Here is a 432,749-nt window from a genome sequence, read left to right as displayed (position 1 = left end):
GTAGAGAGCTCCTCTTTAACTTTCAGGGTTGGCCAAACACATTTTGCAGCCTGAGGCAAAGAACAAGATGGTTCTCTCCCATTCCATGTACAAAAGTCAACCAGACTGGTATCTTCCTGTACCAGGCTGGTGATGGGACACTGTGTTTTACTATAGCTCAGGGCGGTAGGCCAGCTTAGGAGGCACAGGGGAGGACAGCTGCCTCATTTTGCCCAATGGTAGTGCTGGCCCTACATATGTGCTATGGGCAAATTTAGCCCTGAAAACAAGTGCTCTGGATATGAATCATCTTTCCTCTGGAGATGCAACTAAGCCGACGCCCACTGGAGAAGCATTGCAAGGTCCTTCCTATTTGATCTGGTGTCAGGGTGGCTGGAACTGGACCTCTGAATCAGGCCTGAGGTTTTTATTCTCCTTGTGTATTCTCCTTTTGTATTCTCTCATCAGAACTTGAATCTGTGGTCTAGAAGTTGTCTGACAAAAGTAAAGGTGGCACTGTGAAATGGAACGCTGCCTCCTGATCTATAGCCATATGTTGCATTGCTCACGTGTTGCCAGTTCTTCTCCATCTGCATCTTGACAGCGAATTAGGCATGTCCAAGGATTTGTATATGCTGCAATTATGTGACCACATCAAATAAGTGTGGCAGTGCCCTTAAGGGAAACATGGAGTGTCCTCTTTAAAAAACAAACACCAATATTCTAGTCCTTAAAGTCTACATGAAAGTATGTAGACAATGCATAGTTTATTTTATTTTATTTTATCTTATCAATAAAATCAATGAAAGGGTAGTGAGCTTTGCCTGGGGGGAGGGTCACAGAGGCTTCAGACACAGTAGTAACTCCCAGAAAAGGGATCCTGGTAGGGTGTCTAATGAAGACCAGCCAGCCACAAGGCTTGCAGGACCATGGACAGATCACTAGAAAGGAACAACGAAGTCTTAACTCCAGCCTCTCTCTACGCAGGTTCTGAATACCTCACCCAGCTCCCAAACACTTTCTGCTCAGCATCTCCAAGTTGCTTTGGGAAAGGCACCCATATTGTGTCGAACAGTGGAGGCTGATCCATTTGGGCAAATAGGGCACTTCCAGCCCGCAGCCAAAAATCATCCTTCAACCACCTACCCTCTCACATATAGGCATCTCCCCACTTACACACCGCGCCGTGAAATAGTTAAATAAATCAATTTAAACTGCAAAAAAGGGCAAGAATGGCCCCCAAAGAGCAGGAGAGCTGCAAAAATGGTGCACAAGAGCAGGAAGACAGCTAGCAATCCCATGGGTCTTTGCGTTGACCTTAGAGACCTGTGGAGAGTTGGCGCTTGAGAAAGCACTTTGGGGTACCCGTCTGCAGAACAGCCAGGCACTTTGGGGTACTGGTCTACCCCCCTTGTTGTTGTTTGTACACTGTCCTCCAGTAATGAGGAAGATTGAGAACCACCATTCATGCCAGTCTGGTAAGTGCTGCTGGGTTTTTTTAAGGGTTTTTAAGGGTTGCCAGAGGTTTAAAGGGTGTTGGCTGAACAGCACTGCCAATCATAAAACATTACTAGGGAGAGCAGTTCCTATTTGAAGAAGACAACAGCGAAGAAGAAGCTACTCTCACTTATAGGTAGGAAAGGGTTAAGCAGGGCTAGAGGACTCCTCGCTTTTCCATTTATCCTTTTGTGCCCTTCAGTTCCTTGATCAGTAGCACTAGCCAATGAGAGGAGTACCTCAGGGCCCATTAAGTAACTTAAGGGATGTGCTGCAGTTCTGAAGAGCTGCCTGCCAATCAGGTGCATTGTGCCTTCCATTTCAATCATCTTGACCTATCAGGTACATTTTCATTCTGTGGGTGTTGGGGTGGGGTGTTTCTTCTGGGTCTGCAGAAGTTTTTCCACTCTCTTCCAGTACTGAGACCAAGCAGTAGCCAGCAAGGCTTTCAGTAAATGGAGAAACTTCTCAGTAAATGGATGTTGTTGTTGTTGTTGTTGTTGTTGTTGTTGTTGTTGTTGTTGTTGTTGTTATTCTGATATGAAGGCAGAAAGCAGGGAAATACTCTAAGTTAAGTCTAAGTTAAGTGCACACCGTTAAGAGAACAGTCAGACAGCCCAATGGACAAATACAGGTGCAGGTCCAATTCAATGAGAAAGGTTCAAAGTCAAACCATAGGGCCAAGTTCCCACCTCAGAAGATGATCCAGGGCTGGAATACTAAGTTCAGTTTAGAAATCGCAGCCCATTGGAGTTCCTGAAGCAGCCAAGCCATGGTCCACCTACAGTGAAAGTTGATCAGAAACAGTGTGTCTGCCTTCTCCTTTCTTCCTCCCAATATTATTGATGCACCTGAGCTTGCTCCAGCTGGGTAGCTGTGTCTCCTCTCCACTTAACAAAGCATGTGATCTTCACCTGCCCTGTGCTTAATCAAGCTTGGTGGCCACAAACCTCCTACAGGACGAGTCCCAGGATCTTCACCTAAGCAACTAGTAAGCTGGGCTGTGGTCTCTTGCCTGCCTCAGGCTCTTCCCATTTTTCCTGATGCCTCAGAGCCCATGCTGTTTGTGGAGACGGGGGCACCTCTGGTTCTGGTGATGTGTCCGCCTTCCCAGGCTTCTGTGAACTGTCAAGTGCCCCTTCAACATCCACTGGTGTCCCTTGAGTACCTTCTAAATCCTCAACCTCCCGTCCCCCATCTTCAGCTTGTCCTGGTGTGTCCCACTGGTGGCTACACCCCTTGCCAGGATCCTCTTCTCCTTCCTCGGTGTCCTGCCAGTTCATGACAGTGTGTGAGAGGGGGGAATACTCACTTCTCCTTTCACCTTTAATTCTTGTTTATTTACTTCAATGAATAAAGCTATCAGTGGCTACTACCCCTGATGCTATGTTCTGGCTCCATCGCTGGGGGCAGTAAAGTTCTGAATACCAGTTGCTGGACTCTGTCAGGTCCTGTCTGAATGCTTCCCATAGCCATCTGTTGGCTACAAGAGAATGCTTGTTTCAAGCCTAATTTCAGTGGGGTGGGACCCCTTGGGCACATGTGTGTCTGTGGGTGGCACAGTGGTACCTTCTAATCTAACTGCTGAACTACATTGACACTACAAGGCTTTCACTTTAAAAGCAGTGGGAAAGTTGGAGGTGGTACCTTTCCTCCAGGTTTCAAGGTTCTGGAAACTTTTAATTGGTAGTTTTTTCTTTGGTTCCTTCACTGGCAAAATAATAGATGAACCGAGCGACCCTGTTGGGAAAGGTCAGTAGTAAAGTGAAATAATTATCATCTCTGTTCCTCAACAGGGATGTCTCCAAGGCCTTCTCAAATCAGGGATGTGCCTCCTACTTACCCAATTAGTCAGATTCTCAGTGGTCTCACAATCATTCCCTTGCCTCCACATAGGATGTTTCCTCACCTAAATTATTAGAACCGGTCGTGTTCATCAGGCCTCGCAAAAATGACTCTGGTTTTTGGTTTCTTCTCACATACCAGAGGATGAACTTGGCACTTCTTGAAGAGGTTGCATAACCTTTTCAACCAAGGACAGAATGGGGAATAGGAGAGAAACCAGGGTTGTAGTGCCTTCATGCTGCTGTTAACTTGGGACGTCCAACACCACCAAACTTGACATGAATTTGCTATCACGCGCATCTCGTGGAGAGCTGGACTCAAAGCACATATTGTCAAAACGCCCTCCAAAACTTGTTGTAATAATTATACCAACAAAAGAGGTGGCAAGCATTTCACCTGAAGCATTTAAACTGGTCCTGATGTTAATCATTTTGAAACAATCCAACCATAACTGGGGAGGGATTGCTTCCTAGGGTTCTAAATCTTCATAGAATCAGAATACAAGGACTGCTAAGAAGTCCTCCTTACATATTAAAAGATGTCATGATTTTCTGCACAGCTACGCATCCCTAACTAATGTTATAATTCCCCAACAAATGGTACTCTAACAAATAAAATGACTCCCTAACTTCCCCACTCTCTCTTCAACTTGCTATCTAACACTCACTAACTCCCAGCCTTTTTGAGGATTTGGAAATGGGACTGATAATAAATTAACATCTTTCATGCAGCTGTACTTCAGTAGGCATGGGCAGGAGTGAGCAATGGGCTTGTTCTTACATTTGGAACTGCAACTTTGGATACTGGACAGTGGAAACAGACCTTAGTGGGGATGACTTTTTCTGAGATCTGTTCATAGGGTAGCATGCATTACATGCTGGTATGTGGGGCAGGGGGTGAGCAGCGACTCTGGGCGGCTTCCAACACTGCCCCAATATTTGCCAAACTTACAAATCCACTGTTTTCACAGCCCACCCCGCTCTCTAATTCTCGCTACCTCTTGCTCTCTCGCCTTACTCACTCACTCAAAGATCTGCTCTTACCAAAGTTCTCTGGTATGTCACACAGCAGGCAGGCATGTCACGATGGGGGGTGTCACCTTTACCTTGAGCAACCATGGTCAACAAAGGGCAGTGTTTCTCTTAATAGTAGGCGGTTTTTATTGCTTTCAGTGTACAGTGGTACCTCAGGTTAAGTACTTCATTTGTTCCGGAGGTCCGTTCTTAACCTGAAACTGTTCTTAACCTGAAGCACCACTTTAGCTAATGGGGCCTCCTGCTGCTGCCGGAGCACGATTTCTGTTCTCATCCTGAAGCAAAGTTCTTAACCTGAAGCACTATTTCTGGGTTAGCGGAGTCTAACCTGAAGCGTATGTAACCTGAGGTACCACTGTATTAAACTTGCTTGCTTATTTATTTATTTATTTATCATCTAAACCATGGGTAGGCAAACTAAGGCCCGGGGGCTAGATCCGGCCCAATCGCCTTCTAAATCCAGCCCGCGGACAGTCTGGGAATTAGCATGTTTTTACATGAATAGAATGTGTGCTTTTATTTAAAATGCATCTTTGGGTTATTAGTGGGGCATAGGAATTTGTTCATTATTTTTTTCAAAATAAAGTCTGGCCCCAAACAAGGTCTGAGGGACAGTGGACCGGCCCCCTGCTGAAAAATCATTTGCTGACCCCTGATCTAGACCTCCCCTCATCCAATGGATTCCAGTGCAGTGTCTAATCGTAACAATGCAAGCAAGAAACTAGATGGGTTGATAGCCTGCGGCTGTATAAGACCCTATTCAATGCTTTGAGGAGTAAAGATGCCTGGCATTATGGAGTTGGGCTGGGCTGGGGAGAGTCATCACAGATGTGAAGTGAGAGAAATGCACTTTGCTACTTTACGAAGCTGGTTCTTGCATTGGTCAAACTTGAAGAATGACATGTTTTTGAATTTTAAAACTTGCAAGCTTTTAAAGCTCCTGAATATATATTTGCTTCAAAATATCTTGAGTTTCTATAAAGGGTGTTGTATCTGTGAGCACTGGAGCATATGCACAGCAAGAACAAAAAGACTTGTGGCACATCAACACCATACATTTAAAGCATGTGTCTTCCCCCAAAGCATCCTGGGAAGTGTAATTTTACCCTCAGAGCTACAGTTGCAAGGACCCTTAACAAAGTGCGGTTCCCAAGATTATTAGGGGAAAGCCCTATGTTTTACATGTGCTTTAAATGTATGATGCGGATGTAACCTTACTATAGCTCTCCAGCGTGCAGGTCTGTTGCTATTGGTTGCAGGCGCACCATGCATTTGAAGCACATAACTTCCTCCCCCCAAGAATCCTGGGTACTGTAGTTTGCTAAGCATGCTGGGAACTGTAGCTGTGAGGGGTAAACCATGATTCCCAGCATTCTTTGGTGGAGTGAGCGGTGTTCTTTAAGTGTATGGTATGTGCACAGCCTTTACGTACAACTCTGAAGATGCTACTAAAAAGGGATAGACTAGGAGAAAGAGTAGGTTTGATAGAAGCAGATGTGTTCATTAAATTCTGAATCTGAGTATGAATAAAGCAGGGAGATGGAGGTTGATCTTAGAGCAAAAGGGGCATGCAGATGGGGGGGGGGAGTGAACTTTCCCCATGCCTGCTGCTTGTTCCCTTGTATAACCTCCCACCCTGAAGTGCTTTTCTCCCAGCTGAGCCTGTGTCCTATGTCAAAGATTAGCTAAGAAACCACTTGAAGGAGAAGGTAAAAACTGTGTGCCTAAAAATGAAACATCTCTCGATTTCCTTGCTTTCCATGTGACCTGCGACTGACCTGGGTTTAAATATAAAACTGTTAATGTTCAGCTTGGTCCTGAATCAGTGGAATGAATTGCTTTCATTCAGGCAAGCGCCAAAAACACCCCCTCACCATAGCTGTTTGCAGTAGCAAACAAGTGTGTGTGTGTGTGTGTGTGTGTGTGTGTGTGTGTGCACGCACACACACACCTCCAGCAAGACAAGGCATTGCTCTACTGGTGCTGTGTCAGCCCTTGGGGGACATGCTGCATTAAATATAAATTATGGCTGGTGCACTTTGGAGTGGGGGGGCGATGGGGACAAGGCTATTATTTTATTTTGTATTATACAAAAAGCCCATTAATGCTCTTTCTTTCTTTCTCTGCAGCAAGAGGAGAGAGGCTAGAGAGCAGCATTTCTTCAACCCCACGTGTGTTTGCTAGAAAAAGATCATGGCTGATTAACCAATCTAGCGGGTACCATCTGGGGCTACGGTTTTGCCGAGTGTCTCAATTCCTTCTGCCTGTGCTGCTGGGAGCGCTGTTGAATAATCAGCCAGCCACCTGCCCCTCTGTGGTTTTATTTCTTATAAATGCATATTTCATCTCTGTCACTGGCTTCATCAGTACAACAAACTTAATAATAAGTACAATTCTATTGTTGTTGTTGTTGTTGTTGTTGTTGTTGTTGTTGTTGTTGTTGTTACATTGTGAAGTTTGGGCTTTTGTTTTAGGAAGGCATTCATGTGCTTGGTTTCCCCCTCCTTTTTAAAACAAAAACAAAAACTTTACTCTTTTGCATTTGGGGGTATGTCTTATATGGAAATTGGCAAGAATGTGTGTGCTTGTACATAAAGTTGATAACTGCCTATTCTTCAGGTAGAGGGCAGTGGCCGTCTCAGCTGGCGGACTTTAGCCATTCAAAAACAGAAAATTGTCACAGGACTTTCCAAGTGCCACTACAAGACTGCTTCTGATCCATCCACTTTTCAACATTTAGATCTGTCTTAGGAAGCCAGGTGACATGTGGAATGGCTATCTGTTGGGATATCTCCATTAAACTGTTTTAATTGTAAGTTCATCTCCTTAACGAGCTCTAAAAGTGGGACTAGGCATTTCCGAGAGAAAATTATCAACACCCTCACCAAACTAACCAGAATTATTTGCAAAAGCCATGAAGGTTAAACCCTCTCTTGGATATGTTTTGTTTTCACTTGGGGTCTGATCACCATGCCAGAGGCAGGAATTCCCCTCTTCCAAATCAGATTTGCTAGGGACCTTGACAGCATGAATGTGTTTGCCTTCATATGTAATCCTACTGGTCATTGACCGTAATAAAACGACTTGACTAATATGCAGCTTGACTTACTTGCAAGAGTCAACCAAAGCTGTTAATTTTGAATGCAAGTTCTGCGGCACATGTGATCTCTACCCATGGGCTCCCTGTGTTACGGATCGTATTGGTCAGCCAAGTTGGGTGTTGGTCAGGCTGGGGATAACGGGAATTCTGGTCCAGAACAACTGGAGGGCACCAGGTTAGCGGAGGCTGGTGCTGGTCGACAGAGGAAAGGTCTCTTATTAGGACAATGTTCTTGCCTTTTGGACAGGGAGACGACTGAGATTCTATGTTCTTGTATCCCTAGCCATACAGAATCAGTGTTTCTGAAAAAGATGGGCAGGGGAGGCCTAGCTGTGCAATAATGGTTGGTTGTTTCTGACTCAAACAACTGCTCCGGAAAGAAAGCATCTTCTCTAGACTTTGCAGCAAGTGCCTTGTTAGCCATTTCATTTGGCAATGACCCATGTGCACCGCCTTGCACTTCTCAGAAGAAAGGTGGCTAAACAAGTAAATAAGCTTGAGGCCTAGCTCAGCCACTGTCTAGCCCCAGAATCTGCACCAGCATGTTCCTCTCTTGTGGACTGTCTGACATTGAGTCTCATACAAGAGCACCATGGTGTCCTTTCTTGTCCGACAACATCTATTTCAGTTTGAGGACCGAGGGAGCCTTGCACCTTTGCTTCCCACCCCCAAAAAAATATTCCGCACAAATGTCAGAAATTTAAGCAGCATGTAGAGCAAGGGGACCTTTCAGGCCAAACACTGCAGGCAGCGATTTCATGTTGCCTGACTTAACTAGAAACAGTTCACACACTCAGCAGTGGGTCACTGAGTGATGACATTTCAAACGCCATATACATGCACGTGCGAATCAACTCCAAATCTCATGTGGAAAGAGGTCAAGTCATCTTTCTATTAATGAATCAGCCAGAGACAGCAGGGAGGTCCCTCTCTGAGAAGTGTTTATTCTCTCCCTCCAAAGGCAGAAAAGTATGGTCTCTAAAGGGACAGAGGGATGGGTTCATTACCAGGAACCAGGTCGCCTTGGGCATTGAAGAGCGGGCAAAGGCCCGCCCCATCTCTCCCAGCCTCGTGTTTTCAGTAACGAAACAGGCGGAAAGGAAAGCCAAAGACCTAGCTGTCACTGAATACACCACAATGCAGTCAAAGCACATGGCTTATCCTCCCCCTTTCCAAAAATCCCAGGAGCTGTAGTTTGCCCCTCACCAAGTTGAAATTCTCAGCACCCTTAACAAACTACAGTTCCCAGCATAGGTTAAAACTAAAACCATTATACAATTTTTTAGGACGTCAGTAAGTACAATAAAGGAGCCATAAAGCACTAGAACAGCAAATAGAAAAAGATGAGAAATACTATAACCATTTAAAAATCATTTAACTGCAGCAATTAAAATTATTCCAGTTATTCCCCTTTTGATGGCCACAGGCTCCTCTTTCACATAGAGAGGGATGAGCTGCTGTGCAGGCTGGGATTGTTTAAGATCAAACGTTTTTTATTCCAGCTTAATCAATCTTAAATGAGCACCTCTACAAGGACTGTTTGCATTCCATTCATCTACCATCTCTCTCTCTCTCTCTCTCTCTCTCTCTCTCTCACACACACACACACACACACACACACAGCTTCCACTTGCTGATGCAGAATTCAGCCTTCTGAGAATTTCAGCTTTTTTATTTTAAAAAGGTGATTCTAGCCCTCATGACTGAAAAGATACATAGGCAGTATGTGCTGAATTTTCAGAAGCCAGACAAAGCAGGACTTGAAATAAGCAGAGGGTGGGGCTTGAGTGTTCTGCATGGCTTTTATCCCACCCAACTCTATAGCTATCAGAATCAGGACAAAATGTGCAATTAGCATTTATGCAATTATTCTTAATATGCTTGTTGATGCATAAATTCATTTTCCAAAGTTCCTACCTGTTTCAGATATTCAGGTAGGCTTTCTTCTTAGCAGATTATGCGCAGAGTTCAATCAAGATGCCAAACTTTGTTGTTATTGTCATTCAGTTCAGATTCTAACCTGTCTGACTACCTGGGAATATGGAGAGAAAAAAGTGGGATAAGAATATTTCATCTCCAACATATAATTATCAGCAGATTTTTGCTCATCAATAGTTTTTCTCCACAGGCACATACCTCCACATGTGGTGGGAATGCCCCCAAAACCAACTATTCTGGACAACAATCATACAAAAATATGCAAAATAACTAAGTATTAGAAGACACCCCAGAACTGGCAGTACTAAACACCTTCCAAGAGAATACTGCCCACTCACATCATAAAGAGCTCATAACCCACCAACTCTCAGCAGCCAGAAACATCATAGCCAGACACTGGAAAGACCTGTCAGGAGCAAGCATGGACCAATGGTATCTAATAGTATGGGAAACAGCCTTATTAGAAAAACTAACCAACAAACTGAAACTGACACAGGGACAAATTGAAGAAGACGTCTTCACCCCGGTATGGCTCCCCTTTATTCACATACACAGCCCAATACGACAACATCAAGAATCCGCCAACAGCATACGAATCAGTATCTGATTCAAAAACACACACACTCACTCACACACGAAAACAAAGTTCACCACAGCCAATCACAAACAATCAATCACACCCTAGGCCAGGCTTCCTCAAACTTGGCCCTCCAGATGTTTTTGGCCTACAACTCCCATTATCCCTAGCTAGCAGGACCAGTGATCAGGGATGATGGGAACTGTAGTCTCAAAACATCTGGAGGGCCGAGTTTGAGGAAGCCTGCTCTAGGCCAACCCCAACCTCTCTCACCACCAAAGGAATACAAGCAAATAGTAAAGGGAACCCGCACAAGCGACGCCGACACAAAACCCCACACATACATTAAGTAGAAAAGAAACATTGCTACCCAACCCCAACTCCACTCACCATGGCCCCCTCCACCTCTTTCCCCCTTTTCAACCTAATGTAACACTAATGTCTCAACAAATGAAAGTGATCTGTACAAATGAACAGATTGTAACTTGAAAAAAGAGACATTGCACATAGTTTTGTAAACCAAGAAATCTTTAATAAAAAATGTTTTTTAAAAAGTTTTTCTCCAGTGCACAAATACTGACTTGTCTTTGTTATAAACTACTGTTTCTTAGAAACAAATGAGATGATTGTAGGAGTGTTGAAAGCTTTCAACTTTCGAGCAAAGGATAAGGAAAAATTCAAACCTGAACATGGTATATTCAGAACCACCTTGATTAGTACTTCAATCTCTCACTCCATTTCAAATTTTTTACACTTTCAGTCATATATTGCCGCTTAGTGGCCAGCATTGGTACTGCCAACTTGTTGTATGGACATTTTGAAAAGGGGAAATTACAAAGAAAACTAATTTAAATCATGGCTGTGAAAGGCCTGCAGATATGTGTAGCTATTCCATTGGTGTTAGAGTGCGAAATTCTCTATCAGAACTGACTAAATGTACCAGTATATAAACATCCTCCTTTGTGTGCAATGAAAAACCAGCTGGGTTTCTGTTCTGTCCGATGAAGTCTCCTGCGTTCGCTGAAAGCTAGCTATGCTAATAGCAGAACTAGGATAGCTACTAAGGCACTGCCAAAAAAAGAGTGGAGATTTGCAAAATATTTGCATATGCTAATTTATATGTCCATGTGCAAACACAGAAATGAATGATGTAATTTAAATATAAATACATCTTACCATAATGGGGAAGACTGATTAGGTGAGCTGTGTTGTGCAGGGACCAACTTGCCAAAAAACCATAGAATTGTAGAGTTGGAAGGGATCGCAAGGGTCATCTAGTCCAACCCTGTGCAACTGGGGGGGGTGTCTGTAGAACAAGACACAGCTACCATATCAACAGAAGTCACTTCAAACAACAACAAAACATTTGTTTTTGATGTTGCGCAAGTGAAAGTATGCCCTTATTTGGACTTACTAGTGTTGAAAAGCTGCCAGCATAATTCCTCTCCAAAAATGGGGGGAATTACTTTGCATTGTGAGGCTGATGCTTATCACTCTGCCCATGAAATTAATTAACACCAATGTATTAGATTCAGGTGATAGGTTAAAAAAAGGTAAAAAGATAAAGGACCCCTGGAAGGTTACGCCCAGTCAAAGGCAACTATGGGGTTGCGGCACTCATCTTGTTATCAGGCCGAGGGAGCCGGCGCTTGACCACAGACAGCTTTCTGGGTCATATGGCCAGCATGACTAAACTGCTTCTGGCACAACAGAACACCTTAATGGAAACCAGAGCGCACGGAAACGCCGTTTACCTTCCCGGCACAGTGGTACCAATTTATCTATTTGCACTGGTGTGCTTTCGAACTGCTAGGTTGGCAGGAGCTGGGACAAAGAAAAGGGAGCTCACCCCATCGCGGGGATTCGAACCGCCGACCTTCTAATCAGCAAGCCCAAGAGGCTTAGTGGTTTAGTCCACAGCGCCCCCACGTCCCTTTTGCAGCCATAGTACCACATAAATAATCACAATATGGGCCAAGGCATTGCTTCTTTTCCCCAACATCTGGTATTTGGAGACACACTGCTGATACTGGAGGCAGTATAGAGATATCCTGACTGGCAGCCATGGATGACTTTATCCTCTGTGAATTCATCTAATCCCCCCTTTAAAAATAAAAATAAAAAAAATGTCTTAAGTTGGTGACGAGCCTGAGAGGCTCAGTGGTTTAGACCACAGCACCACCCATATCAGATGATAGGACTCCCCTATCAGCTCTCCTTTCCATGCCGGGGCAGCGATCCTCCCTGCCCCTACCCCACAGTATATCTGCCCCCACTAGATACCCATGCAGTAGCAAAATATTTAATTAGGGTATACATACAAACTGGCTTGCACCCACAGGTAAGTGGCTAATGCCTGAACTTTATTAAGGATGATGGTCGCACTGTTCAGGCCTATTGTCACAGTTACAGTTTGATGCAGGGTTGAGATGGGGGTGGTGCAGAGCCAAGTCCCAGAAAATTCCAGCACTCCCCCCCCCCCAACTGCCCCAGCACCTGTCTGTCCTGGATCTGGCTGCTCTTAGTGGTACTTTGTTCCCCTTGGCCCTTGCTGATTCTTAGTGCGTGATGGTCCCTCGGTGTGCCTCGCTTCCGTCACCTCTGCTGTACCTTAAGCCAGCACAGGTTGTTCCATCCTCCTCTGCACTTCGATGTCCTACGTCACCACCTTGGTTTTCACAATACGCCTCCTCACGCCTCTCCTGGAGAGTTGTGCCAAAGCTTGGGGCTTGCCTCTCTTCTCCTTAAATAGGTCACTGCTATTAAGGCAGGTTCCAATCTGAGTCAGCTTCAGGTGCAGGGATCACATGCTCTGTGCTTCCAGCCCTATCTTAGCCTGACTGGGCACAGCTGTGTTTCCTCAGGCATTCCCCACCTGGGTTTAGCAGTCATTCTCTCCAGGGTTGCTGATGTCATGGGCTGGTTGGATGCAGAGGAATGGTGGGAGGAACCACCAGGGAAAGAAGGTTCAGAGCCCCAGGGGTGATGGCGGGACAGTGATGAGTGGTCAAAGGGAGAAGACTGGGAGGAGGAGATGTCAGAAGCTGAAGAGGTAATAGGGCTCAGTGAGTAGGAGAGTCTGTGGCAGAGAGAAGTTCAGAATCAGAGGCAGAAGCTGAAGCTGGTGAGTGGGAAGGGAGATGCCAAGAGGCATGGGTCAGGCTGGTGAAGAGTTGCGCGCATCTCCTCCTCCTACTGCAATAAGCTCCCCTCCCTGCTCGTCTCCCAGAACCAGAAGAGGGCTGAAGCGGGCAGAGGATAGATTGGTGACTTGCAGATGCAGTCTCTGATTTGCTTTGAGAAAAACTCTGGAGAGCAGGGGACTTAAGACAGCTGTGGGGAGGTGAGGACTCAGCAACTGTTTCATAGAGGCAAGACCTACTGGAGATGAGTAGCCGTGCTCATTAGGCCTGACACTCCTGTGCAGATCGTGTTCTTGCTAGTAAAGAGTTAACTCCAACTTGCACAGTGTGATTCACTGCTGGCTCGCTCCTGAACCTATTTTCATGTAGACCAGACAGGGTCTTGATTCCTAGGACTCAAACTCCCTCTGAACAGATATATGCAAACTGCTTTCTACTCACCACTCTGGTAACAGCAAGCACCTCAGTTTCCACCACCAACTCTGGTGGGTCCTGAGGCCAATCTTCAACATTAGAAAACATGGTTTCCAGTCAGTCTTAAGCTATGGCATGACCTTTTTAAACAACAACAACAACAATGTACTGTGGTGGTTCAGCTATTTTGCTTGATATATGTCCCTCGAAAATCCCTGCTTGCAAAATTTGCCAGAAGAGATCAGTTGAGGCGGAGGGGAATCTTTCTCTGCATCCAAAACCATTTGAACCAGCAAAATCCTGCTAACGTTGAAGTGCAGTGCTTAATCTTACACCTTCCTTGGTCGTGAAATGCCCCAGACTAAATGAGTACATTAAGTTTCCATGTATAAAATCTTTATAAAGGCTTCAGTAAAGAGAGATGGGTGTTTTATCAGACAGTTAATCAATTGTTATAGGTCGTTGCAGAGTCCAATGGGTAAATTGGTTGTCTTAACTAATGTTTGTAAGCCTTTATCACGCTGGTGCAAGGAAAGAGAGGGAGAAAGAGAGATCAGGTGTGCAGCATTCTTAGGAGGTCTATAAAATCTTTTTCCTGCCAATGTACATTGTGTGGTTCATTTTGGGTCTAGAATAACAGCATTTAAGTTAGCCCTTTACGGTTCTCACCTCTTATTTATCTCAGTTCATTCAGAACTTTTAAAATTTCATCTTACCTTTCCCCCACCCCCCAAATAAATGTTGGTACCTGATTGCCAGACTGGGCTTGTTTGAGTTGGCCCCATACATCAATAGCACCCCCCCACTTTAAGTCCCTAATCTGGCCTTATTTGGGTGAAGATAGGGGGCAGTAGCAGCAGGGCTCCAAAGAACATGCAAACTAGGGGACGGCCCCTGGCTCATTAGCAAAACACATGCTTTGCATGTAGAATGTCCCAGGTTCATTCCCTTGACCTCCCTAATTAAAAGTGGTAACAGGTGATGAGAAAAGCCACCAGCTGAGATCCTGGAAAGCTGTTGCCAGCCTGTGCTACTCCAGAGATAAAAGAAGGGTTTCGAGACTTGGCAGCAGGAACTGCATTGCAGGGGGTTGGACTAGATGACCCTTGAGGTTCCTACCAGCTCTGAAGTTCTACCGATTCTTTGATCCTGGGGTGTGAGGTTGAGCCTTGCCAAGAATATCTCCCTTCTCATCACAGCCCACCAAGATAGGCATCTAGTGTTCTCTGCTCTAAAGGCAGCTTGCTCTCTGACCTATGGCCTGGGTTCCCCTCCTGTGGTGTAGTGGTACATGTTGGAAGTCTGGGAGTTCATCATGACAGCCCCCTGTCCTGCCCAAGTCACATCCCTAAAGAGTCCATAGCCAGACCCCAAAAGGAAAATCGAAGCACAGATGAGTTGGCAGAGGGTAGTACAGTGATATGGAATGTTAGACTTGGTTGGGGAAACATGAGTTCACATCCCTGATCAGACAGGAAACTATCTGGGTGACCCTGGGCCATTCATTTTGTGAGCCCAGCCTACCTAGCAAGGGAACATATGCCAGCTACCTGCCCTGCCTCTCAAGCTTATGGTACATCACAGGTAAAAAAACACTCCAGCAAATTACATTGCTGAGAGCACAATTCAAAGTGTTGGTGCTGACCTTTAAAGCCCTAAAAGGCCTTGGTTCTGTATACCTGAAGGAGCGTCTCCACCCCCATCATTTAGCCTGGACACTGAGATCCAGCGCTGAGGGCCTTCTGGCGGTTCCCTCACTGTGAGAAGTGAGGTTACAGGGAACCAAGCAGAGGGCCTTCTCGGTAGTGGCGCCCACCCTGTGGAACACCCTCCCAGCAGATGTCAAGGAAATAAGCAGCTATCCTATTTTTAAAAGACATCTGAAGACAGGCCCTGTTTAGGGAATTTTTAAATATTTAATGCTGTATTGTTTTTAACACTCAATTGGGAGCCGCCCAGAGTTGCTGGGGAAACTCAGCCAGATGGGCGGGGTATAAATAATTTTTTTAAATTATTATTACTACTACTACTACTGCTACTACTACACTCTTGCTCCTGCTAGAGCTGTGCTCCTCCACACTGCTGCTTTATTCTGCCCTCCTTTAGAGAGATGAACACATCAGCCTTCTCATACTTTCCATGTCTGCACCGGCCACACTGGTCTTGTATATACCAAGTCAGGTGTGTGGCCACACAGGGTTAATTCCAGATAGAAGTTCTCAGCATGTCGAAATTATGTGGCTGGAGACATTTCTGGATTCACAAGTTACACAACCAGCCTACCGTGATGTGGATGCAACACCATTAGTTTAGTTCTGGGGTTCCCAACAAAGCATTCCTTGGCATCATGAAACCTCAGACACCTCCTGGCACACTCCAAGGCCCCTGCCCACCCCTATTTTTTATTTTATATGAGCTTTTTTAGGAGCATAAGGAGTTGCTCTATACTGTACTATGTTAGCTTGTTGATCCCTCTAGCTTAGTATTAGTACCAGTGTTTCCCAAACTTGGATCTGCAGCTGTTTCTGGACTACAATTCCCATCATCCCTGACTACTGGTCCTGCTAGCTAGGGATGATGGGAGTTGTAGCCCCAAAACAGCTGGCGACCCAAGTTTGGGGAACACAGGTCTACACTGACCAGCAGATGCTCCCCAGGGTTTCAGGAAGGGAGTCTTTCCCAGTCCTTCTGAAGATGCTGGGGACTGAAGCTGAGACCTTCTGCATGCTAAGCCAATGCTGTACCACTGAGCTGCAGCCATTCTTGTGGCTTGTTTTTTCTTTGGTAGAGAGGGTGCCTGTTTTTTTAGAGGTGTTGTCTGCTGATTCCCTCTGTCCTTTATTTGCTTCAGGTCTTGGTGTTCTGACTGTTTCGGAGAAAGGTTCTGAGCATCGTCATATTTTCTTCTATGAAAATGGCATTTTGTGGTGCCAGTTCTTTAGATTTCCAAGTGTGTTCCCAGGTACCAAACAGGTTGAAGACCCCTGATGTAGTTACCGGTACTTAGTCTGATAGCCCATTCCATCTAAAAGCTCAGATGATGAGTTACCAGCACATAACATCCCATACACACAGGAAAAAAATTAAAATTTAAAATCCCATTGCATATGGCCTAAGTACCTCAGTGCTTAGTCAGGTGGGGAATACATTTTGGTTTAAGAAGGTATTCCCTGAATTGTTACGCAGTCAATTTATTGCCAATCTACTACTAATTGTACATTGTAGTAATCCTTTTAGGTCTGTTAACTTTTGTAGTTTATCATATTTTATTTTACTGCACAACCCTTTCATAGATTCTGGCTTTGATGCACTTTATAAATCTGTAAAATAACAAATAAATACTGAATTTTTAATACTCTTATGAGAGTTGTGCCATTTTGAAAGGCCTTTCCAATAAACAGTGTAATGCTATGCCTACCTAATCAGAAGTAAATACCACGGAGCTCAGTGAGACTTACTCTCAGACAAGTGTGGCTAGGAATGCAGCCATCATCTTATTTAGAACATAATGTGCAATAAATGCAGACATACCAGTATAGTACAGGCTGGTTTTATAGAGCACTTATACCTTTAAGTCCATAAGTGATTAAATTATAAAGAACATCTAATACTGCCAACTCTATAAAATTAGGATATAGACTTCTAATAAATAAAATATTTACAGACCCCCATGGCTTTCCATCTAACCCTCATAGTCTCTAAACCCAGAAAGAGGAGAAACTCAAAGGCTCTCTCCGCAAAAGCTCAGGATAAAATAATCACCTTCTTTATTTTCCTGGTTGCAATTGAGGCTGGTGATCACAAGATGGCACTAAACTGCCCAAATACAAAGTTGGGTTTTGTAGGGTTTTTAAGAGACAAACTTTTTTTTGTCTCTTCTGAAATCTTAATTTGAACCAGAATTTACTAGGGCTCAAGCTTTAAACCTGCCTTCATTGTCCCAGATTTTCTCTTAGATGCATGGGTTTTTCCTTGAATGTGAGTGTGCCTCTGAGCACTGGCACAGTACCTTCAGAGATACTGCCATGCGTCTGAAATTAGGGCGCAAGATCAGAGAGTATGGTTTCCAGGCAGGTTTGAGCCCCTCGTCTTTTTTAAAAATGTAAATGAATCCTCTGTCAGTTATATATATGAATTACTGCTGCCAAATGGTAAAGAATAAATATTTTCTGGCAGAATCCCACTCAGGGCTTATCCACAAATTTTCCTCCACTCTTTCCAGGCACAGATACTCTTTAAAGCTCTGTGTCTGAGCCCCCCCCCCCTAAATTATAAGCCCTTCGCTGCTGTAAGAGTCTGCTAGAGATGATTTTCCAACCTTAATGTTATGGACATAGAGCAATGGATGGCTCTCTCTGTCATGTCCTGCTAATGCATTTTCCAGGGGCATGGGTTGGCCTGTCACAGATAACACAGGATTTGAACTTTGTGCCAATTTCTTTTTTCAAAAAAAACAAAACAAAGGAGGGGATGAAGACCCCCTCTTGTAACATATCCATAGAGATAAATGAAATAATTCATTTAACTTTGAAAACTGATTTCTAAGGTTGCAATCCTAACCCCATTTATGTGGAAGTAGGTAGCCCCAACTAATTCAACAGGACTTACTTCTGAGCAGACGTGGTTGGATTTCTTTCCTTGGGCCCAGGTCGAGTCACACAAAAATCTAACAATTAAAATAAGTGTAAGGTAGAAATTAAAATAACAAAAAATTACAAGAAACAGCCAATACAGTACCAGCATAACAGTGCACAGCAGCATAAGCGAAGGGAAGATAATCCCTTGACCAAAGGCCTTCGTGAAGTATATTGAACAGTTGAGCAAAAGCACAGTCAGTGAAGGTGCAAGGAGGGTCTCCCCTGCTGATTTTAACACCCAAAGCATGATCATTGTGCACAGAGGCCTTCCTTCAGATTCTGTGTTTGTAAAAGCCTGCAGGCTGGGCCTGTCTTAATTTTGATTTCATGTAAACTACTCAGGGACCCTTTTCAGCTGGAAAAGTAGGATACAAATCCTCAAAATAAGTAATTAGCATATACATCAAGAGGTGAAATGCTGGACCCAGGAATCCTTTTGCTAGGGCTCCACAAAGATCTCTTCAGAAAATGGGAGTTTCCTTTACTCTCAATAAAAGGCCCTTTTACTCTCTTCCCAGTTTCAGTTGGGTACAGGCAGTAGGCCCCAACCAGTTAGGCTTAAGAACTAGGACTGTCTGTATGGTACCTGGTGAAACAAAGGAGAACTTTGAATACTTTAAAACCCAAATTTTATCCTGGTTTCCTCTCCTGCTGTCAACTTACCCACAGAGGGAGCAAAGCTTCTCAGGAAAGGGACAGAAGAGTCTCATCCTGAATTCAGTTAATAGCCTCTCCTTAAGCTCATAAGCTATGTGACTTGGGGAATTTGTCCCTCACTGAGGATCCCCTGATGGGCTTTGAGGTGAAAGGACCTTTTAATTATACTTGAATTTGTACTCTGTGGATGTTCAGAAGTTAACTTGAAACAGCTGCAGGCTGACTGCTGTGAAACCAATCAGCTACTAAGATCTACCTGTTGGTATGCAGATCCATCCTGCTTTCTGTTATGCATAAGAGCCTTCCTGGAAGATAGAGTGTGATTTAGGGAATGGGGGGGGGGCAGCATTTTCCCCTGAAAAGGATTTGTAAGAAAAGAAGGAGGTGTCTGCATATATTGTTAGGAAGATTTGGGAAGGTGGGGTCAGGGATATGTAGGTTTGGAGGAAGATCTTAGCTCAGTGGCAGATCTTTGGGCATCTACCAGTAAGGCTAGGAAAGTGGCCTGTCTGAACCCAAGACAGTTGCTGCCACTCAGTGTCATATACAGTGGTACCTCGGGTTAAGTACTTAATTTGTTCCGGAGGTCCGTTCTTAACCTGAAACTGTTCTTAACCTGAAGCACCCTTTAGCTAATGGGGCCTCCTGCTGCCACCGTGCCGCCAGAGCACAATTTCTGTTCTTATCCTGAAGCAAAGCTCTTAACCTGAAGCACTATTTCTGGGTTAGCGGAGTCTGTAACCTGAAGCGTATGTAACCTGAAGCATATGTAACCTGAGGTACCACTGTATAGAGAGAGGGGCCAATTATCTGACTTGGTCTATGCAAAATCCTGTGTCCCTAGGCCAATGGATAGCACTACCTGTGCTACCATGCTTGCTTATGAAGGGGAAACCAGAATATCTACACTTTTCTCCCAGAAGACTGCTTGCAACTTCAGGGGACAGCGGTCAAGGGAAGGGCTGAACAACCAGCCCCTCGATAGCTCTGCACCCCAGTTAAAAGTTTCCCCCAGTAAGAGCCAGCATGGCGTAGTGTTTGGGTTAGGACCTGGGTGGCCGAAGTTCAAATCCCTTCTCAGCCGGAAAGCCACTATCTCTCACCCTAACCTACCTCACAGGGGTGTTGTGAGGGTAAAATGGAGAACCTTATAGCTACCACAAGCTCCTTGGGAGAAATGGGAATAGAAATATAATTGTGAAATACGATAAAATAAAGATATTGGGAGATCAGATCGCTGATCTCTCCTGTGTCACATCTGTTGGTCAAGGATGGGGAGCCTGTCACCCTCTAGGTGTCATTGGATCCAGTCATCACCAGCTCCAGCCGGTATAGATTAATGGGAGCCACCCGTTCTGCATCCTAGATTCATAGTCAGAACAGATCTGTATGTGCCATTGAACCAGGGACACTGCCAGCTCCTGGCTTCCTGAGGCAGCCACCAGAGCACACCTCCCAGGAAGACCCCTCTGCTGATACTTGGCCTTAAAAATATAATAATAATATCAAAACCCTAAAACTAAAATAATTAAAAAAGAAAACCCACCTCAGTACTCCAAACAGTATTGGGTGGCTGTGTCTAACAAGCATAATTTCCCACCGTGCCCCAAGGTAGCCTCACTGCAGGGCATTGTGGGAAATCTAAATGATGGCTAGCTGCCAAGCTGCCCATTACTGCTCAGAGCGCTGCTGCCTGCCAATGCTGCCAGAGGAGGCTTTCTGCCCAACGCCCCTCAAACCCAGAGCCAACCCTGTGCTGGACACTTCAGCAGCACCCAGAATATTGTGTGTAGCTGAACTGTGGGGGGCTCCTTGCCCCCCCCCCCCGAAATGAGAAAGGTATAAGACATTTTGTTTTTTTTTTTATAAAATTTTTATTTGGTTTTCTGCTTTTATAAAGACAAAACATACACAAAGAAAAAACAAAAGACAAAAACATGTATAAAATCAGCAAATCCCCATTTCATAACCTTATTCCCTGACTTCCCCCCACCCCCCCTCATGCATCCCAGTTTCAAGATTATGTCAGCAAGTTGATATTTCTCCTCTTAACAATCTTATTCATCTTATTTCCTTTTTTATAATAAAAATTAATTTTCATAAGTTGGACTTAAGTTCTCTTCCATCGATTTTCATTTTATCTTAATTAAGAGTCATCTTAACCAAACCTAAAAGTCTTGAGAGTTTTTAAGAGTCTCTTCTTCCCTCCCTCCCATCCCCGGTTTTTGTCCCTTCCCAATAAAAATCCAAATTCGAAGTTCTCAGCCTGGGTTCCTCACGTCCGAGGCTTTCAAATCTATTTCCGTTCCTCTCCGCCTGTCCTGTTGGTAGTCCTTTATAGCAGTCGTCAGATCTGGGAAAAGTTCTTTCACCATCAAAGTATGTCCTCTTCCAACAAGAAGATTCAAAGGTAGCTGCTGAAGTATTTCCACAAAGTCTATCTCTTCCAGGTCTAAGTCCAAACGGAGGCCCCAATCATATTTCTTTATTTTAAATTCCTGTACTCCATTTTGTCTTGGGGCCTCCTCCTTCTTCTTCTGTATCTCTCGCAGACTTGTGATGGATATATTCCCAGCGTCTCCTTGCTTGTATTCCACAGATGTCAATTTTTGGTTGTTGCTTCCCAGGATTACTTCTTCTTTTTCTTGTTGTTTAGTCTCTTCCAGCTCTGTAGATATTATTTCCCAATCAGCTGTGGATTCTTTCTCATTAAGGTCCTCAATACAAAGAGCAGAGTTGCCTGTTCCCAAGGTCATAGTTTCAAGTTGTTTGTTCATGGCCAAGCTCTGCTCCTGTAAGATTCCCACCAATTGAAACATCCTTTCGATTTCCACTAGTAACTTTCCTTCCACAGCCATTGTATCCATTGTAGTTTCACAGAGTTCCCCCTAGGGGGAATCTGGTTACTTATTTGCCTTTTCACCAACAATCCTTTAACTGATTATTATTACTTTGTTTCCAACAGTTTCAGCTCAATTATAACTCGTCTTAGTCCATAGGAATCTTAAATGGCAATTTCTCACTTTAAACCGCCCGTTTGGCAGCTTTGACAGCTGTCAAACTCCGCAGCTCTAACGCAGGCACAAAGGCAGGACGTTCCCGAGCCCGGGAGGGGGGGTTGTTTAAAACAAAAGGAAGGTTTCCAAAACTCCACTCTCCTGCATAAAATTTCCTTTAGTAAAATCTTGAAAGTTAGTGTCCTTTTTAACTCACCCCGCCAAGGGTAGGCTCTCCAGCTTATCTCTTGTGTCGTTGCTTAGATGGTCTGCAAGGGGGGGGGTGCGGACTTCCTTTTAGCACACCCCCCGGTCGTCTCCAATTGAAGGTAAAATTTTTATAAAGTCCCAATCCGTCTTACTCACGGGTGATTCTTTCAGTCCAAATTTTCAAGGAAGGAAGTCAGCGCTCTCCGGTCATGGCTCGCGGCTTCGCTCCACCGAGGTAGCGATCGACTCTCAGTGCCACGCCACCCCCGTATCCCCTCCGCAGCCTTTAAAAAGGCTCTTTGCGAATCAGGGGGGGCGCTTAAGGCACCCGCCGAGTCTTCAGTCCGCAGGCTTCCGCGCCTGCGGTTTTTAAGGGTCCCCGCGTCGCCGGCGCGGCAAAGACCCATCCTCAGTGGAGCCGATTCCCTCCGGAGCTCGGAGGGAATCCGCCATTTCCAGATCGCGTCAACCCGGAAGTCTCGGGGTATAAGACATTTTGGGGGTGGTATCTGAATTAGCACCAGCCGGCATATTTATGTACCTACTCATCCTTCCCTGGCGGAAAACCTACAAGTAAACAGGCATAAACTAGTCAGAGTTAATCACTTTTTTCTTTTTTTACCTTTCCTTTAATTTCAGAGGGAGAAATCTAAGCATGTGCTTGACTGAAACATAATTTTAGTTTATTCAGTGCACTTGTTTTATTTCTGGATTGCGGCCTACCATGATTCATGGATTATCAAGAGGCACTTCACCAGAGTTCCCTATGAAGAGGGGTTGTTTGTTAAACCACTCTTGAGAATTGTAGCTCTGCGAGGGAAATAGGGGGCCCCTAAGAACTCTTAAGTGGTGCTGTGGGCTTGCCGATCAGAAGGTCGATGGTTTGAATCCCCGCGATGGGGTGAGCTCCCGTTCCTCGGTCCCTGCTCCTGCCAACCTAGCAGTTCGAAAGCACGTCAAAGTGCAAGTAGATAAATAGGTACCGCTCTGGCGGGAAGGTAAACGGCTTTTCCGTGCGCTGCTCTGGTTCGCCAGAAGCGGCTTAGTCATGCTAGCCACATGACCCGGAAGCTGTACGCCAGCTCCCTCGGCCAATAAAGCGGATGAGCGCCGCAACCCCAGAGTCGGTCACGACTGGACCCTTTACCTTTACCTTTAAGAACTCTTAGCACCCTTGACAAACTAGCACGTTTGCAAAGGAGGGTCTGATATGATTTCAAATTGGGCTGGGGGGCCACATGTTGAGATTGGTGTGCTCCAAATGTTGTTGGACTACAAGTCCCATTAGCCCCAGCCAGCAAGGGCTAATGGTCAGGAATGATGGGAATATTAGTCCAACAACATTCCACAAGCCACCAGTTCCCCATCCCTCTATTCAAGCACTTCACTACCGTATTTCACTAGCTATGGACAGAAGTCTTCATCTGACAAGAAAATACTATTTTTCTGTTAGATGTGCAGCTGCCATTCACTGCAAGCACAAATGTACTGCATGTGGAGAAGTTGTGTTGCTTCCTCTCTTAGAGCTGTGAATTAGCTATCATTTATTCACAAAGAACTCTGTGTTACTTGGACACTTGCATGCACCCAGAGCAGGACAGAAACCCATTATAGATACCTTTCTGAACCATCTATCTATCTAGACAAACTATCCATCTATGCAAAGTATCACTAGCTAGGGAAAACCACACTGCTTGGTAAATCAGCCCCTTCCATGCTTTCCAAAGAAAAACTACCACTCGGTGGAATCCGACTCTTTTATATGTTTCAATAATACAAATGAAATTTAAGACTCCTACAGGGCTGTAAAGCTGTAAAATATTTGCCTTTCAAAATCTCCCCAGCCTAATAAATGTCTCACGCATGCTTTTCTTTTTATTCTGTTGCATTCATAGCTTCTTTAAAATATACTGTAGTCTCGCCGATGGGCCTGAGCCACAGAACCTGCTTTCAGTACCAGAGTCCATCTCTGAAACATGTTGAATTTTTCAACTTTGCTAAAAAGTTATAATATGACTTGGGAATTCAAAATATAATTTGGTTAATTAATACTGTATACTTTAGTTTTGCTCGGTAAGTAAAATGTGTGTAAAATTGCATAGAAATTGTTAAAAATGATTGCCAAGTACTATTCTTTATTCTTATTATTTAGCATTACCTGGCATTTTCAGAACGTAAAATTAAAATTTTTTGGTTTTCTGAAAGCAGTTTTTGTTCTTCTTCATCAAACATATGCAAAGTTAAATGTTGTCTAGTCACAATATAATAACAGATTTGAATTCCTCACATCTCAAAAGTATATTTTTAAGACCCCTCATTGAATAAATTTGCAAAAATTCTGTTTCACCTCCTAAAATAGCATGCCCTAGGAGTGCTCTCCTTTGCCATTCAGGAGCTATGCTTCTCTCCTACACTTTTGGGAAGAGAAGAAAAGGCTTCCATGATAAGGAGGGCATATTCCTGATCATGGCTGAGCCCCAGTATCTCCTAACTTGCGAAGTTAGCTGCTGTCTGTCATTAAATAGGTATTTTAGACTGTGAGTTAGCCTCATTCAAGGGGTTGCTAGGGGAGGCAGGAGAGCCTGAGCCCCAGGATCTGCCTCCCCACCCTTTGATTAAACAGCCTAAATTGTATCTATATATAAAAATTAGCATGTGCACATTTTGTGCAATGTTGCAGCCTACGTTTGTGCCCCAAATCTTTCAAGTGTGGGAGATTTTGCAGTCAAACCTAACAATGCATGTCTGTTCTAGTTAGTAAATGAAGGGGTTAAGGAACACAGAGCTGTAAATTTTATAGAGAAAATAAAGGGTTGAACTGGTTGCAAGTAGCCGTGCAGGCAGTGTGCGTATTCCAAACATTAATATTTCTGAGGTGAAGATTCAGTCTTCATAGGGTGTTGCTAAGATGTGGGAAGCTTATTCAAATAAGGACCAGTTCCTTAAGGCTGCCTTAAAAACCATCTGCTTGGCGTGCCTGCATGCATCACATCTCTGTGCAGAAACAGGAGAAAATTCTCCAGCATTTAACACCCTGCAAGATGCATGCACATGACCTTGTGAAATTTGTGGGTCTAGGCTACCTTTTACAAGGATCTGCTGCAAAAGAACAGGAACTGGAAAATATATATATATATATATATATATATGTTTTCGTAGATTTTCACGGGTACAGGAATGCAGGTTTTGGTGTCCTCGGGTGTCTTCCCGTGTAAAAGTTGGGGTGTCTAGGCGACGTTTCGACGAGGTCTCACTCGTCATCTTCAGGCTGGTGCTTTCGGCTTCTTGTTACTGGAACAGAGCGGGATCTCAGTGTAACACTGAGATCCCGCTCTGTTCCAGTAACAAGAAGCCGAAAGCACCAGCCTGAAGATGACGAGTGAGACCTCGTCGAAACGTCGCCTAGACACCCCAACTTTTACACGGGAAGACACCCGAGGACACCAAAACCTGCATATATATATATATATATATATATATATGCAGGTTTTGGTGTCTTCGGGTGTCTTCCCGTGTAAGAGTTGGGGTGTCTAGCCTAGACACCCCAACTCTTACACGGGAAGACACCCGAAGACACCAAAACCTGCATTCCTGTACCCATGAAAATCTACGAAAGCATATATATATATATATATATATATATATATATATATATATATATATATAATGGTTTGAAAACCTGAGTAGAAGTTATTACTTCAAATTTACCTAAATTACTGGGTTTGAATGCAGCTGGCTATAGAAAGTCCATACTGCAGTCTAAGCTGCAGGATATTAAAAAGAGTTGGTGTGAAGGGAAAAGGGGATCTGAGAGTAGGTGGCGCATATAGCAGGACTCCATACACTCCTACATTTCTCCGATGAAAATAGGGACATCCTAAGGAAAAGCGGGACATTTTTGGATCAGATTAGAAACCAGGACAGCTTCTGTAAATCTGAAACTGTCTGGAAAATAGGGACATTTGGAGGGTTTGATTCCAAGGTCATTCCTGGACCTAATTCCTGAGATCCTTCTACTTGGAGATGCTACAACCCAAACCTGGGGCTTCCTGAAATCTGACTGGCATGAGCGTTGTCCCGATGAGTGATCCGAAGAGTACAGAAGAAGCTAACCTGACCACACAACTAGCTCTCTAACCCACCATAGTGATTCCTTTGTGCACAGAAATTCACCTTTGGGCACATTTACTATCATTTTAGGCCAGCCTTGTGTTTCAGCACTCACATGGTTGCCAGAGGCGAGCAGGAATTCCACGCAGGCAGGTGAGAGGGCTCCTGGAGAAGAGATGGATCACTTAAACCTTTCTGTTTAGCAGCCCATTGGGTTTCTGTGCTAGCCATGAAGGAACAAAAACACCTGCATGAAAATGCAGAGGGCTAGTGGAGGAGGAATGGAGTGGTCCATTTGAAAGGAGACTTTAGAAAAAAGAAAAAGAAAAACTAGTCTTCCAGGAGACTGAAAGTCTGCATTTCTGTTGGGCTTCTCCTCTTCCGTGGTCAGCCAGAAAATGCAGGCAACTTTTGCAGGCAAGGAATTTCTGTAGGCTTATTAGGCATCACACAAACATGACCCTGTCGCTCTCTTCCAGGACTTTTAGCCTGTAGGTGTTGGTATTTTAAGTCTTCTGGTCACTCCCTGGCCCATTGTTTGTAGTCTTTTCCCTTCTTTAGGCTGCAGTCCTCCACCTACTTCACTGGGAATAAGCCCCACTAAATTCAGGAGAATTTTGTTCTGAGTAAACATGCCAAGGATTGCGGTTGTTTTAAACTTCTTTTGAGTACAGTGGTACCTCGGGTTACATAAGCTTCAGGTTACATACACTTCAGGTTACAGACTCCATTAACCCAGAAATATTACCTTGGGTTAAGAACTTTGCTTCAGGATGAGAACAGAAATAGTGCTCTAGCGGCACGGCGCCAGCAGGAGGCCCCATTAGCTAAAGTGGTGCTTCAGGTTAAGAACAGTTTCAGGTTAAGAACAGACCTCCGGAACGAATTACCGTAAGTACTTAACCTGAGGTACCACTGTAATGTGACTGTTCTAATTATTGCAAACAGCCCCTAGATCTCTGGATGAAGGACAGCATGATGATGATGATGATTAAATTCAAAATAAAACTTTATTTTTAGAAAATTGCTTTTTTACTCTCCCACCCCCCTCCTTTTTTTTAAGGGAACGGGAGTTCAAAATATGGGAGTCACTGGAAAATAATCACACTTAGAAAAGAAAGGAAAGGAAATCTGATAAAGGAGAAAAGGAGGGAAGTAGTGACCACATCAAATTAAATATTTCTGCTTCCTGAATCTTCTGCTTCTTGAGTATCCCTGATTAGAATCTAATATTTTAAACTGCCTCCTGTAATCTATGTAATGGCTCTGATTGTTTTCACCATGTGTTCGTTCCTGTCTGGCCCCTAAACTGGTTCTTAACATCTGCTGCAGACCATTATCTGCACCTTCAGGCTGCTGCGATCCAGTACACCAGAGATAGCCAACATGGTGCCCTCCACATGTTGGGCCACACGTTCAGTCATCTCTGGCATGTCCCCTTCCACAGAACATTTTTCACCTTCCCACCATAGCCCTTGGGGGGTGGGGGGAGGAAACCTTGCCCTGTTTTAGGCTGTGGATATAACATTTGAAGCATGTCCCCGAAAAACCCTGGGAACTGTGGATTGCCCTTCAAAGAGCTACAATTCCCAGCGCCCTTAACAAACTAATATTTCAAAGATTGGGGGGGAGAGAGAGTTATTTGCTTTAAATGTATGGTGTGTACACAGCGTAGTTTTCGCCTTCCCTCAGGGCAAGATGATCTTTGAGGTGATTTTGTTGCCATATACCCCAAATTTCCAGACATGCATAGAATACTGCTGTTAGAAAACATGTCTGGGCAAAAACCGGCAAAAAAAAAAAAAGATGTCTAGGAAAATCTGGATCTATGACAAACCATATCAGCAGTGTTGTTTTGGACTATTTTACTTTTAAAAACCTTTTTAAAAAATCATTTTGTGTGTGAAAGGAAGCTCAACAACTTTGTGAAAATATGGCAACCCTAGGGAGAGGCCACCTAAACTGGAATATTAGGAGCTGGAGAGCTTGTAGCTCTCCCAGAGGTTCGTCTTCTGTCTCAACATAGTTCCTGAATTGCAAAGAATGTTTGTCCACAGCATGGAATATTACAATAATGGACAAGCTTTTTGCAGAGGTTTGCAGAGGCTAAACTGCAGGCCAACACTTCTGTTTCTTGATAAATAGATGTAGATATATAAATAACAATTGGCCCCTTCTTAGGAGGAAGGATGCCGTAGACCAGGGGTCAGCAACCTTTTTCAGCTGTGGGCCAGTCCACCGTCCCTCAGACCATGTGGTGGGCCAGACTATATTGGGAGAGGGGGGGGAGGAACGAATTCCTATGCCCCACAAATAACCCAGAGATGCATTTTAAATAAAAGGACACATTCTACTCATGTAAAAACACGCTGATTCCCGGACTGTCCGCAGGCCGGATTGAGATGGTGATTGGGCCTCATCCGGCCCCCGGACCTGCCATAGACGAAGGTATCTAATGGTGCAATCCTAGGTATGTCTGTGCAAAAGTAAGTCCAACTCTTCTGCAAACAAACTGATTTTTATGTTGCATGTTCCCAATTTCATAACCTTTAATATCCAAGTCCTCTTTCACCAGCGGTTGTGTGATGAGTACAAAAAGTAGCGGTGAAAGAGGACATCCTTGTTCAGCTCCTTTCAATAGTGCCATTTCCAAAGGCATGTAATCTTATGCTAACTATGCCTCCTGCATTTAGAAAAGACCGGTTAAAAAAAAATCAAAAGTTTTCAATGCATCTAGTTTAAAAATGGCTACAGGCTTACTATGGCGTTTGCTATCCCTTATAATATTTAAGACTGCGAAATAGGTCTGATGCAGTGGTACCCTGGTTCTCAAAAGCTTTGGTACTCAAACAGCTTGGAACCCAAACACTGCAAACCCAGAAGTAAATGTTCTGGTTTGCGAACTTTTTTCAGAAGCTGAACATGCTGTTTTGAGTGCCACACTTCCGTTTTCAGTGTTACACTGAGGTCTGTCTGTTTTTGCTATTTATTTTGCATTTTTGTTTTTTGCGGCTCTTTTTTGTTTTGTTTTTTGAATGTGTGGAACCCAGTTCAACTACTGATTGATTGATTGATTGATTGATTGTGTGACTGCAGTACATTGTTCATTGCTTTCATTTTATGGATCAGTGGTCTCGTTAGATAGTAAAATTCATGTTAAATTGCTGTTTTAGAGGTTGTTTTTAAAAGTCTGGAACAAATTAATCCATTTTGCATTACTTTCTATAGGAAAGCGCACCTTGGTTTTGGAACACTTTGGTTTTGGAACAGACTTCTGGAACGGATTAAGTTTGAGAACCAAGGTACCACTGTATTTGTCCACCTTCAATGCCTGATCTTCAGGGGCAAGTGATGGAAGGATATTTCTCAGAGACCGCTTTCCTGTCTGACAGTGAACCAAGAGTGGCATGATCAGAGGTGGTTGTACTTGGTTTTAGATGGATTTGAACAATCAGCCATAAATATTTTTTTTGATACTGATTTAATGAGTTAATTGATCTGTAGGAATTTGCATCAGTAATATATTTGCCTGGTTTCATAAATAAAATTATTCAATTAATCAATATGATTGCCAAGTGTCTGGTATTTTATTCACTGAGCCAAATTTTATCGAACAGAATGATAGAAGTAGGTCTTTACATTTCTTGTAGAAATTTAAAGGAAACCTGCTTGGGCCTGGCTTTCTTTTTTATTATTATGTTCTTCTTATGTTTTTTATTATTTATCTTCAATAAATTTCAAATGAAGGGTGCTGTTTTGTTCTTTATACAACACTGGCAAATGTTAACTTGTAAAAAAATGTATGAGTGATTTTTACTAACAGATTAGTGGTAGTGGTGGTGGTGGTTTGAATTTCCTTAGTATCAAAAGTACTGTATCCATATTTGCCCCCAAATGTTCCAGATTCAATTTTTAGTCGTTTTTCTTTTTAATATGTTGCCACTTTAGAGTGGCAATTTCCTTTAGCATTAATTGATTCAAATACATAGAGGCTTTCTAATATCTCTGGTATTTCCAAAACTTCTTGTTTAGTATATGTTTCTATTAGATACATCTTCAGTTTGTTTCCTAATTTTTATTGAACCAGTTTGCTTGTGTTGGATGTTTTAATTTCAGACTGGTTTCATGCATACTGGGATTTAAAACTTTACTGACCAATTGTCAGTTACTCCAGATCTAAACCCCTCTTTATACAGTTCGATCCTAAAAGGCATTAATTCATTAAATGTTCAGAATTTCAATTTGTGCCAAATTAATTCATTATGTTGGGGTTGACATATAAAAAACCCTAAATAAACCTTTTCATATTAATTATAAGCAGATTATATGGAGACTACACACATGCTTAAAATGTGGAAATCTAAATAGCTTCAATTTTATGAACAATAGCCACAATCCAAATGAAGTTTCATCATGCTTTTTGTTTTTATTTCAAGTTCCACCTATTTACCGTATTTTTCGCTCTATAACACGCACCCGACCATAACACGCACGTAGTTTTTAGAGGAGGAAAATCCGTAGGCATGCCACCCATAGGCATTTCCTCCATAACACGCACAGACATTTCCCCTTACTTTCTAGGAAGAAAAAAGTGAGTGTTATGGTGCAAAAAATACGGTATATTTCTGACAAATTACTGGAAAAAATTCAAATGGTGATAATGAATTTTGACTTCCAAAGGGAGGAAACTAGATTAAGTAAATATTTTTTGTTCCACAGGACAACATCAGGTGGATGGGGTATACCCAATTTATATTATTATTATTATTATTTGTTTGTTTTCCAGGTGAAACAAGTCTATAGAATAAGACGAGATTACAGTAAACATTGGGTAGATACTGAATCTAAGCTTTCTACAAACCTCCCACTGCAAGCTCTCTCTCTTAAAAGTATTGAAATAAATACAAATCCATTTACTAACTGTACAGTTCTAACCTAGAAACTTTGGCAACATAAATTAACACCTGTTACTTCCCCACTTATCCCAATATTACATCATCCAAATTTTTGCCAAGGTGAGTCTGATGTCTACTTTGAATTTGGGAATCTAAAGGTCTCTATACTCCCACAAGCCTCTGGTGCTAATAATTACCCTACATTTATTTCTCAAATGAAAATGACAGACACCAACACAAATTAGATTTATTTTAACCAAATTCACAGCTTTATTACAAAAGGACAAGTGAAAATACAAGCCCTTAGATCTCTGACAAAATTTGAAAGTTTACTGTTCTCAATGAAAAAGAGGAGGAAATTTTCCTAATTATATTCTAAATTACTTAATGTAGTCTTTGGATCTGTGGAACCCCACAAAAGAAATATGGGAACAGGATGCTGGCATATCAATACAAACTAATGATTTGAAAAAGATTAGGGAATCCAGACCTTTTAGAAACTTTAGTAGGGAAAGCTCATTAAAATTACTGTGTAGGTAGTACACACTCCATTACAAATATCTAAAGAGTTCTCCATATCACCTATTTGTTTGAAAGATTGCGATGAAACTGATACATACTGTATTATCATTTATGGTAGGACTGTACATAGTTTTAAGATTTCTGGAATTTCATTTTGGCAGAAATTATCCTCTTTGCTACTGAATCTATTATTTGTTGCCCCAAACTAATGTTGCTGAGTACTTTCGATAGTACAAATGCAGACAAACTACCCAAAGAATTAGTCTTATAAATGATTCTGGCAGTTCAGTTTGGCACTAAATGGGAAAACAGCTTATTGGATAGATAGTACTACTCCTTTTGGAATATAGCTGCTTTTGTGTGTGTGTGTGTGTTTTGATTAAATGAATATTTAGTTATTTAGTTATTTATTTAACAGCATTCTAACACTGCTTGTAATCAGAATCAAAAATAAAACTGTCTAAACGATTTATAAAAAATAAAAAACATCACTAAACAGTTAAAAACAGGCTTTTAAAAAATAATAATTAAAAAATAATTAAAAATCACCCATAAGCAAAGAGTTCAAAGAGTCCGCATTCTGCATTTCTAGAGAGGTTTTCCTAAATTTCATGATTTATTTTTTATTTATTATATTTATATTGAATCTCCCCCCCTGCCCCAGGAGCTCAAACTGATGTACATGTCTCTCCCCCTCCTCATTGAATCCCCACAACAACAACCCTGTGAGGTAGGTTAGGCTAAGACACAGTGACTGGCCCAAGGTCACCCAGAAAGGCTTTACTACTGGTGTAAAGCCTTTTCGTTTTAATTTGCCTGACGCAACCGCTGCAGTTGCTAGGAACTAGGGAGCAGAGCATGCACACCCACAGCATGTTCCTTGCAGTCATACCATAGTTTGGCTGTGATATCTGACCTGGACTTTAGTGCAATTCCAAAGAAAATTATATGTAACTTTAGATTCAGGCAAGCACTAGAACCTCCAGACACATTCTATATGATATTACATAGGACGTCCCTATTTTCATCAGAGATACGTTGGAGGGGGTGGAATAAGACATCCCTCTTTTCACAGGAGAAATATCGGAGGGGATGCATAGTCAGCAAACCAACATTTTCAAGGCAACCTTCTCCACAATCCTGGCAAATCCGGAACTATACTCATGATGTGAATCTGCCTTATTTCCGGTACATCAGAACAACCTTCATTTTCACTACTGTCCTCTGAAACTTGGGCACTTTTGCTCAACCCATATACAAATGTTTCTCCCCCCCCCCCTTTTATTTATCGTCATAATTCTTTCATGCTTTCTTTCTGTGCATAGAAACCCAAAATAAATTTTCTATTAAAAAAAACAACAGCTGAAACTGTTAGAGCTGTTGTTTTACAATGGAAATTTTATTGCAATTTTCTATGCATAGAAAGGTCCTTACGCCCCGGAGGGTGGCAACTTACGGTATGCACTACCCAAAAAATAGGGACACAGCTTTGCAGAAAGTTTGCATATACTAATTTACGCATATGGATAAAAATTTAGATATTGGTAGTATAATTTAAATAGAAACACAACATAGCTCACCATACTGGGGAACAGTGCTACCGGCCAGCTGCTGCTAGCTGTGGATGAGCAGCTTCCAGGCCCCTGGTGCTTTCCCCTCTTAGAGTTATTTATCTTTCAGCCGGACATGTTCTGAGCAACCCTTCAAATAGAGAGGTACCTTAAAATAGAGGACTGTCTTCTGATAGCCCTTCATGTCATCTACAAAGCAAAACACATGGTTACCCTAACTCCCAAGTAAGTGTGAGTAGCAGGGGCAGGAATCCTGCAGCCCCTCCTGAGATTGGTGGACTACAACTCCCATCATCCCTGACCATTGGCCATGCTGGCTGGGACTGCTGGGAGTTGGAGTGCAACAGCACCTGGAAAACCACAGGTATCTGCATCCTTTGCGCCGATAATACTTATAGTTTATATAAGGCAGCTTCCTGTGTTCCTTCCTAAGACAGAAGCTGCTGAAAGCAAAGCATCTTCTTTAGGGTGCTTCTGTATGACTGCAAAACAAACAAACAAACAACAACAACAATTTATTTATTTACAGTGGTACCTCAGGTTATATACGCTTCAGGTTACATACGCTTCAGGTTACAGACTCCGCTAACCCAGAAATAGTGCTTCAGGTTAAGAACTTTGCTTGAGGATGAGAACAGAAAACATGCTCCGGCGGCGCGGCAGCAGCGGGAGGCCCCATTAGCTAAAGTGGTGCTTCAGGTTAAGAACAGTTTCAGGTTAAGTACGGACCTCCGGAACGAATTAAGTACTTAATCCGAGGTACCACTGTATACCCCAGCCACTCTGGGCGGCTTCCAACAAAATATTAAAAATACAATAAAACATCAGACATTAAAAACTTCCCTAAACACCCACAAAGACATTTTGAGTGTGTGTTAGTCTTTACCGGCACCATCTTCTTGTTCTGTGGCAATTGCACAATATCTAGTCCCCTTGTGCTAACCAACACCCACCCATGCCACCTATTATTCCTGTACACACCAGGCCAGACAATTGTGCTAGTTACTTCATGCCTGAAAGGCTTGCATTGCAATTACAGTGGAAGATTTAAACATTTGCAGTAACCCAGCACTTAAAAAGAAAAGGCAGAGGATAACAGGAGGGGTGAGCACAAATGGGAATCACAGAGTGAGAAAGTCCCAAAAGTGTCATTTAGTCTAACCCCCTCCAGTGCAGAAATCTTTTTGCCCAACATTAGGGTTGCCATATTTCAAAAAGCGAAAATACGGACACAAAAGTTGTTGAGATTCTTTTGGCCAAAGTTGTTCAGCTTTTTCTTTTTGCAAAAAAATTGAAGTTTTTTGAGCTATTTTTAAGGAAATCCACCAAAATCTACAGTTCAGACATGAGTTGTCATACGTCGTCCAGATTTTCCCGGACATTCAACCGCTTTCCACCTGGGCACTGTTTCCGACAGCCGAATCCCAGCTATGTCCGGGAAATTCCAGACGTGTTGCAACCCTACCCAACATGGGGCCTGAAACCACGACCTTGAGATTAAGAATCTTATGCTCTTATTGACCGAGCTATTCCAGGAGTCAGAAGGACATCTTTCAGATTCTTCATAAGAACCGAGTGCGCAAATAGTGTCGATGGCATCAAGAAAGGGTGGTGTGGAAATAACCCTTAAGCACAGTGTCTTAGAATTAAGTTTATTGAAAGCAGCGGGACTAGCTCCTGAGTTAACATGGTTAGGATTGAGCTATAAATGTGATCGCAGGAGTTAGGACGAGGGGATAGGGCTGAATTGCAACAAGAGAGAAAAAGAAAGAAGGCAAGGAAAAGGCTTGGGGGGGGTTCACCAGCATTTCCTTTCAAAAGGAGTGTTTTCTATAAAAAGCAGACAGTATCTTTTTGTTCTTTAGAAGAGGGTAAAATATTTATGAGATTATGAAACCAGGGGGGTGATGATCAGGTTGCAGAGGCCAGAGTTAGTTTTAGTGCCTGGGGTATGTAAATAAATATTTTACGCTATGTTTATCGGTTGTGGCTGCAATCCTGTGAACCCTTACTTGTGAGAAAGCGCTGCTGATATCTATGGGACCTACTTTTGAGTAAACAGGCATACTGGGCTGTTAATTGTGTACTTAATGTGTATGGATCTGTGTTACTGGTTTCATATGGCTGCCTCATCAACAGTTGTATACAGTATTAGAGACTGTGATTTATTTCTTGTTTCTATCTGATAATACTGCAATAGGCTTTCCTAAACCCCAATTTGGGAATTGAAGAGTGTGGTTGCTGGTCAGATTTTTTTTAAAAAAAGGATTTTAGTTGCGGTGGTTGATTTGACTATTTCCTTGAAAATTTTACTTTCAATTAGGCCTTTGATGTGAGGACCTGTATACTCACTTCTGTAACTCAAACTGAAATTGGTTCTGAGTTAGGGCAATGATTAATGTTTGTATGCTGTAGTCGGTAAACTGATTTTTTAAAAACAATTAAAAAGAATTTTAAAAGAGAAAAAAGGGAACAATGGAAATGATACAAAGAAAATGAAAAGACAAATCAGGGTGGGAGTAAATGAAAGGAAAACACACACTCTCTCTCATTTTCAAAGTGACGCATTCTATTTTCTTGTTCCCTATAACTTTATAAAATGCATCCCAAATTTCTCTAGAGTCCTTCTTCAAAGGATTCCAACCTGCCTTTCTCCTTGCTGTTCGGCAGATTTGCTGGAGGGCCATTTTTTAAAAAAAGCGTTTAAGTTAACCAAGTTCCCCCCTTTATTTCCATATGGCCTCATTTAAGGTAAATTCCCCAAGATTGGCCTGAACTGCATCCACTGAGCCATTAACATGCAGATGTTAATAGCACAGTGAGATTCATAGTGTCACCTTGGCAGGCCGGAGTTAACATTCCAGGCCGATTGTTGTGGTTAAGGGGGGGGGGGCGTTTAAGGGTTTGGTGGGTGTCCTCCCCTCCATTATCTCCCAGAAAAGAAAAGAAATTTTCCAGGGAAAAGAACCTTCCTTTCAGGCTCTTCAGAGACTGATAAACCAGAGTTTAAAAAAACATACCCCAAGCCCTCCTCTCCCCCCCCCTGCCAGAAACCCTGGTCCATTCTTCTCGGCTGACTATATGTAAACATAATACATGAAGACTTTTAAGGAGGGCTAATCCTTCAACCCCCTTCTAGGCTTCAACTCCCCCCACCCACCCACCCCTCCAGATCCCAGATTAAGGAGCTGTAGCCTCGCCTTCCCCCTCCAACCAAAGCTTGCTGTTTTAACTTGCTTTTATCTAATTTATCATTGACACTTTGACACCACATTAAAATCAAGGAATCCGCAGCCACACACACACCCTCGCCTCATCTTTCCTTTTCCCAGACTTCTCTTCCGTACTTCATCCCGCCGCATATATATCCCCAACCCCAGTTATTCCCCTGACGTTTATTAAATGAAATAACACAAGCGCAAGCGCGCGCACAGACACACAGAGAAAAGAGGATTCAGGGATATGACGCTTCAGCTCTGGAAAGTTATTAAACAGGGGAGGTGCTGCCCATACAAAATTAAATTCCTTATTGATCCTCTTCCTATACATCTAGCCAATTTATTATTAGTAATCAGATCTATAAAATACAGAAGAGGAAAGGAACTGATCTGGCCAGAATTTTACTCCGCAGAGAGCAACAATTTCCAGCACCCTTAACAGTTCCTGGGATTATTTTAATGGGGGCGTGAGAATGGAACAATGTGCTTTAGATATATAGTGTATACTTATTTAAATACCACTACTCCCAAGATTTTCATTCGGGTTTGATTGAAGAGGAGAGGAAAACTTGCATTTCAAGAAAGAATCCCCTCGTCATTTTTTTTCCGGCGGGGGGCGGGGTGCATGAAATTGGAAACATCTCTTTTGTATAATATTTAACATAGTTTATGGTTAGGTTCGAAGGTTTGGTGCAGAGCGGGTTAACATTTGATCATATCTCGCTCTTCTGTTCTTATTTTTCAAGATGTTTCAAAGCAGAACGTAATTGAGGGCATAAGCCACACCGATTTGGAGTGGGGTTTTTTTTAAGCCCAAATTCAGTTGGTTTGATTTGAACAATACAAATTCCCTTCGAAGGCTCGGTTGCAAAGGAAAGTTTCAAAACCGGGCAAAATACTCCAATGTATATTTTTTCACTGAACTGTGGTTTCTTGCAAAGGACGGTTTAATATTCGCATGCTTGGACTATTATGATAAATAGTGCTGCTTCTTTGAAAAGAACAGATTTCTCTTTAAAATTAAACTAAACTTAATACTTCTATAGTATAGTTCAAGCATTCAAAGTGTTTCCTTTAAGTATCTCAGTTGCGCTTACAACAGCCCTGTAAAGCAGATCAGTCTTAATCCCTATATCCCTATACTGGAAGAGGGGATGAGGCTGGTTAGGTTTTGTTTTTTTAATGTCACCATTAAGAGGAAAAACCGTCCTGAGGCAACATATGATTAAAATATACCACACTACATGTATAAACCACAAATATTCAGCCTCACAAATACCAAAGTATAGTTTATTGCTACCACCCCCTGCCAATAAAATAAAATAAAATAGAACACAACTTTTTAAAAATTAGACAAAAGGGGAGGGCTGTCTTCAGGGCTTTCCTAACACCTGGAAAGATGAAGCTGCCTTATGCTGAGTCAGAACACTGGCCCATCTAGCTCAGTACTCTCTACACAGACTGGCAGCAGCTCTCCAGCACATCTGACAAAGGACATGCCCAGCCCTACCTGGAGTTGTCAGGAAATTGAACCCTGGACCTTCTGCAGATGCTCTACCACTGAGCTACTTGTCCCGTTGGAGCGAAGCTGGTAAATTGTCCCAGAGATGCGGGGCAACTGCAGATAAGGCCCTTTCCCCTCATGCTGGCCAACTGAATTATTCTCTGAGGCAAGCAGGTCAGTAGGGCTCCTCCTGCCGATATCACACTAGTTATACACAGACTGATATGGATGGAGGTGGTCTTTCAAATAATTGGGGGCCCAAATAATGGGTGTAGCCAGGATTTATGTTGGGGGGGGGAGGACACCCACCTGTCATCTGTCTGGCTCTGTCTAGCAGATTCAGAATGAAAAGTCTCAACAACTTTTAAATTGCTGTTTTAGATTACTTTCTTTTGACCCCAAGGGCTCAGAAAAATCTGTCGAACCATTTCAAATAGTCTGATTATTTCTACTTTTAGTGAAGTATTTTTATTTATTTACTTGATTTTTTGGGGGGGCAGCTGCCCCTCCACCCCCTGGCTATGCCCATGGCCCAAACCTTTTAAGACTTAAAGCAACTGTGGGGAACCCTTGGCCCTCCCGATGTTGCTGAACTACAACTCCCACCACCCCTAGCAAGCATGGCCAACAGACACGCTTGTTGGGAGTTGTAGTTCAGCAACACCGGGAGGGCCAAAGGTTCCCCACAGAAGGAAAAGTGAGGACAAGGCTTCTATATCTTTGGTAGCTACAGAGAAGAGGGAATTTCATAAGGAGGGTGATGGCAGATGCACCTCTTGAATTTCCTATGCAGCTTTCAACATCCCTTCAGAGCGGGGATTTTAAAAATTGGATTCGGAAATTGTAAAAACGCCCCTACTTTTAGCTGTTTTTATATATGCAATTATTTTATATCGGTTTGTGTTTTATTGTGAAATTGCTGCAAGATGCTTCGTGGGAGGAGATTCGTAAATGAAAGGAACAGGAGCTTTTTAAAGCACTTTCCCACCTTTGAGAGCCATTTGGAAAGGAGGAGTCCCCCTCCCCAAATTCTCTCTTCCTGTGCTTGCTGTTGTGAAAAGCAAGCACCAGCTTCGGCCAGACTTCAGTGCATGATGCTGCAGAACTTGTAGCTGCCCCTAAGGCCGACTAGGGAGCTCGTGACCCGATCCGTAGACTTTGCAACTGGCAGCCTATTAATCCTTATTTTATACTGCACCAGCCTTTAACAACACAATATATTGCAGGATGCATGTTGATTTATTATGACTAGCCAAAGTAACTGCGATCAAACCTCTGTCGTCGTCGGAGGGAGTATGCCTCTGAATCCCAGCTGCTAGGAATCACAAGTGAGGAGAGTGCTGTGGTGCTCAGCTCCTGCAGTTGGGCTTCCCATAGTTTGCAGGTTTGATCCCCGAATGGGACAGCTGCATATTCCTGCATTGCAGGGGGTTGGACTAGATCAGGCTTCCTCAAACTCAGCCCTCCAGATGTTTTGAGACTACAGTTCCCATCATCCCTGACCACTGGTCCTGCTAGCTAGGGATCATGGGAGTTGTAGGCCAAAAAACATCTGGAGGGCTGAGTTTGAGGAAGCCTGGACTAGATGATCCCCAGGGTCCCTTCCAACTCTTTTATGTATGATACCTAGTTGGCTGCTGTGAGAACAGGATGCTGGACTAAAAGGGCCTTTGGCATCATCCAGCAGGGCTTTTCTTATGAAGCCAGCAATGATAAGTAGCCTCCCAGAAGTACAGTGTGCCATTGTGCCCTTGGGACTTGTGCAGGAGAACTTACCTGCCAGCTAAAGGCGGTCATCTCACCCTTTGCTTTGAAGGAGGAGCCAATGTTTTCTACATCCTGCTTGTCCACTGATTCCAGCATTGCCCACTAAACCCTTTCCTACTCCAGCAGTTTCAAATGTTTCTTCCTGACGTTACTAAACACACTTTTGGGGGCAGAGGCAGCATTAATCTCAAAAGATCCTACTCTTGACTCAGGGTTGACACAGAACTTTAGTTCCCTTTCCCTAGCGATAATGATGAAGATCCCAATTTCTGTCCCCACATTAGCAGACACATGAAATATATGCTGTTTTTAAAAAATTAGATGTAGCAAAAAACCTGAAACAACCACCAACACAAAACTTTAATTTTCTTCAGATCTAAGATTTGGGTTTGATATTTGCCCCCACTGGATCACGATAATGCCGGATCTCGCCTGTCTTTGATCCTCTTCCTCTTCCTCCAGTGGATCTGAATGTGAAACATGTCTGGAAGGTGGTCGTATGAGGTTTTATGATACCTGTAATAATAATAATAATTTATTATTTATACCCCGCCCATCTGGCTGGGCTTCCCCAGTTTTGGCGGGAAAAACCTGGGTGCAGTGCAAAAGATCTCCTAGAGACTTGGGCTGAAAATTAGGCGGAAATGTCTATTGATTTCCGTTTAAATGTTTCATTTGTCCACTGCAACGCTGTGTCATAAAAAGGGCAGGCACAATCAATCAGGGAATGCGCGGCTAGATCACTCCCACAATAATTGACTTAGCCTAAGTCCCTCTCACCCACCTATAGCTGTATGCTCTCCATCTGTAGCTCTCAACCCCTGGGTAAAAACTGCCCCATCGTTTTGACAGTCAGGGTCAAAGGACCATGAATTGAAGGAATCCAACATCAATCTCCACCAAAGATGCTTAAATTGGTACTTTTCACAGCATTCTCCAGCTCTTCAAAGCAAATAAAAAACCTGCACATTTGATTCAAAAGTGGTTCTCCTTTTTTTATTTACTTACCATATTAAGTTTCCAATCCTGAGCACACTTGCCTGGGAGTAAAAGGAACTGAACTTAGCGCGATTAACTTCTGAGTAAATATGCAGTTTATGATTTGTTTTGTCCCATCCTTTCTCCAAGGAGCTTGGTGGAGTAGGGAGGGTGCATATTTTACCCTAACAACCCACCCTGGTAGGTGGATTAGAATGACCAGAGAGTGATTGGCCACTTAACATGTTTTTTGGCTGTGTGTGCGCAATACACACATGCAAAGAACACATTTTGATGCAAAGAATTCTGGGAACTGTAGTTTTCTCCTCACAGGGATATAATTCTCAACAACCCTTAACAGACCAGTGCCCAGAATTCTTTGAAAGATGTAAAGTACACAGCTTTAGTTGTTAGCGCCACATTTAGCTATTGGCACCAATAGCATTCCCCCATGCTAGTTTTTTGGCTGTATTATTTTGATTCTACACTGTTTTATGCTGGTTTTTAATGTGGTCTTAGCCAATGTTTTGCCATCTTGGCTACATTATTATGTTATGTGTCTGGGTGCCCTTTTACACTGTTTAGTGAACTTACCCAGCCGTTTTGTTGAATGGGTGGTAGGGGAATTTAATAAGTAAGTGGCCAGATTCCCTCAGAGGTAAATTCCAGTGGGGCTTGGTGTAAGATTGCAGTTTTACCTCACTTGTGACAAGACTCAAATGGCAGAGCTGTAGTGCTGGTGAAAGAGACAATGTTCTTCACAATGACATGGTGTTAAAGCAGAGTCCTTTTACCACCTGTACCAACCTCAGGTAGCCATTGGCTTTGATTGCTGGTGTTATATTTCCTCGCAGGAATAACCCTGAGCCCTCTTAGTTGTCACAGGTTGGAAGAATTCAGCTTTCTTTGGCTCAGAATTTGGGTTACTTCATTGCAGGAAAGTAAGATATGCACATTTTACTTTGTGGAATTTTGCTACTCACAGCTCTTGAGGTCTGCACAGAAGGAAAAGGGCGCCAAAAGTTGGTCTAAAAACATGAATCTTTGTAGCATTGGAACTGTTCAGCTACTACTAAGATTGTGAAGAAGAGGAGCTAGAATGGAGGGGGAATGATACCTTGTGGGGAAGGAGTGTGCAAGCTTTCAAAGAATTAATTTTTCGCCTGCCTAATGAAGAGCTAGAAGCCTACAGTCGTGGAATACACACAAAATCAGAAAGCATGCATTAGCTTAAACCCATCAAACTATTCCCAGCCAATAAAACATATATAGCTTTTGCTACTTCATTATCTTCTGCAGAAAGCAGAACAAGACAGCCAAACAGCCATAAACAGGATGACTCCTCGAGCTACGTAATTTGTGAAGGGGGAAAGCTTCTGTTAAAAACAACAGCAACATACACACACGCTTGTTTTATTTAAAATGTCTTTTTATTCCTCAGTCAAGGATCCATATTGCACACTGGGGATTACAGTTTTTTCCCTTATATACAGTACATACAACAACTTAAAATAAATAAAGGTACATATCGCTGCCTCCCCCTTTCTCTCCTGCCCTCTTCTCAAGTCAAGTATATTTTCGGAAGGGTGTGGGGAGGAGATGGAAAACTGAACTCTCTCCCCCCTTCCCTCCGTGTGTTTCATTTTCCAAGGTGTGTTCCAAAAATGGAAAGGATGCTTTAAAAAAAGAATAAAAATGGTGATAGGAAATGCAGAATTTTAAGGAAATTCATCTGAGGAGAGAGGATGTAATTGTAGCTACATGTAACCAAGGCTACAATCCTATACTGTACATGTTTACCTGACTTCCACTTTGCATTGCACTGCAAATCATAGATAATATTCACTGGGAAAAGCTGATTTTTCACTCTCTCTCCATCTCCCATTTCCAATTCCTTTGGAGGAAAAAAGTAATAAATATGTTTGGGGTCTTTTCCTAAGGAAATTCCTCTTCTCTGGTTCAGCGCTAAGAAACTTTAATTAATAAAGACATTCCCAGATTACTAGCACCTTATTTGTGTGTTTTTCCTTATTTTTCCTTCTTGAAAAATAGAGAAGCACTTCTTTAACCCTGAAAGTGATGGTCAATGTGGTGACTGCATATTTCCTCTTCCCTTTCTCCCAACCATCTCTCTCTCCCTCTCCCCGCCCCCTTCAGCCTTCCCTCAAGTCTGCCCAAATATATCTTTCTCTCTTGCACAGTTCAACTGATTTACCTGAAGGCTCATTCTGCTTTACATTTCAAAGCTAATTATGCAAGGCAAGGGAAAAAAGGGGAGGATAAAACCTTGGGACGGGAACCTGAGAAATTCACCTCTACTTTTGTATTCCCCCCTCCATACAACTCCACTAAAAATAGTATGTAATAACAAAACACAGTCTATATATATCTCTGAACTGAGAGCACCTGAGTCTGGCAGGTAGGGGAACACACTAGAGATAGTTCTGTTTGTGTGAGGTTTTTAATTGCCCCCCCCCCTTTTCAAAAAGCAGTTGCACTGGTTGCTGATTTTTTAAAAAAGTATTTTATTTTTTCCCCCGTCCATTTCTTCCCCCAAATAATCTAAGGCCTGCTCGCTCTCTCCCTTGTAAAAAGTGGATCTTCCGATCACCCTTTTTGAACTAATTTGAAAACTGCCACCACTCTGTTGTGAACACTTATTGTATTATGTTGCTAAAATATGAGTTTCCTTTGGGAGCTGTAGAAAGAACTAACACAATTCTCAGGCATGTTTACTCAATTTCTTTCTGAGTTCAAGTGGGTTTACTCCCCTGTGCATGGGGGAAAAACCCCCCACCCATAGCCAAAGTGTTGCATCCAACTAAAATGTTACTCAGGCTAGACCCATTCAAGGACCCAAGTTAGTCATACCCATTCATTTCAATGGGTCTCCTCTATGGCTAACATTGGATACAGTATTGCAACACTATAATTAAAGGAGCAAAGTTATTGGTACTCATTCATTTCAGTGGTTCTACTCTATGAATACCATTGGATGCAATATTGCAATACTACAGTAACCTGGACTAAGCCCCATTGAATACATTGGAACTTGCTAGTAGGAAAACATACACCCACTGTTTGCTTTTCTTCCTATACGGAGCTTTAGGGACACAATCTAGGGGGGAAAGTCTTATGGAACTCACACAGGAGGATTTAAAGCCCCAGAAAAAACACCAATGACTGCTTCTCTATATTTCCCCCACTGGAAATTTTTGGTGTGTTCAATTTGCCCATCTTCAGCTTCTATCAAATATTTTAATATCTTAAGTTATTTGTGTCTATTTATAGCATTGCAAAACACTTCCAAAAATCTTTCAGAAAGATACAGCAAGTTGCCAAGGAATTTTAGAAGGATGTAAAAAGGGAGTTTACAGATGGGGAGAAGGAGGATTGTTATATTTTGCACACTGAATAATTCCATGTTGTTGAGAACTTGTTTAAGGGATACGAGAGAGAATATTTAGGCATTTCATGGACTGCAATTCCAGAATGTATATCTATTTTACACTCTCATCCATATGCTTTCTCCCCATCTGTTAATAGGCTGCAGACACCACTTTCTTGGAAGTAAGCCCAGCTGCACTCAATGGGGCTTGCGTCTGAGCAGAGACATGCACAGGATTGCACTGTGTGATCTCATCCATTTCAGTGGAACCAACTTACAAGGGCGTGATTTAAAGTCAAAGTCAGAAGTAAATCTCAGTAGGATTTACTCCCAGTTACGTAAATGCGCTGAGGACAACAGCTTCAGGACTGCAGCCTCAATTGGCTAACTTTAATCTAGACTCAATTTAAGCAAAATAAGCAGGGGGAATTTCTTCCAACTACTGTTGTTTTCTACAAGTATCTGTCTTAGCAAAAACACACACACATAAGGCATAAATAGAACCCTGTGATGAAAGTGCAACAGTGCTGCAGAGATGATGTTGGCTTCTACAAATAAGGCTTAAATCGGTTTTTGTTTTAAATTTCTTGCACAAGAATAAAGTGTTTGTACACGGCATGAAGCATTTCTTGCATTTTTAGTTCTGCAATGCAATTGTGAAACCTATCATTGGTTAGAACAGTGGATCCCAAACCCTTTCCCCCTCCATGGGCCACTTGAAAATTGCTGAGGCTCTTGGCAGACCACTTAGTGGTTTTTCTGCCTGTTGTAGCAATTGGTAATTCACTGTGCCAGATGCTGTATGGTTTTTAATTGTATTTCTATTGCTTCTTTTATTCCGTACGATTAAAACTGTAATGCAATAAAATGCAATAGAAGAAACGAAAGAAAGACAAATACAATTTTAAATATCAGGCCAACTGAATGGAGCTCGTGGACCAAAGTCTGGGAACTCCTGGGCTAGAATGTGCAACTTTGAAAATGCCCCACTTTCACATCCTATCTTGCACTGATAACATTGACATATGCCAACAGGGGCAGGAGGAAGAAAGAGAGGCTCCAAGGACCATTGCGGACAGTGTTGACTGTCCAAAATGTCATCAGCTACCACTACACAAACTGTAAATATTTTTGCATTTCTAGGAAAAAGCCCAGAGGTCATCCCTGCCAGTAGCAGGCAGACTGAGCTGGTTGGTTCTGGTGAAAGATGGCACTGAAAGCAAAGGTAAGCAAATTGTCAAGTTATTTAAGCTCTTATTATGATGGTTATTACTACTACTGGAGTGGGTGCCGCTACTGTCTGGATTTCATAACTTCTGACACCTCAAAACCATGCCAAACATTTGGGGACGCGTGTGTCTCCCTGACAAAGGCGGCAATTAGCAGATCAATTAGGTTACATCTTTAAAAACCTCATATTTTCACAGGGATCGGACAATACACATTTGGCAAATAATCTGACTGTAACGGCCACCTTTGAAAGGGCCATCACTAAGAAGTTCCCATGTTTACATGCACTCAAAATAGCCAGGGCTGTTGCTTAGCAGAAGATAACTTTGAAATAATAATTAAAAATAAAAATAAAAGAACAATACATGCAACTTTAAAAGCACACATGGATCTTTCTTACACTCTTTGGACATATGTGTGAATGTTCTCCATGCTGCATTTTTTTAAAAAAGTCACTTTTAAAATTTACGTACAGGCTAGCAAATATGGAATGTATATTTGCATCACAGCTGCAGGAATGACGTGCACATTTAGTGTCATGTATGAAAACATTATCTGTGGATGCACCTGAAACTGGTATATTGCAGCTTACAAAAATCCAGCAACTTCCCATCTGTGAAACACACTCAAAGAGACAAAGGTGTGTTCTCATCAATTTCAGTGGAGGAAACAGACCAGAGCACAATTTACTTTGTACAAATGCTTCCTCCACAGAAATGAATGGGTCTATATACATGTATACACATGTTCCATCTGATCATCAGAGGAAATGTGAGGTTCTGTATTTAGAGAAAGGAGATTGCAACCCTGCTCTACAGAATACTACTCCTGGTAACCCTCAGATCACTGGATGAAATAACCCTTTCAGCTGAAGCTGTTTAAAAAAAAAAAAAAATTAATGGCAACTGTTTTTAGATGTTTTAAACTGTTTTGGTTTTTTTAGAACCTTTTTCGGGGTGGGGAAAAGGATGTTGTTTGCTACTCTAAGGAGGAATGGTGGGATAATGAAGTTAATATATAATTCATCACCATCATCCTACAATCCATGGGATTTTTGCCACTAAAGAAGCAGGACTGCACCCCTGTAACGTGCTTCCGGAGAAGTAAATTCAATGGGACTTGTTTCACAAGTAAAGATGCTTAGCACTGCAGCCCTAGTCTCTGAGGTGCTTCCAAACCTGGCAGCTGCTAATACTTTCTTGAATAATACAATTCGGGATAGGTATATGTACACATTGTGTACTCGTAATTTCTTCCTGCACGTTAGCATACACATACATAAACCACATGTGCTTTGTATGCACAAACTGACAACATAGCATTCACATGATAAGTACGTGCTCTTTCCAACATGTAAAAAAAAAGGTGGGGCTGGCGAGTTGAATACCACCACACCAAGCCTTGAAAAAGGAACACATATCTATGCATAGCTGCATGTACATTTTAAAGAATAATGAAACTGAAATTATATGCAAATTATACACACACACACACAAACACACAAATGAGATGGGGCACAATCCGCCTGGAAGTTCTCCTGCGTGATCCCTCTAGAGATGAATGGGTGATGCACAAGATGGGCTCTCATGCACCTCCCATTCAAAGGGGTTTGTGAAAGAGGAACTCCTGGTGGATGGTGCCTGCGATTCCTGTGTAGCAAGTGGGGCAGATGAACCAGAGAAGAGGTTATTCTTTCCTTATATAATGAGATACGTAGAATGTCCCTACTGCAATCTCCTGTTTGTGCTTTCTCGTTCTTGTTAACAGTTCAGAGTATTTCTTATATTTATATAAAGGAAAGGGAGAGGGAGCATTGTGTTTAATCCCTGATCCTGAGGAGAAGGCTGTGTATGCATGCACAGATAAATTACACAATTTATGTGTGTGTACACAGGGATCTCCTGTGGTGTAAGACATGCATTTTCCCTCTCTGAATGTAACACCCCCAAATTCTGCAGCCTTCTGCATACTGGTTAATATGCTCTGGAAACCTCATTCCACAAACTGCTTTCACTGATTGTGTCTTTCAAAGCTGCTCCCCCCACCCCCATTTTAACAAATCCCTTCTATGTCATGTTTCATACTGAATTTCTTTCTTTCCTTTCTTCCTTCCTTCCTTCCTATCACTCTTTCTTCCTGTTTCTCTCTTGTCCAGCTCACTATTACAAAACTCCCAATGAAGTTAAAGGTAGAAATTGAAAGCCGGGGGGGGGGGGGAGGGAGGGAGTAGGGAGAGGACATGTCAATATTTGGCCTCCACTGAATTCCACATTCCTCCGAAAATAAGGTGTGCAGTTAAATGAACAGGGCTGTCTGTCTGGCAAACACCAGGACCCCTCCTTTTTTTATGCAAAGTTGGGCTCAAATTTTGAACACAATAAGACAGGGCTGAGTAGGGTTGTGAGGCGGTTTTTGAAGAAAATTAAGACAGCAACAAGAAGAAAAATCTCCCCACCCACCCCCGTCATATTCCTCCAGTTTTCCCAAGTCACCAGAACAGCCAAAAAGACCAGGCTATACAAGTTGACAGCAAAATAAAATAAAAATAAAAAGCCCACAACCCTCTTTTTTTCCTTCTGATATCAGCAAAAACAACTTACGATCTAGGCAACAAATATTCAAGGCTGGTTACTGAAAAGGGGGAGTTTTCAATGTTAATTTAGTCCTCCACATACAAAGCTCCCAAGTTATGCTGTATTCCCAGGAATAATCTGGTTTCATTCTTTTTGTTGTTGGGGAAAAAAACTGGGGACAATTAAGGTGGAAATCCTCCTTCATCAAGGTGGCCCAAATGAATGTATTCTACCCAAGAGAATTCATACAAACTAATTTAAACCCATTTCCCCCTCTTTAGGGGCATGGGAAAGCTACTCCTCATTTCCTTTCAAAATTGATTTGAACAATACAAATTCCCCTTTCTCTCCAACAAAAATGCAGCTTGTTAAAGGGAAAAAATAAACCAACAGAACTACACTAAGCGTATTTACTGAGTTCCACTGGAATTCCACCCTTATTCCTCTCAAAAAGAGTGTCAAGACTGCTGCCTGCAGAAGGCAGAATATTTTGGCCAGGGGAAGAAAAGAAAAAAGGGTTTCGCTATTTTAAACATGTTTAATCAGAAGTGAGTACCAGAAATTGCAACATGGGGTTATTCCCTTGCAACTGTGTCCAGGATTGCAACCTTTTTTAAAAGCATCTTATTTTCTCTGTTCCAAGTTCACTTTGATTCACTGCCACTTCCAAAAATCCGTGAAACTCAAGAAGCCAGAATTTCCCCTTAGTTGAAATCTGCAATTTTAATCCATTATTTATTTTGTTTTATTTTCCCCAGGTAAGATTCTTGGGGTGGTGAGGAGAAAATGTTATTTTAATAGAAGGAAGGTGGGAACAAAGACTGTCCAAAATATGACAATTACCCGGAGCACAGTCACTAGGCAGTAAAAACAAGTCTATAATGGGGGCTTACTTCCAGATAGACATGTTTCGACCTTTGGGTTTAATTCCCAATAATTCCAGAAATATTCACCTTATAGAGAAGGACCCTTTCTTTGCACTGATTAAAAAACTGTTCTGTGACCTCCACTGATTGTACAGCAACTCCAGAGTAACAGTTCTGGCTTGTGCACTGAGATCCAATTTTGAAACGGGGGAAATATATAGGTTGAGGTTTGGTTTTGATTTCAGGCAGGCAGGCAGGCAAACCTCTGAAGACAAAGAGGAATAATAAAAGGAAAGAACATTTGTTTGTATCAGGGAGGGAGGGGGTGTAGTTTCCTCTGACAGTGTGGTGGTGGGGAGGGGGAGAATCTCTTTTTTCTGCATTCCACTTTGGAGATCAAATTGTCCATCTGCATTTCATTGCAAATTTGCCCCTGGATCCAATTTCTTTTTCCAGTAAATTTTTAAATAAACAGAATGTTACCGAAGGCTACTTAAAAGTCAGGGTTCTATTAGGCAACAAACAACAACCTCCTTTTTAAAAAACACAACTGTTTCAAGTAACCCTTTTCTCTCCCCCCCTTTCTTTCTTCTGGCTCAAGCAAGATCAGGGATTTATTTATTTTTCTTTTTCCCAAATGAAGTTGCGTCTCCCACTTCTGCACCTTTTCAGTAGACAGTAGAATATACTTAATTTTGCTTAAAATCACTTTTTGCACCATTCAACACACACTATCCCAAATTCAGGCAAAAAGAAAAAGAAATTCCATTCTACCAAAAAAGAAAAATCCCCTTGCAAAATTCTGCTGTTGGGGATAAAACAGTCACTTTTGTCTTGCTTTAGTTTTAATCAGGAAACGGATGGAGGCTGGGGGGGGGGGGGGAGTGATGCTTTGATGAGTTTAATGTGCGGTGGTTGAAAGGCCATGCCATTTCTCTTCCAAATTAAGGAAGAAAGGTGGGGGAGGGGAGGGGAGTATACTTTTAACTTGGCAAATGAGGGAGGGGGAGAAGAGAAGGGTCTTTCACTGGGGAGGGGGAGGGGAGGCTGCCTTGAAACTTTCTCATTCCTCACAACACACCCACAACTCTTTTAAATTTCTCTGCATGGAGCAAACCACTCCAGATTAAAAGGAAGGGGGAGGTCAGCTATGCCCCAAACTTCCTTTGTGTCTTCCCCCCCCCCAACAGACCTTTTCTGCCCTCCCCATATTAAAATGTTGGGCATATTAAGCCAAAGTATTGCAACCATAAATATCTTTTTTTTATTATTACACAACACCAAATTTTGTTCTCCAACCTCTTTTACACTCTTTCAGTACTGCTGTGTTTTTTGTGTGCGTGGTTTTTTTTTCATTTTAAATCATCAGTTGCTCCACACTTGAGGCCTACTTCCAACCAAGGTTCAAATTTCAACATTTCAGAAGTTGTGGGATCTTTTGAAGAAAGTGAGAAATGAGAAAGCTCTTTAAAACAAAGCTTTTGTTCTTTTTAAAGTAAAGGAATGCCAGAAATTCCATTTGTCAAGGCATCCTTGAGGGTTAAAAAAAAAAAAGTAATCATGATTGGAAAGTCGGATCTCTTCCTACCCTTATTTAACACATTTACTTGAAAATAAGTTCCACTGATTTCAGTAGAACCTACTTCTAAGCAACTGTGTTTTAAGATCACAAGCTGCTGTCACCAACACACTTACTTGGAATTAAAGGCCACTGAAACAAAAAATGTTACAGCCGAGTAAATATTTTTTTTTCAGATTGCAATATCAGATTCTCCATCTCTCTCTTTTTTGGCTACATATTCAATTCGTTTCGTCCCCCATCAAAAAAAAAAAAAAAGTCAACCTGTTGCACGTAAACCAGCTTATATCCTCCATCTAGAAGTCCTCTAAATGGTATCCCCGGAATTTCAGGCTGGGGGGCACGGGGATGGCATTGCCCCCCAGCTGCCAGGTCCAAAGCGGGTGCGTTTTGGAGAGGGCGCACGAGTCTTTTACGCACAGAGAGGACGCAGGACACAGATCCCCATCAGAGCCGACGACCAAAGCGGGCGTACAGGGAAAGGTACCCATCAAAGAAAACGGATTCCTGGCGGGAGCCGGGCTGGTGTGGAGCAAGCGTTTGCAAGGCGGCGTGGCCCCCTTTTTGGTCGTCTTCCTCGAAATCTTTGGGGGCCTCCCTTTGGCCTGCCTTTCCTGCTCGGCACGCCTGCGTTTAGCGTTCCTTTCTAAGTCGCTGCCGCTTTTGGCCAGGCTGAGGAGGCCGGCTCTGGAGGCGGAGGAACTCCCTTTGGCCTGCTCGGCCCTGCGCAAACCTTTCCCGTCTACATTGAAGCCTTTGGCGTAGCACCACAGCTTGGACTGCCTGATAAGCCTGTCGAATTGAGCTTCCCTCCCCGACTCTTCCTTGGAGTCCTGGTGCAGAGCTGATTCCTCAGCCTTGTCCGGCTCGCCAACGCGGAGGTCCTCACTGGAGCAAAGGAAGTCCTTGGAGAAGTCTTCGCGCTCCGGGGCGCACGACTCCGAAGCTTCCCGAAAGCCTCTCTTTGGCTGCGGGCCTTCGCTGGGGCTGCTGGGACGGGCAGGGAAGACGGGAGAGCTCCTCGCCTCCTGCTTTACTCGGGGTTCCGGGTCCTCACGCGGGGGCACCTTTGGCGCGGTGGTAGGAGCCGGCTTGAAACTTTCCAAAGTGGAGGCGCGCAGCGTCCTGGCCCAGAAGAGTAAGTTCGGGTCAGGGCGCAAGGCTTTGGCTACGCCCGAGAGGGCTTGAGGCGAGGCAGCTTGGGGTGGGAGCCGAGGAAGCGCCGCCTGCCTGTAGCGGGTACTCTGCACCGAGTCCCCGCTGCACAGGGAGCTGCTTTCCGACCCGGAGGAGCTGCCTTCTTCGCTGCTGCAAGATGACTCTTCGTCGTCGTCGTCTTCTTCGTCGTCCTCTTCCGAGGAGTCGCTGGAGCTGGCCGGGCTGGACGCGCCGCTGGAATCCGAGTCGCTGGAGTAGCCGGCCGATGTGCCTTGCCTCTTGGGGCCCGCGAAGGATGCCGAGCGACCCTTCTCCTTGCCCAGGCACCCGCAAGCCGAGCGCTTGGTGCGCCCGGCCTCCGCCTCGCCGGGCGCTTGGCTGGTGCCGTGCGCCCTGACGGCCGAGTGGAGGAGCTGCAAGTCGCCGGGGTAAGCGCTCAGCACGCCGGCCAGGAGCTGCTCTCGGCCGCTGCGGCTGTAGCTCTTCGGCAGCGGCGCGGCTTTCTCGTAGCCTCTGGCGAACGGGGCCCCTAAGAGCGCGTCCCGTTTGGCGCAGCCGGCACCCACGTTGGCGCGAAAGGCGCCGTCGGCTGCGCTGTACGCGGGAAGTAACCGGGGCCGGTTGAACAGGTCCCCGGCTTCCCTCCTCTTGCTTTTCCTCTTCCTCTTCCTCTTCCTGGGGGCCAGGGCCTTGCACGAGGTGCAGAGGGCCTCCAGGTCCGCCTTGGAGATGAGCGAGCACTTGACGGCGCGCGTTGGCACGGACTGGATGGCTTTGAGGGTGCGCAGCTCCTTCAGGTCGCAGCGGCGGCTCTGGATCTTGAGGCTTTCCATCTTCTTGCTCACGGTGGCCCTCGGGATGTCCTTAAACAGGTCGCTGAAGACCTGTGTCAGGGCGAACATCCGCGTGCCGTTGATCTGCAAGTAGCCCAAAGTGATGCCGTCGATTTCCTGGTAGCCAGCTTGGAAATCTCCATTGTAATCCACGGTGGCGGCGGCAGGAGCCATCCCGCAGGTCAGGAACATGTTTGTTTATCTGCTTATTCGTAAAAAAAGGGGGGGCTTCGCAGCCACCAGCGAGGGGAGAGCTAGAAAGAGGGGTTCCTCTCCCAACCCCTCCTCATGCTCCCTCCTACCCCCCAAAATCAACCCGCCGCCGTTGAGTGATGAATTTTCCTTTCGAAGGCATCCCTTGAGGCTCCAGAGCCGCCTTTTCTCGCTGCCTTTCTTTCTTGCTCCACTCTAGAAATCCAGAGAGGGTTGCAAAGGAGAAGATTGTGGTCTTGCCATGGTCCTTTCCCTCCTCCTGGTACCTTTCCTATCTTAGTCCGGCGGTGTGTGCTTGGTGGGGAGGGGAGGGAGGGGAGAAACAAGGAATCTCCCCCCTCTCAGCGTGCCTCTTTTTTTTTTGTAAAAAAAAGCTCTCCTTTGAATTTGCAGATAGATCTTTAAAACCAATGAAGTCCACAGCCGAAGAAAAAGAGAGACAGTAGCACACACATTTTAAAAAAACCACGCTCCGGAAAAGAGGTTTTTAAAAGCACCCAGGTTGCACACCAAAATCCTTGTCATGTCCACCTTTCCCCCACCCCCCTTTGGCTTCTTTCTTCAAGACAGACTTGGAAGTACAGTATATTATAGGAAACACCCCACGAAATAATTTTCTCCAGAGCGCGAGCTGATTGGGTACTTTAACCTGGTGATGTCATAAAACCCCCAACATCGAACACACACCCCCACCCCCACGTAAAACCCTCATATAAAAAACCCCCTTTCATTTAAGAGTCGATCTGACACTGTCCAAAGAAGTAAGAGGAGCTTCGTATATACATGTGAATTGAGAGGCGGAGGTTGTGAAAAGATTTTTATGTATGTGCCTACGTATGTAGCCATACAGACATTTCCCTGCCGTTGCTCTCTACACAATCTCTGCAGTCTTTTCAAAGTACTGCTTTTACATTAAAAAATAAAATAAAATCTGCAGTATCGGATATTCCCATCAAACGTTTTTAATGTTTTAATACTTGCCAACTGTATTACATTTGAAGGCCCCCCTCCCCCACTTGCCAAATCTCTAGCTAGGATTATATATTGTCATAGGCTTTTTTAAAAAGCAGCTTTATTGGGAGGCAAATATAATTTTCTTTGATGAATCCTTTTTGGAGTGGGGAGAGGGTGATAGCCTTTAGAATTTTATTTTAAAAAACCCTGGCTAAGCTTAAGAATGACAGGCACCCATCAGTTCACACAAGAATGGCTTGCTCTTTTAAAAACCAGATCAATTTTTTTTTTTGCTCTGCAATAATTACACCCTCTATAACATAATTATTATTATTTAAGCATCTTTTATTATTGTTTTCCCCCCATGAATCTTTTGTCTCTTTGTACCTTTCCCAGGTATGTTTTCTTCCTTTCACCAGCTTTCTGAATGAATTGTGTTTTTTAATGAGCTCTTCTTGAGTCCTCACCTTTTTTTTTTTTTAAGAAAAAGGAGAGTATTGGGGAGGCAACCGTTTTGTTACTTACTTATAACAATATATGTGTCGCAATACAGCAGGAAGTTGTCCATTTCCAATGTCATTTGAAGTGAATGGGAGCTGCGCAAGAACTAAGGGCACTGATTCTGTGGGTTTTATGTAAAAATCTGTGGGTTGCATTTTCTAGCTCAAAACAGTATGTAAAGAGATTTGACAAATAAAATAAACAGAGTGAAAAACCAGCTTATTTTCTTTGGAGTAAGAAAGGTTTTTGTTCTTACATGGAATTGTATCTTTTCACAACTGCCATTTCCGCCACCCCCACCCCCCCAAAAAAAAATTAAAATTAAAATTGGTAGTGAGGTACAAAAGATACCTCCACACTTTTCATTCCTACACTGCTACATAACGACTGACCAAATGTTTTCAAATTCAGCTCTCTGTGGTATGTTCTAGACTTCTCAGTTGATTCAATGGCCCATTGCATTTGCAACCATTCAGCTGAATTAAGCATCTTAGGTGATTTCCTGTATTTTGCCAGTAAACAAGTTGCTGTACAAAAGATTCACAAACAAAGCCTTGGTCTTAGCTATTGAAATATCCAAGCCACAATTGCGTTGGAATTGAAAGGGCAGGTTTGATTCTATTTCTCTTCTAAATATTCCATAAAATCTCTTTCCGGCCCATTAAAAAAGAAAAAGGGAAAAAACATAGGGAGTTTCCCACCAGACATGTAAAAAGTTCAGCATTGTCTATGAATGCTCTCCACTTTGATGTGTATATGTCTTATAAATCCTGTTCAGTCTGTAAGGTGTCAAGTGCCATTGATATACAGTTTTTGCATATGATTCGCATTTGCCTCTGTTAAGCCTACAGGTTGTCGGAATTAACCGAGATCAAAGAATCGTAGTTCGTTCCATTCTGTGGGGTCAGAAATGATTATTGATCCTGTTTTTATATAAAATAACCAGCTATATTCGCTTCTGTATAAAATTGTGCCTGATGAAAGCTAGTTTGCAATCTGGTCTTTTGAAGTTGAATCTCTTCCTTTGTCAATTCTTGGAGGTGGACTTTTACTGATTTCCATGGAATTTGCTTTCAAGTAAATATATATATATTATGCTCAGGGTATCATAACCGTCAGGATGCTTAAGCAACAGTTTTGTCCAATGCCGGGCAGGATGCGTAGATGTATAGGTACCATTAATTCATTAATTTTATTAAATTTGTATGCCCCCCTTCATCTGTAGATCTTGGGGCGGCCAACGTAATTGGTGTGCCAGAACAGGTTTCCAAATGTGCGTTTTCCGTACCAAGTGTGAAGAAGGCTGTTGAGCAAAGAACAAGGAGCTGCAGATCCCAACCCTTTTGTAGCACATGGGTAATTCCGCGCTTTTGCCTCTACGAGGAAATGGGTGTTGCAGCTGCTCTTGTGTTCTGCGGTGGGCATGATGTAACCCTCTGCTTCTCCTTGACTTCTCTGGAAAGGAGCCAGGGGCCACAATCCAGTACACAGCTAAACACCTTTCCGCCCATTGTTTACCTGTACTGTTTCTCTTCAAGTTAGCCTGACGATTTCCGGTGGGAAGGCGGCATCCTTTTGTTGTTGCTGCTGCTAAATTTATATGCATGCTTTCCCTTTCCACTAATCTACGTTCTTTCATTTAATTCTACCTTTCTTTAAAACATCCTCTGAGGGAAATGATTTCTTTGCATGTATTGCCAAAAAAAAAAAAAAGTTTTTGTTTCGGAAGTTGATCTTAAGTCATTGATTTATACCTCTGTGAAGGCACAATCCAATGGGAAGTTCTCCTGCACAATGTCCATTTATTAAAATTGGGGGTGGTGGTGTTTGCGCAGGAGAACTTCTGCTGCACTGTACCCTTCCCTTTTTTTACTCCTGATTTGGTAAAATGGACTCGGAGGAAAAGTGTGACCTTTGGGGGGGGGTTCCCTGTGTAAAATTGTCTTTAGGTGCAGAACTCCCCAGTTTTTGTCCCTCCACCATACCTCATCAGTTTTGTCTTTGCTTTCTCTCCTTGTCTCTCATATCTATTCCACGCTGCCTATCTCTGTACATCATGATTATCCAACCACTCCTTCCTCTATATCTTTTATTCAGTTCAGTATCTGACCCCTTTTCTCTGCTATTGTTACCCATGTTGTTGTGTCCCTTTGTAATGGGATCTGCCCCCCACCCACCCAGCCCAGCAATGCAGATTTGATATGGGGACTTAACATCCCCAGATTGGATCTGAATTCAGCAGCGCTTTGTTGTTGTAAAAAAACAACAACAACAATAAACCAAACGGAATTCACCAACCTTCAGGATAAAGTGAGCTATGTGATAAAAAAAACATGTTGCTATTTGGAATGCGGCTATTAATGTTGACCTTGCTATATGTTTTGCAAAAATAAAAATCTGAATCTCTTTTTCTCAAGAATTCACAAACTGAAAAACGCAGCAGTTCCAATCACCGCAAACTGAAACACTTATTAAAATTTGTCATCCTGTAGCTTGTCCTTCCCTTGGAAATATTTTCTCCTTAAGGATACAATACGTACTATGTATGTTTACTTGCAGGAATTTCATTTCAGTCAACAAGGCCTGGGCTGTCCCCACTTACCTGAGAGGAGGGCTCTCAGGAGTCAATGAGATTTGCTTCTTAGTACATATTTATTGATTTGCACTATTAGCTTCCAAGCAAATTGTGTGTTTAGGGCAGGGATGGCAGTGGCTAGGAACACAATCTTTAAAATTTGAAACACTGGATTAGGATTATACCAAACCATTGGAGGAGTCCCTGATAGCTGACAACTTTATGAGTTGCGCAAAAGAAGAAGGGAGAGATTTGAAGTAAGGGGCATGTGACCTTATTTGCATGTATTTCTCATCAATTATGTCAGTGACCCAAAACCTCTGACTTTTGTTTCTACTGCTTTTTTTAAAAACCCCAACGGAAATAAATGGGAGATGCCTTTATGCCATTAACAAAGATAAAGATTTCAGAAATATTTAATTGGTTAAGAAAATGACCACGTTCCCCTAAATAAAAATCCACCTCTAGTTCTCCCAGAAGAGAAAATTCTCTGTTTGTGTGTTTGCGTATGTGTATGTGTTCATGTTTGACTCTTTCATCCATTTGGGTTCTACTTGTTGCACGACACAGAGGTTTGGATGGGCATCTTAAAATAAGATTCCCCACTCCTTTTTGCAGATGTGAAGAGGAGGATCCCTGATCGGGCTTTTGTTTGTTTGTTTATTCCCACTGAATGCTCAAATTGCAGGCAGCCTAATCAAAGTTAAACAAGGGTGGAGGGATGCTGGTTTGCTCACGGTGGGCAGAATCCTCTGGGAAGGTCTCCTGCACAAGCCTTCCTGAAATGTGCATACTTTTGCAGTGCCATCTTATTTCAGCGCATTTTGTGCAGGAGAGCTTCCTCTGTGGCTGTGCCATACACTCGAAGGGATTGTTTTCCTTTTCAAAAAAGAGAGAACCCTTGTAATTTGTACTTTTGGAGACAGGCAGTTAGAGAAATGCACCCTTCCCCCTGGCTCTCTTAATTGTGCACACTTTCAAATGCACGTCTGAGCACAAGGTTTTGCCCCACCACAACTGAAGCACTTGTAGCCGTCCTTGATTTCAACCTGCATGCTTGGTATGTGTTTAATAGAGCCGCTCTCACCCTGGGGAGCTTCTGCCAACACACAATTCAGGACAGCCTACTTTTCTGTGCACGGAGAGCAATGACTGCTACCTACGAAGGGATCGAACTGGACGTGATGGGAGCAGGTCTGTGTGTCAAAACCCAACTATGCCCCATGCACAGAGAAAGCAAGTGGATATTAAACAGAATGAAACAGCGGGGGATGCACAGGCAAGGGACCGATGTTCAGATTCCCCTTTTCTGCATGCAGCTGGGCTCCAATACAAGAGGTGATCCTGGCTGGCGGTGGGGAGCAGCTTGGAGCAATGCACACAAGAAGGTAACGTTCAGCTCCTCTCCTCTGGTCAGACATTTATAAAACTGGACCGCCACCCCGTTCTTTGTGTTCAGAACAGATGTGGGCTGGAACACACAGATCTGTCACATCAATTTTGACTGTAGCAATAAGCCAGTCCTGACCAATTCAGGGTCCAAGAATTGCTGCTGCTACTTTTGTTTGGTGGGAGTTGACGGATTCCCTGTAAGTTTGCTTCAAGTGTGTACTTCAAAACATGCAAGTGTGAGAATACGGTGAAGGCTGCATGATACAGGTCTCCTCTGCTGGGAGCTGTGATTGTCTGCCTCTGAGTGCAGTCCCCTTGCGTGAAGCCTGTCTTTGCCCCCTGTGCAGAGTTTATGAAATGGCCCTCGGGTGCCGCAGGAGATGTTTTGTGTGAGTTTATTACTTCGCTGTCATACTCTTCAGTGCTAATCCAGATCTACCCCAGGAGAGTGTCATTCCCTTATAGACCTGTCACGTTTGGCCGTTGCTAAAGGAAACCAAATTTTTTTTTAAACCATTCCCAAGGCTGTTAACTGAGGATTCCACAGGATTCTTTGCCCGCCTGTCCAAAGTTTTCTGCAGTCGATCTTGGGGTCAAATTTTAGCCCCCTCCTTCTGCAAGCACTTGGGAACAGCTGAAGCATCAATGCCGGAGGCTCACGTTCACCTTAACAGAGAGCTCACCTGGAAGGTGGGTTTTTACAGTGTCCTTTAAACCTTGATCCAGTCCTAAAGCTGCTGCCATTGGAGTGAGGTTCATCGATTTTGACTGGACATAGGATTGTGTGGCTGCTCACCTGGTTTTGAGATGGGAGCTGCAAATGAAGCCATACTCACTGCGATTAATTCGTTAAGTTTCTTAATAAAGAGAGTCAAACAATGCACCCGTATTTCAGTTTTGCTGTGTTTCATATGGAAATGGCTGACTTGCATATGTTTGCAACAGTGTTAAAAGAGTTCCTTATGCCGTCGTGTTTGTTCTTCATGCATTCCAAAAAATATACGGAGAGTGACAACTTTGTTCTTTTAAAATGCACTCATTTCTTGCAAAAGTCTTGGTGGGTGGGCAAGGGTGGGGGCAAATTTGCATGCAGAATTTGGGATTAAGAATCCCACCCAAAACAGCACAAGTGCTGTGTCCCTTTAAATTGTCCATTAACCACAGCAGCTCAAGAGATTAGTCCAAATTCTGAATGGTGGTGGTTTTCAGGCCTTGGTGTGGCTTGAATGAGTTATACAACTGAGAAACCTGCAAAGTTTAGATGGGTTATTCACCCTGTTGATTCCAATGACACTTATACAACCACAGTAGTATTTAGCATTTATATAGTGCTTTATGTGTTCACTATAACATTATCTTGCTCATCCTTGAAAGCACCCCATAACAGTAAGTCAGTGTTATTATACCCTTATTACAGATGGAACATGCTGAGGTTAATCACTGTCTTGTCAAAACCATCTAGTGTCTTTGCAGAGGTATGATTTGAACCCAGGGGCAGCATAGTTCATAGGTCCTGTCTCTCAGTTCCCAGTTATACTAGATCTTGAAGGAGTGGTGGAAATCAAACAGGAAAAGCAAAATATGTGCATAAATCGAGGTGGGGAAACACTCCTGTGATCAGTCGCAGAATCATTCCTGCCCCACCCTGCTCCTCGCTCAGTGGAGGATGCAGCTACCAAATCTCTTGTCAGATGCCCAACTGACCTGCACTTTCCAATGAATGAAAAGTCCACCACCTCCTGAGGCAGGCAGTTCCACTGTTGAACATCTCTTGCCATTAGAAATCTCTTGCTGCTTAGTCTAAACCATGGGTAGGCAAACTAAGGCCCAGGGGCCCAATCGCCTTCTAAATCTGGCCCGTGGACAGTCTGGGAATCAGCGTGTTTTTACATGAGTAGAATGTGTCCTTTTATTTAAAATGCATCTCTGGGTTATTTGTGGGCCATAGGAATTCGTTCATTTTTTTTCTTCAAAATATAGTCCTGTCCCCCACAAGGTCTGAAGGACAGTGGACTGGCCCCCTGCTGAAAAAGTTTGCTGACCCCTGGTCTAAAGCTTCCCTGTCATTTCTACCCATTGCCCCCTGGAGCAGCAGAAAGCAAGTCTGCTCAGTTGGTGCGAATGTGGTGCTGATAACACCAAGGTCGCAGGTTTGATCCCCATCATGGACAGCTGCATGTTCGTGTATTACAAGGGGTCAGACTAGATCAGAGGTGCGGGGAATCGAACTCGGTTCACCAGATTATGAGTCCACCACTCTTAACCACTATACCACGGTGGCTTTCAAGATGTGTGAAGGGCCATGACCATGTCTCCCTTTAACTTTCTCTTCATCAGGCTAAACATTCCCAGCTCTTTCAGCCATGTCCCAGAGGAGTTGTTTTCCAGGCCCCCATCCACCCTCAATATTCCCGTTTGTCTGTGTGCTTCTTAAAATGTGGCACTGAGATCTAGACTCGGCACTCCAGATTCCTGCCTGACCAGCACAGAACAAAATGGAGCTAGATTACTTCTTGTAATCTAGATACTGCACTTCACTTTATGCAACCTAAGATTGTTTTAGCTTTTTAAAGCAATTGTGCCTCACCTCTGGCTCACCAGCTGGTTTTCTTGTGCTCAGCTAAGGCACCTCTCCACATAGACTGCTCCAATAACTTTGGATTTGAGAAATGTGGTCTAAAACACTGCTTGAGTTGTGGATTTGTTGGGTTTGTATTTTAATTAAGAATGTTTATATTTTAACTTCTGTGTGACTGGTTTTTATACTTCGTAAACGGCTCAGAAGCCTAAGCTGGTCTTAAAAGCAGTATATAAACGGAACAATAATAAATAAGTAAATGATGGTGTTTGAGTCTCCTGGCGTCAGTCTTCTGGTCTGTTAAATGGGTGTAAGAGAGGCGCTTCTTTTTGCAGAGTTTGTGTCAGGATGAACAAAATCTCGAACATGAAGAATGCTGCATGCTGAAAAGCAGTGGGATTTTAAGATTTGTGGTAAACATGGGTCGTCAAGTAGATTTCTACCTTTACGGGAGCGGGGGGGGGGGGGGGACTATTGTAAGCCTCATTGCCTCCATCTGTAAAATAAGAACAATAGCTGCCAACTTCACAGGATTGTTGTGGTAGGGGAGGCAATCAATACACTCCTGCTCTGCAAGTTAACTGATGGGCGTGAAAGGGTCGTAGTGCAACTTGTATGGTGGGACTGAGGCATATGCACACGACAGCTGCCTCCCCGGCCTTCCCCCACCCCACCCCACCCCAGCAGCAGTTTGTCCCCAGTTTCCAGGCCAATTGGGACTGTGCTCCCATTTGCACGCAGCTCCCCAAATCCCTGCCTCTGTCCATGAGCTTCTGGGTTCCCGACATATGGAGTTGATTTGAGATAGGCAGGGCTGACTCAAGACATTGCAGCACCTGAGGCGAACCACGAAACAGTGCCTCACCCACCCGCCAGGGAAGAAGGGGCGAGTGAAGTCCTACATCAAGAACGGGGGGGGGGGGGGATGAAGATCTACATCAGGAACACAATTGATGGACTACATGGAGTTGGCCGAGATGACTGCCAGGATCCGAGATCTGGGAGAAGAAGCAATGGAGGAGGACTGGAAAAAATTTAAGGACTATTTGCAAAAATTTTATAAGTTATATGAATTATAGGATTTCGCAGGATTTGGATTGTTAGCTCCAGCAAAAGAGAATGGAATATATATGAAATTAGACAATATTAATGAAAGAATCAATGTTTAAATGCCCAAAAATGATAATATGTTTGCTTATAGAGTAAATGGATAATAAGTGATTTAAACTTAAAACGCAATTGAAAGTACAAAAGAAACACATGAAACAAGGCTATAATTTGCTGATAAATTTATTGTTAAGATTGCACTGTGCGGGAGATGTGGGGAAGTTCGATAGAACAAACAAATTGTTTTTCTTTCTTTTTTTTCTTTTCTTATCTTCCTTCTTTATCTTGTATTGTATATTCTCTATCTGGAAAAAATGTAATAAAAATACTTATAAAAAAAAAAGAAGATCTACATCAGGAACAAAGGGGGAGTGACTGACTGCTTTGGGAACAAGGTGGAAGTGCGGTGACGGGGGCACAAGAGGGCAGCACGTTCCTGGGATTTGCTGCCAGCAGACTGGTACATATTGATATAGGAATGTATTAGATAAAATGTAAAGAAATATAGAATAATAAGAGTACACTCATTTGTAACAAAGGAATATACAACGGGATAGACAGGAAGTCCAATGTGTTGGTACATATATGATTTCGGAATAGTTTTTTGTCCTTGTTTCTTTAGGTATATTAACTTTGTATACATGCTGAAAATTATTTTAGAATAAACCTTGTGATGTAATATGATAACATTTACCGATGTAACATAAGAATGTTAATAAATAAATAATACTCCAAAAAACACACACAAAAGATTACCGTATTTTTTGCTCTATAAGACGCACCAGACCACAAGACGCACCTAGTTTTGGGAGGAGGAAAACAAGAAAAAAAAATTTCTGAATTTCAGAAGCCAGAACAGCAAGAGGGATCGCTGTGTAGCGAAAGCAGCCATCCCTCTTGCTGTTCTGGCTTCTGGGATAGCTGCGCAGCCTGCATTCGCTCCATAAGACGCACACACATTTCCCCTTACTTTTTAGGAGGGAAAAAGTGAGTCTTATAGAGCAAAAAATACAATTTGTGAAGCGGTGCTTACCTGCCCCCAAGCCCAATATCTTATTCAAGTTGGCATCCCTGCACTCAGCTATATATCTCACTGGGTGACCTTGAACCTGTCACTGCCTCTCAGCCTAACCTACCTCACAGGGTTGTTGTGGGGATCAAATGAGAAGGGAGAGTACCATGTATGCCAACTTGAGCTCCTTCGAGAAAAAGGTGGGATGGCTGTGCCATCCATCCAGCCATTAATAATATCTCCAATCTGCTTCAAATCTCCCGGAGATCTATCAATAGATCAGGATCTCCCTTCTCATTCTTCATCACATGAATGGGTATGCAAAAAGTTTCATATCCTGGAACTTTATATAAACGATTCCCAACTGCAGGATATTATAAAAGCATGCCTCCTGTCAAAGGGATAAGGGATGAGGTAGAGAGAAAGTCCCAGAAGTTTTGAACTTAAAAATAAATAAGAAGTTGCTGGACAGTTTTTATCCATCATGATGTGGCTGGGTGTCAGACTCAGCTTCAAAATGCTGTCGGGGCTGGATTTGGGAAGTTTCAACATGAGGGAAGTTTCAGATGCGTGTGAAATGTATCTCCCTTTTTGAAAGAGATCACCTTGAGGCAAGCAGCTGCATCTTGCCAAAGACGACTGTGCTATTTTTAATACCCTCCAGTTCAGAGTTCTGCACAAAGTACACATGTGGTCAATTTCAGTATCAAAAAAAATAACATTGCATCTTCCATGTTCTCTCCCCCCCCACCCCCAATTTCATCCCTTCAAACTGTGTCTACATTTTCTTGCGTTAATTAAAATGGCCAAATGCAGGGCGTTTTTCTAAACTATTCTCTGCTAAGATATTCCAAAGGGACAGCTGCTCCGTGTCTGGAACTTGCCCAGAGCAGGTAGGTTATACCAGTGTGGTTTGCGGTGACATTGCTTTCCAGAGAAGCAGAAAAGTGTTCTCCCTCATCCCCAGGTTCATCAAAAACACCCAGATAAAATTTTTAGACCTTTCTGGGAATTCCCAATGACTCGGACTTGGTTTGTGCAGGACGCAAGGGCACTCTGGAAATAAAATTAATAATTATGGGAATCATAGGAAGTTGGGAAAACCTATGACTATTTTCAGAGGGTGAGGGTGGGTGGCTCATAATACCCAAATGCTCTTCCATACCAGACCTCCCCAAAAACAAATGAAACCCCTTTCCCATGGAAAACTTCACATCGGGGGGAAATACAGGATAGCCTTATCTCTGACATGATCGTTGTCTGAAGAGGTACGGCTCAGTCACAGGTTGACAACCTCAGATCAGAAGTAAGCCAAGAAACAATCCCTTGGTTGGTTAACTCTGCTTTTAGAACAGGGTCGGGATTTATCTATTTATTTCCTCCATTGGAAACCTGTTAAGTTTTGTATCTTTAAAACAGAAGGCAGGCGAAAAGGAGAATTAACTTTTTTGGGGAAACGCATTCTCTTTTCCTATGTGTCAGAATGCAACATCCCCATATAAGGCAGATCTGTATGTCCTTGTTTACTTTCTTATGATTTTGTTGTTTGTTTTTTATTTATTTTTTAAAGGCAGCCATGATTGGCAACCTTTTAGGAGCTACATGCCCCTGGTGGGCAGGGCTATAAGGAAAAGTGGGTGGAGCAAGGGGTGTGAAGCGTACCCCCATGTGGTAGGCTACATTGCACCCTTGCAAAAATGAGAAAGTTTCTACACTTCCGACAAGGCAAGCAAGAGGCATTCTAGCTAGGCAAATGCAGACAGAGAGGCCTGGAGGGCTGCATTCAGTCTCTCCCCACCTGAGGTTTCCCTCTCCTAGGAGGGCACTTTCTTGTTATGAAACCTTGAAGATTTAGGCTGTAGCTCTGTAAACACTTAACACGGAATTTGGTGCCATTAGATCCAATGGAAGCTTTGCATGGATATCAAAGCCTGGTGTTAGGAAGTCGTGCATTTTGCTTGAAGAGAAGGAAAAGGGAATTGCTAGGAGGAAAATACGCAGCCCGTACATGGAAGCTCCATTGAGCTATGTCATTTCAGTTCAGAGGAGACTGTGCCAAAGCGGTGAGACTTAAAGTGCATGGGGTGGGGGGAAAGGTAAAGGTAAAGGACCCCTGGATGGTTAAGTCCAGTCAAAGGCAACTATAGGGTTGCAGCTCTCATCTCGCTTTCAGGCCAAGGGAGCCAGTGTTTGTCCACAGACAGCTTTCTGGGTCATGTGGCCAGCATGACTAAACCGCTACTGGCACACAGAGGACCATGACGAGTGCCAGAGCACACATAAACGCCCTTTACCTTCCTGCCGCAGCGGTGCCTATTTATCTGTTTGCACTGGCGTGCTTTCGAACTGCTAGCAACAAGAGCTCACCTCATCACAGGGATTCGAACCACCGAGCTTCTGATCGGCAAGCCCAAGAGGCTCAGTGGTTTAGACCACAGCACCACCTGCGTCCCGCATACAGGGGGGAAAGGTAACTTCAGCTGAAATGGAAAAACTTGCCCAAGCTTTAAAAATTAACATAAAAACCCTGTTTAGAGAAAGCTTTGAAATGCACCCCCTCTTTCTCTCTATGGTAGTTTGAAAGCTTTGCCAAGTGTCCTTTTTAGTATCAAATTCAGTTCTGCAGGCACTTTCAGAATGAATTGCAGTCCTTTTCAGGATCTGCAATGCGATCCTGTACTATTGAGTTCAAGGATATTCATTCCCAGGTGAGTAAAGGATTGTGGCCTTGAGACTTTTGCATTTGTTACATATGTGTGTTTTTATGTTGTAAACCACTCTGCTATCTTCCTATGAAGGGTGGCAAGAAAAACTTAACAACAACAGCAACAACATTAATCATAAATGAGTTTGGCAATCAAGACACTCTGGCACTCTGTTCTCTGAATGCTTAATATAGGAGCGAGAGTTTCAGATATAATTGCTTCATGTGTGTGAATGAGATTTGCTCCTCAGAGAATATGTGTGTAAGGTTGCTCTGTAAAACCTTTTTATTTTTATCTTAGCTCAACCAAATGAGAGCTCTCTTCTCTGGGCTGTTGCACCCCACAACACAATTCATTACTAGAATTGTAATGTGTTTGCTACAGTGAGTATCCAAACATGTAATGAGTCTGGATGATATTAATATGCCAAGACAAGATGGGTGAATTGTCCAAAGACTCAAGACGACCGACAGCTGATGAATTGCTGTTATAGAGCCATCAAATTACATGGCACCTTGCAAAGTAATATAAAGCACACACCCCTCAAAAAAGCTGGAGATTTAGGTGAGAGCCCTGCCCCAAGGAGCTTACAGCCTGCAGTTTGATAGTGGGGAAGGGAGGAAAAGAGAGGCAGGAGTTATGAGATGAATAGCAGTTCACACATATTCAGGCTTCGTCTGAGGTGGGGGTGATGATTAAGTGGTGAAGCCAAAGGTTTCACACACCACTGTGGACACGGACAGTCTCCTAAATGTGTTGCGGGTGTCCCCCCGCCCCCACCCACTGAGAGAGGAAGCTACATTGCAAAATCCACAATCACAAAATTCGGTCAGTCTTAAAACGTGAATATCAGCATTCAGCCCTCCTTAACGGTTAAATGGATGTCTTGCGGTGTCTATCCAAAATGGGTTGAATGCTGACATCAACTTGGAATATATAAAATCAGGTTTAATGGCCTCATTATTTGTCCAGATGTTGCTGAATGCAGTCTTGCACCTGGAAAAGGGATTTCAGAAGGTGGATCCGTTAGATTTGTTGTGCAAAAACGTTTGGCAGGAAGAGGAAAAGCTTCCAGTAGTAACTGTGTGATGCATGGAGATGGCTGCCCCATACGAAACCTCAGGCAGTCCAAGTGCACATGCTAGGGACAAAATAGCATATGGGTGAACTACCACCACCACCTTTCTTCCATTTCATAAACAATTGGCTGTATACCCGAGAAACTTTACTGTATAGATCCCCTGAAGGGAATAAAAGGGGGGACTTAATTGTGTCCATGTAGCTCAGCTTCTTACCATAACCAATTCGAATTCCATAACTAACATAAATACTTCTACCATATATATAAAATCCAGCCATGTTCATTAAATTCTGTGGGGTCCCCTCCCCCATTTTTTCCAATAGGATTTTATTTTTATCTTCATTCATTTCTGTATTTTTCTCTAGTTCCCAACAGAAATAGCTTTATTCTGCCTTCCCTTCCCCGAATGATAGCAACCCGCCTTTAAAAAGAATGAGTTTGTACATTCCCAAGGAAAAACATTCATGCATCAGTCTTCAAGACAGGGGGAAAAATTGTACCATTTTTCTGCCTCCCTTTGACATTTTCCATATTACACAGTGATTTGTTTCTCTGCTTAAAAAAAAAAAAGCTTTGCCTCAGCTTCTTATAGAAAGAAACATTTATTTTTGCAAGAGAAGGCTTGCAGATTATGAAGAATGATAAAAACAGACCTTTTTCTTTGCAACTTTTTTTTTCCAGGTGAAAATTGTATTTTGAGGTTTCTGTGTATAAACTCAGACAGATGAGAATGCAAAGGTTCGGGTGAAACGTCTAAGGCATTTTATTCCATTGAAATCATCAATTTGATTTTAACAAGTTATCTTTGTTCCATAACTTGAATTACAACAGAATCCTAAAAGTGTCCTGATCGCTCTCTACTACCTGGGTTGCATTCACAAGAGACACGTTAGATCGCCTTGGGGCTCTTTGTTTTCATATTTTGAGGTTTCTGTGTATAAACTCAGACAGATGAGAATACAAAGCTTCGGGTGAGGCATTTTATTCCATTGAAATCATCAATTTGATTTTAACAAGTTATCTTTGTTCCATAACTTGAATTACAGCAGAATCCTAAAAGTGTCCTGATCTCTCTCCACTACCTGGGTTGCATTCACAAGAGACACGTTAGATCGCCTTGGGGCTCTTTGTTTTCATATTTCCCATGTCTGTACGTAAAATGAAAAACTTATATAGACTGGAAAATACATTCACTTCAGAGGTAGTGTTCCTCAGCTTTGTATACTGAGACAGTCCAGATGAAAATGTATTCCTCCCCCCCCGACACCCTGTTAATTTTCTTATTGAACCTTGGGCCCAGTCTGCTAGAGAGTTCTCCTGAACAGGCACACTCCTGCACACAACTCCCATTCATTTCAGTTCAGCTTTTGCAGGAGAACTTCCAGATGTATGGTGCCTTTTTATTATTTCCATCATGAAAATTTAGATCCGTACACAGATGTGTCTCTGCAAGTGCTTTCACACAGACCTTGCTTCTTAATTTGATGAACAAATGGAACTTGCTGCCCCAGATGTTTGCATCACTTGTGAAAACGCCCTTCCATCTTCGTCCAGGATTCTTGACTGCCTGCATCTGGTTGGGTGGGAAGACAGTTTAGAAGTTTTCTAAACCATATGTTCAATTGTCATAAGGGAATATTCCTTTCATCACACGGTATTCTCTCCCATCCACCACTCCCAATTTCTTATATTCAGAATGCACTTTATCACTGTATCCCCTCCAGTTAACTGAGGCTTTGTGCCTTGGTTTCTTTTTAGGTGCTTCTGTGCATCTGAAAAGGTAACAAATGTTTTATTAAAATATGTTCTAAATGGAGAAATAAACATGCCTTAATAGAAGTTAAGTTCCACTGGATTTAACAGGACTTTTCTTAATAAGTGCTCTGAGAATGGCAGTCTAAATGCATCAAGCAATTTAGAATTCAAACAAATTGTGCAACATTTAGTAAATTGGTTTTCCAGAATTCAGGACATTGCTATCATTGTTGAACTGATGAGTTTTGTATGTTTTAACAGAAGTCAGCCAAAGGGAGAATATTGGGGGGGGGGGGGCGGAGTATGATTCTTGTTTCCTATGCATCATAATGCAGCATTCCCATATAAGGCAGATCTGTACGTCCTTGTTTACTTTCTTTTGATTTTATAGTTGTGGTTTAAAAAAAAAACAGAAACAAAAAGAAAGTGTACTGTTTGGCATCTGCAGAATTGAAACTATCCTCAAAGTGCCAACACATTTTTAAAGACTAATGTTGTAAAATGCAAAGCCTCCCTTATCTCTTTGGGTATGGCTTCTTCCTCTTTCTTTCTTTCTTTCTTTCTTTCTTTCTTTCTTTCTTTCTTTCCTTCCTTCCTTCCTCAGTATTTCTCCTGCCTGTTTTGATTGACAAGGTTGTTATTAGCTTGAATGGATCCCCCCATTTCTCTGTCTTCTTTAAGTCCCGATTTGGAATCGGAGTGTGATCTGTTGCCTATTGACCCGGGGATGGCTATACACTGACCCCCACTGCCTCCACAGCGACCCTTTGACCCCTAGAGCACTCGAGGCCAGCTTAGCTGAGCTCAGATGTGCAGTGGGAGACTTTATGGAGTTTGGGGAAGTGAAGGGAGGGAGGAGAAACTATACAGAGCTGGAGGTGGGGTTTGGGAAAGGCAGGATAAGGAAGCGAGATTTTCACCAATATATACACGTGCCCATTGGAAATGTTTCTGATCGACTCTGCAAAGCACAGTACCTGGTTATCAGCTGCTGGGCTTTGGGAAAGAGACATCTCTTGGGAGTTATGTGATTGACGCTGCACAGCACAGTTCCAAGTATACTGTGGGACAAGCTGGGAAGGATTCAGCAGAGAGCTACTAGGTGACTCAAGGATCCAGAAGTCAAAACTGCGAAGAGGATGGGCTTTCCAATGTAGATCTTTATTCTCTCTGGTACAGCTGACTGTACAGCTGATTTAATTACCTGAAAAGACTGTCCTCCATGCCATGCGAGCGCTTGCCAGCCTGGTGCTATGCGGAATTGGAGAACAACCGATGGTGTCAATCTAACATCCAACGTAACTTGAACTCTTATTTCCACGAGTTAGAGGAGATTATATAGACAGACAAATTATCATTAAGGGATTGGTGTCACTGGACAGAATCACTATGTGATCTGAAAGCAACCAAATCATCTAAATGCTCTCCCCTGTTCCCCCTACTAAAAACGGTTAATTTTAGAACCAGTTACCTGCCGAATCTCCAGCCAGCATCACTAAGATTCACTTTTACAGAGTCATTTTCAAGCTATGCTCTTCCCCATCCTAGACAGACAATACCGCAGGATACCATACAAACACAGATTCTGTATATCTGGGCAACACAGGTGGAAAACATCTTGCACTATTTACTATATTGCCCGCTATGTATCAGACCCAGGCAATTTCTCGCCCTACCATCCATCCATACAGAAAAGATGTCTCTCCCTGGCAGAGAAGGTCCTATGGCTTCTTAGCAATGTAAACGTTTCAGTGACTCACAAAGTCACTTTTTTGCTTTGGCAGCCAAAAAGATCAGAAAGAAGACCTTGGACAATATAGCACTGAACTGTAAGGGAAACGCAGAGGTCTCACTAGAGACTATTATTTCTGGAACAACATCCCTTTTGCTTGTATTTATTTTTGATTCAGATTTCTCATGGCCAGTGGCTAGTACAATAAAGTTATTTGGATTGGATTGTTCCTGATATAGATCTTCTTCCCTGGCATGTGTGTGTGCTATTTTGTGGTTCACCTCAGGTGCTAAAATGTCTTGTTCTGGCCCTGAAACCATGAATTGTGGTCCATCTCTGAAGATGAGCGGGTTTGGACCTAGATGGGAAGTGGACTGAGAACATATAAATGACTCTCAACTCCACAGAGGAAAAACAGGATATAAATGTGATGGTGATGATATTAAAAAGAGAGAATAAAGAGGAAGGGTGGGGAGAGGAAACATGGTGGTCATTTTCCAACATTTAAAGGGATCTCAGAAAGGATGGGTGGAGGGAGATGCAGATACATCTTCAGGCAGAGCTGTGGGGAAAGCCTTTGTCTGAGTTAGATGAACTTAGGCTGCATCTAGACACATCAAAGAAGCATTTGAGTTTAAAGTGTACATTTAAACAGGGAAAACTGGTAGAGAAAAATGGGACTCCACACTGCCATCTGGTGGCACAACGTTATATCACATATACAACGCCTGCACCCTCCCACCTCCTTCCTACACCCCTGCGGCACTTACCTTGGGGCCTGCAGTGCACCTGATCCACATGTCTCTCCTGGGAGTGACGCAGTGGCTCAGGTGCCTACAGGCTCCACGCCTCCTAAAACAGCAGTGTGGGACTTGTGCTGGATGAACCAATGGCCTGATTGATGTAACACAGCTTTCTTTTCTTAGCTGTTAACAAACAAGCTGGTCCAGGCTCGACTGATGTCATGCGCTCCCTGGCTGCATTGTTTCAATCCGTAACAAGTTGCTGCTAAGAGTCGTGGCCATCCTTTTCAACAACATTGTGGAAGAGATATTCCCAGCTACCCCATTGCCTATCTTTGGAAGCCCCATAAAAAGTTGCTGCGGGAGAGGAACTGTAAGCAACATCACAGGAGAGGTTTTTCTAGGACCATGGTGAAACTGTCAAGCTCCCTTGTTATTTTTTTTATGATTGGATGTTGTCAATGCAACCTTGTTATATCTATAGCACTGAATTTCTGTTGCTTTCGTATGCTGTTATATTTCCTACTGTGTCATTGTTTTATTATATGGAACACCCTCCCATCAGACGTCAAGGAGATAAATACCGTAACTATACAGCTTTTAGAAGACATCGCAGTTCCCTCACTGCAAGAAGTGAAGTTACAGAGAACCAGGCCTTCTCGGTAGTGGTGCCCATCCTGTGGAACGCCCTCCCATCAGATACCAAGGAGATAAGTAACTATACAACTTTTAGAAGACACCTGAAGGCTGCCCTATATAGGCAAGTTTTTAATGTTTGATGTTTTGTTATGTTTTTAATCTATCTTGGAAGCCAACCAGAGTGACTGGGGCAATCCAGTCAAATGGGTGGGGTACAAATAATAACAAAATTATTACTATTATGTTTTTGTGCTGCTTGATTTTGAATTACATTCATATTTCCTTTGTTGTGAAGTGCATTGAGCAATTTTGTGTGTGTGTGTGTGTGTGTGTGTGTGTGTGTGTGGAAAAGCATCATACAAATACAGTTTTGAATGAAGGAACAAACAAATGATAATGTTAAATTTTGAAAGCATATTCTGCCTCGTGATTGTGGTGGGGGTGCTCTCAGGACAGTAATGAATTAATTAAATGATGATAAAAACCATGTATGAAAGGACTCTTTAAAAACACACCAATGTTAGACTGGGATTCCAGCATAGGTAAAGGTAAAGGGACCCCTGACCATTAGGTCCAGTCGTGACCGACTCTGGGGTTGTGGCGCTCATCTCACTTTATTGGCCAAGGGAGCCGGCGTACAGCTTCTGGGTCATGTGGCCAGCATGACTAAGCCGCTTCTGGCGAACCAGAGCAGCGCACGGAAACGCCGTTTACCTTCCCGCCGGATCGGTACCTATTTATCTACTTGCACTTTGACGTGCTTTCAAACTGCTAGGTTGGCAGGAGCAGGTACTGAGCAACGGGAGCTCACCCTGTCGCGGGGATTTGAACCGCCGACCTTCTGATCGGCAAGTCCTAGGCTCTGTGGTTTAACCCACAGCATAATCTTACACAAATTCTTATAACACTATTCAAGTGGCATTGTAGCGTTACACAAATTCTCCTCGGATGTAAGCCCTTTGGAGTCCAGCAGTGTTTATTTACCAGGAAAGTGCATATAAGAGTGCAGTGTGAGAAACACGGAATATGCCATGGGTCCAACTCAGTAAGTTTTTGCTTCACATCATTGTGTGTGTGTGTGTGTGTGTGTGTGTGTGTGTGTGTGTGTGTAGGCATATATGCAAGTATGTATGGAAACTAGCCCACTGTGGAAAGGTAAAGGAATATTGGTTGTTCCACCCACTTTTGCCCACCAGTGGCCCTTCAGGAGCTTGCCTGAGAAAGGAATGTGGCCCTCAGAATTAAAACAAGGTACCCCACCCCACCATACACACACTAAGAAACAAGAGACCTCACTTTCAGAGTTACAAGTAAAAGACACAGAGAGAGAAAAAAGACGCCTGCTTGTTAAAGAGAGAAAAAAACGAGAGTGTAGAGTTTTTAATTAGGCGTTTAAATACACCAGCAGAAGGTGCCAAGCGGATGACAGAGGAGGTGAAGAAGAGCTCCACTTGCAGGAAGGGAGAAAGGCCAGGATTGGAGGATTCTGGGTTGCTGGAAGGGAAGGCGGCCAAAAGAAAGGAAGAGAGCAAGAAGGAGGAGAGAAGAGCCGAGTGCCTGGGAGCGAGAGAATGAAGACATTGGAAAGGGGAATGAGGGAGGCAGGCAAAGACATCGGAGGGGAGTAAGAGGCGACGCGACAGAAGTTTATAAAGCCATGCATGGCATTGGAGAAGGAGAACAGTGGAGAAGTGTTTCTTTCTCGCTCCTAACCCTAAAACTCGTGGATGCCCAGTGAAGCTGGAAGATTCAGGACGGATCCAGGTACAGTGGTACCTCAGGTTAAGTACTTAATTCGTTCCGGAGGTCTGTTCTTAACCTGAAACTGTTCTTAACCTGAAGCACCACTTTAGCTAATGGGGCCTCCCGCTGCCAGTGCATCGCCGCTGCACGATTTCTGTTCTCATCCTGAAGCAAAGCTCTTAACCTGAGGTAATATTTCTGGGTTAGCGGAGTCTGTAACCTGAAGCGTATGTAACCCGAAGTACCACTGTACATCCAGGGCACAGGCCATATCCACAAAATTATATTTTAAGTGCTGCAATACCACTTTTGACATTAATGGCTTCACCTAAAGAATCCTGGGAGGGCTGCACTGTGCTAAGGTTGCTGAGAGTCGTTAGGCCATTGCCCTCACAGAGCTACCGTTTTTCCAGATTTCCCTCAGAAGAGGGATAAGTGATAATAATAATTTTATTATTTAAATGCTGTTCACCTGACCCACTCTGGGCGGTAAAATATAAGAACGCAATAAAACGTTAAATACTTCCCTATATAGGGCTGCCTTCAGGTGTCTTCTAAAAAGCAGATAGTGGTTTATTTCCTTGAAATCGAACGGGAGGACGTTCCACAGGGCGGGCGCCACTACCGAGAAGGCCCTCTGCCTGTTTGCCTGTAACCTCACTTCTTGCAGTGAGGGAACCGCCAGAAGGATCTCAGAGCTGGAGCTTCGTGTCTGGGCTGAACGATGGGGGTGGAGATGCTCCTCCAGGATTGACTGTTAAGCCCCTCAGAGAACTGTAGCTCTGTGAGAGGAATAGTCTAACAACATGTTTGCTTGGTACATTTATGAACATTTATTATATATCTAAGACCTTAAAATTCTTATAACACTATTCAAGTGGCATTGTAGCGTTTTATATGTATGGGTTGGAAGTGGCCAAAGCATTTGGGTCTTACCAGTGATTTGTTCCCCGCCCCTTTGTTTGCTCACATTTTTGCCATATAACATTTACAAAATTTGTATTCCTTTTTTAAAAAAAATATACTAAAATTTTAATACAGACCGTCATTTTCTCTTGTGTACTGCAGTGTTTTGTCTAGTTTTCAATTTCTCACTTTAAACCTATTATCTCTGTTTTCAACCCTTCTACTCATTTAGGCCTTTCTTTCTTTCTTTCTTTCTTTCTTTCTTTCTTTCTTTCTTTCTTTCTTTCTTTCTTTCTTTCGGAGTGTTTCACTTCTATCTGTTTCCCATTACCAGCTTCCTCTATTGTTCCATATCACATTCAAACGTCTTCTTTTAACCTTTCAGTCTTGTCATGATCTCACTCCTTATCTCCCTTCATTGCTTCTTGTTTTCTCCCTGTTCCTGTCCTCGGTTCCTCTGTTCATCAAATACTAATCTTCTCATTAAGCCTGCATTCCCTTGTGCTGTTTTTCCTCTCCATGCTTTCTCTCTCATGGCCCCTTACACGGCAAACTCTCTCCCTCTCAATATTCGGCTGACCTCTTCCCAATCTCACTTTCATAAATTAAAAAACCAATTTCTCTCTCTCGTATTTCCCTCTTGATTTGACTTTTCTTCTTCTCCCTGCACATAGGCCTGCCCTTCTTCTCCCCGCACACCTATTCTCAGGTTTTTTGTTTTGTTTTGTTTTAATTCCTTTACCACTCTTTCCTTCTTTCAATCTCTTCCAGATTGTGCAAAGTTTCCTCTTTCCTTCCAGCTTCTTTTGTCTCACGCTTTTACAGTTGTGAGCCCAAAAGGAGGAGGAGGATTTCTATAGGGTAAGTGCTTCAAAGTGGGGACTTCGTCTGTGGTAATTCACAAATGGGACCCGCAACAAAATGTTGCAGTGCATTCTGCTGCTTCTGTTTAGGGTTCCAGCCAGCTATTCCCTCCAAGTGCATTACGCACACACACACACACACACACCAAGTGCCAATCTATATTCCATGGTTTATTTAGCATTCTCAGTTGAATCATTCTAGCTCTTGTCCCAGTTTCTCCCCGCCCCAAACATTTCTCTATGGAGGGCCTCAGTAGAGAGGAGAAAGGAAATATGGAGGGGAGGCAGGGACAAATGGCTTCACTGAAATAATCTTGGGAACTGTAGTTTGTTAAGAGTGCTGGAAATTGCAGCTCTGTAGACTACCATTTCCCAAAATTATTTGGGGGGAACCCATGTGTTTTAAATTTTCTGTATATGTTCTGTGTGGATATTGCAGCCAGGCCTCATCGGCTGCATCCTTCTGATCAGGAACAAGAAACACAATTTCCTCCAAGCACAGTAATATTTCTCAGTGCCCTCCTTTTGGCTACAATTGAGGTGCACCCACTATCTTGAGTTCACGATTAGGAGGAGCAAGAACATGGATGGGGTAGATGAGATCACCCAGACGTCCCAAACTCCTCTGTTTTGTTATGTAATGTGGATAGCAAGCTCTTCTTCCCCTTCTCCTCCAAATCAGTGCGTTCCCACACTTTACCTTCTTTCTCCCAATCCAGATTTTCTCATACCCTTTCCTTTTAGAAATATACCTAGCATGCCCCCCAACATTTCTCTGAGGAAAATAGTGACGCCCCATTCCATAATGATAATTTTATTCTTTATACCTCACACATCTGACTGGGTTGCCCCAGCCACTCTGGGCGGCATCCAACATATATAAAAACATAATAAAACATTAAACGTTGAAAAAGACCCTTCACTATACAGGGTTGCCTTCAGACGGCTCGGGAGTCGGATAACTCCATACCCCCCAACATTTCTCCGTTGAAAATAGGGACACCCTAAGGAAAAGAGATTAAGAGTAATCCTTCTAGTTGGTTGATCTAGAGTAATCCTTCTAGTTGGTTTGGCCTAGAGTTGGTTAATTGCTTAATTGGTGAGCTATGTGATGAAGGGGAGGGTCAGATGCCTTGTCAATCCCAGAATGCCTTGTCAACCAATCAAAGGCAGCTTTGTCAATCCCAGAATGCCTTGTCAACCAATCAGAGGCAGCTTTGTCAATCCCACCAACAGGTATAAAAAAGGATGACCCGGCCTGCCAGGCCATAGGCAGTGCATTCATAGGCTTGCCCATATTCAGCAATATCAAGTTACAGTATAGGAAAACTGATGCTATTAACAGTAATCCTTCTAGTTGGTTAATTGGTTCGGCAACTTCTATGCACATGACGTGTGATGCTAATTATTTCCCATGAGAGTTAAATGATAACCAATCAGAGGCAGCTACAGGACAGCTGTGAGATTAAGGTGAGGGTCAGATGCCTTGTCAATCCCAGCAGGTATATAAGAGAACAACCCGGCCTGGCCAGGCCCCCATTCTGGGATTGTTAACGGAGAAATCCGAGGGCAAAAAAACAAGGACACCAGCCAGGAATACCAGAGCAAAACAGCAGCCAGTAGGCTTGGTATTTATTGAAGATTGTCGCGACAGGACTCCCACCTGCCACCAGGTGAAACAAAGTGGAAGCCCAGAACAAAAGAAGACCCCAACTTTTATTAGTTACTAATCCCCCAAACTACACCCCTAGAACATCACAACTACATCATGACTACATCATTGACACATCACAAAAAGGAGGGGTTGAGGGAGGAGTTGTGGAGGTAACCTGAGTATCTTGTCACCTGGCTGGTTCCTCCTTTCCTCCTCCCCATGAGTCATTTCCAGAAGACAAAGGGGAGCTGGCAGTTTCCTGCCCCCAGAGCAGGGGTCTGCAACCTTTAAGACAAAAAGAGCCACTTGGACCCGTTTCCGAAGAAAAAACAACTGGGAGCCGCAAAACCATTGCGACATTTAAAACAAATATATCTCCAGAGCCACGATCTGACAGCGGGCGGGAAGGTGATGTTGGGACGGTGCGTGACTAACACATGCACCGCCCCCATGCAACGTCACAGCCAGTACAGCGCCCGCCACAGTGAGGAGTGTCGGGGCGCACAATGCGCCTCCTCCCCTCGCTAGTATCCGCCCCGGAGCCGCAGCAAAGATGTAAAAGAGCCACATGCGGCTCCGGAGCCGCAGGTTGCAGACCCCTGCCCCAGAGGGAAGATCTGATCATTGTCCTTTGTTCCAGTCCGTGCTGAATCCATTCCTATATGCCAATTCTTTGTGACCTTGATGGTCTTCTGTCTAGGACCATCAGGGTTGGCATAGCAACTGGGCAGGGCTCCTGTGTATGTGCTGGTATGCTCAAGGGATTATGGCTGCCCTGTATCAAACCTTCCCCATTTTGTAGTCCTTCCTTCATGGAGTAAAATAAAAGTGGAACGGTACAGATCCAATATATGGTTGATTTTCTATGAATTTATAACAAAAGTGTAGCGTATGGAGTGTGTGTGTGTCAAGTTTGTACAAACCGAATGATTGGAGGGGGGGGGGTTTCCTGCGACAGGATCAAATCAGAAACTGGGACAGCTTTTCTAAATCAGGGATGTCCCTGGAAAATAGGGACATTTGGAGGGTGTTTAGTATGAGAAAATCCGGACTGAGGGAGGGGAAAGTGTAGGAAGGCAATAATTTGGAGGAGAACATCATATGTGTAATGCCAGGGGTCAGCAAACTTTTTCAGCAGGGGTCCACTGTCCCTCAGACCTTATGGGGGGCCGGGCTATACAGTGATACCTCTGGTTAAGAACGTAATTCGTTCTTGAGATCCATTCTTAACCTGAAGCTGTTCTTAACCTGAGGTACCACTTTAGCTAATGGGGCCTCCCGCTGCTGCCGCCGCCACGCCGCCGCTGTGTGATTTCTGTTCTCATCCTGAAGCAAAGTTCTTAACCCGCGGTACTATTTCTGGGTTAGTGGAGTCTGTAACCTGAAGCGTATGTAACCTGAAGTGTACGTAACCTGCGGTACCACTGTATTTTGAAAAAAAATATGAACGAATTCCTATGCCCCAAGAACAACCCAGAGGTGCATCTTAAATAAAAGGACACATTCTCCTGATGTAAAAACACGCTGATTCCCGGACCGTCTGCGGGATGGATTTAGAAGGCGATTGGGCCGGATCTGGCTCCCGGGCCTTAGTTTGCCTACCCATGGAGTAAGCTGTTGTGGTCCACCATGCAACCAATATGCCTTGAGCTGCCCATGAGCATCAGAGGCAAATATTTTGTGGAATAGCACCTGTTGGGCAAAAGATTCCTGGATTTCAGGGGGTTGGACTAGATGATCCTCAGAGTCCCTTCCTACTCTACAAATTATATGATTGTGAGGGTTCTTCATAGTGCTATGTCACTTCCACGTACTGTACCTGACAACACAGAGACTGCTATCAAAGCTGACCCCAGCCCTTTCAGCTGCCTGTTTGCAAGCCCTCCTCTCCCTTCACTTGGCACAGGCCTTGTGCTAGTTGCCTTTTATGGGAGCCAAGGAAGAATGTTTTGGGTAATTGTACCTCGATATTGAGAACACAGCTTATTCTCCTGCTCCATCCTGCTGGTACTCTGTGACTGAGGCGGGGGCGGCACATTTAACTTGGCTGAATCAAGTTCCTTTGTTGCAACTTGCACGCGGCACAGGCAGAGAGAAGAGATGGTTTGCCTTTGCTGCCTGGGTGATCACTCGAGGGCATCTGGAGGGTGAAGAAATGCTCTCCTGACCTCCCTCTCATTAAAGGCTGTTTCAAGGGGAAACAAGACAGAAAAATAACCTTCGGACCCAAGGGGTGTGTGTGGGTGTGTGGGTGTTTAGTGTGCAGTGGGACACAAAGTGTGTAGTGGGGGTGGGAGTTGTGCAGCTGGATAATGCACAGCTTGAAAAATGGGGGGAATTAGACATGATAAGCATATGTGTTTGGGATGCACTTAATGGGAACAGCATGTACACCAATCGCAGGAGGGCAGACAGTGTTCAGTTTTCACGCTTAAAGCAAACTGCCCGAACCATTTTAAAACAACTTCTTCTCTTGGGCCACAACTTCCTCTTCTTTGCCTTCATCTCTGCATCGCATCTTTGTAAATACCTTTGAGAATCAAGATGTTTCTCTTCCTTAATTTATAACTGGTATCTTGTAAACTTTGGCTAGACCTTGCGTTTGGCACTGCCTAGCAAAGTGCTCAGCCCAGCCCAGCTTCATGCAGCCTTGCAGTTTAGGGGAGTTAGAACAATAAAACAATGAGATAAAACAATAAATTAAAACAACAAAACGAAGCACTAAAAGGAGTTAAGAAGTAAAACAGAAAAGAGGATAAAAACAAGTGCTAAGGGTTAGTTCTAGAGCAAAAACTTGCCTTAGAGTTGGCATTAGAGCTCAAAACCCTGCTATACCTTTAAATTACTCCTGGTTTAGTGCCTCTTAGTTACTGAGCTTAGGCAGACTCAGAAGTGAGTCATCACTGTATAGTGCTTTAGAACTATTGATTCCCATGGAGAAGCCAGTGCAGATTCAGGGTGTAGCCAAGGAGCAAAGCACACTTTTTGTTTGTTTGCCTCCCCGCCCCCCTTTTAGTGTGGGGAGTTTGCACAGCTGGAAAATCTGCTTTAAATAAAAACCCTGCTTGGCTCCTGATACATTTATCCCCCTAGACGCCAGCGGGAGAGCTGCTCCATTCAAGAGTCCTCAACTTTTTAAAACAACTGGGCTGATCAGTTGATGATTGATTTGTTGGTTGATTGCATTTATACCCCACATTTTTCTCCAAGGAGCTCCAAGGTGGTGGCTCCTCACTGAATCCCCACAACAGCCCTGTGAGGTAGGTTAGGCCGAGAGATTGTACCTAGCCCTTGCTTACCCATTGAGCTATATGGATGAGTGCAAGGATGCCAACTTGAATAAAATATTGGGGAGGGGGGCAGGTAAGCACCGCCTCACATAGTCGATCACAAGACGCAGTGCACATTCACCGTTTGAATGGCAATGCCCATCAACTTTTGGGGGGGCAGGCCCCTCAAATATTTTAATTGGGGGAGTCGAAGGGACCTTGGCCCCTAGGAGTTGGCTCCTATGGCTGAGTGGGAATTTGAACCACGGTCTCCCAGGTCCTAGGTCAACACCCTGGCCATTACCCCACGCTGGCTGGTCAGGGGCAAGAACTCCTCCTGGCCCTTTCACCGTAGGGTTCATGGAATCATAGAACTGGGATCCTGAGGGTCATCTAGTCCAACCCCCTGCGATGCAGGTATCTCAACTTGCGTCCGCCATCCAATTTTGAAACCGTGCTGTATCCTGCTTAGCTTTTCAAGTGTTCTCATTTTTTAATTTCTTTTTATATTGAATTTATATACCACCCTATACCCAGAGGTCTCAGGGCAGTTCACAGAAAAGATCAACATAAAAACCCACAATATATATAATCAAAATAAAAACAACCACCCAGTAACACACCCCACCCCTCAAAAAAGAGCCACCTTTTAAAAGATGTCAATCAGATCAACCAAAGGCCTGGTTAAAAAGGAATGTTTTTGCCTGGTACCCAAAGGTGTATAATGAAGGCGCCAGGCGAACTTCCCTGGGGACAGCATTCCGCAGACGGGGAGCCACTGCAGAGAAGACCCCTTCTTGTGTTGCCACCCTCCAGACCTCTCAAGGAGGAGGCACACAAATATGATTTTTTATCGTTGCACTACTAGAAGGACATGTTTTAGTTAGTAGTACCTTGTTGCAGATCCCGTATATCCCACGGAGTATATACGGAGTATATGCCCCACGGAGGACCTTAAGGTCCATAAATAGCAACACCCTAGAGGTCCCGGACCCTAAGGAAGTCAGATTAGCCTCAACCAGAGGCAGGGCCTTTTCAACAATGGCTCCAGCCTGGTGGAACGCTCTGCCTCATGAGACCAGAGCCCTGCAGGATCTGATTTCTTTCCGCAGAGCCTGTAAGACAGAGTTGTTCCGCCTAGCCTTTGGCTTGGAATCAATTTGATTCCCTCCCCCTCTTTCTTTTTTCCTTTCTCCTCCTGTGAAGAGGCTGCATTTTAATGTTTTAATGTTGTATTTCAATCTTGTTTTTTAAGTTGTATTTTAATCAACTTGTTTTTATTATTGGTTGTTAGCCGCCCTGAGCCTGGTCTTGGCTGGGGAGGGCGGGGTAGAAATAAAATTTATTATTATTATTATTACATTGTTGTGATCTTATGCCCAACAACCTATTGCGCCTTCATTCGAGGGTGCATGGACAATGATATCACAGAGGAAGAGGCTAGCCCATTAAATCAGGGCTGGGGCGTACATGTCAATCCATTCTGGTCCTTGTAGGCCTACATTTCCTACTTGTAGGCCTCTACTTACAGACAGCGCCCCCCACAGCTACTTAGCAGCAACAACAAGCAGGTCACTCTTAGGCAGAAGAGTAAATGGACACAAGAAGGACATGGGAAATGGCGCCGCAGAAAAGCTGGTAGGAGATAATTTCAGCCTACCAAGATGCTCCTGAAACTGGCTTGAAGGTGAATATCCTTAAACAAAGGGAAACTCCAGTGTGAAAACTGCTGAGTTACAAGTTATCAGGCAATTCAATTCGGTCACCTGTGGCATTAATTGAAATGTTACTCCCGCTTGGACTACTGCAATGCGCTCTACGTGGGGCTACCTTTGAAGGTGACTTGGAAACTACAGCTAATCCAGAATGCGGCAGCTAGACTGGTGACTGGGGGCGGCCGCCGAGACCACATAACACCGGTCTTGAGAGACCTACATTGGCTCCCAGTACGTTTCCGAGCACAATTCAAAGTTCTGGTGTTGACCTTTAAAGCCCTAAACGGCTTCGGCCCAGTATACCTGAAGGAGCGTCTCCACCCCCATCGTTCTGCCCGGACTCTGAGGTCCAGCGCCGAGGGCCTTCTGGTGGTTCCCTCATTGCGAGAAGCAAAGCTACAGGGAACCAGGCAGAGGGCCTTTTCGGTAGTGGCGCCCGCCCTGTGGAACGCCCTGCCATCGGATGTCAAAATGATAAACAACTACCTGACATTCAGAAGACATCTTAAGGCAGCCCTGTTCAGGGAAGTTTTTAATGTATGATATTTTAGTGTTTTTTGGTTTCTATGGAAGTCGCCCAGAGTGGCTGGGGAAACCCAGCCAGATGGGCGGGGTACAAATAATAAATTATTATTGTTATTATTATTACTCCTCTACATGTGTTATTTGGCTTATCAATTGTTCCACCAATCCTGCCCTATTAATTGTTCACTGTAACCAGTGCTTTCTGGGGGACGCAGGGGTACACATTTTGTGAATCTAAGTTTGGCCTCATTGAGGGGCGGTATTTCGATATGAGTAGAAAAATGAGTAAACATTTTTTAAAAAAGAAAAAAGCACTGATTGTAACTATTCTCGTTTCAGATTATCATCACTGTCTGCTTCCCACCCCCATTTCATTTTTGCTTTTTGCATGACACTTCCAATATGTTAACCTCCTAAAGTTTTGGACTATAACTCTTATCATCCTTGCCTGTAGGCCATCGTGGCTGAGACTGATGGAGTTCATTGTCCATAAAATATGGAGGGGACCCTCACAGCTTATCCCTGAAATAGGCTTGCAGCCTGAATGACAATTGGGGGCAACGTTGAAGGAATCAAAGACAGCAGTCTGTGAAGACCTGTAGCTCTCAGATCTGACCGGTAGAGGTCACTTTCCCACCACAAAATCTTCTGCCTTTCTCAGCATACACTACTTAGTTCTTTTTAAGAGAAAGCCTGTCCCTCTTGTCGGAAGTAGGGGTCGCTAACTGCTGGCCTTATGGACGGTGTTGGACTCCAACTCCCATCAACCCTATCAGCATGGCCAGTGGTCACAGATGATGGGAGTTGTAGTCCAGCAACTCCTGGGAGGGCCACAGGTTAGCTACCCACTGCTCTGAAAGCCACTTAATGCTTGTTCTCTCATTACTTATGCTCCAGTTGATGGCCCCTACCCTGGCAAATAGAAGGGGACGAAATGGAGGCAGTGAGAGATTTTACTTTCTTGGGCTCCATGATCACTGCAGATGGTGACAGCAGCCATGAAATTAAAAGACGCTTGCTTCTTGGGAGAAAAGCAATGACAAACCTAGACAGCATCTTAAAAAGCAGAGACATCACCTTGCAAACAAAGGTCCGTATAGTAAAAGCTATGGTTTTCCCAGTAGTGATGTATGGAAGTGAGAGCTGGACCATAAAGAAGGCTGATCGCCGAAGAATTGATGCTTTTGAATTATGGTGCTGGAGGAGACTCTTGAGAGTCCCATGGACTGGAAGAAGATCAAACCTCTCCATTCTTAAGGAAATCAGCCCTGAGTGCTCACTGGAAAGACAGATCCTGAAGCTGAGGCTCCAATACTTTGGCTACCTCATGAGAAGAGAAGACTCCCTGGAAAAGACCCTGATGTTGGGAAAGATGGAGGGCACAAGGAAAAGGGGACGACAGAGGACGAGATGGTTGGACAGTGTTCTTGAAGCTACCAGCATGAGTTTGACCAAACTGCGGGAGGCAGTGGAAGACAGGAGTGCCTGGCGTGCTCTGGTCCATGGGGTCATGGGGACACGACTAAACAACAAACCCAGCTGGTACCTAATATCAAGGGTTTAATTTCAGATGGGTCTCGTCAGCTTGGGAAGGTAGCTCATTTATAGGAGAAGGAAAACTCTCATCCTAAACCTCCACTGCCTTGTGAGACATCTTTGAGAGAAGAAAAAGCTAAGAAGCAGGAGTGCCAGCTTGGCTTGTGGGTGCCCGGGGCTGTGGGTGCCATAACAACAACAACAACAACAACAACAATAATAAAACATTTTATTTATACCCCACCCTCCCCAGCCAGAAATGGGCTCAGGATGGCTAACACCAATAAAATCTACAGTAAAAACTTAATGGGGGGGAAGGGGGGAAAGAAAAGGAAAAAACCCAATTTAAAATACAAGTTAAAATGCAATTTAAAATGCAGCCTCATTTTAAAGTAGCTAATAAATCAAGACCATAAGAGGAGGGAAACATAAGGGTCAGACTGAGTCCAAACCAAAGGCCTGGTGGAACAGCTCTGTCTTGCAGGCCCTGCGGAAAGATGTCAAGTCCCGCAGGGCCCTAGTCTCTTGTGACAGAGTGTCACAAGACTTCAACATCCATGCTGATGCCACTCCCTCCTCACAGGCTCTGGACCTGGTGTCTTCCATGGCGACACTAGGGCTCTCCCAGTTTGTTTCGGGCCCCACGCATCAAGCAGGCCACACGCTGGATTTGATCTTTGGCGTAGGTATAGATGTGATCATGTCTCCTTCGATGAAGGTGCCATGGTCTGATCACTACGCTCTGAAAGCCAGGATTGACTTTCCGCCCCCACCCTGCTTAGGTGGCAAGCCAATTTGGGCTCGCCCGCGGAGGCTGATGGACCCTGATAGATTCCGTCAGGCCTTGCGGGACCTTGCTCCCCCTGGCGACTCATTGACTGAGCTTGTGGAGGGCTGGAATATCCAGCTCCTGGCAGCCATCGATGAGATCGCACCTAAGCGCCCTCTGCGACCCCGCAGAAATCGGGCTCCCTGGTTTACCGAGGAGCTCCGGAAAATGAAGCGGGACCTCAGACGGCTAGAGCGAGTATGGCGGGGTGCCCGTGACGGAGCCTCAAGAACATCTTATAGGGCTTTTATGAAAACCTACGAGATGGCGGTGAAGGCTGCTAAGAAGTCATACTTCTCGGCCTCCATTGCATCCGCTAACTCTCGCCCAGCGCAATTATTTAGTATAATCAGGTCTTTAACGTCCCTTGTGGGACAGTCAAATTTAAATAACAATTTGACACTTAGCTGTGAGGCATTTGCGAGCTTCTTTGCGGAGAAGGTCTTGTTGCTCCGCCATGACCTCCCTGCCAATTTGGATACAATAAAGGAACTGGAGGCCCCTCGACTGTCCTCGGGTCCAGTATTGGACCACTTCGACCGGATATCCCCAGCCGATGTGGACAGACTCCTCCGAGCTGGAAAGCCCACCACCTGTCCTCTCGACCCGTGCCCGTCTTGGCTGATTAGAGCATGTCCAGACGAGGTGCGGGCCCTCCTGGGGGATATCATCAATTTGTCCCTTGGCACGGGGACATTCCCAGGGGAACTGAAGGAGGCAGTGGTGCGCCCGCTCTTAAAGAAAACATCATTAGATCCTTTAGATCTATCCAATTACCGCCCGGTTTCGAATCTTCCGTTCCTGGGTAAGGTGATTGAGAGAGCGGTTGCCGAACAGCTTGGTGGGTTTCTGGATGAAACATCGGCTTTGGATCCATTCCAGTCCGGCTTCCGCACTGGTCATGGGACCGAGACGGCTCTGGTCGCCCTAACAGATGATCTTCGTAGACAGCTGGATCGAGGCGGGTCGGGGCTGCTGATTCTTCTAGATCTATCAGCAGCTTTCGACATGGTCGATCACGAACTTCTGGACCACCGCCTTGCCGACGTGGGGATCCAGGGCACAGTCCTTCAATGGCTGCGCTCGTTTCTCTCTGGTCGGGGACAGAGGGTGGCGCTTGGGGGGGAATTGTCATCGCGCCACTCCTTGGTGTGTGGAGTACCTCAGGGTGCGATACTCTCCCCGATGCTTTTCAACATCTTTATGCGCCCCCTCGCCCAGCTTGTCCGGAGTTTTGGGCTGGGTTGCCATCAGTATGCCGATGACACCCAACTCTATCTGTTGATGGATGGCCATCCTGACTCGGCCCCAGACACACTGACCAGATGTTTGGAAGCTGTGGCTGGATGGTTACGTGGGAGCCGGTTGAAGCTAAATCCTTCGAAGACAGAGGTCCTGTGGCTAGGGCAGGGCGATATGGGATTGGGGGGGCAACTCCCATCTCTTGCGGGGGCGCAATTAGTGCCAGCACCGTCTGTTAAGAGTTTGGGTGTAATCTTCGACGCCTCCCTTTCCATGGAGGCGCAGATTGCAGCTATAACAAAGGCGGCATTTTTCCATCTCCGCCAAGCTAAGCAGTTGGCTCCTTACCTCTCTCGCCCTGACCTGGCCACTGTGATCCACGCGACGGTCACCTCCAGATTGGATTATTGTAACTCGCTCTACGTGGGGCTGCCCTTGAGACTGACCCAGAAACTCCAGCGGGTGCAGAATGCCGCGGCGAGACTCCTTATGGGGTCTTCGCTGCGAGATCACATTCATCCGGTGCTACACCAGCTGCACTGGCTCCCGGTGGAGTACAGGATCAGATTTAAGGTGCTGGTTTTAACCTTTAAAGCCCTATACGGCCTAGGACCCTCGTACCTACGGGACCGCCTCTCCTGGTATGCCCCACAGAGAAACTTACGGTCTTCAAATAAAAACATCTTGAAGGTCCCAGGCCACAGAGAAGTTAGGCTGGCCTCAACTAGAGCCAGGGCTTTTTCGGCTGTGGCTCCGATCTGGTGGAACACTCTGTCACAAGAGACCAGGGCCCTGCGGGACTTGACATCTTTCCGCAGGGCCTGCAAGACAGAGTTGTTCCGCCAGGCCTTTGGCCAGGGCACAGCCTGACTCCCTCCCTCGGCAATCTTCGCGGAGCTCTGGCCCAATGGTTGCCAGTGGCCTGAATTAATCAATTTTACAATGAATGATTTTAGAGTGTTGTTTATGTTATACTTTTATACTGTTTTATTGTTGTTAGCCGCCCTGAGCCCGGCTTCGGCTGGGGAGGGCGGGATATAAATAAAATTTATTATTATTATTATTATTATTTCACCAAGTCAGGGCCAGTACTGAAAAGGCCCTGGCCCTAGTTGAGACCAATCTAACCACCTTGCAGCTTGGAACCTCCAAAGTGTTGTTATTTGTGGACTTTAAGGTCCTCCGCGGGGCATACCAGGAGAAATTTGTGGGTGCCCAGCGCCTTCATGGGTAATTTTGTGGATGCTCGGGCACCCAGGACCCCAGGGAGTTGGCACCTATGCTAAGAAGTAAACCCTACAAAAATCCAGAGTGGAGTCCCTAAGATGGTTGGACGGTGCCTTGTATGCCTGCATCTGGCAACTCCTGCAGCCAAGCTGGTGCCAAACGTATTGCTGCGCTTTCCTTTGGACCACATCAGCGAGGCCGAGAGCGAGGTGACACCCTGGGGAGGTCACTTTGGTGCTTCTAAAAAAGCAGTTTGACTTCACCCCCCTTGTCTCTTGAGGCAGACGGATGCCAACAATTTCAGTTTTGGCTCTCTGAGCTCCTCAGAGGCGCTTCTGTATTTGTGGTCAGCTTTAGGAGAACACAGTGAAGCAATAGGAAAATCATCCGATGTGTGCCGAGTGACTTCCCTTGACACTGACTAACCACAGCCTACTCCCACAACCTTGTAATGTGGTGGAATGAGGGGGACTCATTTAGAAAGCCATTTGGTATCAAGCCAGATGACTGATCTGTCTAGGTCTAGGCTGTTTACTCTTCAATGTAGCAGCTGTTCCAGACTGTAAGGACCTTTCCCAGCCAATGCACATTAGACAGAAGAGTTGTAGCTCAGTAGGAGAGCATCTGCTTTGAGTGCAAAAGACTCAGGTTCGATTTCTGACACATCTAGGTCGAGGCTGGGAGAGACCCCTGTCTTAAACCCCACAGAGCCACTACCAGCTAGCTTAGACAATAATGTAAGTAGCTGGACCACTGGTCTGATGCCAGTGGCTAATATTCATACGTTCTTTCCCTTTGCGCTCATATTTTGGAAACAAACGTGATGTACAAAGTGAGAACCTGTGAATGAAATAGAATGGCCCTGTTTCCATAATTACCCATCTTTCCATGTACACAAAAATTTGAATGCACATAAAAATATCTCCCCACCCAATAAAAATACTGATCAGCTGATTATTTCTAATTTATAACCTGCCCTTTCTCCCCAAAGGGAGCCCAAGGTAGCTCATAATAAATATATATAATAATAAAACACATAAGAACAATTTAAATTCAGGGCTTGCCAGAAGCAAAGTGGATGTGCTCCAAAGTAGCCTGAACACAATCAAGCTCTTCCTAGAGTTTTGGGAACAAATTAGAGGGACACAAAGACAGGGGCATAAATTAATAAATTTCTCTGCACGCTCTCCATGTAAGGAAAACTTTCACAGGGTTCTCATTTTTATTTTTATTTTACTTTATTATACATTTATATGTATAATAAATAAGAGGGATCTGGAAGGATCCTTATCAGTTGTCATCAATTAAACGAGAAGCAAAAACGGGAGCCTAAAAAAAACTTCCATCAGAATAATTCCTCAGCCCCTACACCCATCCTTCTGAAATTTTTCTGGTTTCTTACCCAGAGGTACCTCTAGCTCATATGCCATTTTATTACAAATCCCTCCCCAAATAACGGGGGGACAATCAATGGCACTTCAGGTAAGGCATGATGAACTTGTTCCATTGATTTCTGTGAACTCTGTGAAGATGCAGCTGCCACATCCAATGCCCCATTGGAGGGAACGGAGTCCTCAGTTCAAGTTTTGATGCAGCTCCAAACCTATTTATAAGGAATTTGGGGGAGCAGGGGATTTAGTACCCCATCAATCCACTGTGGCCCTGACACCACTTAGCACACCTCATCTCTGGCCTTACCACTGATGGAGCACTCCAAGGAGAACAGCAATGGTTTTCATTTTTTTTAAAAAAATATATGTTGCGTATTGGATTTTTGTTTCCGTTGGTGATGAATTGCCCTTCTTTGTCATAGCTGTCTTGTTTAACAAATGCATTTTTCATCGACTGATTTGCCCGCAATTGCTTAGCTTTAAAATTCAGAAATCTCTGTGCTGCTTTCATTCCTCTCATCCTATGAACGCTAAGGATAAAGGATTTGAGGAGTGTTCAGGGCTTCCTCGACCTGGTGCCCATCCGGAGATTTGGGACTACAACTTCCCATGAGAGCTTAAACCATCATGGCTGAAACAGAAATAATGGCTCATGGGGAGGGGGAATGGCAGGAGGGAGCCTACGAATCAGAGAAACAGTCCCTCTCTCACCCCTCACCACAGCCATTTTCAGGGACTCTCCCCTTCTGTCACAGCTGCTCAGTCAGTGCGAAATGGGTAACCTGAAAGCTCTGGAAACTTAGCGTCTCCTGGGAGACAGAAAAACCTATTAGTCAGAAATTAGTCACACATGACTGTACAAGTGGAAGTAACATGCTCTAACTAACTGCTAAATTTCTGGTGAGTCATGGGGTGAGGAGGAACAGCAGCAAGTGAAATGGCTACTCCCCCCCCTCCCCGGTCCCCCTTTTCCTGTCTGTTCTTTTTTAACAGAGATGGTGTAATTATAATAGCTGGGAACCTTGCGAACCTAAGAGAATGCCCTGTTTGGGCAAGGGGGGGCGGGGGGCAGGGGCAACCCTACAATTAAGGCAGAGCTGGGTTGGGAACCTCAAGCAACAGATGGGAATTTGTGTGGCGCAACGTCGAGATGTTGGGAGGCCAGAGGCAAACGTGTCACTTCACCCAAACCAGACGGATCGCGACCTGGATTGGAGCAATTGTCCACTTCAGAATCTGCAGTATGGCGGATTCCAAAACATGGCGGTCCAAAGGTTGCTTTGTTTATGTTTCCCTCTGTTAACTGGGAGGGCCACATTCGCACCATACATTGAAAGCTCTATGATCCCCCCCTTAAACTGACAGGGCTTCCCCCAAAGAATTCTGGGAACCAGAGGCACCAACTTCTCAAGATGTTGGAGGGGGCCTGACACAATGTCCTGACGTTACGTGATGTCCTGACGTCGTGTGACATCACAAGGAGTCGGGGTGGGGCCAAACGCCCTCTGAACATTGATGGGGCCTGCCCCCTAAAAAAACATCGGGGGGACAAAAGTGCCTCGGCCCCCTGGAGCTGGCGCCTATGCAGGGGACTGTGGTATTTTAAAGGGAGCTGAGAGCTGTTAGGAGACTCCTCTCCCCCTTCACAAAACTACAATTCCCAGAGTGCTTTAGCAGTCAATCCCTCTTCCCTGTGAGCTGTAAACCGGGAATAGGGTTTGCAATGCAGATAGCTTTAATTTCCTTCCCTTTTTAAATAACAACCAGTGGAATGGAATTTGCCTTTACTGTACTGCAGGCTGAGTTGATGTTTTTGTTTAGTTATCCATCAGCCCACCTGACCCCAAGATCCTTTTCTTGGGTTCCCACTGCCAGTTCAGACCCTATCAGCACATTTGCTGGATCCAGGGAAAGTCAGATGAATTTAGTCCCATTGTAATTAGTGGGGTCATGATGAGCAACTTTTCAATGTGAGCTGAATCCAACCCAGAATTATTTGCCCCAGTGTGCATCACTTTACACTTATTTATCTGGTTCTACATTTGATATTTTGTTGCCCATTCATACAGTTTAGAGAGATCCTTTTAGATTTCTTTGTGGTCTTCTTGGGCTTTCCCCGTATTGCATAATTTAATGACATATTCCAACTTGCCCGCTTCATTGCTTACCAGAATTCGTGCCTTTTTTGTTTTGTTTTTTGTTCTTTCATTTGGGGCAACCTTATATTTTTAAAGGAAGACTTCTAGCCTTTCATCTTGACTCTGCTCATTAGCCATACTGACATCCTCTTGAACTTATTTGTGCCTGTCTTAATATGTGAATGTCATGCTATTTTAGCTTCTGTGACCATCATTTTAACTAATTCCAAGCACCCTGGAGAGTCTTGCCAACTCATATTTTCAGCTTCCATTTAATTTTAAAGCAAGTTTCCTCTTTTGAAATCAGATGTGACTGTTCAGGACTTTCTGGGCAAATTCCCACTTGCACATAGATTGAGTTTGGTAGTAGATGGGACAATCTTTAAAGAAGAATGCTGTGTGTCACCAGCAGAATTTAGAATGTTAACTTGCTTTATGCTTTTATATATAGTTTTGTTTAAGTCCGTGTAAAGTTCATTTTCATTTTCTTCAACTTTATGTAGTTCTCTTAAAAAAAAAAAAAAATCTTATTTTGTGATGGATACAACATAAACCAGTCCTGATGTGATTTGATAACATGGTGGTCACGATTCCCAATCATCCTATCGTTATTTATTCCTAGTTCTGAACACCATTCAAGATGGACAGAGCAATCTAAACACGCTTTATGTGCTATGGGATGTTTGGATTGAACAGAGACTCTTCTCTTACTCTATTGACTGCTGCCCACTTACCCCTTCTGTTCTCTGAACATGTGGCCAGCAGTTCCACTAGTGGTATCCCTGCCAATAGAGACCAGTGGAAAGTCCTGAAATTAGGCATTTCGAGGGTGGGAAGGGAGCAGGACTAAACCAGCACTGGATCTGCTGGACCCTAAACTGGTCTGACTGATGTTATATGATGACATTCAGCTGTCTGTATCACCATGGAACTGGTGAATGGATCAGGCCTGACGGTGCCAGAGGTGGAGCAAGGTGGGTGCGGTCCGCCCCGGGTGTCATCCCTGAGGGGGGGGGTGACATCGCCACCCCGCCCCCGGGAGACGCTCACCACGGGTGGCGCACCCCTGGAAAGGACTCTTAAGTTTTCTTCTTTGGATTCTCTTTGACATCTAGAGCAACATTCTCCCCACATGCCCTTCCCAGTCCTCACTATAGACCTTTTCTCTCCATGGATAACTGCATCCTGTTGATTCTCTCAATCAACATCTCTACCTACGTCCTCCTCTAGCACCAAGCGCTCAGCTGGCCTACCAAGATTATTCACAAATACATTGCATCTGTTTCCCTTTTGCTCCTTTCCAAGCTCAACCTTAACCCCATTTAGGTCACCTAGAACATTTATAACCACATTCCTTAAAGGTGAGCTGTCTTGAACTGGGTGTTCCCCACCTCTGGCTGGCCTCCCCCCAGAAATCAGTTTCACAAAAGGGTGATTTACAACCTTTTTGATATTAAGTACTGTACCTCCAGCTCCAAAGCAGTTCAAGAGGAACAAGACTCACCATGTTCCAAGGTGTTCCCCAGTGCCTAACAATTCTAAAACCTTCTTCCCAACCACCACCACCTCATCCACGTGCTGAGACCCCACAGCTCTACCTATCTAGCTGGTCCAATGCATGAAATGAGTGGCATTTCTGCTACCATGGAGTTCCTGGGCTTTAACAACTCAACTAGCAACCTATTTTTGGCTTCCAGGACCTCTGGATCTCAATTCCCAGACAGGAACTGGCACCAGGTAGCCTCAGGAGAGCTACTGTCTACTCCTCTCTCCAACCCAGTTCTCCATCTGCAGGATGGTGGTTAGCAGTATTGGTCTACCGTACCGTACCGTTGTGATGATTGCTGAGATGATTGTATGTGAAATGCTCTGAACACTTTGTAATTGTTGTAATTTGCAGTACAATTGTATAACGACAACGACAACAACATTTTTATCATTTATGTGCCACCCATTTGACCGGGTTGCCTTAGCTGCTCTGGGCGGCTCCCAAGAAGGTATTAAAAGCATAATAAAACATCAACCCTTAAAAACTTCCCCGAACTGCCTTCAAATGTCTTCTAAAAGTCAAACAGTTGTTTACCAGTCTGTATACATGGCTACCCAAAAGAACTCCCAAGGGCAAGGGGATATAGGATTGCAACCTTAATAGCCTGCTCTTCTTCAAAAGAAATGAAGGTCTGTGATATTTATTTGCTTCATAAAATTTGTAAGAAACCCCAAATAAGCTTACAAATTAATAAAAAAAACCCAGTTTAAAGCAACTATTTAAAAAAGTTAAAATCAGCAATGAACTCAAAACAGATTAAAACACACATCATTTATTGTATATTTCTTGATGGGATATTCTTTGTTTTGATGTGGTGTTTGTTTGACCATTTTTGTTTGTAATAAAAATGTTCAAAGCATTAAAGAAAAATAGTCCGGAAGGTTGTCGTCTACCAAAATGCATTGTTTTTGCACAGATTATCATTATAGGACTAATAATACTTGCCTTTCAGTACCATTCTGAGGAATCTGGAGTGGAGCTATGCAGATGAAGGGGTGGGGCTCTGTTCTTGGGGGCTGGTTCTGTCTTCCAGGGTTCCCGCTGAGTTCTCTGAGAAACAACTAAACTGGCTGCAATGCACAGGTGAGAAGGGACACATCCTTTTCCTCCTAACCCCACGGGCTGCCAGGCAGGTGGCAGACTTAGGTACTATTCCAGTGGAAAGCCCAGCTTTTGATGGTTGCAATGTATTCCTATGGAGAAAAGTGAAATTCTGTGCTTGGGGACAATGTTGTAGGTGGGGCATGGCACTGATCTACTCTTTGGGAATCTCATTTGGTGAAAGAGGGATGCATGCACAGTATGTCAGGGGTCCCCCCTGCAATATGCAGACCTTAGGAGCTTATATTGAGGGAGCCAGTCCAACATCTCTTCTTTGGCGATCACTTGTAGCCGAGTAAGATTGTCTTCCATAAACACGGTTTTAACAGTGAGTCCATAAATGACTGTGGAGGCCAATTCTGGATCCACACTTCCTTCCACAGTGGGGACATAGGTTTCTGGGTGGGAGTTGATCACGGTGAGGGTTTGCCAAGCGTGCCTTCCTCTTAGCACATTTCTCCCTTTCGTCCTGAGTTTGAGTGTCTTCAAAGCCCATTACACCTTTGGCAAAGGCTGTTGTCCAATTGGAGAGCTTGCAGGTCAGTGTTTCCCAGTTCTCGGTGTTTAATAATAATAATAATAATAATAATAATAATAATAATAATAATAATTTTTCTTTATACCCCGCCCTCCCCAGCCAAGGCCGGGCTCAGGGCGGCTAACAAGCAATAATAAAAATAAGTTGAATGAATACAACTTAAAAACAAAATTAAAATACAACATTAAAATATTACAACATTAAAATAAAATGTAGCCTCAACGCAGGAGGAGAAGGAAAGAAAAAAAGAAAGAGAGGGAGGGAATCAAATTGGCTCCAAGCTAAAGGCCAGGCGGAACAGCTCTGTCTTACAGGCCCTGCGGAAGGAAATCAGATCCTGCAGGGCCCTGGTCTCATGAGGCAGAGCGTTCCACCAGGCCAGAGCCAGAGTTGAAAAGGCCCTGGCTCTGGTTGAAGCCAATCTAACTTCCTTAGGGCCTGGGACCACTAGGGTGTTGCTATTTATGGACCTTGAGGCTCTCCGTGGGGCATACCGGTAGAGTTTAGACTACATTTTTTTTAGATTTGCCTTGAGAGAGGCATTAAACCTCTTGTCTATATTGATTCCACAACAGCAAACCAGGATTTTAGACAGGAGTTGTTCTCAACTCTACCTAGAGATTAAATCTGGATTAATGCTCTGCCACTGAGTCTTTCCCATGCCTTCCTCTTGCATTGATGCCGACGGGCATCTAGCTAGCATTTTATTTATTTTTTTAAAAAATTAAACCTTGGGAATCTGGCAAATCAGAAGCTCTTTGATGAAGTTTCAGTTCATCAACGCTTCCTCTTCAAGAGGTAGCTCTCAACCACCCCACGGCTTGACCACATCCCCTCTTCGTCGTCCTGCCCACCTCCGCAACCACACTCTGAGACAGGATGCTCTTTCTGAGACTTCAGACTCTTTGAACACACACACATATATACACATATGCACACAAAACCTCTAAGCCACCGATCTTTTCCTGTTTCTTTTTTATTCGCTGAGAACTTGCAAGAGCTGGGTGGATTCGAGGAAATGGAAAGGAGCTGAGAAGTGAGGCTGGTTTTTTTTTACTTTGCCCTCATCCTGCACCACCAAAACTCCTATGCCTTCCTGCTCATGCTCATCACCCACCAACCTGCACAATTGCCACATCGGTGGAGGGAGAGGGAGAAGGAATATCTCGCCAGTGAGGCTGGTCTGTTAGGGCAATTGGAGCCTCCTTTCGTACAGGCTTGGGCTGCTTTGCTGTTGTAGAACACATCAGGGAGCAAAGCTAGAATTAGGCCACCATACACACATCAGGGAACAAAGCTATAATAATAATAATAATAATAATAATAATAATAATAATAATAATTTATTATTTATACCCCGCCCATCTGGCTGGGCCTCCCCAGCCACTCTGGGCGGCTTCCATAGAAACCAAAAATACACTAAAATATCACACGGTAAAAACTTCCCTGAACAGGGCTGCCTTAAGATGTCTTCTGAATGTCAGGTAGTTGTTTATCGCTTTGACATCTCGTGGGAGGGCGTTCCACAGGGCGGGCGCCACTACCGAGAAGGCCCTCTGCCTGGTTCCCTGAAGCTTTGCTTCTCGCAATGAGGGAACCGCCAGAAGGCCCTCGGCGCTGGACCTCAGCGTCCGGGCAGAACGATGGGGGTGGAGACACTCCTTCAGGTATACTGGACCGAGGCCGTTTAGGGCTTTAAAGGTCAGTACCAACACTTTGAATTGTGCTCGGAAACGTACTGGGAGCCAATGTAGGTCTTTCAAGACTGGTGTTATATGGTCTCGGCGGCCGCCCCCAGTCACCAGTCTAGCTGCCGCATTCTGGATTAGTTGTAGTTTCCGAGTCACCTTCAAAGGTAGCCCCACGTAGAGCGCATTGCAGTAGTCCAAGCGGGAGATAACCAGAGCATGCACCACTCTGGCGAGACAGTCTGCAGGCAGATAGGGTCTCAGCCTACATACCAGATGGAGCTGGTAAACAGCTGCCCTGGACACAGATTTGACCTGTGCCTCCATGGACAGCTGTGAGTCCAAAATGACTCCCAGGCTGCGCACCTGCTCCTTCAGGGGCACAGTTATCCCATTCAGGACCAGGGAATCCTCCACACCTGTCCGCCTCCTGTCCCCCAAAAACAGTACTTCTGTCTTGTCAGGATTCAACCTCAATCTGTTAGCCGCCATCCATCCTCCAACCGCCTCCAGACACTCACACAGGACCTTCACCGCCTTCACTGGTTCTGATTTAAAAGAGAGGTAGAGCTGGGTATCATCTGCATACTGATGAACACCCAGCCCAAACCTCCTGATGATCTCTCCCAGCGGCTGCATGTAAATGTTGAAAAGCATGGGGGAGAGGACAGAACCCTGAGACACCCCACAAGTGAGAGCCCAGGGGTCTGAACACTCATCCCCCACCACCACTTTCTGAACACGACCCAGGAGGAAGAAGCGGAACCACTGTATGACAGTGCCCCCAGCTCCCAGCCCCTCAAGACGGTCCAGAAGGATGTTATGGTCGGTGGTATTAAATGCCGCTGAGCGATCCAGCAGAACTAGGGAACAGCTCTCACCTTTGTCCCTAGCCCGCCGGAGATCATCAACCAGTGCGACCAAGGCAGTTTCAGCCCCATGATGAGGCCTGAATCCCGACTGGAAGGGATCCAAATGGTCCGCTTCTTCCAGGCGTGCCTGGAGTCGTTCAGCAACCACTCGCTCATTCACTTTGCCCAAGAATGGAAGATTTGAGACTGGGCGATAGTTGGCCATCGTGGCTGCATCTAAAGATGGTTTTTTAAGAAGCGGTTTAATAACCGCCTCTTTCAGCGGGTCTGGGAAGGCTCCCTCACGGAGGGAAGCATTTACCACCCCACGAAGCCAATCGCCCAGTCCTTCCCGGCTAGTTTTTATAAGCCAGGATGGGCAAGGATCCAGGAGACAGGTGGTTGGCTTCACTCGTCCAAGCAGCCTGTCCACATCCTCGGAGGTAACAGATTGGAATTGATCCCACGCAACTTGACTAGACAGGTCTCTAGCACTCTCCCACCCCGGCCCTGCTCCCACGGTGGAGTCTACTTCTTCCCGAATCTGAGCGATTTTATCTGCAAAAAACTTTGCAAAATCATTGCAGGAGAACATGTGGCCCGTACTGGGCCCCGATGTTGCAGGTGGTTCCGCTAAATTGTGAACCACCTGAAAAAGTCTCCTGCTGCTGGAGGACACATCAGGGAACAAAGCTAGAATTAGGCCACCTTCAAAGCACATTCAAAGCACATTTCACCCCTCAGAGAATTCTGGGAACAGTAGTTTGTGAAGGGTTGCTGGGAAGTATCACTCTGTGAGGGGTAAACTACAGTGCCCAAAATTCTTTGAGGGAAAGAACATGCTTTGGATGTGCTTTAAAGGTGTAACCAATGCTGGTCCTGCCTCTCATCTCCCCTGGCTCCACCTGCTGTTTGGGCTCCCTGCATTCTGCTCCACCAACCACCACAGTAATCTTACCTCTCATAGACTGAATAGAATTTATTGGGTAAATATATCCAAGTGCCAGGAATGTAGTGCTCAAGGAGAAAACTTGGTGGTTGTTTCTCACCGGGGCCTGCTCCCTAGACAAAGTGCCCAGTCATTAAGGTGCCCAGTGTTCCCTATTTTACAGTCCTCTATTTGAAAGGCTGCTTGGAGCAAGTCTGATTTAAAGGTAGGTATCTAGAAGAGTGGAGAGCAGAGACACAGAAGTTACATATTCATGGCACCTGGAGACTAGGCCCAGGGAAGGTCACCTGGTCACAGTCCTTCCTACTGTGATGAGATGCTTCCTTTATAGGAGATGTTTCCTTTATAGCAATCGTTTTTAAATTTGCATCTAAAAGGTAAAGGTAAAGGACCCCTGACAGTTAAGTTCAGTCGCAGACTCTGGGGTTGCAGCGCTCATCTCGCTTTACAGGCCGAGGGAGCCAGCGTTTGTCCGCAGACAGTTTTTCTGGGTCATGTGGCCAGCATGACTAAGCCGCTTCTGGCGAAACCAGAGTAGTGCACAGAAACATTGTTTGCCTTCCCGCCGGAGTGGTACCTATTTATCTACTTGTACTTTTTGGTGTGCTTTCGTACTGCTAGGTTGGCAGGAGCTGGGACCGAGCAACGGGAGCTCACCCCGTTGCGGGGATTTGAACCGCTGACCTTCTCATTGGCAAGCCCAAGAGGTTCAATGGTTTAGACCACAGCGACACTCATGTGGTTCCAAATTTGAAGGTGCTAAGTTGTTCCGAATCCCTCGCTGAGTTGTTCCAAATTTTAATTTTAGAGGTTCACCTAAATAATGCAGAAGTGGCAAAAATAAAACAAAACAAGTTATTGGAATGTTGATTCTGATTTAGAAAGATTGGAATTATCTGTGATGTTATGAACCATACGTCTCTGTAATTATCCTAGTCCCACCAACCCATCCATTTTCTCTCTGTCTGCAATGCAGTTTAGGAGTTCTGCTACTGTCAGAAAAAAACCAGTCCTTTATTTGAAGGCCTGTTGTAGCTGAAGGGCTGTCCCAACTCATGTCTGGTTTAAATAGCCTAAGAAGGGAGACCTGCAAGTTCCTTAAAGTTCCCTATCCGCAGCCAGCAGCATCTGATCAGCAGAGGACATCTGGTTACAACCATCCCCTGTGAGATGTATTATATTTCTATTTAAATTATAGTCATAATTTGTAAATTTACATCTACGGATATAAAACAGCACACACAATTTATGCAGATCTCCACCATCTTTTCTGGTGGTAACATTTCTGTGTTCTTAGTGATACATAGTGTGGTTTAGCTGGGTTTTTGATATGCTGTTTGTTTTTGAGTTGTGGAGACAATCGATTTATAAATTTTAATTGCATTTTTTTTATTAAAAAAGATCTGCTTTAGACCCAGCTTGTACAACTCTTATGTACATGATGATGATCGGATAAATCTTTTAAGCGCTGCAAGCTTTAACAGGTTAATGGTATGATTCATCAACCAAAAGCAGAATCAGTGATTCATCGTTTGGCCTTGTTGAATTGGTGGGGCTGGCATGAAGCAGTCTGTGGAATGGGAGGCTTTGAAGGGGATCCACTGATGTGCACAGAAGCACCTAGATTGACTTCCCTCTGCCAGATCTGATGGAACCAAATAATTGAGGTCGTAATTCACATCACATGCAAATGTGTGTAGCTCAGTCCCTATGGCAACTTTTCCAAACTAACACAGCCTCAGAAAGGGTCTGTTTTGGGCAGAGAAACAGAGGGTGGGGATGGGGTGCTAAAAAATTTCCTCAACCAGTTATTTTCTCCTCCATTTTCACCCCACCAAGCTGCTCCCCCCCCCCACAGTATCTAGGCACAGCTTGTCTGCCTGCCTTGGGGACTCCAGTGGGAGCAGAAGCAACTTGGGCAGAGTAGCGTCTCAGGGGAAGGGTTAAGCAACACCTCTTTATGCTGCTTCTCTGCTCAAAATGACTCCCTCACGAAGCTGCTTTTCTTTCAGAAAAGTGGCTGTTGGGCCTGTTTCACATGCATTTGTATACATGTCCCATCAGTGCTGCAGTTGAACAAAAGTGAAACGGCATGATCCTATGCATGTTTACTCAGAAGTCATTCCCCACAAATTCAATAGAACTTACTCTGCCTAAGTGTATGCTTAAGTCTCACAGAATTTAGTATCTTTCTGGGTTGCCAGTTTAAGAGGCCTCTGCTCAGTGACTGGCATCTCCTGTTAGAGATGGAAGAGTTGTTGCCTCAGTCAGTGTAGAAAATGCTGAATTAGACGGAGCAATGTTGTGACTCAATATAAGGCAGCTTACTGTTTTCATTTGTTTTGAAAATGGAGAGGTCTCTATTTAAGCCACTGCTGATCTGGTTCGTTACTGAACCAAACAATAGTCTATATTCCCAATGTGATGAAAAAGTGACATCAAAGGCTGAGAATCAAAACCACCACCTTTCTGCATGTCCCATGTCCTGTGTTCTGCTACTTGGTCACACTGCAGTGTGACAGAGAGTTGGAGGAGGGGGATGGGATGCTTGACATTGTCTTTTACAGAAGTACATTGCAAGTGGGACTTTTCCAGGGAGATCTTCAAAATGGGGTTTTGCAATCTGTAAAGGCGTTAACATTGAAATGATGATTTATTAATGTGTCAGTAAACACAGAGTGAACATCTAGTGCGAAAGCCAAGCATCACATTTTAAGTGTAGTGGTAGTGGCTTCAGCACATGTTTGTCAGAAGAATGTGTGTTCGCCGCACTTAAAATGTGACATTTGCCTTCTTTCTGTATGCAAACCTGTTCCAACTCTTCATCACTATGAGGGGGCGAGAATTTGACTTCCTTCCTTTTCTTTCGCAGTTGCTTGGATTTCGCTTTGGGAGAAATAAAACTATAGCATCGTTTCCTACTGTTGTGCAAGCAAACATATAAAGTGTTATCTGAAAACTAAGTCTTACTGGAGCCTTGAGTGATAGAAACATGCCTTTTCTTTTCAATAAAAAAAGGAAGGAAGGTATATGGGAGAAAGAAGTTACCTGAGATCCTCATAATGTTGATTTTGCAGTGGGTAGTGAATCAGCCCTGTATATGAGCTTTTTGCATTGTTTGTTCCATTATTGGATACCCCCCATCAAACTTTTGCATACTTGCTATTGCAGATCCACACCTGTCACTGTGTGTAAAGAGTTCTGGTGCAAAAGTTGACTTCTTATCCATCATGACTGTGTTCCACATGCCTGCCCCACCCAATGTTGGGTGGCACCTAATTTTTGATGCCTGATAGAACAAGAGAAAGTCACCTTTCTTCTTCTTGCTGGGAAGCTTTTGAAAACACAGAATCACACAGTGCACTGAATAGGATATACCTAAAGTTGTGTCTTGGGATGTGGGTGGCGCTGTGGGTTAAACCACAGAGCCTAGGACTTGTCGATCAGAAGGTTGGCAGTTCAAATCACGATGGGGTGAGCTCCCGTTGCTCGGACCCTGCTCCTGCCAACCTAGCAGTTCGAAAGCACGTCAAAGTGCAAGTAGATAAATAGGTACCGCTCCAGCGGGAAGGTAAATGGTGTTTCCGTGCGTCGCTCTGGTTCGCCAGAAGCGGCTTAGACATGCTGGCCACATGACCCGGAGGTTGTACACCGCCTCCCTCGGCCAATAAAGTGAGATGAGTGCCGCAACCCCAGAGTCGTCCGTGACTGGACCTAATGGTCAGGGGTCCCTTCACCTTTAAAGCTGTGTCTTATGTCACACTATGGAAGTACACAATTCCTTTTCCTGAGGTTCACAGCTTCCTTTCTTTTCTTTCTTATCAAGATTCTAGTCCCTATGGCTGTGGTGTCATGCCTGGAGATTTGTGGGCAATTGCTGCTAAAACGTTAGAAGTTGCTGAATAAGATTTCTAGCGGTCCAAGGTCTGTCTAGTACTGAGCCCAGCCCTACAACCAGTGTTCTGCCAAGGGCAGAGGTTCTTTTTGAACTTGGGCAAGCCGAAGAGTGTGCTGGGCCTGTTCCTGGATAAACAGACTTTATTTACAAGGAACAAAAAGCAAAGCAAAAGAAAAGGGACAGGCAGGTTACATCCCTTCAGTCACTGGGAACACCTCTGAACAGCAACTGCTGAGCAGCTGCAATGGCCAGTACGAAGCACTTTCCGCCGTCTCCAACAAGACGGGATTTGTGTGGCAGAATCTCCAAGCCCTTTTTATATCTTGCAGACGTACACATTCTCAGGAACTATATAACTGACCTTTCACACCTGGCAAGAGCTGCTCTTGACTAAGCAATAGATAAGTTAGCTCTTATCAGCAGGTGCCTGAGCACAAGGTAAGAGATGCCATCAGCTAATTAATGGGTCCCAGACCCCAAAACAGAAGGTCTGGGTAGGAGAGGAATCATTGCTGTATGCCGCTGACTCCTCCCGATACAAAAGTATTGCATTCCATTGAGTGACTGTTATTAAAATAAAATACAGTGGTACCTCGCAAGACGAATGCCTCGCAAGACAAAAAACTCGCTAGACGAAAGGTTTTTCCGTTTTCGATTTGCCTCGCAAGACGAATTTCCCTATGGGCTTGCTTCGCAAGATGAAAACGTCTCGCGACTTTGTTTCCTTTGTCTAAAAACAAAGACATGTTTTGTTTATAAAGTTAATTTATTTTCCCTTCAATTTTTGAACTGCTCTTTACAGTATGTGTGACTTTAAAGAGCAGTTAATAAACTGTTGTTGTACCAAATTTGGCTTTGTTTGGACTTTTTTTGACCATAGGAACGCATTAATTCAATTTCAATGCATTCCTATGGGATTTCGTGATTCGCAAGACGAAAAATTCGCTAGACGACAAAACTCGCGGAACGAATTAATTTCGTCTTGCGGTGCACCACTGTACACAACTTTTTACATTCTAAGTGTATCCTCAGGAATGCCCACAAAAGGGGCAGACTTTGTTTTGTTGTTTTTTTCAAATTTCAGCGGCGCCCTGTACGAGGCCAGAATTTGGGGTCCCCGCCTTGCTGTTCGACTTCTGTTCTGCTCAGTTCACTATCTCATAGTTGTGATGCCCTGCGGCACCCCCTAGGCTTGGCCTCCAGTACGCCGGAACTGATCACACTACATTAAATCTGCCTCTGTTTCCACTTTTCCATTACAGCCTGCAGAAAAACTGATCAGCTAACGTACGGAGCAGACCCGTGATGTCAACTCAAAAATGTATCCTTGAGTTAAACAGAGCTCATTCCCAGGTAAGGGGGGCGGGGTTATAAGACTGCAGAGGTAGATAAAAGAAATAAATAAATTGCAGAGAAAGATTATAGGCAGGAGGGGAAGCAACACACACATGTGCATGATATATACAGATTGCAGAATCCATCTTTCCTTAGCGCAGAACTGAGAGTCCCTTGATGCAGATGTTTAATGCAGCGCTGAGTATATCCACGGGCCTCAAGCTTTTCCCAAAGCACTTTTTCTCCTGTTGTCATCGCCTTTACTCCCCCTGCCCGCTTCCCTGCCTGCCACATACTTTCCCCTCTTTTCTGTCCTTCCCTCACCACAGGGGCGAGTTATGTAAATGGGAACTTAATCCTTTAAAAGCAAGCTCAGCCTTGCAGTTCAAGTCCAAGTGTCTTTTCATGCAGCCAAGTAGAAAAAACACTTCTCCTGAATCCTGGCTTTCCCCCCACCCACCCACTTTTTGTGCAGCAGCTGCATACAACTTTTAAAAGTCAATATATAGAGATATATAATTTTCTATATATAAAGACAAAGACACACACGCGTGCACAGAGGGTACTGGATACACGCCCGCCTTTTAAAACTTGGCAACAGAATTCAGAGGATAAAATTGAAAGTTTCCTCTCTCCCCGCCCGCCCCCTCCGTCTCCCCCCTCCCCAGAATGCAGCAAGGCTGAGTGAGCTTCCACCAATGTGGCGAGCATATTGTCTGCCCTTGCAACTTTCAAAGGAATGTAATAAAAAGGAGACAGGGTCCCAGCAGGCAGCTTCTGGCTTCTCTTCCCTTGATGTGACGCTTGAACAGGTGCAGCATAAAAGGTCCTAAACTAGTGATTATTGGGCCGTTGGAGAAGGGTTCTCTGTGATGTGAGCACAGAAGGAGCCTTAGGAAGACAGGGTTGTGGGGTAAAGGGTTGGGGAGGCTGGTTGTCTGTGCCGCAGACAGCCTTTGTGGCTCACCTAAGGAGGATGCTACTGTCGCATGGCAGAAGCTTACCGAAAGAGTAGGAATGGGTCTCATTGATATTGCCGCACAATAGGAACGAAACAGTAGGGCTTTGGAGTCCACATTCCGCAGTTTCCACCGCACTGTTGGCCTGGCTCACATTGATCCCTTGATGACTGTGATACCAAATGATGATGTGTGTGTGTGTGTGTGTGAATTGGTCTATTGTGAACGTAATGCTGCCAACAGAACTTTCACATCAGTGTTCAGTGGTACCTCAGGTTAAGTACTTAATTCGTTCTGGAGGTCCGTACTTAAACTGAAACTGTTCTTAACCTGAAGCACCACTTTAGCTAATGGGGCCTGCTGCTGCTGCCGCGCCGCCGGACCCCGATTTCTGTTCTCATCCTGAAGCAAAGTTCTTAACCTGAAGCACTATTTCTGGGTTAGCGGAGTCTGTAACCTGAAGCGTATGTAACCTGAAGCGTATGTAACCTGAAGCGTATGTAACCTGAGGTACCACTGTAAATGCTTTTTGAGGGAATCTGTCCACACACAGAGAGATCTGCTAGACTCCTGCTCCTTATTCCCATATTTACAGCATAACCCTAGCCATGACTATTAAGAAGTAAGTCCTGTTGAATTCAATGAGGTTAACTCTCAAGTAAGCAGGGGCAGCCTAAGCAGTGCTACAGATTAGGAACCCTTCCATAAACAAGGAACAGTGTGGGTTCCCCACCCCTGTCATCTTTCGATTTTAATTTTTTTGGGGGGGGGGTGAGAATATGAACTTGAACTATCAGAAGCTTGGAAAAGACTGATGAAGAGTGTTGGTGATGTGGGGAACTGAGACATGAGGATCAAATGTCACATCAAATGTCAGCCCTAAAACTCAGCAATAGCCAGTGATGTACCTTCGGCTTTAAAATTTCGGCAGTGACGTCAAAATTCGGCACACCCCCCCCCCTCGCTGCATGCTTTCTGCTGTTTGTCATTGTTGCAGAGCTCTCTGCGGCGCCCTTTTGGCTTGGCCAAGTCACCTCTGCCAACAGTACCAGCCTCTACAGCAGGGATCTTCCAGTTTTGTAGCAGGGAAGAGGAACCTGTGGCCCTCCAGATGTTGAACTACGTCTCCCCTACAACATTCTTGACCATTGGCCATGCTAAAGAACATCTGGAAGCCTGTAGGTTCCCCTAACAAACGACTTTTTGGTTGATCGAAAAGGTGTTCCAAATTAACGGGGAAGTAAATAATTTTTGCACATTGATTTTCATCGAAGTACACCTGAAAATGGGACTCTCAGTTTTGAGAAGGCATTTCCTTTTCTTGGTCACAGCGGAGGGAAATCCTCGTTAAGGCAGTGTCTACTGTGACACATGCACACATCAACACCCCCCCCCCCAAATCAAGTAACACTTTTTATTCAGAACTAGTCACATGCAAATGTATTTTAATTGAACCAGTCAATTCAAATGTAAACAGACTCTGAACTAGGGTCCAAGCCCAGGGCTTCCCCCCACACCCAGATGGAACTCGTTGGAACTCATCTGGGTGCGACTGCCATTATAAGAGAACATGGTGAGTTCCAGCACCACCTTTTCTAGAAAAATAGCACTGGCCGAGCAACTAGAATTAGTTGCTGACATCCTTCCCGTTGGGTGGTTGGTTTCTTCCATCTGCTTGACAGGTTGTTAACTCAGCCTGTTCCTCCAGAGGGAGGGAGGGAGGGGAAAAGAGAAATGTGGTACTTGCACAAGTTCTCCCACATGAACTTCCCTGTCAACCGAATCTTTTAAAAGGCTGTTTGACAGGTGCACTCACTTTTCAGGAGTTAGGTAGGTGACAACCAAACAGGGCCTTTTCACTGACAAGGCCTGAATTATGGATCACACTTCTTAGACATGTTCTCCTGTATCTTTTAGGTGCCTTGCAAAGCCCGCCTGTTCTTTTGGGCTACTTGATAGCTTTTTAATTAATTTTTTAAAGTGATATCTAGTCCTCCCTTTTAATTACACTGGCTCGCATTTTTAATTTCTTCAGTTTCAGTTGCTTAACTGCTGTTTTGTTGAAGTAGTATGATTTTACTAGCCACCTTGAGACGTACACGAAAGATAACAATTCCCCCTCCCCCAGATCGATAAGAAAAGAAATATTACAACCCCCAGCAAGTCTGTTATTATTTTAGTTCAGGTATGTAGTGGAGGGACTTGCAGTGTCTCCCTCAGAAGGGTTGAACGGTCAGTCCCCCTTCACAGGGAACAGTGGGAGCTGCAACTCAGTGAAGGGAATAAGGATCTCCTCACAACTGATAGCACCCTTAACAAACTACAGTTCCCATAATTATTTGGGGGGATAGCTATGGCTGTTTAAAGCGGTATCATAGCACTATCAGTGTATAGTGTGGATGTATAGAATCATAGACTTGTAGAGTTGGAAGGGACCCCAAGGGACATCTAGTCCAACCCCCTGCAATACCAATGCAGGAATGTGTCCTGAATTGTAAATACAAATGGACTGGGCTGCTGGTTATGATGCATAAGTCTCAGGAACAGCTGACCATATATCAGCTCTCATTTTCCTTCTTTGTACTGGTGCTGCAGCTTTGAGATAATGGGGTCCCTTGAGCCAAAAAGGCTTCTGGCCTGCTCCAATTGACAACAGCTGTCCAAATGTAAGAGACATTCCCATCCCCACAATCTAATATCTTCTGCATGTAAGTCAAAAGCTCTACCTTTACATTAAGTCAGCAGAGTGGTAAACACCACCAGCCCTGACACTGAGGCACCCACTGACTGGTGGAGTTAATTTATGGAATTTTCTGCCCCACAAGGTGGTTATGGCCATGCATTTAGATGTATTTCCAAGGCCATTAGACAAATAGAGGTTGAATCTATCATTTGGCAACAGCCATGCAAGTAGTTGAATGGAGTTTCAGAGGCAGTACACCTACCCCACCCCAGGTATCTGATTGGCCAGTGTCGGAAACAAGGTGATGGACTGGAAGGGCCATTGGTCTCTCTTGCAGGTCTCAAAGCGTTAAGGGTCGTTCCCTTGCATTGGTCCTCTTTGCTTTAGTGATGGCGTTTGCTCAAGGGAGCTTTGTGGTAGATTCTGCCCCCAGGTTCATTCTTCAGAGCTAGAGGTGCGCCATTTGCATTTTGAACCACAAGCACGAGAATTGCTTGGGCCTGTCCCCAAAGAGAGAATCACTGGGTGGTATCCAAGGTTAGTCATACTCCTAATAAACCCATTGAAATTAATAGACATGACTAAGTAAGGCCCATTAATTTCATTGTGGGCCTACACTCGGTATAATTAAGGCTGTGCGCACATTACTGTTTACTTTGGCTCCAGTGTGCTCCCACTGCTGGCTTTTGAATCTGTGTACGCATAGCATTACCCACGATGCAGAGCTATTCTGTAGCTTCTTGAGAAAGGCTGCTGTTTGCTGTGTTTTCCCTCAAATGAGCTTCAATAGCTTATGACCTATAAAGCCGTAACTGGTTTGGGCCCAGGCTACCTGATGTATTGCCCGGGTGCTAAGATCCTCTTGGCCCCATCGACACCAGAAGCACAATGGGTGGTGACAGGAGAGAATCTTTTCTGTGGCTGCTCCCATGTTGTGGAATCGGCCCCCAAGAGAGGTTAGGTAGGCTCCCTCTTTGTTAACCCTCTACAGTGGTACCTCGCAAGACGAATGCCTCGCAAGACGAAAAACGCGCAAGACGAAAGAGTTTTTCGTTTTTTGAGTCGTTCCGCAAGACGAATTTCCCTATGGGCTTGCTTCGCAAGACGAAACGTCTTGCGAGTTCTTGCGAGTTTGTTTCCTTTTTCTTAAAGCCCCTAAGCCGCTAAGCCGTTAATAGCCGCTAAGCCACTAAGCCGCTAAGCCATTAATAGCCACTAATAGCCGCTAAGCCGCTAATAGCTGTGCTTCGCAAGACGAAAAAACCGCAAGACGAAGAGACTCGCGGAACGGATTAATTTCGTCTTGCGAGGCACCACTGTACTGGAAATCCAAGACCTTCCTTTTCAGACAGGCTTTTGAAAATTAAAGCGCAGACCATACTGATCGCTGGGCTGCGGTCAGAGCAAACTGCATTTCAACTGTTGGTTTCGAATGTGTTCTGCTGCATTTTAATTATTGTTTTTGTTTTTATTATTTTGTACTTTACAAGGTTTTAAGTGTTGTATCCCTTGAATCCCAACTTGGGGGGCAAAGGCGGGATTAGAAATACACAAAAAATTACTAATAATCTAAAAGAAATACTTAAGCCACATTCATTTCGCAGTTAAGCTAAGGCGTGTACATTTCAGACAGTGGGGGGCAGCTCATTTGCAGGTTAATGAATAGGTGCTGGGAGAGTTTTAGGCATGGAGAAACGAAACAGGTGATGCGCTTCAAGTGAAGACATTATTTGCCCCTCTCTGCCGCATACAGCAATGTGCAAATGTAACTTGAAATGCAGTAGGGTTAGGGAGCGACCCTGCTGTATTTTAAGCTGCTAATGTGTTCATAGCCTAGGTAAGTGGTTCCAGTGTGTCAACCTGTACTTACCGTTCAGACACTATTTGCCATTTATTTTATTTACTGCATTTTTACTTTGCTTTTTGGACAAGTATTGTCTCCAACATGGATCAAGAATAGGGAGGGGGAAAGAGAGAGACAGAGAGAAAGGCCCTGCCATCAGTCTTATGAACTTAAAAGAAAAAAACACAAAGGCAATTGAGTGGAGGGAAAAGATAGAGGGAGATCAGTTCTTCAAGGCCAGAACAAAGCTATGAGGGCATTCATATCCAGCTCAGGCCACGCTGATCTCTGCTTGCTGGCATTTTTGCGTGAATAGCAAGTTTCTCCTGTTGTTCTTCTGAAATCTACCCTCCTGTCCCTTAAGCCTTGAAGATCTAACTCTTGCTCTCTGAGAACAAGGCCTTGCCCTCTTCAGTCAGCACTTCTGGTATCTGAGGAGCGCGATCAGGTCCCTTTCTAACATAAACCAAAAGTTACAGTGCTGTAAGAAAATTATTAGGTTTTCCATTGTGACCGTTTGGTTGGTTGGACCTAAAGGCATTACCAAACTTGCTTTGGGGTTTTTCCTTTTTCCTAATGAGTCAGCAAGGCTACCTCCAACTTTGCTTTGAAGAGCGTAAAATAGATTCACGGAATCTCCAGGTGTCCTTTTTATTGTGCTTTCAGGATGAGTTGTGCTCGTGATCCTGTATTCAGTGCTGCTTTAGTGGCTGCAGAAGTTTCAGGTGGAAAATACAGTTGTGTTTCAAATCAGCTCACGACCCGCCACCTCCTCCTGAAATCCTGTAACTTTTTATACCTCTTAGGGTCTCTCTTGACTGTGTTTTTTTGTGGGGGTTTTTGTGGGTGGGTGTATTCTGCGACATGTCACTGACATGGTAATAGTGCATTAGTTTATACTGGGCCGCCCACACAACGTTCCATTTCATTAGCTGTACTGCAACGTGTCTCCAAAATTATTGCATTATTGCTGCCTGGCATTTGCGCTATAGCATAACAAAACCTATAAACCAGAAGAACATTTGCAGTATTAAAAAGTTGCAGAATTTCAGTAAGGATAGGCGCAGCTGGGAAACAAAGCATTTGTATGTCTACCTCTCAACTTTTGCGGGCACAAACAATCCTGAAAGCTGGCTTATGTATAACCGCCCCAATATCAGAATGAGCTTGAATCATCAGTGAACGCACACTAATAAAAGGATGTCTAGAGGACAAGTTTCAGTATATATAGCGATAGGTTTCAAAATCCACACGCTCCTCTTGTTGTTGGGGGGTCCACTTCTCCTCACTGGCCGAAGGGTGGCGCTGGCGGAACCCTTATCTGTCAAAAGAAGGCAACGTTACAGATAATAGGATTTAAGGGGGTGGTGGGAGATATTCCTCCTTTTTTCCCTTTTGGTCCTTTGCTTGCTTGATCGCTCCATATTGAACAACGACCAAAAAAAAAAAAGGAAAAGGGGGGAAAAGAAGGGAGGGTGGAAATGTTGCTCGTGCACTTCAGATGCCAGATCCGTTCCCCTGGATGAAGAGAAAGGAAAGCAAGAAAAGGCGGCGGTGGCGGGGGTGGGTGGGGGACCCTGAACACTTCAATAATTGCAAAAGGGAGCTGCTGGCGGGGGTGGGGAGGAAGGAAGCAGAAAAATACCTCCCTCCCAAGTGAGGCAGCTGTTCCTGAACCTAAGACTTTGCAAGCGCGTGGAGCCATGATTGCTGGGTTGTGGGCTGTGTGCCGCCAAGGCGACGTTTTGTGCGTGTGTGCGTGAGTCTAGCTTGTGTGCATGCGTGTGTGTGAGTGTGTGTGTGTGTTTGTGTGTATGACTAGCAACCGCGTCTGCTTCAGCTCAAGCAATGCCGCCGATCTCCCGTTTGCAAATAACAATGTGGCATTTTTGTCCTGCGGGGAGGCTCCGGAGTCCCCTTCTTTTTTTCCCTCCGCCGTCCTAGCAAGATTGTTGTCTCTGAAAGGCGAATCGGAGAGAGAGAGAGAGAGAGAGAGAGAGAGAGAGAGAGAGAGCGAGCTGGGGAGGGAAGGTGGGGTGGGGGGGGGGAGAGAGGAGGGAGAGAAACAAACCCGGAGATTATAAAAGAAGGAAGAAAAGGACGAGGAGTGACTGCGTGTTTGGAAACAACAACATCACCATCACCCCCAACGACAACAAACAGGAGGGTAGTAGGAGGAAACCAGCTCAGAAGAAACTTATGGAAGAATGAAGGAGATGGTGGGTGGCTGCTGCGTTTGTTCCGATGAGCGGGGCTGGGCTGAAAACCCCCTGGTGTACTGTGATGGGCATGGCTGTAACGTGGCGGTGCATCAAGGTAAGACCCCCCCCCCCAACCAATCCCTCCGTATTGACACCTTTTCCATCCCTCCGTCCCTCCCTACGCCTCTCTTTCCTTTCCTCCCTCCCTCCCCAGCCAAGCCCCACTTTGCATCTTAACTCTTTGCCAGACTAGATGCATATATCTATATAAATCTATGTGCGCGTATATATCTATAGCTCTGGCGATGGAGTCAACAGAGAGAGAGAGAGATGTGGTGTAATTTCCCCTCCATTCATCTCAAGCCTTTGCAAAGCTTTGAGCAAATAATAACAACGATGATAATAATAATAATAATAATAATAAAAGAGGTTTAGGCATGGAGTTGCAAAAAAGAAAAGAAAAACGGGTGGGAGGATTTTAAGTGTGCGTCGTTGTTATTCATAGTAAGTAGTGTGATTTCTATTGTTCTGTATAACGGTATTCTTGACAGGGCCTTCTTGGGGAGGGGGATGCAGAAGCGCAACCTTAGGAAGAAAGGGGGGTGTCGGAGCTGTGTCTGTATCGCTGGGAGGGCAGGTTTCTTTTAATTCTGCTAGTGCGGGGGGGGGCAGATCTTAGGCTTCCCCTCCTCTCACTGATGTGTGTGTGTGTTTATCGCTTTGTTTTGTTTTTTTTTATTTATGCGTTTTTAATTGCACCGGCCTATAAAGGGATGTGTGAGAGAGAGAGAGAGAAAGAGGGAGATCTAAAACAGCAGCAGAGACAGAAAGGTTATACGGGGGTGGGCGGCTTGTTGTGTTCATGTTTGTATTTGTATTATTATATTATTTGACGTAGCTTCAGAAGAATCGTATGGCCGTGACCTCTGACGGTCTCCCTCAGCTTCCTTCCGGATTAGCAGGGGTGCTATTATTAGCCACCCTGCTGTCACTTTTTTTTTCTGTGTGGGTTGTGTGTGTGTGTGTGTGTGTGTGTGTGTGTGTGTAGAAGGGGTACTCTAGCCTGCAGTTTCAAGGTAAGCTAGGGAAGGGGGGATAATGTATACCAGAGAGAGATGGAGCAGAATTTGGGGGACATCCCTTCTCTGCAAAAGAACACATTTGAGCAAGGAAAACAGTGCGTGTGGTTTGTGTGCCTCCGGGCTACTATTCTGTCTCTTAGTAGATCATTAACACTGGAAACAGAAGGGCAAGGAGGAATCACCTCAGCTGCACCCAGCCCCACAGATCTAGGGCTGGTGCTGAGCCTGGCGTTATCTTTTCCAACAGGGCTTTGCTTACTAAAATAAATGAAAGTAAAAGAACGACCAACCGTTGTGGGAACATCACAGGCTCCCTTATACCGAGTCAAGCCATTGGTCCATCTAGAAAGTGTTGTCAACATTGTACTGTCAACACTGTATGTATGGGCAGCTAGTCTTTGCTGCCTGTACTGGGAAGATGCCAGGAACTGAACCTGGAACCTTTGGGTGCTCTACCGCTAAGATACAGCACTTAGGCTTACCCCACAGGTCCCCTGTCTCTGATCCCTAATCCGAGATGCATGAAAGCTGCCTGTGGTTATTCTGTAGTGCGGAGGAAAGGCACTCTGTCCATGCTCACAAGCGCTGTCTTCGCACATCAAAAGCCATGTGTTTATAGACAGGATTTTGAGCTTTGATGGAAGTTGAGCTTCTTTACCATGATATACTGAGCTTGGTGTGTTTCATGTTTTATCCTGTTCCAATGAGTGGTGCTAATTCGGAGCAGACCCATTGAAATCAACGAACTTAAGTAACTTAGGCACCATATTAATAACACCAGATGTCACCCAGTCTGTTTTGCTTTTATATAAATTTTACATAGCTGGTTTTATTTCTAGTGGATTTGAATGACAGAAAAGCAGGAAATAATTATGTTTTGTTTATCTATCTATCTATATAGGTAATTAATTAATATATAATTAATATTTTATTTTTTAATCCCGCCTAAGCATTTAAATTCTATGCAGCAATTTAACATGTTTCCAAGCTGAGTCTTGGTTTTGAAGATAGTTTTTGGGACTCCATTTGACATTTAGCCTTAAAATGAAATCCCATTCGTCCACTAGTTTTGATGCTGCCTCTCAAATCACCTGCCCATTAAAAACAATTCATGCACCTAAGCAAGTGAGGAAAGGCACTTGCAAAAGGGAAACTGGTGAAGGGTTGCAAAAAAAGTTAGCCAAATCAGGAAAGGATTGTAGCTCAGGGATAGAGCCTGCCATGTAAATAAGCCCACAAAGTTAGTAGCCTGCAACAAAATTCAGTTGGCCGCTAGTAACCTGCATTTCCATGCTGGTTACAGAGGAAGGAAGCCCCCTCCACCAAAGTCTACAAGGGGGGGGGCTACTAGAGCAAACAATCTAACCCCTGCCTTCTGCCATGGTGGCTGACAGAGGAGGGAAGGATTGACCCTTTCCTTCTCTGCCTTCATGGAATTTCATTCATTCGCCTGGTTGGATTTCCTGATCACCCATGGCTACCAAGCAAATGGTTAAATACAAAGCTGAGTGGACCAAATGCTTTGAGTGGACCAATTCAGTCCCAGGCATCTCTAAGACTGGGATGGATTCCTACCTGAGATGCTGGAGAACAGCTACCAATCAAGGTAGATAGCATTGAGCTTGATGGACCGATGGTCTGATTTGCTATTAGGCAGCTTCCTGTGTTCCTACCTCGAAAGTTGTTGGGAAGGGCACAGCACCTGAGCCCAGTTTCCCCAAAGGCTAGGTACCTTGCGCTTTGTCTTTCTTTTCCTGAGAAATCTGTGACAGCAGCTCTGTCAGCAAGGACCCTTTCAGGAAGACTTAACAGTTGATACAACTGTTTGCTAAATCCTAGACCAAAAAAGCAACTAGGCTGCAATCTGTAAATACGTTCTGTGTATATTCTGGTCTGGTCAAGGGACGGACGCCGATGTAAGCGTTATGCTGTTGTGCACAGGGAGTCAGAGATGCATTGTCTTGAATGCATGAAAAGGAAATAAACAACAACCTGACTTTTAGAAGACATCGGAAGGGATGTTTTTATAGGGAAGTTTTTTAATGCTTGATGTTTTATTGTGGTTTATAATTTGTCGGAAGCTGCCCAGAATGGCTGAGGCAACCCAATCAGTTGGGCAGCATATTAATAAATAATAATAATAATAATAATAATAATAATAATAATAATCCCTGTCCACGCCCTCTCCATAGGAAGGGAGTAAGGTGGGGCAGAATCCTACTCACTGACAGGAATGCTTTGCTAGGCAATAGGAAATACATTGCCTGGTTTAGGAATAGCCAGTTAATGGTCTGTGGCCTGCTTTTGGTCTCCAGAACTATTTCATCTAGCCAAATTGTATGGCTAAAAAATGCCCTTAGTTACTCTCATAAGGTAAATAAAAATAGAAATAGATTTTAGGAGGAGGAGAAAGAAAAAGACAATGTGTAGTACAATGATTAAACTTTGGGGACTAGAACTCAGAGCTTCACCTGACCATAAAGTTCACAGTTTGGTCATTGAATATGAAGCAAGTTTTATAAAATATTAATAGTTGTTACATTTTTGTTTCATACAAGGCAGGCTTGCTTACTTTGTATGACCAGAACAAGAAGCTGTTTATTATTGAGGCTAATATAGGCTTCCTCAAACTCTGCCCTCCAGATGTTTTTGGCCTACAACTCCCATCATCCCTAGCTAGTAGGACCAGTGGTCAGGGATGATGGGGATTGTAGTCTCAGAGCATCTGGAGGGCCGAGTTTGAGGAAGCCTGGGCTAATACACAACTACTGTACAAAGGAAAATTAATGTAAACACAAGAACAAGCTAAAGGGTGGAGTCTTTGCTCCTCCAACCCATAATAACTGGAGACAATATTTAACTCTATAATTACCAATTGCTACTACTACGATGATATCACAGCTTTCAAAAAATCATCAAGAAATTACACCAACCGTCTTGCACTAGACATGGACGAGGATATAGCTCACGGGAAAAGCAAGGTGTACCTTTCAGATATCATAATAACTTCTGGACAGCTGTGGAATGGTTTGTCTGCTTTTGCTATGATAAACTCCCCATGATGCTGTTACAGTGAACAATTAAGACAGCACACAATATTCCTTTCTTGGAGCGTTTAGGGGATTTCCTAGGAAGGCTGGAAGATAGATGCTCTGCCTTATGCGAACAGTTTTGGGGGATTTTGCATGTAGGGGAAGGAACAGGGTTAAGGCACTTCAAAAATTTGCTTCCTCACATCAAAAGGTTCAACAAGCATTTCCTTTTTTATTTTTTCTTTGCTTGTCAAGCCTCCGCTCTAATTGTTCATTAGGTCATCTCAGTTCACAGAGTTGGTGAACATCAGGGAAAGGAAAAGCCTGTTTGCAGCGGTGAGAGTGACTTCAGATGTCAAGTGTGTGTTTACCTCTGTGTCCTTGGGCAGCTGCTGGGGCTCCAGCAGGACTCTGGCAGGACCCACTGACAATGCCTGTCCCGGGACACAACTATTTTTTTCTAGCCTAGCCCTCCAAGTCTAGCCACCACATACCGGTACATTTTCTCTGCTCTGGGGTATCATTGGAAATTAAAATTAAGGCTTGACCCAGCTATCCAGAGCACCAGGTTAAACCCACCAGGGCCCACTGACAGGGGAGCCCACTACAGCCCACTTTCCCTGGGCTTCCCTTAAACCTGGAGCCAGCCCTCGTATGTGTGACCTCTTTGTGTTTCCTTCTGTGTACCAGACGATTATTCCTCAGGACCAGAGTAGATCTGATGGGGATAGTCACACTTGTTTATTCATAGGTCTGTCCCATTAAAATTTGAAATGGGGATGGCTTTTATATATATATAGGCTTAGATGTGAGACATTTAAACAGCAAATGTCGTTTGTTTGTTTGTTTGTTTATATTATCAATGCTATTAATTGCATTTATATCTTACCTTTCCCCCAAGGAGCTCGGGGTTTCCCCACTTCATCTCCACAACAACCTTGTGAGGTTGGTTAGGCTGTGAGATGGTGGTGATTGGCCAAAGATCACTCAATGAACTTTGTGGTTGTGTGTGGACTCGAACCCAGATCTCCCAAGTCCTAGTCTAACACTCTAACCACTACACCAAACTAGTCGCTTGTATTATGTCTAGGTTGGGCCTCAGGAGCACCCATAGCTCAGGCCATCTCTTTGGTGTGCTGCACTGAGCTACTGTTGGTGAAACAATTTAATCCATATATGTAGCACAAATCCCCTCATTTTTTAATAAAGGGTAGCATTATAGATCTTATGAGTTATATAAGACAGCAACCACCACAAATGCTCATACGCAACACTGTTTTTAGTGCAATATAAGTTTGAATCTAGGGGATAATGGGCCTTTGACCTTTGCTTAGCCTTCCATAATCTCTCTGGACTGACCCACCTCCCAAAATTTTCATGTTTCTATGTATTTGGTAGCATATGAAATGTTTTCCTAGTACAGTGGTACCTCGGGTTAAGTACTTAATTCGTTCCGGAGGTCCTTTCTTAACCTGAAACTGTACTTAACCTGAAGCACCACTTTAGCTAATGGGGCCTCCTGCTGCTGCCGCGCTGCCGGAGCACAATTTCTGTTCTCATCCTGAAGCAAAGTTCTTAACCCGAGGTACTATTTCTGGGTTAGCGGCGTCTGTAACCTGAAGCGTCTGTAACCCGAAGCGTCTGTAACCCGAGGTACCACTGTATTGTGTAAAGTGGTCCGTAGTGTCATGGAAAGCATAGAGGACACAGCAGTCAAGAAGCCGAACAACAACTTTGTTGTGTTTATGGAAGAAAAACAGAGCAGCTGTCTGAAACACTCGACTCCACCTAGTGACTAAACTGTATAATGATACTATCCACACTGAGACAGGACAAAGATGGGAAAGAAGTCAGGGGTTTGTTAAACCAGAACTGGGGTAGAACTTGAAGGCTATAAGAGACAGTTGCAGCAGCCCAGTGAGGAAGGCCTGGCTTGTGAGGGACTTAATGTCTGGCTAATTTAGCAGCATCTTCCAGGCCAGGAGGTTGAGCGTGGCAGCCAGAGCACCTGAGAACTAAAGGAGAACAGAAATATGTATGCCTTTGCTCTATAACTCTAGTCTATTTTATGGTGTTTCTAATGTAGTGTTAGGTGCCTCAAAGCCTTCAGTTAACAGGCAGGTTATAAATACTCTCAACTACATAAATAATAATGTGCCTCTTTTCCAGCAGCGACAGTATAAGGCTCCATGGCCTACTTTGCCAACTCTGTTTGCGCCCTCTTCCATGGGCTGGAGGCTGGAATAGGGTAAATTTGCCAGCCACAAGTGGATTTTGGGAATGGGATTTACTGACTGAGGCTGTCCACAAAGTATGTGACCAGACCCTCCAAGTGTCCCTATTTTCTAGGGACAGTCCTGGATTTACAGAAGCCGTCCCAGTTTCTGATTTGATCCCAGAATGTCCTGCTTTTCCTTAGGATGTCCCTATTTATATCAGAAATGTTGGAGGGTATGGAGTTATGTAACCCCCCCCCCCCGAGCCAAATAGATTAGTAACTATACAACCTTTAGAAGACACCTGAAGGCAGCCCTGTATAGGGAAGCTTTTAATGTTTAATTACTTATTATGTTTTAATATATGCTGGAAGCCGCCCAGAGTGGCTGGGGCAACCCAGTTGGATGTGTGGGGTATAATATTATTATTATTAAGGACATTGCTATTTTCATCGGAGAAATGTTTGAGGGTATGTGTGACAACTAAATGTTAAAGAAAAGAGAACACCACTCTTGTACTTTCCTCTCCCCATAGCATGTCACACACGATATTGTGCATGCCTTTGGCATAATTTTTTATATATTTAGTTTTATCCGGAGCTAAGACTTATTCAGAGCAGACCCATTGAAATTAAAAGGCCCAAGTTAGTCACATTCATTATTTTCCATGGGTCTACTCATAGCAGGACTAACATTCTTCACAACCTAATAATTTCAGAGTCTTTCAGTGTAATCCTATGCACATCTACTTGGAAGAAAATCTTATTTGAGTTTACTGTAACTTGCTCCCAGGTAAATGTGTATAAAATTCCAGGCTGAAAAACATGATTCTTGGAGAGGGCAGCATGCGAATATTCATTTGTCACATCACCCAAATGTGCATTTCAATAATGAATACGTTTAGCCCGTTTTGATTGACACATTTCACTTCTGATGTAAAAAGTCACAAGAAAGGACTGAAAGTGCATAATAAGAAACACAGCTGCACTTCACAAGCAAGTCAGGCTCTCTCTCTCTCCCCCCCTTTTATTGTTACATTACCCTCATTCCCTGATAAACTGGTGTTCCGTTTCATGCATAAATTTAAAATTTATTAATCAGGCAGCCCAATACAGGTTGTTGCCAAACAGAAACGTACGAGCATATATACATAAGAATTATACATAAGAAACAAACACTTGACCTTTACAAAAATTAAACATAGATCAAAAAGCAGAACCTTAAATACACAGGGGAATCTTCCTGCATAAAAGATAGCAAACAGGTACAGACAGTAAATAGGACATGGGAACAGGAGGCTAAGGGATGTGAAGCTGAGAACAGGCAAAGATTAAGCCAAGTGGAAAGTCATGCGAACACAGGGGGTCATGGGAAAAGCAAGCACATCTGCCTGCTGGCACTAAGAAACTATGTGCCGTGATTATGCTCGATAAGCAAATGCATGGGCTGATGTCAGGTTTCAAACCGTATTCCTTTCCTCATTTGTCACAAGCAAGCAGGAAGGGCGGTAGCTCAGCGGCCGTAGAGCACCAGCTCTGCATGCCTTGGCTCCCAGGTTAAACCCTTGGCCTCTCCAGATGAGGCTGGGAAAAATTCCCATCTTAACTCCAGAGAGTTGCAGCCTGCCAGTGTGGACAATATTGAGCCGGAATGGAGAGAGTATAAGGCCTCACTGAAAGTATGTTCCTCACTGTTGCCATTTTGCTGCCCCTGCCTACCTCTTTTATTTGTGGCATCTTTTATGAAAGCCCCTGATTAAATTGTCAAATTAGACATGTACACGTGTCACTATTTTCTGGGCAAGATTCGTGGTTTCCTGTTATGAGACCGGAAATTCCATGTATCTGGAAATCTTCCTTCCTTCCTTACCCGTATAAACAGCATTTAAGCCATTATGGGCAAATTAGACAATTGGCTTTTTGACAGAAGCCGGCACCAAACCTATTAGTGCTCCCTACAATCTCATATTAGTCCTTTAAAATGGGCAGTCGGCCACATTTGTTGTGTATGACTCAGTTGGAACTGTGCTTGTTTCGTAAGTGCAGGATTTGGATGCTGTGTGAAGAATCCGGTACTTTTTTCACCTGAGAAGCCACTAGTCCTTAGCACTGAGAAAACAGCCTTGATAATCTGGGCATTGCCTGCTAAGATTGCAAAAGCTGGAGCGTGAGGCTGAGCGGGACTTCCAGCAGGGAAAACCTTGATGAGATATTTCCTTTGGATTGTAAAGGAAGGTTGTTTAAGGTCAGAAACCAGCTCCTCCCTCCCCCTCCCCTCAAAATATTTGCCGAAGAAATAAGTGCTTTGTCTACAATGAATGGGTGGGCATGACTTGTTAGCTGATAAAAGAATTTTTGGCTTATTAATCATCTGCCTTTTAGCCAGTGAATGGAGGAAAGAAATTTCAATACATTTGTATTTTGCCAAGCACTCAGTATAGGTGTCTTGTTAAGTTTCTGACATACTGATTGAAGTGTAAGGTAACTTACAATTAAGTCTACAAAAGCTAATATTCATTGTTAGAAAAGCTTTCTTTAGTACGTCCTTTTTCCTCTTCCTATTATAGAAAACATGCCATAACCAATAAGAGTCTGTAGGTGAAAAAAAATGGTCCCTATAGATTAATCAGGTAAAGCTTTAGTTGATAAATCTGCTAATGAAACCAATGGATCAGGCTTTCAGGGCTAACATATTTCTCATATGCTCCAAATATGTGATGTCATGGTTAGAGTGTTGGACAAGGACCAGGGAGACCCAGGTACCAATTATTTGGATAATAATTAGATGAGCAGTGCTGGCTTCAGCCAAAGCCCATCTAGTCCAACATTCTGTTCTCACAGTGGACAACCAGATGTTTATCCTTGTAGGGAAGCTATAAGCCATTGATGGCCTTCTCCTCTGTGAATTTGTCTAATCTTCTTTTGAAGCCTTCCATGTTAGTGGCCATCATGACTTCTGGTGGGAGCGAACTCCATAGTTTAACTGTGTGTTGTGTGATGAAGTTCTTTATTTTGTCTGTCCTAAATTTTCATTGGATGTCCCCCGAAGAGGGAGAAATTTCTCCCTATCCACTTTTCCAAACCACACATGTTGAAGTTCAGTCTATAATAATAATAATAATAATTTATTATTTGTACCCCGCCCATCTGGCTGGGTTTCCCCAGCCACTCTGGGCGGCTTCCAACAAAGATGAAAGATACAGTGGTGCCCCGCAAGACGAATGCCTCGCAAGACGGAAAACCCGCTAGACGAAAGGGTTTTCCATTTTTGAGCTGCTTCACAAGATGAATTTCCCTATGGGCTTGCTTCGCAAGACGAAAACGTCTCGCGAGTGTTCCGATTTTTTTTCGCTCCCCCCCTTTTTCTAAGCTGCTAAGCCGCTAAGCCTTTAATAGCCGCTAAACCGCTAATAGCGCTAATCCGCTAAGCCGCTAATAGGGTTGCTGCGCAAGACGAAAAAAACGCTAGACGAAGAGACTCGCGGAACGGATTATTTTCGTCTTGCGAGGCACCACTGTACACTAAAATGTCACATATTAAAAACTTCCCTGAACAGGGCTGCCTTCAGATGTCTTCTAAATGTCAGGTAGATGTTTATCGCTTTGACATCTGATGGGAGGGCGTTCCACAGGGCGGGCGCCACTACCGAGAAGGCCCTCTGCCTTGTTCCCTGTAACTTGGCCTCCCGCAGTGAGGGAACCGCCAGAAGGCCCTCGGAGCTGGACCTCGGTGTCCGGGCAGAACGATGGGGGAGGAGACGCTCCTTCAGATATACTGGACCAAGGCCGTTTAGGGCTTTAAAGGTGAGCACCAACACTTTGAATTGTGCTCGGAAATGTACTGGGAGCCAATATAGGTCTTTCAAGACCGGTGTTATATGGTCTCAGCAGCCGCTCCCAGTCACCAGTCTAGCTGCCGCATTCTGGTGACCCCAGGCACATCGCTTAGGAGGAGAAACTGGGAAGCCTCTTTGAAGGATGGATGGGATATGTTTGCACCTAGGCAAGTCTCGTTGTTTTCAATGAACTTACTCCAGGTATTTGTGTCCAAGGTTGTAGCCTAAATATCCCCATTTATCAGGGCCAGACACAGCTTTCTGGTTTTTATTCCAGGTAAATTGCAGCCCCGTGCTTTGCCTTTTGGGATGCCTTGTTGCAATGTTGTTCACGTGAGATGCCAAACTCTGAGACATCGTCCATCAATGCTCAGCTATCGGTCTGGGGTTTTGACAGCTTAAATATCTGGGAGTAGTATATCAACAGTGCTGTATACACCTTGCCCTTAGTACACAGTCATGTTAATGAATATGCATGAACATTTAAAGGCGGGAGCTGCCAGGCTTCAAACTTGAAGGGTATATTTTATTTCTCAGTCCTGAGGCTTACCAACCAGAATCAGGCGGAAAATAGAGATTCGGGGTAGACAGAATGACATACCATTAGAAGTAAGAGGCAGTGTACCCAAAGCACCTGTTCAGTCCAGGAGGGTTTTTTTTAAAAGTACCAGGACTGAGCTTTTACACATAAATCCGCTCCTAGCTTTCTGCTAACCTTTCTTCATTTCAGTAGCCTAATTTAGATTTTTTTAAAAAGCATTATTGTTGCTGCTACTGTATTGTTAAATAATTAGACCCAGAAATCCTTGCTGATCCTATTGCAAATCATGTAGGGATCTCCCAGCAGACCTGAATTTGCCCTCTGCCCATTCCTGCATCCATCCATCCATCCATCCATCCATCCATCCATCCATCCAGGTAGATAGATTTCATCCTCACCTTTCCTCCAATGAGCTCAAGGCGATGCACACAGTTCTTTCCACCCTGTTTTATCCTCGCAACAACCCTGCGAGGCAGGTCAGGCTGAGAGATGATGACTGGCCCAAGGTCACCCAATGAGCTTCATGACTGAGTAAGGGATTTGAGCACAAGTCTCTGAAGTCCTGGTCCAACATTCTAACCCGGGGCAGGCAACCTATGGCCCTGCAAATGTTGTTGGACTACATTTCCCATCATCCCTTACCATTCGCCATGCTGCCTGTGGCTGACGAGATCAACGAGCAAAGGGAGCACATGTTCCCTTTTTCCTGTTCTAGTATTTCTTTAAAAGAACATATATCCCTCCTCTTAAAACCAGCACAGGACAGGCTGTGGCAGAATAAACGGAAACAGCGCGCAGAGCAGACTGGCCTTCAGCGATTTGTAATGATGGTGGTGGTGGCAGAACCTTGAGCAGTGATCCTTGTTATGAGCAAGGGGAATTACAAGTATGTCCCTGTTTCCATTTGTGAAACATGGGAGGGTATGATGATTTGCAGACAGGATTGTTGTCACTTAACCGAAGTCAGAGATGGAGTGTCCAGGAATACTGAACTACCCACGGGCACTGTTTTGAGTTTGTGAAAAGCGAAGCTTTTTGTCAGGTCTGTCACAGAGCAGGGGCAAGCGGTTGGTCCTCAGTTGCATTATTCAGGGCAAGGCAGTCCTCTGCATTGCTACTCCATCACACTACCTCCTCTCCAATACATTTACAGTGGTACCTTGGGGCTCAAACTTAATCTGTTCCAGAAGTCCATTCCAAAACCAAAGCGTTCCAAAACCAAGGCGCACTTTCCCATAGAAAGTAATGCAAAATGGATTAATCCGTTCCAGACTTTTAAAAACAACCCCTAAAACAGCAATTTAACATGAATTTCACTATCTAATGAGACCATCGATCCATAAAATGAAAGCAATAAACAATGTACTGCAGTCACACAATCAATCAATCAATCAGTAGCTGAACTGGGTTCTTCCACACAGTCACAAAAACAAAACAAAAAAGAGCCGCAAAAACATAAACGCAAAATAAATAGCAAAAACAGACAGACCTCAGTGTGGCACTCAAATCGGAAGCGTAACAATCACACTTGGCTTCTAAAAAATGTTTGCAAACCGGAACACCTACGGTTTGCAGTGTTTGGGTTCCAAGTTGTTTGAGTACCAAGGTGTTTGAGAACCAAGGCACTACTGTATTGTTTTCATTTATTGCGTTCTTCAAACTCGTATGCTTGGGCTACAATCCTAGGCATACGTACCAGGGAGTAAGTCCCACTGAACACAGTGGATCTTACTTTATTTTTTATTTTATTTAAGATATTTACCATATTGGCCTGAATATAAGATGCACCAGAATATAAACCACACCTTTAAAATGTAGGGGGGAAAGGAAAAAAAGCTCCCAGGCTGCTTTCTCCGGGCGGGAGGGGGGGAGCTACGCCACTTTGCCAGCGGCCTTCCCCCCTTCCCCCTTCTCTCAGACAGCATAGGGGAGGCTTGGGAGCTGCAGTTGGGATGGGCACTGTTGTACCGCACCCCCAACAGCCCTCATGGTGCATAGCTGTCAAGCGTCCCTTATTTGGCGGGACAGTCCCTTATCCCAGTGCCATGTCCCGCTGCTTTCCCTTATTGATGAGGCTTCATTTGGCTGCTGGCTGGGCTTTCTGCCTTTGGCTCGGAGGGGCTCAGAAGTTGAACATACTGGCCGGAAAATCCCTTATTTTGGCTACTGATCCCTTATTTTCGAGGCTGCTGGTCCCTTATTTTCAAATCTGTAAGTTGACAGCTATGTCATGGTGGCATCCTGGGCTGGAGGGGGGAGCTCTCCATTCTGGCCTTGGAAGACAAGGCAGGGCTACAGACCTAGGACAGCTGTTTCAGCAGTGATATTGTAGGGTTGTGAAAATAAGCCGCACTTTAACTTTTCATGGTCGGAATTTGGGGGGAAAGTGTGGCTTATATTCGGGCCAATATGGTACATACTACTTTATTCTTTGCATTTCAGCAGTGTACATAAAAAAACCAATCCACAGAACATGGGGCAATAACAGAATTAAAATGTATCATAAAACCCAAGCACTACCTTAAAAGTCTTGATGAAAGTCTTAGTGATGCACCTAAATTTCAGCAAGGAGGGTGTCTGTCTAAGCTCAAGGTGGAAAGGAGTTTCACAAGCTTGGGCCCACTACACTCAATGCATACAGACATAGGACTGTGCTGTAAAGTTCATCCATAAAGGTAAAGGTAAAGGGACCCCTGACCATTAGGTCCAGTCGTGGCCGACTCTGGGGTTGCGGCGCTCATCTCACTTTATTGGCCGAGGGAGCCGGCGTGCAGCTTCCGGGTCATGTGGCCAGCATGACTAAGCTGCTTCTGGCGAACCAGAGCAGCACACGGAAATGCCATTTACCTTCCCGCCAGAGCGGTACCTATTTATCTACTTGCACTTTGACGTGCTTTCGAACTGCTAGGTTGGCAGGAGCTGGGACCGAACAACGGGAGCTCATCCCGTCGCGGGGATTCGATCCGCCGACCTTCTGATCGGCAAGTCCTAGGCTCCGTGGTTTAACCCACAGCGCCACTCGCGTCCCACTAAAAAAAAAAGAAGTTCATCCATAGATAGTCTTTAATTTCTGCAGTGGTATAGCACCATGATTTGCAACACTGCACTGATGCATTTGATCCTATGAGCTTCCTAAAAGAAATAAAACAACAGAGCACATTGTGAGAACATTTATAAGTGGATCCTTCTGTATTCATTTTAATGTACTGCCAATTTGAAGCTGTCTCTTGATGCTGAGTGCTTATGGTGCCTATCTCTTAAATGGGACAAAAATGGATCCACTTCACTGCTCCCAGATTAACAGGCAAGCAGGATATCACACCACCAGGTTGAAAAAAAGTTCTCTGTAATTCAGAAGACAAAACTATTACTTTGTTTGGAAAACTGGAGAGAAAAGCAAAGGTGTTAAATTAATTTGCTCTTGATTTGGACTTTAGGAACATGGTTAAGTATGCTTCATAGGACTCAGTGGCGTAGCGTGGGGGGTGCAGGGGGGGCCGGCCGCACCGGGCGCAACATCTGGGGGTTAGGGTTAGGGGGCGCAAATCCACGGGTTAGGGAGCGCAAATTACTTGCCTTGCCCCGGGTGCTGACAACCCACGCTACGCCACTGATAGGACTGAAGCATTTGTGGCAAAGGAAGGAGAAAGAGTGCCATGGATCTTAAAGGAAATTCTGCCTGAGTGAGAAGCCAGCTTCTTAAGTTCTCTGGCATAAGTTCTGTGTATGTAGATGAATAATGAGATGCTCAGTTCTCTGCCCTAGTAACCAAAAAGGTACAGTCGCTGGAGGATTGCTTCCATGTAGCATTCTTAGTTTCAGCAAACAGAGAGGGAGGTGGCAAAAGATAGGAAATCTGTCAGTTCCAGAATCTAATTATGCCAGTCTTTAGTTCTCCACATTGCCACATCAATTTATGAATATTTTTTAAAAGTCCTCATGAACATTCATCAGCATTTTGGTGCAAATTTCTCCCCATATACACATTTTTGTATGCCATTTTGCTGAAGCTACACATTTTTGCAAAGCAATTTCCCCAGATATAATGCATTCTTGTATGCTTGCTTTCACTATTATGTGCATTTTTATGCACATTTTACCCCAGTTTACATGGCTGGAGACCTGTACTGCAAAAATGGGAGAAGTGTGACTTTCAAAGGTTTGCTGCATTTCAGTTTGTATACTCTTTTAGAAAGAGCAAATTGGGTAGGTTTGCCTTTAAATGTGGATCGAATCAAGTTTCCTCACCCACCCACCCACCCATCCATAGTGGTGGCACTTGCAAAACGTTAATTGACTTATTTGGCATTATTTCAACATGATGAAATGAATGTGCTAAGGCACATTCTGTGCAATCATTCTGCATTGTCAGAAATTGCATTCTAATCTCTTCAACCATGGTGTGAGTCAAGCAAATGTGCTTATATTGAGTGAATTTGGGTCCAGTATTTTGCTTTGCTTCAGGGAAGGGCCAAAGTACTCAGCAGGACATTGAGCCCTTCATCATGACTGCTGGGAATACTCGCTTAATTTAAGCCAGAGCGCAATTTAGGGAGGGCAGCCAGGGACAGACCCACAAACACACTCTCTCACATGTTTCAGATCACGTGGACCAATATCTCTTGGCCAGCTTTGCTGGTTCTGCACTCTGAATGACTATTCATATAAACAGCGAAGTGTTCTTGTGCTCTAAGTATGCATGCCAATTACCAAAGTCACAAACCCTTCTTCTGAAAAAGAAATGGAAGGGTAAATCTCTGGCAGCAGTGCTATAATTATTATGGGGAATAAAAAGAGTCACCGCATCACATGTTCTTAAAATAAGCAGCCTTTCTTGTGGTAACTTACAGTGCAATTCTGTAAGCGTCTGTTCATAAGTAAGCCCATCTGAATCCATTTGGACTTACTCCCATGCAAAGTATGTATAGGATTGCACCCTTAGTCTTAAATATATCCAAAAGAGGAGCTTTCAAGCTTGTGGACAAACTCTGTATCTCTGCCTCCCTCTCCTACTAATACGTACATGAAATAGTTCTCCTGAATGTCAGTGCTAATCTCTGGGTGACTTGAAGCTGTACTCAAAGAGAAAAGACCAACTGGGCATGCACAGAGTGTTTTCTTCTCCCTGTTGCGTAACTGCAGCTGGTGCCATTCAGTATTTATCCAGTCACCTGAAGATTAGCTTTCAGAACAGAAACCAAGAAGCCCAGTCTGCCCTGAACACCTCTCATATTACATAAAGCTGTAAAATCTACAAAGACCTTTTGTTTTTGATAAGCAAAGTTTTAAAATAGCAATGCAAATATATATATATATTCATTTGCAATGTTGATGCACTTTTATCGATTGCATTTTCCCTCATTTATAAGTTCGTATGCTTTCTTTCCTGCCCCTATCCTTGGTTCTCTTCCTTGCCTTCGTAACATATTCCTTTCATCTCTTCCTTGAAACAGGAAGGAATATAAACAGGAAGGGATTTTAATACAATTTCTCAGTGGCGCTGGATTATTCTTGCCTCTCCTGCTAAAGTGGGACCCAAGACCTTTTCGTCTGCCAGAGCTTTTATATATAGCTCTCTGTTTTCCATACTTGTCTGGACTCCTGGACTCTTTTTGGGGAGTTGGCCTTTCCCTCCTGATTTCAATGCGCCATCTTTTCTTTTTTTAAAAAATAACAACCCACAACAACCTTCTTTTGGCTCAAGTTAAGTTCTGAGCCATAGATAAAGGCATGGAAGAAACCTGTACATTTACATCTGGCCTGGGTTGTTGTAGGCTGCTGTCCAACAACACCAGGTCTGCCAAAGTGTTGCAAATCACAAGGAGAGAGTGATTTATGCTCTAGCCCCCAGCCCCCTTTCCTCGCTGCTTTTTTTTTGCTGAATTACACCCAAAAATCCATCTAGATTCTGTGACCAACTTTTGGGAAGCTCACAGGTACGGAGCATAGCTCCAAGTTTCTCCCCTTCGTGTTTTGTTTCCAGCGTCTAGTATTCAAAGTTTATATATTTCATTTTAAACCCTACCTGCTGCTCAAACTCAAGATACTGTTCCCACCGTAGGATTCCGTGTAGCAGTTCCAAAGAACACAATAAAACAGTCCTCATAACCTCTAGCTCTAGGGTGGGGGAACTTTCTCAGCCTGGGGGCCACATTCCACCATAGGCAGCCTTACGAGGGCCAATGGTGGGCGGAGCAATGGCTATAACACATACCTTTGCACAGCAGGCTGTATTCCAGCTTCTCACAAGTCAGAGATTTTTACACACACACACACCTCCCCACACTCCATCCTGGAGAGCAAGAAGCAGTGAGAAGAGGTGGAGGGTGGTGGTGGTGGGAGCCTTCTTCGTGTTGGTGCCCTGCCTGTGGAATTCCCTCCCCAGGAAGGCTTGCCTGGCGCCAACAGCGTTGTACTTTCAGAATGAGACCAGGGTGTTCCTTTATTCTCCTGGCATTTTGACTTTTTGGGGGCGGGTGGGTGCAGCAGCTTTGTGTGTTTTCATTTGGATTGTATTTTCTGTATTATGCTTTTAGTTTTGTAAGATCTCATGGCAAACTGCCTTGAAAGCGTGCCTGAATGCTCGTGTTTATAGAGAGTTTGCAACCCACGTTTATTGGTAGGAATGATGTCCTTTGGCTTGTCTGCTTCGGGATCCACAACGCCTTACAGTGTAATCCTAGGCATGTCTATGCAGTGGGAATTACACACAAACTTCCAGGTACATGTGTGTAGCAGCCTTCCCCAATCTGGTTCCCTCCAGATGTTTTGGGCTACCTCTCTATTGAGCACACATCCTGATTTTTCTGCAGGGAGATTAGATGACATTGACTATTATTGAGCATTCATTGCGATGTGTTTGCGGGAAGGTTGGAGCAAGCATTAGCCCACACTTTCCAACCCATTTCCCCTGTCAGTCGAAAACTCTGCTCTCTTGGGGAAGCAGGTTTGTTATGTGAGATTTCGCAAGCAACTCTGATTTATAGAATTGTAGGGTTGAGAGGGACCGCAAAGGATCCTCTGGTCCAGCCCCCCTGCAATGCTGGAATCTGCGCAATCAGAATTTGCTGGCCTGTTATTGAATCCTGCATGAAAGCAGTAATAATCTGGAAGCACCCTACAAATGTGGCCCGTGGCGAGGGATGATAGGTGTTGTAGGACCCAGCCCTGCTTGGTCCCAAGTCTCGAGGCAGTGTTACACATTCATTGTGCCACCCTATGCCTGCCTCCTCAGAAGTAAGCCTCGCCAAAATCAGGAAAAGGTGCACAGAATTGGAGACTGAAGTATTCTTCCACATTTCTAAGCAAATCCTTGGCACCTCCGATTTAGCCCTACCTGGAGATGCCATTGCTTGAACAAATGATCTACCCCTAAGCTACAGCCCTCCCCACCTGGTCAAGGGTCGTCGTGTTTCCAGGTAGGGCTTCAAGGAGATAACTAGCAAATTCCTTCCAAAAAATACTTCTAAAACAGAGTTTCCCAAACTTGGGTCTCCAGCTGTTTTGGGACTACAGTTCCCATCATCCCTGACCACTGACCTTGCTAGCTAGGGATGATGGGAGTTGTAGTCCAGAAAACTTGGAGAGACCCAAGTTTGGGAAACTGTGTTCTAAAACCTGCTGTCAAAATTGTTTCTCAATGGTTAAGTTCAGTAAATTAAAGCTGAGTGGGAGCAGCTGCTTTTAAGTTCGGATACTTTTATCCATGAGCACCTTCTTCAAATGAATACTTTTCTTTAAGTTACCTCTTACCTTTTTAAGCACTGTGCCAGGTTCAAAGAGTTTCCCCCTACAGGATCACTTAACTGACAGAAACGTCCCTAAAAGAAGCAGATTTTATTCTTCAGATGGAAGGTCTTAAAACCTAGGCAGGCAAATCGGTGCTCCCAATGGGGCAGTGTACTGCTAACCCTACCTTGCTACAGATATAGAGCTCAAAACTGAAGTCTGGTTGTAGGACCTTAGAGCTGAGCTGCCTTTTTAAGATGAAGGTTGTCAACAAACCGTGGACTCGCTGAGGGGTAGAATTTATATGGTTCTTTTTTGAGGGGAAGGGAACACTGCTTTGATCTAGCAAGCTCAGGTCTGCTCTCAATTTGCCTTAATTGACAATAACTTTTTGGAAACACTACTCACAACAAAGGGAAAGGCAGGCAACTACGTACTCTATGGAACTTAGCTTTGCAGAGTGCTCCTTCCAAAGCAGGGAGAGTTGGCAGATTTGCAGCCTGGTAGGCCTGCACAACTTAGGAACCCACCAAGCTGAATGGAGCCACTAGCTCAAGTTGTGGCCTGCCAATTGCTTGAAAACCTCCTGTTTTGTGGTGTGGGCAGGCCACAAAAAACCAGAAGGTTTATTGAGCTGTCTCCTATGACTGGCTGGATGTGTTTGGCTCAGTGCATCACAAGTGGTGCAGGCATACAGCATGAGGTTTGAGAAGTCCAGCCGAGCCTCTAAGAGACTGAATAAGGGGGGGGGGGGAAGGGTTGTGTTAGAGGGGACCAGCCCAGATTTGCAGCTGGAATAGGAGCTTCTAAACATACACACAGTACATACCCGCACATTTCACTCTTTGAATTTTCCTCTTCCCTCACAGCGTGCTATGGAATTGTTCAGGTTCCCACTGGACCGTGGTTTTGTCGGAAATGTGAATCCCAAGAAAGAGCCGCCAGGGTGGTGAGTATGTCAGAAGAATTGCCCTGTGCTGGGTCAGGCCCAAGTTCCATTTAACCCAGCATCCTGTTACCGACAGTGATCAGCCAGGTGCGTCTGTGAAGCTCACAGAAACAGAACATGAAGGCAGCAGCCTGCTTAGGTTGTCATCTGGAATGTTGAGGTAGATTGCCTCTGAGGTGGAGGCTAAGGCCAGTGAGCACTAGGCAACTAAATGGTTGGCACTGGTGCCTACATAATTTGCCAGTTTCTCCACACCTATGCAGACCTGGTTCTAGGGTCACTATCTGAGGTGGGCACAGAAGTAGCACTCCCTGTCTGTATTTATTTATTTATTACCTCTTGTGACCCCCTGTATTGCAGGAGCACCTATATTTCACATTTTCTCTCTAGCTCTATACATTGAGTGGCTATTATTCTAAAAAACAACAACAGCAATGACTTTATATGTGCTAGGAGGTGTTTACAATTTCTGCGGTGCCCAAAATTCAGGGCCCCTCCCACCTCTCGCCTTCCATTCTGCTTATTTCACTACATCATAGCTGTGTTTTTAAAAGGGGACAAATAGTCTTTCCTTTTTTTCCCTTGGTCATTTAATTTTGCACATCCCCAATAATGTCCCTCCCACCCTTAGAGTTGCCAACTTTTTCCATTGGTTTTTGCTCTTGTGGTTTTGATCTGCATACATGAGTAGGCAGCATGTAAATGCATCTCTCCATGCTGTGAAAAGCTTCCGTTTCCCCAAATGAAATGGATATTAAAGACACAGGAGTACCACAGGATTTTTTAAAAAATCAGGTGGCAGCTGTATCCACTGTCATAGGAGGCTGAGCAGACCTAGCAGATCCATATGCTGTTTAGGGTCCCTACACACTACCCCAGGCATAGGCAAACTCCAGCCGTCCAGATGTTTGGGACTACAACTCCCATCATCCCTGACCACTGGTCCTGTTAGCTAGGGGTGATGGGGATTGTAGTCCCAAAACATCTGGAGGGCCGGGGGTTGCCTATGCCTGCTCTATCCCATCAATTTTGGTGGGCAGCCACTGCTGCCTAAACCATTGACCACGCTGGCAGGGGATGATGGGAGTTTTAGTCTATTCACACCTGGGGACCTAAGGATGAAGAACACTGGGGTCAGAAGACACCAAAGTCAGGAAGCTAGATAAGAACTTTATTGTCTCCCTTAAAGAAAAACAGAACAGCCCACAAGGGCAACCAACCCAGTTACAAATCAAGGTTATGTGGGTTCCAGTTCTCTAAATCCTTATAACACCAAGAAGGGATAGTTTAGTCGGTAGAGCAGGAGACTCCTAATCTCAGGGTTGTGGGTTCGTGCCCCACACTGGGCAAAAGATCCCTGTGTTGCAAGGGGATTGGAGTAGATGACCCCCATGGTCCCTTCCAACTCTATGATTCTTTGATAAGAAACACCTGACTCCACCTGGCTACAACTAAGTCCAGTGCCACCTAGTGACTAAACTATATAACAATGCTGTCTATGCACCCTGAAATGGCAACTTCAGCGGCCACCTTGAAGTTTGATGCCTTCTGCTAGGAATTTGAGACGCTGTTTCCCCCCAAGCCTGTCAGAAAAGCTCCCAGTGGGAAAACCCTCTGAATGGGAGCAAATGTCAGTTGGGTTTTCTCCAGGTTGATGTTTGCTCTCATTTAGCGCCAGAGAGTGGGTTTTCCAGGGGAAAGCAGGGGGGCAAAACTGCTCAGTCGCCTTTCTCAAAAACACAGCGTAAGCGAAATAATTCCCTGCAGACTCGTGCGTTCTAGACATGAGACAAGCAGCAGTGTGGATGAGATGAGCCCTGAGCTATTGTGGCAGAGTGGGCATAACTGCTGCTTCTGTTTGGAAGGGTGAAAATAAGACTGCTCTGTTTGTTATACTCGCTGGGGCGACTTCCCATTTCCCCCAGTTCAGCGGAGCCTTGCGAGGTGCAGCAACTGAGCTTGGAAGGAACAGATGCACACAGACAAGGCATCCTGTGGCTCAGATTTCTTCTGAGTAAATAAAAATTGGTTCCATCTGCTGCTTGTCACATGACTAAGTAACGTGATCCACACACCATTGTTGATGAGATTTTGTTTTTTAGGATGAAGCATTAGTTAAATGATAAGGTGCCCTGGAGGGATTTTGATTAAACATACATCGGGTGGAGGAACAGAGTGTGTGGCTCAGGTAATCCTAATGCAAGAGCAATCTGATGTCCACTTGAGAGCCTGTTCCTGCAGTTGTGGGAGGTCTCTCTTTTTTTTGCTTCATTAACTATGTAGCTGTTATTTGGTGCCTCAGACTTACTGCATTCCATTCATGGGTAGGCAAACTAAGGCCCAGGGGCAGGATTCGGCCCAATTGCCTTCTAAATCCGGCCCGCGGACAGTCCAGGAATCAGCATGTTTTTGCATGAGTAGAACGTGCGCTTTTATTTAAAATGCATTTCTGGGTTATTTGTGGGGCCTGCCTGGTGTTTTTACATGAGTATAATGTATATTTTTATTTAAAATGCATCTCTGGGTTATTTGTGGGGCATAGGAATTTGTTCATTCCCCCCCACCCCATATAGCCCCCCCCCCAAGGTCTGAGGGACAGTGGACCAGCCCCCTGCTGAAAAAGTTTGCTGACCCCTGGCCTAGCTTATGGAGAGAGGTTTTAACAGTGTTTGCACATGCTAGATCTGATGTATATAGATTTGTGTAAAAAAGCTGACATTATGTCTAATCACTTCCGATGTTCTTGCAAAGCTTGATTCATTATCAAAGTGCTCTCTCACTCTCTCTGTGTGTGTATACTTAAAAACAAAAAAACCCTGAGAAGCTTTCATGTCTTTGAGTGAGTACAGAAGTACATAATTTAAGCACTAAGCCTTTTTGTACAAGTTCACTAACCACATGTTCTTTTTAGATGTATCATATTCTTTCCTAGACAGAGTTTGCGGGAAATCAGTTCTGTGTATTTGCGGTGCTGTCTTGATTGGCTGGAAATGGGTGGTGTCAATTTTCCTTGCCCCTCAAAGCAATTTTTCAACATTTAAAAAAGGGATTCTGCATGCCCACTGCTTTTAAAGAAGGGGGTTGAATATAATGTCACTTAGGGACGTGGGTGGTGCTGTGGTCTAAACCACTGAGCCTCTTGGGCTTGCTGATTGGAAGGTTGGTGGTTTGAATCCATGCAATGGGGTGAGCTCCCGTTGCTCTGCCCCAGCTCCTGCCAACCTAGCAGTTTGAAAGCATGCCAGTGCAAGTAGATAAATAGGTACTGCTGTGACAGGAAGGTAAATGTCATTTCCATGCACTCTGGTTTCTGTCATGGTCTTCCATTGTGCCAGAAGTGGTTTAGTCATGCTGGCCACATGACCTAAAAGCTGTCTGTGGACAAACACCGGTTCCCTTGGCCTGAAAGCGAGATGAGCACTGCAACCCCATAGTTGCCTTTGACTGGACTTAACTGTCCAGGGGTCCTTTACCCATTTACCTTTGCCTGTTTAATAAATGGCACAGTTGGGACTCTTGCCTAAAACTATGGCTATAAAACAAAGTTCAAGACCCATTATTATTATTATTATTATTATTATTATTATTATTATTATTATTATTTTCATTTCTATACCACTTTATATTTTTAAGGGGAAAATCTCAAAGTGGTTTATAACACATTTAAACATCAAATAAATAAAAAACCCTGAATAAACATTATTGAAGAAAATGTCAAATATAAAGTATACCTTCAAAGCAACATAACTAACAAGAAACTAAAATATTACCTTAAAGATTTCAAAAGAAAACATTATAAAGGTCAACTACAAAATGCACATTTAACACAGCAAAGTTAACAACCATAAAAATTACCCAAAACAGTTCAAAAGAAAACATTACTAAAGGAAGTAAATATAAAATGCACATTTAAAGCAGCATAATTAGCAAGGGAATAAGATGTTATCAAAGGCACAGAACATATCTGCTGCTGTTGCTGCCTATTGTGGTTCATGGCAGATGGCAGCTTTGGAAGCTAAGGTTTGATGACCTGAGTCTGCACTAAGAGACAGCCAAAATGGTCCCACCCTCCCAGGCCAGGTGGGAAAAGGCAAGCAAGGCAGGGAGCAAGTGTTCAAGGATTCACAGCCAAGCTGGTCAGCACTATGGGTGAATCAGAATTAAAAGACTTTCAGCATAGTCCTATGCATATTTATTCATACATCGCTCCTGAATCATTTGGACTATCTCCTCAGTAAGTATGATGGGATATGCAGTTAGGCCCATTAAATTTAGCTTCTGAGTAGACATACAGAAGATAGAAAGTTTTTGCATTTAGATCAGGAACCTGTAGTTTTTGGACTACAACTCCCACCTGTCCTATCCATCATCCATGCTGGTTGTGACTTATGGATGCTGGAACCCAACAACATATAGATGGCCACAGGTTCCGCATCGCTGATGAAGAAAATCCTGGGTTCAGTCCCTAGAATATTGAGATTGGGCCAGAGAAAATTCCTGTCTGAATAGTCAATATAGACTATAGTAGTCTGACTCAGTAAAAGGGAATTTCTTGTCTGGCACTTAAAATTTTTTAATAGGGTAGCCAGCCTTCCTGAAGCATGGCAGAAACGGCAAAATGGTACTGAATTGCCATTCAGTTTGCTGGCCAGTCCATTTGTCAAATGCTTTGTGAAAGCAGGAGAAAGCCAGGCTTGGACTTTAGGAGAGAAAAATAGTGAACCATGATTTGCATGTGTTCCTGTACACACCCTTGTGTGTCCTTTTATAACCTGACACTTAGCATACTTCCATACAGCAATACTAGGGTTGCCATTTCAGAAAGTGATTGTTATTATTTTTTTCCAAAAATTCCAAAGTTGTAAAAACGTACGTTTTTGAGCTTTTTAAAAGTAAAATCACCAGAAATGGCACTGCCCACATGGTTTGTCATACGTCTGGATTTTCCCGGACATTTTGCCGATTTCCAGCTAGACACATCTTCTGACAGCAGTATTCCAGGTATGTCTGGGAAATTCCAGACGTATGGCAACCCTAGATACATATATCTCTTTATGTTGATTTCCCATTTTCCCATTTTTAAGGTGCTGGATTACTTTGATTTGGGTCAATTCTGTGTGGATTCTTTGTATGGAAAGTAATGTTTTTAAAAACAAGCACACCATTCTCAAGTGATACAAGGTTCTGGGATTCTGTACTTTGGTACCCATCCCCAGCTTTTAAAAGTAGGAAGTTACACCTGGCCTCGTTTGAAGGTGAGAGCATTGGAGATGTAGGCTGAACTTGTGAAGATCTGTTTCCACAAAGATTTCTGCAGGTTTTGCCAGGGAAGGGGTGGGTTGCAGACAGTACAGGTAGTTCTAGCCCCACAGCTGCTTGGATATAACCCCCCCCCCCCGAAAATCCTAGAGGCACAGCAATTGCATGTTCCATAAGTCCCCAGCCATAAGCTGGTTATGGCCACACAAATGAACACGCATTCATTTCTTCCAGAGCTATGTGTTGGCAATAGTTTCTGGGGCCAAGCACTAATTCAAACTGAACCCGAAGCTCAATTTGTGCTAGGGCTCAGTCCACCAGCACCTGTATTCCTGGTAATATATAGAGCTGTAATACATGCACAAATGCCTCTGTGCATGTGCAGAGTGCTTGCCCCTGTATAACCGCAGCTGGATCCCAAATGTCTGAGACTAAACAGCTTCCAAATGTCCAGATGGGCTGAGTCCCAGCTGCTCCTCATTTTAGGAATGACACACTCATTCTCATTCTTCCTTGCATTCCCAAAGCCCCCTCGGGGATGCTGTGCTCCATTAGATGAAGGAAGTGCTAAAGCTCTGTTTGCTTTGTAAAGGAATTGTCTGGCTGGCCCTTTGAGACGGACTGGCTGGAGGGCAACTTGTGGGAAAGGGAGGGAGGGAAGTGGGGGGGGGGGATCATGTGAAGGCTTTAACAGTCATGTTACAGCAGGGATATTAAAGCCTTCCAAGGGGTGGGTGGGCTGGCTGGCTGGCAGAGCTGTTTAACCCTTCCTGCTAATGATCAGAGCTTTGCTAATAGTGTGGTGGGAGAGGCGCTTTGATCCGAAAGGGGTGGAGGGACCTTTTCAAGTGCAAATTTCCCAATGTTAAGGCCCCCTGCCTGCTCTTCTTCTGTCTCTCTGAGTTCCAAGTGCATCCTTTGCAGTAGCAGGCCTGAATCCCTAGACCTCTATCCCTCAAAAGGCAGCCCACCAAAGATCTTTCCGAGACACTTGCCTCTTCCTCCCCACCCCCATCACTGCTGCTTTCAGTGGCTGGTGGCAACCCCCCTCCTCCATCCAAACCAGCTTGTGTGGGGTAGTTTTTTGGGGTGTGCATTTGCATATGTTCACATGTGCAATTTCAGAAGGACACCTTGCAACCAGGATCAGGTCCAAAGGATAGGGGAGAGCCCCCCAGGAGTAATAGCTCAATGAGCCCCACCCCACATTTTAACTTGAGCAAAGCCCGTCCCCTTTCATTAAGGCTCAGCCACTTGAATAAACCAGAGGTCAATATACCACCTTGACACTATGGAGCACCAAGGAGTTATCTGAATTTAGGGGTGTAGTGCAACTTCTGGATAGGAAGGTCTGTGATGCAGGAAATGGAGTCTAGTGAAAAGCTGCTACAAAGACATCTCCAGAGAAGCCACCTTTGGAACTGAACCAATCACCACTTTTAATGCAGGCTATTTCCCATCCATGTTGCTTCTGCACATGTTCAACCATAAACCTGCTTTGCTACGGTTTTAAAAAAAATATGTATGAAGATTCTCATATAAATGCATATTTAAAGACATATTTTAAATGTGTTTTCTCATGTTTGATACTTTTTTTGGACCAAGAGTTGTACCAAAACATTCAGGAAGTGAGAAAGCTTTGAACATCTCTAAGGATTGTATGAAATGTATGTTTGTATGCTTGTATATTCGTAATATGTGTGTATTAATGCTGAATTATTTTAATAATAAAAACTTTTCAAATTAAAAAAAAGAGAGAGAAAGAGAGAGAGAGAGAGAGAGAGAGAGAGAGCGCTACAGGATCCGCACAATAGTCCAGGAGATGTGGATCATGTTAAGCTCGCATTGGAAAAGATAAAATTCCTTCCCTAGTTGTGTTAGAAAGCGTTCCGTGTTGTTATATTATAGAATGGAGGGTCAGCAACTAGTGGCCTTATGTTCCAAATCTGCCCTGCTAAGGTTTGATTTTTTTCTAATACCCCAGTTGCCAGGCAAGAGAGGTTTGTGTTGAGAACAGCAGCTGTGGCAGCAGGATTTGCCAGTAGTCCACTTCAGTGGGATAGTGTGGAGCAGGAGCTATCTCTCTGGCAAAACTGGATGTTCTAGAACCATAGAAATGAAAGGGAAACAAAGTCCAACCTCACCCACCTTGTCCCAAAGTTCACATACCACATGCAGAGATTTAGCCTTTGCAGTATAGACCACAGCATACGCCGCATCAGCATATTGCACGTGGGCCCATTGCCATCATCTCAAATGATTTCTGACTTTTTAAAAATTAAAAATCATACCAAGGATAAGAGCAGCCTGACCTAATCCATCGCCCACTCTTCCTTTTTTCCTTTTGCATCATGTCTGTTATGTTATGTGCCTGTGGAAAAAAATATGTGTACAGTGCTTACAAAATTGGAGGTGGTTTATACGACTTCATTACTGTTGTTGTCAGTTAATGATAAATTATTCCATTAGAGATAACCCATTTGTTCAATGATATGACAATAGGAACTTTCAGGAAAAGTTGAGCTGGAGGTGTAAAAAAAAAGGCATGGATAATAGTTATTTCATCCAAATTTTAAAAATTCGTTCCACTTGTTCTATAGCTGTGTGTGTGTGTGTGTGTTTTCTCAGCACTGCCTGTGTTGTTCATCATATTGCCATGGTTGATGCAAGTGAAAATACCTATGCAATGGCCAAAATCAATCAATCAATCAATCAATCAATCAATCAATCAATCAATCTACGAACAAGAATGCCTTCAGTTCAAATCTAGGCTCTTCCATGATCTCACCAGGTAGCCTTAGACAAGCCATTCTTCCCCCACCCCCAACAACAACTGCAGTATGGGAGACAGTCATATTGTCTTACCCGACAGGGTTATTATAAGGGTAACAATGATGCAAACACCATACATTTAAAGCACGCACCTCTGCAGAGAATCCTGGGAACTGTCATTTGTTAGGGGTGCTTGAAATCATAGCTCTGTGACAGGTAAACTTCACATGTTTTAGTATTATCATTATTATATAGAAGTCCTAACCTTTCTCTTTAATTTTCAGAGGTGCGAGCTGTGTCCCCACAAGGATGGAGCGTTGAAGCGGACTGATAATGGAGGTGAGCATCCCATTGTAAGGTGGCAGGGACAGCCCAAAATTTACACAGGAACTCAGTTGAGGAGGGCATGCTCATCTACTTTTGGGTAACTTAGGGTTAATGGCTAGTGCATATGTAAGTTCCCTGGTGAAGCTCCAAAACATGGATCTCTAGCAGGTTTCTCCTAGAACAGCCTTTCTCAACCTTGGGTCCTCAGATGTTGTTGAACTACAACTCCCATTATCCCTAGCTAGCAGGACCAGATGATGGGAGTTGAAATCCAACAACATCTGGAGATCCAAGGTTGAGAAACACTGTCCTAGACTGAGTGCGGGGGCAGAAAGACTGAGGGATAAGGAACCTGGAACTCCCATCATTCCTGACAATTGACCACGCTAGTAGTTGGAGGACCAGCCCTGGTGTGTCGTGGAGTTTCAGTGAATGGGACTGCACAGTTAATTTACTGTGACTGAATATGTGATAGGCCTTGTGCCATATATGCATCACCCTGCTTGCATGTGTGTTTAAAAACCCTCCAGATCACAGGAACAAATGCATCCAAGTTTTCAGTGTTGCCTTCTGGTTTAATATGAAGCCACTGTGCATATAATCCAGGCTTTTAAAAACAGACTCCTCTTCCTCTGTCCCTCATGGAATATCTGCTTTCTCACATAGCAGGACCAGGCAGCCAGTTCATGGTAGCCCTGCAGGCCGCAGCCTTTAAGGTTTTCGACCCAAATGCTGACACAAACCAGTCAGGGCTGACTCCAGGTTACCACGGACCCTTGTGGGGAGGGAGGCCCTTTTCAAGGAACTGTGGCTGCACGTATCCTGCCTTGGTGCGGTGCCCAGTGAAGTGAGAGCCAAGATGGGGATGATAGGCCTCTTCTCAGGCCCAGGCCTCAGTAGGGCCCCAACCCCTTCCAGCCACAAGATGGGGTAGTAATGGCTACCAACTTGGATCGCTTTAAAACAAGATTAGACAAATTTATACGGGAGAAAGCTAGTAATGGTTTCTAGCCATAATGTTTTTCTTCTGTCTCCAATTGTCGGAGAGTGCTGTTGCGCTCAGCTCCTTCTTGTGAGCTTCGCATAGGCATTTGGCTTGCCACAGTGAGAACATGATGCTGGAATAGCTGGGCCACTTGCCTGATTCAGCAGGGCTATTCTTACGTTTGTAAACATAAGAACATAGTTTCTCGCCACAAAATTGCAGCCTTACACACACACACACACACACACACACACACACACACACCATAATGGTTATATTAGAGCTACTAGCGAGGGAAAGATGATTAGGGGTGTGTGGGAAACGAAATGTGGTCATTTAGTGGTCTTGGGAATGCTATGGATGCTGGCCTAATTTTCACTGGGGTGATAAGCCTGTGTCTGGGCTATGCAACTTGTGACCACACGTGGGGACTTGCAGGACTGAATGCTCCTTTGTATACCACCAACCACCCTTTTTTATTTTCTACACATAGAAAACTTGCATGTCAGGGAGAGGTTAAGGCCAGAACCCTTCTCTCAGCTTTCAACATGGAAGGATTTCTTTGTATTTGTATTGAAGGGCATTGCAAGGTTAGCCTTCACCAGGGATCTGAGGTATACAAGTTTATTTCCACAGTGAAAACTGAGTCTCCTAAAGGTCTCTCCCAGTCCCACCCCACTGCTGCCTCCCACTGGAGACAGAAGCCAATTACTCTATGTTTGCCTGATTCAAGCCTCTCTGGGCCTTTCCACCTATACTATTGTTGTCTTGTCCTTCACTTAGGCTGGGCCCATGTCGTCTGCGCTCTGTACATCCCTGAGGTGCAATTTGCTAATGTTCTCACCATGGAGCCAATCGTCCTCCAGTATGTACCCCACGACCGGTTCAGCAAGGTAAAAGAGACATGCACGTACAATGCTTTCCCTCAGCATCCCGTTTCTGCCTCTTCCACAGACTGTCCTATTTTGATTTCCCCATCTCCTATGCTTTTTAAATTTATCTGCTGACAAGTTGTTGTCATCCCAAAACCAATCAGGTACATTTTTATTATTATTTTGGCTCTCACAGTATGCTCACCACAGTGTGTAATGCACACCGTCTATGTTGTGCCTCCTATTGTTGCAGACTTGCTACATCTGCGAAGAGCAGGGCAGGGAGAGCAAAGCAGCCTCTGGAGCTTGCATGACTTGCAACCGTCACGGCTGTCGGCAAGCCTTCCATGTCACCTGGTGAGTCCATGATTGTGTCTGTTTAATGGTCACTTCCTTCCTCCCTGGTCCCTGTTTCCAAACCCAACAATTTTGTCATGTCAGTTTTGGATTCATAGTCATGAGATAAGCCTGCGTGAGTGAGTTATGATGAGGGACTTCACAGATTCTTTGGTTGCTTCCTGCTGAAACTTTGAACCTTCTCGGTTGCCTTCCTTCCTGCCTTATCTTCCCTCTTCAATCCATTTTAAACGTTTTTCATGTACTATTTTATGAGAGCCACATGGACATATTGTTGACGTCTTTATGGTTTTCCCCCCTAAAGAAATAGATAATGCACAAAAATAAATACCAGTATCTGTTCCCTCACCCCAGCAATCATAACACTTCAAAGAACTGAGCTTTGGATGTGCCATTTATCCAAAGGTTTGTCAAGATCACCATCCACACATGAACTCAAACCATACAGACCAGGAGTAGGGAACCTCAGGCCTGGGGGCCAAATGCGGCCCCCATCCCTCTCTGTCTGGCCCTTGGGACTCACTTCTCCCCAGGCCACACTTCTCACCACCCCTACTTCATACCCTCCTTGAAGTAGGGGATGTGGCTGCAGAGGCCTGAGGAGAGTTCCAAGGATAGAGGGGTTTGGCCCTTGAGCCTGAGGTTCCTCACCCACAGAGTAGATCATTTATCATAATGGTTTTATTTGCCCATTCTGAGAAGCTAACAATAGAGCAGGAGAGCAATAAGCTTCTGCGCTTGGTGCAGAAAGAGGGGGGAACCTGGCTGCTCTGGTTCCTCTGCCACAATCTGTGCTGCCCTGGGCTCGGCTCACACAACCACCTTGTTTCTTCGTTTCAGTGCTCAGATGGCTGGGCTCCTGTGTGAAGAAGAAGTCTTGGAAGTCGACAATGTGAAATACTGTGGCTACTGCAAGTACCACTTCAATAAAATGGTGAGTCCCTCGTCATCATCAAAACCCAAAAGCACAGAGCAGGTGCTAGGATTGAGCACCAACAAAAAATAGATAGTTTTATTCCAAATCCAAAACATGGTAAAGAACACACTTTGTTTATAAAATATCCCTGGTACAATCCCTGGCACTTAGAGGATGGAAGATTTGTCAGTCAGTGGTGCTGGGGAAGAATGCTGTATACCGTTCTAAACATACACTGACTTCAGCGTGGAAAGTCTGAAGTAAGCAGCACTGGACTAGCTGGGCCCAGTGGTCTGACTCTGTCTTTGGTTTTCAGGTGCACCCAGGTGTTCACTCACAAAATAGCAAATGAAACAATGAAGAGAGACACCCCCTATTCCAAACAAAGGAGAGCAATGGGGTTGCAGCTACAGCAGAAGCCATGGCCAATGGCACCTGGTTTTAAAGGAAAGGTTGCAGGTGCTGGACTATTAGTTGACAGTAAATGGTTTTGACTGACCTATAAAGCCCTAAATCGCTTCAACCCTATGTAGCGAGGGTAAACAATAGGTTTTTTTTAAATAATATAAAGGCTTTGCTTCCAGTGATAGTACACACACATGTATTTTGTCCAACAGGTTTTGGGCAGCGTAAGTTGCATGGAGACTGCAAAACCTGATTCACCTCTGGTAGATCGGGATGCATTTACATTCCCGTTCCAGCCATATTCATCTTCCTGAATCACCACCACTCTGCATCCTTCGTGTTTGCCTCTTGCCTTAAGTGTGCATCAACCATACATTTAAAGCACATGGTTCCTCCCATTGTGGGGTATTCCAGCTCTGCCTTTCCAATGGAATGGGGCAGATCTGTAAGTAAAAAATCATGGCTGCCCTAATCATGTGGGTAAGCCACCTGGAGCCCCTGGAATCTTGCATCGCTCGGAGATTGAGATGGCATGCAACTCTACAAATACTGAAAGCTAGGAAGTAATGGCAGCAAATGCCTAAGAAAAAAATGAGTCTTTCAGAAGCTCCTAAAACCAGTCAGGGTCAGTGCTTGTCTGATGTCTAGGAGGAGTTGATTCCAAAGGCTGGGTCCCACCACAGAAAAGACCCTCCGCCTGATAGTGTCCAAATGGATTTGCATGGGCTGAAGCAACCAGAATAATTTCAGTGAATCGGCAGATCTATGTGTTGAATGCTTGAATCTTTGAATTGCTTCTCATCCCAAAGAGATATGACAAATGTTGACATTTTACAAGAGGTGCTGTCTGTGTGCATGTTTTAAAGAAAGAGGCTACAGCCTATTTATGCAAATATGTATTTGATAGTGAGGCGACACCCACAGCAGCAGCCAGGAATGTCAAATGCTGAGATGACTCTGGTTCATTGGGTGCCCCAAACAGAAGGTGGGAAGGGAAGGGCCCAAGGCAAGCTGACAGGAACTAGAGCTATCAGAAAGTCATGAGCATTTATCAGCACTGCCACCTTCAGTGATTAATAACACCAGCCTCTTCTCCAAAGCCAAACTAGAGAACTCCACACCCTGCTTTTTGTTAATCATGGTGATGTGCACTGCTTGGCTGATTACCTGAAGCTAAGGTTTGGCTGTTTGCCAACCTTGAGAGCTTTTCTTGTGGCTGGCAGGAGACAACAACACAATTTCATTTTCATTTTTTCACCTTTAGTATTAATAACTGTTTATATAGCAGTGAGCAAATTTGCTTTTGCAATCGCTTATCTTCCTTGTCTTTTTGACAGCCCAGTGAGGTAGGTACGCAGAAGCCACTCCCAGGGCACACCTGGAGCCTGGGCTCAGCCCCAGCAATAGATTAAGTTTCCAAGCCAGGGAGATGGAATCTGAGAAGTGATAGCAAAAGGAAGTGCAATCCCAAGTTTGTGCAGAGAGACGCCATTTCACTGGGGCTAAGGAAAAGGCTTTCCTTGTCAGCAGGTGAACTTGCACAAATTGTTGAGCCCTGGCAGAAGGCACCTTGGACTACTTTCTATGGATGCTGGCTTTAACACTGTTTGGAAGCTTAGGCAGAAAATCCAAATGGCACCCACACCTCCCACTAAATCTGCCGGGAAGTTCTCTAGCACTCATCTGGTTGAAATATACAGTATACAGAAGCTGGGTGGGGGAGGTGTAGCTCCCATCAGTTTCAATTAAGCTTATTCAGGAGAATTGTCAGTGGACCACATATCAGGGGTCATATCTGTCTCACTCTGCTACTCAAAATCTGCCACCTTATTTTCCCTCTTAGTAGATCTGCCTCTGATCCATAAGTTTAGACCAGGGAACTGAGGGCCAAACTAGACGTGATGTAATTAGAACGTCTCATTTTAATTTGGTAGTAATTAGCAGCCCCAGGCAATTGCTTTGAAGATCAGGATAGGGGAACGGCACTCTTGGAGAGAGTGTTCTTAACTCTTCCATCCCATTCCTCCCCACCCCCAATATAAATTGTGCTCCCATTCACCTCATCAGATGGAAAAAAAGAAGAACAGCATTAGGAGCTAACAGCCGTTTCAGGGCCCCTCCAGGTGTCCTTTTTATTACACATTCCTGATGATTTGTGCTCTTGATGCTGTCATGGCGGTTATATGAGAATCCCGCTTTCAATACTGCTTGTGCCTGCAGAAGTTTTGGGGCAGACATACTGCTTCATTTCCAAACAACACATTTCCTGTAACTTCCTGCTGGAATCCTATAACCATGACCACAAATGTTTTGGGGTTTTTTGTCCATCTTTGGTTGTGGAACAACTCCTCCAGATTGCGGCAAATGTGGTAGCTTTGGGGAAGCACAGCAAAACAACTAATAAAGCATAATTAATCCACTCCTAATGCACTATCATTATGTCACAAATGTGTTGTCACAAACAATAAAACAGCACTCTGGAGGGGCCCTCAGTGTGTGCTGTTTCCCTTGGGGAAAGAAAGAGCATGGAGGGGGAAGGGTTAAGCACCCTCACCCAGAGTCCCACTTCCCTGATCTTCAGAGTAGCTGACTGGTACCTCTAATTAGCTGATTTGGAGCTCTTTTGCAATAAACCTGCTTCCTCACAGGACCAGACTTTTTGCAGTAAGGAAAGTGACAGGGAAAATGCAGTGGAAAGTGTGGGGTAACACTTGCTTTGAGGCAGCATCGTCCAGCCTCCCTACAAACAAATCAGAAGGAAGGTTCATTAAATAGCCAATGCTGTCTGATCTCCCTACAAACATATCAGGACCAATGTTCACTAAACAGTCTGTCTGGAAGTGCCCTGAAATTAGTTCATAGCCCCACTGGCTGAAAATGAGCTCTGATGCCTTTGAGGAACCTGGGTCTTGCAACCTGCTGTGCAAAAATAATGTCAGTGGAGACATCTGAGATGAAAGAGGTTATTCTAAACCATCAAGCCAAGATCCAGCAAGGGGGACTGTTCTTCCTATTTGCTCTTATTTTCTTTTCTTTTCTGCTCCTTTCCCATCCCTCCATCCTCATCCATCGCCTGCCCCAACTTCCTATTTGCCTCCAGAAGACATCGCGCCATTCCGGAGGTGGCTCTTTCATTGCGGGAAGAAGGAGCCGGTCGGCGTCACCTACTCAAGAGAAGCATGTTTCCCACCACGAGAAACCAAAGAAGGTAAGAAAAGAAGAAAATAAAATGTTAATCGCTGTGCAACCTGGGGTGGGAGTGAACAGCAAAAAGATATTAATATGTCTATAATATGTCTTTTAACCTTCAGCCTTTCTAATTACAAGCAGATCAGATCAAACACAAAGGCATATCCAGTGCCTGCATATTCTACAATTCTTTGTTCTTGCATTCCAAAATTATTACTGGTCCCAGAATTCAGCATCTGGACAATTTAAAGTTCTTGCTGAAGTTACTTCCAGATGACAACAACAACACACTTACCAAAAAACCACTGAAACACCCCCCACTAATGCTATCCTAACACAAGCAATGCTCAATGGCAATTGCACACTATCCAGTTCCTTTGCAAAGAGGAAAGCAGTCCTTTGGAAGGACAGTTAGCTCTCTCCATCTCCACCGGCACTAGGCCTCTCTCTCTTTTGCTCCCCCCCCCTTTCAAAAAACACAGCTGTATTTGCCTATATTAACACTTGCACTCAAACAGTGAAGCAGCCTCCCTGGAACTCCAGGATCTGATTGCATAATGGTGACAGTTAAGAAGTAAGGGCCACACAGCTATCCAGCCCCCATGTGTGGATCTGCAACACCTTGAGGCCTGAGCTGGGAATGGAGCAAAAAGAGGAGGGTTGGGATTCTGCAGTGCTTTAAGAAGGTCTGAGATGAGGAAAGAAGGAACCCTATAGATCAGATAAATGACAAACATGCAAAAGCAGAGGCCTTCCCTGGTGCCCACAGGGTCCTCTCTCACACCAGTCTCCATTCTGAAATTAGGCTGGTAAGAAGCCTCTCACAAATGTGCCCTTGGGCCCCAAAAGGTCAGAGACCCCTTTATTAAAGATGAGGCTGAGGGGCTGGCTGAATTCTGCAGGCAAAAACAGCCCAACACCTACAAGGAATAAAGTAGCACTATATTCTCCACAGTCTAAGGCTTTTCGGACGAAGGGCCCACCACTAACCCACAGATGTGATTGGAGCCCCATTTCTTAATTATTGTTTTTAGCATATTTTTGTGTGGTGGTTGTAGTTGTGCTTCTGTTGTGACCCACCTTAGGTTAAGCCGCAGCCCAGTGAGTGGGCCCCAACCCAACCAGCTGAAGATTGTAAGGTTGTAGGGCACGTATAGGCGAACTCTGGCCCTCCAGATGTTTGGGACTACAATTCTCATCATCCCTAGCTAACAGAACCAGTGGTCAGGGATGATGGGAATTATAGTCCCAAACATCTGGAGGGCCAGAGTTCGCCTATGCCTGTTGTAGGGGTTTGGTGTAACACTATTAAAAGCATCCCAGAGAGTGTGAGAGAGAAATATCTTGAGCGCAGGACAACATAAAAAGATGACGCAGCAAGCTGTTTTCAACATGGAGCTTCTCCCTTGGTGCTCCAGCATCACAAACTCGGATCCAGACATAGATTTACAGCAGGATAATAACTGTGTTGCTCTTTTGCAGCCAAAACAACCCAGAATCTTTTCAGGTGCCACAAGACTTTTCCTTGTTTTTCTGGACATAGATGAAATTAACAAGATACCCTCCCTTCTCTAGCCTTCAGAACCCCCAGGGAAACTGTCAAGTTTTATTGGTTTTACCCAGGCTTCTCTAATCACTGTGCAGAGATAGGGAGAAGCACTGTCGATTTCACCAGCACTTGTTAATCACTGCATGCCAGTGCTGATGTACACATGGTGAAAATGATAAGGCTTTCCCCCCCATTCCCGCCACTGCTGCCTTAGTGCAAGACTGGAGAATCCTGATGAAATGGATGCCAGTGTCATGGGTCAGTTTGTCTACTGTGGTGAATAGTGGGGAGTGTTGTCAGTTTCACTCTTTCAGAACAAAATAGTGGTGGAGGGGAGAGGAGGGATTACGCACAGTCATCAACAGCACCAGCAAACATTCCTTTATTATCCCAGGTGAGGCAGTCGTGCAACTGTAAGATCGCCCCTAAAATTATTTTGCAGCAGTTGTAGTGGAAGTCTTTCCAGCACATGGGGCACCATGGGAATGCCACAGTTTGGGATGAACAAACGAGCTCCCAATACCAGAGAAAATTGCTAGTATGAAAAACCCTATGTCACAATTCTCTTCTTCTTCCTATTTGAAAACTGTAAAGGATTTAACTATTAGAAGACGGACAGTGAAATCCTGAGCACACTTAACTGGGTGGGGAGTAAACTCCATAGAAGTCCAGTGGGACCTAGTTCTCAGTAAACATTATTTGAACTTATTTCTGAATAAATATTCTTTGGCTTGCACTGTAAATGGCTGGTGAAAAGAAAAAAAGAGGGCATCCTGCAAAAATTGCCCTAACTTTATCTGAGAGGTCTGTAACCAGGGTTTAATTTTCATCTCTAGATAAAGTTTTTCAGGCTTGTAAAGGGAATACATAAGGCTTCTGCTCTTGTATCCACTGCTGCAGATAAACCATTTTCCAGCTGTTCTCCATACTTCGGTCAGTTATTGCCACTCCTCTATACAGCAACACTGTGTAGAAAGAAACATACTGTACAATTCACCTATACTATTGTATAGTGCCCTTCACATATCTTATCCTCTCTAGCAAATACGATGTGGTCAGATCATACAGCTAGAACAAACTTGAAACCTGTTTTCAGTGCCAGAAGAAAAACACAAGAACTTGTAATATTAGAGAAGAGCATATTCAGAGTGCCTTAATAAAAGCATCTCTTCTCCCCACCCCCATCGCACCCCAACTCTCTAATCTGGGATTGAAGCAAAGGATTTCCAAGTAAGAGGATATGGTTTATTAGCCCAACTTGAACCCTAGCATCTCACTTTGGAGAAATTAACACTTGCCTGGAACGGGAGCAGAATCTGTTTCAGTGCCATTTGCAACTGGATTTGCAGGGGCGGGGAGGGCGGGGAGAGAGATAGCTCACCCTTGTCAAGTCATGTTTTATGTGACCAAAAGCTCAGAGTTCCACACAGTTATTAGTTATGCAAAACTGAGAGGCATTGGTTTGTTTTTAGCCCTGCTGCCTTGATCAGTTGCAACTGTACTGGCTGTCAGTCAGTCAGACGGTCATTCCATCCAATTTCCCAGTATAGTGGTACCTCGGGTTACAAACACCTCGGGTTACAAACACTTCGGGTTACAGACTCCGCTAACCCAGAAGTAGTACCTCAGGTTAAGAACTTTACCTCAGGATGAGAAGAGAAATCGTGCGGTGGCGGTGCGGCAGCAGCAGGAGGCCCCATTGGCTAAAGTGGTACCTCACTTTAAGAATGGTTTCAGGTTAAGAACGGACCTCCAGAGCGAATTAAGTTCGTAACCAGAGGTATCACTGTATATGTACTAGGCCTTTAATGGAGCTTAAAGGTAGGTTGGCTTCGATGCCGAAGGCAGCTGCTGCCAAGGAAAATGGTGGAAACAGGAAAAGAGAAAGAGAGGCAGGAGAGAGATCAGCACAAGGTAAATGGTGGTAATGGAACAGAGTATGAGCCAAAAAGGCAGGGGGGAGAGGAAACCAGGATGATTGGCAGGTGATTTGGAGAGCAGCTGACACCAGGCAGGCTATGGAAGAGAAAGGTTCTATATTTGCACAGACTCAGAAAAGAAGAAGGGGGAGGGAGAAGCAAGATCATTTCTTTCTGTTAATCTATATAGTACTGGCAATCATGCTCCAATAAACAGGTGATCAAGGAAACTGTTGGCAAGGTGCAGTAAAGGTGTCTATCCTGGGATCTATAATGAAGCTAGGCAAACTGCAGGCCTACAGAATAAAATAAAAGAAATTGGGGAAGTAGCCAACCACATATCCTTCCTTACGTCCCCCACAAAAGCCTGGAAAATCCTTTTTCCTAGAGGATAAATTATAGCCACAAATTATGTGTACTCTCCCAGGAGCCAAAGCTAGTGTGCATGAAACCTAGAAACAGACTTGCTTAGAGAGGAACAGCTTCCCCAGTCCAGCTGAAACAGCTGCAGATTGTTAGAGGAGGGAAGAGGAGAGATCTAGATAGAGCAGGGGTCTGCAACCCGCGGCTCCGGAGCCGCATGTGGCTCTTTTACACCTTTGCTGTGGCTCCGGGGCGGATACTAGCAAGGGGAGGAGGCGCATTGTGTGCCCCGACACTCCCCACTGTGGCGGGCGCTGTACTGGCTGTGACGTCGCATGGGGGCAGTGCGTGTGTTAGTCACGCACCGTCCCGACGTCACCTTCTCGCCCACCCGCCCTCTCGCTACATTGTAAGGGGCGTGTACGCTGGTCACTGCATTGAAAGGGGGCATGTACGCTGGTCACTGTTTTGAAGGGGAGTGAAGAACACACACACAAAAAAAGGTAACTTGTTAATTTAACGTTTATTTCTATGAGGAGGAGTAATTCTGAGGGGTCAAACGAAGAAATAATTTTTAAAAAGTGACAAAAAAGTTATTTTTATAATGACGAGTTTTGCGGCTCCCGGTTTTTTTTTTCTTCGGAAACAGGTCCAAGTGGCTCTTTTTGTCTTAAAGGTTGCAGACCCCTGAGATAGAGTCTGACGCTTAACCCTGAACAGGTCATCAGCACCTTGCCTTTAAGCAGGTCTAATCGCCGCTAATTGAACAAATATTGATAATAACTTTGCCTGCCTTCCATTATCTTAGGCTTCATCCACACAGGAGTTTGATATAGATTCTGAGCTGGATTTTCCCCCAAGGCATTGTTCACATGGCATTCTCTGTATCCAGTGGGCAGCCTGCAGTTTTTCAACAGTAAACTCTGTTTTTTCCCCAATCCAGGGAAAATCTGGAAAAGGGAAGTAAATCCAACTGTGGACACATTGGAGCACATTGTGTGGGCAGGCTCTGGTGCCATCTACCACGATACCTATCTAAAAGCAACAGGATTGGAGAGGATTTTCAGTGGGAGAATAGGAAGAGAAAGAGTTTGTGCTGTTTTTTTCTGCCTCAAACTCAGTCCTGCTGGTTGCTTTGCATAGCAAAAGGTGCCCCCCACCCCAGTAAACAACAATCTGCATGTAGGGCATAGCTTCTGCTTGTCACTTCAGCTGTCACACAACTTGAAAATTCCACCATCTCCACCCCTGCTTTTGTTTAGAATTATAGAATTGCAGAGTTTGAGAACCTTACGCAAATTAGCCTGCTGGTTGCTTATGCAGACTCATGCTTAAAGACAAGCCTTTGCCATCCCAGGGCGCTCCAGATGTTTTGGACTATAATTTCCATCAACTCCAGCCAGTGGGCTACAACTTCTAAGTGTTGGGAGTTGTAGTCCAAAACATCTGGAGGGTGCCAGGTTGGGGAAAGGTTGTTGTGGAGAAAGTTTTGGCCCTCCAGGTGTTGTTGGACTCTACACCCATCAGCCCTAGCCAGCATGGTCAGTGCCAGGGGATGATGGGAGTGCAGTCCAGGAACATCAGGGCATGTATACCTGAAGGAGCGTCTCCACCCCCATCGCTCAGCCCGGACACTGAGATCCAGCACCGAGGGCCTTCTAGCGGTTCCCTCATTGCGAGAAGTAAGGTTACAGGGAACCAGACAGAGGGCCTTCTCGGTAGTGGCGCCTACCCTGTGGAATGCCCTCCCACCAGATGTGAAGGAAATAAGTAGCCATCCTATCTTTAAAAGACATCTGAAGGCAGCCCTGTTCAGGGAAGTTTTTAATATTTAACGCTGTATTGTTTTTAATACTTGATTCGGAGCTGCCCAGAGTGGCTGGGGAAACTCAGCCAGATGGGCGGGGTATAACTAATAAATAATAATAGTAATAATAATAATAATAATAATAATAATAATAATAATAATAATTGTTATTGTTATTGTTATTGTTATTGTTATTGTTATTGTTATTGTTATTGTTATTGTTATTGTTATTGTTATTGTTATTGTTATTGTTATTGTTATTATGGCGGGCTCAAAGGTTTCCCTTCCTTGCTGTAGAGAGGGGTGTTTATATAGCTGGAATGGGTTAACTGGTGGCCCTGTAAATGATGCTGGTCTACATCCCTTATCATGCCTGACTCATTAGCCATGCTGAGAGGGGCTGATGGAACTTGGGAGTCCAGCAACACTCTGGAGGGCTGTAGGTTCCTCATGCTCACAAGAACATAGAAAACACCTTCCTGGGATCAGATCATGGTCCGTCTAGTCCTGTACTCTCTTTCCAGCAGCCAAACGTTTCTAGGAAGCATGGAGGTGGCACTTGTTGCTTTGCGTCCAATATAATTAACTGACATACATGGCTGGGAAAAGGGAAGGATAGCGTGTAGATTTATTTCTGTCTGCCAGAGAAAGGGAGATTAGGACCGGTCATTGGGGGGAGAATTCCCCCCAACTTCCATCCTGGATGACGCAACCTTGCGGGACTTCAGATATGGCGGTGGGCGCTCTGTTATGTTCCTCCAAAGTTTGGATAAAGGTAAAGGGACCCCTGACCATTAGGTCCAGTCGCGGGTGACTCTGGGCTTGCAGTGCTCATCTCGCTTTATTGGCCGAGGGAGCCGGCTTACAGCTTCCGGGTCATGTGGCCAGCATGACTAAGCTGCTTCTGGCGAACCAGAGCAGCGCACGGAAACGCCATTTACCTTCCCGCCAGAGCGGTACCTATTTATCTACTTGCATTTTGACCTGCTTTCGAACTGCTAGGTTGGCAGGAGCAGGGACCGAGCAACGGGAGCTCACCCTGTCACGGGGATTTGAACCGCCGACCTTCTGATCGGTAAGCCTTAGGCTCTGTGGTTTAGGATAGTTCAGCTCATTAGCAGGGCTCCACGGCCTTGTTTTAAAGTCGTGTAGTTTCAAATTTGTTGGTATCTTCGTCACATAGGCTTTTCCTGCAAGTATTTGTTTTTGCTGTTTCCAATTAATGTGTTTTACATGTGGAAAGAACAAGCCCATTTTGAAACACAGAATTCTGCCCTGAATTTATATGCCCAATTTTATTCTGTATCTCAACATTCATGGGAGCTGTTACAGTACAAACACACAAATGAACGGAAAGTGCCAAAATTGGGGGAAACTAAATCAATATCTCACTTGGCTGAGCAAATCATGTACGTATTTAAAATTTGCCTCTCCAATGCCTTTGTGCCATTTGGCAGTACCTGGCAATACTGTATTATAATTAGCCGGACCAGCTTCTATCAGTGTGAAAATACGGGAGCTTTCAAGTGAGTGCTTTAATCTGGAAAAGCTGTAAGAACAAAGAGTTTTGTCTGTAACCTGAAAGAACCAACAGAAATAGGCCCATTTTTTTTGAAAAAGGTTGGTAAAAGAACTTCTGTTTCTCTCTTCGCTTCAGTTTTTCTCCTATATCAGTCCTGCAGCATCAGACTAAACTAAAATAGTTAAAAAGTTTAAAGTTTCAGTAATGTGGTTTTCCTCCTTGTATGCTGAGCACACACCCCAGGAAGATATTTTTATACCCCACCCTAGTTTGACAGAGCTGGTAAACCTCAGTTAAACCAGAGTGTGAGCAGTACAACAGTAGCTGAGGACTCAAGCAATTGCACACACACACATATATATACGCGGATGGCGCTGTGGGTTAAACCACAGAGCCTAGGACTTGCTGATCAGAAGGTCGGCAGTTCGAATCACCGCGATGGGGTGAGCTCCTGTTGCTTGGTCCCAGCTCCTGCCCACCGAGCAGTTCGAAAGCACGTCAAAGTGCAAGTAGATAAATAGGGACCGCTCCGGCGGGAAGGTAAACGGCGTTTCCGTGCGCTGCTCTGGTTCACCAGAAGCGGCTTAGTCTTGCTGGCCACATGACCCAGAAGCTGTCTGCGGACAAACGCTGGCTCCCTCGGCCTACAGAGCGAGATGAGCGTGCAACCCCAGAGTTGGTCACGACTGGACCTGATGGTCAGGGGTCCCTTTACCTTTACCTTTACCTTTACCTTTATATATATATATGTTGGCTTTTTGCAGTATGGTAGCGCTGCAGAGAGCTTGCTGGGGAGACCATGCATTAAAAAGAAAGGACTCAAAAATAACTTAAAGAAGGTTTTAATAAGAAAAACAAAAACTCCATTTACACTAAATACATCAACAAACAAACATGACCCAACCACCAACCCATCCCCCAGGGTAATAGGAGAGCTAGGTGCTGCTCCTTATATACTACACCCAGATGCTGACACACCTTAATCAAATACAACTCAGCAGCACCTGCTATGTTTCACAGCTGTAAAGCTGGGTCTCGTTATCTTGCTCTGGCCCTTGCTCTGGCCCCTTAAAGACATACACATGGAGAGGAACAATGATGAACCTTTACATTTAAAGAAACCATTCAACATTTCCCCTGCGGTTCATCATTGTGGAACAAAAACATAAAACATACTTTGTACATGTTTTTCATGTGTAACCTTTGGAAGTGCTTCTTGTAAACTGCAACCTATAATGTTTGGTATGTTTAAGGTACATTACCACTCTCTTAAGAGCAGAGAAACATTGCATAGTGGGCTTTTCCACATTGTGATGCATCTTTTAACAAAAGCTTAACTGTTTCATATTTTACACTTGGTGAATAGCACAAATCATAATCTCCTGGAATTTGTTGAAAGCCCCTAGCAACTAGTCTTGCCTTGTACTTTACAACTTCATTTTTGTCATTCATTTTAACTCTATAAACCCATTTTGAATCAATAAGTCTCATATCTGGGGTTTATGGTACAAGAGACCAAGTGTTATGCTCTTTTAAAGAAGCTATCTCAGAGTTCATAGCTTTATACCAATTTACAGCTTGGTGCATAGGTAAATTCTGAACATCACTGTAGCTTTTTGGCTCAAAAACCACCTTATTGGCATACACAGTATTAAAATGTTCATCTGCAAAACGTTGTGGCTTCTGCCTTTCTATCTGAACGTCTCAGTCCGGAAGGAGAGTCAGACTCCTCAGACTTAATGGGACTCAGTGAACTACTAGTTTCAGGTTGTAAATTATCATTGTCAGACTGAAGGCTGTAGGCTAAGCTCACGGTCAGAAAACTCAAGAGAATCTAACCTCCCCTCGGGTGCCTGTGACTTTAAATCAAACAAATTATCAGATTCAACAGGCTTTTTGTCTTTTTCTATTAATTCAGAATCACCATTTCCTCCTCCTGCTGCTGCTGCTTCCTCTTCTTCCTCAGTATCATTTATACCATCAGTATCTTGGAAAACAGCAACCCCATTCCAATTTACAGTTTGTATCATGCTTCTGGTAATATGAAATTTGCCAGTTGCTGGTATGTAAATTCTGTACGCCCCCTGCTGGTAGCCCATTAATTTTCCCTGGACACTACGCTCACCCAATTTCTGCTTAGCAGGATAATGCATAATTACATCTGAACCCCAAATACGTAGGTATTTCAGATTAGGGCGTTTTTTAAACAACTTCTCATAGGGGGTGACATCTAAACCAGAATAACTGCGATTTCTAACATAACAAAAGGCATGGAGCGCTTCAGCCCAAAAGTCTTTGGGCAGATTAGCATCGTGCAGATAAGTTTTAACCCCTGCCTGCAGGTCACGCTGCACAACTTCAACAAGCCCATTTTGCCAGGGACTTCGGGGGCAAGATAACTCATGAGTAGTCCCCTGCGCTTCCAGGAATTTCTCAAAATCCTCAGAAACAAATTCCCCGCCCCGGTCAGAAAACAGGTTCTTAATTGGTTTGTTAAAGTGCGTTTTTACCCAGTTGCAAAAAACCTTGTACTTCTCAAATGCTTGGGACTTCTCAGCTATTGCATAAGTCCAACAATATCTACTATACTGGTCTATCAGGGTAAGCCAGTATTTTGAACCTCCTAATGAGGGTGGGAGTGGCCCAACTAAATCACAATGTACACGCTCAAATGGCTCAGTTATTTTCCTATCTGAGCACCTACCCTTGCGTGCAACCTTAATCTTATTCTTGCAACAGGATAGACACTGCATAAAGAATTTACATGGTTTTAAGTTGAGGCCATTGACAATATTCTTTGTCTTAATTACATCAGCAAAATTCAGGTGTCCCAGAATTCTGTGCGCCACGTGGATACACCCAGAATGTGGCCTTACATTCCTCAACTCCTGGCTTGACTGTGCTGCTCTGCAATTTATAGGCGATTGGGAGTAGGTGCGAAAATACAGTCTATATAAACCATCAGATTCCCGGGCATACAATAGACGTTTGTTCCCCTCGAAAAACTCACACATAGACTTTAAGAAACGCACAGTTATGCCTTGACGGGCAAAGCACCTTACTGACAATAAATTGTCCACTGACGGGCAGTAAATGCAGTTCGCTATTGTAATGTTTAAAGAGTCAAGTTTAACGGTACCCCTGCCAAGCGACTGCAAGACTTGTGAATTGGCTAAATGTACATTACCAATTTCCTCTTCGAAAGAAATAAACAAGCTTCGATCATTGCAGATATGCTGAGATGCTCCTGAGTCGACAACAAAAGACTTCCACTTGGCACCTTTAATTCTTTTACGATCTTTAGTCCGAGCGTGAAAAGCTCGCGGCTCGTTTCTGTCTCTACTATACGATGCCAGCTGCTGGGCTGACAACCGTGATTGACGAACAGAAACAGGCTTGGGAGTACCTTGTTTTCTTTTGGATCTGCAGTCCCTTGCAAAATGTCCTTGCTTATTGCAGAACCAACAACGCTTTGCAGCTTTAAATGCAGTTGTATCACCACAGGTTTGCATATGGCGTTCCTCATTCTTTCTGGAAACAGGAGTGCTTATGGCACAAGCCTCCCTTCTATCCAACTCGCCCATTAATCTTGCCGTTACCCCTTCCACAGTTAATTGTGCTGGTGGAACGGCAGATATCTGGCTAGCTATACCATCAAAGTCCTCATTAAGGGAACAAAGGATGATAAAAACATACTGAATATCAGGTATCTCCATGTCCCTTCGAATTAACTCGCCGCGTATTGCCTCCAGACGTCTCAAGTGTGCTGCCAAATCTCCACCAGGCTGCAACTTCGTCTGGTACAACTGCTTGAAAAACGTCAATGCAGACGCTGACTCTTTTCTAACATGCACTGCTGCAAGACTGTCCCACATTTCTTTGGCAGTTTTCTTATTTCTTATATAGACTACTTGCTGGTCGCTGACTGCCAAATTAATTATCGCCCTGGCTTTTGCATCTCCTTTCGACCAAGCATTAGTTACAGGGTTAGGAGGGTCATCAGTTACATAGGTCCATACTTCTCTAGAGGTCAAAAGCGCCTCCACCCGAAAAGACCATAAACTATAGTTCTCATCTGTTAGCTGTGGGAAGACCAGAGCCTTCTCAGCTTCAGGAACCCAGTCAACCATTCTGGAACTCTTCCAGACCCACGAAAACTACGCTAACAGGAGAAGGAGTTTTCAAACCTTTCTTAGAGTCCAAAAATATGCAGTCATCCACTCAGCAGCTGGGCCCATAACCAAAGATGTTGGCTTTTTGCAGTATGGTAGCGCTGCAGAGAGCTTGCTGGGGAGACCATGCATTAAAAAGAAAGGACTCAAAAATAACTTAAAGAAGGTTTTAATAAGAAAAACAAAAACTCCATTTACACTAAATACATCAACAAACAAACATGACCCAACCACCAACCCATCCCCCAGGGTAATAGGAGAGCTAGGTGCTGCTCCTTATATACTACACCCAGATGCTGACACACCTTAATCAAATACAACTCAGCAGCACCTGCTATGTTTCACAGCTGTAAAGCTGGGTCTCGTTATCTTGCTCTGGCCCTTGCTCTGGCCCCTTAAAGACATACACATGGAGAGGAACAATGATGAACCTTTACATTTAAAGAAACCATTCAACAATATATACTTCACACACACACACTCTTCACATAGAACATTATATCAAGGGAAAGAGATTGAACCTGACCTTTTCTCTACTTTGGTCTGTCCAAATGAGAGTATGTGCAGGAAGCTTTTGTGGGTTCTTTGCATGGAGGAGCATTTAATGACCATATGAGCAATCTGAAATATTACTGCCAAACACACATTCCCTACCTAAGCAAAAACTAAGCAAAGATCACACCCTTGCATTCTTTAACTCTCCCCCCCAACCTTTTCACCTGAAGCATTATAATGCCAGAAGTGTTATTAAGATGTGCTTGCGGATAAACCCTGTGAAAGAGATTAGCCTGAGGCAAAATGCATTTATTCCATATACAGTATTTCTAAAGTGCCCTTCATTGAAAACAATCCCAAGGCTGAGTGCAACTAGAATAAAATACTGAACTTTATAGCCTTAAATACAGCAAAACCCAAGCTACCAAAATATGTAAGGATAAAAACACAGTAAATATCAGCAACATTCGGTACTTTCAACTGAAGTGCATCCTTGCTGCCAGTTGCTTAATTTGCAAAGGAAGTGCCCTCCAAATTGGAAGCCAAGTTGTGTTCCTTCAATGCTACCTTGTTCTTTACATGGTTAGAGACACGCTTCTTCAGAATTACTCCACGTTTCAGGGCTCAGCTCGCCTCTTTGTCTGGCCCGGAAACCTTCCACTCTGTTTCCAGAAGCATGGGAGGTGGGTGCACGTTTTAATTGTGTTAAGGTAAAGACACTTTCCACCTGCTCAGGAGTAGTATCTGGTCTAGCCTATTTTGTATGTCTAAAGGGGGGAAAGTTTCCTTAAACGTGCGGTGCAAGTTTTCTGTCCTTGGTCTGCAAACCGATTCTAAACACAGGCAGCATGTGTGAGTAAAGCAGGGGAGGGAAAAATATTGCACATGCCCAGAGACACTATCATTCATCTCATTCCCGCGGGCATTCCAGGGCAACGTTCTAACGCCGAATCCTGGCTGAAACCATGCACATGCTCAGAGGTGCTCTCGTCTCTTATGATTCGTTCACATTCCGAGGCTGAGGCTCGGTAAGAAGCGAAGGCAGAGCTTTACCCTTGACCCGTGTGCTTCATTGCTCAGAATAAGGAAGGTATCCTTCCAGGCGGGGCAGACAAGACTTTATCGCTCCCCCCCCCGTCTTGCTCTCACTGCAGTGCCCAGGCCGGGGGTGGGCGGTGAGGGGTGAAATCTAGGGAGGATCTTGTGGGCAAGGCCCTTTCTGGCATCTGAAGGGATCCTATTTCACTCGCCCTGACGTTGGAGATCTACAAGTTAGTATGTGCAACGTGGGCACCGCCTTCCCTTGCTTGCAAGGCGAGAGTTTCCCCCCTCCCCATTCCTTTCCTCCTCCTTCTCCTCCCTTTCTTTTCTTTTTTTTCAACACCCCCCCCCCCTCCTTTCCACTCTTCCCCGCTCCTCCTCATTAACTATCGGGCTTTTCCTGTGCCTGCCGAAATGCCACCCCCGCCCCCCACCTCCAGCTGCTCGAAACTCCCAGCGCAGGCTTGGAAAGAGAGACTTTCTTCCTGTTGGTGAACTTTGGGCAATGAAATGAACTTGGCAACCCCAAGGCGATTGACAAACCCAGGCATTCCCAGAGGAAAGGAGTCGGGAGAGTCGGGAAGGTAGGGGTGGCCTTTTATTTCGAAGGGATCTATCATAAGGTCAGCGCCCCCACCCTTCTCCTCCAGTCCGACTTTAATCCCCTCGCCAGTGACAGTGGGGTTTCTAACACTCTGGACGGCAAGGCAGACATTAGCAAAAGTGGGCAGGCATTTAAAAGTTGTGTGTCAGTGTGCGTGTGGCGGGGCTGGGGGCTGGGGAAGAGGGAGATCTGAGGGAAAGGGGGGTGGGTATTAAGAGTCAGAGGGGAGAAGGTGTGGGGGAATCAGTTGGCATAAGAGAATGACTGAGGGCATTTTGAGTTAAGAGTCAAGACACGGCCATTGACATCCCAGGGTCAGTGTGTGCAGTGTGGCTTCTATTATTATTATTATTATTATTATTATTATTATTATTATTATTATTATTAAATGCTCGTTTTGCATGCTCTTTGGGTATTTTGTACAGAATTGTAAAAGTGCCCCAGAGGTAGTATGTGGGACGGGAAGAGAGGTGTGGGGCAAGCGCCGAGCAATGCAGATTTATGCACAGTTTTGCAAAAGAAGCTTTAAAAAACAACAACAACCCATATCCCCACTATGATGTCACATCAGCCTGAAAGATCTATATTTACGCACAACAGTTATTGTGTTCTTCAGAAATATCCACCACCATTTTTTTTTTACTCTGTGAAAGGTCAACCCTCCAGGTGTTACATTTCTTCTTATGGCAACCAATATGCGGTAAAGTGAATCTTCTGAACTGGATTTGCTCAGATGACTCGAAACCCAGATTGCTGTGTCGTCTTTTTGGGGGTGGGGGATATCTTAAGTTTGTTTTTTTTAAAGGCAAACAAAGTAAAAGCTAAAGTGAAAACTGAGACTTTTTTTTAAAAAAAAGCACAATTTATAAAACTGGAAATCAACACACGAATTGCAAATAAGCCAAGTAAGCCTTAAATTATTGATTTATATTACTATTGCAAAATTGATTTAAGGCTGCAAAACTGTGCACACTTTAATGGAAGCTCTATTGAACTCGGTGAGACTTTTTTTCTGAGCTAACATGCATAATAGCATTGGGCTGCATATATGTCAGCTGGAAATACTGGAAACCAGATTTGTTAATCTCTCGTATACACTTCTAATCTAAAGTTTGCTCGTTTTAATTTTTTCACAGATTGATTTTTTAAAAAGTAATATTTTTCTCTGTTCTTTTATGCAAAATTTCTTGGTTTGAGGAGTTGATCTGGCGTTTCTTTGTTCACGTGAAACTGCTGTTCCTGTACCTGCTTATAGAAAAGGAACTGACAATGGAATCCTGTGTATGTCTTTTAAGAAGCAAATCCTGCTGAATTCAGTTAGACTTATTCCTAGGTAAATGTATATAAGATGTACCCCAAAGCTTCTATTTTAAGGAAATCACTAAATTTTAAGGAAATTTCTGGGCCCCAAAAAGTACAGTACTGTGACTTATATAAATAATAAGTGAATGTGTATGTAAAGGTAAAGGACGCCTGGCAGTTAAGTCCAGTGGTGAACAACTCTGGGGTTGCGGCGCTCATCTCGCTTTACTGGCCGAGGGAGCCAATGTTTGTCCGCAGACAGTTTTTCTGGGTCATGTGGCCAGCATGACTAAGCCGCTTCTGGTGAAACCAGAGCAGCGCATGGAAACTCCGTTTACCTTCCCGTTTACCTATTTATCTACCTGCACTTTGACGTGCTTTTGAACTGCTAGGTTGGCAAGAGCTGGGACTGAGCAGCAGGAGCTCACCCCGAACCGCCGACCTTCCCATCGGCAAACCCTAGGCTCAGTGGTTTAGACCACAGCGCCACCCACATCCCATGTGTATGTAGTTACCTATTATTTAACACTTTTATATACCACTCTATGACTGGACTTTAAATAATAAGTAAAACAATGCATTCAATCTAAGGCATACTAGTGACATGGCGGCTGCATATAAACAAGAGGGGCACTCCAGGGACAAATGAATTTGGAATCAGGTGAAGAGACCAGGGCAGACTAGCCCCCCGCTTTTTTACCTAACAGATTTCAAGCTCAAAGTAAATTAATTCAATAAATATAGAGCAGGCAGGTAGAAAGCCAGCTGAGGTGTGCGGGGTATGCAGAGTATTGTACTGAATCTTACATGTATGACTATCTTGCAACTGGGTAGAACTCATGAATGTTTTCTCCATGCAATATGCTCTTGGTCCTTGGGGAAAACGTTTGCTCCTCAATGGTGATGAAATGTAGAAGTTGAGAGAGGCAGGGGTTGGTGTATGAAGCCTTTGGGAACATGGCAGTGGTAGCCAGGGAATGGATGTCGGATAATTCCCTCAGATATGGAAATGGGAGCAAAAATTTGCCAGTGTGCATGTTCGTCGGAGGTCAGGAATGGAAATAACACAAGTGAATATGAGTGGTATTCACTTTGATTGTATTTTAGGTCTGTAAATGTTATATAAGTAATCAACATTATTTTCTGCATAGTTTTTTACTTTTCCATTCCATTTAAATTGATTACAGCCATATTGAATAATGAGACAAATAACATAGGTTTCCGTGGAAACTGAATTGTAGCAGAATGGAAACACTGCTGTTTGCGATGAACACAAAATAGGAGTGAGGCTCTCTGGGAAGGAAGGAATCACTCTGAGGAAGAGACATTCGATCTCCTAGAAGGGACCAATTTCCTAGGGGATAATGGTGAAAAAGGTGAAATCTGTGTTGGAGATCATTATGAAGGGGACTGAAAATAAAACTGCTAATATCATAATGCCAGTATACAAATCTATGGTGTGACTGCACTTCAAATACTGTATTCAGTTCTGATTGCTTCACCTCCAGAAGGATATTGTAGACCTGGAAAAGGTTCAGAAAGCGGCAACCTAAATCATCATAGGACTGGAACAACTCCCTTATGAGAAATGGCCACAACATCTGGGACTTTTTAGTTAAGAAAAAAGGCAAGTAAGTGAGGATATAACAGAGGTGTATAAAAGTATGCAAGGTGTGGAGATAGTAGAGAGGGAGAAGTTTTTCTCCCTCTCTCGTAATACTAGAACCTGGAGTCTAGCAAAGCTAAATGGGGGAAGATTCAGAATGGACAAAAGGAAGTACAGTCGTACCTTGGTTTTCGAACAGCTTAGTTCTTGAACATTTTGGCTCCCAAACGTTGCAAACCTGGAAGTGAGTTTGCGAACTATTTTTGGAAGCCGAACGTCTGACATGGTTTGCGTGACTTCCAGTTGCTGCAAGAGCTTCCTGCAGCCAATCAGAAGCCGCACTTTGGTTTCCAAACGTTTTAGAAGTCGAACAGACTTCGGGAACGGGTTCCGTTCGACTTCCAAGGTACGACTGTACTGCTTTACATAGTGCATAGTTAAACTATGGCATTTGCTACCACAAGATGTAAATATGGCCACCAACTTGAATGGTATAGACCAGTGGTTCCCAATTTTGAGTCCCGGGACCCCTGGAGATCCACGGAACACACCCAGTTAGTCCCCCCCTTGCCTCCCCCCTCCCAACTATTTTTTGTTTGTTTGTTATTTTTTGCATAGCAATATCACAGATTTTAGCGCTGTGTGATTTTTCAATATATTGGCCCAAATCAGTTTTGAAATCACACTGTGACAATGATTTTGACCTGGCAATATTCAGCAATATATTGCTCCTTGTGCGAGGGAGAGCAGGGCTGCTGATTTCAAGGCACTGCCGATATCCCGCGATGATCTCGGCTGATAACGTGGCTGCTCTGAGCTGCCTTACCATGATACTACCTTCCCCTGGTGCTGAGGTGGAGCAGCTTTTCTCAGTAGGAAAGCAGCAGCAGCAGCCACAGCAGACAGTGCGTCTTCACTGGCTGCCTCTGCTGGCTGCCCCCTTGACTGCGGCTTGATGTACCCCAATCCCCTCCCACTCAAACCATGCAGTGGAGATGACTCTGCTTCCTCTCCTCCCCCCACCCATCTGATCTCCACAGCTGCCCCTTCCCTCATCCCCACACCTGATCTGCAGGCACCCGACCCACACGATCTCCTTGACTGCTACTTCCCTCATCCCCACGCCTGATCTGCAATTTCAGACATTGTGATATATCAGAATAATGTGATGCTTAGCTGCTGATATATCACGATGTTGAAAACCAGATAACGCTCAGACCTAGTCTGTTTTTTTAGTACAGTATACCTAAAATACTTTGATTGTTAGGAGCTACCCCACATTTTGTTCCAAAAACAAATAAATAAATAAATGCAGAGGTAACTACCATAGAGTTTTCAAAACTTTCAAAAGTAGGGGGTCTGTGGCTTGGGTTTTGAAAAATAAGGGGTCCTGGGTATTTAGCTAATTGGGAACCACTGGCGTAGACAAGTTCATAAAGGATAATGGCTACCTGCGCTATTAGAGGCAGTATGTCTCTGAATACTGGTTTCCCAAATGCATCTAGTTGGCCGCTGCAAGAACAAGATGCTGGACTACATGGGCATTTGGTATTATCCCACAGGGCTCCTCTTATGAGACCAGTGCTTTGAATTATACCTGGAAACAAATTGGAATTCAGTGAGGATGTTTTCAGCCCTGGAGAAATGTGATCCAACTGGTGATTCATTGATTTGCATAATTTATTCTGCTTACCATGAGCGCAAAGAGGGGAAAGAGCTGCCTGACCATTGGAATTCTTCTCAGGCCTCTGCCTGGCTTTTGGTCACAGAGATTTTGCCAGGCGTTAGCCACACACTTTGTGAAGGCTGTCCTTGGAGCCACAAGCAGGGCTGAGTGTACTCCACTCTGAAGGGGGGGGGGAACCTGCTGTCAGGAAATTCAGATTCTGTGCCAAGAAAAGTTGACTTCTGCAACATGTATAAATCATGCAAATGGAGGACATTTTCATGGTTTGCTTTTGCTAGAAACAGGAGGGGTGAGGTCATTGATGCACCAGTCTCCACTCTTGCAAATCTTTTTCAGCTATCTCTGGTTGCAAATATTTTCTCAGCGATTACCCACATATTTCCGTGTATATCTTAAAATCCATAAAGACCTAGACAGCTGCATTTTAAAAATGAAACTTGAGATTCTCAGGAAACTGAATTTCTATACCCACTACGCAACCTGCATTTCTCTTCTGTGATCTTCCAGGTGGGCAAACTATGGCCCCAACCTCATTTTATGCAGCCCCCAATGCCTCTTGTAGCTGTCCCACTCCTCTTTAACTGCGCAGGCCTACATTTCCCAGTATGGGTTTGAATCATCCCCGCAAAACAGTGACACTCTGAAGGCAACCTAAATTTAGCAACGATTGCTTTATGTCCTTCTAGCATAGATTGCAATTAGAAGACACATCTAATTCCTGTGCGAAGCTTGATTGCTTGTTTATTTAGCGATTATCGAATTTTATACCTCATTTTTTAAATAAAATACTATAGTCAAGGTGGGTTATAATCGGTTTAATACAGTGTTGGAGTTCAGACACAGCATGCTAGTTTATCAAGGCAAAGAACAGCAGAAGCGCCACAGGTTTATGACACAGGTGCTAACACCTGCAGAGACAATGTGGGTTGGGTAACAGATGCCTTGTAAGACTACTTAGCAGGGTACGAAGAAAAGCAGGATGTACACAGCAAGCAGACTAATACCCAGTCTTCTGATGTGGGATTAGATGCCATCCTACCTCTTTTCCGGCAGACGTGCCTAACTATCCCACTTCCTTCCATTCTTTTCCAACTCCTTTTTCTCTCCCAGTTCAGCCACTGAAGCAATTTACTCATCTAGCTCAGTAATATCTGAGTGGCAGCATCTGTCCAGGGCTTCAGGTACAGGACTTTCCCATCATCTCCTTCTACCTGATCTTTTTTTAACTGGAGAGGCCAGGGTGCAAACTTACCTGCAAATGATGTGCTCTATCACTCAGATACATTTTCTTTCCCTCAATCTACATAAAAGTTGTGAACGAATCAGGTCTGTTATAGGAACCTGGACCTCTGACATGTGATAGTTGTCCTTTAGCCATGGCTATCCCCGTTAAGCCACAAGAGATTAATAATAATAATAATAATAATAATTTATTTATACACTGCCCATCTGGCTGGGTTTCAACTCTGGGCAGCTTCCAACAAAATATTAAAATACAGTAGTCTGTCAAACATTAAAAGCTTCCCTAAACAGGGTTGCCTTCAGATGTCTTCTAAAAGATGTGGCTGGAACTAAATGTCACACACATTAAGGGGGGGGGAACCCACAACCTCTTCCTGAACCCCGAGACAGCAGGAGCTTGCAAATTTATGCAATGCGCCCCATGAATGCAAACTAAGTCTTTGAAACATTAGGGAGAAGCTGCCCTTGTACAGAATCATATGGACAAGTGGTTCTTCCAGGGGACCTGGCATGTTCTATAACTAATGAAAATGACACTGCAGAAAGAGGGGTTTTGATATTGGGCACAGATTTTGTAATGCTGTTTTTTTTCATTTCAAGAAATGAAATCAAGTTTCTAGTCCCTGAAGCAGGAAAAAGAAGCATGAATAACAGTTACTAAGCAGGGTTCCCAGTGATTCACTGGATGGTGTTTGAGGACCTCCCTACGCCTCCCAAGAAATGTATAAACCATAACAAAAATTAAACAAATATTTTCAAAACCATTTAATTAGCTGTTTTCAGGATGTAGTGGCCAGATTTTCTGGGCAGTGAAAAATCTTGAATAACCTTTTCTTGGGATTTAGTGATTTCTTTATTTTTTAAGGAGAGGCAAAATTCAGGTGTCCTCTGATGAAGCTGATCCAGGAGAAGGAATTCCCGGTGAATAGCTGGAGGGCCTTGTATGGTGTATATGCATGTGTGTATATGTATAATCTTAATCTGAACCTGATATGGATTTTTGTCATGGATCTGCATGCCAGATGTTGTCTGCACCTGGAGGAGCGGTTACTCCAGGCAGATGTTTTTGGTGACGAGCCAGAGTTGCTGTGGATGGTGGGGAAAGAAATGGCTTCTGAGATATACACTCTAGACTGTCATCCTCGCTTGATGCCTTCCCCTTACAGCTTCCTTTCTCACTTGCTGCTGGAAGGGTGGAAAACATTGTCTTTTGATCTTCCTTTTGCAGAGTCGGAAGGACAAGGAAAGGCCTAAACAGAAGCACAAGAAGCATTCGGAATCACCCACAAGTCTCACACTGTCCTCCACTCCCATTGTCACTGAAAAGGTAATGAAAACCCCATGTGAGGTGTTTGCAGTGGAGCACCAATATTTGTTTGTTGGTTGTTTGTTTTGGCAAGTGCTGTGATATTTGGTATCGGTGTCTAATATTCAGCCTCTTGAAAAAGCGTAGAAGTTTTCGTTTTTCAGATTGCAGAATTCAGTTTTTCTGGGTGTACAAACAAGATTAAACTGTCCTATGATCTTTGGGTGAAGGGTGGTATATAAATTTAAATAATAATAATAATAATAATAATAATAATAATAATAATAATAATAGTTTACCCGAATATAGGACCTGTGTTTTATACACAGCCCTCCCTTGAGAGTGGAAAAAATAGATCAAGCAAGAGAAGAAAGAAAGATAGATGTACAAGTCCTTCCTTGCTGCACCTACTCCAATTTGTTTCAGGTCCTAATTGCACACATTCCCCCAATGCTCTTCCCTTCACTTCCCTACCACAAGCAAGCTCTGAGCCCTGAGAAGCTCATATTGCAGCTGTCTGCTGCTGATGACATAATCGCTAAGCTAAACCCTTGAGTGATTTCAGAAGCATGTCACAGCTCGTTCCTGAAGAACATGTTTCACTTCAGGCCTTCCGTAGCATTAATAATCTAATCGCAGAGCTTTGCTTTGCTCTCTCTCTGTCTCTCAAGCCTGATTGTAAACCAGGTGAAATGACTGGGCTACATTTTCTAGGGCCAAATCTCACATTACTTAATCTGCATCAGGGTTAGCCCATTAGGCTAAGTAGGGAAGTGAAAGCCTGCTGGAGGAATTCCATTTCCAGCTCTGTTTTCCAAGCCTCTGGCAGCAGATTTTCTATGGAAAAATCAATCTCTTGGCTTGAATTTCAGGCAGTTCTGTTTGTACTATGATTGCTTCAATGCTGCCAATTGCTTGGTTCAATAAAAAGCCCCATATGTGTTCACACATAGGTTTTTGTTCACATGCGTAATGCATAATAATTGGGCTTTGAGGCTGGAGATGGGCATTGTCTTTTTTTAAAGAGCTGAAAGTGGTCCAAGAGAGAGGAATCTGTTTCTGTAGTCATTGCACACATACTTCTTTTGTCCCACTGTTACCTCTGGCCAAACAGGTTTTGCAGGGTTTTGAAACAATACAAACTCCTGCAAGACCTGTTTACCGGAGCTAAAAACGGGATGCGTGTATTTGCTGCTGAAGCAGTTATCCCTCTTTCAAACCACTTGATCTAGTTCCATCCTTAAGATAAACATTTTTACTTACTTTGTACCAGATTGCACTGGGCACGGTAGGCTGTTTGAAAGCGTGCGTATTTTAAGTCATGTATTGAGATGATGTTGCTGGATTTTGTGAGATTGTAGGATGTGGTTTGATGTTCAGATACCACAAAAATGCAGCTGGTATGAAACAAAGTGATTAGCTGTGCAATCTGAACTCCCTCAGGAAGAAGGGTAGGATATAAATTTAATAATAATAATCTTATGTATGTCTACTCATGCATCATTGGAGGAGATTATTGGGTTGTCTTTAAAAATTTTTATTATTGTGTATTTTGTGTTTTCTATATTGTGATTTTATGTTGTGAATCACCCTTAGATCTACATGTATAAAGTGGTATGGAAATTTAATAAAATAGTGGCAGGAAGTGCCAGCTGGTTACCCACTCTGAATCTTGCCAGCTCTTGGACCTATGCTCCTTATAATGTAGCTTAGGGGCTCAATGTTTGGGGGCACCAGCGGGCTAGGAAATCGGCTTCCTCCCTTGAAGACCATAGGAACAAAATAATGCATAAATCTGCAGCAGGACCCTGAAGTATGGTTCTCATTAGTTTGCAACGGGCCTCATCCATACAGGTGCAGGGTGTGGAGCACATAAGCGGGACCCTTAGTAGAGCTTGCTTTCACTTCTTGAAAACATCATTTGTTTAACCATCAGAAACCCCTCTGCTAATGAGTAATTCCTGGGGAAACTGTCGTCTGCCCTGCAATCCTATCCTGCTTAATTAAACTAGATTGTTTTAATTGGATCTAGCCTAGCCTGAATGTGGATTTATATTCTTGTGGGATTAGTTTAGTTCAACTGTTGTTCTCCAAAGGTTTGTCCAGAAGGGGCCTGGTCACCCCCCTTTCGCCTCTTCACTTGGAAACGCTGTCTATTTCATGTGAATGAATTTAAACGTGTGGAGATGCTTAACAGAGATTGTGAGCAGCCACATGGATTGGATGAGGAGCTCAATGTGTGTAAGCCCCCACCACCATATTGTTAATGTTGATCAGATAGACTAAGTGCTTGGTGACATCTTCATATTGCAGGTAAATATCAGTCATGGATAATCTGTGGAAAAAAATATTTAGTGGAGGCATGTAAATAGAGTTCCTAATGTCATTTTGTGATTAGAACCAGAACCAATGGGGCCAACTGCAGAGTTTTGTAATGTGTGAACATTGGGGGCAAGAGATTAGAAACCACATGGTATACCATGCGTAGCCAATGTGGTGCCCTCTAGATGTTGCGGACGACCAGGGACGTGGGTGACGCTGTGGTCTAAAACACTGAGCCTCTTGGGCTTGCCAATTGGAAGGTTGGTGGTTCAAAACCCTGTGACGGAGTGAGCTCCCGTTGCTCAGTCCCAGCTCCTGCCAACCTAGCAGTTCGAAAGCATGCAAGTGCAAGTAGATAAATGGGTACCGCTCTGGCGGGAAGGTAAACAGCATTTCTGTGCGCTCTGGTTTCCATCAGGTGTCCTGTTGCGCCAGAAGCAGTTTATTCATGCTGGCCACATGACCCGGAAAGCTGTCTGTGGACAAACACCGGCTCCTTTGGCCTGAAAGTGAGATGAGCGCCGTAACCCCATAGTCTCCTTTGACTGGACTTAACTGTCATGGGGTCCTTTACCTTTACCTTTGTGGATGACCTCATCCTAACATCTGTGATAATTGGCCATTCTGGCTGTGGGACGTATCAGTGGTCAGAGCCAATATTTCTGCACTCTCAACCCTTTCCTAAATTCAAAGCATATTCCTTGTTCAGGAATACTAACCAGCTAATCACAAACTGAATTTTAACAGCAGAACAAGAACTCATTTATGTGTCTCATAGCATCCAGTGTCAATGACTTCCATTAGTGAAATGCACAGTTTCAGTCTTAACCTGCCTTCCTGGGAATATTCTCGATGAAGAGAGAGAGTTAATAATCCCCCCCCCCCATGTGTCCCTCTGCTGCTTGTAAGCCTCCAAAGTGTCCGACCCTTAGACATTGTGGAGCACAGAATGGGCTGAGAATCTTCACATGGCACTTTTCCCACTCTGCCACCTGCGTGGCTCCAAGAATCCTGGAAGGAGTTAAAATTGGCCATTAAGAAAATTATGTAGCTGTGTAAGACAACCTGTTAGGAGGCCCAGAGCTGGAACTGCAAACAGCAGGATATCTCTCCAGGTCAGGACAAGGGTGAGGCCACAGAGATATGTGGGAGACCCAGGGGGAGGGTGGCAGGGCGGGGCTGGGGGGCTGTTTGAGACAGGTCAGGATTACACAGCATTAGTGAAATTTCTCTTTGGGGCCTGTCAAGGGTTCAAAATGAGCACATCTAGGGTAAAGCAGCATAGTGCATGTAAGACAATACCTCTCAGATCTGAGGATAGTTTAAAATAAGTGTGTGGTGATTGTGTGAGTGCTTGCTCAAACACACAAACTAGGCTTTTAATTTAGCGTATGTTCCTGTCTATAAGATGCCCCCTATTTTGGGGAACTCCAATTTAAGAAAATGGGGGGGATACTATCTGTGTATAAGACGAGCCCCAATTTTGAACCTTATTTTAGAGTAAAAAAACACAGTCTTATACACGGAAAAGTACGGTAGTTTAGGAGTTGTGGTGTTTCTCCTGTGCCATCCATGTACATGGCACACAATAACATGGGGAAATATGACAAGATACCTGCCCCAAGAAGCTTACAATCTACATATTAACAACGGGGGTAAAGCACTAGAGGCGGGGGAGGGTGGAGATAAAGCTGTTCGGGGGCGACTGTGAATAAGCAGGAATATGCTTACAGCATGCTTAGACTCCCTTTCAATTCAGGATGAGGACTAAATGATTTATTTTTGCTACTAATAAGCAGTAATGAGTGCAATATAATAATGAATCAGCGTTGTTGTTGTTGTTCTTTTACATTTCTGCCCCCCCCCCGCCATATCCAGGTTAGACATAACATTGTTAGCAAATTAAAGTCCAGAAACATGAAAAATACAGGTGGAAACAATTGTTCGAATGTTTACTCATATGTTACAATGTCCTGTTTGGAAATATTAGCTGGATTGCTTAGAGGGAGGGGAAGATAACAGACTGTGTTTAGGGAACAGGCACACTTTCATCATTGGGCAGAGCTGCCCCCCCACCTGCAGTTTTTTTAAACCTCAGAATTGCTTATTGCACTATCACTGCTTTATGGAGACATTCATGCCTTTCTGGCATCGAACGCAAACCACATCTTGGATCTCTTTGCATGCTTGGAAATTTAAGGAGCAAGGACTCCAGTGTTTAATAGGCCTGGAAACAAAGGCTCAATAATGAATGTGCACATACAGAGGTAAGCAGCTCACCCACTTGCTCAGCCACAGCTCTTATTTTACAGCTGTTGCTATATCCACATGATGCGCACTGAGTATCCCTTGGGATACATTCATGTGCAGGTAACATGTGGCCAAAGCCACCCGTGAATTCAGCTGCAGCTTCCCACCAAGAAATTGTCAGACTGCAGGTGGCACATTTCCTCCCCTAACCCGGCGATATAGGAATTGAAACATTTGCTTCCAAGTAGCTGCATCCACACACAACCTGATGAGCCCTTGGTGAGGGGAGTTGTCGTCCTATGAAGGATACTTTGAACTTCTGAATTAGCAGACCGCACTTTCAAATACAGTGGTACCTTGGTTTAAGAACATCTTAGTTTATGAACAGCTTGGATTAAGAACTCTGCAAACCCGGAAGTAGGTATTTTGGTTTGTGAACTTTGCCTTGGAAGCAGAACATGTTTCGCTTCCTGTTGAGTGTGTTCCATTTGTAAATTGAGTCCCCCGCTGCTATGGGAAAGCACGCCTTGGTTTAAGAACGCTTTGGTTTAGGAATGGACTTCCGGAACCGATTAAGTTCGTAAACCAAGGTACCACTGTACAGTTTGAGGATTCTCAGTTTACCATCAGGTTCATGAACATCTCTGGAGAGTGGGGCTGCAATAGCTGTGGGTGTTTATACAGTTTGGGGAAGAGGAAGAATGGCTTTGGGAGTGAGAAGGTGGTTGGGGGGGGTTTCTTGGGTACGGCAGCTTCCGTGCCCTCTGCCCCCATCGTGGATGAGGTGAGACTTGCAAACTGAGAACACACTTAGGTTGCGTTCAGTCTTCCTGAGAACTCTGTCCAAAGTGGGCATGATACCGTTTTAGGGTAGTGGGTCCTGTGCTGGTCTTGAGTCCCCAGCAAATGCCCGATTTTACCATCCAGGCGGCAGCAGCAGGGCTAGGAAAGAGTGGCAGCCCTTTGGGCAAATTTGCAGCCTTCACTCAGCCAGCAGTGGTACCTCTGGCGTGGCAATAGGGCCAGAGTGCTACTGAGATCTCTGCCTTAAGATCATAACAGTGGCAAGGGTTGCCATATTTTGAAATGGGCAGAAGAAAAATGCAGGGCAAAGGCAAAACCACTTGGACCTGTGTCTAGAAAAGCACAGGACGAGTGGAAAACTGCTCAGACCCATGCTTTCTAGGCACAGGACAAGTGGAAATTGCCCACAGATAGGGCAATAAAAGAAAAGGAAGGAGCCAGAGCTCCAGTGCTGTAACTGAGGGCTCAAAGACAGCAAAACGACCCAGTTACCTGAATAAATTAAATAATACTTAAGCTGCTGAGAGTGCTTTGGTGTCTGGGTGGTGTCCTTACCAGGAGAAAAATAATCTGGATTAATCCTAATTACCGTACATTGGTGGAACATGGACATCATAGTGGGAGCAGACACAAATGCCCTCTCCCCCTGCATCCCCACCCTCCGCTTGTCCCTCAGCAGCTGGTATTCAGTGGAGTGGCTGAGGTTTAGCCATTATGACTAATAGCCATTGACAGACCTGTCCACCGTGAATTTTGTCCAGTCCCCTTTGATCTAAGCCCACGGCTATCAGCACGTTTGTGGCAAGTTTCATACATCAGATAGGCACTCATGCAGAAATTTACCAAACACAACAGAGAGACCCAGTGTTCCCCAGGCAGCAACAATTTATATATTGGTTTAACACTGTAGTCTCTAGACAGTGTACAAGCAGGTTACAAAAGACACAGCAGATATGAAATTATTAGGACTCTTGTAGGTCAAATATTTGATACATACTACTGAGCTGATAGCTGAGCTCCTCCTGCTTTCTCCCGAGCATTGAGGTTCTGTGTAATACCCCGGAGACTCTTGGCTCTGTTGCTGTCTTCCTGGAGATATTCATATCTGCTGAAGTCACAGCCTAACCTTTTGTAGAATCTAGAAGAGTATTACCAGGAACTTGGGAGTGAAAGCCCACCTCTCCTGAGGCACGGGAGTCCCATTGCCCATTGCTAAATGCCACTCAGGCTATTAAGACGTGGCAGAGATTGAGGAGCTTCACTTATTTCCTGGACCAATGAGGCAGTAGCAGCAACAACAAGAGAATATCCTCCATCCCAATGAAGAAAGGCCCAGCTGGGTAGTGGACTTCACTACTCAGCCCAAAGCAGGTGTTCCCACTGGCGCTCCATCAGCTTCCTATGGTTATGTACCGGTTGGGCATATACGATGCAACTATGCCTACATACATGGACTGTTCCCATTATCTCTTGTAAATAAGATGATAGTTCAAGGACAAACAGCAGAGGTGTTAACTGGATTAAATTTTCATATGTACCATTCAGGGATGTGTCCAAGACGAAATCCTGCTGACTCACTGTATCCATAAGGACAAAGAGCCCTTTTGTACATGGGCTGCTAAGTAAGAAATAGGCATATAAGTCCACCTTATGAATTGTATTTCCGTGGCACATGCTGTAGTGATAAGCCTGGGTTGGCCCAATTTCCTTCTGTTTTGTGCCCTGGCCCAAGACGTAGAGTGGGGTGGATGGAATACCGTATTTTTCGCACCATAGGACGCACCGGACAATAGGACGCACCTTGTTTTAGAGGGGGGAGAATAAGGGAAAAAAATTCTTCCGCTCTCTGCCCAGCGCCCCTTCAGTGAAGCGGCAGGAGGCGCTGCGCAGAGAGTGGGAGAATTTTCCCCCTCTTGTTTTCCCCCTCTAAAACAAGGTGCCGTTTAAGGTGCGTTCAGACAGCTACCTTGGAAGCCTGGAGAGCGAGAGGGGTCGGTGCGCATCGACCCCTCTCGCTCTCCAGGCTTCAGGTTCCTTTCAACCTGCTCTTTGGGGCTGGCGGGGGGAAGCCCACCACCAGCCCCAAAGAGCAGGTCAGGGAGCAGCGGAAAGGCGCAGCAGAGAGGCTGCTGCCATAGTCACGCGTCACTTCTCCAGCTGGGAGAGAGTCGCGGGGCTGTGGCTTCTTTAGCCCCGCGCGCGCTCTCCCGGCTGGAGAGGTGACGCGCGCCTATGGAGGCTCCTGCCATTGGCGCGCGTCACCTCTCCAGCCGGGAGAGGGTCGCAGGGGGCTGCTTTAGCCCCGCGCGTGCTCTCCCGGCTGGAGAGGTGACGCGCGCCTATGGAGGCTCCTGCCATAGGCGCGCGTCACCTGGGAGAGGGTCGCGGGGGGGCTTCTTTCGCCTCGCGCGTGCTCTCCCGGCTGGAGAGGTGACGCGCGCCTATGGAGGCTCCTGCCATAGGCGCGCGTCACCTCTCCAGCCGGGAGAGGGTCGCAGGGGGCTGCTTTAGCCCCGCGCGCGCTCTCCCGGCTGGAGAGGTGACGCGCGCCTATGGAGGCTCCTGCCATAGGCGTGCGTCACCTCTCCAGCCGGGAGAGGGTCGCAGGGGGCTGCTTTAGTCCCGCGCGCGCTCTTCCGGCTGGAGAGGTGACGCGCACCTATGGAGGCTCCTGCCATAGGCGCGCGTCACCTCTCCAGCCGGGAGAGGGTCGCAGGGGGCTGCTTTAGCCCCGCGCGCGCTCTCCCGGCTGGAGAGGTGACGCGCACCTATAGAGGCTCCTGCCATAGCCCCGCGTTACCTCTCCAGCCGGGAGAGGGTCACCGGGCTATGGCGTCTTCGCTCCATAGGATGCACACACATTTCCCCTTCATTTTTGAAGGGGAAAAAGTGCGTCCTATAGAGCGAAAAATACGGTAAGTTCTACTACGAGCACAAAACAAACTGGGAATCCACCTGTCCAAGATTTAAACTATCCAGTGAGTTGATACAACTTCCCAGAATGCCAAGACTGTCCAGATCACAATGATGCCCTTCAGATTCCATGGGAAAGCTGCAAGTTTTCAGATATGTACAGACAAGGTCTTGTTCTGATTTGAGAATGGAATCATAGAATCATAGAGTTGGAACGAACTCAAAGATGTCCACATTGACGATGATGTCAGTGTTCAGCAAGTATTTGGGGGTGGGGAATCCTGTGAATCCTCTGTGCTGGGCGCATTGTTAATACCATTAAAATGCAAATTCAGTATTTTGTTTCAGAGTTTATCCTGTGTGACAGGATACCTGGCCTACCGCTGGAATGAAATGTCAGCAGATTGGGAGAGTTGTGGGCTACTGCCAGCAATTCACTGCGAATTTAGTTGCCTTGTTGGCTAACCTTTTGACTGATTTGGTTGCGGGGGAAACAAACCATGTGGACGGGTACTTTATGGACTTCCGTTTGCAACACATCCCTGCTGTGCTGTGTGCAACAAGCTTCAATAAACTGTCCATTGTTCACACTGATGCCTCTAAGTTGTTGTGCCTGAACAACAGATCCCTCCCATACTATCCCTGAGATGCAAACTCTCACATCACGAGTGAATGAAAATAATTTAAACTCCACAGGGTGAGAGCATGCTCTGGTTTAGAACTGGGCTCCTCTCAGGTGAGAGAGGAGAATTAGATAGTCCATTGCGTGTGAGGCATGACTCCATTAATGCTTCAGAGATGGGTAGAATCTCTTGCCTGTGTATGCTTGGCAGCGATCCTTTTTGGGTCGTAACATTGAGTGTAAGTGGTCTTGTGTCTGAGTGGTTGGTATGATTGCAATGGTTGTGAGTGAGGTTGACTGAGTGCTTGGGTGAATAAACGTGTTGCATTATGCTGCTTTGCAATGCTCTCTGGTTTTGTTTATAGCGATAACTGTTTCTATATGTGGATGTTGTTTGTGCATTTGTTCTGTTACTATATAAATAATTTGAGATCGTTTTTATTGTACTTATTGTGTTTATATATTTTCAAATGCCTTTTTTTCATTCAGTATTGTGAACTGCTTCGAGGTCTTTTACTAGTAAGCAGTCTGTAAAGGCAAACCATCATGGTCACTGAGAGAGAGGCTGTGGCAACAACCAACATTACTTAGGGGAAGGTGTCTTCATTACACATAAACAACCCCTGCCCCTCCCTCACACAGTGGTACCTTTCCCTCTAGGGCTTCCCTCCCACTTCCTTTAAGGTGGTTCATCAGGCCAGGCACCGCCATGATACATGGGATTCCCCCCCCCCCCATGAATCACTGCCCTGATATCTCTGATCTCTAAGGAGTTACCTCCCAGCCATTAATACCTGGACAACAATTTCTTATTGAGTTCATTGTCTTACTTTTTTTTCTCAGTTCCTGCAAGGAATTATGGGGTCCTCATTTCTGGAATGGAGTGTTTTGATGAGGGTGTTCGGGAAAGATTGTCGCTGCTTCTTCTTCTTCGTGGTTTTCTCCCCTTTTCTCTCCCTCCCTCTCTCCCCCTCCCATGTGTTCTCTTGGCTTATACTAGTGCAATTAGACTCTCTCTTTCATCACCCATGGAGTCGCCTGGTTCACGGAGCTGTCTGGAGCTGACATGCTAAGAAGATTATTCTCAAGGTCTCAGTGAAACTTAAAACCTGGCTGCTTAGCTTGGGTTGTAGACAATTAACCCTCTGTTTCCTTTAAATAATAAAAAAAAGAGGGAGAGGGAAGCCCCATCAGACTTTTATTGCATGTAGACAATGAGGGAGAAGGAAAAGAGTCTCATCAGAGATGAGGCAGCCTGATCCATTTTTGGGAAATTACCCCTCTCCACAAACACATCCATGTAAATAAACATGGGGAATGGTCCATCAGGCAGTTCTGCACAAGTCCCATTGAAATTGTCATAGAATCATAGAATTGGATGGGACCCCAAAGGTCATCTAGTTCAACCCCCTGCAATGCAGAAAGAGCTGTGCAAGAGTGCAATAGTTCATTTCACTGCAGCTTAACAATAACAACAACAATTTGTTATTTCTACCCCGTCCATCTGGCTGGGTTTCCCCAGCCACTCTGGGCGGTTCCCAACAGAATATTAAAAACATGATAAAACACCAAACATTAAAAACTTCCCTGAATGGGGCTGCCTTAAGATGTCTTCTAAAAGTCAGAGAGTTGATTATTTCCTTGACATCTGATGGGAGGGCGTTCCACAGGGCGGGCACCACTACCAAGAAGGCCCTCTGCCTGGTTCCCTGCTTGGCAGGGGGTTGGACTCGATGACCCTTGTCCAATTCTATGATTATATGAACCTCACTTCTCGTAGTGAGGGAACCGCCAGAAGGCCCTCAGAGCTGGACCTCAGCATCCAGCCTGAACGATGGGGGTGGAGACACTCTTTCTGCTTATGCAGAAGAATTTCCTGGTGGATTATGCCTTGTGTTAAATGGTAAGAGAGGTAGGTGCCTTTTAGATTTACCACCTCATGTACCAAATTGGCTTGTGGCCAATGCTGCTTATCTGATCTAAGGAGGTAAGTAGCCTTTTGTGAAAGCAGAACCTCACCACACACACACACACAGCCCTATGCTTTAGTGACTGCCAGCTAAGTATGCAACATCCTATTGTTTTGTTGTCCTGTCTGGCAAAAAAACAACACCACACAAAACAAAAAAAAACCTGTGTTTGAATGAGGGCTGATCTGACCAGTCTTGGCATGAATGGTTTTAATGATCTTGTGAATAAGGAATGATACTGTGCTCTGATGAATGCAGATTGACGCGTCTGTGGCAAAAGCAATACCTTGAAAACTTGCCAGTAAACACAGCAAGGTTTGTGATCTCAAGGCATGTAGTTGGAAGTACAACCTGCCTTCTTGTCTGAAAAAACCCCCAACCCTGATCTCATCCATCAGCGTCTCAAAAGTGAAGGAGAGAAATGGATTCAGCTTTGGCACCTGCACCTATGGATCCTTCCAAGATGTACAGGAATAAGCCTTCTCCCTGCTAAACTCAATGCTGGAGAAAGGGCAAGCATGCAGCCCTTGGCTTCCACAGCCCAGTGCCAGCAATGCTGGTTGTCTCCTTTTGATTGGCTGGGAAAGAGAGAGTTGGTGGTACCGTTGCTAAGGCAGCCAAATTTGTATTCTGTGCCAATATGCAAATAAGTAGGTGATTTCAAAGCCTAGTAAGCAAAAAATTAGTTCAAGCTTTTACTTTTTAAGCAAACCAATCTGGTGGGAGAGGGAGATTTCCCATCTCATTACTATTTTTATTATTACTATATTATGTTATTATTTTTTGCAGATTTGCTTCTGTTCCTCACTCATTTTCTTGTTGCATGTTAGAAAGGGTATCCTAGTGCTGGAAAAGATTAAAAAGAAACAGGATGACAAAAACTATTGCTGGGGTTGCAGCATCTCCTACATACAAGGAAAAGCAAAAGTGTTTGGGGTTGTTTAGAAAGGAAGGAGGCAAGATTAAGGTTTATTACATTAAGTGTTTCATAGCCATGAAGCCCTTTTTCATCTTCACGGTTGCTACATGGCACTGAACTTCTTTCGCAGTTTTGAATAACTTTTGAGAGGAATCCTGTATCTTTGAAATAGCAAGGCTCTACAGTGAGGAGGGTCAAGTTCTGCAGTAAATATAGCTTTTGCCCCTGGACCACTATTCAGAGAAGAGAGAGACCCTTGGAGGAGAAAACAGCCATCCCTGCATTAATCCATTAATCAATAAACCGCTCGGAATCTATAAATGCTAAAGGGAAATACTGAATTTTCCTTCCTTCAGCAGGACCAATAGGTTTTGCACCCACAGGCACTGCCTCCTTTTCTCTTATTGCTGGCAAGGCAAGATAGCCTCTTTTACACTTGGGGGAATCCATACCCTGCATTCTCTCTCCCTGCAATGTAGTTGAATTGAGGTCTCGGTCTACGCATGCGGCAGAATGAGATTACAGATGAGAAATAGCGTTTATGAATGACACAAAGCCCATATGAAAAAAAAAAATAAGGTAAACCTGATTCTGTGATTCTCCCTGCAAATAGAAAATCGGCACATGATTGAGGAGCAAAGTTTTTTGCCTACCATGTTGATTTTCTATTTGCAGGGAGTTTTTAAGCACACAGGAGCTTTTGAAAATGAAAATGGAATCCCCCCCCCCTTCCTGAAGTGGTGCAGTCCACTTTGATGCCTTGTTCTGCTACCTAAATCTGCATCCTTTCACTCCTCTACCCCACTCTGGATGCCCACCCCACCCCGGCAGCTGCAGACATTCTGATTACTTGTTGACAGGCATTCAATACATTGCCACAGATGGAGACCCTCAACATCTGGCTCTCCAAATTGAAAACTTTCTCTCTCTCTCTGCCGTTTGCCCCTCTTGGTTTATGATCCCTCCCCAGCCTCCATAATCCAGGTCAGGAGGCTGTGACGGAGGAAGAAGTATTTTAATTGGATGCTCTCATGCCATAGGCGGAGTTCCCACTGGGTTTCCTAGTGTCACCAGAGATTGCAGCTGACCTAAATCCTTTTGGATATAAAGCAAGTCTGAGAAAGAAATTTTAAGGAGGGCTTTAATTTCCCGACTTGAGAGGTGCTCGCTGTTTGAGCCTGCCTGGAAGTCATATTCCCCTAACTCGAAAGCTCTGTTCCCCATTCTCGGATATTTGTGGGTTAGGCATGTGAGGGAAAATACTCTACACATGCACAGTGGTGCTCTTATCTTCATTATTGTTTCACACATCTCCGGGCATCTTCCTTACACTAGAAAAGAACTTCTAGAACTGTTTCCCTAGCTCAGTGTTTTTAGTTCAGCATGTTGTTTACTGCAGCGACCAACTGGGTGCCTTCGGAAATCATACAAACAGCACAGTTGAGACACATCCTGTTGTGTGTTCCCAACACCTGATAATCTGATATCATTCCTCATGCCATGGAGGTTCAGTTTCATTATTATAGTTCCTGGCTATGGATAGACCTAGCTATCTTCCAGGAAAGAATTGGTCTAATGCATTTCTGTACCATCTATATATTGCTTTGTATATTTTAGTTGTCTGTATGCACTCAACAGCGATGGCATGTTTTCTACCAGTTGCTTGTATGGGGTTTTCTGTGTATTTGCAAATGCTGCTGAATAATGCATCTCATTTCACACTCGGTAAGTGACAACCTTGTTGGGACGCGGGTGGCGCTGTGGTCTAAACCACTGAGCCTCTTGGGCTTGCCGATCAGAAGGTCGGCGGTTCGAATCCCTGTGACGGGGTGAGCTCCCGTTGCTCAGTCCCAGCTCCTGCCAACCTAGCAGTTCGAATGCATGTCACAGTGCAAGTAGATAAATAGGTACCGCTCCGGCGGGAAGGTAAATGGCCCTTCCGTGCACTGCTCTGGTTTTGGTATTCCATTGCGCCAGAAGCAGCTTAGTCATGCTGGCCACATGACCCGGAAAAACTGTCTGCAGACAAACGCCAGCGCCATCAGCCTGTAAAGCGAGATGAGCGCTGCAACCCCAGAGTCGTCTGCGATTGGACTTAACTGTCAGGGGTCCTTTACCTTTACCTTTTTAAGTGACAACCTTATTTTTATGAATAGTATTGTATTGGTCAGAATATAGGCCACACTCCCCCCCCCCCAAATCTGGCTTTTATAAAACTTGAGTGTTGCCTATAATCATTCTCTTGTAGATAGAGAGGTCATGATTTAAGAGCTCTCCTGGGTATGTGTGTCTATATATTGGGGGGGGGAGCTTATATTTGGACCAGTATAGTAATAATAATTTAGGAAAGGCTTTTAATTTGCAAGGTGTTTTACCAACCATACCTTCTTCCTCTTCACAACACCTGTACTGACACACTGTTCAGCCATAGAATACCTCTGCAACAGGATACATGTCTGCTCTGTGTTCCTTGTTTCGTAGGCAGATCTTGCTCTGCTATCATTTATTTATTTAAAGTTAAATAATATTTACCCTGCCCTTTAGCTTAAAAAAAAGGCACCCCGAGCATCTTGGAAAGATCAGTAATAAGATATCCTCTGTCCTCGGGTTTATGGTTTAAAAAATAAGCTACAAAAGGAAAAACGGTTTGGGATGGAGGAGGAATATAGCAAACCCAGGCACTAATTCTTAATTACATAGTTTGTATAATGGCCTGCTGGGAAGGAAACAGCTTGAGGAGAGGGGAGCCAAAAGTTGTTGGTCTCTCCACAGACCAGATGGAGTGGCCCTGCTTCCCTCCTCTCCTCTCCTCTCCTCTCCTCTCCTCTCCTCTCCTCTCCTCTCCTGCAACCTAATGAAGGAACGTGATGAAGCAGGTTTCTCAGCAAAGCTGGTGGTGGAACCAACCTGCTTCCCTTTTCCTCCTCTGTCGTATCCTGATGGGCCTGTTGGCTGAGCAAGGCAGTTGCTGCAGTGGCTGCAGCTGCACATTTTGGCGGCCAGTTGTCCCATTATTAAGTTTGTTATTTGTACATTTTGGGGTGGGGTGCCCTTTGGATTTTCTGCTTGGGCCACCCCAAAATTGGGACCCATCTCTGTCCGCAAGACTCCTGCTGGATCAAATTAATGGCCAGGAGCTTTTGTGGTCCCTGGGCAGGAAGAGACTGTCAGGAGCCTCTTAATGCTTTCCCTCCCCTTTGCTTCCCTTTTAGTTTGGAAGCCTGCAGGCAGCAGCCGTTCCTACTTCATCATCTGAAGCTGCCCTTACAACTGGGCCAGGCAATTTGGTCTGTCTAGCACGGCCTAGATCAGCTTTCACCAACCTGCAGATCAGCTTTGGAGCTGATGAGGGTTATAGCACAAAACATCCTCAGGGCACTAGGTTGGTGAAAGCTGATCTGGCACAACATTGTCTATCTCTCCTTGACATGCTGCTTTTGTGTGTGTTAGATTACTAGTAGCAGCAGCCGCCACAGTATTTAATGGAGAAGCATCTGATGGTGTGAGCTCTCACCTGCATCCAATGTAACACTTCTCCCTGACATCCTAGTTCTCTATGTGAGGAGGACCTATGGAAAGATTCAGACATCTGACCAACACAAAGTCTGAAGTTGTACAGCATAGGCAGTGAACCACTCAAATCTGTGCACCATTCTGGACACAGGAAAACACCCCCCCTCCCCATTTTATTCCTTTATTTTGGGCTTGGGTCTGTTTGCTCTGACAAGACAGACAGAAGTCCCCTCTGACAGGCTATTGCTCTCTTCCCAGCAGCTTCTTGCATTTCGCTCGCAGTTTCACTGTATCCCTTTTGTCTTGTTTGCAGGAGAAGAACCCTCAACTGGGGTTGATTGTTTATTGTTCTTTCCCCCTCCTCCTGCTGTCAGAGTAGTGCTAGTCTAATCCGAGGCACACAATTCAGCTGCCGCTGGTTGTTGTTTCTTTAATTCTCTCCTCCCCACTCCACCAGCATCCAGCTTCCTTGCTTCTTCCTCCAGTCTCTGTCATTCCTTGTAGCAGCTCATCTCACAAGTCAGAATCTGGGAGATGTTCCTCTGCTTTATGGGACAGATCCTGCCTCCAAGTACAAGGGACGGGAGTGCTGGCTGAAGGTGGCTGTAAATCAGGTATACTCTCTCTCCAGGTGGTAGCTTGTGGCTGTGGGTGCTCTGCTTGTCTTTGTGTCTAAGCTATCGTTGATTGTTTGATTGCTCTCTGAATATTGCTGAGAATGTGTCTTGGGAGATTGGAAGCGCTTTGCAAGGAGAGAAGAAGGGTGAACTCGCTCGATCTGGGGGTAATGCTTCTAAACCATTGAAACAAAGTCAAGGAACTGAGGGTGATCAGGGTTTTTGTGACCCCACTGAAGAACAGATCCACACTCTACATTTAAAGCACATTCACAGACATTTGGAGCACATGACTTTCCCCAGAGAATCCTGGGACCTGTAGTTTCCCCTCATAGAGCTACAGTTCCCAGCACCCTTAAACTACAATTCCTAGGATTCTTTGATGGGGAGAACCCTGTGCTTTTAATGTGCATTGGATATACTTAAAGCGTGTGGTGTGAATAAGTTATTCCAGTTGCTGTCAGATGCCTAGCTGGCTGGACATCACCCAACAGGCCAAGGGAGCAAAAGAAAGAACTAGAGAGGGCAGAGCAAAAATTTGATCAGGTGTGAGTCAGGAAGTCCTGGCTTGCAGACAGACTAGGGGGTGACCTGCATTCGGAAGGGTTTATATAGAACTCCCACTGGCATCCAGTCAGAATGTAAGGCTGGGAGCCAATCAGGACACGGAAGGTCCTTGTTCCAACAGGGGAAGTTGGAGAACTTCCCATGAAGGATGAATGGCCGAAGTCTCTGTCTCTAGAGATGAGCAGAACTCGACTCCCACCTAAGGAGACAGGCACTATTTGTATAGGATAGTGACAAGTTGGTCTCATACATTGGGTGCCTTTGTTTGAACTTAAATTGAAAAATCTGAACTTCTCATCAGCAGTCCCCTAAAACATCTGGGTCCCTCTACTTAACTGCTTGCTGTTTGAAATTTTAATGAATTTTCCACTCAGGATTCATTTTCTGAGTCAGGTTTTTGCCCAGCATTAATACATTATTATTCACTCCATCACCTTTTGGCCTGACGGATTAAAAAGAAGGCCTTTGATGTGGATTCTGGGTTATTTCCCACCCACGTACGGCTTTGTATGTGTTGTGCATGGGTTCCAAAATGCTTTTGCAGGGAGAGGAGTTGATGAGAGGAAGGAAATTCTTTGGGCTTCTCTTTCAGAGGTGTGGTTAGTGAGGTCAGTGTGTCGGCTGAACCTGCTTGGGATATGGGTCATTTTTGCGGTTCCTTAGAGGGTTTAGCATAGTTGACTGCTGCTCTTGCATTGCCCCATCTCTTTTCTGCTTCCCCTCCATTTGGCAGATGTGGTTGTCAAAGATCCCCCCCCCCCAGTTTGTAAATCAGAAGGGTTTAACATTTTAACATCCCAGGAGTTGCTGGCCTGGATAAGGCACAGGCCTCCCGCTTTAGATTTTCACCCCTCTCTCTTCCACGTACTTCTGGCACATCTGGAATGCATTTTAACCTCCCAGCTGTTGTACGGTGATAGCTTGATTACACACCGCCGGGGAAATGGAGATTTTGGTTTTTTTAAACCGTGTATCAAAAGTTTTGCACTGCACACTACTTTTTTCAGGGAAGTCATCTGGAAGAATTCTTGATTGCCCACAGGGGGCCACCTCACAGTCTGGCTAATAATTGCTGCAACTTTTTTTTTAAAAAAAGCACACACATCAAGTTTCTAGTCCTTACTTTGAAAGCTCTTCAGCTTTTGCTTTCCCCCTTAGGCCCTTACAATGACTCTTTGCTCTCAAATGAAGGCTGTGTGCACATGGAAGTTCCAAGTGGATTAAATGCAGCCCATGTATGTGTGTGCTTTTTGCTTTGCCTGCACAATGTCATTCTCATTGGAGTGGCAGCCTTTACTCCCTGCCCACATTTAATTCGTATTTTCCCAATCTGTAGATAATGCAGTAAAGGGGGGGGGCAGGAAATCTAACAGAAAATTGCATGTTACCCAAGTGTGGACATACTGAAGCACATTGTGTAGACAGGAAGTGGGTTTTTCATGTGCGTGGTGACCTTTTGCTGGGTATCATCTATGCCCACATCCTCTGCTTCTGTAGGTGAGGCACTGCTTGCTGGACTGCTAGAGAGGCTGGGTGTGGCATACTTTTTTTAAAAAAAACAACTTGCTGTTTTGTGCAAGTCTGGTATATCAGAAAACTTGTGTTTCAGAAATAAAAATAAATAATTGGGTACCTCATATTTCTGAAAGTCAGCAGTGTACTCCTTGTACCAACTATGATGGTTGAATGCTTATCATTAAATTATCTTCCTAATGATACCGTATTTTATTGAATTACTCTGAAAAAGCCTGGTGTTACGAGTCATTAGACCTAAGAAATAGCAACTTTTCCTAAATTTATCCACAATTTTGGCCACTAGCATAATTGAACTATGTCAGTAAAGGCAACCAACTTGGATGGCTTAAAAAAAAATAATCATTGAGGATAAGTCTGCCATTGGCTACTAACCCTGATGGTTATGTTGGAGGCAGCAATGTTTCAGTTTCTGGAAACCTCTGGAGGGGAGAGCGCTGTTGCACTCAGGTTATGCTTGAGGGTTTCCCATAGACATCTGTTTGGCCTCTGTGGAAGTGGGACCCTGGAATAGATGGGCCACTGAACAAGATGGACCACTGACTGGCCTGATGTTCTTAACAAGAATTTTAGGGTTTGAGCTCCAAAGATTCCTGACAGCAGTAGCACGTTCCAAAAATGTCCCAAATTCACATGTATTAGGTGTGATGTATTCAAGACAATATCAGCTCAATGTCTCAAATCTCTCTCTCCTTATGTCATGTGTCCATTTCAGCAGACTTCCACCAACCACCACGAGAGCAGTAAAGAAACCGCAGAGGTCATTCGGTCGGAAGTGAAAGGCAAGAAATCTTCAAGCCATGGCACAAGCCACAAGGCCAAGAAGTCAGGAAGTGGGAAAAGCTCGACGGGTTTTGGCACATCCTCTTCCAGTGGGACATTTCCACCTGCAGGTGAAGCATGGGAAGGAACTGGGAGCCAGTAGGGTCAGCCATGACAGTGGGCTTCAGTCCATTAATAGCAATGAGTCTGTTATGAATAGAACTTAGTTGGATGCAACCTAGCCGTATGAATGTGAGTGCATGCAATTAGACATGCTAAGTCTTTTTTTCAGTTGATGCACTCAGTGTGTGTGTGAGGGGGGTGTCCCCAGATGTTTTTTGGACTGCAAGTGCCATCAGCCCCCAGCCCACACCACCAGTGGTCAGGGATGATAGGAATTGTAGCCCAACACAATCCAGAAGGAACCACATTGTCCACCTGGTGGGTTTTGCCTTTTCGATTGCAGTCTTTGTCAACAATCCAGCAAATGAGAAGAGCATCTAGTTTTTTCCAGCTGTGAGCAGTGAGGCTTTCTCCAGCGCTGCCTTCTGCACCTTTAGGCATTTTGCAAGCAAACAAATGAACACATACTTAGATCTGTGACAGCTATAGCTCTGATGCCTCATCTCTGCCTGCTTAAGGTTTAAGATTTCCCTTGATCCCCTTCCAGGTACCTCATGCAGCTCCTTGCCCTTCTCCCAGGACTTCGTAACCTTCCCAAAGCTGGAGCAGCAACAGCAACAGCAGCCCGAGGAAGAGAAATACCGCAAGCCTGTCTCTTCCTCCTCGTCTTCCGCTCATTGCTCCCCGTTGTACGAAGGGCAGAAAAGCGACGTCTTTGAGCAAAAGGTGATCTTCTCGGGTTTCGGCTCCATCATGCGCTTCTCCACTTCGGCCGTCAGCCAGCAGAGGGGGCACGACGCTTCCCCCGTAGACTACAAGGTCTCCAACTCAGTTGGGGGCACCTCTGGGGGAAGTGGCGGCAGCAGTGGCGGCAGCCACAAACGGATGCCGTCCCTCAACGTTGAGGAAGGAGAAGTCCTGAAGGAAAAAAAGCACAAGGCCAGCAAGAAAAGCAAGCATGGGCCAGGGAGGCCCAAAGGGAGCAAGAACAAGGAAGTCCCAGGTGCCCAGCTGGTTGGATCCACAGCTACGTCGTCTTCGCCCTTCTCCGGGGGGTCCCTGGTCAGCTCCAGCATCGGAGGGTCCTCTCGGTCTTTCAGCCATGCAGCTGCCCTCCCGAGCCTCAGTATGGAATCTCCGCTTCTGGGATCAGGTAGGTACCACAGCCTCTAGGCAGGATGCTGCATATCCTATCGGTTTTGGCTTCTGGTGCAGAGTTCTGAGGCTCTCAGCTTGAAAAAACAAAACAAAAGAAACCAAGAGTGAAGGCAGGTATTTATGTCTATCTATCTAGAGAAATAAGGGACGTGGGTGGCGCTGTGGGTTAAACCACAGAGCCCAGGACTTGCCGATCAGAATGTCGGCGGTTCGAATCCCCGTGACGGGGTGAGCTCCCGTTGCTCGGTCCCATCTCCTGCCAACCTAGCAGTTCGAAAGCACCTCAAAGTGCAAGTAGATAAATAGGCACCGCTCCGGCGGGAAGGTAAACGGCGTTTCCGTGCGCTTCTCTGGTTCGCCAGAAGTGGCTTAGTCATGCTGGCCACATGACCCGGAAGCTGTACGCCGGCTCCCTCGCCCAATAAAGCGAGATGAGTGCCGTGACCCCAGAGTCGACCACGACTGGACCTAATGGTCAGGGGACCCCTTTACCTTTACCTATCTAGAGAAATATTGAGTGGTTGCAGTGGGTTCTTTACTCACAGGGCGAACCTGACCTTGCAACTCTGTAAAATGGAAGCAAACACACAAGCAAGTTGAACACCCTCAGTCTCGCCTCTGTCATCATGTGTCAGATGAGCTGTCTGCTTTTATAGGCAAATCTGTATGCGTGTGTGTGTGTGTGTTGGAGATGACATGCATGCTAGCCAGTAGGCTGTCGACGAAGTCCAAATATAACCCGTGCTAGAGAAGCTGTGATAAAAAGTTGCAGAACTTCTCATTACCTCAGTGCCATCAATGTTCACCGCAGTGCTGGGAAAATTTGTGTGTGTTTTGAGGGTTACAAAGGTGCTATCAACCCTAAGTTTCCAGTCGCCATCCAAGTCCTTAGTAGCTGTGAGGATAAGGTTTGCAACATGGATAGTAATACTGAGAGAACAGGATACTAGACTAGATTGACCTTTGGTCTAATCCAGAAGGGCTCTCCTTACCTTGCGATATCTCAGGCTTTAAAACAGTATTTCCCAAACTTGGGTCTCCAGCTGTTTGGGGACTACAACTCCCATCATCCCTAGCTGGCAGGACCAGTGGTCAGGGATGATGGGAATTATAGTCCGAAAACAGCTGGAGACCCAAGTTTGGGAAACACTGCTTTAAAAGACACATTAATGAAGGACAGGGCCATCAGTGGCTGCCAACTGTGATGGATGAGTTCTGCATCTACTGTTGAAGGCAGTATGCCTCTGTAGACCTGTTGCTGGGAATCAGAACTGAGGAATAGTGCTTGTCGTACTTAGGTCTGGTTGGCTTTTATAAGAACAAGATGCTGGGCTAGCTGGCCCTTCTGTTTGATCCAGTAAGGCTCTTCTTATGTTCTTACCTGGTGAAATCTCAGAGCCGCTTCCTGCACTGTTTGTGGCAAGGCACTCGTGATGTGTGTCAGTGTGATTTCTTCTGCGAGTGCAACAAGCCAGCAAACCACAGCGCATCTCAACTTCCTGAGCCAGGTGCTTGCAGCAGAAAAGATGTTTGCACTGCTAGTCTCAAAAGCCAGAAGGCTGCTGAACCGCAAGCAGGACTTCCAGGAGCTGGGAGGGTGGTCCTTCTGAGCTCTGCGCTGTTCCTTGAACCGGTTAACAGAAACGGAATCTGTTTTGCAGCACTTGTGCAATGGTGGAAATGTGTATAGAAACATGGCCTAGAGTTGGGTATGTCCTTGTAAAATGAGGGGTTTGTTTTTCTTTGCCCCAGAGAATATGCTTGTTCTTCCCCAAGTCCTTCAGTGTTACTCCAGTTGTGCTTTCAGGCAGTAGCTGTGCCGGTTGTTGCTCACTTGTATTGCGGACTCTTTGTATCTGGGCATATTCATCATGTCAACCTTTGCCTCTTCCTTTATTCCAGGTGTGGAGAAGACTTGGCCTTCTGGATATTGCTGAACTACAAATCAGCATGTGTGTCCAATGGCCAGGAATGATAGAACTGTAGTTCAGCAACATCTGGGAGAGACAAAGTTTCCCCATACTTGTGAGGGTGGTTGTTTTTTTAACACTTTCCCCTGTGCTGTGAAACCCACAAAAAGTCCTTCCCCCCAAAGCTGCTGCTTGACATGGAAGGGAGGCTGTCATTGGCACCAGTGGCAGCATCTTTCCCATGCCAAATAGCAGCTGGGGAGGGTGATTTTTGTAGCAACCGTGTAGGTTGGTGAAAAATAAAACAGGGTTCTTACACCTTTAATAGTTATCAGTGGAGACTGAACCACCAGGGCAAATGGGGCACAACCCCACCTGCCTCAGCCAGCTCCCATCTGTCTGCGTTTTTACTTACATCCATGGGGGGGGGGGTTCCTGCTCACAGCAGCTTTTTCTTGTCTCCATAGTCTTGCAGCAAGGAGGAAGATTGGAGCAAAACTTAATTCATTGGCTTTGCCTGCCATTGACTCTGGCGCCACCTACTGCTGGCCTCCTTCCCTCCCACTCATAACTGGTTGGGCACCGATACTTACGCAGGAGAGGGGATTTCAGCAGATGTTGTTCGGCATGCATTCTGCAGCTGCTGAAATTCTCTTCTAAGCAAGTATTAAAGGTGCGGGAGCCTTGGCCTCACCTGCCCATGGTCACTCTATGGTCACTTTTGTCAGCTTTGGTGCCCCAGATGTCATTGGACTACAACTCCCATCATCCCTGACCGCTGGTCCTGCTAGCTAGGGATGATTGAGAAAGGCTGCTCTAGGGCCACGGACTTATTTTTCTCCATGTCCCAATCCCGATTCTACAGCCTCCCCACCTTGTGATGAACGCTGCACACAAACTAGGGCTAATGCACATGGCTGTGGTGCCCACATCCCAAGCCACATCCTTGTGGCAGAGCAGCCCGGCTTCCAAGCATCCCGGCATTGCGGCGGAGTGGAATCGCAACACCTGCACTTCATTTCCCTGCCAAATAGCGATCCCATTACATGCTGAAGGACGTTCCCAAAAGTGCTTCGTCAACACACCCATTGTGTGCGTGTTTGAGACTGCCGGGAAGAGAGGCACTGTAAAAAAAAACCTTTAAAAACCCCACCAGCAACACCTTCCTGGCAGTGACACTAATGGCAAAGAAGGGGCAGCTTCAGCAAAAAAGGGTTAAAAGGGAAGGAAGTGGGAGGCCTGACCTGGGCACAGCTGATTTGGCATGCTCTCATCTCTGTGCAGGCTTGCTATTCAGGTCACATGGACAGATGAGAGGGTGGAAGGGGAGGCATAGGAGGCGTAGCTGAGCTCTGTGTCATTCCCTGGTGACGGCCTTTTGCTCTCATTGCTTTGGGGCAGGGGAGGGGCCTGTGGAGTGGAAGAGAAAGAGAAACCAGGATGCAATTATTTCTCAGGGAGGAGCTGCTGCAAGCCACACACGCCTACCCATAATCGTAACCTCAGGCCATACGGATTTTCCTCCCCTGTTTCCCTCACTCCCTTGAGTTCAAAGGAATCAGCCTTTTTTGCGTGAGGTGGGTCTGCCTGTCAACCCGTAATCCAGGCCTACTAAGGGCGAATTTTTCCTCACACAGCTGCAGCCAGCACCAGCTCCCTGATGAACTTCAGGCGTGCTTGCAAACGTGCTTTTGTTGTCGTCGCGTTCACACATTACATTTTCGGTGGCCGACAGAGATGTTGCAAGTGCGCACTTAGCAGACGCAAGTGTCTAAACCAGAGCTTTCAGAACTTTTCATGTTGGTGGCACACTTTTTAGACACACATCATCTTGCAACATAGTAATTCAGTTTTACTAGCAAACCAGAGGTTAAACTAATCCCTTACCAGCCCCAGGAGGAGCGTTCACGTGACACACCTACACACTCTAGCCGGCACACTAACATATTGCAACACACTGTTTGGAAAGCTCTGGTCTAAAGAGTGTCCCTTAGAGTGCCGGCGGCATCATCCTAAATGGAAGTGAAGATTCCAGCAGATACCTACCCATTTGCTAAATTTCTTTCTCTCCCATTCTCTCTCTCATCCCCTCCCAGTCCCCATTTTCTGCTTCTTGTGCTGGTTGCTTACCTAGGCAAGAGTCATCCAGGTGGGTGGAATATAAATGTAGTTTTCTCATCTGCCAATATGGAATCGAGAAGTAGGTGTGTTCTCTTCTCAGTTCAGCAAGGTGGCTGGGCTGTGGTGGGCTGGATCAAATACCTAGAACAATATTAAATCTGCAAATATTGAAGGCAAGAGGGTTTGGTAGGCAGTAAGTGGAAAGAGAAGGTTCCTAAGGGTTTCCTAGATTTTGCCCTCCCACCTACAGGCTGCTTCAGCCTCATGTGGCTCAAAGTTGTGAGGGACATGCTGCAAGGATATTCCTAGGTGGAATGTGCTAACACTTGGGAGATCACTGAAGCATGCACCAATGTCAAACATGTTTTTAGACACTTATGTTTCTAGCATGGACAATTCAGGTACATGGTGCATAAAAGTGGCCATCACAGGAGACCCTGGGATCCACCTCGTTCTTTGAGTGAAATTGAATCAGTTGGATGAGTGGAATTGTGCATATGTAATTTATTACTAAGGAACTAAGAGAGGGGCAGGTCAAATTTAGAACTCTCTTCAAGCAAGTGACTACCGTATTTTTCGCCCTATAGGACGTACTTTTCCCCCTCCAAAAATGAGGGGGAAATCTGTGTGCGTCCTATGGGGCGAATACAGGCTTTCACTGAAGCTTGGAGAGCGAGAGGGCTCTCCAGGCTTCAGGAAGCTATCAGCAAGCCTAGGGAGCCCGCGGGAGTTACCGCAGGGCTCCCTAGGTTGCGGATAGCAGCCTGCTGCCCGGCCCGCGGGGTGCCCTCAAGCAGAGCGCCCCTCGCGCCGGGCAGACATCCGCAATTTTCCTTTATTTCCCACCCAAAAAACTAGGTGCATCCTATGGGACGAAAAATACGGTATCTCTCAAGCCTCAAGGATTGCAGACCTGATACTAACTATAGTTTAGGGATTGTAAACGGGCACATATATTCCTCCTTTCCTTGATCTGTGTTCTCAAGCGCATGCAACGGTTGACAACTTTAGTTAAAATTAAGCTGGCAAAACTTAATTTTGAAAAGCACTAAAAGCTGTCAGCATCTGAATAACATTTTTGGTAATGTTTCCAAATATAACAGTTTTTGCCCAGGTCCCATTAATTATCAGAGCTCACCTTTTGTCCAGACTTCTGTATTACAATAATAGTACAACTTAAATAGTTTTTTAATAGAGTTTTTGAATATTCAGGTTTTCCAACACATCACATACACTATCTTGTGGTCCTTACAGCAGCCCTGTAAAGTAGGCCAGGATGCAGCCCAATAGTTCAAAGTGTGCTTTGGCTGTATATTGTTGGGTTGAATGATGTGCATGCCAACCTCCTGGTTTGCAAAAAGAATACAGTGGTGCCTCGCAAGACGAAATTAATTCGTTCTGCAAGTTTTTTCTTCTTGTGAGTTTTTCGTCTTGCGAAGCACGGTTTCCCATAGGAATGCATTGAAAATCAATCAATGCGTTCCTATGGAGACCGTCCAGGGACAGAGGGGACCTGTTTTAAAGCAAGGGAAGGGGCAGCGGGGAGAAGATCGCTTCTCCCCGTTGCCGCCCCTTGGTTCAAAAGGGGTCCGGGGACAGAGGGGAAGGCGCACGCGCACCTTCCCCTCTGTCCCCGGAGATTGCGGGGCTGGCAACGGGGAGAAGCGATCTTCTCCCCGCCGCCCCTTGCTTCAAAAGAGGTCCGTTTTGCGAAGCAAGCCCATAGGGAAATTCGTCTTGCGAAGCAACTCAAAAACGAAAAAACCTTTCATCTTGCGAGTTTTTCATCTCGCGAGGCGTTCGTCTTGCGGGGCACCACTGTAATAGAAGTGTAGAGTTAGAAGGGACCACGGGGATCATCTAGTCCAACCCTCTGCAATGTAAGATTTTTTTGCCCAACATGGGGCTCGAACCCACAACCCGGGGATTAAGAATCTCATACTCTACCACCTGAGCTATCTGGGGGCACCAGGGCTGAAACTATCATGCAATGTAATCCTGTGTGCATTTACTCAGAAACAAGTCCTACTGTGTTCTGTGGGGCTTACACCTGGTAAGTATGTTTCGGATTGTAGCCTGCATCTCAAGGCACAAGACCTGAGAAGCCAATCCCTGACTCCACCCCAGGAACTCACACAAAAAAAGAGAGCAAAATTTAAAAACTGGCTGCTGGGTTGGGAGGGTGTGAAATTGACTAAGAATTACCCCTCATTTTGACTTGAGGCTACTCAGTTTCAGCTTCCCACCCAACCTGCAAGGAAGTCCCCTTTTGGCAGACTGAGCTAGTATTACAGTGAAGATTTATGTATGGGGTCTGGTGGGGAGGAAAACAGAGCTTGCAGTGAATTCTTCAGCCGCAGAATGAGCCTGGCTTTCTCTCAGCACCACAACTGAATTGGCAGACATGCATAGCAGTGAATCAGCTCTAGGCTAGGTTGTCATTTATGGCTCTCTGGCCATGGTTCATGCAGAATGTAGTTCTTTTTCTAAAAAAAAACCACACAAAAAACCCCCAGCACTACAGAAATGTTATCCACTGTTTTGTTTTTGTTTTTAAAGGGTAATGGTGATGGAATTGTAGAATCCTAGAATTTCCATTTACAAGAAAGGAGGTTCTGACTGAACATCAGGAAGAGCATTCTGACAGCAAGAGCTGTTTGGCAGTGGAGTGGTCCTCCTCAGGAGGTTGTGAACTCTCCTTCCTTGGAGGTTTTTAAGCAGAGGTTGGATGGCCATCTGTCACGGGCGCTTTAGTTGAGATTCCTGCATTGCAAGGGGGTTGGGCTAGATGACCCTTGGGGTCCCTTCCAACTCTACAATTCTATGAGTCTGTTCCACTGTCAAACAGCTCTTAGAATATTATTTTTAGTCAACTGTTAGAAAACTCTTCCTGGTGTTTATGCAAAACTATTCTGGGGGTGGAGGAAAGGCTGTTGGTGATGTCAGAGGAGGCCAGCCATGCTGTATACAGCGTGCTTCTGGGAACTGTTTTGTTCTGAGATTGATTCTGGAGAGAAATGGTTCCATTTGGGTTAGATGCAATGAGGGCGTTTCCAGATCAGTCTCATTGCTCTACAAACCTTACATCTGTCTTTGCCCTTAGAGTCACTGAACGAACTGGGCATTGAAGGCAGGAATTGTATAATTAAGTCATCAGTAATCTCATGAATACTGTCCAGAGGGTTTCTGTCCCTTCCAGAAAGCACTCCAGACGACATTGCTCTGAATAGCTGGGGAAAACAATGTCATTTCCAGAATCGAAACATTGCAGTTAACAGGCCCATCTTACCCATTGAGGCTAGTGGTGCGGGACGCCAAGTTCTGGAGGGTGCCACGCGAGAGTCCAGGGAACACCGAACAAGCGCGCTGAGTGAGTGAGGCTGTCAGGTTTTTTCCCTTTTAGCCTTCTGGCACCGAATTCTGTGGGGCACCAGAAGCCTAAAAGGGAAAAAAAACCGAGCCGGCGCTCTGCAGGAGTGGGCTCAGCACAAGCCCGCTCACTTGGTGTGCTGCCTGCCGTGGCCACCGCAGCACGAGGTGGCCGGCTGAGCCAGGAGGTGCTGCATCCAGCCTCTGCCTCTTCCCCGCTGAAGTAGCCGCCCTTCAGCCGCTGCCCACCTCCTCCAGCCCTAAAAAAAGCTCAAGTCTGGGGAAGGGGGGGGGGCGCCGGAGGGATCTTTGCACCACGGCCCTGGCAGCTTATTGGCTGAGAGAATGCCTTATCTGGATCCCACATATCAGGCAAGTAACAGAGGTGCATTTGTTGTGCTGTGTGCTATGCTGTGCACTGGAAAAACCCTCAGCCACAGTTGGTCCAGTTCTCTAAAATGGGAACAATACTGGCGTGCCCTAAAGGGATTGTTTGGGGAGGATGCAGAAGGAAAGGTTGTCAAACCATCCTGAGAGAGAGGAGCAGAAGCAACATGGGAATTCGATACAAGCACCTATAGACATCCTTTTCCTTGGTGCCTGGCCATCTCTTTTCAAGTCTTGCTTTCATTTCTTCCTGCAGGGATCTACACAAGCAACAAAGATCCGATTTCGCACGGAGGCGGGGTGCTCCGGACAGTGTGTAGCACTCCTCTCTCCTCCAGCCTCCTGGCTCATCAAGGCACTTCGTCGCTTCCCCAGCTCACCCGCTCTCCCTTTGCTAGCGCCATCCCAACCGCCTCTTCTTCCTCCGTCTCCACAACCCAGGTAAGCACTTCAAGCATCAGTGCTCTTAAGTCATTTCTGTGCACTGAGGGGGTGCATGGGGCACGTTCTAAAGGACAACTGTGCTTGCTGGGGCTGATGGGACTTGTGGTCAAAACAACACTGGAGAGCACCAGGCTGGGGAAGATTGATGTGTGTAAAAGGGTAAAGAAGTTAAAAGGCATCAAACAAACAGAAACAGCCTAGGGCTTGACTGACCTCTGTGGAGCGTGATTTGTAAAATGTGAAGCAAACAAGCGTGGCTGCTTCTCAGGGTCTGGGTAACTCCCAAGTCCTCATTGTTCAGGCATGCTGCTCCTCCTGCTTGCTGATTTTGCTGCTTTATAGTGGGCCAACTTGGAATATGCAATACAGAAAACCTGCTGGTGAATAGCAGTATTCAGTGGCTGGGTGCACTTTACCATGCTAGGCTGCGTGAGAAATGTCAAGGGTGCTGTTCTTCTTGGTCTGCAGCCCTCACGGTAAATGTAGGCACTCATTTTGATTTGCAACTTGTACATTCATTAACTGGACTCTGAAACCACTGCCGTTTCCCAAGTAAAAGCAAAACAAATGCTATTATTCTTTGATGGTGGTGAACTGAAGCAGCAATCCAGAAAGCCCTCTCATAATTCCATCCTGATGATTCAGCATCCAAAGCCAAAGCTCTCCCCATTGTTCTAAAGGTAAAGGTACCCCTGACCGTTAGGTCCAGTCGCAGATGACTCTGGGGTTGCGGCGCTCATCTCGCTTTATTGGCCGAGGGAGCAGGTGTACAGCTTCCAGGCATGTGGTGAACCAGAGCAGCACACGGAAACGCCGGTTACCTTCCCACCGGAGCAGTACCTATTTATCTACTTTCACTTTGATGTGCTTTGGAACTGCTAGGTAGGCAGGAGCTGGGACCGAACAACGGGAGCTCACCCCGTCGCTGGGATTCAAACCGCCGACCTCCTGATTGGCAAGCCCTAGGCTCAGTGGTTAGACCACAGCGCCACCCACATCCTATTATTCTAGTCTCTGGCTAATTTACATGCCTCCAGGTACCCCACCACCTGCGTTTCCTGCAGAAATAAAATGGTTTCATTTCAATGAAGTGTCCCTTCAGCCACATGAGACTGAAATGCTTTGAAGCTTCTTTTTAAGACAGAGGCCCAAACATCATCTGTCTGCTGCCTGTCTGTTCCGCTCATCCATTCAGTACCAGCCTAAGCTCTGATCAGAAGTTTGGAAAAGACGACTCTTAAAATGAAATGGCTGTTTTTCTTTTCCCTTCTTCCTTTGTTGTCCTCACCTCTGCAGGTGTTCTCACTGGCGGGATCTACGTTCAGTCTCCCTTCCTCGCATATTTTTGGAAGCCCCCTCACTTCTGGGCTGTCGGTCAATCCTCTCTTGAACCAATCTGAAAGCAACCGGACAGGTACACAAACCAGAAAGTTTGAAATGATCTCATTATAGAATGTCCTTCTGAAAGTCAAGGCCACTCTTGTCTACAAGGTCATCTCTTTCCCTTCTTCCCCATGCTGCTTAGTTCCAAAGTCTTTAGAGCTGATAAGGTTTCCACACATGAGGGGAAGTGTGATGGGTAAGCTAGGGAAAAAAGTTTCACATTTACTCCTTAAAAAAAGAAAAATGAAAACATGCCATTTACAAAGATCAAGCTGTTTGGTGTATAAATACAGCAGGCAAGCTTCAGAAATATGACCTGGAACCCTTGGGAAAATACGTGCGCATGCGCAGTGAAAGAGAGAGACCATGTTATGTTGACACAGTGACTGCACTAGCCTGCCATCTGGTGGCATGTGGGAGTAACACCATTCCTTAAGACAGGAAGTGGTTATGTTGTTATGGCTGCACTGAGTGTTTTCAGTTTTAACAGGAAGGTTTAAGAGGCTTTGTTTTGAATCCACAGAAGGTGTAATACTGTGTAGTGTAAAATGTTAACTGCGTAACTATTGAGTGTAGGACAGTTGTGGGTATGCAGAAATAAATGGAAGCTGTGTTTTGAGAAACTCTAAATTGATCTGTGATTATAATAAATAATATCACGGTTGAATTCACTTGAGCAAAATTGTGTTAATGTAGCAAATCACCCAGGGATTTTGCAGGTCGATTTAGACACAACGATAGACCTGCTTCTATAAACCGTGGTCTTCTCTTTTAAAACTGGGGGCCCTTTATTAAAGAGCAAATAGGGGCATAGGGAGAGCTAAACTTCAATCCCTACTTGAAGCTTACTTCCCTAGAATATGCCCTCCCAGGTGCCCTCTTTGATATTGGATGGGGAGTGTCCTTGGAGAAAAGGGCAAAAGTTTTTAGGCTTTTAAGCAGCAGGTTTTAATACAGAATCTGGGTTTGAACAAACAGTAGTGCTGCATCATGTCTGGTCAGGTCTTCTGCCGTATCAAGCGTTTAGGGTAGTGTTGGCGTGGTTGTCAGTAAATAATTTTTTTTAACCCACTCTCTATATTTCCACTTCCAGAAGCAGATTTGGAAGACTGTAATTTTGTCTGCCGAGGGTCATCACCACAAGAAAGTCTTTCTTCCATGTAAGTTTATTTGCCTGAAATACTGCATTGGGGGCGGGGGAGAGAAGGAAACAATGCACTGCTTAACTAGCAAGTATAACATATAATAATAATAATAATAATAATAATAATAATAATAATAATAATAATATCGTCATCCAGAGATAAGGTTGCACCACACGACAGATTAATAGGGAAGACAAAACCAATGGGGGCATGACAGGGTAACTAACATGTTTCCTTTCACAAATCCTCATTGCATGTGAAGAGAGTAGCTTTTCTGAGAAGATACCCTTGAATATGCAGTGCCTGGTGAAATTTCAGGTGCAGAGAAATGGCAGGGCAGGGGGTGTTGACAAGGTGTCTCCCTGTGGCTGGTGATGCCAAATAAGCAAAAACATATGGAATCTTCATAATACATGCAGAATTGAACTTCTTTACATCTCGCAGTCTTCCAGCTGATGTGGAGTTCTTAACATGAGACAAATGGACTTAATAGCTTGTTTTAGGAGGTGTGTTGACTGTCCTTCCCCTTCTGACAACACTTTCCCCACCACTCTGTTCCCTCTGCAGGTCCCCCATCAGCAGCCTCCCCACTCTCTTTGACCAGACAGTATCAACGAGCAGCGGGCAGCTGGAAAACGTTCCCCAGGCTACACCAAACATTGAGCAGCTCCTGGAGAAACAGGGCAATGGAGAAGCCGGTGTTAACAGTGAGTCGCAGGAGACCTTGTGGAACTGTTTGCCTTTGCTCAGGGGCTAAGGATGGGGGCAAACCTCACTCATGTATACTTCTCCCATCAGGCTATCTCCATTCTGCAGAAAACTTCCCCTGCTAAGGCTTGCTTAGGGGTGGGGAGGTGGCATTCTGATGCCATATGTCAACAAGCAAAGCAGATGTGCAGAGAAGAGGTTCATTTCTTAAAAAAATAAAATGAAAGAACCACTTCTGTTGGTTCATGCGGATGTTGGAAGATCGAACCTCACACCTCTCAGACCTTTGGACCTCATTCCTGACCATCAGGGAGTACAGGGCCCCAAGTTGCAGGTGTGCTCTGATGGTTAGAGCTTTGGGTTCAAACCATGGAGACCTGTGTTCCAACGCATCCCCCAGGCCAAGAATGTTTTATGACCTTGGGCCACTTACTTATTTCCCAGCCTACTTCACAGGGCTGTTACAAAGGGGGACAGGGGCGGTCCTATGTGTGCTACCCAGCACTTCTCCAAAGAAGGGTGGGGTGAAAATATAATAGGCGAATGAATGAGGGCTCCTTTCTGTGCAAATCAGTGGGCAGAGAATTATGGGCAGCCTGTTGACTTCATTGATTGTGCTCCTTATTTTACTGCCTCCTCCCTTTCGTGTATGCTCTAACTGTGTCACTGTTGTTCCCTTCCCACCCTTCTCCACTCCCGACCCTTCTTCGTTGTCTCTCCTCCTGCCCCCGGCCCCCTTCCCACCCACGTTTTCTGCAGTTGTAGAAATGCTCAAGGCCCTTCATTCGCTGCAGAAAGAGAACCAGCGCCTCCAGGAGCAGATCATGACTTTGGCAGCTAAGAAGGAGCGCCTGCAGCTTCTCAACGTCCAGCTCTCTGTCCCCTTCCCGGTGGTCACCACCAGCAACGGCCCTGCAGGCCAGGCTCAGTACATCCTGGCCTCCAATGGTATGGAGATGAACTCTCCTCTAAGCCCTGCCTGGCTGTTTCTTAATTCCTGACAAGGACATTTTCCAGTCATGGCATCCCATTTATGGGATACCGTGCTTTTATGTCCCTCAACTTCCTTTTCCTTAATCTTAACTAAGAGGGTTTTCAGCTCCTCCTCAACAAAACAAAACTTTATGGTTTGGCCTTTTTTGGTTCCTCAGCCACTTTGCAGACAAGGAGAGTCAGAAATCAGCATATATGGTGGTTTCTGCACATGCTGTAGTGGGAAGTGAGGGGCAGATGAGGCTCATCAGCCTGGGAAGGTAGCCCATCTAGGAGAAGGAAAACTCTGATCCTAAACCACCTCGTGCCTTGCAAGTTATCTTTGAGAGAAGAAAGGGCTAAGGAGTAAACCCTACACAAATCTGCGGTGAAGTCCCTAAGATGGCTGGATGGTGCCTTGTGTGCCTCCTTCTGGCAACTCCTGCAGCCAAGCTGGTGCCAAATGTATTGCTCTGCTGTCCTTTGGACCACATCAGTGAGGCCAAGACGAGAGTCTTGTCTGGGCAGCCCAGGACCTCCATACACACTGCCCAGGCTTGTACCTGGAGAGGTCACTTTGGTGCAGCTAATGCAGCCCTTGACTTCATCCCCAGAGGCGCACTCCATTGTATCGTGAGACAGTCAGATGCCAACAACATATATATCTCAAAAGAAAGAGGCACAGACCCAAGGCATTCAGTGTGATCCAGAAGCTCTTAGCCGTCACCTTGGATAGGGTGGGCTAAGCTGGGCTAAGTCGGAGACACAAGGTGCTCTGCAGCTGTGGAGATGTTCTCTGGAGAGGCTTCCTGATTTTCTCTTTTTCCCTCTAGCGTGCAACAGCGACTCGTTGAGTATCAGCAAGAGCCCTCCTTGCAAGAACAGCTTTGGCATCGAAAACTCGCTCTCCACTTCCTCCGAGGTATGGAGCATCTCTTTCCGTTCTCCCCACTGTTGCTTATTGGAACTTTCACCCCCGCCAGCCGGAAGCGGCTCCTCCATGGCAGATTTGAAGTGCCATGGAGCGTGGCCTAGTGGCAGGCAGACCAGCCAATGGGGAATATCTCCTGCAGCACCAGCTGCCATGAAATCAGTGGGAGCTGTGTATGAGTGTGCCAGCACCCTTGCGTGGCTTCCATTCATTTCAACAGGGGCTGGCACAGGAGACCTCCCACAAGGGTTACTTACACACACACACACTCATTAGCTTGGGCATCAAAATGCCATCCCTGTTGCCAGCAGTTTGGACCTGGCAGATGCCTTTCCCTTTGGTGGGATGTGCTGGATTCAGTCACAGGCAGCCCCTAGGTAGGATCCCTTGCACACCAGAATGATTTCCCCTCCTTTCTCCTTCCTCCTTGCAGGATCCTCACTCCGGCTGCCCCAGCAGAAGCAGCTCCTCCCTCTCCTTCCACAGCACGCCTCCCCCGCTGCCCTTGCTGCAGCAGAGCCCTGCCTCCCTCCCGATGACGACTGGGGTGCAACAGCCACCGCCAGTGAATGGCTTGGCCAGGGCAATGGGGACTGTCCACGGGGGAGGCGCCCCTGCCAATCACAGCCTGGTGGATGGTCTACTTGGGAGCCTGGCGGGAGGGCAGCAGGTACCCATCAATGGCATCCTGGGAGGTCTGAATGGAGCAGTGGCCACCCAGGCCCAGAATCCCCTCTTGGTGCAAAGCAGTGGGCCCCCAAACCTGCAGCTCTCCAGCAGCCAAAGCAGGTAAGGCTCAGGAAGGAGGGGAGGGAGGGAGGAACAGATGGAGGTGGGTTTGCAGTGCATAAAGGGGCTCTACTTGGCCAGAGTTCTGCCACACGTTCCAGAAAAGCATTTTATTGGTGAAAGCTTCAGGGGAGGTAGCTGTCCCCACCTACTCTGCCAGGCTCCCGGGCATTTGGCTTTCACCCACACCTGCTGTTCATGGTTGGCCTCCCACATTTAATCACATGTGGTGTGTTTTGCAAGGTTTGTGCATACCCCTGAGCTATATCATCCAGGCAAGGCACAAAATGATGAAAAGGCATCAGTGATGGAAGCAGGAGATGCAGAGATGTGTGTTCACCATAAAGCAGGAGTAGGGGGCCAGATGCAGCCCTCCAGGCCTCTCTGTCTGGCCCTCGGAACTCTCCTCAAGCCACGCCCCTCAGTGATCCTGCTTCACACCTAGAGTACTTTTGCCTGGTTGGGATGTCTCCTTGAACTCTGGTCTGGATGGAGGATAGAGTGGGGGAGGTGTATGAACTTGCCTACTGTACAAACATAAATCATAAGCCCATTGCCCTGCCCACTTTTGACCCTGACCCTGCCTACTATTGCCATGTGGCCCTTGGAAGGTTGCCCAACAGGGAATGTGTGAAAAACATTCTCCACCCCTGCCTTGAAGTGTAGTCCAACCTGCAGTTTGGAAAGATCCAAACTAGGGCTACGTGCACCTTGCAGTTCCGTGACTGCAGGAATTATACCTGGGTGCAAGTAAAAGGGAAAAGAGTTTCTAACCTTTAAGGCATATAAGTGACCAAAGGTGGGGGAAGGAGACACAATAAGGGAAGCATGACAGCAGGTGAGCAAGACTCATGCCTTCTCTGGACCGCCAGTTTGCATCAACAGTTTGCATGGTCTCTTGCCATAAGGCGGTGGGGAAATGAGTGCTCTCCTGGATCAGACCAAAGGCCTAGCTGGTCCTGCATCCTGTTCTTACAATGACCAACCAAGTGCCTCTGTGGGAAGCGCCTGAGAGCAGTGCAGTGAGGTTGTATAAGAGCCACGCCGCACGTTGCCCTCCCATACATGAGGCCAGGTGAGGGAGCATACCTGGCATGCCTCCTAACGCAGCCAATTTTCAGTTCCATTGGAAGGTGGCAGAGTGGGAGGCAGGCAAATCTGACCCAGGGGACACAGTGAACCATTAAGTTCTTTTCAAGCCCTCTTTGACCCAAACAGCACTCCTGTTGCCTCAGCTCTTGTTTGTTTTGGGGAGGTTTCTTGGGGTGAAATTAGAACCAGAGGTGTCAGTTGGCTTTTCTGTCTTGAGCACCAATGTTTTGGGGCGTGGCCCCACTGTTTCTGGAGATAACTCTCTAACCCCACCCCCCTCAGCGCTTTGTCCCTCTTCCCTTTCTCCAGCATGGCCAGCACAAGCCACCTGACTGAGCAGCAGCAGCAGCTCCTCAGCCAGCACGAGCTCCAGCTCCAGCAGTTGCAGCAGCTCCTGACTTCACAGCCACTCAACCCAGTAAGTACCTCTGCTCTGGTTGGCTCCTCCTACTCCTGTCCACAGTTGTAGCAGGCAAGGGGGCTAAGCAGATGAGGTGCCTTGGCTTTTTACACTTGGGAGGTAGGGGAAAGGCTGGGGTGGAAGTTCCAGGAAAGGATGAAAAAAGCCTTTATCATCTGGGGGGACAAAGACTGGGGTGCGGAGGAATTATGAGAGAGGTTCATAACATTATGAGTGGTGTAGAGACAGTAGGCAGAGCGGTGGCTCTTGAACTGCGGGGTGGAGATCCCTGTGGGGGGGGCACCTCAAGAAACAGATGAAATCCCATAGCATAGGGTGCTGATTCAGACAGAGCTTTCCTTCCTGTTCCAGCCCATGACTGGGGTGGCAGACCTAAGTTATGGGAGCACTCCTTCCCCTAGTTCCTCTCTCCTGTTGGCATGGAGGGAGAGCTGCCAAGATCCTTCTGCAGCTGACCTTTGCAATTTTGTTTTCCCAGGAGCAGCAGGCTTTGGTATTCCAGATGATTCAACAGATTCAGCAGAAGAGGGAGCTGCAGCGGCTCCAGATGGCCAGCTCCTCCCAGTTGTCCATGACTGGCCTTGGGCCAGCTACCTCCACATCCCTCCTTCACTCCAGTGCCCCTGCAGCTTCAGTTGCCAACAGTAACCTCCTGGCCTCCATTTCCCCTCAGCAGCTTAATCCAGCCAGTTCCTTGATGGCTTCCCCATCACTCAGCACCAGTGGGAACAGCCTGATGTCAGCTGCAGCAGGGGTAACTATCCCACCTGTCCTCACCGCACAAACCAACCCTTTCCTCAACCTGCAAGGTGACAACAGCAGCCAGAAGGGAATGGTGGGTATCAGGCCATCGCCTGCCAACAGCTTAGCTGCTGTGATGTCACGGAATGTTCACAGGTTTTCTCCCAGCTAGGGGGGAAAGGGTTAGCTGTGGAACGATGACAAAGCACACGGCTGCTTTGCGGAGAGCAGGAGATAATTTTGACTAAGTGGGGAGGAAATCTACATAATCTAGGGACAGGCTGGATTCTTTCAGAAGGAAATGAGAGGTGATAAGGGGTCTGGGTGAAGGGGAGATGAAGGCTGGAAGTGTTAGTGGGAGAGTCTGTCTGAGACAAGGATGCCAGCAGCAGGGAGCTGAGCAGGGAAGTTGGCTGAAGGAAGGAGGGTTAGAGTAGGCAATGAACTAAGACACAGAGACCTCAGGGAGCACTAGATGGAGAAGAAAGGAGTAAAGAAATGTGAAGATTTCATAGGAAATTGAAGTGGGCAGGTGAATGGCCTTCAGGCTTGCAGGGCTATTATTGTGGTGGATGCTGCAATTTCCTATATTTTTCTTTATCTTTTATTGCTCTTTGACACGCAACCGGTTTAGACCGTCCTGTGCTTCTTCCTTTATCTTCGTGTTTAGGGCATGAACGAAAAGGGAGGTGCCCCAGTTCAGGACAAAGGTTAACTTGGGCGATACCAGGCTGCTCTCTGCTATAGGAAAGCAATCTGTGCCTGAGCCACGGATCCCGAGACGTAGAGCAACCACATGCAAGACTTCAGAGGGAGTCTTCCTACCATGGGCAGAGCAGTGCCAAGCAAAGGTGCACCAGGAGTCTACGTTCCTCGGTTCTGAGCCCGTCGTACTGAACCCTTCCAAAGGAGGCAGGTTGAGCGAACAACACCCAGCTCCCTTGTCAGCTGTGTCTGCGATGCCGCACTTATTTCACAAGAAGTTGTACTCCCAAGGAGAAACGGTGAAGCAGTCTGCTGATCAAATACCTGAAGACACCCCCCTCGAGGGTAGAATCAGCTAATCGGACTGTGGCCACCTGGTCCTGGAAGGAATGCTATCTTTGCAGAGCAGGGCATTTTCCAAACCAGGGATAAGGAATCCAGCAAGGTGCAAGGCAGCGGAAAGGTCCAGCTGCGGCAACAGGGTGGAGCTTTTGAGGTCTCTGATGCACAAGAGGGTGAGATTCGGAAGGCGTTACTTGGAAACCCCACGCAGGAATCCTGTAGTGAGAGAGCCTGGAGGTCTTCAGAAGTGCACTCGGATGAGCCTTTCTTAGCGTTTCTGCTGGGAGAAAAAGCCACTCGGTTCTCCCAAATCTCCCACAGCCAGGGGTCTTAAACACTGACCTGAAGGAAACAACCCCTCGCTTCCATACTTGAGTATGACCCTTCTCTTCCATACCTTCAGGAGGCTTTGTTAGGTGCCCTGCAGTTAACAAGGCCATTGCAAGCAATCACCGCTCACCATCAAGGTGCTTTCCAGTCCCTCCAGAAAAGGACCTTTTCCTACTCGGTCAGACCAGCCACCCAAAGCCAACAGCAAAGAGGCAGGGTGGAGACTTCATCTAAGGGCAGGAGCTGTTCCTTCCACCTCCAAAGCAGCTCCGTTCTGGTGAAGAACATCTTCCAGCCCAGTCAAAAGCTCTAAGCTAAATCAGGTCCTAGCTGACAAGAGCATTGGTCTTCCCACCAGTGTGAGCCCTCTCCCATCTCCAGAGAGTCAGCTCCATTCTCCTTTAAGCATCCTTTTTAAAGGATGTTGTGATGAGGGGAAATGGGGATCCAAGTCAGATATCCTGAGGAATCCCACCCAGACTTGCCTCCATGTCATTGTGGGCACATCCCAGCCACCTCTTCCAATTTGCACTATTTTCAAATGGTGCTGGGCATGTGATGATGACCACAGGAATGGCCACTGCTGTTCAGATTCATCTCCCCCTCCCCTGTGTGTTTTTTGCTTTTGTTTCTTCTTTTTCTTTTGCCCCTTTTTGAAAAATACCTGCCCCACAGATGAGTTGGATGCTTGAAGTAAAGGGGGGGGGCGGGGAGAAAAATCACAGCATCTTTTCAAGATTTCATCCTTTGGTTTGTTTTGTTTCACGTAAACAGATGTACCTGGCTCCACATTTTGTGTGTGTGTGAATGTGCTGTAGGGGTTTGGTGTGTGTGGGGGGTTTAATTCGTTCAACAGAAAACTACTGGAAACTGACAAGAGCAGCAGCTTTTCCACATGGAAACCAGGCAGCTTCTCATCATGGCAGCTTTGGCACTAATTAAGGAGCAGCTAGAAAATGGAATGACGCTTGACATTTCCCCCACCCTTTCAGCAGAGCGTTCACAGACAGAAATACCCATCAACATTATGCACTTACTGCTTGGACAGCAGACTCCTCTTTGAAAGGCATCCAGGCCAGCACTTCTGCCACATTCCAGATCAGTTTTGTCCTTCACTGTCATTCTGGTGTGGATCTTCTTGGCTCTTGTCCAACTGCCCAACTGTGGCCTTGGATCGCTGGTGTTTTTTGTTTTGTTTTAAATTGTCTGTTTTTTAAGAAAGCAATTGCACAGATCAACTGTTTGATTCAGAGTTGGAAGTCGGGGAAGGACCACATCCAGCCCCTTGCCGCCCCCATTCCTGTAAACAACTGGTTGGTGTTGTCCTCAGTCTCCTGTTGGGAATCTGTGGTGCCACCAGGCAGCTGGATTGGGAAGCAGATGCTCAGCCAGCACCTGCAGAGTTCCTCATCCAGCCACGCCAGTGGACTTTTGCCCTTCTCACTGGTTTGCAGTGGTATATTCTTCCCAGCCATACTAACTTTCCTCTCCCTGGAATTGCAGGTTTGACTTTTTAAGGTTTCCTGCCAATAAATGCTGGATTTGCACAATTGTTACTCACATACCCATGGACTCCCAACTAAATTTGATTCGATAAGCAGGGGGGAGACAGGAGGGAAGTACCCTGAGGTGGGTTCCTGAAGTGGCCACGTGGAACTTCCCCTAAAAGAAGGCAAGTTGAAGAAGCACACAGGTGAAAATAGGCAGATGTGAAGGGGCAAGTTCACAATTGGGAATGGTTTGGAGAAGAAAGGGGACTCTGTAAGCAGAGGAGGGAAGGGCCAGGGCATTGGCTGGGCAGGAAGGCAGCACAAGGCTTTGTGCATAACGGTTGGGAGAGAGAGACCTGTACCTCTCTAGTGATGGCACAAATACACAACAGTACAAGAAAAAAACATGGTTCCCAACCCCTGGTTCTACTCCTAACACTGAGTGAGGGGGCATATGCAAAAACAACCAAGCAGAAACATGAGCTTTTTTTCTCTTTCTTTTTAGTGCTTTTCTCCCAGTTGGGCTCTGAAGCCAGAAGAAGCCCGACTACAGAGAAAATTGGTGGGGTGTGGGTATGTAGCATAACATATGAATGGATGATGGCAGGCATGAGAAGGCTTAAACAGCCCTCTCCTGCTTGTCCACCCTACCCTGAATATGCCTCCCCCACCTACCCCTGCATTTGTGTTAACTGGCAGGCACATGCTTGGAAAATGCATGCCAGCAGACTGGCTGGAGACTGACCCATTTCATGGGTAGGTAGATTTGGGGTTCACACATCATCACAAGCATGAGAATCCCACATTCACCCCATTACACTTTCAGGGGTTGCGTTCTGAAATCTCGCCCCCCACTATCTCCTTGCTGCCCCCTACTGGTTTTGTGGGGATATATTTGTCCTCAAAATCCAGTCCCAGCCCTGTCTGGTCTCTTTGACTTAAGGAATGCTATGTGCCCAGTCCAACCCACCAGGCATGCTTTGTGGCTTCAAAGACTCACCTGGAAGGGGGGATTTTATCAAGTCTTAGGTGGGCTGCCATTCATCTGGTCATCTGGAATAATGCCCTAAAAAAACATTAATCTATGCTCTGGATTACATCTGAAAGGAACCAGTGAGTGGAAAGATGGTTTGGGCAGCTGGCATTCAGTTTGGGATGCTGCGGTTCAAGTAGTGGTGAGCTTGTCCTGGCGGGCAAAAGATTTATCTAAAGAGGTGTCAATGCAGGAAATTTTGTGGGGAAGGAGGACATGCACTCAAGTATGCCAGTTCTGTCCATTAGGCCACCACAAATCATGCAGCCTCCCTCCTGAGTCCCAAAGAAAAGAACTGGCAATAGCATGTTCAGGTCAAACGGCAATGCCTGAATGATGCACACAACTCTGTGCAAATGTAGCAGCTTGCTTACTGATGCTACTTGACGTAGGATGCTCCTATGAGCTCATAGGAGCATATACCCAACCTAAGAGATGGTGAAGGGTGTACTTAGGGTGTATATTCCACACATCTATGATCTGACAAATAGTTGTGGCAGTCTTTAAAAAATTAGGGCATTTTTCTTTAAGTCACTAAGCAGATGGTAGATCAGATGAACTTAAATATAGAGGAGAGGCAGAGAGCTCACCTGAAACATAGAGGGAAACGCAAGGTGAGTTATTCAATCAGAGTTTAATTTGTTGTTCAATGGGTCTGCCAAAAGAATTAGAACAGGGGTGTGGAGGAGTTGGGCAGCCCACTTCGTGGGGGGAAACACCATGTTGACTCCTCATTTTAAAGTCCATCTGCTCTCAGCCCTGGTTGTGAAAAAATACTTTCCAGTTTTCTCATCTTGCATAACCTATTGAAGTTGCAGGGTCATGCTGACCAGACTCTTTTTATCTAGGGAAATCACCCATCTTGGAAGTGTGGTTAGACCTGGAAATCTGACTGAGAAAAAGCTTACTGGCTTCACCAAACGTTTGGATCGGAATAGATCTCAAGCTAAAATTTAGACAGCCAGTAGAGAGAGAATGTGTAGGTGCAAGAGGCTTGTGGGGTATGGGAGGAAGCACTTATTTCTGGAATCATCCAAATGCACCTGCTCTCTCTTAAAAATGGCAGCTATCACCTCCATCCTGTCTGTTTCAGCCACAATGTTTTCTCCTACAAAGCCTACCGGTTTGGGCCATGGCTTTCTATCCAGACTTATGAGGGCATTCTGACAGTGGTTGGAGAACACAGCCATCATGGTAGTCATTGATAGCCTCATCTTCCCTAAGTTTCCCTAGTCCTCCTTTAAAGTCATCCAAGTTGGTGGCTCTCAGTCCATCTCATCACAGATCTCCAGCATTTCATGTAGTTTGGCAGTTTGTTACGTTTGGCTGTGAAATTCATCCATTTTTTAAAGATTCAAAAATGCTTCAGCCTTTCCTCATAGGGAAGGTGCTCCTGCAGCCGATCAGTCATTTGGGTTGTCCTTACTGCACCTTTTCCAACCAAAGCACCTGTCCAACAAACTTTGGAGTTCAGGAACAGTGGCCCAGGAATGAAACTGACTTGAAATCCTGATTATTGGGGTTTTTAAAGCAGAGGCTGGGTGGCTATCTGTCATGTATGATTCAATTGAAATTCCTGCTTTGCAAGGAGTTGGACTAGATGACTCTCAGGGTCCCTTCCAACTCTACAATTCCGCGACTCCATGATTCTAACACAGGCATTAAGGTCAGCGCAAAAAATCTGTACGTAAGGCAGACTAGTTGTGGTGCTTTGAAAAAGCACCGGGGCAAGAGCACTGGAGTCTCTTCCTTGGCAGGAAGAGGACAAAAATAAAAATTGGAGGAAAAGGAGTAATCTCCACATTTGGTTGCACTGGGGTATATTTCTTTATACCCATCTTTTGATGCTAATGTCTCGTTTTAGTACCTTGCCTGTGCCTAACACCCCTCCCCTCCTTGGTAGTTGTTATTTTTAATTAAAGAGGAAAAGATGTATATATATATTTTGGCAATTAAGGTAATGTAGCTAAGATATATTTTTTCTATGCTGCTTCACTGTTCTTTATTATAATAAATAATAATAATTAATATCAGAGACTTTAAGAAACTAAAACAATTGGGGCTGTCCCCCTTCAAATTTAACTAAGCATAGAGTGATATCATGGGTGGGAAATTTTCTCCTTCCCCTCTCCCCACACTGGGTGTCCTTCAAATGTTCTTGGAACACAACTCCCATCATTTCCTGACTGTTGGCCACGTTGCTGGGGAAAATGGGAGTTGGAGACAAACAACATCTGGAGGGGACACAGGGCAGCCACCCCCCATTTTAATGCAAGCACTGATCAAGGCGTTGGGTTTCGCCAGCTAGGCCAGCATGGCCCGTGTGAGAAAATGTCAGCAGAATGTGCGCTTAGAGAAGAAAGGGAATACTGTAATGGGAACGAGCATTTCCGGAGTCCTTCAGTAGAGGGCAGTGTGCTAAAGCAGGAGTGGGATATCTGTGGGCCTCCAGGTGTTGCGACTGGGGCTCTCGGAGCTTGGCAACATCTGGGGAACCACAGGTTGCCCTTTCTTGCGTTGAGCCGTGGAAAGCAGAAGTGATGTTTCTAAATAAATAAATGAATAAATAATGACCAAAAGTTATTCCAGTGCATTTTGAGCTGGCAAGGCTTTTCACGAGGGAACTATAAATTTAGTTTATATTTTTTAAAAGGTCCACCATATAAGCAGTCCTTTTTTAAATAACCCACTTGTATTTCTTGTCTGCAAGCAGATACAATCTTCCAGGTGGAAAGGCGCATTTACAACTTTAAAACTATGTACACCTCTGTGAAGTTTAAAATTAAAGGCTGTACCCATTGCTAACCAAAGAAGGAAGGAAAAAAATCATTAAGAAATAAAGAGATGTTATAGTTTTGGGGTATCGGTCATCCTTGTTTCTGTTCTGTATAGTTGTGATGTGCTTCTTGCTATGTAGACATTGAGTCCACTTCCAGGAGACAGCCTTTTCTCCCCAGCTATGGAATACTCTCCCAGGAGACATAGGAAGCAAAAATAGCTGTGTGTTGGTCCATAAACTGCCAAAATCCACAGTTGGTAAATGCTTTTATAAGGCCCATACTAAAATGTCACAAAATAGTAACCCGTTCTCCAGAATACTTCATCAGGCAAGATGTTACCCGAAGCAGGAGGTTCTTCTGAGCTTTCTACTAAGTTATCTTTCAGGGCCAGGCAAAACCTTTTTAACAATTGGGAGTTCCTATTTAAATTGCTTCTATGCTGCTTCTATAATGCTGTTGTCTGTTTATTCATTCTGATGGTGCTGTACTTTTATTGATTGTATTCTGTTGTATTTATGTGGTGTCACACTGCCCTGATAGAAGGAGGTGGAGGAGGTCTTCTGGGAGGGCAGGATATAAATTCTTCTACAAATAAATAATTTCCAGCCTTGCCAACTGGAAATGGTAGATGACTTTTGGATCACTTTTTAAAATAAAAGATTCTTTTTCAAAACACCTTTAAGGGTTGTCCCTTCTGCCTTCTGTGGTCTGGTAAAATACAATATATAGGTGCTTGCTTGCTGCAGAAAGAGAGAGAGAGAGAGAGAGAGAGAGAGAAAGAAAGAAAGAAAGAAAGAAAGAAAGAAAGAAAGAAAGAAAGAAAGAAAGAAAGAAAGAAAGAAATTGTTGTCATCCATCTGTCTTGGGAGACAATGGAGGAGTTTGTGGGTGAGGTTGTGGCACCTGCTGTGGCTGTAGAGACCACTGCAGCAGAGACATGTTTTGTTGCAGCTTGGGCAGATGAAGGCAGGGGGTTGGACTAGATGGCCCTCATGGTCCCTTCCAACTCTACAATTCTATGATTCTAAGACTGGTCTGTCCACCCTCTGGCAGTCTCTGGGCAGGGAGGGAGATGGAAAGGCTCTGCCTTGCCCACTGCTGGCTTCAACCCCACCCACCAACAGCACACAGCCCGCAGATTATGCACCCAATGCCCTGGCATGTGGTGGTTCTCTTCAGGAGAGGCTGCCCCCCCCCACTATGGTGAAGGTGATTACTGGCATGTAACACAGAAGCAACATACAAAAATGCATGGAAGATGCCTGTCTGATGAAATGGGGAATCCCATGCACACTGGAATTGCAGCAGGTTGCCCAGTCTCCCCAGATGTGCTTACTGCATTTCTTCAGACAGGCATCTTCCATGCATCGTTGCGTTTGCAACAGAGACTCCAGAGTGGGGGAATCGGGAGATCCCACTCCTGTAACAATTTGAGCATTCCCTCCAGAAAATCTAATTAGGATGTGAGAAAACAACTAAAAACCTGCCCCTGCTTCTTAACACACACACACATCCTGTCATATGATAGCCTCTTCCCTGTAATTTTGCTCATGCTTCATCACGTACATTGTTGTCATATTCATACACTGCACAAACATGTAAAAATGCTCCAAGGGGCTTCCATGTAGCACCAGGGTCCCTCAGAGGAGCATGATTTGAATCAGATGGCGATTGGGAGAAATTTGCTACACATATGAAGATTGTGTGGAAAGTAAGAGTGCAGATGGCTCCTTTTTCTGTCAATTTCCTTCCCTGCTTACCCTCAGTCAACCAAATAAAATGTAAGAGAAAACACGCCCTCTGGATTTGTAAGGGAGGCTGAGAGCACTGCTTCATCTCATTCAAGCATCAGTAATGTCTTTGGACCTTGAACCCAGGCTAAGCGTAGAGTCCAAAAGGGCAGCAGAAATCTTACGTAATATAGGTAAAATAAAGGTAAATGACATATGCAATATGACATCATATAACAGCCCAGTAAGAAGAGAACACAAGACAACACGGGCCTCCTGTCTGAACATCCACTTTCTGTGGGGTTGTGTGGCTTTTCCTCCTCATGCTGGCTCCATCTCAGTTCCCTTGCTTGGGTTCTGTTGCTCAGCTCTGAAGAGTGTGAGATCAGATATTTCTAGGCTGTGTACACTCACCCGTTTACTCTGCATCCAATGCGCTCCCACTGTAAGTTTGGGAAGCAGTATATATACATAGCACGTTCACCACAATCCATATCTGTATCCTGTCTTTTCTTGTGAAACCAGCTTCAATCTGAATTGAAGTAAAAAAACAACAACCTAGCTGTGTTTCAAGCCAATAATGTGTATACAGCCCTAATCTCCATTAGAAGTTGTTAGTGAAAGAACGTAACTATTCAATGTGGAATGCTATGGAGACATAGGATTTTGCTGGAAATATCACAAAAACAGTACATGACCAAGCTGTTTGTTGGGCCGACAGCTAGAGATTTTGCTGTCTGAGGCAGAACAGCAAATCCCCTGCAAGTCAAGACTGGTCAAGTTATTTGGGTACCTGCAGCAAAAAATCCCAGAAGTGCCTTTCCCTGGGAATAATGTTTGATGTGTCTGCACAGGATTTGAGCTGGTTTACCTAAACAGGTGCAATGGTATTCCAAGGCAATGGGGTTTGAATAAGCCAATCTAAATCAGAGCACATGCATGTTCTAGGCATGGTTTGGCTGGATATGATGACAAAGGAGAGATTTCTAAATTGTAAATAACTATGAGCCTTAAAAAAAAATCTGAATTTTAATTAGCACATTTTCCCATAAATTTTTTATTTCTGCCTTTGGGTTTTGGTAACGTCAGACTATGCCAGAAATGATGTTGACAGCCACACTTCAAAAATATGCTCTACTGCAGCTGAGATTGCAGTGTGTCTGATGCAGTTACAGAAGTTACAAAATCATGAATATGCAGATGCCAAAGAGGCACAAAGAACAGGTGGCAGATTTGCAAATTAGTTGAGGGCAAATCCCCTCTCTGCAAAACATCAGGGATGGATGTTAAACTGAATTTGAAATGTTGGCCAACATTTGAATTTGGAACATTCCTATTAATATTTAGCTGTGGGGGAAAGCAGCATAGTAAAACAAGCAGGTGTGTGTACTTTTTCTATTACGGTATATATAAAAGAAATCTGTACTGAGTTTGGGGGGCAGGCCAGATGCGTTAGGTTTTTTTATGGTGTTTTAACAAAGAGACACTTCTCACTTGGGGAAAGCATGAGTTTAAACGTAAAACATTTACTTTTTCCTATGAGAAAATTCACAGGGGTTGGAATGGGATTAACAGCAACAGGGAAATCTCAAATGCCCAAGTGCTGCTTACTTACCCTTTGCTTCCACTTTTGCTAACTCCCCTCCTTTCATTCCTGTCCTGTAAAAGGCAGAATAAAATATATTTGTATCACAATTGTATTTGAGCAAATCCAGGTCACACAATTAAAGTTTATTGGAGCTCCGCACAACAAACTTGCAATTGTCAAAAACCAGACTTTTTTGCAATAAGATGGGGAAATGCACTGCAAAGTGTGGAAGCTGCAGCAAGGAGCTCTGAAGGAAGACTGATTACCAACACTGCCTCCCCACCCCATTCTCATTTTGATAAACTGTAAAAAATGTAAAACCATCCAGAAGCCTTTTTCAGCTGGGTTGAGGAACTTCAGGCCCAGAGAACAAATGCGGACCTCCAGGTGTCTCTTTCTGGCCCTCAGCTCTCTCTCCCCACTAGCCTTGTCCCAAACCTCCCTGGAGTGCTTTTGCCTGGCTGGGATGTACTCTCAAACTGTGACAATGCCTCTTGTTTGACAGGACAGGTTGACCCTTTTTGCCACCTGAGGCAAAATGGGAAGGTGCCGTTCGGTGTGCCTTTTGCTCCCCACTTGTTGCGCCCAACAAAGCCCTGCTTATCAGGGTCACATGGCCGAGGCTTCTGGTGAGATCCCACAAAAGCCCCTCAAGATTATGCAGAGGCCCCTGGAGGCCTCCATGAGATCTTGTGAGGGTCTCACAAGATCTCACGGGAAGCCACTGCAGCTTCTTATTCTCACTGGGAGAGAGACACCCATGGAGGCATTCCTTGGATTCTGCTGCCTGTGGCACAGTAGCGTAGTTAGGGCTTTTGTGTTGTAAAGGGGTTTTGCTTTCCCCCTAATTTCTGGTATCCAATTCTTGCAAAATCCAGCAAGTCCTAAGAAACTTGCTTCTGGTAAACCTGAACCTTCTCCCTCGAGGCTCCTCAGTTTTGCTCCTGCTTCCACCCACTAAACAGCATGCGGCCCCACAAGGCAGAGATGTGTTCTCTGCCTGTTTTAAAACCATGAGGCCCCGTGTCAAGCCAGCAGCCCCATTTGTTCTGCGAAGGGCTTTGCCGCTTGTAGATGCTAAATATGTGGAAATTAAACTCTAGTTCCCATTTGCGGAAGACAGCCCTGGGTTGTTTGACTCTTTAATTAGTTTTCTTATCCCTCCTATAAAAACTATGCAAGACAACTCTTTTTTTAAGTTTAAATGACATATAACATTTACTTTGTGTGCTTGCACTTGCAGATTATACAGTATACAATTATAAAATATAAAATGCAGGTGGGCGGGACTTAAGCAGCTATCTTCTTTTTTGAAGGCAGCCCTGTTTAGGGAAGTTTTTAATATTTAATGCTGTATTGTTTTTAACACTTGATTGGAAGCTGCCCAGAGTGGCTGGGGAAACTCAGCCAGATGGGCGGGGTATAAATAATAAATTATTATTATATTATTATATATTATATTATATATTATTAAGTTGTTAATAGGACTCCAGACTGAGGCAGACGGCAACACACACGTGTGCTGCCTTGCCTCCGTGATACAGGGGACTCAGGGCTGCATGATGTCAGTGCGCTGACATCAGCGTGCACACGGCAGAGCATGCTGACATGTGTGTGGACACCCTGTGGGTGCAGAAATTTGGGGGGGCAGCCCTCTCATTTGGAATTGGGTGTATGTGCTTGGCTCCCTCCCCCCATTCTTGGCGGCCGTGCCTGCACAACACAACGTAACTGCTAACTGCCATAACTGAACAAACTGCCATAACTGCCACAGAGCGTATGACGTCATAGTTCCACAGCTCTTTGAAATTCACCCTTTTACGTATGCATTTGGATGCTAACATCCCACGAAATATGGCCATTCGCCGGCCATTCGTTGCTTCTTATTTTTATTTTTTAGCAACCGGTGCTCCTCCCTGCAAGGAAGTAGACTGAGCAAATGCAATGGTCGACGAGTTCTGCGGCGCTTTGAGTCTTTCTGTCTGTCTCTCCAAAGCGCAGCCCCAGGGCAAAAGGTCACCCGCCTCTCCCCTCCCTCCCCGGCCTTCGAGCTCCCGCAAGAGCCAGCTAGGAACCTTTCGTCGCCGGTTCAGGGGCTGCCGGCGGGGCGGAAACAGAAACACCTGCGGCTTCCGGTGGGGCTGGTGCCTTGGCGCGGGGGACCGCGAGAGAAGGTGACCCCTTCCACAGGGGCGGAGTTCCGCTGGCGCCTCTCAGCTGCGAGCGATGCCTGCGCTGCGCGGAGCCGGCGCTGCCCTCTCGAGCGCGGCTGGCTCCTTCTTCCGCCGGCTCGCCTCCCCCCAGGTGAGCGCCGCCGCCGCGGGAGCCTCGGGAGTCGGCAGGCGGCTTCACAAGCGCGCCGAGCCGGTGGAGTCTGGGCGTCGTTTGCACGCGCGTTGCTTTTGCACCCAAGGGCGATTCCTTGTTCGGGGTCAAAGCCCCGCAGAAGCCAGCGGCACCTTGACCTCTGGGCGTGGGGTCGATTGAGCCCGTAGCCCGAGCGACTTCTGCTCCCGAATTCGCACGTGCATCAGTTGAGACACGGGTTGAGTCTCTCTGCTCGTATTGGGAAGGCAGAGCACGCTCCGTTAGTATTCCTGATGATGGACGCAACTAAGTTTAGAGCGGGGGACGGGACGAATCACGCTTATGTGTGTATTTGCGGTAGAGATTTTAAGCAAATTTTCATGCCCCTCACCAATCCTGGGAATTGCCTGTCCCTTAGCAGTCTACAGTTTCTATTATTCTTTGGGCAAAAACCTTGCCCCACATGTGCTGGCTCGACCCATTCCGCATTTGTAAGAATAAAGTCGTTTACTGTGGCGGCACCTACACTTTGGAGCTCCCTGCCTCACGTTGAGATCAGGCAGGTGCTTTCACTGTATTCTTTGCTTAGAAAGTTGAACTAATTTTAATCTATTTTAGTATTTTAACTTTTGTATGTTTTGAAGTAGAGTTGTAATTAAAAAAAAATTATTGTCTTTTTATCATCAGCTTTGGGGGAATTTATTTTTTCTACAATCAAGCAGTGTACAGTATACATTTTATGAAATAAAACAAAAGCCATGACTAATATTAAACTACTTATATGAGTATAGATAACATTATTTGTATACAGTGGTACCTCTGGATGTGAACGGGATCCGTTCCGGAACCCCATTCGCATCCTGAAGCAAACGTAACACACGACTGTGCATGCATGGGTCACATTTCGCCGCTTCCGCGCATGCGCGCGACGTCATTTTGAGCATCTGCGCATGCGCGAGCAACAAAACGAAGTAACACATTCTGTTACTTCCGGGTCGCCGCGGCGCGCAACCCAAAAGTGCTTACCCTGAAGCATATTCATCCTGAGTTATGACTGTAATAGAGTTGGGGGCAGCGGAAACCCGCAAACCAATGAGTTCTGGTCTTCTCCTTGCTACAAGCCAGGCCAGCGGCTACTAACCATGATGGGTATCTACTGCCTCCAATGGCAAAGGTAACATGCCTGTGAGTACATGCTGTACTATTGTGCTGCTTCTGGGCTTCCCATAGGCATCTGGTTGGCCCTTGTGAGAGCAGAATCCTGGACTAGAGGGGCCTTTGGCTTGTTCCAGCAGGGCTCTCCTCGTGTTCACCCATAAAGCACAGAAACACCCACAGTGATCAGCCTTCACAGTGGCACATTAAGAGCAGAAAGGCCAAACTGCTGATGAAATAATTCTTAAGACTCAAGGAAGTGAGCCATGGGACAAGCCAAAACTCATCAGCACTCCCACCCTGATCACATTTTCATTAGTCGTTTTGACCCGGGAAACACAAATACGTTGATCAGTCGAAACCTGTGTGTGCCAGAAGGTGGACTTGTATATAGCAAAAACCAGATGACCGAAATGCACTTGGGATTAACCCATCTGTTCTGCTAAATGACCAGTAGCCTTTGACCTTCTCTGAACTGCCACCTGGTGGCAACTCTTCCATTAGGCTTACTGAACCATTACCTTCCTAGCTGATCATTATAAGAGCTGTAGCAAAACGACAAGTGTGTGTCCTGCTTTCTGCAGCATGTTGTGTGCAGAAATGAAACTTGTGCATCTCCACCTCGTGGAGTCGATTTGGGTCCAGATACAGGAAGAGCTTGAGCTTCTTCCTGCTTCTGTCATCTTCTGCATGCCAAGATAGGGTTCCCCACAATGCCTTTAATTCCACCTGTGCCCTGGGAAATGAGGCTGCAGGGATGTTTGCTGGTGGCCAGCTGCTGACTGCAGTAAGCCTGTTCACTAAGCCTGCTGCCCTTTCCCTTTAATAATCTTCATTCTTTCCACCACTCCCACCCCACCCTGATCACATTGCAGATAAGGATCTGTTCAACTGCTTCAGCATCTTCAGTCCGGCCAGTGATTGCAGCCAAACAACCCTTTCCGGTGGTCTTAGCAGCAGGGAAGCGTTATGCATGGTGTGCCTGCGGTCACAGCCAAAAGCAGGTAAACCACCTGTAGTCCTTCCAGATTTCCCTCTGTATAAAAATCTTGTGAAATAAATAAAATGCTGCAGTTCTTGTATCTATGGGAACATGGTTTCCAAGAACAGAGAGGTTTCAGAAATCATTGCCTCAGCCCAACCAAAGTACCACTGGTTTTATTTACACAGTCCCAACTGATCTGCTAGGACTCTGATGGATCAACACCAAAACTGTAATGGAAACTCCATTGGCAGTGTGATGGCTGTGAGCGAGGGGGTTGTTTTGTGTTTTTTAAAAACTCTTACTTTTGTTTTGCTACGGCAGCCATTCTGTGACGGGTCCCATAATAGATGTGCCCCGGAAATCTCTCCCCTGAGATTCAAACTGGAGGAGGCAAAAGAGGCCTGGCTTTGTGGCTGCAAATACACCAAGAACCCTCCATACTGTGATGGCACCCACAAAGAAGATTTTGTGCAGAAAGCTGATCTCCATTCCCACCCACAGTTATGCTGAAGAAAGGAGAGATCTTCATATACAGGGTTTCATATACAGAAACCTACTGAACGAATCAAGCATGTGGTACATGTATGTGCAGGTATGTTTCAATGGCTGGGAATTTGCCACTGTCTGTCCCTCCACCCCCATTTCTTTATCCTTAATTAAACTTTTTTTTAAAATAGAAATTAATTTTTTTTTTATAATTCTGAATACCTTTGAGATTCCACCCCCACCCAAGCAGGCAGTGACCTCCCTCTTCTTGGGTGGTGACATTTTAGTTATATCATGCTTGGCACTCACCACTGGATTTGAGAAATAGAAGGAATAGCTAGGTTTGTTTCATAGCTAAATTTGCTTGTGTGAGCATAATGAGGTTTGCTGGCATCAAAGTCCACAGGGCTTGCTGTCCAAAGGCACAGCCTTCGATGTCCTTAGAACAGTTCTGCCACTCGGCGGAATGCCAACTTCTTGGGCGTCATCTCTGTTGATTAAGAAGCCAACCCTGTCAGCAATTCAGTGTTCCAGCCACATCAGGTACAAAGACCTGTGACAGGGCAGAGTGCAGAAGAGGAAAGTCAGATTTCATCATGCCAGGCTGCTTTCTGGCAGTCAATCCTAGCTCCTTGTTTTAACTGCTTAGTGACATCTCGTTGGCACCTGCCTGTCTCAGGAGAATGAGTGCGCCTTTAGGAGTGAAGTCAAACTGTTGGAAGGTTACAGTGCCTGCTATAGCTGTAGAGACTGATATGGGAAGACTTGTTTTGTTGCAGCTGGGGCAGATGAAGGCGTCCAGTTGTGCTGCTGCAAATGCACCATGACGTTTCGTCTGTGTTCCTACCAGCGGTCATTCCTCTATGCTCACTGCTATGGATGCATGACCTGACCGCCTCTCTGCAGGCACTGTGGTTGTCTGCAAGGGATTCCCACAGCAAGGTTAATGTTGGCAGCTGTCAAGTCTTGTTTGCAGACATCTCTATATTCTCACAGTCCTAGGAGTAAGGCAGATGTAGGGAACCTTCACCCCTCCAGCTGTTGCTGAACTATAACTCCCATCCTCCCTGCCCATTGCCACCCTTGACTGGGCCTGATGGGAGTTATAGGTCTTATTATTGCTTATTAAATTTGTTAAGCAACATCTAGGGACAAAGGTTCCCCACCCCTGGAGCAAGGGATTCCAATGGAACTTGAGTTTCTTCAACTTATTAGAAATTATAAGTGCTTCTCTTATTCTCAGTATTCTTTTCCAGTTCTTAATGCAGTAACAAACTTGCATGTGTTTACAGGATAGTCAAAGGGCATCAAGGCTGAGGAAGAAAACAGGAAAAGGGCAAGAGCTCTTCTGTCATCAAGATTTTTGTACGGTTACTCAGCTTCCTGGTCAGCTCACACATTCCAGCCTGTTCCCACTGTGTGCTAATGCAGGAAGCAAAACGCACGTCCCTGCTGCTCCTTGACCCACTTCCTAGAAGCTAGCTTTTCCCAGGAGCTTTTGACCTATCCTAGAACTGTTCCTCACAGAACCCTGGAGAACCTGTGTTGTAGCAGGAAGGCTTAGGATGAAAAAACGTTCCAGTGGTTTGTGCTAAAAGGTTTTCAGAAAGTAAAAGAAGAATTGGGGCTTGGGAAGTGTTGTAAGTATTCAAGTTTTATTGGCATTTAAAATAAAATAAATAAAGCACCACGGTTTTAAAAAAAAACCCCAGTGGGATTTTTTTTATAGAATTGCCATTAAATAAATATATATCTCTCTCTTAACAAAATTCCGTACATTTGCATTTGTCAATCATTGACAGAAGTGTCCTTTGAGGTAAGGACTGAAGACCACCAGAATTAAATATAAAATAAATTATGATAAAACTCTCAATAAAATAATATCATTAATGAAATAATGTATTCCAAGGGTTTTGCGAGTTAAATAGGCATAAATAAAGCAATGTCCTTCCATATTATCTTGTCACTGAATATGCATTGCTAAACTATATATATTTATGTTGGCAGCTTTGTTGTATACAACTGCTATGAGATATGAGAATCATGGTATAGTGTTATTATATATATATATATATATATATATATATATATATATATATATATATATTAAAAACACAAAGCAACGTCCTTAAAAAGTAAGAGATATCCAGGCATGATGGTAAAGAGGAATGTTCTGTAGACCAGGAAAGATGCCCCATACTTCAGTACATATGAGGCTATTCATCACGTGCAGCAAACTGCCTTGTGTGGTTGGACTGCAGCCTGTGGACTGTACAGTTTCTTCAACCGTTGCTCAAAGGCTGACACCATCCGCTTGGCTACCTCGTCAAAGAAGAGGTTAGCCAGTTGGGAATGCAGAACTGACTTGAATTCAAAGGAGACCTGGGAGGGAGATAAAAACAATTAATACACTGATACATTGGGAGGAGAGGGGAGAAGAGGAGTATTACATACCCTCCAACACCTTGATAGCAAAATCCGGCACACAATCTTTAGGGATGCCATGCTCCCATTTTTTCCTGTGAGAGAATGGTGGCCATTTTGGATGCCGTGATCTCGCACAATTCCACGCCATTATTTTCCCCTGAAAAAAAGTGCTTTGGGGGGACAGTGCCCAAAAACATACCCCCCACAAAAAGCGCTTGAGGGTGGAATTGTGGAGTGAAATCGTGCGAGATTGTGGCATCCAAAATGGCTGCCGTTCTCTTGCAAGAAACAATGGGGTGCCCCGTTTTTTCTGGGACACTTGCAGGGTATTGCGGTATTACTATGCCAAGGTGAGCAGCCACATCTGGCAACCTTGGGCAGCTGTCAGGGCCCAATACCTGCCTTGGGGTCTACTTGGGAGGAGGGAAATTGGCCTAGTGCTCCAACAGGCAGCTAGGTCTATTTTAATTTTCCTCAATGCAGCATCACTCTTGGGCATTGGAGACAATTTATGTGGCAAATGAGTAAAATTTGATTCTTCAAATTTAGGGCTGTATTTTGCATTTCTGCATGCAGAATTTAAATTAGCGAGAACATCAAGAGGAGGAGTTGTTGTTTTTAAGCAGGTTTCTACTTCTTGTGGTTGTGAAGATATGTGGGTGAATGTGTAGGCCCAAATACTGAAAATTGCACAAGTAGCTGAATAAGACTCCTAGTTGACACATCTCTGCTTATGAAAGGCAATCAATACTTTTTTATAAAAAGGCAACTGTAGAAGTACCTAATCAATTAATGACCCATATTGACAAAGCTGCAATAAATCCTCCAGCGTAATCTTTGAACCTATGATGAAACGGGACTTTGCCAACTCTTAGCACACATCCTATTGGCCTTGCAAGTCACACCCTCGCCAGGAGCTGGCATACAAAGGGCACTTACGTAAAACTTGAGCGTGCAGCTGCTGTCCTGCTGCCCTGGACGTCCTGGTTCAAACTGCCACAGTGTTTCCAGATGCTGAAACAACCGTCCGTCATTACTCACAACCTGAAGGGTAGAGAAAACAGCACAGGGTTAGTGCTCACAGTTTTGAAATCAGTTCAAATACCCCAAAGCGCACTGCCGTGAGTTCAACACACCCACTGTTGCAAGTTTTCATTTATCCTAGACAGGTAGGAATTGGGACAAACTCTGCGGCTGAGTTTCGCGCATTTGGGGAAATCACAGGGGTCAGCACACCCAAAGTGCAGTGCATGAGCCTTATCCATGGCTTTAGTATGCAGTCTTTACACCAAATTGAAATATTATAACAAACAACCAGAGTTATATGCAGTTTACTACGATTCAACCTGAGCACAGAATTTGATACTGTGTCCAGAATTCAGTAGCACAAGAATGTGGTCAAATGAGAAACTGTGTTTCTACAGATGGAACTGTTCCAGGTAGTGATAGAGAAAGATAAATTATATTCTGGAGTGAGGTAGCATGGGCAGCCTCATTTCTCACCTTAACATAAAAAATGTGGAAACTATAGTCATCCTGATGCCGTTGGACCACAACTCCCATCAGCCCGATTCACTGAACATACTGGCTATGGCTGATGGGAGTTGGGAGTCCATCTATCTCTGGAGGGGCACATTTTCCCACCCTGCCAGTGCCCATGCCTGGTGGGAGTGGGTGTGTGGGTGGGTGTGTATACATTTTTAAAAACAACACAGTGTTGCAGTTTGTAATGAACCTCTGGCCACATATACACCATACAATTAAATCACATTCTGCACCAACATGAGTCCTGGGAATTTGCATACTGTGCTACCATTCCCAGCATCCTTAACAAAACTGCAGTTGCCATGATTCTTTCCTGGAAGCCACGCACTTTGGGCTTTAAGTGTATGGTGTGTACATAGCCAGAGTCAGAAGCTGAGAAAGCAGTCTTGTGAGATGAAAGCACAGCACAATGGGTGCCCATCTCTCCCCCTTTCTGGAAATGTGGACAGTGGATCTGCTGCTCTCTGAGTGTATATGTTCCTTGCTTTCTTTATAACCAACCAATATATCTGTAAATAAAATTACAAGAACACTATACATCTCTAGGGCTCTCTCCTCTGATGAGAACACAAACCCAGCTAGGTCTGCCTGCCTCTCCTTGAAACACTCTTTTGCAATCCCAGGTCACATAGGTGGAGATAACAGAAATCTCCACATCTATAGTTTCAACACTGCAGGCCCTCACACCAGCGAGTTCCAAAAGGCCCTGTGTTGGGAGCAACAGGACTCTTTGCTCTGATGAATTAACTTTTTGAAGTTTCCAGTGTCCACTGACATCATTTCTCCCTGGGTGTTATTTATCGCAATGTGAAGGAAGCATGTGCCAGAGAGGGGAAGTGAGTCAAGGAGCTGCTACATCATAAAACTGAAACCGGATTAAAACTGGTTTGATGGCAATAGCTTTCACCCGGCAAATTCCGGAAATCATAATCCTGGACCACAAGTTACTAAGAAAGAATAACTCAGTGTGTTTGCTTGGATTAACAGTTTTCAGAGTTCAGTGCAGGTAGCCTTGACAACTAAAACAACCCCACTTGACACAGATGAACCTTTAGCCCAAATAAATTAAGATTGTAAGCATTTCTCAGATTTCTGCTAATGGTCAGGGAGAATGGTAGTTGTGGTTCAGCGGAACTGGATGGCTGAAGGCTCCCCCCATCCCTGGCTAGCCCTGCCAGCTCACAAATGGCTGGGATCCTGCGATAAAACATTCCAGGTGAGTGAGTGTGGCTTCTGCAAGGGGATATAATTCAATCCCTTGGTTTATAAAGTGACCAGTGACAAAACACGAGCGCACAAAACCTCGCCAGCAAGGTCATCCAAGGGAACACCCGAAGCATAAGCCCCATCCTCCAATGCTTCCTTACCCGGATCTGATGGTGAGGCACCAAGGATATGTCGGAGGAGTAGCGCTCTACCACAGGAGGGAATCCCACTTCCAGTTCAGCCTGCAGGAACCCGTTGCGATGGGAAATGATGCGGGAGCCAGTGCACCAGGGCACAAACAACTTGTAGCTGCCCACATCTGCCACCGTATTGTAGATCTGCTCAATGGAATACCTGCAGGAGAAGGAGGTGAAAAGACAATGAGAGAGAATGATCAGCCTGGAGTGGTGGGAAGTGGCAAAGCACAAAGGCTGTATAAGGAACATGGCTTTCTTTCTTTCTTTCTTTCTTTCTTTCTTTCTTTCTTTCTTTCTTTCACACACACACACACACACACACAACTGCTCTTCTTGAGCTAAGCATCACCACAGAGCCTGTTTCTGATCTCTGGCATGTGTGAACTAAAAAATAAGAGGGTGTTTCTGAGTCATGTGCAGAGTGCAGCAAGCAGAGGCCTGAGGCAGTAGTGTCAGCTAAGTTGTTCTCAGAGAAGAGCTATTTCAATGGGTCCCGCTCTGCAAAGGAGTAACATAGGATGCAATCCTCTCTGCTGAACTACAAGTCCGACTGTAGTGCCCCAGTCATGTAAAAAACACAGCACAATGCACAACTCCCATCAAACAGAAAAGTGTTGCTGCAGAGTGCTAGGAACAATGGGTGAAAATGACAGGAAGGCAGATTTCAGCTAAATGTTAGGCGAAACTTTGTAACAGTAAGAGCTGTTCGACAGTGGAACAAGCTGCTGCAGGAGAAGCTGGGCTCAACTTTGCTAGAAATATTTAAGCAGAATCTGGATGGTTATCTGTCAGGGAAGCTACCTTATGCCAAGTCAGACAATTTGCTCATCTAGCTCAGCATTGCAGACACTGACTGACAGTGACTGTCCAAGATTTCAGGCAGGACACATTCCCAGCTCTACCAGAAGATGCTGGGGATTGAACCCAGGACCTTCTGCATGCAAAGCAGATGTTCTCCTACTGAGCTATGGTAAAGAACTGTAGTAGCATCCAGCACTGAAGAACCTGCACTCGGCGGGTGTGTGTGAGTGGGCGGGTTAGACTAGATGTCCTTTAGGTTCTTTTCTGTATGATTTTATGATGCCAGGGGGATGAGTTCTCTGACATGCCTGTTGTCTATATGCAAGCTGTTTGTTCTTATAATTGGAGAGATCACTGGTGGTTGTTTTCTGGCATCTATAGCAGGGCTGTCCAACAGGTGCCGCTGGTAGATCCTGACTGATAACGTGATCCTGAGCGACTGACCCCTCCCCCCCAAAAAGCTCAACAACTTTGGCCAATCCAATGGGTGGATCACTTCCAATTTTTTTATAGTGGGAGTAGATTGCAGTCTCTTGGAAGTTAGACATCCCTGTTCTATAGCATGAAATTTAAATGTATTTATTTTTTAAAGGAGGATCACTTCCATCATGCAAACCCATGTTGGCAATTTAGCTTGGATAAAGTTTTACAACTCTCGGTTAGAACTAAGCTAGGTGGGCGTTTCTCTCATTCTTTTGGCATACTCACGGGAGCTGACGGACTTCTGCATACTCCATCCGCTTGGCACCAAGCAGGGGGGCTGCCAGACTCAGGAAGGGCCGGCTCTGCTGTTTGGTGGCTGACTTTGAAGCCAGGGAGGAGCAGGTTTTCAGGATGCAAGGGGCAAGAACCCCTTTGGAGCTGAAGCGCCTGCAAGGTGGCAGATGCAATCTGCACCAAAAGAGGAAAGAAAGCACCAAATAAGGGAATCTATAAGGAGAAGGGAGTGTCCATTTCTCAGCCAGAGGGGGAAATGAGAAGCTACCACTATTGAGAAATCAGCACTTTCTTAGAAGTACCTAGAAGGGGAAGGTGGGAAATGGTCAAACTAGCTACATCCAGCTTTTTCTCGTGCTGATCTTTTGTTATTAATTAGTAAGGCACGTTCTAATATGGGCACAGGCCATCCCAAGTGAAACATTAAGGCTGCAATCCCAGGCATGCTTAGCTACAGAGCCGGCTCTGCCATTAGGTAGCCAGAGACGGCTGCCTCAGGCAGCACAAGCTCCTATGGGGAACCTTGCCTGCCCCACTCACTCCTCCACTGGCAAAGAAGCACTGATTTTGGCCAAAAATGACCAAAATTGGCACCGCTGTGTTGGCACCACTTCTCCGCCAGCAGCAGAAGCAGCAGGGCAGCAGGGAAAGCAGCACTGGTAGCAACAGGTATGGTGGCAGGAGCAGGGCAGGGCAGTTTGCCTCCAGCAGCGGGACAGGACACGGTACCCCTACATATCTAGGTGTTAAGTCCCATGAAACTCAACTGGACTTGCTACTTCCAAATTAAACTGGCTGCACAACCTATTGTTCTTAATGGGACAGTTGTGACTGACTATAATGTTACTCCCTCACTGAAATCCATGGGAATTCAGGATGTTATATTTTGGAAGGATTAAACCCTATTTTAATTAATCAATCACTAATAATAAACACAATCAAAGAGAATGCATTATTTTTATTGATACTACATAATTCACTTTAAGTATTATTCATTTAATAATAGTTGGAATGATTTAAAACATCTCTGCTAAAATGTTATGGTAAGGTCCATTCACTTAAATGGGACCTTAACAGCTGAAACCTATGCATAGAACCTATATACAGAGAAGTAAACCCCAATGAGTTCAGTTCAGCTTATTCCCAATTAGGTCTGTTACAGCCTAATTTTGGCAGGATTCCATGCCGTGTATATACTTCAGCTGCTGCTTTTAGTGTTTAACTTCTATTTTATTTTGTGTGTGCTGTAATTGATATTTTAAATGGTTAAATTCCATGGTTAGCCACCTGCAGCTTCTTGATAGGAAAAGGCAGAGTATCCGCCTTTTTAAAGAAACCACAGACATATACTCGAATATTGCTATTAACATTAAAACTACTACTGTATTCAAATAGCTCAGTCAGTAGAGCATGAGACTCTTAATCTTGCACTTTGGGCAAAAGATTCCTGTATTGCAGGGAGTTGGGTCCCTTCCTATGATTCTGTAATTCAGAAGTTGTCTCTATGACGGGCGCTCAGCAGCCCAAAAGCTCTCCGGGCAGAAAGTTTGCGCCTTTGGGCAAGGCTGGTCCCCCCGACGGCGGGCGCAAGCATTTGGGGAGAAGGCAGAAACGGCGGAGAAGAAGCCGGATCCCCTGATCTCCAAAACCTCCCTTCTCCAATCAGCCCCCTCTCTTACCCGGCTCCTTTTGAGCATCGTGGGCGGGAGCCCATCTCCACCAAACCACGGACGGCGAGGCGACCGCTTCTTCCTGCCATTGTTTCACGCTGACCAAGAGAGAACCGAGTGCTCAGGACGGACCGGCGGCTCGCCTAAAAAGTTACTCAGATCCAAGTGCGTCATCGCCGGGGAGGGTGGGCGCGCGTCTGCCTGTGCGCGTCTGCGGAAGGGCCAGCCCCTTCCCCGCCTTCCTCGTGCGCGCCCGAGGTTGGGGGCGGCGGGGGAGGGGGCAGTTAGGTAATGCCGGACTCTGGACTTGGTGGCCTTGCGGGTTCTCCCGCTTCCCGCTTTTTAGATGGCCATGTGTAACCGCGTCAAAATGTGGTGTAAGCCAGCCTTGTTGCGTTTGGACAGGAGCCCCTCTACGCAGAAGCGCTCCTGGGTTGCCTCGCGCCCTTGGCAAGGAGACCTGTTGGCACCCCCGTCTCTTGCGCCAGCTCAGCACACTTGACAGGCGGCGGCTTTCCAGGATTTCAGCCAGTGGCTTCACCCAGCTCTGCTTGGAGAGATCAAGGATAGAACCTGGGACGTTTTCATGCAAGGCAGATGCTCTACCACTGAGCTATGGGAATGTGCCTTTGCTGGAACTGCTATAGCTACTGCTTTGGATTAAAATAGCCATTAAACAATTGGTGCTTGGCACTCTAAGACTGACCATGGAAAGAGGGTAGAAAGAGCCTGGTCTGTTTGCATTAAGCCCCTGCTTTGTCTTTATTAACAAAATGTTATGTGTATATTTAACAAAGAAGAAATTAGTCCTAATATATACACACAAAGCAGATGGTGTCTATTATTTTTGGTTCAGCTTTGGAACCCTTAAAGGCTGAGCTAAATTGGAGCTGGCAGTGGCAGCCCTACAATATTGGGGGGAAAGTGCTTCTGAGCACATGTGGAGTACCTGTTATAATGCTGCTGCCAGACTCAGATCCAACTTCCGCATCACCAGAGATTTATAGCTTTCAGATTCCAAGGTTGATCTTCAGCTTTAATGAAGCCCTGTCAATTCCCCTACTTTCTGAGGGAATATTTTGCATAACTGGAGTGTCTTTGGCTTTCATGCAACAGTGTCTTGCGGTTCCTTTGAAACAAACGGATTTTATTGTAGCACAAGCTTTTGTGGATCCAGAGGCATTGGATAAAGTGGACTCTACCCCATGAAAGCGTTTGGCACAATAAATATGATGCCAAATGACTGTTTGCTGCATTTGCACTGCAGGTGCACATGGTTACTCCTCTAGAAATTTATTTTATAATTGTTCCTTGGCCTCAAGCGTGGCTCCTATATAACACGCTATATAACAGCCTTGGCTGATGTAAAGGCTCCCGTACCCTAAAATGTGCACAACAGGCAAAACTTCAGCAGGACAACGTTTCTCCCTGAGAGAACTCGTGCAGCTGTTAAAGCCAAAAGATAGGCAAGCAGCCCAGAGCTTCCAAAGGGACTTGGGCAAAATAGCTGCCAAAAACAGTAGGACTGCGTTTGGAAACCCACGCCACATAGGATCTGAAGGCAGTTGTTATAAAACAAAAGACAGGGGTGTATTCTGCAAATCTTGTAATGGGAAACAAAAAGGGGCAGAAGTGCCGAGGCTCCGAGGCTTGTTTCTTAAGGTAAACACACTGGATGGTCTTTAAGTTCTCTTGGTATCCTGTTCATGAGCAGCAGGGTGGGGAGACTGGTTTAGCGTGTCTGGCAGCTCCATTGTACTTCGCCTTCAGGTGCTAGGATACTAATCTCCCAATGGAGGGCACTTCTGGGCGGGTGCCTAGTCCTAACAGCTGCTGGACACCATTTCTTTTGAGCCATTGCAATCATGACAGCCACAGGCAAGCAAAATGCAAAGCACATTGGCAGGCTTTCCAAACTGGTCTGGTGATGCCAGAAAGGGCCACAAATGACCCCACCCCTTGCTCACTGCAGCTGCTATGCAGTGGCCAGAGAGAGAATTATGGGAGGCAATGCTCCACCATTAGCAAAGTCAGAAGGATCATGGGGCAGAGATGGCTTGCTTGAAGATCCAGTTCCGAGGGCCTTCTGGTGGTTCCCTCATTGCGAGAGGTGAAGTTACAGGGAACCAGGCAGAGGCTATTTTCAGTAGTTGTGCCGACCCTGTGGAACATCCTCCCAGCAGATGTCAAACAGATAAACAGCTATGTGATTTTTAAGAGACATATGAAGGCAGCCCTGCTCAGGGAAGTTTTTAGTTTTTTGGTGGTGTATTATGCTTTTTTTGGGATGCAGGTGGTGCTGTAGTGTAAACTGCTGAGCCTCTGGGCTTGCCAATCGGAAGGTCAGTGGTTCGAATCCCTGCAACAGGGTGAGCTCCCGTTGCTTGGTCCCAGTTCCTGCCAACTTAGCAGTTCTAAAGCATGACAACGTGCAAGTAGATAAATAGGTACCATTCCGACGGGAAGGTAAACGGTGTTTCTGTGTGCTACTCTGGTTTTGCCAGAAGCAGCTTAGTCATGCTGGCCACATGACCCAGAAAAATTGTCTGCGGACAAACGTCGGCTCCCTTAGCCAGTAAAGCGAGATGAGCGCCGCAACCCCAGAGTCGTCTGCAACTGGACTTAATTGTCAGGGGGTCCTTTACCTTTATTGTGCTTTTACTGTTTTTTGTTGAGAGCCGCCCAGAGTGGCTGGGGCAACCCAGTCAGATGGGTGGCATATAAATATATTATTATTATTATTAAAGAGAAAAATATATAATATTGGAAAAAGCAATTTAATTCAACACCTTCTACAAGGGCCTGACCACACTCCATTTGTCCCCTATCATAATGATTCCCAAATGCCTGTGCCAAGACATTGGGTGATCTAAGAAGAGCTGACAAATGCCTTGGAAAATTAAGTCACCATGTTTGACACATCCAATATTTTACACCCACTGGAAAGCAGATGTTCCATGTCTTTTATGCCAATGCCAGTAGTTGACATAGTCAGATACCACAACAGACCAGAGCCCCCAAAACCAATAGCAACTTCACCACATAGGAAGTTACATCAAACCCAGTCAGACCATTGGCTCATCTGGTTCAGTATTGTCCACACTGATTGGCAGCAGCTGTCCAGGATGCCGGGGATTGAACATGGGATCTTTTGCCGGCAAAGCAGATGTTCTACTGCCAAGCCATTGCCCTTCCTACAGTGTGGCACAAGCAGAGAGTAGTTATGCAGACAAAACGTGCCTGCCCAGTAAATAGCCTTAAACAAGTGGACATGCTGCACAGAAAGGCCAAAAGCTGGCCGGGCCGCTGGCCTGATGGAGGCGGTGATGGTATATCCTCCATCACTTTTGAATTCTAGTAAGAAAGAGGAAGACAAAGGACCCACATGGTGAAGAAGGGCCATCACAAAGGTGTGCACACATGGAGAGAGAAGCAGGAATTGGCTGTCGGGAAATGTAGAAATTATCTTCAATTGGCTTCAAAGAACTAGTCTTCAGGGGCAAAGGCAAGAGCTCATGAGAGAACACTCATTTTTAGAGGGTTTTTAAAAACATTAAATACTGCGTTATTGAGGAAAAGGTTAAAGCGACCTGACAAACACAGGATGGCAAGTCTTTCTGTTTTCAAAAGCTTTACATACTTGGGAGGGTTGTCAAAGGAATTGACTGGGGCCATAGAAACTGGCACAAAGCTCAGATCAAGAAAACGCATCTTTAGCTTTCCCCGCTCTGCCAGAAATGTTTTGATGACTGCAAAAAGAGAAGAACTTGTTCGCCAGCCGCTGTGGAACAGACAAAGAGATATCCCCACCAGGTGTTAAGGTGTCAGGCACAACCACGCAGAGACGGAGCTGTCGAGAGATGTCGTCTTTATGTGTAGCTTATGCACAGGGCACACAGAACAGAGCAGTGGTGGGCTAAAGCAGAGCAGCCCCTCCCCACCCCTGTGACCTCTGAGTGTCGTCATTGGTCAGTCGTGCTGCTGAAAGGTTGGTCTCCATCAGAATCATGAAACCCATCAATGGCTTTGGATGCTAAAAGCTGCTCCTTCTTACTCCATCAGGCAGCCCCTCACCCCTCACTTGTTCATGCCTCTCCCTCAGCCTTTTTGCAACCGGGGGGGGAGCAGAGGGAGGTCAGCTCTGTCCTCTCACCGTCAAGCATTTTGAACTCCCCTTTCCCCCCACCTCCACCCTCATCTGTGGCCCCTTGTCGGGGTGGGGCCCATCTGCCGTAGACTTTTCCAGACCGGCAGCACCGAAGGAGCAGAGTGAAGAAGTGATTCCATCTCGGTTCAAAGCTCTACTCCTCTTTGAGGCGTTTTTGGAGCAGGGCCCAAGCCTTTTCTACCTGTGAAGAAAGGACAGGTGATTGATTATTCAATAAGGCTTACAGGGAAGGGGCTCAGAAAAGGGATGCTTATAAGGGAAGCTGTGAGGTTGTCTCTCGAGTAGCGGCAGCAGCAGACTCTTACCAGCTCACAGGTAACTGCTGGCTCCCACAACGTGGAGAGAACCACGTGTGACTGTTTCACACGCTGGCTGTTGGACATTTGGCTTTGCAGACGCAACCTGGCAGATTCCTCACTGAGCCTGTCTCTGGCTACGATGCGTCTTAGAGCCTGAAACAGAGAGAAGACAGAAACTGATTAGAAGCGTATCTTTCTACTGGGAACCAGGCAGAGGGCCTTCTCGATAGTGGCACCCACCCTGTGGAACACACTCCCATCAGATGTCAAGGAGATGATTAACTATACTGTATAATCTTTAGAAGACAACTGAAGGCAGCCTTGGATAGGGAAGCTTTTAATGTTTTATTATGTTTTTATATATGTTAGAAGCTACCCAGAGTGGCTGGGGCAACCCAATCAGATAGGCAGGGTACTGTTGTTGTTGTTGTTGTTGTTGTTGTTGTTGTTGTTGTTGTTGTTATGTTGTTGTTATGGAAAGCACTTTTGCATACACTCATCTATTTCACTGCCATGTACACACAGCAAAGTGCACATTGTAAAATAAATAAATAAAAGGTTCTCCAACCTATAATCTAAAGGCAGTTTCCATGTTTTCCCTGCACAGAAGTGCTTTCTGCATAAGAAAGCCACAATATTTGATGCAGCCCTCATGGATTGTATAAGCTTTGAGGTTCAGGTTTATTACATTTGTAAGTCTCAAAGTGATTTACAAACAATTTAACAAACAATGAGCTTTTGAGTTTTAGACAGCCTCTGCCTAGCTGGGTTCCTGCAAGTTCTAGCAAGTTTGTCCAACCAAAATAATAATAACAATAAATCACTCAGAAATCAGTGCGTGTCTGCTATGCTTTTGGTCCAGCATTAAAAATGCCATGTACTAAATTGTTGAGAGAGAGAGAAGTGGAATCGTTTTGCTTCAGCTGCAGAAATGACACAGAGAAAAACAGTACGTACCTCATCCTCCGGGATGATAACCGTCCAGACCTCGTGCACCAAGTCTGCCCAGCCTGCCTCTAGCAACATGGCTGCGTCCAGCACACACACAGCATTTCCTGCAGAAAAGACAGGGGCAGCTTTGAGGCCTTCTTAATGCTTGCCGGTTGACTTTGAGGACTCTACACAGTGCCTAGCCAACAAGAAGGCTTTGTTTCTTCAAAGTGAGGAATAAGTGACATGCCACAGCGATGACATCTAGTACAAGGACAGGCATCATAGAATTGTAGTAGCATTGGAAGGAACCAACGGGTTCTGGGCTAGGAATCTCCCCCGCCTGAAACCCTGGAGAGTGGCTGCCAGTCAGAGTAGACAACACTAGACTGGATGGACTTAATACAGTGGTATCTCGGGTTACATACACTTCAGATTACATATGCTTCAGGTTATAGACTCCGCTAACCCAGAAATAGTGCTTCAGGTTAAGAACTTTGCTTCAGGATAAGAACAGAAATCGCGCTCCGGCGGCGTGGCGGCAGCAGGAGGCCCCATTAGCTAAAGTGGTGCTTCAGGTTAAGAACAGTTTCAGGTTAAAAACGGACCTCTGTAACAAATTAAGTACTTAACCCGAGGTACCACTGTACTGAATTAGATGAGCCAATGCCCTGACTGGGTGTGAGGTACCATCCTATATTTGTGCTATCATTGTCAAGCTTCAGGGAATTGGCTTCCTTTCCCCATGGCAATAGATAAGCAGAACAAAGGAAAAGGAGTCTTCTTACCAGTTAGAAACTTCAATAACCACAGCGAGAGAACAAAGTACGCATCTCCCAGAATGGCAGTGCTCCCAATTAAGGATCCCACCCCCTTCTGTCCCTATTAATCTATGTCACTTCTAAATCTTGTAATCTGATCTTGTACCCTCTGTGTTTTGTTCTGCCACTTTCTGAGCTCTCTGTTAACTTTGGGGAAGGGGGGGTGAATGCTTTCCAAAGACTGTGAATCTGTTAACCCTCTCTCTCCCAGTGTTTATTCTCCTAGCTGTTCCCCATCCAGTATTTCCCAGCTTCTGCCTTCTGAACTATGTCCCTCGGCAAACCACTGTTCCAAATCTATACTGTCCTCCTGTTCCTGGTAAGATTCAGGATCAGGATCAGGAGGGGGGGCCTCCCACCATTCCTCCTCAGTGCAGCCCTCCCCAGCACGGTCCCTGACAATTATTATTTTAAGCCAGGGGTCAGCAAACTTTTTCAGCAGGGGGCCGGTCCACTGTCCCTCAGACCTTGTGGGGGGCCGGACTATATTGGGGGGGGGGATGAACGAATTCCTATGCCCCACAAATAACCCAGAGATGCATTTTAAATAAAAGCACACATTCTACTCATGTAAAAACACACTGATTCCCGGACTGCCTACCCATGTTTTAAGCCATTTCCAAAGTGACTGGAGGACAGTATTTTAAAAGATATGCCAGGAAAAGCTGCTTTGGTGGCTAGGCTCCATGTTAAATGATTGGAAATAGCTCTTGTAGATTACCAACACCTGTTTGAAAAAGCCAAGCTAGCAGCCCCTTCATGCACCCATTTATCCCCGAATCTCCACCCACAACTCCTGCCAAGAACCCAAATCCCTCCTCACCCTGTGCAGCTGCCTCGTCTATCTTTTCTTTCGCTATTCGAGCCATCACTGGCCACATGATATTGTTGAGCCGCGTCAACTGCTCCTGGGCAGAGGGAACAAAAGAGGCTGCAAGTAAGGATCCTGAGGCAAAGGAGGCTGTTGGTCAAGAAACTAATCTGGGTTGGGTGTGTGGTAACAGCCTGATATTGGACATGGGTGGGTAGGGGACTAGAGAAAAACATACATCAGTGCAAAAATCCCAGAGCAGAGCACCTTTGGCTAACAGATCAGTGGGCTGTGATACATGGTACAAGAGAAGAGGTATCCCAGCATGCACTTGCACTATTTCTAGCACTGAAGTGCCCAGTCTAAGGGTCAAACTGTGCATACTGTACAGTGAGAAATTGTTCCAGCATGCACTACTCCCCAGAGAGTACCTTTCACCCACAAAATAGGAAAACATTCTGAGAACAGAGGTGAAAGGGTTCTGTTAGTTTTGTGGACTGAAGAGGCAAGCTAGCGTCAGAGGCACAAAGGGGAACAAAACAAATGATGGCCAATTGGGAGAGGGAGGGGTGTGGTGGCTGAAGTTAAACATTGATCCCAAACCCAGAGGGCTTTTTACCTGGTCTCTAAACACTTTGGCCCCCAGGATTTGTCTGTTGATGGTTCCATCTTCTTTCAAAATATCTGCAAAGAAGGAACGGTGTTACTGTTCTTGGTTCCATACAGCAGGGGATCTCAAACTTTCTACTCAAGACCCCACTTTACAGGACTGAAAAATTACTGAGGCCCGCAAGTAACAAAAAAGTGGTGCAAGAGTGAATTCAGTCACAACGGAAGCAGAGTTTGGCCTAATCAGCTGGCAATTACGGACATTATTTTTATTGGTATCTAAACTCTCTTTGGAAATGTCTCAGCATTTTTCTGATGGCAAGGGGTTCCATAGTTCAGCTTTCCTAGAGCTAAATGCAGACATTTGATCAGGAGGTACTGTGACTCAGCCTTCATATTTCAGGCGGAATTTGCTAACCCAGAGGTAATAAATAGAAAATATTTCTATTTTATATTTTCCCCTTCCTGCCCACCATCCCCTGGCATCGGAATGTATTTTTACTCATCTTCTGTAATTTATTCTCCTGTTCTCTTTTCATTGGCCCTTATTCCCCACCACAACCTTTCATCCCTCTTCCTAGGTCCTTTCACACTCAAATGCTTCCTCTTATAGCAGCTTCCTCCCACCATTCCTTTCTTTTCCCTAGCCCACCATTTTAGAAACACTGCTATACAATTATTAGCATTTTACCTGCAATGGTTCAGTATGCATGTAACATGAAACCATAGTTTAAAACAAACCATGGTTTAATGTGAGCTAGAAAATTCCTGTGATCCTCTCCCACTCCTGCTGCTCCACAAACAAAACAAGTCAGAGCCCAACTTGTATTATCCGAACTCCAAGGTTTGCTGCTGGCTTTCTGCTCATAGATTTTTTGTGGGAACAAACCATGAGCCCTGGTTCAGACAACGTAACAAGCCAGACTCTGTCTTGTTTTGTCTGCAGCACAGCAGCAGTAGGAAAGGAGTGCTACAGAAAATCATTCACATCAAACCATAGTTTGCACGTTCACAAACTTTCTAACTGTTTGGGGGAAACTGTCAGCAATAACATGTTGATGAAGAATGCAGCTTTTGTTAAAAACAAAAAGAAGAGAAATAGAAAAGGGAAAACTAGGTCTGGAATTGGGATGGGGGCATACAGAGTTTCTAGAGACAAAAAGCAGCCAGGCTGTGGGCTAGGGGACCAAGAGGGAAAGATAACCAAACATTGTTTAGGAGTACAGTGGTGCCCGGCAAGACGAATGCCTCGCAAGACGGAAAACCCGCTAGACGAAAGGGTTTTCCAATTTTGAGCTGCTTCGCAAGACGATTTTCCCTATGGGCTTGCTTTGCAAGATGAAAATGTCTTGCAAGTGTTCTGATTTTCCCCCGCTTCCCCCCTTTTTCTAAGCCGCTAAACCGCTAATAGCCTTTTAGCCGCTAATCCGCTAATCCTTTAATATCCGCTAAGCCTTTAATAGCCGCTAAACCGCTAATAGCGCTAATCCGCTAATCGGGTTGCTTCGCAAGACGAAAAAACCGCTAGACGAAGAGACTCGCGGAACGGATTAATTTCGTCTTGCGAGGCACCACTGTAATTCCTGAAGCACTACCTATGCAACTTAATTTACCAGTCTCCCTGACTTTAAAAAATGTTTCCCAGGAAGTCTGAAATACCTGTTCCAAATGCTTCTACCACCTGTGCATACACAGGTCCTCCTGGATGGTAGATGTTGTGTCCAAGACTGTCCATATCCAAATGGAAAGCACCGAGGCGAACCAGATGTTGTGCAATGGAACTCTTGCCACTACCGGACCCGCCTGTCAGCCCAATAACGTAGGGGTGGCAAGGGACACCTGGATCTTTCTGGGGGTGGTGAAGGAGAGTGAGTTGTTTGGGGACACAGACACAATTATGCACATCCTAGTTTTGTTGTTATAACTGTTGCTGCTCACTCTGAGCCGCTCTAAGACGTTACAGCAGAAACGTGGCAGCCATTGTTCCGTGGGCTTGTCCTACAGCACTGCTCTAACACTGAAAGCCTGTCACCAGATAAACTTCTGCTCATGTTGACTCAGATGGACATTCCAAGTTTTGCACTCTCTTCTGCGGGCAGCATCCTCTTTCTGGGGGGAGTTTGTCTGTCACTGTCTGTGTTTCCTCAAGTACCACACTCAGTGGCGGAGCATATGCCTGGAGCGGCATGTGCATCCTGCAGCCAGGGGCAGAGCGAGCTGCCCATGGCAGAATTTGGCGAGCCACGACTCCCAAGCCTCCCCCAAGCTGTCAAAACAAAGGGGGAAGGGGGGAATGCCACCAGCAAAGCAGCACAGCTCCCCCCTTACCCTGACGGCTCAGGATAGGCTTGGGAGTCGTAGGCGGCCAGCGCGCCAAATGTCACACCCCTCTGTCACACCCAGGACGGCACCCTCCCACCGCTCCCCCCTTGCTATGCCCCTGACCACACTTGATGACACTTGAGGACCCTGATCTTGCATGTATGCTCCCCATCCTTGAGTCCTCTAATCCCTTTCAAGCAGCACACAGAGGAAGAAACAGTGGCTAGAGTTCATAAGATGGGGAAGGGAGGATGTTAAACTAACTCACCTCCAGTCTCTGCCCACTTAGCAGGCCAGACAAAAAGCAGCCTTCCTAGCTGAAAATCAGAATTTGCTCCTTACCCTATATGTGTCATCTTTTCTCCCTCCACCTCGTTATTCTTGCAAGTAAGCCTCCTCCTGGAGATTCAACAACAACCCCATCTAGCCAACCCATAACCTATCCAGTTCATTGCCACAGGGTATTACTCACATGTGGGGGGTGTAACAGAGTCCCAAGCAGCCTGTACCGCAGGCTAGAAGAGCTGATCTTCTCTTCCTCATTCCTGCCATGCAGGGGGTCAAGAGCCAGTTTGATGATGTGGACAGCCAGCTCAGGGAGACCCTGCAACAGAGCATGGGCCAGTGAGGAAGGAGGAGCAACAGTGAGAAAGGAAACCAGAGGGCCTTCTCTCTGCCACAGTTTGGCAACCAGCTACAGGGTGGGTTCTGCTGCTCCTTGAAACACAGCCTGCACCTAAACGTACCCAAACAAAATCAGGCTTGTGCTGCACATTAGCGGATTGCTAGTTAACTTCCTGGCTCCACCATTCCCAGCAACTAACAATGATGTGAATCTGAAGTTCACCTATAAGCAGGTTTTGAAAAGGTCGTTTGACTCATTGCTTAGTTATTGTATTTACATCCCACATTTATTACAACAGTAGGTTAAGCTGAGGGATCATGACTGACCCAAGGTCACCCAAGTGTATTTTGTGATGGAGTAAGGATTAGAGTCCGGGTCCCATCAGTCCCAGTCTTGACACTCCCACCACACTATACTGCCTCTCCTGGGTGACTGGTTTCTCTGCCCCAGAGAAGAGAAAGAGATGAGATACTGTAAATATATGGAGGCTCAGCCTGTCCATGGCAGAAAAGCCTCTGTTTATTTCATGCACCCCCAAACTTCTTGATGATCTGATTTGTTTACAAGGCTGGGGCTCCCGGCACACTTACATTTTCCACCCTCCTCCTGTTGACGGCAAGACCACCCTTGAGGGTCTCTTCGCTGACTATGATGCACTTCAGTTTGCTGTCAGTGATGGATGGGCCAAAGTAGTCAAACAGGGGGGAGATTTCATACCGCAAGGAGGGCTTGATGTCCACCAGGAATTCACTGAGCTGAGCCACACGCTGCTCAAAGGGCAAGATCAGCTCTTTCAGCATCTTGGCTGCAGGTGGCGAAAGAAGGAAGGGGGAAAGATGACATTTTTAGGAATGTGCAAAATGCCTAGTAAGTTCTCCCACATGTGCTGTAGAGATGCCACTCACACACCAGTTAATCTAGCTGCCAACATCCAACATAGTATCTGTCAGGCACAAGGATGCTATCACACTAAGCGGCTTACAGAAAAGGGCAAACTGTCCATCACAGACGTATTTTGAGCCTGATAAGACCTGCCACCTCACTGTGTCTCCTGCTGTGTGTAAGAGGCACCCAAAGCAATATTGGAAAAACAAAATCCCACGCTGGTTAAAAATATACAGGTTTGAGGGGTTGCTTGTTTTGCTGAGCTAGCAATTAAAAGGTTCGTCTTGCCCAATAATTTTTCACATCACAGTAACATAGGTGCATCTGTGATGAATCCAAAGAAGTATAAGCGAGCTCTGTTATAGCTCCCACTTACAGTTCTCCAGTGCTTGCTTTAGTTTTTCCTGTCTTGTTGCCTAATTGTGCACAGGGCTTGGGACAAACAAATGAGAACTAAAGTGCAAGATCTTGACAGGGGCTTTGGCAGAATCCTCTTTGCACGTTCTGTCTTTTCCGGTTTGTGTGTGGCCAGAGAAAGGGGACATGCAGGATTGCAAGTGGTTCTTCCTATAGCTCAGTGATACAGCACATGTATTGCAATGCAGAAGATCCCAAGTTCAATCCATAGCATCTTCCGTTAAAGAAAGATCAGGCAGCAGGTGACGGGAAAGGCCTCAGCTTGAGACCCTGGGGAGTTGGTGTCATTCCTAATAGACAATGTTGGTCTGGAGTAGACAAACAAATAGCCCCACTTGCTATAAGGCAGCTTCCTACCTACAGTTCCTGTCCTGTGCAGCAGAGACAGGGAGGCTGAGCTGTTTGCGCTGTGGTTTCCGCAAGAGGCTTCTACCTTGTTCCACCAAAATCCTATTCAGGTCTGCTTGCTATTCCAACCAAACCAAAGCAGACCTGGAGCTTTTGGGCACAGGGACTCTCAACAGTTGCAAACGTCATCAAAACAAATTATACAAATCTCTTAGCTTTAGAAAAATCACCCTGATAAATTATGTTTGGCAGAGTGCCAAACATATTTTTAAGCATCACTGGACTTTATCCCTTCACCTTTATAAACCATAGCCAAGTGTGGGTAAAAAATAGCAACAAACCCGAGGATCCAACACCACTTTTTAAGGCATTAGTTTTAACAAGTCTGAAAAAATATTTCAAATTCCTAGATATGAGCTGTAAGCTTTGCATGCCTGGGCAATCATGTATGTAGGGTGTTCAAGTCCTATTTTTAAAAAACAAGCCTATCCGTGTTCTTGGTTTACTGCTTGTGGTTGAGCTTGAGTTTAGATGTACCACTAAGTCAAACTAGCTCTGGGGAGCACAGCAGGACTAGAGGAAGAGCTTAGCAGCTGTGATTTTTCCTTTGAGTACCACTACCTGCATGTTCACATTTATCCATGTCTTGGTTTAATGCTGTGTGTGAACTGGGCCTTTATCTTGTGGCTCAACAGCCTCATTTCCAAATTCACATCCTAGCCTCCGAAAAAACAGAAGGATTAAATTTCTGATCCTCAAGAAGAGAGAAAACCAAAATTATCCAGCTCATATCAAAACAGAAAAGATGTTGTAGGGTCAAAAATATCCCAGGCATATGAAAGTCTCTGGGTAGTATTTAAGGATTTGGAATACTGGGTAGTATTTAAGGATTTGGAATATTTCTTCATCCTGTTAGAACATTTGTCGCTAATGTTTAGATAATCTGAATTCTTTTTTCAAGGCCTGGAAATGTAACTAACTGGTAAGCAATAGTTCCAGTCAGGGCTAGAAAATGTTTTAAGTTCCTAAGCACCAAAATAAATGTCTAGGCAACAAGGAAATTATCCCGCTCACTCTCTCACCCAATTCTGGGGTTTTCCAAACCCAGATTCTAGTCACAGCATTTGCTCATTCAGTGCTCTTGGTTTGTTTAAGTAGCATTACATAAGAATCTACAAAGAGCCTGCTGGGTCAGCCCACTAGCCCATCTAGTCCAGCATCCTTTTCTCACAATGGCCAACCAGATACATGTGGGAAACTTGCAATCATGACAAGAGTGCTCTGCCCTTCTACAGTTTCAGTAGCATTACCACCTCCAGCCATGGAGAAAGAGCATAGCCATCATGGCTAGTAGCCATCAATAGCTTTATGGGACCTTGGAGAAAGGGCATACATGGTTCAAAGGGACCCACTTTCCAGGAGATCTCTGTCCGAGACGCCCACCACAAGCCGATTTTCTGCCAACATGCAGCTCACGCTCAGAAGGATCTTGTGACCGTTGTGAAGTCTATCGAAAGTGCCCCCTACGACGACATCACTATAGCTCTGCAGTGGCTCCTCAGTTGCGTTGGTCTCATGCTGTGCGGACAGCTCCTCATCGCTGACTTCTAGCTCATACTCAGGGTACAACAAAACAGAGATGAGATTGGGGCGACAGCTGTAGCAGCTGGTAGCGTAACGCTCCAGCCGCTGCTTGACTGGGTTGGATTGCCCTCCATCTCTGGTTTCAAAGTCAGTAAGCACCACTTCAGGAGGTTGGGAGAGGTTCTGCACTGATCCAAGTGCTGGAGGAGCAGCTCCCTGGTTGAGGATGTTGGTGAGCAGCACCCGGACATTGAGGTGGCGATGGATGTCGGCGTTGGCATATAACTTGCTGATAAGGGTGTACACCTCAGATGTAGCAGGGACATACGTGGAATGGGGCTGTGTGGAGCTGGTCAAGCTGAGCCCTGGCTGCAGGTGAATATAGAGCGTGTCTTGTACCAGCCGGGCAGCTGAGGCGAGAATGGGTACCAGACGCAAGGAAAGTGCTGACAGTGGCGATGTCAGAACCAGCAGGCCTGAGCGGAAAACCGACATGCTGTCCAGCAAACACAGGCAGAGAAGGAGGGTGCAAAAGAGAAGAGAGGCAAAGGTAAGTGGGAGGCAGCATGTTATATATAGGGAGAATTTATGCAACAATCCTACCAGAGTCACCATCCCAAAATAAAAAATCAGATCCTGTACCCCAGAAGTACTTTCCCATTAGCAGGGTGGAATTGGGGCCCCCAAACTGAAATCACTAGCATTGGGCAAGTCACACCGTCTCTCACAGCCTAACTTACCTCACAGGGTTGTTGTGAGGCTGTAGTCCTGCTCTGAGTTTATGAAGAGGAAAGGTTGGATAAGCATGCATATACAATAACCTTCACTACTGCCAAAGAAATGTCAATCCCTGTTTTAATTTCCTTCTCCCCTGTCCTACTTTTTTTGCTTGGTTTTTAACTTCAACGTTTACATTTAGTTAATAGGCAATACAGCATGTGCAAATGAGTAACAGCCAGCATTTCTTTCTCAATTCCTCTGTGCGTATTAACTCTCAGCTGGCTGGGAAGAAAGTGGTGAAAGACAGAGAAGTGGGAGGGGAAGGTGTCTTAACAAGTAATCACTTCTGCCTCCTCTTCACAGCAGCAGTGTTGCAGTACTAATGTGTTGACTATATCACATATTTTTTCAACAGCCCGAGCAAGGAAGCCTCCATACAGTTCCCCAAGACAAAAATGAAAATTAGTTTTGCATTTATTACCTAAAACTTTTGATGTGCAGCCCAATCCCATGTTTGTTTATTTGGAAGTAAGGTCCAGTGGTTTTATTTACTCACATAAAACATTTATACCCTGCTGTTCTTCCTGAATACCCTTGCTGCAACACAACTAAATTAAAAGGGCTTACTCCTATTTAATTCCACTTGGACTGAGATCTAAACATAATAGTAATAGTAATAAAGGTTTCAATAGACATGCCAACTAAAAATAAACTATTCACATACAGTAAGAACTGAAATCCTTAGTATTTTAGTACAGTATATATAATGTCACTGGGATGTACTGTTATGTCGTTTACTAATTTCCAAGTTTCGGTACTTTGCAACAGGGCATTAACATTTCAGACAGTTCTTTGAGGAGATCATGCATAGCATCTTTACTACCTGGGCGTCTCTCTTCTCAAACTGCTTCCTGCTCCCAAATAAACAAGATACAGTATAGGTAGATACATAGATATCACCTACCCTGTCCATTTTAATTTATATAACTCAGGCAGCAATCCTATGAACACTTACCCAGGAGCAAGATGAAGTGAATATAGTAGGACTTATTTCCTAGTAGACATGTAGAAGAATTTGATGTTACTGATTTTCTATTCTAGCAAATCTGCAGACTTAGATTCATTAATCTCAATGGGTTAGCTCTGGTCAACATTAAGTGACCAGAACAGCTGCCCCACCCCCCAAAAAAACACTCAGGTAGCCTCTCAAATCTGAGAGTCGGACTAGCATTGGATAAAACCCCATATGTTTATTGGCCCACCTTTCTTCCAGGGGCCTCAAGATGGCATAGGCAGTTCTCCTCCTTGCCTATTTCATTCTGAAAACAACTCTACCAGGTAAGTTGGGCTGAAATGCAGCGATTGGCCTCAAATCCCTAAGAAACCTTTATGGCAGCCTGGAGATTTGGACCAGTTATCACCCTGGACCACTGCCCAACCAGTGGCTCAGCTGGTAGACACTTCATCTCAAGGGTTCATGGGATTATTCCAGCCCCACATTTGGGCAAAAAGATTCCTGCATTGCAGGGGGTTGGAGTGGATGATCCTTGTGGTCCCTTCCGACTCTTATGCCACAGCCCCCAATCTCTAGCTGCTTCGTGGACTCTGCCTCTCCGTTACCCCCGGTTACCTCCCAGATCCCCCCCCCACCACCTCTCGCCTTTCACTCCCTCTGACCTCCATATTCTCACTTGGCTGAAACACCCCAATTTCAAAGATCCTGTTCTTTTCCTCAGCCCACCAGCATCTATGCTTCGGAAACGTAAGAAACCTATTTTCAAAAATACCAAACACAATAAGCCTCTGTTCTGTGAGGTGGGGGGGACATAATCAGCGGGCGACCTGTCAGCTAGAGAGAGGCTGCTGCCACCTCTGCAAAAGGAGAGTGTGCGGCGGTTATTTCCTTCCCCCGGGTTGGCTCGCTCCCTCCATTACCCAAGCGCTGCCCCTGGCACTCCCACCCCGCCCCACGGCTCCCCGAACCGCAGGCCGGCCCCGCCCCATATCCCCCCCCTCGTCTCCCCTCACTGGCAAGCAGGGAAGAAAGAACGGCGAGGGTCCAGGGTCTCTCTCACCCACCTGCTGGGAAGCCCCAGCTGAGGCGCCGTGTGATCCGGAAGCGTTTCCTCCCCCAACCGGAAGTGCCGCCTCACTGACAGGGGGATAAATAAATAAATAATAATAAATAATAATAATTAAAACCGCAAAAAATAACACCACTATATTTTAAAAGGAATAGGCAGGTTTAGGCGAGACTGGGTTTCATTTCTGTAACCCGAAAACGTTTAAAAGTGGCTAAAGGCAGCGAGCCCGGGATTCTTGAAGAAGGCAGTGCTGGGGGCGGAGCTAACCGGAGAGGGAGGGGCTTAGGGAGAATGGGAGGAGCTGGTTTACATGTGGGAGGAGCCACAGAGGAAGAGGGTCGTCGTCGTCGTCCCCCCACTGTTCGATTCCGTGCTTCCTCGTTTCTGAGGGGGGAAGAATGCGAGGCGCGTTTGTGAAGGCCAGTTCCAGTTTTTAAACAATGCACTGCGTGCAGAATTGTTTTCCTTTTGTCCTCCCTCTTCCCACGTTCAGCTTCATATGGTCTGATATTGCGATAAAGGAGTGAGAAACTTATCCCTGTCCACTTTCCCCAAACCATGCATACCGTAATTGTGTATGTCTCTCTTGTTACCACTTATTAGCCGCGTTTGCTCTCCCAAACTAAAAGGCCCCCAATGTTGTAACCTTTCCTCATAAGGGAGTTGTTGGAGCCCCAGGATTATTTTGGTTGCCTTTCCTCCCCCCACATTCTATATCCTTTGATGTGTATTACCCAAAGTACAGTATTCCAAACGAGGCCTCATGTTACATAATTTGCATAACTACAGCATATTGGCAGTTGTATTTTCAGACACTTTCCTAAAGATCCCTCATACGGAATTCAGGGTTTGTTTTTTTCCAACTGCTGCACAATAAGTCTATATGTTCATTCCACCACAACATTCTTTCCCGCTTGGTCACCAACAGTTCAGATTCTATAAGCTGTTTTGTGTGAACTTACCATGTTTTGCCTCATCTTACATCATTGCACACTTACACTGAATTGCATTTGCCATTTTAATGCGCACTCACCCAGTTTGGCAATGGGGTGCCACAATTTTTATTGGAGAAATGTTGGAGGGTATGTTGGCATGATATTTTTGGTGCTTCACACAATCCCTTTTTCTTCTTACTACCTTGAACAAGTTGCTTGTTCAGAAGACCTGCCCATCTCACCGCTCACTTACAATTCAGACTCATTTATGAACAACTCAAATAGGACAGGTCCTCCTAATACTGGCCCTGAAATGCTTGGTGTCCATATACTAATGGGAATGCTTCCAAACATACCATATGTAGAAAGTTTTATTCTCACCCCTGAGCATCCGTCCCTAATAATGCCCACCTATTCCCTCACTCTTTGGATCCAGATGTAAAGCATGTCAGCAGATTTAACCCTCTGCCCCCACTCTGCAACATTTGGGGGAAATAATTTCCTCTTTCTCCCAAAGAAAAAAGTGTGTTGATTGTGATGCCTGTGTTTGTCCTGTGGGGGCTCATTCACAAAATGCCAGAAAAATCAAACCCATATGATATGTGAAATAAAGAAAACATTACCTCTGAGACTAGATAGAATGCATTTTATAGCCACTATTAATGTGCAAACTACCACTGCATAACTTTTCACAAGGTATAGTTTCCAAACTTTCTTGAACCCAGCAAAACTACTTATGTGATCATACTGTGCCAGTCCCTCCCCTCAGGGGAAGGGCCATAGTTCAGTGGAACAGTATTGCATACGGAAGATTCCAGGTTCAATCCCCTGCCATGTCCTGGTAGGAGTGAGAATGTCCACTGTCTGAAATGATGGAGAGCCTTCTATAAGTCAGTGTTGAAAATACTGAGCTAGATGGATCAAACAAAGTGGGAAGGGCAAGCCCCTCTCAGCCAAAGGTACCTGGTGTTTAGTACTGGTGACAAAGAAGGCAGTTTGTTTAACATTTATATCTTGCCTTTCCTGCAAAAAGCTCAAGCATATGGTATTCCCACCTTGTCTCTTGTTTACTGGCACAGTAAACCTGTGAGATAGGTTAAGGCTACAAAGAAGAGTCATTGGCCCAAGGTCACCAAGTGAGCTTCATGGCTGAGCTTGAGCTGGAATTTGAACCTGTGTCTCTCCATTTTTAATGTGCCACTCTGATCACTACACCACACACCTTCAAATTTAGCGTAGGCAAAATCTACTGAGGATGTGCCAATACATATGAAGAAATTTATCTAACCATCAAAAAGCAATTCTCTGGCAAATGTAAGAAGAATGCAACATCAAAAGCAGCAAATCAGAGGTGTTCAGGGGATGACCAGCTGTTTAAAGACAGTATTTCACCTGAATGGATAAAAAGAAATGACAAAGTATTAGCATTTAATTAGAATTAAAATGTATAACTTACAGTTAGCAGAGAAGAGAAAGGATGGGAACCAGAATCATTTGTACTTGATTTTAGTGGGCTGCATTATTATAAGTACAGTGGTACCTCGGGTTAAGTACTTAATTCATTCTGGAGGTCTGTTCTTAACCTGAAACTGTTCTTAACCTGAAGCACCACGTTAGCTAATGGGGCCTCCTGCTGCCGCCGTGCCGCCGGAGCACGATTTCTGTTCTCATCCTGAAGCAAAGTTCTTAACCCGAGGTCCTATTTCTGGGTTAGCAGAGTCTGTAACCTGAAGCGTATGTAACCTGAAGCGTCTGTAACCCGAGGTACCACTGTAGTAGTAAATCTCTATACTGCCCTTCATCCGAGGATCACAGGATGGTCTACAATGAACTCCCAAACCTTTCTGCTTCGCCCACTTCAACCCTATGTTGCACACTAAGAACTGCTATTTTTTTGCCAGTTTTTAAAATTGGTTTTCCATAATTTTTAACAAATTATCACCAAATTAATACAAATTCAATACAAAATAAAAAGCTAACTTCCCACCCACCCCAGGTGCCCCCTCTATTTTCCTCCCTCCTTTGCTTCTCCCAATAAAATAACTCTTCCAACTATCATTTCAAAATATCTTCATCCCTTCTCCCTACACATCACCTGTTCAATTACCAATTTCTGCTAAGGCTTTTATAAATTGTTATAACCTGTCCTTGGAATAGCTGAGCAGAGTAAATCCTCTTTTATCTATCTGTAACAGTCATACATCAATTTTGAAACATTTCCTTCTGATTCCTCTTGAGTAACACTTTGCTTCCTCCCAGACAACATGCACACATTCCTCCCTACTGGTGCTGCGTTCAGAGGGTGAAAATGAAACCTCTAGGTTTTTTTTGTTTTTGTATAAATATATAATATACATCCCCCCATTTATCACTGCCAATTTCCCAGCATCACCCCCAAAAGGACGACTTTATGATATTTTAATGTATTAAATCTTACAACTCTAACCCAATTAAACAAATCTTAGTTGATTAATTGTATGGTTTTCAGATGATTCAGGAAGTGGTCTGGTGGATAAAAGAAGTGTTTGCAAGCTGGGCAGAATAGGTCTTTTTAAACAGACACCTAAAAGCAGGGCGTGCGGCGATCCCCAGTGGAGAGAATTCCAAAGGATTGACACCACCACTGAGAAGGCCCTGTCTGATCTCATGTAGCAACAGGCTGGAGAGCAAGGCCTCTAAAATTATTCTTAAAAGCTAAAGCAGGTCAATATGGATTGGATGAATTAACAGTCTTTTATACCATTGCCTCCAAAGTTAAGCAAATTTCTTAAAAAGCTAAAATGTTATGTGCTGTTGGATCTGCAAATTTGCATGTAACACTCAGGATCTGAATTTTGAATTTGTGCCATGCTTCAGCCAATAGACGGTGCACAGTGTTGAACTTAGCAAATGGTAAGACAGAAGTGCGGAAACGTTGCTAGCTATTAAAAACAGAAAGAGATGGGGGCAACCTGATTACTACCCTAGCAAGCCTGTGGGGCAACAGGACTGTTGGTTGTAGTTCTGTGTTGAGATGCTCACCTGCTGTTCATGCCTATTTATTCATCCACCCATCCACCTCGGGCTCCATGATCACCAGCTCTTGCCCTTCCAGCTCCCCATGTGTCCCAGCGTTGTGATCCTTTAAGAGAAGGACAAATGGCGGAGCAGTTCTCTCCACTTGGATACCCTTGGTGCTGAGGTACGACTGCAGGGCGCTGAGAAACTGTGGGGGGGAGGGGAACAATAACAGATGAATAATGTAAATTTATTGGTCACCCCTGACTGGAACCTAGATTTGTTCCCTTCACAATCTCGCTCCAGTTTGTATTTCCTCTTACAACTGTGGGAGTACCAGATGAATGATATGGGAATATAGCAAGCTGCCTTATATGAAGTCCATCCAGTCTAGTGTTGTCTACCCTGACTGGCAGCCACTCTCCAGGGTTTCAGGCGGGGGAGATTCCTAGCCCAGAACCCGTTGGTTCCTTCCAATGCTACTACAATTCTATTATTCCTGCCTGTCCTTGAACTAGATGTCATCGCTGGGGCATGTCACTTACTCCTCGCTTTGAAGAAACAAAGCCTTCTTGTTGGCTAGGCACTGTGTAGAGTCCTCAAAGTCAACCAGCAAGCATTAAGAAGGGCTCTGGGGAAGTGGAGTCTTGACAGACAGGATGCCAAGCTCAGAAAGCTCTTGACTTTTAACTTGAGTATCTCTTGAGAGATCAGAGGAAGGGCAAAAGGGAAAAACAGGATAGCGAAATTAGAGTGGCACTCTTATGTTTGAGAGTCAATTACCTAATGGAACTTTGTGGTAAAAATGGGCCCTGTGAGTGCACAAGCACCGCAAACCGCAAATCCTCCATCACTACAGATGCAGCAGCCAGCATTTCACTGCGGGTATGACCTGCTCACCCCCACCCTTCTGGGCACTATTTGGAGTAAGACGTGCAGATCTTAATCTAGGGCTGTTCAAACTGTGATGGAGACATTGATTGGTGGCTTGTACAGCAACCCAACAAGGAATGAACTAACCTGCTTTAGTCAAATCCGGTGGATTTTGTCAGCTTGTGACTCCTCAGTGAGCTGCATTTGGCAGAGAATCGGGCTGTCCTGCTTTAACCATTTTTGTTTTTTTAATGGTAGATTAATCAGTTGACATATTAAGGGACCATTTTTATTTTGCCATTTTTTAACTAATGGGGCTGTAAGTTAAGGGCGCCTGCCTTTATCCCTTGAGGCCAGGGGTTTTTTCCCCATCTGGAAGGTACTGGTGCGTTCCGGCACCTCTCCCCACACCATGCCTCTGGCTCACGAGAAGACTCTCCCTGGAGCACAAATAGGACACCCTCTATGGGCACTGGAGAGGGTCTTCTCATGAGCCAGAGGTGCAGCGGGGCTTTAATTAGGCTCTTCAGCCTCCCAGGCTAACAGTTGAGACATGGAAAGAAGTCTTCCCTTCCTCAGCTCTGCAAGGCGCCCTGTTTCTCCAGCTTTTGCAAGCAAGCAGAAGTGACAGGGCAGCTTGCAGAGCTGGCAGGCAGGGAATAAGCTTCTCTGCGCTTCAGCTCTGCCCGTCCACAGAGCTGCCCTGCACTTCCTGCTTGTGCGCAGAAGCAGGAGGGACAGGGCAGTGTTCTTGCACCTTTCTCTCCTAGAAAGAAAAGGACTGCTTGAGACTGTGTTTCCAGAAGGACAGCCACGTGAATCTTTTGCAGCAAAGTGAATGAGAAGTATTGTGGCGCCTTAAAACAGGGGTGGCAAATCTGTGGCCTGGCCCACAAAACCACATGCAGTGGCTCACCACCTCTCTGCTTAAAGGCTACTGATTGTATATTGGTTGGACTCAGAGCAGACCCACTGAAATTAATTGGGCATGACTGATTTAGGTCCATTGATTTCAATGGGGGAGGAGGGTGGCGCTGTGGGTTAAACCACAGAACCTAGGACTTGCCGATCAGAAGGTCGGTGGTTTGAATCCCCGTGATGGGGTGAGCTCCCGTTGCTTGGTCCCTGCTCCTGCCAACCTAGCAATTCGAAAGCACGTCAAAGTGCAAGTAGATAAATAGGTACCGCTCTGGCGGGAAGGTGAACGGCATTTCCGTGTGTTGCTCTGGTTCGTCAGAAGCAGCTTAGTCATGCTGGCCACATGACCCAGAAGCTGTACGCTGGCTTCCTCAGCCAATAAAGCGAGATGAGTGCCGGAACCCCAGAGTCGGCCATGACTGGACCTAATGGTCAGGGGTCCCTTTACCTTTACCTTTAATTTCAATGGGTTAACTCTGAGGAAAACTCAGTTGGGTCACGTAATCCTATCAAATTTAAGCTTTTGTGGACCTCAGGCCACTTTTTGTCAAGTGGTGCATCACCACATATTGGGTTTGGTTTGTTGCTTCAACAGGGAATGTTGAAGAAAATACAAACGTTGGCCTTTCTGCTTACAAGTGGTAGCTTTTGGTGTTTTCTTCTTCTTATTTATTAAATTTGTTAAGCACTTTCATCATATCCAAGGCAACCCTCAGCAACTTACAAGCTTTTTATGCATTAAATGTATTAAATTGTCTCCCAAGACAGACAGATGCCAACAATGTATTAAATTGTAAATAATTAGAGGATTTTGGGGGAAAAAGCTTGTTTTCCGGAGTGGGCTGGGGTTATGTTGTGCTCTGCCCATTTTTTTCAAAGGCAATCTTTTTTGTTAACACTCCGGGTGTTGCAGAGCGAATTCTAAATAAAACCTTGCTTCCCATTCCCCACCAAGAGCCCTCTTACCAGCTCTCTGTTCTGCAAACGGTCCAGCATCTTCCACTGCTCATTCTGGGTGGGTTTCTTAAGGACCCAGCCCTGCACCGGCAGACACAAGAGACTAAGGAAGGTGAATAGCAGAAGCAAGGGCATCCCTCTTCTCGCAACAGCTGCCTTTGGGAAGGAGTAGCTGGGAAAGAAAAGATGGCAAGTCACAGCCAGAGAGGCAGGAGGAGTAGAAGATGCCACATCACAAGTTTGAACTGGCAACAGGAAGGTCCCTGGACCAGCTCACAGTTGGGTTTGTGGCAAAGGTGAAGAGGCAGCCAAGCTTTTAAATCTGAGCTGGAGCTGACCCGCAGAACGCATTCAGTCATTTAAAAGTGCCAAGTAAATCTTAATGTCTCTGAGCATGTGCAGTGTACCTCCCCCACTCTAACACACAAATACTGAGAACAGCACTAGACTATGGCATAATTTCCAGGCAAGATTGTTAGTCCAATATCTATTCTTTTACATTTCTTAATGCCAAGTCTTGCACTTGAAGCATGTGCGGTCTTAATAATTAGTTAATCTGCATGTGAAGAGTGCATTTCTTTCTCTCCCCCATTTGATAACAACAGCCTCAGCGCAGGTCTTGTTAAATAAGAATCAGCCTGCAGTCCCAGGTTCTAAACTAAGAACAAATATGGGGGAAGGGGCAATCCTCAATCAACTCTAATTAAGTCTAAATACGTCCAAGCTTAAACAACCAATCATTGCCTCCCTGCTTACTCCTGCCTCCATCTCTGCCCCTTTCCTTGGTCTCCCTTGTGTTGAATTTTAGATTTTAAGCAATTTTGACCTAGCCTCTAGTACACAGTAAAGTATTGTGTACACTGATGGCAGCATCGTAATCTAATCAGGAGTTTTAGCAATTTAAATGAAATCACAACGATCATTTCCATAGATGGAAGTTGTTGCTTGCTTTTAAAAATAAATAAATTTGGAGCCTTGCTGGTAACATTTTAGGGCAACTTTTAGAGAGAAGCACGCATTTAGCAAAGCAATAGTTCATCCTCCCTATTTTCCTTAAATGTTTCAGTAGCTTCCAACACCCCCTCCCAATGCATTAAGTATGAATTTGAATTTATTGCAAACAAAATCAATTGGAGGTGACCTTGCTTGAGGACCCCCCCCCCCAAAAAAAATCATTTCTGCTCTGCTCTGCTTTGCCATTAGGATTCCTGTTGTGCTAACTGACAACTCTCAGTGATGGGATCCTTGCAAAAAGAAAAAAAGGAGACAGGGAATCCGTACCTCTTTCTCCTGTTTTGTGTTTCAGGATGCAAAGTCTGCGAAGTATGGAGCAAACACCTTTCCCCCCACTCTTTTTATGTAGTTCTGCAGCTAGAGAGGGAGGGGAGCGAAAGAGCAAAGTAATCGCTGCCTGTTACCGCTGGCATTCCCTGCGTTTGCAAGTACGTGCTGTACCACTGCTGCCCCCCATCGCCGGTGATTCTGTAGCCCCCTCAATACTTCTTAAAAGCTTCCCTTCGTTTCTAAGGCCTTCGATGGCACTTCACATCTAATCTCAGAGCAATGCTAATGCATTTTTATTTTATTTTTACTTTTTAAAGACACAGCCCTTGAAGGGCTCTTGCCAAGCCGCTTTGCGTAGGCTGGCGTCACAGCCACGACCCTCCCCATCACAGACCACCCCACCTGCTGCCCTGTAAACAAAGGGCGCATATTCTCTATATATGCTACAAAACGGCAGCAAGAATATTAATAGCTAGAAATTGGAAAAGTGAAAAAAGGAATGGCAGGATAAATTATTTGAATACAGTGGTACCTCGGGTTACATATGCTTCAGGTTACAGACGCTTCAGGTTACAGACTCCGCTAACCCAGAAATAGTACCTCGGGTTAAGAACTTTGCTTCAGGATGAGAACAGAAATCGTGCTCCGGCAGCGCAGCGGCAGCAGGAGACCCCATTAGCTGAAGTGGTGCTTCAGGTTAAGAACAGTTTCAGGTGAAGAACAGACCTACGGAACGAATTAAGTACATAACCCGAGGTACCACTGTATCTCGAACTGGCAAAAATGACGGATGCGATTAGGAGACAGTCTAACCAAAAATTCCAAAAGGAATGGGAAATTTACAGAGATTATTTTAAAAAACAGTGTCCCCAAGTCAAAACCTGCCTGGATTTGGTTTGATTCATTTTTGGCAAAACGCAACATGGATTACAAGTATCGTATGCGGGAAAACAGTAGAAATGAAGAAAGGATAAAAGGAGCAGTTTAAGTCACTGCCTCTCTGACTGTGGGTGGGAGAGTTTCCTTTCAAGACCGCCCCCCCCCCCCGCAATGGCTGATGCTTTAGCTCTTGATTGTGAGGTTTATATTTATTTATTATACCAAAATTCCCAGAGATGTCTGCAAACTAAGAGATTATGGTGCAATGCAGCTCTTTGAACTTAAGCAATGCCAAGTTGTCCATAGGGTGATTGTACTGGGTGCAATTCCACATCGCTCAACAGGGGTGGGCGATACCAGCTTTTCAACATCGCAAGAAGCAGCATTCAATTAAGCCGGCCCATCAGAGCAAGGATTATTGCTAGCACTACAGGATTTCCCCTGTCTCCGCCCTGTGCTCCTGAAATCTGCTCCAGAGGATCGTGGGAACCCCTAGATTTAGGGGGGCACATGGGGGGGGAAAAGATCTGTGGTACAAGCAACGATCTTTGCATCAGTGCAACTACTCAGTTAAATACACCCCAGTTGCAATTAAGTGGTTGATGGGGTGGAACAGTGCCAGTGAAGGGTGTAACTTGGGTGGAATCTAGACACATATAAAAAAAGTCATGAAGATGCTTTAAAAAAACTGATTTGAAAAATATATATACTGAATTTGCCATAGCTCACCATCGCCATCTAGTGTCACATTTGTATAATGCACTTTGCAACACACTTAAAACGTTTTATTTGCAAAGCCCCAAACCCCGAAACAGCTAATCAGCACGATTTATCCGGAACTCAGGTTGTCTTTTTAATAAAGCGTAATAAAATACACCGATCCCTCATGATGACCTCTCTTTTGGCAAAAGAGGGCACGTTTTTATACAGGTATTAAACCAGAAATAATTATTCGGAGATCAGACATCTTTGTGAACAAAATATATATACACATACGCATGTAAACTTACCCCTGAGTCACTCAGGGACAGTAAAGGCACTGAGCAAAGTTAAGACAGGCGGAGGAAGGGAACTCTCCTGAGGGAAAAGGCAATGGTCTGAAGCAAGGCTTTTTTCAGGCAGAACTCAGGTGGCACCTCTCAGGTGGGTCCCATTGCCATTCTAAGAGAACAAGGGAGGTGTTCAGGGTGAGTTCCGGCACCTCTTTTTCTAGAAAAGTAGCACTGGTCTTAAGGCACGTGAGGCTACTGCCTTGCTGAAGCTAAGCAGGTCTGGGTCTGGTTGGTGCCTGGAAGGGAGACCATGTGGGAGCCACATATATGGCCGCCTCAGCTTCCATGCTGGGGTATTAATGTAATGCAGGAAAATATGTGTTTGTTGTTGGCCCTACATTTTCACTGCGTTAGTACAGGAGGCAAAGAACCCCGAAGGGGTGAACACTCCTTAGAAAATATGCCCTGGCTGGCTTGGCCTTCTTCCTACATAGCTTACCAGAAGGAGCTCACCTTCCCTCTTTCATTGCCACCTGGGCTTTCTAACCCTACAACCCGTAAGTTTGCGAGGAAGAAGCAAGGCAACCCTTTGATGCTATTCCTCAAACCTCACTTCATGCTCACCATATCCCCATGATTCCAAAATGACAATGTTACTGATGAGGCCTGTTCCCTTTTCCCAAGGATAAATCAATCTTTTCTCTCCCTACCCAAGTGTTTCTGGCAGAAGGAGCCTAATCACCTCGTTTCAGCTGTTAAATTAACCCCAATGAGCAATGGATTTGTTGCCAAAGATGCCTTGTGTCTTTTTTATATGTAGAAAAAGGCACCTAATAAATTCAAAAGGCTAAACCAAACTGCAATCAGTGTAGCGCCTTCACGTTTCAGTAGTTATCCCTATGGGGAGGGTGAGAAACTATGGCTGCACTTTGAGGCGGGGTTTATTGCATTGATTTTACTAGGGCATCTGTTTACTAGGGATTTCTAATGTTCCTTTTATACACCAATACCAGCTGCTGCAGCTCTTTGATCGATAGATAATGCTGCCATGCCAACCTAAATTTCAAACAACAGGAAAGACCTGTATACTAAGGATGCCGTCCCAAATTCCTTCACCTGAAATTGCAACACAACACACTCCCACAAGTTTCCTGGTTAATGGGGCTGCAAGCCAGAATTTTCCTGGAAACAATTAACATGGAAATGAGCACTAAACTGTTACTAGGCCACAACATATTTCCACAAGTGTCTTTTGCCTCTTATGAGATTATCCTTTGGAAACGCGGAAATTACCCAGTAAATGGGAAAATGGACTAAAGGTGCTCTCTGAATGCAGCCAACGCCTAGCTTTTTTGGTGGGAAGATCCCTAACGATCCACTAGTCCAATTGCGAGGAACCTGTGGCTCTTCAGGAATAGTCAGGGGTGCTGGGAGTTGGGAGTCCCAACAATGTCTGGAGGGCTACAGGTTCCCTGTCACTTCATCTGGTCTCTTCAATGCTTCAAATGCTTGCTTGCGGAAGGCAGCTGGAGCAATCTCTTCTGTAGGTGGTGTAGTGGTTAAGAACAGTGGACTCGTAATCTGGTGAACTGGGTTCGATTCCCCGCTCCTCCACATGCAGCTGCTGGGTGACCTTGGGCCAGTCATACTTCTCTGAAGTCTCTCAGCCTCAGTCACCTCACAGAGTGTTTGTTGTGGGGGAGGAAGGGAAAGGAGATGGTTAGCTTTGAGACTCCTTAGGGTAGTGATAAAGCAGGATATCAAATCCAAACTCTTCTTCCAGCGCTTCTGCTTGGGGTGAGCAGGAGAAAACACGGACCACAGCTGAATACAATCCAGCAGGGGTGGCTAACCACTTCAGGGGCCTCATGTCAAGGTGGGTGCGACCAGTTTTTTATATTTGATTATTATTTTTAATGGACCCATTGGGAAGTCTTAATGGGACCACCAAGCCCTTTTTGGCACCACAGAGTCACAGCAGCAGGGGACCCATATGAGTGATCAGTATATATATTAAAATAAAGTACTCATTATCATTTTTGGGGGGGAATAATAAGAAAAATTGGGGCAGGGGACCTCGGAGGGGCCTTGAAACATTTTGTCATCAGACTATCACTTTGGAATACCTATGAGAGCAGTTAGTAAAAAAGAATATAATAATTATTTTAAAGGTTATTTGTTTCATTTTTAAATGGGGAGCTTTGGAAAGCCCCCCCCATTCTTATGGCATCTCAGATTTTTAAATGAAATTATTATTTTTAAAATGATAAATGTTGGAGTTGCAGAGGCTACACAAAAAAACCCTGAGGGGCCTACAAGCCACAGGTTAGCCACCCCTTGCCTGTGTGGAGGGAAGAGGGCTGCGATGTGGGTGGTCTTTTGGCAGGGAGCTGCGTTGCAAAGCCTTCCGTCTCCGTATTAAGGCAGCAGAGTCCATCTCCACCACACCGCTAACCTTTTTAGAGCTCAATTTGAGCCAGCTCTGGAACACGTGAAAAACAAGGAGAAGTGCCCCTGAGAACCATGTGCTGAGTCCCTGACAATGATCCCTCAACCACAACTAGCCTCTGCACCCATCTGGAGACAGGGTTAAAGGCTTCCAGACAGGCTTTATAACTCTGTCACCTTTCTTTCTGACCAGAAGTCATTCCCATTCCCACCACCATCAGCTCCTGTGCCACTCGAACACTGGGAAAATGTGCATTTAAGAAGAAGCTGTTCAGTAGTCAGATCTGGCTCAGAACACCCAACACGGGACGAGTGCAGTGGTTGGGACTGACGGCAAGCAGAGACGGGGGCCTGCCAATAGCGAGTCTCTTCTCACACAGCCCTCAAGCAGTTGTGCTGCACTGCGGAAGGGTAATACTTGAGAAATATCTTCCTGGCTATGTCCAGCGTGTTGCCCATGGCCTTGGCCGGGTACCGCTTCCCGTTGTAGATAAAGCCCCTCTCCACTTGGAAGACGGCTTGGTTGAAGTGGCTCTGGTGGAAAGGGGTCCCGGTGTTGAGGCACTCCACCAGGGTGGACACAAAGAGGCTCCAGCGCACCCCGTAATAGTCCAGCACCAGCCCGCCGAACTGCTTGTTGGCGTAGTCCAAGATGTTGCCGTTGGGCCCCCAGAGCGTCAGCTGGTTGCGTGCGTTCAGGTCGTAGAGGACTCCCTCCTGGTCACTGGTGGCCGACAAGCGGGCGGCTTCCAGCCACCGCCCGAGCAGAAACCGCCTGTCGCTCGACAGGAGGCTGTCCAGCTCTGGGAGGAGGTCATAGACCAGAATGCCGCCCGCCGTCAGCAGGCGGGAGAGCATGCGGCTCTGGAAAGCCTGCTTGATTTCCAAGTAATACCGGCTCACCAGCTGCTGCATGGCCTGGCGGGTCACGTCAACCAGGTCGTAGCAGAAGGTGCTGCTGGTGCCGAGCACGTCGACGGAGCTTTGCAGCAGCCGCCAGGCCTCGTAGACGTCGCTCTCGTTGTACCAGAGCTCCGTGGTCATGCGGAAGGAAGGGCGGTGCACCAGTGGGCTGCGGTTGTGGTTGGTGTACGGCCCAGAGCAATTGTAGGCGCTCTGGAGAAGCAGCTGCCAAGCTGCAGCCGCCTGGGCGTTGCTGGCTCCGTAGCGCTGCGTGGCGTAATCAGACACCCACTGCCGGAGGTCATGGGGCTCCTTGCGCCAGCCCAGGTCGGTCATGAGCTCGTACATCACGTCGTTCTGCTCGATGCCTTCGGGGGCCAAGCCGATGCCCACCATGGTGGAGTTGGGGAAGCCCCGGGCGGCAAAGGGGCCCTGGTTGATGCTCTCCGCCGTGCCAAAAAGGCCATGGTTGCCGCCGAAGTTGTGCAGCATGCACCAGATAAATGGCTGCCCATAGAAGGACTCAGTCCAGGGGTAGACGGGCTTGGATTCGGCAAAGAGGTCCAGCACCACCATCCTGCCAAGGGGCACGCCCTGGAGTAGGGCACGGACTTGGGCCGGCTGCCAGAAGTCGGGCTGGTGTTGGAAAAGCCAGCCTTGCATCAGCCATATGGCACGGGGGTCAGCTGTGGAGAAAGACATTGCCAATTAGCGCACAACAGAGGTGCTGACAGTTGCTTCTGCTTGTGGAACCTCTAATGTACAGTGGTACCTCAGGTTACATACACTTCAGGTTACAGACTGCGCTAACCCAGAAATAGTGCTTCAGGTTAAGAACTTTGGTTCAGGATGAGAACAGAAATTGCGCCGCAGCAGCAGCGGGAGGCCCCATTGGCTAAAGTGGTGCTTCAGGTTAAGAACAGTTTCAGGTTAAGTACGGACCTCCGGAACGAATTAAGTACTTAACCCGAGGTACCACTGTAATTCCACCCTGGACTCCTTTCATTCATTCATTGAGGACATCGACTTCAATTAAAATTATATAGGTCACCATCCTGGCTTCCTGCAGCAAAATGCCTGCAAAATATGGCTAGCTCTTTGGTGCCAAATTCTCTGCAGGAGATCAAATACTCGCAGAACAACAATGTCTAGGAGACAGTAATCCTGCAGTGGAAAGCTATGCCTTATCTAACACATCCCATAAACATAATCTGGGAGGCTACAGTGCTGCCGTAGAAGGGCTTGGCTGAGAAGACCAGGGCTCAAGCCATAAAATTTGGTGGCCAATGGTAAGTCACCTTCTTTCAGCCTAGTCTACCTCAGAGGGTTGTTAGAAGGATATACAGCACAGTAACAGGAAAATGCTAGGCATGCCGCTCCAAGCAACTTGAAAGAAGGATGATATACGAATGTGGGTATAAAGAAAACAAATAAATTCAGTCAACATCTTGTTCCTAAGCATAAAAAATGGGAGATAAGCTAGCAATGGTATGATCAGGATGGTATCAACATTGGATGGCACAAACATGGAGTTTGGAACAATGCAGTTCCCAAGTTTTTAAAAATAATAACAGATTTTTGAATTTGAAGCCATAGACTTGAGGCTTAGAAAATGTGTAGCGAGTGCATAGCAAAGTCTCAAAAGGGGGGGAGGCTTAGCCATAATGTGAAATTCTATGCAAGAGAGAAGGGCTCCTTCAACCTACGATGCCCCCTCCGAGTTATGCAGCTACCCAGATGTGGGCTAAAGTGAATCACAGTTAGAGCGTTGGACATGGGAGACCAGGGTTCAAATCTCCACTCAGCCATGAAGCTCTCTGGGGGACTTTAGGCAAGTCACCTTTAGCCTGACCTTCCTCACAGGGTTGGCGTGAGGATGAAAAGGGGAGGAGGAGAACCCCATACACCACCCACCCCGAGTTCCGTGAAGGATAAGCATAGTATATAAATGTCATAAAAGATGAGGTGACTGGAAGAGAAACTTGTGCATGTACGGAGGGGAACCAAGAGACCCCGTCACATCCTACCTCCCGTCATGGAGCGGAAGACAGCTGCGCTGACCTGGGACAGGTAGGCGGGATCCGATGAGAGCGGGCGCATCTCGTTGAAGGTGTCGGCGCTGTACACGTGATCCGTACCAAACTGCCTGGTCAGTTCTTTCAGGAAGAGGGTCCCGATGACCTGGAACATGGGGTCTTCGGGCGACAGGAGGTAGGAGCAGGAGTAGGTGCAGTCAAAGTGACTCCAGCTCCCCATTCGTGTGGCGTTGGCCCGGGGGAAAACCCTGAAAGCACGGGAAAGAAATCCAGGAAGGAATTGTGGCACCAACGACCTGAATCTGTGTAAAGCAGCTTCCTGTGTCCCAACCTTCTGCCCTATACCCCGCTCCCCACAACTGCAAACCCTCCTCCATCTCTTTCGTAATGATTTTGCAAATCAGCCATACCCTCCATGTGTTCTGATCACGGATGAACTGGCTGCAGAAGCGAGGAGCAATACAGTGATACCTCAGGTTCAGGTTACAGACTCCGCTAACCCAGAAATAGTACCTCAGGTTAAGAACTTTACCTCAGGATGAGAACAGAAATCGCGCAGCGGCAGTGGGAGGCCCCATTAGCTAAAGTGGTACCTCAGGTTAAGAACAGTTTCAGGTTAAGAACGGACCTCCAGAACGAATTAAGTTCTTAACCCAAGGTACCACTGTACACACTTGCACAGGCTCAGAGGCCTCTGAAATGTCTCTGGGCCACAGCCTCTTCCACTTCCCATGTAAGAGGCAGTGGCGGTGCAAGCCGATTGGGCGCCTGGGGTGGCACGCATGCCCTGTGCCCAGGGGCGTGGCCAGCCACCCGTGGGGCGTGGCCAGCCAGGGCAGGACACTCCGCGGGGCCTCTGAGGAGTCTGCCTGCCTCCTTCCACTCAGCCGCCCTACAGCTAGGGGGGAGGCAGTGGGCGGACCATTTGAGGTAGCATGGAGCCTGTGGGCGCCCGAGTCACTGCGTCACTCCCAGGTGTGGCTCAGGTGTGCTGTAGGCCCCCGGTGAGTGCCGCCTGGCATTCTGTCACCCCCCTCAGTGGTAGCACCCGGGCTGGACCGCCCCCACCACACACACCCTTCCCCCACCACTGGAGAGAGGCCACGCTTTGGATTCTGAGTGTCAGATGGGCAAGGCCCAGGAGAAACATCCTGGTGGGTCAAACTAGGACGGCTGGAGGCCTGTGTGTCCCTGCAGCTAGATGATGGTTTGATTTGGTATACTGTGGTACCTCAGGTTACAGACGCTTCAGGTTACAGACTCCACTAACCCAGAAATAGTACCTTGGGTTAAGAACTTTGCTTCAGGATGAGAACAGAAATCGCATGGCGGCGAGGTGCAGTGGTACCTCGGGTTAAGAACTTAATTCATTCTGGAGATTTTTCTTAACCTGAAACTGTTCTTAACCTGAGGTACCACTTTAGCTACTGGGGCCTCCCGCTGCTGCCACGTGATTTCTGTTCTTATCCTGAAGCAAAGTTCTTAACCCGAGGTACTACTTCTGGGTTAGCGGAGTCTGTAACCTGAAGCGTCTGTAACCTGAAGCGTCTGTAACCCGAGGTACCACTGTAATGTGGTTTCCTATGTCCCTTTGCTGCCTGCATTCTATTTCTGCTTTTGAAGCATGACCGATGACCTTTACCTTAAGATGCCGCGAGGAACGTATCCTGAGAAGGCAGGCAGCACTGTCAACATCCCCAGGCTCCGCATTCTCTCCAGGATCCTGTACTGGGAAAGCAAAGAGGGCAGGATGGAGCAGTGTAACAAGGCCTGGGGAAGGATCCATACTGTGCCCTGATATTCCCACCCATTAGCCCCAGAAGAATGCCCACATTTTAGGTAGGTCTCTGTCGATTCTGTTGGCTCAGGTGGTGCCAAAGATTGAATATTTTTGCTGGTTTTTTCATTTCTTTCCCTTCTCTCTCGCTTTCTCTTTCTTTAGGTCTCTCCTTTTCTCGTCTTATCTTCTTTCGGACATTGGTCTTTTCTAGGTAGCTGTTTCATCTTAGTATATTATAAAAAGATACTTTGCAATGGGTATGAATTTTGTATATCTATGAACAAGTATCAACAAATAAGGGGTGTTTTTTTTTAAAAAAAATCAGGTATTTCAAAATTCAAAAATATTGGAATTGTATTAATGAAAAGGCAACTGGCCTTTGGGCTAAAAGGTGTTATACAAATATACAATAATGACAACGGCTTTAAAAATAAAATAAAAAATTGATGATTTGGTTACCTGAGCTTTCTTTTTACCCAAGTGAAGCTATGGGTGCCACAAACTAGCTCGGGCACTAGAGAAGGGGGTGTGTGTGTGTTGTTGTTTTTTAAACCAGGAATTGGGAACCTGTGGCCCTCCAAATGCTATTGGACTACAATTCCCATCATCTTTGACCAACTGCCATGTTAGCTGGGGCTGATGGGATTACAGTCCAACAACATATGGAGGGCCATAGTCCTTCATTCCTGGTTTAAACCTTTCCCCTTGTAGTTTTCTGAAACTCAGACTCGACCACCACCCCGACCCCAATTCCTCTTCTGAAACGGTTGATAGCCCCACAGGCAAAATAATATATAGATGTTAGACCCCACATACCCTGTTTTATAAGTGAATGGGGCAGATAGGTGATTAAACAAACATGGCTGCCCTTGGGTCAAGTTTGGCTCTTTATTAGCACATTACATCATACTTATGCCACCTTGGACTGAGACAGCAGTGGATCTTTCTACAAATACTGATGGAAGAACACTGAAGGGAAAAAAACAAGCTCCAAAGGTAAGAACTAGAAAAGGAAATGGAATGTAAGGATGTAAGAAAAACCCTACTGGAAAAGAAGAAAAGGTCCATAGAGTCATAAAATCATAGAATTGTTATAATAATTTTAAGGTCTAAAATATAGAATAAAAATTCATAAATGCATACATATCTAAATATATGAACCATGTGTCTGAAATAGTATGGGAGAGCAATCCTGAAGCCATTTTGACTCTCCCATTGACCTCAAATATTCCTCTGCAGTAAGGGAGGCAAATGGGGAAAGCCTTCCCATTGTCTTTTTGTTTGCAAATCCTATCTTAAGGGCGTATTTGTATATGGATAGGGTGAGCCTGTGACCTGGATTCAGAAACTAAAGTATTACCATCACAAAAGAATGGCCAGACAGCCCAGGTAATACAATCAGTGACCGTTATCAGATATCCTTCTGTGATGTATGTATGATTTTTTTTTGGGGGGGGTGGTGGTCTTAGGCTACAGGATGGGCAATTTCAAAAGTCTATATAAGGGCTTGCACACCATTGTTCAGGGTTCTCTTCCCTCCTGCATGTGGTGGGTGGGGACCCTGTTGCAACAGTTCCTTTAATAAAGATCCAGCTTACTAGCCGCTTTGCTTCTCAATATACTCTGGTTGGCCTCTGTTATTTTCTCCTACCAGTAGGGAATCCATTTAAGGACTCTATACAGCAGGCTTACTCAAACACGGCTCTCCAGATGTTTCTGGCCTACAACTCCCATGATCCCTAGCTAGCAGGACTAGTGGTCAGGGATGATGGGAATTGTAGTCTCAAAACATCTGGAGGGCTGAGGTTGAGGAAACCTGTTATAGTGGCTCTGAAATACCCCATAAGGGAAAAGGAGCAGTTTTTTCTTCTTATAACAGAATCATAAAGCTGGAAGGGACCCTGAGGATCATGTAGACCAGGGGTCAGCAACCTTTTTCAGCCGTGGGCTGGTCCACTGTCCCTCAGACCCTGGGGGGGGGGATTATATTTTTTGGGGGGAAATGAACGAATTCCTATGCCCCACAAATAACCCAGAGATGCATTTTAAATTAAAGGACACATTCTACTCATGTAAAAACACCAGGCAGGCCCCACAAATTACCCAGAGATGCATTTTAAATTAAAGGACACATTCTACTCATGTAAAAACACCAGGCAGGCCCCACAAATACCCCAGAGATGCATTTCAATTAAAAGACCTGAGAGATCTTCATTGGCTCCCAGTACGTTTCCAAGCACAATTCAAAGTGTTGGTGCTCATCTTTAAAGCCATAAACGGCCTCGGTCCTGTGTACCTGAAGGAGCGTCTCCACCCCTATCGTTCAGCCTGGACACTGAAATCCAGCGCTGAGGGTCTTCTGGCGGTTCCCTCATTGCAAGAAGTGAGATTACAGGGAATCAGACAAAGGGCCTTCTCGGTAGTGGCGCCCACCCTGTGGAACGCCCACCTTTCAGATGTGAAGGAAATAAGCAGCTATCTTCTATTTAAAAGACATCTGAAGGCAGCCCTGTTGAGGGAAGTTTTTAATATTTAACGCTGTATTGTTTTTAACACTCGATTGGGAGCTGCCCAGAGTGGCTGGGGAAACTCAGCCAGATGGGCGGGGTATAAATAATAAATTATTGTTATTATTAAAGGGACACATTCTCCTCATGTAAAAACACGCTGATTCCCGGACCGTCCATAGGCCGGATTGAGAAGGCGATTGGGCCGCATCCGGGCCATGGGCCTTAGGTTGCCTACCCCTGATGTAGTCCAACTCCCTGGTAGTCCAGCAACCTGTTTTCACAGTGGCCAACCCGATGCCTACAGGAAGCCTGAAAGAGCAGGAGCTATGTGCCATAGTACTCTCCCCACCTGAGATTCTCACAAATGGTGGAGGTAGCACTCAGCCCACCATGGCTAGTAGCCTTAACCTCCACGATAAGCATAAGCCTAGCGCCGCCGCCACCACAACAATCAGGCCCAGGTACCTGCAAGTAGAGCTGCTTCAGTTGCCACGAGAGGGGCAGTGGCCCCGCCCAGGTGTGCACGTTCCCCATCCGGTTCCAAGCCAGAAATGCTGGTCCAGTGAAATACTCATCAATTTCTGACTGGTTCAGGCCCAGGGACAAATATACCTGGAAACAAGAGAAGGGGGATGTTGAACTTCAGTTGCCATCAGCTGCTTTGGCAGGCATTCTTCCGGTCTGAAAAGTGCTTCTAAAATATTATCACGGTTCAATCGTTTTTCTGTTTAAACGAGATACTCCACCCGCTGCCAGACAGCCTCCTGCCCGGTGAATGCCAGCGCCATGTTGATGCCGTGGAGCGCCATCCAGTCGATCTCCTGTTCCCAGCGGTCCCAGTTCCACCACACGTAGGAGTAGCTCTGGGTGCAGACATTTTGGTAGAAGCGGAATCTGGGAAGAAAGAACAACGGTACTCTTAAGCACCTGCAAGCTGTTTATTATCTATCCATTCGTTCATCTTTCTTGTCTTGGGCTTGTCTGAGATCAGGGACTCCTTAGAAGTCATTTTTCTACAAGTAAGCCTCTTTATGTTTAATGGGGCTTACCCCCAGGTAAGTAGGTGCAGCAACGCATCCCAGGCTTTGGTTTAGGGGGAAAGCACACTTATTTTGCCTTTAACAGCTGTGCAGCAGGCAGAACTGAATAGGTTCAGTATTTTCTAGTATGGAACTACAATTATGGGGAGAGCATTGGCACTTTGCATTCTGTCAAACATTTTATTACACATGTGGCCACCTATTTACTTTTTGGGCCGTCCACCCTGCCTTCAAACAATGACACATATTTGCATATAATACAACGCAGATAGGTTTATATCCTCTTTTATGTCCTCTTTTATGAGTCAGAGGGCCATATAATATACTGGGGCCAGAAAATCCTGTTCTGGGGTGAGGGAGAAGGCAGGAGAATAACAAGATGCGCACAAGTAGGTCCACAAAGGAGGGATCAAGAAAGGAAGCGGTACCATGGACTCAAAGTCAAGGCACGTCTCACTGGGCATCACTTGCTAAAATAAATATCAGAAACTGGGAGGAGTATCTTAAGGCAGATTGCCAGTAGTCAGGGAAAGCAAATTGGCAGAAGCTGAATAGTGCTACTAATAAATATTATTTTAAAAAATCTAGGAAAATAAATAAATAAACAGCAAAGTTGCATAATTTATACAGGTTGCAGAATGCTTTTTTATACACCTCCCCCACCTTTTAGCAGCTTTTGTTTGTGCTTTGGTTAGTCTACAGTCACTTTTGTAGTTTTGTCTCCCAAATGGCCATGGTTGGCAACTGCAATAGTACCAGGCCAGTGAGGAGGAGTTGTAGGTAAGGTTGCGCTTCGTGTTATGGTACTCCCTCTTTTACCCACACCTGACAGGGGAGGGAAATAAATTTGCCCAGTTTGCATTTTAATGCTGACGTTCCTAATTATCACTTCCCGAGAACCAGCATTCCTTTGAAACCTGCACTTCCCCACATTTTGTGTTTTCCAACCAAAAAGAGTGTCCCCCTCAATAAAGTAATATATTATTGAAAAATGCATATAGAACTGCATTACAACAGGGGAAAGTGCTTGCAAAAATGTGCACATGGCACACAAATATGCAAACAAGTTAGAAGAAAGGTACCTCAGAAATGTGTAAGGAATTTCCAGGCAGAGATTTAAAAGGGAAAAAAATTGCACACTGATCCAGAAATGGGGGTGAGCTGCCCGGGCTCAAGTTTGGGGAAAGAAAAGAAAAAGTAAGCAAGCTGAAATGGACACATTTATCTACCCTTAGTGGCCCAAGGCCTTGCACAGGTCAGTTGCACTTGCAAGCACGCCGCTGCAGCAACACACAAAGGGTACCACTGCACAAGGACTCTGTTTTGAATTTACTTTCGTCCGGCGCAGGCTGAGAAACTGGGTGGCAGGAGTGTTAGAGTGATGCTAACTACGCAGTTGTAGTCCACAGTGCGGTGTGTGTTATGTAAACAACGCAGCTATGATCGGTCCCCAAGTGCTTGAGATTAGCTGCCTTGGCTCAGGGGCCAAGTCCCAGGTTGAAGCTATTCTAGAGTCGTCATCCCCCCCACCAACTGGGTTTCCCTAGGTCCCGGGGGGGGGGGGGTTCTTCCTTTTCAAGCGGCACAAACAATCCAGTCACGCAAAGACTCTCCTCACCCTGCCAACCTCTCTCTGTCCTCGCCAGGACCTTTGTCCGCCTACAAGCCAAGGGACAGCTCCTCTAACGAGGCCCTGGGTCATGCCTCCCCCTTCCGCCCACAAAAGAGTGTCAAGTTTAATTGAGCTGATCTTTAAAAGAGCGGGACCGACGGACCCCGACTGACGTGACATCCAACACGCAAAGGAGCACAACTGCACAGATGGAACTGCTGGACCCAGTCGAGCGGTGTAGAAAGGGAAGGGCAAAAGCAGCCCCCTCCCTAAATCCGCTTGGCAGCCCTCCGTGGCCTACTCAATACTATTTCCTTCAATGGTCGTCTGAATTTGCTTACCACTGCTATTCAAAGCAGGCAAGGTAATGGACACAGGATGCCCTACAAATGGGGGGGGGGTTTCCTCCCCTCTCTAATTTTAGATTTGCTGATTTAGAAACATCCACAGCTAAGACTAAGCTAACACGCTACAAACACAACTGATGCTGGTTCCTTCTTTACAAAACATGTCTCAGACTTAGGGTGCACGTACCCCAAGGTTGTCTCTGTATTAGGTATGATCAAGGCCAGAGATAGGCAAAGTCAGCCCTCCAGCTGTTTTTGAGACTACAATTCCCATCATCCCTGACCAATGGTCCTGTTAGCTAGGGATGATGGGAGTTGTAGTTCCAAAACATCTGGAGGGCTGACTTTGCTTATGCCTGTTCAAGGCATTGAAAAATTTCTGAGCAGCTTATGAGAATGTAGAAGAGCTGTAGCTGCTCTGCATGTAGAATGTCCCCAGGCTCAACCCCCAGCATCTTCAAAGAGGGCTGAGAATGTTCCTTGTCTGAAACTCTGCCAGCCAGGGCAGACAACACTGACCTACATGGACCAATGGTCTGACTCAGTAAAGGGCAGTTTTCCATGTTCCCTGTAGTTATGTTTTAATAGCCACTCCATTAGAAACCAGAAAGATGATCGTTATCTTCTCTTTGGAAACTCATGGCTTGAGCGTGACTTATGACTGTTCTTTCCTCGCTAATGTTTAGAGACATCAGTGTGCATTGCACTGGAGACAGCAACATTAAGCAAGAGAGCAAGAGAGAGAGAGAGAGAGGGGGGGGGGAGATATCCCGGTGAATTTACAACCTAATAAATCCAGATGTTGCACACCCAACTCCCAACAGCCTCAGCCAGCATGGTCATTGGTCAGGGATGATGGGATCTGTAGTCTAGTAACACGCAGAGAACTGCAGATTTTAAGGACATGATACTGAAAGGACACACAAGGGGTCCATGCAGTTGTGATGGCTACCCACCCCCCAAACACAACAAATGCCCCCAAACACAACCCCTTCACACAGTTAACCAGTGTGTACATCAGTCGGATGGAACCAGATGGTACCATGCTATGACTCCCTGACATGTGCTTTCAACACGTGAGGGGTGTCGTGTGAACTCTTCTATCAAGACCTAGCGTAGGGTGGTGGCTGAGAAAAGTGAACAGAAAGTCATCAGGTTGTTTTTTTATTAAAAAACTCACTTCCTCCAGAAACCCAATAAGAAGCTTAGTCAAGCCACTCTTTCATAGCTCCAGCATTTTTCTAGAAGGTAGGTGTGGCCTTCCAGATGAACTACAGCAGCCCTTAGCAAGCATGGCCAAAGGATAATGAGAGTCATAGTTCAACGACATTTGAGAGACCAGAGCTCTCCATACCTGCTCTCAGGGGATGCTAATCCCGACCTACCTTACTGGTTTGTCGTAATTACTAAGATCATGTCTGTGAAGCACTTTTGTCATTAGTGCTTTATACCGTAATTGCTAAGTATTATTAAAATTTAGGCGAGTGCATGCAATGGGAAGACAAGACAGGAAGGAAAACGAGAGAACAAAGAAGAACAAGCAAACATAAGTACTGTGTACACATATTTAGGATTTCTTCCTGCCCCCCCGCCCCGTTGTGGATGGAGACTAAGGAGGAAAATTATGGAAATTGAGCTAGGATAAGAAGGAAGAGAGCACTTTCCTGGGGAAGGACTTCTTTTCTTTCTTATGTCAGAGCAAAACAATTCAAACACACACAGCCTGGGCATGGCCCCAAGGAGAATTGGGCCACTTGCTTTTCTTTCTAAAATGTTTAATCGGCACCTCCCAAGTATTTTCTGCAAGTGGCAAGCAAGGTTCTCTTTCATAATGGGAACAGCTGGGAATATAAAAAAGGGGTGTGTGTTCCTCCCCCCTTTAAAAAATGTAGGTTCTCTAACATATTGATTTTATATCTACGTGGCAGTATTTGCCATCTGTAAACACTGCCTTGAAAAAGAGGTTTCGCAGATGGGGCAAGGTGTATAAAATGAAGTTGCAGCTCAGTGGTAGCTTAGAAGAGCATTCTGCTTTGGACGTAAATGCTCCCAGGTACCAACCTCTCTGCATCCCCAGGTAGGCCTGGGAATGTCTCATCTGAAAGCCTGGAAAGCTGCAGCCAATCTATGTAGACAATGCTGAGTTAGAAGGACCGATGGTCTGGTGAAGTACAAGGCAGCTATGCCATATTTCTATTTCTTTAAAGAAAATCCCCCTAGCACATGCAGTTTGTTTGAAAAAGCAGAACCTGAAACTCCAATGCCCCTGTGAAGCAGACCTTGAAAAGCAATGACAAACCTAGACAGCATCTTAAAAAGTAGAGACACCACCTTGCCAACAAAGGTCCGTATAGTAAAAGCTATGGTGTTCCCAGTAGTGATGTATGGAAGTGAAAGCTGGACCATAAAGAAGACTGATCACCGAAGAATTGATGCTTTTGAATTATGGTGCTGGAGGAGACTCTTGAGAGTCCCATGGACTGCAAGAAGATCAAACCTATCTATTTTTAAGGAAATCAGCCCTGAGTGCTCACTGGAAGGACAGATCCTGAAGCTGAGGCTCCAATACTTTGGCCACCTCATGAGAAGAGAAGACTCCCTGGAAAAGACCCTGATGTTGGGAAAGATGGAGGGCACAAGGAGAAGGCGATCACAGAGGACGAGATGGTTGGACAGTGTTCTCGAAGTTACCAGCATGAGTTTGACCAAACTGCGGGAGGCAGTGGAAGACAGGAGTCCCTGGCATGCTCTGGTCCATGGGGTCACGAAGAGTCGGACATGACTAAACGACTAAACAACAACAACAACAAATTTATGTAGCAAAGATATACAAGCGGAGGTAGAAGTCACTCTCTGCATGCTCAGAGGTACTTCTTTCCCCTCCCTCATTTCAATCAAAGCTGGAACTAGGATTGCCATGTTGTGGATGACAAGACACTCTGTGCCTTAAACAACTACTTAACAGTCAGAAATTCAACAAGTACATCTTTCCCGGTCACTGCATCAAGGAAAGCTGCACCTGTTGGATTTCATTTTTACCTGAAGCTGTTCAAAGGCTCAAAGTTTCAAGTCCAATAAGACCAGAGGCAAATTTAATTGGAACAGAGCTCTGTTTTTTGGACATGCTCAGAGCCTTTTTTTAAAAAAAAAAAAAAACTTCCCACGTGCAAACAGGGAACACAAAATCCTTTGCTCTCCTCCTTCGCCATCGAATCACCTGTTGGGGCTGGTGACGATGATCTCAGTGGGTACTGGCGGAAGGCTATCCGGCAGTCGGAGCTGCTTCCCAGACCAGGAGACATGGCAACCGCAGTATTCCTTTAGGTACTGGTAGATTCCCGAGGCGGCGGCCACGCCGCTGGATCCAGCTACGTTTACAACGCCCGGAGCCCTCGAGCTCAGCCGGTAGGTGTCAAGCCCGCCGGGCCCGGCCAAAGACCGGTTGACCGACACCGAGAAGGCGGAGGCAGCCCTCGGGCCCAGCAGCCGCTCCAGCAGCTCCCGCACCGCCACCGCCTGCCGTGCATCGTCCGTCCCCGGCTGCAAACGGGCAATCGAGTCCCACGGGGGCCGGGATGCAGCAGCAACTGCCGCCACCGTCGCCCAAAGAAACAACAACCGGGGTAGCGCCATCGCAAGGCCCCCGCTGGGAAGCGAAAACGGAGCCAACGTTCCAAAGAACCGTCCTCTCCCGCGCGCTTTAGCCAATCGCCGGCCGAGCAGCTGCTGGGCGTCCTTCTTGTGAGCCAATCGGGAGCCACGCCACGCCCCCAGACATCAAGCCGTAGGCAGACCTGTGTAACCGAAAGTGCCGACGTTCGAATTACACAGAGTTCTTCAGCTCTCTGTGGAAGGGGCAGCTCGGGCTCCTTTTATGTGAGAGGGCAGGACGTGAGCTCCAGTTCTGAACGCGAGGGATAAAGGAGGAGGTGCCTCTGAACATTTGCAGACTAAGTTTCTCTCACCACTAGAGCAATTGCTATCTCACACACATACAGTTCCAGGGTTAGAAAAAATGACTAGCAACTTTAGTAAAAACTGATATTGGGCCTGTGGTATAGCTGAGTCAGTAGAGCATGAGACTCTTAATCTCAAGGCTGTGTGTTTAAGCCCCACGTTGGGCAAAAGATTCCTACATTGCAGCGGGTTGGACTAGATGATGACCCTTGTGGTTCCTTCCAGCTGTACAATTCTGTGATTATTGACTAGAGATTTAGATAGCAAATGTACTTTGCAACTGGTCAGAGTTGCTCCCCCCCTTTTATTACTGCTCCCCACATTGTGTTCTTCATTTTGGGCTTCCCCAATATTTGCTCCTGGCAATTTTCCATCAGAAAACATATGAGTAAATGCTCTTGGAATGCAGTCACTGGATGTTGATCACAGAGGAAGTGGAAAGAACAAGAGAGAAGTTCCCCATCCCTCTGAAAAACGGAATCAGCATGAACAGTGTGGAATTCTGCAGCACAACTCTCCCCACACTCTCTGTATAGGGATGTGGGCGTGAACTCAGACTTTGCACCAGTCAGATCTGGTATGGCTTTTTGATTTCCCTTCCTTCATGCCTACCCTATTGTAGAAATTTAGATTTCAGGATGTTTAGGGGAAGGGACCTATCTTAGGAAGATGGGAAACTGCCCAATACTGAATCAGACTATTGATCTATCTAGCTCAATATTGCCTATGCCAGCTTCCACCAACTGGGTGCCCGACAGGTACTGTTGGAGCAGCAGTCTTAACATCTGCACAGCACCCGATTGGTGAAGCCTTCAAGGATTGCTGGCAGGAGTCTCTCTCTGCCAGGGATTGAACCAGGGTCTGTCTGCATGCAAAGCATGCCACTGAGGTACAGACCTTCCCCATCTGCCTAATGATAGGGCTGGCCAAGATACTGGATTTGAAAAGGAATTTAGGCCTGGGAACTTGCTAACATCACTGTATGCAAAATGCTGTGATCACAAAGAGGAAACAGAAATCAGGGAGGCACCCCAAGAAGTGTTGAAGTGTTGTAGTAATAAGTGTTTTCAGTCACCATCACATATAGACTATTCAAATGCATGTTCAGGTCACAGCAAAGGTCAAATTTCTATATATTCTAAGTGACAGAACAATACAAAATAAGCAAATGTGTGCTATCTACACAGGTGTCAGAATCAAGCTTTACTTTGGATATAATAAATACTTTCTGTTTTCACTTATGCGATGTAAGTATGTATGCATAGATAGTTTTAAAGCTCCCCCCCCCCCCCAGATACTATATACTGCTAGACTTGGCTTTACTTGAAGTCTAGTACTGTCCTCTGCATGTTTACTGCCATTTAATCCAAGTTCTGTGACACTGGCTATTTCAGGATATGAACCAATCCCAAATGCATGGTGTGGAAGATGGATTTATTTGCCCTAAATGCTCACAAGCCATGTCCTCTGTAGGTTTCCTCATCTTGAGTAGCTGTGTGAAAACACTAACATTATTGTATTAAGTATAGAATAGAGAACGTGTGCCCACCCCCAGCATTATGTAAATATGAAACATATCAGTGCCAGAATAGTTTGTTTCTTTGAGCAATATTTTTAAAAGCTATCTGTTCTCCTTTAGCAAACTACATGTGCAAATTGCCCTTAGCTATGACAGTCAAGTTTCCATAAGCTATTTTATAGTCAGCACCAGGCAGACTCTTTTTAGCACTGTAATTTATGTTGTGAACCTCCCTGAGATCTAGGGATACAAATTATGAACAGATGACCTAGAAAAGAAAGAACAAACCCTGGCTTATTAAATAATGTGGGTATTTAGCAAAGCCTGCTGTACAAAAAGCCAGAGCTACTGAAACATATGCAATCACTTCGCTATTAAGTGTAAAGTTCCCAACAAAACCTACAATAGTTGGTCAAGAAAGAAAGCAACACACCTTTTATATTTCAGACATATTGTTATTATTTTTCCTTTTATGTATTTAAAAAATGGAATGGCAACATTATTGAAAGGCCCAGAGTGGTAGAGTCAGGCCCTGCAATTGTACAGGTTAAGCACACAAATGTGGTGGACGTAAGGCAACAGTCACTTAAGAGAAGGCAAGTGGATCGTCACTCAAATGCTTCCCCCCCTCTCCATGCCGCTTTTATAAGGTTCCTCAGAGGCTTAAAGGACAAAAAACTCCTCTGTAATTGAGAGGAGGAAGGGTGATGAGCATGCACAAGGTTGGAGGAAAAGACTGGGATGAAGTGGAAGATCTCTGACTTACTTCACAAAGCAACCTTTTTTTCTTATTCAAATTTGCAGCTGAGGGGGTTACGTTTTACACTGAATACCCCAGGGAAAGTGTTAACCAGACGCACACAGCCCCAACAAAATGATGACACTGGCAGCAAGCACTTAAAACAGAGTATATTCCACCTGGGCAAATCACCCTGAAGCAGGCTGGATAACTGAACACAATCTAGTTGTCCATCCACCCCAACTTTCCAACCCTCCTTTCCCATTACCCCATACCTACTGAAATGTGGGGAACCTTCAGATGTTGCTGAACTACAACTCCCATCAGCCCTAGCAAGTATAGTCAATGGCGGGGGGTGATGGGAGGGGGCTAAATGTTCCCCACACCTGTGCTAGAAGGGAAAAAGTGTGTGGGGGTGGGCAGCTTACACTTCCTGTATTAAATATACAGGCCACCAATAAAATGCCACTATTATCTAGGGCAGCCTCTCTCAACTTTGGGTCCCCAGATGCTCTCATTATCCCTGACCACTGGTCATGCTGACTAGGAATGATGGGAGTTGCAGTCCGTCAATATCTAGGGACCCAAGGTTGAAAAAAGCTGATCTAGGGTGTTATACATTTGTTTTTCTCACCACCAGACCCCAGAAATTATTGCAACAAAGGCCTGCAATTCTTCATATGGGGTGGGTGAGTGGGGCTTCCAGATGCTGTTTAACTACAACTCCCATCACCCCCTGATCTTTGGGCTTCACTGACTAGGGCTGATGGGAACTGGAGTCCAATAAAGTCTCGAGGGCCCTGGTTCCCCATGCCTGGCTTAGGGCGTTTGATGTCCTCACAATTGTACTCTCATGGCCAAGAGAAAAACAACTGAGCTATAATTTTGTTGCACAACATGGTGACACAGATATTAAGCATCACAAAATTTATAGGGCGCCTGAGGAGAGCGGCTGTGCCAACTTGGCAACTTACAGCAAGTCATCAGAACACCATGATCATTTTAAAGTATCTGGTTAACAGCAAAACTGGCTGCCTCTATTTCAGAAGAAGAAAACAAAGACCCTCTCTGTACCTCCTTTAAACCAAGGCATGAGAAACAGCAAATATGGCAGACACTCACAGATATATGCGTAGGAAAGTGCGTGTTGAAGACAGGCAGGCGGGTGGGTGGGTGGAGCTCCAATGAGAGGGACGGAATCATTGACACCACTGATACTGAGTTGTGTTCCTGATTATTTTCCCCCACCAAAGCTTGGCTACTCTTGACAGAGTGGGTGGGACAATGTCTGTGTGCAAAAGTTTTAAGTGCAGAGATGAAGACTAAACTCAGATGCAGAGGATCAAATAGGTGTGGGGATGTAAGTGCAGGACAGAAAATAATCAGGAATGGGTCATACGTTGTGGATAGAGTGATCAGACAGCCAAGTGTCCAGCAGTGGGGAGGGGTCACAGACCTGCTAATTCTGGTCTGGTATGCAGAGAATTTACTACTACTACCACCACCACCAAGCAGTGGGGTGTACAGTTCCAATCCAGTATCAGGCTTTTGGTAAGCATTGAGAGGGTAAAATCTGGCAACTGAGCAAGGGGGTTACCCCCCCCCCCCGTATCCTTTACTTGTTTGCCCACCTCCTGCAGCTATATACTGGCTGCATTCACCTGGCAGGTCATTCAATTTTCACGCCGTTTTCCTAAAAGTTTACTTTCCACATTGTATTTGCACTTTCACACAATGTAATATCCACTTCCGGAACCACTGTGGAAAGTATAGGGCAAGTTTAGCACTTATTTCCACATCATTTGCAAACAGACACCCCCCCCCCGCAAAGCAAATAACACATAAATGAGCACTAAAGTTCTGGAAGTGGCTTTTAAGTCAGGTGAAAATTCAGATATAAAGTGGAACTTAACTTTTAGGGGAAAGTCGTGAAAACGGAATGAGCTGCCTGGTGAATGCAGTCACAATTTAGCCTAAGGTTCAAAAGGGGTCCTTTCCTCTACAGCAGGGCTTTTCCCAAACGTGGGTCTCCAGCTGTTTTTGGACCACAACTCCCATCATCCCTAGCTGGCAGGACCCAGTGGTCAGGGATGATGGGAATTGTAGTTTCAAAACATCTGGAGACCCACATTTGGGAAACACAGCTCTACAGGACAGGCCAACAGCATTCAAACAGGATAGTGGGAAGTTGTGAGTTAGCCAAAAACAAAAAGAAGGGCTTCTGTTTTTCATGGTCCCATCAACGGCTTTTGAAGAGGGGGGTGGGGAAAGAAACCTCTTTATTGCTGAAGTCTGTAATAAAGTCTCCCCAACTCTCCTGGTCCTCTTCTACCCCTCAAGTGCTCCTTTTCTACATTCATATGTCAAGAAGAAATGGCTGAATCTTAAAGCAAGGATGAAGTGCAAGCAGGTGAAAAACTCTCCCAATACATGGAAGCACAAGAAAACCCACAGACATATACGGAAAAATGGGGGCGGGGAAGAGGGCTTCTCACACCCCTCTTTCATGTTTCGGATGCATAATGCAAGGATTGAGAATCTTTTTCTGGGGTGATCTCCCAGACTACTCCCACACGACTCTCTTCTAAGAAGGAAGACCCAACGGATGGAGTGATAAGGCTCGGAAATTCGAGAGGGCCGATGGCAGATCCCAGTCTGTTCAGAGGCAAGGAGAAGCATGCAACAGAGATGGCACCCGTGCACATCCCACGCCCCCTCACGTAAAAAGGAAAAGCTCTTTTATCCAGCCAACCCCAGATGTGGTTTGTGCGTGAGACGCGGCAAAAGGCAGCAGAGAAGCGGCCAGCTGTTCGCCACAAGCCGGAAGAGAGTCCCCACAAGATGGAAGGACGGAGGTGTGGGGGGAAATAAGCCCAGATGCTGCTACTTGTCGATGAGGCCCCCTTCCTTGAGCTTGAAGTAGAAGAACTTCTCCAGGGTGTTGGCGCACTTGCAGTAATCGCTCTCGGGGGGGTTGTACTCGCGGCAGTTGGTGATTATGCGCTGCAAGTCGGCGATGAACAGCTTCTTGGTAACGTAGTAGCGGTTCTTGAGCCGCTCCGTCATCGTCTTGAGGTCTGATGAGGCAGGGGAGGAGGCAAGGGGGTTGGAGGGGAGAAGGTCACTTGTGCAGGAAGAGCCACCAGTTCAAAGAAGAAATAATAATAATAATAATAATAATAATAATAATAATAATAATAATAATAATAATAATAATAATAATAGTAATAATAATAAAAGATTCTAGCTGGAAACTGCTAATCACAATTCATCCATTCTGTTGCACGTGGCTTGATATCAAGATACAGTGGTACCTCAGGTTACATACGCTTCAGGTTACATACGCTTCAGGTTACAGACTCCGCTAACCCAGAAATAGTGCTTCAGGTTAAGAACTTTGCTTCAGGATAAGAACAGAAATCGTGCTCCGGCGGCGCAGCGGGAGCAGGAGGCCCCATTAGCTAAAGTGGTGCTTCAGGTTAAGAACAGTTTCAGGTTAAGAACGGACCTCAGGAACGAATTAAGTACTTAACCTGAGGTACCACTGTAGTGGGTTTTTATCACAATTAGCTTACCAGTACACCAGGATGTTTGTGTTATCAACAACACTGCTTTGTCATTTATCCCTGGAACCACTTTGCTTCTATATATAATTGCCACTGAGGGTTGTTTTTTTGTGGTACAGTGGTACCTTGGTTCTCAAACTTAATCCGTTCGACTCCCAAAAACGTTCGAAAACCAAGGTGTGGCTTCCGATTGGCTGCAGGAGCTACCTGAACTCAAGCGGAAGCTGCGTCTGATGTTCGGCTTCCGAAAAATGTTCGCAAACCGGAACATTTACTTCCGGGTTTGCGGCATACAGGAGCCAATTTGTTTGGGAGCCAAGCCTTTCGAGTACCAAGGTACCACTGTACTTTAATCTCACTCCTCTCCAAACTCAGCAGCCACATGAATATATATATGTCTATCGGTTTAGGACTACAGTTGAGATATCTGATGACGTGGTTCACAAAGCCTTTTCAGTAATAAATGTGATTCGAGCTTTTCAACAGAGCAGTAATGAAATAGTTCTGTCAGCACAAGGATTTCTGCTTGTGCAATGAAACTCCCCCCCCCCCAGGAGCCCCCTAAATCTGTTCTAGGGTTTCTCCCAACCCCTGGAACAGATTTGGGGACAGTGAAGAGGGAGAAGAAAGTTCTGCATTGCCAGTGTAAATCCTTGCACGCTATTTTGCTGTATGCCACCATAAAGGTGCCACAAGACCCTCTGTTGGGTTTGTGGCAACAGATTAACGAAGCTAGCCTTCTGGAACTTCTGCAGGGTATAATAAAAAAAAATAATGTGGATAATGCATGGCTTCGTTGCTCATAAACCTCTGTTCATAATCAACAGAAATGGGCAACAGCTTATGTGAGAAGTAGACCGGGTAGAGCAGGGGGCACAAGAGGAAAAAGACACAAAAGCAAATTATAGCAAGAACAGCAAGGCTGTTTAAGGGATGTCTGTGGCTGTTTGCTCTGAGTTCAGGTGCTAGTCAGATTTATTTGCTAAAACCCCTAGTCATCACAAAAATACAGAAGTACAAAGTAGTACACTTCAGCACAGGTGTCCCCAGCACAATGGACCCCATGCTGTATTATACAACTATAAACAGCTTCCCCCAAGGCATCCTGGGAACAGTAGTTAGTTAAGGGAGTTGTTATGAGACACTATTCCCCTCAGAGAACTACAGCTCCCAGAGTTCCCTGGGAAGAGGGGTTGATTGTTAAACCACTCTGAGAGCGGCAAGCTCTATGAGGGGAATAGAGGTATCCTACTAACTCTTAAAGCCCGTACTAACTACAGTTCCCAGGATGCACTGGGGGTGAAGCCATAACTGTTTCAAGTGGTATAATGCTTTAAATGTATAGTGCAAAGAAGGAAACTCTCTGAAGATTTTTTGGGGGGAGAAATCTATCTATACATGGGGCAATGCAGTATGTAATGAACAACAGTCTCCACCTCTTCCTAACCACAGATGCACAAGCGAATGCAGCAAAAAATGTCAAGATCACACTGAATTTACCTTTCTAAGCTCATTTCTGCCCTTAGCAGAATTAGGAACTCTTTTAATGTATTGAACAGAAAAGCGCCAAGTCTCAGGAATCTGAAATCCACGCCCTTCACCCCTGTGGCATGATTATGATCCAGGAATTAATCTCCATCAATTCTGCCATCTGAAATATTTTCACAACAGCCATACTGACTCCACCTTACTTTTATCAATCCTCTAACCAAGGGCCAAGTCAAACTACCTACCAATGGGGAAACGGATGATCTCATAGTAGTCTGGAGCCTCAGATTTCTTGACTGGTTCCATGAACGGCCAGGCGCTGGGATGGGTCTGGCCAGAAAGGAGAAAAAGAGCCAGTTAGTTAGAACAGTAATGCCACCTTTCCAAAACAGGGAGATTAAATACATTTATTAGAACTAACTGAGATCCACAACATGGTGTGAAAGCTTTTCAAGTAACACAGTTCTCTGGCTAGAAGTTAAAAGAAGATTAAAAAGAGAAACTGTGATGTTGGCAGTGGGCAGGCCTCAGTCAGAAACATTTTAAAAAACCTCTTATCCCTTTTTACCCTTTTAAACAGCCAGCCAGAGGAAGAGTTCTGTGTAACTCAAATGCATGCACACATTATGAACCTCAGTTTTAATAAATGGAATAGCTTTATTCTCCCTGTTTAGATTTTTTTTAACGGTCTTTAATCTATTTTGGAAATGGTCTCCAGTTCATAAAGTGTTGTTGTTGTTGTGAAAATTTGTGTGTGTGAGCTAAACAAGAAGGTTGATCTTTTGAGGCCAGAGAAACAGCTAGGAAAAACAATACGTGGGCAGGAGCCTGAAAAAAGTTTTCAGTTTGCATTTACAACAAAACAGCTTTTTAAAAAAAATTTAGTGCATCTTGCAAAACTTGTATGAGTGTAAAACAAAAGACCCTTACACCACCCACAATCTGCCTCCATTCACTCCATGAGTTGCAGAAAACCTCCAGAACAGGAGCCTAATTATCGAGTCCAATTTGGTCCTGCCCCAGCCCACAGAGGAAGTGGTTTTGATCCAAACTGCTTCCTTTGAATGCAGGATTCTTTCCTCTGCAGGCTGCTGCAGTGAGCTCCTCTGAAGGTGTGCTCCAAGTGTATGTTCAAAGGCAGTTGCTGTAACTACCGACCAGCTGACGCACACTTACAGCGATGCCCTTTGAACTTTGGGAAGGTGTGTCAATCACCTGATGTCAGGTGATTGACAGGTGAACACTACCACCCACCTTTTCAAAGCTAGCCTGCTGGTGGGCAGGGGAATTAGGGATTCAGTTCTCTGGACCAGATTCAGTTTGTCACCCCTGTTACACACAAATCCAAAATGCCCCAAACATATTCTGAAGATGGGCTGGGTAAGGATATCTTTCCCCAGTTAAGTGTGGGTTGGACAATACTGCGAAACTAGGACTGCAACATGCAACTATTTCTCCACTACATCAGGTGGAGAAATCTTGCTTGCACCACCAGCTCCCTGCACCGCCCCACCTCACCAAATTGTCATTCAGACAACTCACCTTGATTTGCGCTAGGAGGTTTTTCAAGGTTGTATACAGCTGGTCAGGATCCCTGAGCTCCTTCCTGCAAGAGAAATTCACAGTCTACAACATCAGCTAATAAGAGAGATTTGAATGACTCTCTTAAGGTAGGACCAAGATCTTGTTGCTGCTGCTGCAAGAGAGAGGAAGCATTGCGAGGGGGAGAACATGAAAACTGTCACATGACTTACCCTTTCTCCTTCCCCAAGGGTTTCCATCCTGTCTCTCCTGGAAAAGAAGGAGAGTCCCTGTATCATTGCAAAAGTAACAAATGACCCAGGCCCAGCTCAGAAACAAGCAAGCAAGCAAGCAAGCAAGCAAGCAGCAGTCCCCACAGCGCTGGAGTCAATTTGTAAAAAACACCACATTTGTACACGTAGAAGATAATGTATTTTGCTTTTTTAAAAAAATGGGCAAAAATTGGGGGCCATCTTATATATGGAGAGTGAATGCAGAGAGGGGGTTGCGGGCATGCGGGCGATCGGCTGCAGCTGCGGAGAGTGAGTGTGCGATTTGCAGCTGCAGTGAGGCTTGCAGGGGCTGTGGCATGCAATTGGTGGGTGCAGCAAGGCGTGTGGGTGATTGGTCACAGCAACCTCCCCAACAACAGAAGGGTGACCTCCCTCCAAAAACCTCAACAACTCAGGGCGATCTCCGCTGCCCACCATATAGATTTCTTAATTTGGGGTTCGAAAAATAGGGGTCATCTCATACATGAGGGCGTGTTATACACGGGAAAAATATGTTAACTGCGGGGCTTCATATTTCCCTGTGTCTTTTATCTTCCAACACAGACATTCCTCCCTTCCTAACCCCAGATGAGTGAGTGCTGGCTGAGGTCACGTCCCCAATAGATGTCCTTTGCTGAAAATTCACCAGAGTCCGCAGTGTCACCTGGGGAGAACATTCTCTCCAGTTTTATACCTGGCTGTTGACCAGACTCTGAAGGGAACAAAACACAACTAAAAAAAGCAAAACATGGCCAATGTGACCCCAAATTAGGGACCTGCTGGGGATCACAAAAGGCCCTCTACCCTGCCCCCACGACACATCACACACTCCTTGGTTGGTCTTCTCTGGAGGAGAGAGGCAATGAAGCCGCTGAAATAGGTACCTCTTTAGAACAGAGGAGTATGGCACCATCATGGTGGAGGCAATGGGGAGGAGAATTACTGGCTTCTTCTGCTAGAGATCTGCCACCATGCCTTCACAAGGATGTACAAAGGATGATGCCAATGACCTATCTAGTCCAACGTCCTGCTCTCACAGTGGCCAGCCAGATGTCTGTGGGAACCCCACAAGCAGGGCATGAGTGCAACAGCACCTTGCCCACCTGCAATTCCCAACAATTGGTATTCAGAGAAATGCTGCTTCCGACAGTGGCACAGAACATAGCCGTTGTGGCTACTAGCCATTGGCAGCCTTGTCCTCCATGGATTTGTCTAGTCCATTGTGTTTCCCAAGCGTGGGTCTCCAGCTGTTTTTCGACTACAGTTCCTATCATCCCTGACCACTGGTCCTGCTAGCTAGGGATGATGGGAGTTGTAGTCCAAAAACGGCTGGAGAGCCAAGTCCAGGAAACACTGGTCTAATCCTCTTATAAGAACCTAACAAGGGCATCTTGTTTGCCCCAAGTCTGAACCCTTTCAACAAGCTTGTCGTGGAGGCAATTCCTGATGACTGAAAGCAGTGAATGCGTGCAAGGTGAGAAAAAGGCAAGCCCAAATTCAACCTTCCCCAACCTGGTGGTTGTTGCTGGACTACAACTCCCTTCATCCTTGACAACTGGAGACATTGGCTGGGCCCTGATGGGAGCTGGGGTCCAAAATACCTGGAAGGCCACAGGTTGGGGGGAAGCTGCCAGAGATCATGGAGGAAGTTGCTCCCATCACAGCACTATTCATGCCACAAGCCATGCTCACTCTCCCAAAGACTACCCAGCTACCACCCAGCTGCACTCACGGATGCCTGGTATGCTTTCGATAGGGATATGCCGAACACCTTCCTTGAAGCAAGTGAGGCCGGGGTAGACTTTGCGGATCTGGGCCTGCTTCCTCTCTATCAACTTCTTGATGATCTGTAGGGAGAAGAGAGCAGGTGATGCACCTTGGACTGACATCCCCACAGGTCACCCCTGCAGGACCAGCTCCAGGGGAAAGGCCATAACGGATCACCCAACAAAGGGCTGGTTAAACTTGTGTATTTGCACAGCAGAGGGCGGGCGACAGGCCAGAATCAAAAAGGCATGTTTCTCTGGGTTGCCAACATTCTGAATTCTATATAATTACAGTGTGTGATGTTTTTTGTTTCAGAATAATTTCCATTTCAGGATGGGGTACACAGGAAACTGCCTTCTACAGCGTGAGAGCATTGGGTCCATCTAGCTCAGAACTGTCTACACTGGCAGGTAGTGGCTCCTGAAGAGGTCCTTCCCAGCCCTACACCTGGGGACGCTGGGGACTTAGCCTGAGATCATTGGCAAATGCTCTACCACTGAGCTACAGCCCCTCCTCAAAGCGGCCACTGGCAACCTTCTGAATACTGAATTCTGGGAACAATTGCACATTTCACTGTTCTCCTTTTCTACCTCCTCACCTCCTTCTGCTTCTTGATGATATGAGAGAGCTCTGTGTAAGGGATCCGGGGATTCAGTTCGCACTCCATCAAGGTAGCTCCCTCATAGTCCTTGATATAGCCAAGGTATCGGCTCTTGGGGACTTTGATGTCTTTGGAGAAGCCCTGGAGGCCAGACATGAAATTTTTCAGAACAAATAATAATAATAATAATAATACAGTCATACCTCATGGTACGTTTTTTTCAGGTTGCGTCCTGCGGCGACCCGGAAGTACCAGAAAGGGTTACTTCTGGGTTTCGCCGCTTGCACATGCGCAGAAGCGCTAAATCGTGCATGGGCACAAGCGCCAAATCACGCCGCACACATGCGCAGATACAGCACTTCAGGTTGAGGGCTTTTCATGTTGAGAACGGGCCTCCAGAACGGATTCCGTTCACAACCAGAGGTACCACTGTAATAATAATAATAACAATACCACCTTAGAAAAAGAAAAGCATGAATCTATTCATGCACTGAGATGGTGCCCTTCTCTCGCCTGAAAGCTTTGACCCTAGCTCCCTCTTTCCCTCCCCAACACAATGGAAGTATCTAGTCCTTATGAGGATGGAAGAGGAGGGAATGCTGACTCAAAAGCCAAGGCTCCAGCATGCTCAATTAGCTCTGTGCAAAACAACCACCTTCTGCATTGTGCCACTGAAAAAGTCTCTCACACGTGCACTTCTTAAATGTACACTGTCTTTGGCATTGAGAACCAATAAGGCATACCTAGTCTGGTACATGTTGAGCACATCAAAGCTCACATCTATATGTATGAGATTCGCAGAGTCAGAGTCAAAGACTTGCTTTTGAAAGCTCTGCGGACTTCTCCTGCCCAAAAGCGAATGCCTCCCCTCCCCACAGACATACACAGGCTCTTTTATGTGGAAAAACTCACTGGTATGGAATATCAGCATCTCATTTTGAGTTGCCCTTGGCAGCCATTTTGTGTTGGTACCCACAGCACTTTAACACCACGAGTACTGGCACCTCATAAATATTTTTTTTAAGCAAAAAAATCACTGGGTCCTCTCAATCGCCAGCCCTGACTTGCACCTTTCTGTTCTAGGTTGAAAGTCCTCTGGGGAGCAACTGTGATCCTTCTTTCTGCACAGAACTGTGAAGAGCCAGTGTGGTGTAGTGGTTAAGAGCGGTAGTCTAGTTATCTGGGGAACCGGGTTCGCGTCTCCGCTTCTCCCCATGCAGCTGCTGGGTGACCGTGGGCCAGTCACACTCCTCTGAAGTCTCTCAGCCCCACTCACCTCACAGAGTGTTTGTGGTGGGGGAGGAAGGGAAAGGAGAATGTTAGCCGCTTTGAGACTCCTTAAAGGGAGTGAAAGGCGGGATATCAAATCCAAACTCTTCTTCTTCTTCAGTCCCACAGGCTAGCCATGAAAAGTGCAGGTGGCAGTTTTCTCATTTCACTTAATATTAACCACTCACTTCTCTCTCTCAAAAGGAAACCAAAAAGCAGCTAACAGAAAAGACTGTCAATGCAGCCAACATAACAACAGTTGGAACCAGGCTAAGGCCCCATCTGCACTATGCATCTAAAGCAGTATCACACCACTTTTAAACTGTCATGGCTGCCCCCTAAGAATCTGGGGAACTATAGTTTGTTAAGATTGTTTAGATTTGTTAGGACATCCCTATTCTCTTCACAAAGCTACCATTCCCAGACAGTTGTAACATTCAATCCCTCTTCCCAAGAAACTCCAGAAACTGTAGCTCTGTGAGGGGGAACAGGGGTCTTCTAACAACTCTCACCTTTTACAAACTACAGTTCCCAGGAAGTCGTGACTGCTCTAAATGTATAGTACAGATAGGGCCTGAGTTTGCTGCCCTACCGAAACCAATGGGGCAAATTAGCCACTACTTAAGTCCCACTGATTTTAACATGAACCAAGGACAACTGATTAAGTCTGGGTCCAACCTAATATATCAAACTACAGGCGGTAATAAATTCAATTGGCAAACAAAATTGAGTTTCAAAGCAGTACCACGTGACAATATACCTCATAGGAATTGCTTGACAGTGCCTCAGTTCAACAACAGAATGAACAAGATTTCAAATAACCATTATAAATTCACTGCAAGTCCTGTCACAGAGACCATTGGAGAGGCACTTCTGAGTTCTTTATGGAACCATGAAGGCAAAAGCTGGCTCTAAATAAACCTTCATCAACCATGCTGTAGTACCTGCTTCTTGAAATAGCCAATGGCATATTCATCAGCGTACGTGAGGAAGTACAGGATGCTGTGCTTGATGTGGTATTCTTTCAGGTGATTCATCAGGTGGGTCCCATAACCCTACAAGGAGACATAAGAGGGAATGAGGAAAGAATGAGAGTGGCAAACCGCTGGGGGGGGGGGGGGAAGAATCTGATGACTTGAGGATTCATGCAGGAAGACCCAGAATATCATTAAGCATGGCAAAATTAAATGAGTTCCATTTAAAATTGATTCTGGGGTAAGTAATGGCCAGTTCTGAGGTAATAAATATGGAACAGTGAATGCCATAAGCATGGGCACATTAAATTACCATTGATTTTTAATTAATTCTGAGGGGGAAATTTTAAAATTCTGAGGAAATTAAATTACTATTCTTCTGGCATTAAGAATCTAAAGTGAGGTATCAGTATAATAGGTAGACAGATACATACCTATCATACTTGAACGGGAGAGGAAACAGTTCAGTGTGGACTGAGCATGCTAAAAGCAATACTTCTGAGCAATAATCTGAGTAATGCTTTCTATTGGGGAAAGAAAACCAGGAAGGGATAAGGAGTGGAATCCTGAACAGCAGAATGCCACACAGTAAGCTGCAGGTCCCAGTTGTGCGGGTATGTAGACGCAACATGCATATAAGTGCAGTGTGGTTTACTTGAGTGGGACATTTAAACACCCTCCCCCTACCATTTTCTGGGATAATTCAGGACTCCCCTGGAATGAAATCATCATCATAAAAACTTCATTATTTGTACCCCGCCCATCTGACTGGGTTTGCCCCAGCCACCCTGAGTGGCTTCCAGCACATATAAAAACATAATAAAAAGATTAAAAAGCTTCCCTAGACGGGGCCACCTTCAGATATCTTCTACAAGTTATATAGCTAGCTAGCTAGCTAGCTAAATAAATAAATAAATAAATAAATAAACCAAAACTAATAATTTGAAGGAACCCATTTCTGGCCTATCCCTTTCCCCATATTTCTGCCCAATATGCCCATCCATTCACAGAGCAACTTCTTTATTAACGACGACAGCAATATAGTTAGAGGGCGGGAATAGTGAACGCTTTCTAAATTTGCTCCCACTTTTCTGGATGCTTTGCACTTGTTTACGATCGACTGCAGGATCTCAAACGTTACTGTAGAGCTCAATTCCACCCCTTGCCTTGGGCTATTGCCCTTCCTGGCCAGGTAGACTCACACATACACATAACACAAACACACCCACCCCACATCGTAACACAATCCACCTCCAGCAACCCTACCTTGACTTGCTCATTGGACGTCACAGCACAGAAGACAATCTCTGTGAACCCCTGGGTGGGGAACATTCGGAAGCAGATGCCGCCAATCACTCGGCCATCCTTGATCAGGGCCAGAGTCTTGTGTTTGCTGTGAAGAAAAGCAGAGCAATGAATGGAAGTGTCTGGACTGCAGAAGAGCTGTAAGCTCAGAGGTACGGGATCTGCTCTGCGTGCAGAAGGCCCCAGGCTCAAACCCTAGCATCACCAGCTAGGGCTAGGAAAGATTTCTTGTCTGAAATACTGGGAGAGCTGCTGCCAGCCAGCATAGCTAATTCTGGGCAAAATGGGCCTACAGACTGATTCAGTCCCGTATAAGGCAGCTTCCTATATTCCTATGAGGTGAATGCTGAGCATCATTATTCTCTCATCCCACTCTATACCTTTCCTGGACTGAATTGAATAAAGGGATATACAGCAGTGTTGCATAGTGGTCAGAGCATTAGACTAGGATGTGGGAGACCAGGGTTCAAACCCCCCACTTGGCCATGAAGCTCACCTTGGGCCAGCCACTGCTTCTCCACCTAATCTACCTCACAAGGTTGTTGTGGGGACTAGATGAGGAGGGGGAGAAGAATGGACACCACCTTGAGCTCCTTGGAGGAAAAAGGTGGCATATAAATCAATCAATCAATCAATCAATCAAACAAACAAACAAACAAACAAACAGTGACTGCCTGTAATCTGCAAACAATCCCGCCCCCCACACTTTAAACAGTCCGAGCTTCTCTTGTAGAATCCTGGAAATTTGAGAGATCTTACTTTGTTTTCCCTGCTCCACCTGAACAAACTGAAATTATCCAGGGAGGCAGGAATGATTGTTACACAAGGTTAAGCCTGAATGCGGATAAACCCTCTGTCCCTTTATCAGAATAGACAGGAGAGGCACCGCTGGCAGTATGGCACAACTAACCTGCAGGCCACCTCTGCCTACAACCCAGGAAGCATGAGCTGCTGCAGAATGTTCGTAAACATTCTAACATAGGGATGGGGAACCAGTGGCCATCAAGGTGTTTTTGGGGTACAACTCCCAGCAAGTCCCTACAGCTCCTGACCACTGGGGCCACAGTGAGTCCTCATCCCTGCTCTAACACCTAAAAATAGCCTTTTTGTCAAGATGGAAACAGCAGTGTTGGGCGTTGGGCTATATATATTGTGCAGAACACTAAAAGAAAGGAATTGTGAATTATTTTTTCTGCTTAAGCATGGTTTTCTTCTGTCAATCAGGTGGCGTTTCAGCAGGAAGGGTCAGCCACAGAACACTGTGAGGGAACTGTGTCCAGCCAACTTACTTACAAACGATATTGCACAGTACAGCGAGGGGGAAAGAAGAGACTAAGTAAGAGGTTTTCAACCTTTTTGAGTCCACGGCTCCCTTGACCAACTACAGTCATACCTCATGTTACGTTTGCTTCAGGTTGCGCGTTTTCAGGTTGCGCCCCGCGGCTACCCGGAAGTAATGGAATGGGTTACTTCCGGGTTTCGCCGCTCACGCATGCGCAGACATGCAAAATGACGTCACGCACATGCGCAGAAGCGGCGAATTGCGACCCGCGGGTTGCGTTCTTTTCAGGTTGTGAACGGGCCTCCGGAACGGATCCCGTTTGCAACTAGAGGTACCACTGTACATTCTTTCTGCGGCACCCCGTGGGGCTCAGCAGCTCTGTTCTGTCACCCCTTGCCTGCAGAGCTGGTAGTCCTTTACCCCTCCCTTGTGGAGGGTTCCCTCAGAATCCTTTCCCCTCCCCACCGGGAGTCCTCTGGGTAGCCGCAGCTGCTGCCCCTCGTCTCTGAGCTGCCCACCCTGCCCCAAGGAGAGATGCCTCCTCACACTGCCCCACAGGGGCCTGGGAAGCACCCCCGGCCAGCCCCAGAGGCACTGTTCATCTGGGGAGCTTGTAGCCAGGGCTGCTGCAACGAACTGCTGTGCAAGCCTTTGGGAGATGCAAGAGGGCATCAGAGGAGGGAGCGAAGGAAAGAGGCACAGAGGCCAGTGTTGCCGGCGGCACCCCTGACCATCATTCAAGGCACCCCAGGGTGCCACGGCACACTGGTTGAAAACCACTGGACTAAGCTGTTGAACAGAGGCTCAGCTCACATCCTAATTTGGCGGCAAACCTTTTGTTGAAAGTTCTGGAAGCAAGTCCCTACGTTCATATTCTTTGAGTCTTTACTCGATAAATCTGCACCGATTTTTAAGTTTTCCCAATTCTAAAGACTCAGGGTTGGGCGGGGGGGTTGTGGGTTGTGGTGTTAATACAGCACCTGTCTTATGACACACCTGTTCCTACCCGCAACCATTCACGAACCAGGGCCGTTGCTCAACTTACGGATCAAAAACCAGACGGGTAATGTACTCCTTGGGCATCCGAGGCAGCTGGTGTGAAAATACATTCTGCAGCCCAACCAGCCACATGAGAATCTTCTTGTTGGATTTCTGCGAGAGCGAGTTGCCGATGACATGGAATTCGATGATGCCGCGGCGTTCCTCTAGGCGGGCCGTCTCATCCCGGGCTGCATTAGCGGACAGCAGGCTGGTCTGGGAGCGAAGAAAAAGCAGAACACGGGCAGAACTCGTTAATGCTAACATGCAAGGTCTGAAGGAAATGGACCATTATATTATATTAAATTAAAAAAAAAATAAAACCTGTATGTGGTCTGTGGATGATGGGATTAACTTGTGCCTGACTCATGGCTTTGCCTACCTGGAAAAAACCAACTTGGAAGGCGTCACAAACCAATTAAGAGAAGATAAGGTCAGAGAAAATTGTTTTCCTTGAATCTTTGGGAAGTGTATGTGGACTGGAATGCAAATCGAAGGCAACACTAAGCTTTAATTAGCCAAGGAATGCTTGATGTTTTTTTCTGTTTCATTATGTTACACTCTTTGCTTTGTGTGTGTATTATCATTCTTAGGTTTAGGTACTTTCCTCCACGTATGATGATGATGATGATGAAGAAGAAGAGTTTGGACTTGATATTCCGCCTTTCACTTCCCTTAAGGAGTCTCAAAGCGGCTAACAATCTCCTTTCCCTTCCTCCCCCACAACAAACACTCTGTGAGGTGAGTGAGGCTGAGGGCCTTCAGAGAAGTGTGACTGGCCCAAGGTCACCCAGCAGCTGCATGTGGAAGAGCGGGGAATCGAACCCGGTTCACCAGATTACGAGTCCACTGCTCTTAACCACTACACCATGCTGGTGTACGAGGAGCAGAACCTCTTGTTGTTGTTTTTAACCAAAACAACAACAAAACACCACTAGTTCAAGATAATGTTATTTCATGTGTCTCAACCTAGGAAGTCTCTCCCTAAAGTTCCATGAGTACTTGGGGCTGAAGATCTGCTTGGGTTCATGCAACGGGCCGGAACTGAACCATACAATTAGCGTGACAACTGCTGAGATTGGTTTGCTGTATTCTGTGCCAAATGTGCCTTACTAAGCCTTTCTATTAGCCCCACAGACTCTCCCCAGGCCACACCCCTTCCTGAGGGGCCTGCACCCTTCTCCAATGTCTTTTGTCTGGCTGGAATGTGTCATGGCATGGAGGTGAAAGAGGAGTTGAGTGTGGGCAAAAACTAGCCTGCTCCTACATTCACTTTTGCCTTTGGCCCTGGCCAGCAGCGGCCTATGAAACCTGAAAAGTTGCCCCCAAAAAGAATATGTCCCTCAGACTAGAAACTGATTCCCAAAAAGTTGGTGAATATCCACTCCTTTATGCCCCTCCTGCTTGCCATACCTCAGGTCCCAGCATGGCTGCTGGATCTGTGATAGTCAACATCACTTCGTTTACGAGCTCCATCGGGATGTCACCCAGCACGCGAATCCGCTTCGCATCCTCCAGCGTCAGGCTCTCTGGAAGCTTCCTCTTCTCACCTGTGCGACAGGGAAAAGGAATGAGGCCTCAGGCTCTATATACGCCTATGCCCAAAAAATAATAGTAGGCTGAAGTGATTGATGTAACTCCCAGAAACGTTAACTTCTCGCTCTTTTTTAGCAAACAGCGTATGCATAAATCTGATTCTGGGTTTTACTCCTACGTGACAGGTAGCTTTGAGCTGCAGGGTCAAATTTAAGACACAGTTAAATATAGCTTATGAATGGATTGCGAGTAAAACAATACTTGTGGAGCTGGGTTCCAAAACCTGGCCCTCATGGGCACCACAGCTCCCTTAGATGCTGCCTACCAGGCCCCCCTTCCCAATGTTTCTTTATCTATATTTATAAAAAGGAGGGTTTTTTGGTTGGGGGTCGTATGTTGCCTGTTTTCTTTTGTCTGTGTTTTATTTATTTGGAGCGTGTTGGTAGTCTGCCTCTCACTGGAGAGTGGGTGGGTGGCTTCTGAGCATCCCCCGTTTTTCTTCTGCAAAATGGGTATTTCACAATTAGCTGGAGGCAGTATGCTTCTGAATGCCAGTTACTGGGAATCTTCAAGTGTGGAGTGCTGTTGCACTCAATTTGTCCATGCAGGCTTCGCAAAGGCATCTTGGTCCTGTATACCTGAAGGAGCGTCTCCACCCCCATCGTTCAGCTGAGGTCCAGCGCTGAGGGCCTTCTGGCGGCTCCCTCACTGCAAGAAGTGAGGTTACAGGGAACCAGGCAGAGGGCCTTCTCGGTAGTGGCGCCCACCCTGTGGAAGGCCCTCCCTTCAGATGTGAAGGAAATAAGCAGCTATCCTATCTTTAAAAGACATCTGAAGGCAGCCCTGTTCAGGGAAGGTTTTAATATTTAACGCTGTATTGTTTTTAACACTTGATTGGGAGCCGCCCAGAGTGGCTGGGGAAACTCAGCCAGATGAGCGGGGTATTATTATTATTATTATTATTATTATTGGTTGGCCATTGTGAGAACAGAATGCTGGACTAGTTGGGGCATTTTCCTGATCTAGCAAGATTTATTTTCATGTTTCTTGGATTTCCAGCTGTGCCCCCAGACTCAAGGAGGCTAGGAATGAACCAACGGCTTTTAATTCAGTACAAAACCTTCTGAGTTTGCAAAACTCTTGGCTGGTTGTTCAAGAAACACTTTTGCAAAGGGAAAAACAGATGTCTCCTAGCAAGGGCTTATTATTAAACCCTTCGCTGAAGATGTTTGGCTTGGACATTCTCCAGATACATCTACACTACAGGCTTTACCTGGCACAGAATCCAATGAGCTGCCATCCAGGTTAATGGAAGCCAAGGAGGAACTGCAGCTCAGAGATTTGCTGAAGAGCGGAGTGCTGGCTGCGGGAACGGTGCTGATTGCTGCACAGAAAAAAACCAAGAACACACAGCCCTATTAAGACACGAAGCAGCTGCAACAGAAAATGAAGGAGGAATCGTCTGACCCACCCTCACCTGCCCCAGGTACATAACGTATAGCCACAACAAGCAGCCAACTTACACCGTAATACCTAAAATATCCCATTTTAAGGGGCTCAGGGTGGCATGCATGGGTTACCCCTTTTTACTGAGGTTTAGATAGCACCCACCCACAAGGGTTGAATTGCAACCCTCTCCAGTCATGCTACCTTCGGATGTCGATGTCTAAGGACCATCAGCTTTGAGTGTTTCAGGATCTCCTACAGTGCTGGAGGATATGACTGGATCTTTAAAGAAAGCTAAACCCACAATGGTCATTTATAAACGCTTAGTGGACTGCTGTAATGTTGATGTTCAGGATCTTGAGACAAAACGAATAGGGAACAGAGAGCCCAATCCACACAGCCCAATCAGTAGAAAGTTGATTGGGAATTAATGGGTTGTGGCCAATGCCAGTCCTAGTCAGAGCAGACCTACAGGTCCCCCCTCCCTTTTTGATTGCAGCAGGCCCCACGTACAAATCACCAGTTAAAACAACCTTGGGTAGCAAGACTGGGCAAGACCCCTGCTTGACACTTTGGAAAGCTCCTGCAAGTCAGAGCTGACCACCATAAGGCTGTGTCACAGATTTGCATGAGGACAGACGGCTGCCAAAAAAGGGTTCCAAGACATACACACCTGGCCGGGGAACGAGTGGGGTTCCTTCTGACGCCGGCATAGTAAAGTCGGCCTCCCAGATTGGTGAGCTCTCCCCATAGATTTCTTCCTCGAGCATTGATAGAAACCTGGGCAGGGAGAAATGGAGGGGAATCAGCAGGGCAAAACATATTCAGGAGTCTTATGAACCCCAGTGTCAATGCAGTGGGGGCAGAGACTTCAAGCTTTAGCCCTGGGTTAAAATCCCACCTGGGTTAAAATCCCCACCTTTTAAAAATGGAGATGATGCTCAACCTTATGTAGCTGTGAGTGAGTCTCCCTCAAGCCTCCATTCTCACATCTTTTTTGAAAACAGGTCAAAAGAGGTCACTGGGAAACAGCAATTTACTGGCCCCCAGAATTGCCTTAGTCCCCAGGAAACTAAAGAGGGCTAAAGAGATGGCTAACCTAGCAGGACACCAAGTCACCAAAGAATAATCCCATGCATGAGCTGGAGCCAAAGTATCATGAAAGTGAATGAGAAATTGGGACTGGCCAATCATGCACCAGATTTAGGCATCGGTGGTGTACATTCATATTAGTGCCCAAGACAGCTGACTTGGATCCTAGGTTATGGGTGCCCATGATGTCACGCTGCGACATGTCATCATGTGCGCCCCCTGGCCTTGGCACCTGACTTCTGGTGGCACCAGAAGTCAGGTTCTGAGACCTCGGACATGACTTCCGCTGCTTTCCAAGGCACCAAACGTTGTGTTGGGGGTCCTGCAGTGTGGGTGCTGAGCACTCACAACTATTTTCTGGGTGCTCAGGCACCCAGAGTCCCTTACAGTTGGCACCCCGTCAGTGTCACACCACTTTAAACAGAGCTATGATTCTCAGAGCAGTTTAACCATCAACCCCTCTTCCCAAGGAACTCTGGGAATTGTAACTCTGTGAGGGAAATAAGCCTTCAGACTCCTCAGAGCTGCCATTTTGCACCCAAAGTGTTGTATCCAACTAAATCTATTAATTTCAATGGGCCTATTTTAAATTGGGTACCAACAATGGTACCACAACCCGCTGCAGCTGCGTAGCCCCCTTTCCTGTAGCTTCATGGAACCGGCCTTACTTGGGGAAGTGGGTGAGGATGAGGGTCCGTTTCTCTGGTACCAGCTTGTCCTTCTCCACGCGGAACTTCTCCAGCAGCTGCCGGCGAGTCACCGTGAAAGTGGACTTGAGGAGGTTGCGCCCAAACACCTGGGTGGTTTCGTAGCGTGGGAGGCTGTCGCAGCTTTGGGGGACGTGGCAATAGCACAGCCACCTAGGGTGAGGGAAGGCCAGAGAGGTATCACAGGCAGCAAGGACTTATTAGCACAACAGGGGGAAATGGAATTATTAGGTCATGGCAGCGTTTCCCAACATTTTCTTTCTGAACTTGGGTTTCCTCGAAAACCTCCTCTACCTCCCCAAGTGCACATGCCTCCAGGTGAATCGGCCGAATCCTGACATACAACTGAATCAATGCAGTCCTCCATTCCTCTCTGCCTATGTGGACTAGGGGACCAATCCAGCACCATCTCGGGTGGAGAACGAGTACAGGCCATCTCAGACGCCCTCTTAAAAATCAGCCAACGGGGGTAGGCGGCCAGAGGGAGAAGAAAATTTGCTGAGGTCAGAACGTCCCATATACAGTCGTACCTCGGGAAGTTGAACAGAATCTGTTCCAGAAGTCTGTTTGACTTCCAAAACGTTCGAAAACCAAAGCATGGCTTCTGATTGGCTGCATTCGAAAACCGGAACACTCACTTCCAGGTTTCAATTGTTCAGGAGCCGAAACGTTTGACTCCCAAGGTGTTTGGGAGCCGAGGTACAACTGTACTCCCCTGCAGCATTCATGATTAGGGCAGCAGAGTTTCGGCAGTCGCTATGACTTCTTCCACTGGTGAATGAAAAGTGACTCTGCTTGCTGCAGGATCAGCTCCCTCCCTTCACCTCTGGCTCCCATCTGAGAAGCATTGAGTGGTTTTTTCGCTGTAGTTATTAAAGAAATATGGAAATGCAATTGCCAAGAAGCGTTAATCTTCATCAATAAGTCACCAAACCACACTTGACAATGCAAGTGAGTCATTGGAGATTAGCCCTGCTGCTAATAATAAACAATAATAATAATAATAGTTGTTGTTATTATTATTTTATTTATACCCCGTCCATCTAGCTGGGTTTCCCCAGCCATTCTGGGTGGCTTCCAGCACATATAAAAACATAATAAAACGTCAAACATTAAAAACTTCCCGACACAAGTTAAGACTTGGGCTCTGCTTTCTTCGCTTCCCCCAGCTCACCTGGTGTAGTTAACCTTGTACGTTGCCACATCATCATTTTGTGAGCGCTGGCGGAACTGAGACGGCGTTTCCAGCTTCCAGTAGTTTAGGCACAGAAGGAACATCTTCGACAACTCAAACATGGTCTGTCGCTCCTTAGGGGGCAGGTGGCTGAACTTGTACTGCACAAAGTTTAAGACGCCCTGAGAGGGAGAACAGAAGGCCAGGTGAGCTATAGCAGCCTTACACTTCTGTGGGGTCTCCGGCATACTGGGTTGCCATCTGAGCCCTACCCCCCAAATTACGATTTATACAGTTGTTAGGAGCCCCCCTAGTTCCCTCACAGAGCAACCATTCCCACAGTTCCCAGTGAAGAGGGATGAATTAAACTACTCTGATAATTGGAGCTCTGTGAGGGGAATACAGCCTTTTCTAGGCACAGGAAGCCAAACATGTGTTTTAGATGCACCCTGGCATTTTACATCTCTCAAGGCATCTTTTTACCTGTTCAATGTTTGGTTTTTCAAAAGGGGGGCTTCCGAGTGAGCCCTCAACAACCGGGCGGCTCATCTGGAGGATGCATTTCCTTAGGAGCTGTGGAGAGGGGGGAAAGAAATTGTTTTAATCTCAAGGAAAAAAAGGCAGGGGGAATCACCCATTATTTTCTTGTAGGGGTTTTTTTTGGTATTAATTTTTTATTGAATTTTCAAAAGTTTGACATATTTACTTCAATACCTAATAAATTTATATTTTCTCGACTTCCCACTCCATTTTCCGTGGTGTTTTAATTCCTCCCCCCTGCTGTACAATACCTTCTCTCTCTTATACCAACACGTTGATACTATATTCTTCTATTCCTTCTGTCGCTCCTATTTCAAATCCACCTCGAGATGGTTTTACTAGTTCTGTCTAAGATGTTCCAAGGTATGTGGGATGCCCACAATCTGTTCAGAATGGCTTCCATCTAAGGTGCACAACAAGTCCATGCCAGCGCATCACAAGTTCAAACCCTGGCATCTCCTGGTAGGCCCGGGAAAGACTGGAGAGCTGCTGCCAGCCAGTGCTGGGGAACCTGTGCTCTCCAGGTGTTGCTGGGCTCCAACTCCTAGCAGCCCCAACTATCATGTCCAATGCTCAAAGATGACTAGATGGTAGCCCAACACCAAATGGCGAGCCATAGGCTCCCCAGCCTTGGCACAGACAATGCTAAACTCAAGGGACCGGTAGTCTGGCTCAACGCAAGACATCTTCCTATGCTCCCACACTTTTCAACACTGGTCTCCAGTTATTTCTGCATTAGTATTTCAGAACCAACTATTGCCACGATTAAGCAGACAAGAAAATATGGGAATTAATATGACAAGGAAAACAAAACAACAACGAAGTTGGGGGCAGGGAAGTGGAAGGCATAGGATCTTGAGCAAATGTAAAATGGTATCAAGACACAAAGCTCATGCAACCATCTTCGCAAGTCCACACCCTCTGGAACAAAAGCAGCACTCGCCCAAGCTGATCTGCAGAACTGCATGGATACATTGCAAGGGTGGTGGCTGCAGTCTCCTTTCTGTACTTTATGTATTCTGGGAGCGCTCTTGCTATTATTTCATTTACGAATTTATAATCTACATTTTCATAAAAATACAGCAAGGCGTAGTACAATGTATAAGGATAAAATCAACAACAGATCCATAAAACATCAACTTACTCCAAGCTTATATGTACAATGTTTGTTTCTGTGTGTATTTCTTGAAAACAAATAAAAAATGCAGTTAAAAAACCAACAACCAAAGCATTGATGTGAAACAGCCACTTAAAAGATCTTGAGAACTTCCTTGTATTCAGCTGAGTTTCTGCTCTCCCTACCACCTGCCCCACCAGAAAACCCCCAACCACCACTGTGGACATTTTGCAATGCACTATTCCTCTTTGAGCTCACCTTAAACAGGTAGAAATAAACTTGCTTGGTGTCTGTGTCCTCTTCCTTGTGCACTGACATGAAAAGGTTCTCCACATCTACTACCATCCCCAGAAGCCGATTGATCTCTTCCTCAGAGACATTCTCCAGGTGAGACACATGGTCAGCTGAGGGCAGGTGAGAGAAATCAGGTCATGGTCTAACCCAAATGGGATGGAGCACAACAAAGGCTCATCATCCATCCACCTCCCACCCCGCCACCATCCAGATACTCTCTTTATCTAGCAACTAGTGGGGCTTATCTACATTATATAGGTCTGCTGTGTGCAAGATTCTGTCCAGGAGGGAAGGGGCACCTGTGGCCCTCCAGCTGTTGCTGGACTACAACTCCTTTTGGCCTCCCCATTCCCTTTTCTTCATGTGTCATGTCTTTTTAGAACAGGGATTCCCAAGCTTGGGTCTCCAGCTGGGGGTTTTTTTTGGACTACAACTCCCATAATCCCTAGCTAGCAGGACCAGTGGTCAGGGATGATGGGAACTGTAGTCCAAAAATAGCTGGAGACCCAGCTTCAGGAAACTCAGTTTTAGAAACTTTTCCAGCCTGAGGGCCACATTCCGTTGCAGGCAACATTCTGGGGGCCACGGGCCAGTGGTGGGTGTGACTAAAGGCAAATGAAATCTAAGCAATAGATGCAACTCTTACCTTTGTACAGTACGATACATGCCAGCAACCAGAGATTTCAAGATACACACACACACTTCCACTCAGGGAATTCAAGAATTCAAGATCACATTTCAGAGAAGCAAAGCAGGCAAGAAGGGTGTAGAGCAGGACTGGTGAGGGGTGTGACCTAAGGGAGAGTCTCAAGGCCTGGAAGACCGCACCTGGCCACCCTAGAAGTTTTTGGTCCCGTTTTGGTCCTGTGAGCAGTGCCAGGACCATAATAGTAAAGATCTCAGTGAGAGACGTCTTTTGGCTAAAGTACAGGGTATAGCTGTCATAAAAGATGATACACACAAACATTTGAACACCACTCAATGTCCACCCCTGTTGTACAGTATAGTGGTCAGAGTATTAAAGTAGGACAGAGGGCAGTGAGTTCAGTCACAAAACACACTGGATGACTTTTGAGTCAGTCACTGCCTCTCATCCTAAACTACTTCACAGGGTTGTCGTGAATATAAAATGAAAGGGGGAACCACGTCCACTGGCCTGAGTTTGATGGAGACAGACTGAGATAAAAATGAAACAAACTGTTTTTAATTTTTTTTAAATAACCACCAAATAAAGTCTGATATCCAATATGGAATTTGGCACCCAAAGAACAGGAGCGCTTTCTTTTTTTACCTTCACATATAATACAAATGTAAGGATGCAGTTCATCATAAGGATAGTGGGGTGATGGTGGGGGAGTGGGGATTTTGCACACCATGGGGAAAGCAAGTGGGATTGGTGGGCAAAGTGAGCAGGGACACGGTCTCTACCCTTTTTTTAAAAAGAAGGTTTTTCGTACGCTGCTTAGAGACAATCATAACTAAGCAGTACTGTATATAAGCTGTCAAAATAAATACTAATGAACAAATAAAAGTAGGAACAGCCAAAATAAGGCATTCAGAAGTAACAGGGTCCAATCTTATGGGTCAGGGAACGCCTGGGCAAAAACACGTTTCCACCAGATGTCTGAAGCAACTAATAAAGGATGCTTCATATATGGCAGAGGAGAAGGGCATTTTTCACAGTACAGCATCACTTTTGCTGGTGGTAGACTTGATGGGGACGTCCTCTTCCCGACTCCCAAGTGCCTTCACCTGGGCTGGGAATAAAACAGCCTGAGAGAGAGAGGCTTGCTGAGTTACCTAGCGTGTGCCCACAGCTACGGCAGGGCTCGCTGAGGTTGGTGACCGTCTGCTGCAGGTCCATACGGGGGGCTGTGGGAGGGTTTGGGTTCTTCCACCCATTGCATTTGCAAGAGTCATTAGCCTGGAGGAGTGGGGAGAAAGAGAGAGAGCAAGGCTGCTATATGTAGAAAAAACTGGGGCAACGCTCACATCCATGAACACCATAACTAATACGTTACAGGTAAAAAGCTGCTTTAATAAAAACAGAGCCATGCTGAATTTTCACTCAGACATGTTTAAGGCAAAAAGAAAAGGTACTTTCAAGGGATGTTGTTAGAGTGTTGTTTATGCTGTACTTTTGTACTGTTTTATTGTTGTTAGCCGCCCTGAGCCCTGCTCCGGCTGGGGAGGGCAGGATATAAATAAACTTTATTATTATTATTATTATTATTATTATTATTATTATTATTATTATTATGTGAAATGTACCCTGGATTGGGTTTCGGGGGAAACACACCAAACTTCACCCCCTTTTGGCTTCATTTTCCCTGGCTGTTTACAGCCATTGTTCTACTGATCTGCTTCTGCACCATTTTTTTTAAAAAAATATTTAATGTACAGAGCTACCTCCTTTCCGATCACTGCGAGATCCTATCCAATCATAAATTTATTGCAGCAGACATGATGACGTATTATAGAGCAAGTCAGATTTGACTATTTATTGAGACCAGTATGAGTAAACAGAGATGCAATGGCATCTCTCTGAAGCCCCTATCAGACTCCAGTTGTGCCAGAATGTGCTTTGGCAGGTGCAGCATGCACCCCACAGACAGCAACGCAGTGCAGACAGGCAGGACCTATATACTTGGATGAGCGTCTGAGCAGACACTTGCCGCTTCAGTGTGCTGAACTGCCGCAGCACAGAGGAAAGTTGACTCAGGTGGCCAAGGCAATGGGAATGTGCTTCCTCCCTCTTTCTGTGTCCATTTTTGCTTCCCATAAAATCACAGCCACTAAAAATGGGGAGGGGGGATGCAAAAATGTTTATGCAACTTAATCGGTTCCCTCATTGTTTTAAGGCAGAACAGAGCCATTCTATGTGGTGCCTGTTACGGAATGCACAGTCGCTTCCCACACATATCACTATGCTGCTGCAAATGACTGCAAAAGGAGGTTTGCAAAGATACAGTGGGAATGACTTCATCTGCCTGACTGCAGAAAAGGGACACGGGAATCCTTGAGCAGAGATGCACAACTACCAGAAGTGGGAAGCTGAAAAAAACCAAGTTCCATTTCATCACTCACAATTACCAAGCTCCAGATACTGATTTCCTTTGATTCATCCACATATTTAGTACTAGATCAGGCATAATAGGTTGTATCCAATGCTATTCCTACTCAAGAGTAGACCTACTGAAATTAATGAATCGTCAGTCATGCCCATTAACTTCAGTGGGGCCACTCATGATTTGGAATAGCACTGACCACAATTGGAAGTGCTGCAATAGCTTCATTTTTTGTGGAAATGAATTTCATGATTAGAATTAGCAGCTATGACCAACACCATGCTTCCCGCCATAAAGCTCAGTACTGCTCTTTCAGGTGGGGCAGATACAAGGCTTTAGAAGAATTGGAAGGGAAAACAAGAATCATTTAATCCAACCCCTTGCAATGCAGGAATCTTTTGCTCAACGTGGGGCTCAAACACATAACCCTGAGATTAAGAGTATCACGCTCTACCAACTGAGCTAGAGATACTACATATTTCAAGATTCACTTCATGATTGTTTTCTAAACATGCATATTATAATTACTGTATTATTATTTTTAAAATGGGGTTATAGCTGAGCAAAATATAATAAACAGAAAATTCCAGGTTCACTCCCTGGCATCAACAGGCAATAGATTTCAGGCAGGCATAATCCAAAAGACCTTGCCTTAAACCACGGAGGCCCATTACCAGAAAATCAGAACAGACAGTGTGGATCACATGGTTTGTTAGGCAGCTCCTTACATCCAAAAACATTTTATTTCCAACTGTTGCCATTTGCCCATAGAATTCCGGGATATGGGCGATTAAAAACGTAAAGGAACATCCCGGACAAACAAATACAGCTTCTATGTCTGCAACATCTTTTCTGGTCTAGAGAAAGGATGCAGCTATGGCTGGACCACGTAGCCGGGAGGAATCCCCAGTCTTTTGATCCCTCCGGGCCCCCGTACCTTGCAGGCTGAGAACACCCCTAGCTTTTCCAGCTTCTTTGCTCGCGGGAAGCTCCGCGCATGCGCCTTACGCTGGCTCGCGCGCTGCTGCTGGCTCAACCCCGGGCGAACCGGATCGCTGCTGCTTCCTCCGGCTCCACCTCCTCCCACTACCGGCGGAGCCGTGGCCGCAGACACTGTGGAGACGGAGGGAGCGCTAGCCTGCGGGGCCCGGCTAGCCTGCGATGAGACCTCCGGCTCCGCCATGATGCCCGGGACCCCTCCGAGGCGGCGTGGGCGCGTGGGCGCCACTGCGCATGTGCAGGATAGGGGTTCTGGTGTGGCTATTGGCTGGAGGCTGCTACGCAGCAGCTCCCCCCTGCCACCAGTTGCATGCTGGGTGATGTAGTTCCGCAGGTATCGGGCTACTTGAAAAAGAGAATCAAGGTGCGGTGGGAAAAGGGGAAACGTGACCTCTGTTCCTACTGAAACAAAGATTGAAAAAAAGAAAAGATGAATGCTGTTTACTCGTGTAGAAATATGGGAATGTAAACACGCAACATAATTTTGTTTAAATTAAAATATGTATGCAATATGTAAAATACGTATCGCGATGCTTTGTATATTGCAGGTTGAAGGAAAGGGGTTTTCCTCTCAGAAGGATAAGTTTAAGAGGACTGCTAATAGCTTTGAAATGATCAGGTGAAAAAATTATTGAAATGGGGTACTTTTATGTGGCAGGGCTCGGAGCCTCCACAGGTTGACTGCAGCTCCCGTCTCACTCAAACAGGCAATAATAGCTTGGGGCTGATGGGAGTTGGGCGTTCCAAGACCCAGGTTTGTTTTATTAATGGGATCATCATTATTACTGTCTTGAATGAATGCATGTTTTGTTACAATAAAACTTATAAAATCTAAAAGTCACAGGAAAAGATGCTTACAGAAAGTGACAACCCTCTTGCATATTGGAATGGCTCTGAACTTGTGTTGACTGACCTAGAATTCCTTTTTTTAAAAAAGTTACCTGCAAAGGACAAAATGCCTCAGAATACATGCCAAATGCTGCTTCTCATGAAAAGAACCAAACATTGATTCTTTTGTACAATGCTGCCCAGAAGTGAAGCCTTCAAAGAATGCCTCTCACCTTTACAAATACACATAAACTGAACCACTCCTACCTGGCTCTTAAAAGTACAAATATACAGTGAATGAAAGAATGCCTTCAGTCAGACTAGATACAGGACTGCAAAACTACAAGCACAGAAGGACTTCTTTGTGGAAACTGACTTCCTGGATCTACTGGCTTTGCTAGAGAAACAAAGGGAGTAAAAATGAGACCTAACAGTTTAGCTGAGATTTTGGCTCTCAGTTCTGGAAACTGATCAGGATCTGGGGGTAGGTGGCAACACTATTCAGGAAGGCAAATGAAGAAGTTTCAGGTCTTTTGCAGCCATAGTACCAGAGATCATTTTAATAAGAGATCAAGGCTGCTGAGCCTTCAGAGCATATGCTCTTTTACTGACCTCAATGGAGCATAAGATTTAATAGAGTGTGAACACCATCCCATGTTTTTGACCTATTACATACTGGAGGTAGGCATGCCTTCCCAATGCAAGGCCATATTAACCAACCTGGGTGTTTAGTTCTGGAAATAGTCTATACTGTACATCTATATTTGAATTCTGTTGTACCATCAAAAACTAGTTTTGGAGACCTGACTGATATTTGCACTCCTACAAAGTCGCAGATCTATTTTAATTTGTAAACAATATTTTTCTTTCTTTGTAACACCCTCTCCCCCCGCAAACACTTGATGCAACCAATTCCAAGGGGAGGAGGATTCCATTCCTAACATCAAAAACTTCACTCAGGATTATGTGAAGATTCTTTACCAGGCAAACGGACCTTTTACTTCCCTTACAGAAATGGCACTACTAATGTTTTCCTTACAGATGCTTTCTCCTGGACAATTTAGATGCTTACAAACATTCCATGATGTCACAGCAGCTCAGTCCACAACTCAAGGGCACCTGCAGGCAACAAGCCCTGTTTCACCCACCCACACAGTAGTCCCTTGTTTCCTTTTCAAGATACAGATTCATTCTTGGAAGAATATTTGTGATCCAAGGATAAAGAACTACAGTACTTGAAAATCTAAGAATATTAGCAGTGTAAGCCCAACAATTGAGAGTGTAACAATGTGAATTCATCCGAGCAAACTGTAAAATGTCCTCCAAATTTCAGAGTTATCTTACTCCCAGGTAAGTTTAGTGGAGATGCCAGACATTAACGTGGCTGATTTATAGAAAGACAGAAGCTGCTTTTCTGGTCAGTATCTGATTTATAAAAAATTTATTTTTCAAATCATACACAACTGGAGCTTTGCATTGAAGAGACTGACAGACTCCTCCCCTTAAATACCAATATGAGTTAAGACAAAATTGCCTCAGGCACTAGATCAGAAACAAAATCTGTGGTCTCCCTTCTGCAGTTTTATTTAGTGGAATTACCAATATTTCATCTGCATGTGAATACATATTATTGCCCCCCTCCCCACATCACGTCCATCCTCCCCACCCCCCTGCATCTATACACCCACCAACATCATACTATAGGGTTATTAACAATGGCATCACGTTGCTCAAAAGAAGTGATAATTTTAATACAATTTTTCTTCAACAGGCTGAATTAGTGCATTATATCCAAAATGTAAATAGGAAAAAAAATATTAATGCAGAGTTGGTATACCCAAAGCCCAATGCAAACTTAGGTGGGTGCAAGGCTAGTTGGTATATGTGATTAAAGAGATACTGATTGGTTATATATTGAAAACAAGAATACAAAATACAGAAGAAAATCAGATCCCTGCCCCCCCCCCCCCCCGCAACCCCTGGCAATACTCATAATTGTGATTTGGTCAAAACAAGGCTTAAAGGCCAGAAGTTCTTCCTCAATCTAGCATTACTGCTACCATTTCATTTAGTGGTTACCTGTGTGTTTCGTTACAGTACTTGCTTTTTATAAAAGCAAGTCTATACCGTATCTAAACCAGGCTCTCCTGGCCAAGGAACCCTGGGAGTTGTCGTTCTGCCAGCATACAACTCTCAGTGCCTTCCCCAGCCTACGGCAACCACATTTTCTTTAGGGTTAAGCCCTACCGGTGGAAGTGGCTTAGAATCACCAAGCAGGTGTTCCAAAAGTCACTTCTGGTTGAAGTAAGGCAGGTCTTCCTTCCAAGCGGCTGCGAGCAAATACGAGGCTGTAAGAACCCTTCAGAAAAAGAAAAGGAAAAGGAAAAGCAGAGATAGGAGAGGCCAAAGCTCTGGAAATGCACATCACCTACCCATTAAGAGTGGTCAAAGAGGTGTGCCATAGTTCCTTTGTGTGTTTTTGCTCTCTTTTTTTTTTAAAAAAAAAAGGTGACTAAGACTTTTTTAAAAAAGATGAATTCATCATTTGTACAGAAGAAGGGGGCAGGTGGTTCTTGCTCCCTCCATTCTGCAACCAGAGGGAAAGAGAGGGGAGGAGACACAGCAGCAAAAAAGGGGGGGATTGGGAAGAGGTGGGAAGAAGAGGGATCCTGGCAGCTGTTCTTCCGTAAGTGCGATTGGTTCAGGCGCATTCCAGTTGGGGCCGCCCAGAGGGGCAGGCAGTGTGGCCCCTTCAGTTGCAACACGGCCCCTTGCTGGGTTGGCTACTCTCCTGGAGGTCGACACCTCGGTTCCTGCCTGCTGTTCCCGTTGGGCACTGCGGTTCGTTTTTGGGGAGCTTCTTGGCTGAGGGGGGGAAAAGGAAGAGGCACATCCAAGTGAACTGGTTTGTAAGATTCACCCTGTGGCAGGAGCAGGGGATTAAGATCATGTCTGTCCCAGCTCCTGGAAGCTAGCAACCTCTCAATTTCCTGCTGCTTTCAAAGGGGTGACTGGTACCGCAATATTCAGCTGGTCAGTCAAGATGGGTATATTCAGCTTCTCTGTCTCTAGACTCTCGTGCCTTTCTACTCCACACACCCCTTGCCCCCAGCTGCCTTGCTTTAACCACTGCCTCCTGCCCACCCCTCTGGCCTTTCTACCCTACTTCTTTCTCACGCCTCTCCCCCCCATTTCTTAGCACACTACCTACTCTGTAGGCCCTTATTTCAGCTCCCCTCCCTTGGGACCTCATTCCACCTGATCTTCCAGAACCTGTATTCCTCCTACCCAACACTTTTGGCAACAGAGAGTCAACGTTCTGTAGTGGTTAGAATGCCAGACTAGGACCTGAGAGGCCAAATACCACCTTGGACATAAAGCTCACGGAGTGACCTTGGGCCAGTCACTGCCTCTCAGCCTAACCTACCTCACAGGCTTGTTGTGAGGATTAAATGACCGGGGGTGGGGGAAGAATCATGCACACCACCTTGAGCTCCTTGGAGAAAAAGGTTGCATAGAAACCGAATGAATGAATGAATCCCCACATGGCCTTTCCTGTTCCTAGGCCTGCAAGTTTCCTCAAGTCTGAACTGGCCAATTCTGCAGCGAACTGCACCCCACGCTGTTCAGGAACCCAAGATTGTGGGGTGTGTGTGTGTCTATTTATTTAACATCACTTTGTCCCCAATTTATGGCAGTGTGGAGGGTGACTCGCCACCCTGCGTCTCCCCACCACTTTACTAACCTATCGCCATGAAGGTCTCGTTCACATTCATTGCCGTCTTTGCGGATGTCTCCATAAACAGCAAGCTGTTGTCATCTGCATAGGACTGGGCTTCCTGCAAGGGAATGTGTCGAGCCAAATCAGAATCTGTGCAGAGACATGTACTCAGCCAACCTTTAGGCAGCCTGATCTGGTGCTTCCTAGAACCACAACTCAGTAACGGAAAGCAAGGGACATGTCAGAAGTGCTACCCTTTATATAAACACTGCCTTCAACCTCTGTTCACCAAACGCCTATAAACAGAGAGCTGGTAAAGAGAAGACAGCTAAACTCATTGGTGAATGGGTAGCCACCACAGCTGCATAGCAATCTCCAGGCTTTCCAGTTCAGTTCAATACTGCTGTCAGCGCCCTGCACCCTCACTTAGTTCTGGCCACCACATTGCGTTTTGCTCCCAGGATGGGAAAGATGACATGGATTCCAAACTATTGCAGACAAGAGGCTCGTGGAAGACTGCTCAGCGTGAGAAAAGAGCTATGATTGGAGCAGGCCTGGCAAGGGGCGTCATGTTCGTTGGGTGTCCCAGCTGTGCTTGAAAAACAGAATTCGCTAATGGAGGAATGATGACAGCCTTGGCCACTGCCAGCATCATCCCGGGGGGTGGCACAGTGGAGACACTCCAGTCTCCCAGGACGGCATGACTCAATGGTAACTGAACCTGGCATGACAGCTGTGGGGCAGCCACTGATGCCTCCAAGAAGCGAGTGCCTCCCCACCGCCACACACACGCTTAAGATCTACTCATGAGGCCCTTTCTCCAGAACTCCATAATACAGTGGTACCTCGGGTTAAGAACTTAATTGGTTCTGGAGGTCCGTTCTTAACCTGAAACTGTTCTTAACCTGAAGCACCACTTTAGCTAATGGGGCCTCCCACTGCGGCGCGATTTCTGTTCTCATCCTGAAGCAAAGTTCTTAACCCGAGGTACTATTTCTGGGTTAGTGGAGTCTGTAACCTGAAGCGTCTGTAACCTGAAGCATCTGTAACCAGAGGTACCACTGTATTGGAAAACTATTACTCTCTACCAGGATCTTTTCTGTCGGTGCCCCAATACTTCTGGATTCCCCTTCCAAAGGAGATTATAACAACCTCCTCTCTGCTTTATGCAGTCAAGTAAAACCTGGCTATTTCAGTTGGTCTTTGAGAATTAACTACTACTCTGCCCTGTTTTATATCGATGATAGCACTGTCTTCAGTTCACATTGTGGTTTTTCCAATTGTTGCCTCTACTGTAACACACTATGGAACTCGACTGAATGACTGTCTAATATGATACCATCTGCCCTGTGGGAAGAACATATGATGCTGGTTCTTGTTTGAGTGGGGCTGGTTGTTTTGGGGGGTATCTGTTGTGTTTTACAAGCATCATTAGCCACTTTAGCGAAAAAACAGGATGTTAACCTACTAAACAAACAAGTATTTTTAAAAATAATAATGCATAGTAGCATGTTACCGTACAAGATACTTGACAATTCCCAGAATTTTGCTCACACTCTCATGATCACTTAGCATTTATAGCACATTCCTAAGACTTTCAAAGCTATACAGTGTAGTTGTACAGATTACCAAGCAACTGTAAGATAGTTCAGCAGCTGCTATATATATTGTAAAGTTGTATGCCTGCCTATCTGTCTGTTCTCTATAGGTTTTGGCCACCTCTCAAGGTATCAGCATGGGGGTTCATGAGGTGTGAGTTCCGCCATTTTGAATCAAGATGGTGGACAGAAATGTGACTTTGGCATGACTTTGCCCCCCTCAAGTTGGTTCTGGGGCAGGTCACGTCGAATCCCTGGGTTGGTGTGTGTGTGTACGTGCAGCCCTGAAATTCACTAATCAAACTATCAATTTAAAAATCATAATATTTATTGGTTTCTTTAAATTCCCATGCCGTGCCAAGCACTTCCCACTAGTTACTTATATATTGGATGAGCTGGAGAGGAAAGCGGTTTGCCTAGCCATGTTAGCAAGTTCATGACAGCAGCTTCCTGCAGTCACAGGACGACTACAAGGAGGTTTACTTCCCAAGGCAATGAATGCCACTCACCTGGAAATCAACAGCTCGCTTGCTGGCCAAGTCAGCCTTGTTCCCTGCCAGGGAAATGACTATGTTAGAGCTGGCTTGCCGCTGCAGTTCCTTCACCCAGTTCTTGGCTCGTACAAAGGTGTCCTACAAGAAGGAAACAGGCAAGGAAAGAGGGAAGTCAGCTCAGCAGTCAGTTCAGTCCAAGAAGAATACCAGTTCTTTCTAACTGGAATGCCAACACACTCTTCCTAACAAGCAGAACAACATGTTCACTGACCTGTCACTTCCATCTTAGTTTTGCACATCCAAGGCTGGGCAAAGATCGACAGCGGCGGAGGAAAAATGGCTAACAAAAATGACATTTTTATAACATTCAGAGTTATGGGTGCTGCTGGATTTTACATGTAAATGAGTGCATTGGACAGGTTTATGCTTAACAAACATTGCATGGGGACATTAAACTGCTGTATTAAGACCAGACTTCAAAATTCCTCAACATCCAATTTAAATACCAAGATTTTAAGATTTGGCTAAGGTTCAGGAACTCACAGAATTGTGTGTTTTGGGGCTATCGTCACATGCCTTAGTATATGGAAATGAAATGAAATTGACACAAGAACAGTAAGCACGGAAGTGTTCCAACAGAAGGCAGTAGTTGAGTCTGTTGTACTACTAAAGGCTGCAGATGAATGCTTTTAGCTTCCCAATTTCCCAACATGCTACTTTTCCAGATGCAGAGATTATTATTTTTTATGGAAGAATGTTGCATCATGGAGACGATGCCATCCAAAGTGGTGAAGCCCAGACAATATATTTACAACCTCACTTACTAGACCCAACAGTAAATTCCAATTGCAACTAAGGTCTAAAGAGCCCAGCCTGTTTTCATACCACCAAGGAAAACCAAGCATTTTTAGTCTTAAAGCAAGCCCAAGGGGCTTGGTTTTCCTTGAAAGTTATACCCTGGGCGATAAAGCATTCGTCAAATGGATTCCTACACGTCCAGGAATTCAGGCATTCAAGATTATCGGAACAAGAGAAGAGGCCCTCTTGGGTCTAAGCTGACAAGACAAAGTCAAAAATCCTCACCATGTTGGTGATGTCATAGACAACAATGGCCGCTTGGGCACCCCGGTAATACATGGGTGCCAGACTGTGGTAGCGCTCCTGCCCAGCTGTATCCCAAATCTCAAACTTGACCGTTGTGTCATCTAGGCAAATGGTCTGTGTGAGGAAAGCCGCTGGAAAAGAAACATTAGCTCAGAGTTACAGGAAGGTGCAACAAAAACTTGGATTGAACTCTGCACATGTTCTGATACATTTCCTAGATATCGTTGTTTTACTTGCACATTCAAGGACAAGTTTTACTTGTAATTTTGGAGATGATTAATTTTTGCTATGATCGGTATTATGCTTTTGTCTCTTTATTGTTAAACGTCACTATCATATCTGTGGATTGTTTAACTTTATTGTATACTTGGAGATATTGTTGTTTATGGCTATTTAATTTAAATTCTGTTGTATTTTTTATAATTATAGAAAACTTTTATTACCCCAACTTTCCTCCAAAGAGCTCAAGGTAGTGTAAATAGTTCTCTCCATCTCCCCCCCCCATTTTATCATCATGATAACCCTGTGAGATGGGTTAGGCTTAAGAGTGAGCGACTAGCCACAGGCCACTTGGCGGGCATCATGGTTGAGTGGGGATTTGAACTCAGGTCCTAGTCTGACATGCTAACCCATGGGTAAGCAAACTAAGGCCCGGGGACCGGATCCGACTCAATCGCCTTCTAAATCCGGCCCATAGACAGTCTGGGAATCAGCATGTTTTTAGATGAGTAGAATGTTTTCTCTTATTTAAAATGCACCTCTGGGTTATTTGTGGGGCATTGTTGTAGTCCAAACCAAACATCTGAAGGGCCACAGATTAGCCCTGCTGCAAGTGATTAAGATACTATGGGACTTGGCTGCAAAAAGAGCAATGTTAGCCATTTGAAGGCAGAGGGGGGGGGGTTGTTAAATAGAAGCCCTCCTTTTGTGCAGAGCTTGGACAGAGGATCAGTTCACACATCCCTTTGGCTTTTGTGCAGGAGTTAAGCTTTGGGCTGATATGATCTGCACCAAGGGATGCATGCCAAGATCAAACAGGAAGGGCACAGGACAACTGCCCTCTTCTTCTAGATGCCAGGTTCAGAACCCAAAATGCTTTCTGGAAGAACTGCAAAGCTTTCTGTTTTCGGAATGGCATTTGACAGCTGGGGTAAAGCCAAGTGTGGGTTACCTAGCAGAGAATTTTGTTTTGGCACCTGCATACTCCTGTTTGTTCTTACCATCCCAAGCCTGCAAAACAGGCAAAGCAGAATACAGTGGTACCTCGGGTTAAGTACTTAATTCGTTCTGAAGGTCCGTACTTAACCTGAAACACCACTTTAGCTACCGGAGCACGATTTCTGTTCTCATCCTGAAGCAAACTTCTTAACCTGAAGCACTATTTCTGGGTTAGCAGAGTCTGTAACCTGAAGCGTATGTAACCCGAGATACCACTGTATGAACTAAAGAACGTTAAGGTGAACCAGGCCTTCTATCTGTATGCAAGTAGGCTCCACCTGTCCATACCTTTTGCAGCATGAAGTGGAGTGGGTCTATAAAGCACACAAGGCAGAGGTCAGGTCAGTCCACACTGAGTCCTATGCCCCACAGCACATATACAACATGTACCTGGCAGGCTGCGGGCAAACCAGCTCCTAAGCAGCCACTGCTCTATTCAGATTCTGTAGTCTGATGAAACCAAATAGGACTTGACATCACTGACTCCAACCAAGCCAGAAGTCCCCACTTTGCAAAAATTGCACCAGAACTGCCAAGGTCGATCTTGACAGAGGGGCATTGTAAGAGGTGAAGCAAGAACTTCAGGCATCAGGCTGGCTAATCTGCTCAGGGCAGAGAAGACGCTTCTTCCAAACTGACATTTTTGCAAGGATAGACAAATGCGCAGCCTTCTCTTCCTTTTGCCATTTCGTCTGCAAGTTTCAGCCAGAAGTGGCATCGTGGCTCTAAAAAAAAGTCTAGAAGGAACTGTTGAAACAGATTAACCCCCGTTGCCCCCTACAGACAACTACATCCTTCTGCCAAGTTGCCTCTGTTTGAAAATATTGCTGGGTAGGAGAACACTGTCAGAAGAGCAGTGAGAATTAGCAATGGCAGACGAGCTTCTTTAACGACAGCTTGCTCTCTGCTGCCAACTTCCTCCGGTAGTTTAAACCAGGCTTTTAGTGTTGCAGCCCCACCTCTCTGGAACGAATTACCAGCTGAAACCAGACAAGCAGCTAATGAAAACATTTTTGTTTAGGAAGGCTTTCCTTGTCATTTATGGAAGATTAATTATACATCTGATTAAATCGTATTGTTGTTTCAGAGTATAAATGGTTTTATTGTTTTAGAGCTCGCCGAACTGATTTTATTAGTCTTGGAGCTTGCGCTTTATTCCGTTTTGTACCATGTAGGTCTATAAATCTGTTTAGTTTATAAATCTGTAATAGTTTACAGCTGTAAGTGACTGTTGAGATATGTAGGGAATACATAATGTCCTACGTGGGAAAAACAGGGCTGACCAACAGGCCTGGCTAGTGCCTGTTTGAAATGGAATGGGCGCCTTATTAGGCCCAGTGAGAATTCTTTGCACCATATCGGTGTGGAAAGAGCTCCCTAATCACAAAAAGTTTGCAAGCTGGGGTGGGGGTGGGGGAATCCTGCAAAGGCCCAAGGCTCTTCTGTAACTTAACCCACAGCTAGAGTTCACCAATACTCACCTCCAATTGTGCTCTCCTGGTACTCATGGAACTGTCCTTTCACGAAGCGCAAGACCAGGCTGGACTTCCCAACAGCTGACTCGCCCAGAAGAACCAATTTGAACTGACAGATCTTGTTCCCGGCTGCTGGCCCATTTGGCCGTGCAGCTCCACCGCGCCCTGCCATGGCCTGTTCCAAGGGCACAGGCTCCGATGAGAAGGAGGTGGGACTGTTGGCGAGGAACACAAATCTCCAACTGAAAGAAAGAGACATTTCAGTGATGTGAAACTGGCTTTTGAGCTAGCACAGAGGTGGGGAAACCCGTGGCCCTCCAGGTATTCTTGAACTCCACATCCTGTCAGTCCCAGCTGGCACAGGTGCCCTGCCCCTGATCCAGCAGCTCAAATGTGGAACTGGAAGCTTCATTCCTGCCACAAGCTCTCCTGGGTGGTTTCAGGTGAGCTGCTCCCCTGTTGTTCCAATGTACAGAGCATCTTACCTGAAGCGCCTTCTTAGTCCTTCTAATAAGTGCATGCACTGTATTGTTCACCACTGTTTTACCATTACAACAGCATTAGTCTGCAGCATTAAAACTTTTAACGTGATCAGCTGGGTTGAGGGATGTTCCAGCCCAGTGGATAAAATATCAAGCCCAGTGGATAAAATATTAGGACGTCTCGATCTCACATCTAAGGAAGCCACACTATCCACCACCAGGGCCAGGGCTTTTTCAGTGATGGCTCTGACCTGGTGGAATGCTCTGTCCCACAAGACTAGGGCCCTGCAGGACTTGATCTCCTTCCGCAGGGCCTGTAAGACAGAGCTATTCTGCCTGGCCTTCAATTTGAATTAGCCTAATCCTCTATTCCCTTTCCTCTTCTATGAAGAAAACCTTTCTGGGACCCCACATTTAAATCCTTCTCTGGTCTCCTTGCTGGCCCTAGTAGGACCAACTTGGCCAGTTAGCCCTGGTGATCATTTGATGTCTACTGACTGGGGTCCCACCCAATGACCCCTGAATTTTTGAATTTTATTGATATTGATGCTGCATTTTATGTTGTATTTTATCCTGATTTATGCTGTTTTTAAGTCGCATTTTAATCAGTGTTTTATATTTGCTGTTAGCCACCCTGAGCCCGGTTTTTAAACCGGGACGTGTGGGATATAAAGAAAAATATTATTATTATTACTACTACTACTACTATTATCTTCCATAACTCACTGGGTGGCCTTAGGAAAAGTTTATTCTTCGTGTCCACCGGCAGGGGCACAATACTGATCCAATTTGCGGGGCTGTAGTAAGGATTATAACAAGGTAGCTCTACGTTGAATAGATGTGTAATATGTATGTGACTAACTGTATGAGCATGTAGCTCAGCTATATACAGTGGTAACTTGGGTTAAGAACTTAATTTGTTCTGGAGTTCTGTTCTTAACCTGAAACTGTTCTTAACCTGAAGCACCACTTTAGCTAATGGGGCCTCCCACTGCCGCCACCACGCTGCCTAATTTCTGTTCTCATCCTGAAGCTAAGTTCTTAACCCGAGGTACTATTTCTGGGTTAGCAGAGTTGTAACCTGAAGCGTCTGTAACCTGAGGTACCACTGTACTACATTTAGGCATCAAGGCTCAGTATGCCCACAGCAAAAGAGACTGTGCACCTCATCTTACTTTTTTACTTAGGTAAAAAGTTACATTAGCTTTCCACACTACACTTCTCTGTGCCTCAAACTTTCTTTCTTTTTAAACATAATTTTTATTAAGCACTTTCTTTGGTTACAAAAGTAGGTGTGCCATCTCTTTTTTCAGGTCGTAGTGTCTTTTTTACAGAGCAGTGACACTGGATGTGAGACATTAAGTATTGAAGGCAGTATAAGGTTGTTGGAGGAGAAAGTGGGAGAGGAGGTGGGGTGGTTAAACTTATATTCTTTTAGTGTATGCGTGGAGCTTTTGCATCAGCGTCACTTGGGTATGTTCTTTTTTTATTCATTTTTTGTTTTTCTGAGGCAGTGAGAGAGGTTGGGGGTGTGTACAGGGCATGGTTGGTTGTCTTTAGTTGACCGCAGTGAGAATTCTTTGCTTGGATTGTGGGGGGCAGGGATTGGCGACACCTCAAACTTTCTCTGCCTAAGGATGCTAAATATTCAAACCAGCTGACCTTTAGACAAGGCACTCAGCATTTTACAATTTATACTGAGCAGTAACTCAAAAGTGAAAGAAATGAGTGACTGTTAATCAGTAGTCCCTGATATATCTGGGAACAACCAACCCGACATTTATCGAGTTAAGCTACTGAAGCTAAATACTTCTTTTAGCTGCTACACGTTTAAAGCAATAAGATGGGTCTGTCAGGTTACTTCGTGTACTGACTGCACACACTCTTATTTAGTGTTTGCCTGTGGCGCGTGTGTGTTTTTACTAAATACTGCACAGGCTAACCCTGAATAAATATAAACAGAAATTGTTATTGGCAACTTCTTAGGTCACAACCAACAGCACAACAACCAGACCTTCCTCAGCCTGGATATGGATTGTGAGAAACCATTTAGCATTTTACAGACATACAAGAGTCTTCTTAAGGCACTGAGGTCTGGTGGATATGATCTAACTTCCATATGAATCACATATGTACTCCACTTCATTTTGCCCTAAACCTTTGCCAGAGAAAAGCCTCTGGTGCCTTGCTATAATACTAGCACAGGGCCCACCAATATGATGTTCATGGAAGGAGGGCTTGTGAATTAAAAGAATCTCATGGGGATGCATGACCCCAACGTTGCATCCGAAATAGGAAACTTCTCCTGTGATCCTTGACCATCAACCATGCTAGCTGGGGCTGATGGGAATTGGAGTCCAATGGTTTCCCCTTCCCTCCCCTACAAAATCCCTATCGGTGACGGTCTGGCGACCTGCAGCAGAGGTGGAGCACAGGTTTTACTTTGAGAAAGCCAAATGTAGCATCTGCTCTGCATTCAGAAGGCCGCTGGCATCTCCAGCTAGGGCTGGGAAGGCTTCCCTATCTGAAACCCCAAAGACCTACTACCGGTTAGCATAGACAATACTGACCAAAGATATAAAGCAGTTTCGTGTGTTTCATCACTATGTCAGTGTCCCTAAACACAGCACTTTATTTCCATGAAAGTGAATGCCCACCATTCACTTACACGAGAGAAGAATTGCACTCACGCTCCAGTATTAAGAATTAAGCATGCTCCCATCTGCATAGTTTGCTTCTTGGCATGCTGGAGTGTAACAGAATGCTGGGAGCTAGCTACCCCAACCATCTGGCTACAAAGAAGGGTAGACCTTTAAAGAGACATATTCATATATTCAGGGAAACGGTCAAAGCAATTCCACTATACATCACTTTCCTGAACTGTGGCACAACTAAAATTTAACAAGGATTTAGAGCATAGGGGAGAAAGATATTGCTGAACTACAACTTCCATCCTCTGTGGCCATTGGCCATACTGGCTGGGGCGATGGGAGCTGTAGTTCTGTAACATCTGGAGGGCCAAATGTTCTCAACGCCCGATATAGAAGGGCAGGCGCAGGAAAGAGGAAGGGTGCCTTAAGTTTGGGGACAGCAAACATAACTTTTACAAGTAAGTCTTTTTACATTCAAGCAATGCAGAATGTTCAGGCAACATTGTTCCTGCATACAGGCTTAAGAGAATCTGCAATAGAGAGGCAAGGGGTAGGGGTGGGGCAGGGTTGCAGTGATGACCGGAGATTGAGATAAAATGGTGGGAGTGGGGAGAAGCCAAATGGCAAAAGGTGGGGCAAGAAAGATAATAGGGAAATTGTTACACAAAGGAGGGGCCTGTTCCCTTTAGTAACAATAATACGAACTTTCATTCACATATAATGCACCAGCATTTTTACAGGCTTCAAGAGGCAGACCAGTGTTATGATCCTTATATGTACTGCCAAACACCAAATGGACTCATCTAAGAGTCAAAATTTGAGTCACAGTCCACTTTCTTAATCACTACACAAACTTTGGAGAAGTCTTTTAAAGAATGTCAATCCATGCAATATAACGGTAGTAAGAAAAGGGATTTGCCGTAATAAAACTACTGGTTATTATCATGTTGGTTTTGTCTGATGAGGAAAGTACTGTATCCGTTAAGTCCAGACGACATACAAAGTTCCCAAATTATTGACTCCCAAGATGGCTCCCTGAAAAAAGGCCCATAACCAAGTCATTTTTATTACAATCCTTCAGGCTGATTGTTTTAAATGCAGCCTTTATTTGCAGCAACTATGATCACAGATAGAATATGTAAACTCATAGTCCAAAGCATATCAGGATACAGTAGAACAGAAAGGGTCTGAGAACCCCCTCTGCTAGAATCCACACCCTAGGTTAGAATATCATAGCTTTAGGGATAGGATATCTTATACAGGAAATGTCACACCTGTTGAACTTCTACCCGACAAAGCTTATAAACGTGCACTCATCCCCTTAAGAGGAAATTAACTGGCAACTCCAGTTAGGAGCGCACCAGTAAAGAGCTCCTCTGTCCAAACGCACACATTCAGTGTTTTTCGTGAACACCCAATCCTCTGGGAGCTTTGCATACGAATTGTGACTACTCCCGGCTCTTAGACTGCAAGCCTCACAGGCTCGCAAGGAGAACTGTTTCTGCTTATGGCGTTTCTACAAAGCGCCGTGCAGGGCGGAGCAAACAACAACCCTGCTGGGTCGGCCAGAGCGGTCCTCCTAGTCCAGCATCCTGTTTCCAAGAGCGGCGCACGGCATGCCTCCAGGAAGCCCGCAGGCGGGGCTCGAAGACAACAGGTGCTCGAGAGAGGTGCACTGCCCCTGGCCATGGAGGCTCCATCCTTGCTCGACACGGCCGAGGCAGCCCCGCTATGGCCAGCAACGCCCATCTGCGAGGGAGGCAAAGCCGCAGGGCTCCTTCTCCGCAGGCAGGACAGCTTGCGCTCCCCTAAGCCCAGCCCAGGCCGGCCTCTTCCGAACCCGACCCCCATCACTCACCCGCTCCCGCCTGCGGGACCGCCGCCGCCGCCACCAGTCCTCCCGCTGCTCGGTATCCCCCTTTACCCACCACTCCAAAAATCTCAAACGGCGCCACTTCCGCCCTCGGCTCCTTTCCAGCTTCTTCCGCTTCCGCTAAAGGCTCCTCCTGACAGCGGGGGCGGGTTTTTTTGCCTTTCTACTTCCTCTCTCCTTGTGACAGGCTGCTCCTTCCACCAATCGAGAGGGAAAAGAACCAAAAAAATAGCAGCGGCAGCAGCAGCCCCGCCTTCTATCCCGCCGTAACTGCGTTTCAGGGCACAGGGAGGGAGGATAAACGGGTGGGGTGATATCTTCCAAAGGGGCTTTTCTCTTTCCGTGTTTCTCTCCGTTAGTTACCTCGGGGTTTATTTGTTGCTTTATATATGTATTTTATAACATTTATACGCCGCTCGATTGTTTAAAGAACAAGAAAAAAAGCTACGTCAAAGCGGTTTGCGAAAGATAAAAACAGTAAAGTCCATTTAAAAACACAAGCCTATTTTTAAACATACAAAAGTTAACAGGCTGAAACGGATTTTTAAAAATCACCTCGACTTCCCAAGGGGTTAGTGATAGAGCCAGAAATTCAGCAGTAGTAACAATAGCTAAAGTCTCTGAGGGTCATGCATTGAAGGAGTAAACTTGTACAGGAGCGGGCTGCAAAGGCCATCCTTAAGACATTCTCACACACGTTTTCAGATTCTTTGAAGACGTCACTTTTAATTTCACGCAAACATACCCTGGTGTTGGTTTTTGTTATTTTACTTGGGTAAATTGTTTCTATCATTAATCAAAATGTTATTTTCTTTAAAAATTCCGTCTCCCTTAGTGCAAACTTGCTCCCCTAGGAGGCAGTGATGGATGCCTATTCGGGTGGCTTTTAAAAAAGGATTGGACAAATTCGTGGAGGAGAGGGCTATTGGTGGCTTTCTAGCCATGATGGCTATGCTTCTGCCCTCCACAGCGGAAGACAGGGATGCTTCTGAATACCAGTTGCTGGAAACAATGGGAGAGGAGAGGGCAATTGAGAAGTTCTGTTTCCTGGTTTCCCACAGGCATCTGGTTGACCACTGTGAGAACAGGATGCTGGACTAGACGGGCCATGGGCCTCATCCAGCTGGGATACTCTTTTGTTCTTATCTGTGTGCTGAGTTCCCACAGCACAGGGCACAACTAATCCCTTCCGTTTGTATGTTGCAAGTGCCTGGAAAGCCTATCGTGGGTTCTTTCCTATTCAAATGGAAGCAGAAAGTGACAGTGCTATGCATGTCTCCCTTTCTTCCCAGGCTGGTGAGTACTTTCAGTGCATTCCTTTCTTACATACACAAATGAACCATCATTTTCAGGACAACCCTCGCTCTTTAAACTAGACTGCTGTTCTCAGGTGTGGAGGATGCTGTCTGCTGGCCATACCCACACCATACATAGAAAGCACATGGCTTCCCTCAAAGAATCCTGGGAACTCCAGTTTGTTCAGGGATCTGGGAATTGTAGCTTTGTGAGAGGTAACCTACATTTTCCAGGGTTCTGCGGTGGGGAACGCATGTGCTTTTAACTATATGGTGTGGAAGTGACCGAGTTAAGCGTCAGCTATCACACTGTGTGTGTGTGTGTGTGTGTGTGTGTGTGTAGTGGTTAAGAGCGGTAGTCTCGTAATCTGGGGAACCGGGTTTGCGTCTCCGCTCCTCCACATGCAGCTGCTGGGTGACCTTGGGCCAGTCACACTTCTTTGAAGTCTCTCAGCCCCACTCACCTCACAGAGTGTTTGTTGTGGGGGAGGAAGGGAAAGGAGAATGTTAGCCGCTTTGAGACTTCTTAAAGGGAGTGAAAGGCGGGATATCAAATCCAAACTCTTCTTCTTCTACTGCTCAACTTCTGTACAACTCAACAGAGCGTCATCTAGTCCTTTTGCCTCAGCAGTGATATGACTTGTGCTTGCCCTGTTACTAATATACTGCCAATGAAGCAGGTTATCAAAAAATAGATTAATGGGGGAGGGCAGTGCTCACTTGGGTTTACATCACCCACGAAAAAGGATTATTAGTAAGCGTTTACAGAGCCCTCATGGGTGCTAGGTTGTAACCGACCAGTAGAGGACGCCTCAGGCCAAGGAAAAGCACAGGCAAACACATTTCCCTCTCTATTATATCCAAACTAGGAGGTGCTGAGGCTTTAGCCAGCTTGCCCTACCTTCTGATCTAGAAGCTCTCTCCCCCCCTCCGCCCCTTTCCAAGGATATAGTGACTACCTGCTGGGAGGTGAAAGGTCCATTGCACATAATCAGAGGCATGATTTCCTCTTGATTTAAAAAAATAAACAAAAGCATACAGACACACAAGGAGAGTAAATATTATAAATTAATGCAAGAAAATTAACTTATGTGTATGGTACAACCTATTTCATATAGTTTTTGTTCTTTTACAGTTGTTGTTTTTAAAAAAGATGTAAATATAACTTTGGACCTTTCTCTCTTTTCTAAGGAAAGAAGGAGATGGTTTTTGCAAACAAACAAACAAACAAATGTGTGTTTACATCCAGCTTATCATCCCTTTGGAAAACTGCTGGTGGGTTGGGTCATAGCAAGCTGTTGTCGTCACCTAACTGCGCAGAGTCCATTCTCCGGGGTAGGTGATGAAATGCCCCTTCAGGTCTTATTAGGAAATAAAGCAGGGCAGCGTTGTCAAGGTGGAGGCAGCTGTGCTGTTGGTTGCTAGGAGACATGGGCCCTATCATGACAACAGGACCGAATCCCAGGGAAGAGGTAATGAAGGGGCCTGGCATGAGGGACATGGGGAAGGAAGGCTGCAGTGGGACATTTGCCCTGCCACCCTACCCTCACTTCCGACCCAGTCTCTATGCAACGCAGTAGTGACCACCAAAGCTGTGGCAACAGTTGCCGTAGCAACAAACCTGCAATCCAAGATGCTCAGCTAGGCAGGGTTACAATGGTACCTACTCAAACAAGGAAGAAAGAGGGATGATTGCAGAGATGTTGGGAGTTTCTGATTAGCAGATGCTGCTAGTTCCTCCTTCAAAATAGTTGAAGCCAGGATTTATATCTTGTGATATCCCTGTGTGATGTCATATATAAACCCTCAGAACTGAGACAAAATCAGCTAAGAGTCTGCCATGCACAAGAGTCTGCAAAAGAACAGCCTGCCACCCTTCAGATCATCAGTCTGCAGGTCAGAGAGGTGGAATCTCTTTTCAGTGTCCTGGAAAAGAAGTGACTCTGTGCATATGCAGAATACACCATCTTCAGTGAGAGCACACACGCTTACTGAAAAGCGGACAGAGGGTTATTTCCTTTGCTAGGAAATGATCACAGAAAACTTACTCCCTGACATCTAGGATTTAGCAGGCAGGACATCACATGCGCACTGTCACCGTCATCTCCCATGTTAGAACATTTGCAATGACCAGTTATGTATTCCAAAGCACATTTCAGTTCCTCTTTCTGAAAATCAGCACCCAGTTTCATACTGCCAGCTAGCTGGAGGTCTTAGCACAGCACATAAGGCTTCATGTGAAGGCATTTTGGGTTGGTTCACAGAAATGGAGGCCAGACTAATTTACTGGTCCAGAGCAGGCCAGGCCTTCCATTCTATGTAACATAGCAGTTGACATTTGCTCCATAGAACAACAGTGATGTGAAGACTTTTCTGAGGATGGCAATTGGTTTAAACATGCTGAACTCAAAGGGCAAACCCACTTGGAAATGAGTCCTATTGGAATCCAGGGGCTTATCTTCCAGATAAATGCAAGTTTAATTGAGATACTGCAGCAGAACAGATTGTTTTGAGGAACTGAGAAGAGATTGGGTGGAACAATGTGGAGGTTTTGTGTAGCTATGTCCTTGAAGTTTTGTTCTGAAGAATACCACATCAGACCCTCCAAGTGTCCTTATTTTCCAGGGATAGTTCCAAATTTACAGAAGCTGCCCTGATTTGATTTCTGATTTGATCCCAGAATGTCCTGCTTTTCCTTAGGATGTCCCTATTTTCATCGGAGAAATGTTGGAGGGTATGGAGTTATGCAACCCCCAAGCCAAAGAGATAAGTAACTACACAACCTTTAGAAGACCTCTGAAGGCAGCCCTGTATAGGGAAGTTTTTAAATGTTTAATGTTTTTATATATATTGGAAGCTGCCCAGAGTGGCTGGGGCAACCCAGTCAGATGGGTGGGGTATAAATAATAAAATTTATTATTATTGAATAGGATGCCCCTATTTTCATCAGAGAAATGTTGGAGGGTGTGCCACGTGCACTTACCTGGGAGTAAGTCCCACTGGGCCTAATGGGGCTTACTTCTGAGAAGAGTCTGCAAGAGTGGGATTCCGCAAGAGGAGGGAGAAGATGGCACCGTTATCTTTTATTGTTTGTAAGCCACTTTGAGACCTACAGTGTGAAAAGCGGTTATGATTTTTAAATAAATACATCCAGACTTTCAGCTTTGTGATGCTAGAGAGAGAGGGACTTTCAGTTTGTTGACACCACTCTGTTGGGCTTCTATTGATTTGTGTGCCAGAGGTGTTTTTTAAAATTGATTCCCTGTTTTGCTAATGTAAAGAAAGACTTCCTCAGCTTCCACCCGCTGCTTCCCTGTGGCACAATCCCAAGCAGTTCAAGAGTGTGTATTTGTGTGAGTGAGTGAATGAAGAATCCAGTTGGCCAGTGCCAATTGAGGGTGGGGAGCTTTTTCATGCCAAACCTTGGCTCATACATCAATGTACATCACTTCTTCTCTATATCAGACTGGCAGCTGACTGGGTGAACCAATACTGCTGCAAAGCATTATGGGGTGAGGCTGAAGCACTATTCACTTCTCCACCCCCTACACAAAATTATCATTTACAAGAGAATGAATTTTGCAGCAGGAGCCTGTCCTACTCAAGCAAGCTCTGTGTGCAGTTAAGAATCCTGGAGGATCAGGGTTTTTACCTTGTACTGAAGGCCTTCAAGGATTTCATAAAAATTAGCCTGTCACATTGTTAAGCTTTTGCTATTTGGCTGTACCTTGAAGCACTTAGTAGAAATACCGGTACTTAACATATACGGTATTTCCTGAGCGTTCAGAACATGCATTCTATTGTTGCAATCCTTGCAATAGCCTTAAGAGGTCACCAACATGCTGCCCATGGACACCCACAGAGGCTTTCCCAAATGCCATAGGCCTCCATTCTTCCAACCGTCCACAAGCTGAAATAAGGTTTGAAAGAAGTATTCTTGTGGCTGATAGAATAGGCTGTGCTTGATCGTGGTGTATATGTGGTGTCCACCAGTTTCTCCAGTTTGCAAATGTGCCCAAGGGCCCCCAAATATTGGGGACCTATGCTTAAGGAAGATCAGTTTTATCAATCCCATGTTGCAGATTAGGGAGAGGGTGCTAAGCATGAGCTGGAGCATGGCCGTCTTCACCCAGGGGTGTGGGGCACCTGGGTGCAGAATTATGGGGGGTGCCAGGCGTCCGTTGCTGAAGCCGCCTAAGCTCTTAACTATCTACCTTAGGGATGTCCAACCAGTTCACCAGGATGCATCTGCCCCCCCCCCCCCGTGGTGTCTCCCATTTTCACATGATCACAAAAAAGGAAGACGTAGGTTATTGCTACTCCCTCCTTAAAAGCTCAATAACTTGCCCCCTAAAAAAAGCTCAACAATTTTGACCTGCCCCCCAGCAGCACATATCCTAAAGACGGCCCTGCTGAAGACCATCTAGAGAGTTCAGAGTAGGCAGAAGGTAAGGATTAAACCACAACCTTCCTGACTCATAGCTCTCTTGGAGACTAGATTGCATCACTTCTGATAGTTTAAGTCAGCCTATCAATTTTTTTAAAAGGTGGTTTTTATTGTGTTTTTATTATTGTTTTTTTTAAAAAATGATTGGTTGCATTGAGTTAATTCATGGTAATTTGCGTCAAGCGCTTCTGAAAAGTAAGCAGTGATGAATTATAATCAACCATTGGGACACAATTGAACAAAAATTAGTCTCAACAGAGCCCTGTTGCAAGCAGTTGAATGGGATGGGATATCAGTCTGATCCAATGTGTGTGCTGTCATAGCACATGCATGCAGACTGAGGCTATAGGTCATCTCTCACCCAGGTTGCGTTTCATGTTGCATTTGCATGCTGTGCTACACATCAGAGGGTGTCTTCACCCGATGCACATTATCTGTTTGGTTTCCCACCACCACCAAACCCCTCTTCTAACTCCTGTTCATGCGCTGTCATCCGCACAAGTGCAATGGCTGTTTCAAGTGTACACACCTCAGCTTAACAGTCAGATGAATCTGGCTTAAGTTGCCCTTTCGGATCAAAGGCCGTCTGTGAAAAAACACAGCAGGACTGATCCACGCTTATAACTCTTCCCAGCCACAGTCCCTGCATGCTTTAAAGTTCTGTATTGGAGTATCCTTTTTTGTAGGCACTGATTGAGCTTTGACACCTTTGAGCTTAGAAATAAATAACCAGGTTTTGCAGCCGGAAATGGTTCAAGCTTTCAGGATATATAAGCCTCCAGGGAGGACAAGAAAGAGATTGGTTAATTAGAGAAAGTCAGTCAATCTACGTTCTTTAGATTGGAAAAAAAGAGGACAAATGCTGCAGCTTTTACCCAGAGGTCTCTCTCCTCTTTTTTTTTTTAGATTACCCCCACCCCCAGCCATCAGGAACAGCTAGAACAGAGTAGAAAAACAAATTATTTAATTTGTCAGACATTTCACGGAAGGATAACATATCCCCCTCCTGCACCCCTTTTCACCATAAATAGTAAAAGAAATAAAACAATAATTTAGTAGAGGGGGGTTGGCCCTGCGGCAGGATTGAAAAGCAATCAGTGATCAGAGAAAAGGCTGTGTACACACTGTAGTTTGTTAAGGATTGCTAGGAATTGTAACTCTGAGAGGGATAAGCTTGGAGGGGGAATTCTCGGAGGGGGAAAATGTGCTTCCAGTGTGCATTAAAAGTACAGTGTGTACACTGATTCTGAAGGTTTTAGGGGGAGGAAAGAAAAAAGTAAAGATGAAATAAATTTGAAGAAAAATTCCCTAATCGTTTGCTCCTAACATGCTCCAGCTTGAAGAAATATGCACATATATTCTCCTCCAGAAAGAACTCTGTCATGGGGTGTCTGCTACAAATAATGGAATCTGAGCCTCATTAAATGTGGCAGAGTGGGAGATGGGCAGAGCCAACCTGTAGGATAACTACTAATGGAAATTCTCCTGTGCAAGCTTAACTGAAACAGGATTATAGGAAGCTGCCTTATCCCAAATCAGACCATTAGTCCAGTATTGTCTACACTGGCCGGCAGCAGGTCTCCAGGAGCCTTTCCTGGACCTACCTGGAGATGCCAGAAATTGAAGCGGGGACCTTTTGCATTCAAGCAAGTGCTCTGCCACCAAGCTAGGGTGTTATTCAGAACTATTGCTCTTGCACAGCTCCCATTCATTTCAATGAGGCTTGCACATATGAACTTCCTGATAGATTGTGCTCATATTAACTCACAGGAGGAAAGGTACCCGCCTACTTTCCCTCTGTAGCACCAAAATTTGAATCAGCCTTGTGCATCTGCATATTTAATGTTATGAGTTTGCAGGTGCCAGACTCCTCTGCGTTCCTAGATCCAGTAAGTGTTAGAATTTAATCAAAGCTTGGAAAGCTAAACTGGGTGCCAGAGTCATTCTAACCCTTGGACCAGCAAGTGTTAAAATATAAGCCAGGCTAGTTTCCTGTGATCAGGTAATCATTGCCTGGGTGATGGGTCATTAAGAGTTATGACACCACAGTCTCTGCTGTGCCTCATTCCCAAAAGGAAACATGAACTCTGGGTGAGCACCTAGAATCACTGGAATCTCGCACTGCTTGGAGATTAAGGTGGTGTGCAACAATATATTGCAACATGCCATTTGATGCTGTTAGATTTAGACAGACTTCCCCAGCCTGCTGCCTTCCAGATGTTTTGGACTACAATTCCCATCATCCCATGCTGACAGGGGCCAAACCTGCGGACCCTGTTGGAGTCCAACAACACTAACTCCCATCAGCCCCAGATAGCACAGCCAGTGCTTGGGGATGATGGGAGTTATAGTCCAGCCACATCTTCCCCATCCCTGGTTCATAGCTTCAAAGGAAGCTGGACTTGAAGCCACGATTTGAAGCTGGTTTGATATACTGGCTTGCTTCAAAGCCATTGGCCAGAATTTCTAAGTTTGCACGTAGCCGGAAGCTATGGATTAAGTGCTGAATCATAATGTGTTCAGCTTCTTGGGACAATGCAAAGCACGGTATGCAAACACAGCCACTGCCTTCAAAATGCACCAGCAAGATTCACGATTCAACTGCCTGTGTTTTTTTCTTTTAAAAATGCCTTTTAAAAACAACGTCGAAAACCCAAATGTTCGCTTAAATCTGGAATCCAAAATTTCGCTTCATTTCGGCTCTCATGGGAACAGTTGCCTCCCGCATGGAAAAATTTTAAAAAATATATCTACTGGTTACAAAAGAAAAAAATAAACAACCAACAAGCCAAATCTTGGGGCCCAGCTTGCTTGGCTTCTCTGCAGAGTCCTGAGCCCTCAGCAACCATCAGGAAGAAGGTTAGGTGACAGGAGGCTACTTGGCATCAGTGAAAGGTCTCTGAGCTTGACCGGAAGTGGAAGCGTGCTGGTGGCGGGCAGCCCTGCCCCGAACAAGTGGAGAAAGAGTTCCTTGGGGAGAGAGAGCTAAGGGGGCACGGCGTGGGTGAACTCGACCGGGAAGAAGTCCCCTTGGCTGCCTGGCCACAGTAGTGGCTTCCGTGTCCCGTGTCCGCCCATAGGGAGTGGTATTGGTATGTGGGGCTCGTGGGGCCACAGGAAGTGGAACCCCTCTGCTCCCCGGGTCCCAAGTGCTCTATGCACGAGGCAGAAGAAGGCAGGGAGTTGGTGAAGGCTGAAAAGTCTGCGCTCGAGGAGGCCGGGAGGCCGAGGGGCGGCATGCTCTGGGACGAAGGCAGCCTGCTGGTGGGAGGCGGGGAAGGCGAGGTCTGGCCACAGTTGTGAGGGCAGCTCGCGGCAGGGGCGTAGGAAGGCTGGATGGCAAGCTGACTCTGAAGGAGGCTCATCAGATGCTGCAGCTCTCGACTGAGTTGGGAGACTTCCCGGTTCAGGTTGTTGATCTGGGGAAACCAGAAAAAGAATCAATACCTAGCATTTATATAGAGCACGTTGAGAGTGTCATGCCTGCTTATTTATTTGATTTATATCCCACCTTTCCTCCAAGTCATCATACATCATCCTCATTTTATCCCTACACAAGCGCTGTGAGGCAACTTAAACTGAGAGAAAGTGACTGGCCCAAGGTCACCCAGTGAGCTTTATGGCTAAGTGGTTATTTGAACCCTGGTCTCGCCAGGTCCTAGTCCTGCACACTAACCACTACATCCTCATGACGAGCATGTATGCACTGTGTGATAATGTGCATCAATGCAGGCAGCTTTCTGAGGTGGTCCACACACACAGCGACATCATCCCCATGCTGCCCCTGTCCCACACTATTTGTTAACCTGAAGTTCATTCTGCTGCAATGACTATAATCCATTTGGTGCTGAGAATGCCCTCTACAAGGGCCTGATCCCTCCATGTGTCCACACAGAAAGACACGGCTACTGGCTGTGGGCCTCTTATTTCTGATCTGATCTGTTTCAGCGTCTTTGAGGCTTTTATGTAGCAGCTGGGAAAAGGGGAGGAGCCAGGACATTGGGGCGGGGAGTGTGTGTGTGTGTGTGTGTGTAAAAAGCTCTGCCTGAGATGGGCTCCTATGAAGAATGAGGAGCAGAACACACAGGCAACTTGTTTTGTGGGGTGAGGGTGGGGGGAGAGAGAGAAGAAGAAAGAGAAGGCTGGCTTTGTTGCTATGAAATTGTCACCAACCCGGTGCTAATTTTAAACCCTGACACCCTGAGTCAGAAACGCCAACACCACGGATGCACAGAAAAATCAACCCCCTCATCCCTTTCCTTCCCCCATGGGTGGGGGGTGGGGGCAGGAATAAATGCAGTCGAGCCAAACAAACAAACTAAACTAAACTAACCTGGTATTTGCAGCTAGTGGTGATCTGCAGCTATGCATCTCCCCACCCCACTTAGTTTTCAGGGTGAAAGAGACATCTGCAAACATCACCTCCTGATCTAGAGTTTCCCCTAGTCCTTGATGTATGAGGGCATGCTGTGCTTACTTGGTGGCAAAGCAGATGCACTTTGCCCATGCTCAGAGGCATTTTAAACGTGACTTTGTATTTTCTAGGGCACAGCCCCGGCAGGGAAAACTGATGCCAGGACTGCGCCCTAGTGACTCACAAATCAAATCAAATAAAGCCCTGCTGCTTCCTACCTCTTGATTCAGCCTTCGGATGTTCTGCTTTACCTCATCAGCTTCTGCAGTTGACACAGGGTTGGCTTGCTCTGTCCCTGCAAGGAAAGTCAAGGGGTAGGAGGGGGAGATGAGAGGGTTAGAGGAAATACTTGCAGCAGTTTGCCTTCTGCCCAATCCTCTGACACTGTGCTTGTATGAGCAAGGGGTCATCACATTGGAGCAAACCCCTAAAAAGGGAGGGTGACCTTTGGTAGCCCAAGGGTGGTGGGTGGGGCCAGAGGCAAAACTGGGCAGAGTAATGAATATAAATGTTCGCTTTTTGAAACAGGCTAGTTTCTCCACAGCCTCCTCTCTATCCAGGCAGGCAAGAGGCATTATCCAAGGACACATTCCAGCTGGGCAAAAATATTCAAGGAGGGTGTAAAGCAAGGCCACTGAGGAGTGAGGGCCACACAGAGAGGTACTGAGGGCCACATCAGACCCCTGGAACTGAGGTTCCCCACTGTCGCCCTAAAACCTGAACTGTGCATATTCCGTTCTAAAATAGTAATTTTTAAATAATGATGCTTTAGTACTGCTAGAACAAAGGACTACTTCTCACCAAAGTGGTAAGTCTGCATTTGGACTATACCATGTCAGATATAGATTTCGGGCATGCATGGGGTATTACATATTACAATGTGGGCAGAAGCCATTCATAAAGAAGTGGATGTTGCGGAGAAGGCTCCTGGCCTATCCCTTTCCCCTGCTATACAGTTTCTTGCCTGCAGAGGGACCTGTGGGAGCAAAGAAGCCCCATTCAGCCATGTGAGTCACCACCTGCAGTCAAAAGTGGTATAGTCCAAACCTAGCTTTATCACTTCGGGGAGGGGGGAATCCAGCCTAATTCTGCCCCGAGAAAAGCTGACTGCTGCAACCTATATCAATTGCATAAGTTTATTTATTAAAATTCATTTTACTTCCTCTAAACACAAGATTGGGGTCAAGATCTAGCCATATAGAAATGAAGCCCCCACAGAAGCAGTTAGCTCAGCAGCAGCTAACATGGGGCCTTCCAGATGTCATTGAACTACAGCTCCCATCATCCTCAGGCACCATGGTCCACAATTGGGGATGACGGGAGTTGGAGTCCAATAACAACCGGAGAGTATCATGTGGGCTTCCCCTTCCCCTGGCTCTTTTTACCCTCCCCACTTTAGCCTGTTAGGAAATCCAGCCACCAAACTGGAGGGGCCTTAGACCCAGCCATTCTGCAACATCTCATGGTTCCCAACTCATTCTCTGAGTGAGCTGTCGCATGTTAACTATTATAAGACAAATACGATCATGGCGGGTCAACTGAAGAGATGGCCAGTCTTAACTTGATGGCTCACTAATGAGCCTTGATGCTCAACAGAGGGCTGAATCTGCTTGCTCAATAGTGTGCGAGGCATTTCTTTAATGAGCATTGAATGGTTGACGGCTAAGTGGCTTCTTGCTCTCTAAGGCAGGTGGAAGGACCCATCTCCTCCGTTGCTATCGCTACCTGACACTGGAGGCTCCTGCGCCGAGCTCTGCGTGGGCTGATCCACATTGAAACTAAAGGTTTGTGTCTCTGATGCGCCACCGTCATCTTCAATTCCATCCACAACTCTAGGGAGGTGGGAGACAGATTAGTTTATGCGGCAGGGTGCAGTCAAAAAGTGGTAAGACAGGGTCAAGCAGTGATGATTGAATATCGAATTTAGAACCTCCATATTCAGGGGCAGTCTATCCTTCTGAGGAAATGGAGCACTGGATGGAAAACAGACCCCCCACTGTCAGGGGCCGGATGGATGAGGAGGAGTGGTGGGTGCCTGACTCCCAAGAACTCTGCAGGGAGGGCTCTGAAGATGACACCTTAGAACCTGGAGCCTGGTGGTGGGACACTGAGGAACAGTCAGCAGAAAGGATAAGCTGGGAGCTGATAGAAGCAGGAGACTTGAGAGATCAAGGGGGGGGGGGGTCAGGAGAAGGAGGGCCTTCCAGGACAGGGTTAGAAGCTGAGAGCCGCAGCATGCATGCAGACAGTCCCAGTCCTGCTGACTCTTCGCCCACTCTGACTCCCTGCTTGAGGAGTGCCAGACAGACCCACAGGAGGAGCCCACCCCCTGCTTGGGAGTGATCCAGAGTGAGAGGCTAGAGCGGAGGGGCATGGCTAGAGCTTAGTTTCAGTAAAGCCTTCGTTGAGTTGAGATGAACCGAAGGACATTGCTGTGTTGTTTTTCTGTTAATAAAAAGCTAATCACATTCCATGCCTTCTGTGTGTGCGCCTGCCCTGTGGATGTCCTGGCTTGTTGACAGCCACCCTACACCCCAGTGCTAGGAAGTTCTCCAACCTAAATCTAAGTTAAATGGAAAGAAGCTACAGAAAACCACTGCTTCCCTCTTGAACGTATCCTATTCATTTTATTGAGGCTTTCGCAGGAGAACTTCCCAGCGGATCATACCCCATGAGCCAAATCTGTTTGTCTGCTGTGGCCGTTCAGGAACGCAATGAGGACCCTTACCTGGGGCTGAGGTCTGGGGTTCCGTAGTTCATGAGGGAGGGAATGAGGAGCTTGCCAGGTTTCCGGCCATTGCTGCCCTCATCGGAGAGCTGCACCTCCCGGCGACACTGCGGAGAGGGGCTACGGCCTCGGTTGCAGTGGGCTGGGGAGCGACAATTTCGCCGCAGGGCGGAAAACTGGCGCAGGTCATCTCCTAGCAGGCTGCTGAAGGAGCCGCGCCTCACGGGGCTGTTGAGGTTGGGCAAGAGGAGTTTGCGGCGGGTGATGGTGGCTGGCGAGGGCTGGAAGAAGTCCTCAGAGTCTTCGCCATATTCCTGGATGGAGGGCAGGGGCTTCTCGGGGGCAGCACCACTTTCAAGGTGAGGCTAAACAAGAGGGAAGGAAGGAAGAAGATTCAGAAGATGGAAAGGCAGCTTTCTTATAGGTGAGGCTTAAATCACATTTAATAAACTTAGATGTGTGACCATCTGATCATTGTTTAGGCGGAGAGTATCAATCTGTCATGCAAATAAGCATTTCAAACTAGTTCATATCTGCACCGCAAGCCAGGGTGAAATGCTCTTAGCCCTCAAGCTTTCAGGTGTAGGAGAAATAATTTAGGAGAATACAAACTCAAGTTTTTGCAAGCAACTTACGAACAAAGTTAAGATTTTTATTTTATTTTTATTTTTTGCTTCCTGAGATCCCACCCACCCAGCCAATTTCATGTTGGCTGTAATCAATGCAGTTTCTCCCAGCCCTGTGCCCTTCTGTTTCTGCAGCAAAAAAGTTACCTGGGATAAACGTGGGGACCTGGAGAATCGGAGAAGTCCCTAGAAAGGAAAACAGCAACAACAACACAATCAAACAAGAAAGACTGGGTAGCTCTTTCAGAGTCTATCAGGGTTGTTGCCTCAAAGCTGACCATTCTTGGTTGCCAGACTGACGACCACCCAACCAAAAGCTGAAGAGACAGATGCCATTTCACCTTGGTTCTGGCCCCTCTAGGGAGCATCTCCTGCACCATCTTGGCACAAACTGACAACCATGCATTGGTTTGAGCAGGAGCTAGAGTGCACTCCTCTCCTGTGGGTGCCAGCAACTGGTATTTGCTGTGCCCATAGTCCCTGGAGACAGGGCACAACCTCCAGCCATCATGGCAAGACTTGGGGAGAATGAAGCTTGCGATGGAAGGTTCTGCCTCCCTCCTTATGTGTGTCCATTACAACATATGCAGAGAACCCCAGTGCTCTACTGAATACACACAAGGCAGATTAGAGTCCACCTCTCCTCTTATTCCCACACACATTCATTCCACCCGTCTTCATTCTGCCTATATTTTCCTCCTCTGCTCATGAAGCGCCCTTTCTATCTATTTGCACTCCACCACCCACACCATTCTAGGGATGGACAAACTTCCATGTGCTACAGCAAAGTGTCAAGAGGGCAGGCAGGGATAGGGGGAGAAAATTCAGGGGAATGGGGGTGGGCATTGTGATGACAGATGGGAGCAATGAGGTGTGGCGGTGGGTGAGGGAGGGCAGGATTGTATCGGGAGGCGGGGTGGGCACACGACCTTTCACCTCTAGGTCACTGGTTCGAATGTAGCCCAGGCCGGTAGTGCCCAAAGCATGTTACCATCCGACGGCTGTTGGAGAGCCTACGGGCGTTTACTGGCTGGTCACGGTCTTGGTCCTAGTGGACAAAAACCACCATCACAATCAGCAGGGTGGGTAGGTGGGTAAGTTCAGCCGAGGGGAAACTGTAGACGGAGGAGGACACAAACAGGAGGAGAAATGCAGCAGGGAGGAAGTGACCTGGTGCGTTGAACCAAGGGTGAACTGTACTGGAGGAGAGGATGGAGGCAAAACTGGAATGAGTTGGTTCTGCTTGCAACGGGTGCAATGGGCACCAGCCGCTGTTGCCTCTAGGCATATTTTCTCTTGCTTAAAAACACCTTATGGGGGATGCTACATTCTGTTCTTAGTTACAGCAATGTCCATATATGACAAGAGTTGAAGCGTTGCTTCCTGGGAGGTGTGAAGTCTAACAGCAGAGGAAACGGAAAGTAAGGGGAGGCGATGTGGCCTCAGCCTAAAATGAGTGACTGAGCGATGCAGTCAGCAGTTGTTCATGTTTAACAGCTCTTAAAAATAAACCTCCCTTGGACTTGTGGCTTAGTAAACAGGTGGGCAAGTGGGATCAGAGCCATGGTACAGAGGGGAGGGTGGTCAACCTATTCTTCGGCACTGTTTACTTATTTAAATCCTCTCCACTCCCTCACTGAAGATATTATTAACCACGGGGAGGAGGGGGAGCGAGAGACAGGAACTTGTACTGCACCTGCCTCCCCCCCCCCCACTGCTTGTAGCTAACTGCAACTTTGGAGTGATGAGTGGTTTCCATTGGGGAAACAGTGGAAAAGAGGGGTTTAATTCTATGGGATGTTAGCATCCAAATTGCATATGTAAAGGGCTAATTGCAAGAGCTGTAGAACTGTCATACGCTCTGTGGCAGTTATGGCAGTTGGTTCAGTTATGGCAGTTAGCTGAACAGTCTTAACAGAGCAGCATCTTTGTTGTGCTGCTGTCTGCTTCTGAGTCTGTAAACTGTTAGCTAGTCTGTAACAGTTTAATCTATGTAAGATGTTTTAGCTACTTAAGAAACACCCACCTGCATTGTACATTTGATCTGCAACTGCAAAGCACACTAAGTTATACAGCATGTTCTTTTAAACTTTAAAAGGGAGCGTCTTGCATAGTTTTTATAGGAGGGAAAGAAAGAGAACAAATTAAAGGGTCTAATCACCCAGGGCTGTCTTCCACACACTCTGCAAATGGGAACTAGAGTCTAATTCCCACAAATCCCCCCGCCCAGCTGCCCAGCCCTGGTCCAAATCAGTTTATACATGCATACACTGAGAGCTATTTTTCAGGCAAAGAAAAGATGTCTGTTTTGGCCCTCAGGCAGAAGAGAGGGAAGCTGTGGCCGGGACTTAAATGGCAACTTCAGTTCATGCACACCAGGACTCATAGGTCTTTCAAGTTGTAGACTGTTGGTGGTGGGTTTCAGTTAGCGACCAATATTTGGTGGTGGTGGGGAAGCTCCCAGGATCTGTCTAAGACATTTTGCTGCCTGAGGCAAGGGACCCCACCTTCACATATAGAGGTCAACTGGGCTGGCAGATGAAGCATACTTCTACACTGAGGGCAGAAGGTTGGCAGGCAGGGATTCAGGGCCAGCCATGTGTCCAGTTTTGGCCTTCAACCCCTCACTGAAGCTCCCACTGCCTCCAGTATCTACTGCTTGAGGTAGCGGTCATATTCTGCCTCATGGCTCCACTGTCCTCACTCTCCTTTCTTGACCTCACTGCCAATGCAAACACATCCAAGATATCACTGTTCCGTATAGGACTCTTGAGCTTTGGTGGCACCTCAGGAGAAGCACATTTGGGAGAGGCCAGGGATGGGGAATCTGATATTGAGATATCGATATAAGAGATATTGAGAGCAGAAAAGATATTGTTTCCTTCAGTAAAAATGAAGGCAGTTTTTTAAAACCCTCAACCCGTTTTCAAAAAATCTGTGGGGAGAAAGCTTGGCAAAAATAACTGCTGCTATTTTCTGCAAGCTTGATAACAAGGAGTCAGCAGAAGGAATGATCCAACTTGTCGAACCTCCCTGCATTTAAGAAGAGGCAAAAGTCTTCTTAACACTCAAGGGTGGGGTGAGTGTGCACTGCATTTTTGCAAGACTTTCCCCATAATAGGACACATTTTGGTACATTTTTCCACCACTGTGCATTTGTGTGTGCACTTTTCACTAACAGGCCCATTTTGCTATGCGTTCTTTGGCTGGAGGACTGCAGCGCAAACTTTAGGCAAGTGCAAATTTCAGAGGAGTGTGCATATTAATTCAGGAAGAGTGAATTAATACAAACTGAATGAATTTATATTGCCCCCCTCATGCTGGCTTTATGCTACCTCCGGGATCAGAGGCGCCGTGCCTCCAAATGCCAGTTGCTAGGGAACAAGGGCAGGAGACAGCTATGGCGCTCTTGCCCTGCTTGTCCTGGAGGCATCTGATTGGCCACTGTGGGGAATGGGATGCAGGACTGGCTAGGCATTTGCTTTGATCCATGAGGGCTCTTGTTCTCTTTTGCAGTGTTCAATGAGCATGATTCCTATTGAATGACTGGACCATTCTCCTTCTGCAAAGGAGTCTTTTCAGACCTCAGCATGCCATACTTTAAAAGCGTCCTGCAAATAACTGAGTTTTGAGCTCTGTTCTAGCGACATGAGGTGCTCCAATGAGAGGGACAGTTAGATTTGGCTTTGGGCTGTCTGCAATAAACCTTGCAGGTAAAATTCTACCACCTGCTTCAGTTGTGCAGATATTGGCATGTATTTGATGAGTTTGCAGCTTTTATTCTGCTTCTATTATGGCCAAGTATGTAGCTATTCAGGGCTCTGAAGTCCCACCTCTTCCCCCCCCCCCCCAGTTTCTGAGATTTTACCATTATTCACACACTTTCAAGCTTCTCTTTGCAGTGACAACAGGCTGAAATTTGCCATTTGAAAAGAAGCAGGCTGTTGTTCATAGAATGTTGAATTCTGTGTCTGTATACCAATTCATGTGCTTAAATGGAATCACTGAATACATCAGCCCCACTTGGGGAAAGCCTTGTTTGGGGTTGCTATCACTGAATAGGTTGCTAATTGTATAACCTAGACTTATGAAGCCAGCCAATGCCAACATGTGGCATTTTGCTGCCCAAAAGAAGGACTCGCAAACACACACACTGCTGCAGGTAACACTTTAAAACAGGCCTAGATAATCTGTGGCCCTCCAGATGTTGTTCGATTAAAAACCCCATCAACACTGACCACTGGCCTTGCTGGCTGGGGCTGATTAAAGCTGGAGTTCAAGAATATCTGAGGAGACACAGGTTGACTATCCTTGCTTTAAAAAATCCTGCTGCACCATTCAAACCCCAATTCCTGCTTTTATATCCCACCACCACAGTGCCTTATAGAATCATAGAATGGTAGAGTTGGAAGGTACCACAAGGGTCATCTAGTTCAACTCCCTGCAATGCAGGTGGAACAGTGTGTGATGCCAAATTCAGGGCTTGAACCCATGACCCTGAAATTAAAAGTCTCACGGCCTACCGACTGAATGAAGAAGACCACTTCCCCTTCCTTCCTTGCATGGTAGTACTGGCCTGCCACCAGTCACGTATGGTGGCCCCCTAGGGTCATTGTTAAGCTCCTGAACTCTTTGCCTGCCAGGGCCTGCAGCCATGTTAAGGACCTGGCAAGGTATGGTGCAAGGCTGCATTCAAGTGGGGATGGGAGAGAGGGGCAGTCAAGCTGTGTAGGCCCTGCCATAACCCCTCCTCCACCTGAACATCCGTAAATAAGAGTTTCCCAGGGAGACAGCCCCACAAATGCCTTTGGCACTCTCCCCTCTGAAAACACACACACCCAGAAGAGGCTCCCCCCCCCCCCCGTTTTGCAGAAATGAGGATGCTATTGTCTGTGCTGTGTATAGCACTTCAGAAACATGCAAGATATGTTTGACAAGAGGCAACAGCGGCGCAAAAGGCATGAGTGTGCAGAGATCTTGGGAACAGATGCTTAAAACACCACAGAAACAGTTGCCTGTCTCTGTCTGAAAAGCCACAGCTCAATCGTTGAGCCCCTGCTTTACTCAGTTCCCAAGTTTGATCCGTGGCCCCTCCAGGTAGGGCTGGTGGAGAACCCTGTCTGAAACCCTGCAGAGTTGCTGCCAGTCAGTGTAGACAACACTGAGCTCAATGGCTTGTCGGTCTGGCTTAGTATAAGGCAGTTTCCTATGAAGGCTATCTGGATCTGGGGAACAGGTGGAGGAAATAGGTCAGACTGGATGGGACGATTTTCACATCGTTTGCCCTTGACTGCTGTTTCTTTCACAGACTGACAGCACACACTCTCCTATTGCATGATGGCAGGGGCTAGGGCAGGTTTAACCCTTTGCTTCCTGCTATGCTTTTAATCCAGATGGGGCCTCCTTCCCATGCTGGCAATTAATTTTTTTTTAAAAGAGCTTTTCACCCAGGACAAGCCACATGATAAACGTGGCCGTAGTCTCTCTCTCTCTCTCTCTCTCTCTGCCTGCGCAGGGAAAGCGGCAAGATGAAATTGGTGGAAGGGTGTTGATGAAGTCGGAAGCACTGGAAACATGGATTCTTCTCATGGTCTGGGAGTGATGATGTTGGATGTGGTGTCTTTAGCAGGGGATGTGAATGATTCCTGGGGAAGGGGAAGGGTCTGGTCTTGGTGGGAACTGGCCCTGTGTGGTCAAATGGCTAGAAGTACAGGTAGAAAGGGGGCAGGATAGGCGGGGATCAGGGTCACCTGCAGCACACAAACACCCCTACCTCAATCTCGCTGCCCTCCCGCAAGTTGAAGGTGAGGTCCTGGTGGATGTCGGCCATGAACTTGGCAGAATATTCGGGGTACAGCTCCAGCACCTCGAAGAGCCCACGCAGGCTGATGTACTGGAGGTCACAGTAGGTCAGCGCCTTGACGTCTGCATTGGTCTTGATTACTTGGTCTTTATTGGGCAGGTCAGCCCCAATGAGGTCCCCTTTACCTAAGGAAGATGAGTCAGGATTTGGGGAGCGCCTGAACGGAGTTGGAAGCAGGGAGGCCACTCGTGTGTTCCCTCATCTCTCCCCCATCTTCTGATGGAGGGGCTCGAACTGGGAGTCCCATGGGCCGGGGTTGAGGCTGGGACTAGCCTAGTGAGCTGTGTGTGCTTTGAGGTCTCAGAGCCTTTTATAGGCTCACAAGGGGTGTACCTTGTGTCAGTAACATGTCTCTGGACTGGACAGCAGGAACCTGGATTTTCCTGTCATCAAACCAAGAGCTGTTGCCTGCTGGGCTTCAGCCCTCAGCTGCCCAGCTCTTTATGCCAATGGCATATTCCAAAGCAGGATTAATATAGAGCAGGGAACTTGTGGACCTCCAGGTGTTGTTTGTCTCCAACTCTCCATCAGCCCTGGCCAGCACTGCTAATGGTCAGGAATGGATTAATTTGTCAATTTTGGTTTCTCTTGGGGCTGATCCATGCTATACATTTAAAGCACATTTAATGCATGTGGCCTCTCCCAAAGAATCACGGGAGCTGTAGTTTGCTGGGAATTGTATCTCTTTGAGGGTGAAACTACACTTCCCACAATTCTTTGGGGGAAGCCATGCACTTTAAATATCTGTTGAATGTACTTCCTGGTGTGGATCTGCCCTCAGTTTCTCAGTTTTCATATCTTAAATTCAGTTTTCCACGTTTCCTCAGCAATTTGCAGGTTTAACAGAAATCCTTAAGAAAATCAATCAGCATTTTAGTGCAAATTTCTTATAATAAATGTATTTTTGTATGCAGTTTTGTCTAATGTACACATTTTTGCAAGCAAGTTCCTCTAACATAATGAATTTTTGCAGTCAGTTTTGCCAATATATGCATATCTGTGCACATTTCCCCCTAACATACACAATGTTTTACAAACTGCTTGACCAGAGAACTGCATCACAAAATTTGGAGAAGTGCAGATTTCATGTATTAGTTTGAGAAGCACAGATCAGATAGTTTCTCATAAAAATGCAAACAAAACTGATTTTTGCCCTAGCCCCAACACAGAGCCTATTTGTGGCCCCAGCCTTACCCTAATACAGAGACCACCCTCGCATCCCCAAAGAGACACAGATTGCACTGTGCAGCTCTCCCAGAGTCTTACCTAAAATGGCCAGTACAATGTTGTCCTTAAGGACTTCAAGGGAGCCTGAGCAGACAAAGTAATTTGCTTGCAGGGCGTCTCCCTGGCGGAGGAGATATTCCCCAGGGGCGCAGAAGGATGTCTTGATGTGCAGGGAAAGGGCGCGCAGGCAGCCGCGGCTGGCACTCTCAAAGAGCGGCAGCTGCAAAATGTCCTTGTTCAAGTGCATGGCAATGTCCGCTCGTAGTTCATCTGGGAAGTCCCGCAGGAGCTGAAGGGAAAGGAGGAGCAGGGAGCGTCAGCATGGGATTTGGTGCAATTGGAGTCCACTGTGCCCCCACAAACCACAAATGGGCCGAGGTCTGACTCCCAGGCTCCTCTCATAACCTGTTTCATTTTATCCTCCTTTATGTAGGAGTGCTCTTCAGCCCCAGACCCTAAGGCCGTGTCCAGGTGACCTGTTCCATTGAGCACCCTTCCTGATTTGTATTCACAAAGTTTGCAGAAAATTTAGACAATATTGGCTAATTATCCATTCTGTTTTGTTTGTTGGGAGGTTAGACGACCTCATCTCAAATATTTGTTATTTCACACTTTCCTGGTATATTTCCCCATCACTTTCCTTACTGCAAAAAGTCAGATTTTTTTTTGGGGGGGGAATCTCCCAAATCATTGTGACCCTTAGAAGGGAGTTAATAGTGTTCAGTCCTATGAACATCTGGTCAGAAGTCAGTTTCATTCAGTTCAGTTGTGCTTATTCTATAATAAGGGGGCATAGGAATCCAGCCTAAAACTGACAGAGAGCGAGCTGCCCTTACCTCATTGGCATCAATGCCGTTGTTGACAGACCACGTGGTTTGAAAGTACTCCAGCATGCGCTGCTTGAGTTGCTGGGGCAGGCGGTGGACGCGGATGAAGTCCTTGAGATCCTTCATGCGGGTGTGATAGAGGGAGCGCCGCGAGTACATGCGCTGGATGATAGCTGTCACGTTGCCAAAGACCACGGCATGCATCAAAGCTGGGGCAGAGAGGAGGAAAGGGGCATGAGAGAAGAAGAGCTCTCTTAGCCTATCTAGATTGGCATCCTGTTCCCAACAGATGGAACACAAGTCAGTGTGGAGTAGTGGTTAAGGTGCTGGATAAGGACTAATAATAATAATAATAATAATAATAATAATACTGATGATGATGATTTTATTATTCATACCCCACTCATCTGACTGGGTTGCCTCAGCCACTTTGGGCGGCTTCCAGCATAAAATAAAAACATAATACCATATTGGCCCGAATATAAACCACACCCAAATATAAGCTGCACCTTTAAAATTCAAGGAGGGGGGAGGAATAAAAGACAATACCCAAATATAAGCTGCTCCCTTAAAATTTTGCAGGCACTCACACTCGTTCCGTTTTACCATATGTCTGTTTCAGCGGCAATATCATAAAAGCCAATTTTTGTAAGGTCATGAAATTAAGCCGCACTTTAACTTTTCACGGTCAGAATTTAGAAAAAAAAGGGTGGCTTATATTCAGGCCAATATGGTAAAACATTAAATATTAAAAACTTCCCTATACGGAGCTGCCTTCAGATGTCTTCAGAAAGTCATATAATTGTTTATCTCTTTGACATCTAATGGGAGGGCGTTCCACAGGGTGGGTGCCACTATCTGGAAGTCCCTCTGCCTTGTTCCCTGTAAGGGAACTGCCAGAAGTGAGGGAACTGCTAGAAGACCGTCAGAGCTGGACATCAGGCTGAACGACGGGGGACAGAGACGCTACTTCAGGTATACAAGGACAAGGCCGTTTAGGGCTTTAAAGGTTAGCAACAACATGTTGAATTGTGCTCAGAAACTTGAGAGATCAGGGTTCAAATCTCAGCTCAGCCACGATGCTCACTGGTGACTTTGGGCAAGTCACTGTCTCTCAGTCTAACCTATCTAACAGCTTGTTGTGGGAATAAAACAAAGATGGGGAGAAGTCTGTATGCCATTTTGAATTCTCCAGAGAAGAAGGCAGGATATAAATGTAATGTAATAAACTAAACTAAACTGAATTAAACTATTTTTTTTTCAAAAAAAAGTTTTTCCTCTGTTGCTTATCCAGAATGGCTAGTATTCCAGAAGTAGACTGCTTTTGAGCCTGGAGGTTTTATCACTGCTAATAAAGCTGAGATGGGCCAATTATTTCTGAGCCTGGCATTCCCCCTCCCTGGACTGCCCTATGAGAGCATTATGATAAATTTAGAAACAAAAATTTAAAATTGGACAAAAGTAATGAACCACTCACCCCCTCTATTTCTCACTCTTCCTGCTTTACTCTCAAAGGAGAGTAATCTCCTCATCTCCTGTTCTAAAGTGCAGCCGTTTAGGTTATCTAAAATATTTTTGTCTTTGATGTGACCTGAACATGCATTTATCCAGTCTATGGGACCATAACAAAAGTCACTTTATGACTACAGCGCTTCCTTCTGGGGAGGCCTCTCTGACTTCCATCTCCTTCTCATGATCACCCAAGCAGCACTTGGAATAGGGCGGCCGTAGCATATTCCCAGGACTTAATTCCTTTTCAGGTCTGGTATCAGGCCAGCCCTATCATTAGGCAGGAGGGGAAGGGCTGTAGCTCAGTGCTGAAGCATCTTAGGTTCAATCCTCAGCATCTCCAGGCAGGGCTAGGAGATGCTCCCTGCCTTCTAATCCTGGAGAGCAGCTTTCTGTCAGTCTAGGCAACAATGGGCTAAATAATTGGTCTGGCTCAATGCAAGGCAGCCTTCCTGTGTTCCTAGGCATGGCAAAGCAGCTGTCTCAGTCAGAAAACTATGGGGCAGCAGCCATCCCAGCTGCTCTGCCAGAGGACAACTTAGAGTGCCACACAGTCTGCTTTGTGACCTCTAAACCAGGGGTGGAGAACCTCCCACCTGTGGGCCAATCTTGGGACCCTAATTTGGCCCATAAGACCATTTCCCCCCAAACCATGCCCACCTGCTGACCAGCTGACATCAGCTGAGTGACAGGCATGTGCCCCTTGCACCTCTCATTTTCTGAATTACACTTGTTTCTTTTATGTCCATTTTACAGATGGGAGGAACTGAGGATGAAAGAGAGAAATCAACAGACCAGAGACATATAATGAGTTGCCGGCAGAGGAGTCTCTGGCGGCTTATCCATGCTTAACTTTTGCCCCACTCTTTCCAGGCAAAAGTCTGTGCTTTAAAGCTCTGTGTCCAAGCATGGTCTCCCACCTCACCCCCAAGAGGTTTCCCCATGAAAACCTGCTTTTTAGTGCTCAATTGGAGCAATTGGCAATTTGGGTTTTCTGTGGATTGCCATTTGTTCCAAATCCAGCTTTAAAAAGCAGGTTTTTGCAGGGAAAGTTCTAGAGGGAGAAAAGTGTACTCAGAAACGGAGCTTTAAAGCATGGACCATGCCTGGAAAGAGCAGAGGAAAGCTAAGTGTGGATAAGCCCCAAGTCTTAACTATCGAAGCTCCCCTCTCAAACCACTTCAAAAAGGCACCACATGCATACCAAAGGCTACAAGGTGAAGATCACACCCTCACATTGATCCCTGGACTCTGGTCAACTAACAGCATCACTCAAAGCCCCACTCAAAGCCCCACCCAGGTAGCCCAAATGTTGCATTGCATGGTAGTGGGCATGGTAGTGGGTGGTAGTGGGTTTGTTGTTGTTGCCTAATTTATTCCACTTCTGCTTATCTTTAGGAGGGGCAAAGCACTCTGCGCCAAACACGTGCCCTACTTTTAGCATGTGAAAATATCCTGTCTAGCAGTCCCCCATCTCAACCTTGTCTTTCAAGACTTCGCTAGGCCCTGCCCACATTTGCGAACGATAAGGACTAGAAACTTGCTTTCTGGCAAAATGGAAACCAGGTTTAGCTGGATGCTAGACACCAGCGCCAAAACCCTATGCTTCCCCCCCCCCCCCCACGGTGCACTTGTTGTTTGTTACGAGAGATATGCAGCCCTGCCTGTGATGGACTTACCACCAATGAGCATGGTGCAGATGGAGAAGATTTTCTCGGCGTCCGTGTTGGCGCACACGTTGCCAAAGCCCACGCTGGTCAGGCTGCTGAGGGTGAAGTAGAGGGAAGCGATGTAGGCGCTGCGGATGGAGGGTCCTCCCACAGAACTGTTGATGTACGGGGCCTCGATCCGCTTGCCCAGTTCGTGGAGCCAGCCTGCAGGGCACAGTGAAGGGTTAATCCTGTTGCAGTGGGTCAGACTGCATCCCGCTATCAGAGAAAGGAGCATATGATGCAGATACCAGGGCCTTCCCGCTCACCCCAGAGAGTTTCTCAGAAAAAGCTCCCACAGAATCCCAGAAGCCAGCATTGCCCTCACCAGTCTGCCAAAGCACGGATGTGGAATATATGGCCCTCCATGTTTTGTTGGACTCCAACTGCCATCAAACCCAGTCAGCAAAGCCAGTAGTCAGGGATGAAGGGAGTTGGAGTCCAACAAAACATGGAGGGCCATTGGCTCCATTCCCCTGGCTTACGCATCCATGTTTGAAAATGTAAACATTTGCTTAAAAGTTAGAAAACTGATCCAGAGGTTGGGGGAAGAGGAGGTGTTGGTGGTGTTACAGACACTAGCCCTTCTGTCCCTTCCAACATCAGCTTTCTGCTGGGTCAAACTGAACCATGCTGTAAACATGCAGATCTATGTTATTTTCTTCTTCTTCAAAGGTTGCCCAAGGAGTAGAAAAGAAAATGTGTTTGTTTAAGCCCTGTGGCTCAGTGCCCACTCCTTTCCCAGGATGCACAGCAGCCTTGCTATGGGTTCCCACAAGGAGACGCATGTAGCGCCATCCCGAGCCACACACTCAGGGTTTCCACGAGGAGGGCTGCCTAGTCGTTCCTTAAGCTCACCAATGTCCCAGGTCACTGGATCGTTGCTCTCCTGCCGGCCGATGACATACCAGATGCAGGCCATCCAATGGGCCAGGAGGGCGAACATGGACATGAGCAAAGTCAGGACCATAGCACTGTACTGAGAATAGCGGTCCAACTTTTGGAGGAGACGGAGCAGGCGCAGGAGGCGCACTGTCTTCAGCAGGTGTACCAGATAGGTCTGGGGAAGGAGAAGGGAGAAAAATAAATCAGAGTGGGTCATGGACATTACATGCTCCCCGGTTGGCATTGACTTGTGACGGGGCCTTCTCAATGGTGGTTCCCTGTTTACAGAATGCTCTCCCTGGTGAGGTGTGTCTCCTTCCCTCACTATTAACTTTCAGGAGGAATTTAAAAGCATCCCTGTTTACCCAGGCATTTGATAACTGAAAGATACTGTCCATGACATCCTTGAAATTATTAGTTTGAGATGGTTTTACGTGCTTTTAGATGTATTTAATTGTTTAAAATATATTTTATTTTTAATTGTATTGTTTGGTCACTGCTATGTTTGCCACACAGGGCTCCTTTGGGAGCAAGGGTGGGATATAAAATTAGCTACTAACGAAATAAAACCTTGCTTTTTGTCTGTTAGACTATTAAGCAAGAGTGGTAACTTATCTACTGGAGTAGTCCACAACTGGAAGGAACCTGGATTTGTATACAAGGAGCAAGTTTGATCTTTCCTGCTGATTATACCAGGTGCTCCCTTTTGTGTTTGTCTTTGCCTTCTAATTTGTTTATCCTATTAGGCCAACTAACTACTGTGACAGGGCATGCACTCAGCTTCACAGGAACCTTGTCTTTTCCTTTTTGTTTTTAAATCCCATCCAAGAAGTGTGCAAATCCACACACTCAGGCAACTGCAAAATTTCAGCATGCAATTTTTAACATGCAGTTTTCTGGGGCAGTGTGTGTGTGTGTTGCAAATCTGAGGGATCGAAAGGAATATAAAAAGCCACACTCCGTTTAGGAGTGCACCACAAATAATTACGAGCATGGCTGGGGGGGACGGGACCCAAGAGCATTGAGGAAGCAGTGGGAGTGGAAAGGGGAGTAGCAGAAAGTGATGGTTGATCCACCCACCTAAAAACACCAAAACAAATCATCTGTGACCCTGAGTGGAACCCAATTTTCCACTGTTTATCAGATTATTCCTGCATTGGGCAATTCTTGTGTGGGCAAGTGTGGGTAACAGTGTTAGACTAGAACTGCAGAGACCTAGGTTCAGATTCCCTCTCTGGGCTTAATTGTACTTCATAGTAACAACATGGTTAGAGTTTTCTTTTTTAAAATAGATAGATAGATAGATAGATAGATAGACAGACAGGCAAGGCAAGTGGCTGGAGGTGGGGGTAGTCATCAACAGCACAGCACACAGGGGCGGGAGGTTTAAGCCTTTCCTCCCCAGCTATGATCTTGGCAAGCATCACACTACTCCAATGGAAATTAGTATTACGAGGGCAGGACTCCCATCGGTGCCAATACTGATTTCTGCAGTACTCCCCCCCCCCCGATTATTATGGCTAGGTGGGGAAGAAAGGATTCAACTTGCTCTTGTACTGCAGTGACATTGACTATCCCACTCCCCGTACCTGATATTTTATTTTAGAAAGCCTGCAATGTGATTGCTTATCACAGCATTAACATACCATGCATTTAGACCTGAAGCTGAATGCGTGATCATGGGCCAATTGCTACAACTCAGCCTGGCTTACATCATAGGGCTGATATGCGGATAAATGGGTGGGGAAGAAAGGTTTTTTTCCTTGGGGGCTATAAATGGAATAAACAAATAAATCATAGTCCGCAGATGGACTCTTTCCCAACACCCACGACAAGCGTCTTTCCCTAGTCTTATTCTTCTTAGTCCTTTAAATTAAGAGGTGCTGGTAGTGGGCATTAAATCTGAAATCTTATTCTGCCATTGAGCTATGGCTGTGACTGGAGCTTGAGAACAAAGATTAAGGTAACTGGGGCTTACAGGAGGGGCCTGAGAAAGATGCCCTTCACCTCATCTAACCCCCAAATTGTGCAAATTTTCCAGAGCTTAAATCACATGAAGAATGGTTGTACCAAGACAAAGTTCCTTTGTTCACATGCAAAGTGGATCCCCATCACAACTGAGTAGCCACAGCCAGCCCCCATTGCACTTCCAGAATTTAGATTTTGTGACTTCAAAGCAGGCTAAGGCTGTGTACACATACTATGACTTTAAAGTACATTCAAAGCATATTCGATCCCTCAAAGAATTCTGGGCACTGTAGTTTGTTAAGGGTTTCTGGGAATTGTAACTCTGTGAGGGTAGACTAAGGTGCCCAGAATTCTTTGAGGGAAAGAATGTGATTCAAATGTGCTTTAAAGGTATCGTGTGCGCACAGCCTTGGGTTCTGCAGTTAGTTCTTATTTCAGAAGCTGATTATAACAGTTCTGAGAATGGAGGAGTTGCCCTCTGGAGGTCTTGGTTCAAACTCCCACTATTGCAGGACTGAGGTGAAGTCACTGTTACTTTGAAAAGCAGATGGAATCTGATAAGATTAAATTAGGAAGCAAGGAGTTCAAACCTAGTGACCTCCATTTGCTCAGCACGCTGCCAGGAGAAAGCAATGGCTGGCTAGCAACTGCATAAGCTTCCTCATTAGTCGAAGGTCTCATGTTAGCATGAGACACTTCGTCAAGCTGCTTAATGAGCCCCCCGGGAAACCGAGGCTAAGAAATAAAGGTGCATCCAATAGCACGAAGCAGCAGAGGCAGGGTGTGGGATTAGCTACAGGAGGAACCTTGCAGCAGGGCAGAGAGAACAGGCTTCATTTAGTTCAGAGATGGAGAGCCTGTAGCGCTCAAGGTGGTACTGGACTCCAGCTCCCATCATCCCCAGCCTGCAAGGCCAGTGGTCAGGAATGATGGGAATTGAAGTGCAACAACACGTGGAGTGCTACGGGCTCTTCTACACCCCTGATTTAGTTGATTTAAAAACCAAATTTGGAGCCACTCTGAAATCAGCTACTGACGTGTGTGTGTGTGTGTGTGTGTGTGTGTGTGTGTGTGTAGAAAGTCAGTGGTGAGGGGGAAAGGAATGGCATATCTTTCAGAAGGGTTGGAGCCCTGAAAAGGAGCACTATATTGCCACTTTTTTTTTTTTTGCAGGTAATACTTATAAAAATAATACTGACCTACCCTATAAAATCACTGTGAGATCTGTTGAGATAATAAAGTGCTATAAAAATTATGTTTTTACTATTGTTATTATAACAACTGTGCCGCTGAGGATGTGCAAAGTTATCTTCTGTCACTACTCGGTGGCCAAGTCACCTTGCACCCATTAGGGGTGATGATGCGTGGGGAGTTTCTTGAAGCTGCTTATCATTTCTGTGGCGCTTCATCATGTGCAAATCACTTCTTGTAATGAGCACATTCCTCCTTGCAAGAGCAGAAGGGACCTGCTTGAGATCAAGCAGTTCATAGGGTGGCACCTCCAGGCAGGCCTCTCTTTTTTAGAAAGAGGCTGCTCAGCAATTCCAGCCGAAAAGGCCCAAGGCCCTTCTCAGCGTTCACCTCTTGCTGATTCAAAGGGGCTGATTGAAAGGCAGACTCACCACAGGGACGTTGAAGGCATAGAGGAGGTCAAAGGGCAAGGCTGCAATCAAGTCCACAAAGAACCAAGTCGCCACATAGTGGAGGCAGATGGAACGGGTGTCATAGACCACCTGGCCCGACTGGCTGACGTACGTGGTGCGGAAGTTCAGAATAATGTCTATCAGAAAAAAGGGGCAGTAAGTTCACAAACCATATGTGTGCTCCTGGTCACGTCCCCCAACCCAGGCAGTGACAAGGCCACGTCTTCCACATGAAGAGAGACACGTGGAAGCCTTATGTCAAATCAAACGTGAAAGCACAAGGTCACACCTTAACAACAACAACAACAACAACAACAACACAAAGGCATACCTAGATCTCTTCCCAGTTCAGGTGTAGGGAACCTTTTGCCTCCCAGATGTTCCTGAACTACAACTCTCATCATCCCTGGCCAGTGGCTGGTGGGAGTCGTAGTTCAGGAACATCTGGCAGGCAAAAGGTTCCCCACACCTGTCCTGCATCAAGCGAAAGGGCCAAACAACCTCAGGCTCTGCCTCCAAAGGAAGTTCACAAGCAGGGCAGCAAGCTGGAGATAGTCCTCCAGAGTTTCTTCTCCCTAGCATCTAGTGCAGGTGTGGGGAACCCTCTAGATTCTGATGAACTACAACTCCCATCAGCCTCAGCCACCATGGTCAATGGCCAAGGGATGATGGGAGTTGTAGTTCAGCAACCTCTGGAAGGCTAGCACTTCCCCACCATCTATTAATCACAATTAATAATACCCGAGGACACACCGAAATTTCAATTCTGCTGCACGTCGAAATCCATTTTGAGTCATCCTCTATCTCTCCCCATCAGGTCACTTTGGAAACTTGCAGATTTGTGAAGGTGCCTGAGATTCTCTAACACAGTATTCACAGTAGCGTCATGAACTATGATTCCCAGAATTCACTGGGGGAAGCCAGGCATGTACCAGGTGTGATTAGTAGAAATCTAAGAGTCGCACGGTCCCAATTTTCTCCTTGCCTGCCCACCAGTATCCAGTACAGCTGAATGTATTCTGTGTTATGCTGCCAATATGGAGCCAATGAAAACTGGAGGCTACTGTTCCTGACCTACCCCCTCATTAAACCCATGTAGATATGTGGCATCTCATCTAACACCTCGGAGGCAAGTCTACTGCATCCCCACACCCCAGGGAAAGGAACTCCTTTTGAATGTTCTCAGAATCCCCATCCAGAATAACCAATGGTCAGGGCTGTTCTTTGACAACTTGGAAGTTGCCAAAAGGATATTAGTAGGCAAGAGGATTTGTTCAACTGATTCAGCTGCTGTTGCTGCTGCTGCTGGTATGTATTTTTGTGTTTATATTGTAAATTGCCTTGTCATCTTCGGATGAAGGGTGGTATAGAAATAATAGTACTACTACTAGTAGTAGTAATAGTTATAAGAGTAATAATAGGAATTGTAGTCCAGCGATATCTGGAAGGCCACATGTTCCCAATCCTGGCTATAAATGGAGTGAGCCCCATTTAATTCAGGGGGGAATCACTTCTGAACAGACATGACTGTAATTGCCCTGTAATTGTTGTAAACGGAAGAGGAAACTTGCCATAATTTAATAACAATTGAGGGTCGTTAAAAATTAAGCATTTTCTTTATTTTGTATCATATTTGTTACATGAACTTTGACACCGGTGGTAGTTTAGGGGAGCAGGGACAAAGCACCAGCACTTCATTTCACAGCAGTGTCAATGACGTCATAATCTGGGCATTTTCTGCATGGCAAATTAATAAGCTTTTCTCAGAGTGAAACCCTCCAAATCAGCTAAATGGAGGAAGAGGTACGTTGTGCTAGCATGCATGGCAAAGAGTTGAGGCCCGGGACTTATCCACACTTGTTCTGATGCTTTCCCCAAGGGAACCGCTTTTTGACGCTCAATTAGAGCAATTTGGAATTTAGCACTTAAAGAGTGAGTTTTCCGGGGGGGGGGGGAGTGAGGCAAGGGGAAAACCACTAGACACATGCCTAGAAAGTGCAGGTCAAGTGAAAAACTGCTCAGACCCATGTTTTCTAGGCACAGAACAAGTGGAAGTGTGGTGCAGTGGTTAGTGTACTGGGATAAAACCTGGGAGACCAGAGTTCAAATCCTGACTCAGCCATGAGGTTCACTAAGTGACCTTGGGCTAGACACTGTCTCTAGGCCTAACCTACCTCACACAGTTGCCATGTGGGTAAAATGGAGAGGGGAAGAACCACATATGGCTCAGACAGAAATACTATATATATAACCTATGGATAATAATCGTAATCATAATAAACCAAAAGCTGTCATCTAGCAAATTCCCAGAGTCCCTTTCTTAGACCAACCAAAATGTTAGAAAACAGCAAGCAAGCTTTTGTGTTCAAGAGAACTCTTAATCAGGCTGGATGTTAAAGCAGGTACAGAAGGAGTAAAAAAAACCTGGCTTGGCGCTGAAGCCTCAATACCGTCAGTGGTGAAAAGTTTGTGTTTGTTGTACAGACCTAGACTGTGCACACATCTTACATTTGAAAACCCCCCCAGAGAATCCTGGGAACTGTAGTTCACCTCTCACAGAGCTACAATGCCCAGCAACTGTAGCAAACTACAGTTCCCAGGATTCCGGGGGGTGGTGGTGGGGTTTAAATGTATGGTGTTTATGCACTGCCTTAGAAAGGCAGTGTGGCTAAGAGAGACTGCAATGAAGGGCACCTTTACTGCAGCGTTGTTTGACACCCACTTCACATCCCTGTGCAGGTTTCACCTGAGCTAGATCGCCCCTATTGCCCACCAGCAGCGGCCCCAACCCAATGGCACCCGGGTAAAGCACAGCTTTGCAGTCCTCACCAACGATGAAGAGCATCTCGACAACGATGTCGCTGACGATGGTGCTGCGGGCAGCCGCCAAGCTATCCTCCGTGTCGGTGAAGCAGACGTTGTACGGAACGGTCACGGCCACATAGAAAGTGGCCAGGAGGATGAGCCAGTCCCACAGGGCCTTGAAGATGCTGTAGTGGAGGAGGATGAAGCGCGATTTCTGCACCGAGGCCACTTTGTACTCTGGAACGGAGGGCTTGTTCTCAAAGACGTTCTGGAGGGCGCAGGAAACAAGAAAGCCCTTTTGAGCGCCCCACACCTTAGACCTTGGCTCCATGGGGGTAGTGACAAGACCTTCGTCACCCAAGGGTCAGATTCCCCTTGCAGGCATCCCTTTGGGGGCTGCGTGCTAGTAGTGGGCACGGGCTCCAGAATCAGTGCAACTCATTGAGGCCGTGAGCCCTGCAGGTTGGACAATGGCTGATACACTGCCTCTGCACATGGAGGCTTCATTTAGATATCCTGGAAACTCTGATCAACTAAATAGCTGTGGGAGGTGAGGTGGAATCTATGTATGTGGTTTGGAAACTCGGGGCCTACCTTTAATCCCAACTTGGAATAGGGGACCCATATTATCACCAGCACCAAATTCACAACCATATACGTCTTTCTCCTCCTCCTCCTCTGTGTGTTCCCTCCCAACTCCAACTCCTCTTAAAAAAACAACAACCCTACAACCTTGAGACATAAAGAAGAAAATGATGATGGGTCCCCACCCTCAGTTGGGACCTGTGGGTCAGGTCCCACCAGTGATCTATGCCTGCGTCAGAGAGACACAGAGAAGCCTTGAGCAATGCCAAAAGAATGCCAGCAGTGCAGATCGCAAGCTACAGTCGTACCTTGGATCCCGAACGCCTTGGTACTCGGACATTTTGGCTCCCGAATGCCGCAAACCCGGAAATGAGTGTTTCGGTTTGCAAATGTTCTTTGGAAGCTGAATGTCCGACAGTGCTTCTGCGGCTTCCGATTGGTTGCATGAGCTTCCTGCAGCCAATCGGAAGCCTCAATTGGGTTTCCGAATATTTTGGAAGTCGAACATTCTTCCAGAACGGATTCCGTTCGACTTCCAAGGTACGACTGTATTGTACAAAATTGTGTCTTCTCTTACTGCTTTGCTTTCCAAATAGTAGCCAGTTCTGGAAATCAGAAGGCAGGAGGCTTTGTGCCTTCCTCCTATACAGTACTTTGCACTGTCTTTACCCATTGGGATAATCCTCTGCGATCCCTTTGGGATCACTTTGTTTGTAGGCATATCCCCCCCCCCAAAGCTCCTTAGGACACACACACACACACACACACTCCATCCCAAGTGTGGATGAGGAATAGGAAGCCAGACTCCTGCAAGGCTTGGCAACCATTATCAGCTTTGTGTTAAGTAAAGTCTCTGGATTTGCTTGTGGCAGGGAAGGGGTTTGTTTTGACCCAGCCTGTATCTGGATTGTATGGTTTGCAAGAGCAGCTGCTGTGGCTGCTGTTCAACACTGTCTCCCCTGCAGACCGCCAGCCCCCAACCACTACCACCCTCCTTCCCTCAAACAGACCAAAGCCCTTTAATCTGCACTGGCGTTGGGTCATTGGCAGGAGGGGGAATGGGGAACAGCTGTCAAGGCATATAGAGCATCAGAGGAAAAGAACAGAGGTCTTGGCTGGTAAGGGGTGAGCTCGCAATAGGGTTGGCTTTTGCAGCTACTGCCAACCCCCCCCCCCCACCCTACACCACCCCCAATATGCACAGGTAATAAACTTCACCAAGTCCTACAGCAAAATCAAGCAAACAGCTCTTGCATAAACAATCTAGGAACGAGCTTAAAAACACAATGACTGGTTTCAAAATCAGAACAAGCCACAAATCAAACTGGCCTCTCTCCCCAAAGCAGAAGACCATTGCCTGAGCTGCTTATGCAACAAAAGAAAGAGTCTTGAAATAGACTAAGACTGAGCAGATGCCATACGTTTAAAATATGCCCCCCCCCCCCGTACTGGGAACTGTAGTTCTGTTGGGGGATGACCTGGTGGTAAGAATGTGCTTTAAATGTAAGGTGTGTGCAAAACCTTACGTAGAATGCACAGCAACTACTGCCTTACTGCACCCCGGTGTAACAATGGATTAGGCAGCACCAAGAGCAGCAGTAATAAAACAAGCCAATTCTCTCTTTGCCTTTTGCAACCCGGCAATAAAGACATTAGACCCCAGCCTTAGTCCTTGGTCCACCAAGTAAGGGACCCAAGAGATGTGGGTTCACACTCACTCTCTCCCTGCTGTGAAACAAAGAATCTATGTTGAGTCTCAAGATTGCGTCCCACCTGTTACCCTTCCCCTTAACAAGACTTTGTCCTAGACCTTGTGGTTTTACACTGCAGAACAGAGCATCTCTGAGCACGCCTAGAGCTCTTTCTCTTCATCTCAGGGGTGGGGAAACTGTGGCCTTCCAGGGGTTGCTAGGTGACTACAGCTCACATCATCCCTAGTCATTGGCCATGCAGACTGGGGGGCGGAAGTTGGGAGTCCAACAATTTTTGGAGGGCCACAGATTACCCAACCGCTATGGTACAGAAATAGCTTGGATGGCAGCAGTGGCCAGTGACATAGGCAAAAATGTGAAACATAAATGCACAGAGGTTTTTTAAAACTGGGCAACGGTACGCTGCCCACCCATGACTCCCAAGCCTTCCCCGATCTCCTGCCCCCTTCCCCCTTTGTTTTGACTGATTGGGGAGGCTCAGGAGTCACGGACAGGCTGCCATTGCCCAGTTTTTTTAAAAACTCTGCACATTTATGTTTCACAGGGTGCAAAAGAAGGGCTTTGCACCTTGCCTGGCAAAGAAACTACACACCTTGCACCCCTCCTAGGTAACGGCCGCCCACCTACGACTCTCGAGCCTCCCCTGATCTGTCAAAACAAAGGGGGAAGGGGGCAGGAAATCAGGGAAGGCTCAAGAGTCATGGGCGGGTGACGCACCGTTGCCCAGTTTTTAAAAAACTGTGCGCATTTATGTTTCACAGGATGTGAAAGAAGGGCTTTGCACCTTTATACAATATGCATGTGTGCTTGGGCCCAGGGTCTTTTGCCTCACCATCCCCACTACCGACTCCCTGTTGCTACTCAGCTTCAAAAAAAAAAAGTGTCCCCGGATTCATTGAAAAAAATGTGGTAAACATAATCTAGTCCAACCCCCTGCAATGCAGGGATTTCAGCTAAAGTATCCATGGCAGGTGGCCATCCAACCTCTGCTTAAAAACCTCCATGGAAGGAGAGCCCACCCCCAATCGTGGGAATCTGTTCCGCTGTGGAACAGCTCTTACTGCCAAAAAGTTCTTCCTGATGTTTAATTGGAATCTCTAACAAAACTCCACAAGGCTCCAGATCAGGTGGTGGGCAGTCCTTGCCTCGTTTTACTCTGCCTGGGCTGCTCTTGGCTGCTCTGAGTCTTGAGGACACGCGCCTGTTGGGTTGCACTCACTGCTGGGAGAAATCGCAGAGCTGCCTCGCAGGGTGACCCTCAGCAAAGGCATTAATGGCCTTCAAAGTGATGGGCTTAATGCTATTAACACTGCAAGCCACTGGCGGCTGCCCAAAATCATATCTGTGGGCTGCACATCTCTGGGGTTTTTCGCTCTGCTAAGAGAGAGCACGTGAATAACCCCACAACACCATCAGTTAATCCACAACATTTTTTTTAAGCCTCTAACGGCCCCTCCAGAATGGCGCTTTTCGTGAGAGTGCACTATTGCAATCGATGCAATAATAACAGTGGCTATTGTGCAATGCTTCATTGCAACTGCACCGTTGCCACCTGGAGGGGCAGCCTTGCACTATAGAGTACACCATGGTGTAGAGGTTAGAGTGTCAGGCTAGGGCCTGTGAGACCACAATTCAAATTCCCACTCGGCCGTGAAGCTCACTGGATGACACTGCCTCTCAGCCTAACCTACCTCACAGGGTTGTTGTGAGGAGAACATGGAGATGGGGGAAAGCTATTCCCTTCCCAGAGTTACAATTTCCAGAGTAGTTTAGCAGTCAGTCTGTCTTCCCAGGGAACTCTGGGAATGGTTGCCCTGTGAGGAGAATGGGGAGGGGTCTCCTAAGAAACTCTCAGCACCCTTAGCAAACTACAGCTCCCATAATTCTCTGGGGGAAGCCGCGGCAACATAGTGCTTTAAATGTATGGCGTTGTGGCCTCAGTCTTTTCTGTGCACACCCATCCTTAAGAGTTCCCTCATTCAGAACGGAACAATGGCCTCTCAGAATAAGGTGTTTGTGGAGAGCAGAGACAGAGGTGTACACCTGCCAGTATGCAGACAGTTGCATGTTAGGGCCGCAAGGTTCAACCAGTCACCACCATCCCCTCCTCAAAGGGCAAAACAAGCAAATCATCTTTACGCTGTTGATCTTCATCTCTGTCCGTTCCTTCTTGCTGAATTGGCTGGCGAGGTGGTGCAAGGCTGTGCGGCCTTGCTTCCTGGCTGCCCGCAGGTGGGAGCTCCCTGCCTTCTTACAGCGGTGCTTTTCTGGAAGAAGAAAAAGAGTGGGACAGGTCAGGCTCAAAATTCCGATCTTAGAGAGGGAACACCTTGTTTTATGTGGATTCTGACATTGCCGTGCTGTATCCATCCCCCTTGGCTTTCCTTCCTGTTCCTGCTTCTCAGGCTCCAAGCTGAAATGCTGACCTCAGAATCATATGTGTGGTTGGGGGGCGGGGAAACAAAAGTGGCAGTTAGTTGCCTCTTTGGGGCAAACTCTGCTAGCCATGGATGTGATTCTGTGGAGTGTTGACAAACCTGTCAGCTATAGGGTACTCATAAGCAAGGCAGTTTTGAAAGCGAAGTGCTAGGTTGGCTGCAGGTATCTAACTATACGAAAAGAGCTAGATGGAACCTTGTGGGCTGATTCCATCCAATAGGCTGTTAATGACAGAAAGTCTAATTACGTCACTCTGAATACCCTGCAACATGCTAGATGCAACAAGCAGTGAGCCAGCATGTGATATCACCTCCAGCTCATTCTGTTGGGACACAGAGCCCTGACATGATGACACAGTAAAGCAGGTGGAAGAGGAGAGGTGTGGAGAGGCCAGACAAAGGCCTGCGAATGGAGGGGTGTCCTGTTTGTCATCCTTTGCCCCCCCCCCCAGAAAACTCACCAAAACTAAACCTTCTGTAGCCTGGAACCAGGTGTGTGGATGCACCTGAATAGGATGCAGCTATGGGCAACCTGAAGAAGCTCCATCAACCTTAAAAGCTAGCCTAGGGTGATAGAGAACGTTCCAGGAACACCCTCTTCACTGTGAGATTCTTTTATTTTTTTTGGGGGGGGTGTATGTGATCTGTGAGTTTGGGCCCTGGCTGAGAGCCAGGATGAATGAGTGGAGGTCGAAAGTTGTTGTGCAAGGAGCTGCGTTTACAAGAAGAAAGAACTGATATCAGTATGGATGGTTTTATCGTGCCCTTTTTCTAAATTTGTTGTTTCTGCACATTGCTTGGAAATGCGTTTTCATATTAAGCGGTTAAGAAATGGTCGGAATAGAATGATAATATTTTTTTTAAAAAACCTTTCCCGAAGCTATTTTGGTCAAAGAATTACCCGCCCTGTTCTGTAGTGATGGAACATCTCTGGATGTAAGGATAGTGATGACCTTAATCTAAGAACAGCTGCTCTTCTAACCCCATGGAGTCTTCCTCAGCTAATCCAAACAAACGCTTCTACAGCTTGCTCTCAGTCCAACAGTGATGAAAGAAAACCTCACAGGAACCTCAAGCAGCCTTCCAAAAGGGTCTTCCTACTTCCTATTCATGGGAATTCTTTCCGGCAGCAGTTTGAGCAACGGCCAACCATCGGGTGCCTGGGGGACCCTGACTGCAACAGCAACTCTTTCCCCACTTGCAATTCCCAGCAACAGTTGCCTCTCAAAGCAGAGGCAGAACCTGGAACAAGGATGGAGACTGCAGCTCCCATCACCCATCACCAAGGACCATGCAGCTAGACTGCTGGCAGCTGGAGTTCCAACAATACTCGGAAGGCTGCAGGTTCTTGCTGAAAGGGGGTGAGCATCTCCTGTGCAGGCATAAAGGTAAAGGGACCCCTGACCATTAGGTCCAGTCATGACTGACTCTGGGGTTGAGGCGCTCATCTCGCTTCATTGGCCGAGGGAGCTGGCGTACAGCTTCTGGGTCATGTGGCCAGCATGACTAAGCTGCTTCTGGCGAACCAGAGCAGTGCACGGAAATGCCGTTTACCTTCCCACCGGACTCATACCTATTTATCTGCTTGCACTGGTGTGCTTTCGAACTGCTAGGTTGGCAGGAGCACGGACCGAGCAACGGGAGCTCACCCCGCCGCGGGGATTTGAACCGCCGATCTTCTGATCGGCAAGTCCTAGGCTCAGTGGTTTAACCCACAACGCCACCTGCGTCCCTTGGTGCAGACATAGACTATGCCTTTCTCTTTGAGAGGGATATATGCATGCACACATCCCAGACGAAGCCTTGCAGAGTGGGAAAGGAGATGCCCAAGCCAGCTTGGAGCCAATGGCTGCTCTCTTAAGGCGTACCCCTCGTTCGGTGTGTCCTTCTGCCAAGGAGCACTGCCGCCCCACCCATCTGCTCTATCCTGGGTCTCGTGACCCTGTTTCTGGAGCCCAGCCTGCCTCCCCCACCGAGGCCTCACCCTCCTTCTTTTCACTCGACTGGTTCTTTCCATGGCTCTCGGTGATGTCCTTGAAGGAGAAGAGAAAAAGGACCACCTCGCCTTTCTCGTTCTTGATAGGTACGATGTCCAGCAGGCACCAGAAGGCTGTTCCTGCACCAGGGAGAAAAGGGACAGAGCAGCATCACCACCTGCACCAAGGAGGAACGACAGCAGCCCCTGCCACGCTCATCTGCAATCCCTGCAAACACTCCCCTTGCTTCTTCAGGAGTATCTGAAGCTTCGGCAGCTTCAACCAGAACCAACCCCATGGAATTTCGCCTGGATAGCTCAGTTGGTTAGAGTGTGGTGCTGATAACGCCAAGGTTGCAGGTTCGATCCCTGTATGGGACAGCTGCAGATTCCCGCATTGCAGGGACCTTTCCAACTCTACAATTCTATGATTCTATTAATTTCTTCCTGGTGGTTTCCTTCAAACGTGCCTTCATGCTTAAACTGCCCGTGATCAGCTTAGAATGGCTCTACGCTTTGGATGCTTCTTCTTACAAGGAAAAAGCAGCCTGCACATGCTCAAAGGCACTCTGTCCAAGTTTTTTTGGGGGGAGGGGGAATAAATTGTATCCTTCTTGGCAGTGGGCACAGGAAGATACTTTGCACATGCTCAAAGGTGCTTTCTAAAACAAAAAAGGACACCAACCCTATAGAAATGCCCTCGTATTGGCTTGATCACAGCTGCTATGATCTGACCCAAACGAGGTTGAGGAGGAAGGTGTAGCAATTGCACATCTGGTGCCTGGGCTTGAGAGGAACTATCAGGGGTCAACAAACTTTTTCAGCAGGGGGCCGATCAACTGTCCCTCAGACCTTGTGGGGGGCCGGACTATATTTTGAAAAAAATAATGAAAGCCTTCCTATGCCCCACAAATAACCCAGAGATGCATTTTAAATAAAAGCACACATTCTACTCATGTAAAAACACCAGGAAGGCCCCACATATAGCCCAGAGATAAATTTTAAATAAAAGGACACATTCTACTCATGTAAAAACACGCTGATTCCCAGACTGTCCGAAGTCCGGATTTAGAAGGTGATTGGGACGGATCCAGCCCCTAGGCCTTAGTTTGCCTACCCATGGAATATATGGTGCAGTAGCAGCTTTAAAAAGTTAACACTCAAGTCTCAAGCTGATGTTGAAAGAGAATCAGTGAATGCCACAACACATCTGAACAAATGATTCCAAGAAGCGACAGTAAATATCAATAGCCATAAAGCTGTACAATCAGCGTAAAAACAGCTACACCATTCTAGCAGATTAGAATAGCATTTGTACGAGAAACCATGAGAGCGCAAGAGGGATAAAACTAGAAACTACTAATAATATCCATTTCATCAGCACTATTCAGATCTTTTCTAGCCTGGTGATATGGTTCTTACACTAGTTTTACTTTTTGATATTCCTCTGATGAGGACATTTGTTGAAATGTGCTGGATGATTAATTTTTATAAATACATCCTTTGGCAGCTGCTTGAGAATGACCTCTCTTTTCTTCTGTTTGGGCTATTTTAGGAGGATCGTTGTTGTTTTTTAAAATGCAGCGGCAGCTAAGCCTTATTTGCTTAAGTAAATATAGGTAAAACGTAATAATAATATTAATATTTCCCTGTGAGTGCGACTCACATCTTTTCTAGAATGGAGGTATGGTTCTTGTACACTGCCATTTGTCCATTGGTATTTGACGTCTAGCCATAACACTGCAAGCGATAGGTTATGTGATGGCCTAGTCTCTAGCCTTCAGCAGCTGAGAAAGCTGTTATTTATTATCTGGTGGCGGGCAGCTGACAACCTCACAGAACCCAGGTTTAGAGAGAGAAAACGGCTGCCATAAAAAAACAACTCTCCGTCTCTCCATATCCCCACGCACTCCAAATGTAGCATCTAGAACAAGCACCACACTCTTCGCACCTGAAAGATTTGGAAGAGCTAAATGTGGAGGTAGTTTCAGAAGTTTGCCAAGCTCAAGCTGTTTTAACCAGGCGATATGAAGCAGTCTGCTTCAGTGGCAAGATCCACGACGGTGGGAGATCTGACCCCCAACAGATCGCCTGCTGCCAGTGCCACCAGAGAAGAAGCTATGGTGGTGGGTCCTGGGTCCTGGAAAGATCTCACAAAGCTCTCATGAGATCTTATGAGGCTCTTGCCACATCTACCCAGAAGCCACTTCTCTGGAGCTGCCATGCATGCCCCTTCAACCCCCTGCTGGCACTGACATTGAAGGCGTGGCAGTGGCTTCCAGCAAGATCTCACGAGAGTTCCACAAGATCTCGCTGGAAACCAGAAGCCGCTGCCGCAACAGCCATTCAAACAAGGCTTTGGCAGCAGGGCAGAACCTTCCCATTTCTCTTCAGTCACTGAAACAGGACCTGTGTTAAGGGACTTGTTGCTGAAAAACAACAACAGTCCAGCATCTTAAACCATGTCCGGGGGGAAATGCCAGTGGGACCCTGGAGGTATGAGGAAGCGAGTGTCTCTCTGGACACATTATTTCCCTTGGGCTCTCCAGAGAGCCCAGGATTCCAGCATTGTCCACTATGCGCCAACAGCACTTCATCAGTCTGTACCAAAGAATCCCAAATTCTACAATGTGTATAAATGAATCAAACCAGTTGTGATGGCCTGGGACTTGGGCTCGGACTTGGAACCAGAGGAGTCACAGTCTGCACCAGATCCTTTGTCTCAGGGCAGTGGTGTAGCGTGGGGGGTGCAGGGGGGGGCCGGCCGCACCGGCCGCGCTCGCACTCACAGCTCTCTGCCCCTACCTGGCTCTCTCACTCTCTCTCTCACTGCAGTGCTGGCTGTGCGAATCCAATCTGAGCCGCTGGGTCGCCGCCCACTGTGGAGGGGGTGGGTGCCAGGTGTGCGGTGCAGAGAGATAGCGAGGGACTATCGGGGGAGGGACAGTGCAGCGGCCGCCCAGCGCAGCGCTGAGCGCGGGAGAGAACCACACCAGACCAGACCAGGCAGCAGCAAGAAGAAGCTGGCAGCGGCAGGTTAGGGGTTAGGGGGCGCAAATTACTTGCCTTGCCCCGTGTGCTGACAACCCACGCTACGCCGCTGCCTCAGGGATCAACTGAACCAAGTCTGGGGCCTGATCCTGAAGAGCCCCAGCCTGCACAGGTTCCCCTGCAACAAACACCAGCTGGGCCGAGTCGGGGCCTAAGCCTGCCCTGGCTCCAGATGCGGGGATTACCTCGTTACCTTCAGCTGGGCTATCATTTACAGCTGCTCCGCTACCGGTTGGGTCAGGGGAGGCTGAGGCGGCCTCTGGGTCTAGTAACCCACCGACGTCTCCCGAGCTGTAGAGACTAAGGTCTGAGAGAAGGAGAGACCTGAGTACTCGCAGGAGGAGTGCTCGCCTTCAGGTGAAGCAGGGAGGTGAGTTGCCAGGGGATCAGGACTGGCCGCTACACCGACAAAGATAAAAGGTTGTCGGACCCTGCCCCAGGTTGCGGGAGCAACATTGCTGTGTGCTAGATCCTGCACCTGCCCTTCTCTGGTTTCCTGCCTCGTGTCCTGCCTTGGCCCTGTCGGACTGACTCTTAGCGGAACCTTCAGATTCTGGTCTGGTCCTGGACTGTGTTTCACAGGTTACCCCTGGGCCCAGCACACCAGCCTATTCTAAGAATAAATTAACAACCTCAGCAAAACCCAGCTAGTCCAGCAGTTCTCACAGGGACCAATCAGCTGCCTGTGGGAAGCTGGGGAGCAGGATCTGAATGAAGCAGCACTCTTCCCCACCAGTGATGTCCAGCAACCCTCAGCCCCTGAGCTTAAATTGTGCTTAGCCCAACTCTGGCTTTTTTTAAGATCTCACACTCTTTTAAGCCTGACCACGGCTGGCCCAATACATTATGGCCACAGCAATAAAAAAGAACAATTGCCGTCAACCAAGCACTATCAAAAAAGGGGCAGGCACTGATGCAACCTTAGCAGAGTCACCAATGGTTCAGGATGTGAAGTGTCCTAACCACAAAGCAAAATCCCGACAGTGTCCATGCAGCCCATGCCTCTAGGGCAGGGGGCATTTTTCACACCAGGGGCCATTTTCCTTTTGGGCAACCTTCCACATGCCAGTGATGGGCAGGGCCAGAGAGCTGGTGTCAGGAGCAGTTGTCAGAAACAGGTCAGCAATGCCTCACACAGCGTCAGTGCACTTAGCTCTTTACAGTGGTACCTTGGTTCTCAAACTTAATCCATTCCAGAAGTCCGTTCCAAAACCAAGGCACACTTTCCCATAGACAGTAATACAAAATGGATTAATCCATTCCAGCCTTTTAAAAACAACCCCTAAAACAGCAATTTAACATGAATTCTACTATCTAACGAGGCCATTGATACATAAAATGAAAGCAACAATCAATGTAAAGGTAAAGGAACTTCTGACCGTTAGGTCCAGTTGCAGACAACTTTGGGTTGCCGCACTCATCTCGCTTTATTGGCCGAGGGAGCCAGTGTACAGCTTACGGGTCATGCGGTCAGCATGACTAAGCCGCTTCTGGCGAACCAGAGCTGTGCACAGAAATGCCGTTTACCTTCCCACCGGAGCGATACCTATTTATCTACTTGCACTTTGATGTGCTTTCGAACTGCTAGGTTGGCAGGAGCAGGGACCGAGCAACGGGAGCTCACCTCGTCACGGGGATTCGAACTGCCAACCTTCTGATCTGCAAGCCCTAGGCTCTGTGGTTTAGACCACAGCACCACCTGCGTCCCCCCTAATAATCAATGTACTGTACTACAAAATAAATAAGACAGTATTGTAGATGATAAAAAGTAAAATTAATTGTTTTTTTTATTTGCACTGATGGTAGTTATTGTTTGGATGGGGGGGGCGGCTTTGATCCATTTCCGCAGCCACACAATCAGTAGCTAAACTGGGTTCCACACAGTCATTAACCGAAAAAGCCTCAAAATTAACCGAAAAAGCCTCAAAAACAAAAACGCAAAATAAATAGCAAAAACAAAAGCGCCAAACTTAATCCATTCCGGAAGTTCATTTGACTTCCGAAATATTTGAAAACCAAGGCACAGCTTCTGATTGGTGCAGGCGCCCCAGAAACAATAGTCGACAGCCACAGGGGACATTCAGGTTCCAAAAGACATTCAGAAACCGGAACACTTACTTTCGGGTTTTCAGCGTTTGAGAACCAAGGCGTTTGGGTACCAAGACATTTGAGAACCAAGGTACCACTGTATTCAAAGAAACAAGCAGCTCAGGAGGCCAGGCCTAGTGAGCACAGCAACTCTTCCAAGTAGAACTTGCCCCAATAAAGCAGTTGTGGGGACTGAAGTCCGCCCCCCAAACCCACAGTTCCCTAAGAGTCCTCCTCCCCTGGGTCCTTTCCAAGCAATCTGAGACTAGGCCAACAGGCTCCTCCCTCTTCATACCACTTCTGGTCTTGGGAGACCAAGAGGGAGAGGAACTGGTTGCAGCAGGAGGCGGAGACCCCCCTGGTTTCTTCACCAGCCTGACTCATCGCTGCCTCTTGACCCTGCTCCTCTCCAGCCTCTGATTCTGCCTCTGATTCTGGACTGCTCACTGCCACAGACTTCCTGCTCACTAAACCACTGCTCACTAAACTTCCTGCTCACTAAGCAAGCTTCTAGTTTCTTCACACTCACACATCCCTCTCTATCCTCTAACCAGGCAAGGAAGAGGTACGGTCAGAGCCTCAGGGCATCCATTGCACCCAGGCATAAACACTCCAGGAGGGTGAAAAGCAGGGAGGTCCCTACATCCTGCTCCATGTCCCTGTGGAGTCATTCCCATTCATCCACAGAACTGCAAGCAAGCTTCCCACACCCCAGTTGCTGGCCAGTCTCCAGATCCAAGCTGTCTCACATGGCTAGAGGTGCTCCAGCAAATGACTAGCTCCCAAGCTGCTAATATGTTAACGTTAGCACCTTGAATTAGGCCCAGCAGCATACAAACAGCCTGCGATGCCGGGAGGGGAAGGGAGTCCTCCCAGGGGGCTCCCCCAAACTCACCACTCTTCTTGTAAAAGCAGACTTCGGCCTGGTACTCCTGCTTCCCCTCCAGCACTTTCTCGATGCGCTGCAGGACGGCTTCGCAGGTCTCGCTGCCGTAGAGGAAGCGGCAGCTGCAGTTCTTCTGCATGACTTCTGTCCGGGCGAAGCCAGTAAGGTCGCAGAATCCGTCAGAGCAGTAGACGATGGGGAAGCCGCGGTGCACCTGAGCGTTGGCCAGCAGGAAGTTGCTATCTGCAAGTGGGTGGAGAAGGGAGACCCTGAGTTGTCATGCCAGCATTGGCGGGTGGGCAGGGGAGAAGGAATTCGGGTGCTGATTTCACAGCCTAAATCGGAGTTGAGGACTTAAGAAGAGCCTGCTGGGTCAGGCCAATGGCTCATCTATCCTGGCATCCTTTTCTCACAGTGGTCAACCAGATGCCCGTGGGAAGCCTGCAAGCAGGATTCGAACACAAGAGCATTGTCCTCTCCATTGGTTCCCAGCAACTGGTTTTCAGAAGCATTGCTGCCTTTTGGCTGTGGAAGCAGAACATAGCCATTATGGCTAGTAACCCTTGACAGCCCTCTCCTCCAGACTTCGCCAAGCTGGTTCCCTCCAGCTGGTGGGCTACAGCTCCCATCAACCAGGCAATCATGTTGGCTGGAGTCAATGGGAGGTTTAGTCCAACTGGAAGACACCAGCTGGGTGAAGGCTGGCCTGAACGGGCAAGCCCGATTTAGGGAATGCCTCCTTCAGTGGTATAACCAGGACAAAGACTTCATGCAGATGTGGTTGATTCTGCAGCCAAGCTCTCTTTATTTTAGTAAGCCCCTTGAGCACACCATCATTGGCCAAGCTTCTTCTTTGAAGTAGCAGAAGCTGGAGGCAGACAATAGGCTTTTTATTCCCTGGTGGTCGAAGGTAACTTTGAGATTGCTGTTTATGGAATCTGTGTTTCTCTCACTTTTGCTTTTAGGTGGGCTTCCTAAACTTGGGTTTCCAGCTGTTCTTGGACTACAACTCCCATCATCCCTAGCTAGCAGGACCAGTGGTCAGGGATGATGGGAACTGTAGTCCAAAAACAGCTGGAGACCCAAGTTTGGGAAACCCTGCTTTAGGTTTGTCAGGTTTTGGTACTTTTTCAAAGCCTGAAAAACCTGTCTGACTGACCAGAGGAGACAGTTCCATCAAAGTTTGACAGTTCCATCAAAGAAGAGTGTGTGTGCACACACACACACACACACACACACACACGGTATGGAGAACTTGTGGTCCTCCAGGTGTTGTTTTGGACTACAACTCCTATCATCTCTGGCTGTTGGCCATGTTGGTTAGGGCTGGTGGGAATTACAGCCTGACAATATATGGAGGGCCACATTTTCCCCATTCCTGGTACACACATACAGAGTGAAGCCTCTCTCAAACCGCTGTCAACCTTTTTAAGAATGATTGCCTGTCCTCAAGTCAATATGAAGTAATATTACATAATTGAGAAAAGCGCCTTTGAGCCACTGCAACCCGCTTCCCACAACGTTAGCATTAAAGAGCTGAACATCTCTCCAGGGCACATGTCAGGGCTCCCATACATGACTTCTCTTTCTAAAAATAAAATAAGCACTGCCTTCGGACTTTAGGTGTGTTCGCACATTACATTCGGCATACAAACTGAGTACAGTGGTACCTCGGGTTACAAACACTTCGGGTTACAAACTCCACTATCTCGGAAGTAGGACCTTGGGTTGCAAACTTTGCCCCAGGATGAGAACGGAAATCATGCCGCCGGTGGTGCGGCGGCAGCGGGAGGCCCCATTAGCGAAAGCACGCCTCAGGTTAAGAACGGTTTCAGGTTAAGAATGGACTTCTGGAACAAATTAAGTTCATAACCCGAGGTGCCACTGTATATGGGTACACAAATAGCTGAGCTATATGCTCATACAGTTAGTCACATACAGTGTTTGATGTTCAATGTATGTACCAATAGCAGAGCTATACAAAGCAGGCATCCCACTTTCCCACAAACACCTGCACAAGTGCGCAGGCAGTTTGTGCCTGCGTTCAGCACAACTTGCAAACAAGCCTCCTTCCTCATGAAGGTAGAGACAACTTGTACACGGGTACTAGCTAACCTGTGAACACCCATCAAAGCCCATTGCAACACTAGACAAGGCGCCAAATTGCTAGACATGATGCCCAACCCTGCAGTTTCACTGTGGGCCTCTTTCCATAGGAAGGTCAGAGGCAGAAGGCAAAAAACCCCTCTCCTGCTTTGTGTTTCCCTGTTGCAAGGTGAGAATCAGGGCTGTTGTTGTTATGCCACCGACCAAGTGGAAGGAACTCCTTGTCTAGGGAGGTTTGCTTGTGTGTGTGCTCACTTCTGTCTCTGAGGGCCTTCTGAACGCTGGCTAAATCTCCTTTGTTTACCTTGGGCCTTCGGTATCTCTGCTTTTTCGTGATGTTGTGCTCCAGGCTTGGCACCAGCATGCAGGACCCTTGGGCAGCCGCCAGGAACCCCAGCACCCTGCAGGGCCCACTGCTGAAACCCGCTCTAGATCCTCTTTTTAAAAGGCACTCTCAGCACTGCCCACTGGCTGCTGTTGTAATTTCCCACAATGCCTTGGGAGGATGTTGCACCAGAGGCATTGTGGGAAATTAAAACGGCATTTGCCCCGCTCTGATTGGAATACTGCAATTGCCACGCATACACCACTGCCACCCACTGCCTGGGAATCCCATCTGGGCACCAACAATGTGGCAAAATGCACATCGGGCGGGGGTGTCTTTGCTAAAGGCCACCAAGCTGCCATTCCTTGACGTAGTGTCCTCAGTATGCAGGGTGGACGCTGCAAAGTATAAGATGACAGCACTGTGCTGCAAAGAGCTTACAAGCAAAAAAATTGAAACGGAGGCTGCAACAGAGGAAGGGCTATGGTTTTATTGCAACGGCCATTTGCCCTGTTAGAGACAGGCTTTATCGCTGTTGCAAATTTCAGCAGAGATGTTGCAAAGTCACTTTGATTTCTAGCAGATGTGATGCTACAAACAGGCAAAAGATGGAGCAGAGAATAAGACTTCCAACACTGTTCAGGGGTAGCAAATTTGACCCATGGAACACAATCGCATGGGAAGTTCTCTTGCACCCCTGGCAGATTCCCTCCTGGGGACATAAACAATTTGTTGGTGATGGTGGAGACCTCATGGTAGAGCTACCCTTAAGTTCTCCTTCCTGACGATTCCCTGTTCCACCTCCAAAACCAGACCCTGTGCGTGCTCCCTCCCCGCCCCTCCTCCTAACACAAATCACTCTGGATCTGAAGGCTGACGATGCACTTTGCTTCCCAGAGACTCAGCAACCGCTAGGACCAAAGACACACCTGTCCCCTGAGGTGCTGATGGTGGGAAGAGATCTGCCCTAAGCTGACTTGATCCCTGTCAAAAGCCTTGAAGAGAAATCGGGATAATGAGTGAACTCGTGTTATTACATGTGGGGTGGGGGAAGTTCTGGCAGAGATCCTTTCCCTCCCCCCCTCCCTGAACATGAGGGTTAAATGTTAAGGCTGTGAGGCAAAATTTGCCAAAGGGGAAGCTGCTGCGCTTAGCCAGGCAAATGTGCATCTATTTTAAATAATGTATAGTTTGCATCTGGAACAGGAGATTATACAAATAACCGAGGCACCTTCCCTACAAAAAATGGGAGTTTTGATCAGCTGCAACCCTCTCCGTTTTTAAGAACTTGTCAGGCACTGCTCACTTGTTTTGATGCATAGTTTGTTGGGCATCAAAAGGGGCTAGAAACTTGCTTTTTTGAAGAAGCAAAACCAAACCGTATGGTATGATTGCAGATGCACGGAATGCGCGCGCACACACACACACACACACACACACAGCCTTGTCCAAGAGAGAACAGCAGGAGAGTTGGGGGATAAAGAGGGTGAGGTGGAGGGAGACAAATTGTGGGAGGGGGCCACGGCTGAGTCAGCTGAGGATGGGCAAGAGAGACCATAAAAAGCACCCCTAGTAAAAGATAAAAACTGGGTGGAGGGATGTCACCCACACCCTTGGATTTTTTTGCACTGCTGCCAGAACTGTAACATTTTCCTGAGTCTGCCACAGGCCTGTATTTCCTGGGGTGCTCTTGAGAAAGGAAGGCTTATCAGCCCCTGCATGGCACAATCTATTTTTGCTTCCTTCGCTGCATGGCTTTCCTGATCCTTGCGCAAGGGGTTGCCGGTGGAGGATACTGAGGCGGCGGCACATTCTGCCTTCCGACCGGCTCTCCCTGCCTGTTTGATTAGATGCTTTGCAGAGTGTTGATCAGGATGTTGCCACCTTGCTCCTTGGCACAGCCCCAAGGCAGACAGATGGCCCTCGGTGGAGAAGGTGCCAAATTGGACATTTGGGCTATGGATTTCCATCCAGCAAGGTCAAAGTGTTACCCCTCAAATGGCACCCAAGTCTGTGTCCTCAGAGAGGGCCAAGAACCGTGGAAGAGCTATGAAGCGCAACCCTAATGCATAAGGTTCCAATATCCCCTTCCCTCTGGATCAATCCTGGCCATGCTGCGCATTTTGCCTATGAAGCAAATCTCTCCAGGTGATCTGAATCGAGATGAGGTGGCAGCCTCAAGCGGTGGATCTGGGACACCATTCAGGGCAACAGAGTAGGAAACAGGAATATATGGTTGATCAATCCACCAGAAAGTATTCTTGCACAAGCGGCACTGGAATGAACAGGAGCCAAACAAGGACATGGTAGGCAGTTTCAATGAAGCTTCTGCAGAAGATCTTGCCTGTAGATTTTGTGGTGTGTGTGTTGGGGGGAGACTTTAATTTTCTGCCTCAGACATTAAAATGCCTTGAAGCAGCTCAGAGCTGGAGAATGTCTAGAACCAGTGGCACATAAATGCTTAATACTGTAATGGCTTTAATGGGAGAAATTCAGTTTTGCTACTATCACACCAGGGCTTAATTTGAGCAGGACACAGCTCTCCGTCCCGTTTTCTATACCGGTATTCAGCTTTGGGACATGATTTTTTAAAAATATATTAAAAATATATTTATATACTGCCAACTCATATAACATATGAAAAAAGCAGTGTATAAAATTAGGTGCAAGTATAGTAAAACATAAGATATCCGAATAACAATACAAAATAGTCGTGAAAGTGACTGGTTCGCCTTGAAAAACTTTAACAAAGGAATAGGTCTGTCAAAAGTGAGGGTGCCTGGGGGACCCTTGCTGGAATGCCAGTCCACAGCATGGGACCAGTAAAACAAAATGCCCAACTTCTTGCTGAAGCCAGTCAGGCCTCTGTATGACAGGGAACAGCTAACAGTGCTCCTCCAGATGATCTAATACAGGGTTTCCTAAACTTTGGTGACCAGAAGTTTTTGGACTACAGTTCCCATCATCCTTGACCACTGGTCCTGCTAGTTAGGGACGATGGGAATTGTAGTCCAACAACAGCTGGGGACCCAAGTTGGAGAAACCCTGATCAAGTTGGGATATAAGGGCTCAGGCAGTCCTCAAGGTGACCTGGACCCAAGTTGCTCAGGGCTTTCAACCCCCAACACCAGCCTAGCCGTGGCCTATCGAAATAAGGATTGACGTGCCTCTGCACATACGCAGAGTGCTTTCTCCTCCTTACTGAACATCCAAGCTTTACAACCGAGGGCTGGGGTGGGTGAGTATGACTTACAGACATCGTCAAGCCTTGATCTCTTTTTCATTATGAACCAGAATTGCCTTTGGAGACAACAGGATAAAGGCCCAGTTGACCAGGACTTCAGTTTGTGGCCTCCCCCACCCGCCACCCCGGCTGGCTTGAGAGCTTTCTCATCCCCCTACCCCAACCCAATTGTTTAACTCTCGGTCACCTCAGGTCACTGCTTGGATTAACTTGGGAGGGGCTTGTGTGTGTGTGAAAAATAGTTTGCATCTGTAGCTAAGTCTAGTTTTTGGCTTCTAGGATGCAGGATTAGGGGGCTGCTTAGAAGGGCTGTGTATTAAAATGTGCACTCTCCGCGGTTCTGAGCAGCTCTCCCTCAGGCTGGCCGGCTGGCTGGAACCACATCCTGTAAGCTGCCCACCCTGAGAGGACACAAATGAACTTTTAGATGGAGCGTCAGCAGAAGAGAAGCTCAGGAGAAGAGCCTCCCACCAGCCTGGAAGTATGATTTGGGAGCAGTCCAAAAGTTGTTTTATCAGCGCAGATCTATTCAAATACTTATGCAGGCTGCCTTTTCAGCTCAGATTTTACTAGGAAGCTCTGATTTTACTAAGGGACTGGGAAGGGCAAAAGCAAAAGGAGCCAAATGCAGTCTTGCCCGGTAGTGAGGGGAGGAAATGCATGAGATATTAGTACTTCATAAAACCAAGCCCCTCCACACTCTACAGCAGCGGCAGGAAACCTATGGTGCTTTGGAGTTTGTTGATCTCCAACTCCCATCAGCCCCAGCCAGTATAGGCAATGGTCAGGTATGACTGGTGTTTGAGTTTGGCCATATCTGAAGACAGCAGTTTCCCTAAAGTAATCTATTCCATACTGGAAGGTTGTGGGAGACCAGCAGCAAAGGTCTGACTAAATGTGCATATCTTTTTTTGCTTTGATTTTCAAAATAACAAACAATAAATTAAACAGAAACAACAGCAAACCTAAAAAAAAAAGAGTGTCTGCAAAACACCACAAAATCTAAGATATGCATGCAAAATACTATCAATAATGTAATTGGTGCTACTCCTTTGCCAGTTAATTTGAAAGCAAAGATGTAGACTAGGCACTGCTAAATTAAGGCTAGAAAGTTCCATTAATGGTGCCTCATTAGTCATTAATTTTCTTCCCTTTTTTTGCTTGTATTGTATATTTTATTGGCAGGAGGCCTATAAGCAGTCACGGCTCAGGATTTCCCCAAAGTGTGGGGTTTTGACCCTGTTGAGCAGGGGTCAACAACCTTTTTCAGCAGTGGGCCGTTCCACCAGCCCTCAGACCATGTGGACTATATTGGGGGGGGGGTGAACAAATTCCTATGCCCCACAAATAACCCAGAGATGTATTTTAAATAAAAGCACACATTCTACTCATGTAAAAACACCAGGCAGGCCCCACAAATTACCCAGAGATGCATTTTAAATAAAAGGACACATTCTACTCATGTAAAAACATGCTGATTCCCAGACCGTCCGTGGCCCGGATTGAGAAGGCGATTGGGCCGCATCTGGCCCACGGGCCTTAGGTTGCCTACCCCTGCCATTGAGGTTGTTGAAAAGTGCTAATGAGATGAAGGAGTGTGCATATGAGTTTGCATGTGCTTGGGGTCCAGTTAACAGCAGGCTGAAGATTAAGGATTGAGAAAAACAGGGAGAAGGAGGCTGGAGAAATAGGTTGGGTGGGCTTAGAACAGAGTAAGATAACTCCTTTTCAGCCCAAGGTCTGTGTTCCTTTGTGGGTTTTCTTTTGGGGGCCGCACGCCAGTGCAAGGCCATTACACAGACACACACCCGCATACAAGCACTCATACATACCAGCACATCACACTTCCATTCTTACGCATAACATCCACTCATTTTCTCTCTTCATTTTAGATGCTAGGGGTCCACCCACAATGAAATGTTCTTTAACGTCAGCTGAATTTACTTTTTACACTTGTACACCACACTTCCTTCAAAGAGCTTTTGGTGCATAGTCCTGTGGATTCCTGTTCAGAGTGATGAACAGTTCTGTGGAACTCAGAAGCTTGCTTACACCCACACCAACCTAAGTATCTTCCAGTATAGCATTTCCTTCATCTCCTTTGCACTAGAACTCACATGCCTGCTTGCTACCATCGGCGGAACTCCCTCAGAAAGACAGAGCCCTGTTCAGAATGGGGCTCAGAGATGCAGGCAAGCCAGTCTGCCTCCAAAACACACAGGGATGGACGTGAGGACATGAGGTTGCTGCGATGGGGATAATCCAAATTCAGCCATTCATGTGGGAGGTAAGGAAGGATGTGAATTGAAAATCCAAAGCAATTGAGCCAAAGGATGAATGAGCTTTGCAAGCGATGGGGAATTGTGGCTCTGTAGATTTGATGTTAATCTCCCAGTTAAAAGCCTCGTGGAACATGCTGCAGCCAAGCATGATCCGTGAGAGGGTTCCCCGATTACATCTGAAGAGTGTAACTCCAGAGTGACTTCCTGCATCTTCTGCTGTAACCACTGAGCAGCACAGCTTGCACAAGCTGGTGACGGAAACTGGGAGTCCTGCTTCCCAGCTCCCCTTGTGCTATGCCAATATTTATTTTATTTTATGTATTTATCGCATTTATAGTCCACCTTTTTCTTCAGGAAGCTCAAAAGTGATTTCCATTGTTTCCCTCTCACTTAACCCCCGCAACAACCCTGCAAAGTAGGTTAGGCTGAGAAGTAACGACTGGCCCTAGGTCACCCAGGAATCAAACCCTGGTCTCTCAGGTCCTAGTCCAACACCACTGCACCACCACTGGTTCTCAGACACCAGACCCCTCCTGGAAGAGGAAGGAACCCAAGAGTCCTGGCTCCCACAACATGCTTGCTTCCAAAACTGGATAACCCTACCGCACTCCTCCCCGCCCAAGCTTAGATGTGTGGGGTACTGGCTGCTGTGATTTGATTACATCCTGTACATGCTCAGGGATGCTCTTGATAATTGCTTTTTGTGCTTGGCGTGACCTTAGCCAAGCGGACGTGTGATGTAAGATAGATAGGTGCCTCTGAGCACTTGCAGAGTGATTTCTCTCACAGCTGACCAATCGCCACAAAAAGCCCACAATTCTGAGATTTGGGCATAAGGGGCTTCAAGACAGAAAAGGGGTGCCATTTCAAAAGAAGGGTGAGCCTTGTCTCTTCACAGTTTTGAAGCGGATTCCCTGCCTCCAATATAACCAGCTGCTTCGAGTAAGCGCCTATCTAGTAAGGAGAGCTGGACTTCACTGATTTGGCTCTTTTTCCTTGCGCCACAAGGGCGTCAGAAGCAGCCGCGGTCTAAGCTTCCAAGGAGGAGTTCGGGAGCTGTCCGAAGTGCTGATCTAGCGTCCTGCCCACCGAGAGCAACGCGGAATTCCTTGACGCGTGGCGCGCTTAAAACAACAACAACAACAACACGGATAACTAAGGGGCTCGCAAACGAGATTCCTAAATCCCCAACAGGGCTTAAAAAGAAAAAAGAAATAGGCCAGCCAAAATGTTACAAAATGGTATGTAAGCTTTCCAGTTCTCCAGAACGCTTCATCGGACTAGATGGTAAACAAAACTGGGGGGAGGGGGGGAATTGGCTGATATTGGAGACTCGCTTAAATCTCAGAGAAGCGCGTGTCCCCAGCCTCAGGAGAACGATATTGGGTTTAATCCCGTTTTATATCACCGGGAACATGGGTAGAGATGGGCGTACAGGGAAAGGGCGTTCCCCTCTTCTCCTTCCCCCTTCCTCAAGCGTTCTGCAAAAACTTCTGTTCTCAGGTATTGTGTGCCAGCTCGCTGTGGCTCCCCTAGGAATAAGGGGAGCGCTGCTGGCGCGGGGGGGGGGGCGGGGAGCGCTCATTACGAAAGCTTCTCCCGGACATCCCCAAAGGAAAATGCTAAATTAGTTTTCATTGATCTTTCTGGAAGCATTTAAATCCTCCTCCTCCCCCACCCCCCACCCCCCACGACCGGAATCCTCTTAAAGAGAAAATCCTCGAGCCACAATATGGCATTTTAGTTGTTGTTTGTGGGTTGTTGTTTTTTTAAATACACACACATACGATTACTACACCTTCCGTCCCCACCCATGTATCCTTTTCCCTCCCGCAGGGCTAAGCAGGTAGTGAGAGTGAGAGTGAAAGCGAGTGTGGCATGTATGTCTAAGAGAGGGAGGGAGATCGAGCCGAGTTTAATTGGCACCGACACCCCAGCCGTAGTGCAGTTAGGTAATTTTAGATTCCGGGCTTAATGGTCTTATCCAACTGCCCCTCTTTAGACGGTAATCCAAGCCGTGCTGCGTTTGGGGGCCACCCCCGCCTCATTCTGCTGAGTGGGGCTCTGGACGTCTGCCTTCCCAGTCCTGCCCTGACCGCACCACTGCGTCTCCAGCCCCGGAAACTAGGCTGAATGTCTAAACTGGACTACATGACCCCGGTGGGGCGGGGGTGTCCCTTCTAACCCTACAATTCTATAATAAAATAAATCAGGAACCGGCAGTCAGATAGGGCACTTCGAGCGCGGGTAGAATGCATTTCAGATTGCGCCCAGCGCGCGAAGCCTCCTTCAACCCGCAAGCATTTCTCTGGGATTGAGAAGGAGGACTTTCCCATCCTCTGGCTCGCTCCCTCTTCCCTTTTCGGTCTCACCTGGAAAGTGCCATAGAATCGAAGAGCTGGAGGAGAACCCAAGGATCATTTAGTCCAGCCCCCTGTACTGCAGGGAATTACAGCTAAAGAATCCTTGACAGATGCCCCCAGCCTTTTCTCCCTTTTAACTAGCTGTATGTGGGGGTTTTTTTCTCACGGGTGAAGGTGAAAAAGAACTCTGCACGTGGGCAGAGAGTCACTGCTTGCTGCAGCAAGCACGCCTTCCTTCTGGCCGAGTCTAGCTTCATTTTTAAAAGCAGAAACGCTGGGGCTCCTTCCTCGCACGCAGGAGGGTGGGCACACTGTGGTTGTTTGGTAAAGGGGGAAAGGCTCTTTGCACATGCTCAGGGTTGCCCCTTCTTATGGCTCCATAGGCTTAGTTCTCCTGGCATCCCAAAGAGCTTCTGACTGGGTCTGGGTGAGTCCTGGAGCAAACAGTGATGCAGTTAGGTAGTTAATTTAAAACTCTAGACTTAAAGGCGTCGCGATGCCCCTCACTTTGAATGGTAATCCAGTCTAAAGAGTGTGGTCCTTCCGCTCACTGCGCTGAATGGGGGGGGGGGCGACTTCCACTCCGAAGTCCTTCTGCACCACTGCAGACACGATGCTCACGGGGTGACCCCGGGCCAGTTACACGGACACGTTCAGCTCAGCCTAACTCACAAGGTTGTTGTGAAGATACTATGGAAAGGCCATTTGTATCACCCTCAGCTCTTTGGAAGAATGATGGGGCTCAAATGTAATAAACGAATAAATGTGTTCAAGTCGAAATCGGGAGGTGCCCCCAGGGACGGGCTGAACAGGGATCGCGCAGCTCAGTGGGCTTCGCGCAAGAGAACTGCCTACCCCCCTTGTCGGGTGCCCTTAAAAGCACCCCAAATCCCACAGCCCTCGCTTCACTTTGCCTCTAGGAGATCGGGAAGGGAAAGGATTTCCTAGCCACACGCATAGAGAGGCACCGTGTCGAAAAAGTTTCTGAAAAGTAGCAATGCATGCAACTCACGCTCCCTTATGTACAGCCCTGACTTCCTCCTCGCTATTGTGGTCTCACCATCAATATAAATAGTGTCGTCGTCCCCCACACCCGCAAAAGTAAGCAAGACAGGTGCCTGCCGCGAGGAGCTTCCAATCTAAACGCAGATCTCAGGGGAGACAATGAAGGAGGGAGAAAAAAGAGGGGCGAAGAAAACTTCTAATCTCAGACGCGTGAGGAGTCTCCCTAAGGGTGAGAAAGGGAGATAAAACCCTTTCGCACATGCTCAGAGGAACTCTTTTCTAGGTATCCCTACGGCATGTTGCGGAGCCCAGTAAGGTATGCCCGAGACTGAGCACTTGCGGGCAGGCGACTCTTCCCTCCCGGCTGCTTAGCCTACAGAAACCCTTGGTGAAGCTGCTCCGCCGCACCCGGTCTCCTTTCACACGTGCACAAAGGAAAGTCTGATAACTCTCCCAAGGAAGCTTGCGAAGGCTGAACAAGACCGGAGTTGGTGGCGCAGCTAAACATCAGAAGATGGAGAGAGGGTGGGCAGCAGCAGAAGAGACCCAAACAGTGTATTCCCCTTAAATAATAGAGTGTGGGGGGTGGGGGGGTCTCAGTCCCTGGGCGACCGGGAAACGAGAGAGATCAACCCACCCATCCCGATCTTCTCGATCTCCAGTGGGTGAAGTCTGTGCAGAGACAAAGAGCGTCTCTCTTTGTTAACTCTGGAGATGCAAGGGGGGGGGGGACTCGAGAGACCCAACACAAAGCGGGCTTGGGGCAGGAGAGTGGGGAGAGAGAGGCAGGCAGGCAAGGAGTGGGGTGGGTTTCGTTACTGTCCAGGACTTGGGGCAGATAATACTGACTGCACGCCCCCCCCCCCCGATTTAGGACCGCGGGGCAGAAAGAGAAACAAGGCAGAAGGGCGAGCGAGCGCTCAAGGCGACCCCTTTTCTCAGACGCCCCGAGAGACAAGCGCCCATCCCTGGGCATAGCTGTCAACGTTTCCCTTTTTTAAAGGGAAGTTCCCTTATTCCGAATAGGATTCCTCGCAAGAAAAGGGAAAAGTTGACAGCTATGTCCCTGGGGCGTCAGGGCACCTCCATCCTCGGAGGAGAATAACTTTTAGGTGGAGGAGGAGGAGGAGAGAAGAGAAGAGGGGGGCTGCTGGTGAGGGGAGAGGGTGGAGGAGAGGCTGGATCGACCCCCCCCCCCCACATACCCCGTTCAGTCCCACTGACCGGGCGTGGATTCGTGTCCACGGGACTCTTCCCCCCGCGGCGTCCCCGAGGCCACTTACGTGTCCCATCGAACCTGTTGGCGATGTTGTCCAGGAAGGTGTTCTGCGGCGCCAGCAAGCCTTTCATCACCGGCATGGCGGCGGCACCATGGGCGCCCCCCGCCGCCCCCGCGGGGAGGGTGCGCGTGTGAAGGTGGCGGCGGAGCGGGCACGGGGCGCCTAGGCGTCTCCTCCTCCTCCTCTTCTTCCTCCGGCTCCGCCGCCGCCACCGCCGCGCGGCTCAGGCAGGGCGCTGCTGCGCGGCATCCCGGCCGGGGCTGCAGGCGCAGGGCGAGGCGAGGCAGCTGCCCGAGCCTCCCTCGCTGTCTCCCTGCCTCTCTCTCTCCCGGCTGTCAGCTCCCTCCTGCTAATCCCAGCCGTACAATTAGCGCCGAGCAGCGCTGGGGAGAGGGGAGAGGAGGGATCCGGAGGGATCCCGCCCAGATCGCAGACACGCGCGCGCGCACACGCACAAACACAATTGGCGCCTAACAAGCCCCGGCCTTGTCCGAACGGGCACAGTCCTAGGCCTAGTGTGAGGGACGCGGGAAAAAGCTGAGGGGAGACTCTTAAACTTCTGTACTCCACAGACACACACAAATGTGAGTTTTTCCCTCCCTCCCTCCCTCCCTCTCTCTCTCCCCCTTCCCTTCCCTTCCTCTTCCAACTTGAATAAAATATTGGAGGGGGGCAGGTAAGCCCCACCTCCCATAACTGATCACAAGACAAAGTGCACGCAACCTTTTGAATGGCAATTCCTATCAACATGGGGGGAGGGAGGACTCCCTCAAATATTTTATTGGGGGGCGAAGGCACCTAGGCTTCGAGGAGTTGGCTGCTATGCCCAGGACAATTCAGGAAAGCAAAATGATGCCTACATAAAACTATAGGAAACAGAAAAAATGCACATTTTTAAAAAATCCCTTTTTAATGCCTGAGAGAATTCAAATAATGTCTTTGCCTAGGGCTGAAAGAATACAGGTGTTGGCTCCAGGTGGGTCTCTCTGGGGGAGGAATGTCACCACTGGGAAGCCATCGCTTAGAGACGAAGTTTCTCCCTCCTTTTGTGGAGGATGCGCCTTAGGCAGGTTGGTGTGCGAGTAGGTGCTCCTTATGGTACTTTGGTCCTAAGCCCTTCCTACCAGAGTGGACTCAGCCGATCAGCAAATGGCTTATATCACCATAAAATCTGTTCACCTTTAATGTGCTGTCGGACTCTTGGATAGGAGTTTTCACGCAGAAGTTGGAGGGTCACTTCTCAGAGATGCAGTAGCAGCAGATTTCCCTGCACAAGGGGCTGGACTATGTGTCCTTTCCACTGTTGTGTCTTTGATTTTGCTGCAACAGGGGTTGCCAGCGCTCTGGATCTTTGCAATTGTAGTCATGTTCTTGTATACTTGCTAAACTGGAAGGATACTTGCCCTCTCCTTTCCGTTTGTCTCCTTCCACGTAGCAGGGATTGGGAACCTGCCAGCTTCTGGATTGCCACTGGACTACATCTCCTATTATCCCTGTCCATTGCCCAAGCTGGCTGGGGCTGATACGAGTCAAGAGTCCAACCACCTCCCTACCCTGAAGGGTATTTCTCAACCACAGGTGAGGGGCTACAGTTAAGAAGAGAGTGCCTTTGGCCACATGCAGAATTCAGAGGGCGCTCTAAGCCAGGGCTTAATTCTGAGCCTGTTTCAAATGCCCAACCTTACATGCTGAAGAGTGACCCCCTTACACTAACTTTGTGTACAGCATTTGGTCAAAGGAGAGTCCCAAATTTTTTATATTAATTGGTTCAGAAGGCAAAATCAAGGTGAAAATTGGCAATGAGGTAGAGTTGGACCTAAACAGATTAATAAACCCGAGAAGAATCAGAGTTTAGCTTGAGATATGGCCGCCCTAGCTATTTTTTCTTGTTGGGATTCAGCCCCAGATAATGCATATAAAAGTATGTCTGGACGCGAACAAATTTCTTTCTTTTGCTGCAACCTTTTGTTTTGTTGTCTTGATTATTTACTTGTGTTTATCTTGTATTTTATTCTGTGAACCACCCTGAGATCTTTTGATGAAGGGCAGCATTTACTTTAATAAACAATATTAATCACAATAATTCCTGGCCCTGTAATGAAGCTGAGATTTGTGCAGCAGCTGTTCAAGGATCAAAGGAGTGGCTTTCAAGTAGTGTTGAACTCCAGCTCCTTGCTTGTTAAAATGATCAACTTCTTAATTAGCAGCATTGAGGATAGTGGAGGTGTTTTGGAGGAAGACCGAGAAGAATTTAAGGTGTCTTGATTGAGATTCACACCTGATTGAATTTCAGGTGTCTTGATTGAGATTACGTTGTGTCAGGGCTCAGCTCTGTAATGTGTGGAGAAATAAAGAAGATAATACCTCTGAGCATGTGCAAAGTTTTGCTCATAATGGGGGAAGGCAGAGAAAGAGAATAATTCCAGGTTGGGCAATTTAGATTCACCCAGAACTTAATTTGTGTCAGGGCTCAGTCATGCGATGTGTGAAGCAGTAAAGAACAGAGTACCGCTGAGCACATGCGAAGTGTCCTCCCCTTACTGCTAAACACAAAGAGCCCCTAAAAGGTAGGGGGTTACAAGTTCCAGAGGTCAGGCTGTGTACAAACAAAGAGCGCCTAACCTTTCCTTTTTTGAGAGATGAAGCCCTAACACAACACACAAAAGAATCGCCCAAACAAAGAGATTCGTTGCAGCCGGAGCTGCCAGCTTTCTTTGCCAACACTGCCCCCTGGCTGCCGACCAATGCCAAGCCAGTGAATTTGCCCAAGCAGCGTGGACATAGGGCCAGACAGTGATGGATGGATAGAAGCATCTGTTTAATAGATAGGTTATCCCAGATGAGGTTATGCTCCTGGCCCATTAGGGCAGAGCGGCCTATTATGGAGCATCAAAGGTGATTAAAGTAGTACTTTGTAAGAGAATGACATTGGCTTAACAAAAACAAAAACACCTTTGGCAAGTGCCTCTGGTTCAACCCAGGTAGTGATGGAAGAACTCTTATTGTCCTAGGCAGGTTCCCAGCGGCCAAGGAAATAAGCAGTTAGAAGAGGAATTGTCCCAGTTCCACCCCAAAGAGTTGCCTCTGACTGTAGACTTTAATAAAGGGGTAGGCAAGTACAGGCCTTGAGATCGAATGTGGATGGAAAAGTTGCCTCAAGTAATTTACTCCTGAGCTCATTTAAACCGCAGCTTTCCTGCTACTTTCCCTTCACTTTGAAGCCTTGCACACTCCTGGAAGCACACTCAGCTTCTCACAGCCCTCACACGCTACAAAAGAAGTCCCAGATGGGGAGCATCAGAAGGCTTTTAAAAGAAGGGATTTAAAAGCCCAGACTGCCCTGTCCTGGCTCTCAAGTGAAGCAAACACTGTTTCCCAAGTCCAGAATGTGACCCAAGTCCCTGACCTGCAGCCAGCTTTTTGTGATGGCTCCTTAGCTACCGTTCCAGAAGGCTACGTGGGAGTGATATGGTTTGAGACCCCCTATCCCTAATTCAAAGGCCCTCATAGCCCCCCCCCCTTACCAGAACCTCTCCAGTTGTGTCTCTGTGCCCAGTGGTCTCCAGCTGTGCATGGCCTTGTTTATTCATGCTGTCTTATCCCAGCAACGGGGAACCTGTGGCCTTCCATTTGCTGTTCAGCTCCCATCAGCCCCAGCCAGCATGGCCAGTGTTCAGGCATGATGGGAGTTGTAGTCTAACATGTGGGGACGGGGCTTAGCTTCCCCATTCTTGGTCTATTCAGATCCACCCATGTTTGATGCTTGAATTATTATTGGGTATTAGAGAGTCTGGTGACCCTCTTTACTTTTTTGGTGATGACCCCTCTTAGGCTTTTTAGAAGGTGGGGAGCGGGGCTAAATTGATTAAAATTGAGAGGAGTCAGGGCTGGGGCTTGTGGGTTTAGTGAAGAGCCCTTCTAGATTTATGTCAACCCTTGGGTTTAGTCATTTGGTAAAATGCAGTTCCAGCCCCCAGACCATTGTCTAGATAGGCAATAATGCTGTAGCTCAGGAGAATACAGGCCTGCTCCAAATTAGATGAGGTATATATACATGCTACTACTTTCTCCTGTTGTGCCATGATCATTTCTGTAACTTGTCCAGATGAAGGTCATCAGGATAATTCAGACCCTCCAAGTGTCCCTATTTTCCTGGGACAGTCCCAGATTTACAGAAGTTGTCCCGGTTTCTGATTTGATCCTGGAATGTCCCGCTTTTTCTTAGGAAGTCTCCATTTTCATTGGAGAAATGTTGGAGGGTATGGAGTTATGTGACATCTGAAGGCAGCCCTGTCTAGGGAAGTTTTAAAATGTTTAATGATGTTTTTATATATGTTGGAAGCCACCCAGAGTGGCTGGGGTATTACAATAACAATAATAATAGAATAGGATGTCCCTATTTTCATCAGAGAACTGTTGGAGGGTACATATAATAATATAGTGGGGGTGTTCTTTTCAAACACAGTGAACATTCATCTCTTAAGCATGAGCAACACCTACTCAAAAACAGCTGTCCACCCACTAGCCTGTCTCTAGTTCTGGAGGTCCTCAATGTCCTAGGACCTATAGGAAGGTAAAGGAAGGAGGTGTCTTAAATCAGGAGTGAGGAAACTTTGGTCCTCTGGATGTTTCTGAACTCCAACTCCCATCAGCCCCAGCAAGCATGGCCAATGGCTAGGGATGATGGGCATTTTAGTTCAGCAACATCCAGAGGGCCATAAGCTCTCATACAGAGTCAGGCTATTTGTCTCTCTAGCCCAGAGATGCCAGGGACTAAACCTGAGACCTTCTGCAAGCAGGTCTACCACTGAGATAAGTCACACACCATTTTTCTCTCACACAGGAAGGCAAAGGAATCACCAGCACTTTCTCTGCCAGTGTGAGCAGCCAACAGCAGCTTTGGAAGCCGAGATGCTGATGAGCATCAAGGAGCGTTTGAGGTGCCTGATAAGAGGAGAGCTCTGGCAAGTACCTTTGATGCTGTTCACATTTGGGAAGGGAGAGTTTAAAGCATACAGTACTTTGCATGTCTGATCTCAGGTGGAAATCAGTCAGTGAGCAGAGTCCTTTGATAATAACAAACAATATGATTCAGCATGGATACAGCTCTTCACAATGTTAAAAGTATTATCTTGAAGCAATCATTACAACAACCCTGTAAGGTGGGTCAGGGTTATTATAAACATTGCAGATTGGGGAGGTTGAGGGGGGGACAATGAGGCTTCTCTAGGATGAGCTAGTGAGTTGATGACAGGCAAGGTTTTAGTCACAGCTTTTCAGATTTATAGCTCTGCTGTAGGGAACCTTTGGCAACCACCTGTTGCTGAACTACAACTCCCATCATTCCCAGCGAGCATGACTAGTGGCCAGGGATGACGGGAGTTGGAGTTCAGCAACATCTGGAGGGCCAATGTCAGGAAAATCCAGTCTGCCTTAAAGCATCCTGGATTATTAACACTAAAAAGCTAAATCTAAGATTGCTTTTTAAGCTGCAAAGGGGTGGCACTCTGCTAAACTCTCACAAACAGGAGGAAGGAAGGAAAATATCTAATAAATATAGCCTCTCCTAGCATCTAATCAAATCTCAACAAAAAGTGCACAACCAATGCACAACAACACAAAAGCAAGAAGTTTCTACACACACACACACACACACACACACACACACACACACACACACTCACACACACACGTGTCTCCATCCTCCATCCAGACAGCCACAAGGCAGAACAGCAGCTCAAAGACACATCCTAGCCAGGCAAACAGGGGCTGCTACATGGGTGGTGAGAGGCTGTGGCCTAGGGATGGATGTGGCCTGGTGAGAGTCCCAAGGGCCAGCTGGAGAGGCCTGGAGGGCCACATTCAGCCCATCCACTCCCAGTCTGAATGTTTCCTACTCCTGGACTAGACAGATGCTCAGTTTGATCCAGAAAGGGCATCCTTCCATTTTTCATGCCGGCGGCATCTCTCTCACACGGACACCGACAGAATGGCAGTGAATATGATAGCTGGCTTTATTTGGAAAAGAACACAAGAGGAGCGTGAGGTTGACAGAAGTTTGAAAAGAGCTATTTACACAAGGGGAAGGACCGTGTCGCTGCCACCTCCGGGACAGCACCTAGCAGCTGCCTGGCATTAAAGGACAGATGACAGCGGCGATGATAGAAAGCAGAAGGTGCTCAGGTGGCTTCTTGCAATTTCACCCCCCTGCTGAGACATACGCACAGCCTTAGTGAATGGTGTCTGAAGCACCCATCTTTGGGCCAGGTGGCAAGTCCCTCTCAAGGGGTGCTTGGCAGCCCATGGCTGGATCAGGCCCTGCAGAGTATGGCGCTGGCGTTACTCGGTTGCTGCCAGGCACATCCTCTGTGTTTCCCAGCCCCAATCCACTTGCTCGTTTGCCCATGGTGAGGATCCCAGCGGCCTGGTTCTCTGAACTGTGCAGGAGTTGATAGAGCCGGCTCTGGAAGGCCTTGGTGGTGGCTGTGGCGCTGCTCCGTTTGCCAAGGGTGAGGATGCCGGCGGCGTGGTTGCCCGTGCCATGCAGCAGCTCAAAGAGGTGGCACGAGCAGCTCTTTTGACGGCAGCAGTCTGGCACGGCTTGCTTGGTCATGGCGGTGGAGCAGAGCAAGGAGAAGAGGAGCAGCAAGGTGGCTCTCTGGACCTGGAGGGGTATGAAGATGAGTCAGCAATTTTCAGTATGAGAGGAAGATTTGAACCTCCAGAGTAAACCTAACAGCAGCCGCAGCCAGGCCGGTTCTAACATTAGGCAGAGTGAGGCAGCAGCCTTGAGCAGCAGATTTTGGCATGGCTGTGAAGAAACAGCAAATTGTTAGCAACTTCTTGCATCATAATTACAATTAATTGTTATATTTTTATTGCCGGGGGCAGGGAGGAAGAAGTGCTTGTAGGATTTTTCTGCCTCAGGTGTCAAAATAACTTGGGTGGCCTCGGGTACTGCTTTGCAAAATGTCTTGAGCCAGTCATGCCCCCTTCCCAGAAGGCAGCTTAATCATCAAACCAGAACTATGAGGTGTGTAGGAATAGCCAAATAAGTTTAAATTATACTTTGGCTTGGGGGGAAAAAGCATGCATTGGAATTTGCCACATTTTCATTAGGGTTCTCCTAATTAAACTTTTTTTCTCGTCTGTGACGATAGAGAGTTTTAGAATAACAGTGCTATTTTTTGGGGAGGTTAACATGACTGTAAACGTGTATTAAAAATAGCAACCCTTAAGGAAATTAAATACATATTATAATGCCAGAAATGAGGGTACTTCCCCCCCCAAAAAAACCCACCTTACTGCAAACATGTATGAAAGTTTATTTAACTTTCTTTAAATCCCCTCTCAGCTGCACTTCTATGAGTTCAGTAACTTTGCACCCTAAAGTCCCCAGGTTCAATCCCAGCACCATCCCATCTGAAATCCTGGAGAGCTGCTGCTGCCAGTCAGTGAAGACAATACTGAACTAGGTGGTCCAATGGTCTGACTTGGTACAAGTCAGCTTCCTAAACCGTACCCTCCAACATGCTGAGTCCCAAAACTGAGACATGTGTCTTCCTGTCTGTGCTCCTGCACAAATCACATGACCCATGTGACAGCACAGAGCCCAAAGACACTTTTTGGGGGGAGTGCACTCATGGTGCCCAAAACCATGTACCGTATTTTTCGCTCTATAGGACGCACTTTTCCCCCTCCAAAAATGAAGGGGAAATGTGTGTGCGTCCTATGGAGCGAATGCAGGCTCCTTGGCTTCAGCGATAGCAACGCGAAGCCGCCTGAACCCCCCAGAGCACAGGGAATTCCCGCTGCGCTCCGAAGGCTTGTGGATAGCCGTCTGAAGCCTGGAGAGCGAGAGGGGTAAGTGCACACCGATCACTCTTGCTCTCCAGGCTTCGCTTCGCTGGAGAGGCGCTGCACAGTTTTCCCTCTCTGCGCAGTGCCCCTTCAGTGGGGGGGGGGAGAAATGGAAGGGGCTCCGTTTCTCCTGCTGCTTCGCTGAAGGGGCACTGAGCAGAGAGGGGGAGAATTTTTTCCCCTGTTCTCCCCCTCCTATGGTCCAGTGCGTCCTATGGTCCGGTGCGTCCTATAGAGCAAAAAATATGGTATTTTAGGGTGCAGGATGGATTAATGATTAATGGGAAGACACAGGAACATCCCCACACAGAAACAAATCAGGACGAATGTTCATTGTCATAAAACTACCCCACAAACACATCAGAACAAAGCTAAATGAAGACCAGGCATAGTTTAATCTCTCTGCAAGCTTTGGGCAAGCAAGTCAGAGCAAACTCTCAATAAAAAGGCTTAGAGAAGCCCTCTGAAATTTGGATTTGGTAGTCCCTGGACAAGGAGAGCCTGTACTGAAGAGACAGGCATCACTTGAACTAAAGCTGAACAAGGCTTTTGGCATTTCAAAACACAAAAAGATTGCAGAGCGGCTTTAAAACTAGGGGAAATTAAGAGGCACTATTCTTTTCTTGAGGACTCATCCCTCTGAGATGATGCTCTAAATATTCAAATGCCCTCAAAGCGGGAGCTGAATAGAAGCTGGTAACAAAACATAAAAATGAATGAATGCAAATCAGAAAGTCCAACAAGGGTCATAGAAAATATTATACACATGCGGCATTTAAAAAGGGAAGCAATATATAAGGTTTAGATACTAATGCGAAAAGCCTGAAAGCAAAGATTAGGTGAATTAGCACCAAGTTATCTGCTCCATAGATTTTACTGCCTGCACTGAGCCATCAACTGGGATAACTTTCATAGGCAGCTACAAATTAGCATCTGAGGGCCAAACTAAGTGAAAACGTGTCTTTGCATTTAATGGTCGGGGTGGTTGCTGCTGCTGCTTTTTAATGCAAATAGTATCATCTTGGTGCCAATGGGAGATTTCCTCCCAATGCAAATACAAGCTTCAGAGGAGGGATTTTTTTTGCCTGGCGCTAAAAGAGAATGCAGATATAATGAGCATATCAGAAGCCCGGTCTATCAAGCAGAATCAGTAGACTGCAATTACCCCTGCATATTGTGTGTTACAGAGAGGGCAAGGCAAGTCGTGCTTGCAGGTGGGAGTAGTGCTCTGTTCATGAAAGAGGGCACAGAGTCCAATAAACCAGAAATCTCTTAAGGAAACAAACCTCTTCAGAGAGTCAGTCTCTGCAGAAATAACAAGCAAACATAAGCAGCAGAGTGGTAGGGATGTTATTATAATCCTCCCCCCTGCCTGGATGCAAACTCTTGATGGTGATCTTTGAGATGCAGAAAGACAGCAAGAGGGCAGCCAGAGATGAAAACGTTGTCATAATGGGTCACTTCAATTATCCAAAGTTTTTTTCTGGGGAAACATACATTTAGCATAGAGACAACAGATCGAGCAGTGGAGGCAGGACTTATTAGGGCAAATGGGGCACTGCCCCACCAGCCTCAGTCTGCCCTCATCCAGTGCCCACCTGCCTGCCTTCTTACCGGGGGTGGCACTCCCTTGACATCTCCCCCCTCCTCTCCTCCTTAGTCTGTGTTGCCTTTGTAGTAATCAGCAGGAGAGAAGAGGACCGGGATGAAACTAAAACAAGCAGATTGTGCCTGCCCTTGGCTCTGGCTCCCCCTACTGTCGGCCTCCCTATCTTGCACCCTACCAGCCACTCAAATCGAAGTGAGAGCTCTGATGCAGTTCCGTTGGTAGCCTATCGTATTTTTTACTCGTAAGTCGTATTGAAATATTATTTTATTTTTCTTTCTTCATTGCATTTATATCCACCTTTTCCTCCATGGAGCTCAAGGTGGCGTATATGGTTCATCTTCCTCTCTTCATTTTATCCAGTGTGAGGTAGTGGTTAAGAGCGGTAGTCTCGTAATCTGGGGAACCGGGTCGCGTCTCCGCTCCTCCACATGCAGCTGCTGGGTGACCTTGGGCTACTCACACTTCTCTGGAGTCTCTCAGCCTCACTCACCTCACAGAGTGTTTGTTGTGGGGGAGGAAGGGAAAGGAGATTGTTATCCACTTTGAGACTCCTTAAGGAAGAAGAAGAAGAAGAGTTTGGATTTGATATCCCGCTTTATCACTACCCGAAGGAGTCTCAAAGCGGCTCACAATCTCCTTTCCCTTCCTCCCCCACAACAAACACTCTGTGAGGTGAGTGGGGCTGAGAGACTTCAGAGAAGTGTGACTGGCCCAAGGTCACCCAGCAGCTGCATGTGGAGGAGCGGGGAAGCGAACCCGGTTCCCCAGATTACGAGTCTACCGCTCTTAACCACTACACCACACTGGGGAGTGAAAGGCAGGACATCAAGTCCAAACTCCTCCTCTTCTTCCTCACAATGACCCTGTGAGGTAGGTTAGGCTGAGAGGGAGTGACTAGGCCCAAGGTCACCCAGTGGGCTTCATGGCCGAGTGGAGATTTGAACCCTGGTCTTCCAGGTCCAAGTCCAGCCCTCTGACCACTATGCTGCACTGATGTTCTCCCACTCAGTGAAAAATGAACAGTTATAAGTGGGTTATATATTATTTAAGTAACTAAGTACGTATGTCATCACTCACAGCCGCAGTGTTCCCCACGTACAAATTACGAACACTTTTAAATCAGATCATTGGGCAGCCGTTCTGTCCAATTTTAAACTTTGGTTTTGAGAGCATCATAACACAATGTCACTCCCGAGCCAGGTCAAAGGTCTAGCACCCTGTACTCAGTGGCCAACCAAGTACTTAGGGGAAGTCCGAAAGCAGCACCTGAGCTCAACCGCACTTTTCCCACCTGCCCACGATTCCCAGGAAATGGCATTTGGAGTCATATTGCCTCTGCCTGTGGAAGTGGATGTCAGGTTTTCTGATCTTAAGTCATTAAGGGCCAAGCTAAACATGATGTCCAATGTGTCTTTGAATTTACCAATGTTGTGCAGGTTTATTTATTTATTTTTTAAAATGCAAATTGCACCAGCTGTCCGAGAAAATATTTATTGGGATTTCAGCAGGCATATCAAGAGAATGCAGCCCTCCTTTCCCCCTTTGCAGATCAGAGGAATATACTTCCTCTGAAGCTTGGATTTGCATTGAAAATGCACACACACACACACGGCCGCACGCACACACAGCAATGGAGGATTTATCCCTAAAGGAAAATCGCACCATAGGAAGAGAAACCTTCCTCTGGACAACCAGAGGGAGGAAAGGGTTAAATCCCCTAAATCGACAGGGCTTACCTGTGAACAAACACAGATTCGGTCTCACTGTAACCTGTTTGGGGCTTGTTAATACTAAATAAGCCAACTGCAAATATATGATAAAATTATAGATAGTGTGAGAAAGTGTCCATGATCCCTTACGCACAATATGAAAACACAAGCTCGCCTAGTGATTGGCAGCCATTCAGGACAGATGAAATGAAACAAATCACACAGAACGATATGTAAGCCACCGATGGAATTTTATCGCCAAAAGGGGTTCTTTTTAAACTGAACCTGGGACCTTTTGCATGAAAAACCATATGCTCTGCTGCTGAGCTACAGCTTTCCCTCCCCCCCCCCCCCGCCAATGGACGAGAGGTCTGTCAACAGCTAGTAGCCATGAGAAATGGGATCTCATGCTCAGAACCAGTAAACCTCACTGAATCAGATGCTGACGACAGTCCACAGAGAGCTCTTGTCTTCATGACCATTTGTGAACTTCATACCGTAGATGCATTGGATCAGCCGCTGTTGAGAGATGAAGTGCTCGACCACTGGACCGGCGATTCTTATTTACAGCACATCCTTGTACTCTCACACCTGTTCCACTCAAGCACACTGGTTGTGCTCCCATTTTGTTGCTTTTCTTCCATCCCACTACCCCTACTGCTTCCCCTCTCTACACCCAGGGCATTTTCCCTTTCTCTGTCCCATAGTGCAAGCTACCAGAGACCACCACCCTCACAAAGTCCTTCTTGAAACCATCCAAACTTCCCCTGTTTTTTTACTCCAATAACTTGTCCCTTTTACCCATTTTCCCAACCTGGACCTCCCCTCCATCCCATCCCTTTAAACTAGCCTGAAGCCCTCTGGGGAAAGTAGCATTGCTTTTCTTTAATTTTCCATGCAGCTCCTAATACTCTCCAACAGCAGTAGTAGAAAATCATGAGGGGGAAACCTCACATTGGTCACAAGATGGTGTCTTCTATTGCACCATTAGCTTCATGGAAGCTTTTGAGCTCCACAGCACTCTTCCGTGACACTCAAGTTTGAAATCGAGTCCTCTATTTTTAACTGGTTTTGTACATTGATCTACTGACTTCCTTCTAAGAGCGTTTCCTAGCTTCACCCCAGATTCATGTTATCTTCCAAGGCTTGGCCCAACTAGAGAGGAACAGGACAACCCAGATATGCATCTCCAGCTCAACATTGTGCTGCCGCCACCCCCTACCACCCAGGTTTGCTCATCTAGAGAGTGTGATAGGGCAGTTACCTTAATCTTCCGGCTCTCCATAATCTTGGTTGTCTTCAAAGCGACAAGTTGGCTTGTGTCATGACCTTCCAGGGGTGATGCTGTAAGGAAAAGCTGGAGGAAGTGGTCAATTTATAGGGCCGCTTTCTACGTAGGCCCCAGGTACCTCACTTGCTCCCATGATACGTGACACAAACACATCCTCTCCAATGGCAATGCCAAAAATAACCGTCTCCCCACCGACCCCTCAGAGAGGATCAGAAAAGAGAGGAAGGATCCTTTTGTACCCCGTCTCTTGGAGACCAGCCAAGACATCCACCCGCCTTTGTCGTTCCCTCTCCAGTAATGAACCCACGGACGTCTGAGGAACCAGACAGCCGCTTACGAGCCACAAAGGCAGCCAACGACTAGGCCGAGATAATGAGAGGAGCCGCACTTGTTAGCATGGGCCCATTAGGCTAATTACCTCAAAAACATGGAGCCAGAAGCTAGCGGTGCCCTTTTCGCTGGCACGTGGCATTGGCACACTTCCTTCCACACGGGGCACATGCCTCAGAGAATATGGCACCCCCAATCCGCACACGTACACAGCACCAGTACTTGGGTTTCAGGAGGGTGCAGCACCCCAATGTCACCCATCCTCCTAGCTTAGCCCAGAGGTGAGGAATCCAATTCCTGGTTGGTGGTGGCTTAGAAGTGATGTGCAGGCACCAAAGTCCCTTTCAGCTAAACTCCACCCTTACCTGTATGACGTCAGGTGTAGGGCAGGTGGGGAGGTTTGCCTGAAGCAGCCTCACAGAGCAAACAGGGAGGCCAAATTTGGCCCGGGGGTTGCAGGATCCCACCTGCCACCCCCCACCCCCAGCTCTAGGAAGAAGAGAGGCCTCACATGGGACTTTCAGGGAACATGAAGCCAAAGTGAGATTTGTGGACTAAACTATTGTGTCTCAGGCTGCTCTTAACGGTACAGGAATCCTCTGAGGGGGAAAAGCAGGCAATCCCATTCTACGTTCCTCTCCATTTCAAGTAGCCCCATTAACTTTCTGCATCTGTTTAAGGCAGAGGTGGGGAACCTCCGGCCTGCAGGCCTCACAAAGCCTAGTACAGGCCCCCATTTTGACCACACAACTGTTTCTCCCAAACCATGTCCAACTGCCCCACATCAGAATTCATACATAATATCAGGTGTGGAGCAGGAAAAGGGGAGACCTCAGGTAAACTATTGGGTGCTTAAAGCGAGCTCTCAATTGTTCCTTTGCAAATGGGACTTGTAGCAACAGCTGGGATCAGCTGCACTGTAGCTAGCAGGGCTTGTTGTCAGTGCCGATCAGCAGACTGGTAGTTTTGGCAAGCTCCTTTGAGCAGAGGTGGGCAGTCTCACCCACCCATCACAGTCATAGCTGTCAACGTTTCCCGTTTTAAAAGGGAAATTCCCTTATTCTGAATAGGATTTCTCTCAAGAAAAGAGAAAAGTTGACAGCTATGACCCGTGTGGAATCAGGAATGTGGCCCGCTGGCCAGATCCGGTCTCGCCTGCCCCCCACTCTATTTGTACTCTTATTGTACTAGAAGCCATACCCACACTGAGCAAGATTCAGGTATGTTTGGAAGTTGCAAATTCATCAGTGGGGAGATGTGAGGAGAGGTAAGATGTCCCTCAAAGAGAGATCCAAAAAGGGCACTGATCCTGATAAGAGATAGTATGGAAACAGGGGGTATATCCAGGCACAATGGCAGCATGCCTGACCCATGTACAGTGGTACCCCGCAGGACGAATGCCTCGCAAGACGGAAAACCCGCAAGACGAAAGGGTTTTCTGTTTTGGAGGCGCTTCGCAAGACGAATTTCCCTATGGGCTTGCATCGCAAGACGAAAGCCCATAGGGAAATGATGGCGGTCGGGAGCAAAGACTTTCGCCCACAGCCGGCCTTCAGAAGAGGACCTCTTCTGAAGGCCGGCGGGGGGCAAAAGTCTTTGCTCCCCCCCCCCGCCTGCCTCCCCCCCCCCGCCTGCCCCGGGCGATCTTAAAATGCTGGGGGTCGGGAGCGAAGCGTTCGCTGCCGACCCCCAGCATTTTAAAATCTCCCCGGGACAGCGGAGGCTTCGCTCCCGCCCGCCAGAATTTTAAAATCGCCCCGGGGCAGCAGGGGCTTTTAAAATGCTGGCGGTCGGCAGCAAAGCCCTCCTGTCCCCGGTGCTTGCGGGGCGGGAGGTGGGAAGAAGGGCTTTTCTTCCCAGCGCCAGCCTTCTGAACAGCCTTCTGAAGGCTGGGGGTGGGAAGAAAAGCCCTTGTTCCCCCCCTCCAGCCTTCAGAAGAGGTCGGGGGACAGACTGTCCCCGGACCTGGTCTGAAGGCGGTTTCCCTAGGAACGCATTAATTGATTTTCAATGCATTCCTATGGGAAACCGTGCATCGCAAGACGAAAAAACCGCAAGACGAAGAGACTTGCGGAATGAATTAATTTCGTCTTGCGAGGCACCACTGTACTAGAGGACACAGGTTCTGCTTGGTAGACACCTGAGTTACCAGGAGATAAATGTTTATCAGAAATTTTAAAGAGAGGGAAGTGGTGGGTGAGGAGGGAATGCTGAGCCCTTTCTCTCACCATTTTCCTTGCCCCCATTGCTTTTCTCCAAGTGCTGTGAGGGCATGATTAAAAGAGACAGAAAGAACAGAAGAGAAGCTCAGGTTTTATTGTCAAGAGAATCCATCCCTCACAATCCTAGAGGAAGCCTTCCAGGTCTGGCATGAGGGGAACAGGGCCCAGCTGGGAAATCATCAGTCTATGCCCCGCCCCACTCAGCAACACCCCAAAAACAAGGAAAAGTGAGAGATCAATGTAAGGAACCAGAAGACACCATTGCACAAATATCTGTGAGACTGGCAAAATATTTCAAATTTCAACGTTTTAAATGTGAATTTAGGGGACACTTTGAAAACTCAAGCGTGTTATTTTTCAAGATGGTATGATCTTCTTGTTAGATTTACAATCTTATAGCCTTGCTTTCTTTTTGGCCAACAAACAAACAAACCCCACGACCCTGAATCCAACAATACTCCATAACTTGGGAACAATGGGGGGGGGGATCCAGTCAGGAGAGTATAAAATTTGGGTTGCATCCAGCTACATCATACTCAAAGTAGACCCACAGAAATCAACTGGAACGCTTCGATTAATTCTGTTGATTTCAGTGGATCCACTCTGAGTGTGACTTAACTTGATGCAACCATTTGAAGTTTTACAACCAGATTCTAGAGAGGAAAGTTCGAGATGTAGTCCTCCCTGTCCTTTCAGCTCTAACTAGGAGCCTCAAAGCATGGTGGGGGAGAACAAGACATACCAAGATGTCTTCTAGCCCTCTCCCCCCCCCACTGCCACCTTGCCCTGAGGAAGATCTGTGTCCAGCAGACAACAGAACTGTATAATATTTCAAGTTGGAAGGAGGCAACCTGGAGGTCATTCAGACCACGCCAGCAATCCTGGAATCTCAGTGTCACAGCATCCCTGACGGTTGGCCCTCTGCTTAAATACTACCAGCAGGGAGCCCACCACACCTCCTGAGGGAGTCTCTTCCAGCGCCCCACAGCTACAAGCCTTGCTCTGCAGCTGTGAGCCACTCAATTCCCAGGGGGCCCTGTACCCAAAATCTGAGTTTGGCCTTCCTCTTGCTAGTGAATTTAGTTCCAAGGGCGGAGAGAAAGAGAAGCTGTTTTTATTTTAGTCCCAACCCAAATAACATGTCAATGGCAAATAACATGTCAAATAACATGCCAGCTCACCAACAGGGGGCGCTACATAGGATCAGAGGTGATCCTATGCACAGCTCTTAGGGCCTTGTGCTTCTAGCAGACCTTGACCTAAGACCTCATGAAATGTCAGGCAGGGGATTCAGCCTCTGAGGTGCCACCCGCCTCCGTCCAAAAGGATGAAATTCCAGCAGGGCCGGCCCTACCACTGAGCAGCCACCTGAGCTGATTTCAGGTGTCAGGAAAGACAGCAGATTGTTTGATTTATGATGGCTGTATTTTTACTGACAGGGAGGGGGAGACACTCATGTGGGAATTTCTGGCTCAGGTGCCAAAGAAAACAGCAGTATTTGGCTAGCTTTGGCTACTGCTCAACTCAGCTCAGGCAGCAGCTGACATTCGCTGCTCTGCCTCCGGCAGTAAAATGACTTGACTGCAGAAGGCCAGCCGAACAACCACCTCTTTACACTGATGGGCCACAGCAGCTCAGCTGACACCTATCTGAGCCCCTATAGAAAAGCTTCTGGGCCAGGCTTGGTTATTGGTCCAATGAATGAAGAGGCCTCTGCTGATGCTGGTTTTTCGCGGGAGCCTCAGTAAAAAGAATGGGAGCACCCCAAGGAACATGGAGGCTCCTGTTTGTTTCAGTGATCACACCAACACCATACATGTAGAGCATGTGGCTTCCCTCAAAGTCTTGGGGACTGCAGTTTGCCCCTACCAGAGCTGCAATTGCCAGCACCCTTAACAAACTAGAGTTCCCAGGATTCTTTGGGGGAAGCTGCACGTCTTCAATGTGGAATGACCAAAGAGGCTGGTGCAGGAGAGGTTTTCCCACAGGTTACGGTCAAATCTGTTTGTCACTGCCATCTGCTGTCTGGGGTTGGTCACTCTGTTTACGAAAAGAGAGCCTCGGTTGTTACGCGCATAGTGACTTGGCAGTAGACTGGCGAGAACCTCAAGCTACTTCCCACGCTGGAGACAAAACTGTGCTTCATGTCAATTTTTTAAAAATAAAAATAGAAATCCGCCACGCTTCATCCCGAGTCTCTGTGTTTGTCCATAAGTCCGCTGCCCTCCCTAGGATTCGGGGCCACTCCGAGTCAGCAAGATCCGGTGTCGCTGCCTCCTTCGGTTTCCGGGATGGGATCAAGGAGAGCTCGGCCGCGGAAGAGGTCGGGGGAGGCGGCGCCATTCCGGCCAATGCCACAGGACTGTGCGGCGTTGTGGATCTGCCAGAGTGTGTCGAGCGCCTCTGCCTTAGAGTGTTTCAGTAGGTCGGCCTGGCCCTGTGGGCGACGGAAGAGTTGAAGAGGTGATGAAAGGTGGTCACAGAGTCAAGGAAAGAAAACAAAAAACACACACCCAGAGGTCCAACGGCAAACTACGGTGTGGAAGGTAACCTGACAAGTTCAGCTGCTTAATAATTCTCCTTTTGGGGAGGGAGGAAGCCAACTTGCCTACAATGTATTATCGGTGGGCAACGTCACTGAAATAAACACAAAAGGTGCCCATCGTATGCAAAAGGAGTTGTTATAAAATAATACACATGAAGAGAACGACTCATACTGATGCAAACGGAAGTTGTATTGGCCTCTGTCCAGTATACCTGAAGGAGCGTCTCCACCCCCATTGTTCTGCCCAGACACTGAGGTCCAGTTCCGAGGGCCTTCTGGCAGTTCCCTCGCTGCGAGAAGCCAAGTTACAGGGAACCAGGCAGAGGGCCTTCTCGGTAGTGGGACCCGCCCTGTGGAACGCCCTCCCACCAGATGTCAAAGAGAAAAACAGCTACCAGATTTTTAGAAGACGTCTGAAGGCAGCCCTGTTTAGGGAAGCTTTTAATGTTTAATAGACTATTGTATTTTAATATTTTGTTGGAAGCCACTCAGAGTGGCTGGGGAAACCCAGCCAGATGGGTGGGGTATAAATAAATAATAAATAAATTGTTGTTGTTGTTATTGAAGTTTATCTCAACCTGTTTTAAAAAAGAGTAATTTCCTTTGTTGACACATTTTGGTAAAGGGGCAAATCTTTCATCCCATTCTGACACAACAAAGACTTCAGCCATCACAACAGAGACTTAGTTCACTGCTTTTGCTTTTCTTACGCTGCTTTAATGAGAAAAGTGCAAATAAACCTAAACAAAAAGCTGCCCGTTATAGTTGCAAAACACACACACACAGAGCCATAACATTAGCAGAAATCAGAGCATAAGACCAACCTAGTGGCATAGGAAGCTTCCTTATACCAAGTCAGAACATTGGTCCACCTAGGCTAGTCCTGTCTACACTGACTGGCCGTGCCTCTCCAGGGTTTCAGACAGGGGATAGTCCCTGTTCTACCTGGAGATGTCAGGGATTGATTGTGGGACCTGGATAGCTCAGTTGGTTACGAGTGCAGTGTTGATAATGCCAAGGTTGCAGGTTCGGTCCCTGCATGGGAAAGTTGCATATTTCTGCCTTGTAGTGGGTTGGGCTAGAATCCTCAGGGTCCCTTCCGACTCTACAGTTCTATGATTCTACGACTCTCAGTCTCTAACAAAAATTAAGAGACCAGGAGAAGTCAGTGTTAAGGGAGGAGTGGAACCCTTTCACAGAATATACGAAGAAATATAAAAGTCAGATAGGTTTGCAAGTAGGATTTGAACTGTGAACTGCAGTGAAGAACCATCTAGATATTAAGCTGAGCTGAAGAGGGGTGTTAGGTATAATATGCAGCAAGGTAAGGGGAAATAAGGAAACCATGAAGGGATGGAGGGGAAGTTCATATGTATTAGAAAGGGTGGTGGTAATCAAAGATGTGTTAAAGCTCTGGGATAATAAATAATAATAATAATAATAATAATAATAATAATAATAATAATAATACTGTCAGTTACAGATAGGACATTCTATACAAGATCTCAAAGTAGCTGTTTTACTACAAAGGAATTTCAGAAATAGACTGGAAAGAGAAGCTGCTGAATTGCAACTCATTACCAAACTTAAAACCATGGAGAGACCTGGTCTGAACAAAGACATTGGATTCTTATCTCATTATACATGACTAAGCCATCTCTCACCTTCTCACCCCTTGCCTTCTCCTGTAAGACCTACTACAGTCGTTAAGAGTCGTCAACAGGCTCATCTCAGCTATCTGCCAATCTCCCATTCCCACCACCCTTCTGAGTAATACCCCTCCCCACCTTCTCACTATATAGAAGGATCTGGCAACTTCTGTTTCAGTGTATCTGAAGAAGTGTGCATGCACACGAAAGCTCATACCAAGAACTAACTTAGTTGGTCTTTAAGGTGCTACTGGAAGGAATTTTTTTATTAATACTGTCAGTGTGCAGAGCAGATTGCTCTACCACTGAACCATTGGATTTTAAGCAACAATGTCATGCACTGGGGGAAATCAGCAGCAAGGAAGCCGTCTGGAGAGAAGCCATCAGCATCTCCTTTTAACCAAAGCAACTGAAGGAAAGCACAACTCTAAGCAGCCCTCATGTTTTTCAAAACAGCAACAGGCGATCAAGATGCAAGGACATGGAACATGCATCGCCCACCAGGTGGCAGTGCCTGCTCACCACCAGACCACGGACACTTTAGATTGTCTGTGGCCCAAACACAACGTGGCATTCAGTGCACAAATGCTTTTGACACCTCCCCCCCAAAAAAACCCCTAGAGCTGCAGCTTGAAATGCATGGGGAGGGAGAGATCATTGCGTTTCCTGAATGCTGCGAGCCCAGCAAAAATCTCCCAGGAAGAAAACGTCCGCAGGGCAATAGTATTTTGTTTACTTATTTGTTATGGTCTACCTTTCCTTCAAAAAGCTTAGAGTGGGAAACTGTACATGGTTTTCTCCCTTTCCCCATTTTATCCTTAGAACCCCGCCTGGGCAATAGGTCCCTGCTCTGGTTTAGCTCCCGCTTGGACCACTGCGCTCTACACAGAAAGTGACTCAGAAACTACATCTAATCCACTGGCTCCCAGTACGTTTCCAAGCACAATTCAAAGTGTTGGTGCTGACCTTTAATGCCCTAAACAGCCTCGGTCCTGTATACCTGAAGGAGCATCTCCACCCCCTTCATTCAGCTCAGACACTGAGGTCCAGCTCTGAGGGCCTTTTGGCAGTTCCCTGACTGTGAGAGAAGTTACAGGGAACCAAGTAGAGGGCATTCTGGGTAATCGCACCTGCCCCGTGGAACGCCCTCCTATCAGATGTCAAAGAGATAAACAATGATACCACTTTCTGAAGACACCTGAAGGCAGCCCTGTACTGGGAAGTTTTTTATGCTTGATGTTTTTGTGTTTTTATATTATGTTGGAAGCTGCCCAGAGTGACTGGGACAACCCAGAGATGGGCAGGGTAATTAATAATAATAATAATAATAATAATAATAATAATAATAATAATAATAGGTTAGGCTGAGAGGTAATGGCTGCCCCAAGGTCCCCCAGCGAGCTTTTTGGCTGACTGGGGATTTCTGCATGCTCAAACTTCTCTTTTCTCACATCCCGTGGCTGAAGTCCTGGCCCTGAGACCCTGTCCCAGAAAATCCTACCTCGCAGCAAGTGCTGCTCCTAATTACCTTCAGGACAGTGATGTTCCAGGCAAAACTCTCCAGAGCTTTCTGCAGCTTCCGCCCTTTCAGGCCTTCCTTGGCCTCCAAACGGTGCAGCTCCTTGTGAAACCCCATCCCTGGATAAATGTGGAAAGGGAGGCAAAGGAGACAACCTGTCACAGGCCTGCTGCTTTCTGGACAAGGTAGGACTGGGCTCCTGAAGGCTGGAAGAGCACACCCCCACCCCAAGGGTCAAGGGTGGCTGTGCGTTCACCCCACTATGGCACCTGGTCATCAGCTTTTGCGGGTTTTTCAAAGTGGTTCAAGAAACCCTTTCAGAGCACTCCAAAATCATTGCCCATCTATGTGCACAGAAAACAGTGCAACTGACTCTCAAAACTTGGGGATTATTGAAATACCGTATTTTTTGCTCTATAAGACTCACTTTTTCCCTCCTAAAAAGTAAGGGGAAATGTGTGTGCGTCTTATGGAGCTATCCCAGAAGCCAGAACAGCAAGAGGGATCGCTGTGCAACGATCCCTCTTGTTGTTCTGGCTTCTGAGATTCAGAATTTTTTTTTTCTTGTTTTCCTCCTCCAAAAACTAGGTGCGTCTTATGGTCTGGTGCGTCTTGTACAGCAAAAAATACGGTATATACCACAATAAATCAATTGATTTGAGTCGTGTGACTCAAATCGCATAGACTAGACCCATTTAAAAAAAAGCAATGTGGACTAAGCGTGCTTTTGGGGCCCTTCTGAGATCAGGGTCCCTGAAGCTTTAAGTTTCGTTAGTTTCATAGCAGATTCTCTGCTGCCTACCTGCTTGTTGCACCTGGATAATCTTGGCGTGAACGGCATCGGCTGACTCAATTAGCGTGCGGCCTGTTTGGATCATCTGATGGCGGGGAAAGTAAAAGAGAGAGAAGGTGTGGTTAGTGGGGTGGGGACTGAGCAAGCCTGCAAAGCACCCCACCTTACAAGAGGCCCTTGGCCCCACTATGCACAGATAGTGTGTACAGATAGGTAGTGTGTACAGATAGATAGTAATTGCACAGATTCCAGGCCTTCTCTATGCGCTACTCTTTCTCACTGTGATAAAGTCTTTGCAGTTCTAGCTGCTAGGGCCCAAGAGCACATTATGTTAGTCACATGCCTCTGCCCTTAAGCGCCGATCCAGATCTGGAGTCTAGTGTGGGGAGTGTCTTTAGCCCTTTGCTATAGGCCCAATGCACATCAGGGGGTCCTATGCCTATCATGAGCATTGCCCAAGAAAAGATCTATGGGTTGCTGCACTTCAAACAAAAGAGCCTGGCAGATAGCTCAGTTGGTACAGCATGAGACTCTTAATCTCAGAGTCATGGGTTGGAGTCCCACATCGGGCAAAACATCCATGCGTTGCAGGGGGTTGGACTCTACGATTCTATGAATCTACCAGTAATCAGCTATCCAGGAAGCTGCTGGAGGCAGGGGCTGAAGCAGTGAAGCACAGTACCAGCTTGGCCACAGAGGACCTGAACGGCACAGGTGCATATTGGATTGGCTTAAGTAGCACAGCCAATCTGCCACTCAAGACAAGAGGCTTGGCATGCCTAATAGTAGGGCTGGCCCTGCTGCCAGGGCCCCAGCAGCTGGCTGATGATGCCATGTGCTGGCGCCAGGTCTGGTACAGTTGTACCTTGGAAGTCAAAAGGAATCTGTTCCCGAAGTCCATTCAACTTCCAAAACGTTCGGAAACCAAAGCGCGGCTTCTGATTGGCTGTAGGAAGCTCCTGCAGCCAATTGGAAGCCGCAGAAGCCTTGTCGGATGTTCAGCTTCCGAAAGAATGTTCCAAAACCGGAACACTCACTTCTGAGTTCCGAACGTTCAAGGGCCAATTTATTCGGGAGCCAAGGTGTTTGAGATCCAAGGTACCACTGTACTAAAATCCCCTTGAGGACAGAATAGGAAGGGAGTTTTCACACAATGCTAAAGCAGCTCTTGCTCCAGGCAGGATTGTAATGTAACAAAACCTACACGGGCCAGGGTGGGGAGAGATGCTCATACCCATTAGAGAAGTGACTCTCTTCCATTTTGATCATGCACTTGGGAGGGTAAACAACACAGGAGAACCTAAAACTCCACATAAGCTTTATACGTGGAAATGAGGCCCATTAACTGGCACAACTTGGTGCATGTGCAGGGATGGCCACTCTATCCCTGTATCTCTATGGTGCAGGCCCCATAACTGGGCCTAGTCTTGGCTGCTGCCTAAAGAGCTGCGCATTATTGACTCTCTCTTCCATCTGAGTCTCAAGGTGAACGTGTGCTGCACTGAGAGAACAGGGATAGCGGGGGCAGGAGCCCTTGGTTAAGATTTGCACCACAAATGTGTGCCCCACCCCACCCCAAATTGATATTTTTGCTGGGCCTCGAAACAAAACCAGGAGATCAGAAAAGAGGGACCAACCCTGTTATGGAAAGGAAACAGCAGCTGATAACCCTGGCAAAGGCCCAGGGTCCACCACCCCCCCCCGCCTCAACCCACCCACCCACCAGTTTACACTCACAGTGTCGTAGGCAGCAAGCACTTTCCGCAGGAGCTCTGGGACCGGCCCCTGGGCCTCCATGGAGGGGTATTCCTCACCCAGGTTGAGGGTGACGGCTGGGGGGCTCTCCTTCTCGCTGGGCTGCAGCCAAGTGGCCAGCTTTAAGATGCACTGCTTGATGTTGGCTGCTGGCGTCAGGCCACACAATTCCTTGAAGGAGACCAGAGCATTCTAGGGGAAGGAAAAGAGGGTGAGGGATGGGGAATGTCAACATGCCAGGAGGCCATGGGCCCCCCTGCCCCATACATTTCTGGCTGTTCTCTTGGACTGCCCCCCCCCAAAAGACCCAGAGGGAGCAAAACATTTGGTGGTCCTTGACTCTTTTCTGGGGGTGGATGTGGTAGCAAAAAGCTTCGGAGGCACTCAGAGCAACTGTGGGGCCTGCCCCTCACTTTTCTCCCCAGCTCCTAGCTTTGGGGAAAGGCAGAGGCTCACCGTAAGCACGGCATGGGGTGCTATTCATGATGGGAATGTGGGGGGGCCCTGCCAATCCCGTTCTAAGCCAGCAGGCGCAGGGGGCAATCCTGTAGCTGGGACTTCCCAGATGTACCTAGCAGCACTGAGTTTCATCCTATGGCTTTGGGCTTGTTGCTTTCCCTCGGTCGCTTTTCTCGTAGCCTTTAAAATGGGCATAAGATCTCAGGTGGCACAGTGGGGCAGTGCATCTGGCTGTTAACCAGAAGGCTGCTGGTTCAAGCCCAACCAGGGATGGCTGTGAGCAGGATTCCTGTATTGCTGGGGGCTGGACTAGATGGTTCTTGGGATCTCTTCCAACTCTACAGTTCTAGAGTCTAAGAAGATATGGGCAAGGCTGTGGACATTAGCAGCAATCAGAATGATACTTAGCATTTCACTTTGTGGAGATTTCCGAACTGCTTAAAGCACTCCGGCTAAGTTGTCTTAATTGCCCCTCATACCAGTCTTGAATAAGGGAACTCTGGGTGGAAATTGAGTGTGAATGGTGGTTAGGTGAGGGTCGGGAAGAGGCAGATTCCTGGTTTACAGCTCATTATTTTAAATGCATTCACACGTTCTCCTCTTTAGGAGGAATGCTGATTCAGAGATAGCTGGACAGCCTCTCCAACACATCCCCACCCTCAAAAAAGAGGATTGCAGGTTTGCATCAAATTTGCACATGCTAATTCATATTGTGTAGTTGCAAAACAGAAACATGGTACATGTCACTGTATTGGAGGAGACTGTGCCCAGGTGATGTGCTGTGTGTCCGCTCTGCCTGCTGCCCAGGTGTTGCCAACTGTTGATGGGCAATGCCAAGCGCCCCCACCTCTACTGGTTCTCCCTTCTTAGGGTTCTTTTATCATCCAGAAGAAGGACCAAAGAGGAGTGTCCTCTGCCAGCCCTTCAGACAGAGCAAGAGAGGAAAACCTCAATTTGCAGGCCTGATCCAGGTCTCCAGGTAAATTCTAATCCATTTCCAAGACTCCACTGATTTTGGAAGAGGAAACAATATGGGGGGGAGGTAGACGGAGCATGGGGTGAGGGGAGTTCAGGGTCCTGATGAAGTTGCAAACAACCTTCTCCCCAGAGCAACCCTTGGAAGAGCAGAGAGGGGAATATAAACCTCACTTCCACCAGCTGATCTGCACAACCTGTGTGACCTGTGAGTGTTTGTATGCTCTCTCTCTGTCTCTCTCTCTGTGTATGTGTGTAAGAGTATGACCCCCAGAGGATTGGCTAAAGGTGAGTGTGGCCCTCGAGCTAGATGATTGATTGATACTGTAGATGATAGATAGATAGATAGATAGATAGATAGATAGATAGATAGATAGATGATAGATACCATAGAGATAGATAGATACCATAGAGATAGATAGATAGATAGATAGATAGATAGATAGATAGATAGATAGATAGATAGATGTTGGATAGATAGATTGATAGATAGATATAGATACTGTAGATAGATAGGTGATAGATAGATAGATGATGATGATGATGATAGATGATGATGATAGATAGATAGATAGATAGATAGATAGATAGATGATAGATAGATGATAGATAGATAGATAGATAGATAGATAGATAGATGATAGATAGATGATAGATAGATAGATGATAGATGATAGATGATGATGATGATGATGATGATAGATAGATAGATAGATAGATAGATAGATAGATAGATAATAATGATGATGATGATAGATGATGATAGATAGATAGATAGATAGATAGATAGATAGATAGATAGATAGCCAGCCCTGAAATAGAGGACTGCCCTCTGTAAAGCAAGACACATGGCCATTCTGCATCTCCAAGCGCTCACATCCCATTTCCCCTTGCCTTCTCCAATGCTTTGGGAAGGAGAAAACTACGGCTGCTTGTTTGTGCTTGGCCGGAGCAGCCCAGAGGAAAACACAGCCGGGATGGGGAGGTGCGCTTTGTTAAATCAAGCCAGCTTTTTCTGTTGCAAATGGGGAGGGTGAGAGCGGCAGCTCCGCCCTTGGCAGAGAAGGCAATGGGGGGATTAGAGAGACCAGAGGGCTCTCCAGCTGTTCATGGCTGTGACGGCTACAAAGCGAAGGCAGGTGGAAGCGAGATTTGTTATATCATAGGGACACATAATTCGGCCTTATGCCAAATTAGACCACTGGTCGCTCTAGCTTAGCATTGTCTACACTGACTGGAAGCAGCTCTCCAGGGTTTCAGGCAAAGGATACTACTGATTAGCTTTTCTGATTGTCTCTGCGTCTAGAGTGCTGACTGCATTTGAACCAGCCCTGACACTAGGGTTTACAGGGCTCTTCCAATAATTCCTGGCACCCCCTACAAAATGGCGATCTCCTGCTGGTGTGGAAGTGGAGGCCTGTGGGACATTACTGCAACCAAACCAACAATTCATGTTTTGCCAGATAAGTGCACAAAGAAGCTGAGGCTCACAGAGCTTTCCTGTAAAATTTGCTAGAGAGAACTCTGTGAGATCACTTCTTTTGCCTGCCTGGGCAAGAAGCTGTAACAGGACATAATTCCCTCCTGCCAGAGCACCTCTTTTCTTCTTCTTTATGCTTTCAAGCCAACTCCATGTATGTGTCGGAGCTCTGGAGCTCAGACACCATTTTGAACTTATATTTTGTATTTTTGTAACTTATATAGTAGTTATAAACCTGCCTTCATTTTGCTACAGTAACTGCTGCTTCAAGACCTAGATTATGTAAGTAAATACTACTTGTACTTCTCCACAAAACAATGTGTGTGCAATTGTTATTTTTAAGGTGGAGAAAAGAGGTAATATCAGGGAAAATCCAGTCTGCCTTAAAGCATCCTGGATTATTGTTTCTAGAGGGTTAAATCAACTTTGTCTTAGCTTCCAAATTTAAAGCTGCAAAGGATGGTACTCTGCTGATCTCGCTCACAAGAGCAAGGATAATAACAAAATAATATATGCCCTCCTTGTGCCTATACCCATTCTTCGGAAGTCGTACTGAATCTGTTCCGGAAGTCTGTTCGACTTCTGAAACGTTCAACTTTCAAAGCACAGCTTCTGATTTGCTGCAGGAAGCTCCTGCAGCAAATCAGAAGCTGCAGAAGCCCCATCAGACGTTTGGCTTCCAAAATAATGTTCGAAAACTGGAACACTCACTTCCAGTTTCCAGTCATTCAGGAGCTGGAATGTTCAACTCCCAAGGCGTTCGGGAGCCAAGGTACGACTGTACTCCATATTTTTAAAGTAGATAGGCATTCAGACAATTCAGACACCCTCCTCCTCCCCATCTCCAAGACCTACAAGCCAAGCTCAGAAGGCCCCATCCCCCATCTCCCACTACCTGGGTACCTGCATGTTCTCCCGCAGGTCTGTGGCCTCCCGCAGTGGCTGAGTGGCAGTGCGGAACACCTCGTCAATAGCCTTAATGCCCGTGGCCTTGGTGGAGGTGTACTCCCGCATGCGCCGGCCCTTGCGTCCCGAGAGCCCCCTCCGGTGCGCTTTGCCTCCGCCTCGCCGGTTGGTGATGGCAACATGGACAAACAAGGTGGTGTTGGCGAGGGGCTCACCAGCCAGGGACTGGAGGGGCACATGGCGGTACCCCACCTGGAGGCACTCGAAAGGGATTGTGTACTGCGCGATGAACTCATCCCCGATGTAGTCGTCATCGAGCACCATGAATCTCAGAATCGCCAGCTCTGGGAGGTTCACCTGGAACTCCAGGGTCTCCTCAAAGACAGGGTTGTCTCCACTCTGCAGGACCGTCTTGGTGCGTTTCTCAGCACAGTCAGCGGGGATGCCATGCATCTCAGCACAAACGTACGGCTCCACCACATCACCCTTGGCCCCGGAGCCCTTGGGTTTGGGCAGATTTTGGCCACTGATCACCTTGAGGTGCAGGAGCTGGGCTGAGATGCCCGGCAAGGTGTCCCGGGTGTTTGCGCTGAAGTAGGACACTTCCTCGCGCATGATGGCTGGCCGGAGGACATAGCCGCAGCCCCCGTTCTGGCGGAACCAGCCAGCGTTCAAGTCCATCATGAGGCCTGGCGTCTGGTAGTTCATGGCCACCATCTGGCAGCCGCACTTCCAGAAGTCCTGGGGGTTCATGTTGCTGGCGTCAATGCGCATGGGGCTAGGGTAGACCCGGGAGAGGAAGCGCTTGTTGTACTCCACAAAATCCTCCGGTTCTTCATTGGCGTAGCGCCCGGCCTCCACCTCGCTGAAGGAGCAGGTTTCCCAATAGCACTGGTTCCGCCGAGAGGCCTCAAAGCCCTGGAAGGACACCGCCTGGCACAGGCTCACCAGGTCCGAGAGCTCGCGGCACAAGGCCCGCCGGCAATGCGGCCGCTCTCGGTCCTCCTCGCTGAGAGGCAGGCTGAGCTCCAGGGTCTCCTCATCATCTGACACATCCCCCTCACCGGCCTGGCAGCTGGGGAGCAGCTTCCGGCTCTTGATGAGGATGCAGTTCTTGAGCTTTTCCGGGGAGGGGAGGTAGGACTCGCTGGGGTTCGGAGGCACCAGGTACAGCTTGTCCCCAAATGTCTTCCTCAGGTGCTCGGCCACCAGGTGCTGCTGGGCGATGCAGCAACGCACCGAGAGGCACAGGATGAGCGGGAAGTCTGAGGCCTCAAAGGCGTGCTCGGCAACTGCACCCACCACTCTAGAGAAGGCCAAGCGGGTGCCAGCACCGACTACTGGCTCCCCAGACGAGCCGTCGCAGACCACGAGCTCCAGGCTGCGGCAGCCGGCCTTGAGCGCCGCCACATAGCCCCCAATGTCCGAAGTGGAGCCGCCCCAGAAGCAGCTGTCCTCGGCCAGGCACGCTCCGTGCGCGGAGCTAATGAAGTAGTGGGACAACGGCTGGGTCATGTCCTGGCACACCTTGCGGTGCTGGGGGTCGAAGATGTCGCAGTCGGCGGAGAGGAGGTAGCGAGTGAAGCCGTCAATGGCCAAGTAGCCCCTTTCCCGGCCTTCCTTGGAGGGCTCGTACTTCCGGATGATCTCCAGGCACATCTCCTCTGTCACACCCTCCATGCCCTGCTCGGCCTCCAAGAAGCTCATGAGGTCCTTCAGACCCATGTACTCCTTGTTGCTGGAGAACTGGACCAAGAGGAAGAAGACCTCCGGCCTGGTGCACAGCTCGCAGTAGGCCTCCACAAAGACCTCGCAGCCCACCTCCTCCCCGAGTCGCTCACTGGCCGCTTTCTGGAGCTCCTTGAACTTCAGCTCTATGGTGGACGTCTTCATGCCAGGGTTGAGGGCCCGGATGAGCTGCACGGCCCGGGAAACCGGGATCCGGCCTTCCTTCTCCAGATCCGCAATGTCAAAGACAGAGGCGATCCAGGAAGTGCGGGGGTTCGGGTGGCTGGTCTCGGGAGCCCCCTCCAGGGTGTGCTTCCCATAGGAGGCCAAGTACCGCAGCCCCATCACCCAGGCGTTCACCACGTCGACAGAGCCGGCCACCAGGTCCAGAGACTCGTAGTTGTCCCCGTAGATGATCGAGAAGGCGCATTCATCCGGGAACTGGTCCGAGAGGCCATTGGAGCGCAGCACCGGCGTCTTCTTCCCAACTCGCACCTCCTTGACTGACTTGATTTCAATCTTGGCCTTCTCGGAGTCTTTCTTGGAAGGCTCCCAGTGCATGAAGCGCAAGTCCGGGTCCAGCACAAAGAACCGGCTGTACATGCGGGAGTTGGAGCGCACTTTCTTCATCTCGCAGCCCTCCAGCATGAAGGAGATGCAGGCGGCGGTGCTGCTGAGCTTGCGGTTGCTGGGCATGGTGCTGAAGGAGACCGTCTTCTTCTTGTGTTGCAGGGGGCGCTGGCGGGACCCGTCCTAAGAGAAGAGAAAGGAGGAATAAGACAAGAGTGGTCAGGGGTGCAGCGGGATTCAGGCTAGGACTTTTGAGTTAGGGCAGACATACAGAGCCCACTCACCCGGAAACATAGCAGGGTTGGCTTACCATATATGGAAGGATGTGAAGAAGACCATGAAGTCCACAGCCCAGAACAACCTTTCCTAACCAGGTGCCCTCCGGCTGTTGCTGCACTCCCATGAGCCTCAGCTAAAATGGCTGTGGCAGCCCAGGCCTGAATCCTGTTTGCCCACGGCAAGGCCACTTGTTGTTTTGCTTTATTTGTATTCGTTGCGTTTAGGGGCAGGTGGGGCTCGTGAACCTGGGAAGGCAGCCCATCTAGGAGAATGAAAACCCTGATCCTAAAGCCCCACTGCCTTGGGGGAGAAGAAAAGGCTCAGGAGTAAACCCTACACAAATCCGAAGCTGAGTCCCTAAGCAATGGTTGGATGGTGCTTTCTTCGCCTCCTGCTGGTGCTAAATGTATTGCTCTGCTTTCCTTTGGACCAGTGAGACCGAGAGAGTGTGTGTGCGGGGTGTCTTGTCGTCTAGGTAGCCCAGGACCTCCATACACACTGCCCAGGCTTGTGTCCTGAGAAAGGATGGGTGGAGGACCTGAAGGAAAACTGAAGGGTTTGTAAGGTGGGGGATGCTGAAGAAACAAGGGCTGAATGAAAAAAACTTTGGGAAGCAGCTACACAACAGGGGATGGCAGGACCCTTGACACATAGGTGGGTGTTGTTGTTGTTGACATTATTATTATTGAACTATTTCGTTCAGCTTCAAGGAACCAAAGACCAACCAGTCGCAGCTGGAAGGTCAGGGACAAACCATTCTCCTAAAATGATCAGGCTTGACCTGAACTCTGAAAACGTAGCTCTCCGCTCCCCATCCTCCAGCCCCGGTGCAGGGGCCAGATAAGACCAAACTGGCTCCAGGAACTCCGAGCCAAACCCCCAATGCTAAAAATAGTTACATCCGACCATTCTGTTGATTCTTTCCTTCCCCTGTTCCCTCACCCCCCACCCACAATACTTCCTGATGGGGGGTGGGATAAGAAAGGGGGAAGAATAGCAGAGGATGGAAGAGGGAAGAGGCAGGCAAACATGCTGGGAATTCACAAATGCAATTAACTGGAGGTACAGTGCGAAAATGTTTAAATGTATTTCCCATGAAGATGCTTGCTTAAACCATGTTCTGAAGGCCTTGACCAATTACTTGGCTAACACATCGCCCTCTGCGCCCCAGTTGGCTCCAATGGGTCTACAAAATGGCAAAAACTACAGGGATGTCAGCATCATCCCCCACAAAAGTTAATTTCTCAACAGGGTTAAAAGCTGCAACCCCAAACACACTTGTTGGTGAGCAATTCCCATTAAACTTAGTGTGATTTGCTTCCAAACAAATACAGAAGGATTGTGCCCTTGTGTTAAAAAGAAAAGCAAATGACCCCTGGACGGTTAAGTCCAGTCAAATGTGACTATGGGGTTGCGGTGCTCATCTTGCTTTCAGGCTGAGGGAACCAGCGTTTGTCCACAGACAGCTTTCCGGGTCATGTGGCCAGCATGACTAAACAGCTTCTGCCGCAACGGGACACTGTGATGGAAACCAGAGCGCACGGAAATGCCATTTACCTTCCCCCTACAGCGGTACCTATTTATCTACTTGCACTGATGTGCTTTCAAACTGCTAGGTTGACAGGAGCTGGGACAGAGCAACGGGAGCTCACTCTGTCGTGGGGATTCAATCCACCGACCTTCCAATCAGCAAGCCCAAGAGGCTGGGTGGTTTAGACCACAGCGCCACCCGTGTGTTAGTGTTAGTCCCAGACCAGGTAGTGTTTCATTGCTTGGTAAATGTACAATTGGATTTTATTGGGACAGTATTGTTATTCTGTTAAGCTGCACAGAACTAAATAATAATAATCAGGAAGTAATTTAAATTTTTAAAAGTCATTTCTCTCTGTGCAAGCTCAGAGCTACTCAGTTGACTTTATGTGTTCCAGGATTGTGAACTGAGCCCCGGTGAAGCTTTCAGCCCCTCGCAATCACACCAAAAAGAAACAACAGAAATAGGAATAGCTTACGCTTAGCAATTTCTGGGGTCCCCTAGTTTCTGGGGTCCTAACCAAGTATACCATGGTTAGGACCCCGGAAACTTTTCCTTAGCTAAGTCCTGGTACAGTTTCAAAGCAAAAACCATTTCAGATTCTTCCTGGGCTTGCACTGTAAACGAGGAAACCCATCGTGGTGTAATGGTTAGAGTGTTGGGCTAGGACCTGGGAGGCCAGGGTTCAAATCACCGCTCAGCCATGCAGCTCACTGGGTGACCTTGGGCCAGCCACTGTCTCAGCCTAACCTACCTAGCAGAGTTGTTGTGAGGATAAAATGGAGACAGGGAGCAGTGTAATCTAATATACACATTTTTGAAGAAAACTTTCCCCTAATATAATGCATTTCTGTATGTTTTTTCCACCAACATATATATGCACTTTTATGCACACTTTACTCCAGAATGTGTTGTTGTTGTTGTTTTTGTGTGAGAGTGAGGTACACATTACTTGCCTGGAGAACTGCACTGCGCAGTTCCAAGACTTGTGTATTTCAAATGATGGTTGTGTTTTGGTTTGCATCTTGTTTCGAAGAGTTCTAATGTAAGTGGGATTGTCTTGAAATGCAAGCTGAACATAATTTATTACCCATGTACTATCATGTGCGCACAAATCTGCTATGGGCAAAGATTTGTAGCTGGGAACGCTAAGCCAAATACTGGTGTTAGAATGACAAACCAAGCGCCTTATGAAGGCTGCATTCACACCATACATTCAAAGCACACAGCTTCCCAGGAAGGGTCCCTGAAACTGTAGAATAACCTTCAAAGAGCTACAGTTCCCAGCACCCTTTACAAACTATAGTTCCCACGGTTCCTCCACCACATATATTGTTTTGCAGGCCTCAAGCAACTTTCTCTTTAAGCCTCAGTTTTCCCCATCTGCAAAATGGGAACAGTTAAGTGATGCATGCCTTGTAGGACTGGTGCAAAGGCCAAATGCAATAATAAAACTCTACCAATGCAAAGTGCCACACACAAACAGCCTTCGGCTACTAACAGCAGCCCGAAGGACAAATCTGGCAGCTGACCAGGAAGTCCTGCCAACATTGGCACTCCATCTCCTGGGCACAATGAAAAATGATAAGCTCACTGCCAGGAGACTGCAGGAAGCAGGGTAGGGAAATTCACAAACAGCAGAACTCCCCTTGTGGGGGGGGGGGGGAGTGTCAACATTTCAAGGGTCCCAGAAGGGATTCCCTTTTTTTTTTTTTTAGATTGCCACCCTCCCTCATTTTGCCAAGCCACTGTGACTGCAGCTAGCTTTTGGAGGCCGCCTCTCTGATGGGCAGGGAAATGTTCCTTTCTTGGGTCCTGGGCTGGTGGGTGGGTGAAGCTTGCCTGTGCATCTGGAAACAGAAAGGGCATCTGTGCTGGAAAGTCAAGTAACTTGCACCCCGGGGGTTAAATCTCTGCCAGCTCTCCTCCGCTGGCATAAAAGCACTGCTGGATGTAGCCATCTCCTTCTCTTGCCTAGGGATGCTACTTGAGGATCCAACCCCAAGCCTCCCTCACACACCCTAAGCTAGTGCCCCTCCCCCCTCCAACGCCTAGAATGGGCAGCTGGAAAAACGACAGCCTAATAGTACAATGCAAAAATTAAGACTTTTAGACTGGGCTCAAATGCCCATCAGCTCACTGGGTGACTTTGAACCATTCCCTCTCCCTCTGCCTAACCTACCTTTCAGGGCTGTCGTGGGGACAAATGGGTGAGAACCATGTGTATGACCCTTGAGCTCTGTTATGAGGAAAGGAAGGGTTTAAATGCAATGAACTGATGCCACCCTATGTCTTCTGAAAGCACACAGTCAAACTCAAGAAGCTTAATCCAAGTACAGTGGTACCTCGGGTTAAGAACTTAATTCATTCCGGAGGTCCGTTCTTAACCTGAAACTGTTCCTAACCTGAGGTACCACTTTAGTTAATGGGGACTCCTATTGCCGCCGTGCGATTTCTGTTCTCATCCTGAAGCACAGTTCTTAACCCGAGGTACTATTTCTGGGTTAGCAGAGTCTGTAACCTGAAGTGTCTGTAACCTGAAGCGTCTGTAACCTGAGGTACCACTGTACCAGAAACACCCAAGGAATCTGTATAGTGGTACCTCTGGTTATGAACTTAATTTGTTCCGGAGGTCCGTTCTTTACCTGAAACCGTTCTTAACCTGAGGTACCACTTTAGCTAATGGGGCCTCCCGCTGCCACCACGCCACCAGTGGGCGATTTCTGTTCTCATCCTGAGGTAAAGTTCTTAACCCGAGGTACTACTTACGGGTTAGTGGAGTCTGTAACCTGAAGTGTTTGTAACCTGAGGTGTTTATAACCCAAGGTACCACTGTAGTTGTGTCCTTGCCTTGGACGGATACAATTGGGTTTCTTCCAAACCAGAACCATAGCTGGCACCCCCTCTCTCCTTTCACCGGCCCTTACAGTTGTGAAGGCATGCCTGAAAGGCTGTTTGTAGGCCGAGAGCCATGACAGGAAAGGTAACCTGAGAGGTATCATCATCACCACCAGCACCACAGTTGCCAACCTGGAGGCAAAATAAATGTGGAGGAGAAGCACAGTCATAAATGCACTGTGGGCAGAGCTGTCAGCTCAGCAGCAAGGGAAAGTAACTCTGCACGGGATCAGAGGCAATCTTGACAGTCCTAATAGGACTGTCGCTGGATGGTGCTTTGGTGCAGAGAAGCAGTTCCAGGTTATAAGGTCTGACCTTGGAACTTGAGGGCTTTGAGCCCACCCATCACCCACTCGGCATGTAGGGACCTTTTCCTTGCATGCCACTTCCTTGGCAAGAGCCACAGAAAGCACCTGAGCAGGAAGGAATGGGGTTCTCGGGACCTGGCTGCCCCTGAGACGTTTCCACGTCCTGTATACCTGAAGGAGCGTCTCCACCCCCATTGTTCAGCCCGGACCCTGAGATCCAGCGCCGAGGGCCTTCTGGCGGTTCCCTCACTGCGAGAAGTGAGGTTACAGGGAACCAGACAGAGGGCCTTCTCGGTAGTGGCGCCCGCCCTGTGGAATGCCCTCCCTTCAGATGTGAAGGAAATAAGCAGCTATCCTATCTTTAAAAGATATCTGAAGGCAGCCTTGTTTAGGGAAGTTTTTAATATTTAATGCTGTATTGTTTTTAACACTTGATTGGAAGCCACCCAGAGTGGTTGGGGAGGCTCAGCCAGATGGGCGGGGTATAAATAATAAATTATTATTATTATTATTATTATTATTATTATTATTATTATTATTATTATTATTCCATGCCCTGCCATGGGAACTCTATGGAGGCTGACACCTCTTTTTTTATTTTCCTGGGCCACGCGGAGATGCAGGCGGGTCCCAGATCCAAAGAACATAGGGGAGGATGGTTACCACCCTGAGCTGGGCAGAGACAAAAATCGACAGCGAGGGGGTGGAGATGAGTCAGACATCAAAGTTACATAATGTACCGTCTCTACGGTTACCACAGGAAGGAGGGGAAATTGATGGTTCCTAAATTGACACAGATCAGAAGATTGGGATGGAGCGGGAGATGTTTATCCAAAGTCATTATTGGGTTTCGGCAGCTGCAGGAGGGCGTGGGAGGGAAAAGGTGAGATGAGGAGTTTGGGGGCAAACGGGGGTCAAAGTTCCTGGCCTGAACACAAAAGAATGAGTCCAACCGATTTTAGACACTAGAACCTGTTCTCAGTGCCAGTGGTTCATTCCTGGAGCATGTGAAGTCCAGAATTCTCTCCTTGCCAAAAGAACATCATCCCTAAGTTGAGTATTGACAGCCAGATCTCACACACCTGAGTCTCACCTGCCAGTCTCTCAACCTATTTTTATTAACGGCATCCAAGATCTCAGGCAACCCCTTCATTACAAGCTAAGGATAAGGTAGAGTGCATAACTCAATGGCAGAGCACATGCTTTGAATGCAGAAGGCCCCAGGTTCAATGCCTGCTGTCTCCTGGTGTGTCTGGGAAAGGCACCTGAGGCGATGTCTGCAACAGTCATAGGATTCTTTGGGGAAAACCATGGCAGTTCAAAATGCAATCCTAGTGCTTTATGTTGCATATGTGGTCTGAATAGCAGGTTGAAGGCAGCTTCTTCCTATGACATGGTCTTATATGAATCTGCCTCATGCTAAATCTAAAGCAATTAGGCATGTTCTGCCAACCTTTCAACGACAGGTTTACGGAGGACAGATGGATGGATGGCAATGAGCCCATTTGTGCCCTGTCGCTCTAGAGCAGGCATGGCCAAACTTGGCCCTCCAGCTGTTTTGGGACTACAGCTCCCATCATCCCTAACTAACAGGACCAGTGGTCAGGGATGATGGGAATTGTAGTCCCAAAACAGCTGGAGGGCCAAGTTTGGCCATGCCTGCTCTAGAGGGTAGGACCCAGCCTGTGGGCTCAAATTAAAAGAAAAGGGATCCAGGCTAAGCATTAGGAAGAACATCCTGGTGACTTGAGCTTTCCCACAGTGGAAGAGATTGCCTTGGAAGGGAGCTGACCTCCCCTTCACTAAGAGGTTTTTAAAGTAGAAGGTGGATTGCCTGCCAATGCCACCTGTCAGGGACACTGTACAGTCGTACCTTGGAAGTCAAACAGAATCTGTTCCGGAAGTCCATTTTGAAGTTCAACTTCAAAAATGTTCGGAAACCAAAGCACAGCTTCTAATTGGCTGCAGGAAGGTCCTGCAGCGAATCAGAAGCCCCATCGGACTTTCGGCTTCCAAAAATAGTTCGCAACCGGAACACTCACTTCCAGTTTTCGATCATTCGGGAGCCAAAATGTTCGACAACTAAGCTGCTTGAGATCCAAGGTACGACTGTAGTAGATTTCTGTGGGGTTTTGTTAGTGGAGACACAGTTCTACTCAGACTTTAGCAGAACTGGCTACCCTTCCCAGTTTGAGGTCGTCAACAAATCTGATGAGCATGCCCTCAATCCCTTCATCCACGTTGTTTATAAAGACATTGAACAATAATGGGCTCAGGAAAGAACCCTGCGGCACCCCACTTGTTCACGTTTTCCTGAAAGGCTGAGGAACCACTAGTGAGTACTCTTTGGGTTCGGCCGGACCTTAGTGGCCTTCCTTATGTTTCACCTGTGTATGAAAAGACAAGACCTCACAGCTTGTGCAGAATCCTTCTTTAGGCGAAACAGAGAGGGCCTTACAAAAGCAATGGATTTTGAAAAAAGAAAGAAGAGGGGGGAAATGCACGTCAGGCAGCTCCGTCTTAATGAGAGAAGGAGCAAGATCTTCCGGGAAATACTCTTATTAATTTGTTTATATGCTGCTTAGTGCCAATAAGTGGTTTACAAAATATAAAAAGCCAATTACACAGACGTTAAAATAAGAATATCCGTAATTAAAATGCACAAGAGAATAATCCAATTAAAATGACGCAGCCATTAAAACAGGAGACTCGTGGTTACGCAGTATCCACTTAGGGTACATTTAGTAGGAGAAGGAGTTATTATTTATTACAATACGTATTATATTATAATCATAATAATCAATTGGTTGGCTCTTCTCATGTTCATGATTATAATAAATAATATCTCAGTCCAACTCTTACAAGCATCTGGAATCTGCATTCTAAATGAATGAATCTTGGAGCAGCCTTATGCATGTTTACTCCAAAGTAAGTCCGACTGAAGTACAACAACAAAACTGCCTTTAGAGCAGCCTTTCTCAGCCTGTGGGTCCCCAGATGTTGCTGAACTACAACTCCCATCACCCCTAGCTAGCAAGGCCAGAGCTCAGGGATGATGGGAGTTGTAGTCCAACAACATCTGGAGACCCACAGGTTGAGAACCACTGCTTTAGAGTGTACTGGACCCGACAATTCCTCTTCCAGAAAAGGATGTCAAGGACAGGAAAGTATTGTTCAGAGGCAACCAATCACATAACGGTGGTTTTGGACCCCCCACCCAAGTTTCAAAGATGTCAACAACTTGTTGAATAGGGTACCAACCCTTTAGAACGCTGACTGCCTATTGCTGGCATTCATGGTGGCTAAACACTTAGCACTTCAACAAGGAAGGGAAGATACTCTTCCCCTAAGCAAACAATGGACGGAAGGCATGACCCAACCCAGCTACTTGTGAGAAAGTTACCATCCCCAAGTGGGAAAAGAATAGAATATTTTCGGAGATATGGGGCCCCTGCACAGTCTTGTTTGCTTAAGCAATGGGCAGCAGACACGTTTGGACCAATAGTCAAATCCCACTTCGTGCTCCTCTATCCACAATTGTTTGTTGCAAAAAGAATTATTTCCTTAATCGTTGTTTACTGCATTTGCACATGTATGTGTTTGTCTCTTGTGGTTTGTCTCTTTTCTTTTTGTACACGAAATATTCAAAATCTAATGAATGAAACCCTGTAAATTAAAAAAGGCGCCTTTTGTACATAAATGTCAAGCTGTATTGTGGCCAGGCTGTCCTATTTGAGTCCCACCAAAATGAACGAGAGCTGTTTGTTTGTTCCAATGGAGTTTTTGCACGGGAGAACTTCCCAGAGGACTGTGTGTTTGCCCAAAGGTTCTGTAACATTCAGAGAGGAGTAGCCGTGGGGAGTAGCTGTGACTTTATAACAGAGTGTCCGAACATCGCAGAGTCCAAGGTTACCATGTGGCTCACTGTTCTTCATCTTAAGCAAGGTTATGAAAACACAGAGGCTGAGGACACTGAGGTTTTAGAAACCAGAGGAGGAAACAGGGAGGGAAACAGCCCCATTGCTGGAGAAAAGAGCTTTTTTTCTGTCCCATGCATGGTTCTCAGTCCTTTGCCTCCTTCCCGCTACAACTAATACCCCAGCTCAATGCTTCCCTTCTTCCTTAGCCTAAGCTGTCACAACAGCCTGGGTTCTGCAATAAACAAGCAAACAGTGCCTCATAGATTTGCAGTAAGAAGTGATGTTTGGTTTTGGCTAGGCAGGCATTAAGTTATATTTAGAGCTTTGGGTACTCTACACTAAAAAAAGAAAAGAAAAATCTCTGCCTAGGAAATCCCAATTCTGCAGCAAGAAAAGCTAGGTTCTGCAACCTGCGTTATTTTGCAAATCAGAACTATTTCCATAATCTCTTATTTTGCACGCTTCGATCCAGATTGCCTGGAGAAGGGCCAGGAGCTATGAATAAACCTAGCCTGGACCCAGAAAATAAAAACTGCAGACCAGTTGCCAACATCCCCTTTCTGGGCATGGTGCTGGAGCAAGATTGTCACCGGCCAGCTCCAGGTACTCTTGGATGAAACTGACTTTCTAGATCCATTTCAACTGGGCTTCAGGCCTGGTTTTGGAATGGAAACTGGCTCGGTTGCCCTGGGGGATGACCTTTGCTGAGAGGAGGAGGACAGTGATCATATTGATTTCTCCTGTATCTCTTAGAGCCTTTTTGTACTACATGGTATCCAACTGGTTAGGCTGACTGGGCTGGGGGTTGGAGCGACCTCAGTGATTCTGCTCCTATTGGATGGCTGATTTCAGAATGTGGTGCTGGCAAGCTCAGCACTCTGCCCCTTTGCAGCTAGGCAATTGGGTTCCCTATATATTCCCTATTTCATGGGTGACCAAAGCAGTGCCCAGGATCCCCTGAAGTCTTCCCCTGGCATTCACAAAGCCATTGAGGCCTCCCTCCCATCGCGTCCTTGGCCGCCATGATCAGAGATAGTTACTTTTCCCCCTCCCTTGAGAAGTACAGCGGTACCTTGGGTTAAGTACTTAATTCGTTCCAGAGGTCCGTTCTTAAGCTGAAACAGTTCTTAACCTGAAGCACCACTTTAGCTAATGGGGCCTCCTGCTGCCGCCGCGCCACCGGAGCACGATTTCTGTTCTCATCCTGAAGCAAAGTTCTTAACCTGAGGTAATATTTTTGGGTTAGCAGAGTCTGTAACCTGAAGTGTATGTAACCCAAGGTACCACTGTATACAGAATAGGAGGAGGAAGTTGGAAGAATGACATTCATGCCTACTTCTTTCAACTCTATGTCCTTTTTGCAGCTAAGCTAAATTCTGCTCTGTCAGCTCCTTGGGAAAGTGAGGTCTGTGCATAAGCACTTTCTTTGGGGATGGGGGACTGATCCAGAGGAGGAGGAGCGGGGAGAAAAACAACCAGAAAGGGTGGCGGCACCCACACACAGCGTTTACTCAAAAATCAAAATGTGCCCATGGCCTAGGTTGGCGACCTCTGCCCTATGCTGTTTAACATCTGTATGAAACCACGGACGGATGCTATCTGGAGGTATGTGCCATTCTGGAGATGCAGGTGCCCTGCAGCTCTACCTCTCCTTTTCATGAAATCAAAGTGAGGCATTGTGTAATCTGAATCAATGCCTGGGCACTGTAATGAACTGGGTAAACTTGACACTGAATTTAGACAAGAAAAAGGTACTATTACTGGGTAGCTTGTCTACCCCACTGAGCAGAATTTAGCCTCTATTTTTGCAGGGGCTTGGGCCCCCAGGGAGATTTATGGACAACTGTGGGTTTAAGCTGAGTTCTTCCTAGTCCTGGATCAAAACCACTACGCAACACATATTATACATTTAAAGCAGTACCACACCACTTTAAACAGCCTCACGCCCGCTGGCAGAAGCCCACAAGCTGCTTCAAACAGCACTTTTAAGAAGTGCTTTAATCCCTGCTCATCAGCTGATGACAACACTCAAGGAGAGGGTCGAGCAAGGTCAGGGAGGGGTGTGGCCTAGGAAGAGTCCCAAGGGCCGGCCAGAGAGAATGTGAGGGCCGCATTCAGGTCATGGGCCTACCCCTCGCCTTAGCACTAGTACTTCTGTGTGTGTATTTGCTTGTGTTGCTCTGCAAAGTGTCACATCTAGTGCTGGTGGACCAACAGCCATATAAAGCGCTTCTCCCTCTAGCTTTCTCTCTGTGGGATCAACAGCTATGAATATCTTTGAACGTCCCCCTCCCAAAAGCAGCCCCAGATGGTGTCTCAGGTTGCTTTGAATGGCGCAAATGTTTGCAAGAGGCTCCGCTTCTCTCTCTTTAATGCGGTAGGCAGATGGACACCAGGCCGCGGCAAGGGGGGGCGGGGGGGGAGTGCACGAGGGAAGGGACTCAGAAACTGACTAAATCTCTTCCCAGCATGAGATGCACTTCCTCCCTATAAGGCACAGCTGAAGGGCCGGATCTGGACCTCCTCAGGAAGTTTGTACTAGAAGAATAACTTTTCCTGCCTTTGGAATCCGAACAGGTGTTTTGGCTTGGGCTGGCTTGGGGACAGGGAGAATAAAATAGGAACGCAAAGCCAGGAAGGAAGGAAAGAAGGAATGACTCCCTTAATAAAGCAGGCTGTAGGGCTGCCCAGCGCCAGTTAGGCAGGGCTTAATTTAGGCTCTTCTCATTTCAGAGTGTGAAACGTTCCCCTTGCACAGGCGGCTCACAAGCACTGCCTTGTTGGCCAAAAGTCATGTCTACATTCCTTGGCTCATCAGAGCACCAGACCTCAGGCCAGAACCTCCAAAGGAGGGGAGAGAATGGCTCTGAGCATGTACAAAGCGAATGTCCGGAATTTCTCAGAGTGGTTGAACAATCCATCCCTCTTCCCAAGGAATTCTGGGGATTGGAAATACAACTCCCAGCACCCTTAACTAACTACACTTCCCATGAAGCTTTGGGGGAAACCATATCTGCTTAAAGTGATATGATACCTCTTTATAGTGCAGATGGGGTCCACATTGGAGAAGGTCAGTCTTAGGCAGCTCTGCAAGTTCACAGAGTCATAGATTTGTAGAGCTGGAAGGGACCTTGAGGGTCATGTAGTCCAACCCCCTTGAAATACAGGAATCTCAACGCGCGCTCTCCCATCCAATTTGAAACCATACCGGACCCTGCTTAGCTTTACAAATGTGCTAGCAGTTTTATTGCTGTCCCACTAGGAGGATCCTGTTAGCACCACGGCAGCAAGACCAAAATGACGCCAGCAAAGACTGCAGCACAGAATGAACTAAGATTCTGAAGAAAGGTTTCCAGCCTCCCCCAGTTGCTGTGGTGGATCCAGTTGCCAAACTGGGCAGACTCCTTCCCCCCTCCCACCCCGCGAATAGCCCTCTGGCACCAGAAGATTATTTGCTTTCTTGGTCCATTAACCTCCAGTGATTAAAACGCGTCCTGCCAGGCCCTAATCTCAAAAGTCCCAATGAGCTGCTTTGCTGTCCAAGTGGAATTAATTTGCTTACGAAATTTTTTGTGGGGAGGGGGTGGAATTCGCACCTTCCTTGCTAAAAGCTCCTTCTCATCCCCATCTGCATCCCTCCTCCGGGGCAGCCTGGTCAGGGTACCAAAAAACCCGAGCAAAAAGATTATCAATAAATAGCTGAACAACAGATGGGCAGCCAACTGCATCTCTAGCCAGGCAGGTGGAAAGCAGGAAAGGAATTGCAGCACTGCACCAGCCATCGCCTCCCCCCCACATCCCACTGCAGCCTCTCAGATCCGCTGGGGGGAACTTTCCCCCCTTGGCAGAATGTATCCCATGCCAAAGGCTCATTTGAAAATTGATTGAGGGCTCAGCCAGAGACTGGAGGAGCTGCATTCATGTTAGATACCCGAAACACTTTTTTTAGGCACCTGCAAATTCTCTCTGAAGTGCAGCCTCTGTCCGTTCTAGCTTTCTCCAATTTGGGACTCTCCAGATGTTTTGGGCTATAGCTACCGCTGATGGAAGCTTGAAGTCCAAAACATCTGGAGGGCATTGGATTGGGGTCAGATGGTGCGTTCTCTCCCCCCCCCCCCGAGTCCCCTGCCCCAGAGAGCTGCATCCTTTGGCAGTGGACACGTGGTCTGTGTTTCCTCTGCAACAGATGAAGGGGGTGGGTGTGATTTCTGCACCAGGACTTCTTCAGCTGTCACTTAGAGGCAGATGTAACCTGCGTCAGTCAGTCAGTGTGGTGACGACAATGTAAAAGGAAGCATTTTTGTTTTATTTTTGGCCATTTGTTTAATTAGTTCTATCCGTGCATTACACCTGAATAATGGAGGTACACAGACAAGTGCTCATGGAGGGAGGGGGGACTGCCCATAAATGGACAACACTTTCCCCCCTCCAGTACTTGACAAAGATGGCCTTTGTGTGCGCCTTTCAAAAGGATCCTGAAGTACCTTATCTAGAACACCTTTCTGTTCCCGTGCCCTACTGTGCAACTAAATTAGCAACATAAGTTTAAGTGCATACTTCTTCTCTGTTTACCTTGCCTCCATTTCCCTTCTACTGCCCTGTTGTTTTCCTCTGTGTCAAATTTTAGATTGTACGTTCCTTAGGGCAGAGACATGTCCTCTTACACTCTCTAAAAACGCAGGATGAAACTTGGAGACCAGAGTTCAAAGCCCAATTCTGTTCAAGTCTCACTGGGTGACCTCAAGGGAGGGTGCTATCTTTCAGCCTCAGTTTTCCTATCTGTGAAATGGAAAGACTACGAGCTCATTGTACACCTCAAAGATGGGGAGGGGAAGGGGAGCCTTTGCAATACACTTGCTCTATGCTTCACTGTAGCTTGGATCACATAGGCCAATGAGTTGGCGTTCCCGATCTTTTCTCACCCCTTTCAGATTGGTCAAATTTGTACCCAAGCCACCGTCCACAGCACTCAGGCCACAGAAAAAGGTAAAGGGACCCCTGACCATTAGGTCCAGTCATGGCTGACTCTGGGGTTGCAGAGCTCATCTCACTTTATTGGCCGAGGGAGCCAGCGTACAGCTTCCGGGTCATGTGGCCAGCATGACTAAGCCACTTCTGGCGAACCAGAGCAGCGCACAGAAATGCCGTTTACCTTCCCGCCAGAGCGGTACCTATTTATCTACTTGCACTTTGACGTGCTTTCGAACTTCTAGATTGTCAGGAGCAGGGACCGAGCAACGGGAGCTCACCCCGTCGCGGGGATTCGAACCACCAACCTTCTGATCGGCAAGCCCTAGGCTCTGGGGTTTAACCCAGAGCGCCACCTGCGTCCCACATACAGAGTCCCACTCAGGCCACATACAGAGGGAATTAACCCACTCCATCATCACAACAACACTGTTAAAGCTAGCGGGAAGCTATCCCAAGGTCGACTAGTGGGCTGCGTAGCCAAACAGAGATTTTATTTCCCTAGCCATGCCCTTGCCCCATACCAGGTCTCAGGATTCCATGAGTTTAGCTGCCAAGGTAACAGAGCTTTGGCACTTCTTGCTGTGCCTTTCCAGATCTTCCCCTGGCCTCCAACACCCTACCCTTGTGCACTTGCAAAAAATAACATATTCTATCACCGCCATGGGCACATCCCAGGGAGTGCACCACAATCCACATGCACCCAAACCCCCGGGTGATTTTTTTTCTTTAGAAAGGCCACTGGAGGAATGGTAAGCCTGTTCTGTCACCTGCACTCTGTGCATGAGATCCATTTAGCCTTTTCAAAACACGCTCCCGACTGCAGGGCAAGCGAATTCCTTCTCCTCCAAGGTGCATGAGAAAGGCCTAACAAGCTGGGGGGTGGCAGAGGGGCTGGAACGCAGCCCACACACCCTGTATTAATAGCACTGGAGCAATCAGTGCTTAAAATAGGCTGCGAGGAGCAAGGAGGCGGGTCTCGGGTGACAGCAACCTATTCTGGAGATGAACAACCGTGACGCAAAAACATTTAAAAAGCCGCTTTTAGAAACACACACCTACCAAGGGCACCTCCATCAGAACCCCGCAGTAAACGCCCACACTGAGGTTCATGCCCTATAGATGGGGGAAATAAAGGGGGGAGCAGGGGGGAGTCAGTAATATCAAGATGGGATACCTGGAGCAGAGTCACACCTCGAGGTTTTTGGCACATGGTGTTTGCTACGGCTCAGCCGTACCACTGCCATGCAGGAAAGTCTCCAGTGCAAAGGATTCTGGGAGGGACCTGAGCCTCAGCAGCAGAGAAGGTGTTTTGCAGGCAGAAGCCACCAGGTTTGACCCTCGGTTAAAAGGGTCAAGGGATGTGGGTGGCGCTGTGGGTTAAACCACAGAGCCTAGGACTTGCCGATCAGAAGGTTGGCAGTTTGAATCCCCGCGACGGGGTGAGCTCCCGCTGCTCGGTCCCTGCTCCTGCCAACCTAGCAGTTCGAAAGCACGTCAATGTGCAAGTAGATAAATAGGTACCGCTCCGGCGGGAAGGTAAACGGCGTTTCTGTGTGCTGCTCTGGTTCGCCAGAAGCGGCTTAGTCATGCTGGCCACATGACCCGGAAGCTGTACGCCGGCTCCCTCAGCCAATAAAGCGAGATGAGCACCACAACCCCAGAGTCAGCCATGACTGGACCTAATGGTCAGGGATCCCTTTACCTTTACCTTTACAAGGATTAAGAGAGCGGGTGACAAGAACGGCTCTTCGCCTAGTTTCCTAAGAGAGCTGCTGCCCGTCAAGAGCAGACAACACCAACATAGCTCAGTTGGTACTGTTCCTGAGACGCTTCATCTCAGGGTTGCGGGTTCAAGTCCCACGTTGGGCAAAAGATTTCTGCATTGCGGAGGGTTGGAATGGATGGCCCTTGTCCCTTCCAACTCTACGATTCCATGAACATTGGGACACATGAGACAACTAGCCAGTCCTGGGAATAAGGTCACTTTCGAAGTTGATTTCACGGGCTGGGGATGATGCTCTGCACACGCTGCCAAACAGCTGCTGCCAGTCAAAGTAAGCAGCAGATCTCTGGTAACTGGTCAGAGGCAAAAGAAAGCTAGGTTATTGCATCTTTAATAGTCAAAATGCACCACCTGCTGAAATTCCCTATTCCATGCAAATATTAAAGGCATAGGAGCCCCCATGTACCCAATTCTTTCTTTTTAAAAATCTGGCTGCCCTAAGCATATGCAGAACCCCAAACTCCACCCAAGTGCAGCAGAGTTTTGAGTGCCAGCGTTGCAAAATTCATTTTGAAATAGTAATTTGAGTGACACTCAAGAAACACAGCTCACACTGCGAATGCATGAAATCTGACAAGATCACTAGTTTAAATGATACCGTGAAGCAGGGATCTCTGCTTGAGACCTGGGAAAGTCACTACCAGTCAGAGTACACGGCTGGTGGTTAGACAGACCGGTGACAGCTTTGTATGGCTCTATTCAAACTTAAATATTGTCAGTGCATTTTTAGGTAGTAAGTATTAGGGTGGCCAGCTGCAAAAGGAGAACAGGACTCCTGCACCTTTAAGAGTTGTGCAGAAGAGGAAATTTTAGCCAGTGTACGCAACTGTTAAAGTAGTAGGAACCCTGTTCCCCTGATGCAGTGGTGTCCAAACTTTTTTCAAAGAGAGCCAGATTTGATGAAGTGAAGGGCCGTGGGGGCCGACCAAATTTGTTGGCCTTTTCTTAGGATTGAAGTTGTTGACCTTTTTTTTTACAATTTTAGCCCAAAGTTGTTGAGCTTCTTTTTGGGATTGAAGCTGTTTTTAGGATTTTACCCCAGGACATATACTGCCATGGGGGCTGGATTAAATTGACCAGCAGGCCAAGGATTAGGTCCCCGAAACGGACTTTGGACATGCCTGCCCTTATGCATTCGGCCACCCTTGTAACTGCAGTGCTATTTTTCTAGAAAAAGAGGTGCTGAAACTCACCATCCCTTGTTCTCTTATAATGGCAATGGTGCCCACCTGAGAGGTGCCGGAACTGAGTTCTGGCTGGGGGGCAGGGGGAGCCCTGCTTACCTTAGGCAATTTCAATATTTTGCACAAATTATTTTTTTCTTCCCTGCCACAAGACTTCTCAAAAGCATAATTGTAAATGCTGCAATGCATACATCTTCGATTAGAACATATATACTTATTTTCTTCCCCTTCCTGCCCACCCCCCACATAAAAAGTCTGGATAAAGAAAATTTGCTCGAGAGCATTCTCAACCTCACCCCCCATTTATTTCAGTTTCAAGACTGGGCTACATGAACTATCACCAGCAGTTTCTTTCTATGCTGCTTTTTGGTCTAGGCCCCCAAAGTGTTGAGCAAGAAAATACAACACACTACGTAGAACCATCCGACTCAGTAGATAGCTATAACATTAGACTTGTTCACACCAACAGCATCTCATCGTTGAGGATTAAAGACACAGACCTTATGGGTTCCCTTCCATAGGCATGCAGACTACTAAGGGGAGATGGGGTGCAGCCAGGATCCCACCTCCCAAAAAACTCATTCTCAGAACCCATTTTCAGAGCCAAAACCCAATCCTGGAACATGTGAAAAAATAACGTCAGGTGAGTCCTGCAACAAAACATTATGGGGTAACGTTCTCCTGACCTTCAAGCCAGCTACGTCCTCCTCCCCTTTTTCCCTTAAAAAAGGCTTAGCTGCTTTGGGGTCTCAAGAGTTTTTCTCCCTAAATATTTTGTATGCACTTCTGCATAACTTGAGGTCCCCACACCCCAAGCCTGCTGGCACTTCCCCCTTGGGCATGAGTTTTGGCTACGTGAGGACTGGCATCACAATATAACATGGAGCGCTTTTGCCCCACCCTAAGATGAGAGGTGCTGGGACTCAAGTGTGCCTGAAAGTCACACGCTGCTTGACTTGAAAGTTCTCCCACCAATCTCAGGTGCATGTCGGCTGGCCAACTATAGTTACTTTTGTGCTGAGAGAGGCGCCTTCTCAGGGCTGGCATTAGGGCAGAGCCCATAATTGACAACTGCATTGGGGATCCCTTTAGGAGGGGGGAAAGTCCAACCCAGAACTCTAAGCAGTGCCAGCGGCTGCAACGAGATTCCTTTCAAATTTCCCACAATGCCCAGGAGCAATGCTGAATTAAAAAATGCTCTCCCCAGAGAAGTTTGCCTGGTGCCTTCATTACAAAACATTTGTAAGTGAAAACATTACCAGGCTTTAAATGAGTTTGTGGAAGAGGGATTGGTGTTATTAATTAATTAAATTTGTATACAGTGGTACCTCGGGTTAAGAACTTAATTCGTTCTGGAGGTCCGTTCTTAACCTGAAACTGTTCTTAATCTGAGGTACCACTTTAGCTAATGGGGCTTCCCACTGCCGCTGCATCACCACCGCACAATTTCTGTTCTCATCCTGAGGTAAAGTTCTTAACCTGAGGTACTATTTCTGGGTTAGCAGAGTCTGTAAACTGAAGTGTCTGTAACCCGAGGTACCACTGTACTGCCCTGCATCCGTAGGGCAGTTCACAACGCAAAGTACATAATAAAAATAAGAACAAAAACAAATCAATAATGCCCCCTCCCACAACTCATTTAAAAGGGCATTGGATGTCAATCAGTCAAAGGCATGGTAGAAGAATGTTTTCGCCTGGTGCCTAAAGGTATATAATGAAGGCAAGAGCCAAACCTCCCTGGGGGGAGCATTCCACAAACAGGGAGCCACTGCAGAAAAGGCCCATTCTAGGGTTGCCACCCTCCAGGCTTCTCGTGGAGAAGGTTATTGGCTTGTTTTCGTTTTGCTATTTATGTTCTCATTTTGTACTTCCATGCTGTGAACTACAATGTGGTCTTCGGATGAAGGGCGGCATACAAATTTAATAAATAAAAAATAAAACTATAACTAGATTCAACTGTTCATAACCCTGCAAATGCAGCCGGCAGGTGAGCGCTGTCTTCGTCTAGCATTCCCAGCAACAGGCATTCAGAGAACGTAGCCACCATGAGCAGCCGCTCAAATTCAGCCATCTCAAATTAAGCTTTTCATATGGAGCGGCCCAACTGGCTATTAAAAAAACAACAACAATCCACGTGGCATCTGTGGCCCTACCGCCCTTAATCTTCCTACCCTTCGCCTTCTCTAACGCCCAAGGAAGTTGCCATTTCCAGAGGGCCCCCAAATATTTCCGTCACGAAAGCAGCAGCACAAGGAAGGTCACGTCACAGCCGAACAAGTGACCACGTGATTCTGTTTCCTTGGATCCTCCAGGCCAAAGAATGGCCTTGGCCATTTGGATTCTGGTAAACAAGACATAAATAACCCAAGGGAACCCGAGAACCCCTTCACAGCAGGCGATGATGGAGGGGTGGGGGAGATGACAGCAACATCCTTCCAAGGATACATGCACTGACAAGCTTATTGGCTCTCCCCTCGCCCCGCCCCGTGCGACATGAGGCTTGGCTCATTTGCAGGAGCGATCAGCAACTATCTGCTGTCTGTGTACCTTTCTGCTTGCTCCAGTTCAAGGATCTCAGCCTGGTGAAGGAACTCAGCCGGGGAAGGGAGTGAAAGAGCTGGCGCCGCTTGTAGCTACATATGCGCCATGAACTTAAAGCATATTCCCTCCCTGCTTCCAAAGAATCCTAGGAACTGTAATTACCCTTCAAAAAGAGTTGCCATTCGCAGCTCCCTTGACAAGCTTCCATTTCCCAGGTTTCTTCTTCTGTTTTGGACAGGCGGAGAGGGCTTTAAATGTGCTTTGAATATACGGCATGTGCACAGCCAATAGTAGAGAACAACCGGGCTCAACTGACAAGCGGGAGCTTCGTTGACATGCAAATGTTGCGGCCAATGTGACACAGTGATCTGGCCAGCCTTGGTTTGCAACAGGGACTGGGCCAGGCACAGGCAAACTCGGCCCTCCAGATGTTCTGGGACTACAACTCCCATCACCCCTGACCACTAGTCCTGTTAGCTAGGGATGATGGGAGTTGTAGTCCCAAAACATCTGGAGGGCCAAGTTTGCCTATACCTGGACTGGACCTTTATGCCCGTTGTGGAAATGTCAGAGACACCTTCCTAGGATTTTCGTACGAACTTCAACCAGAACTAGGGGCGGGGGGTGGGAAGTTACTACTGCAGGCTCTTTAGGGAAAGGCCGTAGCTTAGAGGTAAGGCGTCTGCCTTGCATGCAGAAGGTCCCTGGTTCAAAGCCTGGCATCTCCAGGTAGGGCTGAGAGAGAATACTGCCTGACACCTTAGAGAGCCGCTGCCAGACAGCGCAGAGCTGGGGTCTGACTCAGAATACGGCAGATTCCTATGTTCCAGTGGGAAGAGGCTCTGCTTAGAAATACTGATTAGGCTCCCCTTTTTCAGTCTTAGAAATTAGCCAGGCACCAGGAGCATTTTGCGACTGGCACAGGTTCAACTGCGACCACATGGAGATCTCTGGAGGCCAGGTTGGTGACTGACGTCTCAATCTGGCTAGCCCCTCCAGCTTTCTTAAGAGAGTAAGCAGAAGAGATTATTTATTGCATTTATATTTCACCTTTTTCTCCATGGAGTACATAGTTTACCCCCCCCCCTCAGTTAATCCCTACAATGACCCTGTGAGGTAGGTTAAGCTAACAGGCAGTGACTGGCCCAAGGTCACCCAGTGAGATTCATGACTGAGTGGGGATTTGAACCTTGTTCTCCCAGGTCCTCGCTTGACACTCTAACCCATGGCAACCTAAGGCCTGTGGGCCAGATCCAGCTCAATTGCCTTCTAAATCCGGCCCGCGGATGGTCTGGAAATCAGTGTGTTTTTACATGAGTAGAATGTGTCCTTTTATTTAAAATGCATCTCTGGGTTATTTGTGGGGCATAGGAATTTGTTCATTCCCCCCCTATATATATATATATATATATTTGCTTTCGTAGATTTTCACGGGTACAGGAATGCAGGTTTTGGTGTCTTCGGGTGTCTTCCCGTGTAAGAGTTGGGGTGTCTAGGCGACGTTTCGACGAGGTCTCACTCGTCATCTTCAGGCTGGTGCTTACGGCTTCTTGTTACTGGAACAGAGCAGGATCTCAGTGTTTGAGTTCCTATAAATACTGTTGAGGGGGTGTGGTGTATTCTGGGCAGAGAGGAAGTTCCCAGGATAGTGTGACTTTTCTTCTTTTGTTCCTTAATTACTTGAGGGATATCTTGAGTGATTTCTTGAGTGATATTCTGAGTACCACTTAGGAGGGTCATTAAGAGTGGATTAGTTGCTAAAGCTTTCGTGTCTTGACCTCTTGAGCTTGTGAAGAGTTTTTCTGAGAAGATGGCTGTACTGCACTTAGTTGTGTTCTGGCTTGGCTTCGTGTATAGGGGCGAGCTGTGGTTTTGTGCCCTGTGCCAGTCAGATCTGTGTAGGGATTGCAGGGGGGTGTAGCATCCGGAGGTGCCACTATGGTTTGGCTACTGGATGGTGTCTGTAATTTATCTGTGGAGAGGGTCTGGGTTTGGGTCTGGTGTGGTTGATTGGTGATGGTGTTCTGTGTGCCTCTGGTTCTGGTGTCGGTTTTTGTGGGGAGGGCTAATTTCCAGATGTCTGGCAGGCGGGACGTGTCGTCACGCTTGTTCATGTTGTGAGGGTGTTTCTCTATCTCGATGGCTTCCATGATTATTCTCTTGTGGTGATGTTCCATGTTAAAGAGCAATTTGGAATCTGCAAAATTAATTTCGTGTCCTGTTTCTTTCATGTGTTGGAAAAGAGAGGAGGTTTTTTCTTCTTTTTTGACGGCATTCTTGTGTTCTGCGATACGTGCATTTATTCGTCTGTTTGTTTGTCCAATGTACGTGGCTGGGCAGACTTTGCAGGGTATTTCATAGACCCCTTGGTTTTCCAACTGGATTTTATCTTTGGGGTTTCTGAGGATATTGGCTATTTTTTGGTTGGTGCAAAAGGCTGTTTTGATATTGTGTTTATGGAGGACTTCCCTTCCTTGACGTCCTAATCTACAAAAAACCTGATGGCTCCCTAGGACACACCATCTACCGGAAAAAAACACACACCAACCGCTACTTACATGCACAATCACACCACCACCCTGCACAAATAAACTCCGTAGCCAAGACTCTCATCTCCAGAACCAAACGCCTGGCTGACAAAGACCACTTGACAACTGAGTTACAGAATCTCTCAAATGTGTTAATCGCCAATGGATACCAGCAAAACAGGGTTACGAAGCTAATCCAAAAAGAAACACCCCCCAAAAACCAAGACACAGAAGAAAACAATGGCATGGCCCTCCTTCCTTATATCAAGGGCACTACAGATAAAATTAGCAAAATCCTCCATAAACACAATATCAAAACAGCCTTTTGCACCAACCAAAAAATAGCCAATATCCTCAGAAACCCCAAAGATAAAATCCAGTTGGAAAACCAAGGGGTCTATGAAATACCCTGCAAAGTCTGCCCAGCCACGTACATTGGACAAACAAACAGACGAATAAATGCACGTATCGCAGAACACAAGAATGCCGTCAAAAAAGAAGAAAAAACCTCCTCTCTTTTCCAACACATGAAAGAAACAGGACACGAAATTAATTTTGCAGATTCCAAATTGCTCTTTAACATGGAACATCACCACAAGAGAATAATCATGGAAGCCATCGAGATAGAGAAACACCCTCACAACATGAACAAGCGTGACGACACGTCCCGCCTGCCAGACATCTGGAAATTAGCCCTCCCCACAAAAACCGACACCAGAACCAGAGGCACACAGAACACCATCACCAATCAACCACACCAGACCCAAACCCAGACCCTCTCCACAGATAAATTACAGACACCATCCAGTAGCCAAACCATAGTGGCACCTCCGGATGCTACACCCCCCTGCAATCCCTACACAGATCTGACTGGCACAGGGCACAAAACCACAGCTCGCCCCTATACACGAAGCCAAGCCAGAACACAACTAAGTGCAGTACAGCCATCTTCTCAGAAAAACTCTTCACAAGCTCAAGAGGTCAAGACACGAAAGCTTTAGCAACTAATCCACTCTTAATGACCCTCCTAAGTGGTACTCAGAATATCACTCAAGAAATCACTCAAGATATCCCTCAAGTAATTAAGGAACAAAAGAAGAAAAGTCACACTATCCTGGGAACTTCCTCTCTGCCCAGAATACACCACACCCCCTCAACAGTATTTATAGGAACTCAAACACTGAGATCCTGCTCTGTTCCAGTAACAAGAAGCCGTAAGCACCAGCCTGAAGATGACGAGTGAGACCTCGTCGAAACGTCGCCTAGACACCCCAACTCTTACACGGGAAGACACCCGAAGACACCAAAACCTGCATATATATATATATATATATATATATATAGTACGGCCACCCACAAGGTCTGAGGGACAGTGCTGCTGAGCCCCCTGCTGAAAATGTTTGCTGACCCCTGCTCTAACCACTACACCACACTGGCTTCCCAGAGTTCTTCTGCTATGGGAAAGCTCTATAAATTAAGTAGGTAAATAAATATGAGGAAAGCAAAATGTCACTTAGAGAAGGACCTATTTTTTTTAAGCTTGAATTTTGTTTTTAGTCTGGATTGTTTTATTTGAGGTTTTAATGTGTTGCAAACCGCTATTAGCTTATATATCTGAGTTTCTAACACTGCCCCTTTTGTTACTTGCATTTGGAAACCCAGCCAGAAGCCCCCCTGCAGATGAGGGAAAAGAGACTGTCATCCACAAGCAAGATGACTAGCTGTCCTGGGTACCCCATAAGACTGACCTCCCATAGCTGTTAGCACTGTAGTTCCCACTCGGACTGAAGGGAGTTGTAGTACACATCATATGGAGGGCACCAGATTGGGGAAGGCTGGCCTACGGCTACTGAGCAAGTTGTTAAATACAAGTATGCAGTAACCAAGTGATGTAGAGGAATGAATGAAGCAGACCAAAGTTGGGAGAAAATCTACCATTTGTGCCACTTTTGGCCCTCTCTCATCCATAAACGGGACGAAGGTGGCACTGTGGGTTAAACCACAGAGCCTAGGACTTGCCGATCAGAAGGTGGTGGTTCAAATCACCGCGACAGGGTGAGTTCCCATTGCTCGGTCCCTGCTCCTGCCAACCTAGCAGTTTGAAAGCACGTCAAAGTGCAAGTAGATAAATAGGTACCACTCCGGCAGGAAGGTAAACGGCATTTCCGTGCGCTGCTCTGGTTCGCCAGAAGCAGCTTAGTCATGCTGGCTCCCTCGGCCAATAAAGCGAGATGAGCGCCGCAACCCCAGAGTCATCTGCGACTGGACCTAATGGTCAGGGGTCCCTTTACCTTTTACATCCATATACATTTTATGGCTGCAACATTTTAGAAATGACCTGCCTGTGCAGATGGACCACTGCCTATGAGGACACTGTAGATGCAACATGCATGTTGCTTCAGACATGAAGTTATTCCGTGGAACCGGGTCACACATTCCAGAAATACCCATGCATACCCACAGTGGCAGAAGCTGTGCTCTTTGCTCTGAGAACCTGCATGTTCACTCATTCACACTAATCCTTGGTTTGTCTTAGCGCTTTGTTCCAAGTGGGTCTGCATAAAGTGAGTTTTGAATATGCCTCCTTATGAAAGCAAAAAAAAAGATTCGCATGTACGGAGTTGGAAAGCTGTTTTTGTTGTTGCTGGTATAGGGGCTCAAATGTTTCCTTTTGTGGGAGCCGTTGACAAAGGTCAGAAGCTCCAACTTCAGTGTGGATTTACAAAGGTGAAGGCTGACCAGGCTGATGATCTGGAGTATGGGGGGGGGCATCTCCAGAGGAGAGCAGCTTACTCTGAACCCCTGAATCAGTTTTCAACGTCACACATCTCAGCCTTGAAGGTCTCAAACTACAATGAAGATCAGAGCACCTCTGGGTATATGCAGAGTGCCTTTCTCTGTTGCCAGTGAAAAACCCCAAGCAGGAACCCCAGCACCTGTTGTTTCTGAAAAGGGATGAAGTTGGAAGGGGGGTGGCACTGAAGCGGGGCGGGTGCTCCTTGCGGGGGCGCTCTCGGCGCGGAGAGGGCAAGGCAAAGCTGCTGCGTTTGGAATCTCTCCTGGATCCCTAGGTTAGATTTAGAAGGTCATATTAGGACAGAAATGGTGGCACGCGGTGGCGGCAACAGGAGAAAAGAGGTGATTAGCTGCCGCTGTTATGGGGCTCAGTAAGTATGTCCTTAAGGAGGGGGAGCTGGGAAATCCCTGCGGGGATTCCAGATTAAATGGGGTGGGGGGAATGAACCTTACACACACGTGCCAAGGGAGTCGGAGGGCGGTACAAGGAGGGTCGAGCGAGCAGCACCCACCTTCATGATGCCGGCGGCGGGGGCGGTCCTGGCCAGGCCGGGGGGGTCCCTCTCGGCCGAGTTGTCGCGGCTGCTGCAAGCGGAGCCTCCGGAACCGGAGCGCAGCGGACTCCGGTCGCCGGGAGCTCCTGCGGCTGTAGCGGCGGCGGCTGCAGGTCCTTCTTCTTTTTGCGGGGCGCGGGGGGGCCCGGGCCGGGGCGAGCCCGAGGGGGGACCACCGGGGGCTCCGTCCGCCATCCCCCCGCGGGGCTCCCAGCAGCCGCACCGGCCCGGCCCAGACGGGGTCCTCAGCTCCTGCCCCAGCGGCGCTTGCACGCCTTTTGGCGCGCGCCCCTGACCCCCGGCTTGGCAATACCGGCTCTCCTTTGCCGGGGAAGGAAGGAAGGAGGGACACAGCCAGCGAGCGAGCAGACGCTGCCGCTGCCGCCGCCGGGGGTGGAGGGATGGTGGGACGGCTGGGGCGGGGCCAGGCGCAGCACAGCCCCTACCCCAAACCGCGGCGCGGCCCCACGAGCGAGAGACCCGCGCAACCGCGCGCCCCGCTGGCTCCTCCTCCCCCGCGCCCCTCCTCCCGCCAAGGCGCTCTTTGGAGCCCCGGAACCTTTTTTTCCTCTTGCCGGCGCTGCAATCAAAGGAGAGAATTCGCCCCTGCGCGTGCTGCGCTCGGGAGGGCCTGGAGCTCACCCCGGAGGGCTGCTCGGCACCCCCGCCCCCGCCTGTTGGATCCCGCGGCGGCAGGGTTAATGCAAGGGACGCAAATGCAGGGCTTTTCTCCGTTCACACGTTCAGCCGCCTGCCCGTGATTATTATGGCTTCAGTGCCTGCGTGGATAAGCCTCCTCGAAGGCGCAGCCCCCCCCCGCCCCCGAGTTGCCATCAGAACGGGGCTTGGCGGGAAAAGGGCAGCTCCCACTCAGCAGGACCTCGCCACGTTTTCAAAAACGGCTGCATCAACACAGCACACAGTTAAAGCCCACCGCCCAAAGGATCCAGGGAACTGTAGTTTGCAGAGAGCGTTGGGAATTGTAGCTCTGTGAGGGGGCAGACTACAGTTCCCAGGATTCGTTGAGGGCGGGAAATACGCTTTAAATGTATGGTGTGTGCGTGCACTGAAGTATTTAGCACCGTAAGATCCCCTCACGCAATGCCATGAAGTCCAGAGCCTAACATTACCTAACTGAATCCAGCCACCCCAACCCATTATGCATTTGACCCTATCTAACCATCAGGTCCTCCTGGTCACAGGACTGTTACCAAGCGGGCTTTGAGACCCTATTTATATATTATACAGTGGTACCTCAGGTTACATACGCTTCAGGTTACAGACTCCACTAACCTAGAAATAGTGCTTCAGGTTAAGAACAGAAATTGTGCTCCGGTGGCGCAGCGGCAGCAGAAGGCCCCATTAGCTAAAGTGGTGCTTCAGGTTAAGAACAGTTTCAGGTTAAGATCGGACCTCCGGAACGAATTAAGTACTTAACCTGAGGTACCACTGTACATCTATCCCACCCTTACTGGTTAGCGAATGTACCTGGTTTTTCCTTCCCTGTGCTTACCACAACCCTGTGATGTAGATTAGGCTGAGGGTCAAACAAGATGAGATGTGGGAGATCTACGATCAGAATCCACCATGCTTATTTTTTAATTAAAAAAATACTTACTGCAATAGGTTGTGAATCAGATTAGAATGGTGGTACTGGAGAAAGGTTTATGTGGGTGTTCTTTTCTTGTACGTTTTTTAATGGCCCTTTCATGCCCCAGAGCAGCTAACTGCCTAATGGCAGAAGATGGGATGGGTACCTTCACTCCCCCCCCCCTTGGGACAAATAGCAATTTATTTGGTGGGGGTATTATATTGAGAATATGACAACAGTTGGAGGGTTAAAATATCCCTTTGGGGTTGTCAATGGAGGCCCTTTTGCAGTTGACTCTTCAACCTCAAGTTTGGAAGGTGCCTACAAGGAGATGGCCTCTTCAGTGGTGGCTCCCTGATAGTGCAGTGCTCTCTCTAGAAAAGCTTGTCAGGTGCCTCCATTACCCTTTTCAGTGCCAGGCTAATAATTTTCTGTTCTCCAGGCCTTTTTAAAAAAAATATATACTCACTGCTTTGTCATAGCTGGTTGTTTTTTGACTGTGGCTGCTACTGAATTTTGTTCCCTGTGCCAAGAAGCGGCATTCAAACAGTGACACCGCAAGAGCAGGATTTGGGGCAGATGTCCGGCAGAATAAACATGAAGCCAACTGGTTTTGCTATATTCTGAAGTAGGTGAAGCAATGCATATCACTCTCTTAAAGGCCTCCTCACCACCACCAGTGAGACCATGGGTAAGTCCAGCACCCAAATTTACCTAAATGAACCACTGAAACTAAACATAACTATTAATTCTCTCTTACCCTTTTTATACCAATGTGTCCGTGTTTCCATTCCATCTCCAATCCATCCATTGGGTCAAGCCCAATAAAGAATTCTGTGTGACATGGAAATTGGCTTTCAGGATTTTATGCACTTGTTGATTCTGGAAGTTTATTTGTATGTGTGTTGTTGTTATTTTTACAAGCTACATACCATTTATGGGAAAGACACTCTTTTATAATAACCATTCCAATGTCATAAATCACTTAATCGTTACCAGAGGGAACAAACTTGGAAATAAATCCAGTTACTAGACCATAAAATGTTAGCAGTCTACTTACTGAGGCATCCTAATGTCAGCCACTTAGAGTGCACCAGTGACCTACAAGAAAAAAAGACCATCAACATATTATTTTGTAGTGTGCCAACCCCCCCCCAACTTCTTATATTGGTCGCCTTGAGATGGCTCTTACTTACCACAGGTAACCAGGCAGCCCAGTGTAACAGAGACAACTCTCTACAAGAATCTAGAGTAGGATAATATTGAGTGTTTGATTGGGATTGGGAGTGGGAAGACCTCACTTCAAATCCTTGTCCCGATGTGATGGTTAAAAAAGTTAATCTCTCTCAGCCTAACCTACCTCACTGGGCTGTTGTGATAAATTAAATTAACCCTTCATATGCTGCCTAGAGCTCTTCGGAGAAAAGTTGGGGTGACAAATTAATCTTTCAGGCAAGTAGCTTAGAGGTCAAAAGTACATGGCAGAGGCAAGCTCACCATGAACCAACTCAAAATAGCTGATTGGGACAAGAGGCCAAATCTGGTGCCATGTTATTGCCTGCAATTTCATCAAAATGGTGTAAATTTTATTATTAAAAAAAACCACTCTGGTTCACAGCAAGGGGACATTGTTTCGTTGTCAACATGTTAGAACTCAGCACTGACTCCTAGACTGGATGTCAGAAGCTGCTGTGATCATCCCCCAATAACTGCCTCATCTAATCCAGAATGATCCAATTGTTTTCCAGAGCAGCTGGTTCCCAGCAATTTCAGGATGAAAAAATTGCCTGTTGCAGCTAACACGCCCGCCCCCCGCCCCACTCTGCACCTGGCTTAGAAGGGCTGCTATCCCTGACTCTCCATTGATCATTCAGAGAGCTAGAGCAGCGTTAATGAGATCCTGAAGGTTGGGCGCTCTATAATTGGCAGTGCAGCTTTGCAAGGCTCCTGCTACCCAGACCAGCACTCGTGAAAGATGCTGGCCTTAGTAGTGGGGTAGCAATTAGTGTGGAGCAGAAGGAACCCCCTACCTGGCCCTGCTGAGCACCAGCTGCTGGCATCAAAGCACGAAGGCCAGCGTCTACTTGCATGTCCATGCAGAAAAGGGCAGAGGATGGGATGATATTGTTGGTAGGGAAGAGATTATTGCCCATTTTCCATATTGTTTTCTGGTCCCCATTTATTGGGCAGAGGGAAGGGGTGTTGGTATGGAAATTAATGAAGTTCCTGGTAGTCTTTTCAAGAAAAAGTTTCCTTTGCAGAAAGACTTTGTCTTTTTAAAGGTTTATGCGATAAAATATTAAATAACAATTGTTAAAATTCATGGTTGCCTATACAAGATAAATCTCCTTATGTGCCACAATGACAGTGTTATCATTATCAGTAATAATAATATCATTATAATGACAGGTGGCTGGCCTGTTGAAACAAAATAAACAAATTCCTTCCAGTATCTGGAAGTATCTGAAGAAGTGTGCATGCACACGAAAGCTCATACCAATAACTAACTTAGTTGGTCTCTAAGGTGCTACTGGAAGGAATTTTTTTATTTTGTTATCATAATGATGATTAAGTAGCCTTTTAAATGCACCACAGTACATTTATTATTGTTGTTGTTTTCAGTATCCATTACATTAATGATTAAGTTCATGGTAGCATTTGCAAGATGATTTTTTGTTTGCAGGAAGGCTTTTGTTTTGTAATCATTTGTTTCTTCACAAATGGGCAGCCTAGAACAGGTCTTACCATGGTTCAGACTGAGGTAGACAGTACTAGTCTTAAAGTAACATCATCAGGTCAGCAGGATACTTGAACCACCTCTTCAGCTGTTGCCCTTTAGCTCTCCTCACAGCACTCCTTGCCAAGAAAACTGGTCTTCGTTTTGCCATCCTTCTTTCATTCTGCAGGTGAGTGTGAACTCCAGGAATGTTTCGATGCCGCTTGGGCCAAAAAGGATACCCTAATTGCCCTTTAAATGCTCATTGTCCCCAACAACAAGCTAGCTAGGACGAAAGCTATTTCTTTGCTTTGCTGCACAACAGCACAGCAGTACATCCACAGCATCCTTTCGAAAACAACACTGAAGCTGTGCATATCCTGCACGATTCACTGCTGGCAACAAGATGGTCCTAAACAATGGCACATTTTGTACAGAACCTAGCACACTGGAGATGTGAAATGATGACTAGGAACAGATGGGAGTGATGAATTTCTGACGAGGTGCTGGGAGGCCCAAAGGAAAGTGCTTAGAGACGCCAGCCTCCAATTCCGCGTTAATCTACTGGCACTGGCAGCGAGGCAGGGCTTTGGGGCAGAAATCCAGGCTGCATCCAGCAGAATGAGCAAGCACGGCTGCTGGCTTTCCACAATTTGAAGCAAAACAATACACGGCCTCATCTAAAGACCATTTTAAGTAAAGGAATATACATTGCCATTTGAGACCATTAAGGCCAGAATCTAAAATGACCCAGCTGTTTGAAACCTAAACCCTGGACTTTGGATAAATGGTGTGGCCCTGCATGGAAAGGAAGCTTCCTCTCAGCCTAAAACTCTGCTTGCCCCCTAATTCCAGATGCACATAGAGCTGGATGGGGCAGGCAAATTGGAGAAACACACTTTGCACATGACCATAATTTGCATCCGAGGTAGTGGGCAGGGCCTCCAGCCTGTGGGTGAATCTTGGGTTCTAGTTTGGCCTTTCTCTAAACCACGCCCACTTCGGGCATCACCCGAAGTCACCTGTCAATCACCTGAGTAAAACAGCAACAACCCAGAGCGGATCTGAGAAGTCTGAAGTCTGCCCACCTAGACGGAGAGGCACTTTCAGATCTAGGATTCCTGGCTGCACTGTGGTTGCCCCTGTTGGAAGTGTCAGGATGCAACTCAGCTTCCACTATAGGTTGATGTTTCTGCATTAGAAGGAACGCTAGCAGGATACTCCACACAAAAAACACAATGGGATACTGAGTTCTCCACTCCAAGATGGAGAAAATCAGTGAGAGCTCACACCAACCGGAAGGAACACCCTTTCAGCAAGAGGCTATCAAATAAGGTGGACCAGATGTTCTGGTTTGCAGCATGGAGGGCAACAGAGGCTGTGGCGATGCTGGGAGGCGAGGTGGGTGAAGTTCCAGAGCAAGATGCACAGCCGGAAGGGGCAGCAGAGCTTGCACAAGGATGCTCGGCTTGCCCAGAAGCATGCCAGCATCACTTTGCAAGGGAAGACGACATTCCCAAACCAACATCATGGGAAGTTGAAACCTTGGCCAGGGAAGAAGCTGTCAAGTGGAAGAAAACAGCTAAAGCACTGGATGCTGTCCTTGCGCAACTCAGATTGCACTGTAGGCTGACGCATCTGCACAAGAAAGGGTACCTCCAAGCTTCCTAGACTGCCCTTCTTGTGCTTACCTGCATGGCCCTTAATTCAGTGTTAGCTTGATACTCTCAGGATTGCTTCCTCACTTCCTGCTTCCCTCCTATTCCTTCATTCCTCTCTTGAGAGCAGGCTTGCTTTGGCGCTCTCTTCTCTTGAGATGCAAGATCATCTCCACCTCAGGGATCTTTCCCATCAATGTGTGTATTTCCTGTAGTGAGTATTAGCTTTTTGGTTTTCTTAAATGCAGAGCTTCCGTGTGACTGTAAACAAGGGAAACTGTGCTCCTTCACCGGGGATTCTGCCTTGGTTCAGCTTCTTCAAGCATTCAGCTCCAAATGCTAGCAGCCCCCGTCCTTCCCATCTCTGGGCAGCAGCTGTCCCCACAGTAGGTTCCCTCCACAGGAAGGCCTAGCCTCTTCGCTTGAAGCCTGCATGTGTCCACGGAAACCAGCTGGTCCCAGCCAGCCATGGAAGTGACTCCATATTCAAAGAGGCTTTGCCAGGAACCAAAGTTATACAGTACTGCAAAATATTTTTTTAAAAAAAAGAAAATCAAAACGGAAAGTCGGCCTCCAATCACACACACAAATCTCTTAATGGGGATTAAAGGAGATTCATTCGTAGCCACAAAGCAAAAGAGATAATCCCGCTTCCTTGTGCTTCATCTTTTAAACACACACGCAGATACACAATCGTTCCTATTTCTCCTAACCCAAAGCAGAACACAGTCAGCTTAAGAGGCATTTTGGAACGGGCAGTACTAAAAGGAGAAGTCCCAAGTCTCAGATCAGCCTGAAAGCCACAGACTTTGAGCTGAAAAGCTCTCCCACCCCCACGCCTCTGGGGTCAGGTTATGGTTCGGTTGTGCAGAGAAAAGGCACTGTGCTTTCCCAGGGCTCTGTCTCATTGCTTCAGATACATTCTCTGGATCAGCCTTAAAGTTGAAAAGTAAAGTCACACCCACACCATATGTTTAAAGCACTCTTATACGGTCAAAGAGAATCTTGGGAACTGTAGTTGGTAAGGGTAGTGGAAATTGTAGGCCCGCACCCTTAGGAAACTACTATTTGGGGAAGCCATGACTGTTATAAAGTGGTATGATACTGCTTTAAATGTCTGGTGTGAATGTGAGTCAAGTTTGGGAATTGAGGCATATAAAGCCGTAGGCTGATTCTAGCTTCTATATGCAGAGGATCAGATCTCTCAAAACAGTGCCGCAAGTGGCCCTGCTTCTGTGCAACGCTGACGGACGCATTGAAATGATAAGAAAGCGAAATGAATGCTGTGCAAGAGAAGGAAGAGCAGGGGAATAGGTCAGGAAAAGAAGTTATGTTTATTGGGAGATGCCCCCCCCCCCAAGTTCCTAGGCAAATAGATTAAAGGGGATTAACACTCCCCACCCAGGGCACATTTCCTGCACTTTAAACCAGGTGTGGCCCTCCAGACTGTGTGGGACTCTAAACCCCATCAGCCCCAGCCAGCTTGGCCAGGAATGGTGGGAGTTGTAGTCCAGCAACACATGGCAGGCCACAGGTTCCCACCCCTACTTTAAACAGTTGCAGGAAAGGAGACAGTTGAACAGACAAGCCTTTCCCCTGCAGTGATGTGGAAACTTCCATCTGTTGAATTGCTCTGTTCCACAGCTGTTGAACAAAGGGGTAATGGATGGGTAGAATCCTGCCAAAGGGCCAGAGTTGGCTTTTCCTTTTAAGGGGACAGATTCGTGATTTGGAGGCCTACCTGCAAATCCATCCTAACCTCTTTTCGGAGTATGCAGGCATACTTTACACTCTCCAGTGGGACGATTTCAGATGGGGCTTAATGTGGGCTTTTTACTCACACAGAATCAGGGGTGCCAACTTGAATAGAAATACTGGGGGGACCAGGTAAGCCTTACACCACATAACTGAGCCCATTGAGCACACACACCATTTGAATGGCAATGCCCATCAACTTGGGGGGGGGGTAGCCCACTCAAATATGTTAATAGAGGGCTGAAGCCCCCTTGGCCCCTAGAAGTTGGCTCTATGCACAGAACAGCAGAACTGGATGGAAA

General features: G+C 46.2%; 11 protein-coding genes and 6 long non-coding RNA genes across 44 annotated transcripts; 6 read left to right on the top strand and 11 right to left on the bottom strand.

Moving 5' to 3' along the window:
- Positions 1-4,391: 4,391 nt before the first annotated feature.
- Positions 4,392-6,706, top strand: LOC310692464. Its single transcript, XR_014518828.1, has 2 exons — positions 4,392-4,469; positions 6,485-6,706. It is a non-coding gene; the product is annotated as an uncharacterized lncRNA (long non-coding RNA).
- Positions 6,707-18,160: 11,454 nt separating this feature from the next.
- Positions 18,161-58,368, bottom strand: EPOP (elongin BC and polycomb repressive complex 2 associated protein). 4 transcript variants are annotated; one of them, XR_014518112.1, is made up of 3 exons: positions 18,828-19,905; positions 18,567-18,750; positions 18,161-18,193 (listed from the first exon to the last, which is right to left on the bottom strand). XR_014518112.1 is itself a non-coding variant. In XM_083469819.1 (2 exons), exon 1 carries the CDS (start codon positions 52,409-52,411, stop codon positions 50,525-50,527), a length of 1,887 nt encoding a protein of 628 aa, XP_083325945.1. In that variant the 5' UTR covers positions 52,412-58,368; the 3' UTR covers positions 18,161-18,193; positions 50,493-50,524. The 4 variants fall into 4 exon arrangements, 1 of the variants encoding a protein (XP_083325945.1); XR_014518111.1 differs by having other exon boundaries at positions 18,567-19,905; XR_014518113.1 differs by lacking the exon at positions 18,567-18,750 and having other exon boundaries at positions 19,078-19,905.
- Positions 52,326-72,388, top strand: LOC310690908. Its single transcript, XR_014518274.1, has 3 exons — positions 52,326-52,400; positions 70,751-71,748; positions 72,134-72,388. It is a non-coding gene; the product is annotated as an uncharacterized lncRNA (long non-coding RNA).
- A 35,887-nt stretch (positions 72,389-108,275) lies between these two features.
- Positions 108,276-129,227, bottom strand: LOC310690889. The gene is made up of 3 exons (XR_014518255.1): positions 129,103-129,227; positions 128,298-128,365; positions 108,276-108,959 (listed from the first exon to the last, which is right to left on the bottom strand). It is a non-coding gene; the product is annotated as an uncharacterized lncRNA (long non-coding RNA).
- Positions 109,059-208,760, top strand: MLLT6 (MLLT6, PHD finger containing). Of its 15 annotated transcripts, none has more exons than XR_014518097.1 (21): positions 109,066-109,954; positions 129,143-129,222; positions 137,538-137,592; positions 139,349-139,458; positions 139,691-139,794; positions 140,635-140,728; positions 144,219-144,323; positions 164,842-164,940; positions 183,665-183,842; positions 184,382-184,987; positions 193,036-193,220; positions 194,520-194,637; positions 195,700-195,766; positions 196,319-196,458; positions 197,225-197,407; positions 198,265-198,353; positions 198,796-199,151; positions 200,553-200,661; positions 201,143-201,499; positions 202,076-204,776; positions 204,826-208,760. XR_014518097.1 is itself a non-coding variant. In XM_083469521.1 (20 exons), exons 1-20 carry the CDS (start codon positions 109,846-109,848, stop codon positions 202,118-202,120), a joined length of 3,195 nt encoding a protein of 1,064 aa, XP_083325647.1. In that variant the 5' UTR covers positions 109,059-109,845; the 3' UTR covers positions 202,121-208,760. The 15 variants fall into 15 exon arrangements, 13 of the variants coding, with proteins under 13 accessions (XP_083325647.1, XP_083325651.1, XP_083325649.1 ...); XR_014518098.1 differs by having other exon boundaries at positions 109,067-109,954; positions 197,219-197,407; XM_083469521.1 differs by having other exon boundaries at positions 109,059-109,954; positions 144,216-144,323; positions 183,668-183,842; positions 197,219-197,407; positions 202,076-208,760.
- A 4,786-nt stretch (positions 208,761-213,546) lies between these two features.
- CISD3 (CDGSH iron sulfur domain 3) lies at positions 213,547-218,042 on the top strand. Its single transcript, XM_083470375.1, has 4 exons — positions 213,547-213,707; positions 215,741-215,869; positions 216,172-216,442; positions 217,629-218,042. Exons 1-3 carry the CDS (start codon positions 213,630-213,632, stop codon positions 216,358-216,360), a joined length of 396 nt encoding a protein of 131 aa, XP_083326501.1. The 5' UTR covers positions 213,547-213,629; the 3' UTR covers positions 216,361-216,442; positions 217,629-218,042.
- Positions 217,970-226,187, bottom strand: LOC310690751 (coenzyme Q-binding protein COQ10 homolog B, mitochondrial-like). The gene is made up of 5 exons (XM_083470284.1): positions 224,909-226,187; positions 223,221-223,403; positions 221,676-221,868; positions 219,703-219,807; positions 217,970-218,718 (listed from the first exon to the last, which is right to left on the bottom strand). The coding sequence occupies exons 1-5, from the start codon at positions 224,986-224,988 to the stop codon at positions 218,560-218,562; spliced, it is 720 nt and encodes a 239-aa protein (XP_083326410.1). The 5' UTR covers positions 224,989-226,187; the 3' UTR covers positions 217,970-218,559.
- A 2,563-nt stretch (positions 226,188-228,750) lies between these two features.
- COASY (Coenzyme A synthase) lies at positions 228,751-241,725 on the bottom strand. Of its 4 annotated transcripts, XM_083469883.1 has the most exons (11): positions 241,226-241,383; positions 240,454-240,492; positions 238,547-239,214; positions 236,075-236,289; positions 235,332-235,463; positions 234,197-234,386; positions 232,548-232,612; positions 231,941-232,025; positions 230,324-230,421; positions 229,373-229,519; positions 228,751-229,248 (listed from the first exon to the last, which is right to left on the bottom strand). In XM_083469883.1, the coding sequence occupies exons 3-11, from the start codon at positions 239,211-239,213 to the stop codon at positions 229,201-229,203; spliced, it is 1,647 nt and encodes a 548-aa protein (XP_083326009.1). In that variant the 5' UTR covers position 239,214; positions 240,454-240,492; positions 241,226-241,383; the 3' UTR covers positions 228,751-229,200. The 4 variants fall into 4 exon arrangements, with proteins under 4 accessions (XP_083326009.1, XP_083326008.1, XP_083326007.1 ...); XM_083469882.1 differs by lacking the exons at positions 240,454-240,492; positions 241,226-241,383 and adding an exon at positions 241,518-241,725; XM_083469881.1 differs by lacking the exon at positions 240,454-240,492 and having other exon boundaries at positions 241,226-241,522.
- Positions 241,726-243,088: 1,363 nt separating this feature from the next.
- Positions 243,089-249,340, bottom strand: LOC310690861. The gene is made up of 3 exons (XR_014518225.1): positions 248,212-249,340; positions 245,479-245,662; positions 243,089-243,849 (listed from the first exon to the last, which is right to left on the bottom strand). It is a non-coding gene; the product is annotated as an uncharacterized lncRNA (long non-coding RNA).
- Positions 249,341-251,193: 1,853 nt separating this feature from the next.
- On the bottom strand, positions 251,194-269,171 carry NAGLU (N-acetyl-alpha-glucosaminidase). The gene is made up of 6 exons (XM_083469731.1): positions 267,251-269,171; positions 261,781-261,928; positions 261,500-261,646; positions 258,387-258,472; positions 256,736-256,992; positions 251,194-255,394 (listed from the first exon to the last, which is right to left on the bottom strand). Exons 1-6 carry the CDS (start codon positions 267,664-267,666, stop codon positions 254,178-254,180), a joined length of 2,271 nt encoding a protein of 756 aa, XP_083325857.1. The 5' UTR covers positions 267,667-269,171; the 3' UTR covers positions 251,194-254,177.
- A 772-nt stretch (positions 269,172-269,943) lies between these two features.
- On the bottom strand, positions 269,944-297,555 carry KAT2A (lysine acetyltransferase 2A). Its single transcript, XM_083469634.1, is given in 19 exon segments — positions 269,944-273,325; positions 275,548-275,632; positions 276,845-276,908; positions 277,057-277,093; positions 278,828-278,942; positions 279,461-279,604; positions 281,677-281,787; positions 282,973-283,099; positions 285,339-285,547; positions 286,745-286,881; positions 288,141-288,251; positions 288,987-289,093; positions 290,074-290,265; positions 291,287-291,468; positions 291,770-291,859; positions 293,202-293,347; positions 295,038-295,161; positions 297,243-297,500; positions 297,502-297,555. Coding segments are annotated over 19 exon segments (2,472 nt in total). The 5' UTR covers positions 297,541-297,555; the 3' UTR covers positions 269,944-273,131.
- A 1,987-nt stretch (positions 297,556-299,542) lies between these two features.
- On the bottom strand, positions 299,543-312,910 carry RAB5C (RAB5C, member RAS oncogene family). Of its 2 annotated transcripts, none has more exons than XM_083470311.1 (6): positions 312,804-312,910; positions 307,749-307,984; positions 305,029-305,180; positions 303,961-304,083; positions 301,878-301,971; positions 299,543-300,997 (listed from the first exon to the last, which is right to left on the bottom strand). In XM_083470311.1, the coding sequence occupies exons 2-6, from the start codon at positions 307,912-307,914 to the stop codon at positions 300,885-300,887; spliced, it is 648 nt and encodes a 215-aa protein (XP_083326437.1). In that variant the 5' UTR covers positions 307,915-307,984; positions 312,804-312,910; the 3' UTR covers positions 299,543-300,884. The 2 variants fall into 2 exon arrangements, with proteins under 2 accessions (XP_083326437.1, XP_083326436.1); XM_083470310.1 differs by having other exon boundaries at positions 312,734-312,892.
- A 6,524-nt stretch (positions 312,911-319,434) lies between these two features.
- KCNH4 (potassium voltage-gated channel subfamily H member 4) lies at positions 319,435-370,141 on the bottom strand. Of its 2 annotated transcripts, none has more exons than XM_083469530.1 (16): positions 370,038-370,141; positions 357,439-357,672; positions 351,414-351,545; positions 349,131-349,258; positions 344,719-344,962; positions 341,869-342,026; positions 338,252-338,453; positions 337,364-337,558; positions 334,185-334,384; positions 333,388-333,637; positions 332,032-332,246; positions 326,406-326,444; positions 325,633-325,997; positions 324,630-324,736; positions 323,123-323,199; positions 319,435-321,909 (listed from the first exon to the last, which is right to left on the bottom strand). In XM_083469530.1, the coding sequence occupies exons 1-16, from the start codon at positions 370,111-370,113 to the stop codon at positions 321,376-321,378; spliced, it is 3,156 nt and encodes a 1,051-aa protein (XP_083325656.1). In that variant the 5' UTR covers positions 370,114-370,141; the 3' UTR covers positions 319,435-321,375. The 2 variants fall into 2 exon arrangements, with proteins under 2 accessions (XP_083325656.1, XP_083325657.1); XM_083469531.1 differs by having other exon boundaries at positions 370,052-370,106.
- LOC310690849 lies at positions 327,180-344,726 on the top strand. Of its 4 annotated transcripts, none has more exons than XR_014518203.1 (5): positions 327,569-328,251; positions 335,019-335,150; positions 336,441-336,984; positions 338,868-338,974; positions 344,629-344,726. It is a non-coding gene; the product is annotated as an uncharacterized lncRNA (long non-coding RNA). The 4 variants fall into 4 exon arrangements; XR_014518204.1 differs by lacking the exon at positions 344,629-344,726 and adding an exon at positions 342,707-342,936; XR_014518205.1 differs by lacking the exons at positions 327,569-328,251; positions 344,629-344,726 and adding an exon at positions 327,180-327,340 and having other exon boundaries at positions 338,868-341,860.
- Positions 370,142-370,496: 355 nt separating the features above from the next.
- Positions 370,497-395,081, top strand: LOC310690846. The gene is made up of 3 exons (XR_014518200.1): positions 370,497-370,618; positions 374,878-374,998; positions 394,646-395,081. It is a non-coding gene; the product is annotated as an uncharacterized lncRNA (long non-coding RNA).
- Positions 375,722-384,204, bottom strand: HCRT (hypocretin neuropeptide precursor). Of its 2 annotated transcripts, none has more exons than XM_083470340.1 (3): positions 382,922-384,204; positions 382,477-382,569; positions 375,722-376,698 (listed from the first exon to the last, which is right to left on the bottom strand). In XM_083470340.1, exons 1-3 carry the CDS (start codon positions 382,973-382,975, stop codon positions 376,264-376,266), a joined length of 582 nt encoding a protein of 193 aa, XP_083326466.1. In that variant the 5' UTR covers positions 382,976-384,204; the 3' UTR covers positions 375,722-376,263. The 2 variants fall into 2 exon arrangements, with proteins under 2 accessions (XP_083326466.1, XP_083326467.1); XM_083470341.1 differs by having other exon boundaries at positions 382,477-382,556; positions 383,199-384,204.
- Positions 385,131-425,101, bottom strand: LOC310690498 (inactive phospholipase C-like protein 2). Of its 2 annotated transcripts, none has more exons than XR_014518096.1 (6): positions 424,686-425,101; positions 397,126-399,617; positions 393,299-393,508; positions 391,571-391,646; positions 390,778-390,887; positions 385,131-387,492 (listed from the first exon to the last, which is right to left on the bottom strand). XR_014518096.1 is itself a non-coding variant. In XM_083469509.1 (6 exons), the coding sequence occupies exons 1-6, from the start codon at positions 424,920-424,922 to the stop codon at positions 387,307-387,309; spliced, it is 3,303 nt and encodes a 1,100-aa protein (XP_083325635.1). In that variant the 5' UTR covers positions 424,923-425,088; the 3' UTR covers positions 385,131-387,306. The 2 variants fall into 2 exon arrangements, 1 of the variants encoding a protein (XP_083325635.1); XM_083469509.1 differs by having other exon boundaries at positions 397,134-399,617; positions 424,686-425,088.
- Between the last annotated feature and the right edge of the window lie 7,648 nt (positions 425,102-432,749).

Source organism: Podarcis liolepis (genome assembly GCF_965112155.1).
Source record: "Podarcis liolepis genome assembly, chromosome: 13".
Lineage (NCBI taxonomy): Eukaryota > Metazoa > Chordata > Lepidosauria > Squamata > Lacertidae > Podarcis > Podarcis liolepis.
This window is presented reverse-complemented; position numbering and strand designations above follow the sequence as displayed.

Excerpts from the sequence above, each read along its gene's own strand:
- NAGLU (XM_083469731.1), bottom strand. The coding sequence starts at position 267,666 with ATGGCGCTACCCCGGTTGTTGTTTCTTTGGGCGACGGTGGCGGCAGTT. Across the intron at positions 261,647-261,780 it reads AGGAGGCTGTCTGGCAGCGG|GTATATTTGTCCCTGGGCCT; the intron begins GTGGAGTATCTC and ends TCTTGTTTCCAG. Across the intron at positions 258,473-261,499 it reads TGAAGCAGCTCTACTTGCAG|TACAGGATCCTGGAGAGAAT; the intron begins GTACCTGGGCCT and ends TTGCTTTCCCAG.
- RAB5C (XM_083470311.1), bottom strand. The coding sequence starts at position 307,914 with ATGGCAGGGCGCGGTGGAGCTGCACGGCCAAATGGGCCAGCAGCCGGG. Across the intron at positions 301,972-303,960 it reads AGCGAGCTGTTGATTTCCAG|GAAGCCCAGTCCTATGCAGA; the intron begins GTGAGTGGCATT and ends ATTCCCTTGCAG. Across the intron at positions 300,998-301,877 it reads CGAGACCTTCATGGCGATAG|CCAAGAAGCTCCCCAAAAAC; the intron begins GTTAGTAAAGTG and ends TCCCCCCCTCAG.
- LOC310690751 (XM_083470284.1), bottom strand. The coding sequence starts at position 224,988 with ATGGCAGGAAGAAGCGGTCGCCTCGCCGTCCGTGGTTTGGTGGAGATG. Across the intron at positions 219,808-221,675 it reads TGCCTCACCATCAGATCCGG|GTTGTGAGTAATGACGGACG; the intron begins GTAAGGAAGCAT and ends TCTACCCTTCAG. Across the intron at positions 218,719-219,702 it reads GCTGCACGCTCAAGTTTTAC|GTCTCCTTTGAATTCAAGTC; the intron begins GTAAGTGCCCTT and ends TCTCCCTCCCAG.
- LOC310690498 (XM_083469509.1), bottom strand. The coding sequence starts at position 424,922 with ATGGCGGACGGAGCCCCCGGTGGTCCCCCCTCGGGCTCGCCCCGGCCC. Across the intron at positions 393,509-397,133 it reads ACCTGCGGGAGAACATGCAG|AATGCTCTGGTCTCCTTCAA; the intron begins GTACCCAGGTAG and ends TCCTTCCCCTAG. Across the intron at positions 390,888-391,570 it reads TATCCAGGTGCAACAAGCAG|GGATGGGGTTTCACAAGGAG; the intron begins GTAGGCAGCAGA and ends ACATTTATCCAG.
- KCNH4 (XM_083469530.1), bottom strand. The coding sequence starts at position 370,113 with ATGCCGGTGATGAAAGGCTTGCTGGCGCCGCAGAACACCTTCCTGGAC. Across the intron at positions 334,385-337,363 it reads CTGCACCATGCTCATTGGTG|CTTTGATGCATGCCGTGGTC; the intron begins GTAAGTCCATCA and ends TCTCTGCCCCAG. Across the intron at positions 321,910-323,122 it reads TCCGAAGGCTGAATCAAGAG|ATCAACAACCTGAACCGGGA; the intron begins GTAGGAAGCAGC and ends TGGTTTCCCCAG.
- HCRT (XM_083470340.1), bottom strand. The coding sequence starts at position 382,975 with ATGCCACGTGCCAGCGAAAAGGGCACCGCTAGCTTCTGGCTCCATGTT. Across the intron at positions 382,570-382,921 it reads TCTGGCTCCATGTTTTTGAG|CTTTTCCTTACAGCATCACC; the intron begins GTAATTAGCCTA and ends CACTTCCTCCAG. Across the intron at positions 376,699-382,476 it reads TGGAGAGCCGGAAGATTAAG|GTCCAGAGAGCCACCTTGCT; the intron begins GTAACTGCCCTA and ends ATACCCCTCCAG.
- COASY (XM_083469881.1), bottom strand. The coding sequence starts at position 241,266 with ATGTCCCCCCCACCTCACAGAACAGAGGCTTATTGTGTTTG. Across the intron at positions 230,422-231,940 it reads AGACGAGGCAGCTGCACAGG|GAAATGCTGTGTGTGTGCTG; the intron begins GTGAGGAGGGAT and ends TCTTTTCTGCAG. Across the intron at positions 229,520-230,323 it reads TTATCATCCCGGAGGATGAG|GCTCTAAGACGCATCGTAGC; the intron begins GTACGTACTGTT and ends TCTCTGTTTCAG.
- EPOP (XM_083469819.1), bottom strand. The coding sequence starts at position 52,411 with ATGTTCCTGACCTGCGGGATGGCTCCTGCCGCCGCCACCGTGGATTAC.
- CISD3 (XM_083470375.1), top strand. The coding sequence starts at position 213,630 with ATGCCTGCGCTGCGCGGAGCCGGCGCTGCCCTCTCGAGCGCGGCTGGC. Across the intron at positions 213,708-215,740 it reads GCCGGCTCGCCTCCCCCCAG|ATAAGGATCTGTTCAACTGC; the intron begins GTGAGCGCCGCC and ends ATCACATTGCAG. Across the intron at positions 215,870-216,171 it reads GCGGTCACAGCCAAAAGCAG|CCATTCTGTGACGGGTCCCA; the intron begins GTAAACCACCTG and ends TTGCTACGGCAG.
- MLLT6 (XM_083469513.1), top strand. The coding sequence starts at position 109,846 with ATGAAGGAGATGGTGGGTGGCTGCTGCGTTTGTTCCGATGAGCGGGGC. Across the intron at positions 194,638-195,699 it reads ATCTGAAAGCAACCGGACAG|AAGCAGATTTGGAAGACTGT; the intron begins GTACACAAACCA and ends TTCCACTTCCAG. Across the intron at positions 197,408-198,264 it reads GTACATCCTGGCCTCCAATG|CGTGCAACAGCGACTCGTTG; the intron begins GTATGGAGATGA and ends TTTTCCCTCTAG.